Source organism: Cygnus olor, chromosome 2 (genome assembly GCF_009769625.2).
Source record: "Cygnus olor isolate bCygOlo1 chromosome 2, bCygOlo1.pri.v2, whole genome shotgun sequence".
NCBI lineage: Eukaryota > Metazoa > Chordata > Aves > Anseriformes > Anatidae > Cygnus > Cygnus olor.
In genome coordinates this window covers 41,015,129-41,591,844 of record NC_049170.1, presented here as the reverse complement: position 1 = coordinate 41,591,844, position 576,716 = coordinate 41,015,129, and the positions used below count along the sequence as shown (strand labels likewise).

Sequence of the window (576,716 nt, the reverse complement as noted above, 5' to 3'; positions counted from 1 at the left end):
ATACTCATAAGTAACTTTTCCCACAGGTCTGAGCAAGAACACCAAGTTGTCCCAGGGAAACTGCATACAAAAATGGCACAAAGTCTTCACTGACTACTACAGAATAGATGTGTATGACCTTGTAGACTCATTAACATATTCTTCCTCCTCTTTTTTCAATGGGTGGTTGGCCTAGGATTTTAATTCTTCCATTTCCATAGCTGGTGTTTGCTTTGCTTCGTTCCCAGACCATTTAACTAAACATGCATATATCTTTGCAAGTTACATGAGCGTTTATACTATTTGTGATGATGAGGGTGATGACAACAAAACTTTTGTGTAAGTACTTCATCTAGCTTTTCTCCCCTAAAGGTAGAGCTCACTATCTTTACAGCAATAATAAGAGCAGGCAAGTACCAAGCCACAAACCACAGGGTAGATCACTGCAGAAAGATGCGCAACTTAAAAAAAATGCATTTCTACAAGATTCCATTGTTTCAAGTTGTTTGAACAGTAGGTATTATAAATCACCAAAATTTGGAAACTTTTTATCTCTAAAAAGTGACTGAAAGGAAAGAACAATATGTTCAATGTCAGTTTCCATTGCTGTGAGCATTTCTGATCAAAACACTCCATCTCCACATCTCCACTGTAATTTGTTGTGAAGTTTTGATCAAGGACGACACTCCTTCCTAGAGAAACTGTTTACAGTAACGATACAAAAGTATTACTGACTATTACAGCTTTAGAGTCTCTGGATTTTTGGTTAAATTAGCATATTCTGCCCTCTCCAATTCCCCACCAGCTGACAGGGTTTTTCAAGTCTCTGTAATTTATGTCCACCTCAGTTGAATCTGCCTGACTTGAGTTATGAGTCATATTTGAATGATGAGCCAGCCAGACTCCCCTTTGAACAGTCATTTAGGCAACCTAAGAAGACAGGAAAGGAGACTGGTGGAAAGCACAAAGTGCTTGTTGCACAGTTCTTAGGCAAAAACCACACACCTTGCTGCTCCTCTATTTGGCAGTGTAGAGCTGGCCAGGAACTGGAAGTGGCACAGTGCTATGTCCAAACTTACATCCTTCATGGTAAATTGAACAGTGCCAAGAATTATTCTGTGATCCATAATTCAATGGTCCATTATGGGAGAATGATTTGGGGCATGATTTTGGCCCTGGCCAAGAAGCACTTTTCCAAGCAATTGCTGGTCATGGAGCAGGAATCAGCACAGACCAAAGAACATTACCAATGGGGAGACTGCAGCCATCCTATCCAGGAGAGACTAAGAGAGCATTTAATAGTAGAGACACAAGCTGATCTGTGCTAGTTGGTCAGATAAGAAGAGAGCAGTCAAAGTGTCTTAAAAGTTATAACCTGAGGTTCCTCTTCATACAGCACTGGCATGGGAGCAAAAAGCCAACAAGGGAAAAGCTTCCCAAGGAGCCAAGTAGCCCTTCAAACTGCTTACAGGGAAGGAATGGAGAAATTCAAGCATCCCAGAAAGGCTCACAGGGAGGCTGTATTCCACCCACACAGCTAGTGAGGTAGGACTGGACAATGACTGAGATGGGGGTAGGAGGACAGGATGGGATCAGATAGTGGGAAATGGGCCGGTAATAGCAGCCTGTCTACTTCTCTGTATGATGCCTGCTACCCTGGTACACCCAAGCTACTGGGAGCATCCCCAACATCCTTCTGTGTTCTTTTCAAACTTTTTGTTGTTGCTAGGGCTGAAGCCTTACCTACTCAATCTGAATGAAGGAGTAAGTGGAGTGTATTGCTGAAGTTTCTTTCCTTCCTAGAAGAGACAGTGCTTTGGGTTAGTTGATATTTTCCTACCTATTCACAACAGAAGTCATACTTCCCAGTGGGAAATAGTGGCAGGAGTAGCCTTAAATGTACATGTGTAAAATGTAATTCCTGCATCTGACAGAGCCAAGCTACTTTCCAATAAGCTCAAATACAAGGAAAACTAACTTGTCATAGAATAATCTTTTGAGTGCATCAATAACATCTATAGGCACAGAGACAAATCTTTGGTATCCAGTTAACGCATAACCTTTCAGAAATTAATGGATTTGCAAAAGATGTGAAAGAGATACTGTCTGACAGAGTAATAAAAGTTTACTGGATTCATCTTAAACATCTTTAACACGCGTATTGATAACACCAGTGATTCATCAGCACTGATTCTCCAATGAGATCACCATTTGATATTTTTAAGATAATTTCAGTCATTCCTTAGGATGAATTTGAAGGCTAGAATTGGACATAAATACTAATGCTACATCTTGCTTTTGGTCAAATGATTCCCATTCCATGGTACAAAATTTTCCACATTACAATAATGAATGAAGCCATCAACACGACTTGCTTTCAGAAAGCTCTTAGATGCTGCCAAGCTTTAAAACATCCATTACGTATTAATATATATATATAAAATAATCTAGTGGCCCAAAAAATATTGGAGAAACACTGAAACCCATTTATGACTACTATTCCAGATAGAGTTCTTTCTCTCACCTTATTTTATCTGTGGACAATACTGTCCTCAAGTAACCTGCAACAGAAAATTTTTATAGGCAGCATTTCTTCCATATCTGACTTTTTCACCTGAAAACTTCTTTAGGCCAATCTTTCCTTTACAAGATAGTATTTATGCTGTTGCTCTGAGAGAGCTTGTGTCAACATACGCTAATATATAAAGGACAAGTTTCATAAAAACTTCATAACTTTACACAAACAGGAAAACAAAGAACTCAAAACAGTGAATTTATCCAGTCTTCTATTTGCTGTCTTCTGATGCTGGCTTCACCTATATGAGAGTACCCTGAATACAAACAGCTGAGCAGAGGTTCAGTGCTCCCAAGGTGGACTGCCAGTCCAATCATCCTGAGAAAATGCGTGATAACAAACCCGCACAACATAAAATAACAAGAACGTTTCAATCAAATCTATTATCTTAAGGAGGCAACTAAATGGCAGGAAGTGTAGATGCTGCCACTTTTAACAGCAATAAATCTTCTCTGTCAAGATGGAAGAGCAGGACATGTATGAGTCTCCTGACCTTGTTGAAAGTAACTCATTCCTTCTATCTGACTGCTGCACTGAATTTTAAATAGGCCACCCTAATTTTCCCTGTATTAAAGGACTGACTTTTTACTTAAAGCCCCTACTCAGGGAAAACTGACCAGTTCCAATGAAGTCTATAAATCTAATTTGAAGACTAAAAGGCCAACAACTGTGTCCCTACAGTCAGTGTAAAATAAATATAATAACAGTTCTGCTCAACTTACCCTATCTTATGAAAGCCTTACAAAAATATAAAATACCATATTTTTTTTCTAAAAAAAGTCATTTTTGTGACTCTTCTCCCTAATTTGAGCTAAGCATGACAAAATTTGGATTGAAACCAGCTGTGAGAAGGATGTGGGGGTGTTGGTTGATGAGAAGCTCAACATGAGCCAGCAATGTGCGCTTGCAGCCCAGAAAGCCAAGCATATCCTGGGCTGCATCAAAAGCAGCATGGCCAGCAGGGAGGTGATTCTCCCCCTCTGCTCTGCTCTCATGAGACCCCACCTGGAGCACTGCATTCAGCTCTGCGGTCCCCAGCACAAGAAGGACATGGACCTGTTAGAACAAGTTCAGAGGAAGGCCACAAGGATGATCAAAGGGCTGGAGCCCCTCTCCTATGGAGACAGGCTGAGGGAGTTGGGGTTGTTCAGCCTGCAGAAGGCTCCAGGCAGACCTTACAGCGGCCTTCCAGTGCCTAAAGGGAGCCTATGGGAAAGCTGGGGAGGGACTCTGTCAGGGAGCATAGGGATTGGACAAGGGGTCATTGTTTTAAACTAGAACATGGTAGATTTAGATTAGATATTTGGAAGAAATTCTTCACGCAGAAGGCGGTGAGGCACTGGAACAGGCTGCCCAGAGAAGCTGTGGATGCCCCATCCCTGGAGGTGTTCAAGGCCAGGCTGGATGGGGCTTTGGGCAACCTGGTCTGGTGGGAGGTGTCCCTGCCCATGGCAGGGGGGCTGGAACGAGGTCATCTTTAAGGTCCCTTCCAACCCAAACCATTCTATAAAATTTACATGAAGAATTCACTTTTGCAGGTGTGTAAGGGCATGTCCTGGTTTCAGTTAGGACAGAGTTAATTTTCCTCCTAGTAGCTGGCAGGGTGCTATGTTTTGGATTAGAATGAGAAGAGCGCTGATAACATGCTGATGTTTTAATTGTTGTAGAGCAGTGCTTACACCAAGCCAAGGACTTTTCAGCCTCTCTCTGTCCTGCTAGCGAGCAGGCTAGGGGTGCAGCAGGAGCTGGGAGGGGACAGACCCACGACAGCTGACCCAAACTGGCCGAAGGGGTATTCCATACCATCTGACGTCATGCTGAACAATATATAGGGGTGGCTAGCCGGGGTGGAGGTGGGGGGGCCGGCTGCTCGGGGATAGGCTGGGCATCGGTCAACGGGTGGTGAGCAATTGCATTGTGCATCACTTATTTCGTACACATTATTACTATTAATACTATTATTATTATTATTATTGTTGTTATTCTTTTCCCTGTCTTAATAAACTGTCTTTATCTCAACTCACAGGCTTCACTTTCCCATTTCTCTCCCCCACCCCGGAGAGGGAGGGGGGAGGGTGAGCGAACGGCTGTGTGGTGTTTGACTGCCAGCCGGGCTAAACCACAACAGGGCACTTCATCAAAACCAATCTACAGTCTCATAAATACAATCTCCAATTGCATATTAACTTGATATACAACTATCTGCATACTTAGATCAGTTTCAGTGTGTTGGACACCTGCATATTTTACAAAGAGCATTTATGTATGCATATTTATGTGCAGTGCAGGAAGGAGAAGATGGGATTTTCAAATACTGAACACACAAAATAGGACCACCTCTACAAGTAGAATGAATGACATTTGAAAACATAGCTCATTTAATTCAATCAATTTTCTAAAGATTCGTTTGGTCCCTTTTCGGCCTCTGTACTTTGTTCAATGGAACAAATTCCTCTGGGAAGATTTTTAGCTGTCATGGAATAAGTGACAGGACAGAATGTGTATATCCCAGCAGAGACGTTATTCTGGGAAAGGTTCAGCCAACATAACAAATTGCTCAACCCTGTTGCTGTTGAAACCTTTTGGAATAAAGAGCACTTCTGTCTCTTTCAGAAGTAAAATACAACTTAAATCTTCAAGTGTTCCAGAGTTAAAAATGAACTTTAATGAGCAACCTACAGGAAAATATTTTTCTTCTTATCAACATGTTACTTACTACTCAGGATGTATGGACATTCAATGGGAATGTAGAAAATAATTGTAGCAACCCCCTTGTATGGTGTAATCTCCAGTGGCATCCATGGGAGTGGATTCTAGCCTTGTTGTGCTGTCTTGAAGGTGTAGCTAATTCCCAGGATTGCTTTCAGGGAAAGCATTACCAGATCTAATGCAGCTGAGAAAGAAGATGCATCTTAAATCTTCTAGGAAGATCAGAACAGGGAAATACCAACAGTAACCTGCTTTTTCTAACATGTACCAAAAAATTTTAGCTATCCTCATGAAAAAAATACAGAGGATTCTTAAATTCTGCTTTACTAGGAGATGAATTGCTATTTATGTCAGTGGCACTTCAGGGTCTGTTAGTACACTATGAAAAAAATTGTTCTAACCACACTTGACAAAGCACTACAAGGGCATCAGTATTAAGAGGAGAATAACCGTTGCTCCTTATTATTGAAAACTAAAGCACTCTGCAGATCTTCATAGCTAACTTGACTTTGACTACTCATATTGCATGTACAAAAAGCAAGTATACAACCAAAACTCTTTCAGCATGTATGCTGTGTGTGCTAGCAGCTAAACTCCTATTCCACTGAACAGAATAAATATAATCAGATGCTAATTTACCATGAAAATCTTAATGATACTTGAAACCATAGATAAATACACTGGAAAGATGACAATGAAAACTGTCACAGCAAGAAAATATGCATTATAATAACATTAATAAGTCACATTCTTTTAAATGCTGCCTATTAACATCTGCAATCTTTTGCTGTCTATTTGGAAGTACTCTGTTGTATTTCATTTTGAATCTTGCCTTTGCTCATTCAGTGCTTCTCAAAGGCTCATTGCTTAGGGAAATACTTTTTTTTTAAAAAAAAAAAAAAAAAAGACTGTGTCCTTTAATGCCCTTTAGCTAAATATCATTGTGTGTGTCTACATCCTCTGCTGCAGCGAGTCCCAGCTATTTCAGGGACTTTTTTTGCTAAAATTGGCTTAAAATTTATGATGTTTGAATTTAATTGGGACAATTTAAATCATGCATGGGGGAAGGAGTACTGAAAGGTTATGAAGGGCAAGAGAGGCAGTTAAGTATCACTCTGTTCATGAAACTCTGCCTCAGAGCAAAAGAATCATTCCTGCCTTAGTTCCTAAATCTCCAGAATAACTATCACACTGAAATTCATGATTTTTCTTTCCCCAGCACAATTATATTATTGAAATAAATTCAGTGATTTGCACCATGAAATTCACCATCAATTATTTGTTCATTCTTTAGCCAGCAAAACACAAAAGAAACCTCTTCCAACTATCTGTGGTCTCTGAGCCATATCGAAAACCCTCCTTTAAAGAACTTTATTAAATAAGAAATAGTGGCTGGCTAGTAGCATTAGACTAAATTGCTTTTCCCTCTTGCAGGTGCTTTCACAAGAGAGACATAGCTATGAATGTAGAAACAGAGTAGAAAGTTTTTCTGTTCTGAAACCCACAGTTTCAGAAGTAAGGATTTAACTAGCTACCTTAACACAAGCACATTATACACTTGTTACATGCTGCTGTCCGCTAGCTCTTCACTGCTAAAGGTTGAGACTCAACTGGGTTGAGTGGACTGGGGACACATCAAAAGATGATATTCTACTTCTTGTTTACCACAGGTAGCATATATATACCAGGGACTGTCCAAAGGGAATAATACTAGCAGCTAGATACTATATTAAATGTAAAAAATAAAAGAAAAAGAAAAACACTACGTATTAATTCACATTTGATAGTAAGTTAATCTTTTACTTGGATTTCCATTATTTCACTGTCCAAATTTTCAATGTTTTGAGCACCATGTGAGTAGTACCACAGAATTTAATACAGGACTGGACTATTAAAGCAATAATGGGGAGAAGCATAGTTAAGGAGTATCGTTCTAGATAATAAATGTCATTAGTTTAACTTCACATCACTGATGACATTGCAAGGTTGGCTGGTGAAGGTAGTAGCATTGTTGCAATGCAGCAATACTTGTGCAAAGCAGTTGATTCGGTACATCAAGACAGTGCAGTTAGGAACTGGAACACCACAAAGTTATCATGGCAACATCAGGTGGATTGAACACTGGATAACTGGTCTTGTAAATGTAATTGTAAATGAGAAATAATCAATCACCCTTTCATGAAGCCCTTCAGGGATTTATTCCTTACTCTGGACTCTTTATATAAGTTTATCAATAACCTAGGGAAAGAAACAAAGAAAAATTGATACTACAGATAACACTGAATGGAAAAGAATGATATCTACCAGGTAAAAAAGGGCACCGATACGAAACGGTTTCAGCCAACATGTACTGTGGGCACAAGCAAAAAATCTACAGAGAGGCAGATATCTAAGAGTAGGATTTCTAAGAGATATTCGCTTGGAGTACCAGCACTGAACAGAGAGAGCACAGATGGGGAATCATAACAGATAATCAACAGCACAACTTTCAAGTGCAATTAGGTGGACAGTCATTAACATGACATAGAAACCAGTGAACCCTTAGTAGGTATAGAAGAGATATTATTGCTCTTTGACTCCTCAATGATCATTATCAGAATAGTTCTGATAGTGATCATTGAGATCACTTCCATATTCTCACTTTAGTAGTTATAATCAGAAATTGAAAAGAGGATTTTAAGAGTTAGGAGAAAGGGAATGACTATGAGAGATTTTTCTAATGAATGCATCAAGTGCAAGGATAAGAGATGGTTCTAGCCACCCAGAATTACCTACATACACACACAAACACAAAATAAATAAATAAGTAAATAAATAATTCAAGGGTCTACAAATTGTAATAAACCAAAGCACCACAAGATCTACTGACTAGAAACAAAAACTTCATAAACACAAAATTAGAATATGGTTTTTTTGTGTGTTTTTGTTTGTGTGTTATTATGTTGTTGTTAAAGAACACAAACAATTTTTCAACACATCTTATCAAAGGTGGTGGTATAACATTGTGATGGTTAAATCAATAATGTATATTTCCTTCCTGTTAAAAACAAAGATACAAACAAACGAACAAAAAAAAACTGTTCCAAGAAAGAATTATTTCAGGAAAGTCTTGTCAGGACAGAAGACCAAAATGATTCATCCTCTTCCCACAGTCAAAAAAAGTATGAATTTATCAACACTTATAGAAATTAACACAGCAATAACCTTCATCAGATTAGAAAAGCCAATCTTCAACCACACCAAGTCAGAGAACTTGTAACATATCCCTAAGTTCTGATATAACTGTAGCTTTTGGATATTCTTGGTAATAAAAACTACATCTGAAATTTATGCACTATGACATTTGATCCTACTATATATTTGCACTTCAATTTTCAATTGATCAGTGAAGAGAACATATCTCCACATTGAATAGAGAAGGTGCACATTAAGGTGTTTATGCCCACCTGAACTTGATTTTATACCCTAAAGCAACAAATAATTCCATGAGCAGTAGGAATTTACTAGGAAAACTAAATCAAGAGAGGTTTTCTGAAGATTTCTCACCTTTGTCATTCTATCCAGCTCCATATCTGAATTACACCAGTTTCATCTACTGTGCTGGAAGGGTGCACAGAGGAAGCCCACATGCATGCTGATGGGCCTGCTGGTGTTTGCAGGCTGGATGGCCAGCCCACAAATGCAAAATGACTTCAGAGCAGCCAATTTTGCAGCTTTCCCTCAGTGCAAGTACTAATCACATCTCTCTCCTACCTAGATTCTGCTTATGGTGAAGTTTAAGATCATAGGTCTAGCTGACACTTTTCCACCCGCTTTCAAGTTCAGCTGCACTTAGCCAAGCAGATTTCTGTATTATTATTTTTTTAACACTTATAGAAGTCATTTAGGAGGACCTGACAGACAGAGAGAAAGTAGGTGTTATTGTGTAAGCTTCATTTCCTTAGGAAACCAGGCTAACAATTTAAATGGGGATTCTAAGGTTGATAGTGCCCTTTCAATAAGAAGAACAGAACAAGAAGATACGCTTGCTTTCCTGCCGGAGGAAATTGCTAGAACAGACATTTCTTTTAATTTAAAGAACAGGCTGTGTAGTGTTGCAGTTTGCCCAGATACTGTCAGAAAAGGTCACTGACCTACTCATACAAGAAAAATAAGTAATAGGAAATAAATTACTGACTATTTACGAGGGTGATCCCATAGTATAAGTCCTACAGCCTGTTTTAATTATTAATTATAAATTAATTACTCAGCAACCAGGAGCCTGCAGCTTGCCTATTAGGTTTAATTCCTCTATTCATCTCCTTTTTATCTCAACGTCTTGCTGTCCATTGCTGAAGCCTATTGCCTTACTATTTTTATTCTCATCGCACAACACTTTTACCCAGGGTAGTGAATCTTCTGGTGAACATGTGAGGTAGAATTCCAATAATTTTGTCTGTTTCTGTAGCAGGCACACATTAACATCACCAGAATGGATGTTGAATTTAATCACCATCAAAAACTCCAATGTATTAGCCCTTATGCAGTAAATGGATGTACAGAAGATCCAGGGATGTATTGATTAAAGAGAATTTCAAAGCACTACAAAGACAGCAAGAAGCATAATAAAGCAGCAAAAATGGCATCTAAGAATGCTGAACAGTGATTATTTTATACAGTCCTTGCAGGACAACTTTTAAACTTGCATCTTTAATTCAGTGCTATTCTTTGCAGGCTGAACTAAAAACACACGTAAAAACTGGCATTGTAAAAAACACCAACACCTAAATTTACAACTTGTATAGACATGGTGTTCTGTGCTCAAACACAGATGTAAACAGGCTTGTAAACACTGCAGCCCTAGCAAGGGGGTGGTCATTAAGAACTGTTGCAGCTATTGAATTAACCTTGTACTACTACTGAGGAGACTCAGTAGCAGAATCTGGGTCTGGCTCATGAAACTCTTATTCTACCCTCTGGGCATCTCTTATACTAAAACCATGTGATATATAGCAATGGAAGAGTGATTCTCTGGTGACCAAGTGACAAGCTGCACCTTTCCACCACTGCAGAGGTGGGGAACAGCAGGACTGTGTCTGCTCGAAGAGCAGGGATGAGCTAGGAGCCAAGGGGGAGCCCAGCACAGCAAGTGCGTCACCAACAGGATGCCCTCCTGTAGGATCAACAGGTCCCACTGACACCTCCAGACAAGACATGCTGATGAATGGCATCCAGGCTCGTCAGGAGCAGGAGAAGAGAGGGCTCCAATGCAGGCCTAAGGCCCAGCCTGGACACACAGCCAGAAACAGGAGTGAAGGCAAAGCTGAGAGACAGCATAGCTTTGGAGGTGACCCAGGAAAACCACTGTGTAAGCCAGGGGAGCAGCAGACAGAAATGAGCACAAATCCATTTCTGATGGAGCTCAGGCCAAGGCTTGGTGCTGGGTCTGAGCTCAGATGGAGCCCCTGGCTGTGGCAGGGGAGGTGGGGGGTCCCAGCTGAGACTACTCCGGGTAGTCACAGCCTGTGAATGCCTTCAGGTCTTGGACATGCAGTTTGTATGGAAAATAGTAAAGGATAGAATCCCTGCCAAAACCATACATCTTGCAATTAAAGATAGAAGAAGTTTAAACCTGAGGTTTTACCCCGTATTTTAAACCTGGTGCTTGAGAATTTTAATAAAAAGCATATTCCTTTCCTGAAAGAAAAAAGTCCTGCTGTGAAAACGCTCTTTTAATCAGAAACCCAGTTTTCCAGAGGAAGCAAGTTTTACTGGAAACACTCTAATGGAAATTTTTCTTTCATGGAAAAAATAATCTCTTTTCAGGGTTGGAGGAAGTGAAATCCAATTTTTTTTCTAGGCTTAATCTTCATATTTTGCCATTGTGTTTGAATCTTTAGGACCCACAGGGCTCATCAGCGTTAGTGTCTTGCAGTGAAGAAGATAAAATATACATGAAAGATGCAGTATGGAAAGGATGTCTCATTCCCCAGTGTGTGATTTGCTCCCTGCTACCAGAAAGAAGCAAGATACACTTGCCTCAGTCTCTGCTGATGAGATGGTACTTTAAGGAGGATTAATGCAAGTGAAATGATGAAGAGGAAGGATTTCTTGTGATTAGATTTATTTAAGTGCTTGGGGCATTCAAAGCTGCTGTTGAGTCAATGAAAAGTTGGATTTCCTAAATCAACAGCAAAAGAGATGTAGCACCACTCTGCTGATAAACACAATTAGACTTGTGTGTAATGCAGTTATGGCCCCAAGACTTTCAATTGATATGCTTGACATTTGTACTTTATTCAGGTCAGCTCTTAGCGGGTCCAAAGCAGCTGCAGTTCCCACTGATTTCAATGGGCACTGTGCATGCTCTGTAACCTTCAGAATTTGTCCTTTAATTTGTATTTTGAAGTATACTTCAGTGCAATTGCAAATGAAACACATTAATCTGCTCCTCTTTAATATCCCCATCCAGCATCACATGGGCTAAACAACATCTTGCTTTGGCATCAGCAAATACAGAGATTTTCCTGCTGGCAGACTCGCTACATGTGATGCTGTTCATTGAAGGCGTCTGCCTTCAATGCAGAGAGTCTGTGCAGACATAAAGACAAATGGCTCTGAGGCAAAAGTTCATTAAACAGGAAGGTGCAGGGAGGGCACCACAAGTTATACCACAGCAGTAGCCCAGTAGCTACATCCTTGATTTAGGAAACCGTTTCCCAAAGCCCTCATCGTGCAATTGGTTATGTGGTTAAAAGTATTAAAAATGACTTAATGTGAAAAAGATGGGGGTTTTAGTCAGGTAGAAATTTCCACAAAAAAAAAAAAAAAAAAAAAAAGACTCCATTTGGGGAATTAGAAAAAAATCTGAAAATGAGCATTCTGAACATATTTATCAAAGCCAGAAACACTGACAATTTTCAGCCAAACATATTTGCTTAGCACTTTTTAGATTAAAACACATTTTTTGAGAAAAACTATTTCCTCATTACTAAGGGAAATTCATTCTAAGAAAAAAAAAAAAAAAAAAGAATGTCAAACAGTATCAACTATATATTATATATATTTACAGCAGAAAAAGAGAATTTGTTTTTGGTGATCCCCTCCTTTCTTCCTTTCCTATTCCCTGCCAGATTCTCCCCACTCAAGAGCATAAGGGATGTACAGGCACACTTCCCACCACAGAGCTAGGTAAAGGAAATAGGTTGATATTAAATAAAATTTCCAGATCTTACAACCCGAAGAGAAACATGTTGAGATTCTTGCCAACTTCTTGACATTTTAGATTTGTAAGTTTTTAGAAATTATTTTCTGTAATTTATTGTTCTTAATTCTTGGAGAAAGGGAGCAAGATGTTTACTACCTCAAATGTTCAGTATTCTGTTTTAATTACTACAGAAGTTAAGCAATAATCAGGAGTAATCCCTGGGTTTTCCAGCATTCTTGCCATATTTATGATCACCTCTTCTCATTCGCATATTTAGGACCAAGATCAATTTAAAATCTGTATGTTGGCAGTAACCAATGTCCATTACTTTGATTCTTTCTGTGGACAAGAGGAACCTGTAGGTTTACTCCAGATGTTTCTGTCTGTGTTGCAGAGGAACCAGAAATTTCTGAAACTACAGAAGTAGTTTCGTACAGCAAATGCGTACGAATGCGTACAGCAAAGTTTGGAACAGATCATTTTGTATGGTTTTGATATCATTTAACAATGTACAGTTCTCCAAAGCCTTTTATCTTCTTTCAGTTTTATAAACATTGCTTAATTAATCACAGAGATTGTGCTACCTTGTTATCTGGGAGACGAGCCGAAAAGGCTGGGGTTAAAGCATTTTGATGAAATATTATCATCGTTCTGTGCCTACCACTGTGATTGTTCCACAGATGAAGGCAAGAGCTGAGTTTGCAATTCAAATACTACATTCACTTTTAAATGGCTTATGAAAGACAGAATGAATGGCAGCTATCACTACCTATTATTTTTTTTAATGAGTTTATGAATTAAAAAGCATTTTGCATGGAAGAAGAAAAAAAAAAACTCCACAACAACAATCATTTCTGTGATATTAAGGCTGAGAAATAAACCCAAAAATTAAAGTTAGTTTAAAAGCACAACCCTTTTTTTCTGCTCTTTTGTACTTATTGCTAGAATGGTGGTCTATCAGTATAAACAATTGGTGAATTGATATGACACATAATGCAAATTGGATGTGAATACTATGCAGAAAAAGGCCAATGGAACTGCCTGAAATTTACATGTATACAAAATGATTCACAGTTCCTTATCTTCTGTTTCATATTTACAGTGCAAAAATAAACCTGAAAAAAAAAAAAAAAAAAAGATTCTGCCCCTTATGAAAGAAACATTTTAAATTATTCTAAAAATACATAACAGCCACTTAGTGGGTTTTATATGAGCAATTGCTACAATCCATCAGACAAAACAGCACAAGAAACTGATATAAGACATGGAAAACATGACAAAACACAGCATTTTTCTATCCTGTGCTTTGAGAAGTGATGCCTGTGTTTTCAGGGTGTTCCAGGCTGAGTCCCACAGGCAGGACAGTGCTGAACCTGATGGTGTTGGCATTCATCAGCACTCCCTTTGTGCCTCTGCTCCTCCCTCTACTGTCACTACCCAGGTGGCCAAGCCACTGGCCCTGGAGTTTAAGGTTCATATTTCCTTATACAGAAGAGGGGTCTCTAGTAGCCCAACCAAGCATGCAAACCACCATTGCTCTGCTAAAAACTAGGTGGTTAATTTGAGCCATTAATAGTTTTAATTCAATTAAAACTTCATTTTGGTGACAAAATTATACACACAAAGGAAATTTGCCATGCCCAGAATTAAGGGGTTAATTTACAGAGGTGCTGCCCAGTGTCTCTTGCATTTTAGATGCTTTGAACCTTTCAACTCAAAACCTGCACATCTGAAATTGAACAATGAAAATTCAGATGTACAAAAATAGAGATCAGTTTCAAAAATGCAGTCATATCTAAGCTCACAGAGTGTAAGAACCAAAATTAGCGTAAGTTTTTTCCCAGTAAAACCTAATGACGCTATTAATTGGCAATGAGGACAATACTTAAACATGTGTTATCACTTTTCCAAGCGATTAGTGAAGAAACTACAGTAACCAGCAATTTTTGAAGTTGTCTTTTTTCTATTGAGTGTAATTACATGGTCATTATAGGGCTGGACAGAATAGAGTTTTCTTGATCAAATGAAATCATGTGAATCAGAAAGAAAGACTGTGGCATATTTTTTATGTTAATATTACAACTGATGATAAAGAAATAGCTTTGCGCCTTCTTGCATGAAGTATAAAAATATCCCATCAATGATAACACAAGATTCACATCAGCATGGTCACCAAAAATGAAGAAAACAAACCAGCTTTGATTTAGAAACCCTTTACCTCCCATGCCCTCAAAATAATACTCAGCAGTCCGTACAGTACAGAGGAGCTAAAAACTCGTAACTGGAAGCATGAATTTGTAATTGAGTGACACCTTAGATATTCAAGAGCCTGAGATATTCAAGCCGCAAAGCACCTTTTGCTAACAAACCATGATCTTTTCATATTCTTAAACTGGGAAAGTCACCACGTCAATTGAGAATGCAACTACAGGCATGAATAGTACAATCCAAAATAAGAGTGGCAGACTTGAATATAAAACAATGTTGGAACACTATTGTACTGAGCAACTTAATTTTAAATAATTCAGTCAAAACCACAAGGGGAATAACTATCTCATCAAGAAGGAGTTCTGTTCACCATGCCAATAAGGGAACAAATAAAGTGGATTTATAAAATTAATGATTAAATCATCCAGCAGAGCAAGTAGATCAGTCTGGGTATATCAGTTACTTGTGATGTTTTTAAATTGAAGATTTACTATGCATATATGATATATCTCTACTAGGTAAGCAGGCATTTGCAAAACTGGATTTAGTTTATGTTCATTCACAATTGACAGTAAGCCCTGAACATGGTGCATTGCTCACAGTGAAAACCCATAAGGAATGATTCATTTTAATAGATTGCCCTCAGGAACAGCATAAATTCCTGCTGTTTGATAAAGCGCTACAAGAAAAGCATAACAGGAAACCAATGTTATTTGGATACAAATTTCCAAGTCAAAAAGTGGTGCAAGCCAGCAAAATCTCTTACATGAGATATGTGTCTAAGAAGATGGGAAATGACCAGTACTGTATGGTCACGTATACAAGCAGGCCTTCAAGGGAGGAGAGAGGCTTTTAGCTGACATTGTTCATGCTTAATGACCCTCCCTTTCCTTGAACTGGCTTGCAAAGGCAGGGATGTCAAACATTTTTCCTTGCAGCTGTTGAATGTTAAATCTGTTTTCAGCCTGTTAACATTAGCTGGAACATTTAGGTATGTTTCTCGTTATTCACCAGTTTATCATTTTAGCTATTATTTTTCCATTACTTCTTCCTAACTGGTGTAATTATCCACAAGACAGGAATTTTTTCACTTGAGCTGGGGACCACTGATATCCTTAGAAGAAAAGATCCTGTCATATATAAGAAATACCATAATCAAAACAGCAATATTTTGGTAATGGATATGTCCAAGCAGCTGAAAGGACCCTCAAGTTCCCAGGACCTGACGCTCCCCCCAGTGCTCCTTTCTCATAGCACTGCCTTGGGGAAATTCTATTGCTTTTCTCTGCCAGATACTTATACATGAACAGTCAATGTTTGTGATAATGGATATTTTTGTGGATATGATCCTGAGTCCTTTGAGTCAGCACGTTTAGTTTTCCACCAGTCTACCCAGCTGCAAGGTGAAACTCCAAAAGATCTTTCACATTTTCTGCTCCTGAGGTACAATATGATTTCTGTTCCGCCAGCAATAAGTGAGGCAGGGGTTTTATCTCCAGATGTTGTCTGCAGTCATTTAGTACTTCATTACAATCTATATCTACACCAAGAACATTTTTAAGTCCTGAACCCAGGCTGCACTGTGATAAGTGCTGTGTAGATGTGGTTGGGAGAAATATAATTTTCATAAGTATTGAGCTTCAGTGTGAGCATCTTTTTTTTAATATCGGGGTATTTAAAGAGGTAGCTAAATGCAGATTTAAAAGCCAAACTTCAAGCCACTGGCTTTAGACAAATAATTTCTTTATAGCTTTTGGCAAAACTTCAGGCTGTCAAATACTAGATAGAAAGAGGCAGTCACAGTTGGTTTCATCCAAATGCACCCGCAGTTGTTTGGACTGTTCATCCTCATGAGCCAGCTCCAAGCACTCAGGAGCAGAGGAGAGCAGCAAACTGCCGGGCTCACAGTGCCCAGGGACACGGAGCAGTCCCAGGAAGACACAATGATGGAAAGCCATTACCTGCGTCCTCTCACACTCAATTTTGTGACTGCAGAACCCAGCTGAGAAGCCCAAGATGACACTGGATGGAGGTTCACCTCCACAGAGCTGTTGCCACTGACAATGTCTGTCTTGGAGACAAAATGTAAGTGCACATAATCAGTCTGAGCCACCTATTTACACACAAACACAGCTTGCCACCTTATCTGCAGAGGCACTAGCAGGGGAGAGCTGTTGCCCATTTCAGGCCAGAAGGTGAAACCTTTCCCTTCTTCACATCCACTATATGTTAACAGTCTGTAGGAAGTTGGCTTGCCCCTGCTGCAATGTCAACTGTCCCACTGGGATATTTGGAAGGAACAGACATCAAGGAAAAGATATCTCTGTCAGCTTGGATATAGAGCAGAACTGAAATACAAACTCTGACCAGAGGTTTTCTGTCCTTGCTCTTCTGCTTGCTTTTTCAGTTCATTGTTTTTGTTTTTCCAATGGATTCATCCCCTATGCTGCTTTCCCAGCTCTCTCTGTGCAGGAGCACAGAGACTGCAACATACTTATCTCTGCAAGGTGAGGGAGAAAGTGCTCAGCAGTGTCTGTCTATCAAAAGAATTAAATCAAGGTCTCTGAGAGAAGAAGCAAAAGTAAATGAAATATCAAAATGATAGAAAAGAAATTAAAGGAAAGTCTGATTGTTTTCAAGAAGCAGTAAAGAACTGGTTCTTCTGCCCAAAAGCTTTTCTGTCAGATTCAGATATTGCTCAAGGAGTTAAGGAGAACTGAAGCCCCGAGCTATTCTCACACATAATGGTTGTGAGTCAAATGCTAGTGCACCAAACCTTCCAGGTCTCCTACCCCAGACTATGGCATCACACCCCTGCCACTGCCTCCCAGTTCCCTCTAACCATGCTGAACTCATTAGTTTCCAATTCCAAACTCTGTGAAGCCCTAGAGTTTCTCATCACCATTTTTGTTTTAACATTACAGAATGACACAACTCCCTCTGAATTAAGAATCAGCCAAACTGTTTTGGCTGAAACTTGTCAGGCAGGTTAAAATATATAAATATATATATATTCCCTGTGGGATGCAGTAGAGACTTCAGCTGAAACTGCTAGTCTGGCAAATTTGCTGCTGGTAGATAATGTAGTATAGAAATACATCATCAAAAATGATGTTGAGGGGCCACTGTTGTAGCTTCTAAAACAAATATTAAGAAATTAGGAAACACCAGGTGTGTGCAATCATACAGTCAGCCCCACAGTAATTCAGTAAAACCTTGGAAAAGCCTTCTTTTAACTGGCTTAATGTTCTCCTTTACTCTGAGGTTATAGCTAGAGGCACATGAACAACCAAGCCATCTTGTCTACTGCAGCGCAATGGGTTGCATGAGGGTTTTCACTTCAAAACAAAGTCCTCAGATGTTATCATAATTTGCTGCCTGTCTTCATCTCAGCTGCCTCATTTCTTCCTTCGGTGCTTCCTATCGGCAGCTGCACTTGCACAACCCTCCGTACTTTGCTCACGGGGGAAGCCCGCGGGGACACCCGCTGCCAGCCTGCCCACAGCCACGCTCTCTCCATGGCTCAGCGCCTGGCTGGGCAGCGGGGAGGCTAAAGTGCAGCCCAACACTTCGATCACTTCACAGGCTGTAAAAGCATTTTTAAGAGCTTTCCCAGCTCTGACACCTTCAAAATGAAACGTTTCATTTTTCAAGCATCGTGGGTATTATCTTTAAATGTAAACACTGGAGAAGCCACAGTAGATTGCCTGCTGTTATTGATCCTGGAAGGACTGCTGACTGAAGTGCTACACACCAACACAGCAAGAGCGATTTAATGATCATTAGCGTTCAGAAGTTTCTCAGTGAGAAGATTAAGAGGTCAGGAAATCTACTGAATTTCTTTTCTTTGTTTGAGATTCAAGGTAAGAAAATGCGTGCAACATTTTTCTTTTCAGATTCTTGAGGAGACATGCCCATGATGGGAGATAAGATGTCCCCTTCAGGACTCACAGGTTATTTTAAAGGATGATTTAAAAATAAAATATTGGCCTGGAAGGGTGAATCTTGATAATGCAGCCTTACAGTATCTCTCAGAGGAAAAAAAGGAAAAGGTGCAATGCTGCTACAGCTCAGAAATTGCTTTATTATCTGACTCACACTTGGAGCAGAGCAGTCTCCAGTCTTGGCATCTATCACAAAACATCATAGAAGCAGCACTGAGGTACAATTTTAAAATTACAATGGAAAGAGGCTATTATTTCCACTTTGTAGGAGTGTGCTAGAGGCCAGCTCTCTGCTATCTAGAATAGCTATTTTCCTCTCAGTCTCTGAATCAGTGTCTGTTTGGGGCTCATTAAAACATAATTTCTTTCTGTCCAAATATTTTTTCCTTCCTAGAGTCACAAAGAACAGTTCTGAAAGAAATTCAGCAACTTTTTTTTTTTTTAGTTTCCCTACTGGTACGTTTGCTAATACAGTAATTAAAAGCAAATTGCATTCCTCTATAGCTACCGAAGTAATTAGGGGCCATGTCTAATAGGGGTTGCCAAAACAACTTACAGCTCTCAAACTATCTCATTGCGCACTTTCTCCCCTGTGGGTCTCTTAACAGGCTCAGCAGCTCCTTTCCTTCCCCAGCCAATGTGTCTCAGCACTAAATGTGGAAGTCCAAATTACCATCCTCAAACCACAACTGGTAACTAAGATTTTGTGGTTCTCTGGCTCAACACTGCAGATCAATTCTTAGCTGATGGCAGAAGCACAGGGACAGGCCAGAACAACAAAGTAGCAGAAAAAATAGTCTTGAACTCCGCAGCAAACTGCCTTCTTGCTGTATTTATCCTGTTCCATGCCTTCACACTCCTGATCTTCTTTGAGCATAGCTTCTCCAAGACCTCCATCCTTCCATAGTATTCCTTCCCTTCGCTATTTTGTCAGCATTAACCAGGCAGGCCAGTATGTACATCTCCATTGTCGATGAGTTTAGGTGTCTCAAATAGCCACATTTGGTAGGAGACAACAAATCAACAGAAGGACTATACTGTGCCATTGCTGCAATTCTGCTCTGTAACAGGACTGAGAGACAACCAGAGAGGCTCCTCACTCTTTTCCAGTGAAACCACAATTCCTGTCAGGTCCCTTTCTAGGCTTCTCCTGCACCTGCAGAGCAAAGTAATGCAAGCAGCTAGCAGGGAGGAGAGCTGCACCTGTGGAGAAGCCAGAGACATACATGTCCCGGCACACCCACAAACTAAAGGAAACAGCTCCCTGTCTGCAATTGGAACATCCTTTCCAGAACAACGGAGATCCTACTCTTTGTATCTCACACTAATGACATGAAAAGCTGTTTTTATGTTTTCCTTAGTGACTTTTAGCCTAAACATTAAAGATTATGGTCATTTGTCTCCTTATAGCAGGCACAGGACATGATTACACTCATGCAATAAGCACCCACCAGAGAGAGAAGCTGTAAAGTATGTCTGGTGCTGTATTAATGCTGAGAAAACCAAGTAAAAAGCAGACTGAAAGACACCTACTCTAAATTTATTCCATTGGATTTCTGTCTTTTAAAAATCAGGCTTGCTAGCTATACTATCTTAAATTTCTTTTCAATCAACATTTTGAGAGAAGCAAACATTGCATTTGGGCAGGCTCACAGTTCCTTTCTGTTTCCAGCTTGTACCCATCTTTCATCTCGTATCTGATTAAACCACTTAACACAAAGAAGATGAGTTGTTAGGTCACGTTTAGTGTCTGTGAGATGTGTCTAAATAACAGCCCCAGACAGGTATCTAAGCATCTGCACATCCTATCTGCTAAAGGGCCACCTCACGGAATGAAAAGGTTATGAGCACAGCCCAATGCACTTGGCTTGGGCTGCTCTCATCAGATGTGCTACAAGTATCTGCACTCAGATGGCAGTGGGTGCTAACAAAAGGGCCCGAGTGCCCTGCAGCTCTTGCTACAGAAAGCAACAGGAATTGAGGAATTTTCAAATCCCTGCTGCACACAGCATTTCTCAGTTCTCAGCCAGAAATGATTGCACTTTTGATGCACCACGTGTCAATTAGAAAGTACCCCAAGAATACTGAGGAAAATGATTAGAAATTAGGGAAAAGAAAAAAACATATTTGCATTACTCTCTCTATTTTTTTAAAGAAGAATATGTGTTGAAAAGCTTCTGCTTGTGATGTTGGTTGTATTTCTTCCATAAAAATGAGCTGCATAGGCCCATTCTGGTTTGGCTTTTCTCCAACAATGCAGTACTTCAGTTTAAAGCAGAAAAAGTAAAGTCATTTCTCTGGAATAAGCCTGAAGTGACATGAAACTGAATCAAACACTCCACTGGGATATTTATTCTTTTATTAATTAGTTATGTTGGTATAGCTGCTGTTACAACATTTGAGCCAGTCCTTGTCTCATTGAGGTTCAGGGAATTTTGCCATTGATCATAAGAAAAGGAAGAAATGTTCTTACTCTTCTTCATTGCCATTTTCCTAAATAATATTGACAATGTACTTTTAGAAACTGTTTGTTTGGTATCACTTGCAAGGCACAGAATCTGTGATGCTTAGTTTACTATTTTATCTAGAACGAAGTTTTCCTAAAATAGTTTTTAATTTGGCTGTACTGTTAAAGCTTAGACCTCCAGCAAGCCTCTCCTGGCCTGCAGAGCAGAGTTGTAACATTTCTATTACAATCACATTTAAACTAGAATGTTAGACGACAGCCAAGAACACTGTCCAGTAAGAAACAAGATCTAGGAAGAAGCGTGCTCACAAGAAAATCCTACATAACTAGCATAGAATGGAAATATATGTATATATAATCATAAAACAAATATGAAAGATGAAATCCCTCAGATATGCCTTCTTCCCCAATTCATCATTGCTGTTCTTACAGAACTGTTACCAAAAGTGCTTGCTCAAGCATAGATGTTACTGAGCAATTTGCTTTTATATTCTTGTAGAACCATTTGTGCCTCAGTAAGATGATAATGTCAGCAGCTCTTCTATTCAGTTCAATATTTTATATACACTAAATTTTCTAAAACTTCCTGCAAGTCTGACATGTCAGATTTGGGGTGTTTAATTTCAGATGTTAAACCTACTTTTTGTCCATGTCCAGTGCCTGCTGACAGAAATTTGAGCATTGTAGGCATTGGCACCCACACCTAGTTTCCATTTGTTTTATTTCTCTGTAACTCCTGTGCCACAAGGACATGTGATCACACATACAGTTAGGTAGATCTAATACTTATGCCAAAGGAGCAGAGGTATATGTGAGGCAGACTGTGTAGTGGGTAATTTTCAGAAGTTGCTCAGACTCTACTGTTGGTTACAACCTCTCTGTGTTCATAAGGATTTCATTTATTTTATATCTTACACCTTGAGTATGCATTATTAGCTGTCTCATGATACATCTTCCCTCTTTAGAACAATTTAGTACAGTTCCTCAATTTATTTGGCTCCAGAGTCAAATTTATGTCATCTGTTTCGCCAGACAGCAAAAGCAAAGTCTCATACAAGCATTTAAATCAATCAGACCATAGGACCTCAGTCCTGGGGAGTCACTCTTTTGAAAAGAATTTATTACCAAAATACAAAAATACTTATCTGTAGAAATAAATCTGTATCTGCAGTACATATATCAACAAAGACAGGTAGATCAGGTAGCAATAGCATAGAGTGAGCAAATGTTTTGAATTAATGCTTATGCTCTGTGAATTAGATTTTACAGGACTTCTGAAAAAAAAAAATCCAACAAATTCTTCTTAATACTCACCATTATATTTTCGTCTGTTTTCTTCTCCATTACTATTACTGCAGTCCTCGGGGATATGATGCATCTGTAAAAAAAAACATCATTATGTCCTACCCAGGTTGTTTTTCAACCTTTACACTTGAAAAGCCTTTAGAGATGAACTAAGAGATGGCTGTGATTCAGGAGTCTGATAGTCCCACGATTCCTACCTGTGACCTCAGTGCTCAATGAAGCTTTCCACATGCACCCTTCTAAAAATTTCCCTGTCATTTCCAGCCAACATTTAAACCTCAGCACCAGCAGTGGAAGGACAGACATTCCCCTGCCTCAGCATCACCCTCCCTTGGGTCTGTGGGCGAGCAGGGAACAGCCACCCCAGGGCAGGCAAGGGGCAGATAAAAAGGGAACAAAATCACAGCAGGGAGCTTGGAGGACAGATGCCCAATGGGCCTCTGCGTCTGATACTCAGACTGCTCAGCCCACTTTTTTAAGCCTCCAGACTCTCAGGATTGCACTCCTTCTCCACATTTCAATGCACATGAGAAGAAAGTCATCCCACTGCAGAGTTAGTAACACTCCTCACATGTTATTGAGGGACTTTGAGCCGCCGGTGTGCTATGCATGGTTCTCTGCAGAGACTAATTTCAATTGTCTTCAGTGTAACTGGGAGTAAAACAGCAGGGCATGGCTGTGCCTCGCAAGTTACTGGGCAAAATGGCTTTGAATCTTCAGACTGGCTTTCCATCACACAAGCCCTCAAAGACTTTTGAAAGTCTTTGCTCTCTTTGCTCACCAGCATAGCCCAGTGCTTGAGCAGTGCTGCAAGGGAGTAACACTGTGTGCAAGCAGTCTTCCTGGGCCTGTGCACAGTCCCAGCAACACCTGGTAACTTAGCATGACCATGTATTCTGGATGAGCTGAGCAAGAACGAGTGCTCAGCACAACTGCAAACATCCTGAGCCTGTACACAGCATAGTTGTTCTGAATCTCAGCAGCAGTAGAGCTAATATCAAGAAATAACCAGCAGAAATAGAGCTCACCTTGCTAAAGCCAGTTCTCTAACCACTTGTAACTTTGCAAGGTAGACAAGGACAATGACTATAGTACTCGACACTACTCACTCACATAAAGCTACACGCATGAATAGATGTTGGCAGAAGCATTACCTTTCACTTTACCCCTCTTAGAGCAATAAAAGACTTTACTGCAAAGATAATCTTGAACTGGAAGAAGTGCAGTGAAAAGCTTGTAGGACCATTAGAAGAAGATATCAGAAGAACTTGGCATACATGCCAGCAAAAGGAAGACTGGGCAGGGATACAAGAGCTTTATGAATAAGACATGAATAAACATCAGCAATTATAAATCTAATGAAACTGCAAGGCTGCATTGGCCCAAGAACAAAGGGATATAAAACAAGCCTACATCAGTCTGCAAGTTAGGGGAAGGTTTCAAACTCTCTCAGCGGTGTAGTTCTGAAAGAGCTTTTAAAAAGAAAAGTGCAAGCACTGCACAGTGCCTAACAAGTGCTGGGACTGAGAAATCCTTCACCAACAGTGCTTCACATGCACAGGGGGCATGGGGAAGTTATTCACCACAGACTGCTCCGTGCAGGGGACTAAATGTCACAACAGGGGACTACACTAGACACCCATCTGTTTTCCTGTGCCAAATACTCCAGTCCTTGACCAGAAATAGTTCAGTCAGCAGTGATGGACAGCCAACCTGTTAGGACTTCTGGAACAGGAGCAACAAGGAGTGAAGGTGGAAGTTTTACTAAGAGTGTCTCTATCAGGATTCAATTTATGGTTTACAACCCTTTTCTATTTTGGACTTAAGCTGCATAATTAGCATTGAACCTGACAAGGTGTATGCCAGCCAAGTGATTTAGCTTCAAAACATAATTACTTTTCTTATACTGTTGAGGAGATAAAACAAGGAATAAATTCAGTACAGTATTTCATTAAAAGACGTCTGTGAAGGTGTGTTGTTATTGATACTGGACTCAATTCAGTCTTGGCATAAACCAGGTGTACAACTAGGGCTGGATTTGGCCAACTATGTTAATGATTTAGTCATAATTGTTTTAACCTATATCACTGGACATGGCATCAGTAACATGACTGAATGATGTTATAAATCTATGGGTTCAGGGCAAGCCTGATCAGACCACCAAGACAGGGAAATAGATGCTTAGTCATCATGCGTGTACCATAGTCCCTTGCAGAAGAAAATTGTTCATCTTCTAACCAGCTTCTCAGAGAGCTTTCCTGCTCTAAGTTAGCCATCTTTCAGCTGAATACCTAAGGGCAAGAAACAATGGAGGAGCTATTTTAGGAGATTTAAAAAAAAAAAAAAAAAAAAAAAAAGAAAGCTATCTTTGGAGAGGTTTTCCCTGGCATGAGTTCAGCAGAACAGGACTTTGACAGGAATTGCAGGAGAAAAAGAAGAAAGGGTGAACGGTCCATGGGCAGAGGGAGATGATGCCAGCTGACCCAGATGTGTGGCATTCAGATTTCTCTGTGGATGAAAAACCACGTGTCAGGAGAGGCCCCTTCTCTAACCTAGTTCCGAAATTCAAGGTACTGTGCCATACCTCAGAAGTAAGCAAGGTTTCCAGGATGCTGGTTGTGTGTCTCTCCCCACACTTGCACCAGTGATCAAAGCAAGGAGGCAGAAACCATGTCATTCTCTCATTAAAGACACAGGAGCTCAGATTGTAGGAGCTAAGGTCCCTGGCTGACTTGCTCTCTGACCCTCTCACATATTCACCCTCATTTAGGAAAGGACAGCAAAGGGGAAGGTCCCAGTCTGCCAGGTGGACCCACCTGAGTGGTTTGGGTTTTGTTAAGCATGGAGGTGCCACATAAACCTCTTTCACATTTGCCTGAGACAGTAAATCATAATCTCTCATGGTCAGAGCGATACCCCGGTCAAAGCAGAGATTAGATAGTACAGCCTGTTCCTTCACAATTTATAGGTGAAGTGCTCTGTGCTGGTGCAGTGAGGAGGCAGCTTTGCACCGCGCATTGTGATGCACCAGCACGAGCTGGAGTGGAGACTGGCAAGGGGAAAGCAGTAAGTTATTATTTTTGAGATTGTACCATTCTGGGACTAGAGCTACTCCGCAAATTGAATTCATATTGATAATATGTAGTAGGCAAACTATTTTTCAGGAGAAAACTTCCAGGCTGTTCTCAGCTATGTAGAGAGCAGCACCACATTTTAGAACAAATACTATTAATTTTCCTTCACCCCCCCCTTAGATTAAAATAGGATTTAATTCTATGACCAGAACAAATGCCATTAATAACTCTGGCTTATTTCTTGACACCATACATAATAAAAATGTACTGGCTGGTTTGTGCTTTCATTCTGTCTGCACCACAGGTACATTTGGGAACTGGAGTCAAAACATCTTCTCACAGCAATCAAATTAAGCAATGTTATTTTTACAGATATTACATGCCATGGGAAAAAAGAAGGAAAAAAAAAAAAAAAAGCTTAATACTTACCTTACTCCCCAGGATCCCATTTTCAAGGGCTGACCTAGGAGAACAAACTCCCCAGGCCCTGGAAGACTTCCTGCTGGCCAGAGTACAAAATGAATATAAAAGAAATGTGTAAAGAGAAGAAGTGAACATTTCATCATTGCCTATTTATTCCATAATAAGGTGATTGGTATGAATGAGAATGTGACAGTAACTGTGGTTCCTGAGGCTGAAGATTACAAGTTAATGAAGGGCTTGAAACACTGTTTGAAATTATTGAAAATTAAATAATAATTTTAAAAAATGAATTAAAGAAAAAAAAAGAAAATTAATGATTCTACAATCTTATTACAGGTAAAAAGATGTTGTAATGACTATTTGCTTAGCACTAGTCCTTTTGCCACCAAAACAGTGTCCACAACCCAATCAAGTTCTGCAGTGAAAGATGTGTGACTTCAGCAAAGCGAAATGCAAGCAGAGCCAAACAATGTTCATTAAATCAATGGAGAGAATTCACTTCACCTGCAAAGACAGGAGTATGCAAAGTGCTAGAAATATAAATACAACTTTTTTTGTAGATGTATACATACATCTTCTGTGAAGAATTCAAACATTATCAGACTCAAGCCTATAGGATTTGCCAGAGTTCTAACTGAAGCTGTGAAGCTACACTATGTGTCCAAGGCTTGATGCTCCAGTTGACTATGACAGTGAAGAGCTGTACTGACAACAGAGCTCTAAAAAAGGCAAAATTGTTCTCTACAAACACTGGCATTTGCACGTCTGTGGAGAATGAAGATTGTTTTTACCCGCTAACGCATTCCCCTGCAAGTGGAAACTTCTATCACTTGTATGCTTTGAAGCACATGAAAAAAATGTATCTTCAAAAAGCTAAAAAAACCTTTTTTTCTTATTAAGAATAATTATGTCTGGTTACACTGAGATATTTAGAAATATTACTGCTTTATTTAGAGGCATTCAGTTAGAGGGGATTTTAAAAGATCAGAAGCACAACTCCATCTGATCAAGAAAGGCTGTTCTGAGAATCAGCATTCTTTCTAGCTCAGAATCGGAAAACAGAAAAATTGGACAAAAAAAATGTGTCCAGGTGATCAAAACTTTTAATAGCAATAATTTTTAATTATTTTACTTTCATTGTAAAGTGTTGAAATGTTTTGGCTTGTCTTTTCCCTATGCACTACATTTAAAAATATGTAAAAAGTCAATTCAAGTTGAAGTAACATTTAAAATATAGCATTATATAATCTGATATTTAAAAAAAAAAAAAGTACCTATGTCAAAAAAGCAATCCTTTACCAAAACAATCTTAATTTTTGATAAAAGAAAACAAATCATTTAAACTTAAATATTTTAATAAAGAATATTTTTGGTAAGTATCCCAGTCAGTTGATTTTAAATTAAGAAACTTAAAAAAAAAAAAAAATCTTTTTTCTAAAATAAATGTTTTTCAAATTTTGCATTCATATTTCACATTTGGTATATATTTCATAGTTATAGCTATCACTAATCTTATCAAAAACTGATCTCTTTAAAAATTATAATTTTCATTATAATGGTAAATTGTTAGGGATATTTTCACAACTGAAATTTAATTTGGAATACAGATTGAAAACTAAATTCTTTAGAAATAAAATCTAAAATTTTAGTTATAAAATGAAATCAGTTGAAATTCTGAAATCTGTAAGCACAGTTTAAATCCTACTGTAGCCGATATTCTTCCTTTTAAACTTGCCTATGTAGAATTTTGATTAAGCAGATTGGATTATATTTCTTTACAATATAATCTTTATAGCAATTCTCTTTTCACTGCTGTATTGAAGTAGATTGGGTATTAGGAAAAGGTTCTTCACCAAGACGGTGGTCGGGCACTGGAACAGCCTCCCCAGGGCAGTGTTTATGGTACTGAGCCTGCTGGAGCTCAAGAAGGATTTGTACAGAGCTCTCAGACACATGGTCTGATTTTTGGTTGTCCTGAGTGGAGCCACGGGTTGGACTTAATGATCTTCATGAACCCCTTCCAAGTCAGAGTATTCTGTGATTCTAAATAATTTTCTGTAAGATCATAATTACAGCTTTCATTCTGAATGAAAAAGGCTTTTTTTCTTTTTCTTTTCTCTTTTTAAGTGATATCCTTGTAACCTAACTAGAATTTCAGGATGATAGTCAGCCTATAACCATGGAAGGGACGCAGCACAGCAAAGCTGTGAGATGTCTTGTATAGCTGTCATGTTTGGGTGTCTGAATTTTCACACCACAAAACAACGTGAAGTTTTTTAAAAAGCTGTGGGAGAACATCATAAATGCTATGGAAAACTCACAGCTGGAGTTGCACCATGCCAGGCAGGTCAGGTCCCCAGCACACTTATGAATACATACCCCCATGTTTCCCCAGCAGCAGGACATGCTGCTATGACACTTCTGCCCTAAGGTTCAGGGAGGTTTCTGCATGTAGAGCAGCTTCTTCTTCTCTCAGAGGTGAGGATCAGCAGTTATAGAGCACTTACAGCAGCATCTGGTTTTTAACAATACCGGGACAGCAGGCTAGGCTCCTCCCTGGAGTAATTCCAATGCCCAGCATTATTTTGCCTTTTATTTTAAAGAAAATTGTCCCTGTCACCACACTTTCCAGGCAATACTGCCACAAGCTTATGCAGAGACCAGAAAAAAAAGATAAGATGAAGAGCAAAAATAAGCAATAAATATACATATCATTGACATGATCATCCCTAGATAAATCCAAGCTAGTGAAACACAGATGACGGTGCCAAGGAAAGGACAGGCAATGTCAGAGTAAGTCAAAAGGCATCCTGATGCTTCACTTTTATTTCCCTTTATTCAGGGAAAGAATGCTAAATACTTTTGGGTACTCAAAGAACTTATTTTTAAAGAGGAAAAAGCTAAACAAACAGAGTTAAGTAAGGAATTTATTCCTGCTCTCTACCCATATTGTCACAGTGCAAGGGAGAACCACTAATGATTACACAGTAATTCAGGTTAGCTTAGCCACCAGTGAGCCTCAAATGCCACACTTGCCAGGATTACCCTGCCACTGGAGTGCAGGTGATACACAGTATCTTGAAATGTAGGTAAAGACACAACCCATGCTGAAACTCATGAAAAAGTGGGAATAAGGGCTTCCCTTACCCGGCAGCGCCATGTCAAGCCTTGAGCAGTCTGAGGTGCCACGGGCAGCTGCCATCCAACCAGCCAGGAAGGCAGGCTGCCACCCTGACACTTGGCGGAGTGTTTTGCCTACCCTCATGTAAGTAAAATGAAGTAAATAACTCATTGAGCAGCTTTTTCTTCAGAACATTGAAGGAAAAGAGCAAACCGAGTGTTCGTTGCCAAAGATTTTTTTCAAGGGTGAGGATTCTCTTCAGACTCTCAGGATTCACCTGAGATTTTCTACTTCCAGATTCCCTACCACTTCCCATTGCTTAAATTTCATACCACTTGAAAGATTTCTTATTTTACCACGTAAAGAGGTATCTCTACATCCTTGTACTCCCTCAGAGTTTGTAGGTTGGCTGCATGCTCTCCTTTCACGCTCTAGCAGTCATCACTTAACCAAAAAACCTCTCAGTTTTACATTTTCCTCTAAAATCAGTCTCACCAAGCCTCACTCATCATTGTGCTATGCTTCTCTGAACTATCTGCTTCATTCTAGTAAGCAGATTCCCCATACCAAAAATAAATATATATATATATATATTTGACACACGGCCAGCACCAAACAGTGCTTCACGAAGATTTTTTCTTTAATAATAAACAAACTTCTAGTGAGGCTGGAGAGGGAAATGTGTTTTCTAAACAGAGTACACAGTTTTGGAGAAAGGTTGAGAGCCAGACACCTGTTTAGATATCACAAAACAATGTAAAATGATGCATCGTGTCAAGTAAAATTTGGTTAGCAAAACAGATAAACTATCTTCTGATCAGTGATAATATCTGGGATCAGTGCTTAAGCAGATATAGCTTCTTCGGGTGTTTCTGAAACCTTCAAGAGTAAACACCTGTCACAACAAAAGAATTTTGTCCTCATTTTGTGATCTCCTCTCCTATTAGCCTCCTAAATATCATCTGCGAGTAGATCTGAGAGAAAACAATGAAGATGGCACACAGCTGTCTACCCAGGAGCCACAAGCTTTTCCTGGTACAGTAGTGGCTGACTTTTTTAAGCCGCTGCAAACAAGGAAGCAGGATGCAGAAAACACAGTAGTCCAGAAAGCATGGTATTGCATAGTCCGGTCCGTGGCAAGTCAGTGTGGCATGACACAGGAACGCAGGAGTCGGGAAAAGCAAATCTGTATTTTGCTACATGGAGACAGAAGAGATGAACCCTTAGGTTTAAGGACTACTCTAGAGAGGACACTCTTAGTCTTCAGAAGCACTAGCATTCCACCAAAGGTGCTTTTCTAGCCACAGGAGTGGATTTCCAATCTCACATTGCACACACTACCCAGTCCCAAAATGCAATCCCAAATACAGAAAATATGGAAATAGTGGAATAATCAGTCTCCACTAAGAAAGAGAGGAAAAAAAACGTAGTCCAGTGTTTTGGACCAGACCACCATGAACTGTCAAAGTCATCCAAATGAAAGTTTCTGATTTTTGTTAGATTTGTTCATAAGTAGCTATGACAAAATAGGTGCTAGATCTGATTTTCCCCTACCACTGTGAACTCACAACACAAGGGACTATGTACACCAGCAGCCCCCAGCATCTCCAGGAGAGCCCAGCAGTATGTTAACATCCTGGGAGTGGAAAGGACCCCAGGATTTTGTCAGCTTCAGTGGACGTGCATTAACTGCAATGGAAGACATTATTTAAGAGTTAGTCTATAGCTGTGCCAGATTTTTAGACTGGTCATTGAGGGTCTTCAGTAGTCACATACAAAATTTCTCCTCGTGGTCATGACTTTGTCCCACCAGTTTATGAAAACGTTTGAAAATGCCTCACAAGTTAACACCATAATAACATAATAAAGCTGACTGAAAACTGGCTATGCCACTTGCCAAGAAAATGCCCTGAAAAAGTTGCAATGAAAAACTTAAAATGGGAGATTTAATAGCCATGCAAAACTCAAAGGCAGACTCACTTAGGCTCCCTGAAATATTTGTTATGACATTTTTTTTCTGAATATTGTCAATTCAAAATGAAATATAATTTAACTCCAAACCCCTGAAATGTTTTGTGCCACATATGTCAACCTCTTCAATAAAAATGTCTGTTGCCTTTCTACATGTCACAAAATCCATAATTTTTGAATAATTTTGCTTTTATAAAACCCGACATAAAATGTGCCAGCTGAAGTTTTCCAACCAGTTATCTTCCAGGGGAAGCTGAAAGAACATAGTAAAGATAATTTTAGCAAGCAAACAGAGCACTCAGAGTTGAATCCATACAGGGACTGCAGGCATGAGAAAACCACCTAATGTAGGAGCTGATACCTGCCACAGATAGTTAAATACCCGTCTGAGAAAAAAATCAGTTTAGTCCCCTGCTGTATTCATGCTTCTCTGCAGTATAATTAAGCACAAAAGCCATGGCAGTCTTAATCAGACAATAGCAGCAAAGCCAGGTATGGTCCCACTTTAGTGAAACCCAGCCAGGAATATTTCTTTGACAGAGAAAGAGACTAAAGAGACTTGGGAGTAATTATCCATACTGAAATGAACAGAGTTCACAGCTGAATACAATTGAAAAAAAAAAAAAATCCCACTGTTTTGATCTGCCTGTACGATGGAGTCTCCCGTTGAATTGATGCACAAAGCCGGAGCTTTTGTGCTTGCTGTGTTGATGCTGGTAACCAGAGCACCCCTACGCTGAAGAGCCTGCACCCTGAGCTTCCAGCAGCACGAAGGACACCCTTGGTGCCAGCCATCAGTTTGTCAATGTCACTGCCAACTGCAGCAGGCGGGCAGTAATGGCAGTGGCAGGTGACCACCAGCTAGGTACAGCCCACCCGTGCTTGGTACCCCACACTCTCCTTCACTTGCTGTGATCAGGTACAGAGGAAGACAACACAGACTGAAGTTTGCTGCCCTAGCAGGCAGCATCGCACAGCCTGTCCCTATGAAACATCAAGAATGGGAGAGAATGACCACGCTGACAAGAGAAAGTCTCGTGTGTTTTACCTTACAGCCCACTGGGGCAGGAATGAAGACTTCATCACAGTTTTGGAAAGTGTTTTCCACAGTAAAAGGCCTGGCTTCAATCAATTGCTGCAGTACAAATGTTCAATACTAATCTTAATTTTTCTAGGAAGGTAATTTTTCCGAAAGGCTTTTCACAACTGCTGTGTGTGTGTAAGCTTTTGCACCTCTGCATTTCTGGGTGCATTTGAGCTACAGAAGCAGCACAGGCAAGCTGCAAGCTGCAGTTGTGCTAGTGTTAACTTGGGGCTGGACCCACCCTGTGCTCTTAGCTGTGGATGCTGCTTTTCCTTTCCGCGTGCAGCTTCCCGCAGACCTGTTGGGACACTGGGTTGGTAACACCATGACAAACCCCCAGGAAGCAGCCCCGGAGCAGCTGCTTTCCCATCCACTGCTCTGAGCAGCCACAGAGCTGCCAGTCGAGCTCTCCACTGCTCCAGCATCAGCAAAGTAGGATGCTGATGAAAGGAGAACTGTTTTCCTTCTCCTCAAGAAGAAACCGGGCAAGCTCAGACTCCAAAATATTGCATAGACTTAACCAATGAGTTGGTTTGCTTACACAATTTCATGACCTGCTTTATCCACACAAAATTTGCACTTCACTGTGTGTAAGGGAGAAAGCAACATCAAACCTAGAGCACCAGCCTAAGCAAGAGCTACAGCTTGGCAAGTACATGACAGGAAAGATAATCTTGCCCTAATATTTCTCACCTTGGCACACTGCAGTACCCGCCTCACTCTTGCCAGTGACCAGCTCTGTCCTCTGATATCCCTTTGTGCTCTGATGTACTTATTAGGATTCACATGGATGAATTCAATGACATATTTAGTCATCACCTTTAGATATAAGATAAAAAAAAAAAAAAATGTTACCATCACAACTGCTTAAAGTGTTTCCTATGCTTCCCATTCCTTCTTAGCAGTCACCCACAGATTCATCAAAACTCAGTTGCTTGCCTCTCTAACTCAGGTGAAGTATATTTTCTAAGTTTCAGATGAAACAACAACACAACGGGATTAGGAAGGGAAGATAAATTCCCAATATTGATCTATTTTTCTGCCATTTAAGAATTGTGTGGGAACCCAGCAGAAATTTAATAAAATCTCTCTCCTACCGACAGCTTATGGGTAGAAAACAATACATTCACAAGCACTCCTTTGGGTGAAAGTCCTCACACATTTAGAGCGGGTACCTCAAACACTGGCGGTTACACTCCTATTTCCAATTGTGAATAAAAATAAAGTGTTCCTAGGGGAAGAGGATTACCGGAGGCTGAAGCCAAATTTATCAGCAGAGAAAAGCGCCTGGTAAGAGTGGGCACAGACCTGTGCCTTTGTCGCCAGAGGAGTCCAGCTTCCTTAGCAAGCTGAGCACCTGCAAGGGGCAGAGGAAAGGCCAGACTGCTCTGGCCAAGTTTGCTGGGTCAAACAGCATGCAGCAGCAGCAAAGATCAAGCTGAGGAAAGTGCCGGTTTCAAAGGACAGCTCTGCAGCATTAACTGCATTTGGGAGGCAAATGGAGCAAGCAAGGGGCCTGGAAGCAGTACTCAATGTGGAAGAGCCCTGCACGTCACACAGGGTCACTTCTCCCTCCCCACCCGACCAGATGAGCCACAACCACTGTGCCAAAACAGCAGCGAGAAGCCCATCAGGCTGCAGAGCCAGATGAATGAGCATGCAACATCTCACCTGCTTTACAAAAGAAATTGAGAGGAGGCTGCAAATCCTTCAGGGCTTAAGGATCTTGCTGCAGGATTACACACTGCTGGCATTCAGGAGTTTGACCCTTCTAGCAGTGTCTAAATAGCATCTTTGCCAAGTAATGATGAAGAGAAGGTAGAGTCCCCGCGCAAAGCTTTCTCTCCTTTGTAGAGAAGGAGATATCATTTGGGCTCAACAGTTGGTAGCAATCTTTAAATATTTGTCAGCTACCCCTGTTTCTCCTGGATTTTCAGTTGCAGCTGTTGTAACCAACAGTGCCATCTGCCTTGGAGAGCCTGGCCAGGAGCCCACTCATTTTGTTGCCTTTTTGCTTGTAATTTCTTTCTTGACTGATTTTTCCCACCCGTTCCTCTGGCACGGGCTCATGGCTCTTCTTCCTCTGCACAATGAGAGCAGCTTCAGCAACATCCACCCCTCAGACAGGGACAGACTGGCTGTGGCCACCTGTCCTTTACAGCCTCTCATTTTAGCTCTGAAACCAAGTTGTTGCTTCACCCATTCTGGTGGTTGTCCCCATGGCTCTCCTCCAGTGCATAACAACATGAATTTGGAGGGATTTTGAATTAGCTTTCTCTCCACCCAAGCAGCTCATGTTCTTGAATTCATTAGCCCAAACTAAAGAATCAGTGCCCCCAAACCACTGTAGGTTTCTGTAATCCATTCCCTAGGGGCACTGACCAGTCCCCAGGCAGGATAAAGAAACAAAGGAGACTGCTCTCAGGTGCCTGTAACAAAGGCCTCAGAAAAGATATTATCTCCTGCTTTCCAGGTGGAAGAAAGCACGCAAGGCCCTGAGTTGGATAGTCAAGATTTCCATACAATGCCAACATTAAACCTTCCCTTCAGAAACAAGGCTAGTTGTAGGCAACAGAGATCTAATGGTCACTGTGGCAATCACATTGCTCCACCGAGCTGTGCAGGTGTGAGTTTAATGCTTCTGAGACCAGGTGTGACATGGATCCCGTCACACAAATCCTTTGTACATCAAAAAGGCAGACATGTCCTGGGCAGATCAATACTGTGGGATCAGAGCTTTCGCTCTGACATGTCTACATCTGCTGCAGGGTGACCAAAATAACCTGAGCTCAAACCATCAGTCCCTGTTACCTAAAAGAGCTAAATCTAGTGGCAGTGATTTTAAGAAAGGCACAAAATCAAACCTAATGGAATCATGTCAAACTCATGCCACCAAAAGTCAAGCATTTGGATGCAACTGTCCATCATAAAAATCCCATCACAGTCTGGAGCTTGGGGCTCCAGATTTAGTTTCACAATAATTAAGTAACCTCTGGCTAACCTGAAATGAATATTGCTGAGCACATACCCAAATTATCAGCTGTGTGTTACAATAAAAGCTACAATGAAAAAAAAAAATCAGAATCAATCCTGATACAGCAATAGCTAGAGGTGTTAGTATGCAGACACAACACTGGTTTCATTTATCAGTAGCCAAGCTAATGTAAAAAAGCCTCAACACAGAATGTGGATGTGACTTTTAGGAAAGCTAAATTGCTAATTCATTCTGGTTAATTTTGACTAGGACTGCATGTCTGCACAGTTGACATGTGCAGTGTAAGCACATCAACGTCCAAGACAGAACATCAGTTAGGTATACTCTTGTAACCCTCCAGCCAACAGATAGGCAGGCAGGAGACAGCATCTCACCTGGAAACCTTTGCCCTGTAATGGCTGAGGAAAGGAATTCCAGTTGCATTGCATGGGGATTACTTTTTTTTTTTTCACTAAATATGATTGCTTATAAAAGATATGATGCTCAGAGACATGCAAGCAAAGGAAATCTTCCAGGGAAGAGTATTGTAGCCCTCAAGCCTCGTGTAACACAGCTGATGGTGGCAGAAACAAACCACAAAGTAATATAACCTGCTTACATAAAAAAGACCTCAGATAAAAACACATTATCTTTTCAAATGATTCTCCCTTTGCAAGGCAACATTTATAGTAGTTTATAGATTAGTTCTGTTCAGCCCTCACTAAAGCAAGGCAAACAACTTACCCTGTGCAGCTAGAACTTCGTTTCTTTTCTGAGGCACTGTCTGAACTAGGGAGATATAAACCGTGGGCGGTTTATGCATTTTGTAGGTATTCTTTCCAGTTACTAAAAGGACTTGTTGCTGAGTGACACTGCCATAATGGGTTTTTGTCTTTGTATTCAACCATATTGCATTCCCACTAGTGACCAGACCATCCACGCGCACTGCTTTTGTCATCACAGCATGTGTTACATTCCTACACCAGAAGGACAGCTTTACGGAGTTTACAACAATGAGCAAACAGTCCACCCTCACCTCAAGCTGCATGAAACTACATGAAGCATCTTCTCCAGCAAGCTTGCATTTGAAACTGATTGAAAACTGATTGCAATATTTTTCCCTTTGATTCCCTAAATGGTCCCATCTCAGTGAAAACCTGCAAGGCTGGAACAGATCCTAGCTCTCCTGCTCAGCTGCTGCTCTCAGACAGCGGTGAGATCCAGCATCCAGCCATCAGTTACTGGCATGGCCCTGCTCCCACAGGTTCCACACGCTTGTGTTTGCCACAACTCATAGAGCAGCTACACATAATATGGAGCCAAAACCTGAATCTTTGCTCTGCTTCCTTTATGCCCTTGATCCTAGGAGGTTTTCATGGCTGTTCACACACACAACCCCAAAATGAAGTACCAGGGCTTAGGGGTTTTCTTCCATACCCCAAAAAGTGGCAGTCTTCAGCTCACGGTCTCACTTACGGATGTTGAGCTTCATTCCCATTGCTGGAGTCTCGTATCAGGGGTGACTGCAAGTGAATGCTTGCCTCTGTGTAACGACAGCTTCAGAGACAGGAAAGGTTTCTGCTGCGCAGAAGGAAATGGTTCCACAAAATATTTGGCTTTTTGGTTTCATTCCAAATCAGAACGAAGTCACGCAGCAAGGAAGTGTTTCCAAATTACGAGGCAGCCCCAGCCCAAGGCAGGCCAGCTGGCTGAGTGCCCTGGCCTCCGAAACCCCAGGGTTTCCGCAGCCCCCTCCCTGGGCTGCTGCCACACAGCCTCTTCCAGAGTCCTGCGTCTGGGAAGCCTGGGGTGGCCAAAAGCAAAGCCAGGCCCAGTCAGGCTGGCACAAAGTTAGGTGGGTTTTGCCACGACCCAGCTTAGATTGCCTCAGAATTTTGTCCAAAACAAATTATTTCTCTGAAGGGCTTGTTTGCTGAGATCTGCTGCTCGGCTGAAACACTTCCCCACAGGAAGTTTTGTGCCCAGCTCCAGCCACGCTTGTTGGCAGCCTCCCCCATCTCTTGTCATCGAGTCACCAGCTGTCACAGCACTGCCGCCCTCTTAGCACCGTGGTTTTCTCATGTAGGGCTGGCGTGGCCTTTCTAGATGGATACTTTACTTTCCTTCTGACAGAAAGATGTCAGTGTAGAGTCAGCTGAGAAAGGCCCCAGGGGATTGCTGTTGATCCAGAGACCACAACCTAAGAAAGTTTGTTTCTATGTGGAGAATGTGATTTATATCTCTAATACCATAAAGTGTCTGCACCTCTTACCACGATTGCTTTTACAGACTCAAATATTTTTAAAAGAAAATGAGTAATTAGATAAAAGCAGCCTGCTATCAGAAACTGAGTAATAATTTATAAGCCTTCACCAAAACTTGAACTGATTCTGACACTTCTCTTGGTTATTTACAGAAGAGAAACTCATATCAAATGTGCTCTGAAATCTATTTATAAGGGCAAGCTGAGAGACAGAGAATCTAAAACATAAGCATTTTTTGAAAAACCCGAGCGGGAATAAAACTATTTCCACTACCTTCCATTGTGCAGTATTTTAACAACAGTAAATACAATATATGGTTTTACTTGAACCAAAGCAGCTTAATATATATTTCCTCAAAACTAAACAGTGTCAAACTATGAGAGCTCTGCTCATGTTTCATTTATATACATTTAGCCATGGACTCAGAAGGGAACTTTATCAGAAGCAGAGATGAAAAAATGGTATAGCTTCATGATAGGGGCAATGAATAATAAAATTACCTGAGTTGCAAACAATTGATTTTTAGATCGGACGTTTTCTGATGCATTTTTGCTTTTGTCAGTAATATTGTAAGTCAATTACTCTCCAAAAGGCTTGAATGTTTGTTAAGAACTTTAAATGACCACCTACAGGTAACAGAGCAGCTAAGTCATACTGTCAATTAGACAGGCCTTTCTCTGTCATCCCTGATAATGTTTTAGAATAGTCTGTAAGTAGGACAGAACAGTTATCCAATAAACTCAGCTTTAAACAGAAATTATCCATTTCTAACATTTAAATAAAAGCTTTTTACAATCCCTCATAGATTAGTTTTTATAACATAGCAGTTGTCTATCTCTCCTTGCTCATGACTGCAAGTACCATCTGACTACAAAATGTTTTATGTATTTTATAAATACACTAGTGTGCTGTAAATACATATATGTTGAAAGCACCTCAAAAAGATCTTCATTATACATTTCTTAATAAAAATCAACGATCCATTTGTAAGCTTTTTATGTTAATATTTATGACAATCCCGCATAATTATTAATTTATAAAAAAAATAATTTACAGTAAACTATGATTTCTTATAACAAATGTAGATGTAATTAACATAGTTAAAATTCATCTTAAAAAAAAAAAAGTGTCACTCTCAGAAAGATTCAGCACAGTGCCAGTTTTAGATCTTAATTACACAAACCAAAAAGCAGTACCACGGCTTAAAAAAGGAGGTTTAAGACCCACATGAACTTACTGGACTTTATTCACACAAATAGCTGCAGGTGATTGCACATAAAAAGCGGGTAAAGTAGAAACAAATTAGAAGTTTGGAGCAGTGCTTTTAAAAGGGACTCGTAAGAGTCCTGGCACACATTTTTGGTGAGGTGGACGGTGATGGCTGTGCCTCTTGGCACCCCACCCATTTGCCCTCCCTCTGCCCCAGAGGACAACATCCCCACAGAGATAGCTGAGCAGCACATTAACCTGGTCCTGAATAGGTTTATGTCCCACCCCAGTAAGCACGGTCATCCTTCATCTGGACATTCTTCATCTTCACATCCCATTTTCTACATTAATTCTTTTCTGATCACTTGACCTTTGATTTGCTATTATGGACCGATCACCAGAAGCTAATGGTAACATCTCCTTTCAAAGGCCAACCAGCAGCCCATGTTGGCTTTCCAGAAGGTCTTCATCTCCACCGTATTACAGAAGCAGAACTGAGAAAGCAGATCTTGAATAGCCTTGTTTTATACCTATATGAGTATTTGTCTTCCTTCCCACACTAATTTGAGGTTACGCAGTCCCTCTTGCAGTGTCTGTACCTCTGGCAGGTCTCCTCAGAACAACCAATTGTCAGACAAACCATGCCAGGTCACCCATTTTGCTGCCAGCTCCGCGGTGTCTTCTCTTTCTTCCTGCTGCTTTCTCCAACCATTTGGTGCGTGGTTTCTGTTCTCCTCACTTTCAGCATAGGCTGTTGGTCTATCCAGGTAAAATGCTGCCCTCCAAGTCCGACATGAGCGTATACTTTAGAGAAAAGCCCTTTGAGGAGCAGTGGTTCAGTACAAGTCTTTTCTATTTCCACTTTGACATAATCCCCTGTGTTCTTAGACATTTTAATTCTCTGTACTGCTAAACTAATTCAGATCTTAAATGCGCAATACAGCCCATGAAATTTAAAGCAATTTTCATGTCACCAGAAGCAGATTTTTTTTAATTGTCTCTAACATCTTGAGCTGGACTTACCAATGCTATATAACCCTAATTTTCAGAACATATGAGTTTGGTCAAACAAGTGTTAAAAACACTCAGAAAACCTCCTCTGAGGTATGGAGAAAGGTTAGAACAGAAAACCTCCAGGAATAATAAACAAAAGCTTTCAGTGTAGCAGCAGCCCTATTTTCTCTCCTGAAGACAATTCTCATCTCATTAGAGTAGTGGGGAAATCACCATCGACTCCCATGGATTCTGAATTTCTCCCCTCTTGACTTGGCATACTGTGGGTGTGTTATGATATCAAGACATGATTAGTCTTTTAACACCAGCTCTTCTGTTGGCAGCCCTCAACAACGTGGGTTACTGCAACTACAGAAGGTAATGATTTTCAGCTTTGTAGACTTTTAGAAATGCAAATTAGGTGCATGGAAAATTCACATGTATGGATTGCATTATACTTCGCCTTTTTTTAATCACTCAATAGGTATACTTTAGAAGGAGCTAGAAACCATTAGAAAGCTTTTAGTACTTTAGCACAGGTTCTGTTTGCAAGTACCCACCAGCTAACTGTGGCACTTTTTCATTTCACTACTCAATATCAACATGGTGTCAGAGACCAAATATCTCAGGATGTATCACAGAAAGTACCACATTTATTCATGTTCGATCTCATTTTATATCAGCATCTTCACCATGTAAGCTGTAAAGGAAAATAAATTTTAAAAGAGCCACCCATCATTTAAAACTAGAGGAGAAATAATTAAGATTAGTAGTAGCCACAATTTCTGGATTAAGATATACAGTGTATAACCCATGTTTTATGAATCCACTTTATCCAAATGATTAGTAGCTCACTTTTTTTGTGTTGCTAGAGTTCAGAGGGCATGAAAAATCATGCTGGGATATTAACCATTCAATTAACAACTTGCATGATAAAAAAAAAAGTACTGTTCAGCTCTCTGACTCAGACGAAGACTGAAGGGAAGAAGCATGCTATAAATTTCACAGGGCTGGCCTCTAAAAATAAATACTTTTGAGAATTTTGACATGATAAATGGACAGAGGGAAATCTCCACGTTCATGCAGCTTACTTAAGCCTTGTTCTCTGGAGCCTCACAGAGTGTATTTAGCTTTTCATTTTCTTTTCAGAAATTTCATTTCAGAAGCACCTTAGGAACAGCTATTTTAAGCCTGCACATATCACTGAAGGGATGCCAGTGCTATCCCACTGACAAAGCTGCTTAAGCATGCCCTGAAATCAAACTCACTAGATGAGAAAAGCAAGACAGAGTCTCTATTAGATGCTCACCCCTCACAAGATGTTTAAGTCTGCTGTTCAGTGACTGCTTTCAAACAGCTCATACTATCTCCCCCACCCCAAAACTCTTTTGTTGTATACATTTTTCCATGTGTATTCAGCCTCCTTCTAGCGTTTATCAGTATACTTTCACATGGCAAGCTGCCATGAAATTCAATAGATGAGACAGACTTTAAGAAGTGATTAGAGTCTGCAGGTATTTGCTCAAAGACCTCCACCATGCCTTGAGAAGGTTCAGAAATAAGTTTGCCTTTCATATGCCCTGTTATCAAACAATAACATCCTCCACAATTTTATGCTCCAAAAACTCCTGGCAGCAGTAAAGAACAAAGGACATTGTAATTGGCTTTTAAGAATGATAGAATTACAGCATTATTTTACATATGAAAAGTGAAGGTTATTGTTCAAGGCCATGTATTTCATCCTACACTGCATTAACCAACTATAATCAACACTGGCACCCCAAAAATCATGGATCAAAATGTCACATAAGGCAGCTCATTCAAGTTGTTGAGACATTATAAGTTACATATGGTTTTCATGCTACTTAAAAAGCTCAGTTATTTTAACACCCCCACATCTAATAGCCTGCTAGGTGCCTGTAAACTCCTCATTCATATCTGTATTCATTCATATTTAGAGGTGGAATTAAATACATATTGTTCCAACCCAGCAAAAACACTCCAGAATAACTCCCCTATACGGAAACAGTGCTCACCTGAACTTATCAAAAAAACCCTTTCCATTCCCTTTACTAGGTCTGTGCATTTCTATCATTTACTTGTAGTTTGAGTATATAAAGGTTTTAATTCAAGGTTGCTACTCCTGTGGAGCAGTGAAGCCAGGAGGCAAAGAAGTTGATTCAGGCTCTCTGTAGGATCACAGATACATAAATTAAGATATATTTCAGCAGTTCTAGACTTTGAAAGGACCACCTACCCTGTGAAGGAAGTTGCAGTAGAATATTACTGAAAGGAACTTATATATCACCTGGCAAATATATACGCCTAACGAACATGTAACTTACAAGAAATATCTAAGCCTATAGCTTGGTAGCCAACAGAATTAGCCCAAAAAGCATCTCATTAAAGGAAACGAAATGTCTTTATCACATTGATTTAAATATTTGGCTATGCCACCAATAAGGAAGAAAGGAAGAAAGACAATTACAGATTCATTGGGACATTTTCTGAGATTATTTTTTTTTTAATTATTTAGCAATATTCTACTGTTCCCACCATGTAACCCACTAGTCAGCCTCTCCAGAGTGGATTCATTTGGATGAATAATATTTGAGCAATGCTCTGAGTCCCCTTTTAAATACAACGTGCAGTCCAGAAAGTATTCTGGACTGGATCTCTGCAGACCATGGCTTTTACTACTGACTTTGCCACTGACCTTGATTGTGCTAGTTTACCTCTATGTGTCCCCATTTTCCTCATGTCAGATCACTCAAAAAGATCCAGTCTCACATTTTGTGCCTTCCTCACGCCCTGCACAAAATAAGTCTAATGTCTAGGCTCTGTAGTAATACAAATATATGTAGTAAAAACTTGTTCTTTTCCCTGAATTACCAGTGGCTGAGTGAAAGTTTGTGTTTCCAGAGAGCCGCCAGTTCAGGATTAAGCTTTTAAGAACACAATAGTGCTCTTTAGGTCACTGCTATGTCAAGTATGAACGATGGCACTTTATCAACGTGTAAGTGCAGCATCTGGTTTTCTGTCCATATTTGATCTCTTTTCCACTGGCTTTTAACGTGCCCTTACCAATTACACTGCTTTATCTTCTGTGGTGTGAGAGTTGACAAAGGTCTTTTGCAAGCTAAGAGCCCTTGCCTCACACCTGCCCCCACAGAGCATTTGTACCTGGTTTCTCTAGGATGGATCACATCGCCTTTATTTTGAAATCAGTCATCCAAGTTGATTCTTGTGAAGGAGAAGACTTAACTAGAGAGAAAAAATCACTGTGAAACTGAGTAGCTTTGAATCACAGTTGGCAAACTAAAATGTAAAACAGCTGTGTATTTACACTGAAGTCAGTGGCAGCTGGAGAAACTCTGTCCTCTGCATTACTCAGTCTTGTGCTGATTCACAGAATGACAGAATGGTTTGGGTTGGAAGGGACATTAAAGATCACCTCATTCCAATCCCCTGCCATGGGCAGTGATGCCACCCACTTGATCAGACTGATTCTCAGGAGGGATCCTCCTAGGGACCAGCTAAGCTCTGTTATCCTTTTTCCATGTCTCCCTGGAAACAGGCAGATTCCAGGTGAAGGCAGGCATAGTGCCTGCTTGTAGTAGCACCTAGAGACAATGCACAAGTCATTTTTCATATAAACTTTTTTTATCTGTTGTTTGTACTAGGTGCCTCAGATGGGTGCCTGAAGCATCTGGAGCAATGAAGAGATAACAAGCTCTTCTTCACGCTGCGGTGGCTCCTTTCTATTCTCCCAGGCTTCACAAAAAGAGGCAGTGCAGGAGCAGAGAGCAGCCCAGGACACTCACATGCTACAGCCAGCAGCTCTCTATGCCTCTCAGCGGCTTCACAGAGACCAAGCAATCTCCCCTCTGCAAATGGTCTGCATCTCTCATGCTGACAGTTTCCCCCTTCCAATAGGTTGGAGAAAGCATGAATTTCTCAAACCAGACACTCAATAGTTCTTAAAATCAATGCCAAAAATCAGATTTATCTAGCAGGAGTCTTGGAAACAGCGACGCATCCAATAACAGATAAGAAAAACATGTACATTTTGTGTTTTAATATCACCTATGTAAAAATTTGTGTAATCACATAATGCAAACAAGAGGAGCCCATGTGAAATTTTTCCAATCCAGGCTTGGACTGTGATCAGCTGAGGTGTCACGCATGTCATGCAGCATTCCCAAAAGGTGTTGTTAATGCTAACAGCAAAAATCACTCATGAAGTTATTTTCCCTTTATCAACATGGACTACGCTTTGTAGTTGCCATTCCTATTATTTAAGGAGTAGATAATGGCTGAATTTGTCTGCTCTGTGCATTCACATCTACCCCTTCACACACATATCCTCTCTGAGACTGTAAGTCCATGTGCACTTGCTCCTGGCTGTGAAAAATCTTAACTTACCACCAATGGCATCTGAATCTAGGATTGAACTCAACTGTGCCAGTCTACGAACAGCACCACTAATTTCCATTTATTCCATACCTTCACAACAAGGCTAAGAAAAAAATCCAGCATTTGAACTTCCTCATTCCTACAATGCCAGGAGATAGCACCAGTTCATATAAAAGCACTGAAGTCAAGAGAGTTCTACCTAGCATAGGTTAGGATTTTAGGTCTCCTTTTAAGCTACAGTGCCCATCTCCCCATCCCATGAATTCATATCTAGCAGACAAGCTTGCCCCTTTTTGTTGATCTGCTTCCTCCTTTCTTTTCACTCTGGTCAGCTGGTGGTTCCTCTTGTGCAATTAGATTTGGCAGGTGCAAGAGCATTTGTTAAAGCTGTGCACAAGCTGGGGAATGCTATTTTGACAGCTGATAGGTCTGCAGCATCCTTAGAGACTTTTAAAAGCACATTGAAAACTTCATTATTTACAAAGCTTTACAGCTGGGATGCACAAATCACCCATGGCTGATTTGTCGAAGGAACATTTGGTTGTATTTTTAGGTATCCACTTTTTATAGACTTTGCATAAACCTAGAAAGGGATTCTGTCTCATATTCCTATTTTAGAAACTTCCTTTATTCTTCTTTTGCAGTTGATTTTTTTTGGGGGGGGGGCAGGGGGGAATTTGGGGGGATTTTATTTTATTTTTTTTCCTTTGGTTTGGGCATTTCCCTGCTTTGTTCACTGCAGCAGTTATAAGATGAATTCTGGGTTTCCCTCAGCTCCGTACAGAATCAAAAGACAGTCACAGGACAGCTGTGATCCCCCGAACACATCCAGGATATTGCATTGTATTTCAGCCCTTCTTTTCTTCTGTGCTTGCAAACAAAACATTTTTTTACACTGCTTTAGCAGCACGATTTCTATTACTTCTAATGTCTATTTCCCCTTGACCATTACCATTTCAGGCTTTTACTTGCTTTTCTTCCCCCTTCCCCAGTCAAACCATAATTTATGTTCAGATGCATGAAACTGACAGTATTTTCATTTCCCCTGTATCTCCAATTCCCCCCATCTCCCTTAGCTTAGGGAGAAACATTACGGATTGTTTTTTAGGGAACACCAACAGCCCATGCAGAAGTCAGAAGCAGCAGCAGGTGTTCAGCATCTCTGAACATCAGGTCCTTTCTGCATATTTATGCAACGCCCATTGCACAAGAACCTGAACACCTGCACCAGCCTGGTGTTGCCAACTTTTCTGATTTTATTTCCAGTCCGAGGCTATGTGCTGGTTTTAGTCAGTGCTTCTGGGATCATCCCGTTACATGGAAATCTCAGCGTTTGTCATGTAACTCTAATCCTCAGGACCCCAGAGAAAAGCATGAATACACCATCCATGTGCTGTTACAGGTCAAAAACACACTGCAAAATTCTTTGTTTTCTAAAATATTACCTTAGGCTAATCCCTTGACTGTAGAAGGACACAATTCATGGTGCTCAAGACGCAGAGTAATGCAAGACGTTTGAAGTGATTTACATTTTGTTCCCATTGTCAGTAGACAGTACACAAGGTCTGTACTAGAGGAGCTGGGAAAATGTTCATGCTGAGCAGTGACTTCTTTTTTTAAAGTTCACTTAAAATAAGCCTGTAATACTTCTGTAATCAAACATTCTATAAATACTCTAACAAATTAAGATACTGACAGCAATGTTCACTGTCTCCTTCTGAAAGGTGTTTAATTTATCATTCACATAAATCTCCGCAAAAGCTGGATTCTCCTCCAGCCAAGAAAATGAAGCTGCTGTCTGAAGTACAGACCCAGTCAGAACATCTGAGCTCTTGAGTATACTTACACTCATAACAAGCCAGGTGTGTATATACATACACACACACATGCACAGACACAGTAAAAAACTTGTATTATTCATACAAATTACTTGGAAATTAATTTCAGCCCAAGATGGTGTTGGGTTTGTAATCTGTTTGCAGACAGCTTGTAAACAGAAAGAGTTTGGGTTCACCAGATATTTATTTGCTCGGCTCAGTTTTGTGTTTAATAAATTATGGGATTTTTTTTCTCTACTGGGTTCTTAGTGGATATAAACAGATTTCACAAGGTTGATCTCACTCCCAAATACGCCAGGAGAACGAAGAACTTTAAGCTGTTTCCTTAACAACCTGATAATGCCACAAACACGGCAGTGAAGCTTCTGGCACTTGCTATTTTGAGAGGTTTTTATCTCTGTTGAAATGAAGAACCCACTGGCAAGTGGTCAGGCACAGGCTTCTCGTGGACAAACATCAGTGCTGCCAGTGGAGATCCTCACCGTGCCTACAGTAGGTGCGCAGCAGCCTCAAGCACGTTGCATTTGCTGATTTGCTTTCCCTTGATCTTTCCATGAGGCTTCTTCAGGAGCTGCTGCTGCCAAGAGCATCTACCGGGACTCGCCAGAGCAGTCAAAGCTCTGCCAGCTTTGCTACTGTCTGTGGGATTGCACTCAGGGAGGAGAAACAAAAGGAGTTTTTTATTTGTGCACCCAATATTGCATCCATCTCCTTCACTTGTAAGACGTGAGATAAGGATACCTGGGAAGAGCTGCTCTCTTCTGCTACAGTGCTGCGGGGCTGTGCTGAGACCTGCCCTGTTTCTAATATTTGCTCACATCTGTTATGTTTGTGCCAGCAACAGCCTCAGCCAAATATTTCAGACGCAAATGTTTAGACAGTGAACCACAAGTCATATCATATGGAAACTTTTTTTTTTTCTGGACTTTTGTTATGGATGCTGTTCAAAATGTAAAGATTGAGATCGCCTACAGGTTTTTTTCACGCTGCTTTGTGGTACACAGGTCTATTTTTATCTAATTCTCTATTCGACTTGCAGACAGATGACTATGTAAGACTGTATAAATTCTGTTTTAGCTGTGTTTTCCAAATCAGACTTGGTGTAAATAGCAGTTCTTGTCCACAATAAAAAATAAGCCAGCTTTCTAAAATACTTCTGTTCTCAGAGCTTGTTTGATATACTTCCGATCAAGTTCAAGCTAAATCAAGGAACTTGAAAGTCTTTAAAAGCTATAATAAATTATGTAGAGTGTTCAAAGAAAAACTTGGGCCCAGAATATTTCTTCATCATGTCTCATGTAAGGAACACTCCTGCAGAAACGAGTGAGGATTTATTGGGAGGCAAATGTAGCCATTCACTAACTGTCCCACCAGGAGGGAAGAGGGATTAGAGAAGTGAAGTTATACGTTAGCAAAAGGTAGCATCTTTTTTCCCCTCTTTTTCTTCCCATTTTTCTAAGTCAAATACATGATGTTCTCTGCTTGTGAATACCAAGACCAACTCTCCTGCTTTTCCCAGGGTAGGGATGCTGCCTCACAGCTCATCATGAGCCTGTGTTATTTCAATCCACCCACATTTGGAGGACTCCAGAGCTGGGCGGGATGGAATTGCAAACTGCTCATCCTGCCTCAGCAATCCTCCACCTTCCTCACTACTGTGAGTAAAGAATAAATAAAAATAGAGAGTAAACAAAAGACACTCCTACACAAGAAGCAATTACTTTTTCAGCTGATTTTAGCTAAGAATGGACTTTGTTGTCAAGGCTCCTCCATTTTCATTTCAGTTGTTGTTTCTTTTTGTATTGATCTTTTGTAAACATTGTGACCTGTAGCAATTAGCAATATTAGCAACTTGTCTGGCAGCAATGTACGTTAAAACAGGTATTTTCTGGAACAGAGTGGGAGGGGAGAAATGGTAAATGTTGTCCATGAAAAACATGGCCTGATTTTTAAATGAGTAGAGAAAGTCTTCTAAAGGACTGTACAAATGAGCTTCAGTCATAGCAACAAACACTCTTCTCTGTTTTCTATCCCATCATATAAAATGCACGAACAGCCCTGGGACAGGGCCTCTCCCAACCGGGCAGGCTGGTAAGCAAGCACCGTAGCTCAACATCTTGCTCTTACTCTCCAAGTCCTCAAGGCTTCTACTGCTTTGTGCACGAGCCAGCAGCCTGTAGAGGGGAAGCCACAGGCACAAAGCAGAGTCCTGCCCTTGCCTGACTGCCCACCTCCCCGCCCTGCAGACAGCAGGGTATTAGGGGACAAATGGGGAGAGCGCAGTGTGGGGAACATGGCCATGACACCGTCACGGGAGGAACTGGTCTCCTCATGGGGTGACCCACCAGGTCATGTCCCCCAGGAGACACCTCCAAGGAAGACCCTTCCTACAGACCAGCTGGGCATCACTCTTGGCTGGACATCAAGCTCTCTGGCTTTCAGAACAGGAGAACTCTGCATATGGCTATAGGAACAATCAGAGGCACAACAAACTTGAGAAATACAACAAGGAAAATATTTCTGTGGAGTCCTGTTGACAAGTGAGCTGGATTTTTTTTTTTTTTTAAGAGACCTGGATTTAAAGATCTACAAGTGGCCAAATATCAGTTCAGACGTCAATCTATTGACTGGATCAGAATCCTAATCCACACCCCTCGATTCTCATCTCCTGGGAGGGACTAATGTTGAGTTGCTCACTCTGTGGAATGGGAGAATAAAATCACTTAATACACTTTAGAGAGCCACAAATTGCAGAGACTGCCATGCAGGAGATTTACCTACAGTATTCCTCAAAGGTGTTTCTGAGAATGGATATGCTAACACTCAAGCACATTTTAGACTGTGATCACCTAAGTTACACAGAAAAGTTAAATGATACACAAAAAAGAGGCAGAGTATCTAATTGTGAAGATGGTTAGAGAAAGCAGTCTGCAGCACACACAATAGTTACTGTGGGATGCAGTCATCAGTTCCCTGATTAGAAATGCAAGGTAGCCATCAGCTGCCTTTGTTACTGTGCACCAGCGAATGTAAAGGGGACAACTCAAAAACCAAATTGTTCCATGTTGCCCTTGAGTGCCTATTGTCTGGTGTTAAGAGGGGTTTGAGGATTACCGTGCATGCTGAAAGAGCCATAAAAACTTCAGGCCGACCACAGTGCTTTTTCTGCCGGAAACACTTCCCAAGATTTAGCCATAAACCATCCATTGAATCTGCCCTTCCAGGAGCCCTGTACATTTGGAGACACACACGATCTTTCTGTCTGTCCAAGGCTGGTGAGGACAGCCTTACAGATGGCTTTTGCCTTCTGTTACCTGGGCCAACCAAATACGGCCTTTTTGACAAAGCTCTGGAAGCAGTCTCCTCACTCATTTTGTTGAGGTACTTATTCAGTGTTTATGATGGAAATTTTTCTTCAAACTTGGGAAAGTAGACAGTTTCTTAAGGTTTACCTGGTGAGGAGCCTTCCCTCAAGGTCCCACTGGAGGACAAGTGAATGTGCCAGGCACCCAGCAACCCCTCGGGACAGGTGAGCACAGCAGGGCACAGAAGGCAGCAGCGATGTTTGGAGCTTGCAGAGGGTATGCCAGGACAGGCTCTGAGCTGCCTTGAATGTGTGGCTGCCTTTCAGCAGCTAGGGGATGTATGTCTGAGCATGCAGAGAAGGATCCACAGGATCGTCCAGAGCACAGAGGTGTAGATATGCAAGTGCACTATACTTTTTACGCCTTTTGGTGGCTTGCAAGTATTTTGCAGGCTGAAGCAGTTCAGCTAGTTGCACTGAGACCATTTGATGGTATTTGTAAAAGAAGCACTGCTTTCTCTTCTGCCAGCAGAGGAAAGTAGCTTTGTAACAGCCCCAGCAAGACAGCTGTGCAGCAGAAGACTGGCAGACAGTACCTGAGATAATAGCACAGGGACGGTAACAAGTCAGGAGGAGGCACAACCCAGTTAGTCACAAGTGGAACAATGTGGAGTCAAGTTTTGCCTTTCCCCAAGGGATTTTGGCCTTCTGTTCTGATGCAAGCCATTGTTTTGGAGAACAACACATTCCCCCATGGAAGGAGCACCACAGCCATGCAGCCTTTAGGTGAACAGCCCTTGATGGGGGTTTGTGAGAAATGATCAGACCAAAGTATCCCCAGTAATGTCTCTTTAGTCCCCCTAACCCTAGAGCCCTGAAGGGCCAGAAGAGGTACCACTTAACATTGTGGTAGGTGAGGCTCAGCTGAAAAGCAGTCAAACTGCTTACAACTGCCTGTCCATACCCATCAGCTGGGTTACATTAATACTGTCTTACATTATGGAAGCCTTTTCATATTAGTTTCTAAAGAGCAAATAAAAAGGAGTAATTTATAGCAATGGTTCCCAACCAAGGAGGCAGGCTCAAATGCTTTATGAGTAAATTCTGGAAGCCCAGCAGAAAGCCTCTGTCAGATCTGTTGTCACGGTCGGTCCAGAAATTACTGCCCTGCATTTGATCTTGCCTCTGGAGTGAGGGAGGCAGCCATCAGATAGGTAAGGGCAAGAGGAAATGTAGTACAGTCCAGTGAAGGCATTATTGCCATTTTCACTGGGACAATGGCTGGATAAAAAAGACTGTGCACCTTGTTCAGAGCCAGCTACACTTCCCCTGCATGTCTCACCACTCCCTGCTGCACAAGAGTTATCGTGAGCCAGTTGTAAAGCATCCTCCACACCAGCCACCTCATCCCTGAGTGTACAGAAAAACTAACTCAGCACACACATATCTTCCATTCTCAGCCAGGAGAGGGACTTCAGAGAAGGAAAAAAGAAGAAAATAAATAATAAAAAAAATAAAAAAGTACAGCTTTTATAGCTGTCTCTACAGCAAGTAATCAAACACAGCTCTCTCGAAAGGATTCCCAGTCAGGAGCACGGAGCAGAAGCAGCAGTGAATGCGACAAAGCAGCGAAGCTGGCCCTGAGAGCTGCAGCCATGGTGGTGGCTGCCCGAGGATGAAGGCATGTTTTCCTGTTTCATGTAACAAAGTAGATAGAAAATAGAAATACTCACGTAATTCTATTTGCATTTATATATATAAAACACCATACGTAGATACACTGTCTGTAAAAACTAGGTAACGGCATATCATAGTGAGCCAGATTATTTCTGTCACTGATTTGTATTCACTAAACCCTATAAAAGGGGCCCAACCTATGCTCTGAAAAACTTCCAGTGGAACTGCTGCCCCCAGCAAACCGAGTAAAGACTAGAAAGTTCTTGCAGAAGCAATACACTTGCTTTTCTTCTATCCTTACCATTACCACCATAGAAGCAATTCTTGAGCCTTCAAGGGTCAGCGGACCACAGGTTAAAAAACACTGCCTCAGAAACCCTGATGGAAATCTGAGGCTCACTGTGCTAAGCACTTCCAAACACCAGAGGTAACATCCTGCTTCAGAGAGTTTAGAGTGAATAGATCAGATGGAGAGAAGAGACACTGGGAGTAGGAAGCACTAAGAAGCGATACCCTCTGCTTGAAGATGTCCAGGTTACTAGCAGAGCCTGGCATGGTTTGCTTTGATGGTGTGCAACTCTCCTTGGAGGTAAAAAAAGCCATTTTCCATCCTAAAGTACAGTGGCAGCTGAACTGAAGGGAAGTTCATACTACGGACAACAGTTTTCTTGATTTTGATGCATTTATGTAGATATATATGCGTGCGTATATGTATTTTAATGAGTTTAAAAAATTAGACGATGCTTTGGCAAGGTACAGAAAAAATGGAATATTTTAATCATTACACAACATATGGATTCTTTCACATATGTTTAAACCTGCAGCATTCAAATAACGCAAAGGAATTTCATTAAAACCTACATGCCATTGTTTTTGTAATCAAATGCAGGTTGCTTTAAGATTTATATTTATTTACTGATGAATGTGAAGAGTTTAAACAACTACATTTTAAGTTAAGCAACCAAGTTTTAGTGGTTTCCTGTCTAGCTTTTCATTTTCTGGTGCTTTTCTTTTTTGAATAAAATGTTAGAAACCATGGGTAATTTTAAAAAACTAGCTTCTTCATGAAAGAGAGATTAGAGAGGGTCACATTTTCTGTGTGAACACACATAACTGGAAATTAACTGTGTAGTTGCACACAAAATATGATATAATATAACCTGAATGCAAATCAGTTGATGAAAAAGGAATATGCCATACAATATCCAGTAAACACATATGTATGTTTTTACTGTAGAAACCCTATCAGAGAATTCACATCATAGTGGGAATAGCCAGAAGTCCTATGGGTTGATACCAGTTATTTACAGTTCCTAGTAATTGTTAGAATTTGAAAAATTACTCAAGCATAATAAAAACTGCTATAAACTATAAAATATAATAGTAGCTGATAAAGAAAAGGAAAGCCTGTGGCAAAAATCAGTCAGATATTACAAACAAATGTAATGGCAAATTAGAACACAGCTCACAGCTTGTCATATAGCAATAAACTATAGATATTTTGGTACTAAAAAGCAGTAAGAGGGGCTTTGTAGATTAGTTTCAATTGTGAACCTATTCTGTTCTTTTAGAGCACTCCATTAATAAAAAGGTTTATTGTGTGGACTACAATGCTGAATATTCTCTGATTCTATACTTCCTGCACTCAAGGAGCAGTTGCAGCTGAGCCAAATAACTGCACACAGGACCCTGGCATCGCACCCATGGCAAGACATCAAATCACAGGAAATCAGAATCATCCTGGAATCATCTAATGAGTATGTTGCAGACCTACTAAGGCACAGATATAAATAAGCTTTTGACTGCAAAGGAATCGTTAAAACCGAAGATGCTGACCATATTATCCACAAGACTGAACATCATAGCCAAGTGAAGAAACAACGCGCAAGAACATAATTAAGAGCAGGTTAATATATCCATGTTACTTACCTTGTTAAATGAGAGGTACCCTAATAATAATTAAGCCAAATAAAATCAACTGCTAATGGGAATATGTCATTGACTTCTTTTGATCCTACTATTCATTTCACTAACTCTCACATATTAAGTTAAACAGATAGTTTATATAAAGATCAGTTAAGGCTTATTTTCACATATTATTCTTTTTTTCCCCCTCATTGAGTTAGTGATCTGCTATCCTGGTAACACAGAAAAACAGAAAAGTTTGCTTTCACATTCTTTAAAAGGGGTGTTCTCACCTAGTGGGAGTTAATATAATATAGTAATATAAATAAATATATTTATATAATAATATAAGTAATATTTTAAGAAACTAAATTAACAAGTAGTTAATAGGGGCAGCTGCTTTGTTAGTATTTCTAGATTTAATTCATTCTTATGACAATTCTAAGAAATCTGGTAAGTTATTAAAAGAGTATATACCAAAGGCGTTGCATAAGCACAATATTTTTTAAGGGCTGTTTTGTAACACAGTATTTATTTCTGGCCTCAGTATTGCACTGAAATAAAGACAACGAATTCCTACTTGATTTGGCTATTATATCAAAAAGTAATTTATGCTCTTCTATGGACAGCAACATTCCCAACTTCAGACAACAGACAAAGCAATTGAAGTATATCACTGAAGTTTTACTACAATAGTTGACTTAGCTATTATTGCACTTCTTCCCTGAAGGAAGAAAAAAAAAAAGCACACGGGTTAGCTCTTCCTTTAAGATAAGAAATTTCAAGTTACAGAAAGCAATGTTTTATGAAATGCAAGTGACATTTGAGCCAGACTATATCTTTCTATTAGGTAAAGAGTAGAAACTTTCTGGTGCTACAGGAACTATATTTTAATTGATTTGTGAATATGCATTATTCCCTTCTACTATTTACTTAAGATGGAAATATTGTTACTATGTTTATGTGTTCTATTTCAACAGACTTGTAGCTTTTATCATAATAGCAAAATATAACATGTTATACAACATATCAAAAAATACTCAAAGAGACAAAACAAAATAAGCAACAATGAATAGAATTTGCATCCCCATTTTATAGCTGGAGAACATAAGAAGGAATGAATACTTCAGGAGTATATTTCAAATCTATTTTCCATAGCATTTCAAGGATGGATTCCTGAACTCACCTTACACAATGCTTTTTTCAACATATATTCCTGTAAACCTATTTTACTTTAAGTAACCTCTAAGAATTAATTCCCTGAGGAACTCTCTCAAAAGAAATCCAAGCTCTTTGAAGTCCCTGGTTGATACGAGCCCAACAACTTCAGAACAAGGAGAGCTTCTGCTGCTTTATACACAAAGCTAGGTTTGCCTAGTATCTAAAAAGTGTTATTTCAAGATATTCTGATTCTGTGCAACAGGCAGGACAGTTATTACATATTACTGTTCAGAATGAAAAATACTTCTGTATTTGCTGTAAACTGCAAACACTGCTCTATTCAGAATGCATGTTAAATTCAATACATTTGTGACTACCAATGATTAATTCCCTTCACTGTCTCCAGCATCTAAAAAACAAGTCAAATTCCAGCAATAGTCTCTTATTTTCAGAGAGAACATGATCAGGTTATAAATACTCATGGTAAAGACAAAATGTTTAATGATCTCTTCAAAAGTTGCATCAGACATTTTATCACTATCACTTCACCTCCAGCCAGGAGGAAAAGGAAGCTACAAAAAGAGATGGCAGAACTCCATCATAAAAGCAATACTCCTTCTAACGTAAGGAAGCTTCCCAGCAATGAGCATTAAAGATTGTTCGAAAGCTGTGGCAGACAGACCTAAAGAATACTGATAAAAAGATAAATTATGCTTTTCAAACTCTATTTGTTACCTACCAGTGACCAAAAAATAAAATAAAAAAAAGATGGTTTCAACACACACAAAAAAAAAACAACATTCAAAAATTAAAGATCCCCCACGTTTCTGACCATGTCATTCACACATTTGTTCAGCTCAGTAACTCCCTCTCTCTTTTTACATAAAGCTGAAGCTCCTTCATTTCACATCTGCTTGGCATTATTTTCACTCTTTAGATCTCATCAGAGTAGACAAATAATCTGAGGAAATATTTTGAACTGGTTTCCATCTTACTCTGTTAATTTATTACTGAAATAGTGTCCTGGTTTCAGGTAGGACAGAGTTAATTTTCCTCCTAGTAGCTGGCAGGGTGCTATGTTTTGGATTAGAATGAGAAGAGCGCTGATAACATGCTGATGTTTTAATTGTTGTAGAGCAGTGCTTACACCAAGCCAAGGACTTTTCAGCCTCTCTCTGTCCTGCTAGCGAGCAGGCTAGGGATGCAGCAGGAGCTGGGAGGGGACAGACCCAGGACAGCTGACCCAAACTGGCCAAAGGGGTATTCCACACCATCTGACGTCATGCTGAACAATATATAGGGGTGGCTAGCCGGGGTGGAGGGGGGGCCGGCTGCTCGGGGATAGGCTGGGCATCGGTCAACGGGTGGTGAGCAATTGCATTGTGCATCACTTATTTCGTACACATTATTACTATTAATACTATTATTATTATTATTATTGTTATTCTTTTCCCTGTCTTAATAAACTGTCTTTATCTCAACTCACAGACTTCACTTTCCCGTTTCTCTCCCCCATCCCGGAGAGGGAGGGGGGAGGGTGAGCGAACGGCTGTGTGGTGGTTGACTGCCAGCCGGGCTAAACCACAACAAATAGAACATCAGTAGACAGATAATCTGAGGAAAGATTTTGAACTGGTTTCCATCTTACTCTGTTAATGTATTACTGAAATAGTACATCAGTTTGCACCTCATTCTACATAGTTTTAGTCTTCATAATTGCAGAATAAAATTGAAAACACATGAAGTAAGTGCACTTGATTGTGGTACACAAAGTGCAACATCCATGTCAGTGGGAAAAGCAACACAAGACAAACCAATTTTGGTTGCTGCCTGTTATTGAAAGGAAAAAATGAGAATTTTAATCATCGCTGATGGAGGAATTATTTGATACTGAGAGATCTGAGCTGCCTAACTAATGGAATAGCAGATGAAATGAAGCATTTTCTTTTCAGAAGACCAATCTCTATGCCAAGAAATACTCAGGCTACAGAAAGTGTGCACACATTTGAAAAGCAGTGGAGGCTGGGGCTCTGTTCAGCAATGCTAAGCAGGGCATGGAAAGTTGCTTAAAAGTCCTTTCCTTGGCACTGGTCATGGAGATTCAGCTAGATATAGGATTGCATTAACCACCAGTCACCACTGGTGATATTGCCTGCTACATAAGCAATGAGGTGGTTCCTTGCTCGGAGGTTTTTGTTATTTGTGGTTACATCATGTTTTCAGACTTCTCACCTAGGATCCTGGTCATGGAGAGAACCCAGCCATGCTGGGAGCTGAATATAATATAGCCCCTTTCTCAAAGTGTTCACATTCCCAACAGATTTTAGCATCTTTACTTTGATGTTTGGAAACTGCCTGGGACTAACCTGGAACAACGTGTCAATACCACCATGGCTTAGATTATACGCAAGCTGCAAGATGAAAAAGAATTCTCCAGGAACCATCTCTTGACTTTGTAATTCAATTTTTTCTCTCTTCTTAAACCTAAATCACAGATCTACTGACTTCTCCAGAGCCCACCTCCTTCAGCAGCAAAGAAAGCCCTTGGGGAAGTTCAGCACATCTGAGGAAATCAAGGACCTGGCAGTTCTGCCGTGCATCTTTGTGGACTACCTGTCTGAATCTGAATGCTGCTGCTGTGTGTTGTGCTGTAATCACACACTTTCTTTTCAGACTTTGGAAACTGGGACTAAAATTGCAGATGAAGAGAAATTCCCTACGAGACTGAGTTTGTCCAGATCTGCCTAAGGCACTTTTCACTTCACCAGTTTTTGTACATAAACAAAAGCAGGGTGCTCTTCAAAGACAAATTACTTTGGATTCCTTATAGCCAATGTGCCAAACCAATTTAAAAGTTGGAAATAAAAACTGAATACCCCTGCTAATTAGGATCCAAGGGGACATCCTGCAACGCAAACACTGGGTTTCTTTTTATTATAACAATGCAGAAGGCACTTGTCAATCCGCTGACAGCCAGTCCCGGCAGGACTTGGGGCCAGTTATAAAGACTGTACAGTAGAAGCTCCCTTTTGTATTCCTATACTGGAGACAATGTGGGCAAGTCTGTCTGCATAAGTTAGAACAGGCTGCCCTGCTCAAGCACTGCCTCACAGGACTAGAACTGAGCTGGAAATCAATGTGGAACAGGACTGTAGCAGCACAGGGAGCAAACAAAACCGGCTGTACTGTTTTTATGAAGACTGGGCACTGCAGTTTATCTGCTTGCAAACAGGAAACAATAATAGAGCTAAGACACCTGAGGTAAAGAGCTCCTGGAGTCACGTAAGACAGGCTGAGCTGCTTGATGGGGACTTTCATGTGCTAGGAGCCATGCAATGATGCACTGCAAAGGATCAGATTGTCAAAGGCATGGAAATCATAAATATCACAAAAGGATAAAATCAATACAGGAAGGGAGGAGTCTTCAAGCTGGCCAAGATACATCAGGGGTGAAAGAGCAGCAAGCAGGTCTCTCTCCCAGCCAGATGGCAATGACACAGCTGAGGGGCCATTCCAGAGGCATACAATGAAGGCTGGGATTAAAGAGAAAGGATCTGTGGAGATGGTCCATCAGGCCACCCTAGGGTTTGGCAACACAAAGGGTGTGCAGGTACTTTAGCTTCTCTTCAGCATCTACAGCTTGTCATCTCTGCGCACCAGGTACCTCTGGTGAATAACAATTGCTTGCTTCTGAAGAAGTCATTTTTAGTCACTTTAATCAGCTGCTGTCAGAGGCTTCCAGACGAAAGAGTTTGCAGGTGACAAGCACAGCTGGGCCTGTCATGGTAATGCGATCGGTTTCACTTCGCTCGTCTCTCCCTGGATGGAGCCACTTGATCTCCCCACTGCTGGGTGACTTGAGCAGCAGCTCCCTAACCAGAGCTGACAAGGGCCAAAAGTATCTATTCTGTGCCCGAACCCCAGCTCACCTTGTAATAGTGATAAATGTAGATGTTCCCTGTGCCAGAAGCAAGAGCTCTGACACTTGTAGTGTTTGTATTTCCCCTCTACAACCAGAGGAGCTCCCCTTGAGCAAGAGTCACCCTTCCAGCACCAGTGCCTCTGGTTGAAAGCCCAGATCACATCTCCAGAGCAGAGCTCACTCCACACTGGAGACACTGGCACAGAGTCCTCCATGGCTGTCTAGATAACATGGACCTTGAGAGAGTTTCCTATTATAGTAAATTAAGTTCATTTTACCTGCTGAATGCCCTTATACCCTAGCTAATGAGTGCCCTTATTACAAGGCTTAATTCAGTTTTCATTGTACCTTTAGAGTTCAGCCTGAAAGCCTCTTTTATTAAATTCTTGCTCTGCTAGTTCGATTGTGAGCCAGAAAAAACATGGTAGTGTAAAATTTTAACTCATATTGCATAGAGAGGGCAAGGACTGGTCTTCTGTAAATCCACATAATAAATTCTAGTAGAAACCCAGCGTATTAGTCCTTGTCAGGGTAATGGCTGCTAAAGAAATGCTGTGCTGGTCATTTTAAAGAGAACATGAGAGATTCTGAGTAATTCCTCACCAGCATATACTTTCCCTGTTTTGTTGAACTGCTTTTATGTCCCACTATTCCAACTCCTCCATTTTTAAAATGGTGTTCTTCAATAGAGTAGCCTATTCTATGTAAATACCAGAACCTTTTATCACTTCATTACACACAGTGTTTCTCTAAAGCAGCAGGTATTTTACAGAAACTCAAAGGCGACAACAAACAGTTATCTACCCCCCAATGGTGGCGGCAACCAGCAAATTTCCAGCAAAACTCAGCTAGCTCGCCAGCTCCCAGCCACAGACTTACAGCTTTAAAAAAGAAAAACAGGCCAGCTTTCCAATTCAGTAACTGTGCTAAGTTCTCACAGGATGCTGAACATTCAGGGATGCCTGAGGTAGCAAGCCAGCTGAGAGCCGACCTTTCATCCTCATCCCAAACCCTTGATCTGTGGCAGGTTTCTCACTAAGGGAACAAAGAGCAAGCACATAAAGAAAAATATATGAGCCTCTGTTTATATACCGCATTTTTTTTTTTTTTACAGCATGGTTCAGCTCCGTCACCATCCACAATAACTTCTCCAGTGTTTAGCTCAGAAGAATATTTATTTTATTCTCCACTGCATGAAACGCTGTTTGAAGCCTGAATAGCTAATAAAACTTTTGGCCTTTAGTAAGCAACACTAAGTTCTTCCCTCAGGTATGTAAGCACAGGCAAACACGCACATGTTTCAGGATGGAAATAAAGCTGCCAGGGTGCTTCTAGCTATTGGCACACTCTCTCCATCCAGGTTAATGTAATGTGTTATGTAGGCCAGACAGCAAGCATAAACAGGGCTTAAACCTACAGCATCCTTAATTTTTCTGCATAAACAAAATTAAGCAATGGAAATTTATGCACCAAAATCAAAGGTTAACACAAAATGGAATTTTAACTTTTGATCTGGATTCTTAAATCTATTTTAAGGAAAGGCAGCACTTGATTTCTTGTCCTGCTCCTACTTACTAGCAGGAAGGTATTTATTCAGCATAATTAGTGAAAATATACAGCTTTTAAACCACCGGTCTACTACTTTCTTCTATTTCTGGGAAAAAAAAAAAAAAAAAAGTACATTTTCATTGGAAAAAAAAAAAAAACAGTACATTTTATGCCACAAATATTTTAACTCTGTCAAAACTTTGACCCTGCTATGAAACAATGTTGTTCCATAGGAACTGGCACAAAGATATTTAAAGATATTTTCACCAAAAGGTGGCTGGTTTTCTTGGTGGGGAAGACACAGTAAATGATACATAAGCATAGGTATTAATTTTCACTTGGGAGAAAGAAGGCCAGAAACGATACAACTTACTTCCCTAGAAAAACTGCAGTTTTCATCAGAGGAGGGAGGTGATAGCCTTGTGTGAAATGCGATAAAGAACAAGGAGCATTAACTGGGACAGTAACTGAAGTCATTTTGTTTCTATCTGCATACTGAGCACCCTATGCTTCCCTTAAATGGCTAACTTCTGCACACTGAGTCTAAATATTGCCACCCCGTGGTCTGACAGCACAATCTGCCAGCCCTAACAACAAGGAGACAAAACACTTTTTCTAGGCAGGACCCCATATATTCCAGTCCTCACATGCTGTTTCTATTCTACATCTAGTTTTCTTTTGCAGACACCTGCTGGCGAACTAAATGGTTCCCTGATGACCCCACTTCCCTCTGTGTCCCCTTTTTTTTTTCCAGGTGCCGCAGGCTGCCTCCTCCCTCCTGCAGAATGGTGCGAGGACAGACATTGAGCAGCCCAGGTCAGCAGCAAATATACCTCCCTAATCAAACTTTCACTGCAACATTACACAGCCTGTGCAAATTCCCTTCGGTTTGGATGGAGAGCAGAAGCAGGGAAAATCCTTTATCTAAGCCAAGCCTTCTTCCCTGCCTCCTGAGCAATATTTGCACTAAGCTTTCTGTATGAAGTAGAATCACAGAATGGTTTGGGTTTAAGGGACCTTAAAGATCATTTAATTCCAACCTCCTGCCACGGGCAGGGACACCTCCCACCAGACCAGGTTGCCCAAAGCCCCATCCAGCCTGGCCTTGAACACCTTCAGGGATGGGGCATCCACAGCTTCTCTGGGCAGCCTGTTCCTGTGCCTCACCACCCTGTCAGTGAAGATTTTCTTCTTTATATCTAATCAAAATCTACCCTCTTTTCATGTAAGATTGTTACTCCTTGTCCTATCCCTACACCCCCTGACAAAGAGTCCCTCCCCAGCTTTCCTGCAGGCCCCCTTTAGGCACTGGAAGGCCCCTATAAGGTCTCCCTGGAGCCTTCTCTTCTGCAGGCTGAACAACCCCAACTCCCTCAGCCTGTCTTCGTAGGAGAGGTGCTCCAGCCCCTTGATCATCCTCGTGGCCTTCCTCTGAACTTGTTCTAATACATCCATGTCCTTCTTGTGCTGGGGACCCCAGAGCTGAATGTTCTGGGTGGGGTCTCAGGAGAGCAGAGCAGAGGAGAGAATCACCTCCCTCGCCCTGCTGGCCACGCTGCTTTTGGTGCAGCCCGGGATACGCTTGGCTTTCTGGACTGCAAGCGCACATTGCTGGCTCATGTTGAGCTTCTCATCAACCAACACCCCCAAGTTCTTCTTCTCAGGGCTTCTCTCAATCCAGTTGTTTCTACAATAAATGTGCTGAGCTATGCCTTTGCTCCCCTACAGTGGAGGAGTGCAGAATTAGCCATAGGGTTAAAGCTTTATCTATCTGTTCTTGCTTTATGGATGAGCAAGTGAAAAAGGAACAGCAGAGGGCCTGACCCTGCAAGGGCACAAAGGAAGGCTCAGTGAAAGACTTTCCTGCTTCCAAGTTTAAAGACTCCTGTGCCTGGCCAGCACCACAGGTCAGTGGAACCTGCTTCCTGGAGAGAAGAACTGAAAGGAAACTTGGAAATGACAGATATTTCCATCCATTCAAGCTTTGCTGAGTCAAAGTCAGAGTCAAAGTGTCAGCATAGCTCCCAGGCCTAGAAGGGACCACAGGGATTCTTTGGTATAACTACATAAATCAAGAGCCTCAATTAATGGACAAGTGAATCAAAGTATCTGGTCAAGGAAAAAACTCTAATCTCTATGCAAGGGTGGAGAATCCACTGTTTCACACATTACTCCAACGATTGGCTGCTTTTGTTTTCAGAGCGCTTTGCCTTTTTTTTGATCCAACTCTGTCTAGCACCACCTTACAGCAGACAGGTTTTTTTTTTACTGTGCAAGACCGGGGACTATTGCCAAGCCTGTGTTTCACACATAGTTCCTTAACAGAAAGGTCAAGCCTCCTTGCAGCTCTCCCTTTTTTGGCTGAAGTCAGGTGTCCTCGCTCATCTGGCTCCTACTCCCTCTCCCACCTCCAAGCAATGGGTGACCCTGGCAGGAGGCCCCAGATCGGCTGCTCCACAGATGCCATCCAGAGCACAGCAGCTGCCCGAAGGTGTCAGGGCTGAGTTACATCCAGAAAGTGCCACTTGACCGCTTTCAGGAGTGGCTATTAGGTGCTTCAAACAAGGGATAATCTGCCCATTCTGATGTTAGAGCACATCCCGACCTCTGGTAGGTTGTGGCTTAACCACTGAAATTAGTTATCCACGTATATTGCTTGACAGCATTTCTAAAGTTATAGTTATTAATGAAATCTCTAAATAGTCTTGATCTTTACGTATATCTCTGATTTTTTTCCCTTAACCTTTGCATTAGTTGTATCTTGGCATTAATTGTATCCTGTGACAAACTAATGTGGTCTGTTGTAAAACAATTTTGTTAGCAAAGTGATGATGTTGCCATATAACTGTGTACCCTAATAGACCATTATTTTTGTAGAGAGACTAGGCTGAGCTAACAAAACAATAGTTGTGCTATCCAGAAGTCACATTCTGAAGGTTGCTGAGGATGTACAGATTGGTAGCAGAGACCCCTGAGAGTAGAAGATAGGAGGACGCTGAAACTACAGGTACTGGAGATTGCAAGGATATACATAGAAATTACAAGTGATAAGTTACTGGTCGGTCACTAAACATATGCACTTCTGAGAGCAGGGTAGAACCAGTTTTAGGAAATAACTTAAAAATGTATAGGACAGTGTAAATACCTATTGCAGTTGCCCAAGACTGGTAGGCAAAGCAGAGCTGTCTTCAGATTACCTGACCAGTTGTGCTGCATGCTTCCTTATGAACAGGCCTGTTATGCTGTATTGCTATGTATATATTACTTTTTAATTTAAATCATCCCTTTTTGCTCTTTTTTTTTTTTTTTTGTTATAGTATTTTAGTGCTTGGTTTTAGACTGGTACCTACCCCCTTCTCCTTGTGGCTTCTTTGCCATTTGAATGAAATATTTTTTAAAATGCTTTTTTGTATCTTAAACTTTGAACCTCCCCTCTAAATTTCAATCATCTCTTTCGTGTTATGATAGGGGGAACAGATGTTCCCAGTCCTCCTCTTTATTGTGCATTATCACAGCCACCCTTCTTTTCCTTAGAAAGGAAACAGCATTAAGCTCATAACCAGACACAGAGATGCTTGGACTATAAAGGACCGCTGGGCTCAATTGAAATCAAAAGAACTTAAAATTCAACCCCTTTGCTCCAAGCTCTGGATCATTTCCTGAACACGCTCTACTTCGTAAACTCCCTGTGGAGATGGGGTGGCCAGGGCCATCCAGGATAACCTAGGTCTGGCCTAGATCTGAGCACTCTACGGATTGCTTTAAGAGCACAGGAATGCATCTTTACTGCTCCTATACAATGGGCTTCCTAACATTTTATTCACTGTACCGACACCCTGAGCTCTCTGTAGAGATGTCTGGGCCCTTTCTGGGGTGCCATGGCTGATTTACAGCCCAATAAACTGTCTGACAAGTCAGATTTTCACCAACCAGTGTTTATTCCTTCAGTTCACAGGAAGAGGAAGGAAGGAAGGCAAAAGCTGAACTCTGCCACCTTGCCAGTGAGACTCAGCAAAGCCAAAGCTCGGGACACAAAGCAATTTTGACTGTATTTTTTGCAGTGAGCAGCACGGCTCAAGGCACATACTAACTGTGCAAGAGAAATAGCTACCCAGGAAGCAAATCTTTATTAATAATCTCATAGCAAATGGCCAGCCTCCAGGAAGTTCAGTTGTATTCTTTCCAAGATTTCTTAAGAATAAACAGTTTTTGAGAAGTCCTCAGGTGGCTGCTCATAAACACAGCTCACATTGAGAAGAAATACTGGCTCTTGCCAATTCTTTACTAATTAAGCCTGTTTATGTTCTGCCCGAATGGACAAGAGCACGTCTTCCCAGGAACCTAGCAAACCAAGGAAGGTACTGCAGTTATCTGAATTTTATTTCAGCCCAGCCGTGCTAGTCCTGCTGCTTGGGGTAAAGGCCTAGTAATGTTGCCATAACCTTCACCTGAAGGATTTGGCAGCAGCAGGTTACAATTTTCAAGGTGGGAACGCACCAGTGTGGTTTCAGTAAGGATGTTCCTTGACAACCCAAAGTGGGCCTTGGAGATTCAAAAGCATTTGACGACATGTTTCTGCCCCTTTGGGGAATCACCTGCTAGAGCCAACGAAACACAGTAAGGCACCCTGAGGAAATCAATGGGAAAGCTCTTGACAGTCTTCCTTTGTGTGATTCCTAGCCCAAAGGTGCTCCTTCAGGAGGCTGGGACTGTATAAAGTCATCTGACTTGCAGCCTCAAAGCATCTCTATTTACATGTCTTATTATTTCTTTAAGAAGAGTACAAACTGGAAAGGGGGTCTAATTTTGTGTTACTGCCTCATGAATACAAATCCTTCAGCTTTTTATAGTCACACAAGCTAATCCACTATTCAGTTAGCTCTGCAAAGGTGATTAAGAAGGTGGAGATTTTGAAAGGAAGCTAAACGATTTTTTTCCTCTGGTCTCCAAAAAGCTAAAGCACATTTTTCTATAAGCTAAAGCACATTTTTCTATTTGAAGCTCTCAGCCAGATGATATGGATGACCATTCAACCATTAACAGAAACCTGAATATGGAGTCTGTGTCCAGTTTGTTTTCAAATGAGAGTCCAAATGAAACAGCTGAGCGCATACACAGACAAGTTTAAAAAATAAAAAAAAAGTCTCTGGGGGAACAAAAGAAAAAAGGGGGGAAGAGGGAGAGATGAAATACTACTAACACAAATCACCATTCATACCAAAAGTGTCAATGTCAGTGAGTGGGTAACACACCAGTCTGCCTATCCACACACCTTCCATCATTCCCTTTCTTCCTTCTCTCTTCACCACAGAGCCAAAATGCCACACAATATGCAGATTTGCTGGCAAATGGCAAGGCATTCAGTCACCAGGAGTTCATATGGAACATCTGCACATCAGATTTCTGGGCCTGGTAAAATCCTGGTCTTACATACAGCCTGGCCCATACTTCCAACAGGAGTACTCACTTCGTTTAGCAGGTTTCAGTGCTGGCCTCTGATCCTTTCCAATAAGACTGTTTGCAAGGACATAATTAGTAGAGAATAAAAGGCAGTCAACTTTGAAAGCCCAAAATCTTTTCAGTCCCTGTGCTGTGAAATCAGACCTTCGGAAGACCAGCTGGCGGCTCTTGTGACAATCCCCCCCCAGACATCTCCCTGCCAAAACCTTCCTAGTGTTATAAGATGCATGACCTAAAGCCGAAATTAAGTTGCTCCTGTAAGCAATTTTCAACTAGGAAAGCAAATGGAGGATGGGAGTAGTATAGGCATTATTATTCCTAAAAAACATCACCTGCACAGGCTTCTGCAGGTAGCCCAGGTGTTGGCTTGCCATCACAGCTACTGAGAGCAGACCTGTACATAGCCTCAGGAGAGACCAAAACTGCCAGTGAGTGGCACTCAGCACTGAGAAGACTGCATGACCCCAGTTCAGCTCCAAGCACCAGCTGAGTGGCTTCTTTCCATGGGCAATAGTGTGCAGCTGATGACTGAGCAGAGTACTTGAGTTGGGGTATGACAGAGCATGCTTTCAGCAAATGCTCCTCCTCACTGCAACCTTTATATCTCACAGACCCAGGAGAAAGCTTCTGCACTGACTTTCCAGTCTTGCAAAGTTTTTCCCAAGTCTTCTCTGCAAATCTGACTGAGGTCTGATGGAAAATGAGCACATCTTTGGGTGGGTGGATCTGTCCCTGCACAGTCATTCCACCCTTATCTCTATGGTATCCAAGTTGCAGTCCTAATCCTTTTTAAATTTTTGTACATAAGCCCAGAGCTTCAGATGCATGTACTTAAAAATAAAACCAAATAAACAAGCCAACTGGAAGGGAACAAAATAGATTTGAAGTCTTCTTGCTTTCAGATTAGCCTGCGACTTCACAGTTTGATCAGCCCATCTAAAGGTGCTACTGAATCTGTTCCAAAACATGTTCCCAAAGGAATCCCCAGAGTTTAACGTACAGGTTCCAATTAAACGCTACTGTAAGATGTTTGACTCAAGATAGAAAAGACAAATGAATTTGTGGACAACATGACAAAGCAGCTTACAAAAGCATTTAAAAAGTGGAGGTGAACCTGCTTTTAGTGCCACAAAATGTGACCGTTATGGTGCAGGAGTTTGACCGGATTGTATTTGTGCAATAGTCCATGAAATTAATAAAATTATCTTAAACTAATGAAATTACTTTCTGTAATCTATGTTTTTGTACATAAGTATCCCAGGAGGAAGATGACTTAGCATTCACCTCACGTCCAACTAACAATACTTCCAGCCCCTGCTATTTTAAATCCAGAAGTCTGGAAGCTGAAATGGAATGAGAAGAGAGGAAATGTGCATTAAGAGCCCTTCAAATTCATTTTATTTGTATCACTTGTAGACGCATATTACTGCTTAGTTTCTCTGCCTGGGAGGCAGTTTCACTGTATATGACTATTTCATATATGGAAAACTCAGAATGGCATCTTGTACCCCTGTATTTAAATTTAATAAAAATATTACTAAAATATACAGGAGCTGGATACAAACATGCAGCCAAACACTGTTTCCTAGGATTCTCAGAAAATGACCGGTGTACATACTGATCAGCCTAATACGCATCACATGATTTATTAGAATGACAAAATCATATTTCGTTCCTCCCTTTTAGGTATTATGATACAGCTTTACAAAGCTGCCTTATGACACATTTTTGCAACAGAAAAGTAATTCCTATCTTGTGAATTTAAAAAAAAAAAAAAAAAAAGATATATAGACAAAAGCCAGACATTGCAGCTTGAAGCCATGTCCTAGATAAAAGGAGCATGCATCAGCTCAAAAAGAAGTTCCCGTTGCCCTAAAGAAAATAAATAAAACTAAGCAACATTAGCTACAGATGAGCACTGCACCCATTTTGCCAAGCAGCTGAAGGTCACGAGTCCAGCCCAGCAGTAGCACTTAACAGATACCATTCGTCTCACACAACAGTGGTGTCATTCTACCAAAGAAGGGAACTCAGGCTGCAAAACTCAACCCTCACAGTGGATGCTGCCTAAATCACTTCCATCTAAATGCATACTGTACATAAACAAGAGTCTGTTCAGCTGACTACACTTTGCAATATCTGTGGCATCTGGGATTGCCCCTAGAAGGCAGCTCGGGCAACAGGATCATCTCTGTAACGCAGCTGAAATAATTCTCCTACCAACAGGAATAAAGTTTCCTTTCACATTTGTCCTGTTAGGGTAGATTCTAAGCTACCCAGGCCCCAGGCATATATTTTTGATTACACTAAAATAATGTAATATCAAATACTGACACCACTCTCCAGCAGCCTGAAATACACATCGTACTCTGAACTTTAAACACTTCTCTATATTTCCATTTTTTAACATCGGGCAGCCTTAAGGCATCACTCAGCTGTGCCTACAGTAAAGTTTGCTCATCGGTGTTTGGGAGTTTTGTACTTGTGCACTTACGTTTCGCATTGCAGCTATTAAAGGCTTGCTATTCAAAAAAAAAATAGCATTACTTTTTGTCATAATCCAAGACATTGCATGTGGGAACCACTCATCCTGGAAGCTATACACATAGAATGGTTTTAGTTGTAAATATATTAGGCAGCCATATCAGGCCAGCTAAAGGGCTCCGTCCCACTTCCAGCAGAGCATTAGGATAAAGCTCTAAAAAAGGCCTTTTCATCCAAGTTTTCATCTGAGAGGTTTCTCTGCCAATATTTGTTTTTACTATTTAATTTTTCCCCAAATAAATTACTTCTGACATGTTCTAGGATTAAATTCTCAACCGTAAGAAAAAAACACCTGTGTCCTAACTTCTTTTTCTTCCTTTCTTGTGATTTCACCTCCTGAGCACACCCACCAGTAGCATCACACAGGAAAAGCCAAACATATTTTGGGCAAACATTTGCAAATATTTTGTTCACAGGTTTTCATTAAAAATAAGTTTTCCAGCTAACTCTATCCTTCATTTACATCCTTTCACAGCAGCTTCAAGGAAAACTAGACATGAAACACCAATAGCAACATTTCATAGTGGGAGAGAAAGAGCGAGCTCTCTGGTATATGCAAGCAAGCATTAACTTAGCAATCCAGCAGTGACCATAGCACCCTGCACAGGTGCAGGAGTCGGCTGAACACCTTTTATGACAGGACCATGGTCTTAAAATATCAGTTCTAAAGAAAATAAATTGCAGTTTGGTAGTGCTGTGTCTGGTTTCAGAAGTTCTGGTTAGACTTTGAAATGTAAATGCAATGCAGATGTGTTCATTTGCACAGGAGGCCTTAGGTCCAACAGTTTCATTACTGCAAGATATAAAGCGTTTTGAAAATAGTTTAGGTCCAACTGTACCCACTAATAAATTGGAGTTATCACATTCAAATTGCTTTCAGAGTCACAATATTCAGGCTATTCTTAGTTAGCTACAGTTCACTTTTTTAATTTATGTTAACATAACCTGTCTGCAGTTTTTTTTGGTTTACAGTTTGCACATTTCCTTTTGACTGTAATGAATCCATGAACCATCCAAGTACTCAGACCTGTGCACTTCCAAAGTTTGCTGTATTATTGTACTTCGAGTGTCACAGAAAAAAAAATCTTTTCCTAACTAAAAAACAAACAAACAAACAAAAAAGCAAGCTAGAATCTTCTAAACCAGAAACCAAGAAGCCACAAAAATAACGAGTTTGGTGCACCATATTATTCATCTTTGAAAAGTTTAGGACTACAAAGAAAGATGAGCTCAAAACACAGGAAAGGATAGAATAGTGTATAGAAAATCCAAAGTATATCAAGGAAATGATAACTTAAGACGAGGTAAAAGGGAATCACTCATCTTTATACTATGACAGTCTGAAAATCACAATTCCTTCCCAGGTCAGCAAAGAGATACCAAGACCTCAGGTACTCAGCCCAGAAGCTTGCTGCCTACAGGCAGGGTGCAGCAAAGGGAGGAGCTGCTCAGGCCACAGGACCAGCCATACCTCTCCAGAGACCTCAGATACCCCCTGTTGCCTGTATTCACTTCACAGAATAAAATACTCATTGCTGATATCGCTTTTGTCAAGGGATCAGTAAGTAATGAACAGAACACGGACATGTAAGTGTTGGTATGTGCTGTAAAAGAACTCAATCTCATCTTCCTGTTTAGTGGTGTTTGGTTTTTTTTTTTGGTATTATTTAAATTTAGGAATTTAGGTACTACTTTTCTCCCATGCTCTCCACCTCAACTATAGCAAAAAAGAAAAGGAAAGTGTGCAGATTTCTTTCGAGTTGTTCCACAGCAGTAAAACATTCTCAGTACTCAAAAAAAAAAAAAAGTAATATTTCTTGTTATAAATTAACTAAAGAATTTAATTAACTGAAAGAATTAATAGCTATACAAGGTCCCTTAGAAGAAGAGTTTTGAAAAAAAAAAAGATCTCTAGATGATTTTCTAAGTCATTTTTGCTTAGCCATGTAGAGTTAATGTACTGCAGACCTGAAATGTATTAAGTCTAATTATTCTAGCTGTGCCACAGAAGCAATGGGGAACTTGAGAATATGACTGATAAGCAGCTAGACAGTAGGCTAATGGACACCCATAGTTCGTCAAAGGTCTAACAAGGACTATGCAATGTAATTCTGCTACCATAAGAGGAAAATAATCAGAGACAGCATTTAAAGTTGCATCGCATCAGAAGAATGCCTAATGCTGCCAGCTGCAGGAGTCTGAGTTCATGCTCAGTGGATAAGTTAATTAACCAATTTAAAACATCGTGATGGACGCATTAGGGAAGATAATCACTGAGAGGAGGCTGAGGAGACAGTGTCTAAGGGCCTGATTCTACATTTCTAAGAAGAGCTGTAGACTGGATTCAGTACGCTTGGGCTCCTGCCCATAGAGGACTGCTTGGTCCCAGGCACACAGCCTTCCATTTGTGACCCAGCATTTCTAACCTGGGCAACATGCTCTGCTGAGTCCTTGAGCCTGAGGAAGGCACAGTAGCTCTGATTCTACAATGAGAGGGATTGGAAACAGGCAGGAGCAGCCAGTGGTGGTGGTGGTGTGAAGGAGGTGCCTCAGATTCCAGTAGCAAGGTCAGGTCCATGGGAGCCCACAGAGCTGGGGCAGCCAGGAGCAGCCCATGAACCTGGGTAAGCAAGAAGCGTGCAGACTGTGAGGTACAGTAGACAGTCCATGTATGTAAAAACCACACGGAAAATCCTTCAACTCTGTTTCCAGTACATCCTGTGAATTATTATTATCTGTACGGTGGTTTTACTTCACTGCACAGCTGAACTCCACAACAACCACTCTTTCATTCCCCTTCCTCAAAGGAAAAGGGAAAAAAATACGGGCTCAAGGGTTGAGATAAGGACAGGGAGATCACTAGTTACCATCACAGGCAAAACAGACTCAGAATAAGCAATGTTAATGTGATTTATTGACTATCACTAGCATACTAGAGCAGTGAGAGACTAAAAGCAAACTAAAAACATCTTCCCCTCCATATACCCTCCTCCCCCCAAGCGGTGCAGGGAACAGGGAATGGAGGTTGTGGTCAGTCCCTGGCACTTTGTCTCCACGCTCCTTCAGGGCCACCCTCTGCTCCTGCTCCACGTGGGGTCCCTCCCACAGGATGCCATCCATCCCAAAATGATCCTGTGTGGGCTTCCCACAGGCAGCAGCTCTTCAAGAACTGCTCTAACATGGCTCCGTACCACGGGGTCCATCCCCCAGGAGCAAACTGCTCCAGCACGGGTCCCCCACGGGCGGCAGCTCCCCCCAGACCCCTGCTCCTGCGTGGGCTCCTCTCCACGGGCTGCAGCTCCGGCCCGGGGCCTGCTCCTGCGGGGGCTCTCCATGGGCCGCAGCCTCCTCCAGGCCACATCCACCTGCTCCACCGGGGGCTCCTCCACAGGCTGCAGCGTGGAGATCTGCCCCATGTGGGACCCATAGGCTGCAGGGGGACAGCCTGCTCCACCAGGGGCCTCTCCACAGGCCGCAGGGGAACTGCTGCTGCGTGCCTGGAGCACCTCCTGCCCTCCTGCTGCACTGACGTGGGGGGCTGCAGGGCTGCTTCTCACTCCTCTCTCCCAGCTGCTGTTGTGCAGCAGTTCTTCCCTTTCTTATATCTGCTCTCCCAGAGGCCCAACCAGCATCTCTCCCTGGTTCAGCTCTGGCCAGCAGCAGGTCCCTTTTGGAGCCGGCTGGAGCTGGCTCTGATCTGACATGGGGCAGCTGCTGGGCTCTGCTAACTGAGACCACCCTCGCAGCCCCATTGCTACCAAAACCTTGTCACGTAAACCCAATACATTCTGTTGGATAGAGATGGAAACAAGCCAAAATATTGTAAAAGAAAAAGTTGTAACAACTAGGTATCATCTGGCTGCATTCAAACCAGGTAAAAACTGAGACACTGACTTGGCTGTAAAGAAAGAACTTAAAAGAGGTGACTGATTCACAGCCACTTGAAAACAGCACCTTGAATGGCAAGTGAAGGAAGACAGAATAGGTAATGCTGCAAGTATCACTCTCAGTGCAGAAAATAAAGAAGCAGACAATGAAAGATTAATGCTGCTTTTTTTTCTTTTTTTTTTTTTTTAAGAAGGATGGTATGAAGCTGTCAAAAGACAATGGCAAAGACTAGAATGTTTCTGAGGAGCTGGAAATTAACACATAAACATGCCCTATTTTAAAAAAGATACTGCAGATGTCATGTTTTTGTTTTTGTTTTTTTGAACCACAGTCAATCTTAAGCAGCATGTGTAAAGAAGCTGCAGACATATTCACACATCCACAGTGCCCAAATTTCTTATCAAGGAATAACCTTGCCTTGAACTGCACACATTTAGAGGCATGTAATAACCAAACAGCACTGCAGATCAATCAAGGATATAGACAAATCTTTCTTCCATGGTTCTGCAGTTTTAGAAAGAATTCAAAGTCTCCTGAGGTGGTTTAATGAAAAGGCTTTCCAAACCGTTAAGTCTCAGAAAAAGCTCTAGGCTTAAACAGGCTCCAGAAAAATAATTAACCTTTTTTTGGTGCTTTTTATTATTTTATATAAAGATGACTGTTTTCTCCTTCCCAGCTTTTTGCACCAGGACTTTCTGCAGATTTCACAATTTCTAGTTAGCTGATAAAATCCCTTGCCAGCTGGAAAATTAAACATATATTTAAATACTCAAAAACATTAAGCCTACTTTAGAAAAGCAGACATTCTCTTCAAAAAGCACATACAAGTCTGATTTCATTCAAACAAGAACTCTGGATGGATAACAAAGAGAAAGTATTTTCTAGAAGAAGCAAGGCACCACGTAGCCTGGAATAGACTAAATATGTTTTCATTAAAATCAGTGGGCTATGCAAGTTGTTTCTCACTTTTGAGTAAGAGTCTTAACATCCTGCCAATGGAGTGGAATGACAGATCAGAAGAGCCATGAAAACAAACTAGTACTAGGGATGGAGAGAGAATTAAACCAATATCAAAATACTGAAATGCAAAAGAGGTATTTATTACTGGAAAACAATTTATTCAAAGCTGTAGCAGAAGCAGAAAGTGTACTCACAAAGAAATAAATAATAAACACTGCACAGAATAGAATGAAAAATAAAGAATAAACACAGTCACAGTCCATGTCTTCTCTATTAACCTACACAGCTAAGTAGCTTGAACTGCTTCATGGTGTTGGTTTTTCTGATATTGATATTCCCCTGAAACAGACAAAATATAGAAGAAAGGGCAAAGCAAGCCTAGCCGAGACCTAAGGGAATACAAGAACAAAGAAAGTTAATGATGAGGTATAAGCCCTCGAGGGAGCCTGGTCTCAAGCACTGTCCAAAACTGGTACTACTACTGGCAGAGAACTGAGAGCTCTCCCCCTACAGTTCAGCTTTTCCCCCACTGAGATCAAAGGCACTGTTCCAAACACAGCAAAAGTCTGGCCTTTCCCCAACAAGTTTCTTTCAACCTTTGTTCTCCCTAGCAAAAGCTGGAGTAAATTAACAGAGTAGTAATATTTATTTAGTTCTTCTACTGCAAATTACAATAAAAAAAAGAGCTCCTCTTCATCAGCCTACTCTGTGGCACCTTTCTGCCCCTCCATACTGTCTGGAAAACAGAAGCCAGCTATTAAACCCCATCTGTCCTACCAAAAGCAAAATAATTTTTAAAATGTATTTTTAAGTGTGAATGTACATGAATATGAAAGTGTTCCTTACTCTGATGCTCTTATTTAATAGTACATAAAGAGGATGGATAGAAATCAGTTAATAAGATCAAAACTAGCTTAAAATAGATGCAGAAGGAATTGAAGCAGAAGGAATGTTTTCACCAGCTGCCAAATGTGGCCTGTATAAATCTGTTGTAGAATCACATCACCAGTGTAGTGCTCATATTCCGTACTATACACTGTAGTTTGGCTGAAATGGTATGCCTGAATCTTTCCACATATGGCGAAAATATCAAACTTAAAACCAATGTAATCCTAGCAATGATATCCTGTGGCTTAGTGCATGAGTCAAGCACTACAAAAGCAGAGCAAGTCTTAGAGAATTTAAGACCCACATTACTGAAATGTTTCTTTGCGTGAATGGTATTGAAATTATTGAATCAGAATTACAATAAAATTAAGAAAAAATAGGAAAATACTACCATATCTTAGTTATGACTAATACTAACTTAAGAATAGAGCAATGATGCTGCCAAATTTAAGATCAAAGCAACAGTCTAATCTCAAAGAATTAAGAGTCACTTACAGAAGGAGATAAATCAACCAAATTAACTTAAGAAATAATTTGTCCATAAATTCTAGAACCTATCAATTTTAATGAAATCTCAGCTGAAACAAGACTGGTTTAAAGTGCATTCACTGAATAGCAAACCCAAGTTGTTTATTAGCTGAACTGCAATCCCAGGCCACTTAAACTTCCTTGTTGGAAGACTGCTCTCTGATAAGCAGACTGCTCTCTGATAAGCAAAGGTTTACACCTTACAGCTCTAAGATTTCTAGAACTTTGAATGTAGAACCAACATTTTAATATTTCTGAGGTTTAAAGTCTGTTTTCAGAACTATTTTCATTTGGGATTTGTTTTTAGTTTGTTTTTAAACAACAGGATGTGTTCCTGGGCTGCTCACAAATACCTGTATACATGCAAATGCACTGATGGCCCAAAATGAAAGCAGAGATATCTGTCATTAATAAAAGACCAAATGGTAAACATGAAGTTAAATTGAAAAATATTTCAAAGATAATTAGGGATTCATAAATGGGATTCATGGGCTCTGAGTCTTCAAGCCACTTGCACAGTAAGCCCTGGGGCAACATCAGGGAGTAAAACACCCATGTGTTGGCACAGAGCTGGGAGACAACAAAACTGGTCACAAGCTGCAGTTACAAGTTAGTATTTTCTGTTCTCCAGGATGGCCAAGATGAGGATTTTAGGAAAACAGGAATATTTGTTTTTTCCCAGAAATCTTCCCTTAGGTCTAGGTTTTACTTTTGTACCCTTCGAATCTTGTTTATTGAGCCTTATAAAGCTTCCCATTAATGTCTTTAGATAAGCAGGTCTAAGGTCAGCTATTGGGTGTGTACCAGGGTCAAGTCCTCTTCAGATTATGCTATCAGATCAATTATGGACAGAATTGTTTCATCTTAGTTTTTTTGTTGTTGTTTTTTTTTTAATTCTCATGGTTCACTAATCATAAAGGATGAAATCTTACAGATTTTTAAATTATCTAAAGTACCTCTGGATATAATTCAGGACTGGTATAATCTCCTCGGTAAATGTTTTCAAGTGACTTGCTACTACTAACATATAGAAAATGCAAGATTTTTTTTTTTAAGACAACCTTAGCAGCAATTAATCACTTGGATCTCTATCCCATAAGAAATACTAACAATAAACATGAAAGCTTACAAAAAATTAGCAGAAACATTCCTGGCTTAAAACATGAGTTTTCATTTGGAGCAGGACCATAGGTCAAAAAACTTATCAAGTAAAATTTCATCTTGGCATAACAGTCCAAAATATTTTAAATTAAACCTTAGTAATAATACAATATCTTTTATTTTCCTTAGATTGTTTCCATTGTCCTAAGAAGGATTAGACTGCAATTGTATTTGCTATTCAGTGACAGAGCAAAGCAAACTGGAATTTAAGCAGGATTTTAAACTGGAGAAATAAAGCATATGGATATAAGGATGACAGCAATAACATAATATGAAAGTGACTTCCATGCTCAGGTTTACTGTTCCTCACTTCAAAGTAACCTAAAAGGAAATCAATAAGGATAACTGATCCCCAACTGTCAATTCATAAAGCATTATTACAATACCTAAAAGACACACAATCATAGAATGGCTTGTGTTGGAAGGGACCTTAAAGCTCATCTAGTTCCAATCCCCCTGCCCCCCCCCAACATATAAAGATTGTTCAGAGAATGGATTTTGAGAGTGGAGGTACTAGCTCAAAGATCATTTGGAGATGGAAATCCAATAGGGAGAAGATTTCTGGAAATGACACAAGTACCACAGAAAACTGCAGACATGAGAATGTATGTCTTAAAGGATGAAAAGTCTTTGTGGAAAAAAATGCCACAGAAAGCTCTTCCCTTTGAAAGAAACTCTCCCGCTCTTAATAACTCAAGAAGAACTTTGTAAATGTAGACCAGAGAGCAATGTAGGAAGACTTACGATCTCACAGTCAGGGTCAGGCTGTTTTAGGAACTGATCCTGTCTCTCTTTCTAGGTCTTCACTGCTGTCAGGGAAACTGGACAAGAGGATCAAGGCACAAAGGGACAACCTCCTGCATGGGAGCTCCAAGACACGGTAGCCTGAAGCAAGCCAGGAGACATGGACTTCTAAGGCACATCAAGTCAAAAGAGCTGGACTGTGACTTGTCACCATCACCTAGAGCTACCGGTTTTAAAGCGTAAAGGTCAATATGTTGGGGCTTGGCTGGGCCTTTAAATTTGACCACGACAAGCAGTTTAAATATGGCCAATTTTTGTCAGGGTACTGCACTGCCTTCGTAGCTCAGTTGACTACTCCCTGATATTTGGCATGCAAGCCATTTAGAAACAAGGTTACCCCTCTTAATCAAAAAACATAATTGACTCTAGTCCTCTTAAATAACGGTTCAGCAATTAGGAGATTTCTAATCTAGTTCCAACCTCAATCCATCCTTTTCATTGGCCTGAACAGGATTAATCCTGCTCTTGCTGCCCTCCACCAAAGCACAGGCCTTGCAAGAACAAGCCATCTCCCTTCTCCTTGTTACCACCACTCCATTCTGCAGGGAAAAGAAAAACAAGAAAAAAAGAATTGTGCCAGCGAGAGGAAGAAGAAAGTGATCCATGGGGCTGCTTCTTTTACCACTACTGCCATTAGAAGGAAGCAGCAGCTGCGGTGCATCTGCAGGAACTATATAAACTATATATACACATCAGACATCCAGAGAGCAAGTGTCTAGGGCTCCTGGGGGGAGAAACCCTCAATTTCTGTAATCCAGACTGTCTTTGGCTTCAGCTGCTCAGAGGTGCCAAAACCAAAAGTATGCAGGGCAGGAGGAGAACTTTAACATGAAGAAGTCCATATCATACCACCATGCAATTCTTGTATGGGGCAGAATCTTAGTTCAGGTTGCAGTGAAGAAAAAAAGAGAATGAAGTTTGTATTTGAATGCAGCAACCTGACAGCTAAAGACATTTTTCTTTTATCCATAAAATGAGTAAATTTGAATCTGAGGTAGAGAGAAAATAATATATTTATATTTACCACAATTGAATAAAGCCTCTAATATTACCAGTTCTAAGTCTGCAATGAACACTGCTGAAGGCCTTTAAGAAAATCATATTATGCCATGGAAAGCAGTACAATGATCGTATGCTCAAGTTATTAGAATATGACCGCTGGCTATATATAACACTATAAATTAACTTTTCCATGTATATCCAATAGGCTTATTCTTATGAACCTGACATTTCTATTCATGATGATGCAAGCCAGTATGTCATCCTCTCCTACATGAGGTCAGTTAGTAGAGCTTTTTGCTACATCATTCTAACATTATAGCATTTTAGATCTATGGGAAGGAGGGGACAGAGGGTGAAGGAAAAGGGCAGTGACTCCACTCAAAATGAATCTCAGCTAACATATTCCCCCAGCACTACTAAATTGAAATAAATTGGTTTACCTAAAACAAGGAGACATTGGTGACATTTTAGGCCATGGAATTAGATTTCAAAGTAGCCATGAGGGCATTTATTAAATTCATGAAATGTTAATCTCCTAATAGTAATATATAAGCTAATTTCTTTTGTATGAATTAGCCATGAATCACAAAGGTAATAGAACCACTAAATCAGACAGAGGCTATGTTCTGTACTAGTGAGTAATTTCTGTATTATTTCTTTTCCTCTGAAAAAGTAGCTTAAAGATGCAAATCAGACAACAGTCCAGTATTTGAAAGTCTTTCCTATGCACCATTGTTGAAGGAGCTCTGGTAAGCCTTGCTTTAGTCTCCACAGCCACAAGAAAGGACAAAACTCAGAGCTGGGGGAAGATAAAATTAAAAACAAGTTTATTTTCATTTCAGACTAGTGCATTTTGGAAGTGCTTCAAGAATGTTTATGAATCTTTACTCAAGATGATAACAGTACCTTATTAAGCAAACTTCTCTTCCAATTTTATCACTATGATTCATTCATAGACAAGGTCACAAAATGCTATAAAAAGTAAATACATAATGCAGAAGTCTAAAAAGTTAATGTCTCTAAATGTACTTTAAACAAGACATAGTATGGTAAGAGGATAAGGTCTTGAGAGTTCTGCTGAAATTAGTGGGTGCTGTGTAACTAAAGTCACATGGATCCCTCTGCAGATACATCTATTACATGTATTACAGTAGTCTACAAGAACAGGAACCAGTCACCAAGTCTTCAAACTAACTGGACTCAGAGCAGAAACTATTGCTTAATGTAGCAGGCTGTCACAGCCACCAGTAATAGGCATATCAAATTGTCTTGGAAGAGGCTTCCTCGAGAGGTGGTTGATGCCCCATGCCTGTCAATGTTCAAGAGGCATTTGGATAATGCCCTCATTAATACGCATTAACCCTGACATAAGCCCTGACGTGACGCATAAGCCCTGACGTGGTCAGGCCATTGGACTAGATGATCTTTGAAGGTCCCTTGCAACAGAACTATGCTAGTCTGTTCTTTCCACTAATAAGAAAAGCTCAGTCGCCAATTAGCAAGAGATCCAAACTGAGAGATTAACCTGAAGTACACCCTACAAGCAGCCTTCCAGCTGAGGCAACCACGCTGCTCCTGTGGAAGGCTGGACAAGGGCAGCCCTACAGGCTTACTATCATCTGGGGCTGAGTGAGCACAGACAGAATGGAGAACACATGGTAACAAAAGAGGAACAGTGGCTGTTCAGGGAACCAGCTCCAAACCCTCCCTGCAGGCTACTGAAGGGTTTAGAAGTCTACTAGGATGATTTAGCGCTCTGTCTCACATTTAAAACTTGACGGGTTTTGGTTTTGTTTTGTTGTGGGTTTGAGTTTTTGTTTGTTTGTTGTTTTAATACTTTAATACACCTGGCACCCAAACTTCCTTCAGGAGGTCAGAAAATTAGTTGACATTTTCAAATCAGATACTATACCTACCCCACATTAATTTTTTCTGGACATATCCAGTAGAGCATTCAGAAATATTTTTAGCCTTAAGCACAGGTGTAAAGTGCAATTGCTAAATCAGGAGTCCTGACTTTACATAAAATTCCACATGAGCCTTTTGCAAATGTTAGTGGGCACAGACTATTTTTGAAAGGTAAAAGGTTAAGAAAAATAAATACAGTTAAGGAAAATAAAAAAGACCAATTTTTTAATATGTTTACCTAACATACACTTCTTTGCACAGAAATGCAGAATGATAATTTAACAAACAGCTTCTAAGTACATTCTCAATTCTTTGAGCTATTGACAAAAATGTTGACCGCTTCATCCATCTAATACCTCTTTTAGATAATACAGTTCTTAAGGCAGTGTTTCAAAAAATTGTGTGCTCTGTTGAGTTATCAGATTCAATTAGGCCCTTCAGGAAAGTAATCAATACTCCACCTGATTGAAGAAAGTTGCTATACAATGCTTTTATATAATGGCACCAATCCACATTTAGCTTTGTAAATCCAGCAGTCTTCTGTGGTGTCATGCAGCAGCCCTTGAATTACGCATCCCTGGGAAAAGGCAGGGATGGAAGAAAGAAGGGAGAAAGGGGAGAGCACAAGCTGTACCTGACAAAGCTGTTTCTGAGTGGCCCACTAAAAATCCAGTGAACATTTCCAACTGAGACAGCAGTTCTTGCCCTACTTGCTTCTAAGGGTACACCTGAGGGCAGCAGGCACCCACTTCTTCTGCCAATACTCAGAGTGAGTGATCACAGGCAGGTCCAGTCAGGAAGACCTGTGATCTCTTGGAACATGGTGTGAGAGTCAGCTAACCAGCCAGGCTGAAAAATAACTGAAGTCAGACATCAAGAAGCAGAAGCACCAAAAAATCATTAGACCCATAAGATTTTGGCTCTAATCCTGAACCAGGAAACAGTCCAACTACTTGCCAAAGTGGTATCCCATTCTAAAGTGCTCGTTTGACTAGGCAATTTTGGAACTACTATCAAGTTTTGAGATCTAAAAAGAACATATTTACATAAAAACTAACAAAATTCATACATTAAGACAAAACTTCAGTGGTGCAGTTGCTGACTGTGTGTGAGCAATGAGTAGAAGAGCAGCGATAGCCACCATCTAGCAGTTAGTTATACAAAAGAAGGCACGCTAAAGTAAATATTTCTCCATCACCTTCATAAACAGAATACTAAAGTTCTGCAGCACTGCATAAATGGTAATTCCCTAAGGGGGCAGTCAGCAATGCTAGAGCAATCCGTGCATTAAAATAGAATATATTGTCTGAATTAGTCCGTATGAAGGAAAGGTGACTACATTTGAGCAGGCTAAAGCTGATAGTATTTTACAGAATTAAGTTATGTAGCAAATGAAGTCTTGAAAGCATTAAAATACAGAAACAGCATTAGAATACAATATTCTATGGCTTGGAAGACGTTCTGAAAAACAGAAGTCAAAGAGATACCCTTTACTCAACTAGTTATGCCAGTCCTTTACATAAAGATAGAAATGCAGTCCAAAATTGTGAAAAGCATTACTCCAAGGAATGTTGAAAAGCAAAAATAAGTGCCTGGTACTGTACAGTTTTTCAAATTTTTTTTTTCAAGATTTTTTTTCATTCAGAAGTTAATTTGAGAATTCAAGACTTAACAAGATTAAATTACCGTGTTTAATGGCCTCTGGGTTAAAACCACAATTATATGATATTCAATAAGATGTAAGAAATAATGATATTAAAGATAAGTGAAACTGTGTATTATGATAATTGCAGAGTACGTGCAATAGATTGGTCAGTTCAGTGCAGACTGACAAGCCCAAGCTGTCAGCTACAGTGCCTGAGGGGGGTATCAGATAGCAAGTGATAGGTAGTAACTTCAAGCCACTCAAGCTCAGTCACAAGAGCACATTATGCTCTGAAGTCTAAAACATTCAGGCACCTAATGTATTCAGTTGATTCCTGGCCAGTGTTTCAAATTTGTTATAAAAAAGGAAGAGATTGATATAACAATGACACAAGTAATTAATGAAGAAGCAAGGTGGAGAGAAGGGAGGCTGATATTTATGTGGAGAAGAGCACACCTACAAGGAGGTTCAAGAAGGAAGGATACCATGCCATGGCAGAACCATAGGCATACAAGGACTCTTCAGGGAGACATGCTGCTTAATGACAGTTGGGCTGCTTGAATATGTGCTGGCTTTTATGCAAGGTTCTTAAAAAGACAGGAAATCCATATATAAAATTGTGTTTATACTTTCTAGACATCAGAGCTCATCAGAGCACAATAGTACAGAAATATAGTCATTGGTGTTCCACCCACCAGTATATCCATACCAACAGCAATAACCTCCCTTCTATGCATGGTAAATCTCCACCCACTTTAAGAATGGCCAGTATTTCCCAATAGCCCTCAAGCGGCACATCACGTTACATCTGTGCACGTTTCAGACTGGCAGCTAAACAACACACATTTGTCCAAAAGGCAAGTATCTCAGTGATAGATGTAGATGAACAATAATGCCTGTTCTGAGTGTTGGAGATACGGGATGTAAAGGCAAATACCTTACAAATAGAACATAAAGGAGAAGCTAAAAGACTGCATCTCTTATTTTTATTTCCCAAGGACTGTCTTGGTGACCTATGTAGTGTAGCAACCTTGATTCAAAGCTAAAGGTTTATCTCAGACTTGAAATTATGATCATTTACGTTACTTTCCACAGAACAGTGTAACTGTTTTAGCACCAGGAACAAATGTAAGGGTAAATAAAAAAGAAATATGCATTAACTTCTAAGTATTCTTGTCAACATACTAAGATTCTTCAAAATCTTTTTCCTTATTGCCAGCTTCAAACACCAGACATCCTACTGACCTGATGTAGGAAGTGATGTATTACCTGGTTGTCTTCCATTAAAATGACCTACTGCCCTTTCTTCCATTTTCTCAAGGTTATTTCCAATATAACTTCAAATAGTCTTGATGTTTACAAAATACCTTGGAGTTATAAATTTCTGATATCAGGGTGTTTGTTTTGTTTTTATTATGCTAGAGGCATTATTGAAGGACCATTCATCTTCTAGTATGATGAGCCACCACCATTTCTAAAGAAAATAATTATGGAAGAAATTTGTCTTTGCACCTGGTGATCACTAACATATATAATTCTGCACTTATTGATTCCTGACAACAGAGTCAGCTTTTCTTGAGTAAAACCTCTAACAAAAGCATTAGTCTTTTCTGACCAGGAGATCTGTAAGAATCTTCATGAAATGCACCTCAAAAGTTTCAGATCCTGTTCTTGTCCACAGCATTAGTTTTCATCATTCACAATCACAGTTTGCCATTAAAAAACAAACAAACAAACAAAAAACTTCCCGGAAGTGCAGCCTGGATATGTATAAAATTTCACCATTTTGCCAAAGTTTCTGAAGCATGACCATGACTGGTTCACTCACTTGACATCTTTCTCCCAGTTCTTTCAAAGAAACTTAGATGAGTTTATCTGAGTTTGTATAAACCTCTCTTCTTTTTGAAGTTGATATTTAACTAAGATCTTCATATACATCCTATTCTTTATGCATGCCTTTGCCAGCATACAGGGTGTTTGCGTTTCTCAATGACTTTAACTGAGCACAGTATTAATTGTGTGGCATTAGCAATCATAGCCATTGTGTAATGACATTAATGTGCTGGTCACAAAAGCTCCAGTGCTAACCTTCCAGGACACAGATTGCATGGTGCTATAAATAAGCCAGTGTAAAGGAAAAAGAAAATTATAAAATTACTAAAGAGATCCTTTGTGAGTAGTCCTCTGCAGAGGCACAAATTCCCATTGACATTGGTCCTTGGTGGGCGAGAACTGCTTGATCATAATATATCCCTCAGTGGTTGTATCAAAAATGCAGATTTCTGTATTATACAGGTGAGCACCTCCAAGAACCAAAATAAATATTAGGGTCATAATGGATCCATTTTGATTATCAGAACAGCCTGTCCTGATAGAGTCTTCTACATAGATGTATTCATAACAATTCAGTTCAACAACAGGTCTTCCATTGGATTTTTCTCTGTATTTAATAGTGATGGAATTAGTGGCCAAGTTTGTACAGCCTTACAATAAAAGGCTTTGTAACCCTTGCTAAGGATTGTTACCATTCATTATAAAAAATATACAGGGAAAAATATCAATCTTTGAATTTCAAGGCTGCTGTGCTGTCAGGAATATAGGCTTTGTAGGGGTGTTATAAAGACAATTGTTTTCACCTGTGCAGACACAAACAATAACACTTAAAGAACCACGATCCTCACAACAGGTATTGATTTGCAATGTGCATTTCTGAAGAAAACATCTGACAGACTTAAAATGAGTTCTTACATATCATTAATAAGATCCATTTCCTGATAATAAAAAGTTGCACGAGTTAATTTTTTTCCAGAAAAAAAAATCTTTGCAATCAACTAAGATATTAAAGATATTTGAACTGAAATGCAAGTATCTTTTTATCATGCTGTTCTTCACACCTCTTTGCAATTCATAGTATCTCTAATAATAATATCTCATAATAGTAAGAGGCACTCACTAAGACTTATTTGGTCTTGAACAAGTCAAATTAAAGGCATAATTTTAACTCTCATAAAATTCCTGCTATTTGTTGAATAATGAGAAAAATCTTTTCTTTATATTTTTTATATTTTATGTTCTGTTTCAAGTAACTACAAGCAAAAGAGTCAAAATTATTTTTTCAAGACTTCTGATTTTCAAAGAAAAGTAAAGGTCGTTTCATATGAGAAGAAAGAAGAAAAATCCTCAGGTGTAACCTCTCCTTCTCTCAAACTGTCTGATGCATTCCAAATTCATATCTTGGAAGAAAATATTTTAATTTTGCAATTGCAAAATGTATAACCCAAATCAAGCTAACAGCTGTACACATCAAATACAAAACAGTGAACTTTTCCCCTAAGAGGAAGGTCTTCAACATGACTTTCTCTTTTGCTTAGAATGACGAGGAATGGTATTTAGAAAGCCATTTCCAAGTATGCACTGTGTGATCTTTCTCAAAGGTAAAATCCTGACCACAGCAAGAGTTCTCGTGAGAGTTTTTCAGGATAAAGTTTTCCACACTAAGTATCTTCCATAACATGAGTGGTTTTGGGAAATTTGGGACTATACTTTAAAACTTATTGGAGGAAGATCCTACTGTTTTTCAGTATAGTTAAAAGGAGACCAAAAAAAAACCACAACCAAACAACACCAAAACAAACTTTTTCACTGTTTGAAATGGGGCTCGAGTATGTCATAGATCTGGATGAGAAGCTCATGGGGGTTAGAACAAGACTGCACATTGGGGAAGGAATATAGTTGGATCCCCTAATGTTATCCATTAGAATAAGAGACTTTTAGTGTTGTTAAAGGTTTTAACTTCCCTAACCTAACCAGAATGACCCCCTAACGCTGACAGCACCTTCACACTAAAGGAACTCCTTTCTAAGTGCCATGTTCCCATTCCAGCATCTGTTTCAGAAATATGTCTAAGACGACTCTAGGAACAAGCCAGAAAATTAAGTCTGTACAAAGTGGGTAACTTTAATGGAGGATTTGAAAAATCTTACAGAAAAGGAAGAAGGTCCAGTTATGACTGCAATTTTCTTTCTGAAGAGTAATTTATATGTAGAAGTAATTCCTTTCTAACTTAATAGATGCTTAATTTGCACCCACACAGGCCAACTGAAGTCGCAGCACAGTAAATTAGCAAGGAAGTTGGGGGTGGCTGCTGAACAATTCCCTTCACTTCCATGCTTCAAGATTTCTCCATGAGAGCTAGGAAAGAAGTTCAGCATCACATGTATGCTCCTAACTTTGCTATCAGTACTGAAGTCTTTTCCTGACTAGAATACTAACTTTTACCCTGAAGTCTGATGATTAATGATAGCAAACGTGGATAAAACTGAAAAGAATCAGAGGTACTCCTACTCAGATCTTCAGGGGCAGCTGCAGTCCAAGCTGACCATGTAAATGCTAGGAGTCAGGATACTTCTTCCAAACTGACAGTAGCCCTGAAACAGATCCTTGTAATAAGTGACAGTTTCTAAGAAGTCTTCCCTGCCAGACAGAGAACCTCTGGAAGGGAGTGGCAAACCCAGATTGCTGTGTCAATAAAACAACACATGCTGGCTTTTCCTTTAGATTTTTTTTTTTAAGTTGCATAAGGAATTAAAGGTACATTATTGAAGTTGCAAAGACAGATATTTAAAATCCAAGGAAATGCCAAAATAAAGGTTACCTATAAAATGGTGGTAATGGTATCTCCTTATCTCCCAAGGTGGCTATAAGAATAATTCATGTTTGTGAAGCATCCAGCTAATATACTGACAATTGCTGTAGAAAAGGTCAGAGGAAATGAATAATTCTGTCTTCAGAGCTGGGTTTAAATAGGATGTTATCCAATGTGGCAATAAAGACCAGCACTGCATACTGAACATCAAGGCAGCAATGCAACATTGAACAGTTGCTCAAGGGCAGGATACACCCCACCTAAATTCAGCTATGTAGAAGATCTACTTCAGTGTAGTCATGTAGGCTCTGTTCTCACTGAAAAGATGCGGGCATATCCGGAGGGGATTCATTGCATCCCAAGACAGTCTTCTGAGATGAGAAGGAAAAATAACCATCCATAGTTTCTTCTATTTCTCCTTAGACTTTGGAGGGTAATTAGACATCTGGCTTGAGCTACATGCCTGATTGTTAGGCAGCTATACTGAGGTGAAATGAATGTCTCCTAAATAAGCACTGTCTATCCAGTGTTCTGAAGGATGGGAAAAGACAGCATTTGTCCTTGTAATTTTAGATTATTTTGTAACGTATTTGCAAAGGGCATTTCTAATGCATAGTTTAATTCTGGAGATCTTCCAAGTTTAAGGCTGACTTTGCAGACCATAATGTGAGTCTCCTAATATAGTGTGCAAGTGCATTTGCATGCTAATTAATTGTAAGTATAAACACAACCCAGCATTTAAAACTATATAATCTCCTATCAAGGAAAGAGCCCATGAATTACCTGCTAAAAAGCCCATCAGGATTTGAGCTCAGTAGTCTGAATTAATGATGGGAGGTGTGAAAAACAAGGCATTACCAAAAATCATTCTCATCTTCAGCTTATTTGCAAAGAAGCTTTCCAATAAAAACAAAATTAGAAGGCAATTATTTTCCTTATCCAAAAAGTACTTTCAAATATTGTTTCCATCCTTTGTGTTTCACCATCTCCAATTCTCTCACACTTTATATATATATACACACATATATATATACTACTTTATACTATTCCTTATTCCTTCCATGCTACACCAATAAATTTTCATATTCTCGTGTATCAGTTGTGACGTGGTAAATATTGAACATTCACAGAAACAAAAAACAGAGCTTGATAGGTCCTTACCACAAGTAAGGACACAAGTCATCCTTGCTTTTGCCCAAAGGTCAATCATTTGTTTAACGTGAACTAGAATAGCTTCTGTGAGAATGGGTGAGAATATTTCCTCACCATACTTCGGAATCCAGTTATAAAACTGGAGAAGGGAGACTCAGGTTCCTGAAAAGTTGTGCTCTGACAAGCACTATAACCACTGGGAGAGAGAGGAAAGCAGAATTACTCCCTTCTCTCTAGCTTTCTGAATGGCCATGTTTTGAGAAAGGAGATGTATCCTACAATAAAACACGTGTCTTAGGTAAATTAGATGATTCATCCACCTCCAGATACTTCAGTTTGCCAAAAAAAAAGTCATTCCACATCATATTCAAACAAAAGTAGACTTTGCATTGGCAGTTAAACTGGAAAGTGATATTCCAGATAGGGTTTTGCTATACAGTGGCTGCTCTTAAGTAGAAAGACAAAATTGAGGCAAAACTCTGTAAAAGGGGATGTCTCTATCACCTTTCTGTGAAAGTGTGTGTGCTTCATAACACAGTGAAATTGGTTTCAGCAGCACATGGAGCACATTAACTTCACATAAGTGGCACAGCTCCAGGGAGCAGACCAATACACGGCTTCCAGCATCTCACATGCAACTGCTGATTTACTTGGTAGCCTGTCCTCCATCAGAAACCAACAAATATCACAGGAGAAAAAAAAAATGTTTGACTACAACACCTCATTTCTTTGTCCATCATTGCTGGTGTTTGTCCTGAATCTAGAGCCTGAGCTTTGGCTTTCACTCCAAGGTGCTGCTCTTAGGTTTACCCATCAGTGCCAGGTCACAGCTGGAGAAGAGGGGCTGATTAACCACACCACCATCACACTTGACTTGGAGCACCACTACAATGTCATCCTACTGCCCTCCATTTTGCCAAAACAAGCCCCTTGAGCAGCCAAGCCCTGCAGTTATAAGGTGCCACCAATAAGCAGATGCCAAAGCTTTCCTTTCAGGAACAGGGGAAGGATGTTTCTCAAATCCTCCCTCTCAACAAGACACAGCACTTTCCTCTGGAGAAAAGAGGACAGGATCTTCCCAAACTTATTTGCTTTCTTCCCTTTGTCAGTGATGAAAAGCAGAATACTGAGAGGAAGACCCCATTCCTATGCATTTCTGAGGAGCTGCTTGCATTGCGTATGTGGGTAAGGCTCTGAGACAAATCCCCATTTCTGTTCATAGTGGTCTGACTTAACCCGTTCAGCCCTTCCAAGAAGTTCTGCGAAGCTCAGCAGAGCATAATCAGCCTTGGACGCAGAATTCACCAGCCAGAAACAAGCCCAAATACAGGCTCTGATCCAGGTTTTACACTAAGTGAAAGCTGACCTGGAGACAAAAGAAGTTGCAGACAAAGAAATAAGGTTAATCATCTCAGAGCATACAAAAATAAAGAATAAAATTCCCCTTATCCGATCTCAACTAATTCTTTGCATGGCACACACCACATCAGGATTTCTGTGATACTGAAAAGCAATGGATTGTGACATTTAGCCAGTTACCCAGAGAACAAGAATTTAAAACCTGTGATTAAAGCACACTGCGAAGCTTAGTTCCTACATAATCTGCAAATTTGTTTATTTGGAGTTCCTCTAACTGGAAATTGCCAAACTTGTGAAAACAGTTGTGTCTACCTCAAGTAAAATGAGCATTAAAATGCAGTCAGACCCCTGCTGTCTGAAAACCAGATTCTTAATCTCGAACTCCAGTGGTTCACAAGGCACAAATACATTTCTATTGGAAATAAAACCAAGCAGCACAGCATGAATTTGATAAAGCTGATGTGATGTACAAGTCTAATTTTTCACAGCTTTCCAAAGATAGAAACAAATTGACAGAGGCAGTACATTTTCCAATCACTCCTCATGAGCCAAAAATTTTCAATCACTGCTTATTTAAGATTCACAGACATGTACTACATTTCCAGGATAGACTCCAGAGATCAACTAACCTTTCCCTGAAAACAAAACTGATGCACATGCACAGCAAAATTTACCCATCAGATGCCAACCCATGGATTTAATCCCACGTTAATAAGACCACTGCCAAATATACTTCAGACCTATATGCTAATTTTGAACTCTGGAAATAACGCTGTTAGAGGCTTGCAATTCATCGTTCATTCTGCACGAGAACAGGACACGAAGAGCAGCCAGTTCCCATTGCAACATCTTTCAAGATTTAAAGATTTATTTCTGGTCTGCCTGAGTCAAAACCAAAACCTTGCAGTCATTTTTAAGGTATCTGCAGATAAGTATGTTTTCAGGCTGCATCTCAAAATTCATATCAAAATTATCTGAACTAGGATGAGTAATATTTCTGAGCACACTGCAGGTGTGGATCAGTCTGGGGTGAGAGAGATCTGATCTGATTTCTGCACTGCCTGACTCAAAGCACAATATCTGGGAAAAAAGAACTGTATGTCCAAACCTAAGCCCAGTGCCATAAGCACCACACTTTTCAGGAATACTAAAAATAAATTACATTTGTTCCTTTGCCACTCATCTCTACCAAAAAAAACACATTGATAAAATAGTTACAATTTCATTAAAAGCTACAGATTGTATAAAAAGCATTTCCTTCACCCAGATCCTTAAAAATTCCAAATAGCTCTACAAAAAGCCTGCAAAATACACCAGCCCAAATCAATGAAGTTAGTCTAGATGACCAAGAAAAGTATGAGGTTACCAGTGGAGAGACTGAATTTTTCAGTGTTTTCTTTGGAAGAAGAAGGAAGGCAGCTGCTTTCACCCTACTGTAACAAAAGCCAGAAGAATAAAGATGAACAATTAGCAAAGTAGCTATTAAGACTCATGGCTCAAGATCTTGAAAATGCCAGCAAGGCTAGACATGGCAGAACCTACACCCAGTCGGCACAGAAGCATGAGAAATCTTTGATTAAGTCTGTTTTGTCGTGTTTGTGAACCAGAAGGAATATCTCATAAAAGCGCAGGGAGCTGGGTAGTAAATTTTGAGCTGAGATTGTGATAAGAGGTTGTTAGGCAACAGAAGGCAGGATGAGATGGCAGTCATGCAATGAGGTCAAGACACTATCTTCATTTTATATCCAAAATAAAATTCTCTTGCTTGAGAACATTATAATGACTCAAATTGGAAATTCTCTTCCATTAGGGAATTCTGATCAATCAGCAATTGTTTCAAGTCAGAATAAGGTGTTGAACTGCTTCCAGTTTTTTTCTGAATGTGAAGTTCTCTCTTCCCTCCAAAGCTGGAGGTGTCAAAACACAATGTAGGAGCTTGAACCTAAAGTGCTTCTATCGCACGTAAAGCAAAGCCTCCTGGGAGGTGGAGCTGGCATCCCTCCTTGCCTGGGCCTTCTAACCAGACTATTCCCTGTGACTGCTGCAGGCATGACTCCCTTGATCCATGTCATAGCTGAGCACAGGACAAAGCGATGGCTTGTTTTGTACAGAGGGAGAGGCTTGACCATGGAGAGCTAGGGGGAAATGCTTTCACATAGCGTACCACAGCACTGCAGGCAGACTGACAAAAGGACTCAAAATATTTTCTCAAGTGCAAAACTGATATGCTTCAGCCTATCAGTGTTTTCCTATTGAATATTTTAGTTTTGTAGAAACCAAATGCCATGCACCTGAATTTACATTTTTTTGGGCCAATATTAGTATATACTTGCTGTTTTTAATAACTCAGTGGTTCCAGTAAATGCATAATTAAAATACAGCAAGTGCAATATTACGAATAACGGTATGGTGATGCTGGCATATTTAAATGCAGTGAAAATCTCACCAACTTTACTGGGATTTTATGCACAGTTTGATAAATTAAACTAAAACCCATTAAAAAATAAGGTAAAAAGCATAACTGGATAAGAAAGGAAAAAGCAGCACTGGAGATAGGGGCAACAATTCACCTGATTTTTGTGTCATTTTTATAATCTAGCTTTTGAGCTTCTGTGGCCTTATATTGATTTTCTGATCTTTCTCTCCCCTTTCATTTTTTTTCCTCTTTGTAAGTTTAAGTGAACACATTTAATATAAAACAGATTTTGCTTTATTTTTTCAAGTAAGCCTGTTAAAAATAGAAAATACTTCATCTACTGCACACAGGAGAAAGCATAACATTAAGCTTTTGACATTAAATCTCAGTAGATAAATACCGTCACTATTTAATTATCTGTTCAAAACTGATAGAAGGGAAACATCAGCTTTTGAAAATCTCAGCAGCAAAACTTCCACCAATATCAGTAGGTCTAGGATCTCACTCAATTTTACAATTTTTTTATTTTTGAACAAACATCTTTGTGCAATAATTGGCAGCTATCAGTACTATTTTGGCAGATACAAGCCTGCCTGGGTCTGTGGGAAATTTATGCCTCCGAACATACCATGCTAAATTTAAACTTGTTGCATAATATGCAGATTCATTGTCATGAATGTAACTAAGCTAAGAATATCTAAAGTTCAAGGGAACTTAATATGCATGCAGATTAAAAAAAAATAAAGAGGGGTTTAGATGTGTTCTGGGCTTTATCACACTGAATAAAAGGCATTGATGACTCCCTTTAATAAAACAATCCGTTCTTGCATTCACTTCAGTGAACTTGCATTACACTTACATACCACAGTGGTACAAAGAAGGACTGAAGTAAAAAAAAAAAAAAAAAAAAATGATAGAAAGACTTTTTATTATTCTGTTAAACTGCTCTTTCAGTCCTAGCTCTGGGGGCACACTACAGTTTTTTACAGTTCTGAGGAACTCCAAGTCCTGCTTTTTCACAGAAACACGAGGTTGGAAAGGACCTACAAGATCATCTAGTCCAGCCGTCCTCCTATCACCAATACTACCCACTAAGCTATTAAATCATATCTCGTATCTCATAGCACCTTGTCCAGGCGCTTCCTGAACACCGTGAGGGACAGTGACTCCACCACCTCCCTGGGCAGGCCGTTCCAGTGCCTGAGCACTCTTTGAGAGAAATAGCTTTTCCTGAAATCTAATCTAAATTTCCCCAGGCACAACTTGTGGCCATTTCCTTGAGTCCTATCATTAGTTATCTGAGAGAAGAGGCTGACCCCCTCCTCATCACAACCTCCCTTCAGGAATTTGTAGAGTGCAATGAGGTCTCCCCTGAGCCTCCTCTTCTCCAGACTGAACAATCCCAGCTCCCTCAGCTGCTCCTCATAAGACTTCTGCTCCAGACCCCTCACCAGTTTTGTTGCCCTTCTCTGGACACATTCCAGGGCCTTGATGTTTTTCTTGTAGTGAGGGGCCCAAACCTGAACACAGTACTCGAGGTGCAGCCTCACCAAAGCTGAGTACAGGAGGATGATCACCACCCTGCTCCTGCTGGCTACACTATCTCTAATACAGGGCAGGATGCCCTTGGCCTTCTTGGCCACATGGACACACTGCCAGCTCTTGCTCAGCCGAGCATTGATCAACACTCCAGGTCCCTTTCCTCTTCAGAGCCTTCTAGCCACTCTGCCCCAGGCCTGTAATGTTGCATGGGGTTATTGTGGCCAAAGTGCAGGACCTAGAACTTGGCCTTGTTGAACCTCAACCCATTCGCCTCAGCCCAGCAGTCCAGCCTATCCAGATCCCTCTGAAGGGCCACCCTATCCTCAGGCAGATCAACACCACCTCCCAACTTGGTGTCATCTGCAAACTTACTGAGGGTACCCTCAATCCCCTCATCTAGGTCATCAATAAGGATATTAAACAAGATAGGCCCCAGTACCAACCCCTGGGGGACACCACTTGTAACAGGACACCAGCTGGACTTAACTCCATTAACCACAACCTGCTGGGCACAGCCCTCCAGCCAGTTCTTTACCCAGAGAAGAGTATACCTGTCCAGGCCAACGGCAGCCAGTTTCCCCAGGAGAATACTGTGGGAGACCGTGTCAAAGGCTTTGCTGAAGTCTAGGTAGACTACATCAACAGCCTTTCCCTCATCTACCTGTCTGGTCACACAATCATAGAAGGAGGTGAGGTTGGACAAGCACGACCTGCCTTTCATGAACCCGTGCTTTCTTCCAGAAGTGAAAACTGGAAAAATTATCTCCATGGTGCACTTGCATACTCAATCTTTTTTTCAGACCACCTAGAAGAAAAGACCTCTCCTGATTTTGAAAGACTTTCTGAAAATGTTTCTTGTAGTTCAGCATTATTACTTTTGGTCTGAATTTGAATGCAAGAAAATAAACAGGTGGGTATTGTATTTATTATCTACATCTTTTCAGAAACTGATAAAAATCAGTTCAATCCTGGATGAATGTTCCAGCCAAATCTTATTACTGATCAAATAACACATTAAATAAGAAGATTTGGTGAACTTCAGTCCCTTTGCTCTTAACCTGTACTGCATACTATGAAGTGAAAATTGCTGGAAACCTTACTAGAAGACGAAGGAGAATGGCCTCTGCTTTTGGCAGCTAACCACTATCAAACTTTCTGAAGGAATTCCCTGGAGATCCCTGGAGATGTGACATGGGTCCCAATCCATAATTTGATTCCCAGGTCATTTCTCTCTTTTTTCTAGAGCTTGTGCCATCCAAATACATATAATATACACAGGTAAGAAATCCTTTTATTGTGCACACAGATATCTTCATGGCTCCCTGTGTAAATATCACGCTTCATATAAGCCATTTCCCACAAAAGACTTCAAAATTTACCCTTTTGGTTTTCAGTTTAAGACAAGTATGTTTCCTTTTGCTCTGTATAGACACCACATTGACATTTCAGCCTCCCCTCTGAAAACTATTATGAAATCAGCCTCACCTCTCCAGCCTCCGCTTTGGCGGTTATCAGACTTTTTCTGGAGGAATTCCCTGAAGATATGAGATAGTCTCAACCCATAATCTGATTTGCAGGTTATTGTTCTGGTTTCCTCTTTGTCTAGATGTTAAGTCTTCCAAATACAGTTAATATATACAGGAAAGACATCCTTGTATTGCACACACAAGTCTTCAATGTCCCCCGTTCAAACAAAACTTTTGGTCTCCACTTCTAGCCTCCACTTCGTAACCCAGTCACTATAAAGGATTTTCTGGAAGAATTCCCAGGTATTATGAATCCTAGTACATAATATGATTCTCAGGTCATTGTTCTGGTTCCCTTTTCAACTATGACTAGAGACATCCAATTGCATTTTGTGTACACATGCAATAAATCCTTTTATCGCACACAAAATTGTTCCAGCCTTCTTGCCCCCATCCAAGAATCACACTTCACAAAAGTTACTTCCCACTAAACACATTAAAATTTAGTGTACTTTTCACTTTCAGAAGATTACATGTTTCCTTCCCATCTGTTGACCCACCATATTTACATTTCAGATTCCCACCTGGCCTCACCTCCCAGCAGCTAACCATTATCAAACCTTTTCTGTTTCTAGTTTCTAGTTGCCTAATGATAGGAGAGATTATGGATTAGGACTTGATTCCCAGAACATTGCTTTGGTTCCCTTTTTGTCTAGCTTTTGTGCCATCCAAACACACCTTTCATTAGCAGGCAAGACATCCTCATAATGCACACAAAAGCCAGGCCATGTGTCAAAAACATTGCATTTTACACACACCATTTCCCACAAAGGTAAAATCTCCCAGATTTAGCCTCCTAATTCTCACCTATTACCTAACCTCTTCTGGAACAATTCCCTGGAGATATGAAGTAGACCTGGGAATTAGATTAAGAAGGACCTATGTTCAGGTTTCCTTTTTCTCCAGATCTTGCCCCTTCCAAATGGATTTTATGTAAGCAAGAAAACCATTCTTTTATTGTACAGTAAATCCTTCCACCACCAACTCTCGAAACACCCAAGAGTTTCAAATCATGCTGAAGTTTGAGAGAAAGATTTCAATATATTTTTTATGAAGTTTAAAGTGTTATGTTCTGAGTATATCTATTTTATAAATGTTTCTAGGCTTTATGTCTTACACATTTATCTCTTTGCCATAACTACTGTACCCACTCTACTGAACAAGACATTCCGACCTAAGGCAATTTCTGCAAGCATATAACATGCTCCAGCCATGGGCTGAGTCTGATCCCAAGGAAGCAATATCTCCTGCCAGCTTGAGACGCAATTTTGCAGAGAAAGAAAGCAAAGCAGTGTGTATTAGCCCCTTGTTCAGCTAATCAGCTGCTGAATGCAGCTTTGGCGAAGCTCGGAAATAGCTAAGGTAGGAAACCTGATGAAATGGTGCTGCTGTCTCATGTAAACAAGAGCTGAAAAGGACCAGCATCCAGGTATAGAATATCCACAGAAGTTGACTGAGGTGGTTTAAGCCTAACATGATGCCTCCAGAGAGGCTGCAAAGTAATTAACATCCTGGCTAGATTTTTTTCATAAGAGTACTAAGAATTCCGTAAGCTTCCTGGACAGACCTATGGAAGCAAAAAAATATATATATATATATATTGTGTTTTGCAATGTATTTAATTTCATGATTTAGCATTTTAGTTATTCTCTGCTAATACTGTTCTTTACTGAGTCCCTTTGCTTTGCTCAGGATAATTAGCTTGCCTTTTGCTGTTCTTCCATCTGTCTGATCCACCTTTTAGATGAAGAAAAATTTTCTTTCAACAAGTCTCTTGTTAAAACACACCTTCTACAGGGCAATGAAAACCTTATCTCATGAAATTAATACTCCTAAAACCAACACACGAAAAAAATAGTAGAGGAGTGATAGACACAAGTCAAGGAATTCTCTTACTTTGTTGTCTGCTGTTCCTGCCTCCAACTTTTATCTGAATTATGCTGTTTTAAGAAGTAATTATTGCTGTTGAGTTACATTATTATTAGATGGTGTTAGAATAACAACAATGATAATGTTCAAGGGGCAAGACCAGAGACCTGGATAGTAAACACAGTTGATCTAGTACACTGATCACAGGCGTTAAGGTTGGATTATTCTACTAAGTATTACGGTCTGCTAGTATCTGGCAGATATTTACAGGCCTCTAATTAACTTAATGCTTTTTATAGCAGTATCATTAGATAGTTCTAATAGCCTAGGATCTCTTCCATATGAAATATTTGTGGCTATCATTACTATAGGAATAAATGCTTAGGGATATAAGGGAAAAAACTCAGATTACAGGAAGAGCAGAAAGCATTACACCTACTGAGTAAGAGTTGCACCAGGGTGAGCATGCAGCACTGTCATGACAACATACCATGGTCTGAAACACTAAGTTCTGACAGCAAACAGACCCGGGCTGGGCTGTTAATAACAATTTTGATTGGTCCTCTTAACACCGTAAAAGTAGATGCATGTGATAAAAAATAGCTTCATTCCTCCATTGTAACTGGTGTTGTTCCCCTCTTTAAGGCATCTCATCAGCAGAGGTCTTAGAAGTGCTCAACAAAATGAGATCCACAAAGTTCTGCCCCATGAGAACATGCAGCTTCAAAACTAATTTACTCTGACCAAATTCACATTCACACCACAACTGAGTGGAGGCAGAAATTCAGAGTCCATTTCTAATTCCTTAACTATTCAATACGATAACAGTAGAATTTTGTTGATTTTAGTAGTTTTTTTTTTAATTTGTACTTAATAAAGTTACAGTAGAGCAATTTTACAGTTATATTCCAGACTAATTTGGCCAAGTGTCTTAAAAATGGAGTAGAACTGCCTCATTGTTTCATTCTTTAGTTGGTCCCATGTTTGTTCTAACTAGAAGTATTAAGCTGAGTTGAATTTTAAGCATACTTGAAGAAAACACTCCTCTTAAAGAGGAGAGAACTAGCGTCATGTTGCAGTAGTCTTGCAGTCCGTGGAGGGTTGGGTAATGTACACTGGTAGAATCCCTTCAAGACCAGCTTCTAAAGCCTCATTCTATTTGCATCCTTCTCTATTTGTCCCTGCAGCTTCCAATCTGAGTTCAGTACATACTGTTGTATGTTTTCTTTTTTTTCCCCTCAAGAACAGCCTAGCCATCACAAAACAATTATTTTATTTTTATGAAAATATATTGCAGAGAAAATGCATCATAAACTAAAAGCAGTCTAAAGGAATTCAAAATTTAATCAGTACTTTCTACTGGTGCACACATCTCAGTCTCCATCTCCTCCTCTACCTTTTTATTTGCCTGGTTTCTTGAATGAGAATAGAACAGTTAATGTTGTTTCCTTCAGCAAGTATTCCTGACTCATGTATCTGGCAAATAATTCAATTAACTGCCCACTAATAAGCAAAGCAAAGAGAATCTATCACTAAAATAATCTTTAAACCCTCTATCTGCTGTAGATAGTGTTTCTATTTAAACAAATATTGTATTGGGAATGAACAATTTAGTTATTTTATTGTTTACTTATCCACAACCCTGTGTATATCATAATAATGGAAAAACCTACAGACAAGTAACTGTAATCCCAGAGACTAAATGCAACATATATCTTAAGTTGTCTATTGCTTTAGAATCTAAACACCAACAAAACCAAATAATCAAAGATCCTAAAATACTCTCAGTAAGAAGCATCCAGCATTTTAAGTTTCAGTCTTATCCATCAGGGTAAGACAGAAAATTTGAAGAGGATGTTTCCATTTTGTTGTTAGGGTTAGTTACTTTGAAAAGAATAAATAACACAGTTAAGGTCATCTGCATTTCAGCTTTTAAACAGCTACCTGATTAGTATAAGCTGCTGAGATCTTGGAAAAAAAGAATAGTTGTTCATAATCGAGTGCAACAGTCCTCACCTTGTTTTGTATCCTTTAGAACTATCCCAAAATAGATTATATTAAGGAAATACAAGAACTGCTATAACCACTGGCACTTTCCTTAGATGCAGTCTACCCAGAGACCTGAAGAGAATAACCAAATACCTGCTAAGGCTAAGACCACATCCTTCTGTATTTACTATGATTTTCTGAAACCACAGACAACACGAAACTCCATTGCATTATTGTAATTGCCCTCATCTGCATATACAGTTAAGCCACCCTCTTCTATAGCAAAGATTTTATTGCATCCCCAATTACATCTGGCAGGTCTTACAACCAGTAACCAATCATCCCGTGATCATAAGCCAAAGACCAAACTCATGGCCAATGCAGGATAATCAAACAGCATAGCACTGAGAGCCAAAGATATGACTAGGGCCATACATGTACTTACATCACCTACCTAAGAAAGACCAGATCTGGGTGCTGAGACTGAGTTTAAATGGGCTCCTCAGCCATGGGCGGTGGGTGTGGGAGTGGTTGTGGCGTAGGGCAAAACTCAGGGCATTCACAACCTACAGGTGCTCTCAGGGCCCTGACATATACCCAAACACATACACATTCAAAGGATTAATAGAGCTTAGAGTCCATAAAGATCCATTCTTGTGTCCTGGCCAGAGAGGAGTGGTTTGGTTTGTATCTTCCAGAAATGGGGGCAGGGGGGTAGTTTTCTTTCTCAGATGGCTAATTTTTTTCTCTAAGAATTGCAAGTCACTGTGCAAACAGTCCCACTGACAGTAACAGGTTTCTGAGAGAGCAATAGCTCTCCGGCAGACCAGTAGCCTTTTTCCCACTGAAGGCAGAAGTAGTAGTTTTGCAATTTAGTGAGGGCATGAGCTTACCACAGAAGTAAGAAGATCTGAAAGTCTTCCTAGGCTGATCTGCCTACCCCATTAGCATGCAGGTGTTGCAGTGGCACTGGCTGCTCACCATGCTGCCATCTTGGACAACTGCGAGACAGCCTGGGGCTATTCTCACCCTGAGTATGATCCCCTGTGATAGACACTTCACGAGCAGGAACCACCATCATCTTTGGCCTTTCTGGGAGAACAACCTCCCTTGGGGTCAACAACACTTCAGGAGGTGGCATCTCTGGGTCAGAGAGTCCAGGGTCTGGTTGCAGAAGTAGGCCATGGCCAGGCCCAGGCCTGGCTGCCTGAGGCTCAGGGCCAGCACTTACAGTGAAGAAACCACAAAGGAAAGTATAACCCTTTGACTTCAGGGCAACTCTGCAATTCAGTCTCAGATGCCTAAGGTATTTTGGGGCCAGAATCCCAGTTTTTTTGGGTTATATTTTACCTGGTCCATTAAGAAAAAAAAAATGAAAGGATGAGGCAGCAGCAATGACTGTTTGGTTTTTGTTTTTTTTTTTGTTGTTGTTGTTTTTTTTTCCTCTCTTTCCCATTTCCCCTAACCAATCACTATGCAATAAATATTATCATTTGCCTATGAATGCAATTTAGGAATTTATTTTGAAAGAGTTACCAGGAGACTCCTTTCTTTCAGCCTTGAATGTCATTCCATGCAGAGCAGAGTGACACGAAGATGAAGCCAGGGGAGAAAGGAAACAAGCAGAAGTGACAGCCAAGTCACATTCAATATCTAGTTAAGTACAGGGAGTGTTAAGCTGCCTCAATTCATTTGCAATTTATGATAGGGAAATAAGTGGTCCTAAAAGACTTCTGAAGAAGGTCCAAAACAAGAAAGCTGAGTTACAACAAATATTGAGTTGTCCCCAGTATATTTCTGTTTCCAAACTCTAGGGTTCCTCCGGGGTTACAGCCAACAGGGATCTCTCCTGCCCTCTCTCTTCCAGCAAACACATTCAGGGACTAAAACATCTAAACTTCATTTCCTTGAATATTGTGATGCCTTCCTCTGAGCGAGCACGCTGTTTAGGAAAAGAAGAATTTCCCCTCTTTGCTGTGGTGCTCTTGCTTTTTTCTGCCTGATGTTGTAACATCATAGTTTTACAAAGCTGATAACACCCCCTAAGACTGTTCAGTTTAGCAAAGTCTTTCCAAACTTGCTTTTTATTCCCATATAGAGATCCAGCTGAGCTTTATGAAGGGAAAAGCAAAGGCTGGATGAAAAGTATTTAGATTCTTTTTTCCTTTCCCTTCTCTGCTCTTCAGAAAAAAATTGCACGGTGGTGTCTGTAAAAAGGAAAGCCATGACTAAGGGTAATTAACCGTTTAGCTCTGACTGTGAGGGCACGGAGCCCCCCGGATAACTGAGATTTTGCTGCCACCGTGTGGTCACCTTGATTTTGCTCACGGTTTGCGCGGGAGGAAGCTCCATGGGACACCAGGGCAATGTCCCTCTATTGAGATGGAGGAAAGCGGTCTTCAAGCAAAGATGCTCACATGAACGTGGTTCTCGGTAAAAGCCTAATCTTAACCCTAACCCTAACCAGTCAAGACCAGATGAGTCTGATGCACACTTGGAGAACAGCAGTGGCTGTTCTCAGTAGGTAGAGGCTCACCAGTTTTGTCCACGTTCAGACTATGCTCTTCTGTGGTTTCTGATGGCTCTGCGCTGTTCCTCCATTGTCATCCATTGGAGACAGACGAACAGCAGTATTCAGGACAGGAAGCTACTTGGCAAAGAAGCAGCTTCAAGCAGGTGTCTTCGATCTTCTCTGGAAGATTGACAGGAGTTGATGCTTTTAAACATTTTAATACCATTCATGACTGAAATCACTGGAAATATTTTACAGTATTTTCAGTAGGAGTAGCTCTTCAGGCACCACATGGCATAGCCTTCAGGTAGTCTGAAACTGTTGTGACACAGTCCTTTGTCTCCGGGTTTCACAGACAAACACCCTGGATAAGCCCATCTCCTCAAGAGCATATACTAGTGATGGATGCACCTCTGAAGTTTGTTGCACTCTGTGTGGCCAGAAAACCAAGCACCATTTTTATGCAGAGGACTTTTAAGATTTTCTCCAGAGACCTAACAGAATTAGTTGGGAGAGATACTAAACTCCAGAAAAACTTATTCCTCTCCAGAAATCCTAAAACATACCTCTTCCTAAACCTGCCCCACAGCATCCCATGTGAGGCACAGGCTGATTCAGCCCAGTGCAGGACTGGGATCCATAACATACCAGTACAGGTCAGTGCTCATAAATTAACCTGACTGTCAGACAGTAAAGCCTGTGCTCTCAAATACGGTGCAAACTGCAACAGTTTACTTTTTAGCTCTTTCAGAAGAGGACAGTATTATTTGATAGTGCCAGCAGAAGAGGAACAAATCATTCAGTACAGATATGAGAGTGCCTCAGTGACATAGTGGCCATGTATAAGTTCTTCCTAGCAACCTATAAAATTTGTGGACCTAAACAGTAAATAAGGTCCTTAGTAAGCAGGATTATTTCGGGCAACATGACCCATGGGAGTGAGATCTTCCGTGTCAGTCCAGTTCTCAACTGACAGACACTAATTCATAATGCAACCACCACAACCAGCACCCTCATTGCCAGTCTGAGGAGGAACAGACACTAATTAAACAGAGGCCAAATTATTCTCTCTCATTATAAGCGTGACATTGGAGAAGATCCAAAATGCATCCAGCAGTAACTTCACCTAGTTCATTGGATAATAAAATTGCCTCTGAGGGAGCATGTTCTGCTTATTTTCAAGGGTTTGAGCAATTGTCATTCAGAACACTCTCTTCCACACACATCCAAGCTGCCTAGCACAGAACAAAGATGTCCTGCATTCTCATTCTCATTCTACCTGATATTGTTGAATCACAAAGGGAATGCCTTTAAAGCAGTTGTGAATAGAAAAACTACTTCTCCTCGACTTTGTTGCAGTGGTAAACTCCCTGGACAATTTGCTAATAGTCCCAGAAATCTGCTTCTCTTAGCAATTCTGGCTTTTTAACTGCTTCTAAATTCATCTGAATCCTTCAAGTGAAGGTCTTTTCCTCTCTCTTCTGTTACTGAAAGAAACTAGATATGAATGCTATTTCTACAAACTCCACTCTGATGTACTTTGCTGGAAGGGCATGCGTTATGAGTAATTTGCCTACACTAGCAAGGAAAAAGCACTAACAAAAAATTAATTGTAACCATGACAAAGGTTCTCATTCTCTTCCTTTTCCAGACAGAGGGATGTATTTTCTGATTCCCTCCTGTTCTAACACAACGAACATGAATAGGTAACATCCCCCACTTAGCAGTTAAATTAAGGATATGCTCAAAATAAAAGTAACAAAAAAAATCAAAGGTTGACTTATGAGGTGTAGGTCAGGCTCAGTTTAATCCAAATTAAGAAACATATTGCGTAGCTTTATAAAACAGTTTCAACTTACAGGTAATGAGCTTCTATTCAGAAAAGTTGATGGGTCAGACAGTGAGCTCTAACAGACTTCAAATAAGCTAGAGAACAATATTTTCAGACTTATATTCCCAGCTCAGAAAGATCCTTTCAGTCTCTTAACTGTCTCCTAAACCTTATCTTTATATGATGGAGAGAATAATATTAAACTGTTAGCATTAGGAGAAAGCAATATGACTTAATTCTTTATTATGTACTAGAATACATCAAAAAGCACAGAATTTCTCCCGTAACTGGGAAATTTGCAGCTCCCAGATATCATCTTGTTCAGATGACCATGTGCTTCTTATCTTTCAATATACTTAGCATTTAGGTAATAAGCACAGACCAAATTTTCTGATTAACACTTGTTCATCTCCTTCTGTTTCTGGATGTCCTTCCCTACTGTACGTCCTCTGGTCTCCATGCCTTGTACTCCACCTTCCTTCCTATTGCTTTGTGTCTCTTCCTAGCCCTTCCCCCATCTTTCTGTCCATAAGAGGCTTAAAAGTGTCCCTTCATTCCTGTTCTCTCTCATGCAAGGGAATGCTCCCATCTGCCCAAACTTGCTCTCACTTTCCTTTTCATGCAAGTTGTGGTGCCCTTTTTTTTTTTAATTCCTTCAGCAGCCCAGTGCAAGCTCATGCATGCAACCATCCTCCACTCAGCTGAGTGAATGAGCTGTGATTTCATGGTTACCCAGTGTCCTCCCCACCTCACAGACCTAGCACAGCTATGGTATTTTCTTTCCTTCCAAGAGAGGAGTCATTCTGTATGTTGATATTTCAACAGACACATCTGAGACAAGACTTATAACTGGGATGAATTAATCAATGTAAGTGACAAGGCATTTTTTAATGTGTAAACAAGGGGATGACTAAAGGGCAATGCTAGGACACACCTGACTCCAGAGGTTGTTTTCTGTGCTGTGCTGCTTGCTGTCAGACCAACCAAATAGGTTTTATTTCTGTTTATGCACTCTGAACCGGATGCAAATCAAGGTTTATTAGATCAGGACCTCAAGATACAACTGCAGTTGTATTGGCCTTGTCTCCAGCACACGTGCAAGGACCTCAGGGTGGTCAGCAAGCTTACAAAAGCTGGCTGGCCCTGATGGATATAATTATGGAGACAGCTGAAGATACTGGTTCTGCTACCCAAATGGCTAGTGCTCCCATTTTCCACCCAATTTTCCCAAGAGACGAGAATTCCCACCACTGATTTATGATATTCCTTGAGAATTCTTAGATGATTCAAGACAACATTCAAAAACTTTTACATTAAATACAGATAGATGATGCCAAGTTCCATGTAAGCCCCCTAGGCAATAGACATCATTCCTGGAAATAACAGTCCTCAGGAAAAGACAGAAATGCTAATGGCTTCTTAAATAATAATAATAATAATAATAAATAGAATTATTCTTTTCTGAAACTCTTTCTGAACTTATCTTCTACAAATATTCAATATCAAGACCAAAGTCAATAGCCCATCTGCTTTTCTTTTGCCTTTCTTCCAACAAACTCATAACATTATGAGAATTATCTCTTAAATTAACTCCCAGGATGACTTTTACATATTTTCTTCTGCCCAGGGCATTTCTGATGGCATTCTGAACTCCAAGAAACAGTCCATTAGCATGAAACAGCAAATAATCACTGCTCATAACAATAACACAGCAGTAAGAGCCTGATGATGATCCAAAAAAAAGAGGAAACTACAAAATGGTAGCAGCTAACATATGGATGTCCAGCTATTTAACATCTGATCTGCTTTACAGCACTTTAGGAAAACTACAAGACCCATGTTAAAAAATATCCTTCTCCTTTTTAATTATAGTTCCTATTTTACATTTCTTTTGCTCCCTATGAATATGTCTTTTTTCAATCCTTCTTATTACTATTTTGTTTGACTTCACTCCTATTAACATATTTTGCCAGAGACCTTGTCTGACAATAACCTTATATACTACCAGTTTGGTATTCCTTGGTATATTAGCTGTCATACTGAAATTATTGTGCCTCCTGCACAGAGGTACTGACTAGAAGCAATTGGTACTGGCATATTTCTTTATAGTTCAATAACTCCGAGTAGAAAATTGTTTTTCTACCAAGTTAAAATTAATCATCGTTGTTACAAAAGTTGGAGTGGTGTCTACTGCCAAAGCAGAAACTATTATACATTTTGTTTAGTTTATAAAACTGCCTTCATCCTATTGTTTTTCTGTCACTGATGCTAGCTTTAGAAATCAAATGGGAGCCTGTCTTCTCCAAAAAAAATGCCAAGTAAAGGTTTATTTCTAAAATGTGGTACATACAGAATTATTTCTAATCTTAGTTGAGGCAATCTATGCTAATTAAACTGAAGAGCCTATGATCTTGATAGAAATATACAGAAATACAGAATGTTTTTGCTATGATCTTAGCTGTGGAAAATGCTAATTCCAGTTTTGATTGCCTATTTTGTGAAAGCTAGCTAGTGAGTTTGGGCCAATACTATTAGAGAATCAAAATTAGTTACTCTAGATAACTAGTTAGTTTCCCAACATCATAAGAGGTGGGGAGATTTGATTGTGTCCAGATGATGAACAGAAGCCCTGGAAGATTTGCTGAAACTCACTAAGGTACTTAAGAATAAAACATCCCTTTGTTTCAGGTGAAATGTAATTTATATGTTGAAAACAAAGGAAGGTAAGAATATTTATAAGTATATATTTAAGGACATGGCCCTTGGTAACTTAACTAAAGACACAAAGAAAGCCTGTGGTAGAAAAATGATGTAATCTAGCTCCTGCAAGTATAGTGCAAGAACCTTAGTCCATATTTGCTGCTACTGAAGAAGTTGGAGTGGTATATTTTCACAGGCCATTAAACAAAGACACTCCAGTGCAATTAGGATTTTCTATTGTCTTGTAAATAAGGACACCTACATGCCCTTAAAAGTACTCATTATTTCCATTCTGCAGTATTCTCCACTATACCAACAGCATTTGAAAACATAGTGTTTGGCTACTCTTAGACATCTGGGCTTTTACAAGGCAAGGTAATACACATTCAATTTTTTTTCTTTTTTTTATTCAAAAGGTTTTTTTTTCTTTTTCAAGTAGTAAAATCCAGTAGTAATGTAACATTTATACAAAGAAAAAAGGAAAGGAAAGGAAAGGAAAGGAAAGGAAAGGAAAGGAAAGGAAAGGAAAGGAAAGGAAAGGAAAGGAAAGGAAAGGAAAGGAAAGGAAAGGAAAGGAAAGGAAAAGGAAAGGAAAGGAAAGGAAAGGAAAGGAAAGGAAAGGAAAGGAAAGGAAAAGGAAAGGAAAGGAGCGGAAAGGGAAGGGAAGGGAAAGGGAAGGGAAGGGAAGGGAAGGGAAGGGAAGGGAAGGGAAGGGAAGGGAAGGGAAGGAAAAAGAAAAGAAAAGAAAAGAAAAGAAAAGAAAAGAAAAGAAAAGAAAAGAAAAGAAAAGAAAAGAAAAGAAAAGAAAAGAAAAGAAAAGAAAAGAAAAGAAAAGAAAAGAAAAGAAAAGAAAAGAAAAGAAAAACGAAAAGAAAAAAAAAAGGGGAAGGGAAGGGAAGGGAAGGGAAGGGGAAGGGAAGGGAAGGGAAGGGGAAGGAAGGGGAGGGAAGGGGCAGGGGACGAGAAGGGAGGGGAGGGGAGGGGAGGGGACGAGAGGGGAGGGAAGGGGAAGGGAAGGGAGGGAAGGGAAGGGAAGGGAAGGGAAGGGAAGGGAAGGGAAGGGAAGGGAAGGGAAGGAAAGGGAATGGAAGGAAAGGAAAGGAAAGGTGTGGAAAGGAAAGGAAAGGAAAGGAAAGGAAAGGAAAGGAAAGGAAAGGAAAGAAAAGAAAAGAAAAGAAAAGAAAAGAAAAGAAAAGAAAAGAAAAGAAAAGAAAAGAAAAGAAAAGAAAAGAAAAGAAAAGAAAAGAAAAGAAAAGAAAAGAAAAGAAAAGAAAAGAAAAAAAGAAAAACTTAGCAATTCAGTATACATTCTTTTCATTCTGTGGTACAGTAGCATATTTTCCACCTCAGAATACGGCAAATATATACTGCTGAAAGATCAAATCATACAGTGTGAAAGCCTTTCCTCAGAAACTGTCCAAGACAGAAATGTTCCATACAATGCTCAAAAACAGTAAAATGCCTCTTCTGCCAACAATATTCAGATCTGGAGCAACAATTACTTTCAACAAAGAAACCTGATGTGATTATCAGTAGCGGTTAGGGATCACATTTTGCAGTTTTCAATTGAGGAGATACGTATATTCCAACTGATGTTCCTTTTAACAGCAGTTGGGTTGCTAAAAATTATGAGATTTTCAAGGTCATGCTTGAAAAGCTCCAATATCAGTATGGTAGATTTACTAACAGGTACTTGTTTCCCTAGACAAATGAAAGAAAATGAACCACTCGATTTGAAGTTCACACTTCTAAATCTACTGATTTAGGTTTCCTTTCACTAATGATGAAAAAAATTAAAGACTGGAAGTATTCCATCCAGAATCTGCCTACTTTTTCGCATTCTCAGATATTCTCAAATAATAAATACTTGTTCGCAGTATTTTATCATTTACAGTCCTTACCCCATATCCATAGTATGTCTTTATGTATCAGGACAGCTATATTATGAATGCATAATGTAGAATACAAATTTAGCATATGAATGTCATCTGCAGAGTACATGGGCATGCCCAATCTGAATCACAAAATGAGGTGTTTGGCCTGTTTTGATGAAGTCACCCAAAAGAATGCGAATTACATAAAATTTTGAATGGAGATCTTTGATCTGAGTCCTAGTCCACCATCTGAGTTGATGGAGTTCAGGAGCCTGGGAGGACAGAAAAAAGCGAAAACAGGATCATGGCCTTCAGGAGAAGAGTTTGGTTTGTTTAGGGATCTGCTTGGAAGAACTCCATGGGAGACTAACAGCGAAGAGAGGTCCAGGAGTGCTAGTTGATTTTCAAAGATTGCCTCCTTCAAGCTGGAGATCAGCCCATCCCAAAGAGCAGGAAGTCGAGCAAAGATGACCGGAGGCCTGCATGGTTGAACAAGGAGAAACATAAAAAAGAAGTGCAGAAGAGGTGGAAGCAGAGACAAGTGACCTGGAAGGAATATAAAAACACTGCCTAAGTGTTCAGGATAGGGTTAGGAAAGCCAAAGCCCGCTTGGAGTTGAACTCGGTAAGGGATGTGAAGGGCAACAAGAAAGCTTTCTACAAGAAAGCAACAGGAAGATGGGAGAGGAAGTATGGGCCTGCTGCTGAATAGGGCAGGGAACCTGGTCACAGAGGACAAGAAGGAGGCCTGGATAGTGAACGCCTTCTTTGCCTCATTCTTTACTGGTCAGACCAGCCTTCAGCAACCCTTCCGAAATATGTGGGAAGGTCCAGGGTGAGACAGACTCCTCCTCAGTGAAGGAGGATCAAGTTAGAGAACATTTAAATGAATTGGATAGCCACTAGTCCATAGGCCCTCATGGGATGCACTGGCAAGTGCTGAGGGAGCTGCCTGGTGTCATTGCAAGGACAGTACTGACATTTCCAGGCTTTGCTTATCAAACTATAAGTAACACCAAGATGATGAGGCTAAACATTGAGCCTTTTGAATCAAAACTCTGGACCATTATGCCTCCTGATTATTAAGACGAAGGGTATGTTTTAACGGAAATCATTCTGTTTTATTATGTTATTCAATTTGCCCGTTTCATAGTTCAGCAACAGGGAGAGATCCATTTCCTTTTATGTGCACAGCTATCATAATAAAGCAGTAATTAGCAGTAAGTAGTCCCTGATCAGCTCAGTGGGGTATGTGAAAAAAGAGATGACTCCAAACAAGTACATAAAAATGTAGCCTGAACAAACAACATTCAAACAGACAGGGTTCCACTTTGGGGCCTTTTTTTTTTTCTTTTTCTTTTTTTTTTTTTTTTAAAAAAATCTTGATTCCTACAGGGCACACTGTTTACAACTACATCTATGCCTCTTAAAATTATCCATGATCATACTACCTAAGATAGCTACCCCCACAAAGCTTTCATGGTTTAAAGGTTACCTGCAGCCGAAAATCAAATTGCAATGAGATAAAGTGGGGTGAAAGATCTTTTCAGTCATTTCAGTTTCCGTTTTATTTTTCTGTGTGATGGTACAATCTGTCTTTTTGTGGTTGGTACACAAACGTCCGCATCCAACACTCCTGAGGCCATGATCTCTGCTAGCTAAGGGAAAGGGAAGCATTTCTCTCTGTCACAATATTAATTACAGGTCTGTAGCTATGTAATAAGGTTGGGAGAGTTTTGCTAGATTGTACTTCAGGTCCACAGTAACACAGCAATATCTAGTCTTCCCAAATTCCACCCCTGCTTACAACTACCTGAAAAAATATTATCTCCAGAAGAAACTCACTGCATGATTTCCTCCAAATTCACAGTCCTATTGCTAGCTTGCTCTTAGAGGCTGATTCCTTAAATTAATTCATTTTGGATGTAATTTGCAGAAAGTAATGCTGAATTTTATATTCTGCCTTTTATATTCCATGCAATCCAGATTCTCATTTATTGTACTACTACTATTAATTACCACAGGCTAAGAGGTTTGCAGATATTTTTTCCCCACAGCAAATTCCCAAACTCTGTCTTGGTAATATGCTTTCACATTTTCCCTCTGGTAATAAGCTATTTCACTTGCAGGCTTATTTTACATTAATCTGTTTTGGACTGCATTGTTCTGTACTAGCTCAGCTTCTGAAAGAGTCTTAATCATTCTCTGACTGCATTTTTTCTCATCATTCTCTCTTTCTACCCAGTAAAGACAGCAAATGTAAAAATTATGCTATTTCATATCATCATCCTGACCGTTTATATAAATAATGAGGTTTTAGAGTACTGCTAAGCCTCCTGATAGCCCATTAGCAGTCTCTTTCCAGAATGAATTTTACTTATGATATGGCTGCTTTATATGTCATTTACTTTAAATTCAGCGAGCCAATCTGTCTCTACTTGCATGGGTCAAAGACTAACATCTGCAAAAATAAAACCTGTTTTTATAAACTATAACACCCTTAGGGATGTTTTGTATCTGTGCCATCAAGGTTTGACTTGGCTGAGACGTATACTGGTGCTACAACCAAATTCTTTTACTTTTTCTTTGCAAGAGATAACCAAAACCCCATCAATATATCAGTTTGAAGTCTAATTTCATAACCAAAATCCCCATCAATATATCAGTTTCAAGTCTAATTTCATTTTCTTGCTCTCATTCTTCAGATTTGTTCATTGTGTACGCTTTTGTGAGCTTTTTTCTTTCTTCTTCTTTTTTTTTTTTTTCCTAAAAGATTCCTTTTTTTTCCAAATTTGGCCAGCTTTATTTTTCCATTTTGGTTGAACAACCGTGGATTTCAGGAGTCTTTTCCTTTCCGTGTAAGTATTGCTAAACCCATATTTGAATATCTACCTCACTACTCTTGTATAAAATTTCAAAATAAAAATGGTTATCATCTACTAATTCTATCTCCATGCCACACGGAAGACATATAGTCCATGTATACAAGCCAGGTAAGTGGGCCAATGTGACCTGAATGAGGTTCAACAAGTCCACATGCAAGGTGCTGCACCTGGGTCAGGGCAATCCCAGACACAAGTACAGACTGGAAGAACTCACTGAAAGCAGCCCTGCAGAGAAGGATTGCGGGGTTCTGGTGGACGAAAATCTTGACGTGAGCCAGCAGTGTGCGCTTGCCGCCCAGAAGGCCAACTGCATCCTGGGCTGCATCAACAGAGGAGTGGCCAGCAGGTCAAGGGAGGGGATTGTCCCCCTCTGCTCTGCCCTTGTGAGGCTGGATGGGGCTTTGGGCAACCTGGTGTGGTGAGAGGTGTCCCTGCCCATGGCAGGGGGGTTGGAACTGGGTGATCTTCAAGGTCTCTTCCAACCCAAGGCATTCTATGATATGATTCTATGATTCTATACTTCATTGTTATTGTTCCTCATCATCACTAATGAAGTAACACAACATATGGAAATGAATAAAGTTAACAAGAAACTTTTTAACTGGACCAAAGTGCTCACAGTAGAGCCACTGGAGAGCCACCTGCAACTGTGCACTTCGTCAAACCTCCAAGTTCCCATTCGTGTTATGTGATCCACTGTCAGAAATCCTGTCACCCCTGTATTATTGTTTCCTGAATGTCATCTGTGTGGAAGAATGTGTGCAAGTCTACAACATTTGCAATGACTTATGATGAAAAATGATGGTGAAAAAGAATTACAAATGAAACGAGTAACAAAGGGGAGCTCAGTCATAAACCTTGTACCATCATGCAGTAAGTCACCAAGTCACAACTGTACAGTCCTAACTTGTTAGCCAACATCCCTCTTTCATAAATGTTTCAGAGTAATTTCTGTGACAAATGCCCATGAAAAATCTATTCTAATTAAGTAAAAATACAGATTGATCAATGGGTTGCTAATATTGAGTAAATTGTAATACAATTGCAAAACTTTCAGTATAACTTCTTTATTTGAGCACTCTTAATCATCACATCCACACGACTCATACTTTCAGAAGAGCCTTTTTTATTTATTTTCTAAATGATCACTCTATCAGGTTGAGTCACAGTAGGTTCTGCCTTAGTTGTTCATATATTTCAACTATTACAGGGACTAACAATCTTAGAAATGAGTTGTTGATAGCTTGGATTCTGCATAATTTAAAAAGTGTCAAAATACCTTTCTTTAGAATCTATATTTTTAGCTACCAAGAAATGAGCTAGCTAAGGAATATCAGTGAGAATTTTTCTGTCTAGCTCAGCTAACAAACTCCACTACATAACCCATATTCCAATGACTTTGATATCCTTGTACCATTTTTTCTCCTCCATACACATCAAGACTGGTATAAGTACCGAGTTGATTTCCTCGACCTGTTGGAAACTGAACAAGGAGCTGGAAGACCAAAAGCTCTCATCTTCTTTTTCAAGGACAACTGGCATTACTGCTTTTGTGCATTCACAACTTCTTTTATTCAAAATTAAACCATCAGACTCAGATACCAGACAAGTCTAAATTAAATTGTAATGGTACATTAAAATAAAAGCAGAGGACACAATTAAACTCATGCTTTAGATGAGATGTTGGCAATCTAGAGCTTAATTATAGTGGGCATACAATGGGTACTCTGTAAGGCTTTTTGCCAGCCAAAATGGGAGAAAACCCCACCAACCTACACTGATACTCAGGGTATCTTTTGCCCGAAAGGGATTTTGAGATCACACCATCATCAGAACTCCTGCCAATACCAGAAGCAGAATACTGCAGATTAGCAGCACTCTCTGATTATGAGAGGCAGTACCTCCCACTCCAGTGTCTAACACAGACTACCAGTGCATGCTGAGCAGTGCTGCAGGCAGAATGCCAAAAAAAGAGCACTACCTGCCTCACTACAGCAGCTGATAGTTTAGGAGATGAGATATAAGAGCCTACCAAATGCATGAACGTCCACTTTCTCTTTTCACTACATAAAACTAATATCCATATGCACAGCCAGATGGTACTCCATCTTGACTGCTGAAAAGAACATCATAGGAAATGAGTTTAGATAAACAAAAGGAGGAAAATGAAGCAAAGAAAATCCACATTTGAAATTTCATATCTGCATTTAATTTTATAAGCAAGTCAGAGTTCAAAAGAAGTTAATCATTTGGCCCAAAAAATGACAGAGACAAGAGATACAGTAGTCATAAATGCATCATGTCATTGAAATTTGTCATCACCTTGACCCTCTTCTCACAAAATACTGCTATTCAGATTAGTTGCTACAAGTCTCCCCTTCTAGTGATGAATAAAAACTTCTTTACCACATATAGAATAGTTCTTGTATTTATTTTTATTAAAATGAGTAAAAGAAATTCCATCTTCCTAAAAAAATTACTGATGTAAGTGTTGGGGTGAATAAAGTTCTTATGTATCAAGTCTCCAAGCTGAGAAAAGATTACCGAATACACCAAGGATGGCAGTACAGAAAATGACTGAGTGCCATTTTTCATAACATGCACAGCGCAAGTTAAACACTTGCAAAGCACAAAGTTGCATTGGTACCACCAAAGCCAAATGAATTTGTGAGTGCAATACGCCGCTTTGCAGTTTTCCACTCCTGAGCTGTTAATGGAACATAATTGAGATCAAATCCCGGCTCTGTTTGTTTTAAGTTTAAAGTAGGTGGCAAAATTCCATGGTAACAGGACAGTGCAGTAAAAGCTGCTTCAATAGCTCCTGCAGCCCCCAAAAGATGTCCTGTTGCTCCCTTTGTTGAAGAAACTGCAATGTTACGTGAGTGATCTTTAAAAAGTCTCTTGATCGCTTGATTCTCAGCAGCATCTCCCAGAGGTGTAGAAGTTGCATGTGCATTGACGTACGTTACATCTTCAGGCTTGATTCCAGAATCTTTTATTGCTGCAGACATACACCTAAGGAAAAAAAGAAAAGACAGAATGCTGCATTTCCCATTATACTTTTGTCACGTGTACAAACCAAAAGCAAAACTACAGTGTTTGAAAACGTTTACCAAATGCAAAAATCTGCACAATGTACTTTGCTAGAAATGTAAATGTCAAGAGATGGGTTCATTTACCTAAACTAACATCCACATTTAGCCACCCTAGAAATACAGCAGTGGTAAGGTCCACTACAAAATCAGGCTTGCTGCTAAAAGTTTGCTGATTAAATTCCACCGTTGAGAAAAACACAAGTTGCAAGAAAAAAGATATAACAAGCTATCTCTATGGATGATATTCATATATGAAAGACTCTTTTAAATGCAAAATTTGAAAACATTTGAGAGAGAAATAAGTACCTGAAATGATTACAATAAACCTAAGTTCGCTTCAGTGAAGTTTCTCTAGTGTAGCTGACATCAATGTAACATTCAGTACAATGCTGCAGGAAATCCCCTTGGCATTGTAAGGGAAAGGAAGATTCCCTAGTCTTTACATTTTATTTACCTTTATATTTACAGTATTACAAAATAAGAAAAATTGCTCTATCCAAATAAAATATTTGGAGAGGAAGGAAAAATTCTGAAGTTGTTGTGAGTTTCTTTTGCATGTTTTTAGAGGTTGGGAGATATCTTCTTCCCTTCCCTTGAGCAGCAAGGAGATAGCCAAATTCCTGCGCATTAAAATATTTACTGGAAGTCACGCTGTTCCACTCTGACACCATATCTCTCATTCTGACTTCTAATGACCCGTGGCCTATGACTGCCTCTATAAATAATGTTTTGAAAACCACAGAGAGATACAGCTCCATATACACTCCACACTGTTTCTTCTCAGCTTTCCCACAGAAAGGAGATGAGTCACATGCCCTTCCTTGCACACACATTTTAAATAAGCATCTCTGGACAAAAGACCACTGTCTCTTTTGAAATTTATGAAAACTAAGTTAAAAAAAATGAAGCTCAAGAAAAGAGGATAGCACAGGCTGCTGGACAAATTGAAATGTCTCCATTAGAGCCTTCTATTCTCAGAAGCACCCAGCTTAGCTTAGGCTGTAGTCCAGTGATTCTCACCGTCAATACAGAGTTAGCCAACATTGACACAAAAAAGATTATTGATAAACAGTGAGGGAAGCAGATACATTAATTTAGTTTAATACATCAGCTGCGAGGAACATAATTACTTAAGGAGGTAACGGATTATTGTGTAGAACACACTTTATATGCACACTTCTGAGTCTCCTTTCCTGCAGGTTCATTCCAACATGTGTGTTAGTCTCTAACTGAAGTAGTTCTTAGAAGATGACAGAAAAATACATCTCCCTGAAATTTTTTGATGTGGCAAATAAAAATCCTACAGAAAAGTAAGAGAAGCATATACATTTCATATTTAATTCACACGCCACTACAGTAACCAAATATTGGTATGAAAATTGCATTAAAATGTATTATCTCTTCCCAAGTGTGGAAAGGCTCTACATTCTGGAGATAGCAAGATTAACTTTCAGCTACTTCCCATTGTGAATTCAATTTATATGCTATTGCAATCATAAAATATACAAAAAGTCTGTTACAAGATATTGCTGTATCATCTCAAGGGTAAACCAAAGTCTGAAAATCTCAGTAAGACACTCCTGAATACTCCCACCTAAGTCTGTAGACCAATCGACTATGAATCAAATAGCTCTGAGGGAGATTTGGTATATTACACTTCTTGAAAAATCTATTAATTCAATACAGATGGAAACATACCTTTAGGGGAACATGTAGAAATTTGAACTATTTGCACAGTGATATATTGAATTTTGTTATTAAATATTCACATACATTCATGGTAATGCAAACTAGTAGAGATTCCTGTATCTGCAATAGCATTTGGCCCATACAAAGCTCAAAAACAGTACATACACATCTAACTTAACTGGTAATTAGTTCAGGGATAAAGATTAGACGAATACCATCTACTTGTGAACTTCTTTAATGAGATTAACAACGATGAAGCTTTACCACCTTACCAAAGTGTACTAAAGTGTATTTCTGCTATACTCGTCCACCAACAGATAGCTGCATCACGGCGAAGTATTTAAATGTGATTGCAGCAGAGACGTATGGTCTAAACACATTCCTTACAAAACGCCAAAATCTTTTCTGAACGACAATAGTCACAATTAATGCTCATGACATTTACGGTAATTATTTTAATAAACTAGATTCTCCAAGTGCACTTATCACTTGGCGTTTCCTGAGGAATGCCATTCCCCTTCCGTAATACAACAAATGACAGGACCTGCTTTTGCAGTGGGGTCTCTCTGTGACAAAGGGTGAGGGAGTACCTCAAAAGGTTGTCATACCACAACAACCTTAAACAAGACTCATTTCTATGAACAGCTATGGGCACCAAACATAAAATATTTTCACATAGAGGAGGTTTTCATAACTCTATCCAAAAAGGCTGATTCTAGTAAAAACTGCCCTTCAGACCATTACTAAAAGCAAAGGAAAACTGGGGCAAGACCTTACCAGGAGCTCTTTTGTTTTTCAGATTAGTTTCAGATTAGTTTCTTGGTTTTTGGAATACTAATTCAAGACTGAATAGCATTTCTCTAGGAAAAGTATAAAGTAACAGAAACATAGGTGCCCATTATAATTAACATAAAAAGTAGCCACAGTAATCAACATATAGTTCTTACCTGAACGCACCATCTCCCTCTGGATTAGGTGCTGTTATGTGGCAAGCATCGCCCGACAGTCCATAACCCAGAACTTCTGCATAGATCCTAGCACCTCTTTGCACAGCGTGTTCATACTCTTCCAAGACCAGCACAGCAGCACCCTCTCCCATTACAAACCCTTCTCTCTGTGAATCAAATGGCCGACATGCCATTTTAGGGCTTGAGTTAAAACTAGTGCTGAGGGCCCGAGCTCTTGCAAATCCAGCCAAGGACAAAGGACTAATGCAAGCCTCAGTCCCTCCAGCCAACATGACATCAGCATCACCAGAGGCAATAAATCGAGAGGAGTCTCCAACAGCATGCGCACCAGTGGTACAAGCAGTTGACACAGCGTGATTCGGCCCTTTCAGCTGGTATTTAATGCTGATCTGACCTGCTGCCATATTGACTAAAATCTTTGGGACAAAGAACGGGCTGACCTTGTTATAACCCTTTGTTTTAAATAAAGAAGCTGTATCAGAAATCTCCTCCAGTGGAACCATTCCCATTCCAATTGCCACACCAGCTGTTAAGCGGTCCTGTTCAGACTGCGGAGACCAGCCAGCGTCCTTTATTGCTAGCTCTGCTGCACCAATGGCCATGACAGTAGCAGAACTCATGGATTTGACCTCTGACTTCGATACAAAGCTCTCTTCTTTGAACTGACCCTCCTCGTCTCCCCGTGGCACACAGGCAGCCACTCTACACGGAATGCCTGCATATTCTTCCCCATCTAGTGATGTGATCCCACTGTCTCCTTGGAGAAGGCGCTTCCACACAAGCTGAGTCCCCACACCGAGAGGAGACACTAAGCCAATACCCGTAACAACTACTTTCCTTCGACAAGCAGGCAGTGACTTGCTGAAAGCTCTCCTGTGGTTTCTTAAATGCAGATTAAAATTCAGACCGCGGAGATGAAGATTTGCAATCTTTAAGAGATCCTGGGAACACTGCGAGAACATGGTGGAAATCAATCAATTCATGCACATTCCTGTAACTGGGGGGGCAAAAAGACACAAAAACAACAATAAAGCAGCCAATGTGAGAAACATTCCAAGTTTGCCAAGTTAGCAACCTGCTTTTTACATGAAATACTATTTTCAGCACTGCAGAAAGGGATGCTGTTTCTGTGTCTGTCATCAGGAATAGTATGTGTTACCACTGGGGGATGTAAAGCACTCACTATTAACTCCCCCTAGGACTTTAACTCCCAGCTGACTGGAGATATCAACAATGAACATAAAGATCTTCATTCTTCTGATGGAGAACTGCAAGTGTATGTCTAGCCCTATCATGTTAAGGATGCCATCATCTTAACCAGGCAGGATGCTCTAGAAAGCTAGGTAACAGGAGTCAAGAGTCCCTTCCTGGTGCTGCCACTAGTGCAGCTAAGTATCTTGGGGAAGTGTCCTCACCTTCCTATTTCCACCTATGCTTCATCAGCCTTGGGGCATTTAGTCGGTCAGTTCTGATGGGTGGGGACAGTACCTCAAGTGTGTTTGAACAAGATGTATCACAACAGCACCTTGAAAGAGCTGCAAATTGAAAAAAAAGCATTTTGGATTGCAATCTCTTTTCACTTATGCGCAGGCTAACATTTCTATATTGTGATGTTTATGATCAAAGAGAAGAAAAAACAACTATAAAAATAAATGATGTACTAAACACTCTCCTGACAGAACAGTTTTTCCAATAACATGTCTAGCACTTACATGTTACTCTGAGATCTGGCTTTGAACTATTTGATTGTTGGCCAGCAGCCATGACGCATACAGCCTGCAGGTTTCCCAGCTCCCTTGAACATAACACCACGAGACTTCACATATCATCAAATATGTCAAGTGACAGCAGAAGTACTTCAGGCAGGACATCTCTGGCGAGAGGAGCACACCAAGCAGTAAAGCTGTAGTGCTGTGCCACAGCCCCGGTCTCTCGTGCCTTGTCTGGCCCTAGCTAGATCAGGAACTGGTCTGATTACATGCATCTGGCACATGGGAGCAGGAGGGAGGCTACAGTACAGCTCTGTGCACATCTACAATTACAGGCTTCAATAGGTCTGAATTTGCTGCTGATGCGAATTTTAAATCGGTAGGCATTTGTCAGCCCATCTTGATGAGGGAGAAATTAACTTTTATTTTTCTTACAGTCTTCTGCAGCTGGGAGAGTCACTATGCTTAAAAAAGCAACAAGTTAAACACACACAGGAGGGTAAGTTTCCCTGTTTCCCTGTTTCAGAGCTCTTCTCATCCCTGCCTCCACCAGGGGTGACTGGACCCTTGTAAAAATAATTACTAAGGTTTGTCTTCAGCCAAAACACTATTTAAACAGCAACAGGCTCAACAGTCAGAAGTTTTTGACTGTTTTTTTGGCAACAGCCACGTGTTTTTTGCCTCATCAAAGGGGCAACACAGCATCCCCAAATATTTGGTAAAATACAAAGAGCTGGATTGGAAACATGTGTTGTCACAGGACTCGTGCGCTTCTGTTGAGAAGCTAGGATCTGCGCTTCTCTATGGCAGCAAATGTGCATAGCAGCACTATTAGCAAGTAAAAAGCTAAAATTAGCGGTTACAAAAGTACACGGGGTTTTTGAAAGAGCCTGCTTTAAATCATGGTCCAAATTAGTCGGTTTTAATTACATTTAGGCAGTTAGCCTGGATTGTGTAAAAAGAGCGGAGAGATAGTTGGAGGAGTCACTAAAGGGGCACACGTCGCACAGCCGCCTACAGCTGCTAACAGGAGGCAGTCAGACAGTGTAACATATTAAGAACGACTGATTTGACCCCAGCCACGCCAAATCATCTGCGGCATGCACAAAGCCCGCGGGCTATGGGCAACACTGGGCCCTCCTCGGGCCTCCATGGCCCTCTTCGGGCCCCCTCCGACCTCCCCTGGCAGCGCCGCAAGGGGCAGCCTGTCCCATCCCCCCCCTCCCGGCCTGCCGCCCCTACCTCCGCCGGACGCGCTCCGCCCCCCCCCCCGCCGCCTCCCCTCAGTGGTTGGTTCCGCCTCGTCCTCCCGCCCCCCAGGCGCCGGGCGGTACCACTCGGGGGAGGAGGGGGGGGTGGCGCGGAGGTGGTGGTGGAGGGCCTGAAGCACAAGTCTTGTGAGGAGCGGCTGAGGGAGCTGGGGCCGTTTAGTCTGGAGAAGAGGAGGCTCAGGGGGAATCTCATTGCTTTCTACAACTGCCTGAAAGGAAGGTGTGGGGAGCTGGGGGTCAGCCTCTTCTCACAGATAACCAGTGATAGGACTAGAGGGAATGGCCTCAAGTTGTGCCAGGGGAGGTTCAGGTTGGAAATGAGGAGACATTTCTTCTCAGAGAGAGTGATTAGGCATTGGGATGGGTTGCCCAGGGAGGTGGTGGAGTCACTGTCCCTGGGGGTGTTTAGGGATAGGTTGGACGTGGTGCTTAGGGACGTGGTTCAGTGGGTGACATTGGTGGTAGGGGGTCAGTTGGACCAAGTGATCTTGGAGGTCTTTTCCAACCTGAATGATTCTGTGATTCTTCCACTCCACCTTGCCTCCACCTTGCCTCCACCTTGGCGCAGGTTTTCAACCCGCACTTTGTTCCCCAGGTCCTCTCTTGAGTCCCCTCCTGCTGCATGCACCTCTCAGATACCTGCCCTTCACAAAGCCCCCCAGCCCCAGCTGGAAAAAAGTTTGTTTCTCCACACAGATGCTGAAATGGCATCAAAAAGGGCCGTAAGAGGTAAACCAAGGCAAGGTGGTAACTGACTTTATAGGAGTCTCTTGAAAACACGTACAAATAGGCTAACAGCACCAATGCATGCGAAAATAAAGTCTTCAGTTGCTCCTTCTGGATGCTGAAACAGCAGGGCATGATTTGGACTCCAACCAAGCTCCAGCTGTGCCTGACATGACACGTAGGAAAAAATAAGTTTTTACTTATGAAAAAAACGTGGCACTGTACATCAAATACATGAAACGGAGGAACTGTCATGGCAGAGCACAATGTGGGTGCCAAAGCCACGTCAACACAGACCTGAGGAACCTACTGCAGGAAAAAAAAGAAAAAGAATGGAAGGAGACAAATGGACAAGAATGGACAAAAAGAATGGAAGGAGAAAGTGCTATTTAATAAAGAAAAAAAATACTTCTGTAGTATTTTTGAAAAATCAGGAGTCTATACTAAGCTTCCATTTGGGAACACAGGTTGTTCAGCGATTTGTTGGACGTTGGCACTTGATTTTCTATTTTTTTTTCCATGACTTTGCTTTAAGCACTTCCACAATCCACGATTTGCAGATGCTATACTTGAATTGATCGCGTACGTATCTTAGAAGCGTAGCAACACGTCTTTAAATTTGAGAGGGCAGACAAAAGTAATGGTCCCGTGCCTATATAAAAGGCATGGAGAGGGTGTTACAAGCTGAAAAAAAAAAAAAAAAACAGCAATGTGGCAGCACCTTATATCAAAACGTTACGCTTTGCACCAATTCTATAGTTTTGAGGGCCGGCCGGGTGCCTCACCCCCGGAGGCTGGCAATAGGGGAGGAGCCGCTGTAACCCCAGGGAACCCCACAGGACCCCCACAACCCGCGCGGCGCCTTTAAGCCCCCCCCCCCCCCCCCCCCCCAACCAGCGGGGCGCTGGGCAGGGCCTGAGGGCAGCGCCCTCACCGCCCCGCCGCGCATGCGCGCTGCCTCCGAGTTGGGAGAGGGGGGTGCGACCGCGGGGGCGTCGCGATGGCGGCCGCGGTGGGCCGCTCTTCCTCGGCGGGCTCCGCCGCCGTGAGCGAGCTGTGCCAGAACGGCCGCGACGCCTTCCTGGAGGCCTCGCGGCTGCTGCTGGCCTACGCGGACAACATCCTGCGGTGAGCCGGGGGCTGCGGGGGGGGGGCGCGGGACGGCGTGAGGGGCGTCGCGGGGCGTCCCGGTTGTTTTGGGGGTGTTTGGGGATAAAACCACCAAAAGGAGGTGCTGGGCATGGGTTTGTTTATATATGGGTGTTATATGGGTATTATACGTGGCTATAAGTGCCTGCGTTGACCCTGAGTGTGCAAACGCTTAAGCGTCTAAAACCTGAGTATATTTAACCAGTCGTATTCCTTACTTCGTTTTCTGTTCCTTTCCTCGTCGTCCGACTTGCCAACGTTAGTGTCAAGAGTTAATTCTAGCCGAGTTTCTGCGAGGGGCATCTCCGCGGTATGTGTGCCCAGTTGACCTTGGTGTTGTCTGTGGGCACCTCAGGATGTATGGGCAGCCTCTCGGTCTGTACCTGGTTTGTCTGCCGCTTGTAAAAGCTGCGCTGTCAGAAGCGGAGACGCCACAACGGGTCCTGGGATGACTCATCATAAAGAAGCGAAAGAAGAAGGTTTACAAGAGTTGGAAGACAAGAGGGGAACTGAGAGGAAGCCCAACAGATCTCCAGGAAGCAGAGAGACCACGCTAGTTTCACCCCAGCACCAGGAAGTGTAGCATGGCCTCTGTGGTGGGCCTGAGATCATCCAGCATCAAGCGGAGTGCAGTTACAGCGCTACGGGGAGGGGTGGGCCTTGAAGCGTCACTGCAGACTGAGTGCTGCTGGATGCAACTGCAAAATACGTATTTATAAACTTCAGGTGCAAACTAAAGTTTGCAACCAACTTGTAACGCTCAAAATTCAATGCAGAAGGGCATGAATTAAGTTTAAGCTTAAGATACCTTTCATATACTGCCTAAATGTTGTAAATGAAACTGTACTTAAAAAAAATTCTCATGAACGACTAAAGCTGCATAGTGCAGTTACCCAGCTTCTTAGTGTTTACTTAATTTGCAAACGTAATTAAAACTTTCAATTTCTTCAGGAATCCTTATGAAGAAAAATATAGATTAATTCGGATTGGAAATCCAGCATTTTCCACGAGGCTGTTGCCTGTCAGAGGAGCAGTTGAATGTTTGTTTGAAATGGGATTTCAAGAGGTGAGTATAAACTAGTTATTTCAGATGTTTTAATTGGTTTACACGCTAAAATTGAAAATTGGATACCTTCTTCTATCTCAGTTGCAAGGCACTAGTTTTCAAGCCAATTGCTATTTTCTTAGTTTAATTTCAAGCCTTGTTCACAACTACCAGTGGTTAACCAACGGAAAACTTTGGTGAGGCTACTTCAGAAATCCTGATGGAGTGAGAGCTAAACCGATCTGTGTAAGATTGGTTTTCAGCTGCTCAGGCACCCTCCTAGTTCACTTAATTGTCAGGTATATTATATACATGGTCGGAATTGAAGGGAAAACCCCCTATTTTATATACAACCTACTATTACATGGACAACAAGCTGCACCCTCAGGCTGTAGTTTCCATATTATAAACTTACATACCGAAACTGTCATCTGGATGAAAAAAACAATCCTGCTTTTCTGCTGCTTGTTCCCATGACCGACAGGGCTTATCTAACAGTGAGATTGAAAGTACTTCTTTTGTTATTTTAAGGAGACTAATTTTTAGCCAATTCACAGTGCGTCTGCACAAGTACTAGCGTTGTCATGACAGCAGTGGAGGGCAACAGACTACTGAAGTAGTGGCAGGGTGGGACTTAGTTATAACTGAAATAGTTATGAAACTACATCCTAAAATAGTCTCAAGTGAATCTTGATTCTGTTGCTTCATAAAACATGTATTTCAAAGATTGCTTCGCGTGCTAAAATAGTCCCCATCTTGGTATATTTTAACTCCAAAGCTTGTTGAGCTAGAAGCAGCCTTTGTAATTACAGCAGTGTTGGGGTGAAAAACCAGCTCTCAATTAATGGTGCAAAGATACTGCTCTAGCTTTGCTTTATTTTGTCTGCATGCATATGTAAACCATGGCATGAAACTGACATTATTTAGTTCTGGCTGTTGTGAGACCTCTGCCTTCTGTTCCGGTGAAGTCAATTATTTGTCTTAAAGTTAATAAATAAATAAATGTATGCTGAAAGAGATGGTGACTGCAGAGAAGAGAAATGGGTCTGTGGATTTACTCCTATGCTGATGCTCAGGAGATGGCTTTTAATGATGTGTTTTAGTCAAGAGGTAGTCCATGGAGCTAGTGAAGCACTCAAGCAGCAATAACATAGGCATTTTAAACGTGTCATAAAGTACTACTCCCACTTCTGTCCAGTCTTTAAGAGCATCTTGGCTCAGGCTTCTGGTTATTGTGCTGGTTGAGGCTAAAGTTCAAAAACTTCTGTTAACTGTGTGTTCTGTTTGAATGTGATAGCTAAAAATGTTCACTCGTTTGTCTGCATAGTAAGCTAAATTACTTAATTTAAAAAAAAAGACTCCTCTGGATTGGTACATTCCATTCAATCTTGTAATCATAAGAATCATTGAAGTACTACATCTGCAATGGCAGGTGACCTAAGGTAACGGTGCAGATAAACACATTACTTGGTATAATAAATAGAAGTGCTATAGCATTGGAAACTGAAAGTTTTAAACTATGAATGTTTCAGGGTATTTATGTTTTTAGTAACGCATTTCTTCATGTTAAGTGCATTGCAACTGATTCCGTTCTAATTACTGATCTTCTGTTATTGTATTGTCACCGGTAATCATGTTGCAATCAAAGATAGGAGCCCAAAAATCAAGCAGATATAAATAAGAATATTTCTAATCTGAAAACTTACAAAAACTAAAAAATGCCAGCATAGAAGACAGTTACAGTGGGTGCCGTTCTAGGGGCTTCTCTGAACATTGGCTATCCTCCTGTGTTGCCTAGTGTTTCACTGCTGTCCTGTAAGAACTGAGCATTTGTTTTTCATTTCTGTTGCTGCTGCTTGCTCTGCTAAACAATAATTGTGTTGTTCATGTGTGACTCTGCAAAATAAGTTGCTTACAAAATTATGTTATTATGAGAGCTTTTCCTCTAGACCAACTGTAGGTACTTATCTAATAGCTTCTGCTGTGAGGGACCTACAAGTTTTTGATGTAAGGAACCTAATCTGAACGCCAAATCCTGCCAAACCTTAGCATGCTAACTTCCAGTTATTGATGCAACTGTTAGCAATAGCAAATACAAACCAGCGACTAGCTTAGACCTACGTTAACTGCTGAATTAATTTGTCTGAATTTCAGGGAGAAACTCACCTGATTTTCCCTAAGGAAGCATCGATTGAGCAGCTACGTAAAATCAGAGATCTAATTGCTGGAGAGAGGAGTAGCAGACTGAATGAGTCGAATCAGATCCATAGACCAGGATCCTCTGAAGCTGTAGCCAGCACTCAGACAGCTGCACATCAGCCTTCAAGACCTGCTGACCCCGTTCGTGCCCCTGCCCAGCAGCAGCTGGAAACACCACTTGTGCAATCTCTCGAAATGGTAATTACTGCCTAAAAGCTTTGTAGGAACACTAATTCTGAATATAATGATTGAAGAAGTCAGCTGTTGGAATGGATTGCTCAGGTTCTGTAGTCTCCAAACTCGGAAGTTTTCAAGATCTGACTGGATAAAGCCCTGAGCAATTTGGTCTGACCTTCTAGCTAACTCTGCACTGAGCAGAGGACTAGATTAGTGGCATCTTGTTATTTTTGAATGTTTTCTTCAGTCTCTATCCAACTTCAACTTGAAACATGCTATAAATGGAATATTAGCAAGAGACTTTGTTGAAGATGTCCACAGATGTGTGTCTTACTGAGCAGGGTGTGACAAAAAACAAAATGAAAACATTTTGTATTGGAAGGGAGTAATGTGGGAGAGCACAGAGGCAGGGGGAAGGAAGCTAAGACAAGGTTGTATGCTGTGTTTGGTAGTTGTCTTGTGCTTCGGTTCTTTTGTTGGCTACCAGACTAACATGTTTATAATTGTTGATGTCTCAATTCATGCGTTATGACCTGTGTGCATAGCCTGTGAGGGCTCTCTTTATTCATGCACAACTGTTTTGAGAGACAGTAATTTGGCCAGGCAAAGACAAATATATAGTTAGTTAAGCTGTGTTTCCCTTGTGCAAGAGATTGAGATGAAGTTCATGGCCGAGATAGAGAGAGGGGCAGAGTCCTCATTTCATCTGATGTTACTTGGCCTGATGGGAGAAGACTCTTAAGACCTCATATTACTTTGGAAAACAAAGCGGCTGTACTGTTTGATAGAAGATTGAAGGATTCTTTGGCTTAACCCTAAAGAGTTTTCTCCTTTACAACCGTTGTTACTTTGGTCTTAATTTGGTGCAAGATGGATCCTTCCAAAAGCTTACTTCTTATACATCCTTCAGCAGACTTTGTCTCTTTTTAAATGATATGAGCAATATGTTGTTGGATGTTGAACTGTCATGCTGTTCCTTCTCAATACCTATTCAAGATCAGAAGCAGAGAAATGGCAAAGCATTGGTTCAAGTGAATAGATGCAATGACTGGGTTTATTTTAGTATTGGTTTGTCTGCTTACTGCATGTTACTGCTTCAGCCCCTTCTGCAGTGGTGGTTGGAAGTGACGGTGCAACTTCACTTGCTGAAGTACTGGTCCATACATTCCTCTAGGCTTTTTGAGATTCAACATGGGTGACGAGACCAAACTTACACAGTTTAGGAGCAGCTCTATTAGAACTCTGTATTTCTGTTGATCTCTTCAGGGAGTTACACTAACAGCTCTCTGAATCTGTTAAATTCTGTCTGTATAGTCTGTGTTGATTAGAAGGAAGTCCATAAAGGACCTTCTGCCTGTGACTTGGCCACTTTGTGTGCACAGGAATAGGTGTTTGTTTTTCAGCAAGCAGTATTATTTTTGTATGCACTGCTCTCAGATCTCAGAGAGATTTAGCATGGTTTTTATAGTATGAGCAGTTTTATTTCTTGCAAGTGTGTTGCACCTATGATTCATGGGAGTCTTGCTAAGCAAAGGCAAAAATAGATTACTTGACCCAGCACAGGAATATTCCTAAATAGCACTGTTCTAGGGGTCTAACCTGTTATTTTTCCTTGTCTTTGGCTCTCTTGCATTTGTTACTGTAAGACATTCTTGACTTTAGGAGCAAGGAAAGCTCTGGCTAGTTATTACTGTAGTGGATGGATTGTGATCCCTTCCTGGACGATATGGTGATTAAGAGGAGGAGAGAGATGTTAGTTAACCAGGCTAAAGACTGAAGCATGATCTATTGCTAGAGAAAAGGAAATTCAGCAGTATCACAACTTCTTCCCTGTGTATGTCAGATTCTTGATTTTTAAAGTCTCATTCAGTTTTCTGTTATCCCCCTTTAAAGGGAACTAAGTAGCTTGTTAACTACTTAGTAACTTAGCTAGCTAACTTTTTAGATATGTTGAACTGGAAGATACACCCAGGCACATGCTACTAAGTGACACTTAGGATAACAGACTGAAGAAGCCCAGGTCATGTATTTTGATTTCTACTGAAATAAGGTCACAGGGCTCTATGTTCAAAACTGGATCAGAGTTGATCTGAGAGGAAGTAGAAATAGACGAGCAGTGTTCATGAATAATAGAGTCCTGTGAACTGGTTCATGTGGTGTAGCAGTGTCCAGGAAATTGAATGAATTACAGATTCTTTTGTAGATTTCAGGTAGAAGGTGTCTAGAAGGAGAAAAAAGAATCAGGGTTTTAAAAAAAAAAAAGTCAAACTTTTTTAGCAGAGGTGTCTTTTAAAATTCCTCTTCTCCCTGAATCAATACACTTTTTTATTAAGGATACTATTCAGAGTGCTCAGAGATGACAAGTTGGCTTTATGGCTTGGGTGGTGGTGTTTGTTGCAATTTTTGATATCTTTTCACATTTATGTTGTTAAAAAGTAAATAATATAACTTGTGAGTATGGAATTGTGACTGATGAGCTAAAATAGGGGAGCTTGGTTTTTCTGGTTTAAGATGGAAGTTCATAAGCCATTTTATGACTGAAAATCCTTTTGCAGGCTGCAAATATCTTGAAAGCACTTCAAAGCAACTTTGAGCATGTGTTAGTATATGAGGATCCTTCTCTTCAGCAGAAAGCGTTAGCTTCAATTCCCCTCCAGCAATTGAAAGGGAAGGCTCAGAAAAAGTTATCACAAGCTACAAGACTGGACAAAGGTAACATCACCAAGTTGCAATGTGTATGAAACTAGAAATATCCTTTCAAACATTTGGGTGACACACCTACTGTGCTTCAGGGGTATGGATTTGGTCAGATGTCTGCAAGTTCCAAATGCTGTTTCTGAGATAGAAATGCCGTCTTACTCATCACTGATTTTCAAATTTTCTATTTTTTGCTTCTCATTTTTTTCTTTTTAAAATTATTTAATTTTTCTATTTCATTTGTGCCTATCCATCCATCCATTACTTGCTTTCATGTACAAATTCAGAATTCTTTATTTCCAAATTAGCAGCAAACGGTGGTAGGGAGGCAAACTGAGTGAGCGTTTACTGTTATAATCCTTATATCTAGAGTGAAATAACTACAAGAGGGAAGGGAGCTAGTTTTTTCTTTATCGTCATTGTTTTGAAGTTGTCAGAGTTTAGTTTTCCTGTCAGTACTATAATTCCAAATTCAGAAAAAAATGCAAAATGTTGTTTTTCTTTTTTTTTAAAATGATGTTATTAGAAAGATTTTTGCATATGACCTTTCCAAAGCACAACTTCATACAAAGAATCGTTGTTCTTGCAAATGCTTAAATGAATAACATTGTTCAAATGCAGCCCTTTTGGAGCAAGAATTGAAGCATAAGCATAAATCTTAGGCACTGATACTACAAATGTTTTTTTTAATAAATACGAATTTCTTCTGAATGTACTAAGACTTTGTCCATAGAAAATGTTATTTCGAACTAAGAGTTTTAGATTATTTCACCAATATAGTGAAATTATACAAGATTTTTTATTTTTTAAATAGGATTCCAAAGCCATATTTAGATTTTAAAAAAGAATCCTTTTTCTTGTGAATCTTTGACAGAATGTTTTGGAACAATTCAGCTTGCTTGATAGGGATGCTGTTGATTACAAACCAAAAATAAGCTGCTCTTATCATTTTTCTAAATGACTGTGATGTCTCATACAGCCACACTAACCTGTAATTGCATCTTTGGCATAAGTGAACTTTGAGAATGAATTTAATAGTAATTTTTCTTTTTTCATAAAGCTACACTAGGAAGTAGTACACCACATAAGCAAGTACAAAGCATTCTCATCCAGCACCCTACTACAATGCAATGGTAAAAAGACTTAGCAGTAAGAAATAAAAATGATTTAAACTCTTTAAAAAATAAATAAATAAAAAGGACAAATGTACGTCTTAGACCCTGCTTTGATTCTCTTGTGCACCCTGGTGCCAAAGCAAGGAAGGAAGGAGGGTGATGTTGTAAACATCAGAAGATGCTTCTTCCCAAGCCATCGAGCTGATCAATTCAAAATGGCTTCCAGGGCTTAATCTAGATGCAGAGGAGAAAATCACTGGGTTGTGACAGTTTGAAAGCATTTTTAAGAGCTTTATAGAGATGTTCCTTTGGAAATGGACTATGTATGAAATGTATGGCTAATTAGCCCTTTCAGTGTCTTTGGTTTGTTACTATATTAAGGCTGTCACCTGTGGGAACAACTGTTTGATGCTAAGTGACACTTGTTCTTCTCTAGAACTTTCCCTACCAGGCATCATAGGAGTTTGGCTCATAAAGACTGTGTTAGGAAAATTATTTGAGCAGAATACAAATTTTTTGACTGTTTTCCTGTACCACTTTCCATTAGAAAGACGGCTTGTGCAGTTGAAAATAGCTGCATGTTACAGCCAGCTGTTTTCTGTTCAAATAGATGACATTTGTCATTCTTTCCATGCGATGTTTGCATGCAGGGCCTATTTTACAAACCAGAAGAAGAATATTCATATGATACCAGTTCTATTTTCATAGACAGACTCTGGTTTATGTGTTGCTGTCCAAGAAAAGAACATAGCCAGTGCTCAGAATCCTCTCATTCTGTTCTTGTCAGGAAGTTCGAATGCGCAAGCATGTTCATTTTATATGCAGTAACTCTTTGTCAGAATGTTTCAGCACAGACGTTTTGCACATACAATACATTAAAATTTCCGTTGTTATGTAATTATAAGTCAGTCTGAAGTCTCAGGTTTTCTTGCTTTGATTAACAGATTATCTTCTCTAATGCTCTTCATGTTCTTGGCAATGTGTGTTTAATAGTTAGGGGCCCCTAGTCTTCCATACCAGACAAAACTTTAGAGGAGGATGTGAATTGAGCTCTAGATGAATGAAATATACATCTTCATCTATTCCTTCTTCACCATCCCGAAGAAGAAGCTAGTGCACAGATCTAGTCAAACTTCCTTTTAAACAACTTTTTTGTCTTCATATTTTCATATAGTCACAATGCAGACAGGTCTGACTTAAGCAAACTGCAGTCATAATAACTGGGTATTAAATACTGATGATTGCGGTGTGGCCTGGATGGTGGAGTTAATAGGAAGACTTACTTTATGAATCTGAGGACTCTTTCTCAGATCACTGTGGGCATTGGAGCAGAATGTACATTTAAAGACTCTAAGGAGTTAGAAGGGATGGATCTCTTTTAGAAGACTGAATTTAATAATTTGTTAGGTAAAGTGAGGTTATTTCTAGATGGTGGAATAGCAACAGTATAACATGTATACCTGTTGTGAACATAGGTCAAAAGGTCAGAAGAGTCTAGCGTGTACTAATGTGGTAGAATCAGAGTAGAAAAATAGTGACGTCCTGTGTCACCTTGAGTGAGCTGACAAAGCTATTATTTGCTGAAGTTATAAACAAACTCATCTTTGTTTACATGGCATTTGTACATTTTCTTCAGTATTTAAGCTGGATAGACTGCTACTGGTGTCTGATTATTTGAGAGTATGAAATAAAAGCAACTGTTACTCATAGTTTAGTAGCAAAGAATGAGAGAAGAATGTTTAGGAGCAAAAAAATAATTTGTATACTATCTCTTCCATAGTCCTAGAAGAATATGAGGGGAATGAGGGAAGTTCACCTGGCTTCACTGTATATCTAACTTGTTTTTCTGAGAATTTCCTAATTCTTACTCTAGCTGTAGTGTTCAGTAGTGCAGTTTTTTGTTGTTGTTATTTAAATATAGTTTGCCATTACTCAGTCTTCAGAACTTAGATTTTTCATTCTGGTGTTTTTTAATCAACCCATGAACCTTCGTTTTACGAGATTTTTAAAATATAATAAGGCCCCAGGAGACAGTGATCTAGGTAGATACTGAAAAGTTTGCTGAATTATTGTTTTGCTATTTGATCTAACTGTGTGTTGTGTAAATTTTACAGGTGCGCATGTGAATGAAGAGGACTTCTTGTTGTTGGAGCTCTTGGACTGGTTTAAGAATGACTTTTTTCATTGGGTAAATAGTCTTCCTTGCAGCAGGTGTGGTGGGCAAACAGAACATAAAAGTGACAAGCTGACACCGACTGATGATGATCTAAGGTGGAATGCTAGTCGAGTGGAAAATCATTACTGTAACCAGTGTCAGTTCTGTAATAGATTCCCAAGGTGAGCATACAAAGATTTGCTTTGTTTTTTTCTTGTCTTTCACGAAACAGCTATACATTTGTGCATTTTGTTCACAAGTGTTGTTACATGAAAGATTAGAGAGGCCTTTTCAAGCAACATGATAGGATGGTTGATGAAACAGCAGTCTATCTTTAAGATTAGATAGATAGACAATCATGATGTAAAGATTTTGAAAAGTGAAATGTGTTTTCCATTCTGTTTTTTTTTCACCTCTAGGTATAGTAATCCTGAGAAACTTCTGGAAACCAGATGTGGACGCTGTGGCGAGTGGGCTAACTGTTTTACACTGTGCTGCAGAGCTGTAGGGTTTGAAGCCAGATATGTCTGGGACTGTACAGGTAACAGTATTACAGAATGTACTAATACAAATTATTCAAAATGAGGTTATAAATTTTATGGTTCTAAGGTTATATTAGCCTATAGGCACCATGTAAAGCTATGCAGTCCAGCTAACGAAGAAATATAAATTGTTTCTTCTCGTGCCTGAGAGATGAAAGACAGTTCTGCAACTAAGGTTAGATGCCTGACTTCAGTGATAATCTTTGATAAAATCAAAGGGAACATGATCCTAAGATATTCTGCATTACTAGTAGAGAGAATCTATCCCTATAATTCATTGTTCACTTTCCACCTTTCTTATGTAGATCATGTATGGACTGAAGTATATTCTTCATCTCAGAAAAGGTGGCTTCACTGTGATCCCTGTGAAAATGCCTGTGATAAACCTCTTCTCTATGAAACTGGGTGGGGAAAGAAGCTCTCCTACATAATTGCGTTCTCCAAAGATGAGGTAGGAATAGTGGTGCTTTTTTTAAAAACAAACAAACAAGCTTACCCTGAGGCAAGCGTGTGAAGTAACGTGATTCCCAGAATTATTAGGGGAAAAAAAGTACTTTTATTAGCTAGCTTCTTTATTTAAAGCCAGACATATGGGAATTTTGTTTGCTTTATTTTCTTCTTCAACTTGTGCTTGAGGTTGTTGATGTCACCTGGAGATACAGCTGTAAACATAAAGAAGTACTCACTAGAAGGACAGCGCTTAGTGAAGCTATACTACGTGAAACAATTAACACACTCAATAGAAAGGTATGTAGCTTTTCTTAAATAGGTTTCTTTAAGTGAAACATAAGTGTTTTCTTTGAATGTGAAGTTTTTGAACAAAGGAATGTGTTTTGTAACCTCACGGAAATGTCTCTGCTTTATGGAAAGTAAAATGTTGCTAATTGTAAGGAACTCATTTTGCACATGGTACTTAAGCAAGGTAGTTAAGAGTTGTTCACAGTGTTGAACTTATCTCAAATAAGGTAAAGAATGGTATGTTATCTCGTACCTTTTCAGGAATGTATGCGTCTATGTACATAAAATACATATTGATACATGTTGTGTGTATGTTTGTTTTTTTCCTTAACAGATTTTAAGTACATCTATTCATCAACAGATCTGGTAATAAACTACAACTGCTTTGTAACTACATGGACTCTTTAAAGGCAGTTGTAATCAATAATGCTATAACTTGGAAAGCAAATTAGGCCTACGTTTCCTGTTAACTACAAATACTATTGTTTCCATTACCTTTTTTTTTTTTCAGGGTCTAGAAAGTTGTGAGGGGGAAATGATTCACAGGTTCTTTCCTAAACTTTCAAAAAGTGTTGATAACATCAGTAGAATTTTGGCTCAGAGCCACATATACCAATCATTAATGTACCCAAACCAGTACATGGAGCCATTTGCACCTGTATGTTACAGTCACAGAACCCGAGTGCACTTAGTATCTATCTCTCTGCTAAACTTTTTTCCTCCCTTCTTATTGCAGGATAAACTTTTCTTGACTCAATATACTAGAATCCCACAAAACATTGAACCACCCTTACAGTTCAATTTGTGTCCCCACTTCCTTCCAGGGCTAATTTCTCTGCACAGAAACATTAGTTCCTGTGACAGAGTAAAGCTGATTGCTTAATAAACACATTATTCCTTTTTAGAGACCTGCTGGCTTGAGGGTTGTAGTCACATGCTGTGAAGAGCTGAGCTGGACTCATGATTTCAAGCCCTGGCTTTAAAACTTCCATCAGTAATGAAAAATCAGTCATGCAGAGTAGAGCACAGACAAGGCTGACCACAAATTAACAAAACAAAATGAAGTGAAGGATCAGAAATTCAAGTTGAGGAACATGTGCACTTTGTGAAGGGTTGTAGGAATTTAGTGAAGTCCTCTGATCGTTGAACCCTTGCTGCTACAAAACTGATCTAAGAGGCTTTTAATTCTGGTCAACTGGAGATAGCAGTCAGTCACCAGCTTCTTCTCCACCACTTGAAGAAAACCTTGGAAATGGGGTGCTGGTTCAAGACTGAGCATTAGCCGATACTACTGATAGAGACTTAGGAGGAAGAAAATTAAAAATACAGTGGCAGTATTGATGGAATGAGGAAAAGACTGTACAAATGACTCATGGGCTGATTTGCCTGACCACCTCCTTATATCAGTGACGTTGCTGTAAGATTGTGCTCTGTTTCACTTACAGAAGCATAGAGAACTCCAGTAAAAATGCGTTGCCATCTCCAACAGATGGTGCTGCATGTTGGTCTGATTCTTACTTCTATCCACCTTCTTTATAGGTGCAGCTCATGAGCTGACATGAGCACTTTTCAAACAAGAAAGAACAGGTGCTCTGGTAATTTTTTAAAGGAAATTTTCATTAAAAGCTGAGTACAAGGAAGAAAGCTATACATGTGCTTCCCAAACACCCCTGGGTTTCTCTACATGTGGAAAATCCCAGACCTTTCTTCTCTATCCTGCATGCTTTCCCTACTCCTTTCAAGTATTATTGAGTCTGCCTTCTGGATCTAACAGAACACCTTTGTCAATCGCTTTTAATGGTGTCTTATTTTGATAAATTACCCTCCCTTTCTCCAAGCTGAGTGATACTCATTCTCCTCCTCCTGCCATACTTTCTTTTGCCCAGTAGCTGTTCAGGATATGTTTGACAGGGTTAATTTAATTAGTGTCTGTAAGTAACTGCTATTAGTCTCTATTCTTTTGTCTGTTATAATTGAAATTGGGTTTCCAGGGACTAGAGGTCATCTGCAATCAACTTGCTTGAAGAACAGTTTTTGTTTCTGACTTTTGTCCTAGTCCAAGGACCTTTTCTGAAGTTCATACTACGGAGACAATGCAGTGGTAATCAAAGGGCCATTAAGAAATGGCTGGTTGAGGATCTCCAGGGCGTATTCAGTAGCGTCTGCTGTCAGTGGATGACTAAGGCAGCTCATTGATGGAAACATCAGTATGTCTTATAGCAGGTTTCCATTACTCCAGGTCTCCATTGCATTTCCTTCACTGCAGCTTATTCAGCAGATAGTTGATGTAGGTTGAGGCCAACATCTAACTTTCCCTTTTCCAATCATCAACTAGAGTATGGCTCTTCACTTGGAGGGGCTAGTCTCAGTATCTCTTGATGCAGAACTCCAACACAGCATCTTTCAAGTTCAGTTCCTCTAAGTTACAGCTGAAGAGAAGCACAGTATACAGTACACATTATCGCCTTTGCTGTGATGTCAGTGAAGACAATCTATGAGGTCAATATTTTTGCTTTCCTGTGTAAAGAGCAACTGCTCTGATTGTTATTTCTCTGCGCGTCTCTATGTTTAGTGGCTAAGCGGAGACAACACACCAATTTAAAGGATGTTGTATGTCTGTCACTGTTAAATGGAAAAGGGGCATAGGTAGTTTAATCTATTCAATACATGATTTTGCTTCTCAGAATTACTGTGCATTTTATTTGGGTCAGGCACTCCTGAATGGGTGCGTAGCCAGCCTGCTGATTACCTAGCACCTGCTGTCATTCTGTACTACCCTATCACACCTTGACTACAACACTCTTCTTTGCCTACTTTGTATGGGCACTGCCAGGCTCTAGTCCATTATACATCACCTAACATAGAAAGAGGAGGGAGACCTCGGAGCTTTCCACTGCCTTCATTGGAAAGTGATGGTGGGGCAGGGAAACAAATGATTTTATTTGCTCCAGAACCAGATCTATTTTGATTGTAATTGTGAATGATTATTGCTATGGTCAGGTCAGCTCTTAAGAGGAGGACTAATAAATTAGAGATAAAACTGGAGCCATCTTGGGGTGATTGATGTGAGATGAACCAGCATCCATGTTAATGGTTTGACATTCAGTTTCAATCCTCAAGTTATCTGTTGCTTACCCAGCAGTGGGTCCACTTAAATTGCAGGTTATCAGCAGTCTCCCAAAAGCATAGAGTTCTCAAAGAAACGCGAACAGCATGTGATGCAGAAATTATTTTAAAGCTGCAGTTCACAACCCCTCTTCCTTCCTATTCCCTCTGTCTGCCAAAGAAAGGCAGAGTCTGGGCATGCATGTAGAGCACAATGCCTTAAGAAGAAACAAAAGCAGGAAGTTTAAGCCTTTAAGCCATGACAGTGTATAATGGAGTTCTTGTAATCCATTTCAGTGCACCAGTGCTACTGACAAGAATATCACTTACAGGAAATTTAGTAACAGGTTTTCCCAGCATGTTCACTGTTGATCTCTGCAGAGTCGAGGCGTTACACATCTTAGCTTACTGCTGGCATTTATATGCAAGAGTGGGTTGGGAGGCGTGAGGGGAGGGAGCAGTGACACGAATTTGCATACTTGTACACTACAGTTGAGGAACTCCCTAATTTCTTGTGTCATACATAAAAGGCCTGTTTTTGGAAACACTCCTTTTGTGCAAAAGCTCTCTGTTCCTCTGACAGCTTTTTCAGATACTGTTACAACAGATGCAAAGCAAGGGTAACTAGTTCTCAGTGTGGCATCACCAGTATCAGTGGTGATAACCCCTGACACTGGGATTCCCTTCCTCAAAGTGGCCCAAAGAGGATTGTAGAGTGGAATTAATAACTTGGGGTAAGCAATATCAAAATTCCTCTGAGCTGGAGTGCATCTGTAGAGCTGCCTATGGATACCCAGGTGCCTAGGCAAGTGTCAGGTTCAGGAAGGCCTGGTATTTCACAGGGAAGTGCTGGAGTCACTGCTCATCATTCATTAGTGCAGTTGTATTTCCTCTTTGTTATGTTAGAATTGCTAATTGGCAACTGGAATTCATGCGACTGAAGTTATTTCTCATCATATCTCCATATCTACTTTCCTTTATCCAGTTCTACATTGTTTTCTGGAACAAAGGCCCTTCCAATGCCTGTTTTCTGATCCCTAGTAGCAAAAATTTCTGGGCTCAGGACTGCTTTTGACATGACTGGAATATTTATTGGCCAGAAGTTTTAGGTCTTAATGGGCTGAGTGTGCATGTCTTGTCTGATCACAAAAGTGGAAAAGAAAAGCCATGTACATACCCAGTCTTGAACTTAACTTTCCATCCCTGTACAGGTATACCCTACGAAGCTCAGGAAAAAGGCTTTACCAATTATCTCTGTATATTTGATGTGAAAATTGTGGAGACTAAACCCCAGCCTGCTAGTGATTTTTTTAAATGTATATAAAAACATACCCCTTGTTTTATTCGTGTGCCCAAAGAGTGTGTCATGTAATTTTTTTCTTCTTCTCTAAGGTTTGCTTAATTTGCCTGGAAGTATGACTTTTTTTCCCTTAGTTTTCTGGTATCTGCAAAAATAGGAGTGTCATAGTTTATTTGTGATAGAATCAGTCACTGTGAATTAATTCTTTCAGGGACCAACTGAATCTTTTGTTTGGATTTAATCACAAAACCCAGACTGCTGCCAGCCATATCACTCCACCTTAGAGAAGAAAAGTTTGACCCAATAATTATGTTTGCTTACTTTTTCCCCAGATAATACCAAGAACATCTAAGGTACAAAATACATATGAATAACTAAAAAATATGCTATGGAAGTATTTTACCATCCAAGCAAATACAAACATAGCACAAACCTTATTTTAAAATAAATCCACACAGTTAGTGCATGAAAATTCACAGAAAAAGCACCTAAACACCACTGTCAAATAACTGTACAGTTATGACTGATTTATGTTTGCACATGTGGAATAAAATTAATTTTTCTAACAGTCATTCTAAACTTTAAATGTTACTGTTTTTTCTTTTTTTTTTTTTTTTCCTGCTGGTGTCAGTCTAGAGCAGAATTAAAAATAGTGTTTTTTTTTTTTCTGAACTCTTTACTTTTTTTCTTAAATGTGTTTTCAGAGACAACGATCCCTGGCAGAAAGCAGAAAAAGAGAGCTCTTGCAAAGAACAATCGTGGAGCTTGTTGAGTTCATTTCTCCTAAACCACCTAAACCAGGAGAATTTGGTGGAAGGACTTCAGGTTCAATGGCTTGGCGAGTAGCCAGAGGTGAAGCTGGTTCAGAGGTATTTAACTTTTCCACTGGTGACCATCCTAGCTCTAGAGGTTCTGTGACTATGGCCTGCAGAGGAATAGTGCTTCATGAGTCAGTGTTAGGTAAAGATTTTGTTCAAACAGTGGAACTTGGAAAAGCATTAGGTGCCAGTTTGAGAGTTCGGTAGAGGCACACAAGAAAGTTTTGAGGACTTACTGTAGTTTATTGATTCAAAAAATGTTTGACAGTAACTGAATCCCATGAAAGTGTGTTTTGCACTTAAAAGTTGATTTAAAAATATTTTTTTTCCTTTCGATTACTTATGATGTAACAGAACTAGGAAGTTTTAAGGCAGTTCGAAGCTGTTGGGAAAACTTTTTAAATTGTGTACTCATATTACTAGGTTCTCTTGGTTAAAGCCTAGAAGAAGGTTTTGACCAGCTATTTTTGTTAATAAAACAATGCAGGAACAATTAAGATTGTGTGAACGGGACACGCTCTTAAATAAGGCTGAATGGTTTTCTTATCAATGTTTTTGACTATTTCAGAATGCAAGACTTTATTTTGAATTCTTATATGATAAGACAGTTTCCCAGAACTTCAGACATTTTTAGCTTGAGCTGGTATGTAAAGATGTGACTTAAACCATCACTCATTACATTGATTTTGTAGTGATCCTGTTATCTGGAATGATTGTCAACCCTAAATAGAAGTGGTTAGGTGAGATTAATGGGTTTCATAACATTAAGTTTCAGAAACTAAGAATTTCAGTTCTCTATAGCTTAGATTTGTTTGTTTTTTTTTTGCTGAAATTCATAAGAACAATGAAAAATCTTTTATAAATAAATAATTAAAAAGTAATCCTGTGAAGTTACAAAGTTTGTGGCTTACCTTTTTTTTGAAGTTGGTTTTGATTTTGAAGCTATTATGTATAAGCCACCTGTATATAGACTTACAGGCTTACATTTGGTATTCAAAATATCCATTTACCTGTTGATTATGCAAGAATTAGAAATACACTCGACATATAAGATTTCTATTCCTAACATGTTAATCTCTTTCCTTAAATTTACTTAGTTTGTTGTTTAATGATTTGCTTCTCAAACTAATTATGTGAAAAATTAAAACGTAAAAGTATTGTTCCTCTCTTTAAAAGGTGCAAGTCTATTGTCAGAAAGTAGTTTATTTTTTTTCAGAAATGCTTTTGTTCTGTGACCTCTTTAAAAATTAAGGTGTTTTTTATTTTTATTTTCAAATTTTATTTTCCCAATTGGCAGCAAAACTGAATTGGGAAATCATGGTACACTGATTAAAAGTCTTACCGAAATTCATTGGGGATTGAACGTGCTGGTTTTTTTTTTTGCCTTTTTCAGAAGAGAAAAGAAGTAATTTTTGTTCCCTCTGAAAAAGAGAAGACATCTAAACTCTTCCACCTCATCTACAATATAGTAGAAGATAGTTATATACGGATTTCCAATAATAATGAAAAAATAACTGGCTGGGAAGCTGGTGTTTGGAAGGCAGAGTCTATTTGGAGAAAGGTTGAAACAGATTGGAAAATGGTAAGGGTAACATTTATTAGAAGTGTTAAATCTACCATAAAAGTATGAGGATGTGAGTAAAATAGAAAATTCTTGCCCATGTGTGACATCAAAACCTCTCTTGGTGCCCATACAATTTAGCTGATGTTAGTAAATGTTACTGTTAAGCTTCAGAGAAGGTTGCCAGATGATTTAAGAAATTGGGAATAATTTTAGCTCGCCTTTCAGAAACGTAGAATCCCTGCTAGAGCACCAAATTTTAAAAACTGTTTTCCTTAATATGCCTTTGGGCAAACTTAGGATGTGTTGCTGTTTTATTGAAAAGCAATCCTTCTCTCCAAAAAAGTTTTTTATTTTTTTTTGGCTTAGGAGAATAGATTTATAGTGTGTATTATATCTCTTTGATGCACAGCCAGAGGAAGAAATTGTCATCTTAAACATTATGGTTCCATCTGCAAGAAGGCAAAAAACTGTCAGTTAGCCAGATTATTGTATACCCTGCCCAGACTCCTTCCCATCTGTCGGGACGCTGAGCAGCAGAAGAATCATATGCTCTAAATCTAGGAAGAAGAGAATTGATGCCTGTAGGATGGGAAAAGGGTCATTTACTAGCAAACAGCTTTTCCAGCGACAGCTCCCAACTGTGGAACTGAGCATTCCTGTCAGGGACTAGAGCATGTTATTGCTCTGTTACACTGTCATCCTACTAGCCTGAAAGGTCTCTGGCCAAACATTCGTACAGCTTAAGCAATGGTTTTCTTCCCAGTAATGAAAAATGGAGCAAGTGTAAAATTCTCTTCTGACATTTTCTGTTCTGGGTCTATACATAAATGACTTGCAAAATGCTATAGGAGAATAACTTAGAGAGGTTATTATCCCAAAAGAGAAGAAAAAAATAGAGAATAATATAAAAGATGTTACAGAAGAGTAGATTAATAGGAAAAGAAGGCAACAAAAACTCAGAAGAAGGGACATCTGTTTTCTGCCTCCCTAAGATCTGCTAAAAATCTGGTAGCACATTATATCTTCAGGTCTCCAATGATCAGTCATCCTCACTTTTGTAAGAAACATAGTCTTTGCAGTGAAACCAATTACAAGTCTGCTGTTCTGCTCAGCTCTACTAATCAGATAAAACAGAGGAACTGGTCTATAAGACCAGACAGAAAGTCTTTTTACCCTTGTGTTCAAGAGCTCCTCAGTCTTTCTGGATAAAGGATGAGAGAATGGCCTTGAAAAAATAGGAGCTCTATAGATCTAGGTATATCTCAGCCTTGTGGGTTAGAATATTAATTTTACAGGAATAGCATCCTGTAGAATGGTTTTGTATGAATCTAAAATGATTTTTTTCTTGTGAGTTGTTAGTGTTATGGGAGGTAGCCGAGGGAAAGGTTGCTTGGGGTTTGCACGTTGGTGTTTTTTTGTTTTAACTACTCAAGTACATCTAGTACGTACAAATTTGGAGTTTGGTTCAGCGGCAGTCCAAGAAATTCACCAACCAAAGGAGCCTTCATAAAATATTTTGTTTATCATTTAGTGTGTGATGAATGGAAAGTACATGTAAAAAGATAACTGTAGGCCCAGGAGTAACAGAAAAGTGCCTGTTGTGTTTTATGTCTTTGCCGTGTCATTGCAAAATGATTGAGATGGCATGTACCAATTGATCATCATAGTCAATCTGGTAGTAGCAAGATTACCTAGAGGTAGTTTGGCATCTAGTCCTCAAACAAGCAGACCACAATAGGTGGTGATAACATCGTAAGATCTGATATCCGTTGGTTTTAAAAGCTTGTCTTCTAGAAGGCTTCCTCCAATGGAAGAGAATTTGAATGAGATGAATTCTTTTCTGAATTCACGCTTTTTTCCAATTATACTGGAAAAACACTATTCAGGTGTAAAAGTTAGAGGAGAGTCAAAAAGACACAAATGGGAACTTGTCAGTTTCTGATTAAATGCTCGGATATTACAATGGAAGATGAACCAGGCTAACATGTTGGTTTTTATCCCTAACGCCTATGTTTAATGCATCTCATCCAAATAGTAATGAATGGGGAGTTTTGGCATCCTTACAAAAAAATGACGGTTCAGTGAGTTCTGATCAAGGAAAATCTCATGCTAAAAGTAGTTGAAGTACTTAAATACATGTGTGGAGATGAGCACTTTCATGAGCAGTAAGATTATATTCACATGAAAGCAGGTTATGTTGTTACATTTCCATAGGTAATCTTCAGGTATAACACCTCACACCTTTAGCATTTTCCAGCTTTCTTATGCATGAGAATTAACACTTTTGTGCCTGGTGCATAGTAAAATGAAAATTCTGATTTATTGTCTGGGAATGATATTTCTATACTAAGGTGAGATCTTAATAAAGCACGGTAATATGTTTTACTAAGATCTCATTCAGAGTTTTTATTTCCAGTTTTAAAATCTAAAGAGCTGCCTAAATTCACTCAGTATGACATTAATCACAAGTCTGGACATGTCAGAATTTTGGTGACAGTTTTCGTTACTATGGATTCCAAAAGGATTGTGGCTGGTTTGAGTCTTTAACCTGCAATGTTCATTATACGAACCAGATTTGAAAGTAGCCTCATGTTGAAAGTACTGCATATTACAAAAATCTTATAAGGATTCATAGTAACCCTTCAATGAATGTTGACTTATGAGCCTGACTCTTCAGCCACGTGATATTCAAAACATGTTTAATGTTGGACACATTAAATTATGCAAATCTCTAACAGCTCAAATAATATCAATACAGGATGTATATATGCATAGCATGTATGATTTACCTTAATCAAGACATGAAGTTCTAGGAGTGGTGTGCAGCCAGGAGCCACATCTGAAGAATCTAAATTACTCATTACAGTTTTCTTCATCAGCAATACTGAGCAACAAAAATTAAACTGAGGGTGGGGGCCTGTAGATTTATATAAAAGCCAGAAGTCTGCTTTATTAAAATAATAAGCGTAGATATTTTCATGGGTCAAACTTCAATGAGCATGTTGAAATAGATTAGTGGAGTCCTTAGTGAAGGGCTATGAATCATGTACGATTCCATAACTGTGGAATAGATTTAGGGGTTCAGAATGTGTGTATACAAAAGTGTGCTACAGTTTTAAATGTTCAGAGGCTTAATAAAGAATGGAAGTATGCGATCTTAAGATATAATATCCTTATTACAGTGATTAATCAGATGCGTGTTAATCATCACAGTTTTTTGACATAATGTCTGTCTTATTTCCACTTAGGTTTATTTAGCCAGAAAAGAGGGGTCATCCTCTGCTTCCATCAGCTGGAAGTTTGAATGCAAGTCAGCTGGTCTAAAAATAGAAAACGTTTCAATTAGGACAAGCAGTCAGACATTTCAAAGTGGAAGAATAAAGTGGAGAGTTTACTCTCCCACAACAGAAATTGCTCTCTTAGCAGGTAAGTGTGGAATTATATTATGCAGCACAAGTGTAATTGCAAATAAATAGTTTATATAGGAAGAGCACTGGGCAGATATTAATAATTACACCCAATGCACATTGAGTTTTCTAACTCGGTCTTCAGCAAGGTCGAGAAAATACTGTGTATTTAATCAAAACTGGTATTAAAAACTGGTACAAAACCCAAGTTGAGTAGTATACGCAACCCTACCTGCAACGCAGAAGAATTAGCAAAAACACAGAGAGGATAAAAGATATCTGTGTGTTTTACCAGGAAGGACAGATGTTTGTGTATGTGGTGGCTTCAGTCGTGACTAAGTCCTCTGAACATGAACAATAAACAAGTAATAACAAAAAATTGCCACTGTTTTTTTTCTGCTGCTGATAGATTAATGTGAGTAGTTATGACTCAGACCCTTTAACATTCATTAGAAGTTACCCTTTTTTATAAGCATTCTAACATTATATGCTGTCTGGAGCAGAGTTTTTTTTTTTAATAGTTTATCTTTTTCTTCCAATAGATAAAAATCTTTGCTCCTACTCAGATTTTTGTGGTGCAACGGAAGTTACATTGGAAGCAATTCTAAACGGAGGGGATGGTGAAACTGCATGGCAACACACACAGCTGTTCAGAGAAAGCTTAACAGGATGCGGAGAAAATTGCTTGGAGATAATTATAAAACTACTGACCTCTGAGAGCCTGAAATAAAGAGTGAAATAAATCATCTCTGGATTCCTTGAAGACACTATGTCATGGATACAACATGAAGACTTGGTTGGCAGTCCCCGCTTATCCTGTTGGCAGCTTATTTCCTGTTTCAATCCATCAGTTTAGCCAACTTGAAACTGCAGAAGTGTTGAATAGGTAAACATCACAATGAAAACCTTCTTCATTTTAAAAACACCAAAATTAAAGGATTGAATCATTAAAGTAATACCCTTTGCTTAAACTTTGAAGAAAGGAAAGCAGATTTTAGAAACCAAAACATGGTTGTAGGAGCACAGAGCAATTTTAATTTGAAGTTTTGAGGTTGTCTTGCTGATTTATTTTTTTTAATAATCTACGTCTTGGAAAAACAGTTTGAATTCCATTTTCTGGTTGCAACAGACGTTGTGATGATTTTAAAATATTTTAAAGAGTAATAGAAGCCTTAGACATTTTAAAAGAAAAATCTGATTTTTATGTAATAACCAGAAAAGCTGAAATAAGAGAAATATTGAAGCAATCTTAAAATAATATTGTTATATATCTAAGTATTAAACTTGTTTTAATACCTAGAAATGTTTGGACATATGATTATGCTAGGAAAATAAACTAATTTTGAAAGAAATATTCATTATGTACCTAAAATTTTGTCATGGCTTGTGATATGAAATTTAGATTTGAAAATGAATGAGAGCATCAGAATCTTTTTATATGCAAAAAAATTATTCATTATACATATTCTTTTATAATATAAATTCAAATTTATGCACCTTTTTACAGATTTATGAAGTGTATAGGTCGAAATAATTTTTTTTTAGCTATTGTCTTGAGGTGCTTTTAATACTGTTCTCAAATTTGATGCACAAGTGTATACAATTTTTCTGTTCCTTTATGCAATGTTTAAATTTCTTTGCATTGGATATAATAAAACTGCCACCCAGGAGATATCAGGTGTAGCAATGCTGTGAATAAAGTATGGGATGAATGTTCAGGTTAGACAGTCTTTATTAGAGAATTTGAGGAAGGCTATGTCTGGATTGTACAGGAAATTTTCTGTTGTAGGACTATAATGCAAAGTTTGGCTATAGTTTCATTTGAACATAAGTGAATATTAGGGATGATGTTCCTAAGGCCAGGGATTTTTAAGGCTTTTTTTTTCTGCACCCTGCTTTTTCTTTTGACCTTTCCAATCACTGTACTGACTTGAAATGATTGTCAAAAATCATTTGCGTTGAAATAGGTGTTTGCTGACTTTTCAACAAATTAAGTAAATATTAGACTGTTGGGTTTCATTAGGAAACTGCAAGTGCACAGTGATCATAGACACCAAAGTTATACTACAGGTGTCTTAAAGTAGTAGATTACAACAGCTCAGGAGTGACAGGATGATGTGTATGCTTTTCCCTCAGAATGTAAATTGACAGTTTATGAGAGAGGGAATAGAAAGAGAGAGTGTCACTCCCTTAATCCAGAGCAACTCAGTGGCAGGGAACTGTATGGAAGGATGTTGATCTACACTTGACAAATGCAAAGTAAATTTACCAGTCTCCATTGAAATCTCCTTCTGCTTTAGTTTCAGCTAAATGCTAGTTCAGAGATTTTGAGCGGGAACCTAAAAAAAGGATTACAGATTAATCTATATACTATGTTGGAAGAAAATAGACCAAAAAAAACAACTTTCAAAACCAAACTTTTTGTTCATATCCTGGTTTGATCTGAATGCTGCATGCAGAATAGCAACCACTAGTGGCAACACAAGAAATCATAGGAGTAATTTCGTACACCCCCAGGAACCTGATGGGGGAAGGAAAAAAGAGAAAAAGGAAATCTTTGAAACGTATGAAGGAAGTTCCTTGTAGGCAGTGTAGAGAGAAAACACAGAGTACAGGAACCAAGCAAACAATCTTTATATAATTATGTATTTGTGCTAAGATATAAGTAAAAATTATCTCATCTGATCCTTTGTGATAATCCATCACCTTTACTCATCTGTTATCCACAGAAGATTTTTCACGTAATAGGGATTATATTTTATGTCTAAACCGCATTATGTGCAACATCAGGAAATGTAGAGCACTAAGTATAAAGTATGTTTGTCTCCATAGCACAGTGGAATGAAAACAGATGGTAGGCAGCACATATGGCTGCCAGAAGCTGGGAACGCCCATTTGCAGAGTTCTTCCAGTTTAAAACAAAACAAGCCAAAACAAAGGAACACCAAGGGGAGCAGAGATTGTGCTGAGCAGATATCAGGATATCTGTCCTCTTCTCTACATTCACACTCCCCTTCTCTTTACATTTAGTTGCTTAAGCTAAAAATGGAAGTACACTACAAGTTTAGAAATTAGCGTGCCATAGTATTTGTCAAAATTTAGCATTTATTAAAGACATTTTTAAAAAAATCTCCAATTCCCACCATGGTTTCAAACCTCTGGTTTGCTCCTTTGAGCAGTTCAACAACTTAAAAAAAAAAAATGGAAAAGAAAAGTCTTTAGTTGTTTGGTACAGTTTATTCTCCTTTGCAGTTACTAATTTCAGGTAGCAAGGAGCCACTGGAGCAGAATGTTGAGACCTCCCATACTATTATATGGCACTTAAGAACAGCAAAGTAACAAGCCATGGTCAACACAGCCTTAAACATCTGTATTTTAGGTGTGTAAATGTTGTGAAACATAAGAGTATAAGTTTGATTGCCTGTCTCAATAAGAGGACAGGGTTGTTTTTTTCCCTTTGTTTAGCTTTTTATGTTTATTCCTGTGCTTTGCTTTTTTTTACGTTAAGTTTTGTAGTTAGGCTGTTAGCCTAGTTTATGGTTAGCCTGCTTCAGTTTCTGCAGCGCTATCTTTTTCTACACGTTTCCGTTTAATTTTAAATTCATTTTAATTTCCTTTTCATTATATAGAGAAATGCAAGTGTATGACAACTATACTGTGCCAAAATTAAGTTAATTTCTTCACTTATTTGGTAAGAGGAAACAAAAGGGATAGATTAAAGATACTCAAACTCAGCAGAAACAAAAAGCAATAGTAATTAAAATTGATGACACCCATAAACCAACAAAAATAGCAGGACTTAATAGGATTTAACAGGGAAGGAAAATGTAATAGACTAACTTCCATGACTGACCCTTTTTAGAGATGTTTTCCTATTTGCTCGTTTATATTTAGGTTACTGAGAAAAGTGCTCAGAATAAGAAACAGCTTTTTTGCAAAGCAGTCTAATGTTTAAGGTATATCCGTTCTTAAACTTTTTTTTTATTAGTCTAAGCTATATAAATTATTTTAAAATTAAGAACAGGCTCCTTTGGCTTGATATAGGTTCATTCCTTTCTTTGTTCCAGCAAATAATGTGTCTTTAATTTTGGAAAAAAGTGTGTTTAGTGACATATTGTAGCCAATAGCTTTAAGAGAACATTGTCTTTAATGACTGTGAGATTTCAGTGCGACTTTTAGCACTGGCAGAGTCTTGAAGGACCTGAGCCTAAGCACTGAATAGCAATGACCCCCTGTTAGAGATCACCATATATTGAGTGTAATGTTTCGAAGTATGTTCTGCCAATTTGATCTTTTTACTGCATGATGCTTTGTGTTATTTCATATCCCTAGAACTTTAGTATGTGTGTCTCCTATATCCTTGAAGTCCCAGTGGAAAATATTCTCCCTCCCAGAAAATCATCTAGCAGCTTATTTTGATTCTGTCACAATCAGGAGGAAATGCTAGATTTATTTTAGATATGCACTTCAGATAACAATATACAGACTCCCTTGTGCAACAGTCATAAGGAAACCAGCTGACGTAAGAAAATGAAGGCATTCAGAGCAATGTTTAAGCAAACTCTTAGGTAGGTGGAACAGTTTGTAACAGCCTCTTAGAGAAGATGGAAACAGCAGGAAACTATGGAATGGAAAGACAGAAAACTAGCCTCTTCCCTTTGCTTTACCATTGCAATGAGAAGGATACAAGGTAATGGAATGTGTGTATGTCCATGCTTGCACTGTATTAAAACTCAAAATAACATAGTTAAACTGCAGCAGGTTTTGCTTTTATCCAAAGCATCAGGGAAATACATGTTACATTCAAAGCAAAGTTCAACACTGGCAAAAAGATGTAAAACTTTATTGGCCAAAAGGAAAGTGCTGCTTTGTGGACTGTAATAAGAATTCTGAAGCTATTCTGTTTTCTTTTAGCAAGAAGCATGCCAGAAACTGTTTTTGATTTGGGTGTTTTCTGCTGTTCTGTTGTTCGTGTAGGAGTCTCTGCCTAACTATATTTACTTATTTCCGTGATGTTAGCAAAGATGGTTTCAAAGAAACTAGGCAAAAGAAAAATATTAAAATAACAGATTGGAGTTCCACAAAAAACTGCAATGGATATAACAGCACAAGCAGGAAGTGTTAGAGGCCGTGATATAGTTTTCATTCTTGAGGACAGAAAAAGGTAAAGTCAGGTTAATGATGAGAAATGAATGTCAAAATTACATCATTTGAGGTTTGTTTGGTAAACTAAGCAATTTTTATAAATCACATCTTTTTAGAAGAATTATCATAGAGGCTTCAAAGGCAAATGGTGCCTTAATAAGTTCTTGCTCAAGTGTCAGAACTATGTATGGACTGCCTTTGTAAGATGTTGTCTCAGCCCTTGACAGTCTTGTTAGTGATACAAGTTATTTCTTTCACTCCAAAATCAGTACTTCAGATTTTGTGTGTGTGTGTTTAGGGGGTAGAAGGGGTAGTGGTGAAGGGGTTGGTTTTTGTTACTATAAATCCATTTAATTTTTTTACAAGGATGAAGACCTAGAGTTTACATTCAGTGAAAAGAATACTGTAATTTTTCTTGATTCCACACTGTGGATAGCTATATTCTGCAACTTCACAGTTTTGTTACAGAATTTAAGGGTTGCCAGTAATTCATATCTCTATGTTAATTTATTGCTGAGAAACAGATTCTTGCATGACAGAAAGATATGAAGAAATGGGTGTTCATCCAGTCGCAATATATAAATAAACTTCAGAAGAGACAAGAAGATTTGCGTTCATTTCTGGCCCACAGAGTTAAAATTCATGATAGGAAACAGACACTAAAGAGAAACAAGCATTTGCCAGAGTACATGTACTTTTTTTAAACTTGGTATTTTATTGCATTTACTTCACATATAGTACTGATTACTGGTCCTGTGAGGAAATCATAGATTCAGCTCTCTGTAAATATTCGGTGAAAAAGACAAAGTCCATTTGCCAACAGATCACGGAGGCAACGCGTCTGCTAGCGAAAGAGTGATGCAAAGACTGAGTATGTGGGGAAAAAAAAAAGAAAAGAAAAGGAAATTATAATTTCTTTTTAATGAACGGGAGACTTACTGGCATATGGAAACAAATTCGGCGGAAATCAGCTAGAACCTATTATACTCCGAGAATTGAACATCAAATCCATAACTAGAGAACATTTTATTTTAAAAGTTGTGTGGAAGAGGCATTCCAGTAATACAGTGTTATTTGTGAGTCAAGCAGGAGTCATGATGAACAGTATCCATCAATGGCTTTTGCATTTAATATCTATTAGAATGATAAACATAGTATTGTGACATAGGAGTCGTTATATTAGTAATAAGGTGAACTTTAGAGTGCCGCAAAATCAGATGCTTTGGCTATCTTTTGGACAATTTCAGATACAGCCAAACACTTCCCTGGTAGCCTTTCTACAGCTTCAGTTGTTCCCTTGATCGACATGTGATATCAATTACCTCTGGTGGTAACACTCCATGTTGTCTTCACTGCTAAAAGCCCTTCTAAATTCCCTTTCTTCTAAACTAGTGGTTTTCATCCTTTGAAGTAGTCTCTGCAACAGAGATCAAGGCAACTTGCAGGTGAGTCATGAGGTAAGATACGCAGATTTCCAGGCCAGCCCTGGATTCTACCTTTTCCTTGTTTCCCCTGTGTATCACAGGCTGGCAACCCCAGCCCCATAAAGCCTCTCTGCGTTCTCCAGCTCGCGAGAGCTGCTGTTCCTTCTCTAGTGGGCAGAAAGCAAGCTGTGGGAGAAAGCAATCTGTGAGGATGAGAGTAGCATCATCTATTGAGTGAGTTTCCTTCCGTATTGTCCTCTGAATTTGGCACCCCTTACTGCTGGAGAATATCCATCTCCTTACATCATTTTAGCTCCTACCAGCTTTTTGTCCCCACTGCCTTCATACCCACCATATATTCACAGGACAACCAAATCCTCAGGCGGTATCATCCCAGAATCACTCAGTAGCCATCCTTCGCTGTGTTATCCTTCCATGTTACCAGTGTTGTTCCTGTTACCAGCAGGTCTACTGGTCATCAACTGCAGCCTTCTGCAGATCTGCTAACATGGACATTTCCTCATGTCTTTTGAGCTTCACCGACACCCAGGAACCCAAGAGGTAAGGAAAGTGGTATAAGTGGTCCATGAGGCAGAGGAAAGCGAAGCAGCAGCCCTTCTAAGGGAAGTACATTAAGACCAGGAAGCTAAGAACCTAATGTTTTAGTATGTTTACGTACATAGTTGAAAATGGCAGTGAAGTTCCCTACGGAATTAGATTAGCAGATTTTACTTTGGGGGAAAATTATTCCTCACGCATCATAGAAACATCACAGGAAGGACAGCTGTAGAAGATGCAGCAAAAACCTGAAGAAGCAAATGAAGGATTGTGCGTTATGTTTGCATGCTGTGCTACAGATGTCTGTTATAAGGAATTGAGAGTTAAACTTTCAATTTAACGCCATAGGATGATGCAACCAAAAATATGGAATTGGGACATATATTTTAATTTCATGTCTTTTTGAAGGATTAACTATTGCTTTCCATAATCTGCAAAGACCTGTGGGAGTAAAAGTGCAAAGCACAGCATCCAACCCATTAACATGCTAATTAATTTAGGGGGAATGTAAAAGGTATTTCCACTTATTTGCATCTTCATCTTGCATCTTCTCTTACAGAACATGTTAAGCAAGGCATGGCCCTGGCGTGGTTAACAGCCCTGCAGGTAGCACCAACTTTACCAATCATGGAGCAGCCCCCAGGGCTTTGGGCAACCTGGTCTGGTGGGAGGTGTCCCTGCCCATGGCAGGGGGTTGGAATTAGATGGTCTTGAAGGTCCCTTCCAACCCAAAGCATTCAATGGTTCTGTGAATAGCATGGGAGTAGCATAGATCAGGGATGACAGATATTGCAATCCTGATCGTGAAATGTAGCATTTGATAAGCGATTATAAATTCTCAAGGAAGATTTAAACATTAAATGGAAGCTGGAGAGAGGCTTGGGAGTGCTGCGTTCAGTGGGTGTGCTCGGTGGGAGCATGTTTATTCAGATGGCAGGCTGGGGAGCGCTGCGTGCTGTGCCACGCTGTGCAGCCGTTCAGCTCCATGGCTGAAAGCAGTCATGCTGGTTTGGTTAAGCAACTGAGAGCGGGAGTATGTGCCTTGGGTTATGTTTGATTGTTGTAGCTTGTGCTGCGTTCCCATGGGTTGGTTAACGTGCCTGCCGCTGCTGCCTGTAACTGTGCTCTGACTTCAGGGTACTCCGAGTGTTGACACTGTTAGGGCTTTACTGAGCTCTACCAGTATTGTAACAAAAAAATGTTCTACATTAACAAAAACTATCAGAAAAGAACAGCTTGGTTTTTTGGTTCGAGTTTTCTTCACTTCTGTACAGCAACTCAAAATTAGTAGCTTTCATTATTTGGGAGAAAAATTGTTCTGACTAGAAAGATTGTGTTATATTTTGAGAATGAAACTTCACAAAGAACAATATAAATACACAAATACATATAAATAATCTCTTATTCTGTGACTTCAAGTAATTTCATTGTCTTTTCAGTCTTTATGCTAGTGTGCTCCTTCATCATCATTGCTTATATCTCAGAGAACCGAGTCCAGAATATTTTGAATTATAGAAAATTATAAGTAACTGGCAAAACAAACAACAAAAAACCTAAGGAATGCATGTGCTTGGAACTAACAGATGCTTTTTCAAAGGGTAAGATGTTAAGTAAAAAAGGAGCTTCCATACTTCCATGTTATGGGTCACGAAAGAAATGAACTCAGCAAAAAAATGGCATGTTCAGTAGAGTATATGATATGACTCTAAAAGTATGTCACTATAGAACCTGTAAGAATATCAGTGGCTATGTGTAAAGAACTAACTTTTTAGAACTTGTTACAAGATAAAGAGGATTTTAATACTTAGTGTCAAATAAAGTTTCCAAAAATAGAAAACACATAGATATATAAATTGCATTTTCTAACTTTTGAAAAGACATTAAAAGAAGAAAAATGTTGAATGGAATGGAAGTTGATACTGTGTTGGAAATTGCTGGGTAGTATGTCTTTCCTTTTCATGAAAATCTGAAAAATTCATAGCACTTACTACCTGAAAATAAAACTATGTGAGCAGTAAAAGCCGACTGTAAAAGAAACCACACCACTTCCAGATAAATTTAATGAGCTACTCCCACTCTTCAAAGGCTTTTTGATATAAAAGGTTCCAGCAGAAGAGCATATGTGGAATAACAAAGCTCAGTGAAAGGCAACCAACTCAAAAAGGTGAGTTGTTATTGCATCCATTGTATAGCAGAATGCTAACAACTTCAACACGAGTTTACTACAAGACAAAGTGCAAGAAAATGTTTTAGCTGTTATATAAGGGCACAGTATATCACTGCGTAGCTCTTTGCAAAATTAGTTTAAAAAATGTAGAGTACAATTATTGTAAAATGATCAATAGTTTGCTGCAAAAATAGATATGCTGGCTTTTTTCATATTTAGGTCTGACAGTAAGCATAAAAGTAAAAGACAGTACTTTTTAAGGTTCTTTACCTCTGTTTGCAAGAAATATAAGAAAATTCTAAAAGAACTGCATCAGTGAAGAACATTTTTTTTCTTTACTGTACTATAAATTAAATGCACAGTAGATTTCAAAAGGAAATGTATAAAATAAGGGCTAATGCTTCTTTGGGTTAAACAAAATGGGTACGTTCATATCAAACCAAGTTACTTTTAACATATCACATAGGGGAAGAACTTTCTCTTAGAACATTAAATGAATTCGGTAAGCATTTAAGCACATGTATTCAATGTCACTTAAGATTGTTTTCGTCCTTCTCACAGGTGACAGACAGGAATCCCAAATCTAAAAAAGAAATGTGATCAGGATTCAGCTTTTTGAGGTTCTCAGAAAAGGAGAGATGCTCTTGTAAGCCACGTTGGATTGAAGATGACCTAGACCGAGATTCCCAAATTCTATTACACATGTGCTGTAGCAAAGTGTTGCCTAAATAATTCCTGAGTAGTCAACACATTGTCCTGGCCAATATTGAAAGCTGTTGCTGCAGCAACTTCTGCTACCACTACCAGCAATGGCTACAGCAATAGTGAGCAAGATGCATGTAAAAGCCACTGATCTGGATGTTTTTACTTCAAATACTGACTGAGGTAATGTGATTTTTGTTTTCTTGAAGAAGAACAGGAGAGCACTAAGGAGCATGATGGATATACACAGGTAAATGGAAACAATATAAATTAGGTGGTGGGCAAAGATAAAAAAAATGTTTGGATAAAAATAGAACAGGAGATCATAGCCCAAACACAAAAACCTATTTATGTTACTGCATTTGGTATTTTCTTTTACCTGTTCTAACAAGAACTGCAATAATTAAATGCTGAGCAGGAAAAAAACACACCATAGAAACAAATGACTAAAGACAGTTTTGTGTTATCACAGGGAGAAATGCGTAAGACAGAAATACCAAAATATTAAAGGACCCAAAGGTTTAACAAAATCTTTTAAATGCATTTCTGATCTTCTTTGCTTAATATGAACTTCCAATGAAAATTGAAAAGTGCGTGAAGCAGCTAGCATGACTGTTTTTAAACACAGCTAGTCTGATCTTCTGAGCTGTTGAATTACACAACTCTCAGAAATATATAGGAACTGCTGGTGCTGAGTTCTGTTACAAGTTATGCCACTTGAGAAACTGTTGCATAACTGATCTGAAACAAGTAATTGCTAGGGATTTGTAAATTCAGATAATGCTAAAGTTTAAGTAGGTGGCTGAGTCTTGCGTACATTATTCAAGTACACATCAGATTTTTGTAATCACTTCCTCAAAGACTTTTGAAGAATTTATTCTCAAAAGTCTTAGAATTGTCTACTGACACAGGTGATCTGAAACAATACATTTGAGCAAATGGAAATTTTAGTAAACAGGTTGCTGGAAAAACAAACAGCTTCAGTCAGCTAGAAAAGATTATTCACAACTATAATATTCTTGTATAAACTTCCTTTTTTAGATAAACCGTTCCGTAATTTTCAGAAGCACACAGTTAGCACATTCCCTGGGCTGTGGGCTATAAGATTGTAATTCAAATTTTAAGGCATCAGGTACCAAAACAAAAATGTCATGGTCTAGTGATTCAAAGCACTGACCCAGTATAAACTCAAGCTGCCAACACAAAATTGCTCAAAGGGGTTGTTCAGTAATTTGTGGGATAGGTAACTTCAAACTGTCTGACTTTCTGTGGTTCTGCTGTTGTGTGTTTGATTGGACCTTTCATAGTTAGCCCAAATTTTTTTAATAGTTCCTTGTTTTTGTCTTACCCACTTCCTATGCTCAGACGTATTGTTCTTTGACATCTTCTATCCTCATTCCTTGTCCACTTGGATGTTCACCACACATTCACTCAACTTTTTTTTTGTTATCTTTGCCTCGGATCTTGACTTATCCAAATATTCAGAAACTTGTGGCCACCTCTTCCTTTTCACTTTGGCTTCAGCATAAGCTCTGTGGGTGCAGTGGCCACAACTTAATGACAGGCTCTGTCTCAGTGGCTCCAGGTGGAGGCTGTACCATCTGCCTCTCTACGGTCTGCCCTGATACTTTCCTCTTCTCGGATTACCACAAGAACCACACAACTCAGTTTTGAGAAGGGAAATGCAAATGCACATCCTGACATAGTCATCGATTCCAGTCACAACTGGTGGTAAAACAAAGCTATGCATGAAAGGTTGCCCTTTCCATTTCCCCCCCATAATTGCTAATCATGTATCAAACTAGAGACTGTATCAGAGGTGACTGAATTTTAGCTCAGGAGAGCAAAATACCATCTTTTTAGACATTTCCCAGAATGAAAGCTTAGTGGGCTTTTCTGTTGGCTCCATCAGTCATCACTTCTCTCCATGGCTTCGACAAGTCCACGTGCCCTACATAGGATCGACTCTGTCACCTTCTTGCCATCCCTTGAATGAGTAGATGTGACTTTCTGCCATCAGCAAGCAGCCTTGATACCCACTCTGGATACATCATGGATTTCTCCTGGCTGGAAGGCTGGAGAAACACACTATTAACAGGGACTTTCGAGGGGCAAGAAGAGTCTTGTTAGGTAAAGATTAATCACCACTTCCATTTTTTTGCCCAAAGAGTCTTGAGTGAACTGCTAGGAACAAAACTACATGCCTTAGTCAAAAAGATAATCCCTTTTGGAAAGAAGCTGATGTTGTTGGATGATCCAGCAATAGGAAGACTCTTCTTAATTGTCGTGGAACTGTGGCCTGAAATTCATTCAGAGCTAAGGCAGTATGAGTGTGTTGATAACCATCATGGTGTACTACCACAATCCTACTCAAAGATTTATTGGTTATTTGGCAAATGTTAACGAATCATGATGAAATTTTAAAATGCTGTAGAAAATACAATTTACTTTCTTACAAATGTAAACGTTTGATATTACAATATGCATTGTTTTATACCTTATCACAACTATATATGATGTGAAATGTATAGCGTCATGCACATCAACTTAGTTACATAAGTATTTTAGATCAAAATCGCAAGTTACACCTTTTTTCCTGTGTGGTTTGCAGAAAACTGACAGCCGTGGTCACTTATTTAGGTAGGTGGTTGTATCTGAGCATGTGGATAAGAGTCCACTCAGAGTGGATAAGTGTACATGGTTTCACAAATAGGCAAGTTTTATGCCCTTTAATTCTGGTGCCTGAAAAGCTGCAGAGAAACAGAAGTTTTTATTAAACAGCAAGCAAACTTAAATAGAAACAGCAAATCATTTGCAATCAAAGTATTTATAGATCATACATACGGCTGTCTTAATGCTAAAGTAATTACAGGCTGCACTTTAGACTTGAGTAAAAAGAATGGGAATGAGGGCAAGGAAAAATCTGTGCATAAAGTAATTATACACAAAGTAATATTACACTAAATATTTTGCTTACTAAAAACAAATACTGAAACCACTAGTGATGCTGGTGTAAGTAGACAATTGTAATGAAAATCTGTAGGGTATTTCTATTCATGTTATGGTCTTCAGCTGGGAGAAAAACTGATGAATTTAAAGAGGAATTTTGTGTATATCATCTCAAAGGGATTATTAATTTAACATGTCACACTGTAAATGTAAAGTATTTCACAAAAACTGATAGGATGTGACTGGGGCAGGTGGCATCCAGCAAAGAAATCCCACTCTTATCAAAATGTTATGGTGCTTAAATTCAATTCATGCTTAAATTTAACTCTGTTTGTTTTAGCAGGAATCACAATGAATGGTCTAGTCTCACTTCTTCACCTCTGAAATCCATGGAGGCAGCTGTCTGTACACTCCTAAGAACTTTGTCATACCTTCCTGCGTGGCGAGGAATACAACCACTCAACATACACACATACCTATTACGGATAAAATCAATATAAACAATAAGCCAGTAACATGCTGGGCTACGTCCACATTCTCACAGGTAGCGTAGGATAGGATGAGAATTAAATGAAAAGCAACTTGGACAAAATAATTTCAAAGGTGTGTAAAGAAAATGCTTGGAGGAACTTCAGCCTCACCTCCTATATTTATTCCAGCGTGACACATAGACTGAGCATGTCTGACCATGCACATTCAAAGATCAACAACTGCCAAAAAGAAACTCCCTCTGTCTTTCTGTAACCTATATAGAATTGGCTGTCTTCAAGCTAGATCGCTATCTAAAGCTTGGCTCAAGATAAATGAGTACAAAAAAACACACTTCCCATGCTGAGAACAGCCTATTTACTAAACAGCTGGAGCTAATGAGAAGTGAGTACACTCATGTCTGTGACTTGTTCTATTTCTACTGCATATATTAGTGGTTTTCTACCAATGCAAAAAGCTTGGAACAGATGCACTCGTGCTATTTCTTCTAGTCCTCCTGATACTCACTGTAGCTACCCTGGTTCACTAAACCTACTTCATTGTACCGGGTCCTATGTACATATTTGAGAATTAGAAAAAAAAACAATTCTAATCAGCAAGTCCAACCCTGAAGCACTAGGCAGAGCCCCGTGAGTGCTACCTTCTTGTTCTGCAAGAAACACTCTTTCTTATCTTGCCCAAGTAGAAGAAAACCTAGGCTGCAGCTCAGGGGCACATGGAGCTGCAGTAAAACGGGGCTGGAATAGATAACGTACTGTCCACGCTAGGCAGATGCCATTATTTTCTGTAATCCCTGTGCAGCACTTAGATATAGTTTAGCAGGTTCCTTAGAAACTGACAGAGTAAAATTATGCTAAATAAGCTATATTTACTATAAATTCTTCTGATCCTTCCCTTGAGGCGTAATTGAACATTACGACTGCCTCCTCAAAAGCAGCTGCTCAGTTTCCAACCTTTTCACTACTTCAAAAAAGCATTCTGTGAAGGAAAACCTTTACATTATTACTATTCAATTGAAATTATGCTCTTCGGATATCAATTTGTCTACCAAGTGGGATGCAGGGCTGCTACTACCCCCTCCTTTTGTGACTTTGCTGTGGGAGCAATCCAAGGAGCTGAGGGGAGGGCTTCTGCGTTTCACACACCAGAATGAAAATCACTAATTGGGAAGCTGCATCTTGTGACACATTTCCTTAAGCCTGTCAAAAACCTACGGCCGCAATATTTGTTTAATTTTGCTTCTGGCGGAAAGCGAAAGTGTCTTGAACTGTAAATATTTTTCATGCCCAGACCCCAAATAAGACGAATTTCAAGCTCTGGTGGTGGAAGCAGCTGCTAAGTCGCACCGTGCGACATTTTATTTGGTGGTGGTGGTTGTTTTCACCAAAATGACAAATGTTTTGGAAAAGGATTGTGTAGCATGTATGGAACGGGGTGCCTCGTTACATGACCCTACAAGAAGGCGAGGCGGGGCTGGCTGAAGGGGGACTGGACACGGGGATGCTCAGGAGCCCCCCAAAAATGGGGGAAACGGGAAAAGGGGGCCGTGCCGACCCCGACCCCCAGCGCCTCCCCTCAAGGGCCTTGAGGGGAGGGGGCCGGGGGAGGCCGCGGCCCTTACGCCCCGCCCCTTCCCTCGCGGCGCGCGCCAGCGCCCCCGCGCGGCGCCGCGGCTTTTCCTCCCTGTTGCCACCCGCAGTGACGTACACCGCGGCCCCGCCGGCCGCCCCTTCCCATTGGCCGGCGGCCCTCGCAGCGAGCCCCGCACCCGACGCGTGATTGGCGGCTGGGCGCGGGGACAGGGCTCCGGTGGCGGCGGTGGGGGGGGGGGGCGCAGCCCGGTCCGGCGGCGGCGCTGTGGCGGCGGCCGGGGCCCGCCATTGTCTGGGCACCGGGGGCGGCGGGGGGCAGTGGGGCCGGGGAGGCGAGGGGAAGGGAGGGCGGGGCGTGCGTGCGTGCGTGAGGGGAGCGGGGGGGGGTGCGCGGGCACGCGCGGGCGGGTGCGCGCGCGGGGGCGGGGCGTGAGGGGGGCATTTTGTTATTAACCTCGCGCCGGGCCTTTGTGGCGGTGGGGGGAGGCGGCGGGGCTGAGGCGGCGTGAGGGGAGCGGCGGTCGGGCACTGAGGGCAGCGCGAGCCGCCAGGCTCGGCCGGGCTCTCTGCTGCCGCCCGGCCTTCAGTTGGGGCGGGGAGGCGCTTTTGTGCGTGCGGCGCGGCCCCGCCGCTGCCCTTCCCTCCTCAGCCTCCTCCGCCTGGGTTTCCGCTCGGCCCCGGCATGAACTAGGGGCCGGGCCCGGGGGCTGCGGGTGTCGGGGCTGCGGGAGGGCGCTGAGGGGGCCGCGGGGCCCGGGCCGGGGCCGGGGCCGGGTCGCGGGGTGAGGCGCGGCGCGGCGTTGGGGCCGGCCCTCTCGGCTGCCGCCTTCGCGTCGCCTGAGGAGAGACGGGCGGAAAATGGCAAAGTCCGGAGGAGGAGGAGGTGGCGGAGGAGGAGGCAGCGGGGGACTGACTTGGGTGGTAAGTTGGGGGGGGGGGAGTGAGTTGTTGAGGTGATTTTTTTTGTTGTCTGGGTTTTGTTTCTTTTTTGCGTCCCTTGTGTGTGTGGGCCGGTTTTTAAACGAGGAAGCAAGCGAGGGCCTGCGTGAAGGGGCAGCCCGCACAGCCGCTCTGTGGGGGTCCGGGCTGAGGGAAGGTGCCCGGGTTGGCCCCTGGGTCACAGGAGGGGGCTGACAGCCCCGGGGGGGTTCCTCGGGGTGCCGGGGCTGCAGGGGGGAGATCGGTCTGTGGGCAGGGAGGGAGGAAGGAGACCCCTGCCTCGGAGGGGATCGCTCGGTAGCGGCGTTGTGAAGCGGTCCCTCTCTCAAGCGAGCTGTCTGTCGCCCTGTACAAGTCGCAGTTGCTGCTTCTCGGTCCTGCAGCACCATGAAGCCTTTGTGGGCTACCGAAGGGGTCGGGCTTTGATCCCAGCCTCTTTCACAAGTCAAAGATGAAGCCCCAAAGTTCTGGGGGTGGGTAATGAGGCGTTCAGAAGGCTGGAGCTGTGTGCGCTAAGTTGTACCTTGGAGTTAAACTTCATTGTCTTCCACAAGGTACCACGTTATAACAGGGCTGAGAAGGTGGGGGTCTGTTTGTTTTCTTTTTTTTGTTTCTTTAACTGCTTTTCATGGATCAAACAGCAGTAATAAGACTTGAGAGGGTGCAGGTGATAAGTGCCTCTAGGACTAGTGAATCACTCTGAAAAGTTCTGAAGTCTTTTGAGGGTATTGGCCTTGGCGTACAGCACTGAGGGACGCTGTGCGGGTCTGTGGTGGTAGTGGGAAGGAGGAGCAAAGATGCCCTGAAGGGGTCTGGTTCATCCAATCAGTAACTTCCCTGCCTCTTGCTTTCTGGATGTGGAGTTCAAAATGGGGTAACTTATTTAATGGTGAAGTAAAAAAAGATGGTGCATCTTGATGGATGGTGAGGTAGCTGTGTCTTTAATCAGATGCATGTGCTTTATGGAGTTAGGAACTTTAAGAAGTCTTGTTTAAAAGAGTAATGAACAAACTTGTTCTTCTGTTGTGTCTTTCTGCATCTTTGAGCTCTTGGGGAAAAAAACACAAATGCATTACTGAGGTGAACAAATCCTATGTATTCTGATGGTGGGTGACTTCTGTGGCTCTAATTATTGCATTTTATGTTGTTAATTCTCTTTCATTTTAAGAAGCTTGCAGCATGAAAAGGTATATAAAAATGAGTACGTTTCTGGGTGTGTCACTTGAAATTAGACAGTTTAGATATGGGAACAGCCTAAGTAAAGAAGCTAAAATTGTTCTACTTTCCTTTCTGCAATACTGTGTGATCTTTATCATCTGGTCTTTGGTTAGCCCTTCAGAATTAAGGCTTCTACAGTATAGGTTGGACGAGTAATTGAAAGTTTTACACCTCATATAGAAAACTGCAGAATGAAGTGTGGAAATCACTGAGTAGGCATTTTTAATGAACGTTCTTGAGTCTAATGGGGATGAAAGTATGGTGAGTCAACGGTTTTCTACAATTGGAAGTAATTGGACTCTTCCTTCTCTAAAAGCAGTAAAGAATAAAGTGTTTTTGTCCTATCACAGTGGTTGTGGAGAAATAATTAGATCTTAGTTAAGACCCTGTGTTGACTCTGTTCAGAAAGCCATAAGGCTTTGTTTCTTTCTCTTATGTGCATCTTAAATGCTGAAGGTAGGACCCCTGAGGCAGTTCCTAACGCTAAACCCGTTTTCTGTCAACTATAGAATAGTGGCATACAGAAGAGCAATACTGGGGCAGTGATTAGCAGTCGGTTTAGTGTGTTAGGTGGAAAAAATGGTGCAGATGTTGGTTTATGTGTAGGTACGATATGCTGGCCTTGAGGTTGAGATGTACAGAGTTGTGGACAATTACGGACAGTTTCAGTCTTCTGGTTTCAGTCTGCTTGGCCTACGTCTGCTGGATATGTAGGTACTTGCTATTTGATTTTAAGCTCTTTTGAAACTACCTTGAGGGTTTTTTTTAGGCTTTATATTACTGTGGTGAAACAATCAGGATGCTTATTTTCTGAATAATGTATTTCTATTGTTAGTGGTTTCTTTTTAAGACCATAGGAGTTAAACAATTGAAGAGGAACAGAAATAAGTCTAAGCTCTGAAGAGGGGGGAACATGTTTAAAAATTAATCTGGTGGTAGTTTGTATTTCAAATTAGCAAATCGTAGATGTGTAACCTGGTTCTCACATCTTACTAAGAGTTGTCTATGTAATTTTGGCTTTGATTGTGGTTTAAACAGTGTTCTTGTTCTTAGGTTCAACTACGTAGGAAAGAATTGTACAGTTTTGAAAGAGTTAAGGTATTCTTTAAGGTACAGAACTTACCTTGGAGTGAATTTCCTACTGGAATGTCCTACAAGTATCAGGTGATACCTACTTTCTCTTTTAGAGGCAAGATGAATTATGTGGCTGTGGAAACAAACAGCTAGTCATTCATTTTTAGCTACCTAGTAGCTTAGCTTAGTAACAGAACCTGAAGAAATGTAACTAGCAGTGGTGGGCTGGGAAGCAGGCACAACTCTTGGTGATAGGCGCCCATGAGAGTACACCCATTTAAAAAGTTTATTAGGAAAACTGTATATTGTTATAAAACTGAAAACAAACTAGGATAACTTCAAACTTATAAATTGTACTAGTTATTTTTTGAGGAGTGTTTTTGTTGCCCAGCTGATTGAGTGTACTTGCAGCTCCCACTGCCCCCGTAATGCTGTAATAGTTGATAAAAGGTGGAGTTTCAACCAACAGTTTTACATTAGTTATTTTTTGTGGATGATCTCCAAAGGTCACCCAGAAACATGTTAAGTTGTGTTATGAGTTAGTTACAAAAGCATTGATCTGTAAAGTAGAGGAGTTTCTGTTGGTAAACATAATGACACTTTATAATGCTAGAAAAACTTGCTTTAAACAAAACAAGCCATTCTTATCTTCACCCTTTCTTTGTGTTTAGGGACAACTGGAAATGAGCTGTAATGGTACAGTAATAGTGCTTTTTTAAATATTCCCTGTATTGTCCAAGTGAAATAATTTCAAGTAACTCTGTGAGGTGTGTTTGCTCTGATGCAGTGGTAACGCGCACACAACCATTGAAGTGGTTTCAAACAAGCAATACTTTCGCAGTAACTTGTGGGAATGTTTTCAAGGCTTTCTTCTTGACCCTAAAAGCTACGTGAGCCGTATAAATAAAAGCTGAGAGTCCTGAAAATAGCTGAAGACTTCAAACACCACTTCCATTTTCCAGCTCTTTGTGAAGGAAACACTTCTAGGAAACGCTAGCTTAATGTGAATATATGCTAAGCATTAATGTGACTTTTTAAAAAAAGTTTCTACCATAGATCTATGTGTTCCTTGAAAAGAGTAGAATGGCAATGATATGTATACCAGTTTGGTTTTAACTGGTTCATACGTGGCTTGAATAAATAACTTACCTGTAAGTGAAAAGATAGATGAATTTAAATTATTTAAATATTTGCTATTAGCACTTCTCAATAGTTCCAGAGTTAACACTGACAATAACTTTCGGTTTACAAAACACAAAGAACATCTATGCAATAGAGAGGACATTACACTCAAAACAACAACAACAAAAAAAACACCAAACCTCTGTTAAAGGGTCCTTGTCTCTCTTTTATCACTTCATTTGGAAACAAATACTCTGAACTGTAATAAAGGATTAGCTTTCAATAGTTTGACTTAGCTGTTAGTAATTTGTTTCAAGAGAATTAAAACAAATCTTTGTCTGAATAATGCCTGATAGTGTCCAGTGATAGGCCATAATTTGCTTCCCGAGGTTTCTGAACTAGGTGGTTTCTAACTTCATGGGTAAGCTTTTCCATCTGAAATCTGGCTAGGTTTTCTCCTTCCACAAGTACCTGCGCACTGCTGCTGTATGTACTCCATCCGACACCCTGTCTAGGAACAGAGGCTTTTGAGTGGAACAAGACAGGAGTTCCCTTCTTCTGTCCCTGCAGTGAGTCTATGTAAGTCTAGTCCTGTCAGCCAACAGAGTTCTGCCTGCCTGAAGTACAGTTAAGCAAACATGACTAGTAGTAAGACCAAATCCTGATCATATCCTCACATTTTAAAAATTAACGCACCATCCTAGAGAGGAACCAGATGTAAACAGTTTTTTATTCTTTTAATTGCCATTTATTATCACTTTATTCTGTTCAAAAGCAGGAAAAAGTGGTTGAAGTTCCTACCCTTAGCCTCTAGACCTTTTTAGTTGCCTTTATAGAACCCAGGTTAAAGTTCAGAATGATCTTTCTATTCTTTCCATTTATTTATTTTTTAACCTGGATCAAGCATTCTGTTTCTCCCGTGGCTGAAGCTATGCCTAGGACAGTTCTTGTAACTGTGTATACCATTAGTTACTTTCTTATCGTTCCCCTGGCACCTTGTGGTGTCTCCAGGGGAAAAGAGGTCTTCAGCTGTTGCCGTGCATTGATTCATTGGTCTCTTGCTTTTAATAAGCATCTATCTTTTATTTTGTTATAACGCTGTCCAAAGACCTGTGGTTTGTGTTTTTGCTTTCTTCCCCTTTTTACCATGTTATGCAATGGAAGGGAGGTCTGACCTCAGAATGGTACTGCTACGTTTTATTAAACCTAATGCAGTTTGTGGGTGTTCTGGAGCAGTGTAGTCTGTCAGCAGTCAAGGGGGAGCTGCATTTCCTTCTGCTTCTGTTGATTTTTCTGGTTCTGGTGCCCTTAAGAAAGCAGAGGTGCAAAGAGGTGTGATGGTTCACTTGGATATTCTAGCACTAGAGGAAAATGTTTGTGGCTTGCTTTGGCAAGTCGGATGCAATTGTTCTGATTCATCAGATGTTACGGCTTGCCTGCCAGAAGAGAACGTTGTTACCTCTTATCCTCTACTCTCCGCACAACCATCCAGTGAAATACTTTAGTCGTCTTCTTGTTAGACAGCTAAATAATGCAGGGTCAAAGATGTAATGGAGATGATGCTAGGCAGAGACTTGGTGATGGAATAAGATCAGGGCGACCTCTTTGTGACTGCAGCTGAGCCAGACTTGCAGCTTAATATTATGCACCTTCACCCCGTGTGCTCTGTGCTGGGAGAAAGACTTCTTACAGCATCAGTGAGAGAATGCTGAATGCCTGGAAGTGAGGGACTAACAGAATCGTAATGAACTCTAGGAAGGTATGTATATCTTGGAGGGAAAGGTGGTTAAAGGAAAATGCATGGAAGGTTAAGTGTTTGTCAGGGGAAGGTGTACATTCAAGTACGTGCCCTCTGTTAATGGTCGGTCTGTCTAGATTTGTGTGTGTATGTAAAATTTCCGTGCTAACCATACTGCATTAGATGTGAGCTAAAATTACACTGTTTAGATGGATAAAGTAACCTTTCCAGTAAAAGAGCATATAAGTAGCCTAAGGTAGGCAGTTTAAACCATAACTTTTTGCAAACCTAAATCTAGTGTCTAATGTTCATAAACCTTGTTTTCCAAAAGTAGACTTTTAACTTGTGTGTGAACTGTGCCTATGTGCAAAAGCTGTCTTCAAATACACATTTATATTTCAATTAATTAAAAGCATCAAATATGACTCTTAAGGTTTCTGTCATAGATTTTGCCCTGGGGGGGGGCGGGGTAGGGAGGGAGTGCAGACAAAAACTAAGCAAGCAAAAAAGCTCACTACCACCAAAGCTGATGTGAAATATATGGAGAGAACTTGGAAATGAAAACTTTTTTTTTTTCAACTTGGGTCATTTTTTTTATCACCACTCACAAAGAAAATATTGTTCTGCTCAATATGCTCAATATAGGTGTTTTCAAAGATTTCAAAAGTGTATCAAGCAAAAATACATAGTTCTAAATGTGGATAACTGTTTGAAGAAGCCTGTGTTGAAAATTGTATGCTTGGAGAATTAGAGGTGTCCTCTCAAATACACGTAGTGAAACCCAAGTACCTTAGAAGAAGATATTTTAATGTTGATATCCCATATTTAAATACTGAAGTGAATATTAAGTCAAGACATGTAAAATGTTTTTACTGAACTTCAAAAATAAATAGTAAAATTTAAAATAAAACCTAAGATTTAGCAGCCAGTGAAGGTATAAATATTAAACATACCAAATGTTTGTTTATAAACATAGGAGAAAATAATTCCTCTGAAGTAAAATGATAGATCAACTCTTTATTTATATATATAAAATTATATTTTGGTTCAGAAAATGTTTCCTTGCTCTCTTCTTCAGGTAGTTCAGTAATGAGTATATAAAGGGCTGATCTGAAAATCAGGGAAAAATTTCACCCTCACCCCTCCATAAATGAGGATCAGATCTGCTAGTTTCAAAACTCCAGTGTGATCACATGTGCTCTTACTCTTAGGGACTGAGTCCTTTTAAATTATGTTCAGAAGTGCATGCTGAACTTTTTCTGTGATATCGGTTCATCTAGTTTCATTTAATAAAGCTATTTTAAAATGCCGTCTGCATCTTAATGCAGTTCTAATTTACATATAAATACACTTTGCCACTGAAAGCAAATTAAAGCACCACTTCCAATTTTTTATTTTTAATGATAAATCTGCGTATTTATTACAGCGTACACATCTAAGTAATTCACTTTTTTTTAGCAACAAAGTAAAAGGACATCAGCACAGCTAGTGTAAAGGTTGCTTAAGTTAGAATGTGTTTGAAAGGCTTAGATCTAAACATCAGAGCTGTATTTTCCTTCGGATATAATTTTAAAAATTACCTTAAAAGGAAAAACAAAGATGCAAAACAGGGCTAAAATTGTTTAATCTTCTGTATGGATTTTTCTTCACATGTGAGGTAGAACTGCAAATGAGATATTAAGCTGTCCTCCTTTAGTGGAAGATTTACGTCCTTAAGAGGTGCTCAGGTTTGATACTCTTCCTTTAATTGAATGAGTGGACATGCCCTAGGCCGAGGTTTCCTGTTCGTTATCAAAGATGTTGAATGTTTTGAGAACAGATGTATGAAGAACTGGGCAAATGTCTGCAAGGTGCCACAAACACGTGCCAGCTTTCTCAATCTGTGAGGGAATCTTCAGGGAGAGAGAGAGAGAGAGAGAGCAAAGAGCAATATTTTCGTGTCACAACAGAATGACAGGAGCTGTAAGATAACACAGAAAAGTGACTTTCTTATATCAAAAGAGTCCAAGATAAATAGAAAAAATAAATGGTTAATAAGTGTTCTTTTCCTTGTACCAGAATGTCTGATTCTCCAGTAAGCTTGTACAGAAAAATGGGCCCATAGACCACTCGTTTCTACTAGTGGATGGAAAATATGGGGAAAGCTCCATTTGCTTCTTGAGCTGATTTTATTGTAAGCTCAGTTCTGGTTCCACTGTATGGAGAAGCAGGGGAGGAGAGAAGAAAAGTTTTCATTTTTGGCAGTGGTTAACTGTTGTTTTCTGTAACAGGGAAATCTGACCATCCTCAAGGCATTCTATGAAACATCACAAAAAGCATTGATGTAATATGTTGTTTTGAGTCCAAATTGTTCAAACCAGGAGTTTAAATTCCTATCTTTTTCTATTTTTCCTTTTAAAGTAAAGGAGCTGGTTAGTAGGCTAGAGCAAGACTGGTTCTGGATGAGTTTGCTGGAAACTTTTTCTTTACATTATCTTTGGGGAAGATGCAATAGAGAGATTTAGTTCATGCCACCAACAATATGCAATGGTCTATGCAAATTTGCTTTGCTAACAGGGAACTGTTACTTTAGTGTGTTTTCATCTTGGGAGGAGAGCCAAACCATTTGTTAAACACAGCAGGGAAGTGGTTTCATTTGAAACTCCCTCGTTTTGTTTTCATGGTGGGAGGTATCTCAGTCAGAGTTTTCTTTGGGAAAATTGCAAAATGTTGAGGTACCAATGTATTCATCCTGTATCTTTATAAGACAACAGGAGGCCGTAACAGTCTAGTATATAACACTGGGCTACAGTAAGTTATCCATAGAGCTACCTACTAATTAGCATATTACACCTATAACTTTTTGAGGTGTAACATGTTTTCAGAAGAGGTAGGGTTTTTTTGAAGTGTAAGTGCCAGAAAATCTACCATGTCCCTGGATTCTGTTACTTAATTAACCTCCCTAGGTTTTACAGCTTAATTACACGCAAAAGCTACTGTCTTGTCCCACTAAATGTGCTTATCCTACACTTTATTTAAGGAAATGTAGGACACAAGCAGTGTGCTTTTCTGAAGTCTCATGTCCCAGGGCTGCATTTATGTTTCAGGAAAACAATCTTTGCAAGTGCATGCCTTAGTTCTAGACTAAGGCAGAATAGACTAAACCCAGGTGAAGATGACCTCATATCCTGATGTCTCGTCTCTGTTCATCTACAGCCATTCTTGAATTTTCCTACTTAAGTATTTAATACGGTGCTAAGATTAGCACAATGAGAACTTCCTTTCACAATGGAGTAAATGCTGTAATTTTATTTGTCTCAGTCTGATCTCTTTTTTTTTTGTTTGCCCGGAGCACAGCATTAAGGACAAATGTCCAAAAGACAAAATCAAAACATGACCACTCTGCATCAACCACAACTTGTATGCTAGGTTAACATGGGGAAGAAAGAATGACTGGGCAGACTAAAGAAATAACAGTACATGGCCAAAATAGTTGTATTCTAGTCTTCTAGTACTTCTTTCTTTCTTCTTCTTTTTTTTTTTTTGTTTAGGAATAACAGCTAATACTGTGGAAGAGAAGACAGTGGCTAGTACAGTACTAAGTCTGTGTAAGTGAGGAAAGATTAACCATTTTTAGGATTTTCAAATTCATGTTTTTTTCAGCAGTGGGAAATTCAGCTACTTTAAAAAAAAGCCTTTAAAAAAAAAATAAGCCTTTAAATAAAGTAAGGAAAGTAAAGGTGTGTGTCCCAGTTACGGCAACATCGAAACTGGTGATGAAACTTTACCCTTCTTTGTTCTAGCCTTACATTTTCTTCTCTATTTAGATAAGAATAGCTTTTCTCTGGGTTTGCCAAACTGTCCAGTTCAAACGTGTCCGGTGACTTAGCGTGTTGAAGTACAACTGTTGCAGCACAGGTAACCAAACTCAGCATGGTGACTCAACAGGATTTCAAAACACAGAGGAAGACCACGTGACCCAGTTTTCGTTAAAAAAATAAAAATCTGCGATGTCATGTGTGCTCTGTTATGAGCAGAAACAAAAGGGACTGCAAGAAAAATATTGCAAAACGTGAAGATAGAAGATGCAAAACCCAAACAGATGAGCTCGGAGGTTGACTGTAGACAGTGAAAGTTTTGTAGTTGAATTGTAGCCTATTAAAGGCTGCTTGGGCTCTTACTCTCGAGGGCAGAAAAGGAAAGTGTGGATATAGCTTTTAAACACTACTAGGTAAATTTATAGCAGAACCAAAAAAGAAACTTCTGCAATCATTGAAATCATACTGGAGAAAGCAGTTATCACGACAAAACCTGCTTATGTTTTCATATCACACCTATGATTGTCCGAGGTAGTCAACTGACCAGCAAGTGCTCTCAATGGAGAACTGTTACTTTTTTCCCCATAAAGTTACCACTCTCCTGTCTCTGTTAAGAGTCTAAGATGCTAGCTATGTCTGAGGTCACAGTATAAAATGTAACTGTATGCCTATAAAGAAGAATGCACAGTGCGTTTGGTTATCACATTCAAAACTACATAACCACGGTCATCTTGCTGGCTTATGTGTTTGTGGATATGTACACTCATGGCTGACCTGGAGGGTAGCTGAAAGACTCAAGAATCTGTAAAGTCTTGTATGGGGCAAGGATGTTGAAGAAGTTGAACGCTGTCAAAGGGGAAAAAAAAAAAGTAAAAATTGGCCACAATAAGATCGCAAATCGGACCCTGAAAATTGGGTAACCAATTAAAAAAAAAAAAAAAAAGTAAGCCGACTTACTGCGAAGCAGAAGACTTAAGCCCCATGTGATGCTTGGTTAATTCTCTTCAGGGTGTTTCTCATAAAACAACAGCTGGTGCTGTTTTGAAAAGTGTTATTGGAGCTCCAACAATGTGAAGATCTCCCATACAGGACAGAATACAAAAGACTTCTTGAGACAATTCCAAAATATACTGGAAAGATTGTCAGCTTAACTACACTGCAGTTTAGTGCTTGCTCAATTTAAAAATAAAAAAAAAAAAATTGGCTCTACACACTTGCATCTTAAGTAACAGAAGCTCAGCAGATGAAAGCATTTTTTTTTTTTTTAGGAAAACATAATGGAATGGCTGTGAGGGATATTTGTGTCCACGGATCTGTGTCATGGATTTGGTGATCAAGACTTTTTTGGGGGGAGGTGGGGAACTTGTAAACATCATCTGTATTCTGAAAATGCTTGTTCAAGAGAGATCCAGAGCTGGTCTTCTGTTTCAGAGCACAGCACAGCTTAAAAGGCCTGCTATGGAGACCTGCATTTCTGCGGACTTCTGACACTGGCATCTCTGTATAAAAGTGTTTTTTTATGTCTTGAATACTTTTTGGCTTCTGTTTGTATGCTTGTGTTTCAGTAGTATGCAAGTTAAATATTTAAATCCTGAGTATTTATAACATGAGTATTTTTTGCATACACAAGATGTGCTATAATTGGACGAATGTACAAATAAAATCTGTCCTGCTCTCTGAAAATATAAGATGTATTTAAATGGAGCACACTGAAAAGGTGTCTGCAATGTCTTAGTAAAAACTGTATAATTAAAGTTGAGTAAAACTACTTTGTTTTATAATGATTCTTGACCAGAAAGAAAAAAAATGTTATGGTGGTCTTTTTTTTTCCTCCTCTTGAACCATACATAATCAGGTTCTAACTACTGTGTTATAGAAGGTAACAGACATAGCTTACTACTGCTGAGTTAAAGCAAACTCCCTGTTCCTCAGGAAGTGCTGCTGCTGCAGGATTAGTCCTTTTAGGCAGCAGTTTGATTAGGTGTGACCTCTGTCAGTGTGACAACCACCTGGCAGTAGCATCTCAATGGGAGTGTTTTTGATGCTCGCTCTATGGCTTTCTAACTGATACATGGGACAGGTTGTCCATAAGATTTTTACAAGTTCTGTGTAAGACTTTCACTGGAAAACAGAATTGCATTTCCTAGTTTTGGGTTGAAGTCTAGGGCTTGTAGGAATCCCTTTCCAATCATTCCCCATTCCCTTTTGTAATAATTATAACCTAGAGCTGTAAAAAAAAAAAAAGAAAAAAGGGCGGGGGCAAACAGAAGAGTTCCATTTGAACAAGATCCTACAGTCTTTCATACCTATAAATCTCTTGCTCTCTTTATGAATTGCATTTCCCCTCGTCCCTTCGTTCAACTCATACTTCCATTGAGAAATGCTTCCATTGTTTTTTCTAGGATCTTGGTTTTGTTAATGTTGACTGAAGCAAGAAAGTCAATTCATTATTTTCTTCTGTTAATTACCGGTCCCTTTAGACCAAGTGAACATAGTAAAAAAAATGCTAACAGGGCTATGGAACCAGTAAGCGAGCTAAGGATGAATGGCTCCCATGAAGTATGACATCTTTTCTTAGAAGACTGAAAAATTAAAACAAAGGTAATCATAAAGTACAGCCAGTAAGGTCAAAAAGAAAAATATGTAGTGAAGCTCATTGGAATACTCACAGAACTTTAATGAAATAAAGTTCACATTGCAACTATTGGCAATGCTTCTGTTGTAAGAATTCTTACTCCTCCTCGTCCATGTAACATTTAAACGTATCTGTATGTGAAGTCCTGTTTCTTTTCTGCCTGCGTTCCAGATCTATGGTGAATCTTTTTAGCGTGGCGGTGGGAGGGCTGTCACAGTTAAAGACCAAACAACAGTGCGGAGACCAAACTGACTTTTGGATACCAAAACACTTAAATCCACACATGCATGCAATTTTGCAAATTACATGACTTTCATGTCAGGTGATGTGCTCGGGAGCATGTTGTGCTCCAGAGAAAAAGTAGTGAGTCGGTGTTGTGGTTCCAACCTTGCTGTCTGTAGTTGTGGTGCAGGCTTGTGGGGTCCCCTGAGTTCTTTCCTCCTTTACTCTGGATGCTGGCAGTTACTGGACCGGAGGGAGAATACTCAATTCTCGTTTGGCTTGTTCGGGTTCGCTCAGGGCCTAACAATTGCTTGGTGTCATCACTGGTGCTCACAAGTCTGCTTCTCTCAAAGGTTCTTGAAGTATGTATTTAATAGTGTTGCCATAAACTAGAAAGGTTTGATTTCTGAGTCTGGAAGAGAAAGGTATTTTCCCCTGCTCTGAATGAAATGCTTTATTCCTGTTCCTGCTAAGAGGAAAAAAGCTTCCAAGCATAAATTAGGAAAGATGAAGAATACTTGGAATATGCTACAGAGAGAATTGTCCTTGTTAAATGTATGTTATAGGTTGGTGCTTGGCCTTCATGCTGAAGTTGTTAGAGTGAGTTCAGTATGCTTTTCTTCTTTTGTTCCTTGTTCCTATATGCTTATATGCTTTCTTTGCTTATATTGCTATTCAAGGCTGCAACAAGGACTAAATTGAGAGAGAACTGATGATTTCTTCTTCTGGCTGGGAAGTTTCCATGGTTGCTGGTTAATCCAGCATTGGAGTTTAGCCTATATGTACTTCTTCAGAGACTTACCAGGAACAGCAACACGGGAGTGTAATATTTAGTAGAGCAGCAAGCAGCTTTGTCGTCATTGTTTGTCTATTGATGGTTTTTACTGCATATGTAACACCTGCCTCAAAGTTGGTGAATGCCACGTAGAAGGAGGCTATTTCAGCTGTTAGGCAGGTGGTAACAGAATTTCCAGTGTTAAGTGTGCTAGCCAGGCAGATACATCATGTGACTTAAAATGACGTTCATTGATGTTTTTAAGAGAATTCCAGTTTGCAGGCAAGAATGTGTACTTTAAAATGTCGTATGTGGTCTCTTGGTGGATATGCTCTTACTGTCTGAGAACAGGGCTCCTCTACATTTGGTTACTCCGATTTTAACTTTTTTCGTTTGGTGTGGTTTTATTTCAATATGAAGAGATATTTATCAGGAAAAAATGGCTGAAGGATGCACCAAATCATTAAACTCCTTATGTCCTCCCTCCAAAAGTGGATTAGTTTTCTGTAATGCTGCTTGCTATGTCAGTCAAAGATATCTGTCATCATCTCCAGCCACATTAAGCAGGAATTCAGTTTGCATTCTGGCAGTAACCTGTGTGATTCTCTGTTCTTATAGTCCTTGGCTTATTTCATCATAAAGCATTCCAAACTGGGATTATATCAGGTTTAATTACTTCAGTTAAATAGAGAATATAAATTATAGAAGGTGAGAATTGAGAAACCATAGTGGAGGCACTGTGTTTCTTAAGCCCCATGGAATGAGTTCTCCAAACAAAAATGTAGAAGAGTAGTTTTACTGTCATTGTTCAGAACAGTATTTAGTGGTTTGGATTCAAATGTTTAAGCTTAAAATGGGTGTTATAATTTTTTTGGGGTGCTAACTTGAAGAAGTGTCTGTCTTTTTGTCACATAGTGTTTTGTTACGCTTAGTAAGTCAGAGAAGTTAGAAAATGTACCGATTTGTTAAGAAACTGTCTCATAATCTATTGAATTATTTCTGTTGAGAGGATAGTTTGATCTTAATACACCCAAAACCTTAACATTTAAGTTGCGTGACAAGTCTTGATTGTATTTTAAATCTCTGTCAGGCTTCATTTATAACTGGAGTGTGACAAGTTGAATAAATCAGGTTGATTGTTGGCGTCTCTTTTTTTTTTTTTTTTAGACATTATTTGATAATCAAATCAGTGCTGCAAAAAAGGAAGAATCAGAAAGCATTAATAAAAATGACACTTCAAAGAAGATGTCTGTTGAGAGAGTTTATCAGAAAAAGACTCAGCTTGAGCACATCCTCCTCCGTCCAGACACCTACATCGGATCAGTTGAACCGTTAACTCAGGTAAGTTTCATTAAGTTCACCATCTTAGTTTTTTGTTTTAATGAGGAAATTACTCTTCTGGTAAATAAATAGGCAAATCTGTATTCTAAATTGTCATGCTAAAAACTGTAGTTGTGTTTATGCATGAATGTGTAAGATTCATAGAATCCTGGAATGGTTTGGGTTGGAAGGGAACTTGAAAGGTCATCTAGTGCAACCTCCCTGCCATGGGCAGGGACACCTCCCACCAGACCAGGTTGCCCAAAGCCCCATCCAGCCTGGCCTTGAACACCTCCAGGGATAGGGCATCCACAGCTTCTCTGGGCAGCCTGCGCCAGTGCCTCACCACCCTCTGAGTGAAGAATGTCTTCCTTATGTCCAATTTAAATCTACCCTCTTTCATTTTAAAACTTTTGCCCTATCACTACATGCCCTTGTAAAAAGTCTCTCTCTGTCTTTCTTATAAGTCCCCTATAAGTATTGAAAGGTTGCAGTGAGGTCTCCTTGGAGCCTTCTCTTCTCCAGGCTAAACAACCCCAGCTCTCTTAGCCTTTCTTTGTAGGAGAAGTGTTCTAGCCCTCTGATAATTTTTGTGGCCCTGGGAGGGGTCAGGAGATGACTTTCTAAAGCAACGCTTGGTTCACTTGAAAAAACATATGCTGAAAAAAAATGTTTAAGTTCCGTTAAAGCATAAATACACACCTACATATGTATGTGTGTATGTTTACAAACACACATATATGCACACAAATATGTATACGGATTTGTAAGTAGCATTTGCTTTAGCGTCAAAATGCTTTGTTCTGTTTGTTTAGTTAGGGAACAGAGAATTTAAGCCCCCTGCTGGCTCTTTTTCAGCTGTTTTTGTGAAGTCGCAAATTTTTTTTTTGAGAATTCACTGTCTATACCGTTAGAACTTACTTTGAAGCAGAAAAGAATAGATTTTCACTATAAAAGTCTTCGTGGGTTCAGCTGTAATTTTTACCAAACTTACGTTTCTGCTTTTGTCCTCATATGACAGCAGTGGTCAGATTGGAAGAGTAAAGTTCCTGAACTAAGTGGATATGAGCAGATCCAAAACAGTAGTAGCAGATTTTCCACTTTTCTGTGGGTGACGGTAATCTAGATTGGCCACATAACAACTGTCTCCTAAGCAAACAGTTGCATTTTGTAAGGAGAAAATTCAGCATGTGGAAACTTCTCCCGCCTGGATATATTGGAAACCAGGTTCCCACTGCCTTGCATGCTCCTCCAGAGCTGTGTGCAGGCTGCTCCAGAATTCAGAGCTTTCCTTGGAGGAGAAAATCATACGCATTTTAAACTCCCTGCACTGTAGTATCAGTGGACTCTTTTCGTATAATTGTAGGCATTATGTTCATATGTACTTAGTTGTTTTCTAATTCTTGGCTGGAGTATTCTTCAAAGGATGAAGGAGGACAGTTACAAAGAGCAAATCTCAGAAGTTTTACTTTCTGAACTAACAGTATAAAGCAATGTGTTACTGAAGTAGGTTGTTAGCTTAGAGGAACAGCTTTTTTTTCAACTGGGAAATACTGTCTGTAATTCTGTTCCATGATGAATTTTTAGAATTTGTCTGTCAGAGATTAAACTATGTAATTGTAGAGCACTTCAAATCATTCAGTCCTCCTGAGACTTCTGTAAAAAATTACAGGCTCCTCACTCCTGCTGTATCCAGTATTGTAACAAAAATAAGTTTTTTCAGAAAGAGGTTTTCCCTTTGTGTCCTGCAAGGTGCAGCATGGGATTGTAGGAGGTTCCATTGCAAATATAATGGTGGCTAGAAATTCCAGCTTTTGTGATCATTTTGGTTTTGACAGCTCCCACTCACTTGCGGTAACATTAAAAAAAAAAAAAAAAAAAAAAGGAACAAATGGGTTTCACTGAAAATAGTCTTTGGTACCTAAAATACAACATAAGTTTGTCTGCTTGCAGGATTCATAGGGATGCTGTGGGCATGAAATAATTGGACTTAAGAATAAATCTAAACATGAAATCCATCAGACAAAAAAAAAAAAAAAAACAACAACAACAACAAAAAAAACAGCGTAACAAGGAACACAGGTTCTTTCTAATATCCCAAGTTTATTTTTATTATGGTAGCCTCTCTGTAATGAAGACCCTTTTGTACCAAGTACTGTACAAATACACCCTCAGAAATGGCAAGGCAAACTAAAGGGCACAGAGCTAAAAATGTAGGGCCAAAATAAGTTACTTGACTTCATGCAAAAGGTCAGACGCAGAACTAGCTCTCAGGTCTTGTTCCACCTCCATCCATAGGTATATGCAATTTCTCTTTCCTTCATGAAAGTTGAATGACTTCCAACATCGGAAATATCTTACAGAATAATTTTATAGCCATCAGAATCATCCTTTATTTTTCCTTCTTCACCCATGCCCAACTATGAGAATTGAGTAAAAATATCTTAAACAGAATTTTGGGCAGAACTTTTCCGTTAAACCTGTTGGATTCTGTTCATACGTTCTCTTGATACAAAATGTTCTCTCTCTAGTCCATTTGCATCTAGAAAAAAAAAGTCTCAAGAATGTATGAAAAAAATCAGAATCTCACCATTTTTTGTTCTTTGGGTAATACCACTCTAGTCATACATTTCATGAATATCATCCTGACTTTGCAAACCATGATTCTGGTTTCACCTTGTTGAAGAAATAGGGTAGGGTCTGCAGCATCTACTGTTACCAGAAAAGTCTGTGAAAGTGTCTTTCAGTCCATCCAGCACCAAGGCTCACAAGAAGAAATTACAAGCACTATTTGCACAATTGTAATGAGTCTTCCCTTCCACCGAATCTAGGAGGTACTGCATAAATAGTTCACACTGGAACTGGGAGACATCACCTAAATACAAATTAAAAAGGCTATTTTTAATTACAATCATGCAGAAAATCTGTTTGCTTAGAAGGCAAGTAAAAACTTAGTGTTGGACTGTTGTCAGTACACATAACAGTGAGTGTGATCAACTGCATGAGTTATTGCTTCAAATAGATCAATAGTTGATGTTGCAATGGTATTTTATCAAAAGAAGCAGTTGAGGTGTTCTACTATTAGCTGGACTCCCCCATGAGCTTTTCAAATATGTCAGTCTTTGTATATATATGAACAGTTTGAATTCTTGTTCTCTGAAGTTTTCTGTGTTGTTCCAACACATATACACACAAGATGTATACACCAATCATTCTTTTCAAATCACTGTTTCAGAAGCTGAGTGAGACGTCATCCTGCAAATGTGTGGTAGTTCAGTGGGAATGATGGCAACCAACACAAAAATCTCTAGATAAGAAGCAGATCTTAACGTTACAAACAGCCATGAGCTTTTGACTCTAAAGTTATGTAAGCTAGCTGAAGTTGCGTGTTCAGCTGAAATAGTCACAGATAGTCCTGTATTTGAACACAGTTGATAATATTTCAGCTGTCATATGTGCCACCTGGGATTCACACATATTTCACATTAAAAAAAAGAGCTTATTTTACTGATTTCATGGCTGAAAAGACTCTCTTCAGTGAAAGCTCTCTCTCATGAAGAATTCAGCATAGGTTGGTGTTCTTTTGATACAGGGAAAGCTGAAATGAATCCAAAAGGTACGAGAACATCAACTAAGATCAACTCTTCTAATCTGTGTATTCATTTTTGTTTTAAGTGTAATGTTTAATGAAGTTAGTCATGGCTTTGGCCACGTGGCAGTCTCTGGAATATGTGGACTCTTGCTACTCGTGCTGTGATGCTTCTCCAGTAAGATGCTTGGAGATGGTATGAAGGAAATTAACCAGCTGACTTGAAATAAATAGCTTGTAGTCTTTTAGTAAAAATGAAAGTGACAGAAAAAGAAACACCTCAGCTTTTATTCAAATGAATTTGCTAATTATCATAATCAGATAACTCTACCCTATTACTGTAATGTGTTTTAATATGGGTTTGCATGACATTTAGCACTAACACCAACCCCAAGAATAGTGATGCTGCGATTCACTGAACTACAACAGAGACACATGATCTTTGGAAAAAAAAGGGCAATGCCATAGCTATATTGTGCTTAAACCCTTTGCTGAGATGTGAGGCCCTTTGTGCTAAGTGCTACAGAAACAGACCAGGAAGTATTGTCTTTGAAGATTTGAAGAGCTAAACCATGATAGAGAGGAAGGACAAATAGAAAATGAATGAAACAAGCAGTTATGTTCAAGAACAGTCAGGCTTATTAGGGCTTTTTTTTTCTTTAATGTAATGGATGGATTGTTAAATAGGATGATAGGAGTGTCCAAGATAACAAAAGCAAAATTGAAAAGAAGGTTGCAGAAGACCTAAAGCTGGCAGAGAATTTGTATTTAGTGAGGTGGCATAACTGCTGTGCCTCAAGCTGATTGCCTTTGTAACTTCTTATTGAGCTCATTACCAACCTGACAGAAGACTAATGCAGCAGAAATTTTTTTTTTTTTTTTTTTTTGGGATGGTTTTATGAGCTGAATTGACTCATTAGTTAAGGGAGTAGATGAGCAGCAGGACCATTCCACTGTGCATAGGAAAACTTAGGACCAAGAACCAAAAAGTGGGTAGTGAGGAGCAGTGGAAAGGAGACTACCGTTACAGGAATCTCAGGTTCTCACTGGACTCACCCTACAAACAACATAGTGAAGGAGGAAAGAAACGCTGTTGGGAGAGTTTTGATGGCAAGTTGCATAATCTTCTAATTACTTCTAATATTTCTAAACCGAAGGGTTTGGGCTTGGAAATGATATATGTTTAGGTCACCAGAGGACCTCTGAATAGTGACTAGTAAAGGGTGATGAATACGGAGCTGGATAGAATGGATAGAATAATTTCTTGCATGTCTGAGATGTGCCTCCTCCCATTGTCCATGGTTGAAAGAAGTGAACCCTGAGAAACCATCCTTGACTGTTTAATTGTATGATATATTAAAAAAAAATGTTTTCAAATAGTTTTATGAGGTACTACAAAAATTATTACCTTCCTTGGATTTCTCCTCTGGGAGAGCTTTAACATTTCTTAAAAGCAATTACGAAATGCGAAAGCTGGAGAGAGTACATTGGAGTATCTGTCTTTGTTGCTACAACTCCTCCTGCTTTCTGATTCTTACAGTCACTTGTACAATAGTCTGAATAATAAACCATTGGACAGATCAGGCTGTCAGGATGTCTGCTTATTCTGCAGTTAATTGTTTGTATTTGCATTGCTACATATAGATTGCAGTTAGCATCCAAGTGGGATACAGGTGAATTAAATCAGAATTAAATATATTTCAATATTACAAGAGCATCTGGAATAATGCATCTAGTAGTTAAAGCTCAATCTTTAAATTGCTATTTGAGTTACACCTATGAGCTCCATGGAAAAGGAAGGATCACAATAGTGTTATGGTACATGAAAATTATGGGAAGGATTAAAGATCAAGATGTTGCTTTGCTAAGATCTTTAGTTCTGTGAACTCAAAATCAAATGGCAGAATTACACTATAACAACTTTACATGAAAAATGTGACTGAAGTCTAGATTCAAAGGAAAAGAAGAGGAAATAAATCTGATTAAGAAATTAAGAATAAAGCTAAATACTGCGTCTAGATACTGGTATTCTGTTCAGTACTGGAGACTACTGTTGGGATAAATTGTTATAATTAAGGTCAGAAATTTATGGCTGTTGGAGAGATCCTTGTGGAACACATGGGTTTGTTACCAATGCCGGTTTTATCATTAAGTCGTAATATTTCTTAGGTTAATGAATCCTAAAATCCATGTTTTTTGCATGTATACATGATTTGATTAACAGTTTTTCAGTGTTTGTATTTAGCACATGTATTTGTTGAAATATTCTCCAGGATTTATTACTTTTCTGCTTTGTTAATGTTTATATTTAAGTTAATTGGTATTCAAGTAAAAATTTGAATTTATACAAGATTCTGAGAAAACACCCTAGGTTTCTATTAAGAGTTGTAAATCCTGGATGTACATCAATAGAAGTATTTACTGGGCTTTTCTTCTTTTTGGAAAGGCTCTCTTTGTACTTTCGTATCAGCTAAAAATTACAACACAGTGATGAAGTTAAAAATATCGATTTTACTGTTGAAATGTTAAGTATAAAGTATGAATATTTTGTTTTTGAGACCAGGTCAATAATTTTTATTTTTTTTTTATATGTAGTTAATGTGGGTTTATGATGAAGATGTAGGAATGAATTGCAGAGAAGTTACCTTTGTCCCAGGCTTATACAAGATCTTTGATGAAATCCTTGGTACGTATAACATTATTTTAGCATTATGGAGTACAGATTCTGAGAACTCTATAAGCACATTAATTTATATCCAGGTTTAGGTCACAGATTTAGCGTTCCACTAAAATACAGTGCTTGGACATTTTAGTGCATGTCAGCACTGTAGAACAGTCAAGAATAGAGAAGAATGTTTTCAGTTGAAACTGCAAGAAAGTGTAATTATTTGTTACTAAATGTCCAAAAACAGATCATATTTTGTCATTGATATTGTTACAAGATTTTTTAACCTGCAAGGTTGATCAGGCTAGCAGTTTTAAGTAACATTTGAATGAAGACTTTTCTGAAGAAGATTTTTCTGAAAGAAGACAAGTTATCTAAGTTATCTAAGTTAAATTATCATCTCATGAATCACTAAAACTGCTTTCTTGTGTACAGAATGGTAGTGGTGGTGACGGTCATTCTTAGATGGATCATTTCTAGACTTCAAACAGTTTTAAAAGGGATATGAATCATACTGCCATTTAAAAACATGGTGGTTGAAGCACAAACAAATGATTTTTAGAAAACTGTGTCCTAAGTCCCTGAGTCACTATGACTTACTAGCTTATGATATTCTCTTGGTGACAGCCACACATTGAAGACCAACTGGCAATAGTGATGTGCAACATCTGAGCAGTCTGCTGAACTGATATTTTGGTTTAATTGACGTTACTCCTTGGGTTAATCAGTTTTTATGAATTTATGTTGTAAAAATTGGCAGGATAACATCATGAACTAAATTATAGTCTATTAAGGTCAATGGAAATTTTCTTATGACCTTCATTGGGTTCAGAATTTACCCACACCTCAAAAACTACGGTTTATAGTGTCGCTGTTTCAGAGACCGTAAAGTCTGTATCTTGGAAAAGAAGGATTTTGTTTGGTTGTTTTTCACTCATTCCCTGATTTAAGAAATATGAGACTGAAAACTTAAATCACTTCTTTTTCGAGTGCTGCCTCTTAGATGAAATTTACGGACTTTTCACAGAAGGGAGACACTTTCATTTGGTCCCATTCAAAAGGAAAATAATGACCATGTCATTATTGTAGTACTGTATGGCTTATTGCTTCTTCTGATAAGCGCACTACAGAGTGTGGTTTGAGAGCTAAGGTTCAGTATATTAACATGATGAAAATTGGACATTATATCTGTGCATGCTTTTTAATGAAACTTTACTTTCACCTTGAAATATCTGTTGCTATATTGAGATCACTATAAGCTATTAAGATACGTTATTTTTACTGGATTTCTCCTCATGTACTTTGCTGTTTTGGGATTTTATTTTGACCTATTTTGTGGGTGTTGAGACGAATGTTGAATGTGTTTTTATGGTTAATGGCCATAGTCACATTTCAGATTTCTATTGTTTGTAGGTAATATACATTGGAGTGCAATTTAATTAAATTCCAATAAAATATTAACCTCCAATTATCCTTCTTTTAATCCTAAGTTGTCTAAAACAAGAGTAGTTATAAGTCTCAGCTTCTTTAGAGAAACCTTTTGCTGATATCAAAACACTCCTTAATGGATGTGACTTTCTCAGGATTGCATTTTAGTGTCAAAATGATGTGTAAACTGATCTGGTGATGATGCATACAATTTCCTAGGATTTTTTACACGTTTGGTGTAATATGTGTGATAAATCCAAAGAAGTGCAGCAAGAGAAGAATGAGGTGTTCAGCATGTTAAGAACAGTTATGAGAAGAGGCTCACAAAATGCACTTCTGCATTTCTGAAATGGTCTAACTGCTAGAAGTAGAAGTAGGAATTAAAAGAAGGTTGAAAAATACCTTCTTCTAGATCCATGTTCTTATTTATTGATGCTGGTAATAAGATACAGAGTATACAAAATGTTACCTGATGAAAAAAAGGACCTAGATCAGTGTAACTTGTGGTAGAATGTATAGATAATCAGTTTAACACATCAAGTAATTAATTATTGCTCCTAGAAAGTGTTAATTTGTTACTTCGTTTCATAGTAAATGCCGCTGACAATAAGCAGAGGGACAAGAATATGACTTGTATTAAAATATCCATCGATCCGTAAGTAAAAGCATGCTTTAATTTACTTTCCCTGCCAGGGCAATTGTAATTTAAATTTGTACAAATGATTTTGCTAAATGAAATCGGATTTTATTTTATAACAAAAATAATCTTTTTGGAATTCCGTTAGCTTCATATTTTAAGATGAAAAAGTGAATTTAACGGTAATTACTACCACTCTGAATTTATAATAATCTGCTTTCCTAAACCACTCATTAATTTTTGATTGAATGAAACTTAGAATCTGAAGATTATAAAATCTATGCTTATGTGAAAGCTTGCTAGTACATAAATGTGACTAGCAAGGTTACATGTAAATCATAAATACTAAAGTTAAGTTTCTGTACCAGAATTTTGTACTTCCTGAACTTCTATGTTAACTCCTTCAGCGTGAGGATAAGGGTATGTTTAAATTAGTCAGCTATATCAGGCTGAAACTGCATATTGCAAATATGTTGTCACCCATGTTTTCCAAATTGAACACTTGAGGATGAAGAGATACTTCCTAATAAGAAGTACCACAGCTAAATAGATGGTGATTGGGTTCCTTTAGTAGTACCTTTTCAGTGACATTTAAATGGATAATAAATATTTTGGAGACCCAATTTTGACACCTAATCCACGGGATAAATATGCCGAAAAGTCATTTTTCTGCAAGTTTTCAGTGCAGTATCAGTTTCTGTAGACAAATTGCTTTTTTCATGGAGTGGGAGGGAAATGGTAGTGGTATGTTTGTCTGACCTGTCATGATTTTGAACTCTCTAATGCTCCAGAAAGAAAATTCTGTATGACCACTGTAAGTATTAGTGATGCCAGATGTTGAGGAATTTTGGTATTGATGCATAAAAGAAATTACAATGTTTATCATAAGAGGAAAATAACAGTTTTAAACAGATGATAACCTTATCTGGATGGACTTCAACTGAAACCTATAAAGCTACATCTCTAACAAGTATAATTCTGTCACAAAGTTTCATGATTCTGTTGCAGATTCTGTTGATCTTCACGCAGATTTTTGGGGGATTATTTTTATATGAAATGCTGTCATGTATGGGCAGTTGTGCTCCTTCTCTGACACCTACTAAGCACAAATAAATGTTTGTTGAAATTAAAGTTGCTAGAGCTGTGAATAAACAGAATATGGTCTTTTATTGTAACTTATGCAGTTATTTAAGCATGTAAAATATATTCAGGAGTCTTTTTTCAGGTTAACGTTAATTGGGTTTATGTCTTTCTTCACTATTTTGTAGGGAATCAAACATTATCAGCATATGGAATAATGGGAAGGGTATACCAGTTGTGGAACACAAAGTAGAAAAAGTATATGTACCTGCTTTAATCTTTGGGCAGCTACTAACATCTAGCAACTACGACGATGATGAGAAAAAAGTTACAGGCAAGACTATTTAACTTGCTTTGTTTTATGCAGTGAAGCTAGTTTCTTTATCAGTGTGCTTTCTCTTTTTACATTTTCACTCTTTTTCATGATGGATGATCACTTAGTCACCATTACCAGAGTTCTGTGTAAGCATAAAACGACTTTAAGAAAAAAATCTTACATTTCATTTTTTTCAATAACAGTGTTTACAAAAAATTTTATATTTGTATCTTTAGTGTCAGTATTCATTATTCAGTAAAAAAATCCATGTGAATTATACCATATGCAAGCATTAAAAGATCTATGTTATTGAGATGAAGGAAAGAATAATTTTAATAAATTAGACTGATTTATTATCTTAAATGTGAAGTAACCCTAATTTAAATCATGAATGAAAGTTAGTTCTGTTTTATCCCACTCCATATATTTAGCCCATTTTATGATGACTTTAAAATTTTATTTTAAGAAAATATACAGCAATGAATTTATTTTATTTTAAGATTTATATAGCATATTAGAAATTCCTCCAAGTTTCCACGGAAACTGAGTGTGACTTCAGTCAGTTAGGAAGGTTTACCTTTGAGTTATTGCCAAGAAGGGGGTGACCTAACCTCTTTACCTCCGGACTTCTATTCCCATTGCTTCTTTTCTGCCAGAGCTAGCAAGCACGTGCAGAATGAGTTGGCTCTGATCGTGAATTAGTTTTCAGCTGGATCATGGTGTTGAGGTCGCTTGCCTTTCAGCAGGCAACTTCTAGATCAACATAAGGGAAGCAATGGGAGCATCCTGGCCTCAGTGGCGGGAGGCACAAGTGGTGCATTACTGAGGCAGAAATAGTTGCACTAGATTATAGGTAGCATGAAAATGCATCTCTGTCATCCTTTGATAGCTCTTGATCTTTTGCCCAATTTTCATCTTATATATGAACATTTGATTTCATTTGCCTTACCTCTGTATATCATAAATAAAGTTTTGCTTTAACAAAATTTACTGTGTGTTATTTTTTCAGGTGGTCGTAATGGCTATGGTGCAAAACTTTGTAACATATTTAGTACAAAGTTTACAGTTGAAACTGCGTGCAAGGAATACAAACACAGCTTTAAGCAGGTATACAGATAGTCTCAAATTTGTTCTCTTTGCTGTAATCATAAGATTCAAATTTGACACATTTTCTTTATGTCATAAAATGAATCATGCACATTCAAATGTAAAGAGTGTATAGGCTATTTAGGCCAAGTTGGTTCTGTCAGTGAAACTGGTACTTCTGCATCCTAGTGTTTTTTTCGTTTGTTTTAAGTAATATTTTTCTTGCAAGTGTTAGGTAACTAAAAATGAAAAACTATTTTTTTGCTGTTAAAACTAAGGTTTATTCATGTGCATATGAAAAAGAATATGTTTAACTGAAATATTCTGTAATTGTTAAGTGATTTCTCAGAAAAAAAAAATCTACTTTGCTATGCAAACATAAAAATAATTATCTAGGTTATTTTATATTAGTATCCAAAAAAGAATTTTTGATGTATTGGTCATGAATTTCATCAGCACAGCTGGACTTGGGTGCAAAGAAACCTCACATGAACCCATTGCTCATAGTTTTAATTGTCAGCACAAAGTTCAAAGATTGCATGTAATTCATCTACTGCATCTAGCTTTGAGCTGGCCACCTTTAGAAAAGTTTGAAGAATGTTGTGGGGGAATGGTAACTACCAAAGCTCCTCACCCTTGGAGTCTTTCACAGTTGGTGGCTTCTCTCTCTTTTTCCTGGGCAATTTCTGGTTATGCTGTCATGTTACTGCCAAAAAACAATACATTTCAATGGTTTATCTGTCTCTTTAAAAATATAATATTTTCTGCTAATTGCCAAAAAACAAATTATTAAAAGCACATCCACAGAAGTGCTATCTCAGGGACTGCTGAGGCTCTGCACAGGGACTAATAAACCTCTCTGTAGAAGTATGTAGTAGACGGAAAACATTGAACTAATGGGCAATAAAGACTATTTAGGTAGCTCACTTGTACTTAACTTAGTCAGTTCAGCAGTGGGCTCTATTTGCATTAGAATCATATCCATCAATGTAATGATGCCTATATATTTATAGAAACCACAAATCTGCTGTCACTGATACTTGTGCAAATCTTGGTAAAGCAATTAATTTTATACATAGCATTTTACCAGAGGAAACTTGTAAAAGAAGTCTGTGAGCTTTTTGTTGTGTAGCTTTTGCAGTCCTAGTATAGCTGGAAAATGGAACAAAGCAGGAGGAGGAGGTCTTGTATTTAAACTAATATTTTAAATGTTTTGTTTCCAAAGACTTGGATGAACAATATGATGAAGACTTCTGAACCCAAGATTAAACATTTTGATGGTGATGACTACACATGCATTACATTCCAACCAGATCTATCTAAATTTAAAATGGAAAAACTTGATAAGGATATTGTGGCCCTGATGACAAGAAGAGCATATGATTTGGCTGGGTCATGCAAGGGAGTCAAAGTTATGTTGAATGGGAAGAAGTTACCTGTAAGAACCTCTTTTAAATTATTTTAAGTGGACTGAGTATTTAATCTGAAGTAGAGTAATTGTTACCTGTGTTACTCATAGGTAAATGGATTTCGCAGTTACGTAGATCTTTACGTAAAGGACAAGCTGGATGAAACTGGAGTTGCACTCAAAGTTATTCATGAAGTTGTGAATGAACGATGGGATGTGTGCCTAACTTTAAGTGAAAAAGGATTTCAGCAAATCAGCTTTGTAAATAGTATAGCTACCACAAAGGTGAGTAGTTATAGTTACATTAAATGATAAAAATAGATGCTAAGGTTATGCCTAGTCAGACATTCAAAAAAATGTGTTACTAAAAATAAATAGCAGGGATAATCCTTTGCATGAAAGGATGTGGCAGAACAACTGAATGCACTCAAAATACAGTCATATCAGTATTTCTGAATATGCCCTAGATTTTAAAATGCTAGTAATCATGATCAATGATACCGATGTCTTACATGAGCGTTACTTATTAATGATAAAATGAATGGAACTATTGCTTAGTAAAAATACTTTATCCCTTCCTTTTTAATGCATTGTAACAAAACAATTCCAAGATTAAGATTAAAAACTGTACAGACCCCTTTGAAGTTAGTAACAGGTTTTGGAGAGGAAACAAGTCTTTTGGTATTCGTGAAAAATGGTGTTTCATTTATTGCTTTATGGTGTATAAAACTGGCCTGAAATATTATTTTTTCATCCTTGTTTCTACATAAGGGATCTCTGTGTTGTTCTCTGTTCTTATTAGCAACTAGAGAAGTAGCAAATGGCATTATAACGAATCTTAAGATACAATGAAGAAGCAATCTGCTCAGCATACTAAACTAGAAAGAAGTCTGTGCTTCTTGGATGCTGTGGTAGTCAGGCACCAAGGCAATCACCTGAAATTTATTGGTATAACTCATTTATTCTGGTTTGGTGTGGCCCAAGTTAAGGTATCTGGGATCCACCATGGTGAAAGAAAATCTTTGTGGATTTCTGCTTTTGACGAACTACACCGACTGAGTGATGTAACACCAGTCAAGTAATTCTAGTGATGGCACTGTTTGTAGGGAACCTTAACCGTGAGTTTCTCAGAAAGATAAGAATTTGTATTGACTCAAAAAACACCCTTTGCTCAAATCTTACCTGAAAGAGTCAAACAGAAGAAAATTCTGTTAGCACAAATGGTTCTTAAGCACCAGTTCATAAGTGCAGTGGCTGCGCTAAATAGGGTGCCTAGTCTAGGCAGGTGCCCAGAAATACCAGTGTTAATCTCACTGGTAGGTGATGCGTAGTCAGTATTTTGACAGTATAGAGTTTTTACTACATAACTTCCTTCAGTGTTCTTTTCAGTGTAGGTGAACCAGTGTTCAGTGGTGAGGGTGATAGTTCATTTCAGTGTAGAATATTTACTTTTTAAGCGTGCATTTTAATCAAATGCTTATCTGATACTTCCCAAAACTAGGGATACAAACATACCTGGTAATTAAAAGGTTAAAACCTGGTTTTAATTCAGGCCTCTTTATGCAACATAAAGAAGAAAAATAACATGACCTTAAAGATGTATATAATACCTTTATGAAGATGCTGGCAATGTAGACAGACTTAATATTGTTTGGTATCAGGATAAGAGAATGTATTGGAGAAAATGAATGCTTACTCAAAGCTTACTCAATTCGACTCCTTTGGATCGGTTTTCACCCATCATGCAGTTACACATGCACATTGTTATATGTTCTTTAAGAAAATTCATAGAAAAAGTACTGTGTATTCTTCAAAGGTAAGTGTTGTAATTTCTAGTTTTTCCCGCTCTCCCAATCCATGCCTTATGTGTGTGACTGGATGTGGAATGTTCGGGCGGTGAACCACCTCACCAGCAATTGATGTGCAACTACCCACTGATGAGACATAATGGCTAGTAACTAACTGCGTCACCTGCCTGTTCCCTTATCTGCTAACAGGTGAGGAGCTCATTTCAGCTGTTTTTTGGTTATTTATCACTGTTTGCTGAAAGCTTTTCATTTCTGTTTCTGGATAAATTTCACCCAGTGCTAACTTCCCTTCCACGTTTTTTAAACTTGCTTTAAATTCCAAACAAGTTTTTTAGGTTGACGGGGATTTTTTTTTTGAGGGATGGGTAGAAGTTCAGGCAGTATGTTGAGGCACAGCTCCCTTGTTTTGTTTTTGTAACTTCGTTACTGTGGTCAGGTCCCTGTGTATTCACAATTTTGCCACAATAGACTACCACAGAATTTGACGTGAGACTCTGAGGCTGAAACTGTTTGTAGTTATTACGGTTGTGCAGATAACTTTTTACTGAGACTTGAATATAATCTGATTAAATATTGTCTTCACAAGTTCTCAATTTCAAATAGTAACTGTAGTAGAAATTGTAGTAAAAGTTCAGTTATTAACATATCAATCTAATGATATGTTTAATATGGCAGCACTGCTAATTGTAATACTACTTATCCTTTTAGCAGAAAAAAATCAGCTGATACAGGTGCAGTGCCAGATATTAGACTTGGATGCAGGGAGCAGCCCATGAAACATTTATCTGTTCATAGAATCTAAATATAGCTTACCTCAGAATTATTTGAGGCTGTTGGCTGTTGATGACAATATTAACAGAATGTATACTGGAGCTAGTCTATGCTTCACTTTGAAGATTTTAGTCGCTATAGTTTCATTAGATGTCCTTGCATCCTGAATTTTGCACGATGGGGATTCCATTGGGTGCCTTCTGGGAAAAAAAGGCTTTGCAGTTATAGTTCTATTTTTCATAATACAGTAATCTTAATAATCATTAACAGCCCTCTAGATTTAGAGGGTATATTTCTTTTTCTGTCTTGTATTAAAATGTACTGACAGTTGGGGCAGTTATAGGCTGTTATGCTTCTATAGTGGGTAGATGTGCCACCTACTGGTGAGATGGTTGAAAGGTTCCCAACTTTGAGCTCTGAACATCCCTCAATCAATGCTACACACTAAGAATGGACACAGGAATGGGGAACTGTTATAATAACTAATATCTTCTAAGAACAAGAATTACTGGTAAGTAACCAGTTTTTGATATGTCAGCTGTTAGTTTTAGCAAAATATTTGAAGTGCTAAAACTAGGCTTTCCTAATCTGCTTGTATATAAAATGTTATACCGAAATCAGATATATTGCTGTAAGCATAAGATTTTAGTAATGTGATGAGCGAAAATAATGCATTTAATATTGCCATTTAAATGTGAAATGTTTTTGAAATGCCATATGATATTTTCATGTAGTAGCTGTTTGGAAATGGATTTATTTTTCTTTCAGTGGCAGGATATCGATGTTTCAGCTTTCACTGAACTCTCCCTATGCTGAAACTGTCATTCAGATATGAATAAAAACTTTTTTTTGTGTAATGAAATGACATTGGAATCAAAAAATACTTGTATGTATGGAGCTTCTAACTCACACTGGTGGTTTGTGTTGCTGTTTAGTAGGTGGTTTTGAAAAGTGACAGAAACTGTATATGGTTTCTTTGAAGTGCAAGTGCTTGTTTGGTAATGGTTAATAATATCAACAATCTTAAGCCATTGTTTTTTCCCTTCTCTCTCTTTTTTTTTCGTTTCATCTCTTCTTTCTACATGATGTTGAGAACACAGCTGCTATCTCCTGTTGGTTCAGCCGCTTTATGCCTTTTTGATTTTTTTCAGATGTCTACTGTGTCTTAGAATGGTTTGAGCTAGCTTTTATTTTTTGTTTGCTAGTTGTTTGTTCTTTCTTTTCCTCTGTTTGCCTGCTGTTTTTTCGTGGTTTTGATGTCTTCCATTTCTTATTTCTTATCTATCTTATACTTCCTCATACCTATCAAAAGCTTTCTTTCTCTTCAGTTCTGTTTTTAAAATAGCTTTAAAGAATGGATTTTTTTTATTTGTTACCTCATGATGAATGTCTTCATAGATAGTTTTCTTTTTTTTTTTTTTTTCCTGCCACAATGCAGGTTAGTCTCAACAGGAACCATTATTTACTCTGTTGTTTTTTTATAAGACACTAATCAGTGTTAAGCGAATGTGATCTTCTGAGTAAAATAGTGGGTACTGAGTTAGATATGTTTTAACTGTGTAGGATATGTCTGTATCACTCCATTCTTTGTTGTAAGATAATAGATTTTAGTGCATGTGTTATGAACTTTCTGTGAAGGCCACTAGAATTAAGCATTTTATCATTATTTATACCCTTTTGTCTATGAATTTAAAAGAAGGCAGTTGAACAGATAAAAAAAAAAAAATGTAAACATACCTTTTGTTTCCCCTGTTCTGCCTTATTCCTTTTGTGGACATAGTTTCACATACATGTTTTTAGCTCCTTTGTTTGACAATTTTTTCAAAGAAGTCAAAAAGTGGTTTCTGTTTATGTAGGCTTGTAATTAAAGTATTTTTATTCCTGATGAAATTTTGGAGAACTAGCATGAGATGTCTAAAGACTTTCAGCCTTTTTCAGTAGTATCTTTTGCAAGGTGGAAAGTAAAATTTTCTTCCAAAATTGCAATTTTCTAAACTCATTGAGATTGTGACTTTAAAATTTCTTCCCTTAAGCCTATAAAAGCGAAATAAACCAAGCTGATTAGAAAATCGGTAACTGCTTGTGGAATATGCTTGTGTAGTAATAATAGGAGTGGGGTCTCCTGCTCTTGTACAGAACATTGTTTTGCTGATAGGCAAAGAAAATTTCAGTCAGTCATCAACTAGCATCATCTCAGTGCAGCTTGGAGAAAGTCTGTCTAGTTTTTGAAGGGTTGTATTCCTTCAGACTTTAAAGTGATTTAAGTTACTGTCACTTCTACATTCATATTTTTTAACTGACAAAGTTCTTTCTACCCAAGCATTTTACTTGCTAAAGCACAGATGAATTAAAAACCTAAAGCAACTTGAAAGACTAATTTTAAACTTCAAATTCACCGTTAAAGCTAGAAAATTTTTCTGTATGTACCCACTTAATCCGTAAACAAGCTTCAAATACAAATACCTGGAGCAAAGAAGTTTATCTTCTGCCCTCTGCCACCTGTCGTTTGAGTTGTCCTGTACTTTAGTTATATTGACTTCTTCAATACCCCCATTTTTTTTCAAAACTATTTAAAATTTGGGGATTTATTTTTCTATTTAGTTCTCTGTCAGCAAAATATCTTCCTTTTTTACAGAAGTTGGAAGTAAAACTCAAGTAATACTAGCCACCCCTTAACTTCATTGAGCAAAAGTTAAAATTGCTGCAGGAGTTTGCTTTTGTGATTCTTGGTGAATCAGTAAAAGTAAAAGCGGCTGTTATTTTGTACCCCATATTCTGTACAATTGATGAGAAATTTAAAATAGACTTGATAATGCTGCAGAATACAAAGAAAAGCCAAAGAAAGCTAATCTAGGCAGCAATGAAACCACACCTCTCCATTCCCCATTTTATTGCTTATTTCAGTGGAAGGTTTTTCTACCTTTCCAATGATTTTCAATGTTTCTTTTAATCTGAACATTTTTCATTCAAGGAAATCATATGAATATACTTACTTTTGTTTGCTTAAAAAGATTTGAGGTCCTGTCCTCAAAGTCAAACTTCTCTGAAAGAACGTGCCTCATGATGAAATTAGTTCTCTCCCTTGAGACTCTAGTCAAATGTTTACCATTTTGAAGCACTCCCTTACAGCTGTTTCTGTTCATCAGCTTGAGGTCTCCTGCTAGTGTCTTACTGAACAGTTACATAAGATTCCTTTGTGCCTCTATTACAAATTTCAGATCATTCATTACCTCAGTTTTTCTGTACTGGCATCAGTCAGTCCATTTGGTTCAATTAGATCACCGTATAAGTCAGTTCTGAAGTGTGCTTGGAAGGAATTCAGAGTATTTCAGCAGAATATGTCTTGTCATAGTAAAATATTTATTTTTGTCAAGGTTGTAAAGCTTGACCAAGAGCTCTGATCTCTGTATAAGAGACATAGACCTTTTCTTTGTAGTAGGAGATGAAAGAAAGTAAGTACTCATAAGATTTTTTATTTGCTCTCCAGATACTGGCTTCAAATATTTATCTTGGGTTAAAAATAATGGGAGGAAATCCCCAATATATTGCACCTGGGAGAAACTAAATTGATAAGACAACATAATACATCCTCAACCTATCTATGTTAGGTGTTTTTTCTAATAACTGTTTTCCACTTCTGAGAACTATTATTATTTTTTTTTAACAACTGAGTCTGTAGTCCCATCAGCAGCAGAGCTAATCTAACCGTTTACTGTCATCAAAAGGGGTCATATTCCCTTTCTTCTCTGTACTCTTTGTATATATACAGTGGCTGGATTAGGTTTTTGTTGCATTAATGTGTTGAATTGGTTTATGCTATAATGTGATAGCTAGCACAAATTTATTGGGTTGATTACGACCTGCCTCTTTCATCATTAGCAGTGTCAGAAAGTAACAGACTTTTTGAAGTCAGATATAACTCATGCTTCACAATGGGGCAGGGTGATGAAAATACATACTAGTTTCAATGTTTAGAAAATGTTTCTACTATTGATGAAATTCAGTCTAAATAGGAAAGAACTAAGCATTTGAACAAGTAAGATGTTATTCCACTCTCACACTTCCAATTCAGACACTTCCAGAAGGTGCCCAAGGGCTTCTGTCAGCTTCTCTAGCTACAATTCACTTTGGACTTAAGCTTTAAACCAGCTACAGAAAGAACCCAAACCATACTGTTAGAAGACAAATCATTTTGAGATGAAATCATTTGGAAAATAAAGGCATTTCACATGAGCTTTCTGGAAAAAGAGGGCCTATTGGAGATCTGTTACATCCTAACAATGGCTATGGATTTACACGTGTAAAAGAAAACTAACAATTATGGGGTATATTCTAAAATTCAGAAGCAATATGAATCAGAATCACAAGTAAAGACTGAAACTGTACAGACTTCTATCAACTAAGAAACAATCACAGAAAAGCTGTCCATTACCTAAACGAACAAAGCTAATCTGTATTTCATAGGATTTAGAAATCATTTTCTTAATACAAAGAAAATGGAACAATATCATAATTGAGTAACATCAACTGACATTAATAAATGCACAACACAAATCCTACAAAGTGTGGCAAATGCATCTTAGAAAGATTCATATCATAGGTTAAGAAAAAGTAATTGTTTTGTATGAAATGGGATTAGAGCCTGTGGATATAATCATGATTAATAACAATAACAAATGAAACATTCCAGATTAGCAAAAACAACTAGTATTTGAAGGTATGTGTCCAGTAGCCTTTTATCCCATAGTTATATCTGAATTCAAAAAGGTAACCTTTCTGACTTACCACTTCCAAAGTTTAAATATATAAGTGAATATTTCTTCTTCAGGGTCTATTATGCTAGGGTTCACAGCTAGGAGGTGAATACATTGCCTTAGCCAAAAGCTGTTTTTTTTTTTTTTTTTTTTTTCCTCAGTAATGGTGTTAGTTGAAATAGTTGGAAATATATCTGGAAAGGCATTAAGCAAGGATAACCAGAGAGTCCCACTTTTCGAAGGATAAAGGGAGGAATTGTGACAGACACTGTGAATGTTTTACTTTCAGCTGTTGTGGTGCAGTGGAGGAAAAAATCCTATGCTGTCTTTCTGCCTGTCTTTCCGCCCATCTTTCTTTCATTTTCCACTGAAATGTTGCAAGGAATTTCTTATAAGCCATTCTTTCCCCCTTCTGCATTTGGGCAGTAGCTGTAAGGAAGTCCAGGTGACTGCTCAATTGTTGCAAGACAGGTGGCAACATGGTTACATAGCTACAAGTTACTGCCCTGTGGCCGGAGTGAAGACGGAATGACAAAAGAGAAACTGTAAAACCAAATTTTCTTTGTTATCTTATAACTTAATGAGCATTGACTTCCAACTTTGACTGCTGTATGACTACAGGAACTAACCTTATTTGAATCTTGTTTATAAGACTAAAAGCTATTAGAAAATTCAATGTGTTGTGTTTTTTTTTCTTTCTTCATCAAGGGTGGTAGGCATGTTGATTACGTGGTGGATCAAGTTGTGGGCAAACTGATAGAAGTGGTGAAAAAGAAGAATAAAGCTGGAGTTTCAGTGAAACCATTTCAGGCAAGTGACATTGTACAAAAATGCTATGTATATAAATGTATATTATTAAAGATGAAGATGGTAATTTTGTTAAGTAAATTGCTTTCTTTGTTTTCAACAGGTGAAGAATCATATATGGGTTTTTGTTAACTGCTTGATTGAAAACCCGTCTTTTGATTCCCAGACAAAAGAAAACATGACATTGCAGCCTAAAAGTTTTGGGTCCAAGTGCCAGCTATCTGAGAAATTTTTTAAAGCGGTAAGTAAATCTTATTTCTTGTTTTTAGTGAAGCAGAAATTGACAGACTGGATTATGTATGTGCATGTTAGGTAGCTGAAGATTAATTGGTGCATTATGGTACCCTAGTAATAATAGCATACTATGAAAATGAGATGGAGGAACTTTTGTTAATTCTCTGGCCTTAATAATGGAGGCAATGACTGTATTTTGATTGTTGCCCCAGATTTAGAAGTGAGTTTCATTTTTTGCAGATTCTGGCATTTATTTTAGTAAAATGAATTTGACTGTAGTAGTAAGGAGAATGGTGTTATTGCTAGTACTCTTGGCATCAAAACTTAACTGCTTGTATCGTATTTTATTCCTTTAGTTTTGTGTTACTAATGGCATTCTTACAGGCCTTACAGGAAAAATAACAATCTCATGTTTATTCTCCAGAATTTGTTATATACATTGTATTTCTATCAATGTGTTTGGTTTACAGTATTTCTGGTTTCCTGGAAGTTTGAACGTTGATCTTCAGACATGTTAAATGTGCAGCAGAATGTCTAATTGATGAGTGCTGTATTGCGAAGGATAATGAAAAGCCAAAGTTTGCAATTGTTTTGCTCCACTTTTTTTTGTTTGTTGTTTTGTTGTTGTTTTGTTTTTTAATGTGAATTCAAACCTAAAGCAGTTTTTGCTTAGAAGATATGGATATGCTATCTTCGCTGCAGGTGTATTTCTTGAAATGTACCAGTTTCTCAAGTGGTTGTGATAATAGTTGATACATAGAGTCTTATTTTTAAATGCATTTGGGTCTTCCAATTATTTTCAGAATTTCCAAAGAAACCTTAGATGTCCATATTATATCCTATAAGATTAATTTTGCTGCCAAAGTCCAGGAAGCAGGAGCTTAGTACCTAAAATGTCTCAGCACATCAACCACACAACATAACACATCCTCATATTAAATCTTGGTCCACGTATTCTCTTTCCTTACCACCAGTTATACAAGGTAGACAAAAGAATCTGTGAGAGTGTTGTACTTTAGTTTTGTGTGCATGATGTGCTACACAGGTATGTGTTAATTCTTTGGCCTTTTACAGGTTGCATTTTTTTTAAATGTAAAGGGTCAGTAGCTTAAAATTGAGAGATAAGAATCTGCCATGTTAAGTTTTATTTTTCTCATCCACACTTCTGATCTGTTGCTTACAGGCCTCTAACTGTGGTATCATAGAGAGTATTTTGAATTGGGTCAAATTTAAGGCACAGACTCAGCTGAACAAAAAATGTTCATCGGTGAAACACAGTAAAATCAAGGGCATCCCAAAACTGGATGATGCTAATGATGCTGGTAAGAGCACTTACTTTTAATATCTTTAATTTTTCACAGATATTTTCACAGAGATCATCATTCTAAACCTGACTTTCTTTCTAATTCTTATGTTTATTTTTTAATGAAAACCCATATAGCTTTATAAACAAATTTTCTAAACTTCCTAGTGCTAGAATTAAAGCAAGATGTTGAGTTTGATATTATGAATACCATCCTCTCTAGGCTGGAGAATTAAGATAGCTGGACAAAAGCAGCAGCCTAGTTCCATAATGAAAGAGCATGCATTTTCTAATTGCAGTTTCCTGCTAAGTAGTGCTACCAGTATTCTGTTCAAGAGGTGGTGGAGACCTGAGGGAATGATTCAAGTGACTTTATTTCCATGAGACTTTAAATGGCCTTTGGTTCCTGTCTGGGTATTTTGGGCAAACTGGCAATCTCTGCTGGCTTGATTCATGGCATAGATAGGAATTAAGATCAGCTGGCAATCTTTGTGCCAATAGCAAATGTCATTGAATTATTTGAGGGGCACATGTGACCGAAGAACTTGAAATGGCATTAGTTTCAACATGTTGATATTAGTTGATTTTTATACATCCTTACCCTAATGAAAGATACAGAAATTGCAACGAAATCTTTTAAGTGAGTAATAACATGTAAGACTGCTAAAGACTGTTTATCTTCTCTTGCCTTTAAAATGGTATAGTTATAGGTGAAGGAATTTGAAGGAAAAAATGTTTCCTTTTTACTTGATTGCAGGAAAAGGTTAACATTTTGTTCTGTTGGCATTTAGTATCGTTTGCTTACTAGACTTACAGAAACATGCATCTGTCAAAGGAATACAAATTTCACAACCAAAACTGTTATTAAGAGGACACATAATTAATCCTTTTGAGGCAAAATATGACATCTGAAGAACTGGATAACTGATAAAATACTGAAAGAAAACTCAAAAACAAACAAAAAGCACCCCAGAACTTGGATAGCTGTTACTCAGATGTTTCTCTACTGCCTGGATGTTCTTACATGCAGAGCAGAAACTATTTAACTCCCAGGAAGGCTTACCCAGGTATTAGTTTACTGAAGATCTGTGGATCTGGATACATAACAGATATCTCACATGCAAGGCATTTCACATTCAGGTGTGGACACACAGGAAGGCAAGAGAAATTCAGCTGGTAAACAAGGTGTGTTGTTGTATTCACACTCAGCCTGACTTTCTGAAGTGCTGTATATACCGGCAGAAATGTTTTAGGTTGAAGGATTATAAGTGACATATTTAGTTAAAAGTTCTTCAGTCCTTTCTTTTTAAGACTGAAGGTACCATAGGGGTCACCTGTTTGCTCTTGAAAATCCATAGGAAGTTTTTGTTATTGTGCAAAAGAACTAAGCTAATACTATAATAACCTCAATAAAAAGCTGCTTTCATTGAGAAAGGGAAGGCAGAGGATGGTACAGAGAACTGACTTCTTCAGTTTTGCTGAGAATGTGCTGGTTGCTCTGCCCTTGAGAACTTGTCTTAATGAATTTTAGTTGGTGACTCCACCTGACTGAAAGCTTGAAGTTTCTCCTGAATTCCATTATTTTTTAGAGCCGTGTCCAGAAAAATACCAAATAGGCACATTGTGCTTCCATGAAATTAATCACTAATGATCACATAATTCCAGAAGATGGTGCACCTGGATGACGTTCAGATTTGTTTTCTGCAGTTCATTTGGGAAAAAAGGCTCATATATATTCTAAAACAACACACTTATTTTTCTTGGTATTTGGATTGCACCTTCCTGATGGCACTGTAGCTATACCTTTTGACAGTGTGAAATACCTGTGTGATTTAGATTCAGTTAAGCTATATGTCTGACTTAGTTGACCAAAGATGCTGAATGTAAGTTCTGTGTAATAGGAAGAGGCAAATTGTTTTCTACATACCAGGTGAGGCAAATCAATGTACCTATTTTAAATGTCATCTTCAAAACTTTGTTATTAACAATAGATAAAAGCCAACCAGCTTCAAAGTCTTTGCAGTCTTTCCTGCCATTTGGCACTGATAAGATAGCAAAAGTGCTTAATGAGCATTTGCACCCTTCGAAGAGAGTGGGTTCCCTTTTTGAAAGTGCTTATCAATTAAAATATCTATTCAACTATTCCAGTTGCGGTAAACAGAATATACATGTCATACCAGTTTTGAGCACACTCATATAACTCAGATATGCATAATGTATGTGTTTAAGTAATTTCCAGATAGTCTGTGAAATGGTAAAAGTTCAGAAGCAATTTGTTTTGGGGTGTTTTTTTGTTGCTTTGGTTTTTTTTTGTTTGTATGTGCAGGTTTGTTGGTACCACTACCTAAGACATGCCACTGCATTCCATTTTGCTCTTTGCCACGTAGTGATCTGTAGCGTGTTGCTGAGGGCAAGGATACTCCTTCCTATTGTGTAGTTTTAGTAGTATGGAGGATCATCGCTAAAAGTAGAAATTCAGCCTATTCAAATTATCTGACATAGAGTTTAGGAAGAGCATTCATGACTGATTCTATCATATTCCTATTGTTTGAGTTGAAAAGCTAAGCTTTCTGTTTTTTTTTGCCTTGCTTCTACTTCTTCCTGAACTACAGGCGGCAAACATTCCTTGGACTGCACGCTAATCTTAACAGAAGGAGACTCCGCCAAATCTTTAGCTGTCTCTGGCTTAGGTGTTATTGGTCGAGACAGATACGGAGTATTCCCACTCAGGGGCAAAATTCTTAATGTTCGAGAAGCTTCTCATAAACAGGTAAGTAGTCTTCTCAATTCCTTTTAGCCAACAGATAGATGTCTCCTCCTTATTTTTGATTTCTAGGGGTATATCACAGTATTTTCATTTTTATTTTTTCATGAAAATCAAGTGACTAGGGTTTCGTAAAGGACCACCTACTTAAAGCCTGTAGTAAAATCCTAAGCTAGAAATATTGAGTGAAGTACTGAGATGATAAATATATTTTTTTCACAAATGCAAGAAGATTCTTCTATGACTTATACCAACACTTCACATGAACACTTAAAAAATTAAAATTTTATATTCTCTAAATTATGTAATTTCATTGACTCCCAACACGAAGCAGTATCACTGTTACTCATTGCATTACTTCTGTTGCCCTCCATACTTTGTCTTTAGTAAAAGTATTGCAGTAAGTGTACTGCAATAAGAGTATTGCAGTGCTGCAGATGCCTGTAGAAATGATGGAAAGAGAAGGCAGCTTTGTGAGATGACTTTTAGTTATATCCTTTAGTTATCTTCCATCCTTCTGTAGAGTGCTGTGGCTGTGGAGGAGCACTGATATAGTCTTGAGGATTTACACATACAGAAGAAATTTTTGCAGGTGTGAAGGCTACAGGGGGCTTAGGGATGAGGAGGTTATAAAGTTGAGGTAGGGATGCATTGAAAAAGTAGCTATAAACCCCACCTAAAAAAAAAATTGGGATATTTCTGAATTTCTGTGTTTTATACTAACTGCTAATATAACTTTTTAATACAGATCATGGAAAATGCAGAAATCAACAACATCATCAAAATAGTTGGACTACAATACAAGAAAAGCTATGAAGATCCAGAATCTCTAAAAAGTTTGAGATATGGAAAAATTATGATCATGACAGATCAGGTTAGTCTGAAATTCACAAGTTTTAGTATATACATGGCTTCTTAAAATGTGTTTTGCTGCGGTCTTACAGTAGATTATATTTTTGTGCATTATAACCTACCTCTATGTTATGAAAACATAGATGTATTCAGAGGGAATCCCTAATGTGTGAGATTTCTTTATGGGAATAATTTGTCTATACATTATTTTGGTTACTCCAAATGAACAACAGAACTTTGCTGTACTGTAACAGAGAAGCCAAAGTAATAATAAAAATATGTATGAACAAGAATGTTTTGATTGCTCAAAAATTTGTTGAAAGTAAGTACAGAATTGAACAGTAGATGAGGCAGTGATGCTAGTCTGGCAGAAACTAGAATGAAGGCAATTATTTCTGTGTATTGTCATGAATTGTGTGTTTATTCTGATTTGTAGAAGGCTAGGTCGCCTATGCTTTAGATAATTGTAAAGGTTTGTTTGTTTGTTTCTCCTGGAAAGATCAAACTATCAAACGTTTTAGCACCAATGAGAACCAATGGGCCAGGTTTGGCTTTCTTCCACAGAGATTCAGCTCCACGTTGTCTGGGAGAGCTGTCCATCAGATAAAACATGCCATAGGCAAATAAACCTGTGACCTGCACCTGTGCACGTGGTTTGGAAGAGCTCATTGTTAGCTCTGGGATAGGGCTGTTCACAAATGGCTATTTGACACCCAGGTTCAGTTCAGAATCCAAATTAAACCTAACTGTTCCCTTTTATGATTTCTGTCAACAAACATGGTTTTAATGTATCCAGGCCAGTGCATTCTGTTTATCCTTGCAACTAGACTTTTTCATACATTGCCACTCTCGTTTTGGTGTTGAGATGGGGGTGGGTTTTTTGTTGTCTTAGTGTGATCTGACATTTTACGAGATTGCCTCATGTTCTGATTTAGGATCAGGATGGATCTCACATAAAAGGCTTGTTGATCAATTTTATTCATCACAATTGGCCATCACTGTTGAAACATGGTTTTCTGGAGGAGTTCATCACTCCCATTGTAAAGGTATGGGTTCTGTTAATGCAATTTTATTTATTATTTACGGTACAACAGAAAAGTTAATTATTTTTGTTTTGTTTTTTTTTTGAAGGCAAGCAAAAATAAGCAAGAACTTTCATTCTATAGTATTCCAGAATTTGATGAGTGGAAGAAACATATGGAAAATCATAAAGCATGGAAGATAAAGTACTACAAAGGTTTGTTTAAAACAAATAAGTTAACCTCGTGGATCTAAAAATAAATAATAAATGGATGTTACAAAGTTTTATTTATAGCTGATTTCATGATACTATCTTCTGCAATGGTTTTATTTAAGGGGTAAAATGTTAAAACTTATATACAAGGGGTAAGATGTTAAAACTTAAATTCCAAATATGGAGTAACTGTTTTGTTTTGTTATACAGGTTTGGGTACCAGCACTGCTAAAGAAGCAAAAGAATATTTTGCTGACATGGAAAGACATCGGATCTTATTTCGATATGCTGGTCCTGAAGATGATGCTGCCATTACACTGGTAAGAACTTATAAAAAGGATTCTCTATGATACTTTTTAGTTTCCGTTGTTCACTGAACGTGAGGAAGTCCTAGCAGGTGAGGTTTTTTTTGGCATGACTGAATAAAAAATACTTTGGGGAGAGAAAAAAGCTTTTGAAAAATGTTTCAAATTTTGGAGTAAGAGCCTTATCTGTGCTACAGAATTAATTCTACGTTCTGCTTAGTAGCTCTGATCAATTTTGTGTGGTGTAGATATCAAGGAACACTACATTCAAAGTTGCTTTTAAAGACAGAACACACTAAAGAGTATTCTGAGTAAGGGAATAGAGCTCAAATCGATGGCGTTTTGCACCTACTCAGGGACCTGATTTTTGTTTATGAGCAAATTACATCAGATAATAATAATTTATTCTTTGAAGATATGTCAGTGTGGCACGTGTGTATTCAGATATGTCCTGCACATTTGAATTTGAAATCTTGTAGGTAGTTGTGTTCAGGTGTTTTGAACTGACAGACACAGTCAGTACACCAGGAAATTATTTGTTTCACAGAGAACTTGAGGAAGGAGAAAGAATGGAGTGTCTAGAATGAACTGTTTTCTCAAGATGTGTTTCACCTTCTATATACGTTAATTTACTATTTCAGTTTTAGGTGTTATTAGAGAGAAAAAGGGGTAGGAGAGAAAAATAAAAATGGGAAAATGCACATATTCAGAAATGAGCTCTCTCCTTACAGTTATATAATAACTTTTTCATTATACTGTGGATCCAGTAAAATGATGTGTTTTTACTAACATAAAAGGCTAGTAAGCAGTATGTACCTGTTCTCTTGAAGGAAAAAAAACACACGATGTGTCAGAAGTTATTTGTACTTCTCATTTTACTTCTGCCCAAGATGCACTGAAACATAATCCATGCATATGGTTCCCCATCCAAGAAAAGTGTGTTCATCTAGATAGTAAAAGTGTCTGTACGTTTGCATATCCATTAAGAGAGAAGAAGCCCTGAACAACCTGATCAAAAATCTGTATTCTATTTCTGCAAATACACCACGATTATTGTTCAAGGAGAATTTGTAAGTTCTCTTAAGAGTTCCAGACAGAAGGTCTTTCGGTTCAAGGGAAGGTAGAAGAGTTCAGTTGCAATTACAGCCAAGCAGATTGATGTCACTGTTGATGTCAAGCTTAGCCCTAAAGGCAGATTCTGCTCCTACTAAGAATTCTTTTTATTGCCTTTCTTTTTATGCTCTGTGATCATTCTTCACTGACTGCCTCATCAGTACCATTACCAAGTACTTAGACGCTATTGTGGAAGATCTAGTCTTCTGCTTTCTATTTTGTTGTTCATACCCTTCACCGTGTCTTCAGTCTGTTTTTCAGAGCCTACGTATAACTGTACAAGATATTCTAGGGCTGTATAAAGTTGGCCCGTTAATAGTGAATGGTTTACATACAGGATGGTCTGTATTTATTTTAATGATGTCTAAGGCCATATTACCTGTTAAGGCCGGTACTCACTATTGTCTAAAATTATATCCTGACCGTTATGGATGAAATTAGTCATTTGTTACACAAGGAAGCTCTTAACAGAAGTTCCACCTGTATTCCCGTCCACATCTTCTCTGCTGACAGTTATAATTCCAGCCTCAAGGTCACCGCTGGGCATAGTGGGTCAAAGATTGTAGGGCCTACCAGGTCTCAAGATAGCTCTAATCAAGAAAAACAATAATTATTTCACACAGTAAATTCTTCAGCATTATGAAGAACTTTTTGCTACAAAGTCTAGCAGTCTTAGAATAGCAGTTCTAAGTGAAGAAAGGAAAGGAAACAAAAGACATTCTATTTGAACATAAATATTCAAGAATAATTTTTATTGAAACTTTTTATTCTAATTTTTATGTTGATCCAGCTCTTGTTCATTTGTCGCTGCAGTCGTCTAGGAAAAGTATAAATACATGGAAAAGAATTAGAATAAGACTAATTAAAATTGTTTAAAAATATTAAAAAAAATTAAATTAAAAATTAAGAAGAGCCTAATCTTAAGCCTACAGAGGTCTGACATTGTAAATTGTTGAGCTTTATTGACAAAGGTAGTCAATCTGATGCCAAACAGGGTGATATCACTTAGTCTGCTTCTCAGTAAGTTAAAATTAGGTTTTATTATTTAATGTGAAATATCATGATCTCCAAGGAAATGAAGCTATTAATTGAGATCTTCTGGAGTGCTCCAGTCAGAGTCCTTTAAAAAAGACAGAGATGACTGTTCTCTTATGCAGAAGAGTAGTTGAAATCATAACATGATGGAGTCTCTGTATTTTACACTGTAATAAAAAAGGTAGTACCTCAACAACTCACTGAATTTTCCCAAATTAGTTGAAATTTTGCTTAAGCCACATTTTTTATGCATTCTACTGTTATTTCTTCTGGAGAAGAAACTCAACTGGAGGGAAACTGTTTCAGTAACAGGACAGACAGAGCATTCCTGTGTCATTTTGTAGTGATAAGTTGTTGCTTTAAAGTGACGTCTTGTATTCATAGAGACTAAGGCCCTCAGTCAGCTGGCCTAAACTCTCGTTTAGTCTTTTCATAAAATGTCAGTTTTTTCAGGCTGTCAATTTTCTTTGAGGACCAGAGCCAGTCACTCAGGAATAGCTATAAATTATTGATGTGTGGTTGATAGAGCAAACAGGGCATGGAGAGGACAAGAGGAGTGGAGTATATTTTATAATACCTTTGGTTAATTTTCTTGATGACAAATTAAATGATGAACCCAACCTTAGAATTATTTATGGAAAGATCACAACAGCTTTAAACAAAGGACAACTCTGCTGTGAAGAGAGGAATAAGAATTATAACATTTTTCTAACTGCATACAGATTTCAGGAAGTAATATAAATTTAAATGGTGATCAGTGAGAGAGATGTCAGTTAGAAAAACCTGCTGCAACAATGTCCAATAGGCCATGAACCAGTATTGCTGCTTAAACATAAGCATTAATTACATGGTTTATTTTGTCCAAATAAATATTATTGAATACTTAATCAGATAGTGCAGTACATATCAAATTGTGACTAAAGTAACATATATATTTACACAAACATGTATATGCTGTTACTGTAGTGAACCTGATTTTTTTCAGGCCTTCAGTAAAAAGAAGATTGATGACCGAAAAGAATGGTTAACAAACTTCATGGAGGACAGGCGGCAGCGTCGGCTACATGGTCTTCCTGAGGTGAGTTCTAAATAATGGTAATAAATCTGGTGGATGAGATTTAAACATACTGTAGTTTTTGTATTAAATGAATAATGTATGTGGGTTTTTTTTCCAGCAATTTTTATATGGTACAGCAACAAAACATTTGACTTACAATGACTTCATTAACAAGGAGTTGATCCTTTTCTCCAATTCAGACAATGAGAGATCTATTCCTTCCCTTGTTGATGGTAAGCTGATAATTCATTATGATTTGTTGGAACATTCATTTTTATTGTTTTTTAAACCTGTGATTTATTTTGGAAGTCAGTGTATTCAGATGGGGAATAGAAGACTTCTATATTTTTGTTTAGCATTCGTATGCTAAGAAGTTGCAATGTTTCTTCTGTATGGAAGCTTAAGCTGATGCTTTGCAGCCTTTTAGCTTAACCAGACCTCTTCCCTGGGACTGTACAAGTGCTTTGTTTCTAGTTAAACAGTCAGAGTAAACAAGTCTTTTAAGTGCTTATAATAATTGCAATTCAAGTTGGCAGCTGAGCGTAGATGGTGAGTTTTCTTCCTTCAGTTGTATACCACAAGCATTGTTTTAGTGGTTAATGACCCTTCCTGTAATTTTGCTAGGGTTCTGTCAGTCAGATTTGCCAACTCTCCCCTTGCAATAGCATGAGCATGAAAAGAAGCAGCTCACACTACACACTATGTGCTTCATTTGTAAAGCTGTCTCCAGACATCGTGAACAGAAATTTCTGCCTATGTTGTAAATATACATATACTTACTAAGACATGAAAAAATGTTCTTGGGGTTTTGTAAGCAAACAAAAAAAAGCATTTCTCCCCACTTTCCAATACACTTTTTATAGCAGAGGTGGTCAGCCTTCTTGACACTACAGACCCACACCAAAATATTCATGCAGCAAGTTTGTACAGAAATGTAAGAAAATGAGAAAGGAACCTTTATATGTATAATATGTACACATACTATACTGCAAAACCACATAAATAACATGTATACATAATGTAATATTAACTGTGTGTTTATATATATCTATATATCTACATTACACATTATTATATATATAATTGCCATGAGTCACTGTCAGCGTTAGCTGTAATTCTCCTTACTGGTCATGGGTCTGTGAACTGCTCAGAAGGTAGTACCTGAGCAGTGGTTTCTGTTCTTCAGTATCATAGGTGATATATAACAAGCTAGTCTGTTGGCAAAAAATCTCAAAAAATATGAAGAGGAAGAACGCTTTGACCATCTTTTCAGTTACAACTTTCTTATTTCTTGGTGATTCTCCTGTGTAAAGGAAATTCTCTAGGTCTGTTCCTCTAAATAGATCTTTGCTATGAAAACATGATGCAGGCCCATTATAAAGAAAATTGAATTTTATGTATTTAAATGAAATGGAGATTGGAGTCATGTCTTTTTATCAATTTTTGCTCTTATGTTTGACCCAGGTTAGTAATGGTAATGTCTAGCAATACTGTAGTATAGTTCAGTAGTGTGAGTTAAAACACTGAATAGATCAATAAGCATATTTTAGTTAGCAGTTCTAGATAATATGCAGAAAAATGATGCAATCCCTTCCACAAAGATGTTGTAGTTAAAGTATTCTCTAAGTGTACCTAAACAGTAAAAGTAAATCAGAAGATCAAAGAGTCTGGCCTCTATCTTAAAACTTTAAAAGATATAAAAGGGAGATAGATAACATATCTTTCTGTTGAATTTTAATGAGTATTTGAGACCTTAACAGAAGTTAAATTTCAGAGTGCTTTAAAATATGTGCAAGCTACAATTACAGTTGTCACTGCTGTATTTGTGTTGATTCTAAGGAAAAATATGTTCCAAGGAAAGAAACAACTCTTGATTTGCAGATGTATATTTAGGATATTCATTAGAACAATATTGTATGCTGCACAGTAATGACTGGCTAAAAGGGTTGAGTTTCCACTTTTCTGGTAACTTTTTCAGTTTTGTTAGATAATCATTTATTTTAAAAGAACTGAGATATTCATTTGTTATTTTGTTAGTGTTACAGTATGTATTTATTTCCATTTAAAGTTTAAGCTTCTTTCAAGAAATTAGAAATGAGAATAAGACAAAAAATTATTTTTTAAAAACCTGTGCTTGTGTATGTGTTGAAAATGGGATATTATTCTTAATAGGTTTAAAACCAGGGCAGCGCAAAGTGTTGTTCACTTGCTTTAAGAGAAATGATAAACGTGAAGTAAAGGTTGCTCAGCTGGCTGGTTCTGTTGCCGAAATGTCAGCTTATCACCATGGGGAGGTGAGTATGAAGAATAGAAAAGTTGTGAGAATTTATAACCTATGTAAAATACTATGGAAATGTTTATTGTATTAAAATTGCAAACCTTTGGAGTGAATCTACAAATCACAGATTTACTTTTAAAGAATTTGAACTTAAATTAGTAACTTAATTAGTATTTAAGTTATTTGAACTTAATCAGTGTTTAGCTTAATAAGACAATGTGTTTCCATTCTTTCCAAGTCTTTGTGCACAGTGGTATCCCTAGTAGTTTGTGGATTGTGGAGAAACGGTAGATAACTAATTACATGGTACACTTCTTCCAGATTCTCAATTACAGAAACTATGTACTAGGGCAATTTTTTGTCTTGAACAAGAAATAGAGTCTTTTAAGGTAAGAAGAAGAGATACTGTTCTTCAAAAACCTGATGCAGTGTTGGAACAAAGATTATTCTATCTCCTTTTTTGTTATGTTTATCTGGAGTATTAGCAAGAGCTGCAAAATTAATTCTCTCGCTTTATCCCTTCCTCTTTCCCTTTAAAAGTAATGAGTAGTAGTTTGTGCAGGAGAAGGTAAGTGCAATCAATTTGTGCTGTTTTCATTCCTTCAGAGAAGTGCTTTAGAGACAATGGAGAAACTTACGGGGTTTTCATAAGGATAGAATTTAAGGACAGGGAGACAACGTGGCTGTAAAAGAGAAGGCACTATGTTTTGCCAGTAGCTCCTGTAAGAGGTTTGCTATGTTGCTTTTGTAGGTAGACTACTTTTTTGAAATTGAAGTCAGGTTAGTCACACAATTCCTGGGCATTTAAAATATATCTTACTAGTTGATTAGGAAAGAGTTTATTTCTCACATTTATTACTATGAATATGTATTTTCTTGCAGCAAGCTTTAATGATGACTATTGTCAACTTGGCTCAGAACTTTGTTGGAAGTAACAATGTTAATCTTCTACAACCTATTGGTCAGTTTGGTACCAGGCTTCATGGTGGAAAGGATGCTGCCAGCCCTCGTTATATTTTCACCATGTTAAGGTAAATACAAATGTACAGCTAAATACATACTTCTGAAAAGCCTTGTTATCAAACTAATTCTTTCACAACATTGCAGAGGGGTTTTTTGTGTGAGAGAAATGGGGGAGGAGTGGAGTATTTTGATGGATGTATGTGCTCAAATTCTGCCTTACATCTGTAAGTGTTTTTGCACCTAGTTTGTTCTGCATAGATTTTTTATACATTAGAGTTTTGTGGGAATTGTAGCTTTTAAGGAATTAAACTTTGAATTGTAAGTAGGGAGATTGAAAATGTAGATCACTTAGATCAATTGCCAATCTTAAATTGTGACTTGTCATAGAAGCACCTTTCAGTTTCTCTGTTCAATATGAAATCTACTAAGTTTTGCAAAGGAAAATGTATTGCCACCTGGTGATGAGTCCTTCAACTCAACAGTTTTTTGCAAGTTGAGAATGATTATTTTCCTTTCTGATGAGTGTCTTCATAACAAGCTAAATTACACATACATAGTTAATAATGAAGACCTTATTTAAGTGCTGATTTTTCACAGCCTTGAAATTATAATACCTTGAAATTCAATTTAACATGCAGAGTGTGAGAATTTCCTGTTAATTGTAAGCTTTATACATAAGTATCGGGACTTATTCCCCTTTTCATATATGTTCTTTGTGTAGCAGCCTAGTTTTATACATTCTCTTTTCACACGAGGTGCTGGAAATTGTGTTCACCCAGGACAATTTCCTACATGAGCAGAAGGAGTCACCACTGTAGTTTTTTTTTTTTTTTTTTTTCCAGAAACTCCTGGGCAATGAACTTTTGCAAATACTTGCATATTGTGTTGCTTTATTATTGGGTGGGTGACCTACTATCACATTGAACTGTGTGAATTCTGAATACTTCAAAGAATGGTATTTCTGTTGATATTAAATGTTATCAATTATTAGTATATTGTGTACATGTATTACTGGAAAGGAAGCTGGTATCTGTTATTAATACACTATTCCATTGAGAAGAACTTTTTTTCCCTCAGGAGGTATGTACGTTGTATTTTCAGCTTCAGAAAGGCAAAGAGAAAAGAAGACATACAAATAGATTATATCTGGACCCCCTGACTGTTAAAGCATTATGCACTTTACTTACAGGACTCCAGTTAAACAGTTTTCTTCTTTTCCTTTTTTAAAGCCCTTTAGCCAGGCTGCTTTTTCCATCAGTGGATGACAACTTGCTTAAATTCCTCTATGATGACAACCAGCGCGTAGAGCCTGAATGGTACATTCCCATCATTCCTATGGTTTTAGTAAATGGAGCTGAAGGAATTGGTACCGGATGGGCTTGCAAACTTCCAAACTATGATACCAGAGAGATTGTAAACAATGTCAGACGAATGCTGGATGGCTTAGATCCCCACCCTATGGTAAAAATAATAGTATATACTAGTATTTTATATGCTTGCTAAACAAACCTGATTTTATACTCAGAAAATGTGTTCATATCACTCTATAAATGATTGGAATATCTGGCTTGGATTGTCCCAGTAATTTTGAGTAGGAGCTTTACTTGACTGTTGGGATGTGGCTGGGGAAATTCACCTTGAAGCAAAAAAAGTGCAATTTGTTTTTTTCAAATTATTTTGGAGGACTTTTCCTGTGGTCTGTTGACTGCAAGACTTCGAAGTTTCAAGTCTTACATGTAGTTATGCTGCATGGGAGTAGAGTAAAAAATTGTGCCACTCTTTCCTTTCTGAGGTACAACTACTTATCTTCAGCCAAATGTAACATTTCCTCTGTCTTGTGCTTGAATTGTACTTCTACATATTTGTAAGCATAGGAGAAGATATTGTTACTGTTCCAAGAAAATCAGCAGTAGCTTCTGCTCCTTTAGTTAAAACTTTACAAGAAGTTCTTGGAGGTGGTGTATACTTGAAAAAATCTTTGGACAGTAAGAATACTTGTGTGAACCCAGAATCTCTGTAATCAACAGCTGAAATACAAGCTATTTAACCTTTACTTTACAACTAATGGATATTGGTACTTTGTGTTTAATAAGTCATAGAAGCAGAAACATCTCTACTTAGATCACAGTTCATTGCCTCTGAGCAAGTGTCAATTTTCATGACATAGTGAATTTCCTTTTGCAAATTCTTAGGAATAATAATTCGATTTTTTTAAATTAATGCGATCCATTGCCCTTCCTTTAGGACTCCTAGGCCTTCTGTGTAGTCTCACAGTCAATTGAAGCTTCACTGTGGTTGAAAGAGGCAGTTCTGCCTCCATCTAGCTCCTTTCTGTATGCTGGTATGTGTTTGTGGCTGCATGGTAAGCTGGATAAGGGAATCAATTCAGTTAAAAAAAAAAAATCCCCACCCTGTTAGTTAATTTTTAAACTGGATGGGTTCCACTATCTTTGCCAAACAGCACATGAATGAGAAAATGGCTAGGGGAGGTAACACCACTTCTCCACTTCTTTCAGTGCTGATGTAAAGCTATTGTGAGACTTCGGTGTTAATCTGAATTCTGTCATGCCTTAGCTGCACTTGCAGTTTCCTGTAAAAATGAAACAAACAACAACAAAACTACAACAACAACAAAACCAAAAATTAAAAAAAGAAAAAAAAAATCAAGCAACAAGAAAAGCCACCTTACTGGATTCAGCTGCATCTTCTTAATTGTGTATCTACTCTATGGACTATAAGATACTGGTTTCTGTCACTTGCATGTGTGTATTCTGTTTTTTTTTTCCATAATATTTTTGCTATGACTTAAGATTTTCACAGGCATGAGAGGCTGGTTGATGGATTAGTGCAATATAAAGCGATAGCTGTATGGTGTATGGGAAATAAATATTTTTTCAACATCTTCTTGTAAGATTTCTTACCATTCCACTGTTTTTTGTTTGTTTGTTTGTTTGTTTTGCAATTTCAGCTCCCAAACTACAAAAACTTCAAAGGAACCATTCAGGAACTTGGTCAAAACCAGTATGTAGTCAGTGGTGAAATATTTGTGGTGGACAGGAACACAGTAGAAATTACAGAGCTTCCTGTAAGAACATGGACCCAGGTTAGTAGCAGTGAAATACACTTACATAAAAAACCAAAACCAACAACAGGCTTTGTGTTAAATTATGTAATCCTACATAGATGACTTTTTTCTATCACTTTTGATCATTATACATACATGGAAGGAAACATAGTTTCATTCTTTTCTGTGCCTTTGTGGAAGATGGTTTTTTTTACTTGTGCCTTCTACTGTCCATACTACAGCAATATCTGCTTCTCCTGCTGAGTTAATATATTCATATTAATATATTAATATATATTTCTCTTTTGAGTAGACTTGCCTGTCCTTCTTGGATGCCTCTTAGGTTTTTTGCTAGTTCTAGCCTTCATTTCGCAGATTATACTGCTTCTGTAAATTATCACTGGTATCAGATGTGATACACAAGGAGTTGAAATCTTAGGTTGATTGTTAGGTTGGTTTAAGGAATTATGAATTTTAAGAACTGTTTCAGTTTTTGGCTTTTTTTTTTTTTTTTTTTTAAATAGGTGTACAAAGAACAAGTTCTAGAACCCATGTTGAACGGAACTGAAAAAACTCCAGCATTAATTTCTGACTATAAGGAATACCACACTGACACAACTGTGAAATTTGTTGTAAAGATGACAGAAGAAAAACTTGCACAGGCAGAGGCTGCTGGATTGCACAAAGTTTTTAAGCTTCAAACAAGTCTTACTTGTAATTCTATGGTAACTTTTTTATGTTTAGCTATCAGAATCCTTACAGTTGCTTGTAAACTCGAATGTTTTTTGTAGTGGTTTTGGCACTAGATCAATTCTGTGCCTGACTGAGCAAATCTCTCTTCATATTTTGCTGCTGCCAAGAAATAATTGTCAACTGTTTGAATTCATTCTTCCTGAAGATATTGCAAGTCTAGCTTTTTTGGTCATGTTGAGCCATACCATTTGAATTTTGAAACTTCACTGGAACTGTCTGGGTATTGAACAGTACCATGTATTTGAAATTATTTAAACAGTAGAAAAATTTATTATTGATGACAAATATTAATTCAATATGGATCAACAATCCCAATTTAGTCCTAATGGATCTTTCAAACCAAATTATACAGTCTCTGGGTAGTTAGTTTCCTATAACTGAAAACTTCCCATGCAGCTAACCCAAAATGATTAATGTAAAGTTAATCATTCAAATAACTTTTCTGTATTATAATTAGATTTGAGTTTTAAACTTGAGACAAGTTCCATTTTCAAAATTGCACTTTATGCAGGACCTGTAATAGGATATCTGATGTTTCCACCAACATAACTCCCAGTTTAGGTTGTAAGGTATAGAAAGTGCTATCCTTCAGCTGCTGAAGACATAATGGTAATATAAGTTACTTTTTACTGATTCATTCTGTTTGTAGCAAGATGGGAGTAGGAATGTGAGTAAACTTACATGTGTATTTATTACAAGAGAGGGGCTTGAATTGTTATACAGTTTCTGTCTGAATATTCCTAAACAATCTGTGTTTACAGACTGGAAAAAACAGAATTCTAGTCTTTGTATGGCAGGTACTACTTTCAAAGATTATCACAAGCAAAACTACCAGTACTGTTGTTATCATTATTGTATAAATCACAAGCTATGTGAAAATAGGTTTAAATTTGATTAAAGACCATGTGACTGGGAGATGATAAAGGCCTTGCTCAAACAATTTTGTAGATTATTTTAGAAAAGCGAATATGCCAAATAAAAGTGATAGTACTTCTCACAGTTTTGAACAACCATATGAACTACTGTAAAAATCTGTCTTCAAATTAATGTTTTAGCAGATTACAATAACTTTTGCACCTCAATCCTGCATTCTCTGCTTTCTGTGTTTGTGTAGGAATTCATCTATCCTAGTGTAAGCGTCTTAAAAAGTTAGATGCATATGTGAGCTAGTTCATTATTCATCCAATTCCCAAATAGATGCTTTAGACAGATGAATTGCTCTCTAGAGATTCTTATTTCTTTCAGCTGACTATAGAGGGCGACTAGGGTGACTAGTTCACCTTTAAATGTCTAAACTGGAGGTGTCAGAAGTCAGGCAGGACTGATTCCACCAGTGTGTAAAAATGATTTCTTACTTTGTGCTTGAACTTGAAGGATTTCTGGAGTGTTTGAAGTGGCAGTTTTCACAGCTGAATTTAGAGATTATTAAAGATGCTCTTCAACTGTTACGTTAAATGGTTATGAATCATCAAGTGATGCTGAGCTTGTGCTTTAGGATTTAGGTACAATTAGACATTCAATTGAACTCAGGCATACTTCTCTATATACCTGTTTTTCTGCTTGAAAGTATTACCATAAATCTCGTGTTAAATCTACTTCTTCAAAATAAAATCTATCCAGCTATGTGCTCTATAGTTCCACAGTACGGTTTGAACTCACAGTCTTCAAAATCCTGCTCTTCATATGATGCATGTATATGAACGATAGAAATAAACTCATACACAAAGCTTGAGTTATGCAGTCTCTCTCAAGGAGTATATTTTGTATTTTATAGGTGCTATTTGATCATATGGGATGTTTAAAGAAGTATGAAACAGTGCAAGACATTTTGAAGGAGTTCTTTGATTTGCGATTACATTATTATAGTTTGCGCAAGGAATGGCTTGTGGGAATGTTGGGTGCAGAATCTACAAAACTTAACAACCAAGCTCGCTTCATTTTAGAGAAGATACAAGGAAAAATTACCATAGGTGAGTAAATACTCTCTAAAATGTGAGTTAGAATTGATAACAGTAGGGGAAAATCTGGAATTTATTTAAAAATAGTAAAACATTCTTGCATGTAAGGTGCTTTTTTTCAAGACATGTATTTATTTATTTATTTTTGATTGTGTGTGTATCTCGTAGAGAATAGATCGAAAAGAGATTTGATTCAGATGTTGGTCCAGAGAGGTTATGAATCTGATCCAGTTAAAGCCTGGAAAGAAGCACAGGAAAAGGTAATGATCTGAAATCTCTGGATGCATTTGATGGTATTGTTATAAATGATATTCATTTTTTCAGATGTTTGTTTTCTAGTAGTCTAACTTATGACACAACACTTGCAAAAGGTTATTTGTTACTCCCTCTCATTGGCTTCCATTCTAACAAATATAAACTTATATAGAAATATTGTTGCATAATATCAGTAATGCACATAGATAATTCTAAGAAAACTAGATAACCAGGGTTGCAAATGAGAACACAGAAGACTGAATTTTCTAATCAAAACTGGCAACTTGACTTCTGACTGGATGATACGCTAAATGCTACATCAGTTATTCCAGACTTAAAACTGATATTTCTCTTTTTATTTGTTACATTATAGTAAACACAATTATTTATATAGAACCTATTAATCAGTTTTCTGGAATGAAACTTGAATATTGTAAAGCTATGACTCTTGAAGTTACCTTAAGACTTACACAGTTTTTTGTTGCTCCAAAAGAGTGACAAGTTTAATTTCATACTTTAGTACAGGAAGATGAAACTACTTTCAAATTTTTGTCAACTACTGCTTTTCTGGGCCATTACCACTGCTTTTGGCTATTTTTTTTTCATTTCTCATTTGATTTGTTTTGCATTTTTTATTACTACCGTATTTTAACTCCATGCAGTGTAGTATTTTATAGCAAAACTATCATTAAGAGAAATTTTGATCCACCTTCAAACCACAACTCTTACATTCAAGGTTATTTTAGCAGTTTGTATAGAAAAACACTGTGCTAATTTCTAACGAAACAGATGCACATGCATATCCAAAGGGCCAAGGACTCCAGCCTATGTGAGATACAGAGGAGGGTACCAATTTCTGTAGCTGACAGGATACAATGCATATGGCTAGCATTAGGTTCAGCTCTATTTTCTTAAATCAATGATTAAACAATACCACTATAGAAAGGGACAGGAACATGGGTTTTTGGAAAGGTACAGAAAAGTGTTCATGTCATTGAATCCATGAGGAAACACCTTACTACTCCAGCAAAGTGTTTTGGAGGAGTGTTAAGTACATGCATAGAGCTAAGATTATTAATGCTTCTAAAACTGAATGTTTCATTTTAGGCAGCAGAAGAGGAGGACCCACAGAACCCAAATGATGATGCATCCTCTGCTTCTGGCTCAACTTCTGGCCCTGATTTTAACTACATCTTAAACATGTCTCTGTGGTCGCTTACAAAAGAGAAAGTAGAAGAACTAATTAAACACAGAGATTCAAAGGTTGGTATGCTGTGGGAGGCTTGTTCTGAAATGATTTAGTAATTACTGATGTTTCTAATTACTATGTTCAGTTTAGATAGTATTTACTTTGGCTGTAACTTAGTAACTTCTATATTCTATTTTCACATTTTAGGAGAGAGAACTAAATGACCTTAAAAGGAAATCTTCGTCAGATCTCTGGAAAGAAGACTTAGCAGCTTTCGTTGAAGAGCTTGAAGTATGTTTTACATATATTTCTAAAAATATGTATTAAAAATAAGCAAAATTTAATAATAATAAAAAATAAATAACACATTTTGAATTAAAAACAGATGGTCCTCCAAATATAGGGAAAAGTGGGAAATCAGTTTTGGATAGTTGAGTTCCTAGTTGTGGTCTTCAGGGATTTTTTCTTACATCTATACAATATCATGCTTTTTCCAAGTCAGTGAAAGGAAAATTACCAGAAGCAAATTCGTTTTCCGATGACTCAGAGATTGAGAATTGTAGCTAGGAATAGTAATAATAATAGCAGTTGTACGTGTTCTAATCAGTTGTGAGGCAATAAGTATTGTCAAATGCAGAGCAGTACATCTAGGAACAAAGCACGTAGACTGTAAATATCAGATGAGGGTGTTTTACCTTGCCTCATTAGCAACTCTGGAAAAAGTTAAATGCATATTGGTGGATAACTTGCTGAGCCTCAGTTTTCAGTGTTGCTAGAAAGTGGCTGATGTAATCTTTTTAAGGTAGCACAGGATAATATAAATAAGACATTTATTTTATTTCTTTGTGTGTTCGTTGGGCAGCTGCAATTCAAAATATTCTGTTCTGAAGTCTCCTTTTCAGCTCTATGTTGATATTGTGAAAAAAGCTGATGAAAAGTCTGAAAAATGTATCATTCAGAAATTACTCTAAAAGCCAGCTTCTTGCTTTAAGTGCCAAAAGACTGAAAAGTTACATCAGTACCTAGATATGTATATGAGGAACAAAACTTGATAAAAGAAAGATTTTCAAACCAGCAGTGTCCAAAAGTTCATGCTTACTTAGGCTTGAATGAAAGTATAATTTTTAACTACATGGGGTAATTAAGAACTTACCAAGATTAAGTGGTTGGTTTTCCATTACTAGAATGTGTATTATAATTCATCTGACAATTAAGGGAAGCCTTATGCTCCATATTAAGAAATTAATCTTAAATAACCGCTGTGTTCCACTTTGTCCTTATTAAAAAAGATTTTTTTTTCTCCCCCACACACGTTGTTTGTCAGAAAGTAGAAGCACAGGAAAGAGAAGATGTTTTGGCTGGCATGGTCGGCAAACCAATTAAAGGTAAAGTTGGTAAACCCAAGATGAAGAAACTTCAATTGGAAGAGACCATGCCATCACCGTTTGGTAGAAGAATAGTTCCACAGATTACATCTGCCATGAAAGCTGATGCCAGTAGGAAACTGCTGAAAAAGAAAAAGGTAAATCAAACCATTGTTGTAGTTACAATTATTTATTTAAATGCTGTATTTTTCTATGCTGGTAACATAGGTCCAAACCACTAGAACCCACTAATGCTGTCTTTATAATGTTTTGCTGACTCAATGCACAGATAAGTTAATACTGGATATCTTTTCTTTTATGTTTGAAAGTCTCTTTTGACTACTTATTGTTGAGGTGCTTTTGCTGATTTTTTTTTTCCTTCCAAGACTATTCAACAGATGTTAATAGAGTAGTCTACTTTCATTTATTATTTTCTACAAAGTTGTATTGCAGTTTTATCTTGAAATTTTAAATGTATAATTTTATTTTGCCCAACTTTTTTATATTTTTAGGGTGATGCTGATTCTCTAGCAATAAAAATGGAATTTGATGAAGAATTTGGTGGTGCGCAAGCTGAGGGTGGTGGGGATGACTCACTGAATACGACAGCCTCAGCAACTAAAACCCCCAAACTGAAGAGAGAGAAGAAGGAGCCTGGTAAGGTCCTTACACAGTCATCATTAACCTTAAATGAGTACTAATTTTGCATTAAATATATTTTTATATATTTAATAGGGGGTTGGAACTTGATGATCTTTAAGGTTCCTTCCAACCCGAGCCTTTCGATGATTCTGTGATGATTCTATATTTTTAACACACGGTGAAAAGGGAATTATACTATGGTAACCACTATTTCATGTGATTTTCTTCCTTAAAGAGAAGTGTGGAAATAATTGAAGTACTTCAGCATTACAGCATACATAGAGATTAACAGCAGACGTAGTAAATGCTGGAGTTAAATATGTAGTCACTTCTGTTATTGTTTTCTGCTTTTACTAACTTACTGAAATTTCTGTTAAGTGAACTGCTTTTCTGAGGGTGGGGGTCGATTTTTTACATCTGGTTTTGAGGGGGAGTTCCAAATTTGTTCTAAATCTTCTATGTGAGTAGAAAAAACAGATTATTTTTAACATAATTAGATTAATTCTGTTTAAATAGAAATTTCTACCTTGTTTGTCCTCTGACATTGAAGGGCCAGCACTGACCTTCAGTGTCAGTGTAATAGTACAGACTGTAGAACTTGATTAAAGACATCTATTTCCGATTGACGTATTCAGTCATTCTGACTGTTTAAACGTATGCATGTTATGGCTTGGCTTAATAAGTTAACCGAGTACACTTACGACTGAGTTGCCTACATAAAGCTCAAATCCAGCCTAGCCAATGTTGAGCCAGAGCCCATTAGCCCAGCTTGACCTGAACTTGCCCTGCAATTGACTGACTTGTATCCCCCAATATCCCCCCTCTGCTTCCCATGTTAATTGGATTTTTCCAATAGCTGTTTGTGATCCTGTTCTCCAAATAATGGAAAACTGTTCTTTTCCTGGAAAATGCCAACAACCTTTAAAAAATGGAAATTTTCAGAAGAGCTAAAACTTCAAATAAGAGACTTTTATGTTTTTCTGTCATAAAAAAAATTTGTTTGGCAGCAGCAGGTCAGGTTCTGTGTGAAATTATTTCATCACATCGTTAAATTTTCCTTCAGGAAGTAGAAGAAAATTTACAATGTTTAAAGAAAGCCTTTTTAGGATAAATTGTACTAAATTTATGCATCATCAGCAATTAGAAGAGATGAAAGTGTCTTTCCTTTTTTTTTTTTTTTTTTTTTTTTCCTTTTCTTCCCTTTTCCTGATTGTGATAGATGCTTTAACTTGTTACAGGTACTAGAGTAAGAAGAACACCATCATCAACAAAATCCAGTGCAAAAAAAGTGAAGAAACGAAACCCCTGGTCAGATGATGAATCCAAGTCTGAAAGTGACTTAGAAGATAATGAGCCTGTGATTATTCCAAGAGACTCTCTGCTTAGGAGAGCTGCAGGTACCCAAGCTTTTGTGAAATGTGCATTGTGACTGAAAGTTTAATCTACAAACCTCCATTCTCATTTGACCACAGCATTCCGTTGGGACTTTATCTCCTACAGATAGCTTGCGTTATATTTTTTTCACTGTGATGATTCTGAAAAAACTCTTAATGGCAGAACCAGGAATTGCTACAAAAGCAACTGTAACTTTGTCTGGAAATCTTTTACTTTATCCAAAACAATAGAATAGAAATTACTCACAAAAAAAAAAAAAGACACTAATGCATTTATCTTGTCAAACAAGGAAACAAGGCAATGTTTGACAGAACAACTCCAAAAGTGAAATGGCTAAAAAAAAAAAAAAAAAAAACAGAACAGTCTAGGAAAGTCAGAAGTATCAGAGTCTGAAAGTTTTAAAAATTTCTAAGTATTTGATATTAAAAAAAAAAAAAAAGATTTTTCTGGAAAATTGTTGATCGATTTTTCAAGCTCTTGATTAGGAAGAATGTTCAAATTATATAGTCAAGAAAACTTCGATTGTAAGTGAAGGATTCTTATTCCTTAAATGTGCTTATACAGTGATGTCCTCATAACGCCATAAGCTGAAGGTACCTGAGCAAGCAACAAGAGGTGTCAGATATTTCATAGCAGTTTAAAATATATACCTCTATTCTTCCAGACTCAGACAAGTTTCTTTTCCCCCACGCGTTTTGTGTTGTATAATCTGAGGCAAGGGTTGTGTAGTGACTTCCACTTTATTAATGTAGTAACACAACCAGCTATCTTGAAATGTGTAAATATGTATTTTTCTTTCAGCTGAGAGGCCCAAATATACGTTTGACTTCTCAGAAGAAGAAGATGATGCCGATGATGATGATGATGCCAACAATAATAATGATTTGGATGAACTTAAAGTAAAAGCTTCTCCAGTTACAAATGATAGAGAGGATGAGTTCGTTCCCTCAGACAGTTTAGAAAAAGATGAATATGACTTCTCCCCAGCTAAATCAAAGCCATCTCCAGAGTAAGTACTGGAACTCAGCAGTATTTATGTTCTAATAATTTTGTGTATGTAGAAGTCCTTAAACAAAACATTGATCAATTAGTAATCTACCTGTGCCATGTAAAATAAAATTTATACATTGCTGGGTAGGAATGAAAGTCTTAGCGTTGCAGTTGCCCTGTGCAGGGGAAAACTTGACTTACCCATCTGTAATACAGTGTCGGTAATGTCATCTGTTAAAATGCCTTTAGTAACATTTTTTGGTTTTCCTTCTTGCACCAGCTTGGTATAGAGAACTATTGATAAAAACGTAGTACTGTTGTTTTTAAATGCTTACAGTACATGACTGGAAAGTGATTGTAAGAATTTGACTGCCACAAGCATACATAAAGGTGCTAGAAATGCATTGTAGTGCCCAAAGAGGAATTTAATCTCCTATAGATACTATAATGTCTGCATATTTCAGTGTGTAGTTAATGCAATTTCTTTTTGTGTTTGGAAGAAGGAAAACGTCTCAAGAGAAGAAAAATCAAGATTTTGGGAACATCTTCTCTTTCCCATCTTACTCTCAGAAGACAGATGATGGTGAGCTTGTTTTCACTGATCTATTTGCCATTAGCAACTGTTATGGACTGTGTAAGGGGATTTATGTTGTTAACACAAAACTCATGAAGTAGTTGTAGAAGAAAGATATCAAGATTTATAAAGGGGAAAGAGGTTCTGATCAACAACATAACTTGTATCACAGTCATAGTACATCCATAGCCTAGCTGTAGTATCAGAGGAGTGTTTCTGTGAGATTGAATTTGACTAACTGATGAATGATTTTAAGTATGCAGTGAACAAATCTTAATTTAAACATACTCTGTGATTATAGATACAACAAAATTGGACAGTGATGAAGAGGATTCTACTCCTGTTTTCTCATCGTCTTTCACCCCAAAACAAGCAGAGAAAATTCCAAGTAAAACAGTAGCTGCTAAAAAAGGTAAGTGTAGGATTATCCCATAATTCAATCCTTTTTTAAAAACTCTTCCACCTTTGAATCATCTCTTCACATCTTAAAAGTAGGAATTGCATTCATATATTTCGGACTCAGTGGCTTTCAGGAGAGAGTGTGAACTTCTTCCAGCTTCTTAATGATAATAATTTCTTTCTTTCCACTGTAGTGTCAAAACTTAGTGCTTTCCACGTATGGAGTTGATGCTCAGCCTTTGATTAGTTAAACTAATGGAAGGCTTTTACCCTCAGGGAATAAATGAAACATGGTGTCTTCGGGGTTGTAAATAGTCTTCTATAATGCATCCAGCTTACTTGAGGGAGAGTAACTGCAAAGGAAGAATCCCCAAGAAATATTTAAGTCCTAAGTGGACTGTCACATTAAGTTCTGCTTGGCACAGTTGTATTTGGTTGGTTGGTTGTTTTTTTTTGATACAGACAATGAAAGGCTATCCTTAAACTTCATAGGTGAAAGTTTCTTTGTTTATTAGTTAGGATTTTAGAACTGGCAACTTGCACATTCTTAAACTGTGGAATTAAGGACAATTCCAAGCAGAGCATGTTCATTGTTTGGATTTGTTTCTTTAGCTGTACACGGGTGGAGTTTTTGTCTCCTCTCCTTTGCCCAAATTATTCATGATCACAGTTTGATGATCACGGGTTGTTGGACAGTACAGTGATAACCTAACGTGCTTAGTTCTTGGTCAGCTAGTCTCCTAGTCGTCTCCTCAATTCTGTGTCCATCCTCATGCCCTGTGTCAGCAGCCCATTCAAAACCCATCTTCTGGTATTGCAATATTCCATTCACTCACCCTCATGCTGGGGAATGCCCATTGTGTAGCTGAAATAATTATTCCAGACAGCCGTTTGATTTTCTGTGACTTCAGAGCTTGGATTTGTGAGGACAGGAAGCTGACACTAAAGAACTACTTGTTCTGCCTTGCTGTCTGTACAGTCACGTTCCCTTCTCAGATAAGGGAACATAAAAGAATAGAAGGGAAAATAAGGGATTAGGTAGGAGTTCAGTTCCTTTTCAGACTTCAATCAATTTGAGATGAAATCTCCTGATCTCTGGTGCGCACTACAGAGGATCAAGAGGCTGCTGAGCTTGCTTTCCATGCACTCTTTGAGAGGTCTGTGGTTCTAGTGCTTTATAGTAAGCCTAAGAGAAATCCGAAAACCAGTCTTACTCTGATTGTAAGCAGCTGCTTGCCTTGAATAGCCCATCTGGCAGATTCCAGCAGTGAGAAGTCCCCTGTGCATCAGCTGTGGGACTGATTCCATTCCTGAGCTTTCTGCCAAAAACGTGGGCTTCTTGAGAGCGTGCGTACCTTGACGTCACTGCAAATTTCCATTTTATGTCAGGATACCAAGCGGAGAGCTTGGCTCTCCTGATCAGGCCTAGTTGCTGTCCATGATCCTTCCCCGTTGTACAGGTGTATGGTGCAGGAACCACTAAGACAGTGGCTCAGAAGCCCACTGGGGTTAGTACAGAGGGAGATGAGTGTTCTGGAAGCCATGGACACTATTACTTTAGCTACCAGGTGCCGTTTAAGAGGTCTGTCATCTTTGGACTTGCTGTTCTACAAGAGACTTCCCAGGAGATGACCAGAGACGACAGGCTCAGTTTCGGGGGAAGAACAAGTAGTGTTTGTGACAGCGTATTGTACCACTCCCCAGTTATTTCCTTCTCCCTAATTCCTGGTTTGTCAGCGAGGAGCCCACGCCTTTTCTAACATCAGTTAACAGAATTTGAGGACGGACTTGGGGCCAACTGAACACAGCTACATCTCATGGCACATCTGTGGGGTAGTGCTTGGCAATGGAGCGTATTTTGCTTCAACATCACCAAAGTAAAAATAAACCAACATCAGGGGCTGAGGTTTAGACATCCTCCTACAGTACTGTATAGGTTTTGGCTAGGTAATTGTGCCTTGCACAATGTCTTGTGCTGTTAATAAGAAATTTGCCTACTAAAAGATGAAAGAGTGTTTAATTCAAAGCACTGGAATGTACTGAAGGCACCGATACCCCTTAATTAAAGTGCGACAAAGGAAACCTGTATTTCTCACCGTTCTAGCATGCAAGTTGAAGTTTGTTTTTGCCACGTGCAGAAACTGCTCATCTCATTTTAATATCTGCCATTCATGCTATAATCTAATAAATAGAATATTCTAACCAGTATGTGAATTTAACATATTTAATATCGCTAACTTCCAACAGCAAAAGTAGATGCGCCACCTAAACCCAAAAGGGCTCCCAAGGCCAAGAAGGTGGAAACTATAAACTCTGACTCGGATTCAGAATTTGGCATTCCAAAGAAGACCGCAGCACCCAAAGGTAAGAATTTTGGTGTAATGCTGATCAGCAGCATGCAAGTCTGTGCGCTCTGTAACACAGGGTCACTATGACTTTCAAAAGGAAGTAGAAATAGTCTCTAAGTGTAGAACCTCGTTGGTTTATTAGTAAATGAATCACTAGTGGATTACTCAGCCATGAGCCTTTTGTGTGACAAGAGTAGTTTACTGACTTTTGACAATCAATAATGTGAACTTTTTATCTGACCTTAACTGTTGAGAATGCATTTAATAACGCCAACCCCCTGTTAATTGCTCAGCTCTTCTATTGGGTGCTGCTTAGGTTCATTCTTTGATCTCAACTTCATACGAGTCAGTAAAATTCTGGTAGTTGGTAACTCTAATAAATAAGGTTTTCTGGCTCTTGTTGGCATCCCAGTCTCAGATGCCAGAGTCCTCAGAAGAGAATGACAGCAGCATATCAGCATACGCAGCGATTTAATCAGAACAGTCCGTAAAGGGAAAGGATGTGCCACTGCTGGTGACTGCAGTTAGCAGTACATTTACCAAGCTGTGAAGGTGAATTAAATGCTGCGTAATTAGTACAGAAGGCTACTGAGGATTTGCAGTGCGTCAGGAGTCTAGAAGTTTAGCTAATGAAGTTTGGCCCTGTCTTGAACCAGCAGCATGAACTGATAGGGTGAATGGTAACTTCAGAAATATAAAAGAGATTTAAAACTGTGAATATCAAATACATTGTATTTTACTGCTGTTGTGAAGATTGTTAAGCTGTAAACTAAATTTCACCTTTAACACATAGACATTACTAAAATGTAGTACTTTCACATTTTTTTTCAGTTTGCTGAATGTTGTTTATTTATTTACTTTATTAAAAAAAAAATCGAAACTAAATTAATATATTCTCTCACCTAGGAAAAGGTAGAGGGGCAAAGAAAAGGAAAGCATCCAGTTCAGAAAACGAAGGTGAATACAACCCTGGGAAGAAGACACCTAAATCTACACCAAGCAAGGTCAGTTTCTGCTATGGTCCATTCTTCTTGTAAAATAACAACAGCAATAATAATAATAACAACAATACCCTAATGGATTACTTTAACTGAAAGGTACGTGTTCTTACTATATATAGTTTGCCGATACAGCAACAGGGGTGTAGGTGTTAGAGAAGGTTTGCTTCAGTTGTGACTGTTCGAATGCAGCATGCGCAGAGCTTCACAACTGATTCGTCTTTTCTTTTCCAAAGAAATCGAAGAAGGCCGCTTTCGACCAGGATTCGGATGTGGAGATCTTTCAGTCGGGCTTTGCCTCTGAAACTGCCCCGAAGCCCCGGACAGGCCGGGCTAGAAAAGAAGTTAAATATTTTGCAGAGTCTGATGAAGATGATGATTTTGATATGTTTAATTAAGTGCCCGAAGAGCACACAAATGTTTTCCAACAACTATCTTGTGTTGTCCTTTTGTCCCTTCTGTCGCAAACTTTTGTACATTTGACTTATTTTATGTGATAATGTAATTGATGGTTTTTATTATTGTGTGTAGGCATTTTAACATTTTGTTCTTACACCTACAGTTTTATGCTCTTTTTTACTCATTGAAATGTCATGTATTTGTCTGACTGGCTTGTAGAGATGTTCTAGACAGCTGTGCTAAAGCACATTTTAATTGTCATGGTTGCAAACAGCAAACCTGCTTTTTGAAATGAAGTTTAAACATTAAAAAATGGAAAACTATCTTGTGTGTGTGTGTGCATGTGTAAAATTTGGACTAGAGGGACTATTTCTACGCAGGTTTTTTAAAATAAATATATTTTATTCTTTGCCAGGAGACTCCATGGAAAAAGGTAAACAGTATATGAACATAGAAAGCATTGTTAAACAATCTCAATGTACAAACAGAGCCAGTGAAAGTACATCACAGACTTGCTAGAATATATAAAAAAAAAAATCCACTAGTGCTTTAAATGAAACCTAAGAAACTGACACTTTAAATCTGTTAACCATTCTACCACAGTTTTCACTCTGCTTCATGGTGATTTAACAAGGCCAAGAAGGCAGATCCTCTCCTTGTATTTCTGGAAGTCCTAGCTGTACTTCCCTAGCACCCGGGAGGCTGGATAACCCAGCTAGTTCCCGGCAGTTGATTCTTAAGGAAATACCCTAGACTCACCAAGTCAAAAGCTGTAAATGAGTCTGCTGGTTATCATCCCATGAAGTTTCCCTAATGGCTTGTGAACAAGTAAACAAAAACATGGTAACACTGAGAAGTGTTTCTGCCTTGGAGGCTATCATTACTGTAGAAATGTTGTAGTTACTTGTGGAGCTAGGTCACCAGCCAGGTAAGAAACCGCTTTTTTCCTTTTAAAGTGACGTTAACAGTGGAACAAATGACATCTGAATAACTGATCTGGCAGTTACTGCTGATACTGATGTCTTTTCTGCTAGTGCAGTGAATTTTTGTATACTTTTTACAAGGAAGGAGATGCAAACTGAGGGCATCAAAGAGAAGTTTTCATTTAACTAAATCAGACGGTCCTTTCGACTTCCTTTCCTGGATGTGTACAGTAGTCCATTTCGTCTGGTTGGTGTCTTGATCGCTTTAGGTATGAGAGACAAAAGGAAAGCACCAAACATCCAGTATAGAAAGTACAGCCATACAGTTGTATGTACAAAGTCATCAGAATGCAACCAGAATTTAAAGTCTGAGATCTGTCTTGTCACCATGCAGTCTTGAATGTTCAGAGGAGAAAACAGAAGCTTAACTATTTTTTTTTGCATGAAATGGCTGATTTAGAGTTTCAAAAGTTTGCATTTTCTATTTTTAAGAGTTTAAACAGCAAGGAGTATATATCGATACATATGAAAATTTCTTGGTCCTTGTTGAGTTTTTATCTATATATATATACATATATAGATATATATTAAGTCCAGAAACTAAGCAGCAGTAAAAATGTTTCTCTTGCTTTTCATCCCTGTACATAAGGTATTAGGAATGTCTGAAGTAGCTGGAAAATGTCTTATTGCACCATGGGGGATTGACTGACACTGCTGTTATCCACTGAACTAGGTGAGATACTGGGACTGTGTTCTGCAGTGTTTCCATTTGAGGTTGGTGTCAGTGGTTCGTGTCCTTCAGAGTTCTCCAACATTTCCTGAATGAGAGGCGGCATGGATCCAGGAATTTCCATTTTCAATGTAATGACACGTTCTGCACCTTTAAAAAGAAAACAAAAAGAAGTTCTTCCCATTAGGACGATTTGTACAATTTCTTTTTCCTTAGCACCATCAGTGGTAATTTCAGGGTACATTATTTTAATGGATTCGGTGTCTCCCTCTGTAGTTCTGCATACAAAATTACGTATGTGAACTGCTTCATTCATTGCAGGAAAATGGAGTTAGATGAGCACTCCTTAGCAGATTAGTTTTTAAATTGTGATCATAGCAATTGATATTACAGCACAGGTAGATTGGATGAACCGCTTCTTTTCAGAGATGGAACCAAAATGGTATTAAATGATACTGACAAATTAAATTCAACTGTGACCACTTAGATGTCTTTATGAATTGGAATATACTTCACAGTCTTTAATCCGGACTGGATCTGCAAGGAGTACAGGAGGACAAAAATGCTGCCTGATTCATGTTAAATAGGTCCTCACCTATTTAACAGAGTAGGCGTGTTAAATAGGCGCAGTAATATGTCAGAAGTAAATATTTCTTTTCCACATAGCAAACTGTGAAGTAAGAATCAGAATTTAACAACCCCTTGTGCTATAAAAGACCAAACTCAGGCAAATGGATACTTTTGTGAAGCTGCCTTCTGTAGCCCGCAGGTGTTTTGTCTCGTGCTAATTAACCACAAAAGTACACAGAAACACTGTTCACATCTGATTTAACTGAAGCTAACCACCCTTCACTACTTCTCCTTCAGTAACAACAATGGGTACTTTTATATAGAGATGGCTTTGCAGGCTATTGTGTGTAGGATTAAACACAATTACTATATTAATCCTGACTACTCAGACTGTGAGACAATAACTAACACTAGTACGGGGGGAAAAACCCAATGCACTAAAGCACGGTGCTCCTAAGATGCATTGAGGTGTCTTGAACACGTCACACATGCTGGAAAGACCAACGCACACCCTGCCCAGTTCCCTCACACCACAACATCTGCCCCGTACAGGCAGCACCCTGCCAGGCACTGGGCTGTTACCTCTGAGGGACCCGCGTAGGGACTCGTAAATTACTGACACACAGAGGAGGCCTCATGTGCTGGATGGACAGAACTCCTTGGAGAAAAGAGAGGTTATTGCTAGGGAAAGCTGGATCTGTAAAGCAGCGTAAAGCTGCCCCTCTGAACACTGCTACCTGCTGCTGCTTCCAGGGATAAGCAAGCAACAGTCAGAAAGCCCTGGACTATTTTCAGGCACCAATAACACCAATGCAACCTAGGTGCTACATTCTGCTGCAAACAGGTAGTGTATTTGAAGGACTGAAAGTAAGTTACTCAACATTCAGCTACTAAGTGGTGAGGACCATAAAGAGACTTAATTCAGTATTTTTGAATTAAATGTCTAACAGCGTATACAGTAAAGTTCCACACTGAGGCACGAATGTGCTTTACATAGTTTGTTGCTGGTGGGAAAAGGATTTCATCTATCCATCAGGACAACTTCAGACAATTTATAGCATCAACCTCAGAGTTCAAATATCTGGTATAATACATCTCATAAGATTCCTGACCATCAGCTTAAAATGAGTCAAATGGAATATGAATCTGTGCTTTTTTAAAATGAAAAAAAGGGGAAAAGAGCCAACAAAATTTAAAAGAAAATATCCTGACTATTGCAGAAACATTCCAGAGGGAGCCTGTGGATATATTTTGCTCATCCACGTTGCTACAATGTACGCGCTGGAGGGAGCACACTCCCTCACAGCAATAACCCCAGGCTGGAGGGGAGAGCTTGTGTCCATGCCTTAGCTGAGGAGCTTCAACAATCATCTACAAGGGCAATGACCAACTTCCCACACGAATGCTGATGAAGAAGTCCCCTAACTAACTAGCTTAACTGTCAGGAACAAAGGAGCAAGCACCACAACTGCAAAACCACTGATAACTTCACACAGAATTGCATGAAGAATGTAGCACTGTGTATGTAAAGTAGAACCAATTTCAACATGGCAGTTACGTGATCAAGAGGGAAAAGAAAGGTGAAGAGGACCTCCCAGTTACGTTAAAAACAAACAAACAAACAACCGCCCAGGTCTTTTGGCCTGTTTCCTCTGAAAGTAGCACTGAATTACTGTGAGATGCGGTACCTTTTGCACTGATGCTACGAAGATCTGTGATTTTCATTAAAATCTTTGGAAACATATGAGGCTTGTTGGGTCGTCTCTTTCGGATATAAATTTTCAGTGCCTCAAGCAATGGTTCCTGAAGCTTATCCACTTTCATCGGTTCTTCGAGGTCCTGGCGATCTGCAGAAAGTATCAGATCACCGATTTTAAATACATTTTTTTCATCACAGAAAAAAAAATCACAGAAGTGAAAATCTTCCATGTTCTTAATTCTCCCTGAATTTCATCATTTCCTCCGCTTATGTGGAGAAATACGCTGTGCAGCTTGTATTCCCTAGGAAGATGACAAATCCCAGCTTCCCAAAACTTGGACTCATTTTCCCTTGGTTACTGGGGACGTTTGTCATTTGAGTGAATTACCAGTACCGCTCTCTCCACAGGGAAAATACCTTGCTGCAAACAATACTTAGAATTAATTTTGTATGAATAATTTGTAAGATAGCTAGGTATACAAAGAGATTACAGATGGTTTATTTTTTGCATCGATACCAACCCAAAGTGAGTTACCATCATATATCAGCAGATGGCAGTGCTAGCTTGAGTGACAGCAAATGTCACCATAAAGCAGGATACACCAGTAATACATTCAAGACGTGTCAGAATCCATCACTGCTTTTGATGGGATATGGTTAGAGACACAAAACCAGAATGATTTTGTACTGAAGGTCCACTGTCAACAAAGACTGACTTTTGTTGTTAGAACAGTTGGTCTTTAATAGCACTTAAAGTACTGTAAAGTGTACTATGCAAAAAGGAGTATCAAGTTCGCATTTCAGTAAAAAGGCGCAGCTAAACACAGTCTGATTCTAACGCTCGTTCAAAATTTGCACAGTAGGAGAGAAAGTAGGTGATTAAAATTAACAGAAACTTACAGAGAATTTTGGAAATTATCTGAGACTTTTTTGTCTTTTAAATCTACAATTTTATCTGATTTTACCTGGCACTGTCCTTTTCAGTTGTAATCAGACCCCCCCCAGAATCATAGCCTACTTTTTCTAAAGAAGTTTGTCACCAATGACGTCTGTACGAGTGTAACTATGTGCATGCAATCTTATTTATGAGCAGAAGTTGCATAAAGGGCGTCTTGCTCTAGCACAGGTCATTCATTCACACAGGTGCCCACATACTGCTTAGGAAAAATGCAAGAGGATATATATATCCTGTGGTCCTTTATGAGGCAGGCAGTATGATCAGCTGCCTGACAGTCTGATCCACTTCATTCAAAGCCCTAATAAAAATAGTAACTATCACCAGTGGAAAACAAATCTTTAGTGTAGGTGGCTGTAGATAACTTCTGCGTAATATATAATAATACTACGTATGTATCTTTATATTTATATATATATATATATATATATATATATATATATACACACACGTTTTAGTGCAGGAAAGCCAAACAAGTAAAACATAAATGAAGAACTTATCGTGTCTGTCCTTTTCAAACGCATCTGAATTCGCGCAGTACGGTACCTCCACAGATTAGGCAGATGGCACTAAGGAGACCGGTTTCTGTATCATCCATTTCCAAAGGCAGGAGCTGGTTGGCAAACGTGAACACGAGATCGGTCAGCGGGCCAAATCCAGCATTGTGCATCTGAGTTCGGTTTAGGGTAAGGCCATCTGAAAAGGTCATGGTGTCTTGTTCTGGCGTGTATCTTGTGCAAATTCTAAGGATCTGTGGAGGGATAAAAAATGAAATCTGAAGAATTCAGTCCTTGAGAGGTTTGCTGCATATTCCCAGTGCGGCAAATTACCCAAGGAACTGAAGCACATGTTCATGTCAAAGCGATCTGAAATCAAACTCCAGTACGTTCAGTTCCAGTAGCACAAAATTTCTCTAGTACAACAGAAATAAATACTTAATAGACTATGATTAGCCTTCTATGCCAGAAATTGGTCACTTCCAAATTTACCCTCTAGTTACGAAATAATCAAAACTTACATGCAGTTCCCATGACTAACTCATCAACATTACCGTAACAATCACAGAAAGTGCTCTTTAATTAGTATGCTGTACACGCCTACCTATAGGACGTTATTGCAATGCCGCTCTGATCCCAGCAAGACCATAAAAATGTCTCACCTTTTCAAACACACACGTTATTTCATTGATTTGGGGGATCAATTCTGCATGACAGTGCTTCTCTGGGTTGTGTCTTTGGTAAGGACAAACTCCCCTCTCTGTCTCGTGTGAGTACAGATAGCTTCGAGTTGGTGAAGGAGGCAGAACGTACCTTGTGCTTTGGGGTTCCCTCATTTCAGCCGTGATAGCAAACCACAGAAAATACTGCTGTATTAACACAGCCAGATGCGCAGCAAGTGAACAAATACTCAGTTGGAGCAAGGACAAAATGGAAAAGCAGCCAAACAAGCAGAGGCACAGAAGGTAATTCCTGGCCATCACTAACTCGAATAAAACACCATCCCTGCATGCTGCAATGTTCCCCTGTCCCTCCCCCGTGCCAGCAGGCTGCCGTGCTCTCCCACAGACCAGTGCAGGAGCCGGGAAGTGCCAATGCACACAGAGGCAGGACTTCTGCTAGAGCGCAGCAGTACTGCTTGCTCAGAAAAACCAGCCTACTTCACTCCTGGCTTTTTCAACTAGAGAGGAGCCCGGCTTCAGGCCACTGTACGGTTAGTTTTTGTCAGAAGCCAGATGCTGGCACAGTAGCTATATGCTGGTTAAGATGATCTCCGCACACATTTGTGCTTTGCCCGTTTCCCTCTCCACAGCTCAGGAATGCTCCACTGCTCGGGGATCGCATCAGGCTTGCCCCAGGTGCCACCTCAAGATGGCGAAATCCTCGCTGCTCACTGCAGCTGCGAAGCCACTACTCATCTTATCCTTCCCAGGCGGCAGGACAAGGTGACTTTTGAGTCAGAAGTCCTTGCTGCTCTTCTGCCACTTCCTTCCCTCGAGCACCTTCTCAACACGGCCACGGCTGGAGGGGAAGCCACGGCCCCGTCCCACTGGCAGCGCCCTCCCCAGAGCCGCTGCAGGGACAGCCCCCACAAGGCGCTGCTTGTCTCGCCAGCCGGGAGCTTGCTTCCGAGCGGATTAGCAAACCTTGGACCTTCACATGGCAGCACGTGGCCAGCAGCCTGAGGGGCCTGCCCGACTTTGCTCTTTCACTGTTAGTGCACGGGCTGTGACGCCGAAACTCCCAGCAGCCGGACTCCTGTGAAGCCCCAGCGGTGCTCGTAAGGGTGCAGAGCCGCCTGCGCGGTGCCGTGGTGTCCTGCTGCACGCGAGGTGTTTGGTTCTGGTGTTTGCCTGTATGACACCACCCCGCACTGACCCCGGACAAAAGAGCACTCCAGGGGAAGATGCGGATTGACACCTTTAAACTGGACGCGGAGGAATGCAAAGCACAGGAACGAAACACCGAGGATGCTCTGCACCACGGTACGAAATGCCCCTGGGGTAACATCTGCGTCGGGAGTGGAGCTGTAGCGTGCGGCGCTGCCCCGTGTGCACGGCTGTTCCCGACGAGCGCTGGTGTAAGGATGCAGTGCAGGATGTCCGTCCTGCGGCACGCTTGTGTAACATATCTCAGTGCTTAATGTTTCGAAAACCAGAGGTGGGAGAAGGCTTATCACTAAATTCAACCAAACTAAGCTAATCCAAACCAAAATCTTGCGGAAGTCCAGCTGATTAGCTAAGGCTGCGGCCCTATTTTTCCAGGGCCCGACTGCATTTATTTCCCATACAGTCATCTTACTTTGTTTTAAAGATTCGACTGCACAGATTTACACAAATGTAACTGAGCACAGGGAGAATTTTAATTACTTCTGTGACTACCCGGGCTCTGAGTCAGAGGCCCCCACCACCTGGCAGCCGACCAGGCTGGGGCTGGCCCTCCCACTTTCATCTTTGCCTGGCAACACTGCCCCAAACAAGCAGGGAGGAGAACGAGGAGGATATGGCATGTGAGAGACCTACCGGGAAGCTCTTATTTCTCTTTTAAAATTCCTTGGTAAGAGACTTAATGGGGTGCATTTCTGCAGAAGGCTCTTGAGCTGTTTTCCATCTGAGTAATAACCTTATCTCACATTGTGGGTACACGCCGAAGCACCAAGACTCTCTGTGGTTGGCCAGATGTGTTTTACATCGTTCCCCTACCCCTGAATTGGAATAAACTCTTGAACTCATTCAAATCAATGACCAAGAGAGGCACAAATACAAACGCACACACTCATGTTCTTCACTAACCACAAATTCCCTCTAATATAAGTGATCTGAAAAGGCTGATGGTAACTCCAAAGGTTCTGAGTAATTACCGAAGTGTATTTGAGGATTATTAGCAGGAATTAATGTTACCAAGCATGGCACCCCCTCAATAAAAGCAAGCATGTTTACCATGGTCTATGCTGCCAGTAACCACCGGCGGCTCTCTCCCCTAAAGTTCACCCTTGCTTGTACTTTGATATCTTCAAAAGGCTTGCTAAAGAGAGACTGGAAGGACCCGCCAGAACAACAAACATCTCTTCAGAGCCCACCTGGAAGAACAGACCGTGGAGAAAGGAGACACCACACGTTGGAAACATTTGTCATCCCAGACAACTGGAGGCCGAGCACGTGCCTCCTGGTGTACGACAGGCTACCGACTCCCTCGTGGTCCCTGCGTGCCGTCAGCCCCGCTCCGTGGCTCTGATGCGAAGACCTAACCGGTCACTGCTCCTCAGGGCTGCAGCTGAGGAACACTTCCAGGCTGCACCCACATCAGGAACAAACTGGGGGTTAGGTTACGTGGCCCAGAGCCCCACCAGCATGCACAGGAACAGGCTTCCAGGGGCCTTCCAAAATGTATCATTAAAACCTACGAGGCCTGTGGAATTTAGTTACTTCCAGGCGCAGGCAGCGGCTGGGAAGGCTCCTCACAAAAGGCAGACTTCAGGCTTTTGTACCTAAATGCTGCTTGAGCCTTTAATTGGATGAGCCTGCAGTGGCTCAGACGGGGCACTGGCACAGCTGAAGCTCAAGTATGTGTTTTCTGCAGTGCACTTAACTTGACTGGAGCAATCAGGTCTCAGGTTTCTCCTGCATTCCTTCTACATTATCCCACAACACACTGTTATTAAACTCTGAGACAGATCATTTAAAATGTGTTTTTTTTTTTTTTTTTTTTTTTTTTTTTTTTTTTTTTCTAATTTATGCCCTTCATCAGGATCTGTGAAACGCTATGGATATTGCTGAGTTGCTCTTAAACCTTTCTTGGGCAAACTTCCAGTGTCAAAGTGAAGTTGATTTCAAGCTCATATTCACTGAAGAACATATGGGAAATGTCAGCACTTCAAAATAAGAAATCACTGTATCTTTCTCCATTTTAAACTGTCTAGAAGACATCCTCCTAATGTCCTCAGCGCTGTTCAGATTTTGTAACTAAGCCAAGTATTTGAGTTGTCACTCTGCTCTTAAATGCCACTTGCAGCCATAAATAAGGTTCTTGCCCATGATTAAAGGACCCTTTTGTTTTAAAGAACATATCTTGAAGTGTCTATGAGTCAGTAACAAACAGGAAAAAAAAAAAGAAAAAGAAAAAAAGACACACAACCCTACAGGTCACACAAAACCAAGAATATCCAGAAAGCTGCATTTACAAAATCGTGCTGCCATAAAATTGTTACCTGCTTTAAAGAGATTTGTTAAGGTAAGTCGGGCTTTCTTTAAGAAATCCTGTTTCTCCACGTTAGCTGCCGCAGCCAGATGGGACAGATTCCCAAGAAGAGAAGCCCAAGCAGGTGACCTGTGGTGGGGCAGCAGCAGGTGAACAAACCTCCCCGGCGCTCCGTGCCCATCAGTACAGGTTACTCCGCGTTGCAAATGCCCACCTCGTGTTTACGTGCAGGATTTTACTACAGAAGTTTAAAAATGACATTACTAGGGATGAGCATTCAAGGACTTAGGGTTTTATCCATCAGATTTAAGAGAGACTGAACTCTGGACTCCTTCCACATTCGCTTTGCCAGAACAAAACGAGGCTGCCGATGCTCCTGCTGCAGGGCCAGCGGACGAGCAGACAGAAGCAGTCACTTTTACGAGGGTTACTGACTGAATTTTAGTAATATTTATCCCTGAAACCTTTGGCTCCAGAGCAAATATAAATTCCACCATTCTCAATTGGCGCCTTCAACTATCTTGTGAGGCCTGATGCTATTTCCCTTCCAGAATTTTTGTTTGTTTGTGTATAAAACGATTACTTGACCCAAATCCAATAGAGCTTATTAAGATCCTGGCAGCAGCTCCCCTGTCGGGGTGTCAGGAGTTTTTGGTATCGAAGGCTGCAAGATCCAACCAAGCCCTTGACGAGGCTTATAAATGCTTACGATTTGCCCTGGTGCAGGAGGGCTGGGGCAACGAGACCCTGATCCTAAACACGGGTGCGGGATGGGATCGCTGAAGAAAGGCACCCTGAAGCACGCACGGGGGGCTGCTGGCAGGCACTAAATGCCCGTGCTCACGCAGCAGGAGGGGAAACCGGTGCTCACGCTGCGGGTGTACAGCAAAATAAAACACTCCGAATGTTCCTTGTGATTAGGAGAACCAGCTCGCTGGGGGGAAATAGGCTCCATTGAAAACAGTGCTGAAAGTACTGAAATTTAGCTTAAATAAAGATACAGAGCTGCATTGCAATTCAGATTATGTGCAGGTGATGTGGGTTTAATGGATATGGGCATTTCACAGACCGTGCGCGCACGGCACATTACTGTGGTAGTGGTTGTGGTAATTATCCCTTTTTCTTTTTAAGCAGCACATAAAATACTCGCATAAAGCTTGTATAAATGTCGCACGGGAAAGTTAGGACCCTTCACAGCATGCACACCTTATCTGCTCCTGCTTCTGAAAAAGCCTCAGCTCTTCCCTGCTACGGGTAGCTATGGCACTGGCTACGTCTGTTTGGTCAGGTGTGCCACTTTCTCCAGTTTTGTCAAAAACAAAGACGGGTGATCAGGAATTGCAGACCTCAGTAAAATTCATAAGTACAGCTTGAATGCTGACACATTCCCCCAGAACAGAAGCAGTGAATGATATTAACAAAAAAGAATCAACCGTTTCTATCCGTGAATTAGTTGAAATATACTCATCATTTACTACCTGCTTCATTATTAATATTATTTAATAAGCTTTTATTTAACCTCCTTGATCAAGGTCTGTGAAATGCCTTTATCTGGACCTGCGCCTTTGTCTAGAACTTTATCCGGCCTGTGTTGAGCCATGGGTTGGACTTGACAATCCTTGTGGGCTCCTTCCGACTCTAAATATCCTATGCTTCTGTGAGACTCTTCCGACAAAAGTGCCAGCAGAAAAACCACCCCTAAATACTTGATAACGTCCATCCAGTTTGTATGAGGTAAGCCCTAAGCAGAGCTACCAGGAGACCTCACACCACGTGGGGGACCAGGCATGCTTGATGGGGTAAGCTCTGTTAACTGCTCCCAAAAAAGAGCTTCAGGAGCTCACAGGATCCTTCACAATTACAAAACTAGAGTACGATTTTTTTCCAGTAGCTACAGACACAGTAATGGCAGCTGCAAGTAGGGGGAAGCTGCTTAAGGCCTGAAGTTTTAGGGTTAAAAAGTTTGGAATCACAGATTTTTGTTTTATGTTGACCCCTTCTCTGCACCACCACTTTTGGCTATTTTCTGTAGTTTGCAAACACAAAGCAATTCTCCTCCTCTACCTCTGGCAGAATACATTTGAGGAAATGCCAAACTTTATATATGATTGTATGCCTTTTGGTGTAAGAGGAACACAACTACACCTTATCATACCAGAGCTAAAGATGACAGGCATGAGATTGGTAATAAATGGCTCTGTCTTGTGGAGGGACCACACACGATAATGAAGAGACGGTCTGGTCTGAATGAGTGCCCGGACGAAGCGGACAATGAGAGGTGAACCTTGAACACTGCAGGGCAACCTCAGCTTTCCCTTTTTTTTTACAGGCCAAAGAATAATATCCCTGCCCCTCTCCCACCCACTTTTCCTCCTACATCAATGTCCTCTAGATGCGATTCTTCAAAACAGCTTTTGACAGCACAAGAGGAAAAGGTCACAGCAGTTAATGTCTTCCTCAATATGATCCTGTTTGAAGCAATGCGCTTTTAGAAATTCCAAGATTAATTACTTCAAATTCTCCAGGTTAAACTCCTGAGTTATGCCAAAAAATATAGCTACAGTAGCCATCCTACAAAGGGCTTCCTGGCCATACTGAAAAGTCACCTAGTTCAGTAAGGACCAGACGGTTTATTCTCGGAAGAAAACATCTAAAAGATGTATAAAATACATTTGATATCTTTAAAACACATTTAAAGCATTAACTGTTTTACTTACAGCTATTGCTACGGTCAACAATAAAGAGCATATTTGCCATTAAAATCCTGAAGACGTCTAAGGTCTTTATAAAGAAATGATGAGATCCCAGAGGGCTTCTCTGACGGTCAGTGTGACAGAAACAACTGCAGACAAAGAGGGAAGATAGCTTGCCTTGACCTAGCGGCAAGCTCTGGAGGAAAACTTCGAGCCTATCTGCATAGTTTCCTTCTGTAGACTGTATGCTTGCCTATTTAAAATTAAATAACATTTTGCTCAAATTTGTACAAAGTCCACTAGAGTCCACTTCCATAGGTAGCACTCCCGAAAGCAAGCAATTCTGTGTACCAAAGGCTTTGTGCCTGCCAGGTTCTAGGAACATCAGGTTCCAACATCACAGCCTGCAAACAAATCACTCTAAATATTTGCATCTGGTTCCTCAAGTCACCTCATGACCAGAGATACAGCACTTTCCTGAAACTTCATAAAGAGGACTTCCTCCTACATATTCTTTATACACAGTCCTGGCTGCATGATGTTTTGGAGGGAGGAGGAGGAGAAGGAAGGAAACAGTCACAGTGTTAACAACGGGGACATTTTTCCAAAGTTGTACGTATTTCAGTTATTGCTGCAATACCAAAATGTGCCCTTTCAGCTATGTTGAAATCCACAAACTGTAAGGACTTACTACGTATCTTGAGAAGTACAGTCATCCATATAACCAACATCGGTAGACATGTTAGAGTGCACTCGTGACTGTACCAGTAAGTTTAACTATGCAACTGTAAAGCTGGGTCAGTATTTAACCTTCTGTCAATTACAGCAATAAAGTGTACTAGAAAATAAATCAGTAGTATAGTGACAATATTAAAAGTACGTACCAGTATGTCCAGGCAGGCTGCTTTAAGTAGAGTTATCTGGTCTGCAATGGTCAAACTTGTAAAGCCTGGCAATCGTTTTGCAAATTCCACGATTTTAATAATGCACTTTGTCGCAAGTTCACTGAATTTGTCCCAGAGCCCAAGGTCCAGTCGAACCCGATGGTCTGCGCTAGAGTTCTGGAAAGAAAGCCAGAAGGCACCATAAATCAAAAACATCCTTTTCAGTAAGTGGTTTTCAAGGGAAAGAAACAACAACCGAGTATTCCTTCTAGAAGTGCTCTCTATTAACATTCCAGGCAATTTCTGCAGTTTGCTGTTGGGATGATGCTGTTTTTAAACTTGGATTAATCGCCTGAAAATTCCTTGGATATTTCTCTGTTACTTATGATTGCAGAGGCCATCTGTACAAGGAATACAAATGAACTTAAACATTTCCAAATGCCACTATCATTATTCTTCCTTGCCATTATATAATAAGTGCATTGAGAGAGACAATTTACAGTTGTACCCCAGAAAATAAAATGAACAGTGGAACAAGAATATTGGGTCCTCATCTGGAAAAAGCAGCACAACATTTGGAACATAGTTTCACATACTTAAGATCTCAGCAAATTAGTTCTACTTAATTTATCTGCTCTGTGGCTCTGCAAGGGTTTTACAGCTTTCTCAAGCTACAGTCTCCCATGAATTAAACAGCATTTCTTTACACAACGTTATAAGAAGCACTATGTGTGATGATGAATGCTATATGCTCATTTGATGGGGCATCCAATATGCATCCTCCTGTTTGAAGTGTTACAAAGATGTTCCTGCTGCATCTTTCAGTGACCTTAGATTGACGTATCTTAATGCAAAAGTCCGTAATTTCCTAGAATACACAGCAATATCTGTGTTAATTTTGCAATTAAATTCATTTTTGTACATTCAGACAAAGCACTTAACCCTTAAATAGATTAAGCACGAAGAGCACATTAGACGAGAACTGGCTGACTCAAAAGCTTCTGTCATTTATTTGAGATTAGTCCAACAAAAGTTGGAATCAACTCAAGAGTTGACCTTGACTCAAAAAAAGACCTCGAGTCATCTCCAACCCATCTGTGATTCAAAAAACAAATGAAGATGGAGCTCTGAAATACCCGATGCTCCTCTCCGCTGTTCCTAGCGTGCAACACTTTCCCGTTTTGCCAGCGCTTGGATCCAGTGTTGCTTGTGATCGTACATCTTAACTTTAAAATTAAATGAGAGGAGTCTCAACTTGACACTAACTGACATGGCAGGTAAAAATCCATCAAAAAGCTTTCGGTTTACACGGACTGCACTTCATCAGAGGAAACATCTCCAGTGACCTTACCACCGATACTGCAGATGGTGAGGACATCTACCCCCTTGGAAACAGCTGGAGACCTTCAAAGGAGTCATCAGTGGTGGCTGCATTTTATCTCCCTCTCTCTTGCACACACATACTCCTCTTCTCAGCTGTGACTTATGCTGCTTAAGTGGAGGCGAAACGGCTGGGTGGCATCCCACTGCCACTCACTTTAGCCATCTGGGCCCCTCTGAGATTCAGGGTTGGATTTGGCACCAAGGACACCTCATATTGAGTGAGCGGTGTAAAGGGGCCCTAATTCAGCCAAAGGAAAATAGCTTATGTGGAAGGAATTCTCCAACCAGCCAAAACTGCACCCAAGTGGTTTGTCACCTTGGAGGCCATCGCCTTTCTTTGGTTCTTTCACAGGAAGGACAGACTGAAGAAGTGGAAGGGAGGACATGGGCTGTAGATGCTGTCACCAGGCCCCCATTCCCGCTGCCTCACCCTGTCCCCTGCTGCCTTGCCTCCACCACCACCACCGCAGTCACACATGGGAAAGTCACGATGGGTCCTGGGGAGCCACCAGCCTGGCATTCACTTTCACTTGCAACAGAGTAGAGATTCCAGCCAGTAATATTTATACTAGGCCATTATTACAAAAAATAAATGCTAATCATGATGAAGAGTTTAAAGGTGCATACGTGCTCTGCCCTGCTCCCCTCCTTCTTAAGGGATAAGAAATTAACTTCACCACTTCTATTTGAATTTTTATTCTGGGAACAATTTCTATTTTTTTTTTTAAATGACAGTCAAAAAGATAGAAGAAAATGTCTTTATAATGCTAAACCTAAAGAATTGCCTTCAAAACGGTCCTAAACTAATGGGTTAACAGTCATTGTAATGCCCTTTGAAACATTTCTTTCGGCTACTGGAGTATGCATCCTTCAGATTTATTTTATTTCATCCTCAAGGACCTTGGTGAAATACAGTACATTGGAGGAAAAATAAGATCAAGATGTGCAGTCATTCAGGCTGTAATTAAATTTAATAGGCAGTTTATCCAGTTCATAGAAAGATGGCATAGCGTAGAGCTACACAAAGCAGAGCCTAAAGCAGGAAATCATTTTACAATAGGGTATCCATCTGGAAAAAAAGACGTTGCATGAAACCAGCAAGTGTGAACGAAATCTTCATCAGTATCATATGAGGTTACTTTATCATGCTACACTACTGGCAACTGGAAGTTTGACATGTCTTCTATTAAGAGTAATGCACAGCCGTCTTAACAAATGTAAATCTAACTCACCATTATGCAAACTGAAAAGAAGGGGCAGTTAATAAAATACAAAATAACCTGGTGTTTTATTATACTGGTTGCCAGATCCTTGGCATTGGGTCTAATGTGGTTTACACATTATCTTTGAGATTCTACAAATGGGATGACTTTTAACATTTCATTTGGTAATGGATGTAGTTGCAAGCATCACGGAGGATCGCTAGATTTTTAGCAGCATTTCTGAATATGCAAAACCAAAATTGACTCAATATCAATGTATAGGTTGAACAATAGAACACGGGGTTAATAAAATGCATGTTAGAAATAGAAACTTTGATTAAATTTGCCTGGGGATCTCCTCTAACCATGCTGTGAAAAACATGCAGACGCTATGACTTTTCCTGAATATTTTACTGAAGCAGTTTTTTGGGTGTCTTTTCCAGGAGCAGTCTTGCATGTTTTTCAGGCCTTTGCCCCAGTGCACATATGGCGGAACAATACTGTAATACACCCTAGTGACATCTTTATCAGTGGAAAAGCCCAACCTTGCTATGAAATCCAATTAAACAGCCATTTTTGCCACATAAATTGATCCCATTTTTTCCATCATTTTTGTTTTTCATTGCAGGCTGCTTTATCTCCACATTAACAATACAGGACGAGGTACTCCCAGAAACATACACAGTAGCAGAATCCCTACTGTCTTTAAAATCCACTTTACAAATGAAACAAGGCTCACAGGGGCACTATCCCCTAATCAGGAACACTTGCTATGCCTCTTTAGTAAAAGCAGCAATGCACTGCAGCTTCACCAAGGACCACAGCACACTTTGCTCAATTCCAGCGTCGGGATATCTATTTCCTCTCCAATGGCACAGAACAAGAGGTGTGTAACTTCTACGCCAAGGACTTCCAAAGAGTAAAATGCCACTGAGGGGGGAGACGTCTCCGCTTCCAGCCAGCAAAGAGCAACCTGGGAGAACCTGAAGCAAGGTCCACAGAGTAAAAATTATTTTCTGTTTTATCCTCCCTTTATCATGAGGCTGGATGTAACACAGCTGTAGACTTACAAATAATGCCAGTCTCAAGGGACAAGCAGTATAGTTACACTCAATTATACTATAAAGTATGACATCTCTAGAGAAATTACTAGGGCACTTTCTCTTACCTGGATGACAGTAATAAAACAGATCTATTTATGATGGACTTTTGAAATCCATTACGTTTAAACAGCTTGCTGATTCTCATCATCGACAGAACTATACTTGCCCCTGCCTACCAAATGCAACTGTTAAGTCAAATGACCCAGGGAATTTAATACAAGTGCTATTCCCCCATTATTTTAAGTAGACTTTTATTAACTATGCAAAGCACAGTAATTATTACAGATAGGGACACTTTTTCTTTTTAAAGAGCAGATGGATACAAAAAAGGTAATTGAAAATGCTTTTCCAAAACCTTTTTTTGAGCAGATAAAAATACGCAACGGGAAAAAAATAACCACATAACCTTTCCTGCAGGAAATGCAGGTTGTGGTGGTCAAGAAGAGGAGTTGGATATGCAAGCTAAATGTCTGAACATTTTTTTTTATGGCTGTATCTCTGCAAGCTCTTTTTTATTCCACTCTTTTATACTTACAGTCTTTGCTCTTTTCAGCAACAAACAAAACCATGTTTTACATCTGTCCAAAAGATTGCATAACCAAAGGCATACAGGAATCGCACGTATGGAGCAGATTCTTCTGTCCATGGTTCCTATCACTAGACAAGTGCAAAGCTCATGAAATTCAGGTGAATCCACGTTGATAAAATGTGCTCCTTTCTTGCCTCTCACTTAAAAACAAACAAAAACCCCACCCTGTAAGGTTACAGAAGCAATCCATATGCTTCACGGCACGAGAGCACCACGTTGAGTGAATGTTAGCCTGCAGGACCAGACAGGAAAGCATGACTGGCTATTTTCTACCTGTACTAGCTTGTTACTATCAAGAAGAGTAAAGCATCGCATGCTTCTAGCTCCCCTTGGGCTCAGCATTTAGAAAAAGTGTCGTGTGCTACTTTTGACTTCTGATCTCTATTTCAAGTGTCTCAGAAGGAAAGACTATCACCTGAATCCTGCCATTTGATCAACAGCTCATGTTGTTGTGTCTGAGTACTGAAGCTGTGTCCCTCTCCATCAGCACAAACACCTTCTGCATCCTGCAAGTCATGGATCCTCTGTGCATGCAGGAAGGTTTCTCCCCTCGCTTGACAAACAGCTGGAGATGAAGTCCCCTTACTCCAGCCACAGTGGTATTCAGGAGTATTTTAATCCCCGAGGTTCTTTATTGGGTGCAAGCAACTGTGGGAGTGCTGCACTCTGTCCCTTTCAAAGCCAGGCAAAGATAACACTCACGAAAATGAGCTGTTACACTGAATTCCTATCTAAAATGCTGGAGTGGTTGCCAGACCTTAGCTAGAAGAGAGATTTAAATACCCCGCATTTCACACAGAGATTATGGGAACGAAGCGAGAGGACAGTTAATATTTAGCACCGCCAGTACTAGTTTTGATGCAGCTGTTGAAGGAAGCTGTATAGCTCTCAAGGTAAGCCAAAAATAACTCTTTCAGTATAATTTTGTTATTGCAACTTGTACAGTACCAAAACATGACCAAGTGGCAGTGACTTTAGCCACGTGCAGCTAACCGCTATGGACTTCCAAAAGACCAACAATAAAAACAAGAAGTCTCTTTCCCCAAGCTGTTCAATCTGACCTGCGACAGAAATAAGCAATATTCAGCCTCAGAGACACTGCGGGTTATTAATGAGTGAGTTATTAATGAGCGGGTTATTAATGGGCAATATTCAGCCTCAGAGACAGACCAGGGTTACCTGGGACTCCTTGACAGTTCAGATTCATCCGTTATTGAAATCCAGGTGCTCTCAGTACAGGCTCTGAAATTTCTTCAGGGACATCAACTCACCGGGAGGGTCAACAGGAACTCAAGAATGAAGGCATCAGCAGTATGATATGCCTTCATTCATGACAAGACCCTCTCCAGTTTCCACGTGTATCATTTCAAGAGCTAAAATATTAATGGACCTTAAGCATCCAATACATGATGCAAACATATAGGTGCCCAGGTTTATCTTTCAACCATCCAGAGCTTGGACAATCACCAGTACTAAGTATCAACACACCCACTGTAGCGCTCTTCCAGCTCAGGGGTAACACACAAGTACGTAACAACACATTCCCATTTGGAGGTATACGATACGTTATTCTGGGATAGCCAGGTCATTTGCAAGGCAGCCTGTGAGCAATAAACTCTGGCACGCATACCAGTCTGGCTACATGTCCCAGCTGCGGACACCCGATCACCTCTTCTGTGAGGCATAAACTCATTGTCTTTGAACTGGGAAGATTTTTCACACTTGTTCAGAAGCACTCTTGCATTAGCAGAAGTGTGAGAGCCTGCTTGGAAGATTTTATTCCCTTCAGGATGAAGGCACAACCACACGTACTGTGGGGAGGGGTGGAAGGCATTAAGGCAGGAATTTCCTTGAAAAGACACACTATGAATCCCCCAGCCCCCAGCCTTGCCTTTGGTTATGTCACCAGCTGGCTGTTTTCAAGCTTCCAGCCTCGCATGCTGCACTAGTCCCCGGGGGTCTGACTGTGCTTGCCTACTACGGTAGTATTTACCAGCACGCCTACATTGATTGTTTTGACTACATCTAACATGAGCAGAGAAAGCACCAGAGAAGCACACAGAGGACAGAAGCCTTCCCCAGTGCCAACAATTTTATGCGGGTCTCAAAATTAAACGTGAAATATGTTTGTGAAAATAAACACATCACTTTCGGTGATGTGAAAAATATGCTCTTCTCTAATGTCACAACACGTATATATGCTTTTCTTGCACTTAAATTCAAATCTTACACCTAAACCTGAGATTTTTGAACTGACCTTATTAAATAGACAAGAATGCCATGTAACAACAGCACCCTGCTTACTGAATATTCATGCCACGCATCTTGCCTAAAGTACTCTTTGAGAAATTTAGTTTGTTCCAGTAGCAGAGTATTTACTGAAAAATGCAGAGGAATTCAGTGACAGAGCTTTCACCCGGACGCTAAGTCTGGGTTCCCGGTATCCGTCAGGGGCAGAGGACCAGGACTGTGCAGGCAGATGGCTGCTTGGCCCAGCCATGCCACTCCTCATCTCCCAGCATGACAACTGAGAGCAGGACATTTGGCACATCTCTCTGAAACAGGCTGTACTGCTACAACTGACAGCAAGTCCTGACCAACAAAGCCACTCATCTACTGATAGGACTCTATTAATTTTTAGCATCTCTTTCCTTACTGCATTGGCAAACTTGACATTGTATTTTCTCTCGTATTTGTATAAAAAAGTGTATTTTCCTGAGTCATCCTCTGGAGAAATTCCTACCGTACTGAACTTCTTGACCTGGAGCTGATTTTTCATTTCTAAAAAGCAGCAAAAGTGTTGGCTGCTTTGGGGTATTTTGGTAGACTAGAAGAGGAATAAAGCACAAATAAACATTTTGGAAACTGGTTTATTTAGACATTTCCCAATTTTCTTGACCATGATAGCTTTGGGGCTGTCACCTGTAGCATTTACGAACTCTCTACACCAGCAAAGTAGCAATCTGCTGATGTGCAAGCATAGAACATGTTTTTGGAAGCCAACAAATTTCTTATCAACGCTGGTAAGTAATTCACTCATGGACTCCAAGCTTGTCTCCTTTCAGGATTAGTCTTTCCCTCTGTGGTCTTTCTTATAATACTGCTAACTAATGTTTACAGTTAAGTTCATGTATTTCCATTCAGATACACATTTTTTGCATGGCTAAGGAGATTCAAGGATTGCATGTACATCTGCATCCATTTCAAACATCAGAAGTCTCCAATCCAAAACTCGTATCACCCACCTGAATCCAGACTTTATTATCTACAAACCATACTTACCGTAGTGTATTTTCCCAGCTGGCAGAGCGAGGGGAAGGTTTCCTGGTGAGCTTTTCGGATCTTCTCAGTGAGATCATCCAACTCTGCTGTCATTTCATAGTTTTCTGTGGACTCCTGCTTTGAAGGTTCCTTCTTCTTTTTGTTCCTATCATTTCTGACAGCTGTAGAAGAAGAACAAGCACAGATCACATGTGGTTACTCAGATCACCCCATGTTATGCTTGTTGATCTACTTCAAAACACTGCAACTTTTTTTAACATGAATTATACAAGTGGAGATAAAAATGTTATATGCACAGAGAATACTTACACAAGCTTACTTATCTGTATAAACTGAATTTAATGGGATAGTGCTGAAAGCAAGCTTCCACAGGACAATCTTATTGATAGTCCTGTACTGTCTACCCTCCAGGAAAGTCTACCACAATTTCACATGCACTTTAAGTCTCTCATTAACTTTGTGAGGTGGGATTTTTTCATTGTATCACTACAACTGTGCATGGTGAATGGAGAAATTCTCTGCAGTGACATTGTTGGTATTTTATTGGATGTGAACCACGCTGAAGAAAGTAATGGTCTCTCTTTTTAGATTTCACAATATGGAATGTAATAAACCCCGTACTTAATACAAACTCCACCCAGCAAAAATTATTTGAGGGGAAAGTTAAATTTGAAAACAGTCAGTGAAAGAAGATGAAACATTAAACTCAAGATCTGAAGATCAAAGGAGAAGCACAAGCACTTGAAAGAGCAAAAAATTGCAGCGAAGCTATCTAAAGTTGCTTGCCATCTGCTCCTGCACTCAGATCAGCCTTCTACCTTTGCCGAGTTGTGGGGGATTATTAGAAATATGCACTGTGCTGCACTCATTCTGTAATTGATTTCCCTCATATTTGTGTTCTGTAATAAAATATGACAGCTGCGCCATCACCATGCTACTCTCTGTTCTTTTAATGAAAATAACTTCATTTTACAAGAGGTGCCCAGGAGATAAGTCTGTGTCCGCAGTAGTGCCAGTATTTGTGTATTTTACCAAGAGGCTTGTTGTTAGCTAGAGCTAACATTTTAAGTGTAACCAGATGCACAAGGAACCCAGGCTTTACAACAAAGCCAAACCAAATCAATCCCTCTCCCCAGAGACTCAATATCAATATTAAAGACCCCAAAGACTAAACGCTGCTGGACAAACAGAAAATAGCACCAACATTCACCAGTGTTCAAAACCTCGTGATATTTAGAACAGTGCCCTGAATTCTGAGAGGGTGACCGGTGCACCTGGCACATGTGAGGATGACCAGCCTACATCTTCTGGGGTTGCTTGCTCTGTGTCTGTGAACCACAACAAGGCAAAGATGCAGACAAACACTGCATGTTTCAGGCAAAAGAGGAGGTTCTGCTTCTCTGGGCATCATTTCTGAGGGAAAATTAAGAGCGATATGGGAAAAGAGGTGGGAATGCAGCAGAATCAGGGACATCTACAGAAATAAGGTCAGGCACACCAGAGAAAACAACAGGTAGGACAGTGAATGTTGTTGCTGCTTTATGAGTTGATCAGGCACATACTCCATGCAATGAACACCTCTGGTTTTCTGACTAAAGGTTTGACTTTGCAACTGAGAGAACTCTGACCCTACTCCAGCAAATATTTTAAGGACGCACTTGACTTTAATTGTGTGAAAAGATCCACACTGAAGTCAGTTATGCACTCTGACGGATCAAGGCTGGGATGCTGAGCACCTCGATGGTTTAAAGCCTAACCTCGAACGCCATCAGTTCTCATGTCTGGAGTAACAGAGACTCAGGGAATGACAAGAAAAGTGGAGAGGAAAGGCAAAGAGGTGCCTTCTTGTGAAGGCTCAGTGCTAGCAGGGTAGTCAGGTCTGGGGGAGTTGGATGGATCCCCCCACCTTTTTACAAATACTCCCCTAAAGCCAATGCCCTGCCTTGTTCACTGGATCCCAGGGCAGAGTACAAATGAGTCTCAGGCATTGAAAAAACGTCCAGGGCCAACACGTACAGCTCGAGTGCTCCCAACTGCCGCTGCACTCCAGAAGTAAATCCTAATCACTGCTGTACTTGGGAGATAAAAGAGCTCCTTAGAAAATTATGTAAACTCCTACACAACCGCAAAAAGCAATAAGCCTTTGTAATAAAGCCCCATTTACTTATAGCTCTACGATTGACAAATTTGCTAAACAGGCAGCCTCAGCAACTACTTATCTCAATAGCTTTGAACTCCTTGTGGAAGACAAACACGTTATTTAGGCCAGCCTTCGGAGCAGCTGCCAAGAGCTCCCAGATACAAGGAGATAACTCACGCAGGAATCCGGACACTGCTCCCGTGCTGCCACTGCACAGTTCTTTCTTCCGTTACACCTGAGGTCCTTTCCCCTCCAGAGGCCATCAGAGAGACAGCTGCTGGTCAGCCCCCATCACCAAATGGGCCCAGCTCTGTCCTCTTTCTTTTCATGAGCAAACCACTGAAGGGTAGGAAGAGTGGAAGGGGAGAATTAACATGTCCTGAAAACTAAGAACAGGTTTTGTTCTTTTGTTACCTTTTTTCTATGATTCCGACAGTCTTTGTAGTAACAGTAAAACCCAAATAACATTATCTTCTTGCTTTACATGTACTTTTTTTATATTTTCTACATTTTTCTAAGGCTGCATCAGACTTAGCTGTGTTTCTGCATTCTCTGTAAGATAACACAATAAAGTGCTCCAAAAAATAAAGAATTTCTATAATGTTGAACTATTACGCAGATTCAACTGCATGTATAATTTAACTCAAAAGAAGAGAGGAAAAGATTAAGACAACACTATGCTTAAAAGAGTTAAATAAAAACACAAGCACACACATTTACACAGTAAATTTCAAAGCCATCAGTGCTCGGGGAACAGGAACTGTCACGCTGCATGTGGGAATAGTTCTGGATTACAGCTTATGCTTATATCACATAAATCACACCTTTTTGTATCTTGGTCTTTACATGCATATGATCACATCAATCCCAGATGCAATTCCACTGCCTTTTAATGATGATATGAAAGTGATGAATCTATGTCACAGTTAATGCTGCTGTGGAAAACTCAGGTTATGAATTTCATTACTTGGGCACTAAATTCTGACTCAACGGTTGCATTATTTAAGAGCTCCCAACAGGGGACAGTGTGGACGCTCCCTCGCCCTGTGAGAAATACTGGAAGTTACAGAATTCAAACAAAAATAAGGCGTGCGCGTGGTGCAGAGAATGAAGAAAGGCGTATCTTTGTATGCGGGTGCGCCACGAATGCTGCCTGGACAGCTGAGCGCCGCACGCCCAGGCCTGAGCACGTCTGCTCCCATCCATCTCCCCGTGACAGCTTCCGTGTCACCCCGACGGACGCGCAGGCTGGGACTTGTGTTCCCACACCCAGACACCTCCGGGGAGCCGCGGCAGGGCTTTGTGTTGTCCTGACGTTAAGGACCAGCCCCTGCCCTCCAACATTCACCCACCGCCCGATGGAAGAAGGGGCTGAACATCACGACTTGTCCCTTCCCTGCCCCGGTCGGTCTGCTCCCTTTGACCCAAGTCTCCTGCTGCCTTCCTCAGCCTTGGACACATTTTCTCCCTTTGGCTTGAAGCTGTAGCAGGGATGGATGCCTTTCTTCAAGGAAAGCGGGGCCTGCTGTAGCTCAAGCTAAGGATAGGAAGGCATGAACAGCTTCTCTCGGAGGCCCCCAGCCCTCTCATTTAGCAACCACACAGCAATTCTTGTGCTTGAGCAGGATTACATCAAGCATGTCGTGACACTGCGAACTGTCCAGTCTTAAATGCAACCCCCTCAGGCCCACCAAATTCAGTCACCACTTGGCTTTGGAAGAGCCTGGGATCCAGCCCAAGAGATTTAGGCAGTTTCTAGATCATCAGGTAAAATCAAGGCATACTGACTTCTCATACTGCCATCTGTTAGCGGCGGCAGAAACGTGTGCCGTGGAAAAGAACCTCCAACTCACGACACCATTTTTCCAATTACTTGCATGACCTTTGCTGCCCCAGACGCCCAGAAGATAGTTTGACAGCACCTTTCATGTATTATAATGATTAATCAGCTATAAATTCATGACTCGAAATGCTATCATTGCTGTTTTGCCTCCCAGAGATCCCCATGACCTTTGAATAGCTTTGTGTACTAGTTAACTGTTTTTGTTCCTGTTTTGACAACTCCCAGCGTATCCAGTCAGTTTGCATTCCTGCAAAACCACACTTCTCTTGTCCTTAAGTATTTCGAAGCTATTTGTTAAGCTAACAGCTCTCAGAAGCACCTCGGAGCGCTCCTTGCACAAGAAAGCCCAGGGAGGAGGGCAGCACACTGCAGGCAGGGCTCTCTGGCCCCTCGGAGTGATCCTTTGCTGAAGGCCAGCAGCATTCCCAGCTAGAAGAGCAGGACCAATGGTGCCATGCCTGCGTGGCCAGGCTGATGCTCAGCTTTGCACCCAAGGCTTCCAGAAAAGCAAGTTGCGTGCAGGGGTGCAAACCTGTGTCCCCTTACATCCCGACACTCAAATTCCAGATGTAGCTGCTTAAAACCTCTAAGTCTAGCAAGTTAGCAGCTGTGGACAATTTCAGTCAAATACGTGAAGCACTTAACTAGTGCCTCTGCCAAGTCTGATCCATCAGGATAAATGCCTGACTTCCCCCCAGACACCGTGCACCTCCTTTCTCCCCATCAGCTTTCACTAAACTGTGCTCACCACAACTTACAGCAGTGCGCAGGAATGGCTTTCACAACAGTTCCCTTGGAAAACCCTGAATCACGTCAGACCTAGCACCCCAAAAGAGGACAATGAGCCAGAGTCTCCGACCCCCCAGATGAAGGCAGCGCCTTGCTACGCATCACTGAAGGCCCCCACACACCGGAGCTGATGGCAGCAGGCATGGAAATGGGGGACCTCACCAACAGTTTGTGCTCCAGGAGGTTATTTTTCTCCTTTTGTAGGGGATATAACAGCCTTCTGCGGCCACGGGGTGAGCAGCACAGGATGAGAGTTAATCACCACCCTACCCTATCTTTTGCATAAGCTCCAAGACAGCTCCACCGTAAGCAAAGAAACAACACAAAATCATCTTGAAAACAACGCAACCACGCTTGACAAACCAAGATGCCATCAATTCAGAAGGGTAAGAACCCTGTTCCTGTTTTCCTAGCAATACAACTGCAAGCCAAACACAGCATTACAAGATGCAGAACACCAGGTAGTTATAAATGGATTGGCTTTCCTGGGTCGTGATTTCCAGATGAAATAATGTTTTCTTTCAGGCAAAACCACTCGGTCTTTAAAAACAACAGGAAACTATCTTAAAACAAATTCTCATGCCAAAATTGAGCTTTGACATATGGAGAACGATCGGAGGCAATGCACATTTCTCATTAAAAACTCTTGCTTCTAATGGACAAAGCCAGTAACGAGTATGCAGTCTTGCACGGGGCCTCAAGTACAAAACCAAATTCCACTGAAAATTGCATATTGTGTAGGTAATTCAGAGAAGCCAACAAGGTCGGCTGTCTGGCGCAGTCGCCACAAGAAAACATCTAGAGTTAGAGATAGTATCTCTCTGCAGACATGTCTCAAAATTAAGAGGGAGCGCAGAGAAACAATCATGAAGGAAACTTCATGAGAACCTGGCACGCTCTCATTTTTCCCCAGGTGCAGAGCGAGGACATATATTAAAGCATTCAAACCTGCCCCGGGTTTCCTGTTGAGAAATACTGCTCAGCTATGGCAAGTGTGCCCTGACCAGCACTCCAGGAACCTCTGGCATTATGCCCCGGGTTCGGCTCAGCAGCAGGGGAAAGCACCACAAACCCGAAGGACATCATCATCCTGCACATTGCCTCCGCATACACTGGCTCTTCCAGTCATGGGTGGTGGTTTTTTTTTTTTTAGAGGAAGGTGAATCTGAACTCTGCCTCGCAGCTCTGTATTATTCATTACATAATTGCTATGTTTTATTAGAAATATGATCTATTATAACCTTGAATACAGTAACTTAAATGACATTGAAAATTAGATTATTCTGATTATTAGAGAAGTGAGAAAGGTACTAAACATTTGTAAGACTGATAATCAATCAGTGTATCCATCTGAGTGCAATAAAAATCAATCAGGAGCTAGTGCGTTTAAATCTAATTTTTTAAGCATGACATTTTCTTCTGAGTTTCTTTTTTAAATGTCACCCTCTTCTACAACAGTGATTGATTCTATCCCCAGGGACAGTTAACTCTGACTGTTTTATTCATAGCACAGAGATCTTGTATCCACATTATTTTCTAAATATCAAATTAATCACAACAATAATATTTTCATCAAAACGTGAAATTCAGAAGCACAAATTCATGTATTCAAAGCAGTATGAAACACAGCGGTACATTTAAATTGGTTCAAATAACAGGATGCTTTTAACTAGCAAACAATGTATTTTAACACAGAAAATGGTGGAATTTTGTGTCCCTTAAGTTCTCTTTCTTCCCCCCAAGAAAGGGAAGGCCAAGGATTTGCTTGTTTAAAACATAATTCATGTCGAAATGTTTCAGCAGTGAACAATGAATCACTAGCTATAGGGAGTCCATGAGTAATTACCTATGCCTCCAAAATAACCTTATTAGGCTATTGTAAGTATAGGGGAGACCTTTGATACCTATAGCCTAAGGGGCTCTATTTTTCCATTCATGCACAGGGGATTTATATGGTTATATCCTATTATAACCGACGAAAGCAACACATCTCCCATTTATGTATGAGGATAACTGCAGGGTTAATATATCAAGAACTGAGTTAAAAGAACAGGTTTCATTATATGAATGAATGATACAAATGGATGCTCTACAGCTTTATTCAACTGGCCTGAAACTTGATCTGTGGTTTCAAGGATTCCATCAGCCTGAAAATTTTATTTTTGACATGAAATTTGGCACCTGCTAGTGTCACATCCCTGAAATACTAGTAGATGGAATGAGCAAAAAAGGAGTTTCTAGTCCCTTGAAGAAAAACAACACTGATCGAACTCAGACGTAGGATCAAAATAACCAAGCCAGTGCAGAACAATAAGCTAAATACCCATTGGAAACAGCTGAAAGGTATGGCTTTTGTATTCCTTTTCTTATTAATTTATTATCATTCTCAAGATAAATAAGGAAATGGCACAGAATCATATTTTGCTCACTTGCTTCTTAAACAACCTCTTTTTTTATTATTATTATTTTTATTCTATTTTTATTATTATTTTTTTTTTCTTTTAAGAGATATGGAAACATAAACATCTGCCATGCTTTGGATATCTAAAACTGCCAATCCAAGACCTGAAATGGAAAGAAAACAACAACAACAACAAAGTGGTTCTAAATGCTGTTTTGGAAGTGAATGTGGGAAAAACTTAGAGAAAGCTCCTTAAAGTGTTTCAGCTAGAAAAAAATGGGCTGGTTCCAGTTCTGCAGAACGTGCCCCACACAATGAGAATTGTTCAACGTACAAAAATCAGGACTCCAGAAATACAAATGGAAACAAACCCCACAAAACAGGTCCTAGACAGAGATGATCAATTTCAAAGCTGAAAAGTTTACAAGACAGAAAGCAAGCAAATGAGTGAAACAAACCCAGCAGAAACAGCATGCAGGTGTGGCAGGCAGATGAGGCAGTAAGTGGAGCAGCTTAGTCAGAGCCAGGATACACAGGGCATGGAAAGTGTGCCATGGGCTGAACCAAAAGCAGACTCCTTCATCTCCCTTACCATCTCTCCCTGCATGTTGCAATCAAACTAGACGGAGAGACATGATTATACATTAATGATAAACTGTTTAAATAGCATTTGGCCTGAGATTTCCATTCTCTGAGTGCTTTAATATCCCCAACTAATTACCACCGTGAAATAGGATAATCCAGAAACTCTTAGAAACTGAAGCTTAACGAGCTTCCAAAGGCTACCATTAACAATTTCAAGTAGAATAAATCACAAATATTTCCTGTGAAGGCCCACCAACATATCTGCAATGGAAATAACCAACCCATAAGCTGTTGACTAAGACACAACTCAGACACTCAAGTTTCTGTCTGTATTTCACATAAGCATCACCTCAAGTTACTTATTGCCAGAAATTGCCATGAGATGGAACTTCTCCATAGGCAAGTCCCACAGTGTTCCCATTCACCTAGTGCTGTCATTGAAATAATCTACGAAAGTAGATTAAGCCCTCCCTGTTCATGCCCTGCCCCATTTCTCTCAATATCCTGCATGAAATCAGTTAATTCCTTACTTTGATGTAAGAAAAAACCAAAACATTTTTTATTAAGATCGACCATGGCACCTGCAACTGGCTTTGCAGAGTAATAGCATCACCTGGTGGATATTGGCAGCCATCCCTTTCCCTGGTCAGTGATGAACTCCGAAGGAGCTTTGGGAATCAATCACTCCATCCCGGGAGGTTTCCCAGACTTGCAGGGCTGCGACTAACTTGCTGCACAGTACTGACCTGGGGGAGAATCCCCCTGAAACTAAAATCCCCAGGGAACTGAAGTATCGTTGTGGTTGCCATCTACTTTTTCATCTGCCAAAATCCCAGTGGATTTACTAGTAACTTATTCAGCTGTCTAGATAAAATTCTGCATACAGCTGGTTAAACTGAAATAGTCTGGGGAACTGGACAGCTTTTATGGAACAGCAGTGTCTAAACACATTAGCTAAAAATATACACAACCACAAACACGACGTGATTATTCTTTCTCTTCCTTACAGCTGAAGTGACTAAACGCATACACAGCAGTTGAAAAACACTTCTAAATAGTCACCCTGACATTAAATTTCTATTAATCTATACTACAAAAAATAGCACAGTTGTTTTTCACAGGCTGGGTAAAGAAAAACTCCTAAATTTCAAACTCTGAACTTTCAGTCAGAAGTCACTAAGAGGCCATTAAATCTGTCTCATCTGATTTCAGCTCTTCAAGTGCCCTTTCGAGCTACCTTCTCAAAGCAACTGCCCTTTTGAGCTACAATCTTGAAGTCTGGTACACTAACTCTTTATGGATAACCGATTACAGGTAAAAATATCCTGAACCTGACCTTTCTCTCCAGGGTCACCAAAAGGTAAACCAGTCTACTCATCTACAAATATTACATTAATTTCTCTTATGAGACAGTCATGGTAGTAGGATGGCTCGCAACTAGGAGAACTTGGGGTTATCCAGTGTCATCAATTCAATTTGTTGGACATTATCCAGGATTGCTGATGGCAAGGAAAGTGCACTGCTGTAAACTAAAACCAGACACTGCACTCTGTTTCTGCCCGGTATCTGGCCTGACTGTAGCCCTTCGTACAGTTCAAAGTGCTACAGCTATTTTATCCCTCATCCTAATGGGCACAAACAAAAAGAACTTGATTTGCTTGTTGCTTAACTGGTAAGCTACCTATCATGACAAACTGCAACTTCTTTCCTGACAGCAACACGAACAAACTTATTTTAAACAAAACAATTTTCCAATAACAAGTGCGTTAATTCAGTATAATGAATGAGACTCAGCTACGGTACAAATCTGGGCTTTCTGATTATACATGATAAAACAGATTGTATGGACAGCAAATCAAAAGGCTACAGTTCTGTTGGGGAAAGAAAGGAGATGAGCCGCACCCCTTCCCTTTGGTCACACATGGCCACTCAGCACCCAGGGCAACAGCTCCTGTGAAGGATGAGCAGGAACACCAAGATGGTGTGCCGTCTGCATTTTTCCCTTTCATTAAGGCTGGTTTCATGCAGTGAATGCAATTTGGCTTTCCCCAAACAGGGTTCAGTCCTATGTTATTCACCAGCTTTAAAAATAACAGCCCCAACTTCCCACCACTACTGCTTAAGTTGTGCAGTGGTGCTACTCCACCGATCTCAGCAGAGTCCTATTAGTGTAAAACTACAGTAACGTAGTGGGAGATCAGATCTAATATCTCTATCTGCAGATGGATAATACCGCATTCATAGCTAAGTTTCATTTCTTTGTTTTGCCCCCAAGGCTAAATTTCACATTTGTACCTCCTGGTGTCTTGTGCAATTGTGTAAAGGTGCATCTAGCGGGAGAGCTGCCAACTGACAACACATTTGAGGAGGCCTGTGTACACTGCGTATTTCATCAAGCACAAAGAATACATCGCCTCGTGCAACCGTAAATTGAGCTCATGAAGGTGGAGAAACAGTTGTTCCAGATGTGTTTTGAGAAAGGGAGCTGTACTCTTGAACCACAGTGCTAGCCTGCATTACAGCCTAGGCAGCTTGCTGCCCTGGCCTCCCACTAAGCCAAGAATAATAAAATCAAGCAAATAGCTCAGCTACTATTTACCTATTCCTCTGAAGGTAATGTGGAAAACACGCCACTATGAACACACAGAATTTTTTTCCTAAGGATAAAAGCTTGTTGATACGTCTGGAAAAAAAAAAAAAAAAGAGAGATCAGGAGGTTATTTCCAGCTCTCAATGCTTTCGGGAAGACAGTGCGGCTCTGCAGCAGGGGGAAAGCAGTGCTCAACCTCACTGCCAGGGCTGCTGCTAGATGACCTGCTCTGCCAGGAGAGGCAGCCTGGCAGCATGAAACGGGAAGGAAACCACTGTATTTCTTAGCTAGGTGGACCTAAAAGCACCGGAAGAGCAGATAAAAAATATAACGCTGAAGCCTCACATCTATGTGCAGTCCCACACAGCTGCTGGGCACATGGCAGCATCTGCCCCTGGACTTGCTCTGCAACTGGGTCCTATTTTTCATTAATAATGCTTGCCATTAAATTGGTTTTGCTGTAATACGGAAAGAATAGTTTAATCAAATGGTAAAATAATACGCTCAAACAATGCATTTTGTTTACTTCTGCTCCCTTTCCAAAAGCTGAGCAATTGGAATAAAAAATCTGTAAATTTGTTTGTGGGGAGTTGTTACTTTTCTTTTTTTTTTTTTCTTTTTTTTTTTTTAATTACGTTGTCCTTTTTTCACAAACCATAACCTAAGGAGAAACAAAAGACAGGTCAGGGGGCTGCTTTTTACTCCCAGCCACAGGACTGTCAGCCCTGTAGAAGGCTAAACTGAGCCGCAACACGCTCCCTGGTCAATGGGAATAACACACGCCGGCCGCGCCGGGCTGGGAGCACTTGGCTGGCCACGTCCCCAGCTTCCCGTAAATGCAGGGCTGAAGCTGGCGGCTGACACAGGTAAACAAATTCACTTTCAACCTTGGCATCCTGCTGCCCACTCTGAGGTGCTGCACAGGCAAGCTGAGGCTCTTCAAATGCTTCTGCCTCTCACTCACAGCTCATGCCTGGGGTCTCTGAGCTTGGGAGAGCACCAGGTTTACTGCGACTCTTCAAAGAAGAAAGTACATAGTAGACAAAGACTGCTGCTTGTGGGTTTAATAAATACTGTTCTGTCCATAATTCACACAGGCAGAAATGCTGCTTTTCATGTATGAATGCAGATCCTCCAGACATCTGCACTCGTGCTTTATGTAGTGGCAGGAGCATTGTGGCAGTATGGGGTCTAATTCCCTCAACACACCTGCAGAAACCTCAGCTGCTTCAACGCTCCTGTTAGGACATGAATCACTCCACAAGCCTGCACCTAATTATCAGACTGTCTATTTTGATATATTCTATCTTTTATGTACAATGCCAAAGAAGTTCTTTAAAATATGTTCCAGCTACTCCTCCATTAAAAAAAAAAAGGGAAAAAAGAAAAAAAAAAAAGCTTTCTTATCTGTGTCTTAAGTTCTGAAATAATAGCAGCAAGCGGACCGGATTATTTAAAAAAGAAGGCATGGTAGCTACTACAGGACTGGCTTAAAGAACGTAATTCTGCCAGACAGGGTCAAGTAGCATCAAATCCTGATTTCTCCATAAGATTTTTTTAAATATCCCCAGTAATGCCAGCACATAACCTTTCCACATTAAGTGCTTTCACAGTATACCAGACCAGTCTGATCTAGCGAACATACAAGGAGCAAAGCAGACAGACACTTGTTTCCAGGAAACAGCAAGATACTAAAAAAAGAAGCCTTTTTATTGTTGATTTGAAATCAAAGTGATTACTGAGGCCATTGCAACTTCCAGCACAAGCCTTACTGCACACAAGGGAGTTCGTTTTGAGAAGGCAAACAGGCGGCGGGTCACCACAGAGTTAACTCAATAAAATAATAATTTCTACTTGGATAAACTGACCTAGTTTTCCCAGACTTCTCTATGAAAACAAAGGATGCAACTTGGACACTAGATGACGTCTGAAATGGAAGCCAAGAGCTGGGTAAGGAGCCTGGACTCAACGCACAGCCGGCCCTTCATTAAACGAGGGTGGTGGGCCCCGGTTGACAGAAGCTTGTGTTACAGACAGCTACTGCACAGCATAGATTAATTGGCATTACCGGCAATTTCTACTCACACCTTAACTCACTGAGACAAGGACAAAACTTCCACGGCCTTCGACAGCGTGGGACTGGGCCCTGAACTTATCACACACAGGTTCGGCACCTCCTTCCAGCAAGGATGGCCTTCTAAGAAGACGACTTTTTAGGAGAGGTCAGGATATTGCTGCTGGGGAACACCCCTGATGGGCAGCACGAGCTGGAAGTCGGGATTTCCAAAAGCGGAGCTTTGTTCAGTTTGTGAAAGAGCCCAGGAACAGCTGCGGGACTGCCCCGAGCCGCAGGCCGCACGGCAGACATGTCGCAGGCGAGCCCGGCTGGGCCCGGGACACGCAGCTTGGAGGACAGGAACCGACAGGGATCCGTGCCGGCCCCCTCGTAACTCATCCCGAGCTTTTGCAAATCTGAACAAACCGCAGTGCCGACAACTATGCGTTTTGGGATTCGAGAGAGTGTTATTTTTCAGTGAAATGCTGTTGTGCTGGAACGCCTCCAACCAGCTGAAGTTAAACAATTTGCCCTGAGTAAATCTTCAGTGGAGGGAAAACCTAAATGTATGAAGAGAAAGAGGCCTGCCTCCCCCTCTTTTCTAATCCATCGCACAGCATTAGATTAAATACTCATTATAAATATACAGAATAAAGTGTTAAGACTGGGATATTTAGTGATTCCCCTTAATTGCCTTACTCTTCCTACATTTCCTGGTTTCTAGGGAATATTTTAAAATGTCCCTCATCCATTATTGCTCGGCTCATTAACCACATGGTTATCTTCCCACCTCATCCCCCAAACTAAGAAAAAAGACCCCAAAACTCATAAGGCTTAATTCTGCATACCCTGTGGAAGGCAGTTAATGTATCTGTATGATTTTATGTATGTTCACGCCTTGCCATGCATAAATTATGCTACGAAAAATGTTCCTAATAAACTAGTAAAATAACTAATAACTGACTTAGAAAGCAGCAGGAAATGTTGCTAAGAAAAGGTTTTGACTGTCTCTTTAGTACAAAGAGGACTTAAGCCCTCAAGCTGAATTAAAGGAGTAAAATATTTCTGCTTATTCTCTTCTCTCTGTGCAATTTTCACTTTATGGGAGTGGGTTGAGCATAATGGAGTTGCCTTACTTTAATAACAACTATCTTCCTGCCTTTATTTGTTCTCTCTTTTTTTTTATTATTATTTGCACTCCTTTTCCATTTAAAATTATATTCTGGATGTTCTGATTTAGTAGCAGTGTTCACCCGAAGAGGCATCCAAAGAGAAAAAACAAGTACTTATACATTGAGCTTCTCCTTCAAGCTACAGGCAAACTGAGCGCCCTCCTTGTAGAAGAAAACTGTCAAAACGCTCTAACAAATTAACAGTTTTCCATGTCACTTGTTACAGGGATCTGGACTGTACAAATTTGGTCCCTGAGCTCTTGATGGCATAATCAGGCAATGTGACAGTACAACATGGACTGCAAGACAATACGCATTGAGCTCTGGACTTCTGCACCCGAGTTCATGAGACATCTAATTTGAAACTCAAGAGCCCAGGCTTACTCCCTGTGCAATGGAGACAGATCAGCATCGTTAGAGGACAATTTAAACTTCACTAAACTCTAATACTTCACCTTCCAGTATCAACAATTCTGTATCAAAAAAAAGCAACCTTCTAATAAAATTTCAGAAGTGACACTTTTTTGAGTAGCTCTTCTCCACTATTGCTCTTGTAGAAATAAAATAAACCATCTCACAGATGACCTTGAAGTAGTGTTATGGCAAGCAAAACAGGGTCAAGTTACTCCTTGCATGGAAAGAGCAGCTCACACAGCTACAGTACAGTTAGGGATGCTGCACATGCAAGGTGCAACAGCTTAGCATGGAGGACGCTCACAGATTTATCTTCCTGGGACTCCTCTGTTGATGCATCTATGCTACAAAATGGGTAAAATCTGTGCAATGCCAATTTCTGTCTTCTTGGTACGTACAGAAAACTCTCATGCATTAGCCAAAATAAACATACTATACTCAAAACAATGAAAAATAATTTTCAATCTTTACTGTGCCACTGGGACATCCTCTAAAAGTACACAGCATATGAAAACAAGTGAAAGTACTGTGCACTATAAAAGCACAGGTAACTCATGGATTCTTATGAAACATTATGGTACTTCCATAAACCCCTGCAATTCTTGACAATTTCCATTTTTCCCACATCTCTTCCATTGTGTTACCATTTCAATACACATAAAATAGTGCACGTTGTAATTGGCTAGCTGGAGTTAAAATGGAAACAAATAAACCAGAACTTTTTTCAGAACAGAGGAGAAGTAGTAGAAGATTTGCAGCAGCACTCGCGTTTTGACCAACATTCGGAAACCTGCCAATGACTGACAGAGAAGGAGACATAACAGGTGAAAACAGCATCTCCAGATCGACCAGAGAGTTGAGGCATTATGGTCTCTCTCACTCTTTCAAATGCACTGTGATCTCTTCACCAAAATTATCTGTGAAGTGAATGAAGCACATCCCTTTGCCAGAGATAACAGAGGTAACATGGCACCTTGAGCCATTTGATGAATTACACATGTGCCCATTGCTAAAGAAGAGAGGGAGTCACGCCTGCAACATCTTTAAAAAGCTTCCCCTCATCTTCCAATATCACTCAATTTCTATTTGTAATGTTTTAATTTGTTCTCACTTCTAAATTTTCTCATTTGATTTAATGCTTTCTTTTCAGACTCTCAAGTTTTATGGGAAGAGTTTCCCAGATTTAAATTCACTGAGTTCTGACTCCAAGAAAAGACCGAAGGTAGAATTATCAACCTACTTAACGTGGTAAAGAACAATCCCAAATGCAAAATGCGCGACACTATGCCAGCAATCCTTCTTCCCACAAGCTTAAAGACTAAAAATGTTTAAAAATATAATGCGCTGAAAACGATACAAATGTAATATGCTTTGTTAGTCTGTCGTTTTAAATGGTTTGTAAAGTCTTCCCTCAGAGGATTTGACTTAAATCATTCATTAAGTTGAGGCTGATGGCTTTGTCCTGGAAAGGGGGAAGAACATGAATTTCTCAAATGTAACCCAATTTCCTAACAGAAACAAAAACAACCTGATAAAATTCAGTTACCAAAAGCATGTATCGTACCCCAAGCAGAAGCGTAAATAAATTAATTACAAAGTGGGCTCAGTCAGCAAAATCCAATTTTATGAGGAGCGTAAATTAACATTTCACTTGCTTAAAAGTTTAAAAAAAGAAAGCAAGAAAGAAAAGTAGGTCAGCATGTTTCCCCAGCATGTCTTTCTGACTCCATTAAAACTGTCTGTCAGATGACTAACCAAGCCTGTAATCCAACTAAAAGCATGTTTGCTTTCTGTTGCACTTTTTGCCAGGGGAAAGGAAGAATTCCACTCAGCTTTAACCCTGAAATTCAGGTAAACATCTTGAAAAGTCAGATAATTTCCTCACATTTACCTATCAAATCCATTTGTATCGACAATAAGCAACTGGTTATGGATTCACGACGCTGAGAAACAATCCCACAGATGATTAAACGCTTATCGGCCTTAGGCACTGCCCACAGGGATATAAGCTACAATTTTTTTAAGTCATTTTCAGAACTGCCTCTCTGTGTGATTGACGGACTTTTCATAAGACTTCAAAATTTAGAGTTTTCATAAGACTGAAAAAAATAGAGTTTTCACATAAATGTGCCAACATGCAAAGAAGTACTGGAATAAGGTGAGATGGGACAAAACTGTTGCTGTTAACTTCCATGGGGCCAAAGGAATTTGAAAATCCCAGCACCTTATGATCTCTTTCCTTTTGCTAGTATTAACAGCAGAATGATATTTAAGTTAGGATAGGAAGGGTGTTATTTCTCCTGCCATCTAACTTTAAAAAATGCTGCACACTTTCCATGTGAGCACTAAAGAACTGGAGATTAACTGTTCCAATGTATTTTAAATTGAGCATGTGATACCGAGTCAAACCGAAAAATCACAGCTATTTTTAGAGCACAGTCCTAGGGCGGCTAGCATCCCTGCAGGAGGAACTGCAATGTGTCAGCTGGCTTATCACTGGCGTGGCAATGGAAAACTCCCTCTGCTGCAACAATTCATGCAGTGGGTGAAAGCAAGCCATCTGAGTCTGACAGTGTCAGCAGAGGGAAATCCATGGCCTCATCTACTTAAGTAAAGATTTTCCTAGAGAGTCTTTGAGAGCTTACTGGTTTCCGAGTGGCTTCTTTTTATCTTCCATGCCATCAGCACGGGAGTCAGTCTCCAATGAGAGGCCAGCATGGTCTTTGTTCCTTTGCCTTCTGCAGAGAAACCCACCCTATGCAAGACCATCTCCACCGAAGGGATCACGAGGAAAATGGAGGAGTAAGTTTGCAAATACAAAACATCAGGAAGATGTGACCATTCTCACATGTTTCTTCTACAAGGAATGACCAAGCACGTGTCTCTTCTGATACTGAGTCCTCCGGGCACTTTCGGGTTGCTGCTGCTCAGACTTCTCAGAACTCTTGGGAACAATTTATTGCACTTCTCATGAACCTTGGCTACTGCAGATAACATTTTCAGGTTGGCCTGACAACCAAATAAGCCATGTTTAGCTTCAAGGTCCAGGACACTGGCAATTTGCTCATTCCCAGACTGATATTTATCTCATCAACATTTCTTCATCCTTCAGATTCAACATCCCAAAATAAGAAAAGCGTTCAAAGGGAGAAAAAAAAATGCACAGCAATAGGCAGCAGAAAGACCGCAAGGTGCCAGTAGAAAGCACAACCAAATGGCACAATGGCAATTAGGCGAAAGAGATGCATCAATGACGTCCCATGCCCCTGAACAAGAAAATGATCCGAATGAGGAATAGGAAGCAGTGAACTGAGTGCATAAAAAAAGAATGGAGGCTCTGAAACAAAGCTTTTGAGGTCATGGGATTGGGGTCTCAGCAGTTATGTCTGCATGACCAAGCAAGCGTGGCCTCAGCCCTGTGCTTTGGAGCGCGTGGGCTGGGCAGGGACAAGCTACTCCACATTTCCCATCTGCTCTTACAACAACATTGCCTGGCACAAGGCAGAGAGGATAACCCAGGTCTTTCCTGCCATGAAAACAGTGGGGATACTGAACTCAAGCAGAGGTAGAGGCAATCTACAATAAATGCATACAGTCAGCATCTTTGTACGTACAATCAGGAATAATGCTACAACAACCCCATGCACCCCGCAAAATTGAAGTGGGGGACAAGAAATAACAGAAAAAGGCCGCAGAAATAATCAGATCCATGTGAAGTGAAAAAACGCAAAGGTGTGAAATGAAAAAAGTCTGAAGTTATGCCTGTTTCAGTGCCGCTACCCGTCCTCACAAGAGTCAGACCTCTGGAAGAGGTGGCATGTGGCTAGACTGCCACAGAAACCTGACCTGCTAACATCAAGGGAGACATTAGCCAATCTACGGGTCTGATTAGATGCGCTCCCTTTAAAATAAGGAAGGGTTCGATCGTGTCAGGGGACTTTGATAAAGCCACTGAATAGTAACACGTACTTCACTTGAGTGTGCTGCAGATTTAAGTCCTGTCTGCTTTGTAGAAATCAGTCTGTATGTGCTTTATACTTTTCACTGGCTCTAGTTATCTCTGAGTTTCACCTATTTTGAAAGAAAAGTTATGCATACTCTGTGTCATCCAGCTGAATTTCTTCCACAGGAGAAGATCAAGAGGCATTCAGAAAGTCCAGAAGTTCGTAACATCTAATTGACACCTTTTCTTTTCTTAAAAGCCATCTGTTTCAGAGCATTACTGGGTACTGCAGTGAAAATGATTAGCATAATAACTTCAGAAGTGCCACAACTTTAATAAAACACCTTGTTAAGCAAAACGTAAGAAGGGCGCACATTCGCAGTCATTGAGGATTAGAATTTATGGACGCGGACAAAGGCTGCAGAAAGCATCTGAGCCCCGGTAACTTCTGCGAGGATCCGTGTTGTCATAGAGACAGCAGAGAGCAATGAAAAGTTCACCACGGTAGCTATACCTTAGTGAATAAGTCTTAATGTAACTTCCAGCTGAGGACATGTAATCAATCTCCGTATGAGCTTATTGAAGGAATTCCCTTTATGCTTACTCAGTCCTCAAGAGCCCAAAATGAGGGAAAAGGTTTTAAAATATATATATTTTATTACTTCTAAAGACAAGCCAAGGCCCAGTGCTTCCACTGGATTAAAGGGAGGGAACAAAAAGATAACTGTTTCCTTTGAACGAGAAATGATGTGAAACATGAAAAACTCGACAAAGACATTCAATAATACTTTTTTTTTAAAAAAAGGACGTAAAGAGGAATTCTAGGGCAGCCAGGCAAGACCAGCCATGTGCAATGGTGTCTTCTCTTTCCCCCAGACACCTCCCCACTGAGGTGGCCCCAGCATCTCACTGCCGCTCTTCTCCCCGCAGTCAGGTCTGACTGTCTCATCCCCTCTTACACTACCAAACGCAGGAGTTTCCCTGCTCTTCCTTCTCTCTCCATGCCTTTCTCCTGGCATCTCCCCCCCTGGCTGTGCTAGACCCCTGGTTTATTTTCCTGGGCGCAGAAGCACTTTCTCTCCCTCCCTGGGTCCCTGCTTGTGCCTCCAGGCTCAGTTCCACCACCTGGGAGGTTCGGGCCGCTGGAGCTGACAAAAAAGAGCAGAGAAACAGTGCCAGGGGTTGTTTATTGGCTAGGGTCTTCAATTCTTAGCTTACACAATTATGGGTTTTGTATGTGAGGAAGAAATTGCAGTGCTAGTGTGTCATGATATAAAGCTGCAGCGATTTGCGTAATGCCTGAAAGGCAATGAGCAGAAGAAAAAGAGAACCTCAGAACTCTATTCATACTTCTCCCTAACATTTTAAGATATAAAGATCAGACTAATTACCAAACAGTCTTGACTTGAGCAGGGTTCACTAATCATGCTCTGCTTGAGGAATTAGGAGAGAATTTACTTAGCCACATCATGAAAGGTGCCAATAAATTGTTCAGCTGGAGAGTTAACATAATAAAAAAAATCATTTTTTATGTTATTTTCTTTAGCAGTTTATTAATTGCTGCCTGAAATACTTTTCTGAAACACAACGAGCTGCAAATGAATTCATGGGCTATTAATCTGCTGTACATGGCACTGGAGGGAAAGCTCATTAGGTGAGTTGATGCAATTACTGCTATTACATAACCATCTTCACAGAACATAGAGTAAATTATGAATAATAACATTCAACCTAAGTTGCTCCTTCAAACATTAAAGCTGGCAAGTGAAAGCCATGCAAAATCAGGGGGAAAGGCTAAAATACCAAAGAGGCAGACCCCTCTGAAAAGAAGAAAAGCAAAGCAGACCTGCTTCTTTTAAGACAACAAATCAGTGCAAAAAACAAAAGATGTTTATTTAACTATGGGAAACAGCATGCAACAAGTAGATTACGATAGAATTTTAATCGTATATAAAACATTTTCAGCCACCCAGCATAACAAAGTGTGCATTATCTCTGGCAGAGGACAGACTGCAAGGACTGTCCTGGTTTTTGTAGCAGGGAGATCCTTTATGTTGCTTTGCTCTGATCTTATAAAATCCCCCCATCGATGGGACTGAGCATTTGGCATTAATTTTTAAAAGTTTCCAGTTTCTCAGACTGAAAAAATAAATACAAGCATTCCTATCTGATCAGAAACTGAAAAACAAACATGCAACCTTAATGAACAATATGAAAAAAATGGGATCTGTATGGCTTGTTCACTGTTTTCCCACTATCTAGACACTCAAATTCTTAATTTCTTTGGCATTTTCACTGTTTACCTCTTTCGCCTTCAGAGCACTTACAATACAAAGTCTCCCAGCTCCTGTAAAAAGGGTCATCATTTTCACCTATCAAGATAGGAAAACTAGCCTAATCAGCTTGTAACATTTGCAGAGAGGAATTAGTCCCAGAACAGAATTCAGGGTTTTGTGATTCCTACTTTGATATTTCAATCATGCCTCTTGAGAAACCAGTAAGCATCAGCAGGCAAGGTAACTACTCTGGAATGTCTGAAAAAGCCCCCAGCCACTGTGTGGTATTTAGGTACCTAGTTAAAAATCTAGCCCATAGCAAAGCAGAAGCAATTCTTAAATCCAGTACACTTACTGCTGGGGAAAAAAAGGAAAAAAAAAATTAAAAACACTTCAGTTCTGAGTAAAAGCATTTAAGTGAAGATTTCATGCATTTTAATTAATTCAAGTTAAAATTATGTTAGCGCATCTGCACGAGCTTCCAAAACGTAACTACACAGACTAGCCCTCTACTCAACAACTCACTGGAGATGGAATTGCAGTTCAGTAAGGGGCCTGGAAGAAAATGGAACAGGCACATAAAGTAAAAAATACAAACACGACAGCTCTTTAAGTTGATGTTTCCTGGTTGTTGATTTAAACCAGAATTAAAATAAGTAAATCAATTCATTCTATTGTTCAGCAGCAGAATGTAATCGCATGTTCTGAGAAACATGAACATTTAGATATTATAAGACTTTGAAGTCTGCGACAAAAAGCAACAGACATTTCTGAGCAAGTTTTTAAAAAAACAACAAATACAGAACACAAAATCTGGATTCTCTCCACTTCATGGTAATTCCCCTGCATTCCCTCCCTTCCTCCAGGGAGGTTAATTGTAAGCAGATTTACAAATCTGAACATTGCTTCAGTGCACTGAAGCAATCTGGAACAATAATTCTGTGCCTTTATAAACATAATTTAGCTCTATTAGAGCTCACTGCGGATGAGGTTTGTGCCAGCACAGAGGGCTTTTCTGCACCACACCACAGTACGTGGGCTGGATGTTTGTCTGAGAGGGACCCAACAGATCGACAAGCACAGTGGCGGTCCTTGCAGGCTGCAAATGTTCTAGAAGAGGGAGGATGGAAGTGGAAGAGCTGCTAGGCTAAGCTGAGCAGTTGTGGCAGAAAGAAGCTCCATTTTCCTTCCTCCACACCCTGGAATAAATCCAGTTTAGGTTTTCTTTAAGGGTAGGTTTCACCTTACAAAGCATACATTCCAGCATCCTCCTTGAAAGAGCCCACTATCATTTCAGACTTTTGCACAGTTTCCCACACGCTCCCTTAATTGTGCAAGGCAGCACCATTCGTGTGACCCCGCGCTAGCTCCCAAGCACTGAGGTCCATGCATCCCTACAACAGACTGCTTCTTGCTGACACCTGGGGTCAGGCCAAGGATGATGCTTCAACAGCAGCTTAGAGATCACGTAATCAAAGGGCAAAGGTTAGTTTCCTAAGGCTCTCCATCACATAATGAGCCACTGTCAGCCTCAGTAGCCTTCTCACTTCAGTGACAGCAAAAAAAACAAATCCTGTGTGATTACAATTCGTCTCTACATGTCAACTAAAAAAAAAATTAACAGACTGGAAGGGTAAAAAGGACAGAAATGTTTTGGAGTGGGTATCAGAGCCTCAGCTGCACCTACACTCTCCTGAACGAGCTTCTGGAGCCCCACAAATGAGCCCCACAAGTGAACTTACAATAAACCCCAAAGCTGAAACATCACCAGTGGAGGGGTTGGCTGAGGGCTGTTCTATTTAGAGGCGCAGCTCCGGATGCAGGGGGCACTAGCTCAGGAGTTTCTGAAGCAGGGGATCTGACAAAAGACAGCAGGGCTTTATTTCAAGCCCTGTTTCGCGCTGCTGTAGGATGATAAGACAGTCATCACTAAATCACTTCCCCTCACACCCTTTGCCTTGTCTATTTGGAGCACAAACTTTGCAACAGCAACTACACAATGAAAGACAGTCCCTGCACTAGTGGGATCCAGTTTCAACAGGGTCCTGCAGATATTATCATAATACAAATAGCTCCACTGCTGCCCTGGAGGCGGACTTGTTATTGACCTCTCTTGATCAGATCTGGGGACTAAAATGGGGTCGAAGATAACTTTTTTCCCTATATGAACAAAACAACCTATAAAGAGATGCAAATTTGGTGCATTCCGTTGTCGTCTCACTTCATTCTCTAAAACAAGATAAAAGCATAGAAGAAATGCTCAGTGTCTGTTCTCTTCCAACATGTTGTATCTCCATCTTTAAGTTCTTGCTTATTACACTGGCTAGGCAGCCAGTTCTATCTCTGACGTTTGTGTGCAATGCTCATTAAACTCAAAAGGAGTTGCATATGTAAGTACTTTTGCATGCCCTTTAAATGCAGAACAAATGAAAACATGGCCATAGCATTTAAGCACAGATTACTCTGAATACCGAAATTTTGCATTTACTCCTCCTCAGCTCCTGGGAACAGACGCTGTGGTTCCTATTTGTGGCTGCCCACTGTGATTACTTTCCCCATTTGGGACTGGTTTGAACATTGCAGGCTTGTTTCCCTATGAGACTTCTCTGATTCTTTTCTCCGTCCTCTGTTCGAGGCTTTCATATTACAAGGTAACAGAACCATAAGAAGACAGAAAAACAAAATGCCAGGAAGTTACTTGGGGAAAAGAAAAGCCTCCGTCTCCTTAAAAATAAAAAAATAAAAAAAAAACCACTGACAAATGTTCCTTTGTTTACATAAACTTATCAAGAAATAGAGTTGAAACCTGGGGACATATATGAAAGAAGGTCATATAAGAAAATAGTTTATCAAATCTCTTAAGAGTTGAAAAGCTACTGTTTATGAAAGGATAACACAGAATCACTTTAGACTTTTAAACCAAGAAAGCAAGACACATGGCAAACTGATGACATTTAAAGTAACTTCTCTATTCATCTGCATACACTTCCTACAGAAACATCCCTCACTTCTCCCCAGTATCCTCAGTGGTCCCCCTCCAAGCTGGTATCCCCTCTTTCGGTGCCTGTGGTGGTTTGAGATAAAGGCAACTGCCAAAGGGCAATTTCACTCTGTTCACCCTAAGAAACAGGCAGACCAAAACATTAATTCTTGCTTGTAAAGCTCCAGCTATCCTATGAGAGAAAACCAACTATCACCTTAAAGGCAGTAAGCTTTTATACTTTACCCTAAGTAACTTTGGTTAACATGTTAGGAATACTGCTGGTATTTCCAAAGCCTACTCCGATGTGACGTTACAGCATTTAATAAGATTACTATTTCACGTCAGCAATAAATTCCTTAGGAATTCAAGGCCAGCAAACCCTGAGGTGAGGAAAGTGTTTCTTCTTCTCTCTCAAACTGCATCATGCTGGTTTTATCCACAAAAAAAGCTTCATATGCACAGATAAATATGCAGTCATATACCTAGGAATAATACCCTCCTCACTTCATCTTGCATCTTTATCTGTATTCAGCCTACCTCCTCCTTTACTCTTGTCATGGTCTCCATTCCAGTAAATTATACATCATATTTGTTATTATTGACCACTCTTTTTGCTAAAAAAGTAAAGATTCCTGGGCAGAACTATTGCCATTGCCACAGTCTGCCTTCTAGCAATATCCAGACATTTCATTTGCTATGAACGATAGCCTTAAGATTACTATTATGACAATCTACAGTATTGTCATACTGTGTTTCTCACCCTAAAACATCTAACAGGCAGTTAGGAGCTGTGGTCACTGGAACCCGTAGCAGGTTACATAGACCTGTCAACAAACGACATCCTTTGTATGATGTTCTCCCTCCTGGACCTTTAGTCGAATGAAGTTGCACTTCATGCACGCAAGAAAACTAGAAACCCTAACAACAAGGGCAGTAAAGTCATGGAAATCCTAAGACCTCCTAGCTCCTCCAGTTCTTGAGACTTGATGTGGGGCTGTTTTCAGCAACTGTAATTTCAGATTTCCATGAGGAGAAGTTAGAAAAACTGCAGAGTGATTGTAAAGATGTATCTGGTTTGTTCTCTGGCTCCTCAGCACTCTTCCTCTGAGAGGAGAAGGAGATGGTAGGAGAGAGAAAAAGGATGCAACCAGGACAGATCAGCTTGGCTTTGGGACCTATTCTGCTTCTGCCCAAGGACGCAAAAGTGAACTACTGGGAAGCGTAATGGAATTTATGAAGGAAAAATGGTGAAGATGAGAATGGATTTAAGTCACAGTTCAGTCATAAACATCTCATTAGCGTTAATTTTTTTCTCCAGTCTGTATGTCTCTCTAAGGAACTCCCGTGGGTGAAATAGAGTAAGGAAGTGGTTTTGGGCAATTTTCTTCCTCTCTTACGCTCAAACTGCAAATTTCTGTAGTGTTTATTGTTGGAACTAACCTACTGAAATCAGGAACATCACTGATAGAAGTAAAAACCCTCAGCAACCATACAAATCATTACACCAAAGATTTTTTTTCTTACTGCCATCACTCCATTCAAAAATGAGAATCTTTCAAAAGCATTACACCCCTTAGAGACTTGAGAATGGCTTTTTTGGGGGTAGATTTCCATGCTTGACAGGGATATCAATAAACTGGAAAATGAGAAAAATCACATACTTCTATCTGTATGTTTTAAAATGCTAATTTAAAGGGCAAAACCTAGATTTCTAGAAAAGAAGGCAGGGAAAGTTGTTTTTTTCGTGTGTGTGCACTTGGCAGTACTTGCACGTAGTCAGGTTTACTGGCTTTGTGGGTTTAGAAGGGGATTAACCAGCTTGTTTCACCTTTCAGAGGAGCTCCAACAAGTAAAAACAGAAGACTCAAGGCCATTGTAACATCAGCTCTGTAAAATGTCACAAACTCGTGCTAACACCCAGGAGAAGGACCTCTTGCAAAAACACCCACACTGGCACAAGCAGAAGGTGCAAGGCTGAAGAAGGCTGTTACGTGCTGCAAGAGGGCCATCAGGAGGCCCTTGGGAAATGACACCCTGGGCTGACAGGAGCAAAACTTGCCAAGCAGCAAAGCCACAAGCTGCTCTGCATGGCTGTGGGAGGACTGAAACAGATCTTAAGAAGCCAGTGCCATCTTGCTTATGCCCCTTGCCCCAGGAAGCCGTTTCTAGAACATAGGGGAGATAATACAGCCTTAAAGCAAGCATCTGTGATTTTGTTCCTTTAGAAAACCTGGTGAAATGACCCACGTAGAAGTTGTCACATCCACACAGGTTGGCCACGTTGCACAGACAGCACATTGCACTATTTGGTCTTAAGTGACAGCATCTATGCCGCACAGTTAAGGACTCAGAAGTCAATAAAGTACATCTGAAGTTGTGTGCAAAGTTCAAACTCCCTTCTGTGCACATGAATACAGACACTGGCTTCAATTGCGTAACTGTGTCATATTTTTCTTCCTTTGGGACTGTCATATATACTTAGGATATGACAAACAATAAATTGCTTCCGAAGACAACTTACATTCTTTGGACATTCCCACTTCAAAGCACTTCTGTAGTCTGCAGTACTGGCAGCGATTTCTGGTAACTTTATTGATAACACAATTTTTATCTCTATGACATGTGTAAACCATGTTCTTCTGGATACTTCTGCGGAAAAAGCCCTGAAATCAAGAAAAAAAGAAATTGAATAAACCTTTGAGTTTCCCATAAACCTTAGAGACAGACACTAACATTGCTTTAAAATAACAAAATAAAAACAAAGTTATGGTTGGAGTATGGCATCTTTAAAGACTCACTCTTCTATAATTAAATATTGTTGTTGTTGTTGTTTTTTTCAACATAAAAACTCGTCTCATAACTAAGAACTAATTAAATAATGCAACCAAAAGCCAAAATAAGCAAAACTACAACTAGTAACAGCACTCAGGAAATGAAGTCCTGAAGTTTTACATGAAGACTCAGATAAAAATGTTTTTTTTTTTTTTTTGCTTATGGATTTAGCAATGAGCCGGGTAAACAACAGCTTTCTTAATTGATCCACTTGGAAGTCAAATACTCATCCAACAACCAAGAGTCTCAGCCTAAAGATCCCATCTTTTTCTGTTAGCACACAGGTTCTCTATAGCTCGAATGCTGCACGTAAAAAGTGAAGTAATTTGAAATCCAGGTCTTTTAGCTGTCTGAATTCCTACAACAATTAATTAGGCTTCTGCAGGTGGAAGAGTTCCAGTATCAGGTTATTGAGTTGTGAACTTGTAAAAGTCACCAATTACAGCATTTTTCTTATTGAGATACACCTGTGAAAATAATCATGTAATTATAATGATCTTGAACAGAAATTAAAGAGAACTAGAGGTCTGGTTTATACTTAAGGAACAACATTTGCCTGGATTCCTCCTTTGGCAAGTAAAAGAGAAAAACAGTCATAAATGGCAAGGTTAGATGGCACAGAAAAAAAGGCAAAACCAAGTTAATTTCTTTATCTGTGCAAAAAACCAAGCTGTAGATAATATCATATAATAACGAAGAAGAAAAAAAAGACGATTACTTTAAGCACTTGAGAAATCAGCCCACAGATATTCAGTGAAAGTATTTCTGTAACAGGCATCTGGACACTTGACAGTACCATTTAACCTTCTCCATCAGATTTTGAATATCATTTCAGCGAGTGCCAGGGTCAAATTTCAGTCAACACTGTAGCATTATGGAAGAATAGTTAGCAATTTAATATTTGTTGGAGGACTTGAGAGGTTAAAACTCTTCAACCAGCCACATGTTACATCCCACGGGGAAGTGGTAAACTCGATGCCACAGATGATAGCTCTGTACCAACAATGCATTTGTCTGAAGATGTAATCATGGTGAGCTATAAAATTGGCTCTCCTAAATGCACTCACAGAGATATGCAGTAGTTCAAAAGCCCCAAACCCTATCGTTCAGAGTTAACTGAGAGAGTTTCTGGCCATACAATCAGGGAGTGGTAGGGCAGGCACAGTCAGTAAGGGCTGGTCATAAATTCCTTGCACACCCAACATGCTATAGATGCTAATGTTACGAAAATTCCTCAAATTCACTCAGAACTGAAAAATGTCTCCTCAATCACGTAACCCCTGGCAAGAGTTTTCTGTTCTTGCACAGGCAAGCCTCATCCTGACATTAGCTTCTCTGATTTAGAAGATACTTAATACAATCATCAAAGAGCTAACAAAAAACACTTCTTTCTCAAGTTACAGAACACAGCAGAAGTATTCAAAGACAGTTGTTTAGACAATTAAAATGTTTAAAAATTATCAGTAACACTGATATATTCCACACTTTGCTCACTAACATTGCTTTAATGTTTGCCAGGAAAATATGGTGTATACATTTGTTTACTTGCCAAGAAGAAAAATTATGGTAATATCCACTTACTATTTTCTTGCTTTGATATTTCTCTAATTGCAATGCCTGGCTTTGTGGTAATTGTTGATGATGTTAAGTAGAACTGTGAGAAGTCTATGACATCTTCTTGAGTTCAACAGACAGAAATTGTGAACTGTCCTGGTTCAAGGATCTCCATATGGCTTACTTAGTCACTGCTTTTTACGTGGCAAGAGGTAGGGGAAGGCAAGACTGGTAGCTTCCCCTGCAGCCACTGTAGTTTAATCTATTGCTACATGTCACTGATGGAATAAGACTCTGAACATCAGCCTGACACTGCAGGAAGCAGAATGGCCTGAACGAACACATATGACTGTCGTGCAGCAACCGTCTCACCGTGCTGAACAACTGGAGTAATTTAATAAAAGCAGCTCCCAGAACCTCCTTGTTGTCTGCACGTTCCTTGGGGCACAGGCCGCCAGTCATCCATGCTTGAGCAACTTCAGATTTACTGAAACAGGCACTACTTGAAACAAAATTCAAGAGTCAAAAGTGTCACCCAATACAGAGAAGAGAGGAAACAGCCTCCCTGAAATGTACCTGTAATTCACCCAAATATAGCCAGAGGTTAATGGCACCCACTGAGTGATCATTTGTTCTGTTATTTAGACACAGGTTCTGCATCCTTTTAACCTAGGGTCTAATTACAACCCATCAGGAAGGAAAGTAGAGAAGGTTACCTCAGTCCTTAGCACACACAGTTGACCACACAGCCAAACGGAAAAAGGTGATCTGACTTCTGCAGATGACAAGCATAAAGCATTCATGAACTCATTACTAATATAAAAGGCTTAAGAGAACAAACCTAGTAAAAGCAGATATCCAGGATGAAATTAAAGGTTTCTTCAACACCCTAAGCTCCTCAGAAATATCCTACGTAAAGTGAAATAAATAGACGAGAGTATTGTGTAAGTTTAGAATGTTGTTTTACAAATAATTTTCTTACACACGTATTTGATCTTCCTGGACTTACTCACAAAACAGAAAAAAAAAATTGAACTTGTTAATGTAAAAATATTCATATGAAAAAAAGCATAATGTGGTCCTACTTAAAACGAAGGACCTATTTCTCAGAGGAACTTTAGTACCCGCCCCTAAGTACTTTTCTACCAGACAACAGTGGGATACTTTTTCTACTAAAATGCGTGGCAAGCTCATTTTAAAACCTTGACAATATGTCACTGAACAGATTTGATCTGTCTCTGGACAGGCACTAGGAAAAATGCCCACATTATAAATATTATTTAGTTTCTTTGCACATGAAAGCCAAAACAAAACCATCACACGGGGGGTTATAGGCCATTCTTCAGGCACTAAATGGCAAGCAGCATTTGTTTAGCTCTGTGGTTCGGTCCTGGGAGCCGCCTCCACAAACCTCACGCTGTGCAGGCACAAGTGTGGGTAGGCACTCTGAGCAGGGTCATGCCCAGATTATTTCCCAAATCTGATGGTAGGCAAAGAAAAATATTTGCTCACGAGGAAAACCTCTATGCCAGATAACTGTTCAGAATGACGGGGGCTTTTCTCTCCATATGCTTTCTCTCCGTCCGCTCTGTCTCACCCCAAGTGTCAGGATTACAGCGCAGGCCATAAACGCAAATCAGACACACTCCAGGCACCCGAAATAGCGAACATGCCTGGCTCGACGCCGTGTCACACGTGCAGCTAGCCCGAGGCCTCTGGAATGGGTGCAGAAGACGTGATTTGCACGCAGGCTGCCATCGACTGCGGAAAATGGCCGCCTGCCTCCAGAACTGAAGGCCCAGCAGCCTGCACGCTTCCTCCTTTCTGGGCTTGCTCACACTGCGCTACAGCAAAACCTGAGTACAAACACTGCTGAGCATATCCCCCAGCAGGTATGTGACAGGCTCGCACTTGAACGTGGCCCTTCCTCATCCCCCAAGTATTTGACTTGTTGTACCGCTGAGGATGTGACACATCGCCCGTGGCTGTGTGGCTTCCTGCTGATCCTGTCTCACAGACCGCAGCGAGAGCAGGAATGAGAAGAGGCAGGAGCCCGCCTCTGTCCCTGCACAGGTACCTGCACGTCACGTCACCTGCTTTGGCTACCGGCACCTCTGCAGCCAGAGAAAACACCCATACTGCTTATATATATATATATTTTTTTTTTTCTCTGTGTTCACTAAAAATAGCAAAGTTAGAAGCAGGCCTAAGTTTTCCTCCAGTGCTCCTTGTCAAGTGACTTGAACTCGAGCTCACAATCCCAACAGTTTCTTCAAAAAACATGAAAGAAAATATGAATGCAACCTAACCTAAAGATGTTGTCAGAAATTTTGGAGACAGCAAACCACCACTGTTTGTAAACTAATCGACTTCAAGCTCTTATAGGCTTTTGGAAAACAAAGTTACTACTTATGATAATACACTCACCTCAAAAGGAATCTGTTCTGCTCAATATTTAAATGAAGAATGTTTTATACAAATATTTTAGCATTCCTTCCAAATTAACTCCCTGTGATGGGAGATGAGACACTCCTGTGCCAAAAACAAGCACAGATGATTCTTTGTAACTTAAAACGCGCTACGAATATAAAGACAAAGACATTCTGTGAGATATAAAACGTTACTGTGGTACAAAACTGTTTTTGATAGCACCTACAAAGTACTTGAAATTCAAGTAGAAAAACCTACTAAGACCTATCAGGAACAGTGATTTGCTCTAGTATTCCTTTTACCTACAACTTTTGAAAGGAGCACGGATCTTGTATTTTCTTTTAGTGAAGACAAAGAAGCTTTACAGAAATCACACTTTTGAATTAATTCTGTCCTTCTGAGCTGCTGTTAGTGGCAGCCTTTACACAAAGCATTTTGGACAGACATTTCAATTTTTAATCTCATCTTTTCTGCACACCACGCCATGCTCCTCCCAAGCCCACCAATCTTGTTATCTTAATGGATGACAGATAGAGTATCACTCTGACCATGCCACATTAGGCATCCTCATCTACCCAGTGCAAGGAAAAAATGCTGAGTATAAATTATTCAGAAATCTATTGTATCAGCGTGTGTTCTCTGAGCATTCACCACTGGCAGAGCAGACAGATTATTTTTCACTTTTAATTGTGTTGATATCTTATCTGCTGCACTGAAAGCAGAGAGTGATACGTGAAACCATATGTACCAAGCAGCAAATAAACCCAGTTTACCAGGTCTATTGCTTAAAATTAAATAACTGATTTAGTCAATGTAACTTCAACTTGGTGCCAAACAAACCACTCCATTCCGCTCACCACGTATTTTTGTAGTTACCTGTCAATGTATCAAAACTTAAAGAGCTCAATTCAGAGGATATTAACTATTTCAGTGAGATTTGGAATGCCATTATGCCACTGGTTATCTGAATACAAAGGAAGGAGTTAAGGTTAAGCCCTTAAAATGATGTTAAGCTTTGAAGCTGATAGAGTCTTATAGAATTGTTAGCATGAACTGCTACCCTTACCTATCTGAGAGGGAACCTATACAGTTCCCTGTCCTTCCCTGTCCAGTTGATTTTGGCAAGTCACATGATTTAACGCTGAAGTTATACACATTACATGAAGAGATGGATCATTTGATCTCAACAGCTTTTTAAAAATATTTTGCCAGCAGAGGGTATGCCAAATCTTTTTTCATAGATGTAGCAGGCTTAGAAGTTGAAAAATTGCATTGCAAGCCAGTGATAGAGTAATCAGCAGAGAAGGGCTATTGCTAGCTCAATCTGTTTAAACAGCCTGCTCAGTTCATCTGGTTCAGCTTTGATTACCTCCAAATACAACCAGCCAGCTATGACTCTTGCAGATTTAGAGGCTATTCTTTGGTAAATTTGCAAAATAAGCTTCTGAGTGAAGTGAATTGCTACTTTATCGTAAAAGAAACAAAGGAGTAGGAAAGACTTTCTGTGGTACGGTTTATCAGTCATTTATAAACTCTGACTGACTGAGCTTTGAAGGGAAAAATACAAAACAGAAACAGCTGAAAAGAAAACCCACCTCATGACATACCTGAAACTTCTGCTATTAGCTTTACTGTGACATAGAGGACATGCTAGTATGCACCCTTCTATACGGCTAACTTTTTTTGTGATACATAACCTCTTTTCAATCTATTTATTTTAGTCATTCAAGTAACCCTCTATCCTCGCTAGCCCTGTAAAGCTTGCATAGGTAAGGTAAGAACCCAGTTCCTGCTGTCTCTGGAGCATCAGCAAAGACATTTAAGCTCCCAGTGATGAGATCTGCACAAAACTACTTTGCTCTGTGTTCAGGGAATTGCACAGGTGCATTCAGGAACTGAATGAGATCTGCAATATTTATATTACAAGTGGCCACAGCCAAGGAACAAACCCCACCTTTCTCACAAAGTCCTGGTAGGATCAGAGGTCAGGTTAGGGCAGGCAGAACATACCTTTTACTTGTTAACCAGGAATAATCGGGCTGATAACATGCAATCTCACCGCTGGAGTTACATAGAAAGGCTTATAAAAGACCTAAAAGACATGGCTTATGATGTTAAGTGATTTTGTACAGTACAAAAGACTGTAAAATGGCTGCAGCCAGAACACGAGTCCCCAGAAGTAATGAAAGCTGCAAAAGCAGCTACCTAAAAGGAAGCTAAAATAAACGTAGTCTTAGCTGCAAAGCACTTTTCCAGGATGTCTGCACTGTCTATCACGCTTTGGAAGTCACGGCTCTTAGAATAAACAAATTAATTGTCTGACATTGTGGCTGGAAACCACCGCCTGCGCAAAATGGAAGCCGCTACAACAATAAGTAGAGGAAGACTTGCTGCCAGGAAGCCCAGAAATTGTGCTGATCATGTATGTCAGAGCAGGACAGCCAGACCTTTGCAAAAACAAATGAATAAACACTGGTCCATGTCCATAGCTTGTAGAGAACACCTAGAGGATGTAGCTGCCTGGCGGAAGAGGTGCTGGACACAGCCTCTGTGCCAGCCCGCAGTGAGAGCACGCTGCACGTTCTTGTTGCTGCTGTTATTTTGAGCAGGAATTCACGTTTCACCTCACCTAGCCATTTTATTCTGCAGATGAGGAGCAGCCATAACCTTCCATGGCCAAAGGAAGAAAACAAAATTTGCTATTTAGAGAAGGGCTCTTTTTAACCAACAGAACTTGAAATACTTCATAAAAACAAGCAGGTGTTATCCCAAATCTCGCATGCAGGAATAAAGACCTGTGAGCAAACAACAAAGGGGAAAAAACAGCTATGCTCTTTGTCATTACCTTTACATAAATAGAAAAGCTTGTAAGGTTTCCTCCTTTCTTAAAAAGAAAAGGCCCCAGTGGACAGGGACAGGCAGATGAGGGATGTGTCACCCTCCCTGAGCTACCGAAGTGGGAATGCTCCTGCAAAGACAAGGAGGCCACACTTGATAGAAACTAATAGTTTCTAAGGTGCAAAAAAAATCTTGGGGGCCACAGGGAGCAAGGAAAAAAAAAACAAACATAGTTTGAACAATAAATTTTAAAGGAAGATATCTGAGCTACTAGTGCCCATTAACCCTTACCCTGGTAAGGGTTAAAATGAAACCCATTTTTCATGGTGCCCTATATGCCAACACATTTTCTGATTCCAGGAAGCTTGGCCCACTGTTGAAACAATGCCCCTAGCAGTCAAAACGTTCGTTTTGTTCAGTGAGTTTGAAGCACTTCTGCTAGCAGAAAGGCAGCTACTGACAGCACGACCTCCAAACACCGAGAAGGAGGGAGAGCGAGTGCGATCTGCCACGAAGTGTGCGAGGTTCATTCATTCGGCTGCAATCCGCAGCAGCCTGTGCCAGCAAGGGTACAACGGTATCCACAAGCCTACCCATGGATTTCTCCACAACTTCGATTTTCACTGAACTCCTGACCTTTTTAGCAAACATGTCAAAGTCTCCAGACGGAACAGTCATCACCTTGAAGCAATATGCAAGGGGAAAGAACCACTTAGATTTTCTCCACTTCAGCAATTGAAACAGAGAGGAAGGAGCTGGTATGCACTTCCATCTGCTTTCTTCACATTAAAAAGAAAAAAAAAAAAGGAAAAAAAAGGAGATGAAATGTATACAATTAAAAAGTTACAGTTAACTTCCTTTCAGTAATGTCTGTAGGATGATTTTTGGCCTGCTAGGAAACTCCAGATGGGAAAAGTAATGAATATAATTTAATATGAATAAGAGGAGATCAAAGAAACATTTTCTGAGTGGCAGAACACTGACTTACTTCACACGGTTCAATGCAGAACTCAGGAATTAATTATCACATTTTGCTATTTTCTTATTTTTTGTTTATGCAAATCAATTCCCCTTAACCTAATTTGTGGAGGACCAGACCCACAACCCAATAAAACCATAAAATGTCACTCGGATGGTCGTACAACTGGCTAGCACTTATCCAAAAGGCTATATATGTTGTTAACTGCTCATCGTTTTTTCTCCTCTCTTCCCTTCCAGTGCCTCAGGATTTATACCACCAATTAAGACAATAATGAGTGCCCCAGGTTGACCTCCCAGGAGCAAGAATTAATTAAGCGCAGTATTTCTTAGTGAAGAATGACACTTTTCCAAACCGTTTATGTGGCTCCCTTGCATGGAAGCACAGCATCAGGAAAGACTTTCCAAATAGTTATCCCCCACACATATGATGGATTTTGGTTTATGCTCTTAATTCAGGTCTCAGTTTTTATCTGTTGTATACGTCTGTATGGTTTTTTGGGTGGCGGGAGCCCCCAAAGGGGTCCCCCCCCCGGACATCTTTCAAGGACAAGCTCATGTTTTTACTAGATGTACATGGGATTTTTTTTGAACCAAGCTACAAAGGAAAGAAACTAAGCAACAGGTACTCTAACAAAGTAGCAAGACCTAGTACCAAAAAAAATAAAATCCCTGCCAAGCTATACCCATGCAGTGACATGCAAAGTCCTGCACCACGCCGGACGAGGAAAAGACTCATGTCAGCTATGCAATTACTACGCTACAATTACTTCTAGGAGTCTCTCAAATTAGCCTCTCCATTTAGCTGCTGGCAGAGCTGTAAACACGTGAAGAGGAGAGGGCAAGCTCAAACAAAAACCTAGACGGGAGAAAGGAGGTATGTGCACGTTCCAAGGAAATTCCCCGTGTGGGTGGGCTCTGCCTCCTCCTCCTCCCTTCCAGCCTTACCCCCAGAGGCTCGCAGCGTTCCCGCACATACTTGGCACTGCAGTTATTTATCGAGCGAGACACGGGGACTTTCACTAATCGGCAGGCAGAAAAAACAAAACAAAACAAACAAAAAAAAAACCCTGCCCTTCTGCACCATCTGAAATCTACAGACTCACCAGTTTCTAACCCGCTATCGGCAACTGAATGTTTACAGCTCAACTGAAAAAATAACACAAACTATGCCACGAATATTTGCAGATGCCTGCAAGCTGGCTGAACGGCAATTCCCCTTGCTCTCGCAGGCAGACCCACACGATCTGTGTGCAGCCAGCTGCCTCCTACCTTCTCAAAAACCAAAGCCTTGGCCTGAATTTGGTCCCCATGCCCGCCTGGGCTCCTGGCTGCGTGGGGTGAGCCCCAATGACCTGCACCTGCTGCAGGCTCCCCACCTGCGAGGAGCTGAATCCAGCCGCGTGGCTCACCCTGATCTTTCAAATCTGGCATATTTCTGTAGTTTTTGTCCAACCCAAGAGAAGTTTCAACAAGTTTCCAAGGAGGGATGAAGTGACGTACGAAAACAATGCAGAAAACAAACAAAAAAGAAATTAAAAAAAATGACACAGACATAAATATGCCAAAATAAAGCAGACGTCTTGAGCATTATGCTTCCTGGTGAGTTTTACAGGCGTGCATCTGAGTGGCTCATCAGCACACACATGTTTGTTCTCTCTCCACCATTTCTTTTGCTACTAGTTTTGACAATTGATCTCTAAACAAATACACTGTACAAAATCCCTTGAAATCTGGCAAGTGGTGTCTGGTACTCGCTACTTCACGCTATATTCTCCTTCACCTGCGTTCAGTGACAAAGAAACTCTGCTAATGCAGAACAACCCCTCTAAAACCTTGTAAAATGCAGAGTTTAGCAAAACTCAGCTGCTTGGAGACTACAAAATAGAGTTCAAGTAAACACCCAGAAGTATTTAAGTCTGGCTCTCCCATACTGGCAGTAGCGAAGGAAAATTACCTTTCCACACTGCAGCTGAAACTCATTACTGAAGGCGACAGCAGAGAGATGAGTTGGAGCGGGAACAGCTTGGCAAAACCACCAGGCTAAGAGTGATACGGGTGGCCGTACCCCTCTGCCTGGTGCCCCACGCACTCAAAGCACATGTGCACCCCACAGCACGGCTTTCTGTAGCTTCTTTATGACACTGTGCAGAAAATGGAGTTAGCAGGGCGCCGTGGCCAGAACCAGCACTGCCCTATGAAGCTGGTGTCCTGACAAAATGAAAAGACGGGCTGAGAAAGGTGGATGAATGCAGGCTGTGCAAGTGCAGGGGAAACAGAGGGAAAGGAAACAATACAGTGGTGATGAGGATGCATAGGGTAACACCAACCAGAGGTAGGAACCTTATTGCAAAAGTTAAAGACAGAAGTTGTGCTGAGATGCTGACCAAGAAGGGCAGCTCGCAGGACAAGTCGGGCACTGCCACTGCTGTGCCCGGTGTCGGGGCCTGCCTGGAACAAGGCAGCTTGGACCGCTCTGATGACAAGAAAACATGACCTTTCGGAGATGACTGAATGGACTGGGGCTGATTAATCTGGCACAGGAAAATCTTAGCAAGATGTTCTCCTGTTTTCTCCCTCCCCTGCCAGACTCAGACAGAGAGCTCCTATGATCACAAGACGATCATTCTTTCAATTTATGAAAATCACATGGGACAGAGCAAGATAAAAAGTCTTTTCAGTGGGCTCATCCATGGGTGCTGTGCTTACATCTCTCCTGTTTACCTAACACCCTCTCTTCTCTTCTTTCAGAAAAACACTCCATAGTTTTCACTTTTGTTTCTGTACACGTAGCAGTTGCCATGTGTCTCTAAGGGTAAATGTTAAGACCTTTTGCAGAAGCATCTGAGCAATGCCTTGTTCTCCTCAAAGGGAGGGAGGGAGGGAGGGAGGGAGGGGTAAAGAAGTGGTAGTACTCATTCACTTCATAACTAGTTGGCTGCAGAGCTTACTGTGAAACCCTCTGCTTAAAAGTTTCCTAGATCTGGAGCACTGCCACTCTTTTGTACCAGCAGAAAGCAGGTGAGGATCACAGCCCACTCTGAAGAGAGGACCTCCTCATTCACACATACAGGTCACACGTGCACAGAGCTCCACAGAAAGCCGAGTATCGTGGGCATGGGGAAAACCCTTCCTTCACAGGGAAGATTCAGCTGGAGAGCCATCAGCCAGGACAGTCACAGGAGGAGCGAGCAGCAGCCCATTGCAGTGGCTGCACCACGGTTATAAATCTCCTTTTTCCCTGGTAAAGGCCCGGGAGGCAGCCTGGCTGGGGGCTCCTGCCTCTCCCCTTGGTGCCAGGAGGGCCCCCAGCAGGCTCACGGGTCTGCTAAAGCTGCAGGCAAATCACTGGCTGCGTTTACAGCCAACCAAAGGGACATTTTTTGGCACTGTTTCAGCCTGCCATCTCACCTTGTAATTTACGTATCCGTTATTCCAGACAGGGGATCCAGAGTCAATATACCTTTTCCCCTTTAAATGTAGGTATTATGATACAGTTTTATTGCATCCCTCTAAAACATATTAAATGAGAAATATTAAGCATGGCCTCGTGAAATCATAAGGGACTTATACACAAAAACCTGTTCCTACTTCTCAGCTGTCTCCTGACTTGAACTGTCAAAATTGCAGCAACTCCTGTGTATTATCAAAGGGAAGAACAGCTTATGAGTAAGGGACCCTGAATATTTGGCAGGCCAGCTGCAGTTATATACCAATCAAACATCTACTATATCAATATACCCAAGCTACCAATTATAGGTTTGGACGTGTGAATTCTTTAACACTACAAGAATTTTCTTCTGAGCTCCATCTCAGATGTCACACCTACAGGCGTCTCCTGTAGGAATGGAAAACTTATGGAAAGTTCATATGAAATGAGCAGAATGATATAAAATACGAAGAAAGACATAACACCTATGTACTTCACACTGAACTCAAGAAATAACGTATCCATACTTAAAGACTATGGCAAAATTCAGATATACAGGAGGGAAAGATAGCCACACGGGTATAATCTTGAACTTTGGCAGCTTCAGATTTTTGAATGGTTACTCAAAATGTGAACAGTTTTTCTTAGTAAGGGATTCATTTTGCTTTACTGGAGGGTAAAAAAGTAGAATGTATAGACCAAACAACTTGAAAAAAGAATGTGTAAAGCTGACTTTATTGTAAACAGCAAATCTTGGTGGCTCCTATTGGCTTTCCTGGTATAGTACAAGACTAGGATTTCATGAAGAATAGCTCTGCAAAGCTGATCAGCTGTGGGATCCATGCTGCAAATTCAATTGCACTCCATTCCCAGTGGAAGCTAAAGAAAATGCCCCTTTAGGAAATTTCCTCAAAGGAACACTTCATTCAGGATTAGAAAGACCCTCTGTTTCCATGAGCAGGTCAGTCAGAAAGCACAGAGAGCAAGGGAAGGTCACTTTCTGAGGCCAATCAGAGCATTTCTGCCAATTGGGAAGCTGACCACTTACAGACTGGGTGACAATGCTTTACAATAACCAGAAAATACAGATAGGTTTATCTTTCAAAATAAATCCAGTAAGAAACAAACAAAGAACATCTGAATGTATATTTAGCATGCAAGTAAACAGACTTAGATAGTGGATAATCCCAGTTTGTACACTCCCCAAACCCTCTTATTTTGGATTTAATTCTTTCTAAGATGTGCCAATCGGAAAATCTTTAAGTATACTTGTTAAGAAAAATGCAAACAACAGTTTAAAAAGATGCCTAAGGCAAGCAGAACAGTGACCCCAACCATCTCACTGCGCTGAAGTCGACATTCAGCCAGAACCAAGCTCAGCAAACTATTCCAATCTCCCCACTTATTCCCTAGAAAAGTCTGGAAAGCAGTGCAGTTCTTTGTGGGACACAGCAAGCTACCAAATCTAAATTCAACAATTGCTGGTATGTCCTTCTCTAATGTCTCATTATGCAGTTTCTTTTTTAAAAAGTTCCTGAATTAAAAACTGAAATCTAACTCACTGTAATTTTACAAGTCTGTACCTGCTGTTCAGTAAGCATAAATAAATTATTTGGCATACTGCAAAAAACGGTAGGCTGTTACTGTTAATAGAAAACCTCAAACTATTTCATTTCTGAGATGTTTGCTTGGATACCCATATTGCCTTATCTGCTGCTTTACCCCTGCAAAAAATACTTCTAAAGATCACAGTATAAAATGTTGTATTAAATATGGTGAAAAACTGCATTTTTTTCCACACTGTGACAAATTTCTGGGTGTGCACAGGACAGCCTGTACTCCACATCTATAATTAAAGGCCACATGTTGTCCATGAGTTATGAAATAGATTAAGATGGTGAGAACAAAAGCATTTTTCCCCCTCTTTAGTAAAGAAAAATGCAAAAGTAAAATCCTTTAGAATCTACTTACAGGGAAATAAAACCATGCTCTACTTCAGTGGCATAAATAACGTGGGACTTCTCAGAAAGAAATCATACGAAAGTGAATCACAGCCCACCTGTTCCTGACACCTCTTGTTGTTATGTCACGATGTGATTTGCACAGACAGTGCTTTTACACCTAGATGTAATTTACTTAATTCTGTTGAAGTTGTTGCAAACCATGTGTACGTTACCAGTGTGGTGTAAACCTCAGCTCTCAGCCATCCCCTAATAAGCCAAAACAGCTACTGGCAGTGAAACGTGACAAACACACACATGGAGTATTTAGTACCTACCTTAGTGCAAGAAGCTATGATTCAACTTCAGTAATGAAATGTATGTATGCATGTAAATTTTAAGTTTCTTCTTTTTATGGAATGTATTCTTAGGCATAGAAAGGAACAGACACTGACAGAAGAAAAAGGCTTGACAATTTAATTTGATAATTACTAAGAACAAACAATGGCTGTTACAGTTACTTGACTGAGAGTAACTCCCGAGAAAAGATGTGCCAAGGTCAGTAGACGTTAAGGCTACATCTGTGTTAGGAGACATCCTTGGGGACTGTCAGAGACGTACGATATGGAAGCCCACCTCCGTGTCAGCCAACCCTTTGGGCTTCTAAAACCATCCAGACCTGCTGCTGGAGGTAGCCACTGGACAGCTCACAGCGCCGAGCCATGCCCGGGAGGAGTGCTGGTTGGTGCTGCCAAACACCTTCAAGGGACACAGCACTGCAAAGCAATGCCCCAAGGTGTGTCTGGTCGCTATTTAATTTACCATGGTTTAAGTCAGATGCTGTTCTCCTCTTATTGAGAAAGCCTTCATTGACAGGGGCAAGAACTTCGCACAAAAAGGGAGTGCAAGATTTAATCCAAACAACTGCATGTCACTACTTGACAGTTCGTGCAAAACAAGAAAGTAGTTTCCAGTTCCTGTTTCCACAGGACACTAGCCTTCGTTCTTGCAAATAACTGGAACAGCTTGGTTAGCATAGTTATAGACTAATACGGGATGATCTCTGCACTTTTACAGTACCAGCATCACTGCTGAAACGAATTAAAATAATTAGTAAAAACAACTGTTCTCACAGCTTAAGATGAACCCCTGGTGTATGACTGAGGGTAACTGGTACCCAGTGGAAAGTGGAGGAGGTATAATCCATGACTTGGGTCCAAGGTGCTGGAAATCAAGTATGACATTCAAATACTCAATATGATCTTCATTTTTCCTCAACTGTCATGGTTGGCAATTTATTTTTTTCTTCATTTTATTACATTCAAACAAACCAGAAAAAGATTTAAAAATGTATGGTAACATAAAATATTTGTTCCTGATCCTATTTCATCATGTCTATTCTCAGTAAACTTCCCATAAATATATGCTTCCCCATACTTCAAAAAATATGAAATAAATTCAGTATTTGGTGAATGTTTTATCTTCCAAACAACGAGAAAAAATAACTCAGAATATACTGAAATGAAACAGGTATCAGCTTTTCAAAGGACATTTGGTGCTTTTTTTTTTAATTTTAAAATCTCAAATCTCAAATAGACTATTAAAATGATGAGGTCTCCTCTGATCCTATGAAATACAGAAAAACTCCAGGTTTTCAGTACTGCATTTAGATCACTTTCAACTCATTTAGCATCTTTCTGCATATGGCCTTGCTTCCTGCAAACAAATGGCTCTGAACATTGCTACACTGCAAAGTGCTTAAAGATCAGCTGATATTAACAGTATGCAGAAATGTATCTCAAAATACATTTTTCATCTTCTGAAAAATGACTGTTGATATAGCTAAAACTAGGAGTAATTTTCCGTGATTTGAGGAATTTTTCATAGCTGTGCATGAACGACAGCATGCATCTCCACTGCTTGCACTGTCACTTACTAATACAGCTTAAATGGAGACGAATACAGCTTGATCATTCAAGCTGATCTATATTTTTCTTTGAACTGATAGAAGCTTTTACAATTGCGTTGTTGCAACCAATATTACTTCTTTCCCTAATACAGATCACGTCGTCTGTAATCCAATACTTTAAGCTCAGAAAATAAGCATTTTCAAATTTAGACGTCTTTTACTTTTTGTTTCAGTTGTAGATGATTACAACATGCCAGAAAAACAAAGCCAAACAAATACATAGAGCACTGGTGAGATGTTTTTATGAGGTCTGTTTTATTTTTAGTGCGAGGTAACTTTGAGAAAATTCTATGTCTGGATCCTTAATTTCCAGTAAAAGGGCATAAATATAGACTTAAATGTGATTACATTATAGCTGGAAGTTTACAAACGCAAGAGTGTGGTTTCCAAAAACAAGTGCTGCTTAAGGTCCCTCTGCTGTACCAGAACTGCCTAAGAAAATGCAAATCTCTTCTCACATGATATAAGAGGCATTATTAAAAGAAAGAGGCATCTGTCCTGAAGGATACTGTTCCATAAAGAGAACACTGATACAACAATCCCTAAAATATTTTAGGCCACTCATCAACATTTCTTGCAGACCAAAGCATGTCCTTGTCATCCAGCTCTAAATAAATCAAATCAAAACCTTTTCCACTTTCAGGCAGTAGCATTTTGTAAATCAGTTATTGCCTCCTGATGACCATGGATTCATGGACCACAGCAGGAGAACCCCAACACTCTGAGTGTCCGGAGGGACATAACCATGAAGGACATCATTGAGATCATTAACACAGATTATTATTTGGGTGCCTAACCAAAGAGCTCATGGGATAGCTTTTCTTCTATTATGTGCATACATATATATTTTTTTGAGTCAGTCCTACAGAATTATTGACCTAAATTTTGAGGTTCATTCTATCAATGGCTATTCTCCAAGCTGCTTGAAGTCTTCGCAATTAAAAAAATAAGTATTTGAGTTAGGAACAAGTCAAACAGGTAGGCATATTATTTTTATAACTGAAGACCTCTGAAAAGGTATTAAATGTGGCTACCTTTTATCTTAGTGATCCCACAGTAGGTGTGGTTTTATATGAAGATTCTGATGGAAGGAAAGCTATTCTTTTATGATAAAAGCCGATCTGGGATCACTCTGTAGTGAATTAGATTTTTCTACATTTTTGTCCGTTAGCATCAGCAATGGGCAGAGAGGCACCTTGATCATTCAGACAAAACTGCTGGACCGTAAAACTACTCTTTTGCACCGTCTTCTCTTCTGAAACTGCTCTGGGCATCTTTGTTGCCCACCGAATTCAAGCCAGGAATCCAGGCAGGGTTGCCAGCAGAGGAATGCCATCTTTTAAACGCCCAGAACAAGGGACAAGGCTTGAAGAGGCAGCTGAATCTGCCAGAACACCAGCTTCTCCTCATTGCCCGCACAATGATGGCATTGTTTGGGAAACCAGCCCACTACACTCAATCTCCCTTTCTGCAAACCCGGCTACAATGACGAGAAAAGCCAGGCCCAAAGAGCTGAGCTTTCAGTGACAGCCCTGTAACCACTTGTACCAGCTGGATAAATCCAAGCTTCTCTTTCGTATGGAATTTGTTTGCGTGCTATCTAGCAACACCCAGAAACTGGAAAGGAAATAATAATAAAAAAAAAAAAGGCAAAGGAAGATTTTAGAAGTCTTTAACTGAGGTCATGAAACACACAAGTAAATTCCAAAACCCGCCTTTGAAATGCCACACAGTTTACAAAATGGAAAAGTTGTAAATAAGTTGAACATTGTATGTGTGTTGTATTTTACACATAAAAAGATAGGCTGCCTCTGGAATTTTTCTTATAGAATACAAGTGATACCATGAAGATCAATTTGGTTTTTAGATTCTAATATATACAAAGCCATTGACAGGCTACAATGTACATCAGCCTTTTGCAGCATAACACCCAGAAATGAAAAAAGCCAAGACTTTTTGTTTTTAAAACTGTTTAAAATAAATAAAATTAAAATTAAAAATAATAATAATAAAAAAACTTACTGCTGATTTTGACTGACCAGATTGAGAAAAAACTCTTGGATTTCAACCTTTTACATGTGTCAAACTTTCAAATTCAGAAGGCAAGAAGTCAGGCACCCTAACTCTATTATCGCAAATGAGATTTTCAGCATGTACATACTACAATTAGAAGACAAGAGATAGCTTAACGTTATTTAGACAGCTCCTGAACTTCCACTGTGGCTCATAGGCACATACCATGAAATACTCCAGCCCCCAAAAAACTCAAAAGATTAGTTTATCAAAACAAGCCACATAACAGTCTTTCTAGTGGGAGACAGTACTTAAGACTGGTCATGAGTAAAACAGAAGGATCACTTTAAAAAGTAGGGTTTAACAAACATAAAAAGAGAAAGCATTTGGCAAAGGAGGTTAGGAGGCTACTCCCAGGTTCCTAAAACAATAAGGTCCAAGGATGACTGTAAGAAGGTCAAGAAAGAAGTGGAGAAGAGACCAAGCTGAAATCTAATCATCACATGAGAAGACCACATCAAGGGTCTGTCAATGAAGGCAAGAAGGCACATCCTGGGGCAAAAAGGTCAACATGTCATGTGAATTACAGTGCTGAAGGTCAGAAATGATGTCTGAAAAACAGGAAGCCGTGAGATTACCAAAGTTTGGTGCTGTTGCAGAGAGAGAGATGGAAAGTTCTGTCTTCCCAAAATCTGAGTCCAAGATAGCGGTCAGACAACCAAGAGGGCACACCTGGGAAAGATGGCAGTGGGAGAAGTCAGAGCTGGAAGTAACTCTGGAAATCATCCACTGGCAGGTGACAATTGAGGGAACTTAAAAATTTCCAGTGCAGTGGTTCCCCAATGGAGCATCACAAAATCATAATCGCCAATTACAGCTCTCCAAGGGGTCATGGCTGGAAGGGTCACCATTAAGAGCATACCCTTTATTAGCAGAATATTGCTTTTGGCTGACAGACCATTGGTCTACTACAAAATAGTTCAGCAGTTGATGCTTTTGAGACAGAAAACCGAAGAACTGATCGTCAGGGAACAGCATCAGCAAACAGATAAAAGAGACACTTAAGGGGACATTAAATGAACAGTAAACAAAGTGGGAGGAGAATGTAAAGAGCCCTGAAAGCCAAGAGAAGGAAAACCTGCTGAATCAAAGGCAGTAATCAACCCTAAACCTCAAGAACAGAAAGCTGTCCCTTTGCACCAGAAGGATACTGCTAACGACCACCGTGATGGCAGTTTCACTGGAGCTCAAGGCAGAAAGGTAAAGGAGAAGGAGACAGAGAACTAAAAGAAAACCAAGGGAGAGGCAGCACAGAAAAACCAAATGAATAGGGCCCTAATTAGAGAGACAAATATGAGATGAGGAGAGTTTTCTGTTTGTGTTTCCCATGAGAAAAGAGACTGCCATGAATTAGAAGGAATTGGTAAACAAGTCAGAAAGAAAGAAGGAAAAGACTTGAGAAAAGAATATCAGAACAGAAGTAGGTCCAGTGCAGGAGGAAAAATGAATGAATTTCAGGTCTAGCATCACAGAACAGATAGCAAATCAGGCGCAGAGAGAAATGGGAGAAATAAGAGTCAAGAAAGAGAAAATGGAAACAAGATCAGAGAAAAGGCAGGGGTGGGGTGGGGTGGGGAAGAGAATTAATACTTGATTAGGATGATATTTTAGTCTAGTTTCTTAAGAAATGAACTTTTTGTAACCCAATGATAATAAGCAAGGTTGCCTCTCCCCATCCCAACGTATTTTAGCCAACTGCAGTGAAACAGCAAATATAGCAATCTCCAAGAAGATTAAGTTCTTTGAAACTGCTTGGAAACGTGTGTTCAAGTAAAAGAGAAATAAGAGAATGTTTGTTCAAGTAAAAGAGAAATAAATATATGCGGTTCTTAATGAGAAGAAAGGCTGCGACATGAATTCTTATTATTTTTCCCTATTCACCAGAGAACCAGCATGAAACTACAACACCGTACCAAGAAGCCTTCAGTGAAACTCATACTTCCTAATAAAGCAGGGTTAACCAACTGAAAGGCAGAGATCCACAGAAAATGAGACTTCCCCGGCGGCTATGCTCAATGCTCAGTGCTTATTTAAACTCACAAAGCAACTGACTAAATTTTGTATGAATAGAAAGAGAAAGAGAAGCATGAAGAAAGAATTAATAGTGGGAACAGACGGTGAAAGTAGCCTTGAGTAGAGGCAGAAGCCTAGATGATTAGGAAGAGAGTAAAAGGTGGCAGCTTTCTTATGGTACAGGAGCAAGGGTAGAGCAAAGATAAAGGACCAGAAAAACAAATTGTCAGTGAAGAGGTTTCTGAGGCTATTTCTGGTGTTGTGGTCACATACTGCTGTCTGCTGTCATCCAGCACATCATTTCTGTTGACCTGAAAGCTTAGACAACTCTCAACAGCAAACATAGTACCTGACCGTCCACTCAAGGTACCACTAGTTGACTCATCATGTTCTTTGCCAGCTTCTGGCACTCACTAAGGAAGATGATTCAATCAGTGGAATAAATTAATTAAATCCTAGTCGAACCTGTTGAAGAGCTAGTGTCAACTAACCCAAATATTGCCAGTCCCAAGTAGTCACATTATAGATTTGGAATCCTGTTGTTTCTCATAGAGCGACAGGTTTTACAGGCAATTCACCTCTCTCTCTATTTTTTTAACAGCAGCTACTGCTAAGTGCTGAATTGCCCCATCTTGCAAATTAGCAAATAAGTGAACACAATTTCTTTTTGTTGTTGAATAGCAGCTACCACATTACAAGATGGATTTCTTCAGGTATTTTGACAAGTGTAGTCTTGTTTTAATTATTTACAAAAATGCTTTGCAGTATGCCAATAAAAGCCCTACAGTATATTTTAGCATATTTTTCAAAAATAATGAAGTCTTAGGAACATGTGACCTTGCTGCCATAGTCCGCAATTATGTCTGTGCTTAGAGTGAGTGTGTGGGCGAGCAAATGACACCACCATTTGTGTGTTAGTATCCAAGTAAAGAATGAGACAAGATTTCCTATTTAATGAAATCAGCTCTAGCATATTCTTATCATAGATTTTCCTAACAGACACTTATATTTCAATAGCTCTGTGGCATCTAAAAGAAAAAAAATATAGACATGATAATATCCAAGCAAAACTTCGCTTCCAAAATGAGATTCTAAAACAGAGGTGAGTTTCAATAGTTACTTGCACTACCTCAGTATCTTGAGTTTATAAAATAGAGGGGAAAACAGATTCTAATCCTATAGCTTTTTGACTAATGACACAAAGCCAGGACCATGATATTTAATGTCACTACAAAAGGCCAGTGGCATGGAAGATGTTGCAGGAAGAAAAGATAAAGTAAAAATGCCTAACAGTACCTGAAAGATATTAAATTTTATATAACTAAACCAGAAAAATACTTTTTATTAATTTTATACTTTACTCCTTTTTATTAATTCTAGTAACTTTATTTACACAAATGTAGCACCTGTCACTTTTTCATCACGTATTAGGATCTTCGCTGCACTAAGCATTAGACAAGTATTTTAATTTGAAGGATTAAAATCATAGATATTTTGTCTAGTCGTTAGAAAAGAACATTGTATCAGGCTACCGTAACTAATAAAGATAACCATGAGACCATCTGCCTTATTATATATTTTCTTTAGCATTTTTAGCACTGCCTTCTTCCTTGCACACATGCTGTTCACTGTGTATGCACCCTTAATTATTGCCATATACACATGGTTTAGTTGACATTGCTTCTCTGATGTGTATCTCATCTTTAGATACATTCTCTTACTTTAGAACTGCATATCGTATTACTGCATCCTACGGATAGTCCATTCATACTCTGACAATCATAGCACTAGAAAGTAGCTAGCAGATGTGCCAGCACTGTAGCCTGCCAGATTAAATTTCATGAATACCATCCTGCTAATCCTCAAACTCCCAATTTGATTTGAAATTAGTTAGAGACTATGCCAAAAATTTCCAGATAATCAGGTCCTTCTGCCACAGAAAAAGCAAGGCTCAGAGCAGACAATGACCATGTGAGTTCTCAGGGTATACCTAAAAATGGACAGTGAAGAGTCTCAAAGCATTTTCACATTTTATTTGATTATCTCTGCACATACAACCACATTCTGATGTTGGTCAATACCTATGGAATTCCCTGAAAGATATACTTTGGCAGAAGTTATGAAGGACAATAATTCCAGGCATGATTATCATTTACTTGGCTTTACTCATGTATCAGAATTCATTCACACAAGAAAAGCACAGGTGTCTTTGTAGACAATCAAGTCACACCAAACTCCACTGCCTAGTCGCTCTCATAAATGAAATGTGTTACTATAAAAAGATGATGGCACTCACCTTACATCCCTCACAAGCACTGACACCATAGTGATATCCAGATGATTTGTCTTGACAGACAAAACAGGGCTTGTAAACACGAGGGGGTGGAAGTGGTGAAGGAGGACTCGGAACAAGTTCCTCAGAACTGGTGCTCTGAGTTTCAACTGCTACAAAAGAAAAAAGAAATATAAATGAATGATTCATGAATTAATTTCAAATAACCAATCATTTACTGTATTAAAACTATCAAACCAACCCATATCTATCTTTGTAGAATACATGTTCACTTGTCCTTCCCAGCAAAATTTGAGGGGAACTAAAGAAGGGCAAATAGTGAAAGGAATACATGCTATAGTCTCAGAAGCATATTTTAAACTAGCTGTGAGGTAAAATATCATGATCCAGCTACCAAACACCACAAAAGCTTCATCTGGGCTCATATTCTGGTTTTAGCCAGCATTACAGAGTATTTATGGAATTCCATGGGATCCACGTGTGCACACTGGACGTAACCTTTAATGGGAAAGCGTTAGCGGTATGCATGTTTCCCATCTACCCCTAGACTTGGAAGAGCTCTTACATCTTTTGCCTCATCTACAACAGGTAACACTTTCAATGTGCAATTCTGCCACAAAAAGATGGGGAAATGCATCAGGACATATGTAAAGAGACAAAAGAATACGAACTGAAGTGAAAATTACATGAACAAGCCTTCTCTTTTTTCCATCAGTAAAAGTAGCACAACTCAGCAACACCTCCTTATCAACCCTCGGATTTGTAACATCAGGAAACCTCTCTGAGAAAAAGCTATTAGATATTATGACCCCATGTCCTTTATTGCCTTAATATTTCTGGATGGTCATTTGTTTTGAACCTGCTGAAGAGCCAGTCATCCCTTTCAGTGAGAGGACATGAAAGCTCTACGATGCAAGATAAGATGTGAACTAGATCTTTTCAAAACATCTGCATTAGTTTTCGGTGATATGCTGTCATCATTCCTCACATTTATTGTAGATGTGCAATACATTTTCATGTTTCACCTAGCTGTTCTGCTGCTTCTCAGATAAATCCCTCTAACTTTTCAACAGATATACAGAAATGACAGAATCTGTGAACTCAGATCTATCCAGAAATATTAGGCACTATCAGCAGAGCTAAATCTCCAGAGTACTAACAGCAGGCCCTAAAGAATATTACTCAATGGAAAATCTTAGACAAGATTTACTGTACATGATATTTTTCAGATTACTGAGATGATACATTTGTATTAAAGCCATGATTCATTGTCAGCTCGTGTACTACAAAATTCACAGAGGGGATCACGGAGCACGATACAACTCCTGATTACTTGGTAGAGAAGGGCCAATTTCTGCCATTTTCGCTTGGGTTAAGCTACTATCAACTTCAAGGACACATTTTTTAGAAGAAAATAAATTCTGAAGTGAAACGTTAAAGGCACTGATTCTAAGCAAAGAAATATCTTTTCAACAGGAACAACTTACTTATATATCTAACAATAATGAGGTTTGCGTGAAAGAACAGAAAAGCAAAATAACGTATGGCTCAATAAATTGTGATTTTAAAACAATGTCCAGAACTATACTTAACTGTTTCAGCATTAAATATGCTGAACCTTGACAAACCAAATATCTACAGCTTCCTACTGAACCGAGCAAACTTTAATGAAGTTTTTTCTTAATGAAGAAAGAAGAGAGAATGATCATTTCTTCTCAGTAGTAATTTTTGGTATTTAAGAGAGACACAGAGTGCTCCATTATTGATTTCTGCACAGTCATCCTGCTTAAATCAATAATCTATTAGTACTTCTAAATTAAAGTTAGATTCATCAAATGCCCTTGAGAGGCCTCAAACAGCCTGCGCATTATTTCATGCTAGCACAAGTATTACAGGGGCTTCCAATCAGTCTATGGAATGATAAAATTTTAGCTTTAAAACTCTAATATCAGCAGACAATGTGTTTCATATTAGCTCATTCAACTCTCCAGTCAGTCTGAAAGGCAGTTTTTAGGCTTCCCATGGGAAAACAAGGTTGTGTCATTCAATAAAACAACTGCACTCCTGCAATCCTTCCCTGATTTCGGTTTGGGAAAAGCAGTCTTTGAGGAATAATGCTGACACACTTCAGCATTTTTGTGGATTTCATTCTACACAAGCACCAGCATCCAACAGCAGTGTTCACACCGCGAGCCATATGTACAACACAGGTCTGTCAAGCACTGGCCAAGCACCAGCAACTTGGGACACTCAGAAGAGGTTAAGCAAACAGCTCAGTTAATAAAGAAAGAAAGAAAGAGTAGGCAGCAACTGAAGATTTGAAGGTGCCGCTACAGATTTAATTTTTTTCTGGACAATTCGAAAAGATATGCGCGAGTAAAAAAGCCAGTACAAACCAGAACACCTTCCCCAAAACACTCAGATATATATGCTACTGGAAAAGCTTGATCTATTCTATGTAATAGTTGTGTCAGATGAACAACCGTCTAGAGGTTGAGTTTTTGCAGGAAAACCATGTTTGGGAACTTGCGTTCATAGGCAAAGTGTGTGGAGAGCTTTCTGGAGCAGGATCCAACTCAGGTTAGACAAGCCCTACACTCCCAGCCCAGCTTCTGACTCACTAGTCTTCCTTGGATTTAGCCTTTTAAACTCCTTATTTGAAAATGTATGTACTGCAATTCAAGCTTACTGAGTTTAAAGCCCTGTTTTTGTATCACACAGGTGAAGAACAACAGCAGAACCTGTTCTCATCTATGCAGGCCTGTGTATGGAAGCTAAAAAAAACCAGGGCGGGCGGGCACAGCTGACATTTCCAAGAAGGAATTTTTAAAGTAACCTTAAAATTTCGGGAACAATTCAGTCAAAGCAACTCCTTTCAACATCCTGCTGTCTCGTCTTGCGGGATGTGACACGATTCACCTGAGAAAACAGAGCCTCGGTGCAGTCACAGGACACCTGAATGCTGCTTAAGCACACAGGGACCCTCAAACAATAGGTCATTTCACAATTCCTAAGATGTCTGAAATATTTCGAAAGGTTAGATAAAGTAGCAGATAAGATCTTGAAAAGCACAGCGTGCTTTGTGAGAGCTAATTTACTGCCAGCTAAACCATGTTGACAGATAGAGGTATTTCACTTGGTGACCAGCTAGAAGCAGGCATTATGAAATGCCTTTCGTTTCACTAGGAACCTAGATTATTAAGCTTGTATGTTAATGCACACTTTGGACAGTGGAGTCTTAAAAGAATAAGAAGTTGTAAAGCAAATGGCATTTCCTGGATCGCCTCAAGGGAATTGTGAATACTGAGCTCAGGGTCCCTGGTGGGAAGCAGCAATTTCAGCTAATTAGGGTGAATAGCAAAGTGTTGCATTTGGTCAAAACATTCTGTTAACCCTCATTTTTGTTGGCACCAACAAGAGTCTGGATTTTTTGCCTTTTTTTTTTTTTTTTTTTTTTTTATTAATTCACTGCAGGAGTGCAAGGCACACAGCTCACATACATTAGGCAGAAAGTCAAAGGAAACGCCAAAGTTCAACTAAAGTACAAGTAATTAGAACCAGATTCTCTGCTGCTTGTATGTGTGCATTTGATTGTAGAAGTTATTTATAAGCCTCCAAACATTTGAAAAAATAACTATATACTGTAGATCATTTAATTTTTATGTCTAGTCTAGAAAAAAAAGTCTGCTTTTAATCATCTTCCAGGAAAGAGCCAGGAACTGGGAAAGTGGGTCTCAATTGTTTCAATACAAATTTCTCTCTTTCATGTGCCACATAAAACTATACTATAAAATTAAATCCAAAATATCGTTGACTCAACCCCCGCCCCGTTTTTTCTTTTTTTTTTTTTTTAATAAAAAACCTCTTTGAATTTGTCATGCTTAAATAGTTTGCATTGTTACGAGTTTTTTTTTTTTGTTTTTTTTTTTTAACTGTTGTTTGGAAGACAGACAAGGGGGAAAAAAAGTGCGAGAGAAAGAAAACATTATGGTGGAGCCTTGCCAGCCTTGACTTAGTAACCTGGCCATGACCCTCCAGCGAGTGTGTGTTTGACCCGGTCACACATGGCTCTGGCTGCAGACTGTTGCTGGGTTATACGGCCCAGATATTTTTACCATATACACAACAGGTGCGGATCAGAGACAACAAAAAGGCGAAAAACAAAGTCTTCGCTTTGCGTGAAGACCCTGATTTTCTCCCTTTCAAAGATAACGACAAAAGCAAAGAAGTCGGGATACTATTTCAGTTATTGACATCTCCGTGCTCGATCGCTACTCTGCGCCAGGATTTACGACGGATTTGCTGCACGGAGGTTGAGTGGGCTGAGGGCAGGAAGAAAGAGGAAAAGGCTCAGGGGAAACAACACGCCAAATGTTAATCAACTTGCATTGAATTACCGAACTGTAACATCCGAACCGCTATCAAAAACCTTTCCTCACAGGGCTGGGTATGTATTGAGGTGGAGGAAGGAATGTTTTTTGTTAGCATGAGCACAGCATACCTGGATTAAAACACAGGCTGCCGTGATAGCTCCAGATTGAGTATTGCTATCGGGATTTTCAGAAGTACTTGTGAAAATATGTCCTCCATTTTAGTGTTACCTTTTTAACACTCCTGTCCCGCTAGCTGCACACATCTGTCTTAAGACCATGGTGTTACGTAAGTTATTGTGTTTAATTCCTCATTACAATTTTTCCAGCTTTAATTTTAATCAAGCTATAGTTCAACTCTACAAGACTGTCTAGGTCTTAAAAGAAAAAAAAGCATGATTTGGCCTTGAAAACAAAAACAAACAAACAAAAAACCAAACACAAACCCAAAATCAACCCTCTATGTCTTCAGGTTTGCTTTTACTATGAAAACGGGACTTTTTCAACAGGAACATCAAAAAACTACGCTTTATGATCTGGCTTATACTTGGGGGTGCCCAATCCCAAATGATCTCTTTCTGTTACCTGAAAAGCTTAAAGAGTGTCCCACAGACTTTTACTGCGCACAGTTTGGGATTCCTACAGCACGATTTCAAAAACAACAAAACTTACACGAAGTAGAGGTTAAGGAGATCAGAAGTCCAAGCTGCATGCCCTTACTAATGGACAAACTGCACACAAGGTCGCCTCGAAGGTGCCTCGGCCGAGGTCATTTTCAGAGCCATGCCTATGGCACAGGCTCCTGCTGCCAACAGCTATCTCAGACAAGGTGCAAGCCCTGATACTTGGCAGAAGTCTCTAAAGCTGAAGTGCTTTTGCTGTTAGGACTTTTGTCAGTAAAAAAAAAAGCAATATGGACAGCTGGCTTCTGTCCAGCCACAGCTGGGAGAAGAGTGGGCCTGCTGAACTCTGTCCTCTGCCTCGCGAGCAGAAGAAGTAGTTAAGCACACACTTTGCTCTGATATTCTTACCCTAATGAAGCTCTAACTACAAATTTGGCCGTGCTCCACCTAAGACACACATACAACCAAGAAAGTATTTTCTTCCCCCTACGCTTCCTTCTGCATCTTGTGCATTTAGACCAGGCTGTTTTGTGCCAGGCCATCACTTGGTCACTGCTCCACTGATGATGCATGTAGGATCAGGATTGCCTTTCTCCAGCCATTTTGCATCTTGTGTGTTTAGACTGTAGGCTATTTTGGGCAGGGTCTCAGAATAAGCTGTATGGTAACCAGCGCTGCAGGACCTTCAAGTGCTACTCCAATGCAAATAATAGGATGATGGTGATCTTGCCAAGTCAAAAGATGTTTGAAAGAATGAACCTTGAAAAGCATCCATAACCTTGAGGGGAGTCATTACTTGCAAAGCAGGTCCTCGGAACGCTTTCATTTGAACTATTTTAGCATTTCAGTGCTAAAATGCAGAGTAACTTCCAAGGAGGAGTCTAAAAAAGCAGTTTCTTTCGATTCAGCAAATGCATTTGCTGCATGTATGCAAAGTCATATTTACAAACTTGAGTGCCAGAAGAAGTGTTCATGCCCCTCTACTGCATCTCCTCCAGTTCAGAGCTGGGAGTGAGATGCATCATATTCCTTCATGCCTTTCATCAACAAAATTGCCAGGTTTCAGTTGCAAATGTGTAATGTTAACCAGCAGAGTCACGTAACAAAAGTAAGAGGAGTCAGCGGATACTGGCCTCAGCCATATGACAACAGTACAGCCCGCTGATGCCTTTGTTCCTATCAGGTGATAAAGGCCAGAACATGAATATTCAACATCTTACTACCAGCACAGATAGCAGAGCTATCCAGATTTGTTTGCTGTAAATTAGAAGCCACCAGCATCTATCATTTGTTTATCCTTTTGCTCTAGTCTAACACTACTTCTGTTCCTCAGCAGCTTACTGACTTTTTCACTCACAGCACAGATTCATTATTCCCACAAATATCCTCTCTTGGTTGCCCAGTGGGTGGTTTTTTTTTTGCAATATCCTTTTCTGTTACACCAAAAACAGTCTGGTCTCTTAATTAATCCATTTGTTAAGCATGCAAATTGCGTTAACCTGACTTTACAGTGCCGTTCATTAACAGGCTGAAGGGGGCCCACCTGCCAGCACGTCTTCCCAAGCGACATTCCTGCCCAGATCACAGGTTCCTGCCCCTCTGAACGACTCTCCTCGGGCCCCACTGCCCCTGCCATGCACTCACAGGCACGCAGCACGGTCCGCAGTGCTCTGACCCTGCCATATTTAGCGGCAAAGACCCTGCTCTGTTCTACCTATCTGATCTGCGAGCACGGTCTCTGCTACTCCAGTACTTGAATATCCCACGAGCACTCGTATTTTTATCTTCATAACACCCAAGTGAGATAAGGGAAGGGCTATTCTTCTTACTTTGGAGATGGGAAGCAGAAGCACTGACAGCCTAAGAGCTTGATTAGCCTAGGTCTTAAGTTCCTAGAAAATGCAGGCAGGACCCAACTGGGATTGTCAACAGCAAACAAGAACCTAACTAACCGTAGCTCTAGCACTGTCTAGAAAACATAGCCTTAGGTCTTGCCCCAAGTTACACATGGGATACATGACAGAGCAGGGAACTTGATTAAATCTGTGCTCAGTACCTCTAACATGGATGTTCTGAAGCATCCCCCACTTAGCAGGTCTAGGCACGCATCCCACTCAGCAGCCAGCTGCAAAACGGGCCAAGGTTAGGTGCCTCTTGTCCTCAAGAGCCATCACTGCTGATGGCAGGAGACTCGGAAAGACTGCTGGAAGGCTCATCTACTTCTGATTTCTACAGCCAGCTAATAACTGACTTTCTACAAAACCACCCCACCATACAATCATTTAGACAGGAATGTCCCAACAGACAATCAGCCTGTCCTTAGAGAATCAGCATGGCTGAGGTAGGAAGGGGCCTCTGAAGCCATCTGGGCCACCCTCCTGCTCAAGCAGCACCACCTCGAGCAGGTTGCACAGGACCATGTCCAGATGGCTTTGGAGTATCTCCAAAGAGGGAGACATTGCAACCTCTCTGGACAACCTGCTCCATTGCTCAGTCACCCTCTTAGTAAGTGTTTCTTGATGTTCAGATGGCACCTCCTGTGTTTGTCTGTGCCCTTAGCCTGACTCCTCTCCTGAAGGTGACTGAGCAACACCCATGCTCATGGGTGCTGCGTCCCACACAAGCATAAGCAAGGCTAGAAACCGCCACAAAAATCTCTACACATGGCTATACTGCCCAAGCCACTGGAGACTCACATACCACCAAGATGGAAGCCTGAATCTACCAGGATAGCAGTTAAGAAAGCTGTCTTACATATTGAGAACATCTGATCTGGACATCACCAAAACCAAGTCTGAGTCAAATACTCAGAGGAGTGACATCTACTCCAGAGCTCCCTGGTTTGCAATGCCTGGCTCTTAAGCCCCAGATCCACTAAAAAAACCTGGAGAAGTGCGTATGACCAATGCAGGAGATTTATGTACGCCTGACCTTTTCAAAGAAAACGATACTGTTTGGGGGGCTGGGTTTGTTAGCATTTGTATCAGCACAGCGGTTCTACATTTGGGTTTATGCGTATGAGTAGCTAGAGAGACACATTTACACTTGAGCAAATGTGGAAGGTGGAAGCTTGCCGTGATTAATTGTGTTAGAGACGAGAACTGCGTCTGGTTATACCGGTGTTACTCTCAGGACAGACTTAATGATGCGCTAGAAACTGAGAGCAGGAGCGTCTTTCGCTAAATAAATGGTCAGGCAGACAACGCGAGGTGTTTCTGAGGGAGCTGGGCTGAAAGTAAGTGTACAGGCAGGATGGCCGGAGGGTTTGGCAGGCAGGGCAGAGTTTGCAGGGCAGCGGCTCATCACTTTGTATTAGGAGCCTACCTTCAAAGTGAAAAGGAAAACATGTTACATGAAAAAAATAAATCGTATGGAAAACTGAAGAAAAACATCCGAACGATGCTAGCTCCGTGTTTTTTTCAGGTCGGTGATTTTCTGCCTGGCCACTACCATGCAAAACTCCATCCATCTTGAGTGAAATTTTCATATGACTGCAAAACTGAAAAATAGGATCTTCTTTATCAAAGAATATCATGCTACCATTTGTGTGAATGTAGATTTTCCTTTGAAAAAGAAGTTTTCTTACAATTCAAGCCCTGTTTGTTTTGCCAGTGAATTTCCAAGGTCAGATCCTCATCCGGAGCAAAGTGGCACAGGCAAAGCAGCCACACCAGTTTACAGAGGATGAGGACTCCAGCCTCTTTATTCTTTATTTATGAAAACTGAGCCTATTTCTGTGGCCTGCTGACACTACCGTGGTGTCACAAATTCAGCACGCTTTCCCCATGGGATCGCTAATAAGAAAAAAGTCACGTGAGGGACAAAACATTTAAAAATGAAAGAGGTGCGATTCTATTTTCAGATCTGTTTTATGACTCCACCAATTCCAAAAAAGACCCTTGATTTGTAAACATATAACTGGGAGAAAACTCAGATTGAGTCTCTTCAGTACTAAATAAAAATTGCAAGGATAACGACATTGTTACTGTAATCACCATACACATTCAGATATTTCACTAAGTCATAAAGTCTCCATTTATATTTATTAAATGTTTTACTGTACTTTTGAGTGCTTTTCTTTTATCTTCAAATCTTTTCAAGCATCCAAACAGAATAATCCCGAGTATTATACTAAAGGAATGAAGGAATGATTTTATTCTTCAAAACTAGTCTCCTACTCAAGTTGGTAGTAGTTTTCAGTACTACTATGTCTGCCAATTTTTTATTTTTTTTATTTCCTATGTATTCAGCATGTTCTTATGACACTATTTATCATGACTTTTTGCTGCGGCTTGAATCCAGCAAGAAAATGAGTGTTTTCATATCTTTAATCATGTACTACTATTATACAGTTGTTCAGCACCACATGGACAAAATGAAACTGTTGTGCTCTATTTGGAAACACACTAAAACTGCCTGGCTACGCAGTGTTTTACATGTAATTTTATTTCTCAAACTTTAGGACCATTAATTCAGGACATCTTCATCTTTAGGTATTTTTAGATCTTAAAATTAATAGAGTGGCTCAACAACAGCCAATTCAGCGATCAAAACTACTTCAAGTAAGTACAGGAGCAGTTAAAATGCCTATCATGCCAATTAATTTGTATTACAGCCACACTGCTGGATAGCACTAATTGATTTATATACCCTCCTTTCTATTCCCATTTACAAGGGCAATTATGAACTCCATCACATATGTTTAAATGGGTTACATTAGAATAATATGTAGAAGCTGGACCACTGAGCTTAAAGTCTTTAAGAACAGGTAAATTCTTCTTTAATGGGTATGTTATCAATCCACTGCAAACAGCCTGCAACCTTTAAGGCACATAGACACAGTACTGATATTTCAATTTTCATGGGCAGTTTGGGGTTGACTCCAATGATGAGCTCAAACGCTATTTTTAATTGTTTTAAAAACTGCATATTATAGGCAGCAATAAACACTTACAAATTAGTATTATACCAGCCACTGCTCTCTCCAAAGCATGGTTTCTATAAACAAGTTGAAATGCATACATCTGTAAATAATAAGTATAAGTATGCTGAATTTAATGAATAAGGGCACTAAAAGAAATTGAACAGTAGGGGTTCAGCAATTAGAGTAACTGCCCATTTTATTAAAAATGTATTGTTTCCAGCTTTCACTTTAGAAGGCTTTTATTGCTCTGCTAATTCTGAGTTTTGATTTCCTTAGAAAACGAGGCCTCCTCTTTATTTTCCTTGACAGCCCCCTGTCACACAGTCACTTGCCTTTTTTTTACAAGGCAACAGACAATTGTTAAGCTTATCTCATTGCTCGGGATCTCACTCCAGGGCCCTCGCTGCAGACTTTTTTGGCATCATGCCGCTCAGAGGTATGTTTTTCGTTGAGTAATGAAATCTGCTGAACCAGCAACCCCCAGACAGCCTCCCCCACCCCGTTCTAGGGCTGGAGCTCACCAACCCTCCCGCAGAGCAGAGGGAAGAGCATGTGTCCGGCTTCCCGGCGATGCCTCTGCGAAAACAGGGCCATTTGCTGAGGCTGGCAAGGCTCGGGGCTGCGAAATGGAGCCGTGCATTTCCTCCTGCCGTGGAGCAGCAGCCTCCTGCAGAGGAGAAGGCAGCAAACCGGGAGGGAAAACCTCCTACCTTCTTGGAAAGGCAGCTTCCTACACCTAGCCCGTGTCCCAGGGAACGTCGCCCGTGCCCCCAGTACCATTGCAGGGAATCTCTGGGGCTCCTGCGCTTGTACAGATGTATTACATTCGTGTAGCTCACCTCCCTAGTAAGTGTTAAGACTGCATAAGACTATTTTTAACACTAGCCTAATTACACCCACATTGCTACACTGCTACAGCTGTGGGGGTTTAATTAAAACAATACATTATTTCCATTTAGACATGACATAATAACAGTAAAAAAACGGCTTTCATCACTTGGGCTTATCTGCAACAAGAAGGGCAGCCAGCCCAAATCTTAACCTTTCTGACATCCTCGAGCGCACATACACACACGGCATCTGAGACCAAAACAGGGCCAAACTCTCTTCTCCTTTGTCCCTTCAACGTGCCAGATGAGGTCGGAGCACTCCTAGGAGCAGCACACCTCAACATTTCCCATGCTGACGTTAAGAAATCTGAGTTCACAGGGGATATTTAAAAACTGAGAACCACCAGTATCCTTTGAGGGATGTGCAAATAAAATACACAGTTTATCGAGCTGCAATGCTTGCCTGAACGGAATTGCAGTATTTCTGAACTGAATACCTGCTAGACAAAAGATGGTAACGTAGTAGGGAAGATACCATGAAAACCTAAGCACCAGATTTCGTTTTGTAAATCGACATCCTTGTCACTGTGCCTACGTAATATTTTATATCTATCTCTTTAGATGTTTATGGGTGCAATTTACTTTCCCTTGGTGCACTTAACCTGGCAAGTATCACTACGCCCTTTTCTCAGTAGGTGCAGGAGGAACAGAAAGCTGGGAAGAAGCTCGGTGTCCTAGAGCAAAGCAGTAGCAACGCTGCAGCTGTGGCTAAGAGCAGATCTCTGCCCCCTGCCTAGAGGACCAAAGATCAGTACAAGAAGGCATTCACAAGAGACTAGAGACAAGATGAGCACCGTGACTGGAGAGCACGTTTTCCAACACTGTTCTCTGACTCTCTACCTGCAGTGGATTTTCCTGTTAATCCCTCGGAGTGATGAATGCTCATAATTTTATCTCTATGTCATCTGTCAGTACGATTCTCACTTGGAAGAGAAAAAAATGTGCACACACTGTACTGCAGACAAACAGATACGTGCTAGCAGTATTTCCTAGTCAGCTGGTGTTTCTTATTCAACAACTACTTTGTTTTTTTTTTTTTACCCAGCTACCCTGCTCATGTTTTACAGCACTATTCCAGCCATACAAACAAGGAAGATGTCAACCGCACTTTATACAGAATATGACATAAAGGAAATATTTCAAAAGAGGAAATACTCCAAAGAGCTGGACAAGCAGCATTCAGTCCTGATCTAGTAACAAATTCAACACCTGAAGTCCCAAGAAACTTAAGGCAAAGCTTATGTTTTGAAAAAGGGAAATTATTTTTTTCAAGTGAGATTCAGTTCTAGAAGATCTTTGATGACTGTGGTTTAATCATTTTGCAATGTCTATAATATGATTATCTGATATAATACATATGCATATAAGCATGTTTCACAAAATATGCATTATTTATGGAAAAAACTTTTCTTGCCATATTTGAGAGATTTGGGCCACCATTTTGTGTAGAAATGAAGCTTATTTGTACAAACGCTTTTCAGTTGTCACAGTTGGAAAGACACGTTACTAAGTGTAAATTCTTTCAGTGCCACCTTCCCGAATTTGCTGAAGGACAGCTTTAGGTCCCAGCTGACACTGAAATATTTCTGAAGCCACAGCAAAACATAATTGACAATACACCAAGGCTACTCAAAAAATTGAGGACAGCGGTGAAACTGTCTGTAAGACTATCTATTTCGCTTTAAGGTCCAGAAAACCTCTGACCTACGGCACTAGTAATTCATGGAGTAACTGTGACAAGGCAGAGCAGCCATTTTAAGGGATTAGTACACTGTTAGTACAGCACAGGGTTGTTAGTTAGAAATCATTCACAGTGTAAGTTCAGTGTGCTTTTTCTTCACTTCCTTTTCTCCGCCCGGATCTCGTATAGTCTCTCATTACACACATATCTCTTGGAAATTCAGGGAAATTACTGGTGCTTTTTCCACACATTAACCTACCAGATATGTCATCCAAGGAGCTTACTACTACTACTACTACTACAAAGAGTAAACTGTGAAACCGAGAGAGGCTCTTTGAAAAACTTCTCTCTGGCCAATTTACCCTGGGACCAAGCACTACGGGCAGTCACAGCGTATGGGCAGCCCCAGCAAGGACACGGGCACGTTGCGGAGAACTCCCCCATCGCCCAGGCAGAGGGGACACCCCGCTGTTTCATGGCATTCGCGGCATTTGCAAACCAGTTTGTCTGATCACTAAGTTGTATTGTTTCCTCAGATAAGCAGGGCCCCAGTGAACAATTAAAGCTTTCAATAAATAATCTGTAAGCACATTCATTTGATTTACTGTTATTTGATACAGCAGTTAGTTTCAATGGGGCAGTTACTATTGATCACATAAAGTACTACAGACAAACATGAAACACTTCCAGAACTCCATGGATTATTACTCTTTATCTGCCACTCATCTGGCTTACTTGGAATGGTTGCAAAATTTAAAATCAATAACAACAATTAGTGTTCAGTATACTCTCAGGAATGAATCATGTGAAATATGTTTTGTTACAAAAATGAAATGTTGGAGAGCATACAAACATGAGAGACTCTTGCAAGCAGCAAAACTCTAAAAATCGTTTTTCCTGGTATTATAAAGCGTTGGACACAGGGGGTAAAGAAAAGAAAGCATATGGGTATTGTAAATGCACCTGCAAGCATACACACAATTATAACGGGGCACTGGCAAGATTTTCAAAACAAATTGAAGCAATTTAAGAATACAACTTTCAACTAAGTGACGAGACAGAGGCACCATTTTTTTCCGTAGAAAATTCCATGATAAGGCCTACAATGTCACAATCACTTGACCTCTAAAGGAGTTTGGGTTGCTAATGATGGCAGGGCTTGATCCTGTGTAGGGAACTGAAGATATATCAAATGGTCTGATTCATCTTCCCACTAGCTTTTACTGAAGAGACTAACAGAGACACAAAAAGCTATCAAAATGTAAGAAATGAAAACAAAATGAAATTAATAAAGCTGGAAATTGATTGTAAGTGATTTACATAGGAAAACACCTTTTAGCTTCAGATTCATATAAATTAGTCGTGAATCTAATGAAATGCATGTAAATAACAGTATTTTGAGATCTCTGCTAGAGTAATAATTCTGGATAATTAAAATGCAAAGCAATAAGAGAAATGTTTCATCATTAAACTGTAACCAGAGCTCTGTGTGAAATCATCCATTCAGAAGACTTGTTTTTCATCAATTATTTGTTATTTATCTGATGTAAATATAAGAAGGTCTAATTAAAATGTATGACTCCTTATGCAGCTTCTTGTCATTAAGACCAATGAAAGCATTCTGAAGACCATAATGAAATAATTATGTTTGCCTTTAAGAATCCTCTTCAACAACACATGGCAGTACTACACTAAATTAAAACATCAGGAACTAAATTTCTCTTGCATCTATTTCCATTTTCACTAATTATACCCCCAAGCTTTCCAATAGACCAGGCCCTAAAATTCTTTTGAAGCTGAAACAGCCTAAGGAACAGCAGCCTTCTCATAGTAATGGACTTTGATGAACAAACAAAGGTAATGCAGTCCTGCAAGCATTAATATTTCAAATAGAGTTATCATGTGAAAATATGTGTTTCTTTGAAAAATGGGGTAAAAGACGGCTGGTGAGGAGCCAAATAAATATGTGTTCCAGGGAAACTGATACTCTGATTTAATCTTATTTAATTGCATCACTCCTTCCTCACCTCTTTTTGTCAGAGTGCTTTCTTGCTCTGCACAGAAATTAAGGATAGCAGAAGCATAACAAACACGGTATTACTGGGCAGTATCAGTGTAACATGCTGTAATTAAGCTCTGCTTTCACATTTTAGCAAAGGTGAAAAAAGCTACTTTGAGCAGTTGCAGCGTTCACACTGGGCTCCATTTCACAGGCAGGGGAAAAGCTATTTTCTCAAACTACATCCAGACATACAGTTCTTCCCGACACGTAGCTCGTGCTTCATCCACAAACTGTTGCAGTATCTATCCACAACACAGGGAAAGGAAAGGATTTGGATAAGGAAAAAAACAGAGAAGGATGTGAGTCAGCTCAGACTTCTTGCAATCAGCTGACAGCTTCGCTGCAAAACTTAAGAAAGATAATGCCCTGGTCCCAGAGAAGCGAATGCAGCAATACAGGCGAAACGCAGAAAGATGAGCAGCTCACATACCTCACCCGCATAGCCTGTGACCGTGTGTGCAGCTAGCAAAGCACAACTGGAATGTGCTCTCGAGATGGAGAAAGGAAGGCTGAGCTTCACCAGGAGATGAGGATTTGAGGAAAGTCTATTCTTCCATTCACCCCCCTCACCAAAGATACTTTGCACAAACGTCTTAAAGACATAGCGTTTGTCGTTGCCAAGATTTGTTCTGCGTTTTGTATCTTGGTGTTCGAAGTGTGGGGTGAAAACTGAGCTATCTTTAACAAAGACAGGTCTCCAAGGCTTCCCAGCCAGCCACTAAGGAGGATCTGACACACACCAACCCAGTAATTAATAAAATTTCTTCCACAAATGAATGAAAGAAGCAAACCCGAACAACAAAGCAATGCAAAGGACTACTCTGAAAGACGGGGTGGAAAAAAAAAAAAAAAGTCTCCTCAAGTTAGAGGTGGAGAGACAGAAGTACGAATAACTCTTTAAAAGCAAACAAACAAAACCCCTAAGGACCTGATCTTAACAACAAAAAAGCTAACACGTGCATGACGTTTTTAGCCAGTCCTTTGACTCGTGCCCCAAGCCAAAAATGCAGATTGATGGATTAGTGCTCTCTGCTAGGAAGGGAAGGTTTGTAGGGAAGATAGCATCTTCGATTAGGTTAACAGAGGGAGTTGTGCAAAAAACAAAGAGACAAGCTGTGGGGCACGCAGGCGTTCCTCCCTGTCCGGGCTGGAGGCCTAGGGAAAGCATCCGTCTTCGATCAAACGCCGCGCTCGGGAACGGAAAGGTTTGGGCAGGTATCACCAGATGGCACTGTTACACAGTTTTCCAAGTCCTCTTCCTTCCTGTGCGAGTGAATGTTCAGTCTTGGCAAGACAGGCAAAGTTGGTCTTCCCTGTGGCTCTTCTGGTACAAGGCGAGGACTAAATGAGCGGGGCTGGGGAGGAGGAGAGGGCCCAGGGCAGCGGGGCCTGGCAGGACAGGCACCGTGCCTGAGGCACCAGAGAGGCCTCGTAGGGCTGCGGGTGCCCAGACACCTCTCTCTGACATTGGTTTTTGTGAACAAATGAAATGTCTCAAACAACTCAGCCCCCAATATATCCACTTATCATGCAGGGACCTGCAAATGCTCTTCACTTCAGCCACCGGCTGGCAAAGGAGAGATTTTGGGACAAGACTGGAAGAGGACAAGAAAGGCCAATACTGCCTTGCAGGCAAAGAGAGCTCCCTCTGGGATGGGCTCTGTGCCACCAGCCAGGTGGCTGAGAAGTAACAAAATGCCCTGCTCCGGAGGATCACTGGAATGGCCATCTCAGGATTACATGTTTCACCACAAACTGCATTTATATTTAAAAAATGACATGATTTAATAGATTTTTTGTTTCATTTCACTGACTTTTTTTTTTTCTTCGCCTGAATGAACCATTCCTTCCACTCTTTGGGTATTATGGACACAAATGGCTCTCCAGCACTGAAGCACCTACCGAAGGCAATCTGTGTTGGATCCAACTGCAGCAGTCGTCTCTGGTTGGTGCAACACCAGGCAACTCGGTCAGTTGCTCCACATCGCTGCTATATGGCTTGAAAGGACAATAATCCTTACTTTTTCTCAAAGACAAAAAGCAATGTTGGCTGTTCCTTGTGCTGAACAATCACAGCAAAACAGCAACAGCTTTTACTGGTATTTCATTGAAGTAGTGGTACATAAATATGTTAAAGGCTTAGTCATACAAGCACTCTTGTGTCTGAAACTCCTATTAAAACCAAGGGTGGAGGGCTGAGTGCATTCAAGTGCTTCAATAGATAAGGCTCTACAAGACAAAGATACACTTAATTTGTCTTTTTATTGTTCAAAGATCCTTGCTAAAAATACAATGTGAGCCTAGAGAAAAGTATTATGGTTCAGTGGAAAGAGATCCTCCAAATCACTAAATGAAACTCAGCGGTGCTAAAGGAAGGTCTTTGTTGTGAGACATTTCTCTGCTCTTTATCTTAGGGGATGCACTTACAGGGTAAAATGTAAGTCACTGAAAGTGCACGAAACGGAAATCCCTCCAAACTATGGATGGACTTTAACACCATGTCCTTAGCGGTGAAGATCCAGAGCACTTTGAGAATTTATAAATACTCACTCAAGCTTTAACCTATTAAACCCATACATGTGTCGCCTGCGTGTATATATTTAGCTTACATAGTTTTATAATATTCAGTTTATATATGGTATAAGCAGGGGAAAGAAAAATCACCTTGTCCAAGGGGAACAGAAGGTATATTATATACTCTGTGTCTAGAATTCTTTACACAGACTTGCTGGATTATATTTCCATCTCTCAACAAAAGTATTTGAAGAAGCTGTAAAACTCAAACAGAATGCTAAAAGCAAGTGGGGTCAGTTGCATAAGGGCTGGCATTAGTTTGTTAAGTTTTCTCCTGCCTACTCCCAAATAAAGAGACAAAGAAGTTAACATTGTGGGAATGTGTTCCGAAACCACATGATATCCTTATCAGATCGTCATGTACAACAGAAGTTCTCACAGAGGGACCCCATGCTGGTGATCTGCCGTGAGCTGCCCCGTCACATGATGGAGGCTCCCCGCTCCTATTCAGATCGCTGAAATGAACTGAAGGAAGCGAGAGTCCCCCCCCCCCTCCCCAAAATAAACAAAATGTGCAGCAAGCACAGCCACGTTAATTCACTGCCACTGGGAAAGCAATCCAGAGCCGCTGAAAATGACGAGCGTGAGTACGAAGAAGACAAGCTAGCTATTAAAACCTACACCAGGAGGACAAGTTTGAAATTGTCTGAGAAAAAGTCCGCTCACATGCAAGGAAGCAAACAGAGCAGAGAAATAACAGATCAGACAAAACGCATGGAAAAAAAATAGGCTTGTGGTTTATATCTTGAATTCTGCAAACTCAAATTATAAAAACTTGTAAATTCATAGAAAAAGAGTGATATGCAGTTAAAAATAAGTCCTGCTTTGTCATGCAAGTGTCTCCATTTCCACTCAGTGCTGTGAACTCTGTCATCTAATTGCTTTTCCGTGTAGTTAAGGTGAAATGGGAAAATCCTTTAAAATTTTTAATATTAAATGAAAGTTCTAAACAATATCTGGCCTTTTCAATACGTGGCTTGTTTTTAAAAGTGCTGAGGAAGCTCTCAGATGCTCAGCATTTTTGGAAACGAAGCCATGAAATGTAGATTTAGGATGCCAACTTCAGGCTACTGTTTCTGACATTCTTAACTTTTGAAACACATTTGCTCATACAACGTCGGATTAATAAAATCCCAAACATGAGATTACTTTTAAAAAGGCAATTTAAAATCCAGATTTTTTTTTGCTGGAAGTTGTTTACCGATTACAATTGAAAGGAACAGCTAAGATTACGGTGACTGAAAGGCTACACAGAAGAGCCATTCCCACATTGTATCAGTTTGTTTATTTTGTACCTAGAATATGGTTCTCATAAAAAGGCAGCAGCAGACGAAAGACATTACTCACAGTTTGCCTGCTACAAAATCCAGTTCTGCTGCCCTCCTGCCTACCCTTTTTCTTGCAGTACGGAGGAGATGATTATTCTGTTATTTTAGACTAGTTTGGAGCATTTCATGCCTTCTATTTTCGTGGTTCCATTTGGTTTGAAAGGGCTTGGATTTCAGCACGAAGTGGCATGGGTCACACTGCATGGGGACAGACTTCATGCACATGAGCAAAGGTCAAAATCAATCATAGCTTTGTATTTCCAGCCCTATTACTTTTGGCAGTTTCCCCTGCCAGAAGGGGCTAAAATATTTGCTTCCCAAAAGGAGTAAACATCAATAGGGGGCAGGAGGATAATCAGCTTCTCAACCACGCAGCGGTGAGAAATGAGGGAACGGGATCTCTTCCTCGCGACAGCCATTTAGCTATCTAAACATTACAAGTAACATTTCCAGCGAAAAGTTTAAGGATTTCACAGCGCAGCAACTTGAAAAGGACAATAGGCCTATTTAGGCAATTATATTATGCAGGCTTTGTTATTAGGCAGCCCTGCTCAGTCCCAGAAAGTCTGGATAATCAAAAGTGTCCAAGTACAGGAAGGGGAAAAGTACAACCCCACCCTCCTTCGCAGCCGCTGCCAGGATCTGTGGATCCTGAAGGGTAAAGTCTATTTACTGAAGTTCCTTGGCCATTTCAGACATCAACTGATATCCTTCCTCGCGAGGCTGGAAATGGCCCGGCCCCGGGCAGGGGACGAGGGACGGTCCCCCCGCTTGCACTCACGCCAGCACCGATCCATTACAGCCAGACAGACCCGCAAAGGTTTTTGAGGTGCAGCAGCAGCAGCCCTTGCCAGCACCTCGTCCCCGTTCACAAGCCCCAAGGCTGGCTGCGTGACCCCCAGGCCGAGCCCCCCGGCGCTGGGCTGTGGTGCGGGGGTGATACGGGCACGCTTATGAGCACGGCCCTGGGAAGCGCGCTCAGCTCTAAGTGGGGATTTAGCTGGACGCGAGGATGAGTAACTTCGCCGTCTGAAACATTATCTCTTCCCTTTCAACTCCTTAACTTCAGCGTAACCCTCTCCGAGGCAGCGCTGCACCAGGCTAGCTTTGTTCTGACAAGTTACACCTTCACTGCACAGACGCATTAGGCAGGCGGGGAGTCACCCAAAGATACATTGCTTTTCCTCCGAGCTTATCCCACCCTGACTTCACCAGCGAATGCCTCTCATCATTTTTGTCTGCGGGAGTTTTTGACAGTGGTGCACGTCCATTAAGAGTTTTCCTGCGCCAGCAGCTGAATCGGGCGTCCTAGATTGGAGGCTACATGGGGAATCAGTCGCTCTCGTTTCAATTAATTTGGAAGAAAAATACCCCCCTGCAAGGTCTTGACTGAGAAAATCTGGGTGTTGAAGAAGATCAGAAACAAACATTTCTCATCGCATACTTCAGGGAATTAAGCCACGAGTACAAAAATTTAAATAGAGACTACGTTCCTAAGCAAATCAGTCCTAGCGATTTAGCTGTAAAGTTTATAAATGAACTTTAAAGTAAATAACCTGGTTCAAACAGATCTTGCCTTCTGGGCACTAGCAAACACACCTGCAGCAATGTGATACTTGGGAATGCAGATTACAAGTCCTTCACTTCAAAATGTTTGTTTTTAAATTCAGAAAGATGAAAGAAAATAAAGTACTGAGCTTTTTTTTTTTTTTTTCTTTCTGTTGAGCACAGATGTTTCTAGTATTTCCAGTGCTCACAGGGAACAAGAACCTGACCCAAACACCGTAACAGTCTGGAATTCAGAAGTAAAACGTATGCCTTCTGGATTTTTATCTTCGCGGACTTTCTGAAAGTTAATACCTTCTAGATCCCCTCCAGCCGAGCACTTCCCACCGAACCCAAGCAACAACTGCATGCTACAGGAGTGCCCACATCACGCCACGCTCTGTTGCCACATCCATAACTTTTGCCATCATCAAATTTCTTATCTTCTAAATGTAACAAAACACAGTGGGTAGTAGACTTTTATGTTATATTATTAGCTAAAACACTACACCCTACCAAGCAAACTTATTCTGGTTTTGCGCCTTCTCATTTTTTACCTGTTTAATTAATGAAGACCGACGAAGACTTTTATTAACCGACTTTTTTTCCAAGGCCAAAGGAAAATGGCCATTCCTCGCAGCTCATTCCCTCTTAGGGCTTGTCCCGTTCCCACTTCCGTACTATTTAGTTAGCTCGCATTTCACCAAAAGTTACTCGTTTTCTCTTGGTAATCGTCGTTGCTACACTACGAGGGTACAGAAAATTCCAGCTGACTTAAAAGTATAAATTAATCATTCTTGAGATCTTAACTGTAGTCATTTTTGTCCTCTTAAGAACTATTCTCCTCTAATTTGATTATATCGACCTGATTTTTATCTTACAAGGAAAGGAGCGAGAATTACTCGTGATTAAAAGCACAGTTGGTTCTAGTCTCAATTTTTAGTCCATGCTTTTCTTTGTAAATAAATAACTTCTTTTCAAACCTGTAACAATGTAACTAATATCAGATAAAAATATAAACATGTATGAACACAATAATATATATATTTTGTATGTGTTTGTAAAACATCTTGCAATACACAGTGGCTAACGTTTGGGTTGCAGACCCATAGCAGGTTTTTCCTCCCCACAGGGGGAGGAAAAAAAAAAAACCACACAAGTTAAGGTCATGTTTGGGTTGCATCTTACCCTGTGTTTTACTTTGCAGACCCTGGTGGACTAGAAAATTCGTGATGTGGCAGGATTGCGTTGGCTTAGTGAACTGTAACAGGATTAACATACTGAGGATGTGCTGAAGTTGGAGACCTACAGCATTCTGCCTTAACCTCTGCGATGGCCAATTTTGCCAGCATTTCAGCTGAAACCTTGATGCTGCCTGGGACTGTTGCTGGGCTGTTCTGAGTCTGCACTATTCAGGTATTATTCCCTTAACAACCATTTACCTTTTACTCTACAATCACATCTCTATCAAAGCAATATTTCTCAGGCCTAGAGCAATGGCTGCAGGTGTACTGCTTTTATGGCAGAGTCAAAAATAAAACAATAAACTAGATTAAAAAAAAAATCTATTACACATCTAATAATTTCAAAATTTGGCTATGATTACATTTCATTTAATCGCAGAGTTCTTCATAAAAAGGGAGAAACACTTGAGTTTAAATTAAACATTGTTATCTTTGTATTTGTAAACACTGGAGCAACCTTTAAACCATCAATAGCTTTCTGTACCACAAAAATTCCGTTTTTTGACATATTTGCAGGCGACACAACATAAAATCTTACATTTTTTCAGAATTTGAGTATTTTATAATCCGTGTACATACATTTATCCACACTCATAAAGTGCTTACACTTTCTCCAAAATTAAAAACACAACTTGCTCTACACATCAGACAGAATTCTTCATTTAGACTTTAACTAAATTGCTTTTCCATATTTATATACCACTAAATTTCACAGCTTAAATTACAGCCACCGTATTATAATTCAGGTTTCAGCCTGATTTTAAATTCCCATGCAGTGAAGACTAATCCCATTGCTTACAAAGTTATGGGACCAGATTCCTGAACGCATTTTCCTTGTATTTTTTTATTTACTTTTGTTAATATGAGTTTCTTTGACTAGCTAAACTTTGCTGTTATCAACACTTGTCTCTTATCACAGGCCCTAAACAAATGACATATTTACCACTCATTCCATTCTGATAAGGGTAATCCTGTGTTTAACTTGTCCAAGAACAAACACCATATATTTTGTTTTTAAGAATCATGCTTCTAGTTATTAACAAAATAGAAGTGAATGAACAGAACATTTTTAAACCAGAAGTTATTTAAAGACTATTTTGCAAATGACAGCTTTTTATCATAGCTTATTCCTCCTACTTCAGGAAAGTTTATTTAATTCTAAGTTTCCACGATATCCCCGCCAAAGTTATACGAAAGTTTAAACCATAGGAGGAAAGCACATTTTTAGTGAAACATCTGTTTGTTCCCCCTCCCACTGAAGCTCTCCCATAGCTAGTAACATCATTTGGAAGAAAGAGCTTTGTTTCCTATCTCGTTTGAAGCATTTTGAGAACGGCGTGGAGAAAATAAACATCCCATGCTGAACCTCACAGTCTAATTTTAATTGTAAAGACATCAAAATATTTGCAGCATTGTAGGCTGGTAGTCATTGATTTTTACGACTCTGTTTTCCTTGCTCAGCCCACACAAATGTCATAGGCTGACTGAAAACTTTTGAGAAGAGAGAAAAACACACTACTTCACCAACCATTTTTTAAATTTATTTTTCACTCCCACTCACTTTCTCGAGATAAACTACATCGAAGGGAGAACTATTCTAATTACTAAGCAACTTTTTAACACAGTGCATAACAAAAATTTCAAACAATTATACAGTTAATGGTATACTGAAGTGCCCGAGAGCATACTACAAACATTTTGATAGATAGCCAAGTCATTTATCTAAATCACCGTCAGAGCAGTGAAGCATCCTGCAAGCTTTTATGCAGAGTAAAAGGTGATGCTTTCTGGCACTTCTCATCGTTTCTCAAAGTTGGAATTGTGGTGTTAAAATTCTGCCATTGTTTGCCACCTATGCATTTCAGCACAAAATCAAGACCCTCTAACACAGTAATACGTTTTCAGAAGTGTCCTACCACTAACTCTTCTTCCTCCGTTACTAGTGTAACCCTGCCTGAATCTCAAGGTATAGAAATAATTGATGGTTAAACTCAAAGGGTGTTCACAGTAAGTAGTTTTCTAGCAAAACAGCAACTACTTAGAGCAACAAAGTGAAGAAGAAAGGTGGCAGGAAGGTCAGTACAAAGAAATATTGCCTTTTCTTAGGAAACTTAAAACTCCCGTTTGATTTTTGGACTGGCACCTACCCACTGCAATTCAATGTCTTTGTAAGAACTGCACAGAGCAGCATTTTAATTGCTTGGCTGCTCTGCTAAAATGCACTTCAAGACAACAAGCATCCAGATTATCAAATGTGGTGCAAAATTAGATTACGGAGGCAAAGAAAAAAAAAAAAGACTACAGATATGTTACGTAAATTCGTCCTTCACTGGTTGGAGTTTTGCAAGTGCTGTATTATATTATAATTTTGTGTGTTCCTGCTTGGCTTCGCAACTAGTTCTAAGGATCAATATGCGACATATGAAGGGATAAACAGAAAGCTCGGTGGTTCTTTCCTTTTTCCTTCCTTGCCAGAGGAGAAAAAACACTTGCAAACCACATTCTGCACAAAAGTCCCCCCACCCCTCCTCACCCCTGCAGTTAATTACAAGTATTTCTTTTAAATACATGCAAATAATCATAATTGCTTTAAAGTGGAAAAATAACAGTTGGGACCTACATTGAGCACTGTGCCGGTGTTGCCACTCTGTTTGTGCCAATCCACTGAAGCATGCTTTGAGAGCCTTCTCCTGGAGCATGCAGGAAGACGGACTCGCAGTGTAGAAATCCAGCATCTGAGCAGGGCTCACTGCTAGAACATCCATACAGTCAAACATGATTCCCCCTGCACAGAATGCCTGCAAAAGTGCTTTCCTCTAGGTGTGGAGGAAAATGGCACATAAAAGTACACCCAACTCCATCAAACTCTGCCCCTTTTTTGGCACGTAGGCTGTTGGTCTTTTTCCCAGACCAGAATCATGAATTATGACAGACAACACAGCTAAAAGCCTGTAATTGATCCAAATGATCATTTACCATTTTCCAGGCTGCCCAGCCAATCCAGCAAGATGGGGGGAAGCGAGCCGCATTCCAAGTTTTAGCTCCGATCAATCTCCCCCAAAATTTCTTTAGAACCAGTCCCGCTCCTCAGGCGCTCGCCGGCTGCGTGCCGCTCTTCGTGCCGCGCGGACGGCCCGAGTCCCGGGGACGAAACCGCTCCGGTAGGACCTCTGGATCCCCCTCAGCCATGAATAGATCCTTCTGCCTCTGAACAGCTCACTTCCTACTACTTGTGTCACACAGAATGAAAGATTGAATTGCCTAATATATGCGAGTGAACTTTCTGTGAACCCTTCCCAGGCTGCTAACCTTCAAATGACCCAGGCGTCTGACATCACCAGCTCCCAGGATTCTCACACGGCTTAAAAACTCCCAGCAGCCCGGCAGCCAGCAGGCAGCGGGCGGCCAGGGCGAGCTGCAGCCCTCCCCGGGTCGCCCCGCTCCGCCGGGGCCGGCGGCGAGCGGGGAGGCGAGCGCGCACGGATGAAAAATAAAATTTAAATAATTAAAAAAAAAAGAAAAAAAGAAAAAAAAGAATAAAATTAAAATCAGGAGGGAAGCACGCCGGGAATAGAAACGGGCCCCGCGCCGGCCGGGAAGCTGTTTGCGCAGCGCTGTTTTAGGTGGTTGCAGGGAACGGAGGGTTTGCAGATTTCAGCTCCATTTGCTAAAACTTCTGGGCCCCCCTCCCCACTTCCCTTCTCCCCCCGCCACATTCCTCTACTCCCCGGGGGAGGCCGCGAGCAAGGCGCGGGCGGCCGCAGCCGCACCGGAGTCACGGACACGGGCTTCGCCCCGGCTGCTGGGGCAGCGGGGAGCAGCCTCATCCCGCAGGGGCACCGCCACCCACAGCAGTGATGGCTGGCACCAGCCCTGCTCCTGGCAGCCACCGTGTGGGCCCATCCCTGCTGTGTGCGTGTGAGGCGGGGGGCGTCCAGGTCCCCATCTCTCCTCACCACCCCTTTTCTCACTCTAAAGCACACAGACGTGTTATCATGGCTGTGGAGGAGCCAGGCAACGCTGCCCAGCGCTCCCAGGTTTCCCTGCTGAGCCGGGTCCCTGCCCCGTGCCCACGGAGGCCCGAGGGCCGCAAGACCAGAGCCTGGCCTAGGGCAGGAGGCACCCCCGCAACCCCCTCCTCACCCTGCCCCGGCTGCAGCTCCCAGGGCCGGTCCCGCCTGTCTCTGATTAGCAAAAAGGGGCAGGGCTGGCTCCGGGGGCTGTATCAGCTTTCATGGGGCTAACGAGCCCCAGCTCCCTGTGGGGTGAGAGGGGAGAAAGGCAACGGGCAGCTTTGCGGGGGCTGGACACAATCAGAGCTCATCCCGTGCCCCAAAAGCGTGGCTGCCCCCAGGCAGGGGACCCGGCTGCCCCTTGTGCCTGGGAGGCCACCACCACCTCCTCTCTCACCGCCATTTTGAAAGCATTTTGGGCTGCTCCCACCTCCTCCTCAAGGCTGGCAGCCCACCCCAAAGCCCACCCAGCAGCGCTGCTGGCAGCCCTCCCGTGCGGCCCATGAGGGGAATGGGATGCGAGGCCTTGCTGGGTTGCTGGCCAGAGTGCCCAGCACCCCTGGTGCCAGGGCTGCCCTCAGCCAACATGGTGTGCTCGCCTCGCGTCTGGCCTACCCTTTGTGTCTGGCCTACCCTTTGTGTCAAGCCTGAGCAAAGCTCTGGCTTTTTTTCTGTAAATAACAACCTCCTGCAAAGTCTTGCTTGCAGAGAGACTCCACCGAGTCCTTATCGCTACATGCACTTTAAAAATGAAAAATAACATTGATGAGCCTGGAAACACTCCCTCTGCCCCACTGGAAAGAACATAAGCTAAATGACCACATGCATGCTTTTACTTTAAGCAAATGAGCCAAGCCTCTGGCAGAGCAAGCACTCACAGCTCTGACAAGCCCAGAGTGAGGTTTCCAGAGGCACAAAGGAGCCCGGCCTCCAGGAGAGGCGAGTGCTTCCCTCCTTTCTCTGCCTTGCAGCCGTCCCTCCCTTTTCCCCTCCAGTCACTTGCGTGGCTTCTCAGCATTTCTGAAAATCGAAAACTAGCTCGGGTTAGGAAACTGAAAAATGAAACACTCCATTACTGCACGTTTTCTAAAACCCCAAGATCAGAGTCTGGCTGAGCAGGGGACACTGAGCAAGGAAAAGGCACACAATTGAGGACTGTAAAGAAATACTGGAGGGAGATTCACTCTTGGACCTGTGCAACCATTTTAATGGATGTGATGTCCTCTCTCTACAAAAAGTCCTTTGATGATCTGAGAGCTCTTTGACAATGCCTGTAAATTGTGTTAACAAAACTTTTCACAAAGGTTCAAGAATATTAAAAAGAAAAAAGAAAACCCATGCACACTTGCTCCCTTGAAACTGATACATCCATATTGCAGACAAGGAGCCAGCGAAAAGACCTGCTGTAATCTGAAAGCAAATCTGCCTGAAGAGATAAAAACAAAAGCTTTTCTTAACGCTTTTTTCCCCCCTCAGACACGAGCACTCTAGCTGTCCCTGCAGCAGGCAGTGTCTTTTTCCATATTCCCTCTACGCAGAAGACGGACAAAGCTGAAGTTTAACACTTTTTAAGGACTTTCTAAGTTCGTCAGGGTGTCCTCCCCCATGCTGGAAGTCCTCAAGCTAATGAAGTCCCTGACACTCTGTAATCTGAAAATTATGCACAGCACATGTTTATCCAAAAAGTCACCCTTTAGGGAAGGCTTGTTTAAACGTTTTCAGCCCAGCAAGCAGAATTCTCCATAGCATAAAGGCAAGTGGAAAAGTGGTTAATTTTTTTTGTTAAAATCTCAGCTGCCTATGTTGCTGCAATTTGGTTTGTTTTGAGTAACAAAGCTAAATTAGAAAGCAGCGTTTTCTAACCAGATGATACAGCATGCACGAGAAGTTCGGAATATGCAATGCGTCATCATAAAAATAATTGGAAGGGATCATACAAAACACAGTATGTTTTGTCAGTCTCTGACTTAGGGAGAAAATAGCGTTTTGTGCAGACCAGTGCTCTTGGAACAGCCTAAGCTTATGCCAAGAAAAACATATTGCCCATGTGAGTTAAAATAAATAAAATCATACAAACAGAAATGCAGTTCTGTTTATTCCATTACCAGTCCTATAAAACCATATTTAAAAATAAAAGCTGCCCGTTGTGCCTCAAAACAGAGACTGGCAACTTCTGAAAGTCATGCTTTCATGTCAGGAAGTCATGCTTAACTGCATACGAATTGAAAAAGATTGCTTTTTCACACTGTATCTAAATGAGCCAGGTAGCTCATCATGTTTTATTACGAATAATAGTTGTGCTAATGCTTATACTTATTACTAAAACCACATGTAATTAACGAATTCTTCAAATAGTCTAATGGTTTGCTCACATACTATTTCTACAATACAGTCATTTATGTATCTCATAATTCACTTTGAAATAGCATGATACTTGTTTTTCTTGAACAGAGTATCAGGAAAAGCTACACTCATAAAACAGTGGATATTTTCTAATTTAGATCAGGACTAACCGTAACTATTGTGATAACTAATAGCCCCCTAATTCAAATGTAATGAAACTTTAAGCAATGCCACATATTTTAAATGTCTACCCAGCTCATATAGAGGTACAAGTAGGAAACAACCCTCCAATATCTTCCACTTTATCCATGCAAAGAAATTTTGATTTTACATCACCACTTTGATCTGTTTTCTTTCAGACTGCAATGGCAGAAATTTTACAATAAACATATTCTTAGCCACAAGTGAAATAAAAAAGCAAAAGTTCAAGTCAGAAATCTATTTCCTTTGGTGTTACTGTATATTTGTCAGTGTGACATAGCACATTTGAAACCCATAATCATAAAACAAAAATTTACAGCCGAGGTTTAGGGTCTACATCTGTTTCTCTGGTTTTTGTACTGCAATTACCCACTGGACAATTCCGAGAGAAGCACTATGAATCATGTACTGCACACGTTTATGCTGGTCACTTTTTCGTTAGTACAGGAGTCTGAGGAGTCCGTAATGTGCTTCACCAAGAGAGAGCGTTAACTAGAATTAGGATTAGTGCACTAGGCTCTCTAAATAAAAATGACTTTACTGCAAGCAACGCGGTACTCCTGGAATATTACAGGCATATTTATAGCATGGAAAAATTAAGAAGTACATGCAAAAATTCTCTAAAAAGAAATACCTCAGGGGAGGCATACTTTTTTTTGCATGCATGCATTTTACTATTAATCAAACGTAGCACTCTCTTGAAACAGTTTTGACAGCAGAGTAAATGGTTACTAGTGAATGATGTGTGTGTTTAAGCAGTGAAAGCAGAGACAAAGTGATGTTTTCTTCTACTCCCTAGGCAAGAGCTGACACTAAGCTTGCTGCCTCAGCTTTGATACTCACAGATTCCTTTGTGTCAGTTGCTGGGAGAATCACTGGCAGTTCACTAACCCTGCCTCACACACAGGGGCTTTGATTTTTACCTCTTCATTGAGAATAGATGTTAATATGAAACAGTGCTTGTCTGCCTTGGCGCTTTTTTTTTTTCCCTCCAACTGGTGATACGGGGTTTCAAATCCAAGAATCTGAATCACCCTAACACTACATGTATTTTTTTTAGCATCGTAGGATGTTTTCCTCATGTCTCAAGCACAAGAATGATGTTAAAAAATTGTGGGGAAGAAAATCACTGGGACACAGTGATGGCTGCATATTTAAAACTCTAAGGTAGTTCTGATGAAATGGAGATCAATCCTGAGCAAGAATGGCCCCCAAGAAAATAGAAACAGTAAAATTACTGGCACAAAATGACACAAATGACATGGATGACCATGAAGTACAGTGAAATTAAGTCAAGGGTTTTCTTGTGACTGATGTATGCTACTATACGCAACTCACAATGACTGAAACAGGAATTTGCATGCAACAGGAAGAATTACTTCAGGCCTGAAATGTAACAGCAACTGGTGAAAAAGTATTCAGCACAGAACAATATATTTGATTTTAGATGGGAAAAGCAGAGTTAGTCAGCTCCAGATCCAGAACCTGGGCATGCAACAAGCCTGCAAGTCACCTAACTGATAAAGGCTTTTTGTCTGTTGTAATCGGTGGGTATGTATTTGTAAAGATGCCTTTATAGCTGATTGCTTAACTTAAAGGCAATGAAAAGAATCCATCTCCACAATCTGAAGCATGCTACCATGTTTCTTAGAATCCACTCTGCGTTTTACATTCCCTTGGCCCTAAGCCAGGGAAAGAGAACTGCCCTAGCTGATAAAACTGGAAGGGTATCTGGTTCAGCAGCCCATTTCTAAGACTGACTGCTACTAGATCTTCCTAAGGAAAATGCAGGAATCCCCAGTGACTGGCAAAGTGAAACTCACCCACAGGTTCCCAAATAGCCTCTTCTCTAACAGTGAGTCACTTCAGCATTACAGCATGAGATTTAATATCCCTTCCAAATTTGTTTTTTGGAGTAATCCTGACATTGTAGATATTCATGTATACCCCATGTCTCTTTTGGATCGTGATAAATTTGTAGCTCCATGTCACAAAAGGAGATAGAAAGTTATTCAGCCTGAGAGCAAGAAGGATGAATACTTTAAAAAACAAAACAACATACAAAAAACACAACCCCATAAAACTTATCCATGTTGTGAGTAGAGGAAAACATAGCCAAAGCTGCACCTCTGAGGCCCAAAAGGCTGACTGCTGCCAGTTCCAGAAAGGCTGGCAAACAAGCAATGACATCATCAGCCTAAAGCCTGAATGACATGTATGTTTGAAGGATAAAAAAAAAAAAAAAAAAAAAAAAAAGAAAAGAAAGTATTATTACATTTAAAATTGGCTGCATGCTGAATAGCCTTCGCTTGCTGTTTGGGAGATCCTGCAAACACTATGCTAAATGGCTGCCAATAAAAGAAGGGAAAAAAAAAGTTCTGTTTCATTTTGCTTTCTTTTTAAATGACCAGAAACTGTTGTTTCAAGGCTTAGCCAAGAAAGAGATTTTTACTGCTAGCTTATAAATCCCTCAGAACAGAGAGTTATAATGGAAATGCTGAGGTAACTACGGTGCCATGCATGGCACTGACACATTGCATTATATAATCCGGGGAGAATGAGGGCTGGGAGATCTATAAACTGTAAGTAGAAGCAAGAGGTAAGAAAGAGCAGAAGAGCAAGTAGAAATATTGAATGTTAAACTGCAGAGAATACTTCTTCTAACAATAAAGTTTCCTGTATGCTGCATATGTTCGTAGCTGGCTGAAGGCAAAAGAGCACAGAGCTCTTTTAAAAATAATAACAGAGATTCCAAAAGGCTATTTGACTGCTTTGTTTCTGCCCTTTTCAAGAGGAAAAAAAATCAAAAGTTACCTAACAGAAGGGTAATATCTCCTGTTGTTCTGATATCCTGAAAGGCACCTCACAGTGTGCACATAAATGAAGTTAGAAAACACCGAATAAATGGAGCTCCAAACACAGACATCTTACAACCCCAGCTGGAACCAGGAGCAGAACAGAAACTGGGACAACAGCATTTCTAGAATTTCACTGATGGCATCTTAAACTCTTAGGGAAAAATTAGCCCTAGTGACTTTCTTCCAAGAAAAGGCCAAAGTTACTGAGAAAAAAATAGAACTACAGTTCAGTGCAGGCCTATATCCTGACAAAGACTAAAGCCTTATGAAAGCCCCATTACGAAAATCTAAGGCAGACTCAACTCAAGCAGCATTTAGGGCTTGTGCTCATGCACTGCTGCGGACAACCTATACAGGGTGATCGCAGAAGCCCACAAATAGCAGCAATGCATCTGCACAGAGCTCTGGTCACAAAAAACCTGATGGAGAATCTATGGATTGGATTGTGCCACTAGTGTAAACCAGAACAGACTGGCAGCTTGGCAGCCTGGCGCACGTATTCATGACAATTCAACTCCTGCTTAGCTAGTTGCCCATCAAGCCTACATCAAACACTGAAAGAACAATCCAACGTCCTACCTGTGGGTATCTCAAACAGCAAAATGAAGGAGTGAAGGAAAATGTGCTGGCATATCTACCTAGCTAGCAGAGGTAAGGACAGTGATGGAAATGGGGTGGTACAGCCTGAAAGCCCCTGGTAATCATGGTCATTATGTGAACACCTCTACCCTGCTTGTTGCTCTAACGTACTTTAAAATTGTACCTTAGTTTTATTGTGGAGATGTACATCCTATGTGGGCACAGGCTGGAGAACAGCACGCATGCATTTTTGCTGCAAGTGATGTAGAGTTACCCAGAAACAAAAAAAACAATTTGCCTATTTGTCACTGCTATTTTCTTTTGTGGAATACGTGCCAGCAATACTGCATGAATTAACTGAGGGCACGCATCCTCTTAGGAACACTGCTATCACTTTAACTATATCGATGTAGCCTGAAAAGTAAACTTTGCTAGTAGGGTCAGTTTTAAAAGCACACAGGTTATCATAGGGGAACTATTGCTGAGTAGGTAAGGGATTCTGTATATCCCTTTTATGCTACAATAACAGTGTCCGTGACTAGGCTATTGTAGGTACAACTCTTTCAAAAAAGGAAAGATCACTTCCTTACCCTCAGTTGTTATGCTGATGTAACATTCAGACATAGACAGGATCTCAACAGACTGGAAAAATCAGGCTGGGCTTGACTCCAGCATTCAGTACAAGCAATGGCAGCACAAACGATGCCTGGTCTAAAACGTTGGAAAGATGTTTTCTGGTTTTCAAACTATATTAGCATACACCAATCAAGTTGCTCTTGGGTGCATTCCTCAAATTCTACTTGATCTCTGCAATTTCAATCCACAAAGCAGGATCTGCATGGTCTGAACCTGCTTGATTAAAATAGTCCCATGCTGGTTAAAGAGAATCCTCAAATTCCCATACCGTTGGTCTGCAAGATACCCACAGTGAGGCACAGAAGAGACTGAATGTCCACTTATATTATGGCCCTGCTCACTCAGGGCATCATGACTGGCAATTTTTTTTTTTTTGGCGGGGGACACTGGGGGCAGGGGGGAATAAACAAAGCTGGAGTGGAACTGGAGACCGCGGTGGTCAACAGCATATTGCCCCAACCATTGTGCAGTATCATGAGTTTTTTTCCCTTTTGGTACCACGTGTAGGGGAGGATGTGCAAGGTGGTCTTAAAGAACATAACGCAGCACATAAGGCTTGACAGATCTACAAGGCTATCAAATCTGTTTTGTGTAAGACAGACCAAAACCCTTCATTTTGATATCTTGAGCCTTCTTCTGGCTGAACAATTCTCCATAGACCTTGCCGTCACACTAAAAGCAAAAAATTTCCTTTTAATCCCTCTACAGTTTTGGGCAAACCTCCTAAGAAACAGGCTTCGCATTCATGGTACGTTAATCTTCCATGCATTCTTATCAGCTGTAGGCTATCAGAAGAACAAACTTCACCTGCCTTGATATGGAGACCTACAAAGAAGAATGTGTAGAAGGAACCTCTTTCCCTCCCAAAGATGGTTCCAAGATTTAGCCCTTGCTGCATCCATCCTTTCTGTCTTCAGCATGAAGTATCCTAAACAATACACCAGAAGACAGAGTTGTGGCTCAACTTCTTCAAGAAACTATCAAGATGAATAGATGGGGAAATAAGCCTCAACCCACAGGAGGTTTAATAACACGAATGAGGCATATGCGTGCTCCCAATTCTGACAAACGATAGAATTCTCCTTAAAATTGCAACATCATGTTATCTTTGACAAGATCCTAAATGCCAAGTTAGTGAATATGTGCCATTTAAAGACTTTAGGAAGTTAAAGTTCCACCTACTGGATACCTAAATTTGTCTAAAACTTGTTAATTTATTTTTTCTAGAACAGACTCGCTAAGAGTACAAATGCAGACCATTGATAACTTGAGCCTATTCTGCTAGCTGAACAATGCTGGAACATTATGTGACTCAGAGGCAGGTCTGCCTAAGCATGTAAGAAAGGCTAAGAGCTTTGCCAACACAAATTATCAGGCAGAACCTCGCTGGAAAAAATGAGGCACAAAGATCCAAGCGAAGTGTAAAACATATTGAGAATTCAGTGACATGCTGACAAATACCACTCCACTCCTTTGCTTCCTATCAGAACCCAACAGTTGAAGCAGATTCCTAAGTAGTGTTTTTACAGGCCAGGCTTAGTCTCCCCCTCATCTTATCAGCAGCCTTCAAAGGGACTTTAGGTGGATCTCCTCCAGGAAAAAAGGAAAAACAACAAAAAACTCAGAAGTGCCACCTCTTCCATACAAATGTATTGGCGCAATCACTGAGGCTTTCCTTAAGCTGGGAGACTTTGAGAAAACACACCTGGCTCTTCTAAGGGAGAAAATAAAGAATTCATGCTTCAGCCCTCAAGCCTTGAGTGGACTTAAGAAGAGGAATAGCTAAATAGAGAGTCTAGTCAGGACACAGTGAAAATCAATACCGGCTTCTTGAAATATCTTAGGCAGGAAGGAAGCTTAAGGTTCAGATGTTTAGCCACTCTTTCTGCACAAGAACATGCTCTGAAGGCTGCGAACACAGGTGAGGACATAAAGGTAGGAGAAGGTTTTCCTGAGGATCGAAAGCAAAGTTCTTTTGGAAACACCGTCTTTTAAAAGTTTTCCAGTTTTGGTGCAAGACAGATCTTTCCACACACTGCTCAAAGTTGTCAAAAAGTAACATTTTCAGGGATAAATGTATGCCATTGCACTGTTATTTTCTGACTTTGGTGTGGAATACAATTATTTAAGACTCTGCAGGAGAGTATGAAAGGAGCTGGAATGTAATTCTAGTTCAGAAAACCTCCAATAACTGACAACACGTACGAAACACAAGATAGATGCTTTGTATTGTCGGTCTGAGCCTCATTGGCTGGAAACCCTGACTCTCCCAGCAGGACTCAGTTACATAGCAACTCCTGAGGGCAGATTAACCCCTTCCCAGTAAATGTATTTGACATGATTCAAAACACCTTTTCCTCGCCCCGCCGCAAAATAATTTTGTAGGCCTGCAAAAAATATTTGGAAAAAATGAGCCGAATGCTACTAGGGTAAAAGCAAAACTCACCATGGGATACTGATGGCACAATATACAGACAGCGCAGGGAGCTTAGATCCATCCGCATTATATTCAGTATTACCAGATGTTGTGATGTGTAGGAAACACAGAATGTATTTTTCATAAAATAGATCATGCTTAGTCTGTGGGGATCCGATATGGACTGCATTTATCAAGCACCAATGGTTTCTTTCACCCAAATTCTGCCCACTCATCAACTTCTGTATGGATAATTGCTGAAGCATTAAAAAATCCGGAGCTGATGCAGGCAGTACTTAAGCAATCTATAAGAGAATTTTACACCATCCCAGAATGTGTTACTTTCATTCAGAATTATACAAGCTGACTCCTGTAAACTCTTAAAAAACTTCCTAATCTCATGATACCTTTTTTTTTTCTTAAATAGTTCTAATTACTGGCATCAAATAATTGCATGATAATCTCAATTTATTTAATTACAGCAATTTCCTTATTTTGTTTTTAGAACTGCATTACATTTATGTGTGCATGCATTAAATATAAGTATGATATAAAAATTAGCATGCTGATATTCCCCCTCTCCTAGTTATTAGGGATAACAAAGTTTGATTCTAAAAATGTCAAAAGCCAAGACAATGAAGATTCCTAAAGCTCTCCCTTTTTAAAATCTTAACAGTTCGGCCCCGCTGTTTCCCCCCTCTCCGTGCTTTGGGAAGGAGAGATGAAACAGAGGGGACTGGAAGGGCACACGTCCTCACTCAGGGCATACATTGTGCGATTACACTTCACTGCTGTGAGCCACAGCTGTATACCATTAGGAAAAGGAGCTACTGGTTTTCCAGTGGGGAAGATAAAGAGATCAGACTGATGTGATATAAACTTCTTTCTGACCATCTTCTGATCACGATAGGTGAGAACTTTGTATCTCATTTCTTCTTTTCACACCCCAAAACCAGACGCACGGACCAAGAGGCACTAACCAAGCCTAGGAAGGGCAGGCACCATTGGCGTGGCCCCATTTCAGAGAAGCAAGGTTAAGACTATAGCTTTCCTTTTCCCTGGAAGACCCAGGGACGTTCTCAGCTGAAGGAGAAGCCTTGGACCAAGCCTTCTTGCATTCCTCTTTCCTTACCCACCGTTCTTGCACCCGGATGCATTAGAGCAGCAGATCCCGTAACGCACACCTCCTGCCAGCATCTCCTCTTCAGGAGGGTATTCACTGCTCAGCAGAGGCTCCTGGCCCCCATTTAAACCAAGAGCAGTCAGAAGAAACGAAAAATCAAATTGGTCAGGTGGTCAGAGAGAAACTTATTAAAGTTTCTTTTTTTCTTCTTTCTTGATTGCTTCGAAAAGAGCATGTAACCTTTGTATACTAGCAAAAGAACGTATGCTTCAGACATGCCTTCCTTTTCTAAACGTTTCACACACCAAAAGTTCATCTGTATTTTCTCTCTACGGTTCACACAGACTGCTTGTAAATCCAGCAGGATAGAATTTTTTTTTTAATCTTAAATTATATTTATTATTAAATTTGTTTTCATGCATGATATCTTGACAGCTCTTCTTGAACAGCTTAGTTGCTCTCTTCATAAAACTCTGAGTATCAATACAGTGTACAGGAGATTAGTCCAAAAAGAAATACTTTGAAAAATATTTTGCGTGTAAAAATGCATTAGCAAGAATCAATTCCATTCCTTTTTGTGGGTTAAGAAAATAATTTATATTTGGCTATCATTATTCAGCTAAAATTATGATGGACGCTCTTGGGAACTTGGCCTCTGAAAGGGTAAAATCTGAAAGACTAGGTTTAATGTGCTTATATTCTGCTAAAAATACCTTCTCCTACAAATGGTACCAGATACCCATCAAATATTTGTCCCCTTCATTAAACTAATGCTTTCCTGCATAATGAACAAGACAGTACAAAATATAGGTGTATTCCAATGTCTTGCTGCTAAGGTAGGAGATATGAAAATAAATTTGCAACCATATCATTATATCAATCTCCAGCATTACTGCACCAGCACTATAACCCATAATTAACTAGCTGCAGGTCAAATTTCTAATAAATCTTTAGAAATTAAATGTATAATTTGTCAAAACCATATGCCTTCATAAATTGATTATTCAGAATTTAGAAGCTTTTTAATTAGGAAGAAATTTATGCAATACCATGTGTAATAATTACGAATCAGCTCTTCTGTGATATTTTTGTACATCAGCAAAAATTAAAACATTGGAAAACATTACCAGGTCATTGCAGTATTTCAATGTCAAAAGAAACACAGAGTTTAAATCTAGAGGTTAAAGATATTTTCCCATATCTTTTACATCTTACATAGAGCTTTATGATCTCAGGGCTGGAATCATTAACCAAATCCAAAATCAATGAGAAAAAGATCTAATCTGACCATTTTCAAGTGCAGAGTCACTAAAAATGATTTATGCCACTGTAAAACTTTTTTACCATGCTTCTGTAGTTTTACTAAACAGCACCTACACTCTAAGTCAAACTTCCATTTCATGTTACACTAAACAGGATTTTGCTCCCCTCGTCTCTTTCAGCTAAGACTCCGACAGCAATTTACACTTTAAAACCATAGCCTTCATAACAAGCATCAGGACAAGGGCTGTGACCCCTGATTTCCAAATGGAAAACTAAAGAAAGGGAATGTTAAGCGATATTCATTAACAGCACGCAAAAAAGCTAAAATCGTAGCCGGGCTCTCCTGCTTTCCCCTCCTGTGCGTTAACCATGGGGCTATTCAGATCCCGCCCCCCCCCCCAAGGGCTCTGGGTACTTCTATCAACATTTCATAGGAGAAGATTTTTTTTGACAGAGAACACAAAAGCTGCTTTGTTGGAAGTCTGGACACTTTTTTTCTACCTAATAAAAACATGAATAGAAGTGGGACCTCAGCAAGCATATGGCAGAAAGTCTGGACTAACTGAAAAAAGGGGCCTCGAAGAGTTTGCTCTCTGTCATTGCCCAACGTGTTTACTGCGGGATGTATATGGTGTAAATAAGGAGTATGCAGAACAGGCCATAATGGAACATTGTTTATGTGCACATCCTGGCAAATGCATATACAGCACGGAGACTATTTCCAAGCAGAACATAAACACAAAGGGGGAGTGATGACAAACAAGTATTCCGAGGCAAGAAAAATGTTATTCCATATACAAACCAAATAAACTAAAGTGGTTTCTCTCCTGCTAAGATCCAACTGGCAGCTCTCAGCTGCACACACTCTGTAGCTGTTAAAGAAATGAGAGACATCCCAGACTTACTGGTTGGCTTTCTTTTTCTTCAGCAACCTCATTATGCTCCCAATATTAAAAAGAAAAACACAGTTTTTATTTTACTCTTTGCAAAAACAAAACAAAACAACCTTTTGTGTGGGCCTGAATAGGAGCTGGGGAGATAGAGCTGATGCCAAGTAAAGACCGTAAGGATTTAAGGCACGGCTTTCCTCGTCAGAGCTCCCACTGAAAGATACACAGACGTTTCTCTCTTCTGAAGGTCTCTCTCACAAACCTATTACATGGCTTTAGTAAGTGACACCAGTGTGACAATAACTTAGAGGTTTTGTGCTCCTGGCAGATCTTTTTTTTTTTCCTGTTAATCACTATTCAGAAAAAGGAGGGGGGTTTACAAAACCCAAGTCCCTGCAATTTGAAGATAGCAAACCAGGGGATGAACTTTTTTTTTTCTTGCTTACATTTGGAGAACAGAATATCACGCTTTGACAGCTGCTATGTAAATAAATGGGTGTAATTTTATTCCCTTAAAACTAACTTCAAACACATACCCAACTAGAAGAGGAAGAAAAGATGACAAGTAGGAAAACAGCCACTGGAGTGACCATGAGAACCATAGACAGTCAACCGATAAAGGAGAGCTTTTTACATAATTAATAGACCTCTTTAGGACGTTATAGACACTGAAAGCCAGAGGCGTTACTAAAGAGATCATATGATGATATGATATGGTTACAGAACCAAAATATTCTGTGATGTCTTTCACAGAAAGGCTGTCTGACTGTGATTTTAAATTATTTTAAGATACTCAGAGCATGCCTCAATTTCTCCAGAGTTCTAGGTCCAGACCCAACAAAGCATGAAACAGACGCTCAGCACTGGTACCCAAACCCACATGTAAGCTCCCTGCTAATTTGTCAAAACCTGGGTCTACATGCCCAATGCTTCAGACTTTGTGAAGCCTTGTGGCTTGGGTGCTTTACTCATTGAGAAGAGAGAAAACCTGTATTTGGGAATACTTGCAGCAACTTTACAATACATCCACAATCCTGTAATGGAACCAAATAGCTTTGCTCTTGGATTTTTCTCTTTTCAAGATAAAAAGAAGGTTGTTATACAAGACTGAAACAACCCTTCCAAAGCCTCTCATCGGCCACTGGTTTAACATTAATACTTCTGAGTCACTACCTCACTTTAAAATCCAAAGAAAACTTCTTTCACTTTATTTATTCAAATTGCCTTTGAATGCACAAACACTCACCTCGTTCCAACATGACCTTACAGATGCCTGCCACTTGGGTTTATGTTCAGCCATTTGCAGAGCTGTAGAATCAGTACTGTTCTTTAGGAAACCAGACAATCCTAATAATTACTCCTGGCTAAGCGATATCTAAATGACTACAGGAACTGTGCGCTCATGCTATCAAATGCTGTCGGATGGACAGTACCTAAGCCCACCAGTTGTTAATGGTGCTGGTCCTTAGGCAGCAAAAACCCATTCTCAGAAGGAGAAAGAGCATGGACAACTTACAGCCTGGTGATAACAAGGATGCAGAGAAATGCCAGTACAAGTTGATGCAAGCTTTCCTTATTATAGAAGCTATTTTTCATAGCCCTTTGTCTATTAGCATTGCTGACCATATCAAGAGAAGTTTTTTAACGTATGCTAAGCTGGGCAGGACTGCACCTCTGTCATGGCAAAGTCTTCAGCTTCACAGGAGCTCCTGCCGTGGGACACTGAATGGCAAAGAAGAGGATATGTGATTGCAAAGCCAAGTCACAGTGGATGTTGTGATGATTTTAAATAAAAAGGTGGCTTTTTTTTTTTTTTGGTTAAAACTCTCTCTTTTATTTCCGCATACTACCTTAAAGAAACACGTTAAAATATCAGAAGAATATTAAATAGTTTCAACAAATCTCTGAACTTCATGTTAAGATTTAAACCCCCTTTTTCTTGTCTTTACTTAGGTTTCAGCAGTCAAGTTAGGACCTCGGTTTTCATTTAAGAAGTTGTTTTCACATTTCAGGATTCAGAAGAATGGCCTATAAACAGAATCACAGAATCGTCTAGGTTGGAAGAGACCTCCAAGATCACTGAGTCCAACCTCTGCCCTAACACTAACAAGTCCTCCACTAAACCATATCACTAAGGGCTACATCTAAACATCTTTTAAAGACCTCCAGGGATGGCGACTCAACCACCTCCCTGGGCAGCCCATTCCAACACCTAACAACCCTTTTGGTAAAGAAGTTCTTCCTAATATCCAACCTAAACCTCCCCTGGCGCAACTTTAGCCCATTCCCCCTCGTCCTGTCACCAGGCACATGCCCAGACTGGCATGTCAAAAGGCTAGGAAACTAAAAGATAAAGAAGAAATACTCTAAATTGGTACCATTAAGCATGTCAAGTTTTCTGCCAGTATTATGATTTATTTTGCATTTGGGGAAGGTAACGCTAAGTAAGTCAGAAACACTGAATTCAGAACTTGCAAAACAGGCATCGCAGATGTACTGAAAACGCTCTGAGACAAGGAGCTCTGCGTGCCTTATTAATTATCGTCCATGCTGTGCTATCCTGCACATTGTGGTTTACGAGATAACTATATGAAAATAGTATTCTTTATACACTCACCCCATCTCCCTTTAAATTAAAATTGAATTGTTATTTTAACCCCACTCAAGTATGTAATACAGTGATGATTGTAAATCTTGATGATCACAAAATCCCTTTGATTTATCCCTCAGTTTACTATCCTTAACAAACATAATCCTAAAAACAGCACAGGGGAAGACCTTATAGGCCTGCAAATGAAGGAGGGGAAACAGGGAATGGCTATATACGTAAAGCTACGGCTTCAGGGCTCATGACTTTCCTGTTGGGAGGCTTTCTGAATGCTGCTAATAAGGTCCCGTCAATGGAACCAAAAGCATTTCTTCATAAAAAAAGGCCTTCAGTGTGGGAAGAAAAACTTTCCAGAAAAAAATTTAATAGAAAGCTTATGGATGTGGGATCTGAATCTAACAATAGATGTAAGTATCTCCAAATATGTAGGAAAACATGAACATTATTAAAGGTGGCATATCCATCTTCCCCTTAAGATCTGAAGTCGTGATCATGACAGCATGCTCAAAGCTTATGTGAACGCTCTAGACATAGCTCTAAACTGAGTGACCATATGGCAACAGCCACTGCAGAAAAAGCAACGACGACTTTTTTTTTTTTTTCCTGCGAAGTATTCCACACTGCCATAGTCACACTTCACAAGAAAATACATGGGTATCTATGTGGGCATTTTACCAAAGTTCACCTGCCTCATCTGTCGGCCTTGGCATTGGCTAAGATGCAGCCACAACCCTGCAACACAGCTGACCTTCAGATCATTTTGAGAACTTGTGATGCATTGGCTCTTTTGATGATGTTCTTACAGAGTCAAACACTTGGAAAAAATCCTTTTAGCACATCACGAGGACAATTTATCACATGGGAATTCTGGCTACCTATTTGGAGTTTAATTGCAACCACAATATCCCCATTGGCACACTGAACTGGAGCTAAGCTTACTAGTCACACTTTACCAAGTTCATTAAAAAGGGTACAATAATATATTGAGTACAGTGAAACTTTTGGTGTTTTCTCATCAAGGAGAAGAAAGCCATCCTGGTTAGTAAAAAATACTAGATTTTCCCTTAAAGTTTGATGTTGACACAACCCAGATGCCCGTGCTTATCACACCAATAACAAATTCTTTTCTGGGAGGGTCCTACCCCATCTTCTCTCATCAGCTGGGTCTCAATTCTGCCTAATCATTAGTTGTTACAGTCAGCATTAACCTAGATCCTATCTAGCAAATGGAAGAACTTCAGCCAAGAAAAGCAATTTTTTTTCCATGTGCCTAGTACATACTCCTTACTCCACCTTGGACGTCCTCTGTCAAGATGGACAGGAGCTCTTTGAGGACAAGGATGTTGATCACCTAGCCAAGGCACCCACATCTGCTCTTAGGTACTTCTGGAACAATATCTTTAGTCACTCCTCACCCTGAAGGCCCTCTTCATCCTGGAAATGCCAGAAGGGAAGGGGTATCCTACCAAGTGGGTGGCATGAAGGCCTACCTCCCAGCACAGGCAAAGAGAGCCAAGGCCAGCTGGTCCTCGGACTTACCATTTACCCCTCAGGGACAACATGGAATGTAACATAGCGTGAAGGACTGGTGTAGAGCTGAGAGCTACAGACAAGAGAAATAAAATCGTTTTAAGGCTTCACCTTAGAATAGCAACCTTTGAAAAGTCAACTTCACCATGTAGCTGATATTCAAAGAGGGAAAAGCTGACATAATCAGTCACGACTGTGTAGCTTTTGGTGTAGCAGTAAAATCTCTACACCTAAGCCTGTCACAGGCACCATGCTATTGTAGCTTCCGTCTCCCTCACAAGATTTGCTCACATTCAGCACTTTAAAATGAAACCAATTAGTGAACAGAACTGATGGCTAATACTTCATCACTAAATACAAGCATTCAAACTAAGGCAGCTCTGGAGGTTGACTATCTGGACTTGAACACCCTCCTGAACTAACCATGCTGCTCCTAAGCAAGAACTATGAAAGAAATATGAAACTTAAGTAAAAAAAAGTCATAATTTGCAGAGAAATACAATGGAGGCTTTTAACAGATCTCTTTCTGAAGTAAGTTTGTTTAAACCTTTTTGTGAACTTGATTCTGATCTCCAAATATATAATCTGTCAGGTCTACATGACCTTTCCACTGCTGACAATATTATGTTCAAATATGTGAGAGAGAGGATGGCCTGCTTGTTTAAAGTCCTAATTGTCCATTTCAGTGGGTGGTTAGTACAAAAATTTCCCCTGCATTACTGAAAAAAAAAGCATAGGCCAAATTGTATGTGCAGAATTTCTTCATCTTTTTTTAAAGCATTTTTCATTGCTATTTATGTTTTAAATTCTTATGCTTTTCAAGCTGTGTTTATTCTACAGGAGCAAAAGATTTAAGAGCTGTGTTTTTGTTGTTGTTTTACAAGTTAGGAATACTGGAAGTGCTCAGTCTACAGGGAAGTCAGCACAGTTTGAAAACTGGATGGATAAACATCTTCATTGCCACAGCAAATGCAACTTGATACTGATTTTTCTTATCCATATTGCAGACGTCATATCAAGTTACATAGATGTGAAAGTAATAGTGACTCTGAATTACTGCTAGTCAAATATAGTGGAATTTGGCCTGACACAAAAGCAGGAAAATTCTTATGCAACTGCATATATGAATTAAAATAGCAACATTTTATATATTTTACTTAAGAAGCCTACAAAAAATTTGCTGCTTAACTCTTTGGGTCACAAGCACTCTGTGAGTAGGTTTTTAGATGGTATGACATTGTATTAGTATGAATTTAGGCCAGCAATTTCAAACCAGGCATTTTAAACTAAAATAAGTATCTTTATAGGTGGCATGTCTCCATAATTCATATATACATTGATAACCACTAAGGTGGAAGGGAGAGATGAAACTCTAGTAGTGAATTTTAGGGATGCAATTCGTGCCTGAGTCAAATTAGATGACTGTGTTTGCTGGTTCACAATCACAAAGAACAATCAGGAAACTGTGGGGCTCTGGAGGTACTCAACTTCCTAAGTATGGAGAGAGAGTAACAAATCTTGATTAATTTGGGCCAGAGTGATCAACAACATATCATGGGTACCACTTTCTAATGGGACCAAAATAGAAAAAAAAAGTCATCTCAACTTACAAAATAAATGGCCTAAAAATTAAGAGAAAGAAGCACAGCAATTACACTTGTGCCAATGGAGAGTAAGTACCATAAGAAGTAATGGATTTTTGTTGTAGTTTTTCTTTTCAGACAGCTTTATTTATAAACAGGATAGAAAAACACTGCAGCAGGCTTGAGCACAATGCTGTTTTTTAAGGTGATCTCTATCTACTACAAAAGTAATTTACCTTTCCATTATCAGCCTTTAATCTTTCAGGAAAGTTTTTAGGACCAAGTAAGTTTCTAATCTTGGATGCCGTCTGTGTGACGCATTGAAAAAGAAACCCTGAGAGCTCAGGCTCCCTAAATCAATTGCATTCAGTGCAGCGCTGGATTTCCTGTTTGTTTGCTTTTGGCCTCGCTGCATATTGGTTCAAGATTCGGGGTCGAACTCAGCTGCAGAGATAATGCAAAAACAGAGCGCTTCTTTTCCTCTGGCTGCCCAGGAAATCCCTGCTTTAGATTAGAAAATAACTGATGATTGTGTGTCCCTGTATGCTTTGGAGTAGGGCCCCTTATTTTATCTACATGGCAGCTACCTGTCAACGTGTGGTGCTTGGAGTAGCGCACTGGGAGTTCATACACACCAAGACTATCTAAACAGACCATTAAGTGCTAGTAAAGTAACACATGTGAACGACAGGTCAATAAATTTTAAACAACTTATGTTCACTGCAAAGACCTAGCTGTTTCAGAACGAGCTGTGTTTACATAAAATCAATTTTTACAAGCATCTAAATAATTAGGGAATATACTGCAATAATAATTGTATTCTGAGGTCAATATAATAGTTCCAAAGGACTTCAGTGAATCCCCTGCTTTCTTTACTCATTTCTGTCTCTTCTCAACTTCTTAAATAACACAATCTTTACAGAAAATGCTCAAATTCCAACTTGTGTCCAAATAAGAAGGAATTGTTACTTTTTATGCTGATGTGCCCTAATGCTCATGCCTATGCATACACGTCTACAAAACGACCGAGGTCAGCAATTCATACTTCTAACAGAGGTTGTTATTTTTAGCTCTTCTAACAGTACTTGTGAAAGTCACCCTTTTGAAATCAATCAATTTCCCCAGCTCAGCCTATGCATACACAGCAAGTTGGAATTACATGCATTCAATTTTGAATCAAAAAATCAAAAGGTTTGGGTTAAACGATGGTTGAGACCTCAACTTTCTGATCTTTACACAATGTCAGCCTATTAATTTAAATGCTGCATATGTGTACTCAAATAAACGCACACATGCTGCATGCACTCTCACCCAATTGCAAGTAGATGGCAAATAAAAGTACACAAATTTCACAATAAAGACTAAACTAAACGTTATCATAGCTACAATGGCAGAGGCACTGGCAAACTGATTTACAGGGCTGAGTTTCCACTTCATTTTTGTTGCTTTTCAGCTACAGGCAAAAGACTTTAGCATGTTGTGAGTACTATAAATTCACATTTGCCACAAGAACCCATGATGCCATCTGTTCCCTAGAGCGTTTACATAAAGTATGCCAATGCAAACCATCTGCAAACTGTTCTTGCATGCGAATTCTTGTGATAATGCAATGTGGTACATTTGCAATTTCAAACGGAGACCACTTGAGCTTCTTTGTAATTGCCATGCCTAAATCAGATGTTCTATAGAAACCTCTTTAGAGCAGGATTGTGGGGTATTTTGTTGGTGGTTTTGCTGATGTCCTTGATGTTAACTATTTACCATTGTTTTCTGGTTTCATCACTGCGAGATAATGGTGTGCCTTAAGATAAGGGTGAGAAGAGGGAACACAGAAGCAGGTCATCTTCCATCCCCTTGAGCTAAGGGCTTTGAAAAAGAGCCTGAGCATTTTGGAAACAAAAAGGGAGCAAGACCTTGGCTAGGTAAGAATTGGATTGTATGAACTGTAGCAGACAACCGTAGGGTTGCAAAGCACTGTGACTCTTTCTCTCCACTGTAGACTTACACCTCAGCTTTACCTTTCATCTTCATAATTAAAAATGCTTTATTCTCATTATTTTAAAAAGTCGATGTGAAACAAATGAGTAGGAACTACATGCTGATATGCACTTATATTCTGATTGGCAGTGGAAAGACCCAGAAATAATAATGGTGTATGTGTTTGTAAAAACAGACGAATCCCCTGCTGAGTCCCCATTTAACTCTTTGCTAATCAGATAAATTATTGAGCCTGTAGACCATTTTCTAGGTTTCTCTAGTTGGTATCTACATTCAGTAAAAAACTCCCTCCCAACACAGTGATTGAAATGCAGAATTTCCTAACTTGGGTCAAGGCAGCTAGTGTGAGCACTCTGCGTGCGGGGGTTCTGGCTCCTTTACTGACTCACTACACGAAGAGCGGCCAAAATCAACCTCCAGTCATATTTCTTTACGTAGCATAATTTCATGATTCTGCCACTACTTCACTCTTCCCCACTACTCAACCGTGCCGTTGCCTTTTGGGGAAACCAGTGGGAAAAACAAAGGTCTCAGAGCGGGCTTGCGTGACGCCCTCGAAGAGGCAGGGCGACACATGGCAGCGCTCGTTGCCGCACGCCAGGGCCGCCTGCTCTCTCCAGCGCCGAGCCCAGCTGACGCCCCTGCATTAACTGGTGCTTGAAGAGCGTATTATAGACTGACTGCAGAAACGATTAGCAATTCTTAAAAGATTCAATCAGCTTGTAATTTGGTTCAGTCTGCCCTTGTGCTTTGCGAAAATGACTGTCGGGCTGGATCTCCCCCACAACGCCAGTGTTGCTGCTGGGAAATACTCTCATCAGCAATCCCCGTGCACCAGCCTCCTAACTAAATCCTAATAAAACTAGCTCTGAGATTTTAATTTCCATCACTCACCTACTCCAGACAATGTTAAACATTGTGAAGGGTGACACGCTTGATATAATTAACTATGACTGATAGTTTTCATTTGTTTAAGTGCAGAGGCCTTATTTTCCATCATCTCCTTTTTAGTAGAAAAGAAGGCAAGCACATACATACATGGTGCACTTCACACACCTCCTGCTATTTCTACAGCTAGCAAATCCTAATTTTCAGTGCTAACTCTGCCTCTTTCTTTAGCAAACCTTCTTCCTAGCTCCCTTCCGAGCCTCAGGGACTGGTGCTTACCCCTAGGCTGTTTTCCAGGGCAGGTTACACTGTGCTTTGTTGGAGGTTTCAGCATGCTCACAATTTACGCAAAAGAAAAAAAAAAAAGATGATCAAAGTTGCTGGAATACCTGAGCTTCTATCGCTGCTGATAGCTCACTTTCACTGAGCAAGCCCCAACAGCATCTGTCATTAACACAATGTATTGCTCTGCTCAGACATCTGTGGGTCACATTATTTCATGACAAGGCTGCAGCAAGAGGGGAAAGTAAAACTGAGGCAGGTTATTAATCACTTACTCACCGTTTCCTGTACAACATAGAGGAAATAATCAAGCAGTATAGTGGGTTATAAAGGGAGATTCCTGAGAAACAAAATATGCAGTTCATTTAATGCATTGCAGGAGGCTGTGCGATAGAGGCAGATTCAGTTTGTGGAAATTTGGTTTTCTTTTATTTATAAGATTAAGTAACTGACAACAGCTGCCACATCAAAATGAGGGTATGATGGCATTCTCCCAGCCCCGAGAAGAGCAGCCCTTCTGATGTACAAGTCATCTTCATTCATATCCAAAAAGCACACGGTTTGATCCAGAGCGGGTGGAATGTGCCCAAAACTACACTCAGTGATATTACACTACCAGGAACCTATATCTGGAGGGAATTTGCCACATATAAATTAATGCCAGCCTTAACTGGAATAACTTTGATTCATCGATATATGCAGCTGTGGCCTCACTGGGGAGTTTCCTGGCTACATATGATTTTACACATCTGTCAGCTTTAAATCAGAGAACCAAATATAGGCTGAAGCATGCCAGAATGCTGTGGCAATTTGCCCCTTTCCCCTGGGCCCATAAAGCACTAAATGGGCAGAGGCTCATCAGTGATGGGTCAAGTCCTGATCTCACCTGCACCCCGTGGTCCTGTACCTCAACGTGCAGAATGAGAGTCAACGAAAACAAAGCTGCATCCCATTTTTTAAACCTTTTTTTTTTCCCCCTCTTCCAGCCTGCAGCAGACTCAGCTTTTCTCCATTATTTTCTGCCATGCAAATTGAAAACCGTACGCAATTTCCTGCCAGCTAGCAATGTGGGAAGTCAAAGGGTACGCAGCATCAGTGACAGTGAATATTGAACTGAACGAGGCAGTGCTCTGAATCCCTATTTTGGAGATAAAGAAGGGAGATAAAATCCCCTTCAAAGAATTTTCTACCGCTGCTTTTAAGCCCTCACCCAAAGCACAACAGAGGTTGCTTACACTGAAAGAAGGACACGGGAGCAGCAGTTTGTGGTTTTGTGTGTTTTTTTTTTTTTGCTACACTGGGAGAACAAGGCTAAGGACTGCTATAAATTACCAATAAATTTGTTGATTTATAGAAGGCATTTCTAACACTGGCCATCTCCTCTATTAGGATTGCAGGACAGCAAAGGCCTGTCTCTGTTTCTGCTAAGCTCCCGTGAATTTCCAAGAGAAAAAGACAGAAACACACAGGAGTGGCATGCCAGTACATGTACTGTTTGATGCTCTGCACTTCAATACTGAGTTAGTTACTATAGATATATATGTATATATGGCCAATCTAAGCACTATCAACCTACATATAATAGTGATTATCGCAGGGGAAAAAAAAGAAAGCCTCCCATCTCACTAATATTAGTGCTATTAGTATTGATGGACCAAACTTGTAGATGCTGAAACCTCTAGCATGAAACACTGCCACATACAATGTGTGTGTATATATATATATACGTATATATTTAATTCCTGAGCTTTATGTTTCAATCCTCAGAAACAGCCCAGTCATCAAGCCGTGTGACCTCTGGGAGGGCACTAATTGAGGGATGGATAGAGTTTCTGAGAGACTAAGAGCCCAGGGTAGCGAGGCTGCGCTGCCCTGCTACGGCGCCGCTGCAAGGAATACATATATGACAAGACCTTTGGTCCGTAACTGTGATGGATACCAAGTTGCTACAGCAAATATTGCCCTGGATGACTGCCAAGGATTAATCTTTTGACAATTAGGAACTTGTTTCATTTTCCAGTATAAGCGAGAGTACGCCTGGGCTAACCTAATCTCAGCATGAAAGACGTCAAGCACATTCTTCGGGACAAAATTAAAAGATAGGCTGGTTTGTCTTCAAAAGAAGTGACTGCAACAGAAAATCACACTTAAATCTATCCTTGGGTACAGGATTAAACAGACACTGCCTGTGTTTTACTGATGTGTACAGCCTTCAATAGCCTCTTAAAATCACAGTTCTAATAAATAAATAAATTTAAAGAAATCAAATGACAGGATCTGATAGAAATTGCATTACTTTGTAGTGATCAAATTCTGTCCTCAGATGCATACACATGGGGCTATGTGTGGCTGCAAGCCTGCATACCCTGCAAGTCTTCATGGAGCACAGAGTCTGACCCACAGATGCGGCCAAACATACATGTTTGATGTAGCAGATTTCTTTGCCTTCAGAAGAGCAGCATCTGGCCCTGAAAGTATTTTAACACACTGAGACTGATGCCTTTGACATATTGTAGTCTTGCTGGGTTCCTTCCTTTATTTGGAGATGATGAACTTGATAGCAGTCAGCATTACCAAGTGATTAATCAGGCACTTCTGCAAAGGTTATCTGTTAAAAATACATCTGATTAATTTGGTCCAATGACAGGAGAGGAGCTATGGATCCCTTACAGCTGACCCAGAGGCCACTACTGTGTAACAATAGACAGGTTTCATTTATAACGCGGTGAACACACCTGGAAATCTGCTTGTAATTAGAAAGTGATAATGAATCCATCTATCAAAAGGAGGCCCGTCTGTCAGCACTTCTGGATGCAAAACCAGATATTTACTGTAAATCCCCCTGGCTTTCTCTGGAAGCTGTAATTGTAAATATGAGGCTTTGAACCTTCAAACGCGGGCCTTTCTAGGCTCTGCTTTTAAGGAAGAGATTTTTCTTTTTGGTGAATTAATGGTCTTGCTCTAACAAGGAATAAAAGTTGAAAGTGATGAGTTACATACATGAATCTTTTTCTTCAAACATCGTTCTGTCTGTTTCAGCAGAGGAGAAGGATGCTGAGAAGACCCTGATGATCTGAAAGATAAATGAGACCTACACAAACCAAAAATGCTCAAATGAAGCAGAAATAAGGGAGCCTGCAGGTAATGAATGATGATTCAAGAGAGCTGTAGCGTAAGTTCCTGCTAAAAGGTATAGGTCATTCAATGCCTATAAAGATTATCGGGGTGATACCAAGGCTGTTTCACAAATAATCTGATTAACATGAGCTTCCAAAGAAGGCTCAGACTCAAGGAGGACTTTGAGATTACGAGCTTTGGGAACTGGAAAAACAGAATTACCATCAAAGGAAACTGTCAGGAAAGATGAAAGGGAACTGAAGGAGTTTGAAAGAGCCCTGACAAAACATTATTATTATTATTATTATTATTATTAGAATTGCCATTCGGGTGGAGATTTCTGCAGCTACCAAAACTCCAGTTCAAAAAAGCAGCCTTATCAGGACCAGAGCCATTACTCATGGCACCTGAACGCTTCCATCACCTTGTGCAGCTGACACTGACGATCAAATATAAATAACGTCCCTGAAGGAAAGCTGCAGCAAGAGGGTTCAATACATTTCTGAATATTGATTCCTTACAGAAACCAGAGCAATCCGGATAGGACCAAAAGAAAACTGGACATCAGCCTTTAGTGTTAAATCAGTTACAATCCAATTAAGAGCCGAGCAGAAAGCCAACATAAACTCACATGTGGCAACAGAAGAGAAAACAAAACCATGTAAGATCTGCTCTCTGAAATCTAATGGCGAAAGATGAACAGACCTGGCCTGTTTCACAGCCACAGACAGATGATGAAAGAATAAAACACAGATGTCAGAATAAAACTGTTAAATAAATCATTTTACAAGTAGGAATTTTAAAGTTTATTTCCACCGTCTTCTTGGCAACTAGCTAATTACCTGCTTATATCTTCTTAAGATGAGGAGGAAGCTGAAAAGAGACCGTTAATAAATCAGATGTTCCCCAGCAGGCCCGAGCCTTTAAACACAGTGGACAGCAGTTTTTACTATGGGAGAGGATAGCCAAGCTCATAACAACATTACTCAAAAAGTCCAAACAGTCCTTCAACTGCCCGTCTTCTCAAGTGTTTGTGGGGAAACGGTCCATTAAGGAAACTCTAGAATATATACACAGGGAAGAGAGTGAAAAAATGAAGCACGGCGCAGCACAGACGTTCATCTGGGGCAACCAGAGCAAGGGTGCGGGGCCACCTCAGAGACCTGCACGTCGGTGCAGCAGGACGAGCTGGGACGGCTTATGATGGCACGGAGGAGAAAGTCGGGTAAACAAACACAAGCAACCCCTTACCACAGTTTCTGAGGAAGAGCAATACATAAGGAATGAACAGCAGGCTGTAGTAACACCAAATTCAGCAAGAATGAAGACCGTCTATTACTTCATCAGCCACAGGCAAATGCACTCATTCGGAAAATATGCTGAGTTTTTCTGCAGTTGATAAATGCTCAGGGGAGCCTTTGTAGGAAAGGACGATCAGGGAAGAGGAGCTGGCAGAAGACACAGAGAAGCACAACCAGCTCCAGCTAACGGAGAGGAAAATCACCACCGTGCCCCCTTCAGCATCCCAGAGTAACCACAAAGCGTGGCTGAGGTTGGAAGGGCTGCAAAGCGTCCTCAGAGATCAACAGTCGTCTCGTGATGGGACTGACATGCCCACAGCCCTTGGGATAACTCCTGGCAAGGTTTCTGAAGGGGGGTTATTTGAGAGAGGCAACCATTCAGAGCAGAAGCTCTCGCTGGTGTCCGAGCAGCCCCTAACAGCACCGCGAAGAAGAACTGAAGCATCACAAGAGAGCGCTTGTCCTCTGTAACTCCAGCTCTTGCTACAGAAATAGAGGTGCTTTTTCAGGCACTGGCCATGTGCAGCCAGGAGCTGCTGCAAAGGTAACCATGCTGAGGACATAAGGTAGAGAGACCAAACCACCAGTGCCGGCAGAGGTCCTGGAAAAAGAGAATAAAGTAACCAAAGGCAGTGCCAGAGAAAAGACAGAGCAAAGAAAGCCTTGAACGGGTACGGGAACAGGGAGCAGAGAAGCACAGGGAAACAGGGGGAAGCAGTGGAAAGCATGTAGGTGAGGAGGATGACGGGGAAAGGGGTGGTAGGTCACCAAAAAAGGTCCAGAACCCAATGCCGGCCACAGTTCTCGCAGCAAATGCTGCATGACTGCCAACGCTGACCCCTCCTCGCATCCCCTCTGTGCTCTGTCCAGCAACCTGCAGAAGGCAGCCTCCATCTTAGCATTTCGGTGCCAGAGAGATGAGTGCAACACAGTTGTTTGGCAAGCGCCGAGGCTTCAAATTCCACATGGTTGGATGTGTTCCCCTAATAAGATATATTTATTAACACAGTGCTATTTTTAAATGTGATTTTTAGAAACTGTGTCATCCAAGAGGTTCGTTGTGGGGTGGAAGGGTGGAGAGGCAGAGGATGGGAATGGTCCTCTGAGCATTGCTTGCAGAGAAGAACCCAGTGAGAAATCAGTGCTGTGAGAGCAACAGACAGAGAGCAGACACCAAAATCGTGGATGATGTTGAGGGTGCTGGTTATGAAGACTTGTGCAGCAGGGCTACAGCTCTATCAGATACCAACCGGTCCCAAAACACATCTGGACCAAGCCCGAGTTACGTGCAAGTGAAGGCAAAAGCCAACACTAAAATTACTGCAAGGCTCCTCACAGTCAGTGAGTTAAAGTTTGAGAAGTGCCACAGAAGCTCGACATTTTTCAGTCACCTAGTGATATTGTGGCACAAAAAGAAAGTTAAACAAAGAGCTGCATTCACTTCGGCTCCATTAAAAACACAGAGAACAAAATCAGTTCCAGACATGTGGGAAAGAATCAAACATCACTAACAAGAACAGTAATGCCAGTTTTACTTTTCCAAGAGAAAGAAAAAAACAACCATGAAGTAAAAACCAAAAAAAAAATCACATGAACTATAAAAGATGTTTTCAACAATCTGAGTACTATTTTAAAACCTAGAACAGATTTATTTAAAAAAAACAAAACAATCTGGTTTACTGAACTTAAAGTTTACATCTTAAAGGTTGAAACTGTTTCAAAGATATTCTTGTCCTGTAAATGGTCAGTAATAACGGCCTACATAATGTGTACAGTATAATTAAGAAATATAGATAGTAGTAACTTAACAAGCACATCCCGTTTTCCCTTAAGGAAAAGCATGAAGGCTAACAGATCCATCTGTGCTCTTCACACCTAGAATCTCATCCTGGTGATGCACCCTTCATGTGCCTCCCCCCATCCTATTGCACAGGAATAAATACTTTAGACCACAGGACTTGCATTTAGAAAACTGCTCTACTGAGAGATGACGGGGTCCGTCTGTCAGAGGAAGGGAAGAGCATCTTCGGTCATATTTAGGCTTGCCAAGCTGGTGAAGAGGGCTTGGGGGAGGGGAACCTCGATCCCTTCCATTTCCATCAGTTTTAGTTTTTAAACTAAAATAGGGTACATTTAGATTAGATATTCGGAAAAAACTCTTTACTATGAGGGTGGTGAGGCACTGGCACAGGCTGCCCAGAGAAGCTGTGGATGCCCCATCCCTGGAGGTGTTCAAGGCCAGGCTGGATGAGCAACCTGTTCTGGTGGGAGGTGTCCCTGCCCATGGCAGGGGGTTGGAACTGGATGATCTTTAAGGTCCCTTCCAACCCAAACCATTCCATGGTTCTGTGATGATGATTCTATGAAGAATCATTGGCCAATGCAAGAAAACATCTTCACACTTTTATGTTATTTTACAAATACAAAAATAGCAGTTCATTAACATCTGATCTAGTAAAAAGAGATTCGTACCTAGCTATCATATCCAACTATTTTATCTTTCTCTGACAGAGCTAGCTGAGAATCTGTTATCTGCTATAGGGTGGTCCTAGTGCCCTGTTGAACTGCTCAATCCCCTATTCTCTCCAACACTCTGGAAAAGTGTCTTTTGCTCATACTTACAAAAAGTAGTAATTATCAATCATACACCCAGAGCAGCTCTGTAATTCCTCATTTTCTTTTACCTTCCCAGTGACTACTCGCTTTCCTTCTCAGTGAAACCCGTCTCTCATTCCTCTACGAGAAATGGCATCCTAAACTTCAAAGACAACTACCAATGCTTTTCTGGTACTCCCTAAAGCTACCAGGACTTTTGAGGGCAGAGTACTTCCCAAGACAGCCTCTTGCCCAGATATTCCTAATACTTGTTCCTATCAAACGTATCATACAAGTACTGTTCTGGCAGAATTTTATGAGTAGTGCAGGAACAGATCTGGAAACAAACAAATCTTATCCTCGAGACCAGAGACAAGGGTATTATGGAAACAACATTCTGGTGCATTTTCACCTGCATCGATTAAGATACCTCAGCAACGGTATTTGCAAAAAATGTACAGTAATGCCTTTATCAAAATGTGGTAACATAAACATACCCTGATTTATAAGGAGGAAATGAATGATTAGCGTACAAATACACTCTTTAGGGTCATCTGCAAAACAAGAGGATATGTGCTGGAGACACTTTTTATTGGTAGGTGAAAAATTGTTAGTCACAAGAGGGGGGAAAAAAAGCATCACTGGATTTCCTCCCCATTGTTCTCTGTCCCTTTCTATTTAGCATTTCTCTGATAAACTTTGCTATTTTATTTCTTCTAAAATCAAATTCCGGACACTTTTTCTATGAATCGCTTGGGTTTGCGTAAACTCTCTTATAGCAGCTGCAACCTTAATCTGGCTTCTCCCAGTTTATCCTCTGAATTGCTTCAAACCAGCTCCACCCAGACTGCCTACAAAGGCTCTCGAATAAGCACATTTGAAGCATGGATTTTCATGATAAAAGCACATTCTTTTCTCTAGATATCTCTCTGCCACGGTGAGGTTTTGCCCGTGATTCTCCCCGGCTCAAAGCCAGAGTAAGGACAGTATGACCTGCCCATTCTCTCTAGCAGAAATACATCTTGTCAGCCTGCTTTTTCCTACTGAAAAAGCAAAAAACAAGTTATACACTTTTTTTAAAGGGGATTTTGAAGTTTTCTGTTTCTACTTTTCCAAGCTCCCAGACCAACCAGCCCCTGAGACTTCTACCCCTGGCCTTTATTCTTCATTACTGGAGACTAAGCCAGAAATGCTGTCCTCTTCAACTGCAAAACCAGGGGACCAGAATATGACTAGGAATTTCTAGATGAGGATACTGCTCCAAACAGCATGTGCCCCCAGCAAGCAAAGACAGACACTGCATTACAGACCATATCCAGGGAACAGTACAAAAAGCTCTGGTTTTGAAGGGAGGGAGGATGCTGCTGGAAAGCATTTCGTATTTCCTTCTCATCTAGAGAGGTCCCATGCATTAGTAAACCTCTTGAAATACGGAGGAATATCTTCAGAAAGAAGAAACTCTGAGAAGCAGCACTTTCTCCTTCATGTTTCTGAAACAAGTACCATCCAGCTTCTCCACTGACAACAGTTAATGAGAGAAATAAGTTGCACAAAGAAAATTAGACCATGGAGAGACTAATGGGGCGGGGGGAAGAGTCACTGGGACATCAGACTCGGAGACCCTGTTAGAGTAATCAGGCCCCTGGTTAAAATGTCAGGTGCCCTAACAAAGCATGAACAGTACCTTGTTATTTTTCTGTCAGTGACAAGCCTCAACCAACTCGTGTCGCTGGGCTCCAGCCTCCACAACCTGCTGATGGGGATTTCTCCCAGGAAAAGCAGGCTACCAGCTCTGTGACAAGGTGCCAGCTTTTCCCCTTGCCTTCCCTGGACTGAGCTGGCAGAACTGCGACCTCCCAGTCCCACCCAGCTGCTCTATGACTTGCTCCTTCAAGACCAGGAAGCTCTCACCAGCCTGCCCTGTGCCCATGCTGCGATAACCTCCATCAACACACAGACCATGCAGCCCTCCTTCCAAAAACTACTTCATCAGTCCACTTGGATCTTGGGGCTGCATTTCTCCTCTTCGTCCCAAGCCTCCAAAGGGTGCTCCCTTTAGCCCCTAGGTACTTTCCCACTCCTTTTCCATGAAGCTGGCACTCCTTATTAATCTTAGACGGCAGGGGAACACTCAGATCTCTAAGATTGATCCCTCCAATATTTCTGCCTTCTTCCTGCTTTTTTGTCACCTAACCTTACCCTTAAAAGTGGCCTAGAAGAAAGCTGGAGAGGGACTCGATCAAGGAGTGTAGCCATGGAACCAGGAATAATGGCTTTGAACAAATGGAGGGGAGATTTAGATCAGATGTGACATGAGGAAGAAATTCTTCACTCGGAGCACAAAGCGCACATGGAAATTAGGGCTGAAGATGCCCCTTGCTTCTGTTCTTTTCGGTAAAGAACAGAATGAAATTACCTAAAAACCAGTGTTAAAAATAAACCCAGGGCACAGGATGGGAGGTGCAGGGCAGTCCCTGTGACTGAGGGGCAGCCTTTCTCTCTGGCAAGCCAAATGGCCCAGGGGAGCCAGCCCCAGAAAAGGGGACCTCAGCCCCCCAACCCTCCTCCTTGTCCACGTGAGGGCATCTTCCAGGCCGCTCCCAACACAGCCGCCTTTGGCCACGCGTGGGCCACTCCATCACAGAGGCTTGCTGAGGTCACAGTGGCCACCACTGCCCGTGGGCCCTATAAAACAGGCCCCCTGCAGCTGGCCCACCACTCGCTGAGCATCTCAGGCCTCTGACTGCCAGCTTGTGCGGCAGGAAGGAGACTAGAAGAGCAAGGCGAGCGGCAGGCCTCCTTGGTGTGCGAGGACAGCAATGCCGTCCGGTGAAGCACCAAGAAGGAACGCACCTGAGCAGAAGGAGAGCTGTTGTGGGCGGAGGGATGGCACCGGTGGCACAAGAGACACCAGTGCCCAAGGGACCTCTGGCGCCCAGCCCACAGACACATACAGGCGGTATCATTGGCACCGCAACGATGCGGGGAACAGGCCGGCCCCTCAAACACCCAGCGCCAGGGGGCCTGGGCCTTGCCATAGGAGCAACGGTGACGTGGGGCGAAGGTGGGGACATCAGGCAGACAGCCACGGGGAGCAGAGGCGTGCCCATAGTCCGGAGCACAGTGCAGGACCCAGTAATGGCCGTAAGCCAGACAGCACCGTCGGACCCATGCATGAAAATCAAGCCAACAGTGGCATGGGACCGAGGCGTGGGACTGGACGACCCCCTGGTTCGGCACCCTGGCCTGAGAACATTCCGGACGGAAGGCATCCCGTTTGGGCAGTCCCGGGCAAGGACTGGCTTACCCTTCTGCCTAACACCGTGGAGCCCATGGAGCTGCATCCACCAGATGTGGAGGAACAGATGCAAGTGGATCCACCTCTGCCAGAAGAGACCCGGGACTACTGCGGCATGTCTTTGTGCTCTGCCATCCAAGAGCACCAACAGTGTCGCAGGAGTGCCTGGCGAGCCCCCTACTCGTTGCTCAGGCTCCATCGCAAGCATTAGCTTGGAGCCACCAAACACCACGGACATCCTGCAGGCTTACCTGCAAGATGTCCCAGCAATAAACAGCTCTTGCCGATTCTCAGGGGTTGTGTGAGTGCTTCTTTTTTTGGGGGGAAGGGGGGGAGAGAATGGGCTAAAGTTGCACCAGGGGAGGTTTAGGTTGGATATTAGGAAGAACTTCTTTACCGAAAGGGTTGTTAGGCATTGGAATGGGCTGCCCAGGGAAGTGGTTGAGTCGCCATCCCTGGAGGTCTTGAAAAGACGTTTAGATGTAGTCCTTAGTGATATGGCTTAGTGGAGGACTTGTTATTGTTAGGTCAGAGGTTGGACTCGGTGATCTTGGAGGTCTCTTCCAACCTAGGTGATTCTGTGAACTGCCAAAGTCTCCACTGAAAGAAATCTGACGGGCTGAGGAAAAGGGCTGGATATCACGTAAATGGATGGGTTGTCCGTGATGATCATTCACGGCACTCATTTCTGTGATGTCAAGGTAAACCCCATTCCACAGAAGAAAGTAAGGAAATCTGCAGTAGTTACTCCCTGCAGAATCAAAGTCTCACAGTGTTTGCACGGCACAGAAGGAGATGGTACAACTGTTTCAAGTCATTCACTGGTAGTTCTCATACAAAAAATACTTAGCTCAAAGACAATCAAAAGAAATCTTTAGGACCATTTCTTTTGTACAAAGGATTTCTATACTTTTTGATTTTCTGCTTTCAGTTGTCTAAGTGAAGAACTGGGTGGAACTTTGTTCTGATAGGCGCTACTTTCCTGCAGCATATGAAAGTGAATCTCCATCCCTGTAAGTAAAACCATGGGGGCATCCACTAAGGACGAGTGTCTCCTAACTTGCCCAGTCGAACTGACCCATCTTGGCACTGGAGACGGCACCATGTGGGAGCTCATGGCGATCTTGGTTGCATCATTCACACATCTCAGAGGGAACGGCTGCCATGAGACAGTGGGAAAAAGGTGAGGTTTGGAGAAGACAAAGGAAAGCAGATGTCTCCCAGCAACGGGTTTAAAGCAGTGAGGCTGGACTACTGTTGGGAAGCACCTGGTTCTGTCCAGGTCTCAGAAGACACCAGAGCATCTACTGGGTGTATGGGATTTCCTGAGGCAGAAGAGACTCCTGTTGCCATCTAGAGCAATTACTACGCAGTGGGATGGGTGAGGCTTAAAGACTGAGTATTTTGTGCCCCTATCTCACGAGGGCACTTTGCCAGTCTCTCCAGCAGTTTGTTACTTGACCAGTTAACAGCATTCAGAATAGAAGAATAGAGGATTATAAACGAATTCAAGGATCGTACAGTTCTTGGAGATTGCAGAGGAGTTTAGCCCAAGCTTAAAGCAAGCAAGTTGAAAACCAGTTGGGTATCTTACTGCCACAGTCAGTAAGAAGAAACCAAAGTTTCAGCCTACCTCCTGCCTTAAGTAAACAAGGTGCATGTGTAGCCCTGTCAGAGACAAGTCAAGAAAAAGTCTCAACCAAAAAGACACTAACTTGAAAGAGAAGTGTTTTTTTTGGGGGGTGACCTTGCAAAACAATCCATTTATTTCACAAAAAGGGAAAAGGAAAACCAATTCTGACATGAGCTTGCAGGACTTCTTTAGTACTTGAGCTTTCTAAATGTAGAAAAGGGTTTGCATAAGAAAGGAAAACATGCTGAGGATTTGATCTATATTCCAAAAGGTCTTTGCAGTCATATAAAATGACCCAGACTTATTACAGCTTCAAAAGACACACATAGTTAATACAGATTTTATCACATACCATAATAATACACAGGCTAGCATTGCTTTTGCAAGTATTGGCCTAATGAATAACATGTCAAGCCATGTAAACCTTCACATTCTTCGTTTCTCATCTAGACAGCTTTTAAACAAGGTCAAAAGCAAAGCTTTATGCCCGTTTTATCTTATTTTTTACTTTTAAACCTTTAGCAGAAATAAGATTTGTTATTTTTTGAGCATTCATGGATCCTCCTTCATTTTAAGAAAGGAGAAACAGTCCTGTCATATTGCATATGACATAATGGATTTTTGGAAGAATCTTTTGCTGATTAACCATGCAGTGAAGTGAAATGCTTAATAGAAAACACTTGGCACAAACTCCCTGATCAAAATGTCACCTTGAAAATGGCTCTAAGTCATTTGTCACTGTAAAGTTTACCCACGTTGCGTAATACTGGCATGCCATACTAACCAGCTGCAATTAGGCAGCTGGGGGTGATAGGGAAATTACAGGTATTATCTTTCTGGCTATCCACACATAATTAGCAGCTCCCATAGTTTGCCATGGTCTACAAAATACCATGTCAAAGGCAATCCTTGGGCAAGTACTGCCTCTGACAGTGCCTTACTATCTTTTGCCAAGGTTAAATGTGGGTCACTGTGCATGTAAATGTATGGAATCGTGCACGTGACGCCAAACAAGCATCGTTCAGAGTTTGACCTTTACAGGGTACGTTTTTGTTGTAGGATCTGGAAATTACTTGTAAAAAAATGACATCTGAAGTGTGATTACAATTGAGAGGTTATAAACAGAACTAGGTATTTTTACTTGTTTTGCTGCTATAAAGATGTCTGGGCCCTGATATTTTAGAGAGATCAAGTTTCAACCAATAAATGACATCAACATTAGCCAGCACAGTGCCTCCTCTGATTCCAGGCAAAATGAAGATCCTCAGACAGGCGACACAATGCCCTCATAAAGGGTAAAAGTCAAATTCTGCCCTTTTGAAGAAAAATGTTGGTAGCGCTCTGCCTGCTTTGAAAATTGTCATACACTCTCCACTGATATGGCTGAGAACAAATACAGTTAGTGTTTTACCCGTGCATGTCTTCACTTATTATTTTTGTGTTATTCAGATTACTTCTGTGTTACCACGTGTTTAGAAATCTATTTGTTACCTCTGCCTTTTAGGAAACGATGCAAATACCTGGAACACAGGAAACAGATTTTGCTAGAAATGCCACAGCCTGAATTTTTTATCCAGTATTTATGGCACATGTAACAGAAATCAATACATCATAACCTCCCCTAATTCCTGTATGCTCATCATGCACGCAGTAATCCTAGCCCCTCCAGCAAGTGCAGTGGTACCTGGCATGCTGCATCTCTTCTGCGTTCATTCTGCAGGACTTCACACATCCCTCCTTTCTGCCTTCGTTCTCTGTAGTCCATCTCTAGATGCCCACCCTACCTCTGAAAGTAGCAGCTCCAGCTCCCTCTAAAAACTCAAATGTTACTCACCTGGTCAAGGGAACGGAGACACTGGCAGCAAAGCCAAATGCCCTGCAGCACTTTCTGCTGGCAAGAATGTACCAGAAGTTGGATTTACTAGATAGACTGAACATTACACCACAGTGCAACACAGAAATATCCTCAGTGTCTTCTTCAGTAAAAACAAAGGCTGTGTTTCTATATGCATGAGCGGCCTGGTTCCATAACCAATATTACTTAGAATACTTCTTATTTTTAAGAGAGAGATTTTTATATCTGAAAACTGAGGACCTCCGGTGCTACGACATCTATCAAAATGCTTCTTCCATTCTTCATGCGTCACTGCATTTGTGGTTCGAGTTGGACCATTCAGACGGTACTTTATGGCGCTTTCTCCTACCTACCACCCCGGGAAGACCACGATACACGGGGGAGCTCTCAGTGACACACGCTGATACGCAGTCCATGAATGATTTAATAAGGCCTGAGTGGTCTTTCTCTCTCTCCCTGAACAGCTTGTGGTATATAGGGGAAAAAACAACAAATACTTCCATCATTACCGTACTAGCATTAACCTTTAGGTAATTGGCACCATAATTCAGGCCTTTCAGCTCAGAACAGTCACATGGAAACAAGAGGAGGAGGATGCTAACGCATATCCCTGGATTTGCCCACACATCACTGTGAAACACAGGCGTGTGCCACAGACCAGTCACGCCTTTGTCAACAGCCTCTGGTGCCCACGCTGCGCCACACGAATGGTTAAGAGCATCCTCCACTCTTAGCAGCTCTGCTCGTGCTTCTGCACCGTGTGCATGCCGCTAGAGAACAAAGCAGCCCAAAGCTGTGGAGGGGCACAATCTCTCAGCAAAAATGTCCTTCATCTACACGCACACACAGCATACACACACCCTCACCTATGCCACTTGGTAATTGGCAATGAACAGGGGGCATCTCCCCCTTCCATCTGCACTTCCTCCTCTCAAAAGCTGAAGCCAGTTCTGAAGGAAAGATTAGCACACTCCTCAAAAATAAAAAATAAATAAATAGCACACACCAAGGGCTTGCTCCTTTCCCTGAACCTCAAGTCTTAAGAGAAGATAACGTGCACTTTTGTGTGTGCTATCACCCAATGCATGTGCAAAGCACTCATGGATTTGCAGGACTGCAGAGGAGATGCCAGATAATAGGCTCCAATCAGCATCTTTGCAAAAAAAACCACGTTATGAACGCCTGTCCACACAACACAAGAAGCTCCACCTTATGCCCCCGCAGCTGACTCTGGGAGGCTGCACTGAAACCTCATTCCTCTGCTAGCCAGGAAATCCCTCCTTTCATTTACAGGCTCTATGTATTTTCTGACCTGCGCGTACCCAGTTGGTCTTGTGCAAACACTGTCCTCTGGGTTTAACTAATTCCTTTCGCCTCCAGCAGCCTTCCCCTCTGGTGTACTTAGTGCGCGCTGGACTGCCGCTCAGCCTTCATTTTGCTAGACTAAACAAGCCAGGCTCCTTCAGTCTCTCCTTCTCGATGTCTGCTTCTAGCTGACACTCCTTCTCCTGTTGCACAATACACTTGCAAGCCTGTACCGCATAAAATTCAGATTGCTCTGTTTTTAACATGTGGAAAGTGCTGAGCACTCATAAGCTCCCATTTTTGTTTTAAAAAACAAATAAATGAAATCACTACCTCTAGACCATGCATTTGTAAAAGTCTGCTACCAAGTTACGCATTTAAAATAACCTAACCCAGTGAAGATACACTGTATCAAAAAATAAAATAAAATTGCTTCTATGGACCATTTGCTTTTACAGTAAAATGTAAAGCATTTGCTAGGCTGGAATAGGAGCTAATATTCAACGCAAGCTTTTTGATTAAGGTTTCTGATTAAGACAATATGTTTTGCTGCATAATACAGCAAAATCAAATGTTCATACTGCGTTGCCTCTGTACACCAAAACTCATCTAACAAATCCTGTGCAATTCATTGTTTTCATTTTGCATATCTAGATTGTCCATGGCACTGCCTGGATGTACAAAACTTAAAAAAAAAATAAAAAGAACATATACAGAGTGTAGCTTACAACTTCATGATGTTTTCTGCTGTTGCCTCAAAATGCATATTAAGTTTAATGTGGAAAAGATGATCATACAGAACAGAACTCACTTTCTCTGTCAATTTTAGCAGCATACTGACAGCAGACCAAGCCCTTAGGTGCAGCACAGGAATGAAATACATCCGATACCAAACATGCTCCACAAGTCAGAGTCCCTAAAGAAAAAGCTCCCGCATTCCCTTGTAAGTCTATTTGAGCTTGTTTCCTTCAAAGAGAGCACTCCTTCTGAGAGAAGGGTAAGGCAACTCTCCTACGCTCCTCCCGAGCAGAAAAGGAAATGAAATTGCCTGCATGAGCTAGGAACTGGTTCTGTGGCCTGGAGCTGCCATCGTTTTTGCCATCGATGGCATGTACCACAGCATGCCATTTCTGACATGGATTCAGAGCGGTCCCTGGCTCTCACATAGTGCTACCATTTCTTCCTCCCGTCCTCTCCTCCTGTCTATCTGGGAAGGCAGTCTGAAAGGAGAGAGGCCTCCTATGTGCGATTTGAGCCATCCGACCTGCAGCAGGCACAAACGCGCTTCCAGCCTCTCTCACCAAGGGACCTGAGGTCTCCATCAGTGACCACCCGTTTCTCTGCGATCAGAGGCACGCATCGGGTTAACACCGTCTCTGAGCACGTGTGGACCCAAGCAATGCCACCATGTGACTGGTTTCATACATGAGCTATTCACAAGGGAGAATTGGTTCCCCACTATCAGCTGCTCTTTGGCAAACACCTGAGAGTTCACAGCAGTACACATGAGGTTGATGACCCCTCTGGATGTAGTTACTTCAAAAGGTGTTGCAAGACATGGTCCATACAAACCTGTTTGTGTACACAAGCCAGGAGCTGTAGGCGAACGCTGCCCGTGTGGACACACACAAACCTCCCTCCAGGACCAATGAACCCATCTGACGGCAAAAGTCAATCCTCCCAGTGTAGCTCAAATGCAAAGGTAATAGAAATCCCCTCTACGTGCAATTCACTCCACGTGCAGCTGATGTTGCACAATGTAATAGTACAATTTCATAGAACTACAGAATGCCTTGGGTTGGAAGGGACCTTAAAGATCACCCAGTTCCAACCCCCTGCCATGGGCAGGGACACCTCCCACCAGACCAGGTTGCCCAAAGCCCCATCCAGCCTGGCCCTGAACACCTCCAGGGGTGGGGCATCCACAGCTTCTCTGGGCAGCCTGTGCCAGCGCCTCACCACCCTCTGAGTGATGAATTTCTTCCTTATATCCAACCTAGATCTACCCTCTTTCAGTTTAAAACGGTTGCCCCTTGTCCTGTCACTACAGATCCTGCTAAAAAGTCTTTCTTGTAAGCCCCCTTTATATATTGAAAGGCTGCCTTATATATGCCAGAGCCTTCTCTTCTCCGTGCTGAACACCCCCAGCTCCCTCAGCCTGTCTTTGTAGGAGAGGTGCTCCAGCCCCCTCATTGTTTCCACAGCTCTCCTCTGGGCCTGCTCTATCAGCTCCGTGTCTTTCTGGTACTAGAGACCCCCGAACTGCTCAGCTTCCTTGGCCTCGCTGCCAGAAAAGCGACAAAACTCACATTTAGCTTTATATAGTGCTTTTTGTCCTATTTTTAACTCCCAAATAAATCCTGTTTGGAAAAGGCATTTCAGGGACCTCAGTGACACACAGCCTCTTCCCTGGCAAGCCCCAGTAACTGCAGCGTGTGGCTGCAGACATACCTCCTGGCAGATGGTCTCAACAGGCTCTGTCCCTAACACACACACACTTTCTGATCCCAAAAGCAACACCAGTGCAGGAAAAAATGATTCACCAAGGTAGGAGCTCCTCTACCTCCCTTGCTAGCTGAGGCGCACAAAGCAAAACCAAAAATACCACAAGATGTTTGTTACCATTCCTCCTCAATAGCTGAAGGACTTTTTAACCTAAATTTTCCCAGTCAAGCTTTAACAACACCACAGTTGCTTACTCCAGTAGATATTTTCACGGCATATCATTTCCTCTTTAAAAAGCAAGCAAACAAAAAAACTGTCCAAGGAGTTCATCCTGAAAAAATAAACTTGTGTAATTCACACAGAGCAGACTGCGCTGTGAAAACATTCTTGTTCTGCTCAGGAATGCGGAGCTGTTTAACTCCATGCACGCACGGCGCTCCGCGTCCTGGAAAGGACCCAGCCAGGTCCTGGACACGTGCACAGAGGTAAGCGGCCAGCCAGCCTCCAACGAGGCCACACAGACGTAGGACAGAAAGAGCGAGCTCCCACCTGCACCGCCACGCTGCCATTTTTAGCTATGCACACTGCATGGCACTGGTTTTATTTCCCTCAGCTGAACGTGATGGGAAATGCACCGATGTGATCTGAAGCATCCCCGAATGCAAACGCAGAAAGCGTGGCGATTGTGGAGTGTGACAATTTGGGAGATTTCTGTGTTTAACTTACAAAATCTTGTTGATACTGCGTCAGGAAGCACGGACGTGTGGAAGAGCCGCTGCCTGACTTCGGCAAGCTCTGCCCAGGTCAGCAAGGCAGCTCCTCCCTGGCAGCCTGCCCCTCCTGGAGCAGGACAAGGGACCAGGATGGATGTCATCCTTGCCATAGGTGACCCTCAGAGGCACACGACTGGTGTTGGGGCAGGCGGAAGGACCAGGGCTGGCTCTGGCAGCAGCAGGTGTAGAGCAGCGATCTGCAGGACGGGACCGACTTCATTGCAGCACCAGTTATGGCCAGAAACACAACCCATGAGGTGTCTGAGGGCTGCTGCAATCCAGATGTTTACAGATCACCTTTAATAATCTCTTCAGTGGGATTTTGGAAGATGTTGGCATAAAGCAGGCAACATCGTGCCCCCGAACATCTCCACACCCTCTCAATGGCGCTACTCCATTTTGTAAAGAAAGATGGTTTCTGTGTGTTGAGAGGAACAAAAATACCCTGAGATTAAGAAAATAATCTTCATATTTATGTATGTTATGCACGTACAGGTAGCTGTACACATGTATGTATACACGGTTTAAATAGATGTTTAACACAGTCACACATGCACACATAAAACAAGTAAGTTAAGAAAAACTGAACATTTGTCTGGAATATTCTGTATCCGTGCAGACAGGCAAAAGCTTGTTTTGCAACAAAGTTTCTGTAAAGCACCGTGGAAATCTGTGGAAAAATCTTGCTCAATTTCAGAAAGTCTGACTGTACACACAAGTGTTGCACAAGAATCCACCATCTCTTAAACAATCTTAAATTTAACGCAAGCAAAATGACACTGCACTGATTTGTATTGTTTTATGCTGATTCTACACTGCATGGAAGTCTTTGTCTTGGCCTAGGTAATGTATCCAAGTTCAGATACAGGAGGATGTTCCTTGTCCTTTGAGGCATCTTGGGGCCCCAAAATTTCTCTTGTAACAGGAAAGGTCTATTTTATTTCTTTATTTTGATAACACTTTTTCTCTATAGCCAACCAGAAGAGTAAACTTAGAACAAATTCAACTGAAATTATTAAAATAAAAACCAGGCTAACAGGGAACATTCTGTTAAAGAGATACAAAACCTTAATAGAGATAGATAGACCGACAGACAGAAAGACATGCATGTAATATGTCACTGATCTCCATTAAGCAGGGATATGACACAATTTTCTTTTTGCAGGATTTTGTGAAGACTTTAAAATCATAAATACGTGCAGAGGCTTACAGACACTTTAATTTATTCTTCATTCACCTACCAAGCTGTGTAAGATACACACCAACAAGCACAAAGACAGCAAAAAGAAGAGAAGTTGAACGTAGTAACCTGAGCACCTAGAAGCTGGGTGTCTAGTCCGGAGCTAGTCAGCCAAAGCTTTTACACATCAAGCAGGTTCTTGGTCTCATCCTGCCTAGACACCCATTAGAAGTAGATCAAGCCAAGCACCCTGGAAGTGCTCGTTTCTCTGCCTGTGAAGGAGGCTTTCATTAATAAGCTGGTGTTTACCTTTTAGAGCTCTACAACTAGGGGAGATAAATCCAAGCACCCATGTAAGCCTTTGCAGAGGTGCAGGAAAGGCTCTTTTCCACCCACCAAGACATGCCTGAGGGTCACCTCGCCTTCCTGCAGCACAATGCCCACAGCTCCCAGGGAATCTCTTGGCCCATCTCCTGCTCCCGAAATGCCAGAGCCAAGGCCTGGATATGCATCAGATGTGCACCATTAGCAATGACGTTTCCTGCATTTACAGCGCATAAACTCGTTCCTAAAACAGCTCTCGCTATTCTCAGTCATTTGGCTCACGCTCAGTGATGTGGCCCAGTGTGAAAGAAACCCCTTTTTCTCTGGCCTCAACAATGTGCCCATTTGTGAGCAAAGGACTGCTTTCCCCCACGGAGCCGGTTAGCAGTGATATTTTATTTAAAATTCTTGTGGATGCTTACGGGCTGAAGTAACTTGCGATGTGAAAACCAGATGTCCGAGGCAGAGGAAAGATTCAAAGGGCTTTCAGGGATGGAGTGAGTCATAACTCAGCTTCAGAACCTCAGCTATTCCTACCCAACCTACCAGCCTCTCCATGGCAGGTCCCGCTGATGGACAAGGCTCCACGAGTTTGCATGTGTGGGCATAGGACAAAAATAGAGAATTAACAGTAATAGGTAAGAGCAGCTACTTGAGGTTTATCGCTCAAACCATCCATCTTACCATCATTAAGAAGACAAGGAAACTTCGATGGCACGGTTAAGTAAAAAGTAGCATCACTTTAACTCTGTTACCACCAAAAGCATTAAGAATAATTAAAAGCTCAAAATACTAGAGGGAGCCAGGTCCTCCAAACCCTACTGCACCCAAGCAGCAAAACATCCCTGCAGCCACTGACACAATTTGTGCCTCCATCAGAATTGCAGCCACAGCTGGTTTGGGATTTTCTGTGTGTGCTGCTTTGACTGATCTACTTATAAAACTGACTGAGGTATAAGAAATGAGAAACTTGAAACGACACAGCTATAAAACAGCATCCAGTTACATGTCAAAGCCAGCCTGAATGTTTTGGGGTGCATAAAAATTTTGAGTATGTGCTTCTGCAGCTATAGGTGTTTCAGTTTTTCCAAGGTAATTCTGAAGTATTTTGAAAGTCTCCCTGCATGGCTGCCAATGGATGGGCTTACTCACAGAAAAAGCTAGTAATAAATGGCAAAGTAGCATCAAACTCCTTCCCACTGAAAATAACAGTGAAATCTTGTTTACATGGAGAATTTGTCTGCAACTACTGTAACAGAATTCTTGTATTTTGATCACATTTATTTTAATACTTGGAGCTGTAAATATATCAACTGGAGTTCCTCACTCACCTTTACCATGGGTACAATGAATGGTATATATGCCTTTAGTTTCTTTCTTTCAGATTTATCCAAGCACTATTAAGAAAATGAATGCAGAGTTATTTCAGGATAACATCACCAAAATGTACTGTTTTTTTTTTTTTTCTCTCTCCAATGCATAACAAAACGTGATTTTTACTACAAATTATTATAAGCAAACTGCTGGAAGCTAGTCTCTTATAATCTGCTGTCTTATTTTGACTGTAGGAAAATGTGTTGTCATCTCTGTGAAAATACTTGGATATACAACCACCTATGTTCCTTTAACAGTTTCCTTTGAATATGTTTGTAAAAACAGAGTGTCTTCATTTTCTTTTGCTATTTTTAGTTTTGTTTCCTCATTTTTAGAGACGTGCTTTAATCAGATAAAATTTCAAGTATTCTGTCCATGTTACAACTCCCATTAATTTCGTCTCTTGACTAATAAAACCGTCTTCCTTTTCAAGGTCAAAGAGTTGAAGAGTTGAGGGTAGACCCCAGGAAGTCAAGAGTTTAAGTCAGGACACTGCAGGCTGTGAGTGTCCAGAAGCGAGTGAGCAAGCAGGACACCCACTTACAGCAGTACTCCCAGTGGGATCGTTCCTTATGACGTCCATCCATCTTCTTGACATTTAGTAGGAGATGACACTACTAAACCTGGATGTAAACAGTAGCAAGGTGCATGCAAAGGTATAATTTATACCGGCCTTCAAACGGGATAAAAATGAAGAGCTGAAAAATTTATCTTACAGGTACATGCAGCTTATGGTAATAAGGACCAGCAAGGATGCTCTTCTGTGTGAGCCTGCGCAAATCACAGCCCCCTGACATTCCTTCCCACCTTTAAAAGCGCTCTCTAAGCCCCTCCAAATTTATCTTCAAACACATGCATACTTTTAAATTCAACCACACTAAATAAGGCTGCAACAAAACCAGAAACACTCCCCTCGGCAGCCTCCCACAGACATGGCAGTGCTATGTATTTCCCTGTAAGGAGGGCCCGTCTTTAATAAGAGCTTCATCCGATCACTGTCATTGTTCTAGATAATGGATTACCTACACATACATTTTCAAGTGTAATGACACTCTTGCTTATTAAAGACCTCTCAGCTGAAGGGGCAGAATATTATGAACTGGCCAATCCATTCATTTCCTTGAATATGTTATTCAGTATTTTATGCTAAACCAGCAATACACCATCCATTTTAGTACAATGATCCTTATGTTCAATAAAACTGAAGTGCTGGATCATAAATCATTATAGTCATTTATTTTACATTAGACACATTAGCCACTATATTCCATAATCTATTACAATAAGGTGGATTTAAATGTACCCCAAGGAACTGCAATAATAACTTGAGAACCAAATATAGCAATTATGGATAAAATATGCTTAACCTAAAACTGCACTAGCTGCATAGACTGCTGTGAACTTTAAATAAAATTTAGGGAGGATGATAACTGTCCTGGAATAAACAAGCAACAGAGGAAAATGAGAGGCTCCTCTCTGTACTGCAGATAGCTTAATGTGCCCTACTTAAGGGGGTGGGGGCGTTATGCTTATAAGCCAGTGGCTATTAAAATATTATTATTCCATTATTACTGGTTATATTATCTTCCTATCATGTGAAAATTTCCTATATTTTCCTGGTGCTTACATCCTACTTACATTTTTAAATAGTGCTCTCCATGGCTGGCTGCCTGGCTAGCCTATTTGGATCCCTAAGTGTTCTTCAGAACGCCTCCAACTGTTTTTTTTTTTCCTGTGAACTTTCCACAACGCATCCAGACCTTTCTGGTACCATTTCAGCTACCAGCTCACTGAAGACCAGGTCTTCTCCTTTTTCCAGACCCAATGTACCTGCAGAGCCCATTGCCACCTTCTTGGCCCCCAACCAAGAGTCAAATCTCAAACGTCAGCAAGCAGTTTAGCATTTTTCAGAATCACCGCTCTCCAAGCATTAAAAATAGCAATGTGCTGAAGCATGTGGCCGTTTTTACCAGGAGAACCCAGCACCACAGACCACCGGCACCCTGGGGAATGGGGCCAGTCACTGGCCCAGCACAGGAGAAGCAGTGAAGAAGGGGCCATCAGGCATCATCTGCATGAAACACTGCGGTATGTTATGCCCAAACTTCACAAGTGCTGCTTTGTATTTATAAAGTCATGTTGCTTACTTCATAAATTCCATTATCCCTGATGTATTCTCCCGGTTTTACTGCCTGTTTTTTTTTCCCCCCAAGAACCAAAATTATACAGTGAACTAGATGCTGCTGGAGTAGCTGCTCTTACCTATTACTATTAGTTCTCTGTAACTCTCAAATTCTCTGTGATGTTTCCAAAATAATTACTATTAACTTACATTTCTTAATTAATTTCCTAGGGGGCATATTAGCTGGCTCTGCAGATATGTACACTGGATCTTCCATTTTCCAATTACTCTGTTACATGAGCTTTATCTACAGGTCTGTCTACATCATTTACCTTACTTCCTTAGTGTCCTATTTTCTTTTTACATGGAGGCCAAATACCAGGACCGGGCACTGAGTTTAGCTCTTCGCACAGTTTCTGAAAGCCATCCTGCTGCTCCAGCTGGTGGCTGAAGGGCAAAGCCATGCTGCCCGCAGCACGCTGTGGCTGCCTGCCCTGTGGCTACGCAGGCTTCGGTCCCCAGCAGCCGTGCCAACACCTTGTGCAAGACTTCACAGAAGCAGCAGAAAACATCCTGACAAATTCTATGGGAAATTTTGCTTCGCTTCAAAAGCATGGAATACATTCAGGCAAGTAAGGTGCATTTAAAGCAAGGTAAGACAGAAGCTTGCTTTCCAGCAATGTCTCCATATTTTACAGCACAAGAGCCACAGCACTGAAGGGCATGCTGAATGCAAGAAACCTCACCTCTGGTTTAAATGTTCTTTCTAGTTCCTAATAAGACCAGAGTTGCCCCACCTGGCCTATTTATTTTTGTTTAGGAGCCTGACGAGAGCTGCGACGGTGCCACCAAGAAGAGAACAATGCACCAAGCTCGGTGTGTTTGGGAGAGAAAGTAAATATTTTGTGCAACATTCATTGTCGAACAAATCATTCTCTTTTTGATAAACACACACTGGAAATCTGTGTATATTGAAAGAACTCAAATCCCTGCGATAACCTTGCACCACAGGGGTTGGGCAGAGCTCAGTAACAAGAAGCTGAGAACACGGAGAAAGTCAGATGCTCTCCCTGCCTGCTTTTGCCTTGGTCCCTATGCCTCGTGTTCACCCACGTGTGATACAGGAGCAGAAAGGAGAAACGAGAGGTGTGCATCTAACCAAGTCACTGCCAATTTTTGTCTAAAGCAGGACAGGAGCCTCAGAGGCAAACTGCGGATGAACCTGAATTTCTTCCCCATCTCCACCGTGCTCTGCCCCCTGTCAGGACTGCAGCTAGCGAGTCACGTCTGCGAACTGCCAGCGTGCAGAAAGCAGTCCGAGTGTGATGTGCTCCCCTCAAGTGTCAGGCTCACACTTACACCGCTGGTAGGTTCAGGAGCGGCAAGGGCTGGATCTTTTTTATGATTCAGTTGGAGACAGAAGTTGCCCTTTCTGCTGGAACAGAACACTTTTTCCTAGCTCTGGACCAGTCTGGAGGCAGTGAACCTTACCTCCATATTTTACCTTGCAGAAAAGCTGTTCCGTGTAACTTCCAAACTGTCTGAATGTTGCTAATTACAACATTTTTCTGGAGTCTAAGAAATTGCAAAAATGCAGTTACTTAAGCAGAATACAATATCTAATTAAGTGTAACCTGTATCTGACAGCCTCAAAGTGGATTTTTTTTTTGTTCTTTTTCCAAAGTATGGTATCAAAACAGACAACGGTGCACAGTAAGGACCTCTGCTCACTCCTGAGTCATGGCAGCCACTGCAAAGACCTGCCAAGAAAAACTGTGTTCCCTTCTGGGTACGTTCACAGAGTGCAAGCTGATCAAGAGGTACTCTCCCTCTTTTTTATCCCTCCCCAGGAGAACAAATGGAGGAGGGAGATGAAAGTAACAGCAACAAAGAACCAGTTGCACAACGCGCTTTGATCAGACAAAGCAGACAAAGTGCGCATTGTCCTCGGCAGCCAGGGCCTGCTCAGCAGCCTGGTCACCACCATGGCACGTGAGAAGAGAGCACGTCACCCCAGCTGGCTCTCAGGCACCCCTCCATCCCCGCCGAGCCTCGCACCCGGCCTCCTGTACCTCGTGCCACACAAATCCTTTCCCAGCCGCTGCTGCTGACCTCAAGCACGTTGTTCATCTGGGGCCTGGAGAGCAGGCTGCCCACAGCCAGGTGGAGAGGGCAGTCCTGCGGCCTGTGGCGGCGTGACAGAGGTGGCACTAAGAAGTAGCTCCGCGGTATTAACTGCGTGCAAAAATATCAAACTCTTTAGTGAGAGAGAGAGCTTACTGGTGGGAAACACCGATCTTAAGTACAAGGTATTGGGTATTTTAAAGCAGAGGTGGAAGCTCTTCAGGTAGGAAGTTCTCCCAAAAGTCCCGGCTGGAAGCTGAGAAGCCTGAGCAGCCTTACCTACCTGGTAAAGCCGCCAGGACACCCAAAATACCCCCAATTCCCTACACTTGGGAGAAGGTTTCTGCTTTAAACTCTCCACAGTGAACAGGAACATTTGGGATCTACACAAGCTCCACACCAAAGCCTAAGCAATCTCCGGACCCCCAAAAGAAAATAAACACTGGGAGATTTTCCATGAAGCATGTGGTGAAAAAAATGTGTGCTGACTTTTTAGAGATAGATACGTCCTCCAACAGCTGTGTTCCCCTCTGCCAGCACCTTGGCTGAGCGTTTTACCCCCCAGCAGTACCCACGGGGAATTTTATCGGCAGGCAAGCTAGCGAAGAAGGGTGGGAAGGCAGAGAGGCGCTGATGACCAGCACCTCTCACAGTGTCCACAGCACCCAGGCCCTCTCCTGCCTTCCCAGCAAAGCGCTCTATCGATTGAATTCAGAGCAACTTCCTGTGAGCCTGGTTGGCAAACAGACCTGTGGAAAAGTAAATCAGTTTATCACCCGGCTTTCCTCCGCCCCTTTTAAAATAAGGAAGCGCTCAATTGCTTTACTGAATAAGATCCATGCTGTGCTGAAGTAACGATGACAAATACCCGATCCCGGGCTCATTTGGGCGACTACCACCACACGGGGTGGAGGGGTGCAATGCTGAGGGGCGAGCTGCTCTGGGAACGAGCACCCCAGCTCAGCAGCGAGGACGGGGTACCACAGGGACCCCCATACAGACCGACCCGAGGGGCAGCGCAGGCCTCACGGGCCCTTCAGAGCTGACGAAGGCCTCAGCAGCTTGCCACCTACCCCTGCCCCTGCTGAGCACCCCTCCCCACACAAAGTTTCTCTTTAAAAAATCTGAAGTACAATTTAGCCACCTCAGAAGCAGGAAATAACCGAGGGCTTGAAACCACCTGAGCCAGGAATCTGGCCTTAAATTTCCCAACCCGACGCTAGCACAACATCAGTACCTTTAAAGTCTCTATTAGGAAGGGGTAAGAACAGCCGGGGAAAGTCAGGGTCATCTCTGGGAATTTATACTAGAAATGTTTGCTGTATTGCAGATCAAAATAGCATTTTGACTCATTGATCCCCTGAATGCCATAAAAACTGAAGCGAGATCCTTGTGCTTAGCGGTGGGAAAAATGAGTTTCTTTGATTGCCCATCGTCGCACAAAGACTGAATAAAATAAAGAAAAACAAAGAAAAAGAAAGGAAATATAAAGCTCGAGATGAAGATGAAGACAAGCAAGCAATTAAAAAAGATAAATGATCTTCAATTTACCAAAAAGAAAAAAAAATGTAAACCTCTGCCCTGGTAGCATGCTTAGCTCTTAATCAAGTATTATTACAACCGCATGCAAATGATGGGATGGCAGAGCATTCCTTCAAACCGGGTTTTCATTAAAGATTCTGCTTTTTCCAGAATAATAGTAAATGACACGTGAACTTCATATGAACTATAGGTCATGAAAGGATTTAGTATTGGCATTTTTAATCTAAAAAGTCTGTGCCAGAAAATCAATATGTTTCAGTTGCAGCATTCGAATGCAATTTTCTTCACGTAACAGGGCTCTTTCTTTCACTCTTCCCCTCCCTCCCTCCCTCCCTCTCCCCCTCTTTTCTAAAATAATGAATAATCCCCGGTTTTTCCATGAAACAAGCCGGCGTATCAGCAGGTAACGGCATCAATAACGCGTCGCGTGTAAACAGAGAACGAACAAAAAAATCATTCACGGCCCTTTTCAAACCGGCGTGCTTTTCATCAGCGCTATTACAGGTCCCATTCGCATTATCGGATCGCGCCGCGCTGCATAACCAAGGTGCTGACAAGCCCTGATTACCCAATAACTCCCGCGCTCCTCTCGGGCAGGTTCACCGAGAGGACAGGAACGCGCGGCCTTCCTGCGGGGCAGGCCGCCCGCCAGCCTCCCTCCGGCCCCGCCAGCCCCTGCCTCCCGCTCCTGCGCACCCCGTGGCCGCCCTGGCGCTTCCTGAGAGGGGAACGAGGGGTTTTCTTCTCGATTGTTTCGGGGAACCATTTATTGTGCATCGGAGGAGGAGGGGGAACGGGACGACGGGACGGCAACGTAAACGGTTTAAACTCTTTCCATAGGGCTGCTAAGTCACCTCAGGAAATCTGCAGCCGGCTCTTTCCCATGCTGCAGGGCCGACAAAGCCGTCCCTCGCCCGGCCAGGCGCTGCAAGGAGGGAGGAGGACGCTCTCGCCAGCTTTCTCTGGGTGCTCGCTAGCCATCCACCTTCTGCTCTCCCCTTTGCACGCTGCACCTCTTGCAAGATGGACGGCTTAAAAAAAAAAATTACAAGCGGTTTCAGCAGTCCTAAGCGTTTCTCGTGTTTGGACCCGACCCCGCTGCAATCGGAGGCCGGTCGGAGGACGCGCTGGGCGCTCGCTCCTTCTAGCGACTGGGGCTGGAGCGCTAATGGGAAGCAGCCGCCCAAGTTGGAGGCCAGATGTGCAGCCAGAGCCGCACCGAAAGGGAGCTGGTGCCATTAGGACGGGGATCTAACGCAGGCTAATTCCCCCTCCATGTCACTCTCCTAATTCCTTGCAGACAACTCCTTCTCCGTACCCTAACGAGTACGCACATATCAAAGGCAATCAAGCAAAATAAACATTTGCAACAAATTTATTTTTGGTAGCAATTTATACTAAACTTACTGTGGTTTCTCCTTAACTAATCAGTTTTTAGCCTTCTTCTATGCGTCCCCTGAGTGAAACATCTGCTTTAGTACCACTCGGCATCCAGAGCTGGGGGTGCAATATTACCCACACTTCTCTAATTAACTTCTAATGACACAATTTATCCGCACATTTCTCTTATTATTTTTTTTATTATTTTCAAGCCGGAGCAGAATTTGACTTTTACCTGTGCCTGCCACGGCGGGGCCACACACGAAGCTCCTGCCCAGCTTCAGAGCAACCCCAGACACCCCGCGGCCGCAGGACTGAGCGTGGGGGCACCCCAGCACCCCGTCATGGGCTCGGTTTTCTGACCAAGCCCTGTGGGATCAGAGGAGGGATGATGTGACTTCCTCCCCACCTCTGCCCAACGTACCAAGCTCGTATCTTCTCCCAGCACGGGCTTTAGAGGGATGAGAAGGAAGAGGTGGCTTCTGCAAGTGCTGGAGATACCAGAGTGATGGGAGAGGGGAGGGAGAGGTGTGGGATGGGGCTGGGTGGGCAAATTCCTGCCAAAGGTGGAAGCCACAGCCACAGCCACGTGAGCCAAGTGCCTAGCTTATGTTCTGCTGTAAAGCCTTAATATTTTGCTGCCCTGGTCAAACGCACGGGTACGTGGAGGCTACGGAGCCTTAGCTCAGACTTAATGTCCAAACACCAGGTCTGTGAAGTGCTAAGTGCAGCTGCTACCTTGCTGCACAGAGCGCAGACAGAAACGCAAGCACAAGCCTGGCAATGCGCACACTGATACGCTGGGAACCTTCCTGCTGTACATTCACATTACCTCCTTCTCAGCTTCATTATTTTATTTATATTTTCTCCTCTCCCACACACGGCTGTTGCGCATTTACTCATCACTACAGACTATTTATTGTCACTCATCACTGCGGACTATTTATTGTCACAAGCCTTTTAAATGGAAAAATATTTTGGGCTATCTGCGGTTGTGCCAGTTCAACAAAGGACTTTGTATTTGGTATCTCCTAAAATTGGAAGAGAAAGTGCTTTTCTACTCAAACTCAAAAACAAACGAGCAAAAGCTTGACCATTCTCCTTCCAAGCAGAGGAGTTACTCTTGTCTGAAGACACAAGTGTGACAAATTTCAGCCGAGAACGTGCTACTTTTGGGACTTTCTCCCACACTTGTGACAGTAAGATTGACTTCAAACTTTCCCATATCCACCACCATAAGAGCCATGAGAAGGCAAATGGTGGCACACACTTATGAATAATGAAGAACTGCGCAAACCTGACCTCTCTTTCTCCTTAGACGACCATGGCTCTGACAACGCCACCTCTAAAAATACTTATGTATTTGAAAAACAGTATTGCTGTAACTTAAATTACAGAAGTAATTCTTGATATTATAAATGCATTGAAAAAGTAGGAAGAACAAGATACATAGACTACCTTCAAAAAAATCTTCAAGAATTTATATTCTAAGATAGGTCATTTACAGAAAAAGGTTTTTATTTGAGCTGTAACTACAGTAATTTGTTGTATTAAAAAACAAAAAGTGATTGAACTACTAGAAAACAACAACAATGGCAATGGACTACTCTCACTTGTTCAGTGTAGAATAGACTTGAAATGTGTGTTATGGATTTGTGGATATTTGGCTGAGTGAATAACCTATGGGAATCTTAGGGCTCCTCAGCAAAATGCACTAAGTACATAAGTCTTCACTTCATTGTTAATTTAGTCATGGATTTTTATTTTAGTTACTTCTGGGTTATCTGAAAAAATACATCAAAATGGTACCTGGTTGTATCTATCAGATACCGCACTCCTAGTTTAACAGTAATTGTTATTGAGCAAATGCTCCAAGGAAAATTTACTAAAGTTGACTCCAAATTGCAGGCCATCTCAGAACAGAATCACAGTAGCATATTGCAACTTTGCAAAATCTCAGCATGTGACAAGAACAGACCAAAAGTGACCTGCAGGATTTTTGCAGTGCAGTCTCTCTCTCTCAGACCAGGACACAACACTCGTGTCTTCAGCGCACATGTGCTTTAAAACGTTCCCTTCAAAATTACCTGCACTCCTCAGTTCTCCAGCAGCTCCCGTTCCAAGGCCTACCATAATGGAGACTTTATATAACAATTTTCTTCAATCAATCTGAATGAAAAGACCTGTCGTCATGCCCCTCCATCCATCACTTTGTTTGTTGCGCATTACAGTGATGGCAGTGGCCTTACAATTACCGAACAGTACGTTTTTTTAATTTTCTGAGAAAGCTTCTTCCTTAATTGTGCTGAGCAAATCGTAATGACATTTTTTAATAGACACTTGGGGACAGTTCATAAAAACTCTATGCACCATTCAAATAAAGGTTTTAGAGAACTTAACCAGATAAAGGTGAAATTAATCTTTTTTCAAAAAGCTATTATCCTATACACTGAGAAATCCTTCCTGCAGTCTGACTAAACATTACTAATCTGTTATATCACCTCCTGGGCAGATAAGTGAAGGGAAAGGGGAAAAAAAAAGCAGGCTGATGTGTGGAGCCAGACCTGTATCAGGCATAAACAACCATCAGCCCATATTCAAACTTCCAATTAAAGTCCATGAATGCCGCAGTCACAGAGGATGTTAGCAGGACTGGCTGCTGCACTGAATTTATTTTCTAATTTATGTATTATTTTTATTGCCACCATTTGATACTAAGTTTATACACCAGGAAAAGTCTTTATAATCAGAGGAATTGATTATGGAGTATTGTTATGTTGTTGCACCTTGTCTTCCAGGCAACGCAATGCCGTTGTCACTGGTATACAGCCGGGAGATGTAACGTCGCCCAGACAACCTTCTGTCCTCTAAATAAATATTGGTATCAGACATCAGCGATACCAATCACAGTGCTCTCAGAGCCAAGATTACTTCCCTCTCTCAGCAACAGAAGGTGACTAAACTTTACCACAGAACGGCCCGACCACCTGGCAGCCGCGGGTGGCACAGCTCAGAACAGCCCCTGCACAATCTCTGCTTGCACACATCCCTGCAACCAACCACAACCCAGGAACCCTTCTGCAGCTAAGTTTCAGTGGTCACTTCAAAATCAACTTTTAAATGACTCCAGGGGGGTTGTTTCTCCTCCCCCAGATACACACTGGAATGCAAGATGCAAAAGGATTTTCCTCTCCTTTCCAGAAAAAAAAAAAAAAAAAAAAAAGACATTTGGAGGAACACAGTACAAAACATATTTCACAGGAAGAAGTTCAAAATAAACTCAGGACAGAAAGGGGAACTTGGGTCTGAGATGCTGAGGAGGCTCCACCTTAGCTTAGTGCAGAAGCACTGTGGAGCACCAGGACAGGTGACACCCATTTAGATGGGTTCGCGTAGATTTTGTTGTGCCGACATTTCGAAATCTGCATCTCTTTCTCAGGTCTCACTGCAGGCCCATGTACAACAGGCACTATTTGTCTCCTGCGTCCCAGTGATGTGGAGTCACATCTCTAACTAGACGGACAGCCTTTCCTAAACTCTCGCCCAAACGCAAAGGGCAGCCATCAAGGAGCTGGGAATTACCTTCTGAGGCAACAGCAACGCATCGGACACGCAGCTGTCCGCAAGACTGAAGAGTGCTGCAAAAGGCTTTTTTCATGAATTAGTCCCTTAGGAAAGTGTTTACCCCAAAGCAAACTGCTGGCAGCACGAGACGGATGAAAACTGTAATATTCAATGCACAGCAACACGAGGAGGGCAGCAGCATGAGCCCAGCGCGCTGAAATCCCTTGTAATTGCACGGCTAAACTTTTCTTTTTAAACACAAGAATAAAAGATTTTGTAGACTGTGCGACAAACAAAATCAGGCAAGTGTTTACATAGGAAAACCAGTGCTCTTGTAGCTGCACAAATAAATAATATTCTTTTTTTCTTTGAAGAAAAGAGCATATGCTCAACACTCCTTTGTCCTGTATCACAATAGAAAAACCCTTTGCACTGGAATATCTGAATCACTTCTTGGCAGGCTCTCAAGGTAAACAGAGTAAATTAAAAATGAATGTTTATCGTAGGCACACACATACACACACTAGCAAAGTGGAGTGCTGTATTTGCCTATCAAACATAAGAAGCGATTGAGTCCATCAGTCATTCAAACAAGCAACTGAAAAGTGGAAATAATGGGATGACAACATCAGAAAACAACCTCCCAGAAAGAGATGAGTTTCCTTGTAGCCATTTGTCTTGTCTAATTAATCCCACATGTGGGACTAGACGGGAACATTAAAAAAAAATTAGGTTCAAAATATTACTTTCACTGGGAAGCTTCAGAAGTACAAAAGAACCAGAAATGCTTTATGGCTGTGCTTTGCTTTCAAACCCCGTTTTTCACGTCATCTTCTTAATTTGGGACTCTGCCCCTGCGTCTAGATGAGACTGTGATAACGTTAGCAGCACAGACGAAGAAAACAGTTGGAAAAGCTGGGGAAAATTATGTCATTACCACTAATAAAACAAGATGTCAGTTCCTACGAGATTAAAAATCAGTGTATTAGGTTGCAGACAACTCCTGGGTACCCACAGAGCGGTCATGCCCACGAGCGTTTCCTTCTGCTCAAGACTGGTGAAAAGGGCACGACCTATTCCCTTCCATGCAAACCTTGTCACAGTTTATCCACGTTTTTGTCAACTCAGAATTAGACTGCTGTAACACGCTCTCCACAGGGCAAAACAAAATGCAGAAACAAATGCAGAATGTGTCAACTGCTGATTTAATGGGGTTTCATAGCAGGAGCTTGTTGCCCTAAGGTGCGTGGCTCTGCATTATCCATCCTCCTAGGAGGCCGCGTAGGTACAGCTAGGTGCTGAGGTTTAATATGTAAAATACAAAACCCAACAATTTCCGAAAGGGATTTCTGGTCCCTTAAAAGCAGTCACACTTGACCAGGTTCTCAAAATTGTGGCCAGTTCTGAAAAACGGGATTTTCTTTTGGAAAGCACACAGCAGACCACCCCCTCAGCCACGGCGTGCACCAGCTAGGCTACCAGAGCTGACATGAAAGCTCCCCCGATATGCCAGGAAATATCCTCCATATGCCTGTTACTCTTAAGCAGACCACAGATGTTACCATTTTACTTGTGCCACAATGCAAGTGGTGTTCCTCTCTTCACACAGCTTTTTCAGAGAAGAACGGGCTGCAGGTTGCAGCGTTGCACACGACAACAGCTGCTACGATATTACTAAAGAAATTAATAATGTAGGGACATCCAGGGCACATATCACATACCATTCTTTGGATACGATGAAGTGAACGTGTATCATCTTGTTGCACAGAAAAATTAACAAGAGGGATGAAAACTACTGCGGCACTTCTTGGCGTTGTGATGGGTACGTGCCTGTCTGCTTCAGTGCCATGTGAGCCCCCAAAAAACATCACGCACTAACTCCCGAAGGGATGATCATACCAAAATAGCACCAACAAGCTGAGAGCTTCACACACGCCGTTCCACACTTCAGCAAACTTCTCAGAAGAAAAGCAAACCAAGGAGTCCAGTTCTGTGCTGGGCCTCGACCTGAAGTAGGCCGCAGTAACTTTGCTGCGCTGTGTGAATGCGTACACATCTGTGGCAAAGAGTATTCAAATTTTAGGGGGTTTATTTTTATTTTTGTTCTCCTCAGGAGAATCTGAAAGGGCACTGACAGGATGTAGCAGCTGAAAGCTTCCAGTTCGCTCTCACCAAGCACTTTAGCCCCCTCACTCCAGCTTGCTTTCAGAAGGCGGCACTGCCCAACCCCTCACACCTCGGCCAGAGCCCCGGTGCCTGAAGGGCTCCATCCCGCTCTCTGCCTCCATCCTCGGAGGATTCCCCCACACCACAGGGAGCATAACGGAGCATCCCATCCCCAGACACTGCCCAACCGAGGTGCAACTTTGCAGGAACATCCCACGGCACTATTTCAGCTGCAGCAGTGCACGCCAAGCAGCACGCATTTAATCTCTCCTCACTGCCTTCTCCCATGCCTGCTGTCTTAGTTGAAAGGAAAAGGGTTAATTCCTGTTGCGATGTATCTGAACCAGATGTTTTTTTTTTTTTTTTTCTTTTTCACAGCCAGAATAGAAGGGGGAGTTGCAATGCTTTCCTTCTCCTGCGAAGGAAAATCTACCTTTGGGTTGTTGAGTCAACTCCAGCCCTACATAAAAACACCTCAGCATTTTATTTCTTCTCTGTTGTATAGTGTTTGCACGTTTTCCCATGGTATTTATAAGGGTCTGAAAGTGATCTCTCTCTTACAAATACTCCTAGCACACAACTGCCCTAAATTAAGGAGGAAGAAGCTGATGGGAATGCCCTGGTTAACTGACCAAAATGTTATGTCAGAAATGTTAGCAGTCACAGCGCCTGCCTTCAGCACCAGAAACCCTTCCAGGAACAGAGCTGGCTCACAGAACTGGCAGAAGAGCCCGAGGAATGTATCAATACACATCAAGATTTAGGCAAAACAACAGCGCAGAGATCTGTTCTCCCACCACCACTAATAAATAAGGTATTAAATCGTTAAGATTTCAATTACAAGGGAAGAATGTGGCTAACCAAATAAAAGCGGGGGGAGTTGAAATAAGTAGTAGGTTAAAGATTAATATTCCGGGTTCAGAACAAAAGGATGCTCTTTTGTGGAACTGTGCTTATGCCTCTGAATGTAAACATTGTTCCGAGAACCATTTTTTTCTTTGCCCAATCTTTAAAGGGTAATAAATTAGACCTTGGACAGCCATACAAGCTGCTACTAGATGTGAATGTGAATGTGTCTGTAGAAAAGGCTGACTTTCAATCAAAGTCTATTGAAAGAATAGTTGGATTTTCTAAAGAAGCATGTTGTGCCTATTAACCAACTTACAAAAGGGGCCATTTTCTTGATTTATGTTTGGTTGCTATAGAGATCCTGCAGTACAGACTGGCAGGTGAAGCTCCCATTTAACAATCTCACAGGTTTTTCTTAGCTGTACTCAGAGGACACAGAGCTACAGTAGGTAAAAACCGCCGCGCAAACATACCGCATCTGTCAAACTCCCAGGTCAGATTTAAGGCTCTCCAAGAATTTATTGTGAATACGGTAGAAATTATTACACAATCTTTGTCCACGAACATTTCACACCCTGAAAAAACCTTATCAGAGAGAGCTGCTTCGACTCTGTTACGCTTTGTCACTGATACACTTCCTATTCTGCAGGTAATTACTGGTTAGCAGGATTCCTGTACATCACAGTGCTGCATGGGCATCTTTTTTTTTTTTTTTCCCCTCCCCAAAGCATACAACATATTCACAAGGAATAACCTTTGTTCCTCAACAGCAATGCTGCGATGATAAAATGTGCAGGGAATTAATTAAAAAATACATATCCTTTTGCCACGAGCAACAAAATAACCTGGAAAGTGTGCAAGTGAGGAAAAAAAAAAAAAGCACACACATGCTGGATCAGAAGGGAAACTTTGTGTGTCAGTAGTCCTCAGCAATTCAAGACCCGGACTGAGAAATGCTATTCTGTAAGACCAGATCTTCTTGCTTAAACTCTATGAAAAGGTAGCTATATGGGAACTGGACTCTTGGAAGAGAAAAAGGCAACACAATCAGCAACCTGTGCAATGCTCCACAAACAGCAGCCTGGGGGGAGATCATCAAATCTACAAGGCAGCGTGTCCCTCAAGTCAAAAAAACAGAAAAATATCTAGTGTGCTGGCCTTTCTTTGGTTCCTTGCATTTATATATGCAATATCAAATATTCGGAAGAGAAAAAGATAAGAAGACAATGAGAAACAAAAGCATGACTCTTACTGCATTAAACATGGAAAAAAAAATCAATTATTCCCATGCAACTTGTTGATTTCAACAGGAAACTTTCATTGCTCTGCCTTATCAGAAAGGAATCTGGATTTCATAAACCAGTGATTTGATTAAAGTAACAAATTTTGACAGAAGGCAGTGCCTTAGAGCTGACAGAGCTATCACCATCTTCTGCACTACTAGCCCCATACCATTAGAAGTTTTACATAACAGACTGTGGGGGCTAAATAAAACAAATTATAGCATTATGTCTCCCCCCTTTCACAGAAGAAGCAGGAGGGTGTGGGGCCAGGGTGGTTTGGGAAGGGACAGTCCCACTCAGAGCCCTCCTGGAGCAGCACAGCCTACACATCTGTCTCATCAGGACCTCCCCAGGCACAGTCTGAGCTTCTATGCAACCAGCTTCTGGCAGAAGAGAGCAGCAAGGCTCTTCTGCACAGCACAAACCCATTGCTTTCTTCATGCACGCCCAGCCGAAATTAAATAACATTTGACTCCAATGAAAACATATTTTGAGCTACTATGCGAAGTTGTCACCAAGTAGGTCTGATGTCAGCTCCTGAGATCTATTTATTTCCTGCAGAATGAGGAGGATGCTGGGGGGAGGTAAACACCTGGAGCTACCACAGGGAAGGCACTGACATGGCACGCAATCGCTATGTACAGAGCAACTTCCACATGCCAAGGGGGCCTAATCCAGCGCTTATCAATGTGCAGAGGTGGGAGTCACAGCAGCGAGAAGTACAAGGGAATCAAAGGTTATCTTCTGCTGAGGCCCAAGGAGATGTCTCTCAGGAGGCAGAAGGCTTGGGGGAAGAGGTTGGTCTGATCCTGCACAGCTGAGATTAATGAAAAGGAGCTTTGCCACTGAGTTCAACGGGGCAGGACGGAGACCTGGACAGGAGGAGGTCTGAAGTCAGGCATCCAGAGCCCTGCCTCTTCTGAAACGGCCTTCCCTTTTTCTCCCCTCTCTCAAAGGAGAAAGCTGCAAAAACTTGCTTATGCTTGAAAGGGGGAGGAGGAGAATAACTGCAGTAATCTTCAAAGGATTTGTTTTAATTTCTGCTGAAAGGACAGCAAGTCTTTCATTGTTTGAACATATGGCTTTTGGGGAGAGGGCTCCAAGTTCTTTCATTATGGGTCTTTTGGAATTTTGCTGATTATTAGGAACAAATACGGCCTTAACACCAGAGCTGCGATGAAGAGGGATGACTTCCTTGTAAAGCTCGTGGTTGTTTGCATCCTAGTAATTATACAGCAAATGGATTCCACCTGTTGTACATCACCCAGCACATACAGATGGGACTGAAATATATCCTGGATTTATATTTTATTTGGACTAACAAAGCCAGGATTTGAATTCAAGGGGCAGTGAAGGAACTAAGAATGTTCTGCATCAGAGACTTGGAAAAAGAAATACAGGACTTTGGCTGTGGCCCTTCTCCTCAGATTATCTCCAAATACTTTGTATGCAGCAACTCCTCCTAAGGAAAGCAGAAGCGATCAAATCCATTATGCTCTGCTGTTGAACTCTGGCTCAGCCTGCTCTTGACACATTTCTCTTACTTCCTGTTATTTATTTTTTACACTAAAATCACTGGCAATATTTTGACCATCTCCTTCCTTAACTCCAAATCATGATGACGGCAGATTTGACCATTAAAACAGTATTACACAATATGTCATCCAGATTGGACAGTAACTTATTAAACCCTGTTTTATTGAAAGTCTGTATGTCGGCATTTTGTTTTTATGCCTTGCATGTGTTTTTAGTGGTGAACTTGGCTTTTCCATGAATCTTATAAACATAAAAAGCACAAAGACTGAGATCCTGTCCCTGCTGCAGTAATAGCTTTTTTGTCACTGATGTCCATAGGGTAGGATTTCAACCCAGATTACTAACAGATTTAAAAAATAATAATTTCAATTTCTGTATCTCAAATGTATACCTATTGCCTGGTGATGTCAGTGCAGAGGAAAAAAAAATCAGGCAGAAAGACTACTATTAAAAACTGGTTCTAGACAACATCCCTGAGCACATACAAGCACACCCACATTTTCTGCATGAGCAGGTAAGAGTACATGGCACTGCACAAGGTCTGGCACCCCACTAAGTGAACACCATTATTAGATCTGCAGTCTCTAAATGCCCAAGGATATGTCCAAAAGCTGGGAGAGACTAAACAGATCAGATAAATAACACTTATGCAGACCCCTCAACTAAATAACAACATATGCTGTCTACCTTCTGCCATTCCGCAGGATGGAGAATCTTATGTTTTGGTCTCTAATATACATGGCATGTACACAAACACAACAGGGTGGTAATATCCACCTGCAAAGCTGCTACATCATACAGGAAATAAGCTTACTGTACTCATCCCCTCACATTTGCCTGTTAACTTTGAGTCCTTTACATTTTCAGTGCAGTTAAGACCCTTTCCTATGCTTTTTTCCATAAAAAGCAATGAGGGTGGGCAAAGAGTCCATCTTCTCCCTGCTCTATGCAGACCAGGTCAGCTTTGGAAATCTGCATTCTTTATAATGACTGACTTCAATTCCACGAGCAAGTACCAGGATTTCAGTGCTCACCAGCAAGTTTGCTCACCAGTGCAAACTTGCAAGTTTTAACATCAACCCTTGAAAAAGAAAAAAAAAGTTCTTAGGTCACTTCTAAAGGTGTTTTACTGTTTAATAAGCATACCTCCTCACTTTGCAGGAGGAAGACCATGAAAGAAAACCTACAGTAAAATTTAAAACCCTCCAAAATATTCTTAAATAGCTTTCCTATAACCCATATGGCATATAAATGAATATAGGATAGCGTTGTATAACAAGTTTATTGGCATACAGTTGGTATGGCCAGATTACTCGTCCTTTTAGTGAGTAACCTTAGACTGTAGTCCATCTTAAATTCATGCTGATAAATCCTAACCATACCATTCCACAGTGCATTATTTGTTCTTAATACGTACACTTCTTTTAAAGTATGTAAGTAGATATTTGCATATAAAATTCTGATGGTACACAAAGGATTTGATTTATGCATTCCTTTGTAAATCTACCAAAAGCATTATATTTTTCATCACTGATAAAACCTCTAGGCTTTTAAACCTACAAATGAATTTTTACAATTGTTAAGCTGCTGTTATGGCCTGAGAAGGTTCCTGGTCTGGTAACAATGGAAACTGGAGTCTTATGTTTATTTTCAGGCCAGGACGGATGGAGGCAGCAATAGTATATGCTTTCCTAAACTGACCTGCTAATGACCTGAATGCTGCCCTGAGGGGTTAGTATCCCTTGGAGTAAGAGGATATTTAGCTCTGATGCCAGTTCAGCCTACTGCTCATTTAGGAGAAATTGCTTCATCCAAGTTAAGGGGTTTAGACCCTGTTCTCCAGAATTAATCATTCACGCCATGTGTGTTTGTTCAGACGTATTTGCCTAGAAACATAGATGTTAGTTATGAAAAATATCAATATTAAAACCCGAGTTGTTTCATACTTTAACAATTAGTACTGCTGGTGCCAAATGCCTAAGAAAACTTCAGTACCACAAAGATTTAAGAACCCATTTGATTGCTTCTTACTTTCAGGAGCCTAACTTACTTCAATACATATATTTTGTGCATCAAGTCAGACGTATCTTGTGCTTCTGTGGAACCAAGGCCTTCCAGCAATACCAAGTTCTTTGCTGACTGGCTTTCTTCCTTAAAAGTCTCGTGGAAGAGCAAGCAGTTAAGATTTAAAAACGAGAGAGAGTGACTTCACCCACTCTTTGGGCAAAACTGATCTATCCTGAGTTTATAATAAATTCAGTTACACTAAAAAATAATTTTGCTTTATCATAAGCACGTGCGTTTTACATGTTGCTGATCAAGATCAGTGATGGAAAATGGCACAGAAAGGCTATTTTCCTGGTATCCTCTTGCACAGCTGGAGATCGATGACAGAGCGTTCCAAACGGGTTGTATAGTTTGGAAAACCCCCAGCCTTCTCAGTGCTTACTCACAAACCCGAGTGTGCAGCCTCGCCAAGCACCACCAAAATGCCACTCTGATTTTCTTCATTATGACTCCATTACCACGGGGTAATGATATGACCAGAATTCGTACTTCCTGGAGACCACGCACTCCTCTTTATCTCTGTATACATCTGCCACTCAGTGTTGTCCAAATTCTGAGCAGCAGCACTGGCTATTATTCTATTAGAGCTTTTTCTCACATGCTAGTCCCTTGGGAATCTGGCATTTCCGTTCACATCAAACACTATTCATGCACACATGCAAAACAAGAACACAATTTACCATTTCACAGAAACATAAACAACATTAATTAAACCTATAAAAAATTCCACTTGTATTTACTTTTCTCAGCACAATTCCTATCCAGATAAAACCACCATTTATACCCAAAAAAGGCCAAAAAAAAGTCTGCAATAAACATTTGTTGAAATTTTGCTCCTAAGTTGCTTCAATGCTTTGGAAAATGTTCTGTTTCCATCTTCCAAAAAAATGGAACAAATTATGTTTGGTGTAAAGCTGATACGTTTTAAACATCTACTTTTACCCAAGTTCTGCTCTGAAACATATGAATGTCACTTTCTCGGGAGATTCCAGACCTCCAAAGGTAAAACCTGGCTTCTACAGTATGTGGCAAAAATAAGTTTTGAAAAAAAACCAATGTGTAAAGCTGTCTGCCCCCATACTTATCACGTGTTTCTAAATCGTATTCATTTCACAATAATTTCCTCGTCCCTCAAAAACTTTAAAAAAATTACAGCCTTAAGTGCCTTTCAAACGAAGCTCAATGACTCCCTACAAAGTTAATTTCAAAAATGATTTACAGTTATACATGAAAAGCATGTTACGTACCTGCTGTCTTATTCCAGTACGCAAGACAATCACTAATATATGGTAACATTCAATATATCTATGTTAATTCTTTAACAACTTGTTCACTTTCACACCCTATATGCAAGTAGGTTATCCTAGGAAGGGTGAAGAAAGACCAGAGCGTCCCAGTCTTGCCACGTCAACATGGAACTAAGCGGTGCTCCTGCATTAGCTGAGGAAACATCTCATCTCACAACAGACAGATGTTGAATCAGAGAATCATTGGGGTTGAAAAAGACCTCCAAGATCATCTGGTCCAACCATCCCCCTACCACCAGTGTCACCCACTAAACCACGTCCCTAAGCACCACGTCCAACCTTTCCCTAAACACCCCCAGGGACAGTGACTCCACCACCTCCCTGGGCAACCCGTCCCAGTGCCTGACTGCTCTTTCTGAGAAGAAATGTCTCCTCATTTCCAACCTGAACCTCCCCTGGCGCAACTTGAGGCCATTCCCTCTAGTCCTGTCACTGGTTACCTGTGAGAAGAGGCCGACCCCCAGCTCCCCACACCTTCCTTTCAGGCAGTTGTAGAGAGCAATAAGGCCTCCCCTGAGCCTCCTCTTCTCCGCACTGTTGGCTCCTACCAGCCACTACATCTGCTGCTGGTGAAGCAGGCATGGACACAGATCTCTGTGGCTCCTGCACCCTCTTGCTCCTGCCTGCTCAACCCAGGCTGCCTACCACAGGCCACCAACGGCTTGACAGCCAAGGGGCACGGCAACCTCCAGAGGCCTCGCAGGCAACATGAATACATAATCCTGTCATTACTCAAAGTGCCCTGGGCAGCAGGCCCTCCTCAGATGGGTGCCTGCAGGCAGCACTTCCAAAAAATAGATGGTAGGTGGCCCATGGCTCTTGGTTCATGCCTCCTGGAGAGCCCCGAGAAGACGGTGACCTTCCTGCCAGCAGCCCCAGCCTGTCGAGGCGGCAGGGCACAACCTGCACGAGTATGTACGTTTGTTTCCCAGGTGTACTGTCAGAACCATCTTTCCCACCAAGCCTACAGAATAATACGATTTATATTCTAATGAAGTAATTATTAAAATAGGTAATTATTGAAATAACCACATCAACTCCCAATCATTAAAATCCTCCTAAACAGAACGGCATGATGGCTTAGGCTATTAGAAAGCTTGGCAGCCACCCAACGCCTACAATAGCTTCTAATTAATTGATCTCACCTCTAATCTGCTATTGTTAGCCTAGTGCTGATCATTTGTTTGGCCTACAGATCCTATTGCCCCTTTCATTTGATTGTATTTGTTACTGTACCCTCTCTATCTCTTTCAATTAAGCACAGGTTAAGTGGTTCAACCGCAAGAGAATAGGAGATAATGGCACCAATCAAAGTAATCTCTTTAATTTGCTAAATGGATTACAGGGAAACCCCAGCCAAAGTGAAGTCATAGCTGGTGGCCTTCACTTGAACTATACACAAAGAGTATCTAATTATTAACCCACCACATGCCAAACTTTACGGGTATCTGACAAAACAACACAGCAGTAGGATGCTAGCAGAGTTGCTCTCGTTACAGAGTCCTCTACTGTAAAATTATTTTTACTGTAAAATCTTTACATTGGTGTCTTTCAAGTCTTCCACAGACCGTACTTTCAAGTGCAACATATTCAGATATAACAATCAAAACACTGCGCTGCATTCAAGTCAAGAGAGCGGATTTATAATCTCTTTAAGGACATGTTCATGGTAGAGTTCATTTTTCATATTTGTACTATAAATGCAAATGCAGTTTTGCAGTCAGTATTGCTTTTGCTGACTGTAGAAGTTTTAATAGTAAACAAGCTTTGTCCTTAAACTGGCAGGTGGGTTTTTTTTCCCCTCTCCTCTTTCTTCTGAAGTGTTTTTGAGCAAGCTGTCTGGCAAAAGAGCTACATGACCAGGACTTTGGCGGAGAGTGTCCTTGGCTAATCAGTCAGGCAGTGAATTCAAGAATGTGAGCTGCATGAGACAGAGGGTCATTTCCTTACAATGACAAGGAGAGCGGGGCATTAGAAAGAAAAGAGGTAGGAGGAGACAGCAGAATTTCACACAGAAGGAAACTCAGCTTGGTCAAGAGGCAGAACCTCTTAGAAGTAATTGGATCTCTTTGCCTTTTCAGAATAAAATGTTTTTATTAGTGGCAAAAAAAAAAAAAAAAAGATTACCAAGTATAAATCTATTGTTCCTGGCAGAATTCAACTCGCATCAGATTACAGAACAGGAATATGGCATCATTTTGCACTTCTATTTTGCCTTTGGTTAGTTGATTTAAAACACGATTTCACTCAAGCAGATCATCTAAGAAGTGAAATCTCCATTTTAAATTAAAGTGAAATATACAGAAGAAAAATAAGTTATATTTCAAGGCCGGATGACTTAAGATCCTACAGGAAGTCCATAAAAACATGGAACAGGAGTCCTACTTTCAGATCTGACGCTGAACCAATGAGAGAGCAGTTACTGCCAACATCAGCTTACGTTATCTTTTAAGGTCAAGAGCTACAGCTCTGATTTCTGACTTAGCTTCTTCCATCCTCACTTGCTTGGGCACTAAACCTTGTGCACCGGGAGGCTGCTGCTTGTCAACTTTTCACAGTCACTCTCGCGGTGCTTGTGGTTCCAGGTAGTTTCCATGCAGTACAGGCATGAACACAGCAATCACAAACACATCCCCAAACTTCCAGTAATGCTGCTAACGCGGGCTGCTTCTGTTCCAGCAAGATGTCAGCTTTGCATTTCATAACATGTTTTTGTTTGCTTAGTAACTCTCCAGTAACTTGGCATCCTTCTGTCGGTCTGCATTTCGGCGCTAGTTCAGCACTAACCGCTCAGAGCCCAGCACATTCTAATGGAATTAGCAACTACACATACACGCTATAACCATCAGCAAAGCGTCCAACGACTGCTTGCAGAGCTGGTACGGTTCCACAGGAAAATCACGACCGAAACCACTGTCACGCAGTGGGTGACTGTACACACAACTGATTTTCCCATCAAACTCGTCACACGAGGAAGTTGCAACAAACTGCAGTGGTCAGGCTGATACTGCTTGTCATGCGTTCTGTAAAAATGTACTTTATGGGCGTAGTTTGGGAAACAGGGCGAGACGCTTTTCTCATTTTCCACCCCTCAGCTCTTCACCTCACTGTAGCACTATACGAGGTCCTGCTTACCATGTCCTGGCCTGGATGTCTCCGTGGGCTGATTCCCCTCATCCAGCCCATGAAACCAGGGGCTGTTCTCCACTGGATGAGCAGCCCCCTTACGGAGGGGCAGTTTCTGCCCACAGCAGTCCACTGTGCCTGCACACGTACACGTGACTTAAAAATACATGCCTGACTGACACCTTCAAGTATGGAGGAAATCAAATGTCTAAATTCCCAAATGCCTTTGGCATTTGAGAGCACACACAAGGCTAGATTCTGTTTTCCAGCTGGGGTAGCTCTAACAACCTTAATGGATTTAACAGCGCAAATAAAAATGGCATACTTAAATTCCACACTTTACCCTGGAAAAAAAAAATAAATCAGCATTTTAAATTATTCTATTTCTCAGGTAATCCATAAAGACTAAACTGGGCAAAAGGGAAGGTGGGAGCTAACCCGGTAGTATGGTCGGGCTGGAAGCTGTTCAGAAAGCGCAGGCTTTGGGGACCTGCGGTGCTGATTCAGCCCCTTCGTAGAGCCAAGGGTCAGCCCGCAGTTCTACTTCACTGCAAGGCAGAAATATTTATTCACATCTGGAAATGGCTCATCTGCACTGGAAACTTGTTTCAGATTTTCTCTTATGATACAAAAGCTACTAAGCAATCTTTTCTCGTTGTTGTTCTATTCATCCAGCGCTCTTCCCCTCCATTTATGTACCTGCTGTAAATGAGCAAGCCGTTCCTGTTACAAAGTAAATCAAAACACTTTGAAATCTGCCAGGGCCGGCACCAATAATACAAATTGTCCCATAAATATTGAGGCCCTAGAAACCCTCCCTCAACAAGTGAGCCAAATAAGAAACCAGGAGAAGCCCTTCCATTTTAATTCCGCTGAATTCCACGATTAGCATGGAGGCACACCAGAGAGCACAAGGCCCTGGCTCGAGCGATGCTTTTCAACACCACCTTAATTAAACCTGCTCCAAGCAAATTTAATCAGCGTGGGGAACAAGATGGCTTCTGAAAGCAGGGAGCGCTTTGCATTAGCGTTTCCGGCACTGCTGTCAACAGTGCAGCAAAAATATTTTGCTAAGCATCACTGGGAATTTCTGGTTAAAAAAAAATAAAATAATAAAATCCTATTGTAACCATTTGAGCAAATTATTTCAGGAAAATGCTGAAGAGAGTGAATGCAGGGAAGATACCTGCCCTGCACCCCATCCCTTTCAGGGACTGAGAGGATCTGAAATCCTCCTGCACGTTCAGTGACAATGGCAATTCTCCAGGGCTTAAATTCAGATCACAGACCAACCAATTCCTCTTTACCCTGTTCTTTCTTAGGTGTCTGCTTGTGGTCACTGCGGAAGACAAATGGCTGGGCCAGGCGGACCCTCAGTCTGAACCGGCACTGCCATTCTTACTCTACGATATTGCAATATGTTTCCCACACTGCCTTGTCACAGGCAATGCAGAAAGTATTTGCTCTTTCTTTCTTCTGGCTGTATGAAGTCTATTATTGAGGTAATTATGCTAGGAACTGTACCAAGTAAATGTTTTCCTCCTCTCTCTATTGATGGGAGACAAGGCTTAAGACTGACGATAATTCTATAGCCCTGGTATAAAAGTAACGTAAATCTCCCTGATGGATATTTTGCATGATCTCGGATTCAAAACAGCCCTGAAAAAGATGACTCTCTCTAAGCCCTTTCTTCCCTAAACCTCAGCTGCTGAAGTCAATGAAAAGCAACTCTTTTGTTGAGCAAACAAGGACCAAGATTATGTTGTTAAGCAAGGTTAGACAGAGTCTATCAGGCTCCATACCCAGCAGCACAGGCAGGTTTGCTCCAGGGGACCACACCAACAGTGAGAAGAGGTGGTGCTGGTAGCAAGGACAGAGGATGAAGAGCAGGACACGTTAGGCAGTGGTACCAACTCTGATCTTGTACTCTAGGGACTCTTCATGCACGGTATTGTCAGAGCTGGTCCGCATTTCCATCGCATCACTGTAGGACCTCAACTCTACGCACCCTATTAAAATGAATGTTCTTAGGGATGACTGCCCTTCTGCCTTTCCTCAGTAGGGACGTGCCTGTTTTGAATGAACCATTAGCATCAAAAGGCATGGTAACATCTGGATATGAAAGTTATTAACTCAAACTGCGTACCTCACCTACGAAGGTGAACACACATGACGGTTATGGTAGGAAAGTCCCTCTGCAAGGACTACTTTTAGCAGCCAGGTATAAAACAGAACACTTGTAATACATAAATAGTCTTTTAATTTCTGTGGATAAGCCAAAATATCCCATCTCTGTGTCAGGAAGCACACATTTCTTAGGCCCTACACTAATTCCTACATTATTTTGGCCAATGAGTATTTAAAACTTTAATACCATTTCAGTAGGAGTTACACATAAATGAAAAAACCTTACGCCTAGAGCAGTCTGCCAGAAAACATCTGCTAAAATCTCCTATTATTCTTGGGTCTATGACATGCCAGATTACCACTGCAATCACAAAGTAATGGAGAATGCACGAGAAAATAGCAAGCTTTGGCACATTTCCTATGAACCCTCCAAACCTGTGAAAAACACCTCCTCCTCAAGAGGCAAAGCCTTCCCTCCTAATATTCAGTATTAATCTTCAGAGGAAAATAATTCTGCTAGCTCAGAAAACACAAGCTCTTTTTCTTTTCCTAAGTGAAAGAATTTTCTAAATAAGACCCAGATTACCAAGTATCACAGAATCATCTAGGTTGGAAGAGACCTCCATGATCACCTAGTCCAACCTCTGACCTAACACTAACAAGACCTCCACTAAGCCATATCACTAAGGACTACATCTAAACGTCTTTTAAAGACCTCCAGGGATGGCGACTCAACCACTTCCCTGGGCAGCCCATTCCAATGCCTAACAACCCTTTCAGTAAAGAAGTTCTTCCTAATATCCAACCTAAACCTCCCCTGGCGCAACTTTAGTCCATTCCCCCTCGTCCTGTCACCAGGCACACGGGAGAATAGACCAACCCCCACCTCTCTACAGCCTCCTTTAAGGTACCTATAGAGAGCGATGAGGTCTCCCCTGAGCCTCCTCTTCTCCAGGCTAAACAGCCCCAGCTCCCTCAGCCGCTCCTCCTAAGACTTGTTCTCCAGACCCCACACCAGCCTCGTTGCCCTTCTCTGGACTCTCTCGAGCACCTCCATGTCCTTCTTGTAGCGAGGGGCCCAAAACTGAACACAGCACTCGAGGTGCGGCCTCACCAGAGCCGAGTACAGGGGGACAATCACCTCCCTAGACCTGCTGGCCACGCTGCTTCTTATACAAGCCAGGATGCTGTTGGCCTTCTTGGCCACCTGAGCACACTGCTGGCTCATATTCAGCCGACTATCAACCAGTACTCCCAGGTGCTTCTCTGCCAGGCAGCTTTCCAACCACTCATCTCCCAGCCTGTAGCGCTGCTCGGGGTTGTTGCGCCCCAGGTGCAGGACCCGGCACTTGGCCTTGTTGAACTTCATACAGTTGACCTCAGCCCATCGGTCCAGCCTATCCAGATCCTCCTGCAGAGCCTTCCTACCCTTGAGCAGATCGACACACGCACCTAACTTGGTGTCATCTGCAAATTTACTGAGGGTGCACTCGATCCCCTCATCCAGATCATCGATAAAGATATTAAAGAGGACCGGCCCCAGCACTGAGCCCTGGGGGACTCCACTAGTAACTGGCCTCCAACTGGATTTGGCTCCATTCACCACAACTCTTTGGGCCCGGCTATCCAGCCAGTTTTTAACCCAACGAAGCGTACGCCAGTCCAAGCCACGAGCAGCCAGTTTCCTGAGGAGAATGTTGTGGGAAACGGTGTCAAAAGCCTTACTGAAGTCAAGGTAGACCACATCCACAGCCTTTCCCTCATCCACCAAGCGCGTCACTTTGTCATAGAAGGAGATCAGGTTCGTCAAGCAGGACCTACCTTTCATAAACCCATGCTGACTGGGCCTGATCGCCTGGTTGCCCTTCAAGTGCCGCGTGATGACACTTGAGATAATCTGCTCCATGAGCTTCCCTGGCACTGAGCTCAAACTAACAGGCCTATAGTTCCCCGGGTCTACCCTCCGGCCCTTCTTGTAGATGGGCGTCACGTTTGCTAGCTGCCAGTCGACTGGGACCTCCCCTGAAAGTAGTAACTTCCGTTTTTTTGTGCTTCAACTGAAACTGAATTTTTCAGCAAATCAACCCTACGCAATTTGCTACCATCTTAATGCCACTATGCTGTCTGAAGGACAGTTTTTCACATATGAAAATATATGGCTGGACAAAAGAGTAGCAGATACAGTAAAACCCGGTCAGAATTTCTTGAGTCAGGCTTTACAGAAAAGCAATCCAGTTGCATGGTCACCCCAGGCTTTCTGGACTGGCCAGTCTGGCTGGAAGCAAAGCAGCTCCTAGTGCTAGCAGAGAACATACTATCTATCAGGACGCAGAAACAGCCACGGAAAAGAGATAGCAACACAGCCATCCTAGAACTGTACCACAGAGAATTGCCTCCCTTTGAAGCTGTAAAAGAAAAATCAGAATTGTTCAATAACGTTTTTTACTACTAACGAGAGACAAAAACAAATAAACACTAAATCCTTTACAACTTCAGGAGAGTGAGTAATATAACTAAAAAAAACCCAACCCCTGAACAATTTCAATCCTCAGGCTTTAAACACACTATTCACATGATTTCCCCCACAAAATTTAAATCCAGCTGCGTTTCAACAGTTCTCTAAATTAATAAGATATACTGTTCTTGCAAAGTCTGCTCAAACAATAGAATAACAGAAAGCAAGTGGAGTCAATTAGATACTAACCGAACGTACGGATGAGTATTAAAACCCAAAAAGTATCTACAAGTTAAGACTTAAGAAAAATATTCATATAAAATACCTATGAGTACAATCTTTGAGGAAAAATAATGTGTTAAGCCAAGTACATATGGAAGCATCTAAAATTACAAGCTCTTATTCCAACTCCTGGTTATTCAGTAGCTAATCTGCACTGGAAGAAGGTAACCAAATACAAATGAATTGTTAAGAAAAACACCCAGTATTTGCTTGAATATTTAACAGCTGGAACAGCTGGACTGGATTACTGAACAATGAAATTCAGTGTGCAGTCAGGTAGCACGGAGAGAAAGCTCCCTGAACAAAGCCATAACATAAGGAAATATAATAAAAAGTATTTATAACAATATTTTTCTTCTTCTTCTTCTTAACTGGCTATTAAATCTCACACTGAATGTGCCATTACACAAACACAAATTAATCAAATCCATGCTCCTAGAAGCCAGTTTCTTTGAGCCTGCTTTTTAAAGGTAAATGGCTTTATTTCGTTTTATAGCGACAAGATAAAATAGGGTTTCTTTGATTTTTTTAAACTGTAATTGAATATGTTGAATTCTCAGTGCTGGAATGAACATAAAGTTTCTATACGCCTGTGTTTATTTATTTAAAAGGATACAGAATCTCAGCAACTTTTTCAATCACCCTTTATCTATATTGCCTGCTGTCACTGTAAGCAAGAGGCTTATCTTGGATATTGACCTGCTGAGTTCTGCAGCACGCTTTTATTGAAACGGTGCGAACCTGCTCTGATGCCCTCTGAAATATATGAAAGTGCTCTGTAAGAACAGAGGCCCAGGCCAACTCCACAGGGACGCCTGAGTGCAATATGCAAAGGTGTCTCTAGATGAGGAGTTGTTGGCTCGCTGGTGGGAAACACATATAATTTTTCATCTATATCTGGTCCCCACAAGCTCATGGATCATCTCCCCATCAGATAACAGCAAGTGAGACCCAATCCACCTAATTTAGATGGACTCTTTTGCACGGGAATATTACACACAACTATTATCCTTTAGCTTAAACGCTAGCTGCCCAATGGCAATTCCACTTGCAAACTCTCAAAAGCACCTTTTTCTTTCCGGCAGATAGAACTCGAGTGCTTCTTTTACAAGGGCTGCACCGCTGGTGTCTAAAACACAAGTAAAAGTTAGGTGGCCTCAGTCCCATCCATTCCTTCCTGCTCTGCAGTGATAATCTTCTTTTCACCTCCTGCTCTCGACAGTCAACCTGGTGGCTGGTCTACACTAGACTTCTGCCTCTGGATGTTAAACTTCTCTGATATGTTTGCTGTGTCAAGTGGTTCTTCTGGTACTGCTACCACTGTGATAGCCAGGTGGTCAAACACCAGGGTGACGAGTACAGGATAAATAAAATACCCAGAGACCCTGACCACCAATCAATGAATCTGAACGACCATGTATAACCCCTACAAAAATTTCTTAAAAAGAGCCAGTGTTTCATCGGGATGACTGAAACCATGGAAAACAGAGTAATATGGAAGGCACTGTTGAGTTCAGACAGCCAAAGCAGTGCCAAAACACCCATCAGAGCTGCTCCAGCCTCTCAAGGTGGAATTCCTTTATGTTCAGGCACTGACTTGCCTTGCCAAATATTTCTAATGCGATTTACATACCTCAGAAATGATCCCAAACTTTGCAAGTTAAGCCAAACCACAATCCCGGCCAAAGCCTCCACCTGTGCAAAATGTTTATTTTTAGCAGCTGCAGACTTCAGGGAGCCCAGCAACAAATTTGACCTGCAGCTGCTCATCATGCCAATGCTGTGTCAACAAATGGCAGGCTGGCAGCGAAAACACCAACCAGAACATTATCTGGTTTATTCAATCTGCTGCTAATCGGAAGGGAAGCAAACGCTGGCACACGCAGGAGACCCAGGTTTGGAGAAGACTCCCTCCGTTCACCCTTTGGAGAAAGAGCTGGCTCTCACGGCCTCGGCTGCTGCGCTGAGTTTGTTGGCAGGCTCTATCAGACCTGCCCATTCTGCAATTAAGTTGCTTGTTGACTGTTTATCGAAGGAAGCAGGTGCTTAATAACAGCTCTCTCATGAGAAGTTTTTCCTCTGGAGTTCACAGGAGGCAAGGGAACATGCAGCAGAACTGCCAGCCTGGGTGCACCCCATCACCTGCCACCCCATCACCTGCCAGACCTGCCATCCACCAACCATCCCCACACACACAGGCCTTGGGGTCGAGCCCAGCTTGCATGCAGATCCCACACTAACCCAACCCAAATCCAGCTAATGCTGACCTCATCCAGATCCCGGTAAGGTCTGGAAGGTCGCCCATGACCTCCAGGGCTCTGACTCGGCCTCTGCAGCCCTCTCAGCAGCTCTTGAGGTGCTCGGGGACCGTCACCTCCCGCTCCTGGAGCAAGAGCGTGATGGAGAGGTGAAATAGTTGATCTCAGGTAAAGAAGAGGTTGTCAGCCGCCTTTCTTTTTCTTCCTCCCCAATATCCTCACCTGATTACTCACAGCTAAATTTAAGCAGCCAAGGGTTTCACTGGTGAAACAAACATGACACCACGCTGCATGCCTTGTTACCTTCACTGCATTGGCAGGGTGAGGTTTTCTTGTCTTTTAATTCCACCGTGCTGCCTAACAGCCACTTGAAACCCCGGCAGTGCGTGCACCTGATGGGGAGGCACAGCCGGCAGGGCTCGCAGGGGACACATGCTTGCCCCCGTGCCAGGAGGCCACAAGGTCCGAGGGTTAAATGCCAGCTTTTCCTTGCGGTGAGCTTCCACCCGGCTGAGGAAAGCCTCGCCGCACCGAGAGGAAGGATGACAGGCAACCTCTGTATAACCCAGACCCTCTGGGCACATACTTCAACAGACGGCTAAAAAAAATAAAAAAATTAAAAAATTTAAAGCTCTTTATCTGATAGACAAGTTATTATATACCAAATGAGGGGAAACATCAGAGGCAAAATCCTGAATAGTGCTGACTACCCACAAATCCCATTAAAAAAAAAAGCCAAGTGAACAATGGAACTCTTCACCCTTAATCCTGGATTTATACACGTGTTGTAATTAAAGATAAATTGAATTTCAAAGCCATTTGGAATAAAAGGGCAGCTCAAGAAGCAGAGCTATATAGAGATCTATGTATAAAAAGAGCTAAACATCAGCTATTTTAGTATCTCGTCTGCTTAATGCCAGCATAACATAACCACCAACAGATGAATAGCACGCTATAGAAAACTGACATTTAAAAAAAAATTGGTAAAGAAGTGGTACCACAGATGAAACATAAGAAAACAATGGCCTGGCAGGAAAAAATGGCATCCATCCTCCAACTGGTAACTCTAAGAGGGAATTTGGAAGATCTTCCCTGGCAGGTCAAGAGACCTCTCTCAGATCTGGGGTTATGTTTTTCTTTCCAAATACCTGGTGAAGGGCACGTCTGGTTCTGGCCAGCACTGTTAGCCAGGGAAATATCACCTACATTTTATCAAACTTTCCTTGCAGGCTTAGAGGCTCTGGCTGAGCACAGGGCAGGACTTTTCCACATGAGGCCAGCTAGGCAGGGACAAGCAAGCCTCCGTCCTCCCGCCCCAGCACACAGCTCGGGACGTCTGGGCTTGGTTTCCAGCTCTGCCACCACTTCCCCAAATTACTCTGGGCACGGAAACTCGATCTCCATGCTTCCCTTCTCCATTACCTCCGCTCTTCCTGTTTGCCCGTCTCCTCTGATTAAAGTTTGGGCTCTAAAAACACGGGCTATGTGTTCACATGGTATTTAAAGCAGCGGGGCTTGATAGGAGTTGGCACATTCATGTGCAGTGAAATAAATCAATCGATAGTCAGAAGAGTTACGTTACAGCACACAGTGGACAGATAAGTCTATTACGGAGTCTGCCCTTAGCTTCTTGCTTTGTTTCAAAGAACCTTAAGGATAATTTTGCTGAAGTATATAATGAAAGATTAGGGCTAAATCTGTAATAAACACGAAAATGAAGTTATGCGTATAAACCTATTCTGCACAATGAATAGCAGTTATTGTCCCCCTCACAGTAACAGTATTACACACAAAAGTCTTCTTGAGGCATGGGCAGCTATTAAAATCCCTCAGCACCTAATTCTGATTTCACTGCTATACAAAGCAGAGGGCTTGGGAATCCCTCTGCAAGACCACAAAAATAAACGTCAGTTGTTTACCGAAGAAAAGAAATGGGAAACAGATGAATTTATTTATGCTCCCATTTCTTTCAGTGGAATTGGAGTACAGCAAGGATGAATCGTGCCTGCTGCCCTGCCACGCATTCAGCAGCTCAGCGATGCTGTGGTGTGCCTCGCTTGACTGTCTGCTGCTGAATCCTACCCCTGGGTTCTCTTAAATAACCATGGGCATCATTTCAGCAGAAACCCTGAGGTGCCCAGTCACCAGGGGACACCGGGGTGGCAGGAAACTTGCTGGAAACTACAGTGAAAAATGCTCCAGCACCTCACAGCAAAGTCATAGACTCTCTTAAACTAGCTGTTAAAGTGTCTATATTTTAATTTTAATGGCAAATCTTATGGGACAGACATGTTGGAAGAGCAATAAATAATAAATTATTGTACCCGATCTTTCATTTCTGAATGGTTAAGGAGATTAATGTACTCATCTGCATTACTACTCAGAGCTATTCTGAAATGAAACCTCATGTAGAGTAGCTTTTCCTCTATTGTTGACTTATCAAAGCGTGGGCATGCTTTGCCACATGCCTCCACAATACGTGCCACAGCTCCATGTTTGGATTTTCTTCTCTAAATAAAAGGTAGATCAATAAATTAATTTAATTAGCACATTAGAATAGTCATTATTGGGTCTTAACACATAATGGAAGAAATCTAGCAACTTCAAAAGAGATTTGGTTAATTAACACACGCCTTTATAACAGAGCTAGAATACGACCATATCGCAGATCTAAATAGCCTAGACTGCTATTTTTCTCCAGACCATATTGGCACGCTCCTGACAGCAATACTATCGTTAGAGGGATCTGTCTGGATGTCCATGATATGCCTAATCCCCTGTTTTGAATAGTTAGGAACAACAGCGACTGGCAAGCCGTCTGCCACTCTGCCTTACTTCAAAGATAATTTGGGTAACGAGGACGGAGTGGCTTTATCGCGGCAGTGCTCTGGAGTTCCTGTTCTTGCTCAAACTTCTCAGCATCTTCGCTGGGGAAATGTCAGGAGGCCGGGCTTTGTCATGGAGTTATTCATAGCTGCAGCCCCTGAAATGCGATTCACGAGCACAGAGAAAACGGAGCACCGGGTTACGTGCTTCCTCGCCATGCCTACTGCTGAACCAGCAGCCCCACACAGCCATATGGTACCTGTACGTCCAGCATGCAGAACAGCTCTCAAAACAAGGAAATTCAGTACAAAACTAGATTAATCCCTTCAATGTACTTTTTTTTTTTTCTTTTAAACTCTCTAACAGAATATTTCACAAGATGAAACTCAACACAGTTGTTCTTCAGAGTATTTACCTCTGTTGGTTCTTGAACCAAATCCCAGGAAAAAAAAAATCAACAAAACCACAAACCAGAGTCTTACTTCAGGCAAAAAACACTGAGATTTTCCTTAAAAGTCAAGCAAAATTATCTACATGTGACCAAGATGCTGCAAGCCTTTCTCATTAGGGTACTAGTTGAAAAACAGACAATAAGAAGTTCTCCCATCTTTGATTTGTCTTGTCATTGTTGAGAAAGAAAGCCTTCCTGGCAAAAAAAGGGAATGGAGGGAGAGGATTTTCCCAGGCTTGGCAAAAGTAGGATTTTGAAAAATTGTCAAAAAAAAAAAAATAAAAGGTTTACTGGGGTTTTCAACACCCACGATCTCATTCACAAGCAAAGGCAGAAGTCTGCAAAGACAGCAATTCTGTGCAACACGCTGGGTCTTCTTTTAATACACAAATCAAACGCCTCATGCCAGCACTCACTAGGGGTTGCGTTCAGCAAAAAACAGACAGCTCTACTAGCTGTTACTTTTCAACATACATGGGTATCTATGAAAAAAAAAACTGTCACTGCAGCAGGAAAAACAACATGCGTCTTTTATCTCAACTTACTGTTAATTAAGCCACTCGTATCATTTGTGTCTTGGTAATTTTACAAAGAAGCTAAACAACTGTGAACTCAGCTCAAATGTGGGGGAAAAAAGCCTTTCTTTGAAGGTTTCGGTGAAATTCTACAGCACATGCCCAGAAAAAATGACCTTGTCAGTACAAAATGCCTTCAAGGAATCTCCCATCAAAACCACAGAGAGGATGTGGACTGTTGACTGAAAAGAAGAGATCAGTGCAATCTCTAGAGACGCTATCAAAGACGGAGACTCTAAGCAACAGCAGATTTAGCAGATCCCTCACTTCCATCTCTTCACTCCAGGATGCTGGCCACCCCAAGAGACCAGCTCACATCAAACAGAGGGAACCATCGGCGACAGACTCGAAATTAAGCTTAGATGATTTCACAAAAGACCGGGGCGTTTCTGAGAGATAAATACACAGCTGAGTTTTGAACAAGGAGCATGCCGAATGCTGCTGGCATCCTGCTAGTCTCAATCAGCAGCTTTAATGAGAAGGACAGACAAGCTCCACACGTGCAACGCCAGGGACGCTCACCAACATCTTCACCTCCTTCCTTGGGTAAACAGGGCAAACCAACAGGGTCTTGATATAACTTATAGAGAATGAAGAAAATATGATTTCAAATTATCAGACACTGCTGAGCAAGACCTGGATGTCTGGACAGAAAATGCTACGGACTTTAGGACAGCGAAGGAAGAGATGCCAAGGGATGACAAGGTCCCTAAAATAGGGAGCTGCACATTCCTCTGAACGCAGACCATGCCACAGTAGCAATTCTGGCCTCACGCAGGAAGCAAGTTCTTGATAATGCTGAAGAATAGCTCCCACTTCTAAGAGACAGTCTGCATGCCATCATTTGGCAGACATTAAATTTCAAACTTCAAAGTTACACATTAGCGGCTTTAAGCAATTAACAGTACTCAAAATACAGCTTGTTTCAAAGCAAAACCTGCTCTCACACATTGTAGAGGCGCTGTGCTCCACCAATCAAAAATTAATATTTTTTTTCCCTGTAGTGCTAGTAGCATTGTCCTAGCTCTAGGTCACAACCAGTAATACATATTTTCTAAGATAAAAATGCTAGCTTTCCTCTTCCATGATTGCATGATGCACACTGATTAAACATTTGTTCTCTAAAACTGGAAATGTTATTTTGCATCAGGAAATCATAGAGGTTGTGATTTGTTTTGGCTTTCGTTTGCAGCTTGCCTCTATGAAAAATGATACAGGAAGAACCAAAACGTACCGTACTTATGCTGTACATGAAGATAAGGTCTATCAAAAATCTCTTCACTTGTGATGGATAACCTTACACAGCAGGAACAAATACATAAATAGCAATACTTTGAAACTGCCTCCTATTCACATATTCAAATCCCTGAAACTTAGACAAGCTCATGCTGTCTGGAACAGTACATGATGAAAATATTTCAGGCAACAGATCACAACACATCTCTGCTGGGAAATTCTGGGCCAACTGCTGGAGAACCACCTCCTGTCGCTGGGAAGTGCTTGGCAATGGCTTCCACCATGGAGGGAGTGCTTCCCTACTGACTGTGGCAGGAGGTACAGGAGAGGAAAAGGAAAAGGAAAAAAAAAAAAGGCAAGAAAACAGCAAGTCCATTCTTTCGCAAGACTGGAAATCTCTGAGCACTGTTGGTAGAGCCCTTGTGAATCTCGCAACTTCTCTCCCAATGTGAAACTCTGCATGAGTCTGAATTCCACCCAAACACAGCATTAATGACAATTTTTTTTTGAATGTCTCTCTGTGTCAGTCCCCAAACTGTAACAATGGGACAGCTGTACTCCTCCTCACACTGAAGTGCTCTGAAAACACAAACGTACATATTTGAGGCTCTCAGACAAGATGTGCTAGCTATTGATTGTCCCACAAAAGTCTCAGGAAATTAGTATCATCAAAGAGAAAGTATTCAATGCTGCACAATAAATACATCAACGACACTGTAAATTAACACCTAATTATTCACTGTGCTCAAAAATGGATTTTTATCACTCCTTTGCTTCCTGTTTTTTCAAATAAGCCTCTTTTCCCAATTGTTTCCTCCAGGCAAAAATACTCCCCAGGTAAAGTAAAAACATGACATCAAATAGAAACCCCAATCACAGGGAACGCTGCTATGTTAAGTAGTTACTGTGTTAGTAGCAATAGCCTGATAAAAGAGCTGCATGGAAGTCCTGTGATAATATAAATATAAAACCCTAACACAGCCGAAGACATACGCCAAGCCACGACACAAACGAATGCCTACTACTGAGCTACATCAAGGCTGAATTTTTCCCCTGGAGTCCATGATTGATTAATTCCTGTAACTTTGGTACCTGAAAGACAGGAGATTTTTCTTGGTAGTAAAGAGCCTTATAAGATATACTTAAATGGATTATGTTGATACCTTTCATGATGTAACCCTAATGATAATTTAATTGAAAAAGTGCTTTAAGCCATAATAGTAGAGACGATAGCATTTTCCTTTTTTCACTTTGACAATTATGGGCCAGTTCAGAATAGCTCGCAAAATAAGGCAGAGGACAAATTTCCAATCAACTTAAAAGAATGTGTCAAATTCTGCAGAAGTTTTCCTCCAGCCAAATACAGAAATGTATTGGCATCAAAGCCCATGCACTTTCTAGTCTCTGCTCCTAGATTTTTCCTCTTCCATCACAGAAATCACTCTCTACTTTCATCCACATAGAAGTGTGCTCATTACTACATCAACTTACACAAGTCAGTTGGGGCAAGGCTGTGCGACTTCCGGACTGTTGTTCTCTACCCTTTCTCCAATCCTGTATGTTTTAGTGCTTTGCATTCCTTTTTTGAGATGTTATTAGGTTGATAAGATTGAAAGCATCGTGATGCTAATGAACGTATGGGTCATTCTCACGAAGTGTATTCCTTTACTAGCGCTTTACAGACAAACTGCTACTAAGGACCGAGTGAAATGGTTTTCTGTTTATGATCATTCTCCCTCCCATAGCTGTACAGCTGATTTCTGTATTTCTCACAGCTGGTCTGGAAGGTGTGCATGAACCACAACATGTCCTTACGAGGTGGCTTTGTCAGCTGCAAGTCACTGCATTAACTCCACATGCACTCCACACAACGGGGGGCAGAGACCCCACGCTCCTCACCCACTGAAAGCATCTCCGTGGGGAAGGTCTCACCAAGGGGACGGTGCTCTCGGAGCGTGCAGCAGGACACGATGCCAGTTTGTCTGTGATCCCATCCTCTTTCGCAGTCTTGTGGGGGAAAGTTCCAGGGAGCTGAAAAAAGCTGATTTTCTGCCAATATTTTGAGGGTAAGCAGGATGAGCTAGGTATTTATAGAGCAGCTAGCTTGGTATTTATTTCAGGCAAAAATAATAGAAAAGCTGTTACAAATGCAATCAAGTAAAGAATTAAGGGCGGGTAGCATAACTAATGGAAATCAACACAGAATTATGGAAAAGAAGTCTTATCACATAAACTTGATATCATTACAAGTATGTCTGGCCAAACTATTGGGGAAATAATACACTTGAACTAATGTACATTAGTTTTATATGACACTCCAATTAAAAATTATCAGTGGACATAATCAATGGATAAAAAAAGATTAAAAGTTGGCTGATCTGTCTCAAAAAGCAATTGTAAACGGGGAACTATCAGTAATTACAGACATTTCCAAGGCATTGTCTTAATCCACTGCTGCCCAAATTCTATCAGTAACTGGGGGAGAAAGTTAGTAACACTAATAATGTCACTGATAAAGGTTTCTGAAAGAACAGTACTAGGTAAGCAAACACGAGGCCAGACCAGTTGCAGGGAGTTAACCACGGTAACAGATAAAGTAAGCTCTACTTGAAATAAGCAGCATCCCAGAATCATCTAATTTCCAGCTCACACATCTAAAGATAAAAAAACTTAGGTCACTCACAAAGGACACGGGATGGCCTTGGAAAGCTGTGACTCAAAGGAGTTTATGGTCATCGTGGCTGACCAGTTCAACATACACCCACCATGCAGGCTAATCACAGAGAATACCATCTTTCATGTACAGAAACTGCAGTTGAAAGTAAGATACAAGTGACTGTGAACAGCTTTAGTGAAGAATTTATTGAATACTGAAGTTTCTGATACCCACTTTTTGAAAATAAACTTGACCAGTTGGAAACGACACAGAAGACAGCAAAAACAATGACCTTTGCTCTGGGTATCCTGTCATATTTTGAAAGAGTAGCAAATGCCTGTCTAACTTTGTTGAAGAGAAGGAGAGATTGGAAACACCTTCCATCACCTGGAGGAAGAATCTCAGCCAGGCACAGTGATGTGGAAGAACACACCAATGAAGGAAAATGAAACGCAATTACACTTCTCACCCCATCTCCTCTAATACCAGCCTTTTTATCTAACCACTTTTCATGGTCTGGATTCTGAAGAACAGAAGGAATCAACAGGAGGAGAAGGCACTGGGAAGGACAATGCAACGTGTACTAAGATGATGCAGCTAATCAGACATAAGTGCTGATACTACAAACAGCAGGGCATTGATGGTGCCCCTCAGATAAGCAGGAAAGCTTTCTTACCCAGCTATTTGACAATCCTTTGCCTAAGGCATCAACATACTCAGCCACAGAATTCAGTCCCTATCCATAATGAAGACAAAAAACTATGCACGTGCATGCACTGACCGGTGAGGAAGCTCAGAGCAGTTCGTACCCTCAACTTTCTTTTTCCAGAAAATTTATTTGTACTGTTGAGCAATTCTTTTGATGAAAACCCTGTAATTTATTTTGCCTTCCAAGGCAGAAACGTCAGCACCCCCTAGGCAGACAGGGTCCAGAGATTCAGAGGAGTTGTTACCTAGCCACAGCCACGTGGTCTGGTTTTGGTCACCCAGCAATGTGGGCTCTTCACAACCAATTCAACCATGAGGACCTTGATTTTAGCCATCTTTTATTACATTCTCCATGCGGATGACTGATCATCTACTACCCTCAACCACCACAGCAGTTACTCTTCTCCCTTTGCTTCAAACACGTTCTGTGAATCAAAATACATAGCAACGCAAAGTATTATGCAGTTCGTTAATAACCATATAGATCCAATTTTGACGTAAGAAGTCTCATATATACTTTCCAGCCTATTACCTAAACATTTCATGGGCGCCACTGCTCAGATAACTATTCTGTCTTTCCTTGCAGTCCCTTGCAGGTGGCTCCACATCTGGTTTCATCAGACAGGGAAGGAAAGGATGAGTTAAGCCCAAGAGAATCACAACTGCCACTACAAAGTCAAAACCAGAAATGGGCCAGCCCCTATTTCATCTTTTCAAACAGTCCTGCATTCCTGAAAACATCTTATAGACATGAATACTATATACATTCTCTGTTTCACTGCAGGCACACAGAATGGCTTCCTGTGGCATGAATTTAATCAGCAAATACATTCTCAGGCCTTTCTAGTCACTGGCCCTTCATGCGCTTCTGCATTTTCTCATTTTCTTTGCTGCACACCCCCTTTGTGGATATGCAGCATTCTTCCAAAGATAGGGAAAAACAAGTCACCTCTTCTCTAAAACACTGCTGATCTGTTTAATCACCCATGCTTTTGACAGCGAAGTCATGGAGGCACAGAAAGTCAACATGAAGAGCACCGTATTAGGGGATGAAAATAAAACGTTTAGAAAAACTTCTACAAGTAAAGGGGACAGAAAAATACAAGGTTATACCCAGACATGTGAGCAGAACAAATATACCCACGGGGCATCCAATGATGCAAGCAGGAGGTAGACGTAGCAGCTGGAGAATGCAGCAAGTGAGTCTATTTAAAATAAGTCTATTAAAAAAAGTCTACAAATAACCACAACACTTAACTTCGCTGCTAGCATGTCCCATCACTCCAGCCTGGAATTACGCTTGCAGACCTGTTGACCATGTGTGACTGAACAAAACATCCCCCTTTTCTCCTCCCTGACCTTGTGGCTGCAAAATCCCATCCCTCCACGCCAGGTTTGGTGTTCATCTGACCACACAGCAAGGCAGTCCGGGGATCTAAACCGTCAGAAAGCTTTTCACTTTTAATTTTCCTTATTTTTGGTAGTCTAGCTTTCCCACCAGTTTGGTTCCCTGAACTGTCTTCTCCCCAGGGGACGAGAGGGGCACCGAAGGAAGGGCAGCAGCAGCAGCACCAGCTCTCACTGCAGCTGCTGGCTCAACCACTAGCACAGCCACAAGGCGAAAGCTCGCCCTTGCTTCGCCCGAGACGCTGTGGCAGCCCCCGTTTCCTAACAGTATCACATTCATCGCCTCACAGAGCATCTTCTGAATGAGGATACGCTACGTTTTTGAGTGATTGGTCAGACCTAAACAATCAATTACATCTTTTGTCAAAACTGTTTACTCTTTCACACTGTGCTGAAGTCATTAAGGACGAGCACCAAGCAGGACTGGTTATTTATCCTCCTCCTCTTGCCCCGAAAGGGAATTAATCTTAAACTTTCCATTTAATGATCTCAATAAAGACTCACTGTAAATGACAGCAGGCTGCACTGACAAATATTTAAAAACAGAAGGGCCTTTGAATGACAGATTTTAGCAACACAAAACTGTTCCTCAACACGTGCATCAAACGACACCAAATGTCGGCGGAAGGCGAGGTTAAAAAATGTGCTGCCTGCCATTCAAGCGCTACAGAAAGCACGTTGCAATTAGCGAGCTCTGCAGCCTTATTCAGCCGAGGAAGAATGATGAAGTGAAAGGAATGGATTCAAAAGCAATTCTTAAAAATGCCAGCTGACGAACCTTAGGTTCTCAGAGTGTCTACAAAGAAAACTCAACCCTTCCGTCTGAGGTAATTAATAAGCTCGCCGTGAGGCCGCCCCTCAGGAAGCACGCCAGAGCTGCTGCGTCCCCACGCCGCACGCTGAGGTCTGCGGCCGCTTCACGGCCACGCACGGCTACATCTGGCACGGAGGGCATATCAGACAAACCAAGGACAATCACTTAAAAACACTCTCAGGGCACTGAATGAAGCTTCAGCTGAGGGGACAGCGATTTGTCAAAGCACAGCACCAAGGGCAGACGAGCACAGACTTTGCTCTGGCCCAGCCCCAGCTCTCAGCAAGCTCCTGTGCCTCACTGCCCCGTGCCACGCTGCCCTCTCCCTGCACACCAAACCAAGCTGGGCTTTCACACACGCTTTGCCAGAGCAGGAGCCAGGATGTTTTAAGCTCTGTTCAGGTGGCTTCTACTGAAACTCAAGAGGGAAGACGGGGTTTTGATGTTCAAACGCTCTGCTGTGGGCATGGAGACCCTCTTCCAGTTTAGCAGACCTCAATCAGTGCTGTTTGTGTATGTGGGATGTTTCATCCCTCCCCTTCCCTCCAGAGGCAAAAAGGAGAGCCTGTTTTCATGTACTTTCAGAACTCTTAAAACCATTCTGTTTGAAAACCAGTGGAATTTTTATCTTTATTTTCCCTTTGTTTCCACCGCTCCGTTCCCTGGATCTCTTTACACCAGAGCAAAGCTGACAGCTCCCCACAGCAAGGAGCCACGCTGACGGCCATCATCTCATTCATATGCACACTCAGAGCACTATAAATCTGCTCAAATATCATCCCTCCCCCGGGGCAATGTTTTTTTCCCCAGAATATCTCCATCGCTAGCTGCAGAAATTTCTCCTTCTAATTAATTCGCAGGTTCCAAATACCACCAGCTGGAACCACAGAGCACAGCTCAAGAGCTGAAGGCGCTGAAAGTGGTTTGGAGGAGGCGGGTAGTACCTATTGTTTCTTTGCTTTTTTGCCTTTTTTTTTTTTTTTTTACCCTTCACTTAACAGCCAGCACATTGAAAACTACCGGGCCCTTTATCAACACCCGACTGGACAGCGAATAATCCATGAACTGAGTGAGCTGAAACTCTCCGCCCAACTCTTAACTGGTATTGCTGCTGGACGTGTCACATCGCATTGCTTCTGGCGTGTCGGGCTGGTGTCTGAGTCACTGTGCGACCTGCTGAAGGAACAGCGCGCAACCCAAGCAACAGGGCACACCGGTAAGGTGAAACACCACCCGTAGCGCTGGTGACTGGCTGCCCACCAGTGATGTGGATGCAGCTAATTCCTTCCCAAACACGAGAACGAAGTTCACAGAAGGTCAGAGTGCATATGCAGAGTTTAATAATCTATTAACATAATAACCTGTCATACATGACTGTGCAATAAGCTGACGGGATTTGCCAGAAACACTTCGCTTTGCAAACAGTATTTAGAGCAGTGCTTGATTCATTGCGCTGTCTGTATACAGGGAGAAGGGCGGTGTGTCTAACAAGAAGAATCCAAAGCATGAGCTGAGCAGCTCTAAGGTAAAAAATAAAGCAGCAGCCAAATCAGAAGATTAAGGTAACCAACTTTGTAAGTTTTGTTGCTGGAAAATATTTGTCAGGGCTGAATTCAGGCACGCTGGGAAAGAGATCCTGGTTTCAGAGTAGCTTCAAACTGCAACGTGGAAATGAAGTGGCAATTTTAATCTTAAAACTGTAAACATTGCACAGATCAACTGGTTAGAGTGATCTCTGCCTTCGAACTCTCGTCTTCTTGATGAACAGCCTTTGTTTTTATTGCATTTTGTTTATCTAATGCACATGACAAGGCTGATCTTCATTTTAATTTACAACCAAAGGCAATTATCACACAGCCATCTTGCTGGCACCCAGGAGAGAGTGACCGACTTCCCTCTTCTGCTGATGTTCAGGCAAATCTTCCTCCTCCAGCTGGATGTGCCTTACCACAGAGGAGCCGTGCTGCGACAGCGACCGTGTCAGCCTCCTGGAGGGCGAGCTGGGACCTCTGGGAGCCTCCCCGCGCCTCAACGAGGAACTTTAGAAAGAGCAGGTCTGTGTTACTCACAGCACTAACAGGGACTCCAACGTGAAAGACGGGGTGATTTGTGATGATGATCTTAACCTAACACCACTTAAAGAAATAAATTAGTTACTGTCTTTTAGGGCCATTCATACTTTGCCCAAATAAGGCTTCAAGAAAGTTACAACTGGAATTCTTTTGGCTTGGGGTACTGCTTTTGCTGCCTAAATAAGCCGATAGAGCACTTAACCAGTAAAAGAATAATGACGCCAGCAAAGTGCTCCTAGTGTTATACCAACATGAGCATGCTTTGGATCAGTACAGTAAAAACATCATGAATGAATGAAACAAGCTATAGCAGTAAAAATCTCCATTTTGCCGCAGAGGCTCACTAGGTGCTCCTGCAAATACAGTTCTGTCGTCATACTTCTTTACCTCATTGACATAGGTATGCAGGCAAAAGTGTTTGGTAAAGACCTTAGAGGAGATTTACAGGAAGAAAAAAAAAAAGAAGAGGGTGATGGTCAAATCCTGAGAGGGCTGCAATCATGCTGCTCAGTCCAGTTCTATAATAATTAATACAAGAGAACAAGAAGCAAAGCAAAGGGAGGCCAAATTTTGCTTGACCTACTCAAGAAATGTCCCTTGCTTTTGCTGAGGTTTTTCTGTGACTGGGAAGTTTGTTGGTTTGTTTGTTTTTTAAACAATGTGTGCAGCTTTTCAGCATCAGAAACACGGTTCCAGAGGGATCTGCTTATCCAGCAATGCGGACGTGAAAGCACAATGAAGTTCAGACTCCCTCTAAGTTCCCTTGCCTTGCACGCACCTGTAAACTGAACGCACCTAAAATCACTCCAGGAAACACTGGCCCTGTACAAAGCCACATTTCAAAAATCTCTATTTCATAGCTCATATTCTGTCCAGTCGTACTGCAGTCTCACTGGGTGTCCCGAGGAGCAGTGCGGTCCTCGTGTTATGTTCCCTGGAGCTGCGTGTCTCCATGTGGCAGTCCCTGCACCTGACGTAACCCATGTTGAGGATCTCGCAGCGTCACCACCGTGATTCAAATGCATGAGTGAAGTCATCCGATTCCCTTGCACATCAAAGTAAATCTTGCACTTGAGACAACTCCTGTGGGAAGGGTTGTTTGCTGTAGGATCTTGCAGACCAAAGAAAATCAATGGGTTGATACAGGAAATGAGGGTGGGTGGGGTGTGTGCATTTTTTAAGAGAGATCGCTTTTTAAACATATTTTTCTTAGTGCACGTGACTGAAACCTGAAGGTACATCAGGATGACAGTGGAAAAATCCTTAAAACTGCAAATTTTGGCACCAAGTTTTCGTAACGCGCCCCCCCCCCCCCCCCCAAGAATTACATTACAGGCACTCGTGCGGAGAGACTTACCACTTTCTCTTCAAGCCCCCCAGCCATCCATCTAAAGAATCAATTCCTGCTACTTCCAAGCAGAAATGCAACCAAAGACAGACCAAATACACCTCTTTGAAAATACAATCACAAAGCCACAAAGCCAGAGTGTACAGAAGGTACCCTCCATTAACATAGTTATGAAACTGGGAAGCCACATCCATCTTTACCAACATGTTTTGCCTTCGCTGATGCTGTTTTGAAACAACGCAAGGACTGAGAGATGATTTTCTTACCAAGTAGCACCATACTTGGAGTAATACATTACTGGTGGGACTCCCCTGATGATGTATTACACTAATGCATCATTAGGATGATGTTTTGCACTGATGATGTATTACAGTGCAACATAATGAGAGCAATAGCTCACTGGGTGCATAATCCTGCCAGGAGCTGTGCGCCTGCAGCTCTCCGACTTCATTTGCAGTTCAGGGTGTCCAAGGCTGAGATGGATTAGATCCTCAGCTCCGCACGGCGTAAGGGATGGCACACTCAGGGAGATGCCAACGTACAGGTGGATGCCGTTAATTACAGGACGCAACGTACAGTATGCTAATAGGGAGATGCACGTCGGCATCACGGCTTTACACCTGTGCAAAACACCTTCCGACTACAAGAAGTTGCTGTAGGCAGGGCTGCCGAGGTTGCTTATCCTTGTGCTTGCCTGCAGCAGCCATGCTGGGAGACCGTTTGGTAGCATGCAGCTTTGAGAAAAATATTTGGCCTAAGATTTTCGTGCCAAATGGCTGTTCCAAGGAGGGGGAAAGTGGGGGGAAGGGGGAGGCTGTTTGTTTTTAATCAATAACTTCAGTGAAATCGGTTCTGTTCAGCTGTTTCTATGAACCAGACTCAGAAAAAACAGGTAGTTTTGCCAACAATGAACGATTCTGGTGACCTTTTTTCTGACCTGTTTTTAAAAGCAGAGCTATTTGATCTGCATGAAATTTTAAAAGACCTTTGCACTGTGATCAGTGTCACCGACAAGAAGGCAATATTTTAAGATTCGTGAACTATTCACAGTGAGGCCATATACAATGTTCAAAGGGAGGGCAAACCAATACATAAACAAGGAATGAACAAGCCAGTTTGGATAATACACGAACTTCTCCTCCAGTCTCTCACAAAAACATTAACATTTACAACTAAACCACAGCTTCATTACTTATTTAGTTTTCATTTCAATACCTTTGGGGTTCTTGACCAAGTCTCAAGGCGCACACATGCATGCAAAAGTATACCAAATATCCTGCCTGTGATTTCCAAACTCATGGATTTATTCAGTTCTGAAAAGCAACAGTATTTTATACAACTACCTAATGTGCTCTGCAGGGTTGGCTCCCAAGTTCTCCTAAATAACAATCATCCACGCTGGACAGACCAGACTCTGCAGGGAACATTAGCTTCTCTGGTCGCAAATTCAGAAAAAAAAATAAAACTGGCTTTCATAACTTTCTCCTGACAAGTGTAATTGAGAAACCACAGGGTATTTAATGAATCAGAGCAAGTGTAGCCACCTCACCTAGACAAACGATGAGTTAATATCTGATTTTGTTCTTCACACGTAGCCTTTCAGACTGCATGAGCTAAAGGGCTCTACCTCGTACATGCTGTCTCCAGCCAGCCTAACAAACAGGTTGAGAACACAGAGGGAAGACTTGCATCTTCACTCATTTCTCCAGTGAAAATAAATTAATTTCCACACAATTATGCCAGATGAGCATCATACGACTGGGAGAGTAGTGTGAATCGGGGCAGAAGGGCTGTTCCCTCCCCATCGTGCAAGCAGAGAAGGCAGCACACTCTTTAAGACCAATGCTGAAAGAAGGGGCTAGCACAACCCCACCTTCCAGCTGGAGGCATAGACAAAGCAAACAGCTCTGCTGTCCCGAAGCCTGGGGATGGCAATGAAAACTCAGCCCTTAAGCAAGTTGGGAGAATAAAAAAAAAAAAAATAAAGAGCAGAATGGATTCATGCATTTCCTCCACAATGCGCCCATGTAGGGGCCAACCGCATTCTGGTCATAAATTCTCTGGCACAGGAGCATTATACCAAGTGAAAGGAATGTCTTTCCATCTGTGTATTTCCCCTAAGGCGCTCACTTGATAATGAAACCAGTTAAGGTCTTTGGGTTCACAATGTTATTATAGTCGGATAATATTTTGTTTGCAGCAGAGCCTGAAGAACTCCTAAGTAGCATATTACAGGCACTATACACCTGTTAAGTCATGGTGTTTCTTCTGTAAGTGGACAAATCTGTTTTAGCCATCTCCAGAGATTTTCCGCTCACAGTTAATTATGAAGCGCTGACTGTACTCATTTCCTGATCTTAAAGGGAATCTATAACAAATTTATGCCACAGGTGAAGCCTGGTCCCTCTGTCCCTCAGAAATACTAGCAATACTTCTAATGGCCCTGGCTGCCCTCCTTCCCCCAGCCCTCCCGGCGGCTGTGCTCCAACACAAACCACACACAGACAATAACAAGCTATCAGGAAGAAAGCACACGCTTCTCACGGGCTGACCGAGCCTAACATTTTAGATAATTAGTTATTACGAACACATCTGAACACACACAAAAAGGGGCACGGGTGGCCAGTCAAAGGGCCTTCTGGCGAGGCCTGTGGTGAACATCAAGATGGACGGGCCTGGTTCGCCACTGCCCCAGCTGCTCCCCAGCCAATGATGCCCACGTGCAGAACCACCGGGCACCGCAGGAGGATTTTGCTCACCCTCTGTGCAGGCACCCGCTGTGACACAGGTGACTACATGCCTCCGAGCAACGTCAGGAATCGTTTTGGGTACAAAGAGAGACTCATGGGGTCAGGAAGAAGTTTGTCCCTTGTTTAATTCTCAACTCGTGGGAGCCACTTTCACCCTTTGACACGTATCCCAGCACACGATTTTGATCAAAACCAAAACCGTGTCTTGTACAGTACAAGATAATCTGAAATCACGTCAGATAAGATAAGCATTCTGGGGGAAAAGATAAAGAAAAGCAGTCCATCCTAAGAAAAAGGACTACTTTGTTCTGAGAAACTGTTCTTCACGCTTCTTCTAACAGGCTCATGTCTGATCCCAGGCACAAGTCCTTGGAAATAAGTCTCCCTGACCTTAGAGACATATGTTAGGTCAATGGTTCCCAACTTTCCGGACCAATAGACAACGATCAACATTTTCCTCAAATCGTCAGACACGCTTACCGTCAACCTTCTGATCGGAAACCTGGTGAAGGTGACATGACCCAGCAGAGTGGCTCTAACTTCTTCTCTGTTACTCCTGGAGACGACCTGCGCTCTGCAGACCACAGATGAAGACCTCTAACCTCAGCTGGTTCATCTCAGAGAAACTTTGAAACAGAGTTCTTTCACCAGCTCCCACATTTACAAGCTCTTTTATACCAAATACCCAGGCGACACCTACCTCCTGTGTCACCATCCCGGTTCAACCTCCCTTCCCAGACCGACCATCTCCCCTTCTCCTGGCTACCAAGAACGAGCCTAGCCTTCCTAGAAAACACTTCTGCATCCCTCTCACTGCAAAGACAGCACCTTACCGAAGGTGCGACCTTTCTACGTGGAGGATAAGCGCAAGGCAATGTCTCTAGTAAGAAAAGAGGGAGCAGAAATATTTTCTGTAATTTTACACATACATTTGTTTGCTTTTGTATGGGAGGAAAGCACAGAACCACCACAGATATCACTTTAAAGAGAGACACAACCAGACAACTTGCGGTAAGATTTAAAGAAAAAGACTAATTGAAGAGCTCTTGGGTAAGGGCAGCTGGAGTGGGACAGGCGGACTTAGACGTGAAACTACAAGTGAAGAACAGACTTTGGATGCTGAATTCCTTGTGTGATTGTATATTATTGTATAGCTCTTTGGCCACCCCAAACAAGAGACCTGACCCCAACAGTACATTTTTCTTCCAGAAAGAAAAAAAAAAAAAAGCAAGCTATACCCCGAAATTTGTTCAGTGAATCCAGCCAGAAAGAAGAGACATGCATAGCAGGGAGTCACTGCAGAACTTCAGTAGAGCAGTTTTAACAACTTTGTTCAGACCTTCTGAAACATTGTTTTCCAAAAGAAATCTACCTAATAGGGACACACATTTCTTATCATTTCATTGCTTTCATGTCGGGACTATAACTGTAGAGATTTCTAGCCAGTATAAGATGTTTCACGGTCCAGACGTGACTAAAAAAATGGATTATCAAGCAACATCTAGGGAGAAAAAAATGCACATATCTCACTCTATATTTTAGTGATAACGCTCTTCCTGTGTACAGTTCATGATGTTTGCAAATTCTGGGTTATCCAGTGTATATTTTCAGCACTGTTAAAAAGGCAACAACACATACATTAAGAATGCTTCACAATTTTGACAGAAGTTTGGCAGAAACCCATATTGAACTGCCCTTAGTAGTGACTTTTCCTATACATGCACACTGTTGATGGACTGCCTCATTTAGGCTTTTACCTTTGTTATGGAACACTTTAGCTATGTCTTGGCCGACAAGTAAAAATTCTTTGGTTATTGGAAAAAAAAAAAAAAAGTGAAATGGGGAGTATTTCCCATATAATACTTTGGTACTTGTGGATTTGAACAAAATTGAACATTTTCTGTGACTTGTGCTATTGCTGTATGTTTTAATTTACTTTCCCAAATACCTTATAGCAACAGTTCACAATTTTTACTGCAAGTAAATACAATTACCTATTCTTAAAATCAAAGATATTGCAATATGTTTTCACCAAGTTCGTCCAAGTAACTACATATTAAAATGGCAAACATCCCTTCAAATAACATCCTGGCAGAGCTTGCTTCTTCTGCAAGTAATAAAAGCGGATGAGAGCAAATCGTGCTCCAAGATGTTTGGCTGCAGTGGTATGAGACAGTTGATGCGTTCCAAATGTCTGTCAGATTACTTAGCAAAACCAACCACTGTTAATCAATAGTGAAATCTTTTTCTTTGTGGTTTAGCTACATTTCTGTTTTTGTTAAACAGAAGAAAATTGCCAATTAGATGGACTCTGCTGGACCATGCAGCTCGGGGAAACAGACTGTCAAACTGACTGGCTTAGTTAAGAGTTAAGAGGACGCAGTTCAATTGAAGTTCAATTACGATACTTAATCGATCACTGCACATGCAGCTTTGGTGAACTAAGTTGCAGCATCTTACCCTTGTTCTTCACAATAATCACGTCAGCCTCCACAGTCTGCCCCATTTTTAAGCATTCAGACTTTTTTTTTTAAAGCACCACGACAAGATTTGCATTCGAGGATGTCAGCATTTCTTCACCTCAAACGTTTGGCTCAGAAGTCACGTCCCTTTTCTCTTACTCTTCATACGTCTGTCTTTTTTTTGATTCTAAACTACTTGGAACAGAGATTGCATCTCCCTCTTTGTTTGGAAATTCTCTAGCAGTTTGTGCATTGCAGCAGTGTAATAAATAAAAAGTAATAAAAATGTTAGGAAAGTCCTTAGAAAAGTCCATGTTATTTTTACAATTACTCATACTGTCGCTATTTTGGAAACAATGCCAGGAAGATCTAGAAGGGGACTTGTAACAGTTTCTGTAAGAATATGCAATCGAAATGATGATGTTACCAAAAGCAAAATGTTTTGCAAGGTGTACAGCTTCTCATGCTGCTTTTTCAAGTGCTTCTAACAGATGTTCAATTTCAAGTGGTCTGCAGATACCAATAGGCTTATAGTTCTGCATGAATCGGAGCAGCAGATGTGCCCTGCATTATGTTTTGCTATTCCCTTTATGAATTGATATGTCACCCCGTGGGTTTATAGCTAGTTAATTTCACAATGACATCACTATTTCTATATTTTTAATGATTCTCGCAGGATTTAATTTCTCAAATAACAGAACTCTTGATCCTGGAATTGCAATGTGAAAGCAATATATAACAAACAGATTTGTTTACATGATATAGTCCTATTTCCCACCAAATGCCTTCACTGATAGCTTTTAGGTAATGCTGGTATGCAGGTGAATTCTTCCAAAGACTGCAGATTTACAACATGGCCTCGTTTCAGGACTCCAGACTTAATGACCATGCATCTCTCTACAGGATCGTTACACGCAAACAAGTACCACTCAGTGCTTGGAAGGAAGGAGGATAAGAAGGGAATAAGAATAGAAATAATGGGGATTTCCACTGGTTCTGCTGTAGCCCCTAGTCATTGCCCTTGCCAGAAATCTCGCTCCATGGTGGGGCGAGTTTACTAAGTACACAGTACCCAAATAAAATCACAATGGGAACTGCGCTGTATTTTCCACTAACTGTGACAGGGCAGCACTCTGTCTTTTGGCTTGGACACTCTCAGTCTTTAAAGGAAGCCAAGTCTTTTCTCCCTCAAATTCAGATGCAGAGGTTCATAAAGCAGGGCCAGCCTTTGTGGGGAACTGATAACTCCTGCGGGCTGTGCAGACCGGGCGGCAGGACATCACCTTCCTCCCCTGGAGTATTCAGTAGCGTTGAAGGACATCCTTCTTTCTGTTTCTAAATACAGGGTGGAAAATGTGATGCTACTACAGCTATTTTTAAAGGATCTCTAGCATTTCCTTCATAAAATATATTTTTTAGGGATTTGAAAATTGACTGGAAAAAAAACATTATGAGTTGGAAAAGGTTCTAGTGAGGTACTTTATGTCAGGAAGCCTTGGAATATACCTGGACTCTTAACTTTGAGAGGTGAAAACTGCATAGGCATATTCTTTTTCTCCCCATGATACCTCAAATTATATTCGCAGATTACTGCAAATATAAAAATACATCTTCACTAAAAGCCAGCTTTCTCAAAGCATTTTAGACTTAAAATTTACAGAACAAACATTATACGCTCTTATGTGCCCTAACTGATCTAGCTGAAAGATCAAGCCTTTCATTCCTGAGGAGCAACGAGGTAATTTTTGCACGGGTAAGGAACAAGGTGATCTCCAGCTGTGACCTCAGGCGGTCCCTGCAGCCCTCACAGGAGCTGCGCACCCACACCGGGCTCTGAATCCATCCCTGGGAAGGGAAGAAATGAGGGAAGTATTTTTGTGAGTTTTGCACAGCATTTCTCCTCTTTTCGAAAAAATGTTCTGCGTCTTTATTGCTTGCAGTTCAGATTTCTTTGAACGAGTAAGTATGAATGTTAGTGCAAGCCTCAGGCCAAATTTAAACATACCAAGCTCAGGAAAGCTCGTGCTGAGGTCAAATCTAAATTTGACTGGCCTTCAGCACTGAGAAATGCCAAAGAACAAGCTCTACTTGGAGGTCCACACCTATCGTTTGCATACATTAATAGCTCTCCATCTAAATCTAAGCTGTAAGCAAACATGTTGTGTAGAAGGCCACACAGAGTCCATAAACATCTCAAACTACTTCCGAGCTCTGAAGCATATTTCTCAAAGCTGTGGCATCCCACAAGTGTTCAAGAGACACCTTCCCTCCCTCCACTGCACCAAACCAAACCCTTCCTAATTCCGTCGCCTGAACTGAGCTTTTCTCCCCCAAAAGCTCCCAGCCTGGACTTTCATCTCTCTCCCCCAAGTGCCTCAAACTTCAACATCACACTCAACATCTTCACTCCTCCAGCGTACCTGCACTACTTAGGCTGGTGGGGCAGTTGGACTTCCTGGGGGGCTCTCCTGAGAAGCAAGAGCCACCACAAACCTGCCAGAGTAAGCCAAGGGTGCATTCCTTGGGCCCAGCCGTCTCCAGCACGGAGGCATGGAAAGACAGATGCTGACAGAACAAGAATGCCAGGACCATAGGGCTTCCCTCCTTCACAACCTGAGCTCCTGGCCTAAACACATAACCTGCTGACCATGGGGAGCTTGTAAAAGAACAAGCACACACGTGTGGCAGGTGAGAGACACCTTGCTCAGGGCACCATGCCCAGGTCTCCGACACGGCAAGGGCAAGCTCGGCAGACTAAGTCGGAGGAGACGTGGTGAGACTGAGACTGGCCACCGAAAATATCTGGCCCATTATATTCTAGGTACGTCCACATTCTAAAAATGCATTATCTAGACAAAACAGTTGAGTATCTTAGGGATGCAGATTTGGGTTTTCTGACTATTTCTGATATTTACTCTGACATTTCCTCTGAACATACGTGGTGTTTTGAAAGGAAAGGAGATTTCTGATACTTAAGGCCTGTCCTTCCTGTTTGTTGGTTTACCCCAACCATAAGTTTGCACATGAATAAAACTGTTGCTTTACGTCTGATTTCAAACATGTGGTAAAGGAGAATCTAACAATTTTATAAGATATAGTTACTTTTGTAGAGGGTGAGTTTGCCTTCGGGAATTTGCTCTGACTAGATTTATCACAAGTTTTTTGAACCAGATAATTTTGTTTGATAGCACATCTGGCAGCATCATAAAATCTTGACGTCCCAAGCTATTACACAGGAATTACTTTTGTAAATCATTTATGAATATTACTGATGTAGGCCTATTCTGAGCAGTAAGAAAGGAAACGGAGTGCTGAAGGACAAAGGAAGGGAAAAAGGATTCCCTACCCTTTCAGGATTCAACAGATAGGGTGGGTATTTATCATTTTAAATGGGAAACATGCTGTCATTGACACAGCTGAAAAGCCCACATAATACAAGTTATTCCCTAGACAAGCAAAAGGGAAAGAAACTCTAGACGAAGAAAACAGTAAGTCTGTCTCTCATGATGGAAAACTGCCCTATCCGAATCTTAAATAAATCTTCCCAATTAAATGCCACATACTGCTAAAAGCATAATAAACACAAAATAGCAACCCAAAAATGAGTAAAGGAGGAACATCTGTATCAAGGCCAGCACTGGGGGGGGCCAGGAAAAGGGGGAGATTTACAAAACCTCCCCAACGACACGTCTTTTGGGCACTGCAATGTGACTGAATGGAAACTCTCCATGTAATTAGAATAACATGATTAGGTTTTATTAAACTGTCGCTGCTGAACGTATACCTCCAAATGGAAACTTGGCAAAACGTGAGCTGATGTTCACTGTTAACATCATGAACTATCGCCCGATTAACAATTTCGGAGGACTGCACCTATTGATGTGGACTGGAAACACAACACACGCTCTGCAAACTTGCAGCACTGTTACCCTGCCAAAGTTCATGTCTGGCATTATATTCCTTCTGAGAGGTCGACTGCGTATTTCATATGTGATGTATGAATCCACACTGGACACACGGTCATGGGGTGGAGGGTGTAAATCTCATGAAAAAAAGGATGGGGGCTGTAAAGCCCTCAGGGCAACAGGTCCCCCAGTACAAGCCAGTGTGGGGACTGGAACCAGTCCTCCACTGCTCCTCACCAGCTCCCCAGCGCTGGGAGTGCCTGCACGTTATTTGTGTTGGGCCACAGAAGAGGAAAAAGGTCGTTAGCAATACTACACTGAAACATATTTCCAGCCTTAGGTAAGACGGCATTTTGTTGGGGAATTTCCTTGCTCCGGGGCCCATAATGAGGGAAGGAGCAATCCTCTGACAGGCCTTATTCAACTTCCAAGCGCTAGGCTCTTCCAGACCATAGCAAATCTAGGAGAGAGGCACAGAGCAATTACGACGCACATGCCAGAATGACACGATCCACTCCCCGTGCGAGCGCAGGGAGGTAGGCAATCTCCACATTCGGCTTCCTCCCAGGAAGCAAATTCCTGCCTTTACACACCCAGAACTGATTTCTTTCAGATGAGCAAGCTGCCTGCTCCAGCCCAAAGAGCGGTGCATCCACATGATGCCGAGGACTCACCTACAGGACGAGCAACCTGCTGCGTTCAGCGCAGAGGTGCTCCCGTTTACTTCAGAAAGTGGCAGTGCTGAAATAAGTTCTAACACACCTGAATGATACGTTTAAATTGTCGACAGCTTCGGATTAATTGCAATCAGAAAATGATAATGTGATAAAACTTCATTAATCAAAGAAGTACGGACGCTTTCAAGCTACAGAAAGAAGCCAACCAGGAGAAAATGAATATAAAACAATAACAAGGAGAATAATAAAAAGCAAACAGAAGAACTGAAAAGCAACAGTGGTTTCTAAGGTCATGAATGATAACTGCAGGGGATCATCTGGACATTTCTCCTCAGACTTGCCAGCATGAGGCAACACTGGCTGTAGCTGAGAAACCTGATAATCATACTGTGTTTATCCCCCTCTCTCTGAATGCAAACACATGTTCTCTCTTCTCAATAAAGATGTGCAACACATGCACTGGACAGGTAAAGAAACCTTAAAAGCTAACCTGCTGATTGCAGATGTGTAAGTGACTATGGAGCACACCTTCCTAAGACAACAGGACTGGAAGAAAGGGAGGACTTGGGACAAATAAACAAACTAAAAAAACTTAGAAGGCAAGAAAAAGCTCAGTGCAATCAAGCAAGGGAAGTTTTTTTTACAAGGGTAATTCATGTACTTTTTTCTAATTCAACTATTATTATTTTAGACTATTCCAGAGTTTCAAAGAGTGATGAGGGTTGGTTCTTTGTTGTTTAATTTTATTTTTATGTTTAACTCCAATACAGACAGCATTTGCCTCCGTAACTATGCCAACTGAAGAAAATCCATCATGTATTAACCATACTCCAACCTCCAACAGAAATATTCCCCATCTTGTGAAGTAAAGTGAGATGTGGGAGTCCTTGACCTTCTAAGTAATTAAGGGAAACAGAGACATTCTTGTTTTTATTAGAGAGACACTAAACTATTTGAAAATAATTTGAATAGCTGGAGAATTAGTGTATTTGCCTGTTCATGAGTAGTGCAGATAGTTTAGAGTTCTCTTGGGGGCAACACATCGTAATGAATATCTGCTATTCATATTTAATGCAATCTGCCAAAGAGTGCTTTTGGGAGGACTTTCTGTGTCAATATAATGATTAACAACAGAACTGGAAAAGCAAATGAATTCCTGCAACGGGTGGGGCTGGCAAAAATATCTTGCAGTACTACACCAGGAACACTGGATTTGACTGTACTTTTAATGATATCAGTGGAAAATCCATTTCCCAAGGAAAAAAAAAAAAAAGCAAGCAATCTTTAAGTTGGAGTTCAAGTGGTAAATAACCAGCAGTAATGGAAGGCAAAACAATTCCAGCAGAAAACAATGCTTAAAACCGCAATCTGCCTAGCCTGAGTATGTCTGAAAAGCCTCAGATGCAAAACTGGCTATTAAATATAAAAATTAGTATTTACGTAGCACCACAGCACTATCCAAAAAGTAATGTCATAGCAAGTTCTTTGTCTACCTTTTCCAGATTCTCAGGTGATCCTACTTTCCATATGTTTTCTCTAACCTAAAAGACTTACATAAGAAAAAAAAAAAGAACAGAAAGTCCTTTATTCTTTCTTTACAATGCACTTTTAAAACACCCCAGACTGAAAAGTATGGAAAAGCTTGGCCAAAATACAAGTGAATTTAGTACTGACTTTTCTCCTTGATATCCCAACAGCCCTCTAAATAACACATTCAGATTTTTTTTTACTGTGTTTATTTTTTAATATTATCCGGATGAAGCAATCTTATTAAGTTTATGCAAGTTCTAGGACATCCCTGTTCCGTGCTCACTGCCGTCGCCTGTCCCCTTACCAAACTACTCCTGCTCCTTGCCCCTCGCAAGCAATGAAGGCAGGACACAAGGACCCAAAGGCTCACGGGGGCAGCCTACAGACCAGAAGGTGTCGGGGACCAGAGGCAGAACACAGGCTTGCTCCCACTGAATGCCACGGGCTATGTGCATCACCCAACGCAAGCAGGAGGCTCAATTCAAGCAGAAGGAGAACAATGGCCAAAGCGTTTTATTATTTAGTGGCTCCCACAGTGTCTGCTGCCCAGGACTTGCTTTAATTTCATCCTGGGCACACCTGGGGATTATGTAAATCACAGCATCAGCTCAGATTAATGTTTTTTCCTCTCCATGCCAAGGTCTCCCAGCTCACACCAACTGTCTTCTAAATAGGTTGAGTGCAGGCTGGTGGTGTTCAAGCTCGCACTGAGACAGATAGGCGTCTGAGTGACAACAACTCATTTCCTCCCAAATCCAGTCCTCCCTGTAGCTCCAGGACTGCTCTGGCCTGTGGTTGCCTTCAACTGTGTTAAACTAGTACAAGCTGACCATTTTGGCAAAAGAAATATTACAGAAATGAATTTTACAAGATGCTTCACCAATGGAGCAAGTGGATCCATCTGTGCTGAGGTTCGCCTGTAAAACTGCAACACTACTGCTTGCTTTGTGGCTCCATCAGCTGTGCTATAAAGACAGCATCTTCCTTGCTGGCTTTCAAACAAGCAGACATACCCCAACGATCTGCATGGCTTTTACATACCTTTCTCAAATTTCAGGTGGTTCTTCACTTGCTTAGGATCTTTTCTCAGTTGTTTTTTTTGTTGTTGTTTTTGTTGATGATGTTTTATGGTTTTTTGTTTGTTTGCTTTAACTAATCTTTATAGTCTTTCTCTAGAGATTAAATGCGTTAGTTACAACCATAATGGACATTTTATAAAGAGGGTAGCTCTTCCTAAGCTGGTATTCTCATATTTTAAACAGTCTCCTTACTGGTCTCTGGCAACATCAGTATCAATGCCAGGTCTCGTGCTGGCAGGATGAGATGCTTCCTCCAGGAATGACAGAGAGAATTGACCGTGTTAACATGATCCCCACTCACCTGAATTTCACTTAAGCAGCTTTTACTTTAAAAAGATGTTGTGTTACAATCTTTACCAAAATTTATTTACTCCCCCTCTTCCAGGCATTTCACTAACATTTTGTGATCTTCCTATTGCAGACGTACAAGGCCCAAGGCTTGCAGGACCTGCTAAATGTGTTGTTCCCAAAGTCCTGCAGTGAGATCTGTTGGTCTGAGCTAGGCTGTGGCATCACCCAAAAAGTGTGGGAAGGCCTCGCCTTCAGCTTCCCTCCCTGCCAGACTTCAACCCACCTCCAGAGAGAGTTTTCCAGAAAATACGTAGAGGTTTCTAAAGGATTCAGGTGCAAGAATTACAGAGTCCAAGCACTGAAGCAGAAAATACCATTTCTAGATGAGCTAAGTCGTAATCTCCAGAGACAATCTTTGCTAATTTTTTTAATATAGAAGTGATTCCTCATTATCAATACAACCGCAGAAGCCTGCATGACATCTGATCTCCACAGTGGCAACGCAAGCTTTGTGCTGTGTTGGACAAGTACAGTGCCAAGTAAATCAATCGGAGTTACAGAAATAACGATCTTCTTGACCATGGTCTCTTCTACTTATTCAGTGCTAATGCATAGGTCACGTATGCATAAAAGTAATATTTTTTTCATCTTCTGACCTCTTTAGCACTGTGACCAACCCTCTAATTATGAAGTATCTTGCACTATGTATCTCAGTATAAAAACAGAAGTCAAGTCACAGGGCATGGAGGTAACACCATTATTAACATCAATGAAACTAAATCACTCTGCCTCAAACTCCTGCTCTAAGTTCTCTGTGCTCACATAATTAATACATCTAATATGCTGTTGTTTGTTGAATAGAACTGGAGATACCTACTTCAACTGTAGATTAAGATAACCTTGTATCACGTTGCATTATGCTATCTGGCATAATGGAAAGCCAAAAATAAAGACAGTAAAATACAACAGAACAATAACATGAAAGCTTAAATGATTGTAACTTTGGGAAAAAGCTGTTGAGCTTCATTGTTTTAAAAAATATTAGAAAGATTTTTATAGCACTCCTATAATATAAAATCATTTCTGTTGGATTTTGCATGAATGGAAAGAATGTGAAAGATAAAAATGCAATAGCCTAAAGAATATATGGTGCATATGTTTGGCCAAATTTTGATTTCTCCAGGTCTTTGCAAGCGAGATCTATATTTTTCAACTATCCATATAAGTTCTGATGTTAGCATAGGCCAATCATACTGGCCTCTGCCCACTGGGTGGATTTATTGTAAAAGGACAAAAAAAAATCCTCATAATGCCCACAACGAAAAAGAAAGACATAATCCAAAGCTCAACCTGCTTGCTTCCAAGAACTGGTCTCTATAATTCTAGTGATATTAACCCTAAACTTAAGAATCAGAAGTCTACAGAATTGGAAACAAAAGAGATTGTCGCTACCAAAGGTAAGCAAACAGAGTAACAAAGACCAGAAGAGTAATCCTGCAGGGGACTGTGTCTGAGAAAAAGCTCTCATTCCAGTCGCCTTCCTCAGTATCTCATAATTTTAGCTCGTATTTTCAAACACTATTGCCTTGAGTTATGCACAACAGCTGCCAGACTGCCGTGCTCAGTCAGCAGATGCAGACCCAAGAATTCAGTATTAGCTTCTTATTTTGCGTATCTACAGAAATTCACACTTAGTACTACTTCCCCTCTCTTCCCCCCAAGTCTGAACGTTAACTGATTTATTTATCATTAGTAACTCGTCTGCTACTCAGTCTTAATTCCACATGAACAACTCATAGATAAGAAAAAAACCACATACTAACCATTTATGTTTGGCATTTATCAATGTACATTTCAAAAAGAAAGTTCCCATTAACTGATAATACTATTTCTGCAAAAGGTGAGTGTTCTTGCAGTATTAGGGGATAAATTCAGTATGGTATTCTGAAAAGTATCTAAGAATTTCTGAAAGGATTGGAAAGCCAAAGTTATTTGTAGACCTAGCTTAAGACATTTTGTTTTTCCATCTCCAATAAAAATAAAACAGGGCAAACACAGGCCTGACCTGATATACCTATTCTCACATGTGAATGCATGAAAATTGCCTGCATTAGCTGGAGAAAGCAAAAACAAAACACGCGCATGCACAAACACACCTTCAAGACTGCCCAGTCTTCAACTATACATATGTGAGACACAAAGCCAGAATTAGTATTTAGGCAGCACAAAAACCACAACTTTACTCTTGACAAGCTGCTTCTTCACTGGGGTTCCCCATTCACATTTGCAGCTCTAACTTCACATGCCTTCTATTGACTACTGCTTTAACAAGTCACCTTCAGTAGGAAGCACAGTTCTGCAAGTTCGCTGTTCAGCCAAGATTTTTCATACTGAACAATCACAGTAATGCATTTAGACAAACAACTTCACAACTGACCTGCAAAGCTGTATACACTCTGGTTTTCCTCACGCGAGTCATACATTTCTGGAGATCTTCGCGGTGGATGTCGTCTATGAGTCTATGACTACTTACAGAGTTTATATACTTGGTATGACTTTGGAGCCAATTAAGCATATATAAAACTAAGTCCAAGCAAGAAATGAGTGCTCAAAGTGATGAAAACCAACATGCCCAGCTGATATACTCTGTAGTGCTGAAAATGTGAGATGGCTGCATGTGAAATGCAACCACAAACTCAAGTTCTGCAGCCATGGGCAGCTGCTAGCTGTCCACTGGGCTGCCACAGAACTGAGCTCTTCAGAAGCTACCCAGGAAGAAAGCAGTTACTAACTAAACAAAACAAAAGCAGTAGTAATTATAGTGCAACTTAAGGGAATTCTGTACTGAGGAATCGTTACTGTTAATAAAAAACACAATGGCTAATTTTGTGAAGTTTCTTTAAACACAGCGTGAGCTTCTGCAGATAACACAGCAATGCAGGATATGGCAAAATCCACAGCAGGTTTTATCACCCTTGGTTTCCACAGCTTTGGTATGTCATACAGTTGCATGTTTATTTTCACAAAAACAGGATTAAGTGAAAATGGTATTTTCAAAACAAATGCATGCTCTTTGCCCAAGTAAAATAAATCACAGATGGGCAACTGCAATTACTCTTAGACCAATTTCAGAATGAACAAGATCAGCCTTCGTTAAAGGAAAACAAAGGTTAATAAAAGCTATTAATAGCAAGCACTTACTTGCAGGTGATGGGGTGCTGCATCCGCTGGTTGGTGGGTGGCTCTGGAGTCCATGAAGGGAAGGCAGCGACAGTCCACCGATGACCGGAGGGAAAAGTAACGGGTATGGCGCTGCTGGGTAGTGAGTCATATGTCCATTCACTGCTGGTACTGGACATGTGCGGCTGCTGGTTGTCATGTTAGTACCTCACAGTGTGTAAATATTATGTTGCATCACTCCAGGCCAGCAAACAGATACTTGAACTTGTGAACGGAGAGGGCTGCCAAGCCTGCAGGTATGGCTTGAGCCGGACGGCGTGATGATGAAAAGGTAACACACTAGATCAGGCCCGTCCTGAATTTCATTGCCGCTTCCTACTGCTCTTACTTCCAGGACATCCTTGCTCTGAAGACTGTGCACAGAAAGTCTTCTTACTCTGAGTCCACAGTTTGGTTGCTAATGCAAATGTTTTTCTGGGTAGACAGTTGCTCTCTACAGATGCATACTGGTACAGCCTGTGAGAAAAGAAAACAAGATATTGATTATAGTCTGTATTTTATTTAATTTTATATTTTTACATATACATTCACAGAAAACTCTTTTACCCCCCTCCCCTGCTTCTTTTGTTAAGTGATTACCTATTTACTAATCTCCTACAGGATCATCTTGATGGTTACTAGGGGGTAAAATTCTCATTATACTGAAGCTAATAGCAGAACACCCATCCTTGCCCAATGTTTTACATCAGAAGCAATTTCTGGTCAGATGCAATCTTGTTTTGGAAACTGTCAGTTTTAAAGCTTATGCATCAATAAATACCTGAAATATTGATACTGGAGGAGAAAAAAACAACTTCTAAAAAACTTTCCCACATACTTGAAAGCTTTCAGCTTCCCCGTAAAAGTTACAAAGCTAATTACACCGAGGAAGCTCTGTGCTCTGCTTCAATGTCATGTCTCAGTTGTGACATGAGGAACTGCTTCTGAAGGTGATTTGGTATTAGGTTGTTAAAATACTAATTGGTTTACCAATGATTGATCTTGCACAGGTTAGTTAGTTTATCTTATTATCACTTAAGAGATCTCACTGGTCATTCACTCTGTTTAGTGGTGGATAGACTGCCTCTATCACCAAATAAATAAATAAAATTGATTCTCCAGCCATGTCCCCTTTTCTCTTAATGCTTTTCATGGCCCCTTCGTTGCCTCACTTCCCCATCCCTCCTGTCCAAGGTTCTGTCCTTTACTTCTGCCAAAGACTGAATCAAGTGTTCAAAAGCCACATCACCTAATCAGTGGTGGTGGGCCATGAAGCTGTTTATACCATGCTCCCATTTACTTCAGTGCTTTACTTCTAAAAGTTATGTTTACAAGGCAAAATTAATAACCCTGTGTTTCACACTCCTCTTTTCCCACAAATTAGGGTACTAGGGAAAACACAATTTCAGGAAGTTGGTTAACTGCCTCTCACTCAAGATAACCATGCAAAAAACTGCCAAAACATCTACTGGTGCAAGTTCTAGCTGTTGGCTTTTTTTTTTTTCATTTTCGTTTTTGTTTTTCCAGATTGTGCTCTGCAAGAAAACGAAAAAACATGTGTTATCTCATAAACAGAGTGAGTGAGTGACCTGCCAGCAATACACCGCTCCTGTGCATTGCTCCTCTTGCACTCATGAGCACCATCTTCAAAGTCATCCTGAACTACAATACCTTCCTGGGGCTTCATCCGAATGGCTGGACCCTACTGAGGGGTCCTCATTTTCTCGGTCACTCGAATGAGAGCCTCAAGCTGAGAACAGGGCACTCCTCGAGCTATTTCAAACAGCAAAATTTGCTCCACCACAGCTGTTTAGTTTTTCATACAGCGAATGGCTGGTCTTTTCAGAAACAATCAGTCCTGATGGTGGCCTGAGAGCTACTGGAAACACTGCAACCACTCTGTATTGTGACCACTGCTCCTTGACTTTTGTGCCATGCTCCGGTGAAAGGTCAGCAAGCGTTGCTTTTGGCTCGTGAGCATTACCCTACGTCATGGCAGGAGTCACCAGGTTCTCCCAACACGCACTGCTGGGGGAAGACATCAGAAGCCACACAGCAAAGCTTTACTACCCAAAACCGATGCAGTCTGGAGCTGCCGAAAGGCTGCTTTCTGAGAGAACGTGTCACATCCTTACATCTGCTATGGTGAGTGAACAGGAGCAAAATCCAACTCTTAAATGGTATTTTATTCATGGTTCTTAGAAATTATAGGCTAAAACAAACGGCAAGATGACTTTGGAGTGTGAAAGTAAAGGCACAGAAGTGAAATGACTCGTCAAGGTCACAAAGCAAAGGCAATTCCAGAGGAGGGGAACTGCGGCAACAGCGCTTACTATCCCTGCTGCTACTCAGCCTACCAGTTGTCAGTACGAATTCAAATGAGCAAGTTTAAAAAAAAAAAAAAAAAAGAAGAAAGAACATGGATGCATATGTTTGCCTGTCACAGAAGAGTGGAGTGTTTCTGCTCTGTGAGGAATACCAGCAAAGGTTACCAGCTGTGCATGTTTTCAGACAGCAATTTGTGCTGAGTACAGCCTGCTTGGGGATAACAGAAATGTAGTTGTAAGTATCTGATAACTGCGTAAATTATGCACAAAATACCTTTAATGTTAACGGAGAGAGACGTACGCAGAGATGAGATGTGATGGTGTACACCGAGTCACCGCACAGCTCCCAGGGAGGAGTGAGAGGCTGCGTGCCACCCCGGTCTCAAGGAGCAACGCGCCTGGAGGTGGCTGAAATCAGACCTGCTGGGGAAGCCTCAACAGCCAAAACACAGCAACTTCCTAACAACACAAACGGGGTGGGTCACCACAGGTAGCTTTCCGTTTCACCTAGCTAAAGCTCTATGAAACTTCAGAGACAGGGAAAGCGAAGTATCAAAGTAACATGCAAAGGACGGATGTTTTCTAACAGCTGGCAAAAATATGACACTTCCACATATTTGCAAAAACACGAAGGGGGAAAGGATGCAGATCAAAGCCAGCCCCAAAGTCTAGGCGCTAAATTAATCACAGATCAATGTCACCTATTTTTAAATTATGTAGGCCTTCAGAACTAAAATTCATTTTACAAAACTATCTACTACTCCCAGTTATGCCTCCATTAGCCACAAGAATGCAGAGCTCAGCATAAATTACCCAAACGCATCCGACGCTGCGGTTCGGGGAATTCTGATGTTTAAGCGCTCAGTATGCACAACAGAAGCAGCTCCTCCAGGACAGGGAGGAACAAGGGCACTCAGGAAACTATCCTGTCACTTCCTCACAGCTGGAGGAACATATTCTGGGATGTACCTGGTGATCAAAAAATGCAGCAGTATTATAGCTCCTATACACAAGTCCATATGAATACGTAATGGCATCAAACTAGATTATAATCACATAGCTCTGCAGATAGGTGTGCAGGACACACACCCTCAGACCTTGTTCCTTTGCTTTCCTCTCACAATAAAGACAGAAAGTGAATACAATGTAAAAGGTACAGTACTCTAAACAGCGTATCGTTCGACTCTGAATAGTGTTCCTCAGAGGCAGCAGGATGCTATAAACGTTCATGTGGCCAAACACCTACGAGATGGCCAAAGTGGAAACCACAGACAGACAGAAGGCTATGTTCTAGTAATGCACCTCATCCAAAGAAGCAGATGGGATTTGAAGTCACTGGCTCTGCTAACAGAGGTGACAGACCGATCATCTCAAGCGCTGCACAGCAGAGGACACCAGAAACTAGAAATTGCTAAAACACAGGAAACCCACAAAGCAGCTGCACCCATCTGTGCCAGTTCCGTGACATTAAAGAAAACTCTGAAGAACCTAAGGCAAGACTTTGTTCGTGTCCCTGGATTAATATGCTCGCTCCTCTTGGCTTGCTGGTGAAGATCCTAGCATTTGACACCAGCCATCTACATGGACTGCAGACAGTTTCAGGGTGAAAACATCTCTTTTCCTCCGCTAAACCTGTGCCACAGCGCAGAACACTGTAAGACACCAGATGAGTGGCAGCTTTAATACCTTCCCTTGCTGTCCCTTGCCACGGTCCCTTGAACACCCCACAGCTGAAGGAACACGTCCTCTCTGGACTGTGTGACACTTGCCCAGAAGCAATCCTGTTCTTCCCACGCCACACAGACCTTGAACATGATCTTTTCTGGCTTACACCTGGACTCCCTTGAGGAGGGAGCAAACGAGCTTGCTCTCAACAGGACAGTAGGAGCCAGCTACTACTGTTGATGAGAAACCCTCAATTTAAATAAGGAACAAGACAAACTGACAGCAAGGTCACCTTGGCGGCAGCTGAACACCCATTCCCACAAGGTAACAGCATGGATTTCTGCCCCATGCATACCTGGCAAGATTTTTAGAAAATGGCTGTCGCCGCTGGGTCTGGAAGATCTACCCAGTACATCCTCTACCTCAGAGGATTTACCCAGTACATAAAAAAAACCCTCTTCCACCAAGCCTTGTCCTAAGTGACTGCTCGTGAGTACAAGGGTTACACACTCAGGCCGCCTGCATGAACAGCACGTGGAAAAGGATCACACGGAAAGGTTTCTCTGAAGGCAAACCAAAAGATGATCGCGTTGTACACCATGCCGCACCGAACAGCCGCCAATGACTCTTCTTTGACAGAACATATGCCTCCTTTTGGGTTTTTACAGGCCTTTTATTGACTTGACTTCAGTGATAAAGCAGATGGCCACAGGGGAAGGAGGCTACAGTAGCTCCAGTGCAGAACAGACAGCAGATTTATCAGCTACAGTTAATGCAGCAGGTGTACCTGTCTCTTCCACATTTCTTCTCGGTGTTCATGTAGCTGAGCAGTTTAAAACCGCAAATTTTCATATATAAGCTCCAAATTTTACTGGAGATACAGTGGCCCAACTTTTATTTTCCTCTTAATTTCCCATGCATTTTGCACATTCTTTACTAGAGCAAAGAGTTTTGCTTTCTACATATCTGTCAGTTCTCCTAAAATATATCAAATGAATCAATCCCCATTCATTGTATCATCATCCAGCTTCCATTTAGTAACAATATTTGGTGTTGTTATTCTAACATACTTTATTGTTCCAAACTTTGCACTTACAAGAGACTTTAATTCATAAAGCCCTTTCCCTGTTACAGGTGACTGATGCTATCAGCAGACAGACAAGAGGCCAAGCCAGGGGGCTTGGTGACAGCCATGTGCCACTCGGAAGGTCACGCTCTGTCCTTCATCTGCCAACACCAGCCCATCTCCATGTCCATCTTCCACTAGCCTCATTGCCCATAGCAGGGAATTAAGCTGTATTACAAGTGAAGCAGGATTTTTGCATTTTTCCCCCTTTCCTTCTGAAAGGGGTCAGTTGAATTCCGCCCTACCTGCAGCAACATTTGAAAATCTGCAGTCATTTTGAGCACCCAGCAACCCTTAAGCTAAATCCACCACCTCAACACCCTTCTAACAGAGGGAACCAGCACTGCTCCTCCCTTACAGCTGCGGGACGAAGGCACAAATACAGGGGGACACATCCTGGACACTCGGGTGTGCTATGCACAGAACCTGCGTGCTGCAGGCAGCCCAGCCAGCCGCAGCATGGAGCTCAGCACCGGGCAATTTGCTGCTCTACGCCCGGCCGTCTGTGGCATAGATGTCCCTGAAGTTTCCAGGGTCACGGAGGAAGTCTGTAAGTTCACTTCCCATTTTCTTGCCAACGCCAAAATCCACCCCCCTCTTAAATCTTCGTCGAAGTCCTAAAACAGGAACCACGGGCTGCGAGGGCAGGCTGGCCAGTACGCAGGGAGAGGTGAGCTGCTCCTCTCCCAGCAGCAAAAACAACTCCAGAGAAACTTCACCTGAAAAAACCCTCAGTGATATTTCACATCTTTTCCCAAGAGGCAGAGTTGACCGAGTCCTTATTTATTCCGCAGTTTTGAGACATATCCTAGTGGTGTTTTCAAAACAAGTCAAGAACTAACAGCTCCAAGAGCCCTTACTGTATTTAACGCACGGTTTGTAGTTTGTACCGAAATCCCCGATTATGCACATGCTTCCTATTATGCTAGCTGATGGCATTGCAGCGAGTAGTGAATAATTCAGCAGATTTAGCAAGAGCCGAGTGTAAATCAGTCAGATACAGTAAGACGATCGCCGCGCTGCCTTTCAACTATTAAAAAACGCGTGGAAACTTCCCTCGGCAAAGCAGCGCGGTGTTTGCCACAGGTCGCCGCCAGCCGCGCGATGCTGCGTTTTGCCTTCTTGGCTCTCCAAAGAGATTTAATTAAACAATAAACTAGTTCCAGTGGCAGAAGTAAGAAAGCCTTTGGAGTGTTATGTTTCCTTTATTAGCATAGTGATGTGAAACTAAACAGAAAAAGCAATCTAATAACAAACATTCCTTTGAGAACTGCTCCGGGAGCAAAAGGACATCCACTTATTGTTCAGCCCGTCCCATTGGTCCATATACGGCCATAAAGGTACAATAGGAGGAAACAGGAAACAGACTGGCACATCTGCATTATCTTATTAGGGGCTAATGGATATCTGAGAGGAACATGCATCTGATTCTGAATAGTCTGTACCAATCTCCGAAGCAATTACTCTTAATTAGTGGATTCTGTTTATAGATGGAACTTAGTGTACCCTTCTGTATCAAAGAGATGCAGGCATCTGGAGAGAGATATGGTTTTCTTAAAGGGAAAGCACTGCGGCACGGCGCGAGGGGGGCTCGGGGGGTTGTTTTGTTTGGGTTTTGGCAAATAAAAGCGCTCTGAAGCATAACATATTCTACTGTATTATTAATCAAAAGAGCATGCCAGTTTAAAAAAAAAAAAGACCATACTGTTAATCTCAAACTCCGAAAGTAAACACAGAAAGCTAATACTTGCATATGAATTATATGACAAAAACCACTTTGATGATAAGCAAATAAACAACTGAGCACTAAAATTTTCGACCGATGGCCAAAAAGTTTAAAATAGCAGCTTAAGTCAGAAGAACAACATCTGCATTTTGTATCTGCCAAGTCTGCAGCCAAAAAAAGTAAACCACTCTATATGACCAGATGCATGAATAAAAAAGAAAACGCATGAAACACAACTTCAAAGTCAGTGCACTGAGCAGCAGAGCTGCGGCTCCTACAGCCCCAGTTGTCAGATATTTCCAGCTATAGGTGCAAGACCTATGGGGGAGAGAAGATAAATTTTAGCAAAAGGAGAACGCTATTATTAGGACACTTTTCCTGCATCTTGGTATGTAAGAGAGCTGTCTGCTGGGCAACTGCGAATTCCTTTTTGTCATAAAACTGACACTTGCAAAATGGGTTTCTGCTTTATTTGTTTTTTCCTGACTGCGATTGTAAGGAGATAAATAACATAATTAATGCAATTGTTGTTTATTTGAAAATCCTATGGGGGAAGTATAAGAAGGGGGAAAAAAAAAAAGCTGCTTTTTCCCTAAGCAGCTCTGCTTCGTATTGCCTGCACTGCAGACACACACTGATGTAAACCCTGAAAAAAGGGAATCTAAATCTGAAAGGGGGGGGAAAAAGTAAGAGACACAATGACACCCATTTATTTACACACCGCACAACAGTACCCTGCTGTGCCAGCTATTGATTTTAGTGGAACTGAGAGTCCATGTTGGAGAGCAGCAGCTGTGAGTGCATAGCCTGAATCCTCATATGGGAACAATACTCTATAAGCAGGATAACCTATTTCAGCCGACCTTCATGTATAACACACAGCAGTAAAAACACACACAGCTTACATTTTGAAATGTGGAAGGCGCTATGGTTATTTTTTCACAAAGGTCCGGGGGAATTATTAATTTATTTGTGCTAGCACAATGCTAGCATAATGAAGAGATGTGAAGGATTGAAAATCCAGGCTTCTCATGTCTGTTATTCTACAGAGATGTTAATTCTCTTCTATACTAACCATATTTAAGACCCACCCACTGCATCATGCAATTTCTCTCTCATTTTCTCCTGTTGTTTGCTGTTTTAAAGGGCTGTTTGTATCCGAGGGTGGTGTTTTTTTTTCCAGAGCTATCTGCATTCCATGTTTCTTTCATTACTCAGCAGTTGCCAAAACTATACTGAGAAGTAAAGATAAATGGTTAGGTCAGGTGGTGGGGTTAACAATTTACTGTGTGTACTGCCCTGAGAGCCAGATATAGTAGAATTGGCTCATGTTTATGTACAGGATGAGAAGTTGATTTCCTGTGCAGTGACTTTCAATCACCTCTATAAGGGACTCTCTTGCAGCGTTCCTCTGAGAATTCAAGGAGCTTTGAATACATTTTGTGCTGGCATATAGGATACTCTGCTTTGTAACTAAATGCTTTCCTTACTTATTCTGCCACGTTCAAAAATCCCAATGGATTGTTAAGAGGAGTTCTCTTTTATTTATGGAAACCAAAAGGAGGGTAACTGAGCTTCCTGCTCCCTTAATTAAAGTGAGCTTCTATACTGATTTCCCTCCTCAACGTTAAAAGTTATTTCTCAGCATTTAGAAATGCTCATTCAGTGCAATCAAAACTTCTGGTTTTGCACTGTCATCTCTGTTAGTCCTTATTATGGTTTTTAAGGACGTAAAATGGTAATTTCATATTGAGAATATGCTAAGTAGGACTCTACCCATGGGTTACAGTGGTTTAGGAGGCTGAAGACTTTCCAGACCAAACCTGTTTTTTTTTTTTTTCCTCCAGGCTGAACCACACTGACCTGTTTCTGTTCATTCCCGAACCCGAAGGGAAAACAAAACAAAGCAAAAACAAAACAAAAAAAAATACAAACACATCACTTCTTTCAAACTCGTATTCAGATGTTCCACAGTTTAAGCAGCACAGCGTAAGCTGATCATTCATGTCACATGTAACTGGGAAGTCCAATATGAAACATTTACCCACCAAGGTGCTGTGTCTACTGCTTTAGCCTTGTTCTTTGAACACACTTCTCCAGCAGGTTTCCTTTGTTTCTGCACAGTTTCTCCCTAAAGTTCCAAAAAACCTAGACTGGACTTTCTGACCAAAATCATCCTTTACTATCCCATCTGGCCAACCAGGTTGTTTGGTTGTTTTGATCCTACTTGGTTCTATGCAAGGTGACAATCAATGAAGAAGAAAATTATCATTAGTGGGACCTACACCCTTGGACTTTCCTTTATCAGTCAGTCAAGGCAAAGAAAAAGAACCACTGGTGAGAAAGGTGAGCTGCAACCAGTGCCAGACTGCTAAGATACGGGGGGAATCTATATGCCAGCTTAAACCAACAGCACACTTGACTACCTATAAAAGAAAGGTCTCTCAGCTCCGAATAGGACACATTTCCTCTCCAAAAGGAGGGTCTTCCACTGAAGGTCTTCCCCTTAACACGCAACTCTGGCTGCAAGGCACCTCAAGATGGCAACACATTGATTCCCAGTCCAAGCAAGGTTTTGTAAGAAGGGCTCTCGGAAAGAGATGGGAGACAAGAGGAAGACAGACCGAGTAAGCAACAAATGAGGAATACTGAATAAACAAGGAAAAAAACATCCTGATGACTATGTTCAGTAATGTCATCCAATATTATGGGACACAGATGTTTACAAGTATGTCAGTCTCCTCCCAGATGGTGTCAGAGCCAGGAGGATGTGGGGAACGTCTCTGGAGACTCCCAATCACGCTTTCAGAATGCCCATCCTGAACTTACAAGCTGATGGGAAACATGTCACGACGACCACTGGCAGAAACAGCACTTACCGTCATTGCAACTGCTAAAAAGGCCTTACACTGACTGTTTACAACCTTTAAGAGGCCTCTGAGATCAGTAAGAGGGGTCAAGTGATGTTATTGTTTTGGTGACAGAATGAAGATCCCTCGTAAATGATGGTGGCCTGGGAATCATTAGAAGAATGGAGTACTTCATCTGCTTAGAAGCTAAAGAGGAAAGCAACTTTGGCGGGCAGCTCCTTGACAGAGAAGTACATCTCTTTGGAAGGCCAATGCTCTGTGGTCATGATGACCACTGCAGGTGAACCACTGAAACAGGACAGCCAGATACTTCATTACAGAAGGGCACAAAGGCAGGCAAGGCTGTGGGTGACATACTGGTGACAGTAAGTGGCGGCTGCTCTGTGAGTGGCAGATGCTAAAAACAGCGGTGTTGATGGTATTATGCTGTGCTTTATCCATACATCACGTTAAGTGATGTAAAGTCACTGTAGGTTAATATTGGTAAGGATCAGGGCAATTTAGATTTCTGACATCTACTGTTAGTTGTTGTTGCTAGAGAAGTCTGACCCAGCACAGAAACAAAGTCTATTCTGTCTGTTCACCCTGAGAAATATCTTCCCAAGTCCTGAGATGTCTTGGTCTTAGCACCATCACAAGAAAGCAAAACTGCACACCATCTCTCTTCCTGACATCAGCTGAGTAGTCGTCTTCTGCATGGACCCGTACAGGGTATCTTTAGCGGCACAGAGAATGGAAGCCAGTGGCCAAATGTAGCCAGTCTGGATGTCAAGCCACAACTGAAATTTGTGCTATTAGACTTCCTAATAGCCAATTTAAGGAAGCAGCTCTGGAACTTTGCTCAGCTTTGATCAATAGCTGGACAACTAGTAAATACAACACTCTTTGAGCATGTGGCCCTCACTATGGCACAGACATACTGCCTGGGGATGCATCGACAAAGGGTTCGTGCAGCAGGTGATCTTCCCACACTGCAGAAAGAAAGACTTCAGCAAAGTCACCAAGATAAAGAAGGGAATAAAACACTAATTTGGAAAATGTACTGCAGCAGAGGGCTCTGTTTCCATTCAGCACACTTCACGTTACATGCCATGTAAGGAAGGATCCTGCGAGGGTCCCCCATATGCACAGCACAAAATTTTGCTACCTCGAGCAATTTAATCTATTGTTACAGAAAGTATGTGGATTTACTCTGAGAAACCTGAAGGAAGATTATGTTAGGAATCTGTCCAAATTATGAGCTAGGCCTCTCAATCCCCCCAGCAGAGTTAGGAGGCAAAACACTATATTCAGGAGGAAGGTTCAATCTGTTGGCAGATGATTTTTTTTTGCACTAGAAAGCTAGAATTTCTACTTCCTCAGAGCCAGAGGAGCTCAGATCCTTGCTACACCCCTTTGTGAAGTGAGGATGGTAATCCAAATGGAACAAGAGAAAAACAGGGCATTACTGGTTCAAGCACTGGTTGCGAACTTCATCTGTTGAACTAGAAGTGCATCTATCATTTTAGTATCACAGAGGTGCGGACACTGTGCTAACACAAAACAACCTCACACACATAATTTATTGTCTTTTGTTATATGTGGCAAGCCTAACAATATATGCCTGCTGAAAGGTCCTGTAATTCCTCTGAATTATTAGAGTCTTCAGTCCTGCTTTACCCAGAAAACAACATTTCTGCTGTCTGCTTCAAGCTCGTGAACCCTCACTTACTACATATGGCAAATTCCAATATAGTCCCAGTAAGACTCCCCCAGGGTCAGCAGAATATGCCAGAGGGCTGGTGGAGATTATGAACATTTATTTTAAAGCCTCCGTTCTCTGTAGCTCCCTGTCACAGGAACAATAGGGTAGCAAAATTAGGAACAAGCACAGCCATTAGCTAGGAGGGGACCAAGCCATAGACTGGATTGCAGGGCAAAAATAGCATTTTTTTTTGTCAATATTTTGCTTAACGGGGAGCCAATAAGGCAATTGCAAAATGCTAATAATACACCGAGATAACATGACATGTGTAAACACCTTTGGAGTTGTAATCTGAATCATTTGAAAATGCTGCAAAACCTTATCAGTCAGGTCATAAAGACAGGGGTGCAACAATCAATCACAGTAGCCACAAAACCAGCACATCTTTTCCACACCCTAACACGTTCAGAAGACCTGTGTCCTACAGCTATTCTGAGAGGTGCTGGACATTATCAGGATAACATTACCAGGAAGACCTAAGTGAACTATGACCATACATTTCACTTTCAAAAGGAACCTAAGGGAAGCCTAAGCACCAACAAAACTCAGGCAGACTTAGGTCATGCATGCCTCTGCCAGCCTGCAAAGCACGACTTGAGATACAATACCAAGGTTTTCTTGCAGAATAAGCAAGTGTGTGAATTAATACACAGTAATTGCTCCCATTGAGCCCCCTTCTGAAAGCATCTTTCCACTGATAAACGCAAGACAGCTTTCCCCATTTCCACAAGTAAACTAGCCCAAATTTTGTCACATTTACTGCAGAGGAAAAAGTCACATGCACACTCTTAGGAAAGGAGAAAGGCAACGTGCCACCACATGAAATTTGGATCTGCCCAAACCTACTGTCATTTTAAAGCCATTTAGCCATAACCAGTTTAACCTCAACCCGGATCAAACTCTCAACAGGGCAGCATTTACCCGCTGAACACACTTTGATCATTATTTAGCCAGCGAAGCCAAAAGATTAATGCATTAAAATGATTAATTTTGAAAGCATTCAAGAAAGTAAGCGAGCAACTTCTTAATTATGCCATGAGATATCACAGCTGAAACAAGGCATAGGCCCAAATTTCACTGCATTTCTTAGCCACCACAAGATAACTTGAATTTTAGGTCTGAAGGACAGAAGCGGACCTGATGCTGCCAGTCCCCACTCCCAGCTTGCTTCCCTAGGGGCCAGCAGGCAGCCAGGTTTCTCACCTCAAGTTTAAGGGAACATAAATTCTGGCCCTTACTCTCTCCCTGAACAGAGTTGCTGGTCCTCACCAGTAGGTCTAGGCAGGAGGAAATATATCTCCCAGAACAACTGAACATGAAATGGGGGCTATTTCTCCTGTGAGCCAGTTGAGTGGTGCCCCAGTGTATGAGCTCCAAGGATTCTTACAGCCGTGTCACCCAGCTACAGTCCAAAAGGCCCCACCATAGCAGGCACTGTACAAAACATAACTACTGCTGTCAAGGAATGGCAATGGAAATGTCAATGTGGATGGAATCTCTCTGCTGCTGAGATGGACCACAGCTCTAGCAGTTCGCCTGGGAATTATAAAGCATCTGTGCTTCAGCTCAGTAAAATGGGGAAATGGATGGGCTGTCTTCCCCACTTCTGTTGTGTTCAGGTTGGAAAACCAGGTGATCCTCCTGAAAAGGAGGTAGAGAACATCCTCCCTCCAGCTGGGATGAATGAAGGCAGCTGTGTGAAGGTAAGCAGTGGCACCCAGAGAACTGGGAAGCAGTTAGCAAATAAGAGCAGTTTTATACTGCTAGTCAGTGAGATAGTCCCCATGGAGATCAAGCTTCTGCTGAAAGCACCAAGCGAGCCTGACAAGTTTAAATCATTCAGTCCTTTGCATTCTACGTTAAGGGATTTGCTCCATAAATTCAATGGGAATAAAACGGTGTGGAGTTGCACACCTTGAATTGCTGTCAGAGTTAAACTCTATCACTGATAGCATCACCTCTGCTGCAGCAGCCCATCCCTCCCCTATACGCTTACCCCACCGTGAGGTCTGAGCCTGCCTCTATTGTACAATGCTGACTTTTACCCTCGTGCAGACCTCAGGCTGCTCTCCCCACCCAGAGCCAGCCACCAGGACAGGCACACTTTCCATACCACCTTTGCAACCTGCCTGGCCTTCATCCTCCTCCACTGCAGCAGCTTTCTGCCAGAACGACCTTACCAAGGCTCTCCTGGGAAGACTTTCAGGACAGCAGCACTTCACAAGTCCCGATCTAGCAGCCCAATGTGCTGCAAAGGACACAGAAGAGTCTGAGGAGCTGGACGCCAGGAAGGCTAGCTGGGTGCCCAAGGCTGATAAGGCAATCAGATAACCACGCAAATACCAGTGGCCAGGCAGAGCCTATCTTTGAACTGGGAATGTCAAAGCAGACACGTCCCAACGGGGAGCGCTCTCCTAACAGCACCTGAGGTTTCTACAACAGCCGCATACATTGAGTAAGCAAATAAATAAATTACTCCCTAACCAGAGAAAAAAAGTCTTTGCAAGTAAGACAAAGCCTTTCAAAATCCTCTTGTGGCTTTTGTGATTGTAACAAATCACTAAGCACTGTTGTCCAGTCAGAAATGATGGCTGAAGGTAGATGTTGGTTCAAATACACCCCTCAGTACGTCCACTACTACGCTGACTGCATCCTCTTCCCAGCTAGCATCTTCTGTGCCAACTGCGTCTCAGTTGTCCATTATATCTGGTCTCGCAGAATACCATTTGTAAAAGTAAATCAGAAGCAAGCAGAAAAAAAAAAAATAAGTGTCCTCAAAATGATGCATAAGCAATGGAACGCAATAAAGAGGCCAACTAATGGAAATAATCTCTCAAGGTAAGTGATGTCTGTAAGGGCTGCCCATTACCTTTATACAACCTGTGGTTCTTGAAGATATTTTGCCCATACGGATCCAACCATGAAGTTTTCTGTTTTCCAACTTGGAGTCCATGACTGTGGGCATTGTGAACCAGCAAAAACGAGGGTTGCTCTGCACAACGTACCCAAGTTTATGAGGGAGAATGGAAGAGAGCAGAAGTGCGAGGAAGAACGAGAAGTACTGGATACAGTCCCTGATGTTTAACTTGATGACCGATATGAAGACTCTCCCTTCATGAATGTGCTATCATGAATGTGCTCATGTGCTATCAAAGATTCACAGTGACAACAGTCTAGTTAAAATAATTACTTAAAATGAAAAGCAACTGAATTGTCTGGAATACTAAGAAATTCAAGGAGGTATTACAAGCAACATACCTGACTGAATGACACATGAAAGGAACATTCCAAGAAAAATGATGTAGAGCTCTAATATACCAAAAGATAGAAGAGAGACTGAGGAAGTTTGAGAAACAGCACCCCCTAAATCATTCCTTTGTAGGAATTGCCACGTTTATGAAGTGGGCTAGGTCTCACATTCACGTAACCACTCTGACCCTTTTTTTGCCAAAGACATGTGCTTTTAACTTTTAACATATATTAACCAAAGTAAGAGAGATGTTCCTAAAATAATAATTGGAGGCTATGTGCTAAAGAAAACCGTAGGATCTCCTCCTTTTAACGCATTTTATGGCTACAGCAATATGGCTACGATACCATGTGTGAGCTAAGCCAATTTCTTTTTCTGCATGTGTTTGCACAGTAATGATGGGCCTTAAAAGTACTGTCTTTATTACCAGAGCATAAGGGTCCTGCAACAAAGAAATATTTATTTTCTGTACAAAGAGGAAGTAAAAAATACAGCCTCTTAATGTCAGATCTAAGCATCAAAGACCAAATGGCCTAAAAGTAGAATAACAAGAAAATTTGAGAAACGCTACAGTGAGAGCTTAAATTCCAGTCTAGCATTTGATTTAGTGATAATCCTCCAAAAACAGTTCTGCATCTGATAAACACAGGTTCAGGATTCAGTTGTTGACACATGGTAAGGAAATGAAACACCATTCTCCCTATATGAAGTTCACATTTTTCTGGGTGAAACAAAGAACACTTGTAATCCTGTGTCTCTAATGTACCTCTTAAAGCAGTAAAGAGAACTGAAAGTTATCTACACGAAGCAAGATTGTCTGACGTGCTAAAAAAGAACTGAATTAAAGAGCTTGACTGCCTCATCCACTGCTAAGCCTTAGAAAAATAAGGAAATCCAATTTAGGATTTACACAGCAACTCCAAGCACACAATTCCTTGACATTACAACTCCACTTGACATACCTCACTGCAAAGCTAGGCTACTTGCCGAACCTCTTCGGGTCAAGCAAAACAGAAAACCCTCTATTAGAAATGCACGAAGGTAGAAAGTTGGGTTCACTCAAACACAGCCAACACCAAACAACAACAACATACCTCCCTTTAAGAAATTCTCTCCACTTTTAAAGAAACAACAGAACTGCTGGAAGGTCTGGCAAGTGGTGATGAAGGTGCCCAGTTAGCACCTGTGTGAAGAGAACTCTTCATCATTCAGTCTTGCACCACCCCACCAAGACTATTAGAATGACATGCTTTGAACAATCGAGGGACAAAGTAATTACGTTACTCAATGGTCCTGAATATTACTGAATAGCAAAACCCTTAAACAGGAAACTAAATTTTATAATTTAAAACATGCATGAGCATAAAAGGGGAAAAAATAATCAAGGATAGCCTTTTTCAAAACAACATGCAAAATTACATAGCAACAGCATAAAAGCTTCTGGACAACTTCCTTTCCTTAGCCTCCAATGGAGGGTTTATTCCAGAGAGACAACCCTCAGCAGACAAAGCCCACTTGTAAACATAGGAACACAGGAATTGCTGTACTAGGTCAGATTAATAGTCCATTTAGTTCAGTAACCTCTCATTTGACAGCAGCCAGCATCAGATACTTCGGGGAAAGGATGAAGAAATCTCTAGGAGAGCAATTACAGAAAAACTTTCCCATAAAACTTCCTTCGAACTCCCATCATCTACTGGATGGCTTATGCCCTGTAAAAAGAGATTTTTTCCCTGGGCTTTTTGTTTGTTTTTGCTAGACCGAATAATATAAATAACACTCAAGCATTGTGGATATCTTCTGTATCTACATTCCATATGTTTTTAATCTTTAAAATTGTTAGCCCTAGCAGAATTCAGAGGCGCTGAGTTTCAACATCACCAACGCACTGCTTAAGATAATACTCCTACTGTGTTTTTAAATAATTCCCATTTCCCCTGGATGATTCTTTGTATCTACAGTATCTAGGGTAGCACAGTAAAAGAGAAGTTTAAGGTATATAATTCATTTTCTTCAGATATCTCTGGTTCTTGATTTTTTCTCAATGCAGTATTCTGCAGTCACTCTTCAGAAGCAAGAGAGAGGCTTTGAGAAGGCAGAAGTGCCTCCAAATTCCCTCTTCCCTCCCTCTCCCCCAAATGTGTTAGGTTTCCTTCAGGACAAATATTAGTTTCTTCGCCAAATTTACTTGTCTATGTTAACTGCTAGTATACACTTCTTCAAACGTTATCCATCTATTTAACAACTTCCTTAGATTTCAGGGCAAATACTTTTCAGGACAGGAAAAAAAAATCAATTCTTGAATAACAAGTCAAGAGTAGCAAGTCATTTCTCTAATTAAGGCATTGACTTTCTTCTGCGATTGCAGTAGAATTATCTGTATGGTCACTTCCATGCTAAAACCCTAGGTAAATATTAGCAAAGCAACAATTGCATCAATTAATAACAGCAACTGACAGATAAACACTATGAAGAGAATTCCATTAGCTCCCCAGACAAACACGGTGCCAGTTTACAAATGAAGGCACAAGAGGAATAGCACAGACCTAATCTGCCCCAAAACTATCCACATCTGCACGCAAACACTTGTGCTCTGTAAACACCACGCCATTACCAGCCTGCTTGCCATCCTCTCCTGGTCCACAGGAAGCCGCTAATGGGGCAGCTCCAGGTGGGCAGGCAGCCCGCCCCATTGTCTGACCCCTGCTTGGCTTTCTGTTCCCTCATGATTCACCCACGTTGACTGAAGCCTGTGGGCTGCCTCCATGATTTTGGAGAAAGCTGAGCATTTGCAATTTTTGTTAATTTATTCACGCATTTTATGTCCATATGTCTTGATTTGCAAGTCAACTCAAGCATGGAAATGAGAAGAGCATGGGCAAGGATTAGGCTAAATTATCTCAGCTTTTGGTAAACTGCTTTTTTTCAAAGCAAAGCATTTGAAAGTCAAAATAGAAACTCCAAATTGCAAAACTTTTCTGAGAACTGTATCAATTCATATATTTGGATGGTGGCAATCCTCCAAACATTATTCCTGCAAATAAGACTAGTGTGAGCAAATCATCATTTTGAAATCAGTTGTGACAGAACATTCGAGGAATTTGAAAAGGATGGTGTGAATATCAGACCTCAAGTTTCCCCAGTCTCATTTAATGTTACATTCTTCCATTTGGTTTCATCTATAGAGAGTCAAAAGGTACAGCAGAAACTGTAAGAATCTGATCATTGCTTGAGATTTGAGTTGAAGGAGGAATTACATGAACAGAAATAATTGATAAAGAACCTGGAAGCCTTAGAAGTATTCCCCTCTTCTCCTACTGCAATGCCTTCCAAATGAATTCAGCGCAAAGATTACACTGCACAGGCAGACAAGAACAGGTATCAGGTCTATATCCAAGGACCAGCTCTCATTCATATGTGATCCGCCCCACACCAATATCAAAGTGGTAACCACAGAGCTGACAGCATCTGACAAAACACTGTGTAAGGAACTCTCAGCCCAGGTCTCCTGGTGCTTTCCAGGACTGATGGCTCAGATAAGCATTGGTGACTCTCACCTCTCAGACAGAATGGTGAAGAAAGATCTCAAAACCCTTGTTAGGCAGGCAGTGTAATCTTGTCTTATGTACTAGGCAAGAAGGAGCAAACTGGATGCATTCAGGTTTTTACAAATGTCACCATAGTCTTTTTCTTTATTATTCACAGGATTTAGGGGATGTTTACGCCACCATCAATAGAGTCACAGCCTCGAAATAGCAGTATAGCATTCTATTGGCAAAGGAAACGTGAAACAGAAAGTATAAATCAATGCACTACACTGACTCAAAAAGGGACAACCTGTAAGAAGCAAGTTCGAAAATGCCAGAAACACCTTCCACTTCAGAGTAACAGCAAGCCAACTGAAATCTTGAGTATGAAAAAATGAAAAGTGTTGTGACAAGCAATCTAAACAAATGTTAAAAGTGAAGCTCGACAAAGATAAAATATCTGCCAAACATCCAAAACTTAAATGAAACTGCCATTTGGCAATGGCCAAGTAAAACAAGATGCAGTCAGGCAGTTTCTGACAGAACAGTAAGCACATTGTTGAGATTTCTTATAGACCTCCTTTCTTCAAGAGAGGAAAAAAAAAAAAGGCACATCAGTACATAGAAAAGTGCCTCTCAATTTCAGAACACACCTCAGACTTTCAGTATTGACCTGCGAGAGAAGGGAAACAGGGTTTTTATCCTCCTTGGTTTGTGCTGAGCACTGCGGCGCTGCACAGGCTGGATTGTTCTGAGGACCAGAGCACCAGGAGATGGGACGAGGTGACAGGGAAAGTGAAATGGGAAGTCGTCAAATGGGCTTTGGGGAAGTTGTAAACTCATCCGAAACTTTGGGAAGATTTCTGTTTTGATTAAAGCCTACTCCATTTCAAAGGCTAATTAGCATTTTAAACAGAGGGCCTCTAAATCAAACATTAACCACCTCATCCTTCTAGCAACTGTGCTGAAATCAGAGCTTACAATGTGAGCAGACATGAGGTCTTCCAACGAACAATAAAGTAACTTTTTCCATAAATTTTCTTATATTGGAGCAAAATACTTTGTACTTTAAGTACAAAGCCAAAAACAAAATTAAAGAAAAATACAAAACCAAAACCAACAGCAACCAACAAAACCATGCAGGTTTTCTGAACAGTAACTTTCCAGCAGCTAACAGTAAAAGCAGCATATTCCCCACTACAAGCTTCATTTTAGGATCAAAAGGATAGAGAAATATATACATTAAATTAGCAGAGGGAATACAAAAGCTCATTAATGGAAACCAATACCAAAAATTACACTTTAAATGTTGCAGAGCGACAGCGATGTGCGCTGCTATGTTCATGGCAACAGTTCAGGAAGAGTAACTTCTGAAAGTTGTGTATTTACTTTCAACACAGCTTTTAAAGATACTCACCCTTCCGTGACTGTTTAACATGATCTCCTCTATTAATAGCAACTCTTTTACAACAATTAGCACAAGGATATTAAAACAAACAGGTAGTCGCAGAATCACAGCAGCGACTGACAACCAAACGTAGCTGTGACTGAATAACAACTTCGGCACATCCTTCTGCTAGTAATTTAGGCAGCTCCCAGATTTCCCTTGGCAGAATTAGGTTAATACAGAGTAGGGAAGCCCGGCAGAAATGCTGCAATCGATGGCTGTGGCTGAGCAGGGGCGTGAGCCCCAGCACGATCCATGCTCAGAACAGCGGCCCACGGTCACGGAGAGCAGCCATGTCGGGCCTAGCCCAGCAGGGCCTGCAGGGCGGCGAGGGCCGCTCCTGGGGGTGACCCCAGCCCAGCCTTCAGGCATCAGGCTCCTGCTGACAAATGGCTTCTGGAATACATTTCCCTCCTCTCCCCACACCCTCAGTTCGCTAAAGAGCCTGACTGGCTTGGAGGAACTTCAAGAAGCGCATCTGTCCTTGCTACCACCCTGACACGTGGTAGGACCCACAAGTAATTTGCCGCTGGCGTACACCTACAGCACATGGTGACACACAGCGCCTGCCCACAGGGCTCGGTGGCCCCGAAGAGCTGGGGACTGCTCTCCCCCAGCAGCAGAGACACGGGCAGACCTCTGAAAACCCACCTGCAGCCATACCATAGGTCCCACGGTAGGCACAGCCAAAAATCTGTCCAGGATAAGGCTCAGCAGATGTGCAACGATCTCATCCAGCTCTACATTACTTCACTGATGCCTGCATCAAGCCCCCTCAGCTACATGGAAACCTACCGCCTGTGAAACCCACCTTCTGGGGGAACATCTCCTGTGGTGGGCTGACCACTTGCCTACAGAGAGTGCCCCAGGTCCCAGGGCTCTGGCAGGGAAGTTAACCAACTCATCAGTCCCACCTCACCTGCGTGAGAGCACAGAGCTAGCCCACACCACCCAGCTGCAATAAACACTACTGTTCACAGCTGAGAAATAGCACCCAATCCTCCAAGATATATTTGAATGAACTTATATACATCCTCAAAAGACACGCTGTTTTGCAAGAGAGAGTTCACTTCCTCAGATATGAAAAATCCATCATTTCAGCCTCGGCTTAAATCACAGCTATTTGCTCACAAGTGTCCCAAGTGTTCCTTTACAGACTAGTCACAGTTGCATTGCATTTTAATTAATTGTACACATGAGAACTGAATTTTATACAATCCACTTAAGCAGTTTTCAGCCAGGAACAGTCTTTAGTCAGACTTTAGAAGAAGCCTGGCGTTCTTCTATTATAAATACAAGTCACAACAACTCGAAGAAAGTCTGAATGTTTTATGATTTGTTTACAGGATGGAAATACTTTACATTTCGCTGTGACAAACATGGTTATGGGTTTTTTAAAAAAAAAGTATTTATTTTTAAATGTAATTGTTGATTTAATATTTATTTTAAACCTACCAACCAACAAAACTTTATTTGAATCCATTAATTATGCAATTAACATTTAGAGCCCTAATACAGCAACTACCAATGGTTTTATTGCTTTTAAAAGGTGAGTGTGTCTGGAATGCTGTGCTGTGGGGCTGGGGGCAGGAGGGGGGGACGAGGAAGGGATGGCCAGTGCTGACCCGCCCGCTCCTGCTGAAACCTCCCTTCTGGTACCAAGCAACTGGTATGAGCCAGGGCTGTAAACACCAAGTGAAGTAATCCCTACAACTGCAGCCTCCGTTATGAGAGTTCATGAAAGGAATCCTAAGAAAAATTGAAATAAAAATTATATACACAATTCTCTACCATAAATTTTCCACAATTAGAGACCAGTTCTTACTGGATGGCTATGCTCCACTTGCACCTAATAGCTTCCAGGATTCGGGTCAGAAAAATCCCAGCTATTGCCTATACAATCCTTCAGGCAGCTCCTTTCTTACCCTTGTAAAATGTCATCTAATAGAGGCACGCATACTGCTGGCAACTCTAAGTTGGAAGTAAGCCTCACCAAGCAGCACAGCACAGGAAAGAATTGGAGACACCAAGCACAATGAGAACATAACTCATAGGGTTATACAGCAGGAAAAACTGTTTGACTTACAGAGACAGAAGTAGGAGGGTCACAAACTATGGGTTCTCTAAATAGGAACGACAACACATTTCAGAATGACCAGCGAAAAGCTCTGAGTTTCTTAGGTGTTAGTGAGGAAGATGGTGACTACGCCTACCACGCAAGGGGAGCCTAAGCCTGCATCTCACCTCAATGGACTTGAAAAGAAACTGGCAAGCTAATAAACTTCAAGGCTTATTATTCCCACTGAAATGTAAGGACAACCCGAGGGAGGTGTTTCCAGCTGGGGTTAGGCAGACACATGGCTCATAACATCCTAAAGTTGCGCCTGATTTCCTTCCATCTCAGAAAAAAGGAAGAAGCTCAAAGGTCGAGAAAAGAAGGTGCAAATATACTTTTCTGTTCTGCAATTTCAGCTTATTGCTTATAAGCGACTACATGGGAAAAATAAATCCAGAGACCATATCGCCTGTTTTGTATTTTAATTAAGTAAGTGCCTAGAAATAAGTAATAGGTTTTTTCCACTGCCTTCTCTTGCTAGCTGCCCAAACAATGGCCTTTCTATACCCATGTCATGAATAACATATTCATTAAAAACAAACAAAAACCTCACTGGAACATAAACTAATTAAAAATGTCTCTACCAATTTCACCTTTGCTCATCTTCTTAGAAATGAGTACTTCCTCATTCAACACAAAACCCAGCACTCTGTAATCCTGATCTCTGCCCAACCACCCATAGTTCTTTTGCCATTACAGTACATGGTATTTCAGAGAGACCCGAACGTTGCCATTTTCTTATTCAACTCCCAGAGACTCCTATAGTGTATTCCAGTCATCGCTGGCAATTTGTTAACGTCCAATTTATCCAGTGCTCTCTGCATCATTTCAGTATTATGAATGGCTCTTGTTAGCCTGATGTTCTTAGCTCCTTACAATTTTTTTTAAATACTCTAACAAAGTAAAATACTTTTTCAACTCCTCTAGAGCTGTAAACCCACTTTCAGTTGCTGTACTAAAAGCAGCATGGGGGACACTTGTGGTTATGGCGTTTGTCTTCCAGGCAGCTGCCACATGTGCCGAGGCCCTGCTTTCCAGAAGGCACCTGTGTACCTGCCTGCTCATGGGGGAGCAGTGAATGAATTTTTCTTTTTGCTTGGCTAGCATGGACAGCATTTGCTTTCCCTGTTAAACTATTATTATTTCAATCCATGAAGACTTCTTGCCTGCCTTCCCTTTTTTCCCTGTCTCACAGGAGAGGGGAGTGAGCGAGCAGCTGGGTGGGCGTTTGGCTGTTTGACCAGGCTAACCCACCACAGCTGCATTTCAGTTTTCCTTCTTGGTGCATCGTTGTTCACAAAATCTTCCTTCTCCAGCTAGTAAGACTGCAAAAATGTTGTTGCTGTTGTTAGGACTGCCAAAATTTTCTTCTTGACCTTTCCTCAACTCTAATTATCTTCTGTTTAATTAATCTAATTAATCTGTATTTATTTATCAGATCAAAAAGCCTACCTCATCATACTCACTCTGTTAGCATCACTGCATGCCCAGAATCACAACAGATTTATGTCAAGTCACTGGCTGAAGCTGGATGTCCCACCTAGGCTAGCCTCGCCCTGTCCAACCCACAGCATAAATGTCACGTTGTAGCTTGCAAGAAGGGAATCCTTAGGAGAACAGAAGACAATGATGGTGCAGATATGACCCTACCTTATATGCTTAATATGTACCCGACCTGGTTCTTAGCCATTTCTGCCCATGATGACAGAAATGACATCAGAACCACAAGACCCCCGATGGACCAGGGTGGCAGTACCACAATCAAGGTTTTCGATGACGTAGAAAGTTGCAAAGCTGTTTGCCTCTTAGTGAAATGAGCTTAAAAGCATTAATAAACGAAAATGAGTTACTTACACAGTGCAGAGGTGTACATAGCCACATAGGGCACGGGGAGAGGGCTGCTGGACTCTATCTTCACATCTGACAGTGATTTGCTGGTGACTTCGGGAAAGTCATTTGAACTCCATATGACTCAATTTTTCCATTTGTGAAATGGAGATCAACATGCACTTCCATTTGAAGATAAGTGAAAAACTGAAGGCTGGCAACATCATTAACTAATACCTATTAGTATTTGGTCTATGCGATTGCCCCTTTAAGCAGTTTTCCTGGGGGTATTGGGAAACATGACTTACAGTTTAGTACAGATAACAACTTCATTTCAATAGCCATTCAGAAAAGGGCAATGTACATGCTCCTAAATGAATTCCACACCCCAAATCAATTCAGTGCCTAAGAAAAAAAAAATCCACTGAAAAATAAGGCAACATATTCCAAGAGGGCTGTTTTATCTATCTGATATGTTTCCTGCATCTCACGGTGATTTACAGTAATAGGTAATAACTAGTGTACATTATATCTAGTTTTTAATAACCACACTTCCATTATATTTCATTTCCCAAAGGGACTATTTGTGTTTTTTCCTATCTTTAACTGTAAAACTGTAAAGTGCTATAATCAAGCATTGCTTTCTCTTGTATTCTGGACATCCTCAGTTGATTATAATCGCTGCCCGCTGAACTTATCTTCAAAATGTTAATCATGAAATGAAATAAAAATTGATATTATTACATTACCTACTGCTCCATTCATTCACTCTTCTCTCCTTAACCCAGGAGATCCAGAATACAAAGAATTGTAAAAGAAAAAAAAAAAGGAAAAATAAAAGACAATTGCCAGAGTAGCCAAAATTGTCTTTGAAGGTGACAGAGTTGGAGAAGACAGCTGAAAAATGTCAAAGCATGGGCTGTTCTCCCTGTGGTCTGGGAAAGAGATGATGGCTCTGGAAATATGCTTTGAGATAATTGCACAACATTCACTGTAATGTTGGATAAAATAAATCATATTCAAATTTAGCATAACTGGTAAGTGTGTACATGCTACCTTGCTTTCTTGGGAACTAGGGACCTGCTCCCACAGTCACTTACCAGCAGAAGAACTATGTGAGGGGAATACATTTTAGCACATGCCAATAAAAATGAGCACAGGAATGTGCAAATCAAGCTGCACAGTCAGCTGACTTCTCAAACTCAGAGCACATTTAGGGGAACTAGTAGGTTAAAGAGGATGCCACTACTGAAGAGTAACTCAAAGGTTCACTGGAGGAGGTGTTCTACCTGATGAAACCTAAAATAGCATTTTCAGCAGCCTCTTATGCAGTATTTCAGAAATTCCAAGTTTCCAGGAACAAAATAATGCCATCTAGGGAAGACCTAAAATCCTTGGTGTAGTTTGCAACCATCGCACAGGACACTCATATGCATGCACATGAGGTGTTAGTTTTCTCTGGTTTAATATGGAAAACTAATACTAAACACACAAAAAAATATGAAAAGCTAATAAAAACAAAACAAAACAAAGAAACATAAAACCCCTGCATCCGAAAGAGCAAGACACAACCACAGACTGCTTAAGAATGAAGATCTCCTTAGGAAATAGAAAGAGTTCTAATGGAATAGATAGAACTTAACTCTCAAAAATCTCTCCGTCCTCTAATGGGTCGCTGTCATGAGAGGTGATTAAAATTTCTTAGCTGCCTCTCAGAAAAAGAAAGGAACAACTGAGTATCCACAAGTAAAACTTAGGAAAACTGCACAAAGTTGGCCGGCTCAAATTCAGCCAGATGGAAAATAAAATCAATGAACTAAAAGCATTATTAATTGAGACAACTGAATATGGACAGAGGCAAAACTACTGGCAGAGCAAAGGAGATAAAGCAGAGAAAACATTATCGCTAGTAGTAAATAACACTGAATCAAACAGATATGATCAAACACAAAGTAGCATGTATGTAAGTACCAGTGATATTACTTTTGAATTTGATTTATTTTATCTTAAGTTACAGTGTATATCATTTAAGCAAGCCAATTCCTTCCAGGTATCTTGCTAATATCCCTTTAACAAGAACAGGACTGGAAGCCCAGACAGTAACAGGTTAATGAAAAGGCAAGAAAACCCTAACTAGATAGAAGGGCACTAAACATGGGATAGCCAACATTTCCTATGCACAGTAGAGCAAAAGGCCGCTACAATCACGTAGTTTGGCGTACCATAAAAATGGGCATGTGTTTTTTCCCAGAACTGGATTAATTCAATGCTTTACATGCATAAAGACTTCGTATGACTGCAAGCTCCTCACTTCTCCCATTAAACTCTGTTCCCTTTCCTCTCCTGCGTTTGGTTACCCTCTGCCTATCTAAGGAGCAGCTGTAAGACCCTATGCCCCTGAGCAGAGCCTGCCTGTACAGCAGTGCTGCTGTTCTCCTGGTCCGATGCATCTGATGCAGCTGGTTTAGATCCATGCTTCAGAAAGATAGGTCTATGAGGAGACTTTACCAACGGAAACAGTGGTATCAATGATGCAGTACGTCACGCTCTACATAAATACTGATCTAAAGAGGTATCAGGCAGGACAGCGGTCCTGACTTTGGGATACCATGAGCTCCTAACAACTTGTGAGGACTAATACTCAATACTATTTATTATCTGAAAACAAGTATCATCCCGAAGGCTTTAACCAAATTTCCCTTCTGGCAGTCACAGCCTCTGAATTCCCCTTGCAGTTGCAGCTGCACGTCCTACTTACATCTGCTTCCACATCCCAGTCTGCTCTCTCCTTAGATAACTGTCTCCTGCCCTAAAGGACAGGCTGTGGGTGAAGAAATCCCGAACTCCAGCTGAAGTGATTATTATCAGGCTTACTGCTCTGTGCCTTGAGATCCTCAGACAGTAACTATGTAAAGTATATACAAACCTGATGAGGAGAATATACATTACAAGAAAAAAACCAGACAGAGCAAATATTCTTCTGAGCATGAAACAGAAAACGTACGAAAACATACCGACTGACCATTTAATTGCAACTGATCTAATCACAGCTGAGTCTACCTCAGCCTTCATGGACTGCACCCACAGTTATTCAGTGCTCAGTAGTTGTCATGGAAAAAAATAACACATCTCAAGAAAGCGCAATATATTCTGAGCTGGTCTGCATCAGTTAGTATCTAATACTCCCAGAGAGTGCGCTTGCCTAATACCCCTAGGTTATCACCGAATTACAAAGTCAGCTCTGGCACTTCTACTGAACAGAACTAAAAACATTCATTGTTTCACGAATGTAACACATTTAAGTAAGAGCACTGAAAGAAGCTCATTCGCTGCCATCTTGTTTCGTATAATCTATGTGACAAGTGGCACTGTGCTTCCCACCTGGGAGGCGTACGCAGCCTACTGTAATGTAAGAGTTTGCCTTTCATTTCTCTGATTATGGTTGTTAAAACCCTAAATGCAAAAGAGGAGGGAAAATTCCCAATGGAATATCCTATTAGAAGCAAAAGCACTTATAAAGTATTTGCTGTATTTATCTCTTTTTAATTTTACTACTCAATAATGTTTTCACGGAAATTCTAATGGATACCTGTTCCTGTCATACATACCTGGAATAATTCATAAAATATACAGTAGACCACTAACATTTCTGCAAGTCTGAGACTACAACTGGCGAAATCGGTCCTGGTTTTGTGGCTTTCCTAACCAAAAGAAGACCATTAAAAAATGAGTGCTGTGAACTTCATAACTATGCTGTGTTTCTTGTCATGCTGGGATTAGTAATAGCACTGCTATCAAATATTACTGTGCAATAAAACCTGTGGTTTGCATTTAGATTACATTTGATTTCTTCATGTGGAAAATGCATGCTCTAATTTTCTTCTTACAGTAAAATTGATAACACATAGAATACAACATCACAGCAGATGACACAGTCTACAAGGTAGGCATGACTTGTTTTATAGTCATAAAGCTTGTACTTCTGGCTGTGATTTTATGAGCCAGGCATACAAAAAGAGTACAAAAAAGATATTTATAAATAAAGGCATACAACAGTAAATAGGAAAGGAGACTGAGTTACAGAACAGATTGAACTGGATATAATCAGAACCAAACAACTCTCACAAAAAGTGCACACTTAGCACTTGGGTACCTCACCAGTCACTAACGCAGGTACATCGGCCTTCTCTAACAAAAGAAAGCAATTTCAGGCAGGAAGAAGAATGTAAATAGGACAGATGGCATTCTCACCAGGCAAAAAACATATATCTTTGAATATATGCTGCTAAACCTCACGATACCATAAATATCCCTCATCCCTTCCCCTTCTTCCATGAACTAAAAATCACCTATCGCTATTTTTTTACGCTAGTTAATCCAGGGAAGTATTCATTCCAGTGGTATCTTTTACAGTACATCTCAGAGAAGCTTCTATAAACACCTAGGATCTTATTAGCGAAAAAAAAAAAAAAAAAAAAAGGAAGGGGAGGTGCACACAGCACACGGTCTCCATGGGGACCTTCCACATGGTAGAAGCTGTGAACTGAGCACTTCCATCAAAGAAAGGCAATAGGGAAGAATTATACAATAAGGAACTGAGTGGAGAGCTCATTACCATGTAAAAACCATAGCCTATACATACTGTTATATTTCTGTACGTCGTCACATTAACAAATTGCTGTTTATTAACCGTGATTTACTGGATCAAGCGCAGCAGAACTGGGCACGAGCTGAAGCAAAGCAGCTGGATGTAAAGCTAATGCGAGCCGCTAAGAGGAAAGTGATGTCTTAACTGCGCCTCTGCATGGCCCGAGCCACCAGCCAACAGATGAACTGATTACACACAACGACAAAAATTTCACCTTTTGTTACACCGCAGTAATTCCTGAATAAATACAAAACATGGTCAAGCTTGACAAACTGATTTACAAAGAGTTGCAAACTGATCCCTCGCTTCCACTGAGGCCAGCGCTGCCAGCGATAGAAGAAAGGACCGCCTCACACTGCAGCAGCGTTCTACGTTCGGGCCAACCATGAAAAATCACAAAGTGCAAATGTATTCATTTTTAACTGTTTACATCTGCTTCCAAGTACTCATTTTTCGTACTACTACCACAGTGCTGTCACCACACTATCTTACTCATCTGAGCTCACATTTCTTTCCGCTGCAGTCGCACAGTGGACACATGCCTATGTCCAAAGAAACGAAATCTGGGCTCCACAAAGCCAATGATAACACTCTGCTGGAAGGCCAGAATTACAGCAGAAGTGTAAATTCCCAGCAGAGGCCGTTACAATTTAGTATCCCCATAATGCTGAAGCTCAAACTTGTGCCCATTTGCTTGCACAGGCTTTGTGTCTGGCTTAAGAAGAGCACTGATACCAGGAGAAAGGCACTTCAACTATGTATCATCAACAGCATGCATTAATGGCTTCAACACTTTTTGGCTTTTTCCTTTTTATAATAACGGTGTATTGCTCAGGAAGAAAAAAAAAAAGATTCAAAGCCTTGGGCTTCATTTTTTTCTTGGAAGAGCAAAAAAGAACTGAGCAAAAATTGTGCAAAATGCAGCAGTTCCCATACCCAGTGGCAGATGCAGATCCTTTGTTTTAGTATAGCCCCAATGCACTAAATTGGAAGTTCACATTAACCAAAATTAAAATGCTCTTTCGATCACCAAGTTTCATGTGTTTTCTCATAGGCCTTATGCAAAATTTACTTTGGCACAATACAGAAGTGCATTATTAATCAGCATAGGTTTGTTTGAAAAGCAGGCTCTATTTATTCAGAGGTAGAAACTACTCCAGCTCCGAGCTTTCTTTTCCACATGGAACACAAGCGTATCAGATTTGGTATTTGATTTTTCAGCTCAGCTGTGAGGCATGAAATGAACTTTGGAAAAGAACAGAGGCAGAGTCTACATGGCAACTGAAAAGAAACCATGATTTTTTTTTCTGGTTTCAGGTATCAAAGTGGAAATGTCCCATCTCTCTAACCACACCCCTCACAGCAAAATCTCCGACCAGCTAAAGACAATGAAGCTTTGCTATTGGCATCAAACAAATCCACTCTCACCCACCGATGACCAAAAAGACAGCTTCATTTCAAAATCACCATCACTTTTCTCCAGACTTTGTAAGTATTTTCAATTCATATTTAAGGATCTGCTAATGCACTCTATTGCTGTTACTCCTCACATCTGAAAAGATATTGCTCTGAAGTCTCTGACAATAATGCAAAGAGATGCTCTTGGGAGACAGTAAAAAACCAAACCCAAGTCTCAGTTTTAGGGATTTCATCACAAATAAAACCGCTGAAGTCTCCACAGCTACACTAATAAACATGTAAAGTCAGAACCTAGTTGTCCAGTGCTGCTGGAAAACGATGATGGAAACACATGAAGATTTTTACAGCATAAGTCTTCTCTATAAACATGTGCATGTAACACAAAGATGTACACACTTTTCTGAAATTTCATATGACAAATCACAATGATTTCATGTGAGACAAGTGATAACCTTTCAGTGGTCACAATAGGTACGGTGGTTGCAAAAACTAGAAGGAAAGAAAAGGCATTCACGCTTCAGTGATTCTGTAGAGAAACTTGCCTGCACCCAACACAATGGGAAAACTACTCAAGAAGAGCTAATCTGTGTGAAACTATGACCCCACTAATGCTGCTAGAAGCAGTGAAAACTGTGAAAATCTACTGAATTAAGTGTTGACTGAGTAAGTTAAAGCTTCAGGTAGGCATCTCTCAACCCATCCATCCACCCACATACCTTGGGGTGGTATCCATGTGATAAATTGCATTTAACACACACCTGCACTCTGCCTACTAATCTGTCCTCACCTTGGCTACTTCTAACATTACAAATCTCCGAGGCACTTCAAACGACTACCTTCTGTGAGGAAGAATTTCTCCTCGAGAGAGCACTGGCAAGAAGCCAGGCAAGATTTAAGATGAAGTAAATTACAGTTCAACCTGGTTAGAAATCGGATCTTCCAATTCTTAGAAAACTAGGTTTCTCAGGATTTCCAGGATTGCTATTACATCCAGGAGACAGAAATTCAGGTTTTCTAACAGTAAAAGCCACGTTAAGTCACCGAGTGGTAAGCAGCTCGTAGACGCGTACACATGCCTAGAGCTGAGGATGGGGTGAAGCCGTGAAGCCCTATGGATACCGATGAAGACACGACACGCACAGCTACTCCTGGGTCACCTACAGGCAGGACTGTCGTTTCCCCCAACAGAACTGACCCATCAGGGGACTGCCCCCCTGAAAGCTGAGGGTATGTGGAAGGCAGCTTGCCAGCAGCCAGCTGGATGGAAAATTGAGGCCTCGGCACGGGGAACAGACCCCTCTGTTGTTGAGTATCGAGCAAACCCAGAGTGAGCAGTACTGCCATCACTGCAGCAAGGAGCACCACGCCGTCTGTTCATTTTTCACTGTGCCTTGGTATGCACGTACAATTCCCACCTCTCCACTGTAATAATAATAAATAATAATAATTTATAATAATAAAACTCCATTTTATTACAAATTTGAAGAAAGCAAGCCATACAACCGATGCGAATTCCTACTCAAAAAAGGTGCAAGAACTTTACAGAGGAAATGCTGACGTTTTCCTCAAAATACTCTACTTTGTAACATGACAAGTCAGAGAGAAGCTGATGCTTGGTTCTCGCCTCCCAGCTACCTGCCGGGTGGCAGCGTGCAAAGCGCCGTGAGCAGCACCAGGGATGTGCAGTGACCTCCCTCCATGCCCAGAATGCTCAGGGCCAAACTCCTCCGGCAGGCAGAAATATTTTTTTACTTCCAGATGAGAGAAACAGAGGGATTTTGTGCAAAGGCCAGCTTATTATTATTTGAACTCCGACAGGGCACCCGGACTGGACCCTGAATAAATTATGCCAGGATATATGCTCAAAGTTAGCTTCCCTAGCAGCTCTGCACAAACAGAAATCAGCAGGAGTCCAGCATGTAGAGCAGCTTCCGAATCGGGTCATTAATCTGTACAAGCAGAAAAACCTACCCAACAAACACATTAGCAGTCATCACACTCCAGGTTACAAGGCTGAACTATCACGTAAATTGATACGCATCTCATGCCTCCTCCAGCCTCGGAGGAAGGCACAAGCAACCTACAGGGGAGCACAGAAAGCGCCGAGGGATGTGCACGCTTGGGAAGGAACAATGAACAGGACAGATTTATTTAGCCATTGTGACGACAACTCGGTGTTATTTCTTCTGTGACCTCAAGCAACGTCTTGAGGGATGGTCAAAGCCTAAAATGCCTTGGCTCTAAAAACATGGTTGTTGCCACAAAAATCTCTTCCAGCTTGAAACGATGGCCACAAAACTGTAAGGGCAAAAGATGACACCTGAAGTACACAAACACACAGGGGTTAGCCACAAACCTCTGCTTTCCATACAGTTATTTGATGATTTATCAACAAACGAAGCAACCTCTGCCTGCTGTCTATTCACTATCTGATTAGCTGGATGCTTCCCTCCAGGTCTCTGGGAGGACAGAGTCTTGACGCTTGATTTCAAGGACAGAGCGACAGCTTCGTCCAGAGTTGTACTGGGTGTTTGTTCGCACTTTGGGCTCAAACCAGAAACAATCGGATGGGTTCTTTTTAACTACTGCACCAGCAGTTGCCCGCCTTTCATAACTACAGGATGGCAATACTGTGGAAATGGAAGGATTTCATTTTTGTAGACCCTACGTAAAACCTAATGCCCTCTTTAGAGGGATCATAAACAGGACAGACCTAAGTGGGACAGAAATGCATTTCCCAGACAATGCTTGTATCACGAAAATGCCCGGTATTTACAGCAACGCATAGCAGAAAGAGAACCACATGCGAAGTACGTTATGAAAGCCAGAACAGCTCTACATTACTCATCTAAATGCATGACTATAGAGCCAATAAGCATGATCTGAGTTAATGCTGTCAGTTCCTCAGGGTGATGCAGAAAATAATGGGGAGCAAGAGCCGAGGTGAGGGAAGAAGGGCTGGGTGAGTGATGCACCTCCTCACTTGCTTCCCTTTGCCACGCTGCCTGGAGAAATTTATACAGGAACAACTCTAAGCACACACTTAAGCTTATTCTCTTCTACACTGACATGACTCTAGAGAGCTTCTGATAGATGTAAAATAAAACACAACTGGTTAGAAGCATTTTTGTGCTGTCGGCTGGTATAAAAGGGCCCTTGTACAGGAACCTGACTTTCTAACTCTAGCTTTTGGAGTTACTCAGCTGTCTGTTCTGTTTTCCCTATGTATGACAAAAACAAAATCAAAAGGTTTGGTGGATGGCGGAAGTAAAAACAAACAACAACAACAAAAAAAACAACCCCGCTGCTATATATATGCATATCAAAATATACAAATTATACACATATAAAAACACAAATACATTTTTTATATATATATATATATATATATATATATATATATATATATAAAAAACCTTTTAGAACACAAATTATCAAGCGTGTGTACTTGGGCGAGTCTTATTCTCTCCAGAATCCTGGAAACAACTCTCTAAATAATGGCAGCGTTTACGTTTTGCTTCTCACTGGAGAACAGCAAGTGAACAAAAGTTTGAATCATTTTAAGCGAGCCCGAGAGATGCTTATTCACCAGAGTTTGCATCTGTTGCGAACGGCTCATTTAATTCAACCTCAGAGGCATTTGCTCTCCACTTTTCAACCTTAGAAAGCGATAACCTAGCTAAGGAGGTTACAGACAGCATCATCGGTTCCAATCAAAAAGATGCCAATGAACAGCTGAGACTTAAATTTACACCTAGCATGCTTACACAGACATGAAAATGAATACCAGGTGTAATCAATTTCAGTTACATTATACATTTTTTGCTTGTTTTTAAAGAATTTCTGGAAGACAAATATTAAGCAAAAGCCTGAAATTAAAATCAAGCAGGGAAAAATTAATCTAACTGCCAAGAAGAATAGATTCAGGTTCCATGACAAACACAGATACATGTTCTATATTAACTTTAAAAATGCTTCTAAATTCAACCAATATGCTATAAAATGACAAATGTATATATTATACGCACCAATTATAAAACATTGCAGCAAGGATTAACTACATGCGCAGATCTTACGAGCACCCTGGGAGCAGGATTGTGAACTAAATAAAGTAAAGCAATTTTGAAATCCACAGACATTACATTTTCCCTGCATTAAAAGTGGTTGGGGGGTGATGTTCAGGGCTTTTTGGATTTTTTTTTTTCTGAATGAGGGAGGAAACAAAAAACAAAAACCAAGACAGCTTCCTGGATTATCAGTGGGTTTAGTCTAGATGCAGTATATTTACCGGAAAATTAAACCTACCTAAGTCCTGCAACATCTGTTTTTATCAGAGACTCACCTATTTCCAGAAAGACGATAATCACTCATAAATCCATTTTCAAAAGAAAATTGTAAAAATCCTTTGGATGTGCAATGCTCAGCATTCAATATTTGCCACCAGCAGACACTGTTCTTAAATAAAACAGGAGTCAGCCTTAGAAAACATTCAGATAGAAAAGAGAATCTTAGCCTCCCTGTAAAACCTGCAAAAATACATCTCGTTCACTTGTGTGGATCTCTTTATTGCAGTTGACATGGGCTTGCCCAGGGGACTAACTTGTTGTTCCATAAAGATCCTTAAATAGGCACTACTGATGAAACATTTAATCCAAGCCCTTGTATCAAATGGCTGCTATTGCCAGTGACAGTGATAGAAAAATCTATTTGCCAATTAAATAACTGCATGCAAAGCTATGACTGTTTATTATGCCTTTTAACATAGTTCAGCTGCTCTGGATCATATCCAGTAAGCTTCATATTTTACAAAAACTGCATTCCGTATAATTCATAAGTAACATGCTTTAAGCCTTCGGTTTTTAAATACACCTTTTCACTCATGTTGTTATGAAGTGTTTGCTTGGGCAAGGGAATACGTTTTACACACAAATGCCATTCTCATCATTCAACTATACATATATATTGCCTTGGACCTCTCTCTGTTGATAATGAAATTATGATTTATATGTAGAATATAAGACTGTGTTTTTAGTTGTTGAAAAAAACACTTTAAAAACTCGCTATGTTTACTTTAAAAGTGAAGGACGTACAAAGGCTATTCATTTTTGTAAAACTAAGGGAATACATTTTGATCCCATGAGTCTAATAAAGCTGCATAAACATAACAATAATGAAAGCTAAGATGAATAGTTAAGATGAGCACTTAAGCATGCCTGGACTTCATTTACACTTGGACTTCCACCATGCCAGGAAACAAGAAAACAAGTGAAGGGGCAGTAATTAAAATGAATTTAAGATTAGAGGCAGCATTATATCCACGTACGGAGCACCATTAAAACAGCAAACAGTATTTGGTTTGACAAGGCTGTAACTTACCAAGGTACACAGGGGTCTATGTTGCAGCTCAGAGAAGCCATCACTGCTGAGAGCAACTTAAGCATACGCTTAACTTGAAGAAATCGGATCTTAACATGTGCTTTACGTCAAGCATGAGTATATATCTTTGGGACATACACCATATTTTGATTTCATTTTAGTATGTGAAGAAAATGAAGTCATACTAATACATTTAGCAGCACTGAATAAACACGGGATAAAAATACTGGAAATTGTAGAACATACAGCTGAAATTAATCCCCTTCCATTAAAAAAGGGAAAAAACAAAGACTTTTTTTTCTTTTAATCACAGGGAAGTTTATTTTTTCTCTTACTCTTAAAAACAAAACAAAACACACGAACAAATGTAAGTTAGCCTCTTACCTCTTACTCTCTGTTTCCACAAATTTAGTCTAAGTTGATGCAAACTTGTACTTGATGTTTCAGAATGAACCCTGATTCTTCTGCCTCTGTATTAGTATTTTGTGTTATGATTTGAGTTACTGTTTGCAATGCTATTCTCAACTCTTTCACTACCTTGTCAGTACAAGTTGTAGTTTTTACTGTACTGGTTTCTGAAGAAAATATTTCCATATTCATTTATCAGATTCTCAAAACAGCAGATGCTAATTTACAGAAAGTACTATTGCTATTTGCATATCTAAGCATGGAGATTATTTACAAATGTCAGTAGCCCTTTTAAAGTGCATAGGCTGGAGTTGTTAGGTAGAAAGTGTCACTTAATTTTGGTGAGGTAAAATAACTGATTTAAGTATGCTGCTGTACCCCGGGTTCATGAGAAAACAAGCTGTAGCATTACTTTTGCCTGCATAAAATTTAGCCTCTAAAGTTTAAAAAGAAAACAAAACAAAAAAACTGTTTGTCTAGTAAATAAAGTTAATGTTGCTATGTCATACTACACTATCTCTTTTCCTATACTTTATGGTTATTTATATGGGAAAAGGTCCAGAACGTCAGTGCTTAAAAACTGCATTTGAGTGCCTCTTTACTTCCTTTATTTCTCCCTGCTGGTCTGAAATTTCTAATCACAAAAATACCTCTTGTAAGTCCATCTTGAATCCAACCTAGTTATACTCGAACCCTAGCCCAATCACTTTATTGTAAAAAATAATCTTCCGAGCAGTCACAACTGGAACCCATTATGATTTGCTGCCGAGAAGTAGAGCTTTGCAAGAGTACGAGAACAGAACCTGCAGAAACACTGGGACCCCGATCCTGGAGGCACGTTTGTGGGGTTCACACCAAGTACCCGCGTGGGCTCCACAATAAGCACGTGCTTCCTGCCACAAACAGGGTCCCAGCCAGAACACAAGGTGCCACAGAGCTGCAGGGAAATTCTATTTGCTAACTTTCCTAAGGATTTGTTGTTGTTTTTTGAGTTGTGAATGAGACATTTTTGTCATAAATATTCATCAAAATCTCACTGCACAACTTAGAACTTTTAGAACATTTTCACTGGCTTGGCTCTGACACGTGTTAAAGAAATGCTTTTGGCATTCCTTATCTGTTGCTTTTAAAAGTCTGTCTTTCAAATCAACACCAGTGATCAAATCTTTCATTTCTTCCTCCTAGGATTCTGATTTCTAACATCAACAATTCTATTGGTCTATTAGTGTATAAAATACCTTCAAAAGTGCCAAATCTATCAGAATAAATATGCTTCAAGTAATTAACAATGCATATTCTTTTTTTTTTTTTTTGATGTATCACAATGAATACATTGGCTTTCACATCTATTCTCTTGATAAGTCATTTTGAGGTGGTCCACTTTTGTTTTCCTTACTTTCACAAACATGCTTGCAGCCAGTAAGAGACTCTTCACTATGATTAATGGCCTCCCATTGGGTATACAGAAAATTTCCCAGCCTGGTTCCCTTGAGAATGCTCCACTACATGGATTTCTACGCAAAGCTAGATTAAAAGAGGAGGAGCAATAGCTATAGTCCACCTACCCCACAGCCATCAATTATATACAGTTATAAATCAAAGTTTTCAGCCAGAACAAAGACCAGTGTGGCAAACAAACAAGGGCGTTCACAGCAAATTGTTTTGAGGCAGAATAAAACTCTTGATAGAAACAATGGGGCTAGCAAAGCCACTGTCAATATCACTATAAAGTTCTGTTGATTTATTAGGAATTAGACACAGTGTATCCAATTACTGCTGAATTAACTTAAACAGAAAGCAGCAAGTGGAAAAATAAGCAAGGAGATAGATTTCTCGTTTTAAGGAAAAAATCGGGCAATTCTATATCAAAGTTAATTGAATACAGTAATGTGAATCATAAAGTATCTGTACTTTAACTCTCTATATTTGTGTTTCTTGGCTTTTGGTTTTAAGCTCTCTCTTTCATGAAACGCTGGTTATGTCTACCTCATCCATATTTCATCTCCGGTCTGTTTGTTTTCCTGGCTATTTCTGCCTCTATGCCATAGATGATTTTGATCATTTTAGATATTTTAAAATACCCTTCACACACAATCTGCTTTCAAACAAGAAAGCAGAAGAAACACTAGGGGACACAGAAGCAAAAGAACGTTAGCACCTCTCTTCGTGCCTCCCGTTCTGGACAACGTGAATCACCAGAAAGAGGCTGTGTCCCCTTTTTTCAGTGTTTTAGATCTCCACTTTTGACATACAGCAATTCTTGGAAAGCCAAATAATATGGTATCAGTCAAAATGCAAGTAGGCTTCATCCAAAAAATTTAACTGACATTTGCTACTGCACCCAGTCCGGACTGAAGAATGTATTTCACATAGACCCTGTTTTTCGCAGAAGAAACACGCTTCAACACAGTGGACAGTCATTTTCAGTAAGGCTTTAGACTTCTTGAATGTTTGTTAAACATTAAAATCTGACAACTCTGACTAATGCTGCACAGCCACAGGCGAGCATCTTCAGGACTACTCAAACCTCCTGTGAGACAAACCTTGTCCTAGACTATATTTTCATGGGTCCTCACTTGTGCTGCTGTTCCCCAGCTTGCAACTCGTGTGAGCACCCAGAGTTTGGAGGAAGATGCAATTTCTACGGCAGATGCTGCACCTCTGACCACAGATGGTCTCACACAAAAATACACAGATGAACCTTCTTGTGGGCCAGGCCTGTGGTATGCCACGTGGTTAATAAACAACTCTCTTAAAAGGACTAAGAGCACGATGGCCAAACAGATACCACCACATCACTACTACACATGGCTTTATCATCCCTCCAATGGTAGGAGCACTAAGAGGATCATCTACAGAGGCTGCCTTCCTACCTGGTCAGAAGGAGTCACGGGGTCTTCTGGAATTGAGCTGGAGAAAGACAGAATTGCAGCACACTGAAAGCTATGGGAGAGTGTTGGGGAAGCACTGCTATATACTTGCTCTATTTTTGTACTCTTTCGCAGGAATTCATTTCTGGACACTGTTGGAGACAGGATATTGGGCTAGACAGACCTCTGGCCTGATACAACATGGCTGTTCTTTCCACAGATAGCTTGAGGAAGAGACCTCATCTAAGAAATATGTCCAGACCTACATTAATACATACACAAGCTCCTGTTTTCTCTGCAAATCTCTCTTGAAATGGGCCTGCTGTATTCAGAGTGGTGTAAAGGCACCATCCACTATGGTTTTAAGGACTCCCAGGGGCCGTGCACAGACAAGGACTCCCAGGCCACTTATCCCCACCTCCGACAGACAGCAAGCCATGCCAGAGCCTGTCAGCCAAGCCACTCCTTCTTCACAGGGAAAAAAGCTTTCCAAGAAATTATTCCTGAAAATCCGGAAAAGCACAGTAGTGGAATCCTTACTCTACATGTCCTCTTAGGAGAGGGCCAAGCCCGATGACTCATGTGAGGCAGTTGTTGTACAATACTAATGTAACACACAACGTGCCGGGGAACGCAGCACACAACATGGCGCCAGGGGTGAGACTGGGCTGCAAGAGGCTATCTTGTCCCAGTCCTGATAGACATTTGTCTAATGTGTTCTTAAATACTTCTAGTGATGGGAAGTTCATAACATCCTACAGAAGTCTTCTCTGGTGCTTTATTTCCTGTATAGTCAAAAAGGTTTTCTAACCTTTGTGCAATTATTCTTTCTTCTATCTTCCACAGACAGGTTCAAATTATTCCCATCTTTGCAGTACTACCATATAGAATATGTAACACTGGTATCTTTCTCAGAAGAAACCCAAACGTTTCTGATGCACAGAAGAGTCATTATAAAATAGCATGCAAATATCCTGCCTCTAAGGAAAGCTCTGGTGAAAAACATGGACAACCACCTCAAGAGGGTCTGAGTGATTCCCAGTAAAAAGTGCTGAACTAGTTATGCATGTTTAGTGTCTGGCAGGTTTGTAACATATGTATTAATGGTACTGCATACAGAACAGACTTTTTTCTCCTTTTTATTCTGTACAGTGATAAATGGCAAATAAAGAAAAGTGACAATGATGTCTTGAATTATAACCCCAACTCTGCTGCTGGCTCTATACCACCTCATTCAAAACACTTAATACTGAAAGTCTACATCCTTCTGCAACCAAGTAAAACTGCAGATAATCTGTTTCTCAAAAAATGGCATCAATCAGTATATACTTGAATTTTCTTTTGCATCTCTTGGGTGTGTTTATTCAGGATAAAACTCAAGTTTTCTTAACCGAAGGTGATTTTTCTATCAACTTCACAGGGGCCTTGCAGGTATGCATTGCTTAATATTTGTTAATTTCTTAGTTTCTGGAATTAAAATTAAATAACATATTTTCTCAAACAATAACTTAGGTTTAGTACTTCTAATACATAATACTCTCTCACACCAAATTGCACTGCAATTTCAACTTCCTTGTGGCCTTGTACAATAAACAGCGCATCCAGTGTGTCACTGTTTCCATTTTCCACTTGGTGCACCTCTTTGGGAATGACGCATGTCTTAAATGGTTCTCAGAATAATGGCATTCATTATTACATAGCCATACATGTGCAGAACCGTAAGCCCCACCATGCTACCTCACATGGAGAGGGAACTCTACAGCTACTGTCCTCTTTGTGAAATTTGATTGGAAAAAAAACGTTCACAACATATGAAAATTCTGCAGTTTTGACTGGATTACACTGATAATGCTGAGCTTGAAGTTTCATCTACAATACACTGCTGGCTTTTTCTGTGGCACATTCATAAGTGTCCCCTAAATATCAAATAACAACTCCTCTATAACCCTCAAATGCTCTTCCCCTGAATCTACTAAAGCATCCCATGCCACTAGGCAGCACCTGAAGTTGCTCTTGCATTGGACTCACCTTGACAAGTGCCACACCTGCACCACGGGGCTGAGGTTCTCCAGGAGGGACAGCCCTGGCAGGGGCCCTGACATGGTGTTCCTTCCTCTGAGTCCATAATTTGGGTTCCCCACTGCCCCTGAGCTCCCTGGGTTGTGCAGATGGGCCTCTGGTGCCTGATGGCTCCTATAACGGGCCAGGGCAGGGCATTATTTGGGCTCCCCCTCCTGTCCTTGTTTCCCTGCGCTCTCTTGTGGATGTGCAGGTCAGCTTCTTATCACATCACCTAACATTTGGTATCCAGATGCATTCTTACCCTCTCCAAGAACATACTCCCAGGAACACTGCCCAGGGTAATTCATGTTATTCTGTTGCCCCTCTGAGCTCATCCTGCAGCTCCTCTGACAGGAGGACATCCTCTAACCTCTCAGTGCATCTAGTTAGAAGTTTAGCACAGAAGCTCCAGGAAGAAGCCTGAGATCTAAAGCAACACTGCAACAGACTGTGGACATAATTTGGCCTAGAAAATAGAAGATCTCAGACAGAAAACGACAGTAACAATACTTTCCATGGTGCGGCAGGCAGAGTCCCTATTTCACACAAGTTTTATTTTCTTAACTCAGACTTTCTAGCACTGGGTTAACATCAACCTGGCCATTGGTTTAAACACTGTGTTTTTCTTGTTTCCTGACCTCTTGTGTGAACGCCATACCACACACAGTTCAACCTCAGAAACTTTGCTGCCACGTTTTAATGGTGGGACAACTCTGTCCCTGGAAAAACAGGGAACTTAAGGTCGCCTCCTGCATGGCTACCTCTGCTCTCCTGCAGATACGGGCGATACAGATAGCTCATGCCAGCAAGCCATACATCCCTTTCATCAGATAGATACAAAAGGATTTGACTTACAAGGACAGAACATGGACAGACACGCTTAACTTTCCACTGGAAATTATATTGATATTTTGCTTATTTTATTTATAAATGATTTTGGAAAAGAAGCAAAAGCACATACCTACTTTCAACAACAAGCCAAGGTCATGCAGAAGATTATAATCATCTTCATAAAAAATGAGGCAATATTAAATACATAGTTCTTTGTATGAACTTAGTGAATGGACAAATACATCTAAAAAGAGCAGATGGAAAGAAACCTTCTTTTCGCTCACTATATGAAGTTATGCCCGAGTCACATAATTTTAAGATAAACATTTTCTGTAGTTGCAAAATGACTTTTTGAAGGGGCCACAAATTCAAACACAACACCTCATCAAAACAGCAACGAAACAGCCTAGCCTAAAAGCTTTCCAGGTTTTTTTGTTACTCATTTTTAATGTTTATTTCATACACATTTAGCACAGTTCATTTCAGCCGAACAGAACCCCCGTGTTTGTGATTTTTGCCTACAAGAATATTAAATTTCTGTGCATCTGTCTTCTCTCTAGGGGTTTCCCTAGGGAATATAATAGTCTATTTGTTTTTCTATTGATCTTGTATCTAAATACTGTTTTCTCCCTTTCAGAAAAAAGAGAGCTGCCAAAGAATCAGCAGTGTCACTGTAAAAATGTTTTTCTTAGCTGGATGAAATGATGGCAGAGCAAGATTGGGAAAAATATTTTTCAAATCTGTTTTAATAAGCGTACTTCCAGATAGGGATATGCTAGATATTGGTCTAGGCATGCCCCAGGCCTATGATCCATCTTTCATCCTTTTTTTTTTTTTTTTTTTTTTTTACCAATTTCAGACTGACAGCTAAATTAGCTCATGGAAAAGGCTCCCGTAGGCAGTAACCAATAACCTGCCAACCAAGGTAAGTTGCAACAGCAAGAGGCACAGGAAAAAAAATTGAGATAGAAATCTGCATTTACATCAGCTGGTAAGGAAAAATTTGGGGATATGAAAAAGAATTAAATTATTAAAAAAAACAAACACCACTTTGTAAAAAGAAATACAATTTGTGATTTAATGTTATGTTAAGCAATAGGCATAAATTGAAATTTTAAAACATGACTTGCCAGTCTTGGGGGTTCTGTATTCAGTAAATCCAGTAAATTTACAAATATATAACTGCAAATGGAATACCTTCCTTTACCTTATTTAGACTCAGTACCACCTAGGTACAGAGATATGTTCATCTCAGGAAGACAACAGCTGGCCACAAAAGGCAGAGCTATCAACAACCTTTTGAATCACAATGCTCATTTTCTTCTCAGGAAAAATAAAATCCTCAGCATGGGAGTGTTCACATTAGATTGCTAATAGTGCACATGTGCTGAATTATTTGAAAAATAATAAAAATATGAATGATATATTCACTAGCTCACTGACAAAACAGTTTTTTGCACTATACCTATCTGACCAAGTAACTTGAGGTTATTGAAGCCAGTACTTAACGTACATCTCTCCATGAAACTAACTGCTTCAAACATTTACAATAACCTATTTCTGGAACGGGTTTAGCTATACCTGAACTCACATTTTACTTGCATTTTCTTTCATTTTTCCATCACACACTATAATAGGTAAATTGCACTTTAAAACCAATGACTTTGATAGGGCATTAGTGACTTTTTTCATGGTAGCCATTTGCTCTAATGTTATTTGTTGTACCATGTAACATTAGCAAAGGTGTTTATGTTTCAAAATATTATGGAGTATTCTGTTAAGTACCATTATCAAATTTTCTTCTGTTTTATAGACCCATATAACATTAGAATTTCAACAGATAATACAACAAACCCAAAATATTGACATGGAAATTCATTAAAAAAATACACAACAACAACAAAAAAACACACGCTCCTTTTTTGCTTAGCAGGAAGCCATAAAACATAACAAACCCACCCACCCATGTGCTGGTGAGATGGGTATTTTGTTGCTTACTGCAGCTGGGTATCTGCATTTGAAAAACATGCTTAAATTAAAGATGCAAAGAAATGCCTGGGGTTTCATTGCATTGCAAATGTAAAGAAAGACTGATTTTCTTCAAAGGAGGTTGATAATAACCTACAAACAGCAGGTATTTTCTGCTACCAGCATGGAGCTGGCATGTCATGGCTAGCACATCTTTAATCATAATAATGAGTTCTGTGGTAATCATGATAAAATATGTTTTAACTGACAATGTTTTTACCTGCCATTGCTACCCTCTACTGAGAATTAGCTGACTCTTTTTCTTTCTGAGCTCCTCTAGCCTTAGCAGCGCATCTCATTGAGGCAGCTGTATCACTAGCTGGTTTGCTACTTTAAAAGCTTTGGTTGTAGTCAGTCTTTAGGTCTTAAATACTGATTTAGTACTTTGAAATTCAGCTGACTTTGTCAGAAGGAACACATTTACAAATAACTGAATAGCTTAGAAAAGCAAAGGAAATATCTTCCTCAACTGCTATCTCTTTTCCTGTAACAGGCAAACAGTTCTCTGACTTCTTTCCCCAACAAATTCTTTTCTTTTTCTGCCAGTTATTTCTTTCCTAAGTTCCTGTTTTCTTTTATCTGCATTTTCTCTAAGAGTTTCCCATGTAAAACTATCACGTTTCTCCTCTGATGGAAAAAATCAGTCCTCCGGTAGGGCTCTCTCGTCCTTGAGCATTAACGCTGCAAAAGGGCCAGTTACCTTGCCCTCCGCAGCTCCCAGGGAGCACACCTTTCCTCTTTATCCAGACTGCCAGAACTCAGCTTTCTCCATTGATAACCATGAGGTTACCATGAGATGACACCAGTTTCTAACTTCCTCTAGCAAAACTAATTCTCCTTGCGGTGCTTGACAGGTCATCTTCTTCATCTTTTCTCTTAAGAAAAAAAATCAACACACTGAAGAAACATTTTTTTCTGATTTTTTAATAGCCTTAGCAGAGAACCATCTTTGAAATTGCACACACACAAAAAAAAAGATAAAAAAGATAGAAGAAGCTGAAGAGTAGTAATTAAAGGATTTTTAAAACCCAAGAACAACTGCCCAGCAAAGAGTTCTGAACTGTGGTACACGCGGTATCAAAAGCTATAAGCAAAACCAATCCTGACATCTAACAAACTTCCCTCAGCTCCATGGCAAACAAACAGGCAGTTAGCAATAAATACAATACAACTTCCACAACACTCTCAGAAGATTACTTTGAAGGGAAATTAGTACAGCTCTCCTGTGCGAATGAAAAATAAATTTGAGAGCTGTGGAAGACCATAATATGGAGACTGAACCTTGAGCTCCACAAAAAAAAAAGCTTATCTACTAGAGCTGCACCTTGGCCACTTCCATCCCAGGGCTTTCAACGGCTGGGAACCTCACCGAGCAGCAAAGCAGCAGGATGAGGTTGGGGGGGACAGTCTGGGGCTACGGCTTAGGCTCGATGCCTACTCCATCGCCAGCACTCCTCTGAGCAGTTACACACCTCTGTGTGCTGCCAAACATTACCAACGCTTTCACCCCACCGTGCTGTTATGAGCAGAACCAGAGATAACGCCACTCGGTAGTTCGGATTCAGCGGCAGCACAGTTTTATTAAATACTTCAGATTATTTTGTAAAATAAAATATATAATACATATATATAAATGAACGCTATCAGGTAAAGAGCTCTACAGGAAAGAGTGTTTAAAGAATAAAATATGAAGAAATAGGGATTCTGAACTTCTTTCTGAGAACCTATTTCAAAAGCATTTTTCTTTTCCTACTTCTTGAGGTTTGCAGAAACATGCTGAAAGGATGTTTCTCTGTTACAACCTTTAACTCCAAGTTCTTAACCATACCATAGATCATAATATTGTCATTCTTCACTGTCACCACTGCGTCAGCAGCTGTTTTTGGTCCCACAAAAAAGGATTTGACCTTTGGGATGGACAGGAAGCTGAAGGAGCAACTTTCTGAAAAAATAGCCTCCTGTTTACATTTGCCTTGTTTAGCGAACAATTATCTTGGGAGACATAAGTAATAAGCAAGTAAGTTTACATAAGCAGAAGTGTCATTTTGATAGCACTAAATATGAGTGCATGTCAAGCTGTTGCTGAGTAACTTATACAATAAAATGCTGATCTGTATTTTACCAGTTAAAAAAAAAAAACAAAACCAAAAATGCTACTGACCAGATCAGCACCATAATCAGATTCCTATCCATCACAATGGAGCTCATCCGTAACAGCAGAGAAAACAGGAGCTGCCATTACTTTTCTGCGGCCCAGCTTTTACTGGCATTTGTTTACAATGGTATCTACAATGTTGGTAAATCTAGGACATCACTTTTGCTTTCTATTCTGTATTCGCTGATCTCCTGCAAGAGCAGGCCAGAAACCATTCCCCCATACATGTCCTAAACCTTCTCAAATACTTTCATTCTTAGTCAGCACTAAGTTCTCCCTCGACGTTTGTATGCTGACAATAGATTATTTCACATTATTTCACATTGATCAGAGAAAAAGGGTGAATTATATGCAAGTGTAGCATCTCATAAGGGCTAACTGTATTTTCAGATAACTGATAATGGCAGAGACAAAGCAACGCGGTCTTCTTTTAAAATAATGTATCCTACTAAGCTAAAATGCTATTTAAACATATTGCAAGCATTTATACCTAATGTGTAGATAATCTGACTTCATTTTAATGAAGCATCACCTCATTTTCTGAGGATGGAAAATATGCAAAAATCAAATATCGAGTATAATCATTTTTTCAGCTTCATATTATAAACTACCTTCATGGTAAAAATTAATCTAAATATTTTTAAAGGAACAGTGCTGTTAAGGTCCAGTAGACAGTATCTTATCAGAAAGTCAACTTCAAGAGCACCCCTGAGAATTTACTTTAATAGTACAACAGAACTTATTTGCTTGGGAAAACAAACAAACAAACAAAAATCAATACTGTTTGAGCCCATATATTCCCATATATTCCCAGCTTCATACAAGATCTTGAGGAAAAACTACACAAATTATGGAACAAATTTACTCCTATATAGACACATACCTCTACTAATTTTATATTTGCATGTACTTAATACTCAACAGATTTGGTAGATCACTACTACATTGATAGTTGGTTCACTACAGGATAGTAATTGTACTGACAACAGACTCTTCCCATGAGTGTACCAAGGCAAATTCTTCTCTTAGTCACGGTAACAGTCCATTGAAAAATCCCATCCTGACTCAAAGGAAAATGCAGATCTTCATTTACTTAAATTTCTGAAAAACAACTGGAACAAAGTCCTCCACAGATGACCATTAGCCTATTTCGCAGGAAAATGTGACTGTACTATTAACGGATTCTGAAGAAAACTGAAAACAGAGGCCACCTCACACTGCAGTACTGCATGGCCACGATGCCAAATACTACAGCCTTTTCCTGGGCAGCATGTTCTCTTCTACTGCTTCACTAACATTACCTAGCGTAAATGGAAGAAAACATCTAAAAACCTCATTGGACAATTTCATGACGCTGAAATGCACGAAGAATAATTTTTGGCTTGCCATCTAAGCTAGTGAGAAAACCTTTTCGATTTTTTCCCCAATGCACTCAAAGCACCCAGGGAACATCATCATATTTACCATTTGGGATACGTGATATGACAAGAAAAGAAGGTGCATCTATACACTTTTTAACAGCTGCTGGGAGTCTGGTGACTTGAATTACAAAAAAAGCTATGTCTGAAGAAAGTCATTCAAGCCATCTACCCACAGCTCAACAATTCTGGTTACATGCTCTGTGGTCTGCATTTTTTTTGGATCCATTTACATGAGATGGATTACGAAATATTGTTCCTACATTTAAAAGTCCACTGGGATAACTGTGATAATGCTACCTCTTTTACTGCTTAATGCAGACCATTGGTCTCCTCTGCTTGGGCTTCTTCTTGCAGTACGGATGCCAGGAATATTTCTATTGAACATTTGGCAAGCTTTTTTCACTTAAGAAAATTAAAAGCCTCCACAGAGTTAACCAATGTAAGCTTCTTCACATATAGGACTCAACTTCAACTTTCCCATCTACCTGAAGTTCATCACCAACCTGTGTGCTGAGGCAGCAAAAGACTATGGATTAACCATCAGTCTGAAGAAAGCTGAGATAATGTGCCATCCTACACTTGGGAGAGGATAAAGATCTAGCATGACAATCAATGCAGATGTACTCTAATAATGGATTTCACTTACAGGGATTAGTTTTGTTTAAGCATTAGCCTTAGCGATCAGTAAATCATTATTTAAATGTAAAAAGTTGTACCTTGCATTCAGCAAAGTATCCCCCTGAATCTGAAACCAGCAAAGTATGAAATAAAACAGTGATTCTCCACTCTACTTCTATTCAATATAACTTCACCTCTGCTTTCTCTCTTCCTTCCTTCCTTTCCCCCTGCCCACTGCTATTTCCTCCCCAACATTGCCCCCAGGCTCTCCCTACCAGACCACCTCAGAGCTCCAGCTCACCCCAAGCCCATGTCCCCTTCCCTCTCTTCACCCTGGTGGTCACCACTGTCACTCAGGCCATGCCCTCTGCCTTCCTCACCACCTTACTCTCTCTCCCTCTGCTCCTGCCCTCTGTCCTCTCCAAACTTCTCAGCATGTTGCTTCTCAGCATGTTGCCCCTGGATTTCCTCCTTGTGTCAAGAAGCCACGCCTTCACAGTTGCTTCTCTGAGTTTCATTTACTCTTTTTTTTTTGGCTCTTTCCTGAGCAAACTTGAGTCCTCTTGTCACATAATTGACTCCTTCCATCACAAAAGAGACAAAAAAAAAAGAAAAAAAAGGGAAAAAATAGCCCTGGCCCTAGCAAGGCACTTGTTGCCATCAGATGTTTATTCAATCTGAGCTCCTTCTCCCAAGGCATGCCTTGCCTATTGATGCCGGAAACTCTGAGCACAAAGACTACTTGCTCTGGTGTGTTTGTACATTGCCTCGCACAAAAAGGCCCTCCTGTAGTAGAATAATTTCTGACCTAAAAAGAGTCAGCGTCAGGACATTACTATTTTTAATGCAGCTCATCCCAGAGAAACCGACATCCTCTCTTTTTTTAGGCTTTCTAAACAATATAACAAGTTGCTGTAACTGTTTGCAAGCACAAAAGTAACAACCAAGTGGGCTGATGTAAGGAGTATTTATTAGCGCATCAACAGACCTGTCAAGTATAGGCATCTTGCACCATTCCCAACATAATTCTCAAAGAAGTGACAACTTGTGCCTTCAGCCTTCGGTAACAGACATCCAAGATGTTTAACTGCCTACCACAGGTTCATTTATCTGGTGATATGAAAATGTGAGCCCAGGTCACCCCAGATGGGTGCACACATGGGCATCCACATCTACACTTGCAAATGGTCAGCTTCTGCACCAACCCACTCTGCCTGCCCGGCAAGGCACAGAGCCCTTAATGGGTTTTTGCTTCATTTTTGTGCACCTCTCCACCCACTGTTAAAAGCTGCAACCTAATTTTCACTCATGCACGCTGTTGTGTTTCGTAGCTTCTGGTAAATGAAAACTCCTGCATTGTTTTCAAGCAAGCTCACATTCATTGATAGTCATTTTCTTCATCCAGATGAAGTCACATAGGCAAAGTAACCTTGTGTTTGACAAGAAGTGAGATCATCTAGGATAGGAATTTGTCCTCTTATATAAGGAAATGCCTGTACTATTCACAAAGTATATAATAAGAAAACAAAAATGATAATACAGATCCATAAAGCAGTGTGAAAGCAGAACTTTGTAAGAGTGCTAGTCATTTGTCTGCCCAATAGAAAAATGTATCAAGTGAAGGCTTTCAAAATAAAAAAAAATAATAAAGCTTGAATGGCAAAGGGAGACAGGTGGAAAAAAGAAAAACATCCTTGCCACTATGACATTGGCCTCAACATCTGCAGTTGGTAAGGAACAGAATTTGTTAAGGTAAAGCAACTCTTCAGGGTGAAAACAAGTTCAAAACATACTTCAACTTAAAGCAAACAGGATGCTTCTCAAACAAGGAAAGCAGTTCACACTTCAGTTACGAAAAACAAGTGTATTCATTTGTCTTAGATGCCAAGTGCTGTAAATTGAAACCCTCAAACTTTAATCATCAGTTAATAATATTTGTGGGAAAAATATTTTTATCTCTACTTAATTGTCACCTATAGCCCTTTCTGTCCCCCTCCTTATGAACCTGAAAGAAGCACTAATCTGTTCCTGTTTGTTTAACAGACAGGAGGAGAAACGCATACTCAGAAGGTAAATCTCTTCCTATCCTCTCAGCCTTATCATTCAGACCCACCAGAAAAGAATTCTCTTCTATGCCTGAACCCTTGACTTAAACACCATTACACATTGAATTGCACCTTTCCAAAATATATTTATTACAGCTAGCTAGCTAGAAAAAAAAAGAAGATAAAATTCTTAATACATACATACACTTGAGAACTGGATGACTACGGTGACAGATTTGGACCAAAAACAGAGCCAAATTTAGGGTTGGGAGAAGAACACTTCCTGCACCACTATTAAGCTCAAAGGATTATAGTAAATGGACTTACACCAGACTGGTGGACAGTCACTAGTGGGGTTCCCCAGGGCTCCATTTTAGGGCCAGTGCTCTTCAATATTTCCATAAATGATTTGAATGTAGGACTTGATGGTATAACAAGTAAGCAAGCTAGTTTGCAGATGACTCTAAACTGGGAGGAGCTGTTAATTCCATCAAGGGTAGAGAGGCCTCAGAGAGAAATGTTGACAAATTAGAGAGCTGTGCAAACACCAGCAGTATGAAGTTTAACAGGATCAAGTGCCAGATTCTGCAGCTGGGAAGGGGCAACCCTGGATATAAAGACAGACATGGGAATGAGAGGCTGGAGAGCAACCCTGTGGAAAAGGAACTGGGGTTTTTGGTCAATGGCAAGCTGAATATGAGCCAGCAGTATGCCCTGGCAGCCAAAAGGGCCAACCATACATACCCTGGGGTGCATCAGGCACGGCATTGCCAACTGGTTGAGGGAAGGGATTGTTCCGCTCTGCTCTGGTGCAGCCTCACCTCAAGTATTGTGTACAGTTTTGAGCATCGCAGTATGAAAAGAACATAAAACTGTTAGAGAGCCTCCAAAGGAGGGCTATGAAGATGGTGAAGGGTCTAAAGGATAAAACGTATGAGGAGCAGCTGAGGTCCCTTGGTTTGTCCAGCCCAGAGCAGAGCAGGCTGAGGGGAGGCCTCATGGCGGCCTGCAGCTCCCTCAGGAGGGGAGCGGAGGGGCAGGCGCTGAGCTCTGCTCTCTGGGGACAGCAACAGGACCCAAGGGAACGGCATGGACAAGGGAGGGTCAGGCTGGGTGTTAGGGAAAGGTTCTGCACCCAGAGGGTGGTCGGGCACTGGGACAGGCTCCTCAGGGCAGTGGTCATGGCACTGAGCCTGCCCGAGTTCAAGAAGCCTTTGGACAATGATCTCAGACATTGGGTCTGATTTTTGGTTGGTCCTGTAGAGCCAGGGGTTGGACTTGATCCTTGTAGCTCAAGATATTCCATGATTTTATGACCACTGTGAAGTCATTTCATACGTAGTTACAAAACTGAGGTGGGATGACACTGCTCCAGAATGCCCAAGAAGCACCAACAACACTTATTTTTCTACGTGCCCAACTCTGTAATGCTCTTTTTCCCATACTAACTTCACTGTAGGTATTTTTCACCACGGTGCCAAATTGCTGCAACACACCTGTATGGAAGCAGTGATCTGAAGAGCAGATGGATGCTGCTTAGAGAATAGGTGTCTCATGAAACACCAGATGCATTGATGCTGAGTCCACACTGGCCACCAGGAAACTTCCAAACAAAATGTCATGCTCTTGGCATACTGCTGAACAATTGCAGTTGTTTTTCTCTTTTCCCTTCTCTTTCCTTCTCCTCTACCTGCTTATCATCCCCAGTGCCCTCCCATGCAATCAGTCAAGAGTCCCAAGCCAGAAACCTCTTGCTGTGGATCAGATGGAGCCTGCTGGCGGGGGTTCTTCCTTTGAGTCTCAACTTTGTGATTCATTGGATGCTTTGGCTACCAAACTCTTGATTTGTGAATGCTTGGAGCGTGCTGCAAGGCCAATCTCACTTTCTACACTGAAGACTAGTAACAATTCATGCTAATCACATTGCTACTGAACATTTGTTATGGTGAGATGAGCAGTCCCTTATATTCTGTTGCTATCTGTACTATGTATTAATTACAGGAAGGGCATCCATAACATAGCTTAAGTCTCTTTAATGGCTTTTAGAAATCTAAACACATGAAAACAAACATCGGGTTTTGTTCTGTGCATAATCCTTACCAGCTGTGACTGAGCTTTATATAAACTGGGTTATTTGATCAACTTCCTTAACGAGAATTGCCTTGTCATGTAAATCATCTGAGGAGGTACGACAAAAAGCAAATTTTACTTAGCTTTATTCTGTAGTGTCATCACTCAGAAAAGGAATCAACAAAGTAATTAATTATTTTTACACACAAACACACACACTCCCATCTGAGGTACTCAACATGATCCTGTACCGGACAGGTAACTGTTAAGAGTCTGATAATTCACAGATGTGCAGCATACTTATGAAATTAATCCAAAGACATTTAGCTTGCTAGGGGCAGGAGGGGGAAAAACGCCAAAATATTTTTGTGTTCTCTCTGAAGATTTGCTGTTTGCCAACCAGACCACATGCTAATGCAGGATTTCTTTAATAAAAACAGAACCTTAATTCTGGAAAATTACAAGAATTGATACAGAAAGCATCAGCTACAAAAGTTGCAGCTATGCACGTTAACAGCAAACCATAAATCAAGGAGCAAAACACAGTGATGCCAGGAAACCAGCCATCTATGGGAGATGTCCAAAGAGTGAAATGCAGATGCTCTCCCAGTAATATCAAAGCACTATCTACTGCATCCTGATGAAATATCAAAACCAAACCAAACTCTAGGCATGCACAGGGGTTTCATTCTGCAGTCATTAAGAACAGATCGTAACATTCACATCCCTTCCCTGCCACAGTTAGGATCACAGCCTCTTTACCTAGTGGGTGGAAAGAGGTGGGTGCTTTCAGAAAGCCATCTTGAGCGCTCCAGGTAAAAACCCATCCATCTCCTACCTAAGTTTCAGGTGGTCTGAGTTGCCTCTAAAAGGCTCTGCTGTTTAAGGAAGGGGACTGAAACCCCATCAATTTGGGAGCCAATGTTAACAACTCTACATTAGGTTGTTTATTTCTCTCCCAGAGCATACCAGCATCATGCCACAGCCCTGTGCTTTACATTTTATGTTAGTTTTTCCTGTGGGAACAGTGTCTTTTCCCATCAGGAATAAATGAACGGTTCTTTCTGGAACAGACGCTGACTAGTCACAGAGCTTCCCCATTATTCCCTGTACTGGTTCTTCAGCTGCTTTCCTATGGAGTTAGGCTGGTGGGCTGTGATCTCGCAATACAAATGATCGTGCTTACTCCAATATGAGTTCAAGCCCAGTGTTTGATCTGTTTTTCTGGGAGAACTCTTAGAGTTCTGTCTCAAATTAGCATCAAAACCAAGTTAAAGCGGCCATGCACAATTTACATTTACTGTAACGCTACCTACTCCTTGAACAAGGAGCGTGGCTCTACCTCCAGCCTTGTCAGGTCTGACACTGTTGGGGTCTTGTGAGACCGAGCAAGACCTGAGACGGGACAGACCTGCCACCAATGGCAGCATGATGGGAGCATATTGAGAAAAATAAGTGTTTATAAAAAGAATAGTGCCTGAATAAGGGACAGCATCACCAGCAAGTGGGGTCAGCTGGCCATTCAGGAGGTATGAAGCAGCTACCTTTTCATAACTCTGTCTAGCTGGGGAAAAAGACAACAACAAAACTTTTGTACACCCTGCAGTCATAAAAAGTCAGGTGAAAAAGAGCTGGTGAAAAGGAAGTAAGATCAGTTTCTAGAAAATTTCAATATGTTCAGGTAAAAAAAAAAAGCCTCCAATAATCCTGATTAGTGAAAGTGAGTAGTGGATACCTTGGAGGGCTATTTGTCTCTCTCATACTTAGTAAAGAAACAGGTGTTTTTAATGTTATGTTTTACGTGAAGATATTTAAAATACACATCCAAAATCCTAAAGCTAAAAGAAACTGTTTTACATAGCAGTGGCACCATGCAACTCCTTCCTCCCTTACAAATGCCAACTACAACATGGAGGGCAAAAATGGCCAAGCAGTGAAGAATAGCTTCTTTTTACAACCTCCTTCCAGCTTTTTTGCATTTTCCCGTAGCACAAAGACTTGAATACACAAGACTCATTCTCAAAGTCCTACTCAGACATGCTATGGAGGAAAAGAGGTTTTCCAGTAGGTTATTTAATCCACAGTCCACCTATAATTACTTGTGCACAGGAAAAGAAACTTCTCATTTCAGGCTTCTGAAAGCAGATTAATGAAAGTCCTTTTGTTTATGGGGAAAGAGGGAACAGGGTAACTTGCTTAAAACGATACATTTTTGCCATATGTAGGTAGAAAATAAACCCATCCATCAAGGATATATTAATAATGGATGAAAACTGGCTCCAGACACAAGATTACTTGGTGAAAATGCCAGAATAATGGATACAGAATTTTTATTCGATCAACTGCAAAGAATGGAGGAGATTAGTTTATGCAAACTCTCCAGAACAAGGCTTTATTTCAGAAAGTAATCCTTCCATTTAGCCAAGGTTTTGTTTGCTCGGAGATACCACAGAACAAAATAAAAAATGTATCTGGCATACAAAGAGACAAGCCTATGTACTGCACTTAAAAACAATTAAATAAGCAGTTTGCATCGGAGTAAAGCTTTTAACTATTGGAATAGGCAGAGCCAAATCTCATATTTTGTGCATACAGTTAAAACTGCCAAAGAGGGTTTATGTACCGATTAGAGGAGATTATGTAGAGTGGTACTGCCATTTTTTTAAAATACAATATTATTACTAAGAACCCCTAGAGGTTCATATGAAGATGGTCTCTATTTCATAGACAGTAAAATCACTGAGGCACATCATCACAGCAATGACTTACTACTCATGCAGGAGCCAGGGGAGTTGAGCTAAGGACTGCTAATGCAGGGAACAGCCCTCCTCTGCAACTGAGTACGTGAAAGCCAGTTTACAACTTGTATCAGGTTTTTCCTGGACTCTGAATGAAGCATTAACACATCTGCATCATTTGTCAGCTTCTCCGGCCTTTCTAAGAAATTAGGACAAATTAAGAACACCTAAAATATCTAGTATTTGAGAAGTTTCTGCTTCCTGTCAACTCTAATAACTCCAGTGCTGGCTTTAAATCTTTGTCAGGCTTTTGGGAAAAGTCACTTTCACAATCCCACCACGTGCATGGGAGAATATTAAATACTGAATCATGCCATTCAGATGTTTGAGTTGGGATATCTCAGGCCTTGCTAAGATGTAAAGTCAGTGTTTTAATCAGCATAAGGCTATATATCTTCATTACGAACACAAATTCTAACATTACTTAGCAGATCTAGAAATAGTTTTTTAGATAATTTTCTTTTGGGGGAAACATGTTTAACATGATTAATGGTCACCAGCAGCACAAGAGCAGGATAATATAAACATCACTTCACTGGATTTTAGCAGTTTTTAATTGTATCCTAAAAGCAGGTAACACAACTTGCTCGGGAGAAAACTGATTTATTTTTCAGTAACAACCTTCGTCTACAGTATGACTGAAATAGAGGAAATCAAGGTATTTAGAGTGGACACCAGCAGAAATACAAGCATTATCCATTATTTAGCCAGACACTCGTATACTTGGATGCCACCCAAACCAGGTCCCACTTCACACAGAACAGGCAGTACATTGCTTTGTGTACCCTAAGCATCCTACCATCCGGGTGCTATATGGGCACAGCTACTTGCACTATACAAGCACACGCTGTGCACACTGTATACTCATCAACACCACATTTTCTGCCACCCCTCCACGCACCCCCAGTACAGCCTCCCTATCACAACACCGCCCTGCTCTCCTGCTTGTCACACCATCTTGCAAACATCCACAAACTGCCCTGGCAGACCTGCGGCAGAAACAATACCAAGCTGTATTTTACGAAAATATATCTCGGTTTCCCATCACCATTTCTTATCTCCTTTTGGGTGCAAACTCTGCAGGTTCCCAAGTGATCCTGCTCACACACACACAACAGAGCGACTCAGCTCAGTGCATGAAGAATCAGGCCCCTGGTGTGCGAAGTCCTTGGTGCAGAAGATGAAAGTAAGGCTTTCAGTCAGCACAACAGCTTGGCCACACCAACCAGGGTTAAGCTATGTTTACACAGGTCCAAAACCTACCTGTGCCTCTATGCTCTACCTCAAAGCTGAAGAGAAAGAAAGGGAAGTTTACTATCAAGGAATGTCCATGTGATTTATGCAGCTGATGGTACGCTGCACACCAGGATCTTCACACACCTTATTGAGGCAAGCATCCACTTTCCAAATCTGACCAGGAGTTTGTGTGGCTTGCAAATTAAAAACACAACTGGAGTGCTACCATTTCCCCTTGCTATCACCAAAACAAGAGAGAAAGAAAAGATTTGGTTGGGAGGGACACAACACGCCCACAACAGGAGTCTAGACCTTGGGGTCAGGAGACCAGTGATGGACTGGAGAGATTTCTGTAGTTGACCATGCAGTGATGAGAAAGACTCCTGGAGCAGACCAGCCCTGGGAAAAAAATGCATCCCCAAGCAAAGAGGCAACAGGCAGGAATGAGGCATGCAACAAACCAACAAAGAAGTAGAAAAAAACATGTTTGCCACTTACTACCTTTTCTAACCTTTTTTTTTTTTTTTGGGCTGGCTGAGAAGGGAAGTGGCTCAAGCCAGCCACGCTGCCCTGAAGAGACCTGCTTCCCTGCCTATGTAATGAAAGTTATAACAATTTTTTCCAATAACTCCATTTCTTTGGTGCATCCAAGGCAGGGATAACAGCAAAATGTTCTTTTTGTTTTGTCCTTTCTTCTTCACTGAAAGATCAATAGCCACGTGTACATCTTAGCAGTTCTGCACCCTGAAGATGAGGGCTGCTCCTGCCCTGCGGAAATGCTGGAGGAGAAAGGAAGAGGGAAAGAGCTGGGATAGAGCCCTTCTGCTTTGGGCTTGTTGTTCTGGGGCCCTCTGGCAGCACGGGAAGTGTCTGCTGCCACGCAGGGAGCTATGTTTCCTCCGGGCAGACCCACTGCCTCGCAGACCCACACCCGATGCCCTCACTGGCAAGAGCAGCACCTGCCAGCCTCACTTCCCCTTCTGCTGGGCAGGGGGGGGCAATGGGACCACCGGGGGGGGTTTCTGCTCGAGCAGTCTGCCTGCTCCAGGCAGGTGCCTGCTTCCAAGATAAATCTCAGCAAGTGGGCTTGGGATTTCTGCTCACGCCCTTTTGCAGATCCAGGTTCGCTTTTCCAAAGGCGTTCAGAGTCCTTGACACATGGAGTAGAGGTGCCTTGTGACAGATATTCCTTGCTACACAGCTACCTTTATGAGACCGACTCTTAGGAATTTAAGTACCATTTGTATTATTCTAAGGAAAAATATCTAAAGTCACTATCAAAGAGAAAAATTCAATTATCTCCATCATTCTAGTGCTAGGAAAATATTGTGCTGAAAAAATAAAACACTGTAAAATTGCACTGCAGATAAGCCCACGTTTAAGCTTTGCCGTCCCGGAGCAGACAAGCAGGAGCCCTGGAGAGCCGCTGTTGCCCTCCCTTTCCCAGGCAGCAGCAGCACCTGGGGCCACCCCAGAAAGCCAGCCCTCCTCTAGGCACAAAAGCTCAAGATGTGGAGAGACTTTCAATCGAGATTCTAACTCACAATTTTAGAAAAATAATACCCAAATCTGAAGCAACTCTCCCTTTTAAGCACACCTTTAGTTCTATACTGTTCCTGTAATAATGAGTTCAGCGGGAATTGAAACGCAAGCAACATAACAGAAGGGACACTGGAGTACTTCAGACAGTGGAAAATGAAGAAAAATAGACATCACACAACAGAAACTACTGGGCTCTCTGTTGTTCTATAGCATAAGGCAATGAAAAGAAACGCTGTCAAACTACAAGGGAAAAGCACATCAGGCAGGTAATACTTCTATTTATAAAAAAATTCCATTTATAGTGATGCTAGCATGAAGGGGAGAAAGAGCCTAAAACAAACAGTCCATTATTGGTCTGATGAAAAGCACGCTCAAGTCAATGTCAGTCTTTAAATTGACTCTAAAAGACTTTGTGTCAGGCCCTATTTAAGACTCCACTGTACGAGGGACAAGGAGAGAGGGACGTATCCCGATTCGCCTGAAATTTTCTCTCTGGTTATAGCAGCACCAAGCTTTATCCAGTCCTTGCATATGGTACACAGGTAGAATGATTCCAAACTAAAGTTAAATGAAAAAATAAAATATGCACTATACAGCCCAGAAAACTTACAGGAAAGATACTTGGGTAATACAACAGATGAATAACAAATTTCCATATAAATGGCTAAAATAAAGAGTAACAGGAGATGGCTCAGTTTTGAATTTCCAGGAGCTATTTACGTTTGTTTAAAAAAAGGTCTAGAAAATAAAATGAAAATATTATTGTACATGTTATTAGAGAATTCTTAGAAGATTTAATTTAAATCCCTCATAAGCAAAAGTGAAGCAATTTATTGTCATTAAAAGGAAAGTAAGACAGAAAGGGCAGTTATGACAGGCATTACAACTCCTTAGCATCTTATCCTGTGAAATTTCTGAAATATTACTTACCATCGTGTCACTGACCTACGGAAATACCAGAAGGAAGAAAAAAACTGCAGTGTGTTATACTATAATTCTGAATGTGGATGATGAAATTCCAAACAAGTGAGATACCTTTTAAAAGTGAATTATATAGATTTATAACTATTTCACTAGCATCTTTTTAAGAACTTTAAAACAGTTCATCTCCTACTGATTTTCTTCTTAGATGCAGAAACAAACTTCTCCTTTACAGTCAGATTTCCAGTTATGACATCTGCTTCTCACATCAAGGTCAGTATTTCAGTGAAGAATTTTCCTTACACACTTGCTATGCTTAAAACAGCGGTGGGACAATTCCAGATTTGCTTCTAAGCAAAATTGTTTAACAGGAATGTTACCCTGAAACCATGACAAATTACAGTGAAAAGTCTATAGAAAAGTGTGTATTAACACTCACATGAATATGAAATGAGATCAGCATTGTGAAAGAGACCACAGTAAATACCAGGGGAATCAATGAATTCTAAGCAATTACTGCAGAGCGCTTCAGCACCGGACTGTTTCAAAGCCCACCGAAGTTGCTAGAAAGACACCAGTGTAGCAGGTCCTGGGTTCATAGCTGCCAACAGGCAGCATCAATACTCAGAATCGCAGAATGGTTTGGGTTGGAAGGGACCTTGAAGATGACCTCGTTCCAACCCCCTGCCATGGGCAGGGACACCTCCCACCAGACCAGGTTGCCCAAAGCCCCATCCAGCCTGGCCTTGAACACCTCCTGGGATGGGGCATCCACAGCTCCTCTGGGCAGCCTGTCCCAGTGCCTCACCACCCTCTGAGTGAAGAATTTCTTTCTAATATCTTATCTAAACCTACCCTCTGTTAGTGTAAAGCCATGACCCCTTGACCTGTCACTACACCCCCTGACAAAGAGTCCCTCCCCAGCTTTTCCTGTAGGCCCCCTTTAGGCACTGGCAGGCCCCTATAAGGTCTCCCTGGAGCCTTCTCTTCTCCAGGCTGAACAACCCCAACTCCCTCAGCCTGTCTTCGTAGGAGAGGCGTTCTTGCCCTCTGATCATCTTTTTTTGCCCTGCTCTGGACTCGTTCTTACTGGAGTGAGGAATGCTTCCTAGTAACTTCAACATGAAAAAGCAAATAAACAACAGTCACAAAAACGCTTAGGGTAACAAAGGCACAGCCACCACTGTGGCACTGTAGATGGAGCCATCCAGACAGCAGAAGGGGTGTGAAGCTGAACTCCTCAGAAAAACGAACCTGAGGACAATTTACTACCAAGCTTATATACACAATATATAGCCTTCTACATACAGCCCAAAGACAGGCAGACACTTGTCTGGACAACACACAGGTAGCAAAACATATGAGGCATCATCATCACCACCACCTCTCTGGATGTCAGTAATTTAACAGCAGATCTACCTCCTGCCACTCTTAGGGGTACTGTGCTCTCTTCTTCTTTCATTATAGTTAAAATGGGTTTCCTTTACTGCAGAAGATCCCTCTTGCCACTTAAATGACTGACCACATTCAGCCGTGCAAAGAAAGAAGGGTGTTTTTTTGTTTTGTTTTGTTTTCGGAGACTGGGATCCCCCTAAAATTCCACCACAGAGCAGCTTCATGCCATGCCACAGCATGAGAGGCACGCACTGATAAGCTCATTCTGCTGACACTCCTGCTGAAATAGGACAACTGGGCAATACAAGACACAGAGAGCTACAAAATACTTAATACTCTGCTGCAAATGGTGGAAAAAAAAAAAGAGGGGGTTGGGGAAAAACAGATGAAAATCAACACTGTGAGCTGTTGGCTTGAAAAACAACATTTCCATCAGCCCCCAGCAGCATACTCACAAGTCACCTAGATCTCACTAAGGCTGAAGATTTGTTCCTCGCAGTGCTATGACCGATCCTCCCATAGTTCACTGAGGAACCAAGTAGCTGGGTCATGCAATAGCAGATGCACACGGGATAGAAAACCTCTTGCTGAGACTGCTGCTTCGGCTCCCGGACTCCCCTCTGTGACCAATGAAGCAACCAACTCCTCTGCCCCCAGCTTTGGCAGATGGGGACATGGGGACAGGGTTAAACCTGGATTCATAACCTTGTTCTGATGGATACCTGACACATTGAGAAAGTCGGGGTGGAAAAACTTCTTTCTTCAAATAAAAACATTTTAAATATTAAACATACATGCACATGACACAGAGGCAAAGCCGAGAAAAAGAATCACATTCCTTTTCGTTTCAAAATAAGAGAGTCTTCTAGCTTGTTTTCTTAAAACCGTGCTCTAATTTGATAGATGTGGAAACTGACTTCCACTGTCCCGTAAAAAATGGGAAAGACAAAGAAGAAAAAGAAATTAATACTAATAATCCAGAGGATTAGGGATCAGAGGTTAGTGCACAACCTTTTAATGAGCAAGGTATTTAAAGACTGATGACACAGTATATTTTTATTCTTCAGTAATTTAGTACAGAAGTTCACATTGATTGCTTAAAGGGCCATTCGATTTTATTTCCCATATTTAATTGTTCTTAGTGCCCAATAAATGGTTGACGGGAGAGAGTAAAATATTATTTTATTCTTTTCGTGTCGTTAAAAATACTGTCGGCCCAATTCACTCATTCACACGCCCTCTACATGCCCTTCATGTTTTCACAAAACTGGGCAGATTATCTGTTTTTCATTTCCACAAAACCTGAAACCCCCGCAGTGCTCAGGCTGTCTAACCTGAACTAAACCTCTCACAGGTGCACGAACAAAAAGGAGGTATTTTACCATTCCCAAGGAGAACTTTATAAATACAACAAAGAAAAAACATGGACTTGCACAGGAAAAATTTGTTTTACCTTACAATTTACTACTTCTACAAAAAAGGGTTGCCTGCTAAGTCCTTATGCCTTCTTATGGCTTGGATCTCTTTAGATCCTGCTCACTGAACAAGGGCTGCAGGCCCACTGATCAGGTAAACATGGAATTAAACACACGGCTTAGTCATATGCTTAAAGTTCAGCATGTGCTTAAACAACTCATCATCTGTTCTTCTTACCTCTCAGCATACAGAACAAACGTGAAAAACACACAAAAGGTGCTGTCACCTAGCAAGTATTTACTGTATCACACTAAATATTTGAATTATGTCCTTCAGTGAACATTGTGATAATTTCCCAGGTAGAAAGTTACATCTATATCTCATTATCTGGATGATGTACGATTTCTAGGTTGTTATATGTACAACATCCAGATAACGAGACAGCAAGTATTTGTTGAATCCACCTACATGCTTGCATGATTTTGAACTCATTAGAACCTGGAAAAATAAAATCAGCTTTTAATTTGTATTTCTTTTCAGACTTTCTATGATGTAAGAAATTAACATCACCATTTTACATCCAAGAAGCTGAAGCTGAAGAAATATGGTTTGGATTTCCAAAAGGTTCTAAGGAAGTTTAATGCCCTGATTGCCTTAATTCCTAACATGTTACCCTTACTTTCAACAAAACTCCTAAGGTGAAATTGCTAATGCCATTGAACTCACCAGGATATTTTACAATAATTTCAACAGTATCAGGATTTCATTTTCTAACGTCAGTAGGATTTTTATCTAAATAAAATCTGGGACTTCTCCTTCATAGCAATTCACAGTATTTTATCACATACCACTGAATTACTGAAAAAATAACTTGTTTCACTTCTACTTTTAAAGTGAATCTCATTCAGAAGAAAATATAGATTCTTAACAAAAAATAAATAGGTACTAGACAAGAAGTTTAATACACATGTATGAAAGGCAATTTTAAAAATTAATTTTCCTGTAACATTTGATATTGATGATCTCAAAGATCATCACTGTAGAAAGGAATAGAGATATGTTAACAAAAAGAGGAAATAGCATAAAATTTCTTGTGAAAGATAACAACACAGAGTTTTTGAAATGCAATCACACAGCTGAACCAGTAAAATAATCTTAGATCTGTAATCTACTTAAGTATTTATTGATTGACACCCATGACAAAATAACTGTTGCCCTAATAGGATTCACATCTAACATTTAAGTTTCACAAATAGTTCACATGGTACACTTACATATAAATCAATTAATATTGACTGATTGATCAATATATGCACAATATGAAAAACAGTTTTGGCGGCTTTATGTTCTCCGCAGAGCAGCTTTACCTACTGATGATTAATTTTAATTTACTTTAAAGGATTCCATTGCACTGAAACTTTAATTAAAAACGAAATGAGAAAGTCTATAAAGTCTGCATAGCATCAATTACCTAGACTTGATATTCTGCACTTCGCCTACCCTCTGTACATATGGTTTCTGTTAAAATAATTGGAAAGCACTTCTGAACAATGTCACCCACACATCCATTCTAAGAGTGAGAGGATATATTACCATTAAATGTCACTAATATTAATAAAGAAACAATTAATTCTTCATTACCTATTTCTAAAATACACCATCAAGCTCCTTCAGTTCAAACACAAATAAAACATTACACATGCCCATCAGTGAAATGGGTAATCATCATCATTGTTGTAATTTATACCACTTTCTGTTATAAGTCTAATGCCTCATCTATTTATAAAGCTTTTTGGCTGACATTATGAACAGCCTCTTTGAAATGTTAAAAAAAAATCTAGCTGTTATAAAGCAAATTCCCCTACCCCTTGTCAACTATTTCCTTATAAAATGTTGCTTCTAATTTGCATTACACTTTCTTTTGGTTCACAGACAAAATTTACATTTATAAATGTTACTGTTTCAGTTAAACACACTAAATAATACTTTCTGTTGACTTACGCATGCATAAAAACATGTATTCAGCAGACTAATTTGAATCCCAAAGAAAATTACTGTGAAGAACATGCAGACAGAAAATCGTTCAGACACTGCTGGTGAGTTTACACGAGGAATAAGTTGGCACAGCAGCCGTAAAGTGTCTGATTTAAAGATCAGAGTCGGTGACAAAACTCCTACTCACTACCAACACTGGTTTGGATGAGGTACAAGAGCAGTTCAACGTTTTAATTACTGAAAAAGCCTGGAATTGTCACAGTCCCCGTCCACTCCAAGCAGCCTCAGGTTACAAGCCTCTGAGGTGTCTCTGGCACGCTGCCTGGGCTATTTATCGCTATTTGTAAATTAGACACTTGTGTAAGAATGTCAATTTTAAATATCTTTGTTTAAATGAGACTGATAAGAGATGACCAGATATACATTTTATGAGACTGCTAAATAATTACATTACACAAAGACAGCTTGTGAATGTTACCGGACAGTTGATAATGTCACAGCATACTTGCAAGGAAGCTTGTGAATTCACCATTAAAAAATAAAGCTATCAGGAACAATAAAAATTATATTCTCCAAACCTTTAGAGACAAGAACACCAAGAAAGTCAGCTACAGTCCATACAAAGAACAATCTCTGAGCTCTCTACATATGAGAGTAATGGAGTCTAAGGTGCCTCTATCAATCCTGCTAATACAGCTCCAGCAATTATTTTCTGTATTCTACATCAGTAAGTTAAAATATGTTTCCAAGACCTAACGCAGCAGTCATTAAAGTTTCCCCTGCTTCAATCAGCATAACTAATGATGCCATATAATAACAGAATGCAATCTCTAATGAAAAGACTAACAAAGTCTCACCGCAACAATGCTGCTCGTGATTTAGTATTCTGAACTTGTCCATCCTCCGTATTTTATTCTGTGGATATTATCACCACTCAGAAAATTACATTTCAATGAACTTGTCAGGAAATAAGTAATAAATTAATCAGGCAGCATAAACCAATTACAGTCATTTTCTGTGTGTTTTCTTTTAGGGCCGGGGCATGAATCTAGTACTTGCTGCATGGTTTATTCCTGCAGGCTGTTTGAAAGTGCTGTGGGTGGAAGCAGTAACACTGCTTGGAGGAGGGGGGAAAAACATCTCTGCTCCACTGAATCCTTCACAAGTGCTGTCTTTCATGCTTCCAGGGTCCCACCAAAACAATTAGGAGGCCAGGGCCCTCAATTTCGGAACGTAGTTTCCGGATGACACAATGATGAAGGTACATACACTTTGCGCCAATCCCACCTCCTCAGCAAACACGCCCGGCTGTGGGGAGCTGGGGTTGGCCTCTTCTCACTGGTAACTGGTGACAGGACTAGAGGGAATGGCCTCAAGTTGTGCCAGGGGAGGTTTAGGTTGGAAATGAGGAGACATTTCTTCTCAGAAAGAGCAGTCAGGCACTGGGACGGGTTGCCCAGGGAGGTGGTGGAGTCACCGTCCCTGGGGGTGTTTAGGGAAAGGTTGGACGTGGTGCTTAGGGACGTGGTTTAGTGGGTGACATTGGTGGTAGGGGGATGGTTGGACCAGATGATCTTGGAGGTCTTTTCCAACCTTAATGATTCTGTGATTCTTATGAATTAACACACATTTTTCCTATAAGCACTTTCTGCCTTTGACCAAAATGGCTAGATCTCTCCCAGAGGGGAGGAAGACAAAAAGTATTTCTTTACTGCTACAACCATAGCACCAACACAACCCATTACCGTGAGATGACGGGACTCTCCTTCCTCTCTGTCCAACAAGTACAGGTAGGCTGGTACATGCCAGCCTACCTTCACTCTACAGTACGACTGCGAAGTACAAGCCTGAATAGTCATTGCTAACATGTACCTGATGAAAACCTCTAATACTGGTGATGTTTCTACTAAATACATGCAACGAGAAGCAGCACCATCTGAATTACCAGTCAAGAGCTTCCACGTGAACAGGGACAGAGCAGTTCAAATTGGATGCCTCCTGCTCCAGGCTGTGTGAAAAACCAGGAAGAGCAGCTCACTGGTTTAGCACCTCTGGCTTCAAGCATTGTGCTTGTCTTCACAAGTAAGTGAGCCAGAAAGACTTTTTTTTTTAAAAAAAAAAAATTAAGTTCAGATTCTGAAGTACAAGGCACACTGTCACAGCACAGACCTTCACAGCGAATTATTCAGATGCAAAATCTCAAACCATATAGGCTTCTGCTTCTATACAGAAAAGTGAGCCAGGGTAATGCACAAAATGGTACAGAAACTCCTTCCTTAAAAACAAAAGCAGAAAGGAAATAAAGTCCACCTGCTTAGTTGTCTTCAAAAGCAGACAGATTCTTGCATTTCAAAATAAAAACTTTTCTACGCACTGTTTTTCTCAATACATAACAAAAATGCAAACACGCTCTTTATATACATGCAATATATCAATGAACTCTTAAGCTCAGTCCTGCAAGGATAATTATGCCAGCATTGCACACCTGCCAGACTACAGACCCTCCTGCAGCACCGGAATCCTTTTCATTAATTTTGTCTGTGTCCTGTCTTGGCTGGGAAGTAATCCAAGTGGGTTAAGCTCCAGGAGCTCATTTTCATTGCCACATTTTGAAGGCTGAATATTGTTTAACCTTTACCCCGTAGTCTGCATAAAATTCCTAGAGGGCAGGTTCAAGCCTCATATGGTCTAACTAAAAGTGGGATTTATTAAGACTAGAATAAAATAAAGTAAAATGAAATAAAATTTGTCATAATACATATAGCACTGTATTTGGCATGAGGTAGGCCAGAAGTGCAGTAAAAAATTAAGTTACGGCATTTAAAAAAAATTATCTACCAAGCACTTTTGTCACTGAGTGGGCTGCCAAAGCAATATCCCACCTTCGTGACTTTTACCATAGTTCTCTTCTCTTGATTTATCCTCATGCCAGACAGCTCCTACCAAGAAGTCATGTGGTCTCACACTCTTCTCCTATATCCATTTAAAACTGTATTTAATCTACTCAGTGGCTTCAGATGCTATTTTCTCGCTTCCCCTTTTAATCATCCTACATACTTCTTTGAAGGTAGAATCAAAGCAGCTGCTCATCCTTGATCAGTGGTACAAAAATATATCAGGGATTGATTGATTCAGACAGTGTACTGTCTCCTTCACATCCAAGAGCAAAGAAGTAAGGTCTGAAGAGCTGTTAACTATGCAATATCTGTAAAGCAACCAGAGGGAAGACATGCCTCCAGGACAAGTTTAGTTGAGCCAGCTCAGGTACTCATAGCAATGTAAGTGGAGCTCAATGGGCCTCAGTTTGCCTGCAGGTAGGTGATCCTATGCTGAAGTCTATGCCACTACACTTTCACAGCATCTCAGGTTAAAATACACAAGCTAAAGTTCATACTTCGTACACTTGTGTGGAAACCACACCTCTGCCTGCAGTACAGGTATATTTTTAGACAACACATCTGACATTAGTATTGCACTGCCAAACAAAACAAAACAAAACAAACAACCCCCCCACACACACACTACACACACAACAAAAACACCAAGTAAAAAAATTGAACAATTGGTCCTATTATGTTAATAAAAATTAAAATGGATCAACAGCATCCACACATCACCACAGCAGAAGGGAGAACTCTAAAGAACAAAGGCATAGGGAGCTGATTTCACCAGCTGAACCCAATACTCCATGGTGGCAGTGATCAACATCACAGTTTTCAGCTTTTGCTCCTGCTCAGTAGGCTTTTGCCAGTAACACATCCTAACAACAGCCAGCCCTCCAACAGCAGTGTTTTTAGACCCCATGCAACTTGAACCCGCTTCACCGTGATCACAACCAGGAAAGCTTTGGCGAGCAAGCAGGTCTATTGCAGAGACGGAGTTAGAAATTTAGTTAACAAATCGGTACACCTTGTAGCACAAGTTCACTTAGTATCCCGAGTTTCTATATAGTTTTATATACTTCATAAACAGCTAGCTGGTTATTGTGCCCCATCATTTCAGTCACCATGAGCAGATATTTAAGTTCTTTCAAACTTGTTCTCCTAAGTCAGTACTTCCAGCGCCTCAAGTTTGTTTAGCTCACTGGCATTCAGTGTGCAAGCTTCCTGGTGTCAAATGCCTAATCTTACCTTCCAAAGGAGAACACAGTTCCAGTAACACTCACTTCAGTGTTTTTCTATTCTGGGAAACAAAACAAAAACAAACAAATGCGCCATTTTCCCCAGTTGCCCTTAATTTGACTTCACTATGGTCTACATTAAGAGAAACAGCAGCTAAACTGTCTTTGAAACTTTATTCACCATAGCCAGAAAAAAAAAAAAAAGTGAAAAAAAGAAGAAAAAAAGACTGGTGAAATGCCTTTAAAACATGCTTTAATCTAGCTGGAATGTCATAAATTGCTTCCAGATGTGCTCCATACAAAAGTCAATCATAGCTATTTATACTGACACTCTGCAGTCCAAACAATCTGAATCCAAATGCCATGTCTCTGCTACAATAAAGCTATAAATGTCAGTTTTGTTGAATTTGGAGAGGTGTTGAAGAGTTCATGCTAGTTTGCTTTCTGGGCTATTTGTTAGCCAGCAATTATTTAAGAAAGAAAAAAGAAGAAACTTTTAAAATAGGTCCTTTCCTTGCCGAGCTATTCTTAAAGCACACCTGACACCTTCCAATCATGACCTTGAAAGTGCCACAGGTTACAAGTTGAAATTCATTTCATAAGTTAGAAAAATGTAGTGCTTAGGCTATGAGCCAAGAATAACTGAAGGGCTTGGCAAGGCTCCCATGCCCTCCCTTAGACTGAACACACACGTAGTACACCTGGGACTAAATGAACTGAAGTACAGTAAAATGACACACTGAGTGCAATAATACCTCTATTCAATAATCTTCCAGGGCACTGGGAAAAAAATTTTCTCACTATAGGAAAAAAAATAAAAAGAAATTTGGAAACTGTATCTTAATCAATTGTTTGGCCTGCGACACATGGCCATCAGAATCAAAGCGTTCTTCACTTGGGAACACTGAATAACCAGCATTTAGATGAAGAGATGACCTACGTAGCTATCTTACACTATTTCAGGAAAATGTATCATTTTTGTGTAGTCTCCACAGAATTTTCTGGTTGATTTTTATAGGCTTCATTAAGATTTTTTTTTTTCCCCTGCAAAAGTGCACCTGCAGTTCAATTTATGTATAAATGTTCATAGTCATAATTCTGGCTTTTTGTCAGTAGAAGACAAGGGAATTCTCTTATCGCTGCTTGCAGTTTTGGGAATTAAAATGTTTCAGAAAATCATAATATGTAATGAATGTTTTCTCCAACTTTCCTGGCTTTTTATTTCCCTTGATGTTTCCTTCCTACTCCAAAGACTTCCCCTGCCTTCCCTCAGTTCTTTGCCTTCTCCAAAGTTCAGAAAAGCATCCTACAAACATTCCTTCCTCTCAGGCTAAGCCATAACACTGAATGTCATCTGTCACCACACAGTTGAGAAAAAATGGCTACAAAATGTACATTTTCAAGTTCTTTTCTATATTTTCACGGAAAGGATACAAATTGCACAAAACATGGTAGTTTAAAATTCAAATTGTATATACAAGCAGAAGAAATGAGAGACTTTACAAACAAGATTTGTACTCTCAGTTCAACTTACTGGAAACTTATTTTTTCATAAATCTCTGCAGGCAGAGATTACATGAAGCAGCAAACATAATGCCTGTATTTAAGAACGGGGGAGGAACCTATCCAGTGAACTACCGAGCCACCAGTCTGGCCCAAATATTATGCAAGGTTTTATAACCTATTTTGAAGGAATGTAATTTCTGTGTAATTGCAGAGGGTTGGAGGAGAGATAAGCAACACAGAAGCAGAGAAGCTATTCAAGTTAAAAGACAATTTTGGCACAAGAACAAATGATTAAGAATTGTCTACAAATACATTTGGACTGGAATTTACAGGCACATTTCTAACCCTCAGAAGGGTGAGGGCTACAGCAGCTGTCCTGTGGGACTAGGAGGGAAGAAAACCATTTCACAGTGGGGGCCGAGATATTTATACAATTTCAGTGTCCTGAAACAGTAGGGATGCAAGTCAGTGATGCACAAACTGCTTTCCAATCTATGTTCGTGCGTCTCTATTTCAAGCTCCTGTCAACCAGCAAGGTTTTTTCACTACTAGTGTATTTCTTCGACCCAGGTGATGACAGTAAACTTCATAAACCTTCTTCCCCCATGAATCTGACTACACCTCGATCCACGTTATCTCACATCCTCAGACTACCAGAACACATGCGGAAGGTCCCTGCCACATCCAACGTAGTGGCAAAGACCTGCTATGCTGCCGGCGTTTAACGTTTTAGGATGTGTGTGTACAAGTTAATTACTTTAGGTAAATAACTGCTCTATGCTCTGTACATAATCCTTGCTATCTTCTCTCCACCAAAGTTCTTTCTCTAGCATCATGTTCTCCCCTCACCTGTACATCGAGCTTAGCGCTTAGCTCACAAACTTCCCAAGTCCAGGACTTGCAGTCTTCTGAGGAGGCACAAGCCATGCTCTGGGCCACGGCAAAACCCAAATAATTTTGGCAACAACAATAACTAACACTAACCACTATCACTGGCCTCAAACGCTATGAATCTGTTCTGCGTTTGCAGCTGGGCTGTGATTCTTCTGAAGCACCAAAGGCGCTGCCAGCAGCCTACGTATTAGATTATTAATTCAACCCGTCCTCCTCATCCAACAAAAAGTACCGTATCTCCAGATCTGCATAGCTTCTGCATTTGTGATGGCTGACCCCCAAAAAGAGATAGAAGGAGAACAAAAGTCAGTAAAGTTACCAAAATATACAAGTCCCTTACAGCTACTGTTTCAAGCAAACAGGTTTGGAGCCAATATAATAATTTTTACCAATACCACACAATGTTTTATTTGCTTTAGATTTGTCATCATTTATTGGAAACAATAATCCTTTAAAAAAAGAAAGAAAAGGAAAAAACAATCCCATATGTTTAAAATTATTTACTACAGCTTTAAAAGTAACAAATGAAGCACTTGAGTCTCAGATGTGTAACCAGTAGGGAGTTGGCTCGATGCATCAGTTTTTACACCTCTTGCAGTTAAATCAGAGATCCAAATGCAAAATCTAGCACTCAGTGGTGAACTTATAACACTCCCTGGAGGAGTGTGTCCATAAACCATTCAGTGGATTACACTCATCCATACAATACTTTATTTTATATATCCCGTCCCCAGAAAAAAAAAAAAAAAAAAGCTTAACTAAGGTGAAATTAAGGTTGCGTAAACTATATATCATTTTTGTCGTCATATTTCTAAGTTCTTGGTTTCCTTTTTGAGACTTCATTAGAACAATTTTCCATTCTCTTTATCTCAAATGGATTTGTTTTTCCAAATTTGATTCTCGGCCAGAAAAGGACTCCAAAAACACCCAGTGACATATGTGGCATAGCCTTGCATGGCTCAGGAGCATTCTCAGGCCTTTGTGAGCACGCTCACCATAGCTCAGCATAGCTTTCAAAAACTGCTGCATTGGCTTTTCTGCACAGTATCCTTAATGGCAGTATTTGGGGAGTCTCATGTTACTTCTCATGTACTTAGGAGTCTTGCAGACACCGAGTCTTTCTCAATGTTTCTATTTACATATATACATATGAGTGTGTGCACGTGCTCACACCCACGTACACATGCAGACACAGATAGATAGATGTGTATACACACAGTTTAGGGCCAAATCTGCAATGGGTAAATTTCACTGAATTCAGTGGAAGCTACATCAGATAACAAAACCTAAGGACAGAGAACCTGCTTTATGGTGTAGTGACTCTTTCAAAGTTCACAGAACATAATAAATGTGAATATTTCTAAGGTCCTTCAGATATTTTTTTAGAAAGTAAAAAGCACATGACCTCATAACAAGAACAGTGCTTTTTTTGTCCCAGTGAACAGTACTCTCCAATCCAGGGAAAAAGCACTCTTGTGATGCAAACCTCCTGGAAAAATCAAGACACTGTAGTGCCAATGCCAAGTTCTTCCTAGGCCAACTCATCTCTGACTTCATTTGGATGCGGTCTGTCCTCCTGACTTTGGGAGCCAAACTCCGGCATTTTCCAACCAAGGACATTCCACATCATTCACAGCTAGGTGGAGGCACTCACCCAAGAGAACGTGCATCAACAAAGCCTCCCTGCTAATCATACCCGATAGTCCTGGGATGAGAAGCCGTAAGCCTCATTTCTGAGCTGTATGAAGCTCAGGAACCACAAGCCACCTGCCTTACCTTGAGTGCACTGCAATTCGTGCTAAAAGGTGCCAAATAAAAGATAAAGCTTACATCCAAGACAAGAGCTGGGCAAGGTCCCGAACATTAAAGAACTAGTGGAAATACACCCTGTGGTAGGAAAAGCAGGATCTCAGAAACTAAACAAGAGATCCAAAATTTCTGCATCTGACACTGTCCATCAGTTACATCCCCTCTTTTGCTACCAGACCGTATCAGTGCCTAAACAAAACCGCAGGGTTTCATCTCCCTCTTTCCTTGGCTTTTCTTTTCAAAGAGGAAATTTATTTTAAAATTTCTTTTTAAAAGGCTGTTTACTCAAAAGGAAAGGTACTATCAGTCAGAGGAGGAAAAAATATAAAATTCACAATTGATTTAAACTTCATAGTCATTTGTGGCATGTTTTCCAGCCGCACAGGACATTTATCTAGCTAACCTAGCATTTGTTGTTCTTCTCCATGTTTTTTGTTTTTGTTTTCCAAAAAGAAACTTTTAATGACTGTATAGAAAGTTTTGCCTTCAGAAAAGTGGCATTAAATGCCAAAAGCATAAGAAAAAGTGGAAAATTTAAGTCTGAAGAAAATTTCTATTTATCATATAACAATAATTACCAGCTTTACTATGGGGCCAAACTCTTTCCCTTCCCACCTTGCCCCCAAAGCCCCTGCTAGGCAAGCCAAAAAGGCTCTTTGCTCATGATGCTTCCTGTGACAGACAACTGAACCAACTATGCAGCACATGGCTCTCACTATGAGCTTACTTCTACACCTCCTGGTTATTAAAATTTTGGAGTAAGTTGCTCCTGAACAGTAGTGTTTGATTAGGCAGGCGCCACTGACTGTAATTTATTAATCTTTTGGAGTATACCAGCTATCCAGACTTCTACATTTATAATCATTTCTCAATCATGCCTGCATCAATTTATTAAGTCCCAGAGAAACTTCCACCGATTCTCTATTGGTTTCCTATGACAGTACTATTTAGGAAACCACTGTTCTTCTAATGTGCTTTAATTCCTAAAGATTTTTTTTTTTGTAGTTGACATCTGAAGTGATATTACTGAAAACCTATTTCTTGCCATAATACCACTCCACTCCGCCCAAACAACAACAAAACCAAAACAAGTCTTATTCATTGTAAAATGGATGTTCTCTTTCTGGGGACTAAGGATTAAGTTCATGGCAACATAGTAATAAAAACAAACAAAAAAAACACAACTAAGCAAGCAAGCAAACAAACAAATCACATTCCACCGTGTGTTCACAAAACTTGGATCAACACCGAGATCGCTTCTCATACTATTATCTGAGCACACAGTTTTACCTTGCTTGCAGCCGTAAAGATACATACTTAAAATATGCTGGCTTTACCATTGAGAATTTCTAGCTACGGGAAATCTCCAGCCATCATAAATCAGTTTCATGCTCCATAGGTGCTACTGGAATGGAAACAGCAGCAATGGCAACTCATCTGCAGTTTCTCCTTCTCCTCAAACTACGACAAACTGCAAGCAGAATGGGTCAGGCTAACAGTAATACCAGTGACACATCGATCCATTGTATGACCCCATGCTAAGGAAAAACGTGCACGGAGAATATGCAAAAGTGGCTATCAACTCAATTAGTCAGTTGAAGTAATTATGCCCTCAAGTGTTAGGAAACTGAAAGGCCATTTTGGCTATAAAATATACAAGGAACCTTAATGTTATGGTCAGTAAGACAACAGCACACACATCACTCATGGCACAATTTATCTAGTCCTTGAATGCAGCTCTCAGAGCTCCTGATGTAAGATTTTCATTAGGCATTATGTGGCCAAATGTGAAAGCCAAGCCAGAGAACCAAACACACTCAAACACACAGACAAATTAACAACTTGACATGGGCTATAAAATACGACAGTGGGCCTCTGGTATGAGTTACAAAATAGTAAGTTTTGAAACACACTGGCCAATAAAGAATAACCACCCCCTCCTCAAAAAATTAAGAGGAATTTGGTGAGCAATAATAGGTAATGGTTTGTTCATCTATTTACCAGCCCAGCTCCAGAGACTAATCTCCTCCAATTACATAGTTCTCTCTCGTCATGCCATACTTCAGTGACCACATCTCTATGTCAATGTTTTTTAATTCTTCTATCTCCCCGATCTTCTGCTTTAAAATGCTGTCCTAACTCTTTGCTTATATTGCTCTGCTGAATTTCCATTATCTTGAAAAAATATCCACTGCTGTTCATTTTTTTCCCCTGTATTTTGTGTTGTGTTTTTTTTTTTTTTTAATCAGCTAATAAAATCGCATCAGAATGCTTCTTAGTGCAGCCCAAGCAAATACTGGAATCTAAGTACAAGGAGATAGAGTACAATATGCAAGAGATCTCAGAGACTGAAATGAGAATACAATTTCCCATGAGAGAGTTCTGTGTTCAAGCCATTTAACTTTAAAACTAGTTCAATATTTGAACAAGACACCATTTTATTCCCATTCAAAGTTTAAACACAGATCACTTCGAAATCAATCATAAATTCAAACCTCTGTACTTTAGAAACTGTTTCAATATTTAAATGCTTTTTTTCTTTAATGTAACAGCAGCTGAAGGCTGCAGAAGCAGAACTGACTTTAAGATCTTTAAGAGCAATGCTATTTTCTTGCCAATACATACAAAAGGCAGTTCTAGGAAAAAGGAAAAAAACACAAAGGCAAGGCTGTGCTTTGCTTCTGAGTTTAAGAACAAAGTTTGGACAAAGAACACACAGCCCAGTCTTCAGTCCAAACTAAAGTAAACGAATCTGGTACGGGTGCTTTTCAGAGCTCAAGACCATAACTCCACGTTATTCCATCGCTTTTGTCCTCACCTGGGTGCAAGGGAAAAACCAGATGGCCAGTGGGATCTACACAGACAAAGAACAACCCTCCTTTAGGGATAGGATTCCTAGCAGAGTAGCAGATCTGTAATTCAGAGTCCATTTGCCAACCACACCAATTCAGTCCTTTTCCTCACCCACTGTTGCTGTAGCACCTCACAAGCCTCACGCACTGGCTAGCGTTGCAGAAACTCACGACACTAGTTCTGTCACACAGAAAAAGTAATTTCTCTTGGTGAAGGAACAACATTTCACACCTGCATTTCATTTTCATATAAAGATCTCAAAGTTGAGCGCGTGATTTTTTAGTTTGTTTTCAATCCAAAGTTGTCCTTAAAAGTCATTTTCGAGATGGGCAACTTACCACAGTGAGTCAGTGATGATTCCTCAGCTGCACCAGCATCCTGCTCTTTGGCACACACCACTCTAATCCAACTACTTTCAAACACAATTGGTTTCTAAAAATTACCTTTTGTGCTTTTGAACTCTGTAAAATATTCAAAAGCGCAGAAGGCATTGACAAAAGGCATTGACAAAGGCCCGACACACAACTAAGAGCAAGTATTACACTGCAAAACTGTGTGTACCGAGTAGAAAAGACAAACCAACTCAAGATTATTAACCTCAGTGCTGCCCTATTCTAGTTTCTGGTCAACTTCTGTCTGTTAACAGACGCCTTTAAATGGATCAAGTGTTTGTATTACCAGGAGGTGACAGCAAAACCACAAGAATTAGGCTTTGTCTTTGCAATAACAAGGCATTTACCTACCTACAGCTTTGCATGAACACGGGAAATATTTGGCTGTACATGGCGGGCTTTAAAAACAACACAATAAACCCATCTCCATGGGTAGAAGTTGTGCTGTTCACCCAGGAGATACACTAAGCAGCTCACATCTGAGATTGCCACCTCCTCAGGAAAGGGCAGCTGCCATTCATAACCCTCTTCCCTTAATCAAACAATGACGGGACCATATTTCCAAAATGCAATAGGCCACTAGCATCATGCAATAAAGGAACTCTATTTCCTCCCTCCCCCTTTTTACATATCCCCAAACAAAATATTCAGTTGTAATTGACACAGTATTAACACGTCCTCTAATATTTCACATATAACATGTCATTGAAAGCTCAGTATTGAGCAGGAAGGTATTTGATGAATCAAGTAGATGAAGCCAAGATATAGTTATTAGATGCATTACATCTTTAGCACATCATCTGTAAAAACGTCCAGAGTAAACTAATGCTCCAGGGGAAACCTGACCTTTAAGAGGCTCCCTAATACTACATCTAAATTAATGTCACTGACAGGCACTTCAATCTGAAATAGCAGGGTTCTATCGTTCCATCTACACTACCTATTCATCCGTTTACTTGTGTGTAAATGTGCGTGTGCATAAATGAATTTGTGTCACTCTGGCACTAGGGGAGCTAGTGGGAAACAAAAGGAGCTCCTAGGTTTTTGGATTACTATTTCGTACCACTGTTATTCACACTATTTTGGACTATTCATTCACAATCTTTCAAGAGTAAGGAAAAAATCAGGAAAATTATTTTTTATAGTAACTAAACATATTTCTCCAAAGTATCAACTTTACACTGAAAAATAAACATGCTTGAACTAGAGCAGGATGAAACTCTTACAGCAATCAATATAGCAAGCTACGCTGAATTTGTTTTAAAGAGTTGGGCTGGGCTCTGACATGACTGGTGGCCAAGATAAAAATCATAAGTGAGAGCAGTTCTGCCATTTCAAAATAAAACGTTGCAAATAAATTTGCAATGCAGTAGAAGACATTTCTGCCTTGGGGAAAAAGAAACAAATAAACAATCCACTGCAAAAGTCTGATAATGGAATAAAGTCATGGCAGCTAGTCAAATTGGCACCAACTATGGTGACCAAACCTTCTCTTATTTCTCTTATTTTCCATTCTATTTCAGAGGTTTTACAGTCAAGTGGGTGAGCAACTGCAGAGCATCTGCTCTGCTGTCCTTCTTCCAGGCTCCTTAGGGTGCTCCTCCTCCCTTGCCCATACCCCAGGCATGGCCAAGCCTAGGAAAACCTGCACTCCTTCTGCAGGGGGAATGCTATGCCCCTCTGTGCCAAACAACCACGCACTTCTATTTCCAAAAGATATGTCTTCATGAAATAGAAACTGAAGGTTGTACCTTGATGCAAAGGATTTATGGCTTGCTCTGAAATGAGGACAGCCAAACCCTAGTGAACTAAAATTGCTAAGTCCTTTCACATTTTGTTGATCAAGAACCTTCTTATTAGAAACGTTTTTTTCTTTTTTCAAACCCCAGGTGGGCCATAAACTATGCTGGAATTGCTGTCTATGCAATGAAGAGCTGCCTTGCATTTTAGCTTTTTTATGCATAACTTTTTCTTACAAAGACACAACTGATCAGGAATTATCATAATCCCATACTGAGATGCAGTCCTAGAAACAGAGCGCATAAAACATTAATGTCACTAATACAGACATGACAAGTTTCAACTCTCAGCTAAACAATCCACCTCCTTCATACTAACGTCATCCTTCGGCCCATGGGCTATATAAACATTGACAAACCTGGTTTCAATATAGAGAGCACATTAACGTTCCCACTAACACGCATTTCCCAGTAACCACCCTGTTAGATTGCTTAGTTCTTGTTCTCTGACATATCCCACAACCTAGCAGATAGTTCAGATTCATAAGCTCAGAAGATACAGACATTGTCAGCTTCCTATGTAGGTATTAAAAACAAAAAACACTTTTGTGTACACTCAATAGCCCTGCTAGTACAAAAACTCCTATGAGGCTCCTAAGAAAATATTCTTGTGTAAAAAAACAGCCCTTCTCTTTTTAAGTGATGGTCTTTAACTTATTTCTTCACACAGCCTAAATTAATGGGAAGAAAAAATAAGAGATGCTATTCAGAGGGGATAATCCTTTCTGTGACCTCAGAGAATGTACCTAAGACCAATGGATCCAGGGATGACTCTTAACATTTCCCAAAAGCACATCAGTGAGTGGCTACTAAGTTTAATGTACAAGATGCAGAAATTCCCCGACTTTGTCCACTACAGACCCTCCGTAATAAAGTGAGATTCTACTCCAGACACATGAACTTTGCCTTTTGCCTGGTACTTGGCAACAGTGCAGCTGTATCAGTATCTAGGATAAATGGATGCAGCTGCACGTGCTAAAACACGGCACCGCAAGTTAATCTCATGTGAGCCTCTTTAGCGAGTCTGTGGTCCCACAAAGTACAGCACACATACTGTACAAGCAATGTGCTACAGGCATTACTGTGCTCCCCCTTGTCTGCCTGGATTATAGGGTGGTTTACTATGGGTTGGGGACCTATATACGAGGAGCTCACACTTTCAATTTTCAAGTTCAGCAGCTGGAAAGGCAAATATCCTCAGACAAAGTTCATTAGCCTGGAGATTCATGGCCAAGCTTCTGCAATATTGCAGGAAGATGCAATTTTACATTTGGGTTATGATATTTTGAAGTACTTGATGGAGCTGGAAGCCAACAAATCTCAACTAACCTTACCACTGTGCCTGATGGTGTGTTGTGCAAAATACAGATGTTTTGAAACAAAATGATTTTGAAACAATTTACGTTTAACACAGTGAAATTAAACACACAGAGCCAGACATGCTAACTTCCACGTTATTGAGTAACACTTAATACCTTAAATAAGTGAGAAACAGGAAAGAGATTTAGGGATTTAGAGGTCAGCAGGGAATTACTATAAAGCCATCTGATTTCTTAGAAGAAAAAAAAAATAAGAGTTGAAAGCAAAATTGAATTAATCCCAGAAATATGTAATGAATGCCCCCTACTAATCAGACTATGGGGAGCACTCAACATAGACAAAGGTCCAATCAACCTTTAAAAGAAACAATGCCCTCTCTGAAGTCTTTTGACTCTTCCAAGTTCACTAAATTTGACCCAGAATACATACGTCTGGAGAGTCACTGATCTCATAGGGTAGATTCTCAGAACGTGTAATCAGAGCAACTCTACTGACTTCAGGAAGTCTGCTCATGTTCACCTCTTGCCAGCTGAGCCTCTGGCTCCAGATTTCTGTGTGCAGTCATGAAATCCTGATTTCAGTATATTTTAAGACAGCTATAAGAGTAGCCCAGGCTAAAGAAACTGTTGCAGTTGTTAAGTAAAAAAAAATATTAAGATCTTAATTATAACTAACAGCTGAAAATAACCTATATATTCTGATTAGCACTTGAGACTTATCCCATACACTTAGGTTCAAAGTAATTTTGCTTTGGGCTACAAAGCTCACTTTTAACTTCAGCCAGCTTCTACTATCAACTTTCCAGGATAAAGTTTAATAAGGTTTACTCATAAGACTTAAGTTGTTAATGTATACTGCACACTTTCATGTACAGCATGCCTACTGAAATGCAAGTCTTCAAAGGCAATGATCTGAATATCGTCTTATATCAGTCAGAAGGAGGTCTGCCCAAACATCCCAGTCAGAGCTATTTCAACCATTCAGCAGCCCAATTACTTATACTGCATTAGACCTTCCAACTCTATGAATGTAAACTGTTTACACTCAGGCAGCCAGGATTGTACTGATAGGGTTGTACATCATGAACAATTTTGTCAAAATACGGTGTTTCAAATATAATTGCCAGAAGAGATGTAACATGTAGGCTTGCAGCCTCAAGTGCAATTGTCTAGCACACATAACACATGCAGCTTAAACTAGTATGTGTAATTCCATTTAAAAGCAATGTAATAAAATAATTTGGACTGAGTATTATCCCCATCACACACAGGGCTCTCTAAAATTGGAAGTAATCTGGAATAAATTAACACAGACTAAATTCACTTGTTTCACTTAGCACACAAATGATTTCTGAAGATGCTACTATTAGCTAGTCTTTATAACTTAATTTGGAAGATGACAACAGCTACTTTTTCTTTCACTCCCAGATCAGATAAACAAGTTATGTCCTGCGAGGAGGGGTGGTTCTAAAAGGCCTTCCAAATACGCCTTGAAAATATTTATTCTATCAGATCCTCAGAAACAATATTCCAAGATCCTTACTGTGGCTGTGCTATTTCTGGAGAGTTTGGGGAAGAGAACACCAGTCTGAAGAACAAGGATAAGCAAGTGTCCTGCCTCCAAATTCTTCCGTCTGAACACAAGTGACATTTCGGTTGCTTTCTGCCTTCTAGCTCTATCGGTGAAGAATGAGTTCAACCTTGCCATCAAAAACTATCTTTATGAAATGTTGGTTCAATTCAACTTGCATCATCCCCTCCTGTTCCTCTGAGAATTTCAGCAGCATCCTGTGATAAAAATTTGAGAATTATAGGCACAACGCCTAACAACAGAACAACACAGCTTGACTCTGACGGATCACACCGAGCTCTCCCATAATCACCTCTGAAGTTCTGGTTCTACCGCTAACTGCCCGCACAGCAAGCTGGAGAGGCCTCACATCAGCATGAGCTTTGATGAAAAGCAGCAGCAAAGTGCTGGATGCACTATTTTTGTTTGACAAAGTCAGAAAATCAGCCTTACACCATCATCTTTTTCTCCTGCATATCTTCACACCTTTCTGGGTGGGATACAGAGATGAAAAGTTGGGGAGAAAGGGAGGTCTTGCTCAAAACACACTGTCCCACCCAACAATGATCTGATTCTTTCAGGATTCTCCAGAAACTGGAACATTTAAGTATATGCAAATATGAGGAACCATAAGCCCTGCTACCAAGTTGGGACCCACTAATAACTATTGCCTTATTTCTTATTACTGTACTGGACACCATTCCCTTGAAAAGCAATTCATCAGCTCAGCATAACAGCCACTTCTAAAAGACACTTACTGTGATCATCTTTTTTCCCTGTATTCGGCCACTTAAGTGCAGCAATTGGGTTTCCCTCCCACACTTAGTACACACACGCTGTCCTAAGAAGCATCACACAATCTCCTTCTGCTACACTGCTTGGAGACTCAGAGGATCCACAGGCAGGAGCAATCTCCGTTACCTGATTTATAGTGCAATTGATTCCATTTGGGTGGCTGGCAGAAGGCTCGCTTTCAATTTACATCACGATTTTGCTTCACGCGTTTTCTTTCCTGCCAAAACGCCACTCCTCAGGTGCCACCAGCAATGCCTGTTGAGTCACAGAGACCACCGTGCTCGGGGCAGGCAGCGAACAGAGGGGTTCCTGTGCTGTGCAGGCATGCCTGTTGGCATAGATCATGGACTTGGAGAGGCAAAACTAACTGTAAGCTGCTGAGCCACTTCCCTGTGAATCATTTTTATTTCTGTGGCTTGACTCCTAAGTTTCCTTTCCCTCTCCTCTCAAATTGATGCCGTAATATGGTCACACTGCAGAAATCTGTATCACGGTAGGTACAATATCCCATAGAGCCGTATCGCCCTCTGATATTGAGGAGATTGCTCCTGATTCATCAAGGCTTCCTTGATGACTTACAATGGCTTGGTCAGGTCACAGGGTGCAGGCTGCAATTTCCTTTGCCTTTTTATTTGTATTAATCAGGAGTTGGGGACTGTATATCTTCCTGTTTCCTTACAGGCTTCAGGCATCACTGCATTATAGCGGCACCTGGTGGGATGGGTCAGGGCTGAAAAACACCAAGGAGCAAACGAGACCGCCTGAGCCGCGTGGGTCGTCCTTTCAGGGAACGCCAACACATTCTGAACGAAACAAAGTGAGCATCGTTTTGTTCCTGCACGTCTTTGTAACATCTGTTGATGTGAAAAGTTCAAAATTAGTACTATTGGAACCCACCCTAGCATTCACTGAAGACATGGAAAATGCTGTAAGGAGAACGGAGAACATCAAGCCTCACCTTGGAAACAGACTGCAACCTGAGGGATCTTGGAGATGCACCACAGAACACCACAAAGAAAAAAAAAATCTGATAAATAACATCTCAAAGGCCTCTCAACTTTTGATTCATTAGCTATCATTAAAAATTTATAAAAGTGTATTAGAAACAAAGCTCGGTTCAACCAGCCACGTGTATTCTAGCAAGAGACTTACACACTGAGCCCTTTTCTTTTGATTACTGACTTCAATCTCATCATTTTTATTTTATGGGACACAAAGCATCAAATTCAGCTTCAGAAATACAATGTTCAAAATATAGTGGCCAATAAATGTTTCATCTTTTTCACAAACTAGACCTTAAAGAGCTTCAGTTATTTATTTTTATAGCAGCAGCATACATATGTGTATGACACAGTAAAGGATACTGATCTCTGAAGACCTCAGATTATCTTAAACTCCAGAAAATCAATATCAAATCCTGTGTTTATGGTTGTTTTCATTATTTATTTTAGAGTCTAAGACAGTGGACAGTGGAGGCTGCCAGTTTTGTAGGAAAAGAACCCAGCAAAGTTGCAGTTAGATTTATAGGTCTAATTTTACATTACAAAATAAACTATCTACTCCCAACAGATGAATTCATTGTGGTTCATCAAAAAATAAACATTTTTGTTAAAATTCTGCATACAGCTGCCTACTCCTTCAACTGCTTTAGGCCTTACACTACAGCTGATGCTTAATGTGTACAATGAATTTAAGGGCTCCAACCAGGTGGGACTGCATTCAAGGGGCACTACTATCAACTGCCACACTGAAGCCATATGAGAAGGTGCTGCTGCTATCTCCAGATGAGGAATGGCATTTCAGCACACATGCAGAGGAATACCAAGAATACCAGCTCTTGATTAATTTTAAAAAATGCAAGTTCATAACAAATTAAAAGAGGCACAAAAGAAAAGTTTAGAGTGTATTATACACTAAAAAACTTTGGATGGAGGTAACATCAAAAGACCGAAGTACAGATTCGTGTCTCTTACTAAAGCACACCTTTTGAATTAACAGTGCCGAGCTAACTGAAGAAGCAAAATACTGAGTTAGCATTTAAGCATAGTTTTCAATTCCATATGAACTTAACTGAGTTGACTAAGACAAGGAAGAAATAATGCCTTAAGTTAGGAAGTGCACCAATTAAACAACAGAAATACTAGCTTAAAAGGAAAATAGGCCATTAAAAATGAAAGGAACTCTCGCTAATGCTGTGTAGGCTTTGACATACATTTAGGAACCAATCCCTCACTGCAGTAATGATTCTAGCACCATTTTCAGGCATCTGCAATCAAACATTAAAAAAATAATTGTGACTGTAAACATCTCTCTTCCCCTGAATTCCTCATATCAATATTGAAGTGTTATAGAAAAAGTACTGCTACTATATAAAATGACTGCATACCCTTTATATGAAATATTGTGATCTGTTCTTGTGACATAAGCAAGGTATAGACATGAAGAATTGCTAGAAACATTACGGGCACAGGAAGAATCCTGCAGGGTAGAAACTGGAAATACCGATGGGAATCCTTTTAGTTTAAAGACGAGACATCTACTAGAAGGCATCTTTGAGGTTTGCAAAACAAGACAAGATACATTAGATATTCCTATTTATAACATATAATTAATTTGTGGAATTCACTGCTACCACACCACACTGACATCAAAAGCACAGCAGGATTCAGATAAGGTTTAGACAGATAACATGAAAATCAAGTGTTACATCAGAGGGGATTTAAAAAACACAAGGGATTTAAGTCCTTTTGCTACACAGCACAAACAAAAGTCTAGTCGACAGAATTAAGAAGATACCATCATGTAAAAAGACAGTAAGTTTACCGTAGGGCTTTCTACACTTTTGTCTAAGTATTCACCTCCAGCCTGTCTCAAGAGAAAGGACAGTGACTTAGATGGACCACTGGTTTCATCTGGTATGGCAACTCCTATATTCTTATGTTCCTACCAGATAATCCGTGGCAACTAAAGTGACAATGGATGGGTACCCATTCTAGGAAACAAAAAATTGTATCATTCTACTTCTCAGTGCACTGAACTGAATTATGTTAGGTTAAGTGTTGTCACACTGAATAATCTCAGGCTGTATCACATTTCTAAAGACACAACTCAGTATAATGTGTAGGACACTGCACTAAAGTTTGCTACAGATCCGAACTGAGGGTGAGAAAAAAAAAGATAAACTTGAAGCCTAGTGAAACCTATGGCACCTACAATAATAGTAAAAACTATGTTAGAGTATTTTAATTTAAAATGCTGTCTTATTCCAGAAATAGAAATTGCTCAAAAGATACAAAACACCTGCCTCTTCTCTTGCTGTCTCTCCTCGCCCTATCTAACCTCATATAATCACAAACCGTATTAAATGTCAAAGAAATTCAAGAGCATCTCTCATTAAAGCAGCTGTGAGGGTATCAAAAAGGCAAAGACCCCTTCCGTTCTTAGAAAAAATAATCATGAATGGTAACTGTTAAATATTTCTGACACTGAATTAAAGCACATCAAGATTTTTGTCCACAAGATGTGAGAAGAAGCTTAGGGTCAGTTTGCCTTACTTGGCTCTCTTTATTAGAGAAAAGGCTCGGTCTGCCTCTGCGTTTGAAAAAAAAAAAAAAAACCTGTAAAGGCTGTTTTGCAAAACAGCACAGTCACATTTGCAGGGCTTATAGGTTAATTTTAACTATGACAACAACTATGGCAAAAATAAAAAAGTGAGGAAGAAGAGATGGGGGTAACAGAGCATTGACTAAAAGACAAAAGTCACAGCAACAAGATAATACAAGATCTCAAAATAGAGGTAAGCATACACATATTTCTGCAACCAAAGTATTTTTTTAAACAATTTTAATTCATATCATATACTAAACAAAAGGAGTGGTACGTAAATGGAAAGAAGACAGTGAGCCAGAAGAGAGCTGTTATAATTATCATGGCTATAGTGACCTTGCACAACAATGCTCTGCACCCATCCCAAAAAGTCATGACTTCCAGGTACTAGTTCCTTACTATCAACTCTTTCATAGGTACCTGCACCTTCCACTCACATACAACTAAACAAAACGTTAAGCAGGGAGCGTGCCCAAAGTTACAAGCACAACTGTGTTAGCTGGGACATACAGGAGAAGGCTGAAGCACCTCAGTAGAGAAAGGCAGCCTTTCCTCAAGCCATGTCCTCATGTAGGAACTCAACAGCAGCTCCACACTGCTTCCAGGTCCTCTCACTCCTCCAGGCAGGCTGTCGGACCAAGCAAATCCTAGTATTTAGCTATTTCTGCACAACATGGCAGTATTACGACATCCCTGATTCACCTGCGGTACTGTGCAGCATAACTCCTGTGTCCAAAGAGCAGGGTTATCAATGAAAAAGAAATTCTGCAATCCCCCCACAAAAAATTAATTAAAATGGAAAAAAAAATTTAATCTCCCACTTCAATAGGGTAATAGGAATATGCCAAAAAAAAGTGTGTGAACTTTTGGGGCTACTAATACTTATTAAGTTCCCTGGGTCTAATGATATGTGTACACAGCTACTCACATGTCTAGGAGTTTGCAAAATTGAAACCTGTGTATTTTTTGTTTTGTTTTTAATTATGAAAATTAAAACAAATTGGGGGACTTCATAAAATAAAATGCCTTTTTTTTTGGCCAGCCCCCACAGCTCCACAGTTATCAAGACCCAGAAATCAACTTCTAACATGGCCTTTCATCCATTTATATAGAGATTCTTTGAAAGTATCTGGAGGTTTGGTGACTGACAGCTCCACATGCTTCAAGAATTCCTACATCACGCACAGTAGGGTTTGATTTAAAATAATAGTTCCATATTATTGTACAATGCTGAACAATTTATTATAGAACTCACAATGTTTATACAGCTCATTCATTACCTTCTAAGACAAGCAGGTTAATACTAATTTATTCCTGGCACTTGCTGTATTATTTTTTAAGATGTAACGTGGCAGACTCTGCTCTGAAGAAGCCACGACTCTTTCCATTTTCTTCCACGACGATGCTGCCATTTTGAAGAGCCACACACTGCCTTTGCTCTGCAGTGCTGCAAGTGGTTCACAGCGAACAACAAAATGTTGCTGGCAGCATCTGCCACTTGGAAACCTGCCAGTCAGCCTCAAAACCACAGAGAAGCTTGTGTTGGGATTTACTCCATTTCCATCCTTTTGGAGGTTCAGCTTTTACTGCTGTCCTCAGTAGCCCTCCTAGCAGCTGTACGATAGAGCTTTGATCCTTTTACATAAGGAAAAAAAAAAAACACACCCCTCCAATTACTAACAATTACCATCATATTTATAGAGATCGTCTCACCTGCACATCTGCATCAGTGGGTCTGCAACAAACCAAAGTCATAGAAGAGCATTTTGCCCTCAGTAGTTATAGTTAACATGAACCCTGGTGAAAGCAAGTACCACATTAAAAAAAAAAAAAAGTATTTTGTCAGTTGCTGAAATACATTGAGTTTGAGAAGAGCACAGCAGATCTGAAACACTCAGCAACTTTCATCAGCATTTCAGAGAGGAGGAAGAGGCTATGCAAGTTTCTTAATGGACATACAGGAAACCTGCGAGGATGATGTCTCCAAATTTGGTCCAGACATTAGAGATGATAAAATTCCTTATGAAAACGTTAAAGGATCTTTCTGACCACATATCAGACATCTCAATATTGGGTTAAAAAAAAAAAGGGAGGGAGGCAGGCATTGTAAGGCTACAAGGAAAGAAAGTCTTCCATAAATCCTACGCCGAGATTGCTAACATCTGTCTGCAGTGCTGTTTATTGATTTATCATAATCAGTAATAACTGTTTTATGGTATCATGAATGCACATTTCACATCTTTTACACTTACTTGCAATTAATGCACGCAAAGTATCATCTTATATTTTTTATCGTCTTATATTTTTTATACCATAGCTTATTTTTTGTGTTTGTTTTATTACACTTCGTATCACATTGCTAATGCTGCTGTGAGGCTCTGTTTGCTGTAGCTCTTGGCTGCCTATGCACAATGGCAGCAGGCACTGGCTTCAGTGCTGTGACATATCTACTTAATTAACACAGCTGTTGTATCTACAGTGTGAAGTACCTAGCAATGGTGCCATTCTGGAAAGCAGGACTTGAAAAAAAAAAGACAAAAAATTACAGTACGACTTTGAACTGCTTTAATATAGAGAAACACATCCCTGTATGTCAACAGGTCTCCTCTATTTAATTATGTACCACAGAATATTGTAGAACACTTTAGAAAGTACAGTTTCGTATTTTAAATTCACCTCCTTTGTCTTCAATGAAATTGGCACTTCATCTGCATATGAACAAAACCAGAGCATCTATCTGAAACAAAAATCAAAAAACACAACTGCAATTGCTCCCCTGTGGCAGTGTGCTTTTACCTCTCTTTCTACAGCGTCCATTCTTAAAAGTGATTCTGCTCATCTTGACGTAAGACATAACAGCAACATCTCCCAACACAAGCAGATATTACCTTTTTCCTGAAAGCTCATAATACACCTCCCCTTGCCCCCCCCCCAAAAAAAAAACAAAACAAAACAAAACAAACAAAAAAACACTGGTGTTTTTCAAGATTTTATTTTGTGGCATTCAGGAAGTAAAAAAAAAAGATTCACTCAAGATGAAGATTACATACTCATTACACATGAACACTACACTTAAATATAATTTTTAAAATGTCTTCTGCAGATCATATGAGCTGGGCCACAAAATGAGTCAGTTGTACCATTGAAAAGAACATAAAAAAAACAAACAGCAACATACCCAGTTTCCTTGAGATCTGCTGTCCATGCAGATGCCATGGTTGGCAAATATGGGTGAAAATTAGTAAATTACTTTGGAAGAGCACCATCCACTGGGACTGTATCCAGATTCAAGGAGCCTTCATGATCACCACAGACGGGACAAATAGGACATAGCAGCTTCAACAGCCTCTCTGCTTCTTCGCCAACACACTGAACCCTCTGCTTATACCCCAGGTACAAATTAACTCAGTTACATAAAGTAAGCAATCACTCTTCCTAAGTGTCTGTTAGATTCCACTTAGACTTTGCATGGAGAACTCAGAGGGTTTTCAGCAGTTCCTGGACTGAGGACATTCGAGCTACTGGTGTCCAGGTACTGAGTGCACGCCACCCAGGGTTTTCCCCACATCATCAGTGAGGAATGGCGAGTCCTGCTGTAATGATGTGCCTACCTTATGAAGCTTCGACCAAGACCATTCTCGAGGCTCTCATGGTCATGGGGTATCCGAGCACTAGAAGAGAATTTTTCTCTTCTGACTGTGAAGCAGACCCATCTTTGCTCATCATACAGTTATTCCAGGACTACTGGTGTGTAGCTGAATCACTGAAGCCTGTGATTACCACAGTAAGGAACTACAAAAATAAGGGAGATTCCTCCAGTTGTTTGCATAAAACTGGCAAACACCAGCTGTAACACTTCTGAAGAAGGCAGCTGTGGTATACCTCACCTTGCAGATCAGAGCACACACTGAAAAGCATTTCCACACCAACTGCTCACGAATGCTTTATTTTCCTAGGCATAAATGCACTAAGTGTGCACCACTGTGCCACTGAATGAAATCTGGAAATTTCATTTCAAAAGCTCATCTAGCCACTGTGCCAGGGTGAGCCTAGTACAAAAATAAAAAAATTAAAAAAACACCTCCCCAAATGCTCTAGAATATAGTTAGTACAAAAATCTACATGTACAGTAATAAAGTCTGAATACAATTTATAAAAGCATTACTAAATATTATGTAATATAAATATATATTCCCTCTAGCTTCATATACACTCTCACATAAATTTATAGCTAGATAGACAAACAGATGTAAGGTAACTTGCCTACAAAGTCAACGTGGGACCGGAATGGAAAATTGCTACCTACCACACAATCTTGTTTCATCTGTTACAGTCAAGGTCCAGGTGAAGAAATCCTACACTAGTATTTTATTCTCAGAAACCTGAAGTTTCTTGCAGTACTTCACCTAGGGTATGCATCCAGAACTCTGTAAATCAAAGAGAGACGATCCTGTATCTATTTCTGGTGTAAGATGGAACACTAACCTGGAAGCCAATTAAGTGCAAAGAAAAACATTTTGATTGAAGCCGATTTTCAAGGCACTCAAGAGACTGCATCCCCTGCAAGTAAGAGCAGAGGGAATGACACAAACAGAAAAAAAAAAATCTCTATTTCAAGACCATTCCTACAAATACAGACCTAGAAATGCACTGACCTTTCCTGCGACCCTTTTAGAAGAGTGAAGTTTGTGGAGTCTTTGGTTTTGTAAGCACGAGATTGTAGTGCCTTTTCCAAAACCATAATATGTTTTGTAGCTCTTCCCCGAAACAAACCAATCTAGACAAATATTTGAAGACTTTTCTTCATTCTCATAGTTTGAATTCGCTACAGTACACCTTTATCAGAAGATACTGAAAGGAAAGTTCTGACTTCTCAATCAGCTTTTTCAGGCTTCCTGCTACGTAACACAGAAGCCCATCAAAATCTCCAGCTGAGGACATTTACAACCCTTATTTTAACCAAACGGATTGACTAGGGTTCCGTAAAAAAGGGGTAAACTCTCACTCAGCTATTCAAATTGGCACATTTACCAACAACAGATCTCCCAACTGTTAAACCCCCAAGCTACACTTCCAATTTGATCCAATGGGGAAAATATTTCCCACTAGGATCATGTTCAACAATAGCGTTAACTGGTCTCATTATTCTTACTAGTTTGTAGGAGGATACGATAACAACTGTAAAAAGAGAAGCACGAAAGTACCAGCTCCTCCAAGATTTTTCCTTTGTCTCCATGGACTCATTGACTATTGTTCTCCATTCTTTGCCACTCGAGGACTTTCTCTTCTCTCTGGCTAAAATACTACCTCACCAAGGAAACCAACTTAGCTGCAAGTGACTAGTCAGCATCAAGGAACTGGAATGCTTGATTTATCTCAGCACCCAAAATCTGAAAAAATTTTCAGTCAAACTAACCCTGTGATTTGTGTCTGCAATATTTGGTTGTCAGTACTGGGCTGGGAAAAATAAAAAATAAAAAAAAAAAGAAACCATCTAGAAGTAAGATGGTTATAGATTTTATAGAGGACAGAGTTATACATAGTTCAGCATGAATCATGAAGAGCAAAGATGAACACAAAAATGGAAGCCAAGTTAATGAAATATTCATAATTTTGATCACAGTTACTAAAACATTTTAACCACTACTTGCTTCTTCTAGATCAGTTCTCCCACTTTACTTGAAACTGGTAGAAATAAAGAAAAAAATAATGCTGTAAATGCCAGTAAAAATGGATAAAGAAAATATTTAAAAGGAAATATGTAAGAAAAGGAATAATGAAGATTCTTGCATACATTCAGAAATGTCTAAGGAGAAAAAAACAAACGTTAAACTGCTCTATCCTGAATTAAGTATCCTTACCAGGATGGCAACTGGTGGTTAGTTCACGACAAGAAACAACACAAATGCTGAGTTAATTCCACCTTAATTTAAGACTTTCATCTTACTGTTTTATTGCTTTGATATTGCCAACATTTCCTTTCTGCAGAACTGCAAAGAGGTGCCCCTTCCCATTCTCATTATTGGCGTATTTGTCCTAATTAGCTGCAAACTAAGCATTTTAGGCTCAACCCTAGAACAAACTCATGTTACTGTCAAATGCCTGGCCCAACACAAGCTGCTTCTACAGAAGTATCCTTAAATTTCCTGCTGATGTAAGGTTCTGCCAGCGAAGAGTCAGGCACTGTGATGTCTCATCCTCTCCTCGTCCCCTCCATATTTCACTACATTGGCAGAATCAATACCGAAATGGGGAAATTACCAGAGGAATATCCTCTTGTATACTCTTTTCCAGTATTTCTTAAAATAGCACACGGATAATCTAGCCTATCACTCACAGTAATTCCTAAGTAGGTCACTACATTTTAGAAGCGAGCATGGCTCTGCAAAACAAAACGTCTTTGCATTCATTACTGGTAGGGAAATGGCACCTTCCTAAATCCGAGGACGGTCTGACTGGTTCATCCTGTTATTGCTGTATTGTCATTCAATAACCTGTCTCCGTTTTACTAGGGCCTTATAAATCAGGCCCCACATTCACGGAGGCTGTAAAACTGTCAATTGTGGATAGCCTGCGTCAAGCTAAGATCTAGTGAGAAGGATCTGAAAACGAACAGCAGGAAACTTTACCACTATCATCTGCTACAGATGAGGAGCACGCAGCATTTCGAATATAAAAGGCTGACATCTACTGCACACATCCGAGGAAGCACAGGTGTAACCTTTCCACTTCAAAGGCCTCTCGATGTTCACTTTTATCAGCCCCGGTGCAATATTTTCAAAACCTCCCTCTGGGTGATGTCCTTCAAGCCTTTTCTAGGTACCCAGTCCCAAATTTGATTTTCCTCCTTTTATTCTCTTGATTCCTCAAAGATCATTCCAGAAACTTGATTTGATTAGAAGTCTCTTTTAACGTAAGCAATTCATCCTCACACACGCGGAGCTGTTGATTCACCTTTTCTTTAATTTCATTTAGCCTGGCTTTCATTTGAGCTATCTCAATTTTAACCTCTGTAAAAGCTCCATCTACCTTGTTTACTGTTTCTTTGATTTGAAAGATCTCCTCCATTAAGTCCTTAAGCGACAACTCTGTGGCCATTTTTGGCTCCAGCTGTTTGTCAGGAGAGGTCAGCCACTGCCTCAGTCTTTTATTTGTCTGGAGCAACATTCAAATTGTTTTCAGAGCAATTGTTTTGTTCCTATTTCCTGCCATCGCTGCTCGAAAATAATAACAAATCGCCTCATTTCTAGGGAGGGTTTTGTCTCTTTACTTCATTATCAAGGCCAGGGAGCATGACAGTTTCAGAGGTAGGTGCCCTGCACAGATTTCCTTGAGTCTTGCTTGAGGATTAATAGTGCAGTAACAGTTAAAAGTTATTTTCTACACGCATACAGCATCCTACATGAGAGCATCTGAAGCTGGCAGGAAAATTAATTCACTTAAGATCCTGCTAGACAGGTAAGTATTGATCTTATGAACAAGAAAACTAGTAACAAAAATACTGCATTACAAACTTACACATGAAAACAACCTTTTTTTTCTTTTTTAATTTACTTTTAAAAAAAAAGACAGATCAGGTCAGCAGGATCAGTTCCTCAGTCGTACAGGAAGCCTGTGGCAGAGCTGGAAATAGAAGGAAGGTTTCCTGCCTTGATATGCAAGTCTATCTTTTCTCCTCCAAATGCACATGGCATGCTCAAAGGAAACCAGCTAACTTAAAGAACTGATGAAAGAGTAGTTTTAAGATCAGGAAAGGGCCATTCTCAAAGAAACCTTTACACTTTGGTCTATCATTTCATGTATCAGTCAGTTGATAAGGAAGATAGACTTAAGACTCAGCTGTACAAAACCCACATGAAGACTGGCATATTGTAGAAATATTTCATTTAAAAAAATCCAGATTTTTAAAAATTATAAACACACTGTTCCTATCAAGATCAGCTGAGATTTATGCACTGCCATACACCAAAAAACAAAAAAGCAGAACACTGGCTATTGAGGCTCTTACCACTTGGGATGGGAATCATCCAAATCAATACCAACTAACTACAAATTAGTCAAGAAATTTAGGCTCCCATCCCAGCCAGTACAGCCAGCCTGCCTTCCAACAGGAAATGTATCCCACCTTCCACAGTCACTTTTCTTGAGATGAGATGATTTCTGAGGGCCCCGTTCCCTTCAATATCTGAACTCTAGAAGACTGGGCAACCAGCTTGTGTGCAACGTCTAATGTTTAGACAGCTAATTTGAAGTGAAATAAATCCAACTCTTACACGCTCTTTCCAAGTGGATTCATTTATAGCTTTAACATTTAATGTCTGTTACCTCAAGAGGTAAAGTTGTGGGTTTTTTTTTGAAGCCATTTTTCTAACACTATAAATCTTTACCACATTGAAAAATTGTTTCAGTATTACCTACACATTACTTTAACTAAAAATATACTAATAAAGTTACACTTCCAACCTGTGACTCTAGAAGAACAGAAATCCAAAGTTAGATTGCTAACCAACTAAAGGACACCCAACTATATAGTTTTAAAAATACTTACTTAAAAAAATAGGTTTAAAAAAAAAAAAAAAAGCTCCACGTAAAAAGACTTACAAAGCTCCACAGAAGTACCCTGACAGTCATTTTAGATTTTTCACCTTTGACTGACTGGAGAAAAACATCTGCAGCAAGAAGTTGGGTTATCAGGTTGTGTTGTACATAAATTCATGCCAGCTTCTTTGTAAGAATGCTAAAGAAAACCTATCTTTTTTTTTTCCCATCATACATTAGTATTTTAACAATGAAACGTCCCACCAGAAAGAAGATCATGATGTAAAGTCCTAACATATACCCTTAATCTCCGAACCATAAATACTTCCAATAGTATCTCTAAATCTCTAAACTGGGGAGTGAAAAACAAGGAATAAATATATGTAAAAAGACTCACTTTTTAAAAAGAGATCTAACCTATAAATAGAGAAATAATCAATCCAGTTATAATACATTCTTCTTACATTAAAAAAATCCATCCTGGTGCAATCTATTTGGTAAGCCATAAAAAATAAGACAAGACAGCTGGGTCTTGAGTCTCATTCTCACTGAGGCCCCATTTCGTTGCCAGAACAGTGTAAAGCAGCCTCTGTGTAAAAGAAACGAAGCCCAGATGAATGTGCAGCAGAGCACAGCGATCCTATACTCATAGCTATTAGGAGAAATCCAGAACAGGATGTAGGAAAATCATACAAGCTGTATCTAAAGAGACAGAGGCCACATCTGGATATAAGATTAAATGTAAGTGTGCTATGCATGTACAGGACAGAAAAATAAAATTACTTGGACCTAAACTGAGACATATCACAGTGATGACACAAAGAATAAACAGTGGTACTGTGAGCTATGTTTGCTTACCAAGCAAGAAATGAAGCATTTTGAAAAATTATTTTAAAACACTCGTAATACTAGAATGCAAAAACAGTGCTTTTAGTGACTGATATTTCTAATCTTTACTTACTCTCTGCAGTAGTGACTGTATAAAATAAAACAGTAAAAATTCCTAGCCAAGCAAAATACCTGATAATATAACTCCCTGGCTTGGCTTCCAAAGACTCATGCAAAGTTTAGTAGCTGCATGGCCAAATAAATCTTTTTACTACAGCTTTTTTTTGTGTGTGCATGTGTGTGAAAATGGTCAATACAGTATTTTCTGTATTATATACCAGGACTGCAGTCACAACCCAAGAATGCAGATCTTTCACCCGTTCATTATGGAAAATATTGCTTGAGGGAAACTGCTTTAAACTGATTTATGTGGTAGACACAGAAAGACAACCCAGTCAAATTGGACGATGTGGCAGATGGTAATGGATTTATGCATATTTATGTAGCATGTATTTACTTGTCGACTTTGTTATCCATCTTTTGCCCCTTCCAAAAGTAGATGGCAATTTATAACAACTGTGATGCTGTGGCTGGCTGACACTCCCTTCACAGCCCTTTCCTTTGGACAGGCTAAAAAGCAGCATGCTTTGTGCAGCTATTTTAATTGTTTTACAGTTTTATTACAAAACATCCTGTCTGTTACACTTGCTTCCTGAGGCTATCATAACAATGTTAGTTGCTCCTGCTTAAATCTGCCTCGGGGTATCTGCTTTTACAGTTACAATTAAAGCCAGTAAGTAGTTCACCAACATGTTAACATTAATTTGTCTTTTAATTTATTTGACCTTTTAAACTAAGCAAGTAACTCACTGAGGTAAGGGACGCACAGAGAACAAAGTTCAACCATTATCAAACATTTTTACAGTAACGTGCTTTCTGGTTATTTTCCACCGTAACACTGAACTGTTCAGCTGCGAGTGCTTTTATTTATTCTGAATTATTTCCAAAGAGGCATAATGCATTCATACAGCATTTAACATGTGCAGGCTTTACGTATCACTAATGCAGATACCACCAGGACAATCTGTAAGATTCGTAGCAGACTAGCTGAAGAATCTGAAAACAGTTTCTAAAAAAAATTCATGAAGATCTAAGCAAACTGCTTCGGTTTTGACACCATTTTCTTACGCAGACCTAGGAAATGTGAAGAGGGTGAAACTTCAGGAAGTCAGAGGGTGAAAGTCAGAAACTTCTGACACCCTTGGTGCCCATTTAAAACCACAGTCCTGTACCTGCTGTATGCTTTACAATAACCAATAGGAACTACTGCAGAACTACCTAGACATGCTTATTTCAATATTTAGGATACCAAATAGATACAGGTTTGTACTGATTACATGTCAATGTAAAGTGTATTCAAATAAACATGTAAATAAGCCTCCCAAACCACAGTAAGACTCCCCAGACAGGGTTTTAGCACTACTTCAACCAACTTGCTGCTAGGCTGACTCCACGCTCAGCTGGCTCTGTTTATTCCAGCTCCCCTGTTTTTCCCATATGCCCACCCTTTGTCTACGACTGTACGACAGCCACCACAAGAGCAAGTTGACAAATCCACCTAAAACCCCACTGAGATGAGAGGGCTGCCACCCACCTCCAGAGCGCTCCCCGCTAAATTAGTCAAGGGGGGATGGCAGGGAAACACTCATCAAATGGTCCTTTACTGTTAGGGCCGCCCAGCTTCACGTGAGAAGCAATGGAGAGGAGGGAGAGAGGGAGGGAAGCATGGGGGAAAAATGCTAGAAAGTGGAAAAGATGAAATGAAAACAGGGAAACAGCCACGACTGCCTAATAAAAAATAAATCCTCGTAAAAAGTGTTCATTCACTCCCTCCTGGGTGATTAGAACACTTGACTCCTTCTTGCAAACCTCCCCTATGGTGAACGAAGCTTTAAATGATTACTGCCATCTTCCTTGCAAGTTCCCCAACCTCTCTCAGCAATAAAAGCCCTTACTCAGCTGTGCTCCCAAGACTCTGTAACCTCCAGCCTTAATCCTCCTGCAGCAGTCACCAACAATTAATGCTACACCAAAAAGACAATTTTGCAGGGAGGGGAAAAAAAAAAAAAAAAACAAAAAAAAACACATCCAAAACTTATTTCTGGATAAAGTGGAAAAAAAAAAAAAAGAGAAAATATTTGGGATTTTCAACAAATTTAGTATCAGTGTTGGAAATAAAAATCAAGTTTACAACTATTCTGTTCAATTGTGACATCTGGTAATGCACACTATCCCTTTTGATACATAATGCAATTAAAGACCAAAAACAAGCACCCGAAACAGTTGCATATCTTTCCGTTTACCCTGCGCTGCCAGCAGCCTGTCCGCGCTGCCAGGGGATTTAGTGCAGCGAGCTGTGGAAATAAGAAATCAGACGGCGCCTCACCTTCGCACTGAGGCCACACAATATGAAGAAAAATGCTGCGGCTGGAAGTGGTCGTCGGTCAATTACTCACCCTTTAAAATCCTATTATCTTCCAATTCTGCCGAGGGAAAAAAAAAAGGCACCGCTGAACACAGGGAGGCAGAACAAACGCTATCTTTTTAACCAAATGTGTCCAAAAGAGGTTGTCTCTCCATATGCTGCCAGTCACCCAGCTGAAAGGCTCGGTTCTGACTGGGTGGCTCGTAGCACCGAGTCAAGTTAATGGCATTTTTAGAGGTGTATGTGGCAATATTTGACTTAAGGCTGTTTAGCGCATCATGGCTACGGAATAAGCAACAAAGAGTTCTAGATAAAGCAGATAAAAGGAATGCAAAACCCAGCCAAGAGAAAGACTAATGCCTGCCAGGTAAAATGCAAAACAACATGTCAAGAAGCATATTCTGTAATGAGGCAGCAAGATGGATTCAAAATACATTTCTAGCAGCGCATAAGATCAGTCCGCTTGTCATTAAAGAAATCTGCTTGAGCGCACCCATGTTCATAAACACCTTCCACAGGGCTAAGGACACAAATTATAGCAGAGCGAGGATTTATCAGATGCCACAGCAGGAGGAAAAGAAAAAAGCTTTGCTCTGGTGTAAGATCAGACAGACCTCTTGGTAAGTCGCCCCCCAACACTGTATTTATCCTATAAGGCAGACTCCAAAGATCTTAGAAACATCCCTCCCTTCTGCCTCGCCCCCACATTTAAATCTCTGCAAATAAAAAATAAAAGCATTTTAACATCATTACAAGTGGAACCCTGCAGACTGACTGCATTTTCCCCTACCCTAAAGGGACCACGCTGCATCACATATAACCTATATAAGACGAACACGGGTGGCTATGAGCTCCTGCACCACTCCAGAGAACTGGACAGTCTGCAGGACCACAAGAGACAGAAAACCAGTGAAGAAGTGTGCTCGGTTAAAGCTCTCTGCTCTCGCACTAAGGGATTATTTCCCAGGGACAGAAGCCCTCTGCTGGTCAAGACTTTCCAGAAGACAATTTACAGCAACTACATACATACAGGTCTTAATTTATCAGTGGTCATATATCAAAATAAAGTCACGAATGAGATATGCAAGAACACATTTCATATGAGGAAAGGCAAGCTCGATAGATTAGGGTAAATTCATCTTTTTTATTCTGAGAAGCTGGGTAACCTCTGCTTTGTTATTTCAAAAAGTGCTGTCCACCCCACAGTTAAATACGTAATTGCTTTTAAAAAATGTCTGACTTAAACAGTCCTGACCTTACATATACACTTGACACCTCTTTTACTGCTCATACAAGAACGACAAGAACCATTCAAATAAATCATTTTACTGTGATAAGCAGCCAACACTGCAAGTCTGTTCCCCAGCACAGGTATTTAATATTCAAATGTATTAATTCTTTCAATTTGTTTCATATTTAATATTGCTATCAGACAATGTAATTCCAATCAGGATTGCAAACTAAAGTTTAGGCATAAAATAACGCAACACCTCTGCTTCCCAAGAAACTAGAATATTTGGCCTTTAAAGGGAGCCACACTAAATCTGGTTTAGGCTGAGAACGTAAGTAGGCTTGGAAGCTGTGGTATTGAGATTGGTTCATTAGTTTTTGGAGTGCTCAAAAAACAAACAGTTTTTTTGCTACCTGTTCATAAGTGGAATTATTTTCCTTCAAGATGTGCAAATAACCATCTTTTTATACTCACACCTTAAGCTCAAGAGAAAGAGCTGAATTAATTTTGGATTTCTGCAAGAAATCGAAGTCTTGTTCTAGCTCCCTTCACCCCAAAAAAGAGACTCAGCGGACAAGTCAATCTTTGGATACACAGATTTTATCATGCACACATACACAAACACACGTGTTCCCATCTCCAAGCCCTCCTACAGCTGTTATTATTTATTTATTGTTGTTACTGAGATGCTGGGGGACTTCAGTCAAGAATCTGACTTTACAGTCCAGTGCTTCACCATTTTCACTGCAAATTCAGCATCTAGGTTATAACAAACCCTGGGAAAAAAATCACCGTCTTCACACACCACTTAGTCCAGAGCTTTGCAGCTCTGTGCATTTATGCTTGGCATCTTTAAATCTACTCAGAATAAAGAAAATCAATGAAAATATATAAATAAAAGATATCCAATCAGGTACAGTTCTACATATGGGAATTCTGCTGTGTGGTAGAAGTAGCATATTTCTAAATCTATACCAACAACTGAACAGTAAATCAATGGAATACAGCAGGTCTACGAAAAAATCCTGCCATTAAGATATTCCTAAAAAATATTTTAAAACCCAGTAAGGCAGAATCCTTAAAAATTAAAGCTGATGGCATTATAAATTGATTACAGACAACAAAAAATGTGGCAGGTATAGCAGAGTACACCACTTCTTAACTCCAAGCAGCTGGTGAATACCACAGAAGCCACTGCTTGGCCATCTACGTGTACTTTACGTGCCAAGTCTAGAAACTACATTTATCAGACACCCAACATCACGACAGAATGTCCATCAATCCATCTCCTAATTTCAGCCTCACAGGTACCAAACTTTGCTAGGATATCCGAGTGCTGCCAGCCTTTCCCATTGATGAAATACTTCAGTGTAAATAAGATACGGTTCCACCTGAGAAGCTGAAGTGAACAAAATACACTGAATATTCTGAGTAAACTACGATGAAACTCCCAGTCCTTTGGTCATTTAAACAGCTTATTACACCTACTACAGCTACAACCAATAATCCTGCTCGCATGCACCGAATTCATATTGCTAATACCTTAAATCTGTTATTTTCTTATTTCTTAGCATTTGGCTTTATAGTCTCAGGCAACAGTGCCCTTCTGATGTTGTAGTTTCTGCATGATTTTCTAGTTAATTTCTTTTAATGACAAACAGGATTTCTATTAAATTATGTCACACTTAACTACCTGAGTCAATAGCTGTGCTGACTCTTCAGTTTTAATGCAGAGCTTCCTAATAAGTGATCGTGGTGGTAGTGACCCCACTGTCATCCTCTGGACCATATCCAGGTGAGGAGATGCTTCCCAAGGAGGCCGTGCATACAAGCTCCTCGCAGACAGAGGTAACATTTATGGGTTCTCAGAGAGGAGCTGGCTCCAGCGGGCACAAACTCTTCCTGCTCATTCTGTCCTGGGCTCCCACTCCTCCTCTCCTCTGCCTAGGTGCTGTTGTTTCCTGTGTTCCACAGAAGGAAACGGGAGTAAATGGCATCACACCCACGCAACAGGATTGGGCTCCCTGCAGTTTTACAGGAAAGGGCAGTCTTAACCAATCTGTAAGAAGACATCATTTTAAAGCAGCCATCTGAAGAGAAAAAAGCATGTGACAAATCACATCCTGTGGAAACAGCCTTGCCCTGTACGGTGTTGTCTCAAGAACACATAGTTAACAAAGGAGCTTAAACTGTAATTGCAATTACTACAACATGTTAATACTCAAAAGTCATACTTTTAGCATGGCTCATCACTCGACATTTCTGGCAAAGCACTTTCTGGATGAATTACAAATGACTTGTACTGGCTTTTAAAAGCAAAGCACCATCTCAACGATTCAAGTTCTGCGAAAACCCGCAGTTAAAATTAATGCTTAGTCTTGAAGACCTAAGACAAGACTGATGTTCCAACTCACACGAGACACACATTAAAGACGACCCTAAGGAGAACAAAAATGTAGGTCTTGAAGCTTGCAGAACACTTAACGGCAGTGAGTCAAGAGCTTTGCAGGACAGGTACCAAGGGTGGAAGTTATTTTTAAGTAAACTGCAACAACTCTTAGTCCCAGATGTACTGTGATGCAAACACCCAGCATTTAGCTCATCCTACACAGAAAGCAAGCTTTCTGGGAAACTGACAGCACGTGCACAAAGGCACCTATCTTTGGACATACTGTGTTTTATACCCGAAAGCCCCACAGAGAACTGAGGAGCAGGGCTCAACCCGTGGCAGAAGTGGAAGGCCCAGCAGATGGAGACAAGCAGGTGCCCAGGACAGGGCACAGCTTCAGCCAGGTCCCCGCATGGGGTGGCACATCTGACCCAACCCAATGCAGAGCATCTCCAATCTGAACAAACACCATCCTTGCATCCAGCAAGAGAAGCAGAGAGAAGAAAAGGAACTGGGACGGAGCAGAGCAGGTCAGACCTTGCTCAGGGCTGCCCACAAAACGGCGCCTGACCCAAGTCTGCGCGCTGGCTGGGATCCCACCCACCCGAGGGCCTCAGCTGCATGCTTCTACGGTTCAAGTTACAATTGCACCTATTTAAAAGCTCATTTATGCTGCCAAGGAATATAAAGAATCTTTACATTAAACAGGAATCAAAGCCGCAAATATTTATAAGGCTAGCAGGACTTCCAGCACCGAAGCAACACAGATTTCATATCGTTCCAGCAGTCATTAAGGAGTGGGAATTTTTGATCACTTTAAGGCTCCCTTGTATCTGATAGAGCATTACACAGGGTGAGAGCATCTTGAAACATGTAGTAAGGCATCTGAAAGTAACTGGAAGTCATGTGGATAAAAAAACAGAAACTGGGATTTTAGAATTAACAAACAAGACATTACAAATCTTGCTCATATTTCAAACACAACACTGGGAAAGTGTGTTTTTATTTGTACCAAACCTAATGACAAACAAACATACAAATACTTAAGATCTTTTGTTGTATCTTATTCTGAGCCATTGTTTGGCAGCAATCTGCACAGTATTTATTCCTCTAGAGTCTGGCTCCGGTGCCTAAACATTTTGTTTCGCTCAGGTGACAAAGGCTGATGCTTCCACGTGCTAATGTTTCAGAACCTGACACCCATTCAGCAGACACGGTGAAGAGGTATAAAAACAGTGCAGTAAGAATGGTGTGCGGCAACCCAATTATGGGGCTATCAGGCATTAGGTTTCTCTAGGCATACCCTTTTTTCCCATCCAGGTATTTCATGCAGGTACAAAAAGGAGTGCTCTGTTGAGGCTCTGATGATGCTTTTACCTAGCGTAAAGTCGAAAGATGGTAATGAAATAACTGAACACATGTGAGTATCTCCTTGGTAACCTAAGTAAATGTACATAAGGCAGTCAACATAAAGATGTTAAGACACCTCCGAGCTGCAGTGCTCAGCCCTTTCATGATCTCATTCTAGTAAACTGTTTTTCTGGTATAGGTGATGGGATAGGAGAGGAGGAAAAAAGACAGGGAAAGGAAAGATAAGCAGACCAGCGTTAACAGAGCAGTATGTCTGGGTTCATGACTTGCCAGTTTGCAACTCATTTTGTTCTGTAATCTGACAGTTCTCCCTTTCTCTTTCCTTCCATCTTTTTGAAGATCATGTGAAACGTTTCCTCCCCCTTCTCAACTTCTTTGCCTGAATTTCCACCAACATCTCTATTACTTCCCATCTTGGATTACTCCCCCATTCCCTCCTCTGTGAATCTTAAAAAACAAGACACTAATTTATAATTGCCAGTCCAAGTTTACAAAATCCTCATTTCATGACTGCTCTCTCTCCCCCAAAAAGCAGAACACATTTAATAAATGGCTGTACTAAAACCAGTATTTCCCTCCTGCAAAAATAAGCTTTGGGGGGCACTAGCAGTCTTGCTAGAAAAAGGATGGCAGCATTAGATCACAGCTAATTAAGTACCTTTTCCTCCAAATTCCATATGGACTCAGTTTTCATCATGCTTCTTAAATAAGACTCATCACTGCAGTTATCTTCTGGACTATGAACAATATCAAAGTATAGAACATAATATTTATATAAAAGCACGTTACAAATTGATCCTGAGGGCGGGAGCAGTAATTTTGCTGTCTACACGAACTATCTTTAAGTGCAGTTAAGAAATCATTTCACAGGCTCAAAGTATATAATAAAATAAAGGTAATAAGCATGACTGAGACACAGAGGGAACAGATTATCTTCTGGCAATATACCCTACAATTGTGACTGGAAAAAAAAACTGGTAGTCTGCAGCTGAGCAGAAAATGTATAATCTGAAGGGATTTCTTCATTTAAAATGAAAACAATCTGCTACCCTTTGATAAAACAGTAAGAACTTACAGTATTACATAAATTACAGAAAACAGCACAAGAGAACATAAGTCTAATGGGGGGAAAAAAAAAGTCTTTTGGTATCTCCAGCATTGAAAAGTTGCTTTAGTTGACTAGATAATATAAACTAACAGAACAGCAGGTATCACGAAACTTGATTCCACGTCTGTTCACTCCTATCTTTATGCTGATACACAAATCCAAAGCTTTTTCTCTATTGCTCCCTCTTGTCTTACTGGTACTAACGATCAAAGCTGTTAAACTGAACTCAAGTAAAACCAGAAACAGATTTCCTATGCAAGTTTCTCAAACTCCACTTACAAGCTCCGTGTGCTTTTCCATCTGAAATTAAATGATATTCATCTTTCACAGACAAAGCATCTCAGAATTAACTATGCAGAGTAATTTTTCAGCAAGATTATTACTAATCGCTTCTTGTGACTCCATTTTCAAAACATGTTCTGACAAGAAAGAAATAAACTGGTCTAGGTCAGGTCTTAGAAGTGGAAGCCAAAAGTACAATTATAATTAATTATGAAACAATTCGATACATTAAGGAAATGCCTTCCTATGCTTGTTTAAGTAGATAAGCAGTATAAAAAACTACTGTGTTGAAGACTATGCCTGTATGCAAGAGAAAAATGCAGTATGATCCTGTTTCCAGCATAGAAAAGAAACTGCAGCCACAGCCACTGAAACTATAAATTCACCCATTTACAGTCCCACAAAGAATCCCTGCACCGAAACACCCCTCCAAAGCAGAGTGGATTTTTGGTCTTCCCCCAGACTAAATTGACCTGCTGCTTGAAGCCGTGGACACCACACTTCAGAGGCAAAGCACAAGCATCAAGCTGGGCTGCTGCAGAATTCAGGCACTGACTTCAGTGGAAGACAGCCACATCTTGCTGTGGGGAAAACAGGCCAGGAAATTAAATATACATCAGCATTAAAACTAGATGTACAGAAATAGCTTACACCAGACATAATTTTTGGCTTACCAGCCCTGCATGCATAGCCTGCATACATATTTCATTTTTAACTACGAAGGCAGAACTTTTGAGCAATCCACTTTCTGTGACACTATGTTTACCGTCTTATGCATCATAGTTTGGGAGAAAAAAATAATATAACAGCATTAGCATGTAGTAGATTTTTATATTTTGAAGAAGATTCTAGTTAAAAAGAAAAATTAACTTCATGGATAATACCCAGCACACTGTCCCATTACTGTTAATGAAAACCACCTTATAAAATCCTTTCCTGGGTGCTTAAGCTTTCAGTTTATAGCTCTCACCTTCCAACTATTTCCTTCCCCCGCTACCTTTTCCTTTCATGGTTAATTCCTTTACTAACTGACAAAAAATAAATTGTATATGAGACACCCCACCTCAGAGCAACATCTACAGCGCGCAGAAAGTGCAGAAACACTCAGCTACAGCCCCACGTTTAATGTTTACTTGTAACAGCACCACGAGGCTACCAGCATTCAATATTTCATACAGTTTAACATAAGATGAATATCTGGCATATCCATAGGTGCAAAAAGGAAATGACTTTTTCCTGTACTATGACAGCTTAAAGAAGCTCGACAAAACCTGCGAAGTGTCAGCATCTTCTTACAGACAAAGACAATGGATACCCATACCAAGCTACTAACATCCACTCAAACCCTGCTGTTCTTTTCTTCTTCCAGCACTTACCCAAGCTAGCATTCATTTCTGTAATTCTTTAAAGTACTGAACATTTAAGCATGTCACCATTCTATGATGTCTCATTTATATAATTAGCACTAACATATGGCCCACAATCAGTGTGGGAAATCTAAAATATTCTTTGGAAAGCTATCAAACCTAAAGGGATATGATTTTCAATAAGTGAAAAGAATTAAGTATGCAAATCTTGCTTACAGTAAGGACAGCAAGGAAATGGAGATGTAGCCTAGAAGGTGTGCTTGCTTGCTTACTATCCCAAAAGCAGGGTTATTCTGTTCTGTATCTGTCAGTGCCAGTACAAACCAGAAAAGTTCTCATACAACAACATGCAGAGAAGTCCTGTGGCTACCACTTTGGCTGAATTTTAACAGTGCAGTGAAAGTCTATAAAGTAGATAAAACCAAAACCCTCTACCAACATGCCAGATATAGCTAACACAGGTCTGAACACAGCTTCATGGCAGATTGCACTAATTCATGTTCTTTTTAAAGCTTTAGCTGTCCCCTGGACAGGGACACCTCTGCAACATCTCCAGCAAGCAACACACCCTGTGCTACCAGGGAATGCTTTGAAGCAAGCTCCCTCTAATTCCCTTTTCAGGGGTGAAAGCCCACCATCCCTAAAAATCTATGGACTAAGTTTTCAGTCTCCTTCACCAATTCCTGACTAGGAAATCTGTATCTGATTCAAGCACGGCACCACCCTCCGGGCTGGCAGCAGGCACCCCACCACCACCACCCACGGGGAATGGCTAACGCCAGCAGGTAGCAGAGGGAAACCAGAAGAGCACCAGAGCCCCTGCCTACATGTCAGCAATAGGTTATCTAACTCCTGGAAATAAGCCTTCACGATCAACAGTTGTGCCTGTTACTTATTAATGAATCGATAATTAATCAGTCATACAGATGTAGGTGAAACACTATAGGAAATGTATGGCAGATCCTCCAGCGATAATGATGAGCTGAACACCAGCACAGCTTCCGTGGCATTGCAAGAGCTCACAACTTCCCCAGGAAGCCTGGCTGGCTTTCACACAGATCAGAGAAACTTGCGCAGGCTGGCACGTGTGTAGCAGCAAAAACTGTTTGCAAAGTATATAGCCTCTGTTTACAGCCAACAACTTTACTCTTCACTACAGCATTATTTAGGGAGGAAAAAGAAAAATCTGAAGCCCCTGATGAGCATACGCTAAGGAAATACACTCCAAAGCAATGTGATCACCACTAGGTTTCAGAATAACCACTGAAAAATGGAACCAGCTATACATTTCTCAGAGCAGCTTTTAGTAGTTGTTAGTTGTTCCAGAAAAACCCTTTCTTACATGCAACTTCACCAACATAAAAGCTCACTAATTTATTTTTTCTAAACAAACTCCCGCACCCTGTGGTTAAGAATCTAAGCAAGTCAAATAAACGAAACAAACCAAATTGGCATTTGACGTATCACTTTTAAGAGTGAGCTGTGACAACTCACTAATGATTTCAGCCAAAGAAACGAACAGTGTGACATAAAAGGTATAAAAGCAAGAAATCCGGAGATACGGATGAAACAGTGAGCTGGGATAAACAGGTAAAACCATCTTCAGTGAACACCATTGCTCAGATCAGCTCTAAACCCATCCCTTACGATGTTCTGCACCTTTTATTGTTAGGTGTATCCATCTTTAAAAAACTGTAAGCTGTTCTAAACGTGTGAACAACAGTATGTTGACAAAATTTATTTTGAATCTTAGGCCGAGCCCCAAACGTGCAACATTTGCCTACAGTGAAAGCTTCCTAAAGCTGGAAAACTGACAGTTGTGAAAGGAATCAAATGTGTTAACAGGTATTGAAGAGAAACTTAACCATTGCATTCCACATATGTTAAAAAAAAAAAAGGCAAGCCAAGGCCACGAGCATGTGGGAAGGAAGAGTTGAGGGAGGATCTGCTGGACTGAGCTGGCAGCTGCAGAGGAACTACAAGTTTGCAGTGCCATCGTCAATGAGTTTCATAGCAGGCACGTAAGAAAGGGCATCAAGGCCACCGTGAAAAAAAAAAAAAGAGAAACAAAACAGCTACAGATGAAGAAAAAAAAATCTGCAGTTTTCCTTACAGCAACAAAGTATATGGGCTTTCCTTACTCTTTTAGCTATATTCAAGTTACTCATTTATTTTATTCAAACCCTCCTTGCAGCTTGTTGGCTGCTGAAACCTCCGTCTGATCTGTCTCTCACAAGTTTCAAAGGTGGAAGACGGAATGTGTTAAGATGATGTCTTAACTTGTCCAGGCAACTCAAATTTTTCTAAAATGACTACCACTGTTCTATTCAAGGGCTGTACAGCAGCTGAATATGAAAGCTGGTTTGCTGTGACAAGAAATGGAACAGACCCAAGATGTTCAACTCATACTTAATAATTACTCATTACTGACTAAATGAGAGCAATTGTGTGGTAAGGTGATATAACCTGACAGTACTTTCAATCCTGCATCTTGGCATATGCAAAGGTTTGTTCTTCCTCCTCTCCTCAGCCCTTCCCTATTTTCAGGTCTTGACTTTCACCTCTTATGCTGCATGGTATTAAAATTATTAAAAGGAATGAGAGAATAGGAGACAAACACAATTTACCATAATTCTGAAACCTCTCTCAGTTCTGTCTAATTCTTGCTAGTAGCTATACAGCAAAAACTGCCTCTGCTCAAAGATGAGAGTTAATGGACAATTGGGAAGGCATGTTGAACTGAGGTCACAGAATTAAATATTATTTAAGAGCACAATATGCAGTGACACAAATGACATTTCTGCTGAGAAACAGCAACATTAGCCTCAGAGTAAGTGAATGATGTGCATCCTTCCTACAGTTAAACTGTTCTTTAATAGAGACAAATCATGAAAAAGGATGCAAAGACTTTTAAACACAAAGGAGATTACAACCTAAAACCTTAAGCCAAATTTTCACTTTTATTAATAAGGTTATTTTACATCACTTAAGTAGAAGAAAGGAATTGTTAAGACCTTTACACTGTCAAGATGTCAAGAGTAGAATGAAACACCTTTAATACAACTGAGAGAATCAGACCTAAGCAAGGTGTCTAATCTAGGGGAAAATACTATATATATAATGTATTATTATATTATCTATTACTATTTAATATCTTACAATGTTATATATATTTCATTCATCCATATATATAAAGACATATTTATTCACCCATATATATTTGTGCGTGTGTGTTATGTTTTATATACAGATGAATAACAGAGCAGTGCACTCAGGGTGCGGATAGCCAGTAACTGTCCTAGCTCCCCTCCTAAAACATGAAGAAGTAACATTTCTTCAGATTTCACTCTGAAATCTGAAGAGGACCAGAATTACCAGTAACCATGAATGTCGATGCTTTAAGTAATTTAAGATAAACACATGAAATTGTATTCTTATGTTTTCTAACATAGCACTAAAGATAAAGGAGTTTGTTTAGCTCAGTTTACTTCCTTCTTCCAAACATAACAGCCTTTTAATTAATCATTTCCCATTATTAAAGAGCTTTCATATATTTGACGTGCAAATCGCTAGGCATTTTGGCGTGGCCCAGTCCACATGACAATCATTATTTAATTAGCTGTGTTACTGCTTATTTCAGAATATACAAGGTCACTCCTCTGATCACATATATAATCATTATGCAAATTCATTCAATTTACATAACCACAAACCACCTCACAACAGCTTAAATATTTAACTAAAAAACACGGAAATTTTTTTAAAAATCAGTAGTCAGATTATGATAATTCAAAAGATGCCTGTCAGTGTAATGGGAAAGTAATTTTAATATTCACAACAGCACCAACAAAAGGGATTTTTCAACAAACATTAATGTTGAAATTCTCAGGAAATTCAGGGCATTCTTTGGTGCTCAAAATAATCTTGAATGCTCATTTACAGAAATTAACTTCACCCCTACTGTGCCACAGAGCTCCACAAACCTGATTTTGCACCAGTGACTTCAGGTATCAGGACAAGTAGGTATCAGGACAACGTGAAGTTTGGTATCAGGTACCTACCTGACAGTAGGTATCAGGCCAAACTGAACACATGCATAGAATCATGGAATATCCCGAGTTGGAAGGGACCCATAACGATCATCAAGTCCAACTCCTGGCACCGCACAGGTCTACCCAAAAATTCAGACCATGTGACTAAGTGCACAGTCCAAATGCTTCTTAAACTCCGACAGGCTTGGTGCAGTGACTGCTTCCCTGGGGAGCCTGTTCCAGTGTGCGACCACCCTCTCGGTGAAGAACCTCTTCCTGATGTCCAGCATAAACCTCCCCTGTCTCAGCTTGACACCATTCCCACGGGTCCTATCACTGGTCACTAAAGAGAACAGATCAGCGCCTGCCCCTCCACTCCCCCTCGCACGGAAGCTGTAGGCCACGATGAGGTCTCCCCTCAGCCTCCTCTTCTCCAGGCTGAACAGGCCCAGTGACCTCAGCCGCTCCTCATATGTCTTCCCCTCTAGGCCCTTCACCATTTTCGTCGCCCTCCTCTGGACACTCTCCAACAGTTTGATGTCCTTTTTGTACTGTGGTGCCCAGAACTGCACACAGTACTCGAGGTGAGGCATGAAAATAACTGAATGGTTTTCCAGGCCAAAAAATCAAACGACTTTCTGCTAATGTTTTCCATTTTCAGTAATGGAAGTTTTATTAATAACAAGCAAGAAGAAGCTATGTGCACTTTACGCAACCTGAAGTTTCCAGTGAGCAGAAGCACATCTCAGAAATATCAACAGTAAAACGACATGCAACAAAATAATCCACGGGCTCCTCAAATGTCAGCAGCAGCCTGAACATTTCAAACCACCTTGCGCCGTCTCCTTACCTACCCTGACAGCACATGCAAAAAGTAAGGACAGCACAAACAGCGCTTCACGGATATAATGCAACATATGAAATGAAGTGACTTGGGACAGGACACACAGGCACAATCTTTCAGAGCATCCTCACGTTAGGGTTTGCTTCAAAAAGCAGTTCAGTCCCTTTCCAGAGCTCAAACACTATCTGAAAGCACACAGACTATATTAAGATCGTCTGGCATAGAACTGTGCTTTACAATCACAAATGACACCGCATTTCCTAAAGGAATTTAGGCAGAAGTGAGCTGATAGATCTGTAGAGGAAACTAAAGCTCCTTGGGAAACACCAGCTTCTTTATTTCCCTTCCTGCCTTACCCTCTTTTGGTGAGTCTGGTGTCTCACCTGCCTCACCTGTGAATTTCTAAAGCTTTCCCAAGCAAGACTCACATCCTAAGAAGGTCCTGCTACTTCTCAGCCTTATAAAAAATAAAAAATAAAATAAGAAATTGCGTTTGTCTCAGCTCTCTCCCTCCCCATGCTGGAAGCCACGGACTGAAAAACATCACTTTACGACGGCACAGTTGCAGTACCACAACGCACGAGCTGAGACATGCTCCTGAGCTGGTACTGAGGGCCTCACCTGAGGCACTCAGCACTTCTCGCCCAGGTAAGGCCTCTCCTCACGCTCTGTCCCCACACGCTGCACTATTTAAAGAAGTTACACTGAGGTGACAGGCTGGACTCTTTAGGCTTGCAGTACTCTGTCATGAAAAGTCACTTTGGTGCAACAGGGGAGCACTCAGATGCCTGCTTAGCTAGGTCTTTCGTTTCGTTTTCGGATAAAACCAATGAGGAATGCATGAGCTTAAAGTTACTTTCATGTGTAACTGCTCTGGAACAGGATTGATATTCCTACTGTAACATCACCCCTAAAACTTCATTTATTTCCAGTTCATCAGGCAGTTCTCATTTCTGGCATAATACATGATTTTTTCAGCAAATAGCGTAAGTATTTGCAACGTCTTTCACTGAAATAAACTCAAACTGCCTCCCCAATATTTTTATTAAGAAAAATTTAAGTTGTTGGAGGGGAAATTCTTTGTGATATCCCTGAGTTTCTTTAACATACTGTTGCATGCCATTAAAAAAGTTACGCAAATGTATTTGTCTATTCATGAAGAACAGTGTTTTGAAAAAGCATTAACTAACTTGCTTTGGTTTTGTTTTTATTTTTAGTGTTGCAATGTTGTACTAAAAGGCTTATTACCATTCAAAGACAAAATAGGATCTCACAGATATGCCACAGCGCCTTCAGTCAACACGGAGTAAGCAAAAGCGATGTTATGCCTTAAATACACCCTGTAAGATGAGACGGGAATTACTGCACTTACCAGGAAGATCTGTCAGATATGTATTTCCCAGTGCATTTCCACTCCCTCTGAAGCACAGCCCTCACTACTCTTCCTGCTCCTCAGCCGGAGGGGCTGGTCAGCAGTGACGTGCAGTGGAAAACTATCCAACTAAACCATCCGAGGTCTGAGCCAGCAGAAAACCAGCACAGCACGCTGCCTTTTGCAATGCTACTGGCCCACCTCATCAAGCACAGCTGAATTTCGCAAGTCTCAATAAATGCAACAGCATAAACGATATCCCCTGGTAACACAATGACTGCAGAAGTAACATCATTTACCATTGTGCTTTGCAAAGGAAACTTCTTTGGAGCAGCAGGAGGCTTTTTTCCTATACATATATATTTTAAAAGTCTTCCTTGATTGGCTCTTTGATCCTAATGAAAGGTTCTATTCTATCCTCAGTGTGAGAACAGCTTCCCTTAACACCAAAAGAAGTTACACATGCACAGGGGAGAACGTTCACCATAATCTCTTGCAGCAGCATCCTTCCATTTTTACAGCTTTCCACCTACAATCACCTTCTGAGGAAAAAATCACCCTACCTGTTTAAAAGTGAAAGGAAGACCGTGTATCTAAAGGATGTCACTTCACAAAGCATGCTGCTAAGCTGGATCAACCCCAGGGTCTAGATCTAGCCACATCATCTCAGCAGCAAGTCACATTCGGTAAGTATTTATGAACACATGGACGGGAAACAGAAGCTTAGAACTACAGTCAGACCTGGCTTTCATACCCAAGATGAAAACCCAGCTCTCACACTGAATAAGCAGAAAAATTATGCATCACCTAACTTCCCCTTATTTTCAAGATGGAAATGGTGTGTGTGTTTAAGGCAGTTCCACCCTGTGTGAATGTAAAATCCTCCAACACACAAACAGCTACAACCCCAAAACACTGATGAAAGGCTATGAAGGAATATTGGGGAACTCTTCATTAAGGAAGGACACACCTCTACTTTCACCCTCAACAAATTTCCATATAGCTTTGGTGCAATCGCTTGTTTCTGACTCCACTGGTTTTTCCTCATGAAAAGAAAATCTCATTCTTCTGTACGAGCATCGCATTTTCCAAATAAAGGGAGTTGCAGCTGAAATGCTGATTACCCAGAAGAAACCATAACAAAAGCAAATGCAATAAACTATAACTACACACTACACAATATATGCAGTTTCACTGCAAACGCAGCCCGAGCCACGAGAACAGGAATGTCTTTTGAGTCCGATTACATATAAGAAGAATAAGGATATTTATGAATGGGCAGCAGCTGCTTGTGCTCACTGCCCTGGGAGAAGCATATATATTCATAACAGCTACTGGACTTGAATAAGTTCCACACACCTACTTGGTTTCAGAATACACAACAGTCTGGGATTTAGGACTGATCCAAATCAGTGTCATTTTTTTGTGGGAAGAAACAAAATCCAAACTCAGCTAACACATGCATACATTTGAGTACAGACTCCATTCCACAATATACTTTTCACAACTGTGCAGTGAATACTTGATTGACTTTGCTACTCCGTATGACTCTAAGTCTCCTCTCCTTGAGGACATTTCCATGCATACTCTCTCATTTAGATAAATGCATATCAGCAGATATTTATCAGAGACATCCTTTATTCAGAGTATTTTTTTTGAGTGCTTATTCACAGGAGAGGAATTGCCTTTTTTTTTGGCCATTTCGTCTCTTAAATTACTAGAACCTTGAGACTTCAGTATTCATAAAAGAATTGCATACTTTCTTGCACTGGAGATGCATAAAAATGTAAGAATCCTGGAAAAACCAACAACAATCAAAATGGACAGTCAGACTAATACCACAGGGGAGGAAGATTTATTGTAATACACAAGTACACAATGACCTGCCCATTGTAAACTTGTGGTTTTTGTTTTTTTTTTTTTTTCTATCTATGCCATGAATGGGGGGATATATAAGGTATTAGCACAACTTAAATATTAAGTTCTAATCACAAATTTAAATGTCTTTCCTTTTTAATTTATGCATTTAGACTAAAATACCTATTTTACCACAAATTCCTGAGTTATGTATTGTATATATTACAAAACAAAAACAAACCAAAAAAGATCATTTCAGTCAGTTATCTCCATTTATTGCCTTTCAATGTAGTTCTTTGTTCTTGCTGTAAGTTAAAACACATGACTTATTTACACACAAACCTCCCACTAACTGCTCATCCTCTAGCCTATGCTAGCTCTCATCCTTTCAGTACCTTGTTAGGGAAAATTCCTTCAGATGCCACCAATCATTTCTGTTCATCCTGCAGTCCTTAGTTTTTTACTGAATTTTCTTAAGTGTTGCAGAACAAGTGCAGCATTCCTGTTACATAGAATCATGACGTGAACCTGTGGTAACTACTATCCAGGAATCACATCTCTTTTAATCTTTTATAAAAATAATTTTAAAAAGACAGAAATTATCATTTTGTAAGAGCCATACAAAAGCCTAACTTTTTTTTTCCTGCAGCAAATGTAGTTAATTTAATATTCAGCAACATGCAACTAGATCAAATTATGTACTTGGAAGATTTCACTTGTGTTTGTCAGCTGCAAAATTTCACCTGCCATTACAGTATCTATACCCCAAGCTTTACTAGACACTCCTGGAGTTCCTCAGGCCTCCTCCAACTTATTTTGCATTACGCATAAGTTCTATCATCTCCTTAGCCACTTCTAGCACAAAATAATAGTCTGGTTTAACTATTCCATCAGATCTAGCTGTATCACAGAATTGAGGGGTTGGAAGGGGCCTCAAGAGATCATCGGGTCCAACCCCTCTGCCAAAGCAGGTTCCCTAGAGCAGGCTGCCCAGGTGGGCGTCCAGACAGGGACAGTATACTCATAGCAAGAGAAAATCTACTACAGTCTATCACTTTGTGTACCTTTCTTTGCCTCTTCTTCTGAGGAAGGTGCCTCTTCTTCCACAGCCAGCCTATGATCCAACAAAACCTTTGTATTGCAAGAGATTTTATACAAAACAGAGTGGAATATTACAAGAGCCAGCAATGTAACCCAGAAAGAAAAGATCATGCTTGATGTAAATCATCAAATTCTCAAATACTTCCCTAAGCCTGTCTGGCTGCTGTTACCACCAACAAATGATGCATCTGCTTTCTTCTCAGTCCTTAGTGGGGCAATAACCCAGCTTGAAATACTACATACTAGTGAAACTCACTCCTGTCGAAAAAAATGTTTGCCCCAAAAGGCAGTCATATAAACTCAAAATCCTGCAAACAACACTGCTTCTAAGAGCTCACAAGTGCCCCCCACAAAACCCATATCCATCTAAATATCAGCTCACAAATGTACCTAAGATGTATAAAGAAAGCACTTCCATTTCTGTGATTTTAAGAGTTCTTTGGTACGCTAGGTTGCAGTCAGCCTTCAGTAAGAAATTGCTCCAATGGGTCAGACACAATTTTATAGCAGATAGCACTAAATTTAGATTCCTTTCTCAATTTTTTTTAAACTTCTTCCACATTTTTAACAGCTTGTCCTTGCTTACTTCAGCTATTGTGCCTCCATCTAAAATCATCCGAATCAGTGATTCAGAAATACTCCTATAGGAATATTTTCTTTCTAAAAGCACAGTATCAGATGGTCATTTCTAACTTAAGAAATAGCTTTCCAAAGCAAAAATAGCATTGATCTCTTTTGTTATAAACACAGCATCTGAATACATCCAAGGAGGGAATACATTCCACCTCTCTAATACTTATATCACCTTTAAAGTATCAGGACAGTAACAAGCAATAAACCACAAATGTTACTGGAACTAGGTAAGCAAAGCAGTCCAGTAACTTAAAATGTAGACCCCAACATCATAGAATATTTAAGAGAAGCAATTTTGAATTGAGTATCTTAAGGAAGGAATAATAAGTTACTTGTTTTCTAGAGTGGATCAATATGATAAAATGCTAGATGTAAAAGCGAGATGGAGAGCAAGAATGTAGCCTCCTTTCTTCACTGGATTACCACCTCACAATCGTAACTTATTCCTTCAGGCTTCATGTAACAAATTGCCAATTCCATGCCATTTACATAGTCCGCAGTTTTTGCTATACTACTATCACTACTTACCCATCTCAACTTTAATTTTTAAATGAAAGTTTCTCAGCCACATGACTGAGATGTAAAAAACACGAAAATGCATGAACCTTATCAACTCAAAAAAAAAAAAACAAACAACAAACACAAAAAGTCTTTTCATTTCTTTTTTTTTTTTTTGTAACCAAGAGAACTGTATTTTTAAATGTCTGGACAGTGAAAAGATGAAGAGTAGATAACTAAGAATATGGTTGTCTTTGTGCATTTAACCCCTGAACATCATTGCTAAATCCTTCTGTAGAAAAATGATGGCTCCTTTTTCCTCTCATCTACCAAATACTATATGTGAATTATCTAAGTACACATGAATCTTGTGAAAGACAGACCTTAACCAAAAGCTTCCATAAGTCTGCTTAGTAACAGCAGGCAATAAATCGCTCAGCCAGCTTTGGATCAGGCTTTCTGGCTGCCCTCCCAGCAAGCTGTCCTGATATGGGTCCGAAGAGGTTCGGGACAAAGGTACTTGCTCTTTACAGCTTCTGTTTTGTGAAGACCTGATATAACATGTTTCCAATCAGATGCAAATGAGCAAACAATTCGCTTTTCTTCATTACTAACACAGGTTAAAAAATTATCCTCAAGTCCTCTGAAGAGTTTGCAATCTGGTATTGAACAGACCATTTTGTTCTTCATTACTCAAAGGCATTTCGATATGAATTCATTCCTATTCACGGAAGACCTTAAATAAATGCGTATTCAATCCCACTGTCATCAGCCCTGGTCTTTTGGTCATCAAGCACCCCCCAAAGAATATGTACTTTCTGAACGGGCTTCAGTCACTTCGCATGCAGGAGATGCAGAGCACTTGCTGAAAACAGAAGAATACGTGGGGCTATATGAACAATGAGATAATGAAGATGCTGAAACTTCACAGAGATACCACAAGCACAGTTTATGTCCCAAAGCAGAAACAACTGTCAGTGTACTAGTGCAGATTCTCCTACGCGCAGTCAGGGACACAGGCTTTTGGGCAACCTCCAGGTAAAAACCACTTTCTGTATCACCAAACTCTTTGGTAGAAGTCTCACTCCCATGCAACCATAGGAAAAAAAGAACTGGCAATAAATTGGATGGATTAAATTGATTGAATTTTCAACCATCCTGGCCACAACTCCCCAGATAACAAAACCAGCAATCTAATAGCATGGGTGTTCTTTTTCACATTTAAAAACTAAAACACTCCCCCTCCCTCCCTTCTTGCCTCCCTCCCCAACAGACACCCCAATTATCTGTTTTCAGCTGAACCCTAACAGTACACATGAACTTCCTACCATAAGGAAAGATCCTGCCAGCATACTGCAGGTTCTTTTAACAAAATAAAGACATAAGTGACAACAACAACAAAAAAAGGGATGTTTCCAAATAACTTTTACACTAACAAAAAAAAAAAAAAAAAAAGGAAAGACTGATTCTGCCTGCATGGAATCAACTACATTAATGCTAAGTAAACAAACCACTACAACACAACCAAATCCGTAGTCCTGCAGATCAGGTTAAGAAAGGAAGGCAAAGTGAAAGAGAAATGAGGAATGTTTATAACAAATACAATGTGGAGCATCCTTTCATCAAAAGTGAAAAACAGAATAAAAAGAAGAGGGAGTATTTCTTACATTTGCATTTTTTTATTATTATTATTCCAAAATAATAAGCAACTTTTAAAACATCTAATGTGATTGAAAACTTGAGTTTTGTCTTTAACTTAAGTTTTATAAAATGAACCCTACTTTTACTTGTCTCTTATCTCCAGACCTGAGCAACAGTACATGACCAGAACAGGTCTGCTGTTCAAGGCGATTTTCACACTTTAGGACACTTGACTTTGGCCCAATCAAAAGGGGGAACACTGCTTTCAGACATGATGAATTATCTTTATGACATAACAGACAGGGCTTTTGCTTTGCTCTGAGCTCAATCTTTATTTCACGGTCATTTCTATCAAATCAGTGCTGGTGGTGATACATCAAATGCTTAGAATTTCAATTAAATTGTCACTACAAAGATTTTCAAACTTGTACAGGTTTTCTGCATTTGACTTATTTTGCTTGTGTTTTTTAGTCTCAATGTCTTTCCATAAGGTTTTGCCAACACCCCTGGGTGGTTTCCAGCACAGCTCAGTCTTCTTGGCAGTTCTATGACCAGGGCAAGTTTGGGGCAAGAAAAGGCCTGTCCAACATTTCCTGCTCTTAAGATTTCGTGGATGTTAACAGAGTGAACTCTATGCTTGTATGCTCATCCTGGGTGCAATCCAGGTTGTTCTGTGTATGTGAGTATGGCCCAACGGGAGGCTTTGATTTTTGCAGTGAGTTGAAAACGTCAACAGGCAGATGACACCTATGGGTTAATAATAAAACTAAATACATGTGTATATATGCAGTTTAAATATATATATAGTTTATAGATTATATATAAACTGTATATTTACATAAAAATGCAAAAATACATACACAGAACATATGACACAATAATTAACAGCATTCACTTATTACATTTAATCACATCAATAGCCAAAAGACACTAATAAAAGAACCACATTTTAGGTATTTATTCGATCCTATAAAAACTGCATTTTTAAATTATGGTAGCTCCACTCATTCTCTACATAACTTTATACATTTTTCTTCTTAAAGAACCCATCTTCTCTTTCACATAATATTACAGTGTATTCAACTTCAATATCTGGTAACAGAGCACTGGCTCTGTAGGAGTACCTTCCTGATAGCTCATCTCTTGCACATACGTACTCTTCTGTAAAGAAAAAGCCAGATGATGTAAACCTGTTTTCTAAAGCTAGCATTTCAGAAAAAACATGATCAACTAAGAAAAATATGGCTGCATAATTTTTAACAAAACAATATGGTATCTGATGTGATGCATTAACGGTCCATAATGTTATTGAACAAGACTACAAGAGAGACACTTTACCTGCACTTCCTTGTCAGACAATTACTCTTTGCTACTGTAATACTTCATGTGCATACTTCCAAGGAAGACTCATGAACGCACAGGTTCATTAAGGGAATGAGAGAATCGATTGTAAAATGGAAAAGGCCGAGTGAGGTCATATTTCAAAGAGATGAATATGGTACACTCCATTATGTTGTAATCAGCCTCCCTCTTTCATCCTAAGAACTGTAATAGTCTATCCTAATTTTCAAAAAAAAAAATAAAATTCACTGCCTGCATCCTACCTTCATCCCAAATACAGTGAGGAATTCAAATGTGCTGCAGGCAGTTTCCATTTACCATGGTCTTTGGAGCAGACGGTATTGATGTTGCTGACCATTTTTCTCCTTAATAAGAAAAACATTCAAATGCTACTAATATTGCTGCCTTGGCAAACCACATTTAATAGATGGGACTTGCCCTGTACATGACACACAGAACATCAATCAAGGCTGAATTTTATTTCAATTTATTATGGTTGCTGTCTAAATGAAAAAATGCTTATATCGTTAAAATGTCTTACAATATAAATGTGCAAATGATGCAATCACCCATTTTGTGAGAAATTTCTGATTTTGATTAAAAATATCTACAGTTGAACTTCTAAATATTTAATAAATGTAAAAACAAAAAACACAAGCACATTAAGAAACCACAGTAATTGGTATCCGATGCAATATCATGGTTTTGTGCTTGATAGCTTTTATCTTTAGGAGATGAGTTTATTACGCATTCTTCTTTTAAAATAATAAAAGCTGCCTTTTTGTTAAAGTCATCTAGAAAAAATTACTTTAATCTTGACTTCATTCAGTACTCACATGTTTGCTGTGGGTTTTTTTTGTTGGCTTTCTTTTGGTTTTGTTTTGAAGTTATCATTTATCACAGGTCTTTGCTCACTGCATCCCGCTGTCTCGACTCTACACCAACTGGCCTGCAAAAGCCCTCCAAGCTTAAGGAACTCCAGACACCACACTATTACCAAAGGGTAGAAAACAACACCTTATAAGAAAATAGACAATATTCAGTTTTGTAATTGAGTAGGGCGGCCAAACCTGCCCTAGCACTGGGGGCAGAATTTAAGACTTTTAGCCTTGCCTCAGTTGTGCTGGTGCAAGCAGCAAGTGATTTCACCAGCTCTTCACTGCCATGACTGCTCTCCTAACTGCTCCACTCAGAATTGCACAAAACTACACATGCGAGGTAATGAACGGTCTTGCTCTAGGAGAGCACTACAGACTGCCATAAAGCCAGCTAAACCCAAAGGTATTTAAACCTCATTAAACTGTCATATACTGTCTCTACATATTTCCTTCCACATTACTGCTTATTATCATGCAACTATTATATAAATACAAACCTCCCCCATGATAAACAGAAGGCTCTTTCTGCTGTATTCATTTGGAAATGCTCAAGTGTCTAGAGCCTAAATGCAGTTATACAGAGAAGGCCAAGCATTATGAAATGTCGTAAGCATGTAGCAGGCCAGAAAAAAAATTAATTAGTTTTACTAGAAAATTAGAGTTTAGCATGGGTATGCAGGCAACTTTCTAATATTTTCTTACTTGGGCAGAAGTATCCGGAATGGACTTTGGACACTACAAGCAAAAGACTGAACTGCAAAAATGGTCTCTCAAACCATACAGCAAACCATGACAAGATGTGATGTACTTGAATAGAAGGACATTGTGGTTACACAGGGCATCATGTAGTTATGCAGTTTGTAAGGTAACCACCACTCATGCTGAAGCCCAAAAATCTTTGATAAGAGCGAAGAAGGCACACCAAATTTTTGCCTTGCATTGCATTTTATCACAGCCAAGAACTGAAGAGCGCTTTGAGCTTGGCCTTTTAAAAAAACAACAGATAAATAACTGGAAATGAAGGAAGTGTGGGAAAGCAACATGACAGATAAATGGGACTTTTATAACATTGCATATTGTAAAGGTTGCCAGAATGTGTTGAATGAAGAAGAGCCAGTTAAATCACATCCTGCTGCAGCTGTCCAACTTTATAGTTAAAATGTTCATATTAATTTCGTTAAACAATTAAAGAAGGAAATCCAAAATATTATTACAAGTACGTTGGCTTGACACTCTCTTTTGCAGATTTAATACCAGATACAGTACTCTCTACTTCAAAGTGTGACAAATGTATACAAATTGTGGGAATTGACAACCTCAGGGCCATAAAGTCATTGTCATATGGAAACTCTACAAATTCGACACTACGCTATACCTTTCTGACAGATAATTTAGAAGAGGAAGGAAGGATATTCCAGTAGTTATGGAGCTGGCTTGACATTTAGGGGATCTCAATTTCAATTTAATTTCCTTGTCTGACAGATAGTCTTTTCTAATCCCAGACAAAGTAAAATATTTTCCTTACCTTAGTTTCCCCATCTTTAAAATGGAGACCATTAAGTACCTGAATTGAATAAGTATTAAACAGAAAAAAAATTATGCCTTTCTTCTATATTTTTCTCAGATGGGAAGATAGCTGAAAGCTCCATCTTCCAAAGGCTTTGACTATATATTCTTAAATACCTTGAAATCAACCAAATACACTATTTGTAAGTAACATGCCATGCATGTTGCAGGTCTTAATGTCACTGGACAGCCTTCCATTTCAAAACTAGTGCTCTGTGATAGAAGAGATATAGAAGAATGAATGCTGGTGAAGTTAATAAACAAAATGCATTCATGGCCCATTACTTCAAATAACTTTACTATATAAGTAGTTCACTCATAAAATAATGGCCTCAATTAACATTTAATTCTCACACAATGCATTCATAATGTATTGGAAGGATTAAAAGTTCTGCATGAATATCACTAGTCTACAAGTGCCACAACTTACAGAAGACGTACTGACATAATTTCCACTTGATTAAAAGTAGCTCCCAGTCTTTATTTTTCCCCTGTTAGGCCTCCTTGTCCTGTAATAATTACAAGAAAAGATACTCCCCTACACATTAGAGCTCCCAGTCTCCCAGGTGATTCTCAGCTTTGCTCTGGAAATTGATAAGCACTCTAGCACAGCACTACTGCAGAGGAGAAGGTTAAGAAGTCCCACCACTCTGTGGTCCTGCAATTTTGTTCATGAAGAAAATGATGAGAATTTCCTGGGTAAGTGCATGCTTCAATCCTTTTTACAAGGTAGAATGCAGCAAATTTTCTGAGACCCACGTCAGCTAAAGAGTGCCAGGACTGCCACTGCTGGGAACATACAATTGAGGGCAAGACCGAGGCAAGACTGGAAGAGTCTTTCTGACATTATCTGGACATTTTAATAGCAGCATGCGATACCAGGGCAGCTGCAATGCTTGTAACTTGATAGATCTAAATGCCATGTGAAAGACCTCCCCTCACTCAGCAGTCTTTGGGTTTTCCAAGCTAAACTGACCGCCTAATGAATTCTCTTTTAGCACAGAAAATTAAGAAGTTAACTGGGAAAGAGAGTATCTTTGTAATATGCGGTTGCTTTTATCCTGCAACACAATGCCTGAGCATTGATGAGATGATAACTCAGTCAATTAATCAAACACCAACAAAACACATTCTAACAATGACTGCTGCTTTCATGGTGTCATTTTAAGAACTGACTCCAGTACACACAGATATTTTTTGTCCCATGGGTTTGACCTGAATCCTAATGAAACTGACTACTACAAGAAACCGAGGCAGTACAAGCTACCAGCATTCAGGACATGCTGCAAAACACACTCAAAAAGCCATCAGATGCTTCTCTGTAAACCTGAAAGGAGGATGACCAGAAAGCTCCTGGAAATTTAAAACAAACCTCACTCTGTCAACCTACCTTATCTGAAAAGCGTTTTGATGGTCAAGTGATGGATTGAAAAAAATATTAAGAGCCAGACAGATCTAAATTTAAAATCCAGCCAACGCCTATTATCTTAAAACATGTTTAAGGCTGTGCTAGGACTTCTGACCATGAGTTAGTCTAAGGCATGAAACTGAAAAAAAACACAACACAAAAAAACTGATTCAAGGAAAATGAAATATATAAAAAATACAGCTGCTTTCCTTCTATTATTTTCCTTTCAAGTATTGTCTTATTTTAAATTTATTGTTAATATAGCATGTTAGTAGTTGTCCCTAATAAGCTCTGTATACATCCAAGAAAACTGCATACACTGACAAAGACGCTTCTAGTTTTGCACAACACATGGCTTTTTTATATGATATGTTCTCTCTTGAAAACTACTCCCTCACAAAATGAAAATTCAGCAGAATCTCTAATAGCTTTCATATTTCAGCCTAATAGGTAGCACGGCATTGCACTGCCACCCACCTTTGCTACAATATTGCACAGCACATTTAACAGACATTTGCTTCCTTCACACAGTCCTTATGCGCAGCTTCTGCAGGACCTCAGTATTAACATTTAACAGAGTCTACGAGCATAAAGCACATTTATGAACACCTGCTAGAACATTTTATTTGCCTTAAGAGTTTTATTATAACCGCTAAATTTTCTTGCTATGCTTTATGGGCCAAATCCTGGTCCAGTTTTAGCCTAAACTCCCATTGACTTCAACAGGAAGTTGATTGGATTGTATGTGGTTTTCCATACAAATTCAGTACAGCTTTAACAAAACTGGATCAGTGGTAAGCACAGAAAAAAAGCCAGTACCCAGCAGCACCAAACAAAACCACCGAACCCAGTCTTCTGGTAGAGTTAAGAAATAAACCCCATACCCACAAATATGTAACATTCACATTGCATTGCAAAAACTCACTGATGCTGAGGCTGAAAGTCACACAGGTATCCCATGAACAAGCACCTACAGCCTCCCGTGCCTTGGTGGGATGTTCTACCATCAAGTGACTCTCTCACAGATTTTGCAGAGGAAGTCATGCCAGCAGTCTGACTGTTACGAAGATGTTCTCTACAACGGTTTCTCTTTGACAGAGTTTTACCATCATTACCTGAGATGTCAAAAATACCCCTCTGAACCTGCACGTGGCTACGGACAAGCGAGCAGCACAACTCCTCACTACTTAGAAAGAGATAATAATGGAGGATTTCACAAAGTCTGCTTGTAACCCCTCTAAAAAAAAAAAATTTTGAACCTCATTTGATAATACATAAACATTACTTTGACCATCACTACAGAAAGACCTAAAGCAATAATGACAGCCAGCGAGTAAACAGCAGACAATACAGCAAAGTCACTTCTGTTTCACATGAGCTTGACAGTAACTGCTTGATTCAATGCATACTATTAAGCCAAAAAAAAATCAAAACAATTATAAAATGAAATTATAGGCACAATGATGAATGGCGACAGATGAAATGTTAACAGATCTAGCACCATACACAAAAGTCATTGATTTTCTCTGATTACTACTTAGGTGATCAGAGTGTATTAGGTACTAGTTGCCTGCTTGCTCTAGATTTTATTAATGCTCCAATATCAGGCACCCAATTTGGAAATCAATGCTTACTTCATCATTTTTCTCTGAAGGATTCTATTATTCACAATTGATTTAACATAAATGAAAGGCTTACCATTAACAAGAGCCAGCTGCTGACACTTCTTAGATGAATTATTGAACTTCCAAAAGTGAATTAACTTAACCATCACCAAGACTTATTGTCTGATGTTTCTCATACCAAAGTCAGTGTATTTATAATTGCAGAACCAAGTAGTAGAAAAGCAGCTTCTCTGCCGCCTCCATAAACACCCACCATATACACCAAGTAAAAATTAAGGAGATTTGCAATGATACAAATAGGATTTACGCTCCAAATACAGACAGTGGGAGCTTAGTGTCTAGATGTCTTTTTATGACCTTAATCTACATCATCTTTCTAAAACTGTAAAGGTAGGGTCCTTTTAGGCTTCAGAAAGAGGAAATACAGTTTTTGGAAAATTGTATCTTTTGCTTACTGTCAAGCTTCCTAGAGCAGACCATGCCCTCCCAAAAGCCTACAGAAGAAGGCTATTAACTCCTTTTAAGTACAAGGTGAAGATCCATCTTATAAATTGAGACAAAAGGAGCAAACAGGCAATTGCAAGTAGAGGTAGTACTACAACTCCAACCCCAAAAGCAGTGTAAATGTAAAAAGCAGGAGGCCTATCCATAAAACTTACCATCCAAGCTAACAGGCTTTCTACTCAGCACATAAATTCACTATTCCCTTTTTCCAGTCGAGAGGAACTAAGCATTGCCCAAGGTGAACTCAGTTCCTCACGTAAGAGCTTTTGTTCTGCAGATTACAGTGCTGGCTACAAGGCTGTAGCCCCCGATCAACAGCCAGATACAGGTTCAGAAGGGCAGTCCATCAGACCAGTGTCTATGCAGCAATCCTGTGAATTAACAACTTCATCCTCAAATACTATGCACTACCTAGCAGGCGCGCTGCTAATAACTCTATTCATGAATCATCGCTGGGAAGTACTGATAAAAACCTACACATCAGGAGTGTAAGAGCACCCAGTTGTACTTATCTACAAACAACTTACTGTCAAACACACGAGGAACTGTGCTAAGCAACATGCTACGCTTAAGCCATGGGTTACCAAGTCCACAGCTGCCTGGTGGCATACCAAGCTATCAAAACGAGGAAGCATTTCAGGGCTCACTAGACTTTTTGTTACTCTACGGCTGAATATGCTTCTAAAATGCCATAACAGCAGCTGCTGTCTCCTGTACATACGATGAATGAATGCTAAAAACTCGGCTTGATTATAGTTATCCCTGCCACTGCTCTGAAGAGTTCAGCCTGAGGCCAAGTTGAGGCTCTAGGTGAGATCCACTCAGGAAGTCTTCTGGATTAATAATGCAAACCCCTGCCTTCCACTTACAGTGCAATGATGAGACAGCATACCTGTTCTATACTAGTCACAAACTGCAAGCCAGCTACTGCCTGAAGTCACTAGGGCCTCTTCTCAAAGTCCTCACCGGATCCAAGTGCTTGCACACTGCTGGTGGCGAAGCATCAGGACCTTACTTACAAGGGTTAGTATCTGAAGAAGATACTCTTAGAGCAAACCTATTTTTTCTTGAGTACCGTATTTCCCATTCCCACACCCCTCATCTATTTTATCTCCTTGGTTACTGTAACTAACTTTCTAAAATTCTGCTTGCTTACATTGGATAAAAAGCTTAATAATCAGTGAAAATGGGAAGGGAAGAACCCTGACAGACAGATCCTCCATGCTCATAAGACTTACTCTCTTAAGAAAACAGGCCAAAGTTCTTAAATAAAATTATGATTATGTTAAGAATATTTAGACACCCAAATTTTTCTATCTATTCTCCATAGAATAAAACTTTTTAAATGCAGGCTGGCTGGCTCTAACTGACGTCTTATTAAATCTGATATCTACACAAAACACATCTCAGCAAGTAGTTTATAATAACTCATTTTAAAGGACATAGACATTGGCAGATTTCTTTCCTTTCTTACACTCATTTTTTCCAGTATTTCCCACATTTCGAACCTCATAATGCTATAAAGAGGAAGCAGATTGCACAAGTGGTCCTACTGGTTCCTTCCAATGGGAATAACATGGTCAGAATCTGGCATTCGGCAAAGTTTCCATTTCTACATAGGTTTCATTTATTTTTCAGTTTAAAAATAAAACCATATTACTTTGGCATGTAACTAGAGCTGCTCCTACAATGCAGAAGAAATAACACTGCTGGCAAGCCCCAAAGCTGTTCCAAGACAAAACTGTATTGGCAGAACTCTTAAAGAACTTCTACTTGACTAGAGGCAGAATTCAGCACTAGCACACATGGCAAAAACTTCACTGCAATCAATCACGTTACACACGCTCACTTATTGCACATCTGAATCTCCATTAGGTTTACATAATGCAAATATATTTAGCTGAAGTGGAACCTGAGTTCTGTTGAACCAAGTCTATTTATCTCCTACGTAAATATTACATTTAACATTGACTATGATCAGTCTTCTATGAACACTGTTTTTCCTCAGAAATGAATACCAACATGCTATTTGCTACATACCACGACCACATCACTTTTTTTTGTTTTGTTTTTGTTTTCTGTTGTTGTTATTGTTGTTTTAATAGTTATCCCATTCAGGTGCCCAATGGTTAGGATACGGTGAAATTACAATTGCAAAATCCATCTTCCTGCATCAACTATAGGCACTGAAGAAAAAAAGATAAATCTGATATTTTGCAGCTTCTGAAGGTTTGACTTTGCAACCTACTTTTTAAAATACTTTTTTTTGCATGTCATACCCCAGGTTTTTTTAGAGCATGAATCACCTAAACAGTGTGCAATAGTGTTCTTTCAACACAGGAATCAAATCTTGCTGTGATCCAACTTCACTACCGCACAGACAACCATGAAAGTATTCAGCCACCTGAACACTGGTACTTACGCCCTTGAATATCCAAGACATAGTGGGCTGATGTGTGCGACACAGATCTTACAAAGAGACCTGTACCCTTCTGGAGCATCTGTTGAAAGCAGCTGAACTGCGTCCTTTTTGCCAGAGAGAGAGAAAGCTATGTGATAGCTTAGGCTATATGGTATGAGGCTGCTGAGCTAAGCTCATGGATTTGAGGAAGGGGTCACAAGTAAGGCCCTCTTTCTTATCTCATTCGCCTACTCCTGCCTGGAAAACGTAATTGTTCTCACTTACTGTGACAGCAGAGTGGGCAACAGGAGCATTAAATTAGCCCCTGAAGGCAGGCTTCAACAGAGATGAAGAAGCACAGTGCCCACAAAACTAGCGTTTTCCAAAGGGTACTGTTCCTCCCCTTTTTTAGCGGCTGTGTGATTCCAACTTTGGGAAAGCTAGTAATTTGAGCAAGGTGACAATTTCTTTTTCTAGGGAACTTCAGTTAGAGGAGAGAAAATGATTTTCAAAATTCTGTATTTTATCAGATCTCAACAAAAGTTCATTGGTTTAGTGAAGAGAAAGGCAATTAAATTGTCTGAGAAGTACCATCTTGCCAAATATCGAGATCTGCTGCAAACAAAGCAGGTGTATGAGTGTCTCAAAAAAATAATAAGGCAATATGGAACTTAAATACACAAGTATTTTTAAGTATTTCTAAAATATTGATATTTCTAAATCCAAGCTCTAAGCATAAGTTACTTACCCTAGGGTTGACTTGACCTTAAATGCAGTTGTTGGGGTAATAAACTGAAAAGCTTCAGTGTTGGTGAGGTTTCTTTTTGTTTGTTTGTTTTGTTTTTTAACACCCATTATGCTGTTGCTAGAGATAAAAATGACAAAGGAATGTAGACTGCACTTATTCACCTTTGGATTCTTAAGAACTTGTATCCGATGTACCACAACTCATGAACTGCTTCAAATAATTCAGCTAAGCACATTTGCAACACTTGATTGTAAAAGTCAGGCTGCCCACATATAATCAGGTATCTCTCTAATAAAATGTAACATTTATTTTAGATGTTTATTGACATAAAGCAATTCAACAAATACAAAGACACATACGAGGTGATGATTATGTTCAGAACCCTACTTTTTACTTAATACTTTGACCATATATGTAGAGTAAGAGCTTCAAATAAAATTAATATGCAGCCACTGCAGAAGTGAAACTCCACCCACTGCTCCCACTGAAAATATATTGCACTCCCCCCCAGCGCAGTACGCCTAAGAATTGGTGTCACAAAAATCACAGCAATAAAAGTACAGCAAGACATGATAATCATCTTTTTATTTCCACTGTGGAAATGACGTACTAGAGGTGTTTCAGAAGGACTTTGATTTTTGAAAACAAGCAGTCTCTTTCCATATGTTACCAACTCTAACAGAGGCGCATTTTTATTTAGGCTAAACCATGCCTTATGGGACACACTGATGGGGAAGAAAGGAGGATATGCAACTGGCATTTGAGACATACTGCCAATGCAAAGCTGCCAAAAGCACACAGCAGGGAGCATGTTTTGGCTATCACGAGCAGAATAAGCATGCACTCCTTAACCACTGCCAGCTGGCGTTTGTTTCCAAATACAGAATACTCACTAGGCAGCTTGGAGACTGGACATACTCCTACCCTTAAACTATGCTCCCATAAAAATGTGCTGCTGAGATACCTCATTAACCATGGCTGTCTCCTAGCTTACCGCCAAATAAGAAAGACTGAATGATAGAAAAATCATGCATTTCCCCCCTGCGCAAAAAGGTACTTAAGGTATATCTTAATGTACTCTAGTGCTTATGGCAAGAGGAAAAAATTTAAAGGGTTGGAAGAAGCTTCTGCCCACATCTCAAGAAGCAGAAACACTGTCACTACTCCAGTACACATGGATAGACAAAGTGAAATCTGGAGACCCAGAGTACCAAGAAAACACAGCAATGAACAGCAAGAGTGGCTGGCACTGTGGTTATAAGATATACTATCATGTTTAACACAACTGCTAGCAATCCTCATAACAGAGATGCTCCCTGCTTTGTGTGTTGGGGCAGGTCTGCGGGTAGAAGATTAATGTTTCCCTCCATCTGCTAATGACTATATAGGTCCCCCGGGGTTTGCACCAAGGGTACTTTGCCCTTAAGATGAAAACAGGAAATGGGAATTTGTGTTCATTTCTACATGGTCCTACTATTTCCAGCAACACTCCCAATTGCTAAGTGTGTATTATGGCAACTTTATCTACCAAAACCATATTTTATCACTGTAGTTCAACTGTGATTCCAATTAGATTTTTCAAAGAGAACAGTCAAAAGAAGAACAAACCAACAGGGGGGCACTTTTCACTTTTCAAGTGCTTACCTGATACAGCCCACACTGGTATTTTCCCTGTAAGTGCTCCATTCATTAACTTTTCACTACGTTTTCAAAGTGACTCCCCTCCTTTAGATTTCCCATTCTCTATCACTGATAGCCTGGTGTCATGGACCACGCAACTCTGAAGGAAGAAATGTACCAGAGAGTGCCACGCAAAGGAAAGGGCACTAACTAAAATCTTCATGTCTTTCAGTGCATGGATTTTTAACTTACCCGCTTAACTCTACCTTTGCTCCTCAGGACTGGAAGCAAGTCAGAGAGAGCTTGACACCAGCGTAGTTTTCAAGGACCTAAGCCAGCTTGACATCCTGAAAGAAAATGGCAAAGAGCAATCAAAAAGTGTAGTTTTGAAAGAAAAAGGCAGACACACTCATCAGTAACAATGACTGATACTCAAGGCAAAATTAGGGAAGATCTAATGTTATCGCCAGTACGGATAAACACGAAATCAAAAACCAGTGCTGCTTCATTGAAGTCTTTGGAAACGGAACTCAGGTTACTGCTCCCACTGAATATTCCTACCAATTCCAACACAGACCTTGTCCTCAGTTCCAGCTCAAGGAAGAAGGCAACACTCATGACAAAATTCCCTGTAAGCCTCCAAGGGAACTTCAGAGCTGCTTTCAAAAGTGCACTAACACTGAGCACATGCAATATGCAATTAACTTCCCCCAGTATACTCAACTAAACTTCAGAGAAATAACGAAAAAAATAGCTGAAATACTTTGCAGCTGAACCATCAGCACAACAAAACCCTTTCCCTTTTTTAACAATGGAAATGTAATTTCAATAATGTGGCCTCTACCCATACTTCAGATCCAGGAAGGCACCACTCCTGTTGACCTGCCCCTTCCCAACAAGAAAAGCAGGACAAGAGAAAGTCAAGAGTGGGAAGGAAAAAAAAAGTCTTCAGCAAAGAATGGTAAAGTCTGAGACCAGGCAAAAATGCAGAAAGTATAGCCACAAAAGACAATTCAATACTTCTCTTACACAGCAGCAGCAATGTAAAAGAATGAGTGGTGAACTAACAAAGTGCTTTCCCTGTCTAGCCCCTAAATCTCATAACACTACTTTGAAAATACTTCTGTACTGGCTTCCTCTATCAGAAAATACTCTAAATCAAAGATATATATTCTATAATATTGACCAGTTACCTGGCTCATAAAATCCAAACCAAAAGAACAGACTAATTTTTTATTAAAAATAACAGCTCTATCAGCAAGGCAATTTCCATATCACAACCTTATTAGAAACAACAACGCTGCTCCCATATTTCTATTCTAGGTTCAGTGATTTTCAGCCTTTTTCTTAGGCTTCCATCAACAACTCTTATATTTTAGCCTTTATTTCAAAACAGAGGAAAATGCCTTTCCCTTTTAAACGCATACAACGCTGGAAAACACATCCCAAGTACAATCCAAATACACAGAGCAACGAAAGGGGAATTAAAACTGCTTATTACTTCCCAATTACTAAGCCGCTCTCTTGCAGTTGAAAAGCTTGAACTTCCATGCTAGAAAATATGTATCGTTAAGGGTTTTGAAGAGAAAAGCAGGTCTCTAGATAATGGCCAGAACAGAAAGCTGCTGCTCCCTTCCTTCTTGGGAGTACAAGATTGCATTTCTCCTCCCCAAATTCCACACTCTGGCCTCCTGAGCAATAGCCTGCCCTCCTCTCCGCGCCATTCCCACCCACAGGTAGGCAAGCCCATGGAGGGAGAAGCTTCTGAAGCCCCTGTGTCCTGCAGAGTGCTGATGGTGATCATGACAGCTCTCACACATGCCCCCTGTACCTCTGCAGAAAGGCCACGGTCAGTCTGGCCAACAGGGAAAACACAGCAGCCGATATAGATGGCGACTACTTATGCTGCTGCAGATTATTCACTCTGTCGCCAGGAGCCTTTCTGAAAAGCCAAACCAGAGCCTTAACTTCTAAGCCTGAGTTAAATATGCTAGCTGTGATTCAAATACCAAAAAACGCATTTAATGTCTTCAATAAAAAAAAAAAAAGAAAAAAGAAAAGAAGTTGGTTTGGGAGGACTGGAATTGTTTTGGACCACGGACATGCTCCTTCTTCCTTCTGCCACCTATAAGCATGTCTGTACAGGGACTCGGGGTAACAAATTAACTTGCTCTCCACTCCTGAATTTTCTCATTTGAACGCATAAGCACCGGTATATACAGTTCATGTTATTTTACATTCATTGACTGAAATGATGATTAAAAGACTAATGCTGAACGAATTACGATTCATGTAACGTAGGTTATTTGGTCATCAGTAACTCAAGGAAAAAAGGCCGTCTTGAGGCCAAACCTTTGGGCATTTCCAGTGAGGTCAGTATGACCTCGGAGGAAACGACACTTCCAGGAAAACAGCCAATCTTATACTCAAGCAGAGATATTACCTAATACAAGTGGTCAAATGCAATGCCACAATTAACAAGGGTGAGCCACTCCACCAGAAGAGTGAGAGTACTCCCATCACATCAGGCCTGAATCAGATCATCAGTCGCTCAGAAAAGCACCTTCTTATTACGCCAGACCAGAAAACTCAGAATTTAGCACGTGTGTTTCACACCTCCCCGGACTTGCGAAGAACTCAGCTACACAAGCCACAGCCAAGGCCAGCAGAGACGAGTGCCCAAAGCACCTCACGTCTATTTGCCCCGAGCCACCCTGACGGCAGCGCGGCTGCGACTGCTCGCCGTGCAGAGGCACTCACCTGCCCTACGGCAACACGGCTGAACCCGTTCCCTTCGCACATGGTCTTCACAAAACTGCTTTCATTCTAAACTATGTTGGACGTAACTGCTATACAAAAGGCTCCTACAACCCCACAAATGGATGGCTCTTCCTAAGAACACACTCAGAAAGGATATTTAGCATAAAGATTTGTTACTTATTTTCTCCGAGGGAATTCTTCCTGAATTACTTAGGCTGGAAAGGGAGGCCATCTACTCCAACTCCCAACCAAGGCAGCGCCAATTTCAAAGTGAGATCAAGTTGTCTGTAGCCTTGCCCAGCCAAGTTCTTATATCTCCAAGGAAGGATCCTGCAGCCTCCCCACAGCCCTGGTCTGGAGCTTAACCATTCTCATCGTTATTTTTCCCCTTATGCCCAGACAGAGCTTCCACCCTTTCAATCTGGATGGCTGCATCTCTGCACGCCTCAGAGAAAGGCTTCTCTCTCTTCCATAATAGCCATTAGGACATGGAAGGCTGCGATCTGCCTTCCCCTTCTGTTCCCCAGGCTGTGTGTCCTGGGTCCTCAGCTCCTCACGCACCACTTGCTCCAGCCCCCAACCACCTGGGCAGCCCTCCTCTTGGATCTCTCCAGTTTGTCCCTACCTCTCTCATACTGGGGCCCAGGCCTGAATGCAGCAATATTCGAGGAAAAGCCACATCACAAGGCATGCTTGCTCCCTTCAGCTGGGTGACCACGCTCCTGCTGGTGCAGCTCGCCACGCCACTGGGCTCCGTCGCAAGAGCACACTGATGACTCCCGCTCAACACCACGTTTTATCGCAATATCCTCTTATTCCTGTGCTTCCTTTCCCCAAAAATAAGGGGTTACAAAATAAAGTAGTGATGTGGAAAACACCAAACAGCCCTCAGGCACCACTGTAACATAGAAACATAAACAAGAAGCTAATGCTGTAGCTGATATTTTTTGTGAACAATTACAAAGAAAACAATTGGGCATGATCTTATAGCCACTGACGTCAACTAAGACTTTGCACGAGATAGAATGGCAAGACCCCATATTAAGAAGTAATAAACCTGCAAATTATTACAATAAACATGAAAAGTAATCCATTTCTTTCTCCAACAAATTTTTAAAACGGAAATATTCTAGCTAAAATATTAACATTACTGACAGCTGACAGTGGCTGCTCCAAGACTCTTTATTTATGAAAATGCAACAAAGCCTTTCGCATACTTCACCTTGATCAGGCAGCATTGCTCTACAGGTCACACAGAGCAGCATCAGCTACCTTAACGCCTCATCTCAAAGCATGTTCCTCTGAGATCCACCTCAAAGGAGCAACACAAAGCAGTCAACAGGAGAAAGCACTGCCTCAGGAGCGGCATCTCAGATCACCTAAGCACAAATCACTCTGGAATAGCTTTTTTTTTTTTTTTTTTTTACAGTGACCGAACAAAGAAATATCTGCACTTAAAGAAAATTGAATGTGGTTTAGAATGTATACAACTTCCTGCAGTTGACCCCAGAAAAAATAAAAGACATATGATCTGTAACTTCCTTTGACTTTTCTTTGAACTCTAGATGGAAAGCTTTAAAAAGCAGCATTTTCTTATTAGTTACTTCCAAGATTTTTGTTAAATTAAATTTCTCAATAGTATGTAATGCTAAAATACTTATGTGTACCAATACCATGGGCCAAGCCACCCCCTCTAACACAGAATGGATTTTTTTAATCATTACTGTGAAATGGGATGTACTGAATTACTTTGATGAAACGAGCAGCACACACCACCTACTTGACAGCACTGATTCCAAAGCATGTGCAGAGAGGCTAGACATAGGTCAAAGCGGATTCAAGAGCGAGGAGATGTGAGAAAGGGAAGATGATGTTACCTGTCCTGGGCTACCGAGAGCCATTTTTCATGCCTGGCATCGCAAAGCATGCCCTCGCAGGGGGTGAATCAGGTTTCATTCAGAGACCCAAGGAAGGCAGCTTTCTGTACAGCTTCAGAGGATGCTCCCCATATGCAAGAATGGGTTTAATAAAGATTCAATTTATCATTTATTTAAAGCTTGTCTTCTATTACTTTGGTACATATTGCTGCCGCAGGGAGCAGCTTTTTCATATCTGCCTAGATAAGAGCTAAAACCTCCAGAATCATGACCGCCAAGCATTCAAACCCCAGACCTCCAGATTACGTTGTGCAAGTTCAAAACCTGCCTCCTCAGCAGCTGCACAAGTTCCATCCAATAGCACAAAAAATATTTTAACACAGAGAAATATATATATGGAAATATTTATACACACACATAAGCACCTATATTCACTTGTGTATATTGCACAGGAATTCTGGATGCCGCAGGCACAGCCAAAGTAAATAAGCTTTCAGCAACTTAAAACAATAACAGGCATCGGTGCCTGTAACATTTGGCATCCCTAAGGGCCACGGCGAACCCACCAGAGCTGGCAGACAGCGGTAGCATGGCACCTCTCCTACCAGCCTGCTGGAAACGCATGTGCCCCCAGCCCCATGCTGCAGCTTATCAGCTCCCCTCGCCAGGCTCCTAACCCAGTGATAAGCTGCAGCTCTGCACTGGAAGCCAGAGAGAAACCAGAGCCTCCAGCAAGAGGGGCACCAGAAGCCCTGCCCCAAAGCACACCTCAGTACTGCATCCAACCCAGGGCAGACATTTCACACTCCACCTGGGAAGGTGTTGTCATCACTTGTACCATGAGAAGGACAAAACCCACTCTGTGTGCAAAGCTTATGCACACGTCTAAGACTGGCACTTTTACTTCTCTGGGTTCTTTTTTTTTCACCCCCCTCCCCTTCCATCCTACCCTCTCCATTCAGCTTACAGAGACCACCTTCAGAGTGCCATGCTAATTAGCAACAGCTTGCACTCTACATTAAAAACAAAAAGTGAAAAGGGAAACCGAGCAAGCTCATATGCTCGCATGCATTTCATCAGTAACTTCATTAATATTGGCATATTTTTAATTGTATCTGATTTATTTTAATTCTGATCTGAGAAGGTCAGTAGACTTGCCATAACTGCTAAAAAATAAAGTCATAAATTAGAGATGTGATACGGTAGGACCTAGTGCCCTATGCATTTGCTATGAAGCTCTACAACAATCTGTACGGCTAATCAAAGACGACAACAGAGAGCTCACTATTTCAGGATACAAGAAAAATGCGAACATTAGAGAAAATTTAGGCTGGCATAGAAGATAAATCCAAATTCTCTAAAGTATTACTTTAACATACTAAATAAATATTTCATAAAAATGAAGTTCTTTCTGCCTTCACTTCATAAGTAACCTGCCTTTACTACACAAGCAACTCCTCAAAAAACTACTCCTTATAGGTGAACGTCTGTTCTACAAATTCTTTACACTTTCCTGTGTTTCATGTTCCTTTCACTTTTTCCCCCATGGGCCTCATTCTGGTTTTCTATGTCTGCGATGCCCTCATGTCCAGCACTTTCCCCACATAACTACCTTGAATAAGAAGGCAACTAAAGATTACAGAGAATAAAAAGTTACATGAGTTAAACTCTTCAAGATTTCCCATACTGTAGCAAATGGCATACTGCACTTTGCTTTGAAGGAGGGAAATGTGATTTAACTGACATTTCACCAGTATCTTGGGACACCAAGACTAGCTCCTATAGTAATGAATATTTAATTAGAACACAACCTACAAAGAAGGAAAACTTGACACAGTTTTTTTTCCCAAGTTTTGCCCAAGCTTTAACACTAGTTTGTACTCACAACATGCATTGTAATAAATTCCATTATTATAATTAAGATCAGCTCAGCTATATTGCAGTATTTCAGTAACTACTGTCTCCTAACATGCAAGCAAGGAGAATATTAATGATATTGAAAGACAACAGAGTAAATGAAGACAACTTACAGAATTCAACGCTACAAGATACTAGTGAATCAACAGGTTATTAAACAGGCACAAACACACTAACATTTCGTGCAAGTAACTGCGAGCTGAGAAGGGTTAGAAGAAACTTCAACCTCGACAAAAGTACCTCGTAACTGCTCACAAGAGTTGGGTGAACCAGCGCTGGCCTGACTTTGTAGCGCATCCCACCGAGAAGCGAAAGCTTTTTAAACACTGTTGATAATGTGCTTTAGGGGAATCACATCCCAGGGTGCAAAGTAGTGGAAAATCGTATCTTTGTCTCAAAAATACTGGTATTGCACACAAGAAATACAAGCTTTAGCACAAATCTGATTGAATCGACTTGCAACTCTGGTTTTACACGTGTAAATCCATCAAAGACAGTGGGGAACTCTCCCACCATACCCATGTGGATTGAAGCGTGAAAATGGATGATCCCCTTCAGGCACGCCTTGCTCAAACTCCTACTGTACACACCTAACTGGGAACTAGAGTTTTCTATTTCATTCCACAAAAACGTGGAGATGCGAGATGTCGAGTCCTCCACACCTCAGCCACACTACAGACCCACTACCCTCAAACAGGCTAGCGCTCTTGCAACCGTAAAACCCTTCTACTACAGATACAGACAAAGCCACTTCAGCAGAAAGCTGAAAAGGCATCACGGTAAAGCAGCCCTTGGTGTCGCTCCTTCTACCGCTAGAGAAGCGTATCCTCAGATGTGAAGGAGATGCTTTCACACGCTGCCGGTGGGGTGAATTAGCCCGAAAGCAGAGCGCAGGACCCCTCAGCTCTGCAAGAAGGCGCAGAAGAGAATCAGACGAAACACAAGGTACCCCAAAACGCAGCCAGCTGCTTTGGAGCTGGCTTCTGCGCTCTTCACGAGCATGCCCAGGTACTGAATAATGACAGCCAGCGTCGAGGCAGATCCTGTACCGGATGATTGCTCTTATTTGCTAACATTACAACACCATTATACACGCACCTACCCTGCAAGCTTTCATCTAGCAAAATCTGTTTCTCCGGTAGCTTACCTACACAAAAAGCAGACTATCAGCCCTCTCTGATCGTTAAACCAGATGCAGACTGACGCTGACACACCAAGCTCTTCCCCAGGGCTTTATTCATAAAGGAAAGATTTAAATAACGCTTTAAATCAAAACCAGCTTCCTCGCGACGGAATAAAAGCCCTTGAAAGCAACTTCTCGTTTTTCCTTCCAACTTTTCCCCAACCAAAACCTTCGGCGAGCGGCGCCCACGCAGAAACTTCCACCACCGTGCCACCGCCGGCGGCGAGGCGCGCCAAGTTTTGGGGTGCCTCGGGGGAGCCTGAGAGTCCCGGGGCTCGGGGACGGCTCCTGGGACGGCTGCTGGGGTCCCTCCTGCCCTCAGAGGGGTCCCGTTTGCCCTCCAAGCGCCGAGAGAAAGCGCCTGCAGCACCATCGCGCCGCCGCCCGCCTCTCGCCTTACCCCTCGGGCGCTGTTAGGCGCTCCTCGACCCCAAGCAGCGGAAAGAAGCCGAGATCCCAGCGCTGCGCACGGCGGCACAACTCCGCCGCGGCGCCCCGGGAGCCTTCCCGCAGAGGAGGCGCACTTTTCGTCCTTCCTTGGCGTGAACGCCGGCATTTCGCACGGCCGCGGCCCCCTCCCCATACACACACACATATATATATATACACACCCCCGCACCTGCGGAGCACGGACCTCCCGCAGCAGCCCCGGCAGAGTCCCGGGCGCGGCGCCCGGCCGCCCTTTTGTCTGCGGGGAGCAGCCCCGCCGCACCGGGGACGCAGCCCAGGAGCTCCCGCAGACCAACTTGTGCCGGAGCACGGCGGGCACCGTGCGCGGAGCTCGGCGGGGCACAGCCCGCCGCACCCCCCACCCCTCAGCGCCGCCGTCCCCGCTTTACCTCCGCTGCCGCCCGCTCCCGCTGCCGCCGCCCCGCCAGTGCAGCCGGCAGCAGCGGCGGCGGCGGCGGCAGCCCCGGCCCCCCCCGGCCCGCCCCGCCCCGGCCCGGCTCGGCCCGCCCCCTGGCGGGGCCGCCGGGGGCCGCCGCGCCGCCTCGGAGCTCGGCGAGGGGACGGGAGCGGGGCGCTGAGGGGCGCTCAGGGGCCCCGCGCCCCCGCCGCCATTTTGCGCCCTCCTCAGGCCGGCGGCGGCGGGCAGGTGCGGGGCGCTCCCCTCGGCAAACTCCCGGCCCGGCCAGGGGTTCCCTGCTCGAGGAGAAATCCTTAAATCGGGAGAAAAGCTGCGGGCGTGCTGGGGTCGCGGTGGGCTGGCTACCTGCTGCCCGCCTCGGACCTCCTGCCCCACTCGTCTTTGCTGACTGCAAAGCCCTCCAGAGATAAACACAAGCCCGCGCGCAGTATTCAGATTTTTGGCAGCCATAATGAGCTCGAGGAAGAATTATGTAAACATTATTAAGTGTAATAAACACATGACAGCATTAGGCAGCCTTGTGTAGAAATGTTGGTAAAAGCCGTGGCGAACGTTTTATTCATAATGCCTTTTTAACTTTATGTAGCTGGTGTAATAGGCCTTGTGCTTTGCTGTTGCCTCGACGGAAAATCATTACCCGGTAATGGATGAGCCGGTTCGGAAGGAGAGCCACTGGGATACTGCCCGCCTTCATTCATAGATGCTACGGATCGGAGGAAGTAGTAGGAGGCCTGCCAACTTTCCCAATTTAATTATTGAGCTGTCAGTTCCTGACTTCTTGTTTCAACTTCCTGAGGCAACATCTGGCTGTAATAACAATAAATAAATAAATAAAATAAAATTTGATCATTCACTCGGCAGCGTTCTATTTGCGACGTCCTTTTTACTGCAACTATTTTGAAAAACTTGGTACAGGGGACCTGGACCCAGCATCTCTCCCAACTACCCAAAAGTAAAGATGAGAATAGTTTCAGCTATGATCCTGGAGGCAAAGCTGTGCGAAAGTGTATATCATACTTGAGCCTTTTTCAACAAGTCCAGTGGTGTGCATTTTAATCTTTCTAATCTTTCTTTTATTCAGAAGAACATTATTTTTTTTTTCACTGCATGAAGCTGAATGATATGACTTTGGGAGATAAAAAAATAAATCTTTTTCTAGCCAAGAAGTTCTGCATTTTCATCAAACACTGCTTCAAAAGGGTAATGGTGGTTTTAGAAGAAGAAAAAAAAAAAAAAAACAGCCATAAAGGATACCATATTTAAATGCTACCAAATGTGAGCAAAACACTGAAGAGAAGTTTTAAAATATCTATGACTGTGTCTTCATGTGTTCTCTGGGTCTGCTTCATATGATGTGACAGCTTCAGCTCACAAGTCGTTACTGCAGTGGCTTTTGGAACAGTATGCCTTTTTTTTTTTTTTTTGCATATCCTCACTCAATACACGCACATGCTCACAAAAATATACATCTATATATATATATATATGTGCATATGCACAGGCAGAGACAAATATAGAGTGACTCAGCTCTGTGTTCTACTTGCTTAATCAGTTTTCAAAGCTCCAGTACTGTTCTCTTTTCTTATTTAAAATGCCTAAAGCCATCTTTCCCACGTTTCTTTTTTCTCTGCAAGGGTGCCAAGCCTTTGACAAAGCTAGGCAAGCTAAGCTGCCTGGGATGGGCTCCTCCTCCTTGGATCACGCTCTCCTGAATGTCTTTCTGAAGGTCAGGAGGTCAGCTCATCCATTAATCACAAGGCGACTTGGACTTCAACACTGACCCTGCACACCAGTCTTAGGGAATCCTAGAAGACCTTCCTGGTGGTCACTTAGAGCTAAGGAAGGAGACCGAGCTCGGGAGGCCGAGGTCCTGTGAGCCCAAACAGCCATCAGGTGGTGTCAGGAATGCTGTGGGGTGACAACCATCACCCATGAGCAGCACTCAGCACAGCCTGGCTGCTTTCACTTTGGTCTCTCACAGGCTACAGACTGATACTACGTGTTGAAACTATGGTGGTAGATACGAGTTGGGCATGTATGGCAATAATGCCTAGCTCAGCACCTTCGAGTTTGACTCTCTCGCTTAGCGTTCCCAAGGAAAGCACTCATTTTGGTTTCCCCTTTCCATTGTCTCCCCCTCCCATTAAGAAGTTAGGTGTAGAGATCAAAGGAGACTAAGTAAATGCTGTCTTTCGGGCTCATGGCAGAGGTTTGCTCTCTGGTTCTTTTTTTTTTTTTTTTTTTTTCAGAAGTTTCCTTTCCCTCAAAGCTTAGAGAAACTTCTGGAACATTTTATTGATTTCTTCGCAGCTCACCACTGGAACTCCTCATAATTCCTGGTCTCCTAAGGCTCACCAGGTACTTTTTCTTTCTTCTTTCTCTCTGTCCTCCAGTTCAAGTGGCAGAAAGGCTAACTACCCTGTTAAGTAGGGCAGACTTTCTTAAATCACCAAAAGAACTCTGGATAATCCTTTCGTACTTGCCTCCCATCTTCAAGTGAAATGACTATGCCTGTTAAGTCCTCATAGGAGAGGATTGAATAGTTCATATAAATTCCATTCAAGATTCTCCTGTTTTCCCTACAGTTCGTGAAAGATCAGTCAGACTCATCCTTTAAAGAAGAAAGAAAATAGGGCGAGGTGAGTGTCGAAAGCGGATTTTCTGGTCAAATCCTATTTATCAGTTTTTCTACCATTAGCCAATTTCCAAGCATACAGCTCAGATTTATTTTTAGAAAAGTCACCTGGGACTAAAATAAAAAAAAAATAAAAATAGTCAAAACAAAGCATTTCAAAATGTTCTGGACCAAAGAAATGTTTCTGACACAGCAGCAAGGACTGTGCTGAGTCCTGTGATCAGATGCAGCTTTGAAAACATTCATGTAGTCTTTTGCTATAGGAAGGAGTACGTTCTTGTACACATTCTTGTAGACATTAAGGAGGCTATCTTCAACTTCCCTATTTTTTTGCTCAGGACATTCTCTGACAACTTGTGCAATAAATATGAATCTGGCAATAAAGAGGTAACTATGCAAACAATGAGCAAATCCTTTATGAAAAAAACACTTGATGAGCAATTTAATACAGAGAATTTTGCAATCTGCTGGCGAAGGTCAATAACATGACAGATTAAGTCTACAATGGATTTATTTATATATTTACAATTGTGAAAGCAGAAATTGGGGTCTTTTAAAAGTGGCAGCTGTTAATTGCCACATATAGACATACGCTTGGAGAGACTGCTAATGAACTGAATAAAACCTAAATGAGTTTCAGGTCCAAGTTATTTGCCGTAGCCCTAAGAGTTCAGGTGAGAGACACTGATTTCCACGAGGATCCCAAGCTGGATAACATTTATTGGCTATATGAAGGCAACAATTTCTATCTGAAACAGAATTGCCTATGCAGAAGGAAGCTTTACCAGGGAAAATAGGATGTGCTAATCCACTCGGGCCAGCATCAACAGCTATTTAAAAAAAAACAAACCTGACATAAAGAGCCTCCTGGTTATCTATTATTGTATGGTTTGGAGACATCAGCTCATATAAAACTGCAAAATGTTTGAGACTCAGAATCAGAAATGACCTTCCGTAATGAAAAGCATCATGTGCTAAAGAAAAAAAAATTTTTTAAAAAATGTCCTGCAGGATTTGAAACATCAGACAGCAGACAAGAGAAATCCAGAATCCTACTGTGCTTGGAGGGATTTCTGCACACCTAAATGAACATTTGTTGCAACAGCCAGCCCTCACCTAGGGACATTATACAAATCCCAAGCTATTAATAATACAAACTCAATCCCTAGCAGTATTCATATGTTGTTTTTTTTTTTCTTTCTTTTTTTTTTTTTTTCTGCAAGATACTGGTAAGAGAGAATGTGGAGTCTGTGGACTGACTTTAGAGCAGGAATTTTGTGTCTGCCATGCTTACTAGGTAACAGATGATATTTCACTTTGGAGATGAGAAATAAAGCTGTGGTGCAATCAGGCCATCATGTAATAATAAGTGATGGTGGCAGATGAGATTATAGGAGTGTCTGCAGCTACAAATACTCAGCTGGGACTCCTTCAGGTTTCTGCATGTCAGCTGGTCTTCTACTATCTCTCTGGGAATTGAACTAAGCAACATATGGGTGCCATGACTTCTGAATGCATGCTAAAGGAAGTAAAAAATAAAGCTAATGAAAAATCCAACCAGTATAATTGGTATTTTAAAACCTCCTCTACTGCACTGGGTAATGGCTTAACAAGGGCATGCATAAAAGACAAAGAAGGAAGGAGTTAGAACAACTAGTCCATTTGTTACCTGAGAGTTTCCTTCAATGATAATGAGAAGATTGGGAGAGATAATTAGGCACATTGTGTGTAAAGAACCGCTCCACCAGGTAGTCCCCGTGATGGATTGGCAGGGAGTATCAGGTAGCAAGTGTAATGATAAGACAATATGAAGAACACAGGAGGGGAGGACCGTTTGGTGGGAGTAGAAAAGGTTGTAAAGGTCTTTAAGGTGCTAGGATGTGAAACGGTAGAAAGCAATGCCGATTTGTAAGGAATCACATCACCTTGACATATAATCAGTGATAATGAACTGGAAACTTAATGTAAAGGGCAGAAAAGTTCTTACAAAGGTGGAAGTAAATAAATAAAGAGATCTGGCTGAAGTACTACAGACTTAGCTAATACCAAGATATTTGATTTGGATGGAGAACAAACAAAAATGTAAGGTAGGCCTAAATCAAGCTGTATTTACATTTCTGGATTTGTCCCGCACATCTCTTGAAGGAATTGATGCACCTACTAGGCATAGGTCAGTGTTATTTGGGGGTCACAAACTGAACAGTGGGGAACCCAAGTAATGGACTATAAAAGTGGAATATTTCACTCTTGTAGAGGTCCTTAATGCTGGTCGTGGAAGGTCTGGAATTCACAGAGTACGTGGATTACAGCACCTACTGCTTCAGAAAGGCCCACCAAAAAGATGTTACCAGAAATGAGCAGAAGTAAGTTTTGCTGGTGGTATGCAACAGCATAGTTGCACGTACGGTGATGAAACATTGCAGTTTGGCCCCACAAGCTGCGTGTTCTGGCAGAGGAATCTGAATGGCTTGTTATAAGTCAAAGCTTTAGACATCTGCAGACAAGTATGAACTAGTGTCTATCCAGCAAGTAGTGGAAGGGATGTACTGCGTAAATCACATCAGTGATCCATGCTTAGAGTTCTGATCAGAGAAGAACAACAAATCTGTGTTATAAAGGTGCGTGTGTCATCTTTTTATATAATACCATTCAGCCCTCGACAGTCTAATACTGTTCCGATAAAATTATTTTTGGATTCATGCCTCCTGGGAAACTTTAATATTTATCAGAAACTGGCAAGGACTTTTACACCTGCACGGTGCCAGATGCAAAAGACTTCTATGTCAGTGACCTAGGACAATATTTCAGAACATGGACCAATATACAAGTCAGATCACAGCATGCCAAACACAGGATCCTTGGGAAAAAAAAAAAAAAAGAGGGAGAGAATGATATGTTCAGGTAAGAAAAAGAAAAAAAAAAGAAAAGAAAAAAAGAAGGAAGGTGCAACTATGCAACTGTAAATAATGAATGACTTATTCTAGAGGAGGAGTTAAAATTTTAGAAGTTTTCAGTACAGTTTGCACCCAACTAATGGGCCTGGCCTCTAAGTTATGGACTCCATATTCCTCTGTAATTTTAGAGCATTTAAAAGCAGAGACCTGGGAATGACTACAGTGTTCAAAATCTTTGTAGATGATGGATTCCCTGGTTTTCTAGAAGTTCTTACAATACTGAAATTCATGTCACTGGTTAGAATTCTTGTAAAACTAAACAGAGAAAAAGCCATAATGATCAGTGCTAGTATCCATAGGGATATATGTCTTTATGAACATGTCTTATTTCTGAATATATACCTATTTCAAATATATATGTATAATACAGAAAAGTTAAGTCTTACCAGCATGTGCAGAAGTTTTAAACTGCAGTGTTTCAGCATGCTTCTCCCTGGTTCGTCTGCCTGTAGGGCAGATATTCAGTCCTGCAATCACATTTTAAATGACATTCCTATAAGCTAACTCCTTAACTGAGGCATGGAGTACAATATGGAAGGGTATTTTAGGAGACGTGTGTTAACAGATACTTATTACAGACTTTTACCAGTTGCTTGCTGCATGGATGCATGTAGTGCACCTACCTTACCCTGGACCTTACAGATCAGCAACAAGTATTTCTTGTAATACAGAATCAAGAGTGCCTCTGTTCTCTTGTTCTCCAGCATATCCTCGGATAAGCTGTATGTGGGTGGCATTGGTTGGAGAAAAGATTAGGTAGATGCTTGGCTGATAAACACGCCATAAGCTCCACTGCTGCTGCAAATTATTGTTTCACCAGAGGATTGGCTCCACGTTTGTAAGCAGCCCTACAGACGCTGCTGAATGAAGGGCATGATTCATGGGCTGAACACACAGGTTTCTGGTCCCTGGAGCGGTATTTGGTGATTTGGCAAGAGACCCCAGGGCAGCTCATGCGGCACTCAACGCCTATGTCGCGGCCGCTGATTCAAGCCTTTAATGTCTCTAACTTGGAGTCAAACCTACGTTGAGCAACTAAATGCATTCTGAGCATCTTTTCAGAGGATCGTGCTGAATGTTGACTATGTAATTCTTTTATGCTTGTTTGGAAATAATTGTCTCCCGAGCAATACAAACAAGTAATCCAACAAACAAGGAGACCACCAAGGTTTCTGTAATTGAGTCCTTAGGCATGGTTGTTTGTCTGTGGAGGATAAAACACAGCCATTTATCTGTGTTAACCTCTGCCTACTTTCCTAGTCACGTGGAACAGCTTATTAAAAAAAGAAAGGGTGATGTGGAGGGATAACAGTTACTTGGATGAAGTTTGCAAAATCGGGTTGTCACTGTTTCCTTCAATCAAAGAGGTCGTTTAGAGTCTTGTAATTAAAGTCAGTGTTTTATATCAAGCACTCTTGATTGTCATAAATACAGCTGATACGTGTTATTATTTATGCTGTACTTTTCCGAGTGTGTTAGGGGGTTGTGGAAATACGGGCAGGAACAGACTTGCAGCTGTGGGGATAAAATGTGCCTCCCTAACTCAAGAAACTATCCTGACAGCCAGACCTGGCAAGCATTACAGAGTCTCATCCATTGCTCCTGTCTGACTGCAGCGTGCTGCGGAGCGTTCTGCCAATGCTTTCTGTCCGGAATAATACGAAAATTGTATTGAATCGGGAGCGAAGGAGGAGGGCGTGCGCAGCCCCCCCAGCTGCAGCCCCAGCCCCAGCTCAGCTCTCCCCGCGGGCCGGGGCTGCAGTGAGAGCTCCCTCTCCTGTTCCACACAGCCTGCATCAGCCTCCTGCTCGCCTTTAACCCCAACATCTGCTTCCCTGCGAGATTTTGTCGGTGCCCCGTTTAACGCACATTTCCATTTTAGACGAGCGGTGTTCAGCTGTTTTCTTTTACTGCTTGTTATTGTTTTGTGCTGTGGCTTTCCATTGATTAAGATAAAAATCAATACCTCTTCTGCAGAAGAAAAATCTGAATAAGCTGAATGCAAATAACACAGTCATCAAGGCACCACTTAAATTAAAAGGAGGAAAAAAAACAAAAAGGGATGCACAACATACTAAGACCAACCTTCTCTCTTTACGGCCAATTGCAATGCCAAATCATTGGCATTTATGATCCGAGTGAATTTTTGTTTAAATTGTCGTCAGTTTTTGTAAGCGTGGAACATACTTCTTGGAACGATTTAAACACATGAGATTATTTTAAATTAATTAATTAATTTACTTCTTACATTTCGATATGCTCACAATGTGAGCCTGAAATATGGTTCCCTGACAAGGTCCAAGCACAAGCATGGACTCGCAGTGCTTGGCTTTCAATACACTAAAGAATACTTTTGATAAGAAATATTTGTGTTGGGAGTTGTGTTACTATTTCTCATTAATCTGCCTCCTTTTGTGGCACTATGTCCTTCTCCTTTTCCCCAAACCGACTGGTTCATCTACTTAAATCCTCCTCTTTTGGGACAGAGCAGTCATCTGCTAAATGCTTTTACAGCCCGTAGTGCAGAAAGACCTGACTGGTCTTTGGCCTTAGAATATTTTCTAGGAATTTATTATTTACTATTCTTGGGCATAATATATCGTGGACAATTTCCATTGCTCTCATGTTTTACCGAAGGTTATTTTTTATCCCACTTAAACATGACCTAGTTGCCCTCAGAGTATCAAGTTTACAGTACAGCAGCTTCTGCAATATGGTCACGACATAGATTATATAGAATAATGGTCGTGTTACAATAAGACATGAAGAAATACTGTAACGTCTTGAAGACTTGCAGTGGCAGCACCAATGACACACCACGATGACATTTTCCCCTTGTTTGGACACTGCTGGGTAGCAAACATCTGAAACAAAAATCCTGTTTACCCACAGACAGTTTCAGTGCTATCGGCAGTGCACGCTTCTCTGAGCCTGCCTTCGTTCAACCCTGGCCAAGGCTGAGTGAGCACCATCCTAAATATGAAGGCACCTCAATTTTCACGCTTATTCAATCCTGGGCCTCTGCTGAGACTATGCTAGTAAAAGTGCCATGTATAAAAATGGCTTTATGATATGCATTTGTCCTCAAAAGTCCAACTGCAACAGTAACCGATGTGTCTGCATAAAGCATATTTGTGTGTATGAGAGAGAGACAGAGAGTATCTATTTGCCAGGAGATTCAAACACAATACTGTGTACAGACAAGTTATTTGAATATTTATCCCCTTATGTTTGAAAGTTCTGGGCTGTGCAACTGGCAATTTATCTACCTTCCCACAGTGTTTTAGTTTTAACAGCCACAAAACGCTCTGAACGCTTAGCCTCCCAAATCTTCAGGACTATGAGGGCTCAAGGCAACCTTACTGTCATACATTTTTACATATACAAATTAATGGAAAGTACTATCTTTTTCATTTAGTGCTATTGTCTTCTCCATTTGGATTTATTCTATTATTCTACACCGGAGAAAATGTCTTTAGAATTTCTTATCAGTGATGCTCTGAGAAGGAAAAAAAAAAAAAAAAAAAAAGGTGAGATTTCAGAAGTTTATGCCCTACATTGCCAGGCAGGCAATATAGCAGTCATGAATCTTCTGGGGAACAGATCTTGACCACACTGGATATTTAAGCTTTCATTTAAAATAAATAAATGAATATATATATAAATAAATAAAAAGGACTCCTCCTCCTTTTCATATCTTAATACACAACCATCAAAGTCACTTTTAGTTCAGGTTTCTCCACATATGAAAATGCTGTCCTTTTGCCAGCCCTCTTTCTATGTTAGTTTTTGAATCCACTGGCTGACTTCAATGAAATTTCTCAGAAGTCCCAAAGATGCAGGTTGTTACAAGGTTTGGGAGCTTGATGCCTAGGTTGAGGATAGAGGCCTTCCTGATGCTGCTGGGAAGCCAGCCCGTGTGAGAGCTGCTGCTCAGTGGCACACATGTCCACTGCCTGGCCAAGCAGCCAGCCAGCCCCTTGCAGACTTTTGTTCACCTGGCAGCATAAACAAAACATAGATGGGGGGCACAAGAGGGAGCCGATGCTCTCTGGTCAATACATCAGGGAGGTTTTGCAGGGGATGAGCTAAAGACAGGAAAAGAATAAGAGGACGCTGTGGTTGAAGGCAATAAGTTCAGGGAGAGGCAACTGCAGGGACGGCAACAGAAGGGTTTGTGTAAGAGGAAGCCTAGCCAGGGGGGTGATTTTGGAGAAGATGTAGGACACAAGTTTATAGGAAGCAAGGCTGCCTGAGTAAAGTTGTTACAACCTGCTTACTGTAAATGTAATTGCTTGTAGACAATAGAAGACAATAATTGTAAATTACGAAATGTAATGCATAAACTGTAGCTCATGTATAACACGAGACAATATCCTCCCTGTTAACAGGCTTGAAGTTTAATGTCTTACAAGATTATCATGCCAATAATGAAGTTTCATTATTTAAAGGAGATACATCATGGGAAAAACAATCATAGCAGCAGTATTCAAGTAGTTATCCACTCTGCAGTTTTCCCATATTTCCAAGCTGTTTGTAGCTTTACAAGAAGCTATAATTACATTCAGTACTTCCCAGTGTTCAAAAATTGGAATTGCTTGGCTTTCCACTAGGTTATTATCCTGCAGTAAACACGGGTAAGGTGGTCAGCGCAATCACAAATAAAAACCAAAATGGTCTGGCCAACACTATCTCATTAAAATGATGACCACACAGCAGAAAAGACTGAAAAACATTTCACTTTTTTATTAACTATTGAAGAACATTAATTTACCCATAACTCTACACTAAAGGTGTGAATTTAGGCAGTGTACCCAGTCTGTCCTTTCTGTAGCTCACGGTAAATGCTTAGTCTCCTATGAAGTAGCTCATTTTACTAATGAGACTAGACCCTTATACCATTAAAATACTGGCAACTGTAAGGAAGAAGGCACTATATTGAGACCCTGTATAGATACAGCATTTTCACAGAAGAATAGCTGACTCTCCATTTCCTACACTTCATCTTGCTTGTTGGTTTGCTTCTCTAGGATAAATCATATTTGCCAAAGGAAACCAAAGGAAGAAAACAACCTCAGAGACAGGAAAACTATGGGAAATACAAGATGCAGAGATCAAGGAAAATAAAATAAATAATTTCCATCTCTAGTATAATTTTCTAGGGAAAGTGCTCCAGTCAGTGCCATTTACCAGAATGTCAGGAAGAAAAGTTAGATGCTGTTGTGAGTGAGCACCTGATAAAGAGTCTAGGTATATGACAGAAAGTTTCCCCCATCAACAGGGATCCAAGAAGTTTGAACAAAACAGTCAATCACTTTCTTAGAAGACGGCGCTGAATATTTTGGGATACTCTCTCTGGATGCCAGCCCACGGACTCCTTCTGGAAACCAGCTGCTGTAAGGAAATGAGGGTATTCATAAAAATAGCTAAGGAGGGAGAAATAAGATCAGAGCAGACAATTTCGACAGCAGACAGAAAGAGAAACAAATGTCATGGAGGAATACAAAAGATCATTTTCCTCTTTTTGCAATGGTGCTAGTAAGAGGAAAGGAAGTGCACAAATAATATATGTATGACACTGGTAAAGGCAAATGTTTATGGGAGAAAAAGCCACTACTTTAAACCCCGTGCTCATTTTTTCTTCTATAGTCTTGAGTGCAATAAAAATTATGTTGCATATACAGTGCATGCTATATTTTCCTAGAATATATTTTTGCACAATTTGTGTTCGTAGGTGCATGACTGATCACAAAACTTTGTTTTGGCTGGCTGTGTTAAGTAAAGGCTGTTATAAATTAGGGAACTTGCTGAAACCTCAATAAATATACGTTATGGATTGAGAGAACATACCATCTTGTAGAGGGACATCTCAAACTGTACGTACCACTTAGGCTCTCAGAATACAGCCCTGCACTGGGCATTCATGCTAAGGAATAAATTCAAAACTTTTTCTCATCAACCAGATAAAGGTATATTAAATTTGGAGGTACAAATTCATGCATTGTGGTGTAAGTCTGCAGAGCCAAAGTGAGGTAGGCTTAGAGCAATATTCAGTAAAGCTCATGTTAAAAATACCTTTTTATCTGTGACCTTTCCTTTAGAATTTCTGTGATAACACTTGGGGATTTTACATTAAGTTTCTTAGTATAAAATTGAGCACTGAACAGACTTTTAGAAAGATTATGGTGCTAGAGGGATATTTAATGGTGAAATCACTTACTGTAGTACTCATTTCTGAGAGCAAAGGTCTGAAGTGAAATGAATTTGGTGATCTTAGATTAGTCCTTGGTGGGCAGAGGTCCATGTCTGAAGTCAGCTACGTGTATAATTAGGTATAATTTCTACATCTGTTCAATAGAGGTTAATTGAACTATCACAATAATTGAATTCCTGGACTTCTGAGTTTTCTGTTCAACGTGTTCCTGTGAGATGCGAGCCAAGTATTCATCATCTAACACATTTATAGGAAATTCCTGTTGCATTTGGTATTTGGTTTGTGGATTAATACAGGGTATTGGCATTTTTCAAATGTCTGAGCACAAATACAAATCCAATCTTCCAAAATAAATAAGCAAAAGAAAGAGCCACAAGCCGATAGATTCTATACTAAGAGCTCCTCATATCTTAAAGGAACAGTCAAAAGCAGATAGATTACCAACTGGCAAAGCAGAAAAGCTCTAATATCTTACCCATGTATTCTGCAAGAATTTCACTCTTCTTGTGATGGTATTTAAGATTAAGAATGCATTATGAGTATTCAGTAAATAAAATCTTTGCATTAATTTTGAGCCTGGAATAATACAGCATTATTTTCTTTCTACAATCACAGGTGTGCAAACATATGACAAAAGCATATGCATGAATGCGGTGTGTACTTACTATTCTGTGTATGAAAGCCGTTACACACATTTTACAAGGCTACTGCTCACTCATTCAGAAAACTAACAGGTTTTCTTTTACCGCTTCTGTATGAGAAAAAAGTAGACAGGCACCATGATGAACTGCATCCATTTATGCATTCACCTGGGATCTAGCATTATTGGATTATTCTTGGCTGACTACACTTGTCAGACCCACTTTTTAATTTTTTAAGGAAACAACATTTGCTTTTCATTTATTGAGTTTAGCATTTAGAAGGAATACAGACTTTCGATATTGAAGTCCTCTGTGCATTGAAACAGACAAGCTAGCAAATAATTTTTTTTCACAGAATAGCTAGGAAAGATATTCTCCATTCCCATATAGCCATAGGCTTCCCAGCTAGGGCTGCCAACGTCTTGTCAGAGATGGTCAGGAGGTGGAATTTCACCAGAACTCCTTTAAAAATGTAGATATCTCATTAAAAATAATCAACAATTTTTTTTTTGACTGAAAAAAATAATGGAAAATCTGCCATACTGTCTCAAGGGCTTTATGAGCATTAAGCTTGAGTAAACCCAAGTCAGCGAGGTGGGACTACTTCTCTCGTGGTACATCAGTTGATATTAGTAGTGTCTTGCCTTGATGTAGTATGGGAATTATGGGAGTTACCGTCTCTCTGAGGAGTCCAGATCATAGTATACAGTAGAGACAAGGCACAAATATATCAAAATTTCTAAATTATTAATTTTTTATTTCATTAATCCTCTCTAACTATTACACTTTTTGCTTACAGAGGATTTTTTTTAAACTAAAAGTGCAAGCTTCTGAAAAAAGTTTGGTTATATTTGATTATATTTTTAGCTACAATTTTCTGAAGAAATTCTCATTACCAACCTATTAGAAACATGACTGGTGTTACTACCTGATTTAACACAAGTCCGTAACTAGTCATCTCATAAACTTTTCAACTTCATCAGACTGGTGGAAGTGCATCCGTTGGTGGTCCTATTTGGATAGGCCTAGTCAAAAGCAGTGCAAAGTTTCAAGTGCAGAGAATGCAGGACTGATCCCTATGAACACACTTCACATTTTTCGCAACTCAATCCCATAAACCAATTTTAGTGATGCAATGAAGTTCGCTGTCTGCTAAGTCATTGTGAATCATAAAGTTCCCATTTGTGTGGTATAAATCAACATAACTATTCAACAATTAAATCTACAATGAATATATTTTTTAAATTACCAAGCATTATGTTTCATTTTACAAGCTTGCACATGCATTCTTTATAGCTTACTGTCATGTAATGCTTTATAAATGATACTTGATAAACAACAGCTGTATAATCTTAGAAATATTCATCAAGAGGCACATGTATCCATGGTAAATCACTTTTGACTTGTACAATGCTGGTGGCTGGCATATAATCTTCTAACTGCTTGCATGTGGAACATAATAGGACATGGCACTACGCTTCTGCGAGACCAAAATACATTCAGAAAACATACTTAGGTATCAATTGCAAGCAAGAATGAAAAACATTTGTCAAGTGCACAGTTCCAAAGTGTAAATCTCATAGTAGATGCTATATTTATGGTACACCATTATGCATATTTTGCATACTGTTTATTTTTAAATTGAACTTCATTGCACTCATTTTCACAGTTTATTGGTACTGAAACCTAAAGCTTAGTGAAGATGTGGTATTAGGGATTGTTTTTGCTTTCCCATAAGCTAAAATGAGCGGCAACTCCTGTACTTCTCTCAGCTGTTAGATTTCTGCTAATTCCCTAGGTTATGTCATAGTTTATTTCCTATCTGCTAAACGCGTTTCAGCTTTCAGAAAAGTTCCCGTGAGGCAGAATATGGAATAAGAGAGATCAGCTATTCTTTCAGATGCTGATGTACAACTTCTGCAGACCCACCTACAATAGTCCTTATGTCACAGGGAGTTTTGGGGATGAAGAGATAAGGAATTCCACCATGCACACGCTGAGGGCAACATAGCGGTGTTGCTGTTACATAGCTGTTGGACTAAAGAATTAAAGTGTTCTGTGATTGCTACCTTTGGGCTCTTCACTGAATTGAACTGCTTGTTACAGCAGCCTCATCTCTATTTTATTGAGACCATGCAGTTGGTGTTCAACATTTACGCTATACAGTTACAACTACTCCTCGTGAAGCACCACTATTTATGCTTTACTTAGGATCATCTGAAAAAGCCAAGGTCTAAGGTACACACTGTATCTACTCTACTCACAGTAATTTCCATGACACAGGTTATGCTTTTATTATTTTTTTTTAAATTGGAGTTAGGATTCACCTCACCTAATCATCTAAAAGTAAGACACCTAGAGCAACCCCCTTATCTAGGCTTCCCATAACACCCAGTGGAGAGAAACAGACCAGTTAATTAAAAGTCCAATTAATGTCATCCTAAATAGTATCTAAGAAAAGTGGATGAACCTCCCTGTGGAGGGCTCTGTCCCTCTCTGTAGACTCTAGAGACGGCCTAAAAGGCTTCCTTCAAGTAGAAACACAATATTTTCAAGGTAATATGAAGTGAGATGAGTGCTGCCAGCTGTGTCCCTCTTAGTCGCTGTGCAGTACCTGCCACAGCTGCCCTGAACTACACAGCACATTGGTTTTTTACAGAGCACATGGCATAATTTACCCCAACTTTGCAAATCAGACATAGCACAGGGAGGCAGCCGAGTTTATCTGGTCTGTTGTGTCAGCCTCTAAAATTAAGAAATTAATCCATGACTTGGTAAATAGCTTTCATTTGATGTACATGAAGCAGTAGCAAATTTTTACTTTCAGGGTAGCCCTACAAGATCTGGAGCTTTCTCAGGAAGATGCTGTGTGAAAAGGCTTTCTACTAGTTGTTCACATCCCTGATATTCATTTAATAGAATTTGCAGTCTCCGCAATTCTGCATTTGTCCGAGTTATGCCAAAACATCTCAGGTTTTTGACAGAAGTTAAGGGATTCTCTTTATATCCTCTTATCTGCACCCTGAATAGAGGAAAAGCTGGAGCATGTATTTTATTCTTGTGCAGAGGAAGAACTTAAGTAGGGGCTCTGAACAAAGGAGAAGCTGCAGAGAAAGATTCCTGGCAGCCAGTTTAAGAGAGGAGCTTTGGGCTGAGGGGGAAACTCCATACCTCTGAGACAAACTGTTGTAAATTAAGAACTTTTTCTCACTTAATGAATCTGAGTTTGGGAATATGAGTCAACTAAGACAACAAATTTGGTAGCTTTGATTCTCATTAGAATTAATCATGACAAAGTATAGAAGATAGTTTCTTAGCCATTTTTTTTCAGTCCTGAGGAATTTCAGAAAATTCATTGGAAACCCCTTCTCTTGTGTTGGCATCTCTGTTTGCGTGTTGTGTCCACATTTGTTGCGAACACATACAGCTCCTGCCTGACTTATCCCTGTAACCTGTTTTGGGCATTTGTGTATCCATGCAACGCACTCTTCAACTATTTCACTTATTTTAACCATTTCTATGGTCTGTGGAAATAAGGACCATATGTGCAAAACACAATCGAAGAGTTGCTGAACCCATTTGATCCCAGAAGATATGCGGAAGGGCTCTTATCACTCAACACCTTCGCAGAAATGAGAGCAAGTAATAAAAGTAAAAACACAAAGTTAAAATGTTTCTTCAGTTAGAAACATACTAAACTCATATATTGAAAGCAGCAGAAAAAAAAAGACAAGTGTTCATGACTACAAGTCATGCCTCTGTTTACTATTATTGTCACACTACTAGTAATGCAGGACAAAAAAGCTCTACAGTGTATATTACCACCAATTAATTATTACGTATACAAGGCCAAGATTATTGCCATCTTTGCCTCTAGTTCTTCTGAAATGTTTTTGAAACAGGGTCACCAGAGCTGCTCGCAGTGTTCAAGCTACTACACACCAGTTTTATTAAGATGTTTTCTGTTTTCTTCTTGGTTCCTTTTCTAAGAAGTCCTCACACTCCAGCTGACATCTGTGACTCTCTGGTTGGTGGTCCTGCAGAATGAACCACGGTAAGCTCAGCTCTCTGTCTGGAATGGAGACAGTTCATTCAGAATCCATCCTTTTTATAATCAGGACTGATTTAATCCAAATGAATTACCCTGCACTTAGCGATACTGAGTTTCCCTTGCTATTTTATTCCACTGTCCTTTCCAGTAAGCTCTAGAAGTTCTTGCTATCTTACATGCCAAGAAGCTCCTCTGCCAAGTAGTACAGGAGAAGGATGCATAGTGTAAATCCCACTATTGGTACTTAGGGGACCTGTTGGTTGAGAAAGTTGATCACTTTGGGCTATTCGTCATCATCTGTCTTTAAGTCATTACTAATCCATGGCAACAGCTTCCCATTAATTCCATGGTAATTTATTTTGTAGAAGCCTTTAATGAGGGAATGTGTCAAAAGCCTTTTAAAAACCCAAATACCTTATAGCATTAGGATCACTATAATCCACATGCTTGTAGACAGCTTTAAAAAAACTGGAATACATTTCTAAGGAACATCTTCACCCAGTAGAAGCTGTGTGTTATGCAATATACTGTGTTTGTCCAGGTGTCTATTAATCTCTCCCTTCATTACAGTTTTACCGTTTTGCCTCTACAGAAAGCAGACTTACAGTCTATAGATCCAAGATCTCTCTGGAGTCCTTCATAAAGACTGGTGTCACATTTCCCACCTTCTGTTCCTCTGGCAATAGGTTAGACACCACAGCTAGCAGTTTAGCAATTTTATATTTGTTATAAATCTTCAGTGAATACCATCTGTTCCTAGAGATTTCTTACTGTTCAGTATGTCAATTTGCTCTAAAGCCTTTTCTATTGACACTTGAATTTGAGCCAGTTCCTCAGCCTTATCTCCCATAAGGAATGACTGATATCAGAACCTCATTCTCTTCTGTAATGAACACTGATGCAATAAATTAATTTAGCTTTCCTGCAATAGCCTCATCTTCCTTGAATGTTCCTTTCATACCTTGATTGTCTATTGGTCCCATCTGACTCTCTGTCAGGCTTTCTGGTAACTGTACGCCTGAAAAAAAAAGTTTTATTAATAGGTTACTTGTCCTTACTGTTACTCCTTCAAATCCCTTCTGGCCTGTCATATGGTGTCTTTACGTTTAGGTTGCTACTGTTTACACTCCTTTCTATTCTACTTATTTGGATGTAACTCCCAATTTTCACTTCCAATAGCTTTCTCTGATCTGCTAATAACATAGGTCAGGTGCTTTTCTTTCTAATTTGTATTTTTAATGTTAGCATATATTTTTTTGTATCTCTAATGTGGAAATTCACTAAATGGTCTCCCCTGTAACCTGCAAATATTTTATCCCACCTATTGCTCCTTTTATTTTTTGTTTCACTAGCTCATTTTATATTGTCCTTATTTTAAAATATTTTGTTATTGTGGCAAATCTGGGGCCTTTTCCCTTCCTATAAGGATAATGAATATGGTTATTTTAGAGTATTCTGTACAGGTATACATTGTTCCTTGGGTAGCTGCTCCATAAAAAGTCATTTCTAATATCTAAAAAGATTGTCACAAAAAAAGAATGTGTGCAGAAGTAACAATTTTAGGTAAATGAATATATTTTCAGCAAGTCTACATACAATCATTTGCAATAGAAAGCATCTATAAAAAAAGCGATACCTAGATTCTGACTGCTGCTACCTAAAATTACAGTAACTTTATATGACATTGACTGTACTATCTACTATCTAAGTGTTGACATTCAAATTCTATGCTTGATTTTCTTTTCTTAACCCAGTGTAACTTTGATAAGTTCAGTGGAACTGCTTTTCTGATTTATACTGAAGTGGAAGGAAGATCAGAATCAGATCCTAGATCTGCTCTAAAATACACTTAAAAGAGATAGTGTGTGTTGCTCTAGCTGCAAACATATGCACTGCATGGTCATTTTCAAACAGCCTTTTATTCCGTCTGCTTCCCTCCTTCATAGTTTTTTTTTTTTTAAATTTATGGCTGACAAGATTTACTTTTCAATGAAATTAACACCGAGAATTAAGAACTCTACAAGTCTTCTGACTAGCTAACTTCCACCTTCCCAGCTAATTTGTGCATTTATGAAGGAATAAAGCTATAAATCACCAATAACACCGCTATCTTAGCAAAACCAAATGTCATCCATCCATTTGATTTCCGGTCTCATAGTCAAAATGCCAGCGGGTGAATGGGAGATGAGTGTAAGTCCTACACAGAGGTGCATTTAATTTTTCCATTTGTCATATCATGTCAACTCATGCTCTTCAACTTCTTGCCATTTGAGATATAAGCAGGAATAGCTGTCAATATAATCTTCAAGACATCTACAAACAAATTTAATCAGCTGAACACAAGGGTGACTAACAAACTCCAAAGAGAATCAAGAGTCTCTGCTCTGGAAGCAGAAAAGATCTCAGTGCTTTGCTCAGGAGCTTACCCATGTCATCGCCCTGCAGCCTTGTACTAAGTGCTTTCTTCTGATGTTTTGTGCTAATAGACATAAATCTTCACTGGCATATTTTACCAGGAATCCCATTCAATCATCATAACATCACAGTACCATATACTGCTGCACAGAAAAGGCTTTGAACTATGCAGTTATCTGAGAAATTTCCAGTTAAAACGTGTTTTAAGGACTGGTTAGAATAAGCAGAGAGAGAGAAGCTGAGAATGCCAGTAACAGATCACAGAACTTTTCTCCAAATTAAATGAATATTTAATTCAGGCACGGTCTCTGACATTTGATCACTTGTGTGATGTGAAAATGATTCTCTGATGGAGCTAAGTACAATTTGTTAGTTCATATCTAAAAAGCTAAAAGGGGATTGCTGTGGAACCTGCTTCTTGTACCAGAATTTTTCAGTCTTTTTCAGAGTCAGGAGGGCAACTGCTAAATTTCTGTGCCAAGTCAGCTTCTCTATTTATGCCAATCTTAAATGTTCAGGTGTTGGAAGGCAGGAAGGCAGTGTTTTTACTGAATATTTTCTTCCAATAGAGAGAAATCTGAACTCTTATTTCTGATCTGTGACAGTTCCTGGCACCAAGTTCTGGCAAGCCAAAGGTGATAAAAGCCCACTCTGATTATGCCTGTTTCTTGCCATCAAGTGCTGCGTGCTTCTTGTCATTCTAAGTAAATCCATCCAACTCATGAATCATAATCTGTCCAAGGTTGCTTTTATCTTTCAAATTCCAGTGGTATCCATTTTGTTCCTCTGCTTTCTGGTCTTACACCTAGTATAAACCTTATGTTGAGTTATTGCTGAACTATTTAACTGCTTGCTTGTTTTTGTTTGTTTGTTTTTTAACATGTGTAATTAAATTTAAATGTCTATGAAATTAAAATGTCCCTGAAATTTCATTTAATGTGTATACAGAAGTGTTAATTACTGTGTTATCTCTACCAGAAGTTTTGCTCAGTGTTTGGACAAGCTATGACTACTTTAGCTTCTTTGCTTAATGAGTGTACACTTCTTGGACTGGATCGTAGTGCTTTTTTTTTTTTTCTAATGAAAAATGGTTTGTTGTTCAGCGTAGATAGTGCTAGTGTAATGTAGCCCTGACAGCTAGCAGAATTAGATGAAAAAAAAAAAGATAAAAATATCATATCCCTTCCTTCTTTAAATCATCTATACCCCCTATTACTGCTGTTTCTCTTTTCAAGAGAAAGGACTTGAAGACTTTGGCCTATCCATTTATTTATGCTCCTTCCTATTGAGAAGAACTGTTGTTTTGTTGTGTTTTTTTTTTTTTTTTTTTTTTTTTTTTCCTGAGTGCGACACTTCTGCTTTATGGGTGTCATCTCTGTACGCTATTGAGAAGAAATACTTGAATTTTATACTTTCATTACAGCTCTCCTTTCCTTATCCCACTCTGAGTAACACAGTTTATCTCTAGTGCTGCATTTTTCTTTAGTTCTGAAGTCTTGGTTTTGTGCACAGCAGTTTTAAGAATATGTACAAGCATTATGACTATTGTATTTTATCAGTCAGAGGTAGGGACATTATGTGAGGAAGGGGCTGCTTGTAAAAGAAATTATAGTGCTTTCTGCTTTGGCTCTATATCCTGCAGGTAAACTGACTGATATTTTAATTTCCTTGGACTCTTTTGAAAGCTCTCTAAATGAAGGTTCTGAAGAAAATATATAACTTTGGTTATCATACTTTATGGTTATTACTGTGTACACATTAAATGTGAATTAATGCAATAAAACAGTACATTTCACATAAAAAATACTGTGAATTTCACTGCTGTTGCTGACATGGCACATGCATCAATGTAATTATGGGTTACAAATCCTTGGTAAGAGAGGCAATGTTGGAGTTTTTGAAATTCCCCCATTATGTGAATTCAGAAAGAATGCCGCAGCTTGTATTTAATTTATCTTGTCTGGTAGGCCTTTCAAAAAAGCAATATCGATGCTGGATTTATCTTTAGTTTGATGACAGTCAGAGTAAATAGGCATGTGGAATGTACTGGTGCCAATGAAAATGTTGGGGCTCGCTCCTCCCTGGATTAGTCTGATGGTGTGAAACCATCACAGACAACTGAGCAGAAGAGCTCTGAAGCATTTTGCCTCTCCAGGGCAGTTACAGGCCCAACCCATCAGGGAGCTCTCTGTTTAGTACTCATTACATTTGATTCCACTCCACCTATTTTTCCCGGGACGCCTGAAGTAGGTTGCTTTTTATAAATCGTTGATCAAAATTGTTCCTTTTCTTATGCCAAAGAACAGTGGGGCTGCAAAGCCCCATGTTCTGAAGATAGCAAACAGCAGAATTAGGCGTGCCCATACCTGTGCACCTTAGGACGTGGACAGACAACTGAGTTATGATGACAAAGAATTGCTGAGTATGTGACCATAAGCATATCCTTACCTGCTGAAAGTCTCTAACAGAGGTCTAAAAAGGGTTGAACCTATTAGCACATTCTACTTCATGCTTCCCATGAGTGAAAAGTATGCACATAGTCAGTTACCACGGTTCAGCTGAGATATAATATCTCAACCAGCTGCGGTAATTCAGCTGTGCATCTGAGCCTGTGAAAAAGCTATTTATTATATTAGCATACAATTTGTTCTAGCGTGTCCTTCATTCATTGCCAGTAGAGAATGAATATGGTCTTATTACCTTTGTACTTCACAGTTATCCTGTCTAAACACAACTTTTGCAGTCTTTTCCAGCATCCATAATTATACTTTATTTCTCCTGCTGATCCATTTAATGTGGAATTTCCCTCCAGTTCTGATCCTCTGATCATTCAAATCCCTCCTTCAATATCAAGTCTTCCAGAAACCTCACCTATGTTAACCTACCAAGATAAGAAATGTTTTAGACTCACAGACTGGCTTGAGTTGGAAGGGACCTTAAAGATCATCTAATTCCAACCCCCTGCCATTGGCAGGGACACCTCACACTAGACAAATTTGCCTTGAGCCCCATCCAACCTGGCCTTGAACACCTCCGGGGATGGGGCATCCACAGCTTCTCTGGGCAACCTGTTCCTGTGCCTCACCACCAGGAAGACTTTCCTCCTAACTTCTAATCTAAATCTACCCTCTTTTAGCTTTAAACCGTTCCCTCTTGTCTTATCACTATCTGCCCATGTAAAAAGTTGCTTTCCATCTTTTTACAAGCCCCCTTTAAGTACTGAAAGGCTGCGATGAGGTCTCTCCAGAGCCTTCTCTTCTCCAGTCTAAACACCCCCAGCTCTCTCAGCCTGTCTTCATAGGAGAGGTGCTCCAGCCCTCTGATCATCTTCGTGGCCCTCCTCTGGACCTGCTCTAACAGCCCCACATCCTTCTTGTGCTGGGAGCCCCAGACCTGGAGACAGCACTCCAGGTGGGCCCTCACAAGGGCAGAGCAGAGGCAGACAATCACCTCTCTCACCCTGCTGGCCACTCCTCTGTTGATGTAGCCCAGGATGCAGTTGGCCTTCTGGGATGCAAGCACACACTGCCGGCGCATGTCGAGCTTTTCGTCCACCAGAACCCCCAAGTCCTTCTCTGCAGGGCTGCTCTCAATGAGTTCTTCTCCCAGTCTGTACTCCTGTCTGGGATCGCCCTGACCCAGGTGCAGCACCTTGCACTTGGCCTTGTTGAACCTCATTAGGTTCACATGGGCCCACCTCTCAAGCTTGCCCAGGTCCCTTTGGATGGCTTCCCTTCCTTCTGTTGTATCAACTCCACCACTCAGCTTGGTGTCATCTGCAAACTTACTGAGGGTGTACTCAACCCCACTGTCAGTGTCATTGATAAAGATATTAAACAGCGCTAGTCCCAAGACAGACCCCTGAGGGACACCTCTTGTCACCAGCCTCCACCTGGGCATAGAGCCATTGACCAAAATTCTCTGGCTGTGGCAATCCAGCCAATTCCTTATCCACCCAGAAGTTCATCCATCAAATCCATCTCTCTCCAATTTAGAGATAAGGATGTTGTGTGGGACCATGTAAAGGCCTTACAGATGTCCAGCTGGATGACATCAGTCGGTCTTCCCTTGTCACCTGATGCAGTCACTCCAACACAGGAGGCCACCAGATAGCTCAGGCATGACTTGCCGTTGGTGAAGCCGTGCTGGCTGTCTCGGATCACCTCCTTGTCTTGCCTGTGCCTTAACATTGTCTCGGGGAAGATCTGTTCTATGATCTTCCCAGGCATAGAGGTGAGGCTCATCTGTCTGTAGTTCCCCAGGTCTTCCTTTCTACCCTTTTTAAAAATGGGAGCAATGTTTCCCTTTTTCCAGTCACTGTGGACCTTGCCTGACTGCCAGAACTTTTCAGATATGATGGAGAGTGGCTTGGCAACTCCATCAGCCAGTTCCCTCAAGACCCTGGGATGCATGTCATCAGGTCCCATAGACTCGTACCTGCTCAGTTTCCACCTGTTCAGTGGTCCTGAACCTGCTCTTCACTTACAGTGGTAGGGATTTCACTCCCCCAGCCCCTGCCTAGAGGTTCAGTAACTTGAGAGGTGTGGGAGGCCTGACTGCCAGTGAAGACCAAGGCATGACCCTAGTATTTAGAAAAATCCATGTACCCTATTAGATGAGGAATAGGTCAAGAAACGTACTGGTTCCCAATAAATGAAGAGCACTTCATTAGATGTAACTGTTAGAGATGAGTTACAACACAGCAGCAATGATAACCCAGGGCCAGCAGGTGGACGGGCTGTTGAAAGGGACTGGGGAAAGGAGTAAGATGGGAAGGTGAGGTGAAGGGGAGGGAACCAAAATAAGCGTATCAATCCTAAAAAAGGTGTTGAACCTATTAGGACTGTGGGGAGTCGGGTTTAAACGTCAGGTCTCCCATTACTGTTAATAAATCAAATCTCAGTCTCCAATTTATTAATACAGCTATTACTCTTTTGCTTACTATTTGTAAGAATAAATGATTATGAAGCATTCAGATTTTGTAACAATTAGGTATTATAACAATATAAGTATTTCAGAGGATTAGACATCTTCTATGAGTATATGAATAGTTTCCTTTTCAGCTTGGAGTCCCTTGTCAACACTTTCAATATCCACCAAAGACAAAACACTTTCAATATCCACCATAAAGAGATGCAGATGGTCAGCACCTGCTTTCCATCGCACAGTCCTTCGGGCATTTGGTTCGGCTATATGCAGTCCTAAGTGCACTGTCACTGCTTAACAAAAACATCATAAATAATTACTGTAATTAATAATGAAGCTACTTCCTTGGGCTAGTCATGCTTTCTTTGTCAGTTCTGCTGTATGTGATAGTGAAAATCTTTTAGAGTAAATAGCTATTAAATTCTTTGAGTTCTGTGAGTTGTTTCCAGCAACAAAGGAAATAAAATATAATTAGAAATTTGTCTCATGTACTTGTTTATCCTCAGAGAATAGGCATCAATTCTTGCTTGCCTGAACACATTAGGAATCAGTCAACAGGAGACTGCTCATAATCCCTAATCATAATTCCAAATTTTTCTATCTAGTACCCAGCCCCGAAACACTGTCCCTTAGCCATGCTACCATGATTCCTTTGCTATCCTCTGGGCTTTCCTGCTGCCTTTGTAGTGGCGTCTGAATCACAAATATTTACAAAGACATCAGAACAACACCCAGTCTCTGCATTTCTGTTCAGACCCCAGGGAAAACTCCCAAGCATGTAGTTCCATGGATGTTTTCTCCAGCAGCAAAGTCAGTTTGAAAGCGTCCTTCCACTATTTGCTCCTTTTCACTTGTTTTTACCCCCTTCTTCAGCCCCACCTATGCTGTAGTTAGTCCACTCTGAACTGCCAGTGCAAATGTTTGTGGGATCACATTGCAGGCTCGATCACTGACGTGCTCTGAGCTAATCATTCCTTCTCATGCTTTTGGAAGACCTTTTTATTTAAAAATAAAAATAAAAAATAGCAGCACAACTGGATTGTTTCATTGTTTTGGCTTAGCCCTGCAGCACAACTTGGGATAGTAAACACAAGAAAGAGCAGAAACAAACAGGAGCAAAGGGGAGCAGGAATCTCTTGCCAGCTGCAAAACCAACCAACCAACCAAAAAAACAACAACGATGCTGAAACACACCCTCAACTCTCATAGCTTGGTGCTTATCCCAGCCTTGTGTGCTGCTTTGTGATTTGGATACAGTCTGATACTGTTCCAAAATAAAGAGGAATGTGACTGTTTCCTGATTTAGCCTGACTTGAAAGTAGCAATTACACCTACAGATTCCATAAGGTTTGTGATGGCCAAAAGATCAAAGACATTCTCTGGGAACCAGCCAACCTCCAGCATAACAGTAAATCAGTATCTTCCTACACTCATTGGATTACGCTTCAGTTTTCCTTTTCACCTAAAACTAGCTGCTA

At 40.6% G+C, this 576,716-nt stretch overlaps 4 protein-coding genes and 6 long non-coding RNA genes across 25 annotated transcripts; 5 read left to right on the top strand and 5 right to left on the bottom strand.

Annotated features, from left to right (window-relative positions):
* Positions 1 to 14,096: 14,096 nt before the first annotated feature.
* LOC121066306 lies at positions 14,097 to 33,861 on the bottom strand. Of its 2 annotated transcripts, none has more exons than XR_005817658.1 (3): positions 33,718 to 33,861; positions 22,383 to 22,446; positions 14,097 to 16,728 (listed from the first exon to the last, which is right to left on the bottom strand). It is a non-coding gene; the product is annotated as an uncharacterized LOC121066306 (long non-coding RNA). The 2 variants fall into 2 exon arrangements; XR_005817659.1 differs by lacking the exon at positions 14,097 to 16,728 and adding an exon at positions 19,104 to 19,804.
* Positions 33,862 to 110,530: 76,669 nt separating this feature from the next.
* OXSM (3-oxoacyl-ACP synthase, mitochondrial) lies at positions 110,531 to 117,094 on the bottom strand. Of its 4 annotated transcripts, none has more exons than XM_040547309.1 (3): positions 117,048 to 117,094; positions 114,076 to 115,093; positions 110,531 to 111,359 (listed from the first exon to the last, which is right to left on the bottom strand). In XM_040547309.1, the coding sequence occupies exons 2-3, from the start codon at positions 115,056 to 115,058 to the stop codon at positions 110,957 to 110,959; spliced, it is 1,386 nt and encodes a 461-aa protein (XP_040403243.1). In that variant the 5' UTR covers positions 115,059 to 115,093; positions 117,048 to 117,094; the 3' UTR covers positions 110,531 to 110,956. The 4 variants fall into 4 exon arrangements, with proteins under 4 accessions (XP_040403243.1, XP_040403246.1, XP_040403244.1 ...); XM_040547312.1 differs by having other exon boundaries at positions 114,076 to 115,631; positions 117,048 to 117,093; XM_040547310.1 differs by lacking the exon at positions 117,048 to 117,094 and adding an exon at positions 115,512 to 115,625.
* Positions 117,095 to 118,172: 1,078 nt separating this feature from the next.
* Positions 118,173 to 120,016, bottom strand: LOC121064976. 2 transcript variants are annotated; one of them, XR_005816845.1, is made up of 2 exons: positions 119,170 to 120,016; positions 118,173 to 118,486 (listed from the first exon to the last, which is right to left on the bottom strand). It is a non-coding gene; the product is annotated as an uncharacterized LOC121064976 (long non-coding RNA). The 2 variants fall into 2 exon arrangements; XR_005816846.1 differs by having other exon boundaries at positions 118,173 to 118,454.
* Positions 118,721 to 141,490, top strand: NGLY1 (N-glycanase 1). 4 transcript variants are annotated; one of them, XM_040547304.1, is made up of 12 exons: positions 118,721 to 118,930; positions 119,903 to 120,017; positions 122,151 to 122,393; positions 124,928 to 125,084; positions 128,299 to 128,521; positions 128,759 to 128,880; positions 129,187 to 129,332; positions 129,518 to 129,628; positions 134,729 to 134,893; positions 136,236 to 136,424; positions 139,655 to 139,832; positions 140,356 to 141,490. In XM_040547304.1, the coding sequence occupies exons 1-12, from the start codon at positions 118,803 to 118,805 to the stop codon at positions 140,541 to 140,543; spliced, it is 1,965 nt and encodes a 654-aa protein (XP_040403238.1). In that variant the 5' UTR covers positions 118,721 to 118,802; the 3' UTR covers positions 140,544 to 141,490. The 4 variants fall into 4 exon arrangements, with proteins under 4 accessions (XP_040403238.1, XP_040403241.1, XP_040403242.1 ...); XM_040547307.1 differs by lacking the exon at positions 136,236 to 136,424 and having other exon boundaries at positions 118,740 to 118,930; XM_040547305.1 differs by lacking the exon at positions 129,518 to 129,628 and having other exon boundaries at positions 118,744 to 118,930.
* A 13,788-nt stretch (positions 141,491 to 155,278) lies between these two features.
* Positions 155,279 to 219,817, top strand: TOP2B (DNA topoisomerase II beta). Its single transcript, XM_040550264.1, has 36 exons — positions 155,279 to 155,760; positions 169,527 to 169,700; positions 175,864 to 175,954; positions 177,953 to 178,016; positions 179,267 to 179,412; positions 180,404 to 180,501; positions 181,706 to 181,918; positions 182,000 to 182,173; positions 189,930 to 190,031; positions 190,132 to 190,269; positions 191,446 to 191,584; positions 194,178 to 194,335; positions 195,078 to 195,203; positions 196,117 to 196,227; positions 196,313 to 196,418; positions 196,626 to 196,735; positions 199,854 to 199,946; positions 200,044 to 200,158; positions 202,098 to 202,219; positions 203,086 to 203,234; positions 204,396 to 204,627; positions 206,135 to 206,269; positions 206,755 to 206,955; positions 208,758 to 208,953; positions 209,110 to 209,201; positions 210,304 to 210,459; positions 210,593 to 210,676; positions 211,710 to 211,907; positions 212,262 to 212,406; positions 213,630 to 213,788; positions 214,588 to 214,795; positions 215,277 to 215,359; positions 215,652 to 215,762; positions 217,997 to 218,113; positions 219,004 to 219,101; positions 219,332 to 219,817. Exons 1-36 carry the CDS (start codon positions 155,698 to 155,700, stop codon positions 219,491 to 219,493), a joined length of 4,869 nt encoding a protein of 1,622 aa, XP_040406198.1. The 5' UTR covers positions 155,279 to 155,697; the 3' UTR covers positions 219,494 to 219,817.
* A 58-nt stretch (positions 219,818 to 219,875) lies between these two features.
* On the bottom strand, positions 219,876 to 551,456 carry RARB (retinoic acid receptor beta). Of its 7 annotated transcripts, XM_040550267.1 has the most exons (11): positions 551,374 to 551,454; positions 543,050 to 543,144; positions 510,943 to 511,039; positions 415,572 to 416,066; positions 287,747 to 287,895; positions 265,915 to 266,056; positions 240,202 to 240,362; positions 232,643 to 232,819; positions 224,918 to 225,122; positions 223,406 to 223,564; positions 219,876 to 221,297 (listed from the first exon to the last, which is right to left on the bottom strand). In XM_040550267.1, the coding sequence occupies exons 4-11, from the start codon at positions 415,747 to 415,749 to the stop codon at positions 221,101 to 221,103; spliced, it is 1,368 nt and encodes a 455-aa protein (XP_040406201.1). In that variant the 5' UTR covers positions 415,750 to 416,066; positions 510,943 to 511,039; positions 543,050 to 543,144; positions 551,374 to 551,454; the 3' UTR covers positions 219,876 to 221,100. The 7 variants fall into 7 exon arrangements, with proteins under 7 accessions (XP_040406201.1, XP_040406199.1, XP_040406200.1 ...); XM_040550265.1 differs by lacking the exon at positions 510,943 to 511,039 and having other exon boundaries at positions 551,374 to 551,456; XM_040550266.1 differs by lacking the exon at positions 510,943 to 511,039 and having other exon boundaries at positions 551,154 to 551,445.
* Positions 258,607 to 265,906, top strand: LOC121066594. The gene is made up of 3 exons (XR_005817857.1): positions 258,607 to 258,638; positions 259,681 to 259,788; positions 265,229 to 265,906. It is a non-coding gene; the product is annotated as an uncharacterized LOC121066594 (long non-coding RNA).
* On the top strand, positions 361,523 to 362,559 carry LOC121066593. Its single transcript, XR_005817856.1, has 2 exons — positions 361,523 to 361,997; positions 362,076 to 362,559. It is a non-coding gene; the product is annotated as an uncharacterized LOC121066593 (long non-coding RNA).
* Positions 551,457 to 551,933: 477 nt separating the features above from the next.
* LOC121066137 lies at positions 551,934 to 559,001 on the bottom strand. The gene is made up of 3 exons (XR_005817537.1): positions 557,615 to 559,001; positions 557,378 to 557,458; positions 551,934 to 552,209 (listed from the first exon to the last, which is right to left on the bottom strand). It is a non-coding gene; the product is annotated as an uncharacterized LOC121066137 (long non-coding RNA).
* LOC121066138 lies at positions 552,964 to 556,941 on the top strand. Of its 2 annotated transcripts, XR_005817538.1 has the most exons (4): positions 552,964 to 553,760; positions 553,988 to 554,041; positions 554,376 to 554,424; positions 555,049 to 556,941. It is a non-coding gene; the product is annotated as an uncharacterized LOC121066138 (long non-coding RNA). The 2 variants fall into 2 exon arrangements; XR_005817539.1 differs by lacking the exon at positions 554,376 to 554,424.
* Positions 559,002 to 576,716: the final 17,715 nt, after the last annotated feature.

Coding starts and splice junctions, on each gene's coding strand:
- OXSM (XM_040547309.1), bottom strand. CDS start 115,058: ATGTTCTCGCAGTGTTCCCAGGATCTCTTAAAGATTGCAAATCTTCAT. Junction 111,360..114,075: donor GAGGGAGATGGTGCGTTCAG/GTAAGAACTATA, acceptor TTTTTTCCTTAG/GTGTATGTCTGCAGCAATAA.
- NGLY1 (XM_040547304.1), top strand. CDS start 118,803: ATGGCGGCCGCGGTGGGCCGCTCTTCCTCGGCGGGCTCCGCCGCCGTG. Junction 129,333..129,517: donor TTGCGTTCTCCAAAGATGAG/GTAGGAATAGTG, acceptor CTTGTGCTTGAG/GTTGTTGATGTCACCTGGAG. Junction 134,894..136,235: donor GAGGTGAAGCTGGTTCAGAG/GTATTTAACTTT, acceptor TGCCTTTTTCAG/AAGAGAAAAGAAGTAATTTT.
- TOP2B (XM_040550264.1), top strand. CDS start 155,698: ATGGCAAAGTCCGGAGGAGGAGGAGGTGGCGGAGGAGGAGGCAGCGGG. Junction 211,908..212,261: donor AACTGCTGAAAAAGAAAAAG/GTAAATCAAACC, acceptor TTATATTTTTAG/GGTGATGCTGATTCTCTAGC. Junction 212,407..213,629: donor GAGAGAGAAGAAGGAGCCTG/GTAAGGTCCTTA, acceptor AACTTGTTACAG/GTACTAGAGTAAGAAGAACA.
- RARB (XM_040550265.1), bottom strand. CDS start 415,749: ATGACAACCAGCAGCCGCACATGTCCAGTACCAGCAGTGAATGGACAT. Junction 266,057..287,746: donor GTGCTTGTGAGGGATGTAAG/GTGAGTGCCATC, acceptor TCTTGATTTCAG/GGCTTTTTCCGCAGAAGTAT. Junction 225,123..232,642: donor CAGCCTGCCTGGACATACTG/GTACGTACTTTT, acceptor ATCCCTCCACAG/ATCCTTAGAATTTGCACAAG.